General features: G+C 52.5%; 193 protein-coding genes across 193 annotated transcripts in view; 98 read left to right on the top strand and 95 right to left on the bottom strand.

The window, feature by feature from the left end:
* Positions 1–2,100: 2,100 nt before the first annotated feature.
* Positions 2,101–4,071, top strand: Z517_05399 (uncharacterized protein; the record flags this gene model as incomplete). The annotated part of the gene is made up of 6 exons (XM_013430726.1): positions 2,101–2,262; positions 2,309–2,891; positions 2,993–3,067; positions 3,126–3,337; positions 3,426–3,851; positions 3,949–4,071. 6 exons carry the CDS (start codon positions 2,101–2,103, stop codon positions 4,069–4,071), a joined length of 1,581 nt encoding a protein of 526 aa, XP_013286180.1.
* Positions 4,072–4,849: 778 nt separating this feature from the next.
* On the top strand, positions 4,850–5,256 carry Z517_05398 (mitochondrial import inner membrane translocase subunit tim14; the record flags this gene model as incomplete). Its single annotated transcript, XM_013430725.1, has 2 exons — positions 4,850–4,900; positions 4,984–5,256. The coding sequence occupies 2 exons, from the start codon at positions 4,850–4,852 to the stop codon at positions 5,254–5,256; spliced, it is 324 nt and encodes a 107-aa protein (XP_013286179.1).
* A 1,319-nt stretch (positions 5,257–6,575) lies between these two features.
* On the bottom strand, positions 6,576–8,124 carry Z517_05397 (uncharacterized protein; the record flags this gene model as incomplete). Its single annotated transcript, XM_013430724.1, has 2 exons — positions 6,576–7,574; positions 7,960–8,124. The coding sequence occupies 2 exons, from the start codon at positions 8,122–8,124 to the stop codon at positions 6,576–6,578; spliced, it is 1,164 nt and encodes a 387-aa protein (XP_013286178.1).
* Positions 8,125–10,006: 1,882 nt separating this feature from the next.
* On the bottom strand, positions 10,007–11,376 carry Z517_05396 (uncharacterized protein; the record flags this gene model as incomplete). The annotated part of the gene is made up of 3 exons (XM_013430723.1): positions 10,007–10,721; positions 10,774–11,297; positions 11,362–11,376. 3 exons carry the CDS (start codon positions 11,374–11,376, stop codon positions 10,007–10,009), a joined length of 1,254 nt encoding a protein of 417 aa, XP_013286177.1.
* A 4,698-nt stretch (positions 11,377–16,074) lies between these two features.
* Z517_05395 (uncharacterized protein) lies at positions 16,075–16,845 on the top strand (the record flags this gene model as incomplete). Its single annotated transcript, XM_013430722.1, has 1 exon — positions 16,075–16,845. The coding sequence occupies one exon, from the start codon at positions 16,075–16,077 to the stop codon at positions 16,843–16,845; it is 771 nt and encodes a 256-aa protein (XP_013286176.1).
* A 1,619-nt stretch (positions 16,846–18,464) lies between these two features.
* Positions 18,465–20,453, top strand: Z517_05394 (uncharacterized protein; the record flags this gene model as incomplete). Its single annotated transcript, XM_013430721.1, has 1 exon — positions 18,465–20,453. The coding sequence occupies one exon, from the start codon at positions 18,465–18,467 to the stop codon at positions 20,451–20,453; it is 1,989 nt and encodes a 662-aa protein (XP_013286175.1).
* Positions 20,454–20,481: 28 nt separating this feature from the next.
* Positions 20,482–21,579, bottom strand: Z517_05393 (uncharacterized protein; the record flags this gene model as incomplete). Its single annotated transcript, XM_013430720.1, has 1 exon — positions 20,482–21,579. The coding sequence occupies one exon, from the start codon at positions 21,577–21,579 to the stop codon at positions 20,482–20,484; it is 1,098 nt and encodes a 365-aa protein (XP_013286174.1).
* Positions 21,580–22,128: 549 nt separating this feature from the next.
* On the bottom strand, positions 22,129–23,886 carry Z517_05392 (uncharacterized protein; the record flags this gene model as incomplete). Its single annotated transcript, XM_013430719.1, has 4 exons — positions 22,129–22,347; positions 22,458–23,312; positions 23,375–23,625; positions 23,706–23,886. 4 exons carry the CDS (start codon positions 23,884–23,886, stop codon positions 22,129–22,131), a joined length of 1,506 nt encoding a protein of 501 aa, XP_013286173.1.
* Positions 23,887–24,509: 623 nt separating this feature from the next.
* On the bottom strand, positions 24,510–25,726 carry Z517_05391 (uncharacterized protein; the record flags this gene model as incomplete). The annotated part of the gene is made up of 2 exons (XM_013430718.1): positions 24,510–25,433; positions 25,490–25,726. 2 exons carry the CDS (start codon positions 25,724–25,726, stop codon positions 24,510–24,512), a joined length of 1,161 nt encoding a protein of 386 aa, XP_013286172.1.
* A 900-nt stretch (positions 25,727–26,626) lies between these two features.
* Positions 26,627–27,664, bottom strand: Z517_05390 (uncharacterized protein; the record flags this gene model as incomplete). Its single annotated transcript, XM_013430717.1, has 1 exon — positions 26,627–27,664. One exon carries the CDS (start codon positions 27,662–27,664, stop codon positions 26,627–26,629), a length of 1,038 nt encoding a protein of 345 aa, XP_013286171.1.
* Positions 27,665–28,100: 436 nt separating this feature from the next.
* On the top strand, positions 28,101–29,453 carry Z517_05389 (uncharacterized protein; the record flags this gene model as incomplete). Its single annotated transcript, XM_013430716.1, has 1 exon — positions 28,101–29,453. One exon carries the CDS (start codon positions 28,101–28,103, stop codon positions 29,451–29,453), a length of 1,353 nt encoding a protein of 450 aa, XP_013286170.1.
* Positions 29,454–31,907: 2,454 nt separating this feature from the next.
* Z517_05388 (uncharacterized protein) lies at positions 31,908–34,063 on the bottom strand (the record flags this gene model as incomplete). Its single annotated transcript, XM_013430715.1, has 3 exons — positions 31,908–32,288; positions 32,442–33,429; positions 33,693–34,063. 3 exons carry the CDS (start codon positions 34,061–34,063, stop codon positions 31,908–31,910), a joined length of 1,740 nt encoding a protein of 579 aa, XP_013286169.1.
* Positions 34,064–35,136: 1,073 nt separating this feature from the next.
* Z517_05387 (uncharacterized protein) lies at positions 35,137–36,551 on the top strand (the record flags this gene model as incomplete). Its single annotated transcript, XM_013430714.1, has 3 exons — positions 35,137–35,462; positions 35,552–35,868; positions 36,193–36,551. The coding sequence occupies 3 exons, from the start codon at positions 35,137–35,139 to the stop codon at positions 36,549–36,551; spliced, it is 1,002 nt and encodes a 333-aa protein (XP_013286168.1).
* Positions 36,552–37,358: 807 nt separating this feature from the next.
* On the top strand, positions 37,359–37,916 carry Z517_05386 (uncharacterized protein; the record flags this gene model as incomplete). Its single annotated transcript, XM_013430713.1, has 3 exons — positions 37,359–37,482; positions 37,564–37,659; positions 37,732–37,916. 3 exons carry the CDS (start codon positions 37,359–37,361, stop codon positions 37,914–37,916), a joined length of 405 nt encoding a protein of 134 aa, XP_013286167.1.
* Positions 37,917–38,268: 352 nt separating this feature from the next.
* On the bottom strand, positions 38,269–40,485 carry Z517_05385 (uncharacterized protein; the record flags this gene model as incomplete). The annotated part of the gene is made up of 1 exon (XM_013430712.1): positions 38,269–40,485. The coding sequence occupies one exon, from the start codon at positions 40,483–40,485 to the stop codon at positions 38,269–38,271; it is 2,217 nt and encodes a 738-aa protein (XP_013286166.1).
* Positions 40,486–40,855: 370 nt separating this feature from the next.
* Z517_05384 (uncharacterized protein) lies at positions 40,856–41,992 on the top strand (the record flags this gene model as incomplete). Its single annotated transcript, XM_013430711.1, has 1 exon — positions 40,856–41,992. The coding sequence occupies one exon, from the start codon at positions 40,856–40,858 to the stop codon at positions 41,990–41,992; it is 1,137 nt and encodes a 378-aa protein (XP_013286165.1).
* Positions 41,993–43,501: 1,509 nt separating this feature from the next.
* On the bottom strand, positions 43,502–45,442 carry Z517_05383 (uncharacterized protein; the record flags this gene model as incomplete). Its single annotated transcript, XM_013430710.1, has 3 exons — positions 43,502–44,100; positions 44,164–44,759; positions 44,865–45,442. The coding sequence occupies 3 exons, from the start codon at positions 45,440–45,442 to the stop codon at positions 43,502–43,504; spliced, it is 1,773 nt and encodes a 590-aa protein (XP_013286164.1).
* Positions 45,443–46,379: 937 nt separating this feature from the next.
* Z517_05382 (uncharacterized protein) lies at positions 46,380–48,658 on the top strand (the record flags this gene model as incomplete). The annotated part of the gene is made up of 2 exons (XM_013430709.1): positions 46,380–47,240; positions 47,330–48,658. The coding sequence occupies 2 exons, from the start codon at positions 46,380–46,382 to the stop codon at positions 48,656–48,658; spliced, it is 2,190 nt and encodes a 729-aa protein (XP_013286163.1).
* A 719-nt stretch (positions 48,659–49,377) lies between these two features.
* Positions 49,378–52,272, bottom strand: Z517_05381 (uncharacterized protein; the record flags this gene model as incomplete). The annotated part of the gene is made up of 1 exon (XM_013430708.1): positions 49,378–52,272. The coding sequence occupies one exon, from the start codon at positions 52,270–52,272 to the stop codon at positions 49,378–49,380; it is 2,895 nt and encodes a 964-aa protein (XP_013286162.1).
* Positions 52,273–56,706: 4,434 nt separating this feature from the next.
* Z517_05380 (uncharacterized protein) lies at positions 56,707–57,501 on the top strand (the record flags this gene model as incomplete). The annotated part of the gene is made up of 1 exon (XM_013430707.1): positions 56,707–57,501. One exon carries the CDS (start codon positions 56,707–56,709, stop codon positions 57,499–57,501), a length of 795 nt encoding a protein of 264 aa, XP_013286161.1.
* A 1,760-nt stretch (positions 57,502–59,261) lies between these two features.
* On the bottom strand, positions 59,262–60,709 carry Z517_05379 (uncharacterized protein; the record flags this gene model as incomplete). The annotated part of the gene is made up of 3 exons (XM_013430706.1): positions 59,262–59,340; positions 59,560–60,264; positions 60,333–60,709. The coding sequence occupies 3 exons, from the start codon at positions 60,707–60,709 to the stop codon at positions 59,262–59,264; spliced, it is 1,161 nt and encodes a 386-aa protein (XP_013286160.1).
* Positions 60,710–61,610: 901 nt separating this feature from the next.
* On the bottom strand, positions 61,611–62,524 carry Z517_05378 (uncharacterized protein; the record flags this gene model as incomplete). Its single annotated transcript, XM_013430705.1, has 3 exons — positions 61,611–61,790; positions 61,846–62,325; positions 62,411–62,524. 3 exons carry the CDS (start codon positions 62,522–62,524, stop codon positions 61,611–61,613), a joined length of 774 nt encoding a protein of 257 aa, XP_013286159.1.
* Positions 62,525–63,544: 1,020 nt separating this feature from the next.
* On the bottom strand, positions 63,545–64,073 carry Z517_05377 (uncharacterized protein; the record flags this gene model as incomplete). Its single annotated transcript, XM_013430704.1, has 2 exons — positions 63,545–63,850; positions 63,909–64,073. 2 exons carry the CDS (start codon positions 64,071–64,073, stop codon positions 63,545–63,547), a joined length of 471 nt encoding a protein of 156 aa, XP_013286158.1.
* A 680-nt stretch (positions 64,074–64,753) lies between these two features.
* Z517_05376 (uncharacterized protein) lies at positions 64,754–65,287 on the top strand (the record flags this gene model as incomplete). The annotated part of the gene is made up of 1 exon (XM_013430703.1): positions 64,754–65,287. The coding sequence occupies one exon, from the start codon at positions 64,754–64,756 to the stop codon at positions 65,285–65,287; it is 534 nt and encodes a 177-aa protein (XP_013286157.1).
* Positions 65,288–66,204: 917 nt separating this feature from the next.
* On the bottom strand, positions 66,205–68,159 carry Z517_05375 (uncharacterized protein; the record flags this gene model as incomplete). The annotated part of the gene is made up of 3 exons (XM_013430702.1): positions 66,205–66,756; positions 66,832–67,412; positions 67,727–68,159. 3 exons carry the CDS (start codon positions 68,157–68,159, stop codon positions 66,205–66,207), a joined length of 1,566 nt encoding a protein of 521 aa, XP_013286156.1.
* A 1,137-nt stretch (positions 68,160–69,296) lies between these two features.
* Positions 69,297–70,787, top strand: Z517_05374 (uncharacterized protein; the record flags this gene model as incomplete). Its single annotated transcript, XM_013430701.1, has 3 exons — positions 69,297–69,719; positions 69,790–70,619; positions 70,673–70,787. The coding sequence occupies 3 exons, from the start codon at positions 69,297–69,299 to the stop codon at positions 70,785–70,787; spliced, it is 1,368 nt and encodes a 455-aa protein (XP_013286155.1).
* A 1,036-nt stretch (positions 70,788–71,823) lies between these two features.
* Z517_05373 (uncharacterized protein) lies at positions 71,824–73,080 on the top strand (the record flags this gene model as incomplete). The annotated part of the gene is made up of 1 exon (XM_013430700.1): positions 71,824–73,080. The coding sequence occupies one exon, from the start codon at positions 71,824–71,826 to the stop codon at positions 73,078–73,080; it is 1,257 nt and encodes a 418-aa protein (XP_013286154.1).
* A 704-nt stretch (positions 73,081–73,784) lies between these two features.
* On the top strand, positions 73,785–74,399 carry Z517_05372 (uncharacterized protein; the record flags this gene model as incomplete). The annotated part of the gene is made up of 1 exon (XM_013430699.1): positions 73,785–74,399. The coding sequence occupies one exon, from the start codon at positions 73,785–73,787 to the stop codon at positions 74,397–74,399; it is 615 nt and encodes a 204-aa protein (XP_013286153.1).
* A 1,129-nt stretch (positions 74,400–75,528) lies between these two features.
* Z517_05371 (threonine synthase) lies at positions 75,529–77,184 on the top strand (the record flags this gene model as incomplete). The annotated part of the gene is made up of 1 exon (XM_013430698.1): positions 75,529–77,184. The coding sequence occupies one exon, from the start codon at positions 75,529–75,531 to the stop codon at positions 77,182–77,184; it is 1,656 nt and encodes a 551-aa protein (XP_013286152.1).
* Positions 77,185–78,599: 1,415 nt separating this feature from the next.
* Z517_05370 (uncharacterized protein) lies at positions 78,600–81,111 on the top strand (the record flags this gene model as incomplete). The annotated part of the gene is made up of 4 exons (XM_013430697.1): positions 78,600–78,619; positions 78,695–79,044; positions 79,104–79,383; positions 79,437–81,111. 4 exons carry the CDS (start codon positions 78,600–78,602, stop codon positions 81,109–81,111), a joined length of 2,325 nt encoding a protein of 774 aa, XP_013286151.1.
* Positions 81,112–82,292: 1,181 nt separating this feature from the next.
* Positions 82,293–83,742, bottom strand: Z517_05369 (uncharacterized protein; the record flags this gene model as incomplete). Its single annotated transcript, XM_013430696.1, has 3 exons — positions 82,293–82,420; positions 82,543–83,300; positions 83,375–83,742. The coding sequence occupies 3 exons, from the start codon at positions 83,740–83,742 to the stop codon at positions 82,293–82,295; spliced, it is 1,254 nt and encodes a 417-aa protein (XP_013286150.1).
* A 1,270-nt stretch (positions 83,743–85,012) lies between these two features.
* Positions 85,013–86,100, bottom strand: Z517_05368 (cytosolic Fe-S cluster assembly factor nbp35; the record flags this gene model as incomplete). The annotated part of the gene is made up of 2 exons (XM_013430695.1): positions 85,013–85,956; positions 86,016–86,100. 2 exons carry the CDS (start codon positions 86,098–86,100, stop codon positions 85,013–85,015), a joined length of 1,029 nt encoding a protein of 342 aa, XP_013286149.1.
* A 2,381-nt stretch (positions 86,101–88,481) lies between these two features.
* On the top strand, positions 88,482–91,579 carry Z517_05367 (uncharacterized protein; the record flags this gene model as incomplete). The annotated part of the gene is made up of 3 exons (XM_013430694.1): positions 88,482–88,674; positions 88,736–89,398; positions 89,463–91,579. The coding sequence occupies 3 exons, from the start codon at positions 88,482–88,484 to the stop codon at positions 91,577–91,579; spliced, it is 2,973 nt and encodes a 990-aa protein (XP_013286148.1).
* A 346-nt stretch (positions 91,580–91,925) lies between these two features.
* On the bottom strand, positions 91,926–93,047 carry Z517_05366 (uncharacterized protein; the record flags this gene model as incomplete). The annotated part of the gene is made up of 1 exon (XM_013430693.1): positions 91,926–93,047. The coding sequence occupies one exon, from the start codon at positions 93,045–93,047 to the stop codon at positions 91,926–91,928; it is 1,122 nt and encodes a 373-aa protein (XP_013286147.1).
* Positions 93,048–93,976: 929 nt separating this feature from the next.
* Z517_05365 (uncharacterized protein) lies at positions 93,977–95,935 on the top strand (the record flags this gene model as incomplete). Its single annotated transcript, XM_013430692.1, has 1 exon — positions 93,977–95,935. One exon carries the CDS (start codon positions 93,977–93,979, stop codon positions 95,933–95,935), a length of 1,959 nt encoding a protein of 652 aa, XP_013286146.1.
* A 683-nt stretch (positions 95,936–96,618) lies between these two features.
* Z517_05364 (uncharacterized protein) lies at positions 96,619–97,015 on the top strand (the record flags this gene model as incomplete). Its single annotated transcript, XM_013430691.1, has 2 exons — positions 96,619–96,742; positions 96,822–97,015. 2 exons carry the CDS (start codon positions 96,619–96,621, stop codon positions 97,013–97,015), a joined length of 318 nt encoding a protein of 105 aa, XP_013286145.1.
* Positions 97,016–98,549: 1,534 nt separating this feature from the next.
* On the bottom strand, positions 98,550–100,031 carry Z517_05363 (uncharacterized protein; the record flags this gene model as incomplete). Its single annotated transcript, XM_013430690.1, has 1 exon — positions 98,550–100,031. The coding sequence occupies one exon, from the start codon at positions 100,029–100,031 to the stop codon at positions 98,550–98,552; it is 1,482 nt and encodes a 493-aa protein (XP_013286144.1).
* Positions 100,032–100,617: 586 nt separating this feature from the next.
* Z517_05362 (uncharacterized protein) lies at positions 100,618–102,097 on the bottom strand (the record flags this gene model as incomplete). Its single annotated transcript, XM_013430689.1, has 2 exons — positions 100,618–101,843; positions 101,941–102,097. The coding sequence occupies 2 exons, from the start codon at positions 102,095–102,097 to the stop codon at positions 100,618–100,620; spliced, it is 1,383 nt and encodes a 460-aa protein (XP_013286143.1).
* A 1,978-nt stretch (positions 102,098–104,075) lies between these two features.
* Positions 104,076–105,857, bottom strand: Z517_05361 (uncharacterized protein; the record flags this gene model as incomplete). Its single annotated transcript, XM_013430688.1, has 2 exons — positions 104,076–104,691; positions 104,785–105,857. The coding sequence occupies 2 exons, from the start codon at positions 105,855–105,857 to the stop codon at positions 104,076–104,078; spliced, it is 1,689 nt and encodes a 562-aa protein (XP_013286142.1).
* A 1,006-nt stretch (positions 105,858–106,863) lies between these two features.
* Positions 106,864–107,493, bottom strand: Z517_05360 (uncharacterized protein; the record flags this gene model as incomplete). Its single annotated transcript, XM_013430687.1, has 1 exon — positions 106,864–107,493. The coding sequence occupies one exon, from the start codon at positions 107,491–107,493 to the stop codon at positions 106,864–106,866; it is 630 nt and encodes a 209-aa protein (XP_013286141.1).
* A 1,029-nt stretch (positions 107,494–108,522) lies between these two features.
* Positions 108,523–110,402, top strand: Z517_05359 (uncharacterized protein; the record flags this gene model as incomplete). Its single annotated transcript, XM_013430686.1, has 6 exons — positions 108,523–108,647; positions 108,722–108,771; positions 108,831–109,495; positions 109,550–109,746; positions 109,797–110,009; positions 110,063–110,402. The coding sequence occupies 6 exons, from the start codon at positions 108,523–108,525 to the stop codon at positions 110,400–110,402; spliced, it is 1,590 nt and encodes a 529-aa protein (XP_013286140.1).
* Positions 110,403–111,911: 1,509 nt separating this feature from the next.
* Positions 111,912–112,201, bottom strand: Z517_05358 (uncharacterized protein; the record flags this gene model as incomplete). The annotated part of the gene is made up of 2 exons (XM_013430685.1): positions 111,912–111,996; positions 112,077–112,201. The coding sequence occupies 2 exons, from the start codon at positions 112,199–112,201 to the stop codon at positions 111,912–111,914; spliced, it is 210 nt and encodes a 69-aa protein (XP_013286139.1).
* Positions 112,202–112,649: 448 nt separating this feature from the next.
* On the top strand, positions 112,650–115,188 carry Z517_05357 (uncharacterized protein; the record flags this gene model as incomplete). Its single annotated transcript, XM_013430684.1, has 2 exons — positions 112,650–114,602; positions 114,736–115,188. 2 exons carry the CDS (start codon positions 112,650–112,652, stop codon positions 115,186–115,188), a joined length of 2,406 nt encoding a protein of 801 aa, XP_013286138.1.
* Positions 115,189–115,992: 804 nt separating this feature from the next.
* On the bottom strand, positions 115,993–117,320 carry Z517_05356 (uncharacterized protein; the record flags this gene model as incomplete). Its single annotated transcript, XM_013430683.1, has 4 exons — positions 115,993–116,421; positions 116,452–116,570; positions 116,739–117,230; positions 117,284–117,320. The coding sequence occupies 4 exons, from the start codon at positions 117,318–117,320 to the stop codon at positions 115,993–115,995; spliced, it is 1,077 nt and encodes a 358-aa protein (XP_013286137.1).
* A 900-nt stretch (positions 117,321–118,220) lies between these two features.
* Z517_05355 (uncharacterized protein) lies at positions 118,221–119,888 on the bottom strand (the record flags this gene model as incomplete). Its single annotated transcript, XM_013430682.1, has 1 exon — positions 118,221–119,888. One exon carries the CDS (start codon positions 119,886–119,888, stop codon positions 118,221–118,223), a length of 1,668 nt encoding a protein of 555 aa, XP_013286136.1.
* A 718-nt stretch (positions 119,889–120,606) lies between these two features.
* On the bottom strand, positions 120,607–122,067 carry Z517_05354 (uncharacterized protein; the record flags this gene model as incomplete). The annotated part of the gene is made up of 1 exon (XM_013430681.1): positions 120,607–122,067. The coding sequence occupies one exon, from the start codon at positions 122,065–122,067 to the stop codon at positions 120,607–120,609; it is 1,461 nt and encodes a 486-aa protein (XP_013286135.1).
* A 663-nt stretch (positions 122,068–122,730) lies between these two features.
* Positions 122,731–123,723, top strand: Z517_05353 (uncharacterized protein; the record flags this gene model as incomplete). The annotated part of the gene is made up of 1 exon (XM_013430680.1): positions 122,731–123,723. One exon carries the CDS (start codon positions 122,731–122,733, stop codon positions 123,721–123,723), a length of 993 nt encoding a protein of 330 aa, XP_013286134.1.
* Positions 123,724–124,356: 633 nt separating this feature from the next.
* On the top strand, positions 124,357–125,001 carry Z517_05352 (uncharacterized protein; the record flags this gene model as incomplete). The annotated part of the gene is made up of 1 exon (XM_013430679.1): positions 124,357–125,001. One exon carries the CDS (start codon positions 124,357–124,359, stop codon positions 124,999–125,001), a length of 645 nt encoding a protein of 214 aa, XP_013286133.1.
* Positions 125,002–126,253: 1,252 nt separating this feature from the next.
* On the top strand, positions 126,254–127,456 carry Z517_05351 (uncharacterized protein; the record flags this gene model as incomplete). Its single annotated transcript, XM_013430678.1, has 1 exon — positions 126,254–127,456. One exon carries the CDS (start codon positions 126,254–126,256, stop codon positions 127,454–127,456), a length of 1,203 nt encoding a protein of 400 aa, XP_013286132.1.
* Positions 127,457–128,776: 1,320 nt separating this feature from the next.
* On the top strand, positions 128,777–130,186 carry Z517_05350 (uncharacterized protein; the record flags this gene model as incomplete). The annotated part of the gene is made up of 1 exon (XM_013430677.1): positions 128,777–130,186. One exon carries the CDS (start codon positions 128,777–128,779, stop codon positions 130,184–130,186), a length of 1,410 nt encoding a protein of 469 aa, XP_013286131.1.
* A 654-nt stretch (positions 130,187–130,840) lies between these two features.
* On the bottom strand, positions 130,841–132,497 carry Z517_05349 (uncharacterized protein; the record flags this gene model as incomplete). The annotated part of the gene is made up of 3 exons (XM_013430676.1): positions 130,841–132,031; positions 132,084–132,227; positions 132,288–132,497. The coding sequence occupies 3 exons, from the start codon at positions 132,495–132,497 to the stop codon at positions 130,841–130,843; spliced, it is 1,545 nt and encodes a 514-aa protein (XP_013286130.1).
* Positions 132,498–133,094: 597 nt separating this feature from the next.
* Z517_05348 (uncharacterized protein) lies at positions 133,095–134,005 on the top strand (the record flags this gene model as incomplete). The annotated part of the gene is made up of 3 exons (XM_013430675.1): positions 133,095–133,169; positions 133,226–133,656; positions 133,714–134,005. The coding sequence occupies 3 exons, from the start codon at positions 133,095–133,097 to the stop codon at positions 134,003–134,005; spliced, it is 798 nt and encodes a 265-aa protein (XP_013286129.1).
* A 1,075-nt stretch (positions 134,006–135,080) lies between these two features.
* Positions 135,081–138,746, bottom strand: Z517_05347 (uncharacterized protein; the record flags this gene model as incomplete). The annotated part of the gene is made up of 1 exon (XM_013430674.1): positions 135,081–138,746. One exon carries the CDS (start codon positions 138,744–138,746, stop codon positions 135,081–135,083), a length of 3,666 nt encoding a protein of 1,221 aa, XP_013286128.1.
* An 889-nt stretch (positions 138,747–139,635) lies between these two features.
* Z517_05346 (uncharacterized protein) lies at positions 139,636–140,613 on the top strand (the record flags this gene model as incomplete). Its single annotated transcript, XM_013430673.1, has 1 exon — positions 139,636–140,613. One exon carries the CDS (start codon positions 139,636–139,638, stop codon positions 140,611–140,613), a length of 978 nt encoding a protein of 325 aa, XP_013286127.1.
* A 147-nt stretch (positions 140,614–140,760) lies between these two features.
* Z517_05345 (uracil phosphoribosyltransferase) lies at positions 140,761–141,556 on the bottom strand (the record flags this gene model as incomplete). The annotated part of the gene is made up of 3 exons (XM_013430672.1): positions 140,761–141,149; positions 141,204–141,303; positions 141,377–141,556. The coding sequence occupies 3 exons, from the start codon at positions 141,554–141,556 to the stop codon at positions 140,761–140,763; spliced, it is 669 nt and encodes a 222-aa protein (XP_013286126.1).
* An 828-nt stretch (positions 141,557–142,384) lies between these two features.
* On the top strand, positions 142,385–143,746 carry Z517_05344 (uncharacterized protein; the record flags this gene model as incomplete). Its single annotated transcript, XM_013430671.1, has 1 exon — positions 142,385–143,746. The coding sequence occupies one exon, from the start codon at positions 142,385–142,387 to the stop codon at positions 143,744–143,746; it is 1,362 nt and encodes a 453-aa protein (XP_013286125.1).
* Positions 143,747–144,560: 814 nt separating this feature from the next.
* Positions 144,561–145,445, top strand: Z517_05343 (uncharacterized protein; the record flags this gene model as incomplete). Its single annotated transcript, XM_013430670.1, has 1 exon — positions 144,561–145,445. The coding sequence occupies one exon, from the start codon at positions 144,561–144,563 to the stop codon at positions 145,443–145,445; it is 885 nt and encodes a 294-aa protein (XP_013286124.1).
* Positions 145,446–146,563: 1,118 nt separating this feature from the next.
* Z517_05342 (uncharacterized protein) lies at positions 146,564–148,282 on the bottom strand (the record flags this gene model as incomplete). The annotated part of the gene is made up of 1 exon (XM_013430669.1): positions 146,564–148,282. The coding sequence occupies one exon, from the start codon at positions 148,280–148,282 to the stop codon at positions 146,564–146,566; it is 1,719 nt and encodes a 572-aa protein (XP_013286123.1).
* An 892-nt stretch (positions 148,283–149,174) lies between these two features.
* Positions 149,175–151,060, bottom strand: Z517_05341 (uncharacterized protein; the record flags this gene model as incomplete). Its single annotated transcript, XM_013430668.1, has 2 exons — positions 149,175–150,332; positions 150,386–151,060. 2 exons carry the CDS (start codon positions 151,058–151,060, stop codon positions 149,175–149,177), a joined length of 1,833 nt encoding a protein of 610 aa, XP_013286122.1.
* Positions 151,061–154,494: 3,434 nt separating this feature from the next.
* Positions 154,495–156,698, top strand: Z517_05340 (uncharacterized protein; the record flags this gene model as incomplete). Its single annotated transcript, XM_013430667.1, has 3 exons — positions 154,495–154,506; positions 154,626–156,383; positions 156,432–156,698. 3 exons carry the CDS (start codon positions 154,495–154,497, stop codon positions 156,696–156,698), a joined length of 2,037 nt encoding a protein of 678 aa, XP_013286121.1.
* Positions 156,699–157,753: 1,055 nt separating this feature from the next.
* Positions 157,754–161,773, top strand: Z517_05339 (uncharacterized protein; the record flags this gene model as incomplete). Its single annotated transcript, XM_013430666.1, has 1 exon — positions 157,754–161,773. The coding sequence occupies one exon, from the start codon at positions 157,754–157,756 to the stop codon at positions 161,771–161,773; it is 4,020 nt and encodes a 1,339-aa protein (XP_013286120.1).
* A 914-nt stretch (positions 161,774–162,687) lies between these two features.
* Positions 162,688–164,592, top strand: Z517_05338 (uncharacterized protein; the record flags this gene model as incomplete). Its single annotated transcript, XM_013430665.1, has 1 exon — positions 162,688–164,592. The coding sequence occupies one exon, from the start codon at positions 162,688–162,690 to the stop codon at positions 164,590–164,592; it is 1,905 nt and encodes a 634-aa protein (XP_013286119.1).
* A 407-nt stretch (positions 164,593–164,999) lies between these two features.
* Positions 165,000–167,294, bottom strand: Z517_05337 (uncharacterized protein; the record flags this gene model as incomplete). Its single annotated transcript, XM_013430664.1, has 4 exons — positions 165,000–165,898; positions 166,006–166,289; positions 166,337–167,074; positions 167,122–167,294. 4 exons carry the CDS (start codon positions 167,292–167,294, stop codon positions 165,000–165,002), a joined length of 2,094 nt encoding a protein of 697 aa, XP_013286118.1.
* A 582-nt stretch (positions 167,295–167,876) lies between these two features.
* Positions 167,877–169,771, top strand: Z517_05336 (uncharacterized protein; the record flags this gene model as incomplete). Its single annotated transcript, XM_013430663.1, has 4 exons — positions 167,877–168,086; positions 168,143–169,040; positions 169,098–169,552; positions 169,631–169,771. The coding sequence occupies 4 exons, from the start codon at positions 167,877–167,879 to the stop codon at positions 169,769–169,771; spliced, it is 1,704 nt and encodes a 567-aa protein (XP_013286117.1).
* Positions 169,772–171,088: 1,317 nt separating this feature from the next.
* Positions 171,089–172,606, top strand: Z517_05335 (uncharacterized protein; the record flags this gene model as incomplete). The annotated part of the gene is made up of 1 exon (XM_013430662.1): positions 171,089–172,606. One exon carries the CDS (start codon positions 171,089–171,091, stop codon positions 172,604–172,606), a length of 1,518 nt encoding a protein of 505 aa, XP_013286116.1.
* A 1,382-nt stretch (positions 172,607–173,988) lies between these two features.
* Z517_05334 (uncharacterized protein) lies at positions 173,989–175,234 on the bottom strand (the record flags this gene model as incomplete). Its single annotated transcript, XM_013430661.1, has 3 exons — positions 173,989–174,743; positions 174,807–174,893; positions 174,958–175,234. The coding sequence occupies 3 exons, from the start codon at positions 175,232–175,234 to the stop codon at positions 173,989–173,991; spliced, it is 1,119 nt and encodes a 372-aa protein (XP_013286115.1).
* A 689-nt stretch (positions 175,235–175,923) lies between these two features.
* Positions 175,924–179,025, bottom strand: Z517_05333 (uncharacterized protein; the record flags this gene model as incomplete). The annotated part of the gene is made up of 1 exon (XM_013430660.1): positions 175,924–179,025. The coding sequence occupies one exon, from the start codon at positions 179,023–179,025 to the stop codon at positions 175,924–175,926; it is 3,102 nt and encodes a 1,033-aa protein (XP_013286114.1).
* Positions 179,026–179,941: 916 nt separating this feature from the next.
* On the top strand, positions 179,942–182,248 carry Z517_05332 (uncharacterized protein; the record flags this gene model as incomplete). The annotated part of the gene is made up of 1 exon (XM_013430659.1): positions 179,942–182,248. One exon carries the CDS (start codon positions 179,942–179,944, stop codon positions 182,246–182,248), a length of 2,307 nt encoding a protein of 768 aa, XP_013286113.1.
* A 2,989-nt stretch (positions 182,249–185,237) lies between these two features.
* Z517_05331 (uncharacterized protein) lies at positions 185,238–186,038 on the top strand (the record flags this gene model as incomplete). The annotated part of the gene is made up of 1 exon (XM_013430658.1): positions 185,238–186,038. One exon carries the CDS (start codon positions 185,238–185,240, stop codon positions 186,036–186,038), a length of 801 nt encoding a protein of 266 aa, XP_013286112.1.
* Positions 186,039–187,060: 1,022 nt separating this feature from the next.
* Positions 187,061–188,057, bottom strand: Z517_05330 (uncharacterized protein; the record flags this gene model as incomplete). The annotated part of the gene is made up of 3 exons (XM_013430657.1): positions 187,061–187,511; positions 187,577–187,925; positions 187,991–188,057. The coding sequence occupies 3 exons, from the start codon at positions 188,055–188,057 to the stop codon at positions 187,061–187,063; spliced, it is 867 nt and encodes a 288-aa protein (XP_013286111.1).
* A 488-nt stretch (positions 188,058–188,545) lies between these two features.
* Z517_05329 (uncharacterized protein) lies at positions 188,546–190,999 on the top strand (the record flags this gene model as incomplete). Its single annotated transcript, XM_013430656.1, has 15 exons — positions 188,546–188,715; positions 188,768–188,791; positions 188,844–188,879; positions 188,933–189,111; positions 189,165–189,254; positions 189,309–189,374; positions 189,430–189,510; positions 189,561–189,600; positions 189,653–189,969; positions 190,025–190,075; positions 190,126–190,255; positions 190,308–190,458; positions 190,511–190,665; positions 190,715–190,766; positions 190,820–190,999. 15 exons carry the CDS (start codon positions 188,546–188,548, stop codon positions 190,997–190,999), a joined length of 1,722 nt encoding a protein of 573 aa, XP_013286110.1.
* An 820-nt stretch (positions 191,000–191,819) lies between these two features.
* On the top strand, positions 191,820–193,773 carry Z517_05328 (uncharacterized protein; the record flags this gene model as incomplete). Its single annotated transcript, XM_013430655.1, has 8 exons — positions 191,820–191,937; positions 192,001–192,161; positions 192,218–192,284; positions 192,341–192,393; positions 192,455–192,926; positions 192,979–193,272; positions 193,340–193,466; positions 193,527–193,773. 8 exons carry the CDS (start codon positions 191,820–191,822, stop codon positions 193,771–193,773), a joined length of 1,539 nt encoding a protein of 512 aa, XP_013286109.1.
* A 1,609-nt stretch (positions 193,774–195,382) lies between these two features.
* Positions 195,383–198,246, top strand: Z517_05327 (uncharacterized protein; the record flags this gene model as incomplete). The annotated part of the gene is made up of 6 exons (XM_013430654.1): positions 195,383–195,727; positions 195,786–195,809; positions 195,874–196,424; positions 196,485–197,434; positions 197,491–197,558; positions 197,608–198,246. 6 exons carry the CDS (start codon positions 195,383–195,385, stop codon positions 198,244–198,246), a joined length of 2,577 nt encoding a protein of 858 aa, XP_013286108.1.
* Positions 198,247–198,415: 169 nt separating this feature from the next.
* Positions 198,416–200,133, bottom strand: Z517_05326 (uncharacterized protein; the record flags this gene model as incomplete). Its single annotated transcript, XM_013430653.1, has 2 exons — positions 198,416–199,987; positions 200,041–200,133. 2 exons carry the CDS (start codon positions 200,131–200,133, stop codon positions 198,416–198,418), a joined length of 1,665 nt encoding a protein of 554 aa, XP_013286107.1.
* Positions 200,134–200,545: 412 nt separating this feature from the next.
* Z517_05325 (uncharacterized protein) lies at positions 200,546–202,195 on the top strand (the record flags this gene model as incomplete). The annotated part of the gene is made up of 1 exon (XM_013430652.1): positions 200,546–202,195. One exon carries the CDS (start codon positions 200,546–200,548, stop codon positions 202,193–202,195), a length of 1,650 nt encoding a protein of 549 aa, XP_013286106.1.
* Positions 202,196–202,988: 793 nt separating this feature from the next.
* Z517_05324 (uncharacterized protein) lies at positions 202,989–204,934 on the bottom strand (the record flags this gene model as incomplete). The annotated part of the gene is made up of 5 exons (XM_013430651.1): positions 202,989–203,334; positions 203,389–203,565; positions 203,617–204,494; positions 204,552–204,637; positions 204,688–204,934. The coding sequence occupies 5 exons, from the start codon at positions 204,932–204,934 to the stop codon at positions 202,989–202,991; spliced, it is 1,734 nt and encodes a 577-aa protein (XP_013286105.1).
* Positions 204,935–205,459: 525 nt separating this feature from the next.
* On the top strand, positions 205,460–209,328 carry Z517_05323 (uncharacterized protein; the record flags this gene model as incomplete). The annotated part of the gene is made up of 7 exons (XM_013430650.1): positions 205,460–205,558; positions 205,615–205,910; positions 205,962–206,698; positions 207,511–207,581; positions 207,816–208,061; positions 208,152–209,037; positions 209,171–209,328. The coding sequence occupies 7 exons, from the start codon at positions 205,460–205,462 to the stop codon at positions 209,326–209,328; spliced, it is 2,493 nt and encodes an 830-aa protein (XP_013286104.1).
* A 2,890-nt stretch (positions 209,329–212,218) lies between these two features.
* On the top strand, positions 212,219–212,782 carry Z517_05322 (uncharacterized protein; the record flags this gene model as incomplete). Its single annotated transcript, XM_013430649.1, has 1 exon — positions 212,219–212,782. One exon carries the CDS (start codon positions 212,219–212,221, stop codon positions 212,780–212,782), a length of 564 nt encoding a protein of 187 aa, XP_013286103.1.
* Positions 212,783–213,584: 802 nt separating this feature from the next.
* Positions 213,585–216,083, top strand: Z517_05321 (uncharacterized protein; the record flags this gene model as incomplete). Its single annotated transcript, XM_013430648.1, has 1 exon — positions 213,585–216,083. The coding sequence occupies one exon, from the start codon at positions 213,585–213,587 to the stop codon at positions 216,081–216,083; it is 2,499 nt and encodes an 832-aa protein (XP_013286102.1).
* Positions 216,084–216,276: 193 nt separating this feature from the next.
* Positions 216,277–218,605, bottom strand: Z517_05320 (uncharacterized protein; the record flags this gene model as incomplete). The annotated part of the gene is made up of 5 exons (XM_013430647.1): positions 216,277–216,612; positions 216,789–217,510; positions 217,622–218,191; positions 218,247–218,390; positions 218,500–218,605. The coding sequence occupies 5 exons, from the start codon at positions 218,603–218,605 to the stop codon at positions 216,277–216,279; spliced, it is 1,878 nt and encodes a 625-aa protein (XP_013286101.1).
* Positions 218,606–218,925: 320 nt separating this feature from the next.
* Positions 218,926–219,843, bottom strand: Z517_05319 (uncharacterized protein; the record flags this gene model as incomplete). Its single annotated transcript, XM_013430646.1, has 2 exons — positions 218,926–218,983; positions 219,056–219,843. The coding sequence occupies 2 exons, from the start codon at positions 219,841–219,843 to the stop codon at positions 218,926–218,928; spliced, it is 846 nt and encodes a 281-aa protein (XP_013286100.1).
* A 1,657-nt stretch (positions 219,844–221,500) lies between these two features.
* Z517_05318 (uncharacterized protein) lies at positions 221,501–223,036 on the bottom strand (the record flags this gene model as incomplete). Its single annotated transcript, XM_013430645.1, has 2 exons — positions 221,501–222,549; positions 222,616–223,036. The coding sequence occupies 2 exons, from the start codon at positions 223,034–223,036 to the stop codon at positions 221,501–221,503; spliced, it is 1,470 nt and encodes a 489-aa protein (XP_013286099.1).
* A 367-nt stretch (positions 223,037–223,403) lies between these two features.
* Z517_05317 (uncharacterized protein) lies at positions 223,404–224,650 on the bottom strand (the record flags this gene model as incomplete). The annotated part of the gene is made up of 2 exons (XM_013430644.1): positions 223,404–223,730; positions 223,811–224,650. 2 exons carry the CDS (start codon positions 224,648–224,650, stop codon positions 223,404–223,406), a joined length of 1,167 nt encoding a protein of 388 aa, XP_013286098.1.
* Positions 224,651–225,647: 997 nt separating this feature from the next.
* On the bottom strand, positions 225,648–227,267 carry Z517_05316 (uncharacterized protein; the record flags this gene model as incomplete). Its single annotated transcript, XM_013430643.1, has 5 exons — positions 225,648–225,799; positions 226,117–226,282; positions 226,344–226,654; positions 226,705–227,051; positions 227,104–227,267. The coding sequence occupies 5 exons, from the start codon at positions 227,265–227,267 to the stop codon at positions 225,648–225,650; spliced, it is 1,140 nt and encodes a 379-aa protein (XP_013286097.1).
* Positions 227,268–227,934: 667 nt separating this feature from the next.
* On the top strand, positions 227,935–228,927 carry Z517_05315 (uncharacterized protein; the record flags this gene model as incomplete). Its single annotated transcript, XM_013430642.1, has 2 exons — positions 227,935–228,067; positions 228,119–228,927. 2 exons carry the CDS (start codon positions 227,935–227,937, stop codon positions 228,925–228,927), a joined length of 942 nt encoding a protein of 313 aa, XP_013286096.1.
* A 390-nt stretch (positions 228,928–229,317) lies between these two features.
* Positions 229,318–230,473, top strand: Z517_05314 (uncharacterized protein; the record flags this gene model as incomplete). Its single annotated transcript, XM_013430641.1, has 2 exons — positions 229,318–229,389; positions 229,442–230,473. The coding sequence occupies 2 exons, from the start codon at positions 229,318–229,320 to the stop codon at positions 230,471–230,473; spliced, it is 1,104 nt and encodes a 367-aa protein (XP_013286095.1).
* A 2,004-nt stretch (positions 230,474–232,477) lies between these two features.
* Positions 232,478–234,543, bottom strand: Z517_05313 (uncharacterized protein; the record flags this gene model as incomplete). Its single annotated transcript, XM_013430640.1, has 5 exons — positions 232,478–233,232; positions 233,309–233,380; positions 233,439–233,945; positions 234,003–234,134; positions 234,183–234,543. The coding sequence occupies 5 exons, from the start codon at positions 234,541–234,543 to the stop codon at positions 232,478–232,480; spliced, it is 1,827 nt and encodes a 608-aa protein (XP_013286094.1).
* Positions 234,544–238,049: 3,506 nt separating this feature from the next.
* On the bottom strand, positions 238,050–238,878 carry Z517_05312 (uncharacterized protein; the record flags this gene model as incomplete). The annotated part of the gene is made up of 3 exons (XM_013430639.1): positions 238,050–238,201; positions 238,261–238,654; positions 238,714–238,878. The coding sequence occupies 3 exons, from the start codon at positions 238,876–238,878 to the stop codon at positions 238,050–238,052; spliced, it is 711 nt and encodes a 236-aa protein (XP_013286093.1).
* Positions 238,879–241,599: 2,721 nt separating this feature from the next.
* On the bottom strand, positions 241,600–251,050 carry Z517_05311 (uncharacterized protein; the record flags this gene model as incomplete). The annotated part of the gene is made up of 3 exons (XM_013430638.1): positions 241,600–242,879; positions 242,927–250,699; positions 250,753–251,050. The coding sequence occupies 3 exons, from the start codon at positions 251,048–251,050 to the stop codon at positions 241,600–241,602; spliced, it is 9,351 nt and encodes a 3,116-aa protein (XP_013286092.1).
* A 1,924-nt stretch (positions 251,051–252,974) lies between these two features.
* Positions 252,975–253,863, top strand: Z517_05310 (uncharacterized protein; the record flags this gene model as incomplete). The annotated part of the gene is made up of 4 exons (XM_013430637.1): positions 252,975–252,992; positions 253,088–253,274; positions 253,401–253,641; positions 253,692–253,863. 4 exons carry the CDS (start codon positions 252,975–252,977, stop codon positions 253,861–253,863), a joined length of 618 nt encoding a protein of 205 aa, XP_013286091.1.
* A 387-nt stretch (positions 253,864–254,250) lies between these two features.
* Z517_05309 (uncharacterized protein) lies at positions 254,251–255,756 on the bottom strand (the record flags this gene model as incomplete). Its single annotated transcript, XM_013430636.1, has 2 exons — positions 254,251–254,531; positions 254,580–255,756. 2 exons carry the CDS (start codon positions 255,754–255,756, stop codon positions 254,251–254,253), a joined length of 1,458 nt encoding a protein of 485 aa, XP_013286090.1.
* A 498-nt stretch (positions 255,757–256,254) lies between these two features.
* Z517_05308 (uncharacterized protein) lies at positions 256,255–257,080 on the bottom strand (the record flags this gene model as incomplete). The annotated part of the gene is made up of 2 exons (XM_013430635.1): positions 256,255–256,791; positions 256,853–257,080. 2 exons carry the CDS (start codon positions 257,078–257,080, stop codon positions 256,255–256,257), a joined length of 765 nt encoding a protein of 254 aa, XP_013286089.1.
* Positions 257,081–258,183: 1,103 nt separating this feature from the next.
* Z517_05307 (uncharacterized protein) lies at positions 258,184–258,768 on the bottom strand (the record flags this gene model as incomplete). The annotated part of the gene is made up of 1 exon (XM_013430634.1): positions 258,184–258,768. One exon carries the CDS (start codon positions 258,766–258,768, stop codon positions 258,184–258,186), a length of 585 nt encoding a protein of 194 aa, XP_013286088.1.
* Positions 258,769–259,692: 924 nt separating this feature from the next.
* Positions 259,693–261,575, top strand: Z517_05306 (uncharacterized protein; the record flags this gene model as incomplete). The annotated part of the gene is made up of 2 exons (XM_013430633.1): positions 259,693–259,826; positions 259,874–261,575. 2 exons carry the CDS (start codon positions 259,693–259,695, stop codon positions 261,573–261,575), a joined length of 1,836 nt encoding a protein of 611 aa, XP_013286087.1.
* A 1,272-nt stretch (positions 261,576–262,847) lies between these two features.
* On the top strand, positions 262,848–265,534 carry Z517_05305 (uncharacterized protein; the record flags this gene model as incomplete). Its single annotated transcript, XM_013430632.1, has 4 exons — positions 262,848–263,032; positions 263,084–263,642; positions 263,694–263,879; positions 263,930–265,534. 4 exons carry the CDS (start codon positions 262,848–262,850, stop codon positions 265,532–265,534), a joined length of 2,535 nt encoding a protein of 844 aa, XP_013286086.1.
* Positions 265,535–266,256: 722 nt separating this feature from the next.
* Z517_05304 (uncharacterized protein) lies at positions 266,257–267,536 on the top strand (the record flags this gene model as incomplete). The annotated part of the gene is made up of 2 exons (XM_013430631.1): positions 266,257–266,658; positions 266,856–267,536. The coding sequence occupies 2 exons, from the start codon at positions 266,257–266,259 to the stop codon at positions 267,534–267,536; spliced, it is 1,083 nt and encodes a 360-aa protein (XP_013286085.1).
* A 280-nt stretch (positions 267,537–267,816) lies between these two features.
* Positions 267,817–268,551, bottom strand: Z517_05303 (uncharacterized protein; the record flags this gene model as incomplete). Its single annotated transcript, XM_013430630.1, has 1 exon — positions 267,817–268,551. One exon carries the CDS (start codon positions 268,549–268,551, stop codon positions 267,817–267,819), a length of 735 nt encoding a protein of 244 aa, XP_013286084.1.
* A 2,526-nt stretch (positions 268,552–271,077) lies between these two features.
* On the top strand, positions 271,078–271,836 carry Z517_05302 (uncharacterized protein; the record flags this gene model as incomplete). Its single annotated transcript, XM_013430629.1, has 1 exon — positions 271,078–271,836. One exon carries the CDS (start codon positions 271,078–271,080, stop codon positions 271,834–271,836), a length of 759 nt encoding a protein of 252 aa, XP_013286083.1.
* A 1,802-nt stretch (positions 271,837–273,638) lies between these two features.
* On the top strand, positions 273,639–276,685 carry Z517_05301 (uncharacterized protein; the record flags this gene model as incomplete). Its single annotated transcript, XM_013430628.1, has 5 exons — positions 273,639–273,929; positions 273,983–274,980; positions 275,160–275,323; positions 275,417–275,810; positions 275,863–276,685. The coding sequence occupies 5 exons, from the start codon at positions 273,639–273,641 to the stop codon at positions 276,683–276,685; spliced, it is 2,670 nt and encodes an 889-aa protein (XP_013286082.1).
* A 449-nt stretch (positions 276,686–277,134) lies between these two features.
* Z517_05300 (uncharacterized protein) lies at positions 277,135–278,562 on the bottom strand (the record flags this gene model as incomplete). The annotated part of the gene is made up of 1 exon (XM_013430627.1): positions 277,135–278,562. The coding sequence occupies one exon, from the start codon at positions 278,560–278,562 to the stop codon at positions 277,135–277,137; it is 1,428 nt and encodes a 475-aa protein (XP_013286081.1).
* An 882-nt stretch (positions 278,563–279,444) lies between these two features.
* On the top strand, positions 279,445–280,075 carry Z517_05299 (uncharacterized protein; the record flags this gene model as incomplete). The annotated part of the gene is made up of 2 exons (XM_013430626.1): positions 279,445–279,597; positions 279,656–280,075. 2 exons carry the CDS (start codon positions 279,445–279,447, stop codon positions 280,073–280,075), a joined length of 573 nt encoding a protein of 190 aa, XP_013286080.1.
* A 374-nt stretch (positions 280,076–280,449) lies between these two features.
* Positions 280,450–281,689, bottom strand: Z517_05298 (uncharacterized protein; the record flags this gene model as incomplete). The annotated part of the gene is made up of 3 exons (XM_013430625.1): positions 280,450–280,943; positions 281,013–281,132; positions 281,224–281,689. 3 exons carry the CDS (start codon positions 281,687–281,689, stop codon positions 280,450–280,452), a joined length of 1,080 nt encoding a protein of 359 aa, XP_013286079.1.
* A 1,634-nt stretch (positions 281,690–283,323) lies between these two features.
* Z517_05297 (uncharacterized protein) lies at positions 283,324–284,376 on the bottom strand (the record flags this gene model as incomplete). Its single annotated transcript, XM_013430624.1, has 2 exons — positions 283,324–283,742; positions 283,818–284,376. The coding sequence occupies 2 exons, from the start codon at positions 284,374–284,376 to the stop codon at positions 283,324–283,326; spliced, it is 978 nt and encodes a 325-aa protein (XP_013286078.1).
* A 1,582-nt stretch (positions 284,377–285,958) lies between these two features.
* Z517_05296 (uncharacterized protein) lies at positions 285,959–287,993 on the bottom strand (the record flags this gene model as incomplete). The annotated part of the gene is made up of 7 exons (XM_013430623.1): positions 285,959–286,297; positions 286,346–286,507; positions 286,567–286,874; positions 286,940–287,074; positions 287,131–287,236; positions 287,296–287,864; positions 287,963–287,993. The coding sequence occupies 7 exons, from the start codon at positions 287,991–287,993 to the stop codon at positions 285,959–285,961; spliced, it is 1,650 nt and encodes a 549-aa protein (XP_013286077.1).
* Positions 287,994–289,087: 1,094 nt separating this feature from the next.
* On the bottom strand, positions 289,088–290,040 carry Z517_05295 (uncharacterized protein; the record flags this gene model as incomplete). The annotated part of the gene is made up of 3 exons (XM_013430622.1): positions 289,088–289,526; positions 289,599–289,920; positions 289,986–290,040. The coding sequence occupies 3 exons, from the start codon at positions 290,038–290,040 to the stop codon at positions 289,088–289,090; spliced, it is 816 nt and encodes a 271-aa protein (XP_013286076.1).
* Positions 290,041–291,485: 1,445 nt separating this feature from the next.
* Z517_05294 (uncharacterized protein) lies at positions 291,486–293,108 on the bottom strand (the record flags this gene model as incomplete). Its single annotated transcript, XM_013430621.1, has 1 exon — positions 291,486–293,108. One exon carries the CDS (start codon positions 293,106–293,108, stop codon positions 291,486–291,488), a length of 1,623 nt encoding a protein of 540 aa, XP_013286075.1.
* Positions 293,109–293,930: 822 nt separating this feature from the next.
* Z517_05293 (uncharacterized protein) lies at positions 293,931–295,864 on the top strand (the record flags this gene model as incomplete). Its single annotated transcript, XM_013430620.1, has 3 exons — positions 293,931–294,091; positions 294,150–295,192; positions 295,251–295,864. The coding sequence occupies 3 exons, from the start codon at positions 293,931–293,933 to the stop codon at positions 295,862–295,864; spliced, it is 1,818 nt and encodes a 605-aa protein (XP_013286074.1).
* Positions 295,865–296,344: 480 nt separating this feature from the next.
* Positions 296,345–298,490, top strand: Z517_05292 (uncharacterized protein; the record flags this gene model as incomplete). Its single annotated transcript, XM_013430619.1, has 10 exons — positions 296,345–296,552; positions 296,610–296,667; positions 296,731–296,869; positions 296,937–297,015; positions 297,108–297,294; positions 297,351–297,456; positions 297,541–297,665; positions 297,738–297,942; positions 298,050–298,165; positions 298,259–298,490. 10 exons carry the CDS (start codon positions 296,345–296,347, stop codon positions 298,488–298,490), a joined length of 1,455 nt encoding a protein of 484 aa, XP_013286073.1.
* Positions 298,491–299,144: 654 nt separating this feature from the next.
* Positions 299,145–300,872, bottom strand: Z517_05291 (uncharacterized protein; the record flags this gene model as incomplete). Its single annotated transcript, XM_013430618.1, has 1 exon — positions 299,145–300,872. One exon carries the CDS (start codon positions 300,870–300,872, stop codon positions 299,145–299,147), a length of 1,728 nt encoding a protein of 575 aa, XP_013286072.1.
* An 808-nt stretch (positions 300,873–301,680) lies between these two features.
* On the bottom strand, positions 301,681–303,728 carry Z517_05290 (uncharacterized protein; the record flags this gene model as incomplete). Its single annotated transcript, XM_013430617.1, has 3 exons — positions 301,681–302,117; positions 302,197–302,988; positions 303,113–303,728. 3 exons carry the CDS (start codon positions 303,726–303,728, stop codon positions 301,681–301,683), a joined length of 1,845 nt encoding a protein of 614 aa, XP_013286071.1.
* A 955-nt stretch (positions 303,729–304,683) lies between these two features.
* Z517_05289 (uncharacterized protein) lies at positions 304,684–306,486 on the bottom strand (the record flags this gene model as incomplete). Its single annotated transcript, XM_013430616.1, has 5 exons — positions 304,684–305,039; positions 305,119–305,309; positions 305,362–305,738; positions 305,805–305,939; positions 305,995–306,486. The coding sequence occupies 5 exons, from the start codon at positions 306,484–306,486 to the stop codon at positions 304,684–304,686; spliced, it is 1,551 nt and encodes a 516-aa protein (XP_013286070.1).
* A 736-nt stretch (positions 306,487–307,222) lies between these two features.
* Z517_05288 (uncharacterized protein) lies at positions 307,223–308,464 on the bottom strand (the record flags this gene model as incomplete). The annotated part of the gene is made up of 1 exon (XM_013430615.1): positions 307,223–308,464. One exon carries the CDS (start codon positions 308,462–308,464, stop codon positions 307,223–307,225), a length of 1,242 nt encoding a protein of 413 aa, XP_013286069.1.
* Positions 308,465–309,484: 1,020 nt separating this feature from the next.
* Positions 309,485–311,809, top strand: Z517_05287 (pre-mRNA-splicing factor cef1; the record flags this gene model as incomplete). The annotated part of the gene is made up of 1 exon (XM_013430614.1): positions 309,485–311,809. The coding sequence occupies one exon, from the start codon at positions 309,485–309,487 to the stop codon at positions 311,807–311,809; it is 2,325 nt and encodes a 774-aa protein (XP_013286068.1).
* A 479-nt stretch (positions 311,810–312,288) lies between these two features.
* On the bottom strand, positions 312,289–313,035 carry Z517_05286 (uncharacterized protein; the record flags this gene model as incomplete). Its single annotated transcript, XM_013430613.1, has 1 exon — positions 312,289–313,035. The coding sequence occupies one exon, from the start codon at positions 313,033–313,035 to the stop codon at positions 312,289–312,291; it is 747 nt and encodes a 248-aa protein (XP_013286067.1).
* A 725-nt stretch (positions 313,036–313,760) lies between these two features.
* On the top strand, positions 313,761–315,578 carry Z517_05285 (proline-tRNA ligase; the record flags this gene model as incomplete). Its single annotated transcript, XM_013430612.1, has 1 exon — positions 313,761–315,578. One exon carries the CDS (start codon positions 313,761–313,763, stop codon positions 315,576–315,578), a length of 1,818 nt encoding a protein of 605 aa, XP_013286066.1.
* Positions 315,579–316,143: 565 nt separating this feature from the next.
* Positions 316,144–316,870, top strand: Z517_05284 (uncharacterized protein; the record flags this gene model as incomplete). The annotated part of the gene is made up of 2 exons (XM_013430611.1): positions 316,144–316,333; positions 316,488–316,870. The coding sequence occupies 2 exons, from the start codon at positions 316,144–316,146 to the stop codon at positions 316,868–316,870; spliced, it is 573 nt and encodes a 190-aa protein (XP_013286065.1).
* Positions 316,871–317,230: 360 nt separating this feature from the next.
* Positions 317,231–319,225, bottom strand: Z517_05283 (uncharacterized protein; the record flags this gene model as incomplete). Its single annotated transcript, XM_013430610.1, has 1 exon — positions 317,231–319,225. The coding sequence occupies one exon, from the start codon at positions 319,223–319,225 to the stop codon at positions 317,231–317,233; it is 1,995 nt and encodes a 664-aa protein (XP_013286064.1).
* Positions 319,226–320,316: 1,091 nt separating this feature from the next.
* On the top strand, positions 320,317–322,644 carry Z517_05282 (uncharacterized protein; the record flags this gene model as incomplete). Its single annotated transcript, XM_013430609.1, has 1 exon — positions 320,317–322,644. The coding sequence occupies one exon, from the start codon at positions 320,317–320,319 to the stop codon at positions 322,642–322,644; it is 2,328 nt and encodes a 775-aa protein (XP_013286063.1).
* A 235-nt stretch (positions 322,645–322,879) lies between these two features.
* Z517_05281 (uncharacterized protein) lies at positions 322,880–324,032 on the bottom strand (the record flags this gene model as incomplete). Its single annotated transcript, XM_013430608.1, has 3 exons — positions 322,880–323,733; positions 323,784–323,873; positions 323,939–324,032. The coding sequence occupies 3 exons, from the start codon at positions 324,030–324,032 to the stop codon at positions 322,880–322,882; spliced, it is 1,038 nt and encodes a 345-aa protein (XP_013286062.1).
* An 844-nt stretch (positions 324,033–324,876) lies between these two features.
* On the bottom strand, positions 324,877–326,680 carry Z517_05280 (uncharacterized protein; the record flags this gene model as incomplete). Its single annotated transcript, XM_013430607.1, has 5 exons — positions 324,877–325,433; positions 325,488–325,901; positions 325,967–326,209; positions 326,282–326,375; positions 326,477–326,680. The coding sequence occupies 5 exons, from the start codon at positions 326,678–326,680 to the stop codon at positions 324,877–324,879; spliced, it is 1,512 nt and encodes a 503-aa protein (XP_013286061.1).
* Positions 326,681–327,527: 847 nt separating this feature from the next.
* Positions 327,528–329,114, top strand: Z517_05279 (uncharacterized protein; the record flags this gene model as incomplete). The annotated part of the gene is made up of 1 exon (XM_013430606.1): positions 327,528–329,114. The coding sequence occupies one exon, from the start codon at positions 327,528–327,530 to the stop codon at positions 329,112–329,114; it is 1,587 nt and encodes a 528-aa protein (XP_013286060.1).
* Positions 329,115–330,257: 1,143 nt separating this feature from the next.
* Positions 330,258–331,427, top strand: Z517_05278 (uncharacterized protein; the record flags this gene model as incomplete). The annotated part of the gene is made up of 1 exon (XM_013430605.1): positions 330,258–331,427. One exon carries the CDS (start codon positions 330,258–330,260, stop codon positions 331,425–331,427), a length of 1,170 nt encoding a protein of 389 aa, XP_013286059.1.
* Positions 331,428–331,608: 181 nt separating this feature from the next.
* Z517_05277 (uncharacterized protein) lies at positions 331,609–333,158 on the bottom strand (the record flags this gene model as incomplete). Its single annotated transcript, XM_013430604.1, has 2 exons — positions 331,609–332,325; positions 332,403–333,158. The coding sequence occupies 2 exons, from the start codon at positions 333,156–333,158 to the stop codon at positions 331,609–331,611; spliced, it is 1,473 nt and encodes a 490-aa protein (XP_013286058.1).
* A 1,340-nt stretch (positions 333,159–334,498) lies between these two features.
* On the bottom strand, positions 334,499–336,343 carry Z517_05276 (uncharacterized protein; the record flags this gene model as incomplete). The annotated part of the gene is made up of 2 exons (XM_013430603.1): positions 334,499–335,270; positions 335,334–336,343. 2 exons carry the CDS (start codon positions 336,341–336,343, stop codon positions 334,499–334,501), a joined length of 1,782 nt encoding a protein of 593 aa, XP_013286057.1.
* Positions 336,344–339,455: 3,112 nt separating this feature from the next.
* On the top strand, positions 339,456–340,574 carry Z517_05275 (uncharacterized protein; the record flags this gene model as incomplete). Its single annotated transcript, XM_013430602.1, has 3 exons — positions 339,456–339,853; positions 339,909–340,022; positions 340,073–340,574. 3 exons carry the CDS (start codon positions 339,456–339,458, stop codon positions 340,572–340,574), a joined length of 1,014 nt encoding a protein of 337 aa, XP_013286056.1.
* Positions 340,575–341,029: 455 nt separating this feature from the next.
* Z517_05274 (uncharacterized protein) lies at positions 341,030–344,236 on the top strand (the record flags this gene model as incomplete). The annotated part of the gene is made up of 1 exon (XM_013430601.1): positions 341,030–344,236. The coding sequence occupies one exon, from the start codon at positions 341,030–341,032 to the stop codon at positions 344,234–344,236; it is 3,207 nt and encodes a 1,068-aa protein (XP_013286055.1).
* An 887-nt stretch (positions 344,237–345,123) lies between these two features.
* Z517_05273 (uncharacterized protein) lies at positions 345,124–346,993 on the bottom strand (the record flags this gene model as incomplete). Its single annotated transcript, XM_013430600.1, has 5 exons — positions 345,124–345,204; positions 345,334–345,812; positions 345,879–346,316; positions 346,372–346,687; positions 346,745–346,993. The coding sequence occupies 5 exons, from the start codon at positions 346,991–346,993 to the stop codon at positions 345,124–345,126; spliced, it is 1,563 nt and encodes a 520-aa protein (XP_013286054.1).
* Positions 346,994–348,270: 1,277 nt separating this feature from the next.
* On the bottom strand, positions 348,271–348,708 carry Z517_05272 (uncharacterized protein; the record flags this gene model as incomplete). Its single annotated transcript, XM_013430599.1, has 1 exon — positions 348,271–348,708. The coding sequence occupies one exon, from the start codon at positions 348,706–348,708 to the stop codon at positions 348,271–348,273; it is 438 nt and encodes a 145-aa protein (XP_013286053.1).
* Positions 348,709–349,826: 1,118 nt separating this feature from the next.
* Z517_05271 (uncharacterized protein) lies at positions 349,827–351,330 on the top strand (the record flags this gene model as incomplete). Its single annotated transcript, XM_013430598.1, has 2 exons — positions 349,827–350,664; positions 350,720–351,330. 2 exons carry the CDS (start codon positions 349,827–349,829, stop codon positions 351,328–351,330), a joined length of 1,449 nt encoding a protein of 482 aa, XP_013286052.1.
* An 814-nt stretch (positions 351,331–352,144) lies between these two features.
* On the top strand, positions 352,145–353,686 carry Z517_05270 (uncharacterized protein; the record flags this gene model as incomplete). The annotated part of the gene is made up of 1 exon (XM_013430597.1): positions 352,145–353,686. The coding sequence occupies one exon, from the start codon at positions 352,145–352,147 to the stop codon at positions 353,684–353,686; it is 1,542 nt and encodes a 513-aa protein (XP_013286051.1).
* A 481-nt stretch (positions 353,687–354,167) lies between these two features.
* On the bottom strand, positions 354,168–357,395 carry Z517_05269 (uncharacterized protein; the record flags this gene model as incomplete). The annotated part of the gene is made up of 2 exons (XM_013430596.1): positions 354,168–356,534; positions 356,592–357,395. The coding sequence occupies 2 exons, from the start codon at positions 357,393–357,395 to the stop codon at positions 354,168–354,170; spliced, it is 3,171 nt and encodes a 1,056-aa protein (XP_013286050.1).
* Positions 357,396–358,099: 704 nt separating this feature from the next.
* Positions 358,100–360,382, bottom strand: Z517_05268 (uncharacterized protein; the record flags this gene model as incomplete). Its single annotated transcript, XM_013430595.1, has 4 exons — positions 358,100–358,903; positions 358,965–359,107; positions 359,156–359,863; positions 359,914–360,382. 4 exons carry the CDS (start codon positions 360,380–360,382, stop codon positions 358,100–358,102), a joined length of 2,124 nt encoding a protein of 707 aa, XP_013286049.1.
* A 5,809-nt stretch (positions 360,383–366,191) lies between these two features.
* Z517_05267 (uncharacterized protein) lies at positions 366,192–367,367 on the top strand (the record flags this gene model as incomplete). Its single annotated transcript, XM_013430594.1, has 1 exon — positions 366,192–367,367. One exon carries the CDS (start codon positions 366,192–366,194, stop codon positions 367,365–367,367), a length of 1,176 nt encoding a protein of 391 aa, XP_013286048.1.
* Positions 367,368–370,299: 2,932 nt separating this feature from the next.
* Positions 370,300–371,412, bottom strand: Z517_05266 (uncharacterized protein; the record flags this gene model as incomplete). The annotated part of the gene is made up of 1 exon (XM_013430593.1): positions 370,300–371,412. The coding sequence occupies one exon, from the start codon at positions 371,410–371,412 to the stop codon at positions 370,300–370,302; it is 1,113 nt and encodes a 370-aa protein (XP_013286047.1).
* Positions 371,413–371,849: 437 nt separating this feature from the next.
* On the top strand, positions 371,850–374,528 carry Z517_05265 (uncharacterized protein; the record flags this gene model as incomplete). Its single annotated transcript, XM_013430592.1, has 1 exon — positions 371,850–374,528. The coding sequence occupies one exon, from the start codon at positions 371,850–371,852 to the stop codon at positions 374,526–374,528; it is 2,679 nt and encodes an 892-aa protein (XP_013286046.1).
* Positions 374,529–375,608: 1,080 nt separating this feature from the next.
* On the bottom strand, positions 375,609–377,279 carry Z517_05264 (uncharacterized protein; the record flags this gene model as incomplete). Its single annotated transcript, XM_013430591.1, has 1 exon — positions 375,609–377,279. The coding sequence occupies one exon, from the start codon at positions 377,277–377,279 to the stop codon at positions 375,609–375,611; it is 1,671 nt and encodes a 556-aa protein (XP_013286045.1).
* A 1,641-nt stretch (positions 377,280–378,920) lies between these two features.
* On the top strand, positions 378,921–380,463 carry Z517_05263 (uncharacterized protein; the record flags this gene model as incomplete). The annotated part of the gene is made up of 2 exons (XM_013430590.1): positions 378,921–379,200; positions 379,256–380,463. The coding sequence occupies 2 exons, from the start codon at positions 378,921–378,923 to the stop codon at positions 380,461–380,463; spliced, it is 1,488 nt and encodes a 495-aa protein (XP_013286044.1).
* Positions 380,464–382,395: 1,932 nt separating this feature from the next.
* Z517_05262 (3-hydroxyisobutyrate dehydrogenase) lies at positions 382,396–383,803 on the bottom strand (the record flags this gene model as incomplete). The annotated part of the gene is made up of 3 exons (XM_013430589.1): positions 382,396–383,121; positions 383,430–383,587; positions 383,665–383,803. The coding sequence occupies 3 exons, from the start codon at positions 383,801–383,803 to the stop codon at positions 382,396–382,398; spliced, it is 1,023 nt and encodes a 340-aa protein (XP_013286043.1).
* A 411-nt stretch (positions 383,804–384,214) lies between these two features.
* Positions 384,215–387,668, bottom strand: Z517_05261 (uncharacterized protein; the record flags this gene model as incomplete). The annotated part of the gene is made up of 2 exons (XM_013430588.1): positions 384,215–387,222; positions 387,269–387,668. 2 exons carry the CDS (start codon positions 387,666–387,668, stop codon positions 384,215–384,217), a joined length of 3,408 nt encoding a protein of 1,135 aa, XP_013286042.1.
* Positions 387,669–388,525: 857 nt separating this feature from the next.
* Z517_05260 (uncharacterized protein) lies at positions 388,526–389,754 on the bottom strand (the record flags this gene model as incomplete). Its single annotated transcript, XM_013430587.1, has 3 exons — positions 388,526–389,178; positions 389,240–389,468; positions 389,542–389,754. The coding sequence occupies 3 exons, from the start codon at positions 389,752–389,754 to the stop codon at positions 388,526–388,528; spliced, it is 1,095 nt and encodes a 364-aa protein (XP_013286041.1).
* A 976-nt stretch (positions 389,755–390,730) lies between these two features.
* Z517_05259 (DNA repair protein (mre11)) lies at positions 390,731–393,043 on the top strand (the record flags this gene model as incomplete). Its single annotated transcript, XM_013430586.1, has 1 exon — positions 390,731–393,043. One exon carries the CDS (start codon positions 390,731–390,733, stop codon positions 393,041–393,043), a length of 2,313 nt encoding a protein of 770 aa, XP_013286040.1.
* Positions 393,044–393,456: 413 nt separating this feature from the next.
* Z517_05258 (uncharacterized protein) lies at positions 393,457–395,620 on the bottom strand (the record flags this gene model as incomplete). Its single annotated transcript, XM_013430585.1, has 2 exons — positions 393,457–395,314; positions 395,367–395,620. 2 exons carry the CDS (start codon positions 395,618–395,620, stop codon positions 393,457–393,459), a joined length of 2,112 nt encoding a protein of 703 aa, XP_013286039.1.
* Positions 395,621–395,888: 268 nt separating this feature from the next.
* On the top strand, positions 395,889–397,548 carry Z517_05257 (serine/threonine-protein phosphatase; the record flags this gene model as incomplete). Its single annotated transcript, XM_013430584.1, has 2 exons — positions 395,889–396,372; positions 396,488–397,548. The coding sequence occupies 2 exons, from the start codon at positions 395,889–395,891 to the stop codon at positions 397,546–397,548; spliced, it is 1,545 nt and encodes a 514-aa protein (XP_013286038.1).
* A 415-nt stretch (positions 397,549–397,963) lies between these two features.
* Z517_05256 (uncharacterized protein) lies at positions 397,964–400,243 on the top strand (the record flags this gene model as incomplete). Its single annotated transcript, XM_013430583.1, has 1 exon — positions 397,964–400,243. One exon carries the CDS (start codon positions 397,964–397,966, stop codon positions 400,241–400,243), a length of 2,280 nt encoding a protein of 759 aa, XP_013286037.1.
* Positions 400,244–401,261: 1,018 nt separating this feature from the next.
* Positions 401,262–404,213, bottom strand: Z517_05255 (uncharacterized protein; the record flags this gene model as incomplete). Its single annotated transcript, XM_013430582.1, has 1 exon — positions 401,262–404,213. One exon carries the CDS (start codon positions 404,211–404,213, stop codon positions 401,262–401,264), a length of 2,952 nt encoding a protein of 983 aa, XP_013286036.1.
* Positions 404,214–406,035: 1,822 nt separating this feature from the next.
* Z517_05254 (uncharacterized protein) lies at positions 406,036–407,188 on the bottom strand (the record flags this gene model as incomplete). The annotated part of the gene is made up of 2 exons (XM_013430581.1): positions 406,036–407,061; positions 407,114–407,188. 2 exons carry the CDS (start codon positions 407,186–407,188, stop codon positions 406,036–406,038), a joined length of 1,101 nt encoding a protein of 366 aa, XP_013286035.1.
* Positions 407,189–408,299: 1,111 nt separating this feature from the next.
* On the bottom strand, positions 408,300–410,534 carry Z517_05253 (UV damage endonuclease UvdE; the record flags this gene model as incomplete). The annotated part of the gene is made up of 1 exon (XM_013430580.1): positions 408,300–410,534. The coding sequence occupies one exon, from the start codon at positions 410,532–410,534 to the stop codon at positions 408,300–408,302; it is 2,235 nt and encodes a 744-aa protein (XP_013286034.1).
* A 911-nt stretch (positions 410,535–411,445) lies between these two features.
* Positions 411,446–412,792, top strand: Z517_05252 (uncharacterized protein; the record flags this gene model as incomplete). Its single annotated transcript, XM_013430579.1, has 1 exon — positions 411,446–412,792. One exon carries the CDS (start codon positions 411,446–411,448, stop codon positions 412,790–412,792), a length of 1,347 nt encoding a protein of 448 aa, XP_013286033.1.
* Positions 412,793–413,949: 1,157 nt separating this feature from the next.
* Positions 413,950–415,502, top strand: Z517_05251 (uncharacterized protein; the record flags this gene model as incomplete). Its single annotated transcript, XM_013430578.1, has 2 exons — positions 413,950–415,078; positions 415,129–415,502. 2 exons carry the CDS (start codon positions 413,950–413,952, stop codon positions 415,500–415,502), a joined length of 1,503 nt encoding a protein of 500 aa, XP_013286032.1.
* A 1,779-nt stretch (positions 415,503–417,281) lies between these two features.
* On the bottom strand, positions 417,282–418,953 carry Z517_05250 (uncharacterized protein; the record flags this gene model as incomplete). Its single annotated transcript, XM_013430577.1, has 2 exons — positions 417,282–418,749; positions 418,808–418,953. The coding sequence occupies 2 exons, from the start codon at positions 418,951–418,953 to the stop codon at positions 417,282–417,284; spliced, it is 1,614 nt and encodes a 537-aa protein (XP_013286031.1).
* Positions 418,954–422,342: 3,389 nt separating this feature from the next.
* Z517_05249 (uncharacterized protein) lies at positions 422,343–425,732 on the bottom strand (the record flags this gene model as incomplete). Its single annotated transcript, XM_013430576.1, has 1 exon — positions 422,343–425,732. The coding sequence occupies one exon, from the start codon at positions 425,730–425,732 to the stop codon at positions 422,343–422,345; it is 3,390 nt and encodes a 1,129-aa protein (XP_013286030.1).
* Positions 425,733–427,762: 2,030 nt separating this feature from the next.
* Positions 427,763–428,251, bottom strand: Z517_05248 (uncharacterized protein; the record flags this gene model as incomplete). Its single annotated transcript, XM_013430575.1, has 2 exons — positions 427,763–428,002; positions 428,105–428,251. The coding sequence occupies 2 exons, from the start codon at positions 428,249–428,251 to the stop codon at positions 427,763–427,765; spliced, it is 387 nt and encodes a 128-aa protein (XP_013286029.1).
* A 1,517-nt stretch (positions 428,252–429,768) lies between these two features.
* Z517_05247 (uncharacterized protein) lies at positions 429,769–431,082 on the top strand (the record flags this gene model as incomplete). The annotated part of the gene is made up of 3 exons (XM_013430574.1): positions 429,769–429,957; positions 430,007–430,111; positions 430,162–431,082. The coding sequence occupies 3 exons, from the start codon at positions 429,769–429,771 to the stop codon at positions 431,080–431,082; spliced, it is 1,215 nt and encodes a 404-aa protein (XP_013286028.1).
* Positions 431,083–431,510: 428 nt separating this feature from the next.
* Z517_05246 (uncharacterized protein) lies at positions 431,511–432,158 on the top strand (the record flags this gene model as incomplete). The annotated part of the gene is made up of 5 exons (XM_013430573.1): positions 431,511–431,558; positions 431,624–431,638; positions 431,796–431,946; positions 432,012–432,077; positions 432,133–432,158. 5 exons carry the CDS (start codon positions 431,511–431,513, stop codon positions 432,156–432,158), a joined length of 306 nt encoding a protein of 101 aa, XP_013286027.1.
* Positions 432,159–432,905: 747 nt separating this feature from the next.
* Z517_05245 (uncharacterized protein) lies at positions 432,906–436,885 on the top strand (the record flags this gene model as incomplete). The annotated part of the gene is made up of 3 exons (XM_013430572.1): positions 432,906–433,290; positions 433,339–433,485; positions 433,539–436,885. The coding sequence occupies 3 exons, from the start codon at positions 432,906–432,908 to the stop codon at positions 436,883–436,885; spliced, it is 3,879 nt and encodes a 1,292-aa protein (XP_013286026.1).
* A 1,395-nt stretch (positions 436,886–438,280) lies between these two features.
* Z517_05244 (uncharacterized protein) lies at positions 438,281–439,464 on the bottom strand (the record flags this gene model as incomplete). Its single annotated transcript, XM_013430571.1, has 7 exons — positions 438,281–438,318; positions 438,482–438,694; positions 438,766–438,811; positions 438,886–438,965; positions 439,142–439,157; positions 439,214–439,282; positions 439,396–439,464. 7 exons carry the CDS (start codon positions 439,462–439,464, stop codon positions 438,281–438,283), a joined length of 531 nt encoding a protein of 176 aa, XP_013286025.1.
* Positions 439,465–440,303: 839 nt separating this feature from the next.
* Positions 440,304–441,369, top strand: Z517_05243 (pyridoxamine 5'-phosphate oxidase; the record flags this gene model as incomplete). The annotated part of the gene is made up of 2 exons (XM_013430570.1): positions 440,304–440,361; positions 440,573–441,369. The coding sequence occupies 2 exons, from the start codon at positions 440,304–440,306 to the stop codon at positions 441,367–441,369; spliced, it is 855 nt and encodes a 284-aa protein (XP_013286024.1).
* A 565-nt stretch (positions 441,370–441,934) lies between these two features.
* On the bottom strand, positions 441,935–445,771 carry Z517_05242 (uncharacterized protein; the record flags this gene model as incomplete). The annotated part of the gene is made up of 1 exon (XM_013430569.1): positions 441,935–445,771. One exon carries the CDS (start codon positions 445,769–445,771, stop codon positions 441,935–441,937), a length of 3,837 nt encoding a protein of 1,278 aa, XP_013286023.1.
* A 3,256-nt stretch (positions 445,772–449,027) lies between these two features.
* On the bottom strand, positions 449,028–449,851 carry Z517_05241 (uncharacterized protein; the record flags this gene model as incomplete). Its single annotated transcript, XM_013430568.1, has 4 exons — positions 449,028–449,083; positions 449,150–449,647; positions 449,713–449,738; positions 449,802–449,851. 4 exons carry the CDS (start codon positions 449,849–449,851, stop codon positions 449,028–449,030), a joined length of 630 nt encoding a protein of 209 aa, XP_013286022.1.
* Positions 449,852–450,425: 574 nt separating this feature from the next.
* Positions 450,426–450,960, top strand: Z517_05240 (uncharacterized protein; the record flags this gene model as incomplete). Its single annotated transcript, XM_013430567.1, has 3 exons — positions 450,426–450,468; positions 450,600–450,795; positions 450,918–450,960. The coding sequence occupies 3 exons, from the start codon at positions 450,426–450,428 to the stop codon at positions 450,958–450,960; spliced, it is 282 nt and encodes a 93-aa protein (XP_013286021.1).
* A 534-nt stretch (positions 450,961–451,494) lies between these two features.
* On the bottom strand, positions 451,495–452,325 carry Z517_05239 (uncharacterized protein; the record flags this gene model as incomplete). Its single annotated transcript, XM_013430566.1, has 2 exons — positions 451,495–451,971; positions 452,056–452,325. 2 exons carry the CDS (start codon positions 452,323–452,325, stop codon positions 451,495–451,497), a joined length of 747 nt encoding a protein of 248 aa, XP_013286020.1.
* Positions 452,326–452,973: 648 nt separating this feature from the next.
* On the bottom strand, positions 452,974–455,218 carry Z517_05238 (uncharacterized protein; the record flags this gene model as incomplete). Its single annotated transcript, XM_013430565.1, has 2 exons — positions 452,974–455,093; positions 455,146–455,218. 2 exons carry the CDS (start codon positions 455,216–455,218, stop codon positions 452,974–452,976), a joined length of 2,193 nt encoding a protein of 730 aa, XP_013286019.1.
* Positions 455,219–456,414: 1,196 nt separating this feature from the next.
* On the top strand, positions 456,415–458,244 carry Z517_05237 (uncharacterized protein; the record flags this gene model as incomplete). Its single annotated transcript, XM_013430564.1, has 2 exons — positions 456,415–456,530; positions 456,588–458,244. 2 exons carry the CDS (start codon positions 456,415–456,417, stop codon positions 458,242–458,244), a joined length of 1,773 nt encoding a protein of 590 aa, XP_013286018.1.
* Positions 458,245–458,866: 622 nt separating this feature from the next.
* On the top strand, positions 458,867–461,588 carry Z517_05236 (uncharacterized protein; the record flags this gene model as incomplete). Its single annotated transcript, XM_013430563.1, has 4 exons — positions 458,867–458,999; positions 459,059–460,889; positions 460,947–461,057; positions 461,117–461,588. The coding sequence occupies 4 exons, from the start codon at positions 458,867–458,869 to the stop codon at positions 461,586–461,588; spliced, it is 2,547 nt and encodes an 848-aa protein (XP_013286017.1).
* A 1,739-nt stretch (positions 461,589–463,327) lies between these two features.
* On the top strand, positions 463,328–465,395 carry Z517_05235 (serine/threonine-protein kinase nrc-2; the record flags this gene model as incomplete). The annotated part of the gene is made up of 4 exons (XM_013430562.1): positions 463,328–464,168; positions 464,225–464,524; positions 464,574–464,958; positions 465,011–465,395. The coding sequence occupies 4 exons, from the start codon at positions 463,328–463,330 to the stop codon at positions 465,393–465,395; spliced, it is 1,911 nt and encodes a 636-aa protein (XP_013286016.1).
* Positions 465,396–466,514: 1,119 nt separating this feature from the next.
* On the top strand, positions 466,515–470,304 carry Z517_05234 (uncharacterized protein; the record flags this gene model as incomplete). The annotated part of the gene is made up of 2 exons (XM_013430561.1): positions 466,515–466,659; positions 466,715–470,304. 2 exons carry the CDS (start codon positions 466,515–466,517, stop codon positions 470,302–470,304), a joined length of 3,735 nt encoding a protein of 1,244 aa, XP_013286015.1.
* Positions 470,305–470,932: 628 nt separating this feature from the next.
* On the bottom strand, positions 470,933–474,115 carry Z517_05233 (uncharacterized protein; the record flags this gene model as incomplete). Its single annotated transcript, XM_013430560.1, has 5 exons — positions 470,933–471,343; positions 471,545–471,849; positions 471,994–473,286; positions 473,361–473,967; positions 474,020–474,115. The coding sequence occupies 5 exons, from the start codon at positions 474,113–474,115 to the stop codon at positions 470,933–470,935; spliced, it is 2,712 nt and encodes a 903-aa protein (XP_013286014.1).
* A 479-nt stretch (positions 474,116–474,594) lies between these two features.
* Positions 474,595–475,871, top strand: Z517_05232 (uncharacterized protein; the record flags this gene model as incomplete). Its single annotated transcript, XM_013430559.1, has 2 exons — positions 474,595–475,597; positions 475,654–475,871. 2 exons carry the CDS (start codon positions 474,595–474,597, stop codon positions 475,869–475,871), a joined length of 1,221 nt encoding a protein of 406 aa, XP_013286013.1.
* Positions 475,872–476,151: 280 nt separating this feature from the next.
* Z517_05231 (uncharacterized protein) lies at positions 476,152–476,869 on the bottom strand (the record flags this gene model as incomplete). The annotated part of the gene is made up of 2 exons (XM_013430558.1): positions 476,152–476,367; positions 476,735–476,869. 2 exons carry the CDS (start codon positions 476,867–476,869, stop codon positions 476,152–476,154), a joined length of 351 nt encoding a protein of 116 aa, XP_013286012.1.
* Positions 476,870–477,474: 605 nt separating this feature from the next.
* On the top strand, positions 477,475–479,721 carry Z517_05230 (uncharacterized protein; the record flags this gene model as incomplete). Its single annotated transcript, XM_013430557.1, has 4 exons — positions 477,475–478,989; positions 479,045–479,084; positions 479,154–479,537; positions 479,600–479,721. 4 exons carry the CDS (start codon positions 477,475–477,477, stop codon positions 479,719–479,721), a joined length of 2,061 nt encoding a protein of 686 aa, XP_013286011.1.
* A 1,805-nt stretch (positions 479,722–481,526) lies between these two features.
* Z517_05229 (uncharacterized protein) lies at positions 481,527–484,334 on the top strand (the record flags this gene model as incomplete). Its single annotated transcript, XM_013430556.1, has 3 exons — positions 481,527–481,563; positions 481,928–483,276; positions 483,333–484,334. 3 exons carry the CDS (start codon positions 481,527–481,529, stop codon positions 484,332–484,334), a joined length of 2,388 nt encoding a protein of 795 aa, XP_013286010.1.
* Positions 484,335–485,784: 1,450 nt separating this feature from the next.
* On the top strand, positions 485,785–486,195 carry Z517_05228 (uncharacterized protein; the record flags this gene model as incomplete). The annotated part of the gene is made up of 1 exon (XM_013430555.1): positions 485,785–486,195. The coding sequence occupies one exon, from the start codon at positions 485,785–485,787 to the stop codon at positions 486,193–486,195; it is 411 nt and encodes a 136-aa protein (XP_013286009.1).
* A 1,754-nt stretch (positions 486,196–487,949) lies between these two features.
* On the top strand, positions 487,950–489,612 carry Z517_05227 (uncharacterized protein; the record flags this gene model as incomplete). Its single annotated transcript, XM_013430554.1, has 2 exons — positions 487,950–488,415; positions 488,465–489,612. The coding sequence occupies 2 exons, from the start codon at positions 487,950–487,952 to the stop codon at positions 489,610–489,612; spliced, it is 1,614 nt and encodes a 537-aa protein (XP_013286008.1).
* Positions 489,613–490,090: 478 nt separating this feature from the next.
* Z517_05226 (uncharacterized protein) lies at positions 490,091–490,798 on the bottom strand (the record flags this gene model as incomplete). Its single annotated transcript, XM_013430553.1, has 1 exon — positions 490,091–490,798. The coding sequence occupies one exon, from the start codon at positions 490,796–490,798 to the stop codon at positions 490,091–490,093; it is 708 nt and encodes a 235-aa protein (XP_013286007.1).
* A 657-nt stretch (positions 490,799–491,455) lies between these two features.
* Positions 491,456–494,178, top strand: Z517_05225 (uncharacterized protein; the record flags this gene model as incomplete). The annotated part of the gene is made up of 9 exons (XM_013430552.1): positions 491,456–492,608; positions 492,664–492,751; positions 492,804–492,846; positions 492,904–492,924; positions 492,972–493,105; positions 493,154–493,187; positions 493,244–493,272; positions 493,448–493,523; positions 493,651–494,178. The coding sequence occupies 9 exons, from the start codon at positions 491,456–491,458 to the stop codon at positions 494,176–494,178; spliced, it is 2,106 nt and encodes a 701-aa protein (XP_013286006.1).
* Positions 494,179–494,803: 625 nt separating this feature from the next.
* Positions 494,804–495,796, top strand: Z517_05224 (uncharacterized protein; the record flags this gene model as incomplete). Its single annotated transcript, XM_013430551.1, has 2 exons — positions 494,804–495,269; positions 495,378–495,796. The coding sequence occupies 2 exons, from the start codon at positions 494,804–494,806 to the stop codon at positions 495,794–495,796; spliced, it is 885 nt and encodes a 294-aa protein (XP_013286005.1).
* An 831-nt stretch (positions 495,797–496,627) lies between these two features.
* On the bottom strand, positions 496,628–499,162 carry Z517_05223 (uncharacterized protein; the record flags this gene model as incomplete). The annotated part of the gene is made up of 1 exon (XM_013430550.1): positions 496,628–499,162. The coding sequence occupies one exon, from the start codon at positions 499,160–499,162 to the stop codon at positions 496,628–496,630; it is 2,535 nt and encodes an 844-aa protein (XP_013286004.1).
* An 833-nt stretch (positions 499,163–499,995) lies between these two features.
* Z517_05222 (uncharacterized protein) lies at positions 499,996–500,362 on the top strand (the record flags this gene model as incomplete). The annotated part of the gene is made up of 2 exons (XM_013430549.1): positions 499,996–500,043; positions 500,108–500,362. 2 exons carry the CDS (start codon positions 499,996–499,998, stop codon positions 500,360–500,362), a joined length of 303 nt encoding a protein of 100 aa, XP_013286003.1.
* Positions 500,363–500,479: 117 nt separating this feature from the next.
* Z517_05221 (uncharacterized protein) lies at positions 500,480–501,242 on the bottom strand (the record flags this gene model as incomplete). Its single annotated transcript, XM_013430548.1, has 3 exons — positions 500,480–500,951; positions 501,015–501,121; positions 501,210–501,242. The coding sequence occupies 3 exons, from the start codon at positions 501,240–501,242 to the stop codon at positions 500,480–500,482; spliced, it is 612 nt and encodes a 203-aa protein (XP_013286002.1).
* A 1,062-nt stretch (positions 501,243–502,304) lies between these two features.
* Z517_05220 (uncharacterized protein) lies at positions 502,305–504,161 on the top strand (the record flags this gene model as incomplete). Its single annotated transcript, XM_013430547.1, has 1 exon — positions 502,305–504,161. The coding sequence occupies one exon, from the start codon at positions 502,305–502,307 to the stop codon at positions 504,159–504,161; it is 1,857 nt and encodes a 618-aa protein (XP_013286001.1).
* Positions 504,162–504,807: 646 nt separating this feature from the next.
* Z517_05219 (uncharacterized protein) lies at positions 504,808–505,688 on the bottom strand (the record flags this gene model as incomplete). Its single annotated transcript, XM_013430546.1, has 5 exons — positions 504,808–504,909; positions 504,959–505,077; positions 505,130–505,240; positions 505,291–505,308; positions 505,364–505,688. 5 exons carry the CDS (start codon positions 505,686–505,688, stop codon positions 504,808–504,810), a joined length of 675 nt encoding a protein of 224 aa, XP_013286000.1.
* A 979-nt stretch (positions 505,689–506,667) lies between these two features.
* On the top strand, positions 506,668–507,368 carry Z517_05218 (uncharacterized protein; the record flags this gene model as incomplete). Its single annotated transcript, XM_013430545.1, has 3 exons — positions 506,668–506,703; positions 506,770–506,853; positions 506,916–507,368. The coding sequence occupies 3 exons, from the start codon at positions 506,668–506,670 to the stop codon at positions 507,366–507,368; spliced, it is 573 nt and encodes a 190-aa protein (XP_013285999.1).
* A 1,497-nt stretch (positions 507,369–508,865) lies between these two features.
* Z517_05217 (uncharacterized protein) lies at positions 508,866–510,209 on the bottom strand (the record flags this gene model as incomplete). The annotated part of the gene is made up of 1 exon (XM_013430544.1): positions 508,866–510,209. The coding sequence occupies one exon, from the start codon at positions 510,207–510,209 to the stop codon at positions 508,866–508,868; it is 1,344 nt and encodes a 447-aa protein (XP_013285998.1).
* Positions 510,210–511,301: 1,092 nt separating this feature from the next.
* On the top strand, positions 511,302–512,384 carry Z517_05216 (uncharacterized protein; the record flags this gene model as incomplete). Its single annotated transcript, XM_013430543.1, has 1 exon — positions 511,302–512,384. The coding sequence occupies one exon, from the start codon at positions 511,302–511,304 to the stop codon at positions 512,382–512,384; it is 1,083 nt and encodes a 360-aa protein (XP_013285997.1).
* A 914-nt stretch (positions 512,385–513,298) lies between these two features.
* Positions 513,299–514,138, top strand: Z517_05215 (uncharacterized protein; the record flags this gene model as incomplete). The annotated part of the gene is made up of 1 exon (XM_013430542.1): positions 513,299–514,138. One exon carries the CDS (start codon positions 513,299–513,301, stop codon positions 514,136–514,138), a length of 840 nt encoding a protein of 279 aa, XP_013285996.1.
* A 643-nt stretch (positions 514,139–514,781) lies between these two features.
* Positions 514,782–515,780, top strand: Z517_05214 (uncharacterized protein; the record flags this gene model as incomplete). The annotated part of the gene is made up of 3 exons (XM_013430541.1): positions 514,782–514,857; positions 514,919–514,963; positions 515,017–515,780. 3 exons carry the CDS (start codon positions 514,782–514,784, stop codon positions 515,778–515,780), a joined length of 885 nt encoding a protein of 294 aa, XP_013285995.1.
* Positions 515,781–516,429: 649 nt separating this feature from the next.
* Z517_05213 (uncharacterized protein) lies at positions 516,430–518,262 on the top strand (the record flags this gene model as incomplete). The annotated part of the gene is made up of 4 exons (XM_013430540.1): positions 516,430–516,726; positions 516,803–517,490; positions 517,614–518,068; positions 518,170–518,262. 4 exons carry the CDS (start codon positions 516,430–516,432, stop codon positions 518,260–518,262), a joined length of 1,533 nt encoding a protein of 510 aa, XP_013285994.1.
* Positions 518,263–518,395: 133 nt separating this feature from the next.
* Z517_05212 (uncharacterized protein) lies at positions 518,396–519,394 on the bottom strand (the record flags this gene model as incomplete). Its single annotated transcript, XM_013430539.1, has 1 exon — positions 518,396–519,394. The coding sequence occupies one exon, from the start codon at positions 519,392–519,394 to the stop codon at positions 518,396–518,398; it is 999 nt and encodes a 332-aa protein (XP_013285993.1).
* A 1,100-nt stretch (positions 519,395–520,494) lies between these two features.
* Z517_05211 (uncharacterized protein) lies at positions 520,495–522,334 on the bottom strand (the record flags this gene model as incomplete). The annotated part of the gene is made up of 2 exons (XM_013430538.1): positions 520,495–522,239; positions 522,307–522,334. 2 exons carry the CDS (start codon positions 522,332–522,334, stop codon positions 520,495–520,497), a joined length of 1,773 nt encoding a protein of 590 aa, XP_013285992.1.
* A 634-nt stretch (positions 522,335–522,968) lies between these two features.
* Z517_05210 (uncharacterized protein) lies at positions 522,969–524,837 on the top strand (the record flags this gene model as incomplete). Its single annotated transcript, XM_013430537.1, has 9 exons — positions 522,969–523,083; positions 523,141–523,220; positions 523,281–523,471; positions 523,526–523,746; positions 523,787–523,982; positions 524,030–524,116; positions 524,170–524,231; positions 524,306–524,569; positions 524,653–524,837. 9 exons carry the CDS (start codon positions 522,969–522,971, stop codon positions 524,835–524,837), a joined length of 1,401 nt encoding a protein of 466 aa, XP_013285991.1.
* A 1,075-nt stretch (positions 524,838–525,912) lies between these two features.
* Positions 525,913–528,057, top strand: Z517_05209 (uncharacterized protein; the record flags this gene model as incomplete). The annotated part of the gene is made up of 4 exons (XM_013430536.1): positions 525,913–526,466; positions 526,514–527,440; positions 527,510–527,856; positions 527,906–528,057. 4 exons carry the CDS (start codon positions 525,913–525,915, stop codon positions 528,055–528,057), a joined length of 1,980 nt encoding a protein of 659 aa, XP_013285990.1.
* A 718-nt stretch (positions 528,058–528,775) lies between these two features.
* On the top strand, positions 528,776–530,873 carry Z517_05208 (uncharacterized protein; the record flags this gene model as incomplete). The annotated part of the gene is made up of 8 exons (XM_013430535.1): positions 528,776–528,889; positions 528,958–529,104; positions 529,194–529,404; positions 529,499–529,583; positions 529,666–529,858; positions 529,924–530,063; positions 530,125–530,216; positions 530,299–530,873. The coding sequence occupies 8 exons, from the start codon at positions 528,776–528,778 to the stop codon at positions 530,871–530,873; spliced, it is 1,557 nt and encodes a 518-aa protein (XP_013285989.1).
* Positions 530,874–533,147: 2,274 nt separating this feature from the next.
* Positions 533,148–533,709, bottom strand: part of Z517_05207 (uncharacterized protein) — a gene marked incomplete at both ends in the record, with an annotated part of 1,893 nt that continues 1,331 nt past the window's right edge. Inside the window, one exon of the mRNA XM_013430534.1 lies at positions 533,148–533,709. This exon is cut by the window's right edge and continues 1,331 nt beyond it. Within this exon, the coding sequence (XP_013285988.1) occupies positions 533,148–533,709 (562 nt within the window).

The raw sequence follows: 533,709 nt of genomic DNA, 5'->3' as shown, positions 1-533,709 counted from the left end.
TGGAGAGATGGGAGAAGGAGATGCTCGTAGCTGGTTAGGAGCAGTCGGTGCTGAGTTTAGAGACAAGTCGTTGCGCAATGCGTGGTGTTTTATGTTGCGGAGATGGTAAGGGTCGCCTAAAGGCGGAGACAGACACCAGCACCACCACCTTCTCCTCCTCATCTCCCTCCTCTTCCAGAGTTATTATGTTTACAAAACACAAAATACACCCGTATGCTACACGCAGAGCTCACGACCTTCCCCAGATTTGTGGCTTGTGCCTCGGCTGGAGAATCTGGGGCTTGGCGCAGCCGAATGACATGAGCATGACTGTTGATCGCCTCGTTGTTTCTTCTGCTCTTTTGCTCTTTTAGGATTGTCCTCTTCATCTCAGAAAGCTCCTCGACATGTTGCCATTCTGAAGATGTGAGTTTTGTTTGTGATCTGGTCGTCCAACTGAGATCTGCTCAAAAGGATCTCCCGTTCCTGGCGACATCACAGCTTCGTTCGGTCCACAAATCGGAGCAAAAAAATACCTAAACGACCTTTAGTACCCAGTACCTACCAACGGGAGATCCGCTGAACTCCTCAAAACATCGAGATGGACAGAAGAGAACATTCGGCGCAGGATGAGTGGCGCAGGCACAAAGATTTCAGACGAGATCTCGGGGCGCAGCCTCGCGCAGCTAGCCACAGGTTGCGGGGAGCATCAGGTCGAAGACTGAGCAGACTAGAATTGATATGTAAGGATGCTCAGTCTCTTCACGGCCTGCAGAATTGGCTCAAATAAACATCCTTATGCGCCAAAAGATCCTTGGTCGCAAGCTCGAACACTCTCGCCTAGGCGGCGCGCCGAGTTTTGGAACTGCGGTAATCCCTTCGTGCAGAGATAAATTGCACATCTCCGGACAAGGGGGTTCAGTCTGGATCCAAGGGCCATGCACAAGTTTTTACAACCTGATCACGGACCCAGCTACACAGGTCGCCCGCTCCCCTTAGCATCCCATCAAGTCAGACCTTGTCGCTCAGACAAATCTGACTCGTGTTCTATCAGGAAATGGCTTTAGCTATGGTGTGTCAAGGGTATATCCCGCCAGCAACATGGGACCGTACTTCGACATTGGTGTCAGCAAGACTGATTCCCTATGGCAGTTGAGATCAGATTGCAATCTTTCGAAGGTCCTGCTCATGACGAGACGCTATCCTGTGCCGTACAAGATACCACTCCTGAGCAGACTGCCGGCTCGTTATCCAGGCAACCTTTCTGTGAGATTGCCATTCCCGCCAATCGACCGGCGTGGGAGCCCCCTTTGCGAGATCTTGCGGTGGAATATCACGTCTCGAGAATATCGAGCGAGATGGAGGCGCGGCCTGAGGCAATGGCGCTGGCGTGGATTTCCTAGCCTTGACACTGAACCACGGCACTTGGCTGTGAATGCCTTAGTGCTAGACCACCCTTCGAAACGAGGATGTGCCATGCAACTAGTTGACAGAATACGGGGTGCCGACTGTTTTCATACCACGTGGAGGCCCAAGTCTCCATTGTGCCGGACAGCGATCATGTCCGCCCGCTGCTTCGATGAAGTTGGCGGTCAAAGTGAGAGACAAGTCAAACACCATCGAATTCACACCGCAACAAAACTCACTCACGTCCTACTGGCAATGGCAGTGGAGAATTCCGTTGGCAGCCTCCACTCGAATGGGTTAAGATTCCCGGGCACGAGTAAGCTTCCTAGGACACTGTAAGTTTATTTTGGCCTTGCTTGATGCTATCTGCGCGCTTTTTCGCGAAACTGGAATGGTTTGTCGCATCCAACTTGGACGTTTATCTCAAGCCCAGCTAGCGAGGCTCAAGATCAATTGGTCCACAATCGCCCCTGCGGACATGTCCCGAATCCTTATCTTTCAAGGCTTACCACTATGAGCAGCCGTGAAAGCTTATGTTCTGGTATTGTTGAAGCATGCATATTACTCCGCGAATGCATGGGTGCTCAAGGCCTAGACTGTGTTGACCATCATTGCCTTTTGTCCACGATATTGGCCCAAGTCTTGACTCGTCCCAGCCCTCGTTGTTCTGACGTCCCCTTCCTTTGCTTGTACTTCTGAATCTGCGCCTCGACAATGGCGGCTCTGGAGGAGAGCCTACCTAAGAAAGAAGGCCTCTACTCGGCCGAGGTAGTTGGCAGTGACAACAGCAGCGATGCCATCGACCAAGATGAAAGGGATATGGCGAGGATGGGCAAGAAGCAGGAGTTTAAGCGGAATTTCAACTGGATCAGCAGCGTTGGTTTCACGTCTTGCACAATGGGCACTTGATATGTCTCCCCAGTATCCCTATTCTATGCGCTCTGACACTAACAAGTGCTGCACGGAGTTTGTCGCGTTGAACAATTTCCAAATGCTTGTCGACGGAGGGACCGCTGCCATGTTCTGGAGCTATACATGGGTCATCACGGGTCAATTCTTCATTGTCCTGAGCCTCGCTGAGATGGCATCAATGGCACCTACAGCAGGTGGACAGTATCACTGGGTCAGCGAATTTGCCTCGAGACGCTACCAAAAGGTTCTCAGCTACACCTCCGGCTGGCTCAGCTCTCTCTGCTGGCAATCCTTTGTCGCCTCCGACTCGATGTTTGGTGCCCAGCTTGTCATGGCCCTCGTTCAACTGAAAAACCCAGACTTTGACATTAAGAACTGGTATACTGCTCTGCTGAGTATTCTGATTGGCACTCTGGTCACCGCAATCAATGTTTGGGGTGCAAAGAAGCTCGCACTGTTGGAGAATGTGTTTGTGGGTCTCCATGTCGCAGGGTTCTTTATTGTTCTCATCACGGTCGCCGTCGCCTCCCCCAAGAACGATGCAAAGGAAGTCTTTCTCACGTTTACGGATAACGGCGGCAACTATCCTCTGAGTAGGTCTCGACCTCGCACGGACAAGTTCATGACCATTGTGTACCTTGCACGGGGAATTTGTATGAGTCAATGCATCGGACATAGCTGACAGAAGTCTCAGTGGGCCTAGCAGTCATGGTCGGTCAAGTACCTGCCATGTGGAACGTCCTAGCCTCTGATGCTGTTGCTCATCTGTGTAAGTGTACTACCCTCACCCAAGCCCTGATTAAAGCATTCACTGATGGGCAATGCAGCGGAAGAAGTCAAGAATGCCAGCGTGGTAACGCCAAAGACAATGTTCTGGGCGTACATGTTCAACATTCCTCTCGCTTTCGCCATGCTGATTGTGTTCCTGTTTGGCATGACCGACGTCGCCACCGCTACCACCGAAGCATTTCCCTTTGTATGGATACTGCAAAACTCTCTTAGCACGGCGGGTGCTCAGGCCATAACCTCCATCATGTTTGTAAGTTTCCTACAATTTGCCCAGGTGTCCGCTCTGCGTAGGTCTCGAGATTTGGCCCACCGTTTGCTAAGCTCTTGTCCTCCTAAAGATCTTGGTCTTCATGATAGCGACCAGCTGCTTTGCCTCGACATCTCGACAACTTTTCGCCTTCGCTCGAGATGACGGCATGCCGTTCCCGACCTGGATGAAGAAAGTCAACCCCAACCTCAACGTCGCGGCCAACGCATGCTTCGTGACCTGGGGCTACACGGTGGTGATGAGTCTGATCTACTTGGGCAGCCCCGTCGCGTTCAATGCCATCATCAGTCTGGCAATTGTGGCCCTAATGGCGACGTACGCTATCAGCATCGCATGCGTCCTCTGGCGCCGCATCTCGCTCCCCGAGACTCTGCCACCCGTATTTTGGAGTCTGGGCAAGTGGGGGATCCTGGTCAACGGGATCGGCCTCACTTACGCCATCTACGCTTTCTTCTGGGCGTTCTGGCCCATCTACTGGGAACCCAATGCGCAAGATGTAAGCAAGGACAAATCATTTTCCCCCGTTTTGTCTATTTCTATTCACGGCCGTACGAGAGCGAGCGCTAACATGTCCTCACTTTTTGCTGGTACAGATGAACTGGGCCGTCGTCCTGTTTGTGGGAGTCATGTTCATCTCGGCCGTCAACTGGATCCTGAGTGCCCGTCGCATGTACACCGGTCCCGTGGCGACATGTGAAGGTCGCCAGGAGGGTTGAAAGGAGACAAAACTCACCAAGACTCTCTCACGCTCTGTCTCTGTGAATTCTTTTCCCATGGGCCGAGCTCCGACTGTTGTAACAATCGACTCAGAAACAGGATGCACCTCTTGTCCTCCTAGTGTCTCTCCCAAAATGGCTGTGAACAAAACAGTCGGTCTCTGTGAAGGGTTCTAGGCAGAAGAGCGGACAATGCATGATAGATAGGCTAGACTCTAGACGTTTGTTCACTCAAAGGGGCAGAAATCTTTTATTTGTATCAGATACTAGTTGTCTCGACGATGAACTATCCTGACTTTTCACTACATCGAATAGTCAGGACATATTACCTGTACACAATACCATACCTAGATCAGGTCGTTAGGTAATGATAACGCTCGGCACCAACACACAGAAAGGCCAACAACGGCGGAGCATATATGTCCGTCATTATTCTCCGCTAGCGACTCAGATGCTCCGCACTAGTGCACCTCGCTATACTTGTCGAATGCAGAAAACTCACGGCCTTCGGAATTTCCAGATTTGGAAAGCCAGCCGGCTCTGTAGAAAGCGAATCTTTTTCGTTCTAGAGCAGACTTGTCGACGTCGCAGATCTCTCTTCTTTAGCTGTAGGCGAAGACGCTCAGTTCTGTTTCTCACCACGACACAACCCTCTCTCTTCAACTCACATCGCTTTCTCCGACTAGAATCCTCCATATTCTTTAGAGCTCCGTCCAATCGTCTCCAGAAGAAGAAAGCCCTCAACTATCGAGCCTACCTTCCTGATCGCAGCGAGAAAATGGCCTCGACACTCGCCATCGGCGTGGGCGTTGCCGCCGCCGCCTTTTTTGTACGTCCCACACTCCCTCCCTCCCCCCTTTGACTTGCCTCCCCCCATTCCTAGGCCGTCGACATGCTAACGATTAATCACAGGGCCGCGCCGGCCTCGTCGCCTTCCGCCGCTGGCGCAACCCCAACGGGCTGAACGCGCTCGGCCGACCGTTCTACAAGGGCGGGTTCGAACCCAAGATGACGAAGCGGGAGGCGTCGCTCATCCTCGACCTCAGCGAGCGGACCCTCACCAAGGACAAGATCCGGAAGAACCACCGCGCGCTGATGCTGTCGAATCACCCGGACAGGGGGGGCAGTCCGTACCTGGCCAGCAAGGTCAATGAGGCCAAGGAGTTTCTGGAGCGAAATGGGTGATGATAATAATAGACGATGGTAATTTGTCGCTATCATATCACTTGAGCAAAAAGCCAGATCAAGCCAGAAAATGTTTCAAGCAGAAGATGGTGACGATGGCGGGAAAGTTAATATGTCCTTGCGGTTGGACGTCCCTCGACAATCCCTTGGTAGAAAGAGGTCGGGTCGTGTGTGGCTATTTATTGCCGGAGCATAGCGCGGGCGTTTTGGTGGTCGGTTTATCTGGGGATTCTTCCCCGACGCAGCTGGATACGAAGAACAGAGCACGGCGTTAGTTTACGGGCGATATTGCAACACGACGAGGATCTCACATCTGCATCTGCAGTGACGAAATCTGTTTTTGCCTCGTCTTTGTCGCCCATCACTTTACATGTCCAGGAAGCGGGAAGACTTTGTACAACAGAGAGTGTATATGGATGTGTGGTTGTTGTGTACGTATATATATCTCCGCTCGAGACAGGACAGGATAGAATATGGCGAGGGGTCCTGGCGAGAAGAAGAGAAGAGGATCTGTATATTGACCGGAGAAGGAAGCGAGGCGGGTTGAAGAAGAGAAGAGAAAATCGTAAAGGTCTACTCGGTACATTGTACCTGATCCCTTCCTTTAGTTTATCCTTATCGTCTTGTTCTTGTGTCTCCCAAGAGTCTTGCTGTTAAATCACTATCTAGGCACTCTACAGTACATTGTGTAAGTTAGTCTCTTTCCCTCTACCGAGCCAGCACCTATGTTTATGCTAGGTATATTACATCGCCACTATCCTACCGCATTAAATTCGGTCCCTTCGCTACTGTACCTTTCCATTTATGTATCTTATCTCCTCATCCCCCATATCTGCATATCCACACGTCAATTTGAAAGTCTAACCCAACGAAAAAGCTTTGTGAAAGGCTCAGGCTGTACAAGTAACCCCCATTCTCTCTCTCTCTCTTTCTATAGCTCATGCTTCGTTGTATTCTATTCTGGCTTGGCTGGGATGGTGTGCTCTGGCGTGCTCTCTCGATTCCACCGTTTCCCATCTGACTGCTCGCGCGGCGGTATTTATTATCCATGGCGGACTTGAATCTCGACGTTGGTTCTGCGTCGGGTTGGGTTCGGTGGATTTGGGTAGTCGAACGATAACGACATTTGGCTACATCTGTGCACTTCCTCCTGTGCTGGAATGCCGGTCATGTTGGTGATGCGATACCATCCGAATATTCACACAATTGAGCGAGTAGTATCAAAGCAAGAAAGGCTGGAATGGACAATATCGAGAGGCAGGCAGTGCGGTGTTTTGTCTTGCTACTCGTAGAAGCCATTTTGGTTGGGTTGTTCAACCCTATCCCTCGATATTGGCGCACGTGTCGAAGTGGTCCTGCAGAAAGCGATTGAATTCGTCTTCGACCTCCCAGACCAGGACGTGGCCTTTGCCTTCCCAGACCTTGAACGTACAGGAGGATCCAGGTCCCGAAGAAGGCTCCGAGCCGTCAGTGTCGTCGCCGCCCGAAGTTTTCCCTTTTTCTTCTTCGAGGGACAACTCAGCGCGCAACAACTCAAAGTGATGGAAATCGATCATGCGGTCGCTGGTGCCGTGGACGACGGCGATCCTACTTCGACCAACCGCGTCGCCCAGGGCCCGGATCTGCTGGGCCGACTTGTGATGCCACCCGGCCGCGATGGCCTGGAGCATGAAGCCCTTCTTGGTGAAGCCGTGGCGGTCCATGCGCTTCTGCAGCTCGCCGGCGGCAAAGCGGTCGCGGTTCGTCGGGAAATTGCGCGCCGGGTCGTCTGGGTACTCTGTGTCCGGTAGGGCCAGGAACTCGTCCGAGAAGAGGCGGTGCGCGATCTCGTCCAGCTGCACGTCAATGTCGCGCGGGATGAACATGTTGATGCGCTGCCGCAGGTTCTGGATAAAGGGCACGGTGCGCACGAGGCGGGGTGCCGTCGATATCAGCGAGAGCGAAGCCACGTGGTGGGGGATCAGCAGCGACAGTTCTTGCGAAATCATCCCGCCCATACTGACGCCGATGAAGTGTAGGTCTCGTTTGGGAGGCGGGACGGTCTCGGTCGTTTTCGCTGGTTCGTGGGCGTGTGCATGTGCCGGTGCGGCGTCATGGGGAGATGTAGTCGAGGAGGGTGGTAACCAGCCCACGTGTTCGAGCATGTCAATCACATCGCGGGCCATCTCGGACGTGGAATAGCGACACGAAGGCTTGTCGCTGAGACCCATTCCGCGGTTGTCAAACACCAAGCACGAGTACTTGTCCGACCGCTCATGTCCAAAGTACTTGGTCTGTCGCTTCCAGGCTGTGCGGTAGGCGGCGAGGCCCATGATCCACTGTGAATAAAAGATGTTCAGAAGGGTTTGGAGTGAGATAGGAACTGTAGAGGTTGAGCGTTGAGAAGCAGGGATAGGCAAGGTCACGCGGCTCTTCGTATCCGAGATATTCCACTCCCCTCCATCTGATAATAGAACCTCACATTCTCTTTCTCTCCCCCCAAGAGAAGTCCAAATTGACGTTGACCAGACTCCCCACCACAAATCTCACGTCTCGCGCAAAGTCTCTTAACCGCCCTCTCGCTAGCATACCAGGAATCCTACACGAACCCCCAAACCCTCACTCATCCTCGTCCCCGTCCTTCTCACCACCCAAAGCAATGCCATCAACCACGAAGCACAAAAAAGTCCAGTAGAACAATCAATAGACGGGAGTCATACGTACCACCAGCTTAACGTCCCCCTTGCCATGAATCTCCCAGTACAGCTTAAACGGGCCACCGTGCCTGGCCCTGGCCACCTCGCAATACCCGGACCTCGAGGGTTCGAGGCGCCATTCGACGGTATCAAAGGCCGGGTGGGCGATGATTTCGGCCGCCGTCAGCGGCATTTCGAGTGCAAGCGAATCGATCGACTGACGGGAAGTCTTGGAAGAAAAAAAGGGGGGCCTCGGCACAATTGGGAGTGGTGGAATACACTGTGCTCCAGCTAAAAGAGGCGCGGCCGGACCGTGGATGGTGGATGGTGGATGGATCGTGAATCTATTGCGTTTTATCTATCTATCGCGCGGTGGTGACGGCAGGCAGTCAATGGTGAGAGGCAAAACCGGGCAAAGGTTCCGAGGCGATAGGCGACGAGGCTGCGGGGGAAAAGTACGCCCGTCAAATACCTGAGTCAAATACCTGAGTCAATGGTAGAGGTGACCGACTCTTGTCGAGAGATGCGGCGTGTGGAGAACGAGAGAGACGGGAATGATGTAAAGATATTGATACTCCCAAGACGACCAAGCAGGAATTAATGCGTGTAATATAATACTAGCTAGGTACTTTTCCAGCATTGGTATCGGACTCTATCTGGGTATCTGCCTAGTGTCTAGGTATCTATCTAACCCATTCAGGACCACCAGTATTTGTTGTAATATTATAGCACAACACATATTTAAATCTCAAATACAATTTACTCTCCAGCTCTCCAGCTCACCTTATCATGCCATTGCATTGCATTGCAATGAAAATGACCTCGGTCCAATTCCGTTCGCCTGTACTTGTTAGTTCAGATGCAGATCTTCCGATTACCGACCGAGAATTCCATCACCCACTCGAGGGACATCTGAGCTTGACTACCCCAGTAAGAAATCCTTGTCCTTCACCATCTCCTTAGTTAGCTGGTTCCTAACACATTGAGGCTACATTGGCTGATATCAACAAGTATTCGCCTTCAAAAGGGCCAGGTCCCACCGCCTAGTCCCTGTAGATATAAACTTGATCTGTAGCGTCCAGCGCAGCGATCGATCAACTTACTACTAGCCCTAAAGCATGACATGATCACATCACTGGGCTCCCACCTCAAAGGATCAGGAAGCAAAGAAACCAAGATAGACCGACCTGAAGATCTTCATTGCCTCCCTGTCTCGATCCAGGGGTTCTCCATCCTTCGAAGCGCCAAAATTAGTTGCCCCTGATCAGCGTTTGCCCACCGTAACATCCATCTGTACCTCGAGTTCATCGTCAATCACGACACTATTCCATTAGTCAGAGGTCAATCCTGCCGATCGAAATCGCGGGGATATTTGCGACGCGCTTTCAAAAGAACACGCGATATCTTCTCAACACCAATAGATCCTGGAAAACAATGCAGCTGAAACGAGAAAAAAGGCGTCCCACATCACAAGAGTTCCCTAGTTAAAGAGACATCTCCCTCTCCGAAAGTCCCTCTGCCAGACACAGGGAGGATAGGAATAGGCAAGCCATGCCCAGGTCGCGTGTTGCATACAATGAAATCCATTTCGTTATAGTAATATTGTATCCTGCTCAACGCATCGTGCAGGACAGTCCCACTCACTTTAACCTCGTCGACTTCGTAGCGTCTGCAAGAGTCGACTCATCGGTGTTTTCAGGATCTGTCCGCGGAGCACAGAAGTTATATAGTTTTCTTCTCCAACGATGGGAAAAAAGTATAATAGTTCCAGTAGCCTTGTGCCTCCAAAGTTTTCGTCATGTTGAAACATGTCCTCCAATGGTGCAACCCAAGAACCGTCGTCTTCCTGTCGTTAACTGTCCTAGCAGCTGATTTGTCATGGTGGACTGGACGGGCGTTTCCTCGACAAGTCCAGATGGAGAAGTCGTTGTCGGTTGTATGTCGGAATCAAATACGTACAATTGAGTAAGCAAATGCCCCAAGCATGTGGCCAAATAAAAAGTAGGAAAATACGGGTCATCAAAAGGAGCGGATGGATGTGATTAGCCCCGCGGCGTTGGTTTCGTTGCACCGCGTTATTGATCCATCCTGAACATCTCTTCATCGTCCATCTGGACATCCCTGTCATCACTCCCGTCCCGGTAGTTGCGCTCGTCCGAAAGGTTTTGCGTCAACGCAGGCGGGTGCATCTGCAACAACGGATTATATATAGCTGTCAATGTACTGTCGGATGATTTGCTGTTGAAGGATTGGTATTGTTGTGGCAATGGTGGTACAGGGGGCACATCGGCGCCTAGATAAGTAGGCTTGGTACGAGGAGTTCCGCTGCTGAACGTGAGACCTGCCGTCGCAGCCGCCAGCGTGCCATCGTCAGTCCCAGACGTGCTGGGGCGGAAGTCTACCCCAGAGAGCCGATGAGGTGGCAGTCCCGGTGAATGAAAGCTCTCGGCGTACGAGCTCGATGGAATAGATCTGTACGACCGCGAGAAGCCAGTGCTGCCCGTGCTGAACCTTTTCGAGTCCGGCACGGGGTACGCTGCCTCACTCATGGGGGGCGGGGTGGTCTCGACCGAGCTGAGTTCGTCTTGCATTTCGGACGAGGAGAACCCGGGAGATCCAGATGAATCTTCGCTTGGATCGATCGCAGCGATTTCAATCTCCGATTGTCCAGCTGGCAAATTCTCCGCAGTCATGTTACACAACACCGAAGCAGCCTCAAGCAGCTGAACCTGCTGATGCTTGGAAATGAGCAACTTGGACGTGATTGCCCATGCGGGATCATGTTCCCAGCTAAGATCAACGGCGTCAGCCACACATAAGAGGAACCACAGGAGTTACGTACAGGTGCTTGGTGAGACAGCTGCTGTGTTTGTAGCCCTTGCCACAAGTATCACACCTCAATTCAATAGCCGACTTTTTGCCCTCGCCTTTGATGAGGTGTGATCCTTCGCTTGCTCGCCGGTTCCGATTCTTGAGGTTCTTAGATGAGGCTTGGGTATCCTCATCGTTGGAATTGTCCTCGACTGCATCGTTGTCACCGGCGGCAGCTGTGCCAGGGGGGCCGTTAAAGTACGAATGCATGTTGGGCCGAGCACTCATTGAGTGTGGTTCCGTCATCTTTCTCGAACTTGTGCTTCGGCGGTGGCTCAGGACCGGGACACCAGGGAGATCGCCCTGGTCCCTCAACGCCGCGGCAATCGCTGCCTGTGCAGTTGTCGAGGCACCTGCGTTCACACTCTTCCTCCTGTTTACTCGATGGGAAGGATTTGTAGCCGACAGCGAAATGGAATGAGAGTGTTGTCTGGCAGAGGTAGGAGGGTGGCGTGAGGAAAAGCTGCCAGAGGCAGGTCGAGAACTCGGTTGTTCCTTTGTTTTTGAACCCAGGTCAGCACAAGCACGGCGTCGAGAATGGGCCGAGCCCTTTGCTCACCTTGGAGGAGGCCATGTTGAAATAATGTCAAGTTCTTGAAATCAGACGACTCTCGAGCTCAAAACTGGAGGCAGTCTTGAGACTTGAGAGTCGTCAAGAAAGAACAGCAGCCAAGTGAGGTGAGAGGGTGGTGTTGTGTGTGTTTGTGCGTCTTGTGGGGTTCGGAATGCCCGAGAAATCAGAGGATTGAGGAGCGCGAGGGGGTGGGCAACTGCAGCTGGAATCGAAATATCCACTGCAAGTCGGCGGCGATGCAGTTGTCACGGTGGACTGTTCTATCGAGAAAACAAAAATCTATTGAAACAATCCGTAGATGGAACAAGGTGGTTGAGGTCTGGTACAGGAAGTCAAGTTGTGGGAAAATGTGTGGCCTGGACCCGTGAACTGTGGGAGCAGCGTGGACCGACGGGCGGAATAGTTTTGGTCAAGTTTGGGGGGAGACTTTTATTAGGAATTCAGGTTCAGGTTCGGGATTTGCTGGCGGGTGGATTCGTGGTTCGTCGATCGAGGATCGCAGCCTGTGGCGTGTGGGCGCGCAATTCAGGTTGGGAGACGGCCAAGCGGTGCTGGCACAACCAAAGCCCGGCCAGACTTGAACTTGGGAATCAAGAAATATCCAAAGACACAACAGACCAGATTAGTTTGAGAAAGAGAAGAGGTACGTGTAAGAAAGGATGATGGTGAATAGGTCAGGCAGATGGCCGTCTCTCTTCTGTTCTTTTTTTTTTTCTGTTCCTTCTCTGACGGACCTGCTGATCGCGCCGATTTGAGTATTATCCTCGTGCTGATACTATTCTTTGGGTTTCTCCTCTCCTGGCCTTGTGTTTGACTGGCTGACCGCGTCCCTTGCTTCTGCCACACACCTGCTGCGGGGTCGCCCGTGCCTGGGCCTAAGCGTCTCAAGCTCGCAGCAGGAAATTAATCGCACCGAACTCTAGACCAGTTCACTGGTATCTGTTTCAGCAGCATGGGCGGTTGAAGAAATTGTTTCCTGCTCTGGCGCCCTCTCTACGGATCCACGTTACGCGTTACCGAGACAAAGAAAAACAAAGAAAAACAAAACAGATCAAAAGGCAAAGAGAAAGGGCGACAAAAGTAAGGGAAATGGGGAGGGGACAACACAGCCATGATTTTTGGGAATTGATCAGCTCTTTGCGATTGATGGCGACAGATCACACACTTGTGGGCATGGGGCATGGACATGGAGCCATGGGAAAAGATGGGGCAACAAGCTGAAAAGAGCATGGTCCTGATCAAGTCATGCACTACTCAAGGTCATGGGTCAGGCAAGCCAGGGCTGATGGGCTAAAATGCGCCATCAGCTCCTCGCTCCGTACCTGACTAAAAACCGACTGGCTTCTACCCCCCGTGCCGCCCCAAAGAGCTCGACAGCCGCAGCGCTCCTTGTCTCCCCCCCTTTGAACTCTCCAAAACTCTGGGCCGACCAGACACGGTACAAACGGTGACCCACCGCGACTACAAATCAAGAAGATCGGATGCCCTTCTTCTGAAGTCCCAGAGAAAGAGAGGGGTAAACCGGACCTCCCCTGGATCCGAGTCCGCAACGTATACCTGGAGGCCTCGCGCGGGCAAGGTTGTGTTCAAGGGGAGAGAAAAAAAATTAAAACACTATGGATACTCTGGGCATTGATGGGCGCTTCTCATTATTCTTGCGCTCGAGGCACCGACCTGTAACTGCGACTCCGCGAATCACCATGCCCGCTTCGCGGTATGGAGGGAGTTACTGATTGGCATGGCCTGGACAAGGATACATTGTGGTCATTGCCCCCAGGTTGGCGACAGACGTGTCATTGGGTACGATAACTAGTGCAACAGGGACGGCACTAGCAGGCAATAGGCAGTTCGCCGGCAAGGCACCAATGCTTCTTAGGGGAGCTTGTGGGGGACCAAATGACAAGGAAATGGTCGAACCAGCGATAAGATCAAAGTCACGGCAGCCATGCCCAAAACCACCAAACCGCCATGCGAACTGTGCACAACAAGCCGGTGCCAGGTACGGTTTGGGATCCTTACAGGCCAATCCTTGGGCCTTGGGGGCGACTTCCGAGCCGTCAGGCGAGGTCGCCTGATGCCAATGGTCCACGGCCACAAAACCACGCACCATCCGAATTCCAGATGCCGTCATCGGCTGCCAACTGGTGATTTACTTTTGTTACGAGTACATCGTACCCTTAATGCATGGCTTGCGCAAGATGCGGCTTCAACCCGTGGCCCCGTGGCCCATTTTGTCAGAGCATAATATTTTTCCTGCTCGTCCAAGTCAGCGGCGGCACTGGTCAGGCCGGTTTCGTCATCATTCAGACGACCTGGAAACGGCACGGACGCGGGAAACATGGGGTGGCCAAACGGATTAGTCCTAGCATGGGCCTGGGGCCTTCTTAGCTGCCCACAAGTCCACGCAGACACGCAGACCCTTGTTTGAATAATGCTGGAACAGAGGACCGAGTATTCTGGTACAATATCTCTTGCGATGCCTGTCTCTCAGGAATGCTTGGGCTCCGGCAAATGAGAATGGATGCTACATAGCGGTCGATGACCATCCGCGTGGCACCGAAACCAGTCGATCAGTCACGGCGCTGATCCCTCAACGGAACCCAATCGGACAATTCAGCAGGTCACCGACTATGATACAGAATGTTAAAGATCACCCTGATTGACACGTTGGTACCTAGGCGCTTGGATAAGCAGGCCATCATATCGAGTGCATTTTCCCGGAAGAAACACCCAGGAATTTGATTATCCAACCTTGTGCCTTTTACCCTTGACCACAGTAATGAGACAGCCCACGACTACTCGGTTACACGGGATAACGGGTACACGACACTACTCGTAGGTAGCGGGGTTCTACCTCTGTCTCTATCTACAAGTAAGGGCAAGCCTCGGCTGGGCCGGTTTACGAGGAGGAGCTTAGATTGCCCCAGCTTTTCGATCCAGCTGCCGTCGAAGGTCAACCGAGATCCGGGTTCGGGAGGGGAAGAGAAAGAGATGAGGGGGTATTTTTGTATACGACATACACTCCCTTCCCGAAAGATGCGAGGAGAAAGATGGGAGAGGGGCCCAGAATTCAGCAATCCAGGTCAATGATAATGAGGTACTCTGTACGCTCACTCTACCAAACATGTCATACCTGATATACCATTTATTGCCTTGTACCAGGGTCCGAAATCGGCGAACATCCAAGTATCTACCTAGTACTGGAGAACTGATAACGACCGGCAGCCGAGCATCATCTCGCCCCTTGTCCCTATCTATTCTTGTACCAGTACGAGTCCTCAGTACGAGCGAACGAGGTAGTGATTCCCCTTATCGTACCACGCACAAATCCACCCAAAAAATATTTTTCACTCAGTCATTGTTTCTCTGATTTGGTGCTGCATCGTGATAGGTTTTCGGTGATATTGGAGTTCGTTGTTGGTTTCCTCATCTGCCTAGCCTGCACGACTAGGTTCACCTTGCAGCGAGAGGGGAAGACTTACCAGGTAGGGGATCTCCTTGTCTGCATACTCGTATGTACCTACAGTTTGTAGCTTGTACTCGGTCTGGATTATTTGCCGGCCGAGCCCCGCGTTACAAGGTGGAAGACCAAGAAAAGGGGTGGACATGAAGTGGCTTTGGGAAAACATGGGTGCCTGGAAGGTGGTGGCCACGTGCAAGGTGCCTAGAGGGTGAGTCGAGTCTCTCGTTCTCACTTGTACTCGGTAGATACGAGCACAAGCACGAGGGAACCATAACTCCCACGGTGACGCACTGAGGCACTGGTAGTTGGTTGTGGGTGGTTGGTGGCTGACTGCAAGTGACTGCTTTGTCCTCAACCAAGTACCGAGTCCAGTAGTACGGGGTAGTGAAATCCCCCCCCAAAACATCACGGCCAATGTCCGCTTTTGTCCCCCTCCACCGTGAGGCGAACAAGGCTGAAGGGGCTTCTTATTTATTATTATTATCATCATCTTTCCTCTCTGCCTGCTATTGGAAGACAAGTCCGATACCTACGAGTAACCCCGGTCCCCCCTACATCCAACCCTAACCTCCCTAACCTCAATCTCGTCTCAGGAAACCACCCAGTGTGCCAGCCCTCACCAAGCCGTCGTTTCTGTCTAGTTTTATCTCTCACGCGGGCGCATTTTGTGGTCGGACTTTGACCTGAGGCTGTGAGAAGCGCAGCCGAGTTCAAGTCATTCTCCTCTCTCCGGCGTTTATGGCTCCCCAATTTCATCTCGCCTTGAGCCGTATTCGGGTCTTTTAAAATCAAACCATCAGCTAATTAGTGTTTGCGGTTGCCTGTAACTCCCCCCTTTATCGTCGTTCCGGCGCCACGGACCTTTGAGCTTGTCATGAACTTCTAAGCAGTAGAAAATACGAAAGTCGACTGTTAGCCATAATTTATTGGTTTCGTCCTCCTGCTCCTCCTCCGCCGTCCACATTCTTTTTGTGAATGCCATTTGGCTTGCTCGGAAAGTCTGTGTATTTAGACAAGAAAATTGATTGACTTTGCAGACTGCAATGTTTATCGGAGCTTACGAGTACAAGTCTTCCCAGGTCTGAAGCCAAAGAAAGCCAATCCCCCACCTTTTTCCTTGTCAGGGATCCTGATCCTTCTCGGTTGCTATTGTGGTAGCCATCAATGCGTCATTGCTGAAAATAACACAAACACACAAAAGGCATTATCATTGGCATCTTTCCGCAATAAACAACATGACCTCGACCACGCAGTCTTGGGCTGCTGCTACACAATCATGGGCGTCGTGGTTGCTCGACTCCTACGCTTCGTCGGTCTCGCCCATGGCCACTGACACTTCCTTTCGACACAATGAAGAGTCCCATTCTACCTCCGAGTACTCCTCCCACGACGACGGCCATTCGTCTATGTCCTCTGTCTCCATGTCTTCCGCCTATGGTCCCTATGTTAAGACTGGCCGCGGTGGCGCTGGCAACTTCACCTGGGAGACGGACGTCCAACTCGCCCCTCGATCTACTTCGCCTATTGATCTCGAAGCGAATCGGCCACCACAACATGCATCCCTAGCAGAGCGCCGCAAAGCAGCAGCTAGGCTGGAAAGCATCAATACGCATGATACGAGGCCCTTGCGCCAGCACTCAGCTCAGTATCTGTCTGCTGGGCGTGGCGGAGCTGGGAATTATGTTGTCGCCGACGTGAAATTTCCCCAGCGAAGCCCGAGTTTACCAGCCAGTTTCACATCTCCCGCTCAAGCGAAACCTCCTAGTCCACAGAGCCAAAATCTATATCCCGCCGGAAACGCCGGAAGAGGAGGAGCTGGTAATTACGCCGCAGCAGCAGAGGCCAAAGGCCGGGTTGAATCAGAAAAGGATCAGGAAGAGAGACGTGCCGCTGAGCAGAGAAGAGGCCAGATTGCTGAAAAGGTAGACGGCTTGCTACAACCTCCCCCAGGCGCCTGGCTCGGTCGGGGACGAGTGAAGAGTGAGTCGATGTATGAAGATGTTTGAGTTGCCTGCCAGATTCTTCTGCAGACGAAACTTTTGAAGAATCCACTGGCTGGTGGACCTTACAAACATGCTTCTTGGACGCCTGATCTCGCCTCTCACAGTTGATGAGACGGACAATCAGAGTCAGCAATGAGCCAATCCTCCAACACACTACCGGGCAGGCCAGGCACCCCCACGAGGGCCAAAGAATGGATATGACTTCCAAAACGAGACTCAAAACTGCCCTAGTGCAGCCTTAAGCCGCCCTCGGGATTTCAGTGTCCGGCAGTCGAATACGCAGCTCTCGAGTTGGCCCAGCAACGAGATTGACACACCATCAGCCTAATATGTCTATGTCTGACGTTATCTTCGATGGATAGTTGTCAGAGTGGTACATACGGCACTTTTTTTGCGAGATTTGCATCGGTGACGTTACCGCAGGCTGGGAAACTTCAACTACTCCCAGCCCAGGACGTATGGCTCTATCTATGGACATGATTTGCGCGAATAGTTGGTTGTTACCCCCAAAATCTGACAAAAACAGGCTTTTTGAGGTGTGTCAATGGACCAGATTCGGCCAGGCAGTGACGTGGGAGTGCTGCTCAGAAGGCATGCTGGGCAGAGGCGCGAGCATCTCTTAGGAACGATGAATGATATTGTTCAGACTTGGTATTAGCCTAGTCAGCTTCGGATGAGTCTGATGGAGACGACTTTTCATCTAGTGCCCTTTGAGATGAACCAGGCAGAATATGAGAATATACCCTGCTCAGCCTACCCCATGTACGATACGAAGATGAGGTGAACCAAAGTCTACGCTTGAGGAGCCGTTGGACGAGGGTAGCTTGGTACAAAGGACTACCAAAATGAAAAGTCCACGGCAATCTGCCTCCAGAAATGATGGGCTGGTACATAGCCCATAGAACAAAATATACACTTGAAGAATCACATTTTCAACTCCCTGAGGCATTCCAGTCTGAATAGGTGCGGAGGGTGAGGTATACTCCTGGAGCTCGAGCGTGGATGATCGATCCTTCAGACCGGAGTCGATCCATCGCACCAATCTCGGACACCCTTGTTGTGCCCGGAGATCCGGCCACTTATTATCGAGACACCAGCCTCACTCACAATTTCATCGGTGACCACGCATATGATGCAGGTTATGCTAATGGCAACACAGAAACCTCATCACACTCCCACATGCCGCCCTGTGATTCTTGTCGGAAGACTTAGGATTGCTCCGAAGGGACACGCTAAGAAACTTGGCGGTCTTGGCAAAACTCGATCGCTCTCGAAGCTGCGTCTTTTCATCCCTACCGTTTCAAGTCACGTGAGAGTCATACCATACATATTACGGAAATGAGCTTTGCCATTTCAGGCGATTAGGAAAAACCTCGCGAGCGATCCAGTTTCATGTTTGCGGAAGTGGAGCAACTGCTAGAGAGGGCACATCCTTCATGCTTCATCAGCGACATGTCGGCTACGTGGAAGTTGCCCTTGCAGATCGCAAATCGCAAAATGTCCTTTCTTTCCTTGGTTTATTCACTCCCAGCCATCCTTGTGCTGACAGGACGAAGTACTCTTGAGGGATAGGTTTGAATGCATACTTGTTGGCTGAATACAGGGTCCCGAAACGCTATACCATGGGCAGCACCAAACGTGGCGAACCCAAATCTTCCCATGATTCACACCCTACTCGGGTTCGTACAAATACGACAAGCACATCTAGACACAACGCCAAGACATCCTCGGGGTGCTGGACTTGTCGAATGCGCCATCTCAAATGTGATGAGAAGAAGCCATTTTGCCAGAGGTGCAGCAAATCTGGACTGGCCTGTGGCAGATACGGTCTGAGATTGAGATGGGCAACGAACACTAGTACCAATACCAATGCAACAAGCTCCTCCTTCTTCTCCTCCTCCTCTTCTAGGTTCATGGATCGTATCATACCTGCCGTGCCAGTACAGCTGGAAGATACCGAGGCGCTACGAAACGTTTCTCCAATCGACATCAGTGCTATGCTCGACACGCTCGAAACCACCACGGATGAAGCTACCTTTACCCAAACCTTTGGTCCGTTTTCAGTATTTCGTGTAGAATCTCGCAGCTCGAAACCTCTGGGACAAGCGCTTACAGGTGTTAATGACACCAATCACCCTCCACCTGGTCCTGGAAATGGCTCTGAAGGAGTGTCGAGAAGAGAGATCACAACGTCTCCAGAGCCTCACAGAGATTATCACTCACCAAGTATGCTGCGTGATCTAGACGCTCTCATTCTACCCGGCTGCAGCAGAGAACTAATCCACCATTGGATGACGTTCTTCGCTGAGAACATTATCGTGATAGACACGGCCTCGAACCCCTGCTGGACTGTCGCCTTTCCCATGGCAATGAAGGGAGTCTGTGGCATGGCTATGAAGCCGAATGGTAGCACCGCTCTCTTCCACGCACTATGTGCAGTGTCCGCCCACAGTCTTCTACAACTCAACGGGCCTAGTTCTCGATATCTCGAGCTCGCATTACAGCATGAGCAAGCCCTCTTTCAAACTCTTCGACACTTCATATCCCTACCTCAAGATGACCAGACAGCGGCCGAAGGGTTCGACGGCATATTGATGGCCATATTATCTTATATGGTGAAATTTTCCGTCTCAGGCCAGCCAGGAGAGTGGCGACATCATCTTCGCGCCGGGCTCGAATGGTTGACTAGTAGATGCACACGAGATCATCCTCGTGGCCAGTCAGACCCAGGAGTTCACCCCAGCATCACGTATTTATTCTTATGCGGTGCCGTCATGGGGAACGTGGACGTTTCTTCCGACACTTTGGCCGCTCTGAAAATATCATCGACATATGACGGTGACGACCAAGAACAAGATCAAGACGACGCAGTTCCGGTTTTCGCCATGAAGCATTCGACATTTCGAAACATCATTCGCATCAGCGAGTTGCGCCGTCGTGCCCGGCAAGGCTGGCAGCCGCTCGATCTCCACGAGGTCGAGGTACTCGAAAAGCGCGTGTTGGCGCAGGTTCCCAAAGATAGCCACAGCCAGCTGTTCGAACCTACACAGACACAGACACAGACACATGCACACACAGTCCCACCTACTCACGAGTATGAAAGTGATTTGTCATGGTCGCCATCAGAGACGCGAATGTTCGGACAGATTCCCTGCAAAAGTCAAGTTGTGTCCAAACTCAGATCGACACACACCCCCCATCATCCGAATCAGAGGGAGCAAATGGCTCGCCACCTGAGCAATGTCTACGAGTACGCGACCATGATATATTTCCAACGCGGACTTTTGAAGATGCCACTGTGCGCGGCACAGAGGTCCGTCGGAAAGGCTCTAGACAGTATCCAGGCCATGGAGGACATTAGCAACAACTCCTGCGGTTGTCTACCTGCATGGTTCGCCATCGTGATCGGTAGCGAGTGTGAAAGTGACGCGCATCGAGAGTTTATGATTTCTTGGTTTGATCGCAAAAGGCGCCATGGTCTCAAGATCATGAATGTCGCGTGTACGGTTGTGCGTCTTGTGTGGGAGAAGAGAGCGAATCCGGGAAATCAAGACTTGTATTGGGAAGATGTTGATTTGAAGGAACATGGGCTAGATGTGATTTTCTGGTAAATTAATCATTTATCATTGCATGAAAATCTCACGACATTTCGTCCTGCGCCGCGATGGCTCGCGCGACCTCCAGAATTCTATCGACTTCAGCGCCGAATCCATTCATGTGGCCTGTTTCGAGAATGTCATGGTTTGCATATGGCGAAACACACAAAGATATCTCATTCCCCTCGACCTCGGCCATTTGATCCACAAACTCGACAATCTCGGGGTACAACAATTCCAACGCACCCGCGTGGACCCATACCCTGGATTTCGTGGCGAACGGGTTCCCTAGGAAACTGATGTAAGGGGACTTGACGTCCACAATGTGACTATTTTTCGGGACCAACGCATGTGCCCCCCACGTGATGAATGAGACGGGGATATAGTCGGTCTTGAAATTCTGCATCCGACTTATTCGAGTTGGGTCGTCGTATCCTTTGGAAACATCTATCCACGGACTCCAGAGCAAGACGATCCTGGGCTCGGGGAGATTGAGGGTCGGATGACAAGATAGGTACCGCAGAAATCCTATGGCGAGATGGCCACCCGCGGAGTCGCCCGAGACGATGACGTTGTCGCTGGAATATCCAAGTCCCAGGAGATGCACGTACGCGGACACGGCATCTTGGAGTGCGGCGGGAAAGCGCCCCTGAGGCGTACACGAGAGCCTGTAGTCGAGGAAGAGAGCGTGTGGCGCCACGTTGTGTTGAAGGAGTTTCTTGGCCATGAAGCCGCAGTCTGTTGGGTGGCTGCTCCCCACGACGTACGCGCCACCGTGGAAGTGCAGAATGACTTTTGATCGATTGTTCGATGTCGATGTCGAGGCTGGTGGCGGTGGTGGACAGGGATACCACGTTGCACGCACAGAGGTTGGGCGAATCTCTCCATCGTCCAGTGGACTCAGGTACATCTTTTCGGCGGAGGGGTGGATGGTGACGTCGTTTGGAAATCCGGGTTCTGGTCCCAAAGGTTGAGGTGTGACCGGTCGAGAGCGTGCTTGGTATTCCAGAAACCACCGAACAACGACGATGAAGGTCGCTTGGTGCCATGAGTATCCGGGGTGGACTCGATACCGGGGCGGGATATGTTTCAGCATCACGACTGGAAGAATGAAGATGAGTCGAAGGAGGAGGGTAATCATGTTGTCGTCGTCGTTTCTCGTCGTTTTGTCACGTCCTATGGAGAAGCTGCTCGTATATGTGAAGATGCTACGAGGGTAGACCGACAGCAAGCTAGATGATATATCGGGTAGATTCAAGACGTCAAAGGGGGGAAAGAGAGCATAGCCTTTGCAAGAGAAAAAGTAAGACCAGTGGAATCCTGAGCAGACATACCCTGCTCTATTATATTCGACCTCGCAATCTCTCGAGACAGGTTTAGCGGTCTCTTCCTTTCCGGAATACATGCAACTAGCCTCGACATGCATGCCGTATTCCCACTAACTGTTTCGGTAAATTAGGAAGGAGAACACGATGCCAAGACGGCGCAGAGACTCCACCTTAGACATTTTCACCTTATCAAATCGACTCAATTGTTTGGGTGGATGAGTGCGAGATAGTATGATCGTCCGGACCACAACCTACGATATCGACGAGCGACAATAACAGGATAATGTCATCGAAGATAAACTAGGTCTATCATCTACCGAGTCCACCGTAGACTGACTGCTCTTTTCTTTTCCTAGGTAACATCAAGATTCAAGGTCCCTGTCAACCTCTCTGGCAATAAGCATTCCGGCCTCAATGGCCCCATCGATGAAGCCCCTCCACCCATCGCAATAGTCGGAGCTAGCAAACTTGAGATTCCCCAGTGGTTCTTGTAACGCGGTGAGGTACGTGGTCATGTACCCTGGCGAAAAAAGGGACCATGTTCCTCTGGAGTAGGGATCCGTCACCCAGTCCGTAGAGATCTATAGTATACGGCATTGGTCAAGAGGTGGTGACGACGACGATGATGGTAGTGATGACAGTGATATATTGGATCTCTTGGACCCGGGAGAGAAAAAAACAAACAACTCACCATTCGATCAACTTTCAAATCCGGATGGAGAGACTGGGCATCCTCGACGACCTCCTTGGGCGACGTTTGCGAGATCCTCCCACCCGAGAAATAAACGAGATTTGTTGTGTGACTGTCTGGTGACGCAGAATGAGCGTCCCCGGAAACCATGGTTGCGATATCGCCTTTTTGTCGTAGGGCAGCCCATGTCCGCCACTGCTTGCCCTCCGCTCGCATCCACGCTTTCTGCGTATTATTCACCCTCGCCTCTTTGAAAGCTCGAGTCTTTTCATCGGGGAGGGTCGGGACGAACGCAACGTCCTTGAGAACGGTAAGAGGAATTGTACAGATGATCTGTTTGGCCCTGAACACACGTCCATCTGTTGTCTGCACACGGCCCTCGGACGAGTTGGTATAGTCGATCGTCTCAACGGGTGCGGAGAACGCATATGACAAGGTCGTCGACAGCGTGGCGGTACTGTCGTTCACTCTGAGAGACTTATTAGCATTGACTGCGTCGTCAAATATGTGCTTGGCCAGTTCTGTCTGCCCGCACGACAATTTGTACCGGGCCATGTGTGCCGTGTAAGCGTCGTGCGTGGCCCCTCCCAATACCCACCGCTGGAGGAGGTCGTAGTAGCTCGCTGTCCGGGCTGGGGGGCCGCTCATGAGCGTCGAGATCAGTTCGACCGCGCGTCGTGCTTCTTGCGAGACGGTACCGCGAACTTGGTCCAGACGGTCCGCCACGCTGAGAGAGTCGTACTTCTTGGCTGTTTCGAAATCGTGCAAGGCGGTATGTGGATACGGGACGAGTTCAGAGGCGTGTGCTCCGTCTGCGTTGTAGAAGGTCTGCAGCGCACCATCGAGCCATGCGTCCTATGCACCAAATGGATGGTTAGCAAGTGGAAGAAGGTGTGCGAGGACAAAAACAAACAAACCATGTCAGGGAGGTCAAAGTCCTTTCGAACCCCATCAATGATGATAGAAGACTGTGTCGATCCTTCGTACTGCTCGTAGGCGTCTTTGATCTTGTCTTTCAATCCGTACCGGACGATCTCAGACCACACAAAGGGCTGGTGCCAATGGACATATGCCCCTCCGAGATCGACGACGTCGCCTTCTGCGGTCACGGTTGTCCATGTACGACCGCCGATACGGTCACGAGCTTCGAGGAGAAGAACACTTCGTCCTAGAACGTCACCAAGTCAGTCTCGGTGTGATCAATGCTAGCTCAAACTAAGACAGGGCATAGATGATGAACATATACACCTTTAGCTGTGAGATCTCGGGCGGCAGTCAACCCCGTATACCCAGCGCCGATGATGATCACATCGTACAGAATCGAGGGGTCGGCGTCCGAAATAGGAGGAGAGATGACAGCTTGTGTAGGTAGTCCAGCTTTCGAACCCTGGGTTGGCGTGTATTCGAATCCTTCTGAAGTCGAGAGCATCTTAAAAAATTGGTGGGCGATTCGAGAATTGAAGTTGGACTTGTACTCAGCAGTGAGAGGACGACGGGTAACGACCAGATTTATAGACGATTCATACCTCCCTTATTGCTAACCACCACGACAGGAAAAGCAAAAGTGTATCGTGTTCGGGGCGTTTGATTGTGGCATTTTCTTTTACTACAGTAGCTCGACCGTGAAGCAAAGGACGCTATACCAGATGTACGCATTTGGACAAGTGCACGAAGCCACACGTCACATCGGACTAGGATGAGACCGGCCGAAGAGCTTCCCATGTCCCAAAAAAAGGAGCAAATAGTGATTTCGCATCTATTTGAGGCACTATCAACTCTCTACTGACTTGTCGTCAATCCTGTCCAATCATCCCGAGACCATTGAGAATTTCCAGGCTGAGAATTCCCCTCGCCACCCTCGTTCCCTTCTTTTAGGCGCTCTATCTCTCTTGCGAGCATTACAACCTCTCAATTGGTCTTGACCTTAAGAGGCCCCCTTGTCATCTTCGCATTGGCTTATGAAATCTTGCCATAGGGAGGCACAATCAGGCTGATGTCCGACTTGTTTGTGCTATACTTTCACTGTGAACACCGGAGCAAACCAGCTTTGGGTTAGACGCTAGAGAGCTGGTATCGGTTCCCTGCAAACAGGGGCACGGTCCGGCCTTTCAAGCTTCTGGCTTCCAAGGACCCTGCCTGAGAGTTGTCGCTGGGCGGCCCTTGGTCTCGCTGTTCAAGAAGTGCTCTGAATCGCCACCCCGTACAGTGTCCTGGCATGAGCAGCTTTGGCCCGAGATCGGTCAAGTCGGTCAAGGTGCTTTGCAGGCGTGACTCTGAGGCATCCGCCAGATGGTAGCCGCCGACCAAGGCATAGAAATCGTGCTGCCTTCTGGAAGCGGTCGAGAAAGTGTCCAGTACGTGGTTGGCGATATTGATGATACCGGCGTGCGAACAACCTGTGAAGACGACCAGGCCTTTTCCCTTGAGCCGGCACACAACAACCCTTTCTTCCTGGATTTCCTCATCCTTGAGCCAGGTCCCTTGCTCGCAGCCATGAGCTTTTTCGAATCTCAGACCACCGGCGATCCCGGTTTCGTAGGTAGTCTTTCTTGGGATCATGCCAGTCACTCCGAAGAAGCCACCCAGAATGGTCTCGGTAGCTGCGCGCTCAACGACGCAGGCTCCTGCTCCAGCGATTTCCTCAGGGCTGGGATCGGCTTCAAGGCAGATTGGACCAGCCGGGTGCGCTATTCCGCGATAGAGAGGTCGCTCAGGAGGAATGTCGACAGCAAGTTCCGATCCCGCTGAATTGCGCTGCGCCTGGGTTGTTCTCTGTCGATTGATCATTTCGATGGCCTTGAGTAAACCGCCAGAATGATCCCGATGCCAATGTGAGAGAAGTATAGTTTCAACAGTGCCAATGTCACCACCGCTGCCGTCGATCAAGCCGAGCCGTCTTACATTGCGCTCGAATGCTTCTGCTTCCGGGCCGGCGTCAAACATCAACGTATGGGTCTCTTCACCTTTTGTTGCAGACTGCGTAGACATTTAGCCACAAAGACGAGTAAGCGAAGTAGGAGGCTAGAACTTACCACCAGTAGGCAAAGTCCATGTGCACCACAACAAATCCTGTCCATCCTCATCTCCACACTGGCACCGCCACGAGAGTGCGTCCATTCTTGTTCTCCCTGGTGAGATACCAACGGCACACCTGTGAAACACCCGGGATGATGAACATCAGGGTGTCGAGATGGGCTGATAAGGTCGATCTCATCGTTGACGATCGCTGTGATGGCGATGGAATCGAGTTCGACGAGGCTGTTTTCCATTCTGGACATTCAATGATCAAAAATGAGTTTGCGGGATTGTTGAACTGCGGAAAACGACATTGACAAAGTAACTCCATCATCTTTAAATGTCTAGTTGCTTGCCACTCCAAGAGCGTTCGACTCATCAAAATGTCCACCAACCCAAGGCTGTGCGGAAATAAGTGGTGGTGTAGAGCCCGAAAGGAACATTACACTTGGCTTTTGCAACATCCCTTTGTAGTCGCCGAGTCCTCGGGTTCTTACAAATGCCCTCCGAATAGAATGGTGGAACATTTTGTGGTTATATCCACATCAATGGCATGACCTAAAACGAGCGGCCCGCGCGATATGGCGGACCGCACACCAAAAGGCCCACAATTCACCAAGTTTTGCATTGCACGAGACGAGGGCAGCACATCTGAAATGCCCGCTTTCAGCTTTGCTCCTCGTAAGTCCTGATGGAAAACAAATCCCATCCTCGACGACCAGTATTATCAGAACCTGCTCAGTTGGCTCCTGTCAAAGACTTGGGTTTCCTCAGCGGGTTGTATTTCGCGGGCTTCAAGGTCGCAAACTGCCACCAAACTCCTCCAAGTCGATATGGGACTGTATCAACAGATCGATGGAATAGAGTTCCTGGGTCGGACTGATGAAGCTGATGGATCAACTGCTCATGAGTCAATACAAGAGTCGTGTTGAGAAACGACCGAGCCTGGGAAAGCAAACGACATCTTCTACGTCTGAGCTTCAAATATCAACTTGAAGTAATCAGTCTTGGCCTGAAATTAGGTGTTCCCGAATGCCTCACCTCTGATTTGAATATGTCGGCCCCGGCTACCGAAGTGACGGAGGACAAAATCGAAGAAGACCGGGGCCTCCAGCGCATTCTGACTCTGCGCAGACACGTTACAACATTCGAAGCTAGATGGGCAGATTTTCCTGGTTCTTATCAAACTCCACATTCAGGAGCCAGGCCATACCATCGAGAGTCATCTCTTTAATTTTGCGAGTATGGCTAGCTGGCCACGGTGGCGATACCCAAGCCGTGTGGCCCTCTCCCTCGAGCACGGTCGACTTGACTTGCACCCCTACCGACTCCGACAGCCACTTGGCGTAGATCACAGCATCGTCACGGAATTGATCAAACTGTCCGCCATACACGAAGACTTTTGGTGGATGATCCTGGATGATCTTGGGATCAGTCAAGTCCAGATTGACGGGCGAGAACCAGGGAGAGTCGAGAGTAAGACGAGACTCGAGATCCAGACGTAGCGCTTCGTTGGCGACCTTGTATTCGAATTCGTCGTCTCTAGATCTAAACAGGTCTCGATATTGTAAAGGCACAATGGTTTCGGTGATTAAGAAGGGTAAACCTGAGAAAATTCCGGTCATGGGGCTTCGAAGAGAAGTCAGTCCGACAAAGTCTTTGACGCCTGCTCGGGCTGCACCAGGTATGCTTCCAATGACCGCAGCCACAGCGCCATCCGAACTGAGACCGCCGACCACAAAGGCGCGACCCAGATCGACCTGAGCTCCAGCGTCTTTCAAGACACCAGTGTTCAGATTGTTGCCATCGGACAACCACACGCACACGTCCCAGGCCATCTGAACGGGTGCAGGAAACGCCTGCTCAGGGAGCTGATTTAGGGTTGGACATGCCACCACACAGTTGAACAGCTCTGCGAAGCCGCGAGCAGGGCCTAAAACTAGATCAGGGCTGCACGCTGACAGGCCGCCACCGTGAAAGAAGACGGTCAGCGGACACTGGATAGGCGACTTTGCCGGCGGGCTGGGCCACACCACTTTGGTTCTGTTCGCTTGGGTACCGGCCACGGGAATATCGATCCATGCCTCACGCAGGTGAGATGGACATGGACCAATGTACTCGAGGCCAGCAGCCTCAGCTTCGGCCATAGCCTGACGCTGCTCGTCCACTGACAGAGGCTTATTAGACGCCATTATCAGGGCAACGAGAGCAGAGTTTCCAAGGGTGAGAAAGGTTATGAGGATTCGTAGGGGTCGTAACTTCGATTGTGAATCTATCTATCTAGGAGAGAGTGTGTCCTTGTATAAATCCCTCGAATCGCTGTTAGTTAGCGATAACGTCACTAGTTATAGTCCTCGGTATAGAAGTCATGGAATAGCAGAATAGCTAATGAACAGCCGCAGGTGGATACCTCTGGTTGCCTCGCCAACTTCGCACACCGCTTGGGATAAAATAGTTTGTCTCATTCTGCTTTTTGGTAACGCCTACGGCAGGCACCGAAATTCATCCCTTACCCCGTACATCACGGTTGGCGTTCAATTCTTCGTCAGGCAACGACTACCCTTTGAACATTCTCTGGCTTGTATTTCGGGCAGTCGTCTGGCTTATGCAAAGTCATACCACCCCACCATGACCTCCGCAGCTCTGAATAGGAAGTCCATCGAGGTCTTCGTTCGATGGCGACGGCTGACACAGTCGGAATCTGCGCAGGACGAGGTCGTTCGGGAAATATGTCCTGGCCGTTCCCTGTTGTCAATCTCCGTAAGTCGGCAGGATCAGACAGGAAACCAGTCGTGGACGAGCCCTCCGGCCTTCAAAGCCATATTCAATCCAGAACACGACAACGGGGCGATATTTGACTCGATCGTCGCGCCTGCTATCCCGCGAGTTCTACAGGGTGGGAACTGCAACTTTTTTGCATACGGACATACCGGCAGCGGCAAGACACATACAATCCTGGGTTATAATTATGACGACGAGAACGAGCTCGGATTGACTCTCGCGGCTGCTCGCCAACTTTTTCAGGCAATCCACGTCTTGAACGAGAACAATCCTGCCGAAGAGAGGCTGGGAATTGGCTTCAGCTTGTTCGAAATGCGAAAGAAGTCGGCCTTTGATCTTCTCAATCGACGTGCAGAGTGCCACATCAGAGAAGGCGCCGACGGCAAGGTTTACATCCGCGGGGAGACTGAGATGCTCCCGGGCGACAAAGTCAGGGTCTGCCCAATTGTCAAGCAACCCTGCTGGACCTATGAATCTTTCCGCCACGAGCTGACTCAGGCCCTGGGCCGCCGAGCCGTCGGCTCATCGACTCTTCACGACCAGAGCTCCAGGACTCACGCGATCTTGGAATTGGAAGTTATCTGCCAATCGCTCGTAGATGCACGTCAGGCTGTCATAGAGCGGCAGTCAGAGTTGGTCCCGGTGGGAAAGCGTGCGACCGACGTCCACCTGGAGGAGCAGTACAAGGGCCTCATCGCCCTTCCAGAGGGTGGATGGGCATACAACCCCGATTATCAGATCAATCAAGAGCGCATTGACGCCGCCGAAGCCGAGAAGGCTGACTGCGAGGAAAAGGTTGCTGCTGCAGAAGAGCTTGTGAATCAGATTCTCGAGTCGTGTGCATCTCCCTGCCTGGGTTCCAAGATGGTATTTGTCGACCTCGCTGGTGCAGAGTACCAACACGAAAAGGAGAGCGCTCGACCACAAATGGCCAAGCAGACCCCTCAAGAGCGCCAGGAAGGTCGTCAGATCAACACGGACCTGCTAGCGCTGAAGGAGGTGATGAGGGCCTGGTCCAAAAATCAGCCGAGAATACCATTCCGGTCGTCGGCACTGACCATGGTGCTCCGCGAGCATTTCTTGAGTTCGGAAAAGGGAAATTCGGCCATGATCGTCACCGTCTCACCTGCGAGGGACCAGTACTCTGCCACACTGAATTCTTTGAAATACGGAAGTCTCGTTGGCGTTGCAGCCGCATAGGTGCAGTAAGGGAGTCAGTCCATCTACAAGCATGGGGTCTATGAGCAGGAAACCCCCTGGTCACCAGCTAATGGTTGTTTTACCTTGCAGGCACCAAACGACGACTAAATACGTGGCCATGTAAACACCCGGTCACAATTGGCGGCCACTGACCGCAATTTACAATCACCGTACCCTAGCACCAGCACTACCCGTGCATCAGTGGGAGAGACACCCATATACAGATTAAGGGTATCCTTCGGTCTCTTTTCGGCCTGCAGAAGAGACTCCTTGTGTCTGCGGACACGAGTCCCGCTCATGATCAGAGAGCCGATGTACACCGCGCATACAAAGCAGAAGATAAACGGTGAGGTAATCTATCTCTTGGACTTTGTGGAGACGTCGAAAGAGAGTTTTGACACAGGAAGAGCTTGAGAGGCCAATGGGCAAGAGGATATAAGAAGGAAGTCCGGGGCCTTACAGAGCTATATTCGGGGAGATGATGAGAAAGCTTTCCAGTCGACGGTCTGGCGGGTGCTTGGCCGGAAGGGTGCACGGAGGCCGATGATGTCCCTTCACCAACACATGAAAGCGGCGCATGGTCACAAAATACAGATGAGTTGTGTGTGAAGAGGATTGACTTTGGCGGCACATCGAGCGTGGGATCCTTGTCCGGAGAAATTGGCGAATTGCTTGTCAGCGAGCGTTGCCAGGAGGCCTTGAAGGGCGCTTCTGTGTTGGCCTACGGAATTGCGTCGAGGTGCCTTTCGTCCCTCGTCTCCTCCTACGATCATCACATCGACATTGGCGTGGAGGAGTGAGAATGGAATGGAGGCAAGTGGACGGGACGGTTGCGGCACGGCACGAGACAAAAGGACAAAAGCACCCCTTAAATACCACCACCGCCTCGTCAGTACGTCCTCCTCCGCCTCCATCAATTGTCCCCCAGGGCGGAAATCCCGCAAACAACCAAGTTGTACATGTATGATGGATAAGGACGAGGCGTTTGGTCAGCAGGGCAGACGAACCACGCCTGACGAAAAAATGTAGAACTGTAGTCGGCCAGCCAGGCACTGCCAGCCCAGCTTGTTGTACATACCTCTATATACGTCTCGTACTCGTGCTCGTACTCGTAAACCTAACCCATATCCTCGCAGCTACTCAGGCAGCGAATTGCCCTTTCTGCCACTTTTGCCCCTTTTGCTCAGATATTTACACATACATTTTATGCCTTGATGATCCACCGAAGTGAATCTGACGCACTTTTTGCCTGGTATCGCCCACTCGACAGTAGTGATTCTTCCCGAAATAACGCCTGGAAACATGTCGAAGAGATAGATACACCACACCATACACACCATCACTGTGGAACTCGACCACGGGCGTGTCTCTGATCAGGGAGTGAGTCCTTCTCCAGATATCATCACCGTTGCCGACTTGTAACGGGCCGTACTCACAAAAGATGAAAAGGAAAAGGTCCGGCGAAGAATAGGTACTGTGGCCGTTGTCACACGAACACAGCTCAACTCAACTCCAACAAGCAAAGGGGGCGAGACAGACAGAAATACAGACAGATGCAGGCAGCTAGACCCGTCTGTACAGACAGAACCAGCTGGGTCATGAAGAAGAGAAGCTGCGAAAGTTGAGTCCCATACCAAGCTATATAGCTGGAAGGGTAGGTATCGTGTGCGCCCGAGTGCCGGATCTAGTATACGTGACTCTGGCTGGCCCAGAAGAGCCAGCCATCAAGGCAGGTCATCCCACATGATCTTCTCCATTTCGATAGTTTTGAGTCGGAAGTGTGGAGGAGCGCAGAGTAGGAAGAAATCAGTTCAAGACTCAAGATTGAAAACCCAAGGATATCTTTGTTTCCTTTTCCCTTTCTACCTCTCTTCCACGCGTCTCTTTCTTTCTTTCTTTCTTTATTCTCTGTCCTCTCTCGTTCTGCGGAACTTTTCCTTCCCGCGTCATCCATCAGTCGTCGACTCGTCACTCGTCACTCGTTGCGTGTCACGTCTATCTCATAGACAAACACAACCCAACACCATCAACACAACGGAACAGGCACAGGCACGACGTGTATTCGTCTCAGGTTTGCTGAAAGAGAACATCCACCAATACACACATAAACAAAAGCAAAAAAAGGGGGGTCTTCTCTCTAGCCTCTAGCTGAAGATCTTGTCAAAGTATTTCATAAATGCGTTTCTGTAGATTCAAAAGCAAAGATTGCCACAAGTCAGCATTCGCATGCGCGCATGTACGCAGGCAGGCAGGCAGGCAGGCAGGCACGCACTGGAGGTGATTTGATTTTCACAAGACTCCTCGGGTGAAGTAGCGCGGAAGACGCAAGATAAGGAGGAAGATGAGAGAGAGGAAAGGGGTAAATAAAGCACGCATGGATGGTATATACATAGGCGGCCCAAGTAGGACGAATGAATGGGCACAGGGCACAGGGCATAGGGGACAGGAAAAAACTCACCTAGGCGGCCGAGGGACATAATTCCGCTCATACTCTGCAATCTCGTCCATGTCGCGGGTCAGATCAACCTCGTGCGGCTTGAGCCACTTTGTCTTTTTGAACCACTTCCAAAACAGAAACAGCGCGGGAAACACGCCGATCATGGTGTAGCTGAACAGGAAGCTGGGCACGTCCCAGAAGCCCGGGAGGAAGACGGTGTAGCCGCCGACAAAGGTCATGATGAAGGTCCCCACCAAGGCGTAGTAGGCCGAAAAGGGCTGCCACCACGACTTGTACGGCAGCGTGTTGCGGTCGATGCCCTGCACCTCGAGGGCGCGCTTGAACTTGAGGAACGTAAAGGCCATGACAGAGAAGTTGATCAGTTGTGACGCCGTGACCTGCGAAGAAGGTGATGAACGGGTCAGCACGAAATGGAGTCAAAATGCGTTGCGGGGGACTGGTTGTGAGAGGACCAAATGGAAATGTATCCATTTGTCCCACTCAAGGGGCGAACACGCTGAAATTAATGCTACAGAGGCAGAAGAACGTACCAGATTGACAAACCAGCTTAGCACCACGGCGGCATCGTTGCTGACTTGCAAAAAGCTCAGTAGGCTGATCAACAGCACCAGCGCCACGCAGTATACCGGCACCCCGTTCCTAGTGCAGCGGGTGAAAAGCTTGGGTGCTTTGCCCTCGAGCGCCAGCCCAAACAGACTCCGACTGGCGCAGTAGACGTAGCTGTTACCTGCTGAAAACGCGCTGCCTAGAACCATGGCGTTGACAATGTGGGGAAGCACCTTGATTCGCAGTCTGTTCATTGACACCACGTAAGGAGATGCAGCGGCGCCGGGTTTCCCTGTCGAAAAGGCCTCGGTGAGTTCTGGGTCGTTGTACGGCACAAGAATGCCGACGCAGAGGGAGCCGAGCATGAAAAACGCCGTGAGGCGGTAGAAGACGGCCTTGTACGCCCTCGGGAGGACTTTGCGTGGATTCTCAGCCTCGCCGGCTGCCATGGAGACGTAGTCCGGCCCGGCGATGGTGAAAGATGCTTGGATCAGACACTGCAAGAAGCCCAGAAACCTGCCCAGCGAGCCGTCGTAGTAGAGTTCCGTGAAGGAGCCTGGGTTGTTCCAATATCGAAAACCAAATCGATCACCAAGGGGATTTCCGCCCAGCATGACAATAAACGTGTAGATGATTAGCCCAACGATCAAAAGGACTTTGCCCAATGCGAGCCAAAATTCCGTCTCCCCGTACCACTGCACGGCGAACAGATTGACCAGGGCGTAGCAGACAATCACAATTGCGATGATGCCACCAGCGGGGACGACGTCGCTCCAGAAGTGGATGATGACATTGCACGCCACGATTTCAAAGGGGACCAGCATCGCTTCAAAGACGAAGAAGTTGTAGCCTGCAGCAACGCCAAACGCTTCATCGACATAGCGGCCTGCAAATCGGATAAAGGGTGAAGAAATGGGGAGATAGGTGACCATCTCTGCCATGCAGTTTGTGACGCAAAGTATGAATGTACACCTAGAGACATGTACTTGGTATTAGTTCACAGAAGTCTGGTCTCTGAATCTGGATATCTTCATCCCGCAACATGTCCCATGCTTGAAAACGAGAGTGCTTGAGCAAAGCAGGAGATATGCTGTGGCAGTCACTGTGGCAGTCACTGAGCAGGCACCGAATTCCGACCTCTAATACCAAGGCGTTTCTTCTCTTCAGTATGCCCTGCATGATCCACCGTCTCTGAAGCTGAGGAACAACATGAAGACAGAAAGAGCCTGACTTACCAGATGGTAAAGGCCAGAAACAAACTCCCAGGGCCTCCATTGAGCAATCCTCGCCCAATCTGCACGTACAGAGCCGTGCCAATCGTCCCCCCAATACCTATCAGTTGAATATGTCGGGGCTTCAACTTCCGATGGGTGCTATCATATCCCACTTGGACACTGCCGGGATAGCTAGGTGTTTCGGCCAGTCCATAATTAGCCTTGAGAGATGCCACGACGGATTGCTTGCGAGAGCCACGTCTCACAGCGTGCTCCTCGTCGTCGCTGTTGGATGGTGAATGCACGCCTCGCGCAATCGGAGTTTCGTCCAGCAGGTGAGGAGGTACGCCATCCTTTTCTCCACCCAGACTATGACGGTGCGAAGAAGGCATTGCGGGAATTCGGGGGTCAGAGGAACGAGAGCACAAGGAGAGAGCAAAAAGAATCAGAAGGACTTGTGGATAGATAAAACTGGACCCAAGGAGAGCTCAGGGAAAAAATCTCCAGATGTATATCGACGTAATGGCCGACTTTATCGCCAAAAAGCATAATCCATCCTCTTGAAGCTCTGGCCTGATTCCAGATGGGACTCCTCAAGGTGGCATAATCAACCTCGTCGTATTGGACATTCTGTACACCCAAGTTCTTGGTCCTGCGGTTGTCGAGGCTCGGCGAGGTCTTAGCTCGTGGATCATTTTACTGTAAGCTGAAAGGAATTCACTGTCGAGGGAAGCTCGAGTGAGATGCCGCGAGGTAGCAACGGCGACTGCAACGGGAAAAAAAATTGTCATGGGGAGGATGGAGTTGAGTGGAGGAAAGTTGGAATGAAGCGTCTGGGCTGACGATTCTAGGGTTTTCTTGGGGAGCTTCGGGTGTCTTGGCAGGGCATTAGGGGCGGAGTGGTGCTTGGGAACGCCTAGGGTTAGTTAAGGCAGCCGATAGTCAGGGAAGCCAAGGGGGAGGGGGTGGAGGAAGGGGCTCAGATAAACTTCCCATCTTCCTGCAGAGTGCCGTTGAGTGCCCAGTACCCAATACCCAGACGCCTAGCGTCTGTAGGTAAAAAAGCCCCTCAAGCTCCCACCAAGACGTCCTTCCCGCCCTTCAAGCCCCAGGAGGCAAGAACCATTTCTTGGCCTACCTAAGTACCTTTCTAGGTATTTGCTAGGTGTGGGCGTACCTAGTGGGTAAGGTCTTTGCCCGTCCACCGACTTCCGCCTGTGGGCACCTGCGTAGTGGCGCTGGTGGTGGCGGCGGCATCGACTCTGGCTTCCCTTATCTTGCTTTGAAGTGGATCATCACCAGCTCTTTGAACACCACCTGAAAACTCGGAATCCCGATCGACGACTTGCAAATGTCCCTTATCGAAAATGTACCCCTAGCATCAAATCAGCTTCTCCTTTCTCTGGTGTAGATCTTTTACAAGCTTCCCAAGGCGTTCTCACAAAGACCATATCATATCGCAGTCATGCTGAACTCTTGGACCTCAACACTATTCCTGCTTTCAGCGTCCTCAATAGCTCGGGACATTACTTTCCCACCAGTTTCACCACTGCAGGCAAACCTAGGAAGTCATGCAGGCCAATATCGAGCATCCGTCGCCTCGGGCCAGGATCCCTTGGCTGAGTCCAGCAAGTACTCTGGGCTAACCACCTTTGCCAATCTTCCATGGTTACATTGCTTATCGCCCGACGACAATGTCGACAAGTATGATATTGCCTTTTTGGGAGCACCGTTTGACACAGGCACTTCGGCTCGACCAGGGGCGCGATTTGGTCCAACGGGAATCAGATGGTAAGCTCGGCCACGAGGACAATTTCCTCCTGCGACTTCCCAGCCGAGGGCCATCTGGACCCGACGATGTTCTGACTAGACCTGAGCAGGGGTTCTAGACGAATTCAAGCTGCTGCGGGATGGGATGCGTATACCCACGAGAACACGTTCCTGAGCTGGGCGCGCATCGTGGATTGTGGCGACGCACCACTCACTTTTCTAGACAACACGGCAGCCTTGCAGCAACTTGAAAAGGCGCACAGGGTGGTTTCTGGCCGAACAGCCAATGCCACAGAAGTGGCCGAAGTCCCTCGCATCATCACGTTGGGAGGTGATCACACAACCACGTTGGCGGCATTGCGCTCAACCATCAGCCATTGGGGCCCTGTCAGTGTCATACATTTTGACAGCCATATAGATACCTGGGGTATGGTCGCATTTCCCCGCCCCGACTCTCGGAACCGAACCATGCGATTGACAAAGGTCCCAACTTGTCAAGCGCAATTGGCCCGAGGATAGGTTGACCCAATGCGGATAGCAGTGAATTTGGTGCTGACTATTGATTCCGCGCGCAGACCCCAAAGTCATTGGTGGCGGGATTTCCCACTATGCTGGGCTGAATCATGGCACATTCCTTCATATTGCCCACGAAGAAGGCCTCATTCTCAACTCTTCGGCACACGCAGGCATACGAGCTCCAGCCCTCAACAAAAACTATGACTGGAAAAACGACAAACGCTGCGGGTTCGAGATATAACTGCGAGGGACATTGATAAAATCGGTGTTGCGGGTATCATCGACAAGTTGAAAGCTCGAGTGGGCGACACGAATGTCTACATCTCGGTCGATATTGACGTCTTGGATCCTGCATATGCTCCGGCCACAGGTACTGCTGAAGTCGGCGGCTGGACCACTAGAGAGCTCCTCAGTATCTTGGATGGCCTTGAAGGTGTGAAGGTGATTGGAGCTGATGTGGTGGAGGTTGCTCCGATATACGACAATCCTGGAGAAACCACTGGCCTCGCAGCTGCAGAGGTAGCCCACCGACTCATGAACCTGATGGTCGAGACTCCGGTGAAGCCATTGAGGAAGGAAGATGGTAGGACTTAGAGAGCAGAGTGTACACCTATAGAAAAATGTTACATGTAGCCTTCTCTGTTACATTAGTAAAGCACACCTAGTCGACAAATGGATACGGACAAGGTGGAACTGACACGTTACCTGCCAATATGGACGACGTGGTGGTACTGTAGTGGTGATGACGATAGTGGCTGCTTGCGCAGTTTGCGATCGACAGCCACAAAGTCTCTCGATATGGCTGTGTTAGACCATTGGGGAGAATGATTTCACCATTCAACTGCCAAGTCGCTGAAGCTCGCAACCAGTTCCAGATTCAACTTGCGAGCCGGAACACCTGGGTACCACTGGTGTCATTGGCAGCGGGGACGGGGGAATGACAATCCCATCGAGGGGCAGAGGGCCGAGGGGTAAGCCACGAGGGGCACCTGCGAGGGGCATTTTTCTTCGCCTGATTGCGACAAAGGAAATTTGCCGCAGCCCAGCTTTCAGCTTCAGTCCCGGACAAGGGATCGAAACACTGTCACCCGATTTCCCTCATGTTTCCGTGGCCAATAGCCTAGCCTACCTTCCAGACCCCTTTTGATCCAAACTCCCCAAGTCCCAATCAAGTCAAACGTTCGGTCTGAGGAGTTCCGCTTGTCTAAGCTGTGGGAAGAGTATGTAATCAACCCTTGCATACACTCTCAGAGGTCACAGGGGCAGTGCACCGTCTGTGGTGTTGGCATGATCCAGCTTAATACCTTTCGACTCCAAGTCCAGAAACTGACTCTTGTTGTTCACCCTTTCATCTTCACAGTGTCCGACACGAGTCGAGGTTTGTCTTGCTAGACCTTCACCATGGCTGATCCAACCTCACCGAGCCCTTATTCAGAGAACAAGAAATTCGAGCCCAAAGTCCCGGTTGAGCTACAACCGCCGAAGCACGATGAGATTTCGCTGGAAGAGTTGAGCCAGTGCGACGGTACGCACCCGATCAGAGACCTGAGCAGATACTTTCAGTGCGGGGAGGGGCGGGAATGCTGAGATGTCGACTTTGCGATAGGAACAAATCCGGACAAGCCTACATGGGTCGCGATCAAGGGTACTGTCTTCGATGTCTCCAAGAACAAGGCGTATGGCGAGAAGGGTCAATATCATGGTACGACGGCACTTGCTGTCCCACCCGAGTTCCTCGTTTGCCAGTTCCAATACTAACCAGAGCTCTGTGCAGTCTTTGCCGGCAAGGATCCTTCTCGTGCCCTCGCGCTCTCCAGTTTGAAGCCCGAAGACTGCGTACCAGACTGGTATGATCTGGACGACAAGTACAAGACTGTGCTCGACGAATGGTACACCTTCTTTAGCAAGCGGTATAACATCGTGGGCAAGGTCAGTACATTCAAACTACAAAAATTATGAAAGAGGAAGAGACAGATTTTGCCGAGACGCCCGCACGGACCGGGTAGGAAATATAGAACAAATACAAAGCGCTCGAGAGATTGCGCACAAGAGCAGGTGCAGGTCATTGCCAATCTCAGGACAGGTGCTGACTATCATGGCGTCTGCCTCTAGGTCGCGGGTGCTCAGAATACGGGGTAAAAGTGACGGGCAGCAGGAAGACATCGATTTATTGCGACGTTCAGGAAGATACCCCGGACAGAACTAGGAGGGAGCGCGAAGCAGTCCTTTGCTTCGGTGGCACGGTTGGTGCCGCATATTGCCCAATGCTCAACTGCAGACTGATTGCGATCCACCCGTACAGTCAAATACATCAACCTTTCCGTGACTTCCTGGCCTGACGCTTCTTTGCGATGATGCGATTCCTTTTCGCAAGGCGATTCTTCTCCTCCGGCTCAACCGGTTGCGGGACTTTCGAGGCCATTGAAGATGACCCATCATCACTCTTGTCTCCGCGCTTCCGCTTCTTGTTGACCCTGCCGTTAGCCTCTGGTTTTCCTTTCTTGCTGTCCTTGGCACCTTTCCCTCCGCCTTCTCTGGCTCTCTGTTCCCTCTCATTCCTCCGCTGGATAACCTGGGCGTTTTCAATGGCAAACTCCACAATCAGGCGTTTCCCTCTGTCAGAACCAGCATTCTGGGGTTTGACCAAGTGCCCATTGAGCCAACGTAGGCCGGCCAGAGCATTCCGATGACTGACATATTCGATGAAGCCGTAGCCTCGACTTCGACCAGCGCCTTCTTTGACTTTACTTCCTTCCTTGTCTTCAAAGACAACCTTCGCCTGCTTGACAATCCCTTTGCCAGACAGCTTGCGTCGACGTTCGGCTTCTTGCATCTCGCTGCCACCTCGCTGTAGTTCTTCCTTGCCCAGAGGCTGTCGTAGGCCTTCTTTAACGTCCTTGGCAAAGCCGACCACGGCTTCCCGAGCCAGTGCCTTAAGTTCCTTGCTGCTGATACCTCGCGGAAGATTCCTAACACTCAGACGGGTCAGACTGAGACATAGGTTCGGATTGGTTTTGATCAGTCGCTGCCGTTGACGGGCGCTGCTCTCTCTGATGTCAATCTCCGCCTTGCCTAGCTGCTCATAGAGCTTCGACCCCTTGGGGATGGATCCTTCCGACAGCAGGTACAGGCGTCGCTTGTCCCGATCTCGGATGTCTCTTTTTGCACTGGCCTCGCTTGCTCGGCGTTCCGCGTCTTCCCTGCTAAGGGCTCGGGATACCTGGAGCACGCGTCCCTCGAGCGTATAGCGACCGGACGGATCGGCTGCTTCGTTTTCGAGGATCGAATGCTTCGGGACCTCCCTTTGTCTCTTCTTGTCATTCGTTGCATGGTCCGATGCTGTTTCGTGCTTTGGAGCATTCTTGACGCAGGCTTTTGCATCATCGAGATTGAAAAAGCAGACAAACCCGGTGCCTTTGGGCCGTTGAGTCTCCGGATCATAGACGACCCGCGCATATCGGATCGGTCCAAAGGTGGAAAAGTGTTCTCGGAGAAGATCGTCGTCGGTGGTGTAGGGTAGATTCCTGATAAAGACAGAGGTATCATTCCTGTTGTCGTGTGCTTGGGATTCAGAGGTTACACTCCCTGTTGCCGATTGTGCATCCTCTTGGTCGCTTGCGGTATCGAGCTCGTCAAGTGATTCTTCCTCGGAACCTTGGTTGACGTCTTCAGTATCTTCTAGTGCCTCTACGTCGGACTCGGCGTCGTCGTAGTCCGCCTTGTCCGTTTTGGGGTCATCTTCGTTATGATCGTCTGCACTCGGCTTATCATGGGATGATTGTTCGGTCTCTGGACGTTTATGTTGCAACTCTTCCCAAGTCTTCTTGTCGACAGCCCAATCAACGGCCAACGTGCGCCCGTCGACTTCTTTCCCATTGACCCCTGCGAGGGCCCTCTCTGCGTTCTTTTTTCCCCGAAGCACAACAATCCCAAAGCCGTATTGCTCCTTCGGGCCCTTCTTGGGCACTACCGCGTGCTTGACTTTCCCATAGCCTCGGAACAACAGGGACAGATCCTCCGCCGTCTTGATACTCCAGGGCAGATTCCTGACGATCAATTTCGGCGGCTGGGTCTCTGCGATATTCTTTTCTCGCTGTGCTCGAAGTTGCACAGCCGTGGTATTGACGCCACTCTTTCCACCCAGGTCCGCATCACGGTGTCTCGCCTCTGCTAGTTCAACTTTGATCTTCCTCCCGTCCAGCACCGAGTTGTTGAACTGGGCAACCGCAGCCTGGGCGTCCTCGGCATCGGCAAAGGTGACGAACCCGAATCCACGCGAGATCTTCGTCTGAGGGTCCAGGACGACCGTGGCGTGTTTGAGAGGGAACGACTGAGAGAAGTACTCGGTGAGTCGCTCTGTGGTCACGGAAGCGGGCAGAGAGCGCACGAAGAGCGACCGTCTCTGCTCCTTGGATTTGTCGCTTGTTTCTTGGGTTGGATGGTCGACATCCGGAGTGACAGCTTCATAGCTGCCACTCGAGAGTTTGCGTCTCTTGAGACTCTGATCCATGATCGAGTCGCGGGACATGTTCGCCGCCTTTTCGACTTGACCTGGCACACTGGGGAAAACTTGAACTTTTTTTCGCAGCCCAAATATTTCTCCAATTCGAAGTGGAGCGGAGGTGCAACTTTGCACTTAGCCGTAGCAGAAGTCGACCGTATTATTCTCTACGTTAAAGTATAGAGCTGGAAGCGGAAGTTGAATCATCGAGTATCCCGTACAAACTCCCTTCAACCCGCGTCCTCACACTCTTCTTTGTGGCGATTCGAGACCGGGACCTCAGTAATCGAGAGTTCTGCATGCCAAATAGCGGAAGGCTAGCGAAACCGCCCTGGACGTCCTGATGTATGCCACGGTCGATATCCCAACCAACTTCAAAATCTAGAAGGGCGACTCCATGGCTGAAGAATTCGACAACGTCGACTTCCTGTCACAAGAAGCAGCGGTTGAGCGGCCGTCCGGCCCCCAGCGAACAGCCAGTCCCGCCACTACAAATACGCCCGCAAAAGTCGTCCAGCCAAAGCCACAAGCACTGCCTGGAAGACAAGGGCCGTCGGCAATCCTGGTGTCAACTCGACAAAAGGGCAATCCTATCCTGAAACATGTCACGCAGCTGCCGTGGGAATACTCGGACATACCATGCGACTACGTGCTCGGCGCGACGACGTGCGCACTGTTCCTGTCTCTCAAATACCATCGCTTGCACCCGGAATACATCTATAGCCGCATTCGCCAGCTGGGAAAGCTCTACAATCTCCGCATCCTGTTGACCATGGTCGACATCACGAATCACGAAGAGGCCCTAAAAGAGCTATCGAAGACCTCGATGATCAACAACCTGACGTTGATTCTGTGCTGGTCCTCTCAAGAGGCGGGCCGCTACCTAGAGCTCTTCAAGTCATTTGAGCACGCCTCATCCGCGTCGATTCGAGCCCACCAGGCAGAGACGTACCAGGAGAGTCTGACCGAGTTTGTTACGACGCCACGAAACATCAACAAGACCGACGCTGCCAGTCTGATCATGAACTTTGGATCACTTCGAGCAGCTGTCAATGCGGAACCAGAAGAACTGGCTCTGGTACCAGGCTGGGGCGAGAAGAAAGTCAAAGCTTGGTACACGACTGTACGCGAGCCATTCCGCGTGAGAAGAGCGGCCAAGTCTAATGCAACACTGCTGAGACAAGAGACTTCCATGTTCTCTGAGGAAGCCAGCACCCCAGAGTCAAGGCCAGGAAGCGGACACACGCCCATCCCTATTGGCTCCGTACCTAGTCTCAGCAGACAAGGGTCGGCTGCTGTTCCGACGCAGAATTCAACCGAGGCGGGCCCCAGCCATAAGCGTCCTCGTCTGGAAGAAGTGACCATGGATGATCTGGATGAGGAGGAAGAAGCTGCACTCCTTGCCCTCGCTGATGTGGAAGCTGCAAAATCAGCCTCACAAACTTCGCGGCCAGCCCAGCCACAGGCCCGCAAAGAACCAGAGTTGAGCGCCGGTGTTGCGGCTGCACTCGCCAAGCTTCGACAAAATGGGTGAAAGAGGAAGCATGTGTTGCATGATGTCCCACACTTGTTGGATTCATGCACATTGTATTGTGCTATCGCGGGCACAGATCGATGCCCACCCTCGACGACGTGCTTGTGTATAAAATGCCACACCTTGGCGTCTAGCGTTGTAATCCAACTAGGAAGGAACGAATTTGATTTAAGGAAGCCATTCCAGCGATCAGTTCATCTGCACACGGGGTCCACTCTAGCGCGAAGGATTTCTATCCAGTCTGAAAACGCATTAGTCGACATATCGAGATCCATTATTTCAATCTTTCCGGGGCCACAAAGTAAACATTACCATCCGCCAGGTCACGCGGAGAGAGTACCTGAAGCATTACGCAAAGGACAACCAAGGGCGATACATCGGCAGGGAAGATCCCGCGGACTACTGTATTCTAGACAGCGAAGATTCGGATCGGTGGAGACGGCCACAGGAACGAGGATCGGTGGACAGAGAGGATGATGAGAGGACGTCCACGGCCGACGAACAACGCCAAAACCAGAACAAGCTTTCCATAGACGCGGCTGATGCGGCGACAGACGGAGATGGGGATCCAGGGGTAAGCAATCGGGTCGAGTGACCTGTCGATAGGGACGGGGAGAACGGGACGCCGAAGCTGTCGAGGTCAACGACGGCGCAGACTGCGTGAGTGTGTCGGCAGAAACTGTCGTCAGTGGTGGTAAGAAGAGCAGGTTCGATCTCTTCAGGCGCCTGCAAGGAAGGGGAGAAGAGGAGGAGGAGGAGGAGGAAAAGGCGATAGAGTCACCATCCGTTGACCGAACCACCTGATGGTTTGTGCTACGCTCTCATGAACGACTTGTGGAGATATGGCTTTACTGCTCAAACCATGTCCTTTATCTGCTCACATTAATGATCAAACACATTCTCTCTCCCTCTCTCCCTCTCTGAGAAGCCATCGAGCCTAGATATCCACCCCCGACCACTCAGAGAATCCGTCGGGAGCGCGAACCTTTACTGCGAACCATGAACCATGAACCATGAACTGCAATGTTGATAATGATGTTGTTGATGATGATGATGTTTCAAGTATAAATAAAGAAATCGATAGAGAGACAGAGATCTAGAAAGATAGAAAGAACCTCATTTTTTTTTTTTACATCTTGATTTAGTCCGCTGCCGCCGCCTCCGCCGCCTCCTCCCCTCCCCTTCTCCTCCCAATGACTTTCCCAACATCTCTCATTCTAGTGGCGTAGACTCGTTCCCTTGTCCCCTCCCCTTCCTCCCCCCAAACCCTCCATGACCCGAGAAAGAAAGAAACCAGGAAAGAAAAAAAAAAGTCAAATTTCCCCCAACATGTCTAGGCGCACACAAATCTCAAGGAAGAACTGAACTCATGACTTGAACTCCTCAGAACCCCCTCGGGGAGACAAACGACCCCACACACACACGCACAAAAAGAGAGGGAAAAGGAAAAGGAAAAAGAGAAAAGAGAGGGGGGGGGGGGTGTATAGACTGAGTTGTTGGTTCAATCAATCAAGCAGACTGCTCCCGACGACGACGATTGAGAACCTTGACCACGCCACGGCTCATCACTTTCCACGATGACCATTCGTCGCTACAGTGTTTTAGCAGATATCTCCGCTGGACCAGGGGAATAAACCCTAGGCACACTCGATATTGCTTGTTGGGGTCACCGGCATCGTCGTCTTCGTCGTCACTATCGCAAGCCTTTCGCTTCCGATGTTGCGCGCGCTCATAGGGTTCCTGGAATTCGGGCCACCAGATGATCCAATCCTCATGTAGTCGCCGCGTCAGGTGGATCTGAAATTCCAACGCATCTCGAAATAGGTCGTTCAGCGACCTCCGGATCGAAGCCATTTTCAGCGATTCTTGGAGGCGTGGTGATGGGCGAGACAGCTCCTTGCGTGGCTCGCGCAACGGCAAGCCGTAGACATCGGGATCCCAGAACGTCCCCTTGTCCAAAGGCTCCTTGCGGAGCACAATGTCGATATATGCCAGTAACATGGCTCCCATGTGATGCGCTTCGGACTCAACGGTGTGGATCACCTTGGAATTTAGATGCTCGTTCCATAACCGTCGCCGTACAGCTTCTCCGAGTTCTGGGACAAATGCTGCAGAAGAAAGTGATTAGTCTCACGCGACGAAGCTTCGAACATGGAGAGAGAGAGACGAACAATGCTTTATGACTGATTCAACGACACCTTCACCAAGCTCGGCCAGCCAGGCCCTCGGATACACTGCAGGTTGAAGGGCCCACTTTGTGACAGCCTTGCCAATGAATGATTTGAGAAAATCGCCCACGTCGGTTTGGGTTTGCAGAAAAGCGACGACTGTCTCGGCTTGGCGGTTGGCCTCATCATGAAGTCCTATTCCAAGCATGGCGGCTATGATGGCACGGCACTCGTCAGGATATTGAAGTTTCGTGTCAAGGATGATGGGTTGGCTTTGTGGTATATCCGAAGCCTCGAAATAGTAGCAGATGATAGATTTGATCCGGGCCTCAATACCTGACATGGCCCACACTATCAGATTTTCTTGCAGTATGTCGTCTGTGTTGGTGGAGATATCACGGTCAAAGGCATCCATGTCAAAAAAGGGACCGTCTCCACTGTCCGCTTCGCCCCTCATCAGTACCGGAAGTGTGGAGAGATCGGTAGAGGCGTTTGGTCTTAATCCAGGGCCTGGAAGCTTGTCCTGTTGAATGGGAGCCATGTTATGCGTGCGCCCAGCGGATGGCATATTGTTCCCAAATGTCGTTGATCCGACACCTCTACGACACAAAAAGCCAAAGAAGTATTAGCACATGTCAAGCACTAGACTTTGAGAGAGCTTGAGACCGAGGTCATGGGTCTGGGAGCAGTATAGGAATACTAACCTCGAGTTTGGGTTGGGTTGGCGCTGATCATTTTGGGGCTCTGGCTCCTTGGCCGAGCCATTCACAGGGCTCTTCCGTCTCCGATCCGCTCGTTGTTCTCGAGTGCTGTGTGCTTGATCTTCAGGGCCATTTTTCGTACGGCGGCGTTTATCTGCTCGCCTAGGTCGTTCATCGTTGCTCGATTCATAGTAGTCTGTGGTGGCGGTTGTGCTTCGATTGCCTTTCTTCTTGAACGAAGCGAGCTCGTCTTTGGTGTACGCTCGAGCGACAGGTTTGTCGTGGAGCTTGTCCCAGTCAAGCGCCTCGATGCCGTCTCTAAAGAAAGTCTCCACGGCGGACGACTGGCAACTCTCAAGTCTGTACTGCCACAGATATTTGATTCGTTGTTCGACGTTGGACACCAAAAGTCCTTTGGAGAAGGATGCGTTGTCTTGAAATTTGGTACGAAGACACTTGACCAGTTCCGTGAGTGCTTGTGTATAGTTCTGGATCAATGCGCCTTGAGGCCCTTTGTGGTCGTCAATCCATTCGACGAGGGCTCGTTGAGCGAGAGGTGGCCAGTTGATGGACTTCGTCATGCTGGATATCGTGAGAAGACTGGGGTGTTGTTGCAAATTTGCAAAAACAGAATGGAATGCGCCAGGGGTTTGGGATGAGTAGGATTTATATATCATCAAACAACCAAGATCTAGCAAACAAGGAGAGCTTGTGGAGCCTGCAACAACATGTTTGCGGTGGCATTCTGTGGGTTCTTATACCGGCTTTCAAGGGGGCCCGGTCCAATCCTTGGTGCATTCCATTTCTGACCAGGGTGGCGGCTGGTTGACAGCTGTTTTCAGTGTTTGTTTGCGGAACCTTGCCTGTCACATTCCAGACCCCGGCTCCATGCTTCTGTGCCCACCGGGAGCAAACTTCAGATCTGCTTTTGCTGGCGCTTGGGCGGGCCCCCATCCCCCGACAATCTTGCAGAAAGCATGGCAGCGATAGGATTGATGAGGATCCCACTCCGTGGCTGCTCAACAAGCCCAAAGATGTTGTCGTATCGTAGGAAATAGAGAGCCTGACGTGGTGATGCTAGCGGAGCAGCGCCCACAGAGTCGCGTCGTAGTGGGCAATGTACACGAAGAGTGATGTTACCACTCTGCCCAAATCGCCACTTCTGTCAGGAATCCCCTTTCTACCTCTAGAGTTGAAAGAAGCCATGCTTAACCAATGCCGTTTGCTGACGCGTGTCGATGCATGTCGACACCCTAAGCCATCCACATAGCAAATCCTGTGGCCATCGCTCCAAAGGAAGCAAATTTTCGGTAGCAAACCCACAGCAAAGAACAAGAGAGATATGATCAGTCTTGCTCCAAACCAGGGGTCAGGAGTCCTTCTATCTTCAAAGTTACATTTCACCTCATTGACACGGGCATGGCATCGTATGCCTTTTGACCTCCTCTTGTTTTCCATCCGTACTCAACCGTCCGTACTCAACCAGGAATGTCTACCACAGCGATCCCAGCGTCGACAATGACGCCAACAGACGTCCGAACGATGATCAAGAATTATCCGTGGAGTCCCGGTTCTGGAATCACCCTATTATTGAGTCTCGATTTCGGGACCGTGCACTCCACCGCTGCGGTTCAGATCGTGCTGGAGTCCTGCGGTTCGGTATCGGGAAACGTCAAGTTCGAGGAAGGACTCTTTGTCGGCACGCGACAGCGGCAGAGTTACCGCGTGCCCTCAAAGGTAGCCATTACATCCCGGTGTGCCAGAGCACTTGGCAAGCCGAAACGGTGTGTGTTGATATTCGGTCACGACGTCGATAAGGCCCTGGAGGACGGCTGCATCACCAATGAAAATGTGTTCGATCTGTTGAAATTGTTCCTGTTCCCCGAATATGCCAGCGACGACAGCGCAGCTGCCGGCGATCGACTGATGAAACTGACCAGAGCAAAGCACGATGCTCTGATCGAGAAAATTGCGAGGGTTCATGGTGGGAAGGTCTTGTATAGGGATCGCCTGGATGAACCTGAGTGGGAAGTCCGTGACATGGGAGATGTCGTTGTTGCTTACCTACATTTCATTTGGCACAACACTCTGTTAGAGGTTGCTCACAAGTACAACATCGACACCGACAACCCGAACCCCGAGTTCGAGAACCTCTGCCAGATCTTTGCAAACAAGATGCACGTCGCAGTATCTGTGCCCACCGTGTGGCAACGGGAGACGCAAGAGCATTTCTTGAACCTCTTGGGTCGCGCCGGATTCCCCGGCTCGACCGCGGTCGTCTCGGAAGCAGTCTCTGCGGCCATAGGCCACCTCAACATGATATCGGATTTCGAAAGCCACACAAGCGAGTCAGAGAACATGATTGTTGCAGATATTGGTGTAAGATGCCCAGACTCCGCAAAAAAGTCGTCAAAGGGTCCCGGACCTGGGTTTTCACGAGAATGTATTGACCGCTGACGAGAAAACAGGGAGCGACGCTAGGTGTGGCTGGAGTCAGGAAGTACTTTCGAGATGGTCTGGCCCGGTTTGGGGAAATCGTGCCTGAAAAGGGCGCGATCAACGGTTCTCTCCTGGTCAATCAAGCGATTAAGAAATACCTCGACGACAAAACGAATCGCCAAACCTTGAAGACTGTCCTCAAGCACCTCCACTGGAAGGAGGACGAATGGTCCCAGCACATCAAAGATGGCATCGAGGAAGCAAAAAGACTCTTCAAGAACACTGATTCAACGTGCTTGATACCGTTGCCGGGTTTGGGGCGGGTACGTGATTTAGAGCCTCAGATTTGCCGCAGTCTGCTTCCAGGTTCGCAACTCACAGTCAACGGGTTGATCATCGGCAACGACGTGCTGACAAAAATTCATGACGAGTGGCTGAAGGAAATCGTCGACGTTATCAGAGAATGCCAGAACGATTTCCAACAGCGCTGTCCAAAACAACCGCTCCCTGCTCTCAAGCTGTGTGGATGGGGTTCTTTGCCACGTCATGTCTTGCAGAAGTGCACAGACGTCTTCCAAGGGGTCCCGGTCACTCTTTTGGAAGATCAGGTTACTCCTATCGTCGCGAACGGAAATTTGGTGACATTGCTTCGCGCAGACCTGTTCTTCGAAGTACCGGCTTGCCGCAGCTATGGCATCAGACACGACATACCTTGGCAAGACGTCGATGAGGCCCATCAACGAAGGTCGGAGTTAGAAGAGGCACGGACGGATGATGGGGATTACCTCCTCGACCGTGCTCTGTGGGTCGTGGAAAAGGGTCAAAGCCTCATCCATCCGACAAAAACATTCACTGTGCAGAGTAAGAAACGCTTGTCGGCACCCAACATGAAACGGGCGTTTCCATTCGAATGGAAAATTGACATCGTTGCGAGCGATTCGCTTCAAGTCGGCTCTACCGACAAATATGTGAGCGTCTCACAAGCACTTGCAGCCAACACAATTCAGATTGTTGGAAGACACTCAATGAAAATCCAGCAACAAGACTGCAAGATCAAAGCCATTCGCTGGGACCCTGCTTTGCAAGAACCGGCGTATATCGAGTTCGAATTTCGAGTGAGGGTGGACTGCAGCACGATACGCCCACATATTCACATCTCGATACCTAAGAGCAACGGGATATTCAGAGAGAAGTTGGCAGCCACAGGCAAGGGAAAGAGCGAGCCCTGCCACAGAATTTCAGCTTCTCTGGGGTCTTTCCTTGCCCACACCACGTTTCACGACAATGAAAAAGCTCGGCTTGATGTTGATGGAGAACTAAGCGAGCAGGACAAAGAAGCAAGAATGGATACAGATTGATGATTTCCTTCGGCAGAGGGGAGAGCCAGGCGGAGGGGATGACAGTTGGGTGGCAGGACAGGAAGGATTGACGGGTGACGGTGGTTCGTTTCTTGTTGTTATTGTTGGAAGTTGGATGATGCCAAGATTGCCAAGACGGCCGTGCCCGGGATCAGCGAGGGAAGCCGCGGAGCGTGGAGAAGGAACATGCAAGGATATGCAATGCATAGTGATAGAAAAAAGGACACTGGGTCGGATGAATTTGCGTTTGATTTGTATTCTACCTCTATCAATACTATGGTACGGAGTTCCGAGTGGTGCTTATTGGATTTTGTACAAAGGCGCAGCCCTACATAGATACACCTCCAGAATTCCGCAAGCCATGGGAAGCAACGCGTCTCAGATGCATCGGTTGGCGATTCTCTGCACAAGGCGAGCCGCAGTGACGGGGTTTCCATCTTACCGGGCCAACTTCTGTTTCGTGCATCGAAGGGACGACAGCTCGGCAAGAACAAGACGAGACGACGAACTCACCCCACGGTATGTGGCAACTCCAAAAGGTCCAGCCAGCCTCCCGACGAAGGGGAAGAATTCCAGGTGCAATACGTGGCTCGAATAAGGGGCCATCAAAGCACAACAAGATGTGTACAGTGAGATAGACACAGGTAGACCAGAGCTCTAACATGTCCTTCGCGTGCCAATCATTCAGAAGCCCACAAGTCCCTCCCAATGATAAAGGATCAAATTTGGAAACGTTTGTACCCTTCCACCAGCCCATCTGCTCTTTTCGTGATTGCCGCCCATGCTGGAACATAATGCATCGCCTCGTCGAAAGCTGGTATGACCCCGTTCCTGTTTGCGTCACTCCATAGACATACCACTCGGCCGGACATTGTGCTATTGTCCCCCGAGATCTTGGAATGGTATAGATTGATAGAGTCTCTTGACTCGTCAGGAGTAGCAATCGGGTTGTCCCAGCTGACGTCCACAGTCCAAGCCCTCCCCCACGTGCGGCTCCACAGCCTGATCTCTTGACTACCACCTTCGGGCACAGAGGGGAACCGTGCGTCCCTCGGCGCCTGCCCAGTTACGTGGAAGTTTGTGATCGCTGTCGTCTCAAAGACGAGCTTACAAGCACGAGTGTTTCTCCCCAAGACCACGAAGCGAGCTTGGATCTTGCCATCACTGTTGTTCAGGCGCGTGACGTTGAAGCTGAGCCAGCTGGCGTACTGTTCCTTAGGGGAGACAGCATTAGAGTTTTTGACCACAATGGGTGGGATGCCCGGCCACGAACAGGTCTGCATGTTATCATAAATCAAAGCGCCCGTGGGTACACAGGTGATATGCTGCCCGGCAGAACTGGGTATGTAGTTGACAGCCTGGCGAGTGTACGGCGAAACTCCGGTCAGAAACACCGTGTTGTTCCCTGCTTCTAGGTCCACTTGCTGTTGAAAAAAAAGCTTCAATCTATTGTCCGTGGAGAAAGGAAATGCGGTAAGGTTGTAGATCATGGTGCCGACAAAGACGAGGAGAAGGAACACAGGTACGTGCCAGGTGAAGCGGTGTAGAATAGGCGTGATTGGGGAGAAGAGGATTATTGTGCAGGCAGCCACCATAATGTACAACAGAAACATGGAACTTCCGTCCTGTCCTGTCTGGTGAAGCCCTTCGGTTAGTAAGAGGCCAATCTGACCGACGACAACGAGGTTGATGGGAACAAGGACGAGGAGCTGCAACAGCCATAGCCAAGACCATTGGGATTTGCTCCAATCAGGCTCTTCGATCGCGTCAGTTTGATCCTCGACGGCCGCAATGCTTGGATTCGGTTCTTCTCTCCCTTGTCGGTATCCCCTTCTCAAAAGACTCGACCTCTCCGTGGGTTCACCGTCATCATTAGGGGTCGAATATTCTGCAACCTCTTCGTGCCCGCTACCTGAGCTGGTTTGGCGCTGGGACGGCTCGTCGTCGCAATCGAAACGCTGGCAATACACCGATTTCTTGGGCAGGGAGAACAGCTCCAGGTAGGACAACCATGTAGCCAGCCAAACGAGAGCGGCATATATGAGGACAAAGTATATACCGACGAGGTGGAGCTGTTCTTCAAACACCGTTGCGACGACAAGGAGCACCCACCACGCTCCCCACATCCAGGTGAACCCGTATACGCGAGTGAGAGAAGAGGGCCGTGTGTAGTCCGCAGCTCGGGAGAAGAACCACGCGACAAAGACGAAGGAGGAAATCATCATGGCCCACACTGCCCACTCACTGCTGTGGGCGATGTATTGATTTTCCTTGAAAATCAGGTATGCCAGGGCAATTGGGACCGCACAGGCTACAAGCGAGATGAGCGGAAACCGGAAAAGGCCACGCCATCCGTAGAGCTTGATCCTCTCGTCTCCACTCGATTGATGAAGAGGTCGTGATGCGGAGAAAAGGTAAAATTTGTCGACTCCATACAATAGAGCAATAGTGAGGAGGAGTATCACCGGTCCAACAACAAGCAGAGTCACCGATAGAGCAAAGAAAGTGTGGGCTTTCAAGATAGCAAACGTTCGCCCGAATACATCGAACCAGAGTGACGGACTTCCTGGGTTGTGCCCTGGGTCTAGGTTGGTCGTTAGCGACGTCGATGTCAGAGCTTCCGTCGTTGCCACGGCCGCAGATAGCATGTGCCAGAGAGATCCTTTCCCTGTGTGGCGCGAATCATCTTGGTCGGTATGATATCTCGCCCTCGGTCCAATGAAGGCAACGTCCAATCCACGGTAACCTAGCTTGCCATTGAACACGACGTAATCTGTTTGACTCCTGACCAGTCCTCGATTGAAACCATCGGCCGAGGTGGACGAGCCAAATGGGTACTTGGACTGAGCATAGGCTTTTGTGACGGCTTCGTCGGTGCTTCGAAAAAGTGCAGCCCGGCCCCCTGCACCCGCTCCCTCTAGATTGAGGAATGAGCTCACAACCATGGACATGGGATGCTGGCTGAAGACATTTGCTCCGTTTAAAAAGTCCTCCTCGCCGTTGTTCAGGATGAGCACCACTCCATTTTTCGGTGTGTTTGCGGGTGTCGTAAAGTATTTGAGTAGTTGCAACACGCAGACGACTCCGACGCCGTCATCTGTAGCGCCGAAGCCCGTAGAGACACTGTCATAGTGCGCATTCACCAAGACTGCATTGCGTTTGGATGGTTTGCCCTCCGGATCGAGCCACCATGTTGTTTTGTCATCTTCCTTTCCTGGTATATAGACGATGAGGTTGGTGCCCTCGAAGTAGACCGACACGCCCGGGCCAGACAGAATTCCAGCGGAAGAAAAGGTGAGATTGGAGGTATTGTCTTCGAAAATGTATGGAGCAGCATTGTTTTCTTTTGCAATGGACTTGATCCGTTTGAGGAGCCACTCGTGGACTTGGTCGTTGCGACGGCTGTTGTAAGGATGGTAAGACGCAGTGAGAAGCTGCAGGTCCAGCCACGCTTCTGTCAGATTAATGCCATGGATGGGAGTAGGCGAGGAGGGAGGGGATGGGACAGTCGTATGGGCGATGAGGAGAGCAACAATAACAACGAGGTAAATAATCGACGTGATGATGGTGACGGGCCAACGAGTGAAAGCGAAAGGATTGGAGAGCCTCGCCATGGCGGACGAAACACGAATCCAGCGGTCAAGGCATTGGGGAGAAACTAGTCAATACAACCATTTCATGTGGCGTGGAAGGGAGTAGTTAGTAGTAGGCGAATGCGCAGGCCGATGTAGAAGGAAGAGAAAACCTATTATTATGAGGTTCTCAAAAGAAGCGCATTGGAGGGTTTCTGCTCCCCGCGCGCCATTACGCACTGCACATGCAAATCATCCTTGCAGGCAAGCTGCTACTCGAACAGCCAATAGTGGACTGTTAAAATGCCAAGGCATCTTTCCATATTTGGCACTAGCGTAATTTCTTGGCAGGCCCCAATCCCTCCTTGTGATACGGCGGAGCATTTGTTGGCCTGATTCCGCTCTTCTTTCTCAGGTGCAACAGCCACTATATAACTCTGAAGGAGAACATGGTAGCACAGCCGATATGTAAAGCTAAGTTTGAGAAGCGTTCTGCTACCCGAGCCCTTGTCTATGTTCTCATTGCTACTCGTCGATGCCTCGGCATTGCAATGATCCTGTCGTATCAACACTGATTCAGGTTGGTTTCGACGTCGAGTCGAGAGAAGGTCGTTCTGCTAGTCTCGTCCTCCAGGCTGATCGACGCGACCCAGCAGCTCGATCTACCTCACTTGGCACACGGAATAGCATTGAGTGCCGTGCGTGCTCGCTGACTGCTCAGAGGTACTTTTCTACCGATACTGATTGGCGGTCTCGCCGAAACCCAACGGACAAGGACCAACATATCAGGCTTCGAGATATAGTGATTAACAGCAAGCCAAGGATGTTCCTCGCCCGGCGCCGCACCCTTGTCCCGACTCTGTGAGAGTGAAGCACGCCACCACTTCCGGCCGATCAATTTCTCCAAACAGATAAACAGGCCAGGACCCAGATAACAAGACGATGAGACCGATAAACCCCCGCCAGGAAGCCCCCAGTGTTTTCGGCCAGGGTGGTGTAAAGGATGAAATTAACCATCCGGATAACGCTTGCAATATTTCCCATTGTGCGGCGCCGTGGACAATGGATGTCGATTGCTCCGGAACAGCTACCTAGGGAGAGAGAGAGTCCTAGGGCTGAGACGGCACGCGAGAGGCTGTCATAACTCGAGACAAGAGAATTATGTGGGCGAAGACTTTCAGATAGACACGAAGCAGCCAAAGAGTACCACGGTCGAAAGCGGATAACGGCGAACAGGTTGAACGCCTCGATAAAGACCTGTTCTTCTATGGTTTCTGCTTACCCCGACACGACACGAACTCCCGCGGCCAGGCTGAACCTGCTCGTGCCTGGGACATGGGTCAGTGGACGTGACACCTAGCACCATCACTGAATCGTTACTAAAGCCGTGTCTAGTGGTGACCAGTACGGGGGCTGCTGGTATCTAGATGGTCGTCAAAGACAGGCTGTCAACCGTATTAGAGAACGTGCCAGATCTGAAATGCGTGCGTGTATACAAAACAGGGCGCAACTCAAACCTCAACCGAATAATTAAGCCTGTTCATATGTCTCCACACGAATCACGTTCGGCTCCAACCCACCGAAGTCCCATTCGACACGAAAGCTGGGGTGGCTTACTTACCGTATCATTTCCAAAGCTCTTCACGTACGAGCACGTCTTTTTCTCGGGACGATTGGTGTGTCTCCTCAAGAAATCACCCAACACCTGGTGGGCCTGTTAAACCGCAACGTGGGCCCCCAGGCCAGTTGCTATTCGCAGGGAGCATTTCCCATGTCTGTGAGGAGACCAATGACACGACCATCGATACTTGCTCTGTTGTTTGTTTCTAAGTCACAGGGTCTAGAAGCACCGTGGCGCATCTTATTGTCCAAAGGGACATCGACTGGTCGAACGCGGCATCGTAGGTCAGTGGTTTTATTGGTATCCATCTGGCAAAGAAGCGTATGGGCTCTGAATGCTTTTAACTTCGAAACGAGTGGTGCGGTATTGCTGGTGATATCGCGGACGAGGACCGTTGATTGCACCTACCGGGGGAGTTTCGTTCAAGCGAAAAGGTCAGCGTCTACATCCCTTATCCCTTTTACGCATCGCGAAAGGAAGCATCATCGAAGATGGACACCGGCACCCTCTGCAGATGATCAACTTCAGATCATGGAGCGTGACGGAAGTCGGTATATTCCGCCGCAAGTGACGACACCTTTGCACTGCCAAACAATGGGACAGCTTCGCAAGATGCGTGGCCAGCCACTGCGAAATCCCTCGCGCAATACCCGGGTCGAAGATAGAAACATGTCTCTGATCTGCAACTAAAGGGCAGGGTCAAATATAGAAGACTCTTCGTCCGCTTCCATGAAAGGGTATAGATGCGGGACAAGCGAGTCGTGGCAGCCATTGTGTCTTTCATCTTGGGCGCTGTGGACTGGCACCTTATTGACGGAGGTCCGAAGTTGGGATTCCGTCAATGCATGGTGTTTCTTGTATCGCGTGGAAGAGACCAATCCAGCTATCTCTGACAAGCGAAGTCTCTGTCTCACGGGAGCCTTGCCGCGCAACATGATACCTCGGTTGGTTGATCCGAATGGAGCGAAAAAGGGGTGTGGAAAAGCTTTCTTCAAAGCTTTGATGCGAGCTTGGCAACGATATTATGTTCTATCGGAGGCGCTTCCGCGTATGCCGCCCGCGACCCTGCGTATAGGTGGCATGGAATAATTCGACAGCGTAGATGAATCGAGCCATAGAGACTCCACCTCGAAGCGACGGAGTCCGGTCCATGAGTGGTCACATCTCAGTCTGCCTATCATTTCGGTGCTTAACAAGCAGGCGACGTCATGAAAAAACCCAGACTGCAGGTACGGTCGTGCTCTCAAAATAGCTCAGCCTGGATGAGGGAGAGAGACGTGGACGTACTTACAGTGGCAGCTGGAGTACATCCTTGCCATAGTTTTTCGGCATTCAGCCGCAGGAAGGGGGCGGCACAGACCCTGAGGAGCCTTGCTCGCGCAGTCGCATAAAAACAGAGAGGTGGACATGGAGATCGATCCCGATGTGTGGAAGTGTCTGGGGAAAATCGATGGAATTGGGAACATCACCCGCCACGTTCCAGTTCAGTTTGCCGTCAACCTTGTGCGATCCACAGTTATGTATGCTGGATCCGGCATTTGAGCACTGGAGCAAAGCCATGACTGCCACGTATGCCATTAACAGAGGGCTTCGGGTGTTGTTTGATATTTTGTCCCTCCATTGTCACCGAACCAGAAAACGATTCTCCCCTGACACTATGTCCTCGGATCAACATCGCTGCTGCCACAAAGACACGACGACATGGCAGTCCAAGTCGAAGATTGAGAGCCTTTGCCCAACCTCAAGCCACAAGGGGTTTTCGGCTCGTGCCTGCGAGTGGGGTGATCAATGGACCAATCTGACAATGTACTATATATACATACAGACAGGAAAGGGCGGCAGAATGACAGCCAGATAAGCTTGGCACTGGGAATGATTCTGCGGCTCGCTGCACTCTGTAAGCACGGAATGACAGTGGACAGGTAGGAGTGACCACTCGCAGAATGGCCGTGGCCAGGTTGCAGAGGGCGATAGAGCTCATCAAGAAGGAGAAGAAGCGCTGGCTGAGACGAAGGGAGCGGGAAGGAGTTTGAGGAGACGTCGGAGAATTTTTTCTATGGTCGGGCGGAAATTCACCGAGGCTCCGACATGCCGATGGTGCTGAACTGCCTTTGACTGCCTGCGCTGGCCTGCGCTGGACTGCGTTTCGATTTGTCTTGCGCTTGTTGATCACGAACCTCGTCTCTACCAATCCATCTCTCCATCGCTGCATCCGTATCCGTCCACCCTTCCATCTACCCCATCAGACGTCAAGCCTTGGCCTTAGTCAAACTCTTTGCCTCTTGGAGTGCGTGAATGCGCCCTTATCAGATCACAACCTGTATCATCACCCTTTGCCACTCGAATTCGTCCGTGCAGCCACCAGGCAGTAGCCCACACTCCGCTTCATAAGGCGTAAACCACTCATGTCCTTACATCCTAGTCGACGCGTTCCCTCGGACTCGCCCAATCATGCGGCTCCATCTCGCCTTATTCCCGTTGCGGTAGCTGAGGAAGCCCCTTCTGAAGCGACTACGAACTCCTCACCTTAACAGACTTGCTTCCAATCCTCGCAAATCGAAAGTTACTGCGACGCGTCATTCTCTGGCCGCTCTGCTTCGTCCTGGCCCTGTCATATTTCCTCCGACGTACCTTTGTCGGAGTCTTGGGAGGTAGGAAACACCGATAGAATTCAAAGGGGAAAGTATAAAGGGTACTTGGGAGAAGCATTTCACCTAACTGTGATTTCCAAGACCAGATCTCGTGGCACGCTCTGTTAACCACTTGCTTTTTTCATTGTGTTGTTTTCAAAAACAGATTCCCTCAAGAAATTTCCTTCCACTAAAGAGGATCTCACACGACGACAGACACTCGACATGGCTATGCACATGCCAACACTGTTGGCCCCCAACCTCTTCTATGTGGCCTCGTCCATCCTGATTGGCTCCACTATTGTTACATATCTCTTGAAATTCATCAGGCTCGACCTCAAACCCTTTCTTTCAACAAAGCCTGGCAAAGCCCTCGAAGTCAGCCTCCAAACCGCCTTTGAACGCTTCTTAAATGTACTATCCGTCTCAGACCCCCTCAGTCCTCCAACAAGCCCAACCACCATGTCTTCACGAGGCTACTTGGAGAGCATTCCCTACCGCCGTGGGTCTCGTCCCGAGGTCGAGGGCATTAGTAGCCCCATCCAAAAGACGCAACTTCCTCCGTGGGAAGAAAAGGACGTAGAAGACAGTCTGCGCAACCTCATCATCGATATTCCATCCCGCTACCCCCAGTCCACCTACCTAGGCCGCTCTACCTTTGAGCCCGAGTCCCCAATCTCTCTATATGCCCGCCACCGCGTCTTCGACGAGACCAAGTATTACGGAGAGATCCTCAGTGCCAACACTGAAGACGGGTTCATCCACTCGACACTCCACCCCAGTGATGTCAAGATTGTTATTGAGAAGGGCTGGGGTCAGAGACATCCTCTTTCCGGCCGCGTTGGATCTCGATTCATGCGCCTCTTCAGCGCAAATCAGCCAAGCCATGTAGAGGGTTCTCAAGTTCTGCTCTACGCACCCAGGGATCAAGATGACTTGGAGGTTATTCAGAATATCATCAACGCGGCAGTCTGGTGGGTTGGAGGTATCGACAACAGAGTCGACGCCGAGAACTTCTGAGCCATATACGACATTCCTGCTCGTGGGATTGCTATGACATATAATTTACGACGGAGTGGACAGGCGCTTGAATTCATGGTACACCAGGACAATCTTTATTCCATGGCGACGAAGGCGTCGGGCCGGGGAATGGAAGTGAACGAAACCGAACTGGTACTGAAGCCCTTTCCTCGTCCAAGAATTTCGAGGCCAAAGGAACTTTTGCAGCTCGACACGCCACGCACCCATCTGTCCAGCTGTATATGAGCGACGACAACAAACCACAGATCCAAAATAGAGACAAATCTTAGAGAAATCTTAACAATTGCCCCTTGTGATGCATTGAGTGGCTCACGATGAAAGAAGAGAAACTTTTCTAGCACTGTCTCCATACGTGTATGTACATGTGTACCATTGATGCCTTGCTGCATCGAGTCGAGTACCGTAAGCACTATATTGTACTGTACTATACCGAGCACCATGCTGTACATCTCCCTGTGCGTGCAAAACAGTCCAGAATAGTCTGTCTATAGACATGTAATGTGAAGCCGCGAGCCACGGGTCAAAGGACATAGGTAGGTACAATACCTACGAGGTACATTACATATTATAATTATTATACACACCCGTAAGTACCTAAGTACCTAGGTACCTGGGAACCCGGATGTAATAGGACCCACCGTACGAGGTGCATGTACATGTACATGTACGTGTACGTGTAATACGTGTAATACCTCGCGTCCCAGATTTAGAAGAGTGCCTGCCTGACTAACTCACCCTACCTGCCTGCTTGCCTACTTGCCCTACCTGGGTAGGTGCTTAGGTATTTGCAATAGGTGTCTACCGTGTACACATATATGCGTACACATACTTGTACTTGTACCTGCATGCCAGGCCGCGAGGCCGCAAGGACACGAACAAGCGAGGAAGCGAGGCTGCAAAAAGGAAGAAAAGAAGGAAGAACGCTCTGCCCCCTCCTTTTCCCCTGTTTTGTTTTCTAAAATATCCCTTTTGCCTCACTTTCATCTTTTGTCGTTTATCGTCTACCTTTTACCCTGTTGATCTCTCTTTCTCTCTTTCTCACACACACACAGAGAGAGTAACATTTTCTTTGCTTACTCACTTTTTTTTATTTATTTATTCAGTTGCTTATATGTAATTTCCCTCTTTTTCCCTTTGCCCCCCCTCTCTCCCTCCCTCCCTTCTTCGTCTCAGGCTCACCCCCAAACGCGACAGGGGACGCTCCTCACCTACATCCTGTCCGGGCCGTCTGACTCGACAGGGATAGGTTGCGCTCGGCGATGAAAAAGTAGCGAGGCCGTTGGGATCTTTTTTGGGAAGATGGGATGGGATGGGATGACTTCTTTGTTGTCCGTACGGCACGAGAACGAAGAGGGAGGGACATGTGGACAAGTAAACAAGTGCCTTGTAAGTACGGTATACCTGGTAAATATGTAAATAGTCCGTTCTGTCAGGGTCCAGACCAGCACGGCCTGTGTGCTATATGGAGCTGTCAGGTTCATCCTGGAGTCGAGTTGCTGTCATGTCGCAGCAATCTGCCATGTCATTCCGCATGCTTCCACTGGTACCGATCGGTGAGTTGTGCCAACCTCGCTGCAGTGTCTGTAGATCGCCATATCAAATACGCACAGCACATAAAGTCCGTGACCAACCCATTTCGCAAAAGAGCATCCGTCCCGTCCTGTCCCGTCACATGCCTGACCCTGTCACCGTTTCACGTTGTTCCCATGTGCTAGCAGAGACTGGATCTCGCCGCTCGCTCAGTAGTATGTGGCATATTTGGAGGTGCCGTTCAGGACCTGGACGAAATTCTGCGCGATAATCCGGTCGGTTTGCTCGCTTGAGTTAAAAAGTGCACGAGTTAGTCTTCCTCTACCAAAAGGGGACATCAAGCTTGGTAGTTAACTCCTCTCGAATTGCTCGCGCTCACATTCACATTCACATTCACAATGCCAGCCACTTACAACATGTTCCTCGAAAGAGCGGGGGAATGTGAGAGGAGGATCAGAGATATGAGATGGAAAATTGGAGATGGATAGATAGGGGAGAATGGCTCACCTGGGATGTAGCTCGTCAAACCACAGATATCCGTCCGGATTCGTGCCATTCTGCCTTTGCACACACGTCTTCTGGTCCACGGTACAGTGGTTCTCGTAGCCCCAGACGCTCTCGCCGCCCTTGGCCACACCGGTCCCGTTCAGATACTGGGTCGGGGAGTTGTAGATGTCCGTGATGAGCGCGTGGGTGTCGAAGAGGGCGAAATGGGCACCCGGGTAGCGCTTCGCCACCAGGAGCTCGTAGGGGGTCTGGTACTTGAAGACGTTGTTGACCGTCGTGGTGAACTGCCGCATCGTGTACGCGATCTCGGTGTGGTTGGCCGGCTTGTTCGCCCAGTACTGGTTGGCGCCCACGCCGTGGAGCGTGTCGTTGGCGTACAAGGGAGCCAGGTCGAGGGGCGCCGTGTTCATGAGCACAAAGTGCCGGGCGCCGCTGGCGTAGAGCTTGTCGAACACGCTGTAGATGCACGATGTGTAGTCCGAGAGCACCTTGCCGGGGACTTGCGAGTCGGTGATGAACGCCCACACGCCGAGGTCGTTGGTGCCGATCCACAGCGCGTAAACGGCGTCCTGAGCTGTCAAGTTTGGCGAAAAGAGCTGCACGGCGGGGGTGGAGTTGACTCGCGTCGCTGGGATGTCGGCGATGAAGGCCGGGATCTCGTACTCCAAGACCGAAGGGAAAGGCGCATTGATTGCAGGGAGCCACCTAAATAGGAGTATCTGGTCAACGTACCGCCTGACAACGCACACCACTCTTTCAGTCCCAACACGAACCTTGGCGTGATGTCGTTGGAGCACACAGCGCCCGAGACGGCGTAGTCATAGAGCGTCATATGAGGAGTCCACTGGCCCTGCACTGTCGCTCCGGTGTACTGGACGACGTATCTGGGCCAATTTCTGCCGCCGCTGGGGGCACTAAACGTCTCTGGGAGCAAAGTGCCGACAGGCGGGGCAGAACCATTGTGATTGATGAACCATCCCAGGCGAGATTCATCTGTATAACTGTCGCCAAAGGTGATGAGAGAGTTGAAGTTTTGAAGCGACCATGGTTTGTTGCTGCTCTGGCGGGGGACAGCTGTGCTGGTGGTCGACGTGACCAGCAGAGACACTCCAAGGGCGAGAAACCCTGCAGGAGAGTAGAAGAACTTCATTCTGGAAGTACACTCCACCTTGGGTCAGTAGTGAATTTCCCCTTGACACATTCGGCAGGGCAGAAATCGCTGCCGGAGAAGGGTTTTTATACCCATCTTCTCCCCCTCTTTTACAGAACTGCACCTAGCTCACTCTGACTTCGACCTGGGTCAACGTCACGGGAAAATTTCACAAAATGCTCCATTTCCAACGCGGAGTATTGTCGGTAGGACGGGTGATGCGGGAACAGAGAAAGCTGCATCGTCGTCCAATGACGATAGATGGTGGACACAAACACCAGGGAGGCGGCGGCGCGGTTAAAGGGTAGTGAGGAGGGTTGCAGGAGACGGGAAAGCTTGATTCCACGCGTCATTGACGTTGGAGCTTGACAGCATTGGATGCTGATGTTGACGCCTTGCTGGACGGGGTGAGTCGACGTGGTCGAGTTGTGCCGGAAATCAGCCTGAAAGGATGTTCGCCTCATCCCCCGCAGTTGTTGTGGGCAAGTGGAGGTGCGGAGGATCCCAAAACAGGGTCGGAGTCGTGATCCTCCTCTGGTCGTTCCCACCAGTCACAGATCAACGGTAAAAGGAGATTCAATCGCTTGAACTTTGGTAGAAGAGATGGATTCGAATCTAAACCAACAGGGCGCAGGCTTGGAAGGAAACGAGGCTGTCAACCTTGCGAGGTCTTGGCATTCCCACCCCTATCGAGCCCCCCAACCTTGAAATCATGAGCAACGAAACAGAAAAGCGTCCGAGGGTCGGGGAGCGGTATTTATTGTCTGTCAAAAAACTGATCCAGAGCAAGAAGGTGATGCTCACTGCAGGGAATCCGAGCGTGATCAATAACCGCAACTCCATATCGCCTTGACATATCGCCTTGACTTATCTGGTGAACGATAATCCGCCCCTTGATGCCTCACTTTTCCTCAGCCAGCTTCCGGGCTTGGGCAGCCGTGATACGCTCTCCCGTCCTGTCATAGTGCTTCGAGGCCAGAATCTGCCATTTTTTCTTGTCGTAGTTGTCGGCCCATGCTTTCAGACTGTGCGGTGACGAGCCAGGTTTCTTCGCTTTCTCGTCCGCCTTCGTCTCATCATCCTAGCTGCAATTAGTGCCGCGAGTTGGGAAACAGTATTTGTTTGCTTGAGCATACCTTCTTGTCAGACTCGGTGCAGTCTTGTTTCTGCTCCTCTGCCTTCTTTTCCTCTTCTTCCTTCTTGGCTTTGGCAGCCTCCCTTTCCGCTCTCCTCCTCAAGCCTTCCTCACGGTTCCGCTTGGCTTTCTCCTCTTTGTCTGGAGCCTTTTCCTTCTTGCCTTCGCTCGAGGTATTCTTGTCGTTCGCTTCGGGTCGGTGGCTGATATGTTTCCAGCGTGCCTTGAGCTCACCTACGTTCTTGAAGTTGGTGGTCACGGCGAGGATCTCCTTCCACTGCGCTTGCGGATTCTCGCCTTTCATGCGTAGCAAGATCCGGTCGTCCTCGGTAAGATCAGAGTCATCCTTCTTGTCTTTTGATGATGTGTCAACATTGCCGCTTTTGCCGTTGTGGTCCGTGTCTTTGGCATCTTTTTTTCCTTCACACTTGCTGTCCTCCTCTCCCCTGTCCTTGATGTGAGCCTTGCCGCAGCATGAACACTAAACCAATCATCAGTATCTCCTGCCCGATGTAGAGCCCATTCAAGACGTAGAATGTGAGGTCCTTTGTAGCTGGGACCTTTACCGTTTTTGGTTTTCTCGGCTTCGGATCGGGGACGCCCTTCATGGCGTCCCAGATGGACATTTTGATTGGCACTTGCCTGCCATCAGGCTTGGTGTACCACACTGTGAAAGACATTGTGACAACTAACGAGACACTTCCCGAGTCGAAGCGTGAGTGTGGAGTAGCCTAGACGTGCGATAGGTGACAGAACTGAAAAGATAACAGAGGCGTTGAATGAGGAACATACGGGGTCGTGGAATGGAAAAATTTACTTGCAGCCTCAGAATATTGTCACATATGTCTGGCAGATCCATCCGAGTGAAGATGGTGTCACTTTGCTCATTGTGTTATGCGGGAGGCATGTGGTGATCAGCCAGCACACATAACCAGTAGGAAGTGCCAGACGACCGCCAAGCTACGTTGGCCTTCATGTCATCGCTTGGATGACAGTTGGAAAAGTAAGAATCTCTTGTCCATTGGGGGAATCTCTAGTTGTTCAGAACTGCGGACACGTCGTTGTAGAGCTGGAGTATGAGTATCGACGTCGAGAACCGTTAGTCTTCCGGGGCCTTTTTCTCTGGCTTTACTTCCACAGCCTCTGTCAATACAGACTTTGTCTGCTGGGGAGATGAGGAAAGGGTGAGGAACAGCTCGGAACTTTTCGTCAAGATCCGACCAAGGAAGTCGGCCACGTCCTGACGCCTGTAGAGTTCGGCGCATTCAAGAGCTGTCTTCCCGGAAGAATCCAGGTTTATCTAAATCGGCGCCTTTTTCCAATAGATATCGGACGACGTCCAGACACCCTTGCCTAGCTGCGGTATGAAGGGGACTGCCGAAGCCGGGTGGATATTGTAAGTTAGTTGAAGGTACGTCGTTCTGATACATAACCTCGTTGATAGGCGCGCCTTTGTTGACGAGATAAGCCACGACCTCGACACTATCTGGTAGCTCACGCCCAGCGGCATGGTGAATTAATTGTCCTTTAGGGATCGAGCCACCATGGGCGAAGAGGGTCTCGATAATATCGAATGACGCAGACTGGACGGCATAAGAGAGTGTGGTTATGTCCGACACACATTCAGCATTGGGATCTGCGCCCTGAGAGAGAAACCAAGTAAACTAAGTCTACATTCTCAAAGGTCAAACTGGCCGTTTTTAGAAGTATGACTTGATCTCAAATGTCGGCGGAGTTGACCATTTCAACTGTTCGTTGATATCCCATCCATGCCTGAGGAATAATTCGAGCAGAGCCTGGTCATTATTATCGGCGGCAATTTTAGCAAGGAAATCACTTGGGTAAGAGCCTTGGTTCAGAAGATATTTGGTAGAAGCCCTTTGACGATTCCGAACTGCATTGAACACAATACTCGCTGAGTGTGAAATCCAGTAGTCACCGAAGGGGGTACCGCGTAACTGATCGAATATGCGCTGCACTGTAGATAGATCTCCTTCTCTCGCCGCCTGTTCCATATCATCGAGGAGATTACGATCGGGAGGTGATGGGATGGGTAGGCTTCACCACCTCCTTCTCTCCTAGACCAGCGGTGAAGTCAAAGACGTCCTCGAGTTTGTAGGGTAGAGACTTTTCCCAATCCTCGATCTCTTTCGGATCTGGAGTATACACCAGTACCGGATTCTGGACCCGGCCCCAGTTAGCCAGGAGTTCGTTGAAGCGCCGATCCATGATGAAGCCTCTAGCGATATGTAGTTGGATGAGGTTAGTATTGGGTTTTCCACTGGGCAACTAAGCCATTCACTCCGCCTCAATCTTTGTTTGACAGCACCTCCACGGCGCAGATGAGCACAGTTGCTTGTATGGGTATGAGTGGCTGAAAGGGGGCCAAGACAAAGCGCTGATATAAGCTAACACTGATCTAGCTATATTTGTTTAGCGTCGGACGGCCCGCCTGCTAGGAGGCTCAAAAAGATACTCGTTTTGTCTCTTGGCCGTTATAACTATAAGGCTCGTGCCGCCCTCTTTGTGAGCGCAGACCCCAGGACGACCACTGCATCACCTGTTACCCGTCGCAGGAGGCCACCCTGACCCTCTTGGAATTCTTAACATCGAATCACTCGGGAGGAAAGTGATCGAATATGAGATATGAAGGCCACATTATATCTTGTTGGGCGGTTAGATAAGGCGTCAGGTAGTACAGGCAACTGCTCCGAATAACGCCTGCCATGTGGCAGCCAAGACATAGTTGTATCCAGTACCTTCGACTCCTACTACTTCATCATCCTTGTACGTATTGAGCATTGTGCCATCTTCAGACTCTCCATCTAGAAGAGTTCTCTGCTCAATTGAAAACCCGCAGCTCGTGGCAACCACTGTCATTGGTGACCATTCGGCGGAAACCCCGAACCATGGCGCCGACCATCTACCAGCATGCCCAAACCAACGACCGCACCATCTATGTCCCTATGAACCGAGTGGATATTGCATTCTGGTCACGAACCGACTATCTTTACACTGATAGCCTCAACGGATGCACTGCCGTCATCATCATCTCCCCGCACGCTGGCATTCTCGCACACATTGCGCCAAGACCATCAGGCGCCGAGCTCAATCGCGTCAACGCTGAAGATGGCGATCGAAACCTCCGCGAGAAGATGCAACAGGTGATTGATCTTTACAACGCGAATAGGCAGTACTTTCAGGATGCGAGGACTCGTGTCGTCGTGGCCGTCTACCGGTATTCTATTGCATTACCAACCACAGTCAATACGATAGACGCCATCCTGAATCATCTCAGACTTCCGATCAGAACCAACCACTACGATGTCCTAGAACCTAACTCGCAGCGTCCCTTTGGTCACACATATATTGTTATCGCTTCTCGAGGCTCTGGATATTGGCCCACACTGTATGTCAATGAGCGGATGGTTGAATACCTCTGAGCCAGTCGAAGAGGCAAGGAAGAGCTTGGTTGAATCATAGCCCACAGAATGGAGTGCAACTCTTGGTTCCGGTCGACCGACACCGTGCAAAGACGTTTCGATCTGCAGGTGTACCACAATACACCACTCCGCGATCCGTCGGAGAAGCGGACGTTTGAGCTGCAGAGGCCTACTTCAACGCCAACCGACTGAATCCACATCACCCTGACATCGAGGATACTCGGCGATACAGAAAAAATCCACCTGTGTGCCTGCTTATACAGCGCGGTCTCTCATGCTTTGGAGGGCCCAGCACCAATCGAGCCGACTTGGCGCAACGGCAGCACTTCCTTTACTTACGAAGACTGGAGAAAGTTCACTGCCCGAGCGGGGTGGCATGCATCATACCTTACGCGCTCTGTCGGTGCGTCTCCTGAAATGTGGATTAGTTTTGAAAAGATTCTGTCCCTCTGAAGCTTACTACCTGTGCAGTCTCTGAGGCGCAAAGTACACAATATGCAGCGTGAAAGGGTTCGAGGGACGCCTCTGCCTGGAGAGAGCCATCGGAAAGCGAGTGCTTGAAAAAGAGTGCAGGGACAACCGGTCCACCGCTGAAGTTGGTGAGACTACCCAGAATTTCATCGACACGAAATTCTCCGGCGCAACAGACCTAAGAGACAAAGTCTATGCGCTGTTAAAGACGGAGAGAGGGGCACAGAGAGAGAGAGCCTAAACAGGTGGTAGTGGTGGCGCGCCAGAAACTGCACAAAAAGAATACAGGCCGAGTTCCTCTGGATCACCCGCATCCACAGGGCCACATCAACTAGCTACAACGTTTTATTTGCTGCGTAACATCGATGGCCAACTTTATTGCACACCCGACACCAGTTACCTGCCGGCTGCTACCTACCGGCTACCGGCCAGCATGCATGCATGCATTATTCCACAGTGATGCCATCAGACTCTGGCGGTCCCTTGTACGCCTTGCGGGCATAGATAAAGTACCAGACGGCAGAGATGAACATGAAGCCGACAAAGACGACGCTGGCATAGTTCATGGTCACGACCGTGACGGGCAGCGCCGAGGGCATGCTGAACAAGACGACCTCAAAGCTGATCCAGCACAAGGCCACGCCGTTCGCGATCGGGCCGATGATGCGCCCACAGTTCCACCGCGCCGTCGACACTTCGCGGCGCCGGTGCAGCACGCTGATGGTGATGGGGATTGCGTACGACACGGCCAGCCCAATGACGCCGACCGACACAAAGGCCAAAAAGGCCGATGATGACCCAAGATAGATCAGACCGAGCAGCATCTGCACCACGGTGGTGAGCATCAATGCGTACACGGGCACGCCGAGTCCACCGTGGACTTTGGACCAGACCCGAGACAGTGGGATGGCATCATCCCGGGCAAACGCCCACGTACATCGCGACGCCGCCGTGGTGATGCTGATGCTGCAGAACAATGTGATCATCAGGACGAGGAACTAGATACCGAGTTAGCGACAGCGAAGGTGAAAAATGACAAGAGTCTCATCCTGAAAGAGGATCAAGGAACTTACAATGAGGCCGAGTCCACCTCCCGGTGTCCCCATGACCGTGCTGAAGATGTATGGGAGCGCCTGGCCGTATGGCGCTGCAATGACATCTTCCAACGGAGGCAGGGTGAAGCAGATGGGCAGAATGAAGAATAAGCCGGCGAAGCCACCCACGGGCACACAGAGACTGATGGCTGTCGGAACCTTGACGGTAGGATTTGCGCACTCTTCTGCCATGGCTGAGATCATCCCGATAGCCGAGAATGTGTATGCTGCAGGCAACAGACCGATGAAAAAGGTGAAGCCTCCCCAGCCGGAGAAAGACTTGTCGTAATGGCCGAGCGCGTAGCTTGCGCTGTGTCTCCCGACATCTGCCTTGACCGAGAGTGCGATGAGGATAATCAGGATGCTCACAGCTGTCCATGCAGCGCAGATGGTGTCGACAATGGGCAGGAAGCGGTTCGCAAAGGTGCAGATGAACAGCGTCATCAAGCAGATGGCGTAGAAAATCAAGAGCAATTGCCAGTCCTTTGCCACCCAGTCGGGATGATACATGGCCACGCTCGCCACAATGAGCGACGCGAATCCAAAATTGACCGAGAGGGCTAGTTATCTCCAGTCAGCTCTTCGACTCAGGCAGATTGTTCAAGAAACCCAAAGTTCTAATATCGTGAACTTTCAACTTGGTCGAGATGCACATTCACTGTCTCCTGCACGGCGATGGGAATGTGCGATGCTCTCAACGAAGTACCAACTAGGCGCCTGAGAATCCCCAGCCCATAGGAGACATTCTTGGAACGCGCGCACTCGCAGCTCTCCAACTGCCGCACCTCCTCCTCCCCCCTCCCCGTCCGTTGATAGAGGAAAACCAAGGAATTGAAACAAGACAACGGCATCGAGAGAAAGGCCAAATACTTACTGATTGTCCAGTTGCCGATCAGCCACGTCCACCCCGTGATGAACGACAGAGTCGTCTTGCCCCTACTGGCCAGTTGAAAAGACCAATAGTACGGTCCAGCCGAAGTGGGATATCGCGACGCCAGCTCGCCCAAAGAGAGAGCAATGCATTCATCCAGCACCAGAACGACGATCCAGCCGACGAAGATTGCCAGCGGGCCACCGCCGTAGATTGCTGAAATGAACGGACCACCTTCTCCGTATGGGATGGCAGCAATGGCCAAAGACTGAAACAATAGCGTAGCCATTGATCGATTGCGGTTCAGTTCTGGCTTGTAGCCCAGTCGGTCCAGCACAGTGATGTCGTCGATGCTGCCGGCTCGAAGAGAGTTCTTTCTCCCATCGATGACAGGCACCTCCATCTCTGGAGCGGCCTTTTCCGTGTCGACAGTCATGGTGGCGGTGATGATCTGGAGGAGAGAAGGGTTCTGTCCGAGGACACACCGGAATATTTGGAGAGAGAAAGGACACGAGGAGGATGGAGTTTATGGATTGACAGTTTTTGTCGAGGAAAGGGCGAGCCGGGCCCCTCTTATTGCACGTCCACCCTTCATAGGGCAAAGATGCTGTTGTCTCGATCCAATAAAGGAGCTTGCTAGTCTCTGGAGGAGGCGGAGGCGAGACTCACGAACTGATTCCCGAAATCATGATCCTAGAATCATATGTGAGGGGGCGTATGGTGAGCATGCAACAACAACTGATAGTAGCGCGATAAAGCATTCGGTTTGATATGGGCGACTGGGAAACATACCCTCTTTGGGCTTAGACGGGGTGGATGCTTGATTACCAGCCTTCCTCCCCCTTGGTGTCCGTTGACTCGATGGTCCCCCCAGACTAAGCTCTTATCAGCACCCAATCATTGCTGGGGAAGAGTTGCTTAGCCCCCCCCCCCTCCCTCCCCTCCCTTGGGATAATAGCTATCTGGGAATCCGGTTTGGTGAGAAGCCTGACAACACGACAAGTGTCATTGCTCTCGAGAGGGAGTGGAGAGGGGGGGGGGGGGGGGTCCGCGGCCCCTTGTACTAAGTAGTCCTTCCTAAATTTCCTGGAGAAACCCCGTCGGCCATGGAACAATGACACCAAGGACATTTGTCCCGCTAGTGCAGAGGCGCCGTCGCTGTGACCCCAAAAAACCATGTGTCACGTCCCAAAAGATGCAGGTACCCCAGGCAAGGGGTATTGTATGTAGGTAGACTAGGCACGACCTAGCCGGTAAAGCACCGACGGGGCAATTCTTGGATCTCGGAAAACTGTGGAGAAGGGAAGGCGACAGCGAGGTAGAGCCCTAGCACCCGTCCTGATACAGACCAGACCCCAGTCCTCGATCCGGCAGATTGCAGGCGAGAGATAAGGCCAAAGGCAAACAAGGATAAGAGAGACTCCGCCACAGCCTTGTGAAGCTAGGTATTCTCATTGCGAGATTCAATTATTGTCATTTGCTTCCCTTTTTGTTTTCCCTTTTCCCTATCGTCCTCCCTCAGGTTTGCCCCAGTTTGAGGTCAAGGGGTTTTTTTCCCTTGCGTTTCCGTGCCATGGTCGTGGTCTCAGACGTCCAGAGGGCCTGGGAGGCCTGTGATCGGACAGACACGGTCTTCATTCTGGTCTGCACCGTCTTCTGCTGGCCCATCATTCCCGCTGTTGGACTCGGCTACAGCGGGTATTCTACGCGACGAAGTGGCCTTGCCTCGTTTATTCCAGCCGTCTTGACCGTCTGCGTCTGCACCATCCAGTGGTTCATCGTCGGCTATGCCCTCGCTTATGGGGATGGCCCCGGCGGCGTCATTGGCGACCTCAAGTATGCTTTTCATCGAGGCGTGCTGGCCGAACCTGTCGGGAGTATTCCGGCCGTGCTGTTCAGCGAGTTCCAGCTGGTGTTTCTAGCCACGGTCTGTGCCATTGCCATTGGAGGCGCTTGTGAACGTGGTCGCATTCTTCCCTTGATTCCCTTCATCTTTGTATGGTAAACCCCCGGGCTTCCCTTTTTTGACCAGGCTTGATTCCTGCCCACTAACCATATTCATCCAGCTTTGGTCCACCTTCATCTACTGTCCTCTTGCTCACATGGTCTGGGGCGGAGGGTTCCTCAGTGAGCTTGGGGTGCTTGACTTTGCTGGTGGGACGCCGGTGCACATCTGCAGTGGCGCAACGGCCAGTGCGATCAGCCTCTACCTCTCTTATCCGGTGTTTCGCTCCCGAAGATCCGATGTCCGAACGCCTTCTCATCTCAAGTTGCATCGGCCGCACAATTCCATGTGTCAGTTATTGGCCATGATCATCATCTGGGGTTCGTGGTTGGCGTTTGATGCTGGCACCACCCTCACCCTCAGCTTCCAGTCGGTCATGGCGCTCTGCGTGACGAATCTGTGTGCCTCGGCCGGTGCCTTGACGTGGGCGTCCATCACCTACTTCGAGACCGGTCGATGGTCACTCGACTCGACGTTCATGGGCGCCATCGCCGGTCTGGTCATGATTACTCCCGCAGCGGGTTTCATCGACATTCCAACCTCGCTCTGCTTCGGCATCTTTGGAGCCGTCGTCTGCCGCCAGGCTTTGCGCATCAAGTTCACCGACTTTGCGCGAAGAGTGCGCTGGGTCGACAATGGGGACACCTTTGCCACCCACTGCGTCGGCGGCTTTCTCGGTACCATCGGCACCGGACTCTTTGCCCAAAAGGCCGTGGCCGCCTATGGAGGAGTCGAAGTGGACGGTGGTGTATTTTTTGACGGCAACATTCGCCAACTAGGGATCCAAATCGTCGAGGCACTGATCGGCTTCACCTGGTCATTCGTGGGATCGTTTGTGATCATCGCCCTGATCGACTGCATTCCGGGCCTCGAGGTGCTCGCAGAGGATAAGTGCGTTAAATCACATACCAACGCTTGTTGTCCATTCGCTGACAGACCTACAGGGAAGTCAATATGGGGATGGATGCATCTCAAATGGACGAGAGCCTGTACGAGGCACAATGGGCCGGGGAAGAGGACTATAAGCCTCTACCCAATGGCAATATCGTGTTGGACTAGAAATGGCGTTACTCTTCCAAGACTATAGACGTGAGAGGTAGATAGAAGTGAGACTAGACAGATACTGTAGGACAGGATAGAGCGAGTCCAGATTGTAACTTTAGATCAAGTGCATAAAGGATTCTGGCATTCGCCCTTCTCGGACCGCAATGCAAAAATTTTATTCTCTTTTTACATCTACATTTTTACCTTTCCCCATAGCAAAGGGCTTCTACATCAAGAACAGGGCAAAAAGACAAAAAATGACCAGATTGAGGCTCGAACTCAAGACCTTCTCCGTTTGATCAGAAGATGTTAAGGAGATGTGATAACCACTGCGAAGAATGTTAGTAAATGAATGATCGAGGATTGTCATTGGGGTTGACTAACACTACACCATCCGGCCGATTTGTGGTAATTGTTGAGGTCTCATCGGCAAATATGATATATAATCAAAATAGTCTACAGTGTGGGGTTGAAAGTCCATGTTCGTTCTCTTAAGGCCTTGGCATTTCCGTAGCTTGCCCTGTACGACTCGACAGTATGTACCTCGTACCTCCGACTTAATGTGTTCCTGTTGACTAGACCAATCACCTCAATCAATCAACATGGATAACTAGTTGTAATTGGGCCTGTTTTTTGCCTGGTACACAGCGAGAACAATGAAACACTCTACTTGGTCTATCCTAAATTCTCGAACTGAGGCGTGCCTCGAGTCATTCTTTGTCCTTGCCACACTTCGGATTGAATGTGGCATGAGACAGTCATAAGACAGTTACCACTCGAGACATGGAGCCATGTCTGATCACCTTCAGTTGTGCCATGTTATCAATCTCAGGACGGAGAGTGCTGAATTAACTGCTACGCTGATGTCTGGTGAGTTCCTTTGATGGTCTTTGTTTCGCGTGCCTTTATTCCGCTCTCGGATACGTGGCAGCGGTCACCAGCGATGAGGTGAATCATACTACACTGCTTTTTAGCGCAATTTTTCATATGCTTGCAATCTCCTGCTTCATAACGTTCCTGCCTTTACTTCGACACTGTCAATATCTCGAAGATGGAGGAGGATGGACCGATCCCCCTTGGCCACATTCCGCCGCACGGACAACCGAGCCCTCCCGAGCCTCTCAGAAGCTGCAATACCGATGACCTCCCGCAAAGCACGTCGCCGCAAGAAAGCGACCCATGTGCTGAAGGCCATGCCCTTGAGAGTGTGGCTATTGAGTTATACGCGGAGACCCTCTTAAGCCGAGCACATTTGCTCCTTATCAACTCCACGAATGACAATGTCGATACCCAAGAAGATCCTTTCGATCGAAGCAGAGAAGCTTTGGCGGAGGCCGAATCATTGTGTTTTGCTGGTCAGCATCCAGTGAGCGACGCACTAGTCGCTAAATGCTGGTATATCAGGGGCTGCCTTGCCGATGTTTGTGGGGACGACGAGAACGCATCGAGATGTTTCATAGAGACAACAAACCTTGATGGGAGTTACAAAAGCCTCGAGAGGGTGAAATGGTACCTTCAACGCCAACATGATCTTGAAGACGTGTTCGGCAGATGGAGTGACTCAAAGGATCTGGTCTTGAGCCCGATTGACGGGTATCACCTGGGTGGCCTCGATGCAGGAAACGACTCATCGTCGACAACGTCGTCTCCCAGTCCGAGCATGTCAGACTTCCGACAAAGTGAGCTGTACCAGTTCCTCATGTACGATATAAAGCATAAAACCGTCCAGGAAAGCCGGCCCGCGGCAGACGACCTGTCTCCAGTTTCCCCATTACACCAGCTGCATCACTTGCCGCCCATTGCCACGCCGCAGAAAGCCCCCTCGGCGGATAAGGTCGACCAACTGGTCCAAAAGAAAATCCACAGTCCGGGCGGTCGAAAACGGGCGTCCCCGAAAACCCGCGAGACATTGAAAGGGTCCGAGAACTCCCCAGTGAGAGACCTTTTCCTTCTGCAGGTTGAGGGCAATCAGAAGAAAGCGAAGTTGGCAGAGGAGGCACGGATGCGCCAGATCCGAAAAGACAGGACACGACAATCTGCAGCACATTCTCGGCGTCTTTCAGGTAGAGAGGCGCTTCTATCCGATGGCCTCAGTATTGCTGGGCTCGACACCACGACTACGCCAGCAGAAAACGGTGCCGCGTTAACTCGCAAGCTGACGATCAACACTCGTGGGATAAGACGGCAGTCAACATCGTCAAAGTCAAGCGACCGCTCCCCAGCTCTACCTAGTCCGTTGAAGAAAGCCTCTTTGCCAGGCGATGCACAAGTCGGCGCTGACGGGCGTGAATCAGAGGTTGCCGAATAGCTATCAAAAACATTTTTTACACATCAGTCTAATCCAACAAGGACATGTGTCGACCCCAATGACAATCTGGTTTACTCCAAGCCTTCCATATTGAGTGACACCTACTCGTACCTCATCTCGATCCACTTTTGCGGCCCTAAAGACATCAACCGTCCCCAAACGTCGGTGCTGCACGCCACCTCCAGAACAAGCTTGTGGTGGTTATAATTACCGTAATGTAGAGGGGTTTCAAAGAAAGGTCAAGCGAATCTGAATCTGAGGACATACTGGATGATCCTTCTCCCCGCAACGGCCATCGGCAATGGGGATTACTGATCGATCCATATGCAGTCGACTTGTTCGGTTTCAAGCAACCCTCGATACTGTAGATGACATTTGTGGAACAGGTCTTCCAAAGGGAAGTAGATTATGTTTGGCCACACGGACATTCTGTCTTGGATTAGTTGTGTAGCTAGGAGACAAGAGAGGGTCTTGCAATTAGATTATTATTCATCGGAGACTGGGCTCTTGATCGGTGCGTGAGAGAGATGACGCCCAGAGTATGCCGCATACATAGTACATAGATCCCAGAGAGCAGGAATAATTGAGTAGGCGGTCTGGAAATCATCATCACAAGAAGTGTCCCCCTCTCACTCACTCACTCACTCGCATCTTCTTAGAGACCACTGTCCCCATCTTCTCTGCCGTACTTGTCTGCCGCAGTCATGACCCTTACGACTGAAACGCAGACCATCCCTGCCCAACGTCTGGTGTACCGCTCGTCCATCTCGTTCTCCACCGCGGAAGCGCGGCTTCGCTCATCAATCCAGCCCGCGCCGAGCTCGTCCGCAGGCGGTATACAACAGGACCAGGGTCAGGGTCAGAGCCAGCTACAGCAACGACCACTACCACCAACAGACCGAGCGACCTGGGAAGCGCGGATCAAGACGCTGGTCGGCCCGCACGGGTTCATGTACTTCCACGAATTCGACCACGGGGCCTGGCTGCCTCTGTACGCGCCGCCGAGCGCAACCGTCGTTACGGCCAGTGGGGAGACCAGAAACCTGGATTGTAAGAGATTCATTCTGGGGAATCCGATGATCGCCATCACGATGCTCGAGCATGATCTCAACGCTGGGCTTTGTGTCCCCGTCGAGTTGTGTCTTGTGGAAGAGCCCGAGGGCGGCGTGAGGATCGTGTGGTACAAGCCTGCGTCCTTGATCGCGGGCTATGAGCGTGTGAAGCAGGAGCTGGTGGGCGCAGCGGACGGGCTGAGTGGGAAGCTGGACGTGTTTGTCAGGTGGGTATTGAGGGACGAGGGAAGTGAGGGAAGGCTGTGAGATTAGTCTGCTACCAAGTGGCATTTAGCTTGTCTCAAATGTTGCCCGTCCTTGAACTACTCATGGTAAATCTCTATCGTGAAGAGCCAGTGGAGTGTCGAGCGAGGCTGTTGAACAGTCATCGGCCATGTGAGTTGTGTTCAGTAATTACGCGAGTACAGAGGCAGCATCTGTCCTCGAGTACGATGCTGTCGACCAGAAAGGAGCGCACGGATGTCGGGACATGAACAGGGTAGAGAGAAAACTCTGGCATAGCATGACGATGTTCTCACTACGATTTCACATCGAAGCAGGTATGTTGACCACGACTGGTACTCTTCCCAAACTCCAACCAACAAGGGTTCCAAGCTCATGAAAAGTATCGCCTGTCAGAGTAAATCCGTCGGTACCTCCTGTGCAGGCCGGCACGAAGCCAAGTCACCCAACACAGGTCAAAGATCATCACCACTCTCTTGTTCAAGCCGTGATCCGAAGACCGCAGACAAGAACGCAGCGAGAGTAAACATAAGGCTTCACTCTAGGGTACCGAGGACTTTGTGTCGTCAGCCAGGTTGAGGATTCTGTGGCTCGTGTGAAGAGCTCAGAAGAGGACGTTTACTATAGAAATGATTCTATGAAGTCTGTGGGTGATTGACGATTAGCAAGAAACACATGTGAAGGGGATTTGACCATCAATTCTATGAGGTCGAGGGTGAACGTACAAAGTCGACATGAAGAAAAGAAAAAATAAATTGAGAAAGACGCAGCCAGCTTATATACCCGGGGAATTTTTCGATCAACGCCAAGAGCGCTACCCGAATCAGTATTAGTACTAAGTTAGAGCCTCGTTCCAACCTTGGCGAGATGGGCTGTTGGTTCCTTGGCAACCTAAGCACGTGATTGAGCCAACCGAATCGGTCAGTGTCCACTCCTTGCGAATACTGGAAATTTTTCAGACAACGGAGTCACTACCGTGGCCGTTATGACAGCACCATTGTCCCCCAACGATTCCTTTTCTTGCCTAAACTCACCTGTTGGGCGGCGATCCAGCTCATTGTGTGGCAGGGGTTCAAATTGGCGCTGAAAAGGAGCCGAAAACCACTCTTTGACCTATTCGGCCAGTGCAGCTCGTCTGCTCTCATTCTCCACCATGACAACCACAACTTCCAAATACTCCAGCACCCGCTATCACGACCAATCGTTAAGGGAATTCTTCACCTTCGAGGAAGTTGTGCTCAAAGGGTTGGCGTCTGATGGAGGTTTATTCCATCCTCATGCCGTGCCCAATGTCAGTTCAGAGTACTTGAAGTGGAAAGACCTCTCCTTTTCGGACCTGGCCTTCCAGGTCATGAGACTGTACATCGACGAGCATGAAATCTCGGATCAAGAGCTCAAATCAATTGTCGACCGGAGTTACTCGACTTTCAAACACCCAAAGACGGTGCCGTTGGTCACGTTAGACGAGAGCAAGAATCTCCATCTACTGGAGCTCTTCCACGGACCTACCTTTGCTTTCAAAGATGTTGCCCTGCAGTTCTTGGGAAACCTCTTCGAATTCTTCCTCGTGCGCAAGAACCAGAAACTGGAGACGGGGCATGCGCGCCATCACCTCACAGTGATTGGAGCCACCTCGGGCGACACCGGATCGGCAGCTATCTACGGGTTACGGGGGAAGAAGGATGTTAGCATTTTCATCATGTTTCCTGACGGGAAAGTCTCGCCAGTCCAAGAAGCACAGATGACAACTGTTCTCGACCCCAACGTACATTGCTTGAGTGTTCAAGGTACGTTTGACGATTGTCAGGACTATGTCAAGGCCTTGTTTGCAGATCCCGAAATGAATAAAATCCACCACCTGGCGGCTGTCAACTCGATCAACTGGGCGAGGATATTGGCTCAGATCACTTATTATTTTTATGCCTACTTTCAGCTTCTCAAACAGCACCCCGATCTGAAGGAGGTCAAATATGTGGTGCCAACTGGCAACTTTGGTGACATCTTGGCCGGTTATTATGCAAAGCGCATGGGACTACCAGTGGCCAAACTTGTGATAGCGACCAACGAGAATGACATCTTGCATCGCTTCTGGCAGACGGGGTCATACACCAAAAAGCAGAAGCCAGCGGAAGAGCCGCACGAAGGCGTCAAGGAAGATGGTGCTCAGGCGCATGAGGATGGCGTCAAGGAGACATACAGCCCCGCCATGGATATTCTTGTGTCTTCAAATTTTGAACGGCTTCTCTGGCACTTGACCCTAGAACACGAGCTCGATCAAAACCCCCACGTCAAAGTCGAATCTTCTGTAAGAGTCGCTGGCTCAAAGATTGACGGTTGGTTCAAAGAGTTGAAACAGACCGGATCATTTACCGTGGATAGGCAAATTTTGGACAAGGCGCGTGATATCTTTGGTAGCTCTAGAGTCAGCAATTCAGAGACTCTGGAAGCCATTCGAGATTGCTACAGAGGGGACGCCATCTCCAAGAAGGGATATGTGCTTGATCCTCACTCTGCGATCGGCGTGGTTGCGAGCTTGCGAGAAATCTCGGCTGCCGGCTCAGCATCTAAGGTCCCGGTTGTGTCGCTAGCGACGGCCCACCCTGCTAAATTTGCCGGCGCAGTCGAACTGGCCTTGCAGGAAGAGAAGGGGTTCGACTTCAGCAAGATCCTGCCTCAAGAATTTATCGGGTTAAGCGATAAGGAGAGAAAGGTGTTGAAGGTGTCGGCAACGGAGGGACTGGCTGGGATTCGCCAGATCATTACCCGGGAGGTGGAAAAGGAAAAAGAGGTCGGGCAAAATGGCGCTTGAGCTGACATTGGTAGAGAAAAACAAATCCTTGCAGTACATTTGATTTTGGTGGCTAGGAGGGTGTGGAAGATAGACTCTTGTCGTTGAGCACAAGCAATAACGAAACGTCTACTCCTGTTCAAGATCGAGGACTTGGGTCCGTAGCTCTCTGAACTTGAACAGGCAGGGCAATGCTTCCAGTAATCGATTTCGACTCGTACATATTGTGCGTACGCCGTACACCAATCCCACCGCTCGGCTCCTGTGAGATGGCAACAGTCCAAATTCTGACTTGCGTGCCAGCTGGATCTAGGCCGATACGGGGAGTGTCTTGGTCTCTTTCCTTGTTTGACACTTTCTTGCTTGTATCTCGTATTTGTTGCTTGCAGAGTCTGCGAGCGAAGGAGACGAACAGAGGCCGACATGCGCGGCTCCTCGTATATTCAGCCGCGAGGCAGGCGTTCCCTCCTATTGGTCTGTTTTCAAAGTTTTTAAACGAGGTGTGAATCAAAATCGGCAATGTTCCGGTTCATTAGACCCAGGTCTCAATTCTACGGCATGGGAGGCCTGGCACCACCTGGCGATCGGGTGGATGTCTGCCTCCTGAACATCTCTGGAATGGTGGATGCATCTGTAATAACTGCCTGTGCATGGTGGCAGAATGATGAAGTACTCGGCACGGCGATAAAGGACGTCCGCAGGAGATATTCAACCGGTGACAGAATATACAGAAGTGACGAGAATCCGTGTCGAGGGTCCCAATATTCGTATTCAGACTTCGACCCGTTCTGCTGCGATGCCAGCCTGAGGCAACGAGGGAAGTTAGCCACGGCAAGACGGAGTTCGAGTCTGAAACGTACTGGATTAGCACCCTTCCTATGTAGGATTCGCCAGGCTGGTCGACAATATTATTCGGAGTACGAGGTACTTGGAAGTAGGTGTAAGCCAATTTAGGCTTGGGGGCCAGCCAGCCCTAGTGGCCCTGCTCCCTGCGCCACTTGGCCACAATGAGGTACGAGCACTCGGTAATAACTCGCTGGTTCTCGCACTACTACTGGCTCGGTGCCACCAGTTGGGGTGCCAGTGGGTGCTAGCCACCCGCCAGCTCGTTCTCCAGATGCTTACCAAAGAAAACCCCTGCCCGATGTTCTATCTTGGGGCTCACTAACCCACTCGCTGAAAGGTTGTGCTGTGTGCGGCTGCCAGCCCACGCCGTAAGCTATCTCCTTTTGGGCCGACATCATGGCCAGAACTGTGCAGCTGAAAAGCCAACATACAGCACTGTGTCGGGATGTCGGTGTCAGCCCTGAACCCATGCTATGCGATGGCGTGAACTTGATGGTAGGTTCGTTGCTTGCGTGATTGTTAACCACTGTTTGTTGCAACTTCTCTCTTGATGATCTGCTGTTCTTCGTGACCGACGATCAACGCCCGCCATGGAGTCCGGCGCAAAAAGGTGAGAGTGACAGCGTCCTCCCAGGAGGGCTGGGCCAGTCCAAGTCGGACGGGTGTAACTGACCTACTTCTATAGGAGACACATTCCACACTGGCCGCCCTTCAAACAACCCTACCAACAGCTGGGGTCTGCAGACAATGTCCAACTAACCCCCCTGCCTCCTACTGGCGGCTCGAGCCTGCCGAGCGCGAACTTCTTCAGTCCAGACTTCAACAGCAACACAGCCTACACCCCGGATCCTCTGGCCAGTACACCACAACCCCTCCTCCCATCCCCGAGCAAGGCGAGCACTGCGCGGTCGCAACGGAAAAGAAGAGGATGGAGGACTAGTTCGCGGATAGCGCTGGGTTGCGCAGTGTTGGTGCTGGTAACCAATGTTTGCTTGACCATTGGAGTAGTGACGGGGGGTATGGACATGATGGGTGGTATGTTGGACCTGAATTGCCGGTACTCTAGTCCAGAGAGAAATACTGACCCAAGTCAGGCATCTACATGGTCTATGCCGGGAGTTGTACAAAGACCGAAATGAAGGACACCTGGATTCATCTGGCGCTCAATATTGTGGCCACCGTTTTGCTGGCAAGCTCGAACTACTGCATGCAACTGGTCTCGTCTCCTACTCGCAGCGAACTCGACAAGGCCCACGCCAAGCAGAGATGGTTGGACGTCGGCATACCCAGCATCCGAAATCTCGGTTCTCTGCGAAAGAAGAAGGTCATTCTGTGGTGGCTTCTGGGGATTTCATCAATCCCACTCCATCTGGTGTAAGTCTCATCGCTTCGATGTGAGGGCAAGGGGCATAGGGCTAACGGTCTAGTTACAATTCCATCTTCTACTCTGCCCTTGCGACGAACAACTATAGTGTCCTGTACGCCTCCGAAAGCTTTGCACAGGGCGCTAGCTACGACAAGACCCAGTTTCCCGACAGCGAAGAATGCAATGTTACCGATATCCAGGCCCATGCCGCCAAGGACTTTGTCAGGCTCAACAATGAGGATTGCATCCACGCATATGCACGGGATTTTGTTGAGGATCGCCGTAATGTGATTGTGGTGGTCAAGAATCCTCCTCCAAACGAGGGTTCCCTTTTCAAGATTGCCGACAACGAATTCCCCAAGGTCATCACCAGCAAGTACAATGCTTTTGCGTGGATCTGTGACGATCCTGATGTTGTCAATCAAACACACGCATGCTGTGAGAACCAATGGGGGTTTGTGCCATGCTCGAAGATCACGCCGAAACTGGTCGACATCGCGGATCAGTGGTCTACCGGCGGGTTTGAAGTCGACCATTGCCTCTCGGAGCCCGTGGAATCCCAATGCCACTTGCATTTCTCCCTCATCCTTATGAGCGTGGTTCTGGCCTTTAATATTCTCAAAGTTGTCGGAATTGCCTACGTCACCTTCTGGTTAGGCGAGGCTCCCCTGGTGACCGTGGGTGACGCGCTACAGTCCTTTCTGCGCAATCCTGACTCCACGACGGAGGGAATGTGTTTGGCAAGCCACTCGAGTATTGTCGCCTCGTCCAAGCTTGGCTACAAATCAATGCCCATGAGATACGACCCTCAACAGCATCGATTTTTCGAAGCCGCAACCTGGAAACAGTGGGCTTTTCTATTAGGCTTGTTCACATTCGTGGGCGCGGGGACGGCAGTCTGCCTCGCACTTGGAATCGAGAATCTGAAGGGCGACAGAACTATCCAGAACGCATGGTCGATCGGCTTGAACACAGTCAAACCCCAAAATCTGATCATGGGGTGGAATCTACCGGGCTACGGCAACACTTCTATCGCCATTTCCACACTCATAGCCAACGCTCCGCAAGCGTTGTTCTCCTTCCTCTACGTTTGCTACAACAGTCTCTTCACAGTCATGTTCCTGTCACGCGAACTGATGCGGTTCAGTGTCACGGCTGGTCGAGGACGGAAGTATCTGCGCGTTAGTGAGGCCAAAGGCGAGCAAAAGTCGACATATTTCCTCAACTTGCCGTTCAAGTATGGCATACCTCTGCTTGTCGGCTCGGGGTTGATGCACTGGCTTGTGTCGCAGAGCGTCTTCCTGGCAAACATTGCTATTATTCCTCGCGACGGGACAGTGCCTATGCAAGACGAGATTACCACGGTGGCCTATTCGCCGATAGGTATGCTCTTCCTCCTCTTTCTGGGCTTTGTCCTCCTCGTTTTCCTCATCGCCACGTCATTTCGGAAGCTACCCTTTGGAATGCCCATTATCGGGAGCAACTCAATGGCCATCAGTGCTGCGTGCCATCTGCCGCCAGGCACTGACCAAAGCGAACGCGAGGAAATAGTGCTAAGACCGCTGAACTGGGGTGCCGTGCCCGGTTCAGGCAAAGTCATGGACTTGGGTATCCATAATCCTTACACTCAGAGCTTTCAAAGCGGTGACCTGGACGAGGACGGAACCGGCTTTGGACACTGTTGCTTCAGTGACCGGGTCCTGGATCCGCCAGTGAAGGGCAAATTCTACATCTGAAAAGTTTTGCTGAATGTCTAATGGTTACGATCATTCTTTGCCCCACTACGATGTTTTCAGCAAGTCGGGTTATCTCAACGGACCTTGTGCGACTGTTTTACGGGTTACCCTTGTGGCTGAAGTATTTTACGTGGGGTTTCTTTTTTTTTTCTCTTTCTTCTGCATAGCGATGGCGTTTCTCCAGCGGGTCGAGAGGTTCGGATACCTATTTCCTGTGCTTATTGATACACATAACAGCCACGAAGACGGAAGGGTGGCGGAGAGGAAGCCTTGTTCCAGGGAAACCAGAGGTGGCGACCCCAATACCCTCTTTTGTCTTGGACACGCCCCAATCATGAGAGCCGGAAGTCATGCTCGGGACGAACGAGGGACGAGATGAGATAGACGACGTTCCGCTCGCGGATGTGTACGTAGAATAAATATGCGATGGCAGGGATGTCCTCTATGGAAAAAGTATATCAATATATGTGTGTGTGTGACCTGTGAATAAATAACTAAAAGAAAGAATTGTAGGGGGTTGGGAGGAGTATCTGATCATCCAGGTTTAATAATTCTTCTTCATGCGTGTTGGGCTTCCAAGTCTAATGCAATACAATCCACCCCAATCGTACGCATATGCATACGGATGAATGTTGCCCGTGTCGACGTCGACGACGACGGTACGTCGCCATGTCTACCTAGGTACGAGGTAGGTTGGCTAACACATATGTATATATGTGTACCGGGAGGGCGGGTATGTTATGCCTATCTATCAGTGCTACCCATCTTGCCCATGTCTTTGTCCTGTCCTGTGATGCAAGGCAATAGAATCCATACCAATCCACTGCAAGGGCTCTCTCCTGTTCCCGTGCCGAACTGCGTCGCAGGAACTCATGGTACGTAAATAGGTTGCACAGGGCGAGAAAAGATGCACGGAATCGTCATGTTATCATATGTCATGTCATTTTATGTGATGTATTTTCAAAAGACCATGTAATCGACTTCAAAGGTCCGTCCAGTCATCCCTTCCCTCCCACCCACCCAATGCAGTACGTTGCAATGCAGTGCCGTGCCCCGCCCATTTATAAACCATGCATGGTATCTTTTTCCCTACGAAAGAAACGAGAAACTCCTGCGCTAGAATATGCAAAAGCCAGCAAATCTTGCATTTCGTTCGTTCCAGAGGAGGCGGCGGGCGCGCGCTATGAATGCGGTGCAAAACTGACCGAGGGGCCCGAGGCGTCGAAGACGACGAATTGAGACTTGAAAAAGACGTCGCCGTAGATGGCAAAGGGGAGGCCCTGGTTGGATTGGAGACCACCGAAGCAGACTGTCATCACACCCACCCGAATGGGGATCGTTAGCTGGTTTCTTCTACTCTTGTTTCTCGGGATAAAAAAAGTTATGGGTGATAGGGCGAGGGAGAAAGGCAGAGATAAAAAGGTCACTCACACTGCTCCCCTGTCCGTGTGTCCGTGCCCACATTCGCAAAGTTCATCCCGTCGCCTGATACCGTGGCCATGTTATTTCCAATAGCCACCTGCAAGTCCGGCAATTGCGTGTTGCACGGGAAAATAACACCACCCGCGGCTTGTGAGATCTGGGCGCCATCCACGGTGCCCCAGTACGCGGTGATCATTTCATCAGGCACGAGCATCAGCGACGTGCCTGTGTCGAGGATCGCTGTGCCGCCAGCAATATTGATAGTTTGGCCTTGCACCGCGGCGGTCGCGGAGTCGACTTCCCAGAAGCCGCGCGACGAGTCGACTGGCGCACTGGTCAACTGGCCGCTGAACGACGAGGTGTCGATGTTGCCAAACTCGTACGAACCTACTTCGCCAGATTTTAACTGAGCAGTAAACACCGGAAGCGTGAGATCCGGAAGGACGTTGTCGAAAAATGTCTTTTGCGGAGTGGGTTGAATGGTGTTGAGTTGCGAGAAAGCGAGACCAACCAGACCATTTGCTGCAGAGTCCGTCACAAAACTGTCGGCGACGGTGTCCGGCAGGCCGATTGCTTGGGCAGCTACGGTGGCGCCGCCGATGTCGAATTCGTCAACACCAACAGGACCGGAGGCAGAGGAGCCATCGCCATACGAGATGTTGAAGGTACTACCCTGCAGAGTATTCTGGAAGGTGGTTGATTTGGTGGGATCGTAGATCGTGTGGCCTTGTTGGGCATTGGCAGGGAGGTTGGTGTTGAAAACCCATCTGTTCGTTGATGTCTGTGTCAGTAACAATGTGTCGTAGACAACAAAACGCAAGCATGGGAAGTGACATCGTACGTGTCTGATGAGCCGCTGTCAAAGTTCAGGACCAGCGTTTGTCCACCGACGTTCACCGGAGACAAGAATTGGGCATCATTCTGCGTGGGCGAAGCACTTGTCTCGCCGTCCTCGTTTCCCGTGGTATCAAGCTGAGCCTCGGTGGTTGCCTTGATGGTCGTGGCCACCTCCCCACCAGGCAAGAATTCGATGTCGCCAAATCCAAATTTGAACATTGCCTTTCGATATGCAGCTTTGCCATTTGGCCTGTAGTTGTGTTGCTGTATCCGAGGGACTTTAAAGGACCGTTTCTGTTTTATTTGGATAGGGCTCGCGAAGATTGTTGCCACGAAAAGAGTGACCAAAAGGAAAGGATAGATTTGAAGCATACTGGGCCAAAGACTTGGGATAAGGATATGACCGAAACGAAAAAGATCGGCGGAGCTCAGCCCACTGGTACCGGACCTGTCAAATTGAACTCGAGGGCGATTGAAGAAATGAATACAGTGAAGGACCGGCCCTCGATATGTACCAAGAAGAAAAAAAATGATAGACTGTACGAAAAGGAAAGTGACAAGGCTGGAGAGACAACAAGGATGGAGGAGTGAAGAAACGGACTGGAGGCCAACATTTTAACAGAATAAAAGTGTAAACTGGATGTTGGTAGAATTACTCCGCAGTGCTGCGGCCTCGTCTCGAATTGTGCTAGACAGTCTTGGGCCACGCCATCTGCATGTCTCAGGATCGTGATCAACAGGTCAACGATGGACCTGGTGAGCTCTCGATTGAGGCCCAGAGCCAGGGAGGGGATCTCGGTGTCAAGAAGGGAGCTCTCCACCGACGGCATGATTCTCGACTGGCCAGATCCGAAGGAGCCAACCATAGGGGCGGACAGGAGTGCATGGCGGTGGCAGTGTGACGTTGAGGCCACTGGATGTGGATGCAACTCCGTTTGCTTGTCGAGGCTGAAGAGTCGGAGGTCTACCGAACGGGGGCCAGGGGGATGGGAATGTGTGGTTCTCAGTTGCACTGGTGAGAAATGATGGGGTTGGATGGAAGAGAAAAGGGGTGAAGGTGAAACTGAAGGCGCAGAAGTTTGAGTTTCATCTTCGGTCTGAGTTTCCGCAGCGGGACTGACGCTAGCCACTTGTGGATCTCGGCGTCTTGGCACGCGCCTCGCCTGTTTTTGTCCAGAGGGGTGGACACGACGGGAAAATACGAGGAGCCCCAGTCAGTCAGGGCCAGTTCGCCTTCATGGTGTCCAAGTTCCTGTGTTGGCGTTGGGCCTTGCTCATGCACGCTCGGTACGAGGAACAGAGGACGAGACACACATTCTGCCCTGTGCAACCTGAGACCAGAAACCTGTGGCATTACCCCACAGCCTCCGTTCCGTCACTGTCTCTCCGAGCTTCATCTGCCGCCCAAAACGTGACGCCAAAGCTCATGTGGGGTTCGGCGTGGGAGTGCCTGATCTGGTATGCTCACAGCAGATCACAACAGCGCCTGCACTCCGGAGGCTGTTATGGCTGGACTGCCGGAGAGGTGATAAGAATCCCGCCTTCCCCGGACAAAGATGAGCATTTGGGTTTGCACCAACCACCGCGGACAAGAGCAAAGGAAACCAACTCCAGTATTCATGAACAATGGATGGTTGCGCTCTTATATTGGTCCGTCAGGAAGAACTTGGTCGGGGTCCTCGCCTATCATCTGGCCCACTGTCCTCACAACTTGTCGTAAAGCCTTGCAGGCCGGACTGTCGGGAAAGCTATCCATAAAGCTTTCACCAAAGTCGCATGCCATTCCGATCCGCGGGTCAAGTGGTACAGAACCAAGGAAGGGTATACCCATCTCCTGACATAATTTCTGACCTCCTCCGGTCGTTGCTCGGAAGATCTGTGACTCGTGTGTGCATTTGGGACAGACGAAGCCGGACATGTTTTCGACCAGCCCTAGGACCCTGATCCCAGCCTTTTGACAGAAATCGATCTCTTTCCGCACGTCCAGCAGAGACACTTCTTGTGGCGTCGTCACCACTACCGCACCATCCACGCCGGATTCTTTGAGGAATGAGTTAACTGATAGGTGTTCGTCTGATGTGCCCGGTGGTGTATCGACAATCAAGTAGTCCAACTCGCCCCATTCGACATCTTTTAAAAATTGTTTGATTATCCCATTCTTTTTTGGCCCTCGCCATATAATAGCGTCGTCTCTGTTGGGTAACATAAACTGAATGCTCATAACTCCAAGGTTGTCGGTGACCCAGACCGGGCTCCATCCGGCATTGCTAACGTGTATGGTTTCGCTCTCCACGCCCATCATCTTCGGTATGGAAGGACCGCAGATATCTGTGTCCATAATGCCCACTGTCGAGTCTGGGTTGGCGGCAAAGGCGTGCGATAAGAGCGAGGAAAATGTAGACTTGCCCACTCCGCCTTTTCCTGAGAGGACCAAGATCTTGTGTCTTACTCCAGCAAGTCGTTCGGTAATGAGAGGAATATCGGGGTCGGGGCCTTTCGGGGCAGAGGCGCAAATTGCTTGGTTGGGACAGCCATTGCATGCGTCACCCTTGCCTGCTTGCTCGGATTCAGGACCAGGACAATGCTCTATGAAGCAAGTTAGCGAACGGCCAGGTTAGACATTTGCGACAACTGCAACCCCTCACCTGGCTCTGGAGCGACTAGATCTGGCTTTCGTTTCAAAGGGTTTTCGAACGCGTCGGGTACGGGCTCGTCGAAGGAGGGCGCCATATTTAGAGAGACAGGATCGGCTGGAGAGGAGGGAGATCGAATCTGGAGTGATATATGATGGGTGTTGAAGGTTTTCGTGCAGATGTGGTTTGGTAAAAGCAGCGGGGTAGATGGATTGGTAATTGGTTTTGGGGTCCCCGATGGGCACTGATAAAACAGGAAAAACTGCAGACGCTGAGATGTCAGGTGAGGCTAACCGCCAAATGCGCCGCTTTAAAAACCCCGCCCCTCCGAGTATATCTCTCCTCCTCTAAGAGTATGTACCCATTTCATACCTCTTTATTAACTACCTGTCGCAATCTCAAGTCGCCAGCGTCTCTGTATACATGCCTGTCCCACTATCGTGTGGTCAGTCGTCAGAGTCCACAAGGTCGATCGATGTCCCAACCGGTGCCGTATCAGTCGGATGGAGTATCCCCGAAAGACGTTGCAATGCGATACCCGTTACAGTATACAGAGGCATTTGCCGTTAGTTGAAAGCCTGTGCTGGAGCTAAAACGCCCCACGTGACGTTCCTAACTCGGAAGTAAAGTTGAGACAGAGCCTTCTTTCCACTCCAAGACTTTCGTCTCCTGTGGAATGCCATACTCCTCTCACTGTTGTCTCACAAACATCCTGCCACAGCATCGACCTTGTACACTAAAGAATGAGCCTACCTGTTGGACCCAGAAAACGACGCTTCCATCAGCAATCCAAGAATGGCTGCATCACGTGCCGAGGGCGAAAAAAGCGTCGTTCTCAAAAACCCATCTGCATATGCTGTCGCCGCAATTCGTTGACATGCATATAGCCTTCGACAACCGTGCCAACGACGACGACGATGACCATGGTTGTAAGGTACGGGCCAATTGAAAACAACTTGAAACCCCCTCGGTAGGGAAACATTCTCAAACTGAGCATTATATCACCTTCTCGTTTCACAACTCCAGCAGCCTCAACAATTCCGACCGAGAGCATCATTGCTTGACTATCTCACGTAAGAATGAGTCGTCAGCAGAGCTTGAGCAAATCATGCCAAAGGTACAGCGCCGTGTCGCATCGTCGCCCTGAAATCTGCCAGATATCTTGGGCACAGCCGGAGCGTAGAGACTTTTCCTGCATTAGCCATGCTGGCTGCGAGGCTGCAGCCGAGGAGTCCCTTCGTCCATTGTTCGATTCCAATGCCCATGAGCAACCAGGATATAATGCACGCCATCCTGGCGACCAGCGCGTCCCACGTGCCAGCGCTTGGCAAGATGGCTCGATCTATCCCACTACAAAAGGGCATTATGCAGTGGCGTTGTGTTCGGCCAAGCACTGTATTGCCTCTTTTTTCCACGGCCAACAAGGAGATCCTCTTCCACTACTGGCGCTCTTGTTAACGCTCTGCCAGTTCGAAGTAACATTGCCGCCCTCGATGACTACTTGCTCACCTTGTAACGTAAAGCACCATGCGGGGACCAAGTAGCGTCACGAGGTGAGAAAGCAGCTCTAGGACAGCCTTGAATGTGTCCTTCTAGGACTGTGATATTGGCTCGGGTCCGTCTGTCTCCAAGCTCCTGACTCCGGACCTTGAAAGATGTTTGGACCCGTCAAACCTAATGCGGAAGTCCGTAGTGGGGGGCAAGAACTAGACGTGGTGATATTGGCTAGACGCGCTGACGGCCGGCTGCGGACAGACCTTGACTCAGCGCCTGTAATCCTTTGACACATCTCTCTAGCAAAGTATCCAAGTTATACTGCTCTTCATGAGTCGAGCACCACGATTTCAAAATCAAGGTAATTCGAGAGCTTGTCCCTGAAATAAAACGAATCCGCACCCAGCTGATGGCGGCAAGGTCGACGGCGACACCGGGAGCGCAGGCTCTCTGATGCGTCATCTTCTCGGAGAAATTAGAGCGCGTTGCCGTTTCCTGTCTTGACCAAGCCATGTCAAGCCAGCCAGAAAAAGCATTGAAATAGCAGGCCGAGCGAGGAATTTTGGGTGCACGTGGGTGAGTGAAGGGTGCCCAGCGAGGCTGGTGAGGGAAAGGTGTGAGCTGGAATTCGACATTTTAAAAGCGGCGCTGGTTGGGTAAGGCGCCTCGGCTTACCTCCCCTACCTCCTTGTGGACCGCCAAGATTTGGGATATCTCCACTTTTCTTTTTCTAGACAGTCACGTGACCGTGCACCACATCCGATTGAATTTGGCCAACCTCTGCTTCCCTTCACTGCCACATGGTCCCTTGTCACTCACTCACTGCCTCTCCAATGCCTGTCTCAACCCCGCGTCCCTGTAAACATTGACATGGATCCGCGTGAAGATCCAAACCGTCTGCCTGCCTCTCCTTCTTCCGCTTTGTATCTCTCTTCTTTTCCGCGGAAGAGTTCTTTTCACCATCATCCGTGAACAACCAACGTCATGGCAGAAATTATGGCTAAACCATCGACTGGAGATTCCGCCACTGAGAATCTGCGCCGACGTAATGCTCCCATCAGGGCAAATACCCAAGAAGATGCCAGGAAAGCCGTGCTCGAGCTGAACGCCCTCGAGGAGAAGGAAGCCAAAGATGAAAAAGATCGCAAGACCTTTGGCCGCACTCCCGATGGCACCGGTATGTACCTTACAACCGCCCAGCTTTCCTCTTTGGGGTAGAATCTCATACTTCCTTCTAGTGTTTACTGTTCCGTACACCCAGGACATGGTTTCTCAGCTACTGTCTCCCAAAGAACCGAAGAATCTGTCCGACTTCTTCGTGCTGTTGATCCTGCTGCTACATGGTCTTCTAGCATGGTGCTTACCCTCCGACCTGAGAAAACCCGTGCTTGCCATTCTCTTCTTGGGCTGGAGAGCCGGCTACAATATCGGCATTGGTTACTTACTTCACATGCAATCTCATCACAAGCTACTGGTGAGGTGGGCCCGCAAATCGAAGCTGTTCCCAGTTGCGGCCAATGGCGAAAATCCTCACCCTAAACTCCGAGCGTTCATCAAGAGAGAACTAGAGACCAAAATTCCCAAGGACTTTGATTTCGAGACCGCCCCCCTCGAATACAATACTTGGTTGGTTTTTCGGCGCTTGGTCGACTTGATTCTCATGTGCGACTTCACCACCTACATGCTTTTCGCTCTGTCCTGCGCTCATATTCCTGCCACCGAACCTGTCTTTCTGACAGCACTTCGCTGGGTTGTTGGCATGTCCCTGTTCGTCTTCAACGTGTGGGTCAAATTGGATGCACACCGTGTGGTCAAAGACTTCGCTTGGTACTGGGGTGACTTTTTCTTCCTCATCGACCAGGAGTTGACCTTTGATGGAGTTTTCGAGATGGCACCCCACCGTGAGTTCGTACCCAGTCATCTCGCTCTCAATTTCATGGGTTGTAAGCTGACCTCAACTTGCAGCCATGTACAGCATCGGGTACGCTGGCTTCTACGGAATCTCCTTGATGGCGGCGAGTTACAAAGTCCTCTTCATCTCGATCATTGCCCATGCTGCTCAATTTGCTTTCTTGGTCATGGTTGAAAGCCCTCATATCGATCGCACTTACAACTCTCCCCCTCCCCGAAGGGCCATCAACGAGTTACCCGCAGCAGCGCAAATGGACAAGTCTTTGGCTGAACACAGCGCTACCGCAGAAGTGTGGCCTAGTCCTGCCCATGCACAACCGTCTCAAACGCATAATCTGCTGGGCATACACAATATCGATCTCTATCGGACTACAGACACTGCAGTCTTCCTCATACAGTTTTATCTGTTCGCCTTGACTATCCTCACCCCCAATACAAGACTTTACCAGGCACTGTTCGTTATTAATGCCACCATTTCGCGGATTTGGTATTCGGTTGGTATTGGCTACTTGTTAAACAGACAATCGTCAAAGAAAAAATGGACCCGCCACTTTCTGAAGTACGGTGAGAGCACGGGAGAAGCCTGGAGACAGTGGAAAGGCATTTACCATCTCAGCATGACTCTCTGCTATTCGAGTTTTGCGGCTGCTGCGTGGAAAATGTACCGGCTTCCCCAGAGCTGGGAAGGGGGGATGGCACTGCCCAAGCATGTCATCGGACTAGGGTTGATTGCCCTTCAATTTTGGGTTTCATTCAGTATCTACGATCAACTTGGAGAGTTCGGGTGGTTCTTTGGAGATTTCTTTTTCGATCACTCTTCCAAGTTGACATACGGCGGCATTTATCGGTTCCTCAATAACCCAGAGCGCGTCCTTGGAACAGCCGGGGTTTGGGGTATAGCCCTGATTACGAGCAGCAAAGCAATGTTCTGTCTCGCCTTGCTGAGCCACACTCTGAGTTTGGCATTTATTCAATTCGTCGAGAGGCCGCATATGCAAAAACTTTATGGACGAAGCCTGCGACAAGATGCTGGACTAGTCAGGAGTCTTCGAAGATCACTTCCACCCCCCCTGCGACAGTGGCAAGACGGATTGGACAAAATGCTGGGTGATGCATTTGACGTCTTGGAAGACTTCTTTGACGCGGCCAAACCTAAACTTGCAGCGGGCGTGACCAGCATTGTTGAGGATACCAAGAGCCTGCTGCCGAAGAACCCGCATCGCCTGACCATGACAAGAATAGAGCCGGAGCTTGCTGGGTTGGATCCGAAAGACTACAAGCTCGACATTGAGGGAACATTGGCATCTGCTCTAGCTCATGCTCAACGCTCGAGTGAAAGAGAATCCGAACAAGGCAGACTGCCAGCGGAACGCACGAACGATTTCAAGGCCCTCCTTTTCGAATATGGTGCTCCCATCAAAGTTAAATGGACTGCACCGCTGAATCATGGGAAAAAGGACTGGGTCGGATTGTATATGGTGTCAGACAACAATTCACGTGAAGTCACAAGACTATCGTCATCGGGAAGATGGATTGCCACGAACCGCGATGAGTACGAACTCCTCGATTCCGAAGTCGGCATCATATCCAGCGACGTCAAGATTACAATAACCACTGAAACAGGTGAGACCAAGGAATGCTTTACCGGTGAAATGCTCTTCTCAGGCGACAAGTTATGGTGGACACAAGGCGTCTTTGAATTCCGGTATCACCACAATGGCAAGCATAATGTCATGGCCATCTCACTCCCGTTCGAAGTACGCATCCCACGCTTCAGCGAGGACGATCTCGAGTCCTTCGACACTAGCATTTCCCTGTCGACCCCTCTGAGTCTTGAACGTGATGCAATAGTCCGCCATACCATTGAAAACACTCTATTGCCGATCGTCCAGAATTGCTTTGACCGCGACCCCGAGATTGCGCCACGCACGATCAAAGAGCCATTTGGGAGCCTTGTCGACCGAGATGGGAAATATGCCAGGCGTGTGGTGTACGTCATTCACCAGATGTTTGGGATCGAGTTTGCGCCAGAGGTCGTCAAAGCCGATGGGAAAGTCGAGAATCTAGCGTGGCGGATATGGGAGGCGAAGAAGGTATTGGCACCTTTCACCATGTCGAGATCGAAAGGGCCCGGAACGCCGGTGGAGGTGGAGGTTGAGGTTGAAGGGTGAGATATTCGCCAAATTAGGGTCGCTCTATTCGGGCCACTTGAGAGTTGCAGAGACGGCACTGCCTTGATCCTTTTTAAGGGGACAATTCCAACATTTCAAAATCCAAAATTCAAAGCCCAACTTTGGCGTACAGTACAAGGGCAGAATCGCAGGAGTTCACAAACTTTCCGATCACATAATAGCCCAAGCAGGACGGCGAGTCCAAGCCGCCTCTATCTAGAAGAACTCCCATGCTGATGCATGCATGTCCCCAATCCCCGAAAAAAAAAAAAGAAAAAGTCCGTTAGATGCTCTCTCTCTCTCTCTCTCTCTCTCTCTCTCTCTAAAGTAGTGCAGGAAAAACCGTCTAGTAGAAGATCGACCTTGTGCGGTGATGTGCCAACAACTCCTCTATCTCGCCGGCGCTCTCCATCTCTTTACACGTATCGTACAAAAAGAAGTCTATCAGAATGGCGTTGACTTTGCCTTTTGCCTCAGGATGCTTGCGCAAGATTTCGCGCTGGATCAGCTCGACGCACCAGATGCTGCAGCCTCGGATCTCGATTTCCATATCCTCTCCCGCGGTGATCATCTCTCGTCGGGAAATCCGGGATTCCAGCCGAGGCGAGTACAGCAGGCAGTGCAGCCCCTGTAGCATTTGTGGGATGCGGTAGTCGGCGAACATGGTCAAATTGTCAATGTCGGAGAAGGCGCCGTACGAGGTGCCCTGAAAACAGGCCCAGACATCTGCCACGAAAATCTGGGCGCGCTTGTACAGGCGGACCTCCTTCCCCTGGAAAGGGGCGACGTCCTGGAAGTTGGGAAAGTATTGAACGAGCAGGTTCACCAAGCCCGCCGCCGAGCCGTCCGCGCGGCGGATGATGTTCGCCGGCTTGCAACCAAAGTGCTCGTAGAGGACTGAGCCGGCTTCGCGCAGGATGGCGATCCGGTCGCTCAGCAACGGTATCGGTTCCTGCGTTGCAGACCGGAAGATATATTCCAAGACACTATCCGGACAAGCATCGCGGTCCTGCCAAAAGTCCGGGCTGGTAATGGCATAGCCTTCGTTCAAGCCTCTCTGTAGTGCGGCGATGAGAGACCAATATCCCGTCCACCTCCGGCCCTTGTACTCAACCGCGAACCTCTCGCCCTCAGGCAGCTCGGACCAGAATGAGAAGTTCAGGAGGTTCATGGTGAAGATGAAATTCAGCGTTTCCTCCTCGCTGGATTCGGAGAGTTTAGGGTGGAGCTCGTGCGTTGACCATGTTCCCGTGGAGTAACTTTTCAATTGCATGAGGTGGTAGATGTGCTCTGCTGCTTTCTTGGTGCCGGCGCTGGAGATGGCGACGTCGATGGCGTTGTCGCAGATGAATTCTGCCGACTCCAGGACGCCCGTAGACGGTGGTGCAGGGGCTTGTCCATGTCCACCCAAGCCTAGGGACTGCCGTAGGAGGGCCAGTAGTTCAGGGTCGGCTTCGTCGTCAGACATCTTATTTGGGTTCACCCAAGATCTGAAAGCCTCCGGATAGATGCTTGGATACCGAAATTGATGGACAGCGCTTCTGCAAACTTTGTGGTAGCTGACGGTATAGGAGGCTCCGGCCCACGCTCGCACGATCGACCGACAGCACCAGAAAAGGCCTGCCTGGTGTTATTATTGCTGCATTCCATTGATGCTGATCATTGCATTCGAGGTTCTCTTCATGTGCTGCTGGCTAAGGAAGCTCATTCGTGCCCTGGCCTGGCTCTTTGCCGATCAGTTGGATTTACCGGGGTTGAAAATTTTTTGGTCTGTATGTGTCATTTTTAGGCAAACGGAGGTTTCGACCGCACGCGACTTTTTTGGATGCAAGACGCATGACGGCATGACGAGATTGTGCAGTTGGGCGGAACACTCCAACCCGGCCCCCTGGTGCCGTAGGTGCCCCTATTCTCTCACTAACGCAAGCCTTGAGCCAGGCCTAAGCCGCTAGTCTGAGGGGCACCAGCCGCCCCCAATCGGGCTCTTCAAGCTCCCCAGAGGCGCCCCTGATTGGGGGAGCACTTTGCGCTCATGCTGCAGGGTTCAGCTATCACAAACCCCATCGCAACACCAGAGGTCATCGTTGCTGCGTCTGCGGCTTGCAGCGCAGCGGCTTCAAATATTGCCCGAGCCTTTGAGCGCTCAACTTATCAATTTACATCCATCACCTCTCCTGACGCATCTCGGCTACCGGGGTTGCCCTCCAGGCGTCAATGAGCCTTCAACTTCACCTCACTCCGACTTCTTTCTTCCCTTTCAGCCTTGTCTCCATTCTTGTGTCATAGTTCCCCTCTCATGGTCGGTCTTCATTATTATAACGGCTTCGTTCGCTCAAGTAAAGCTACACTCCTGTTCTTCCTCTTCTCAACCCCGGCCATCCTCTGAAACCCAGCGCAATGCCTCGCGACAGATATACCCGTCAATCTCTAGGCTCGACGCAGCGACTAGTCAAGGAGGTGAGTTACTCTCTCAAAATGGGCCGGGCAAAACTGGGTCTGACTTTGCGACCAAAAAAGTCCCGTGTCCTCCTTGTCGGCGCCGGCGGCATAGGCTGCGAGCTGCTCAAGAACCTCGTCCTCACAGGCTTCGGCGAAATCCACATCATAGACCTTGACACGATCGACCTCAGCAATCTGAACCGACAGTTTCTCTTCCGGCAAGAACATATCAAGAAACCAAAAGCACTGGTCGCAAAGGATGTGGCGCAGAAGTTCAACCCGACCGTCAAACTGTTCGCGTACCATGCGAATATAAAAGACAAGCAATTCAACCTGGAGTGGTTTTCGGGCTTCAACATCGTCTTCAATGCGCTCGACAATATGGACGCGAGACGGCATGTCAACAAAATGTGTTTGGCTGTCGATGTCCCCCTAGTCGAATCTGGCACTACAGGCTTCAAAGGTCAAGTCCAGGTCATCAAGAGGGGCAAGACTGCTTGCTACGACTGCACTCCCAAGACTACTCCGATTTCCTACCCTGTCTGCACGATCCGATCCACTCCGAGTCAACCAATCCATTGCATTGTATGGGCAAAGAGTTACCTTCTGCCAGAGCTGTTTGGCGTGAGTGAGGATGAGGCAGCTGAAATGGACTCTTCGGAAGATACGGATAATGCGGAGGAGATCAAAAAATTAAAAGAGGAGGCGCAGGCTCTGAAGACAATCAGAGCGTCAATGGGTTCGAACGACTTCGCAAAGCAGGTATTTGAAAAGGTGTTCAAAGAAGATATAGAAAGACTGGTGAAGATGGAGGACATGTGGAAAGACAAGAAACCACCAGAACCGCTTTCCTACGATACACTTGAGCAAGGAGTAAGCACGACCGGCCCAGAAGTATCTCAGAACGGCCAGCAAACATGGTCCGTTGTCGAGAACTTTGTTGTGTTCAAGGACAGTCTGAACCGCCTGGTGAAGCGATTCTCTCAGGAACAAGCGACCGCTTCAAAATCCGGGGATTTGCAGCCCACAATCTCCTTCGACAAAGACGACGACGATACGATGGACTTTGTTGCTGCAGCTGGCAACCTGCGTGCAATTATCTTCGGCATCGAACCCAAGTCAAAATTCGATATCAAGCAGATGGCAGGCAACATCATCCCCGCAATCGCCACCACAAATGCCATGGTCGCTGGTCTCTGCGTACTGCAGGCGTTCAAGGTATTAAAAGGCGACTACGCTCGGACGAAATGGCTCTGGTTGGGGATTGGTTCATTGCGGACAGACCAATTAGACCTACCAAGCCCAGAGTGTCCTGTCTGCAGCGTTGCTATGGCAAGGGTCCATGTCGATATTGAAAAAGCCACACTAGGTGACCTGGTGCAAGACGTCTTACGGACCAAACTGGGTTATGGAGAAGAACTGACAGTCATGACAGAGGCCGGCGTGGTATATGACCCTGACCTCGAGGACAACTTGGAAAAAAAGCTGTCAGATCTGAATATCGATGACGCAAGTTTTGTTCTTGTCAAGGACGACGACGACGACCAGCCCCGGGTCGACCTCCAAATAGCCATCGAGACGAAGAAACCAAAGGACGAAAACAAAGTCGTTTTGCTTGTTGAGAAGGAAGGCGAAGTATTTGAGATTCCTCGAATAACGAAGAAGCAGCCTGCTCACACAGATAATCACGCCGGAGAAGACGATACGAATGGTATGGTCATCACGAACGGTGTCACAAGCACTATTGCACTCCCTAACGGCAAGAGGAAGCGGCCCTTGGATGACGAAGGAGAAGAGGGTGCTACGCCGGCAAAGAAATTACAAGGCTCCGCCTCTGGAGTGGCAAAGAATGGCGACATGCATGCAATTGTAATCGACGAGGACGACGGAGCGCTCGTCATCGCAGATGATGACTGATCGGTCCAGAACAAGCAGTGGCTATACGGGCACCGTGGATGATTTATGTTCGACAGATCCGGAAGATGAAGTGCCATATTAACGGTCATTGAAACAATCTTGGAAAGGGTGACGACTGGCAATGAGGCGACATATATCTCAGACTCAGATCTGGCCCATCCGCTGTGAGGCAGATGAGCTGCTGCATTACTTACTCCTGTACTTTAGACTCGAGGACGCATCTGCTCCTCGCATTATGAGCAAGGTGGCGGATAGACTCCAGGGGTTCCTCACATAAGCTTGTTGGAAAGTTGAGCTCGGGTTTTGGAAAGAGCTGAATTAGCGCTTGGATAGTACAAGTGAGGGTGTGATATCCATGATGATCATTAAACAGGAGACATCAATGAGAAGAGAAGACACGAATGAGGACATAATAAAGGAGGATCCCACAGTATGAGTTGGATGCTAAGGCTGAGGCGTAGGCAAAGGACCCGCTGCTTTAATGATCAATGATCCAAGCCTTTGCGCGTCGGCCACCACACACCGCCTAACGCTGCCTAAAGGGTTGTTGATCCTCGTAAGATTTTCGGGTCGTGATTTTTGAATGTTGATCCTTCACGATTTTTTCAGACGAGGGTACGTGAATTTCCCCCAGAGTGCCTCGTACAAAGCCACTCCTGCCCCCAAAAGCGTCAGTCACAACAATGGCCACCAACGGCACTCCCTCGCCCTTTGTGACGCTCGTCTCGTCCGATGGCTTCGAATTCCATCTCCGTCGCTCCGCCGCCTGCGTGTCCCCTACGCTAAGGCGTATGCTTGACTTGCAGAGTACGTTACGCGTGGACCGCGTCCCCCTCGTACAGTTCCTGAGGTGATGAAGCTAACATCCCCTTTCTCTACGGTGTAGACAACTTTGCCGAAGCGCAGACGGGGATCTGCCACCTGGAGAACATTAGCGCGAGCGTCCTCGAAAAAGTCGTCGAGTACTTTTACTACAATGAGAAATACCGGGACAGCGAGGGCGTGCCGGATATGGATATTCCCCCAGAACTGTGCCTGGAGCTTCTGATGGCGGCTGATTTCCTGATGTTGACGACATGAATCATACCAATATGGGTGCCAAAAAACCAAACCAAAACTTGCAAGGGGCGGACAGAATCAAGCTGGTGCTTTTTGGGCAAATCCCTGAAAGTCTTGACGATGTGCACCGTTCCTGAAACCAGTCTTTGAGGATACATCACTGATTGGCAAATTGCGGCGCGACCTGTCCATCCCAGGAATCGCCTGCCCAACGAAGTTTTTCGCTTCGAGGGAGTCAAAAGTTTTGCTCCTCGGTGCCCAGGGCCTGCCATGGATCATACTGCCGGGATATGCTATCAGAAGATGCAGAAGCTCGATTTAGCCTGGCACAGAACGGGTTTGGGTCGGAACTGGCAACATGGCCCAGCTCCCTGCTTTGACCTCAGCTCTTGATCTGCTACGCAGACAGACGATACATGACGGCCTAGAGTCATCACCATCCAAAGAGTTACGGCTGAAGTGAGGATTGACGAATGAAAGATGGTTGGCACCTACAATGAAAGTCAACGGATTCTCAAGTTTTGGTCGCTGTTGTCCTCGACATCTGCGAAAAGGTGGATGGAAAGCAACGCATTTGCTGTCCGAGCCTTGTTACATGTCAAGGAAGTCGAGTAAAAAGAGCACCACTTAACGCATTCATATCCCAAGAGCTCCCTTCCGGCTCCTGCCCGAGACATATTCTTTGTTGACAAGCATGTTAAGTGGTTCTCTATTCTACCATTCCTTCACTTCCCTCTCAAGATCCCTCCCTACGATTTGGGCATCTCTTTCCCTTCCCATTCTCCTAAACCAAGTCTCAATTCCATGGGCACCCCTCTCCCCCCTCAACACAGACAAAAGACCCCCCTCCACCCATCTCAAGCATATACGTCGCGACACTTCAAACCTGTCTACTCTCCCACAGGCCGACGTCTATAGAAGATGGAAGATCAGAAAGTCCCTAGATCATCAGGCAGTCCGCTCGCCTTCTTAAAAACGCCATGGTGAAAACGCGGACGTTCTCTCACGGGGAGACAACCCTCTTTGAAAATATATCCCTTGCGGCTTTTATCGGCTGTTCTCTGTATTCTCTGTGTACACTCTCTGGGATACCCCTGGGTCTTGGTGGAGACTGTATATCTTAGTAGAAGTTGCTTCCCATTCTTGCTACATCCTCGTTCTTAAAACTAGCGGGCGTAGTTAGAAAGAACAATAGGTAGCCATTTGCTGGCTCAGACTATTCTATTCTATTCCATCTGCTCCGTTGCGTCTGTTTCGTCTCGTCTCTTTTCATTATTGAACAACGCCGTCTATGTGCCTTTGTGTACATTTGTGTACTACTCTCATTCGATCACAGGGGTATCAAGTCTAAAAATGTCTAAAGCAGTCTAACATAGCCTGTCCTTGAAATCTGAAATGCCAATGCCTCGTCCCCGTCCAATTATGGTTTCCTGTGTGTCCCGCCGCAATCAAACATCGCTCATCGATGTCCAAATAGTCGTGTCCGCAAGTATTTGAGAAAGCCGCCTCGACCTGAGCACCCAGCAAGGCCATAATCCGCTCACGGCCACGTCGTCTACTTTCGTCCTTGTCCCTGTCCTTGCCCTGGCCCTCGGCCTTGGTTCCTCTTGGGCCGACCCTTGGTGCCTGCTCTGGTCTTCTCCTCATACAGTTTGTCGGCACCGAAGCACGCGTCGCTTAGTCTCAGGTAACTCACGATACCCGCGTCCACCACCGCGAGTAACACGTTCCGTCTGCCGTGCTTGAGCCTCGTCTCTAACCTGCCTGCCTGCGCTCTGGAAAGGGAATCCTCGGGCTGACTGTCGAGGAGAGGTCCGATTTCTGACAAAGAGGGAATCGACGGCGTCGAGCGCGCATCGATGACGCAGATTCGATAGTCCTCTGGAGGTGGTGAGGTCTTCTTGTAGGTGCCGGAGACGTTGGGTTTCCAGACGTGGAAGTGGATGCGGTAGGGTGCTTGAGACGGCCGCGGTTGCGGTGAGGATATGGAGTTTGAGCTCTCAGCTGTATGGGTGCTGGAAGGCTCGTGGTACGGAATCAACGCCAACGCGTGGAATAGATCGGCGTAGTTCCTGTACAAACCCGGAGCAACCAACGGCCCGAGTGAGGGACAGGACTTGCCTTGACGAGGTTGCAAGAGCCATGATACCAACCTGTGGACCAGAGATGCGAATGGCCCTCGAGATTGAGATCCGCCCGATATCGCTGTTGACGGTGCAGATGGTGCAACGGGCGGACTTGGAGCATGGTCACTGTGTCCGTTCGCTTGAGCGACATCTGTATCATTCCAGGTCGGCGCCCGCTGAACAATATATCCCGCTCTCTTGAGCCCTGCATAGACTGTGTATCGCTCCAACGTCAAGCCATCCTTGCCAATGAAGCTGGCGTAGGCGCCTTGGAGACTCATGGGGAGTTCGCCTAGGGACGGTTCCGCGCTTGAACTTGTAGCTCCCTTTTGTGGTTCAACATTTTGTTGTTCTACTGCAGCAGCACCTTCCTCCGAGGCGGTGACGTTGGAGGACCTGTACTCACTCCCGCTTGGTATACCATCATCCTCGTCATTGACGCCCGGCCATCGGATATCGAGATTTCCTCTTTCTAGCAGAAACAAAGCCTCTTCAGGCAACAGCCAGACCCAGTTGTTCCTGTCTGCCTGGCCCATGACCTTCAAATGAGGGCTCTTGAATCTGTACACCACAACGCACCGGCCATGTCTTCCTTCAGCCCCGGTACCGTCCCATCGCCAGTCACCTTCGTTTGAAAAGTACTGTCCCACGATGTGGGTTTTGCCCGTTTGAACCCGCACCGCACTGAGGATTGTGTGCATCGCCAGGCGAGACGCATCAAGGGCAGATGCCTGCGAACGTGTAGGGTTTGGTTCGAAGTCCTTTGTGCCGCGTTTGGGGATTATGGCTTGCCCGTTCTTGGACGAGGAGGTCAATTGGCTGAGGAACCGGAAATCTTGGGTTTCGTCTTCGAGGTCGTCGGGACCAGACGCGGAGGTTGAAGGGATGACATCTTCATCCGCATCTGCCATGGTGGGCAAACGGTATAGGCAGGACCTGGATGCTCACAGGTTGGGGACTTCTCTACCTCTACCATGTATCCAGGGTTCATGGGTAACCAAGCGTGGGAGGGCTGAATGGCAGAATTGAAGAATGCATGGCACGTCATGAGCACACGAGTCATTTGTCCGCAGATTTACGACTCAGGCGACCATGGACTTGGCGCGACGGACAGGGCAGCTTCTTCTCGCGTGCGATCGATTCTTGACACATAAAAGGACTTTAATACCCACACCTGTTACAATGGGTACTTCTACGATCGAGAAGGATCCCTCACTTATTGCTATAGTCGCCTCTTAACTGCTGAATGTGGCGCCCCAGAACTGATGATACGCGTGAAACCTACACGCCTAGAGACTGCTAATTTCAGATCAACAACCAGGACTGGTCTCTGATAATAGCTCATCTGGGTGCCCAGTACCCTCCTTCTGCGTCTCCATTGTCTCTGACTCCTGGGAAGCAGCTCTCTGTACTCGATATGTTACACAGCACGCATCACCTTCTCGACTCTAGTCAAACCCACGAAATGCACAAGCACAAACTCGTCTCCATTGCTGCCTAAAACTCCTTTCTGCAAATTCTTTCGCTCAAGTCTTTCAAGACAAAGGCCGCATACTTGCAATCCTCGAGATCAACATAGACTGTGGCCGACAGGCGGATCCACCAGGCTCCTCGATAGAACAGCACGTAAAAGAAGGTTCTGTATCTTTCCCCAAGCTCCTTGTTCATGAACTGAGTCATGGCCGGGACGTCTTTCAAGGACATATCGTATTCAGCCCCTTCTCCAACCGAGATGGGCAGTCGCACGTGCGCAAAGAAAACTCTGTGTGTCTCTGGTATGTCAAATGCCTCCGTCCCCAGAGTTTCCACGAGGATCTCTTCCGCTTTCTTTGCAAGAGAGGTGCAATATTCTTGGATGGCTGATTCGCCGCCACACACCTCGTTGCGGAAACGGATTGCTTCCTCGACGCAACAGTAAGGGGCGCCATCAATCGTTCCATAGTACTCAAACTGTTTCACCATGGGATTCGTTTCTTCCGAGGTAGGCATCGGATCATGTGACTGGCTGCGTCTCTGGGATTGGTACCCATGGGATGTTGGGAGCGTCGTCCGAATCAAGTGCTGGTTCCTTTTAGGGACGAATAAAGCCGCAACCGACCTGGGTACGAAGAGCCACTTGTGGCAGTTGGTGACCAGAAAGTCCGGGTCCAGCTCGGTGAGGTTGAGGGTAATATGTCCCACTCCATGCGCAGCATCTACAATGCTCAGCACACCTTCTTGTCGGCAGAGCTGTACGAGCCTCTCAAATGGCATTCGCAAACCAGGCATGCTGACCACCGTGTCGAAGACGCCTACCCGAACTCGTCCTTTGCCAGCTCTCTCGCACTTGAGTTTTTCCTCGGTCAAAGTCTTGTGGAAGAGCTCCACAATCTTGTCGTCGCTCTGAGGTAGGTCCAACTCGACCCTTACGCTCTCGGCCGGAGTTGTGTCGACGACATAGTCAATTGTTTTCTCCAGTGCCCCATAAACGCCGGAAGTATACACGATTTTGTCGCCCTCCTCCCACCGCAGGTTCTGGAGTACCGTGTTCGTGGCGGTCGTGGCATTGGAGCACAGGACCAGCTCATCGACAGGACAATGAAGCATATCGGCGAGCAGAGTGCGACTCTTCCGCAGCAGCGGAGGGTACGTGTAGCGGATGAACTTGTCAGGTTCCGCCTCTGCTGTTTCTTGATAGTGGCGCAAGGCTCGCTGGACCGAGCGAGGATAGCCGCCAAAGGAGCCTACGACACAGACGACTTGTCAGGGCCTACGATGGCGGAGTAACAGAGACACACACACTGCTGCTTTCCAGGAGAGGATGGGATGGGCAGGAAATACCGTGATTGAGATTGGTATAGTCTTCCGCGAAGAGGAAGTGTTTGTCCCTCATCGCCCTCCCAAACGCTGCTCGGGCAAGCTCATCATGGCTGTCATTGCCATTACGGGTGGCTAAGGCCCTCATCTTCATGACGAGTCCGTTGAGGTCCTCTCCCATGTTGCAGCAGCTCTTTGTTCCTTGCCAGTAACTCAGTTCTTCCTAGAAAGAGGTGCGAAGGGACGATATCAGTTGGGTAACAAAAAAGGCTCGCGCTTCTCGTGGGCTTGACGACCATGAACCAAATCGAGGACGCTGTAAACTTGGAGGGAAATAGATTGATAGCGATACGGAAGAATTTAAATAAATTATTCATTAAAAATCGTGAGTCTGCGAAGAGGTCCCAAGTGTTGCGCTCTTTGGCTCTATACGCCGTGCGCGGGTTCCTGACGAATACGCCCCGATTGTATACGCCAAGACAGACAGACAAATTGACTGGACACTTTTTTGCCTGGGACCTTGTCGGAAGGGGAAGGAAAGGGAAGGCCATCACGAGGAGGATAGTTCATGTCGAATAAAGACGTCCATACTGAGTACAGCAAGCTCATCCCCAAGGCAGGTGGCTGGCTTTGGCTCGGTTGGGTCGGAAAAATCGAGTTGTAGTTGAGCAGGTCGAAGGGCCAGTGTCAATCGCCCATCAATCGCGTTGGACTGTGATTGATTAGTCAGCGTCCATTCCTGGCTGGGTTCTCTCCCCTTTACATCCACAGCCTTGCCGTTGATCCAACATTTTTAGGTATAATCCTCCCACGACAATCAGTCCGACATTCCCAAGACCTGCTGGCCGGCGATATTTGGCAGCGTCGGGATCCCAATCGGCCTGTTCTGGTTCGCCTGGACGGTTCGGAGTGACGTCCACTGGGCGAGTCCCGTCTGCGCGCTGATCCCCTTTGCCTGGGGGCAATCTCTGTGTCTTTGTAAGTAAATCTCCCCTTCCCTTTCGCCTTTCATCAGACGAGACGGGACAGTCCAATGCAGTAGCAAAAACCGACATTTGCACTCTTTGAATTTATCTTTCTCCAGGCCTCTGCTATCATTTACCTGGTCAGCATTTACGGGCCGACGTATGGAGCCTCGGCCACGGCCGCCAACGCGTTTGCTCGGTACGGCTTTGCGGCCGCGTTTTCCCCTTTCGCCGCGCAGAGTAAGTCAGCTCTTGTCCTGTCATTCGCTATTCCCCTCTCCCGACCTTCTCAGCCGGTGTGTTAGCTAGTCAGTCAGTCAGTCAGTCCCGTTCCACCAAACACAAGATTACAGAAAGAAACATCCCAATCAACAATATACTGATATTACCGCCATCTCTTTTCTCCGCGGTACAGTGTACGAATCTCTAGGCACCGGTCCCGCCACGAGTATCTTGGGCGCCTGCTCGGCCGCCATGGTCCCTATGGCCTGGGACTTGTATCGACGGGGGCCGAGTATTCGTGCGCGGAGCCGTCGTGCCGTTTCCTTGGGGTCGTGATGGTATGGATTCATAGATATTGATAGGGCCTCCGTTGCTGGTTCACACTGTGAATGAGAATCACAGAGAGAACTTGCATACTATGTACCTAGGCTATCTAGTAGGTATGTGGATAGTTTGACGAGTTCCTTGGTATCCCGCGCAGACGTGGGTAATGACAAGAAGAGTAGATTACATGGAGAATCCATTTGCGAATACCTCGTACAAGAGAGAGAGAGAGAGATAGGATCACGTAAGGGGGCCCGTTTCTTCTCATCCCAGGCAGGCATATTGGGCTAATGTCGCCATCATCTCACGGACGGGGCAGTCGTGAATCTTTGTAAGGCTGCGCCCCCTAATACCGGGATGACTCAGCGAGGTTTATCTAAGCATACCTCCTACCTATGGCACCCATATGTTGCCTACATACTTGTAGTATCAACCTGGCACCACCAGCCCGGGCCCGGGTGGCACCACGCGTACTTGTGGCTCGGCAGTCTGGCCGAGGTTATGTTGTCTCTCTGATAGCCCAGCCGAGATAATACTTGTATAAGGCAGATACGATGTACTTGCAGCTTGATCGCTGTACTCGCATTCGTCAGACATGCATTGGTATTTGTACCAGGCCACAAACCCCTTCAGTGCCTAAATGTAGGGTTATCCGGCCACTCGCGAGATCTTGAACCCCCCCGGTACCCTCTTCTGCCAGAACCCCTCGGGATCGTACTTTCGCGCCACTTGGTTCATGAAAGCTACGTTTTCCGGGCCGTAACTCCCCAAGGGATCCTGGGTCATGTCTGCGTAGTTTGCGTACAGGTAATCCACTGTCGCGGCCTTGCCGTCCGAGGTTTGAAATCGCTTCATCTCACGAGTCATGAGCATCAGCTCTGATCTGGCCACCGACAGGGCCGCGTCCTGGCCGTTCTTGATGGCGACGAATACGGTCCACACGACGGCGTTGACTCCGTTCCGTTCGATTCCGAGCACGTTGCTCATGATCTCGTGGTGGAGGCCGAGATGAGCTTGGTGTCCAGACGAGAATGTAAGGTCCAGTGGCATTGTACCGTTCGCGGATCCAGCCTTTTGGCCCACGCTGCCGTTGCGAAGACCGAGATCGCTCAGATAGGTAGGAAATGGCTGAAGAACCGAGGATGCCATAAAGTTTTCAGACCCGACCTTCTTTGCAATATTAGAGGCCAGTTGGTCATGTAAGGAGAAAGCCTTGCGCACGATCGACGGCTCGTTAACAAAAGTCAGAGTCATGTATGCATTCCTAAGAAGGTTCGGTAGAGATCGATCAGCGTTTTATCCTTTCAGCTGTGGGGAAAGAAAAGACAGGAGAGGGTTCGTAAATGGAGAATCATACTTCGTTCCATAAGCAGCCTGGACCCCGTTGGCAGCAGCAGCAAGCGATTTTTGCTCCCAGGTTTGCGCCACGGAAGGTATTTGAGTGACTTTGTCAAAGGCTGTGGTGCTCGGATCACCCTTCGTATTGACTCGCAGAGGGAGGATGAACGGACCATCCCATATAGAGGAGTCATGGGTATGGATGATGAGCATGGTGTCGTCCCGATGGTGCTCCATCTGGTCTGTGAAATCAACAAAAGCGTCCGCTGCTTCGTCGAAATGGTCAGCTGTAATCATGGAGGTGCCTGACACCAGATCAACTGCCGGCATGGCTTCCATGTCGAAACGGGTGACGATGCCGAAATTGAGTCCGCCCCCTCGCAGGGCTTTCCAGAGGTCCGCGTTCTCTGTGGCTGTCGCTTCCACGATGCTCCCATCTGCGAGCACGACTTGGAACCCAGCAACCGTGTTGACGGCCAAGCCATAACGCGGTGTATAATACGACATGCCGCCACCGAGGAGGAACCCGCCCACCCCGACGTTTCCATCACGCCCACCGACCACCGTCACATTGCCAGTGTTGAGGAGAGTCGTGTAGACGTCTTTCCATCTACCACCCGGCTGGACACTTGCAATGTTAGTTGTGGCATTGTACTTTGCCCCGTTCATCAAGCTGAGATCAATGGTAACCCCATCCTCAATGTTGTTGGTCGCTGGAAGATGGTGTCCTCCACTTCGTACGGCGATGTGCCAACTCCCTGATCCGGAGCCATTACTGGCCAGCGCTTTGACAGTGGTAGCAACCTCCTCTGCGGTATGTGGCAGTACAAAGCAGTAAGGGTGTAGACGTCCGTTGGCACAGAAATAACTTTCCAGGTGTTGTTCGTAAGCCTCGGTCCCTACACGAATCAACCGGTCGCCCAGGCCCGCAGCGATCAAGGCATCACACTGCCAGGGCCGAAATGCTTTAGCAGAGCGCTCAGAAGAGAAAGCGAATCTTAAACTCACTGGAGGAAAGCCGGTAAATGTTGGGTCGGCGACGAGCACAGACGCCAACGTGGACCACAGCAGGAGAGCCCATCCTTTACACATGTCGACGGTGATGCTCAGCATAGGGCCTTTACGACGTATCTTGACTGCTGCACGCCCGATGCTCTGTGGGAAGTCGAGACCCTTTTCATACTCGCGGAATATCCTCAGGTCGATGAGATCCAGTCTAGCCTAGGAAATCGGAATGACGGAGCCTCGGTAGGCCAGAAACCATAAGTTTTGGTACACAAAACTTGTGGCATGACGATACCGAGGTTTTGAAGGTATACACGACTCGTAGAACTAGAGGTCTTGGATATGTTGAGATCCCCGGCAAAACTAAAACGCCCACGGCGGGGAGTCGGTTCCCCGCATCCCCAGAACCATTTGTGTACTTGTAGAATACCTGCACGTCAGATCCATCTCTTTCACATCGACCATGGTGCTGCTCCAACAAGGCACGATCTCATTCCAAGCGAGGCGTGGTTGAATCTGGCGACATGGATCTGATGAGATCGTTCAGGAGCGATTGGAGAAACTGAAAATAGTCATATGGATTCTGGGGACATTCATCGGGGTATACAAGTACAAGTACTGAGTAGAGTGAGTGCTTGTCGAGATTGGGAGTCTGGAGAGCGGAAGAGAGATTCGTAGAGGTGGCGCTCGGCAAGGCTGCCTTTCAGGGCGGGCTATTCCATATCTGTATTAGTGCATCTCATCTAGTCCATTTGGCTCGCTAATTATCATGATTCTTCTCTCCGTCGTGCCTTCTCATCATGGTTGCTCCCCTTCACCTTGTATCCTAGGCTCAAGGATACTCTCCTTTCCCGCAGCAGGCAATGAGGGACCACTCGCATCTCGCCATCAGGCTATATCCCCTGGGACCTTGCCATCTCTGAAACGCAGATCAATACTTCAGCTCCGACTGGCCCAGTACTGACTCGGTGATTAAATTGTCAAGTCTGGCCCTTGACCTCGACGGTGTGCTGCCACAATCAATGAACTGCTCGTTATCCCCAAATCCAGATCCTTCCCCTTGCATGCATTGCTAGACGCCAACGTGAATTTCTCAGCCTTCACCTCGGACCTGACCATTACTCTGCCCTTGCTCGCTGCGGTCAAGGTCGATACGGCAGAGGGGACAGGTGCTGCTCACATTCAGCAGCCAGGGATCGATGCATGCAGGATGGTATTTGTGAGAACATGGCAAAAGTCGGACCTGTTCTCCAATGCTGAAGTCCTCTGTGCAGATTGAGCACCTCAGACCTCTTTCTCCATCGAGGACAGGAGCGCCATTCAATTCTGTCAGGGTAGCACTGCTTGAGTCGTCACCACTGCATTTGGGCATTTGACCTGCGACATCTTCGTGGATTTGATTGGCTATTTTCGCATTCCCCAGCTCAACTGACTCAAGTTCAGTATTCGTTTTCTCGGTAAATCGGACAATAGGAATGGTGTCTAGGATGGCGCGAGTGATTCCTCGCGCTCGATTTCTCATCGACTGGCCAGCTGAATTTTGTGGAATGTATCGTTCTGGATGGCGATATACTCGAAGTGCCCCGACGAGGGCGATTGCTCCAAAGAAGGCAATGATGGCGCCAGTCAGGGTAAAGAGAACGATCTTGACCACGTTGGAGCTAGGGCTTTGATCGTCCTCAGTACTCCGACCACTCAGCGAGGTCGTTTTCTCTCCTTGCATGACGAGATTGGGCCAGATTCGACTGGCGTTGGTTGCTGACCCGCGCTGCGTGCCTTTACATGAGGAATCAACTCCAGTGGTCAGCTAAAAACGAGACTATGAATTCGAACAAAAAGCACCGACGGCTGCTGGCGTTTCATATATATTACACAGGCCCCCATCGGCCACGACAATGCCTTGGACGGATGGCGTTGTCTCTTGAATATGAACCTCGCCTATTCATCAGGAGATCAACACCCATCGGTGGCAGTCGTCAGTCTCCAAGCACTCTTGCCAAGTAGGGCAGTTTTCTTGATTGTCTTGCCATTCCTTGGTGCTTTTCTTGTGGCTGCCTCTGCCACATTTCAAGAATGCTTGATTGCAGTTTCAACATCTAATTATGATTTCTCGTCATCGCCAATTTCTCTGACAGCAGCTTTTCTTCACCATCGAGCAACGACACATCAGATTGCCAGAAGAAAGCAAAAACCCTCAGCAGGATCCCTGATGCACTGACCGCTATGTCACCAGAAACCCGAGTCGAAATTCAAGAGGGATTGGTTGATGGGGAGAGTGGCTGAGATTGCGCTATCAAGCTCAAGGATGTCGCCATCACGACAAGGCTTGCCAAGCTATCTCGACCAGTCCCAGAGCCCTGTATGTAAATGTCTCCATGCCACCAGTATTAATATGTTCAGCTACGTCCTCGGCGCCGCGAGAAATCTCGACATGGTCCTTCTTGGACGGGCCTCCCTTCAACATTGGCGACGCAGTCATTTGCTTGGCTGTACAACTTTCGCTGGAATGGCGCTGAAAGTTTTGGTCAAATCTGCCATGCGCACCCCCATGCCGACGATGAATTTGCTCTTGGCTCTCGTCTATGATGAACAAACATCGGAAGAGTTTGGCGATCTAGATGGGGATCGCAATGGCGTGATGATGATCCGTTTGTGATTGAATTTCTACAAGAACAATGGTTTGCTCCTCTTCAAAGTCTCTGCTGGCAGGGCAAAGGCCTTTTGGACCAGTTTTCAATACTATCCTGCAAAGATGTCTGATTTTGATCCCAAGACGACAGAAGTCGTCAATGAATTTCCTCCCGTTGGTGCAAATGGCGAGGCTCTTTTGCTGGAGCGTGACTGGACACTAGAGGAAGAAGTCAAAGCGAAAAGGAAGTCAGTGTTAATACATCACAAGTTTGGTCGATACTGGACAACAAGGACTCTGCTGACAGGACTACCTCGGGCAGGATGGACTTCATCATCATGCCACTCCTCACGCTGGGCTTCTTTTGCCTTCGTACGTCTGCATCCTGACCCCTCGTCAAATTTTGTGGCTGACTCTGAGCTTCTTCACAGAACTTGACCGCGGGAACATGGCCAATGCCATCACAGACGACTTCATGGAGGACGTGGGCATCACCCAAAACCAATTCAACGTGGGCCAACAGATGCTGTCCCTGGGCATCGTGCTATTCGAGATTCCCTCCAACATGATTCTGTACCGGGTCGGTCCTGGCAAGTGGTTGACACTTCAACTGTTTCTATTCGGCACCGTTAGCACGTTTCAGGCCTTCCAGAAATCCTACGGCTCTTTCATCGCCACGCGTTTTCTCCTGGGAATAACAGAGTCGGGATTCATCCCCGGTGGTCTGTGGACCCTCTCAACTTGGTACACCCGGAAAGAAACTGCGAAGCGTGTTATGATATTCTACTTTGGCAACCAATTCGGTCAAGCATCCGCAAAGCTCCTGGCATATGGCATTCTTCACATGCGCGGCGTTGGCGGTAAATCAGGCTGGTTCTGGTTGTTCGTCCTGATGGGCAGCTTTACCGTTCTCAGCGGTCTCATTCTGGGATTTTTCCTGCCAGACTCTTTCAAGAACCCTCGCAGCACATTCCTGCCCAACGTCAAGATCTTCACAGACCGAGAGATCCATATTCTCAACACTCGAGTCATGATTGACGACCCGATGAAGGGGAAGAAGAAGAAGCGCATCGGTCGACTCGCGTTCAAGAAGGCTGTAAGTCCACTAGATGATGATGTTCCATTTGACTCGTTCTGACACGATGCGCAGTTCTCACATTGGAGAATGTGGGTGCATGTTATCATCACCCTGGCAAACAATGGGCCGCAACGCGCCTTTGACACCTACGCCCCGACGATTGTCAGAAGTTTCGGCTTCGCTGCGCTGTCGTCCAATGCTCTTGCCTCTGTTGGTCTGTTTTTGCAGATTCCGGTGTCGTTTTCATTCAGTTATGTGTCGGATCATTTGTAAGTCGTCTGGAGCTCTCATGGATTGTTCGTACCCTGACGTGTAACAGCTCGAGGCGCGGTGAGACAGTCATTGCTGGCCTTAGCATGCATCTCCTTGGGTACATATTCAACCGCATCTTCACTGAAATCGACAATCGAGGGGTCAGGTACTTTGGTGTCGTCTGGACACAGACCTTTGGCACTTTTTCACACCCTCTGAACATTACCTGGATGTCGCTCACTTGCGAAGACTCGGAGGAGAGAGCCCTTGCGATGGCCATGTATTCCTCTCCTTGAACCGTGAATGAAAAGAATGTTGGCTAACGTTTTGTAGGGTCATCATGGGCGCGAATATCGCCGGCATCTATGGAGCTCAAATCTTCCGGCAGGACGACCGTCCGCGATATCGCCGCGCTTTCAGTGTCAACTGTGCGGTACTGGCCGTTGGCCTGGGGCTTGCAATTGGTCGACACATCGACGATTTGATTCGTCGTCGTCGCGGCCTTCGTCGGTTCTCCGCTGTCCGCGATAGTAACAGACATCAGTCGGTCGAGATCTTCGACAACGAGAAGAATGCCGTTGCACCTCCACCCAGCGAGGATCAGCCAGGACCAATCCTCCTCGAGGGAGGTAAGAGGCCAGTCGTCTCCAACGGGCTGAGCGGCACCACCTGAGGCAACAGGCTGAGGCCAAGCCGATCGTCCCCACCGTATTAAGGTTCGAAGACAGGCATGGGTCTAGAGGGTATATCATGTGGAAACACTCAATGACCTGACATGAGACACGAGGTTTCGGATCGGGTAGAGATATTTGGACACCGATACTAGACACGGATGAGGTGTGTGGGCAGAGATGCCTCTATGGATCAGGTAGCTTCTACAGGAGCTTAGCACATAGAAAATGAGTATGTGACGAACTGAATCCCTCCGTTGTCTACTGTGTGAGATACTGACAGACCTATGTAAAGTGGGAGATAGGAACCTCACATGACCATCTCCCTGCCTGGAGCCGCTTGGAGCCGCTCAGATCTTTGAGGGGGAATGATAACCCCCGGAAAAGAGTTCTGGGGAGCATACAGTTCAATCTCACAGTCTACATGACACGGTCACGGTTGGACTGTCAAACTGTCAAGAGTCACAGGGCCGACCTGTCGTTGGGTTGCGTATATCCACCCTAGTGAGCACGCAACTATTGCGCGATGTCATGAATTTGAAGGTGGATCGGAACGCGACGATACTGTCACCGGGTGGGCTTTCGTCGCTCACGATATGGTACAGTATGACACTGCGCAACAAGTAAGTGTCATATCAAACCATGCCAGAAGGTTGTGGCCATGTGAGGAGTCGATGCAGTTACAGGCAGAGATAGACCTGCGACCCGTTTGACTTGACAATGCAAAGCTCTTCATGCACAGCGGGATGGACACACTGTAGATATTGACCTTCTGGCCCGCACAATACACTGGAGGTATGACGACCTCTCTCGTGGACCTCTTGGGTCTTCTTCATTTTCCCTTCTGTAGCGCGCGTAGGCGAGTGCGGAACAGAACTGAGTTCGATCTCACCCTTTCCCCTCCAGTCCTTCGCTGGGCTTAGGTCTAGCCTTTTGCCCTGCAATCAGGTTTGTTTGGTGGAGGTTTTGTGACCTATGGTCAGTCAGTCAAAGAGACAACGCAGCTCTGGCTATTACTCGAGACATCAATCAATCCAAACCTGAGTCAAGCATGGAGGAGACACATTAGACGCCTGATGTCGAGCGTTTTCGAACGTTGACAGGGTGACCTGGACTCGGTGACCAACTGAGCCGACGGCGCACTCTGAGAAAATGAGGCCGTTCTCTCGCATAAATAGATCCAGCGCGAGATGATTTCCACAGCACAGAGAGACCCCTTCTCCCTGCCATATCCCCTCAAATCTCCTCAGTCATTGAGAGACATCCTTTCCCAACATGTGCGAAACTGCGTGCATGACCTTTCGGTCGTGCAGAAGAAATCCTTCACACGTAATCCGTGGAAACCATATTCGATGCGCGAGAGCAATGGCCCGTCCAAGGCAAAGGGTTTGTCTCCCTGCTAGTGGAACGCTGAGGGACTTGCCATTGTCCCTTGATGCTCGAGACACCAATGTAAGAGGCGAGTGCCCGGTTTGTCGCCGAAGGACACCGTCCGACTCTTCAGATTCTGCTTAGCTGTGAGGGCCCCCAGCGAACGTAATGGCAGCGCCGGCGTGCGTAATTGGAGGCAGGTTCATTTTAGTTTGTTTGAACAGGCTAACAAGTTCAAAGTTTCAATCATCAGCTCTCGGGAAATTCGGTGGGAGGAAAGGAAAAAAACCACATGCATCACATACAACTTGTCCCCTTTTCTCTTCACCTTGAACACTTCATACTTGATCACCCCAAGGTCCACTGTGGGATGTTCTTTGCAGTACAAGTCGAAAATGATGTGCATCTTGACCGACTCATTGGGAGCCATGAGACGAGAGCAAAAGTCGCCTTCAGGGTCTATACCAGACTGTTGGAAGAATTGGTCAATGATGGCTTCTTCTTCCAGCTAGTAGTCCTCATGAACACGAAAAACGATTCGCTAGGGCTCCATGCGCTGCATTGGGAGGAGGTAGTTTGAGGCCATAGCGCTAAGCTCGGATGGGCCGAAACTTCCAGAGACGTCGACAAATCAGAGCGAACCTTAAAAACCCGTAACACAACTTATTATTGACCTACACTAGTTCGGTGCTGTATAAAAGCGGTCGCGTGAGAGGAGGGGAGCCACCAAGGAGCCCCGTACTTGATCCCGCCAAGGAGCCTCCAAGCTGGAACCCCCAGAACTCGGAACCCTGAAGCGCCGACTGCGCCATCCCACTTGTGCCTTGCGAGAATTTCCAATGTCCAAATAATTAATTGCCCCAGACATTTTTGTTGCCATGGATCTGGGTGAAGCTGGTGCCGCGCCAGTCATCCTGGCTGACTGGCTGGATCGCCTCTTGATCTACTGGCATGAGAACCGTGCTGTTGTGTCCACCCTCGTCGGGCTCTGTGTTCTCGCCGTTGTCGTGCAACGCAGACATGCTTCCAAGAGTGCACAGCACGGCTCTCCAACCCTGGAGAAGGCAGCGTGGCTCGCCCCAAAGGACCATGCCCCCGTCCAGACTGGAAAGGATCAAAGGCTCCAGAGTCCTTCGAGAATCACCCCTTCGCTCACGTCTGGCCAGGCTCGAAAACCTCGAACTCCGGCCGCTGCAGCCCGTGTGGTGACTGGCCGCAAGCCAGCGAGTTCGAGAGGACAGGCGGCGCTGCAAAGACGACGAGAGCCGTCTCGCATGCAGCCACTGATCTTCTTCTCGTCCTTGACTGGGACTACTGAACGCCTCGCGAAGCAGGTCGCGGCGGATCTTGAGGGAGTCTCAACCGCCTACCCCGCGATTCTCAGGCCTCAAGTATACGATCTCTCATATGTTGACCTCGACGACTACTTCATCTCAGGCCCCAAAACTCCCGTCCCGAGTGCAGATGTCTCGTACTTCTACCTCCTCCTGATACCCTCCTACGACATTGACACCATTCTGAACACCTTCCTTGCCCACTTAGACGAGACGCACAATGACTTCCGCATTGACACTGCACCCTTGTCCACATTGGCAGGCTATACAATATTTGGGATCGGGGACAAAGAAGGGTGGCCCACCGAAGAGAAAGGGTTTTGTTCACAGGCTGTAGAGGTGGACAAGTGGATGGCCAAATTAACAGGTCGGAAGAGGGCGTACCCCTTGGGACTCGGTGACGTGAAAAGCAATGTCGACAAGTCGCTGAAGGACTGGGTAGGTGGCGTCTGCAGCGTCCTCAAGGAGGTGAGCACGTCGGGGGCGCTGGGTGAAGGCGTTCCTGGCAGCGGGGAACCCGTGGAGAGCGGTGACGAGGAAGAGCCAGAGGATGGCGATGAAGAGACCGACGAATTCCCTGACTCTGGACGCAACAAGAGGCGAAAGCTTGCAAATACCACCGATCTCGAGGACGTGGGTGGGAAGGCCAATTCCTATACGTCTCCAATCGCCATTGACTTCACCACCTACAGCTCTCGCCCTTCGCCAGCAACGACTCTGAAGGCCATGGTCCCTAAGGAATCCCCTACTCATGCAGCTTTGACCAAACAGGGCTACACCATCGTGGGTACCCACTCGGGCGTGAAAATCTGTCGCTGGACCAAATCTGCTCTTCGCGGCCGTGGATCCTGCTACAAGAATTCTTTCTATGGCATTGCGTCCCACCTGTGCATGGAAACTACTCCCTCGCTATCATGCAGCAACAAGTGCGTCTTTTGCTGGAGGCACGGCACCAACCCGGTGTCGACGACTTGGCGCTGGCAGGTCGACGATCCCAAGTTGATATTCGACGGTGCAAAGGAAGGCCATTACAAGAAGATCAAGATGATGCGCGGCGTTCCTGGTGTGCGCGCCGAGAGGTTCGAAGAGGCCATGCGTATTCGACACTGCGCTTTGAGCTTAGTAGGCGAACCGATCTTCTACCCTCGCATCAATGAGTTTGTGGGCCTCCTGCATGGAGAGAAGATATCGAGTTTCCTGGTCTGCAACGCCCAGCATCCGCAACAACTGCGTGACCTGCGCCGTGTGACACAACTATACGTCAGCATCGACGCCAGCAACAGAGACAGTCTGCGCAAGATCGATAGGCCTCTGCACCGGGATTTTTGGGAACGGTTCAATTCGTGTCTGGACATTTTGCGGGAGAAGCGGTTTGTACAGCGCACCGTGTTTCGGCTTACGCTCGTCAAGGGGTTCAACATTGAGGACGAAGTCGAGGGTTATGCTCACTTGGTGGCCAAGGGACTACCCTGCTTTGTCGAGATCAAGGGTGTCACAGTAAGTCTCTGCCTGTCCGAAAAGGATATCCATCTCTTACGTATCACATTTCTTCCGAGGCGCAATTGAGCTTTGTGGCGTCTTCCGCTCTATCCCTTTTGGAGGTATGCTAACATATCTCTTCCCCCGACAGTACTGCGGTACGAGTTCCTCGGCCGGAGCGGGCTTGACGATGCAGAACGTCCCCTTTTACGAGGAAGTCGTCGCGTTCGTCGAGGCGCTGGACAAGGCCCTCGCGAAGAGGGGACTCGAGTACGGCATCGCCGCCGAACACGCACACAGCTGCTGCGTGCTGATTGCGAGCAAGCGCTTCCTCATCCGCGACAAGTGGCACACCCTCATCGACTACGACAGGTTCTTCGACCTGCTGCAGAGTTCCACCGATTTCACGCCCGAGGATTACTGCAAGGCGACGCCCGAATGGGCACTCTGGGGCAATGGCGGGTTCAATCCCAGAGACGAGAGGGTGGATCGAAAGGGGAGACCGAAGGAGAAGAAAACAAGTGGTGGCGACGATGACGGTACTGTCAGTGAGGCTCGAAATGGAATAAAAGTTGGAGAGCAGAAGGCCGACCTGGACTTTTAAGTCTCGTCCATGCCTGTACACCCTTGCAAGCAAGCTATGTATGGTCTGGTCTGGTCTTTGCTGAGGAAGCCTTTTTTCCATCATTGACTGTTGGCTGTTGGCTGTTGGCTACTTCTGTCAGCTATGCTATGCTATGCTATGCTCCGCCTGAGAGCCCCTGACATTGCGTCATGTTTGATTCACGCAGCAATCAGCATTCGGCATTCAGCGCGGTTGATACCTTTAGGAGACCGTGCGCCAGCAGACAGATCACTTATCCGAATCATACTGTACCGTACCGTACCCTCTTTCAATGTCCCAGCACAGCACAGACCAGCACATATCCTTCCTTGTTGGTTGAATGGACTGACATTATGAGCTCTCTTGTGATTTTTTTTTTCTCTCCTTTTCATAGTTTCATCTCAGCCAGCCCAACGTAAACCCCCCCCCCCCCTCTCCCTTCCCTGATAACAGCCACCTTGGGTAGCATACCTCGCCCGAAAACGATCAGGGTCGGCGCACGAGATTATCATGGTTGGATTCTGTTCAGCTGTTTCCATTTCCCTGCATGCTTTCTGCTTGCTTGATTGATTGATTGTCTGATCGATTCGTTTTGTCAGTTGGCCAATAAAATCTCCGAGTTGCTGTTGTCGAGTTTCAAGCCCTTCATGTACACATGCATGTGATACCGCGCGTATGCCCAGCATCATTAGACGTCTGCGTCAATGACAAGCTCATTTTGAAGTTTTTCTCAGGACATTCTTGACCGGATATCGTATCGTGCTCAATGTAGGTTTGGGTTTGGGTTTGGATCAGGTACATGATTTAATGTGCATAATAACCCTGGCTCGCCCGGCACTCTTGCAATAGTTTGGCGCGGGGACGAAAGTCGCTCAACGGACCTGCTGGATTGGAGATGTCGTCGTCGGCCTTGACCCCGTCAGCGTCGGCTTGCTGAGACTTGGACTTGGATTCGCCACGCGCACGCGCTGGGTTGTCGTTGAGCGGCTTGATCGGGACGGCGAAGCTGGGGTCCTCGACGCCGTCCATCTCCCCGATCGACTTGACCTTGTCGAGTGGCCCGTGGACAACAACATCCCCCAGATCCTCCTCGTACAGCTTGAAGAACGGGAGGCCCAGCTCGGCGTAGGTTTCCATGGTGATTGGCGTTTCTGGGCGTGGGAGACCCGTGACACTCTCAAAGGCGTTGGCGTTCAGGATCTGGACATTGAAGGCAACGGTGGCGGTCTTGTGCTACGTTTCTGCGGGCCAGTCATCACACACGATCCGTTGCTCGATGTTTCCACCCGCAGCGATGCCCATTTCTTTGGGTTTGGGTTTTGGCTTCGCTGCTGCTGGGGGCCCTCCTCCTCCTCCCGTCAATCTCTCAGAGAGGACAACTGCTCCCCCCGTCAGGTAGTCAGCGCGCAAAGCCATTAGTGATAATGCTGGAAAAGAAGTCACTGGAGCTTACGCATTCGAACAGCCCACAAGAAGCGATGAGGCGGTCTGGGTATTCGTTGTGGTTAGCATGGTTTACTCAAGCTGACGGAGAATTCTCACCATCTAACATCTGTTCATTTCGATAGAGAAGTCTCTGAGTCGCAGTCGGCATGCCCATGATTGTACATCATTTTCTTTAAGGTGGCCGAATGTTGAGTCCAAAGGAACGCAGACGTCGTACTTTTTGCCAGTGAGAAGAACAACCGACACTCGAGTGCTACCAGAGGATCCCACCACCGCTGGAGTGATCTCAATTTGCAGGCCCCCGTGTACTTCGTGACCAGTGACTTGTGCTTCGACCGTATATCCCTCACCTAGTCGCGTGGCCACGAATTGCTTGACTACTCCATTGCCAGACGCGATGCCGTCCAGCCAGCACTGACCCGGGACGATCACATAATCTTGAATGAGTTTTCCCTGAGATCTTAGGAGCTGGCGACGTGCTTTGGTAGACGCGTCTTCGGCAGCAGTTTCTCCAGAGATGGCGTTGACGCAGCCGACGTACACCTTGACGGCAAAGGGCGGGTTGGCAGTGAAGCTGATCCACATTGCTCCGCGTTCTGGGAGACAGGTCAGCTTTGATAGAGGCGCAAGTGGAATAGAATGTACATACGGTACACGGGCAAGAAAACTCCGCCTTTCGCGACCATTTCAGGGGAAAGGGAATCCGCGTAGTCTTGAACCTTGTAGAGAGGAAAGTTACCCAGGTCTGGAGGCAGTTGAGATGTGCCAGAGTTGTCCGGAACTCTGACCGTGCGCTTGAAGCAGACATTGATCTTTTCATGTCCGGTCCGACGACTGACGCGGACGGCATCGTCGCGGAGTTGACCAGTCGTACAAGTACCCCGTCATCGCGTCGGAGATATTTGGTACAGACAGGTGTGTCAGCGATGGCAGGAGAAGATCTGTTCGAGAGCAAGTTGTTTGACCGCGGCCTGATAATGGTAAGGTGAACGTGATGATAAGGACGAGGATAAAGTGAAGGGGGGATGACCGTTAGAGAGTAGAGTTGTGTTGTTCGGCATTCAAGGATCGCGCTTCGTTCGCGAGAGGTTGAAGGAGGAGAGAGGGAAAAAAAAAGCGAAGATGAAAGATGGAGACAGGATGAAGTGAGATTGAAGATGAAAATAAAAGATTTGACATGAGTTGATGAAGAAAGGTGCGGCAATTGCTTCCTGGTATGATTGCTCGATGCTTCTACCGCCATACTGAAGGCTCTCTAGATCCTCTCACCATCTCTTTAGACATTCCTTCCACCGCTGTATCCATCTATTGTCTCGTCTGTACAACGCCACATCCCCATCTGGGTCTTTCATTCGATACCGGGCAAAGGTAGTCCATTCGAGGTTCCATTTGAAGTTGCTCTGAAGGTTCTTCGCTGCTGATAGGGGTCGGTCTGGCTTCAATAAGGATTGCTTTTAGTAGGTCCAGGATGCGTCTTGCAGTGATTGAACCGAGATTCGCGGCGTTGACCTCTCCTCGATATCAGATCGATCATTGGTAGATGTATTGGACCGGAAACGCACTGGTTGCCCAGAGACAGTCCCTGTCTACAATCTTGCTTTCACAGTGCCTTCAACCTCCTGAGCATCCCTCTTCGCCCACTCCTTCATCAATTTGCGCACAATCTTGCCGCTGGCCAACTTGGGCACTTCATCGATGAATTTGACGCCACCTGCCAATCGTTTGTGCCTAGCCACTTTGCTTGCCACAAAAGCCTTGATATCCTCCTCGGTCGTCTTGCCCTTGGCGCGTTCTTGTAGAACCACATAGGCTCGTGGTAGCTCTTCGCCGTGGACAGTGATGCCCACGGCGGCGGCATCGGCGACATCTTCATGCTCGAGCAGGACAGCCTCTAGTTCAGCAGGTGCCACTTGCAAGCCGTTGACCTTGATGAGCTCCTTCTTCCTGTCGACGATCCACCACTTTTGGTCCTTGCAGACGGCCACATCGCCAGTCTTGAACCAGCCGTCCTCTGTCTTACTCTCTTTGGTGGCTTGTTCGTTTCTCCAATAGCCAAGTAGCATCTGTGGTCCCCTCAGCCAGAGCTCACCCGGTTCGCCTTCCGCCGTCACTTCGTTTCCTTCCTCATCCATGAGCTTCGCCTCGGTGTTGGGTAGCAGATATCCGATCGAGCCCGTCAGATCTTTTGTCATTCCTGGCATCATGATGCCGGCACATGTTGTCTCGGTCATACCCCAGCCCTGAACGACGACAACATTGAATCTCGTCATAATCTCATTTTGCAAATCACTCTTTAGCGGTGCTGCGCCGCAAAGAAACTGTTTGAGGCTGCTGAGGTCGTATTTGGCCGTTTCAGGTCGTTTGCTCAACATGACAAGTACGGGTGGTACCAGCTGGAGTGTTGTGATCCGATATTTTTGAATGTATCTTAGGAAATCTTCGTACACAAACTTAGGCATGACATAGACGGGGACTTGAAGTCGGCATGCGATGTTGATGGTCCACAGCTGCGAGTAGGCGTGATACAAGGGAAGAAATGCAAGCCAGCGCTCAGGGCCGGGATTTTGTTCAGAGTACTGAGTGCCCTCGTACTTGTTGAAGATGGTTTGCGCCGCGTTCGAAATGAGGTTGCGATGCGTGATGCACACACCCTTGGGTAGGCCAGTGGTCCCGCTCGAAAAATTGATGGCGGCAACAGTTTCCAGGGCAGCCTCCCCCTCAAGAGGATCCCATCTCCAAGACTCAGCTTCCGATTCTGAAGCGACCATAGACCGCCAATCCTTGATACCTTTCGTGACTGGGGACTCAATGTCAGAGAAGAGAAAAAGCCTCTCTGATGGAATATTGGCTTGTTTGGCCGCAGCCACACCGGTATCGAGCAAGGACGGATGGATGAGCACAATCGCCGCTTCAATTGCCTTCATCTGATGGGCGACCTCGTTGACTGTATAGATGGGATTGGCGCCAGTAAAGAACCGCTTGGACCCAGCCGCGGCGAGATACGCCATTGGGACATAGAGATGGTTCGGCGTGAAGACCATGACTGCTTGTTGCTGTTTGACGCCCAGTCGGTCCAGCCCAACCGCAAATCTCTTGACCCATGATAGCATCTGGGCCGGCGAGAGACTGTTGGAGGGATTCTCAGCATCCATCCATAGTGGCTTGTTGGATGGCGTCTTCTCTGGGGGAAAGACGTAGGAGAGAATGTTGCATTTTGGAATATCCAGGGGAGGGTAAGGACTCGCGTAGGGCATTTTTGCGGCGCCGATTCTGGAATTCGAGTAGATCAGCTAGAGAGGCCGATTGTACAGGTATAGATTCGAGGAAAGGAAATCTTGGAGGAATATCAATTGTCAAGGGGGCGGCATGAACATAAAGCCGACTCCGCGCCGTGCAAAGTGGGCGGGCTGGAGATAGACATTTAGGACCGCCCTCGAAAGCTGGGGACGTGATAGGCATTCTGGAGGCCGCACAACGATTTCCAGGCCGCATGTCGATTTCCGTGGCATATAACCTCGGTCGAAGTTGGATGGGGTCGTAATGTGGAGGTTGGAAGCTTAATGGGAGGCTTGGCCGGGAAAGGACGGCAGCGCAGAGAGCGCAGTTTGATTAATGAATCGTCTCGGAGAAGTCAGTGGTTCATTGTCCGAGGTTTGCTGAAGTTCATAGTCGTCGAAGGTGTAGTGAAGGCCAGAGGGGTCGATGCCATGGCAGGTAAGCTTGCACGAGTCGTGGATATGCGACTCTGAGGATTTCCAATGAGTCTTGGTGCCGAGTATCTGTTGTACTTGTAGGCGGAGTGGAGGTGGAGATGGACACGGACACGGAAACGAGGAGATGCGGGCAGCTGCAGCATCGCGTCACACTCTCTTGTTGCTTGGCCATCACGTGTTCCCAGCCTTGGGTCACCTCCGAGGCCCTCATTTATCAGGTCAACAGTCGCAAATCACTCCTTGTATTCTGTTCTAGTCCTCACAGTGGTGCTAAAGCATTCAAATCGCTGGTGAGAGTTTGCAACAAGGTCTGCAGATACGTGTCGAGGTAGGAAAAGCGGCTGCACAACTGTGCAAGCTCGTCTTCCCGGTACGTGTTGCCCGAGTCCCAGTGGACCGGATGCTCTGCCTTCTGGATCTCGGTGAGAAACCATCCTCGAGTATTTCCATCACAACACATGGTGCCAACAAGAAGCACCCACAGGTGGACCTCTCCATATCCGACCCAATCCTCGCTTCTCATTGCTTCAAGTCGACGCTTCAGTTTCGAGGCGAGGACTCTGCATGTTCGACGGCGACCCGTCACGGTCATCACCATGAATAGCCATGCGATCAAGACAATCCTAATCGCGTCCACTTTACCATCATCAGTCTCGAGTTCCAGAAGTCGGTGCCTGAGTGCACTTGTTCGGAGAAGGAGCCAATGAAGGGTTGACTTAGATCCAGCAGGATTATTTGGGTTTGAAGCTTGTGTTCCAGATTGACGCTGCATGGCATTCACCACCGCACCCAAATCCAGGAGCACTTGATACATCTGGGCTGGCAGAATCTCAAAGTGGCGTGGTTCCTGAAACCATTTTGCTGTGGAATCAGTCTGGTCACTGATAATGTCCCCGTGTACCAGTTCTAGGTCGCCCGGGTCGAAGCAAGAAGCAGGAAACACTGGCTTATGGAGGAGTTCCGCTGCTAGGTAGCCATCCCCAATCACAATCCATTCGCGTAGTGAAGGGTCAATTCGTTCAATGCCCCCGATATGCGAAAGAAGACTTTTGACTGCCGTGAGATGGATGAGAGCCGACTGAAGTTCATATCGGTAGAAATCTGTCACGGCCATTTGGTGAATGTCGAATATAAGCCTCTGGTCGATTGGAGGCGAAGACCTGAGATGCCGACGAATAGCGACGATGGCTTTAGTTGCCATTTGACTCGTGGTCTCATCTCGGTGCATCAGCTCAAAGTACTGCATTTGGCTGGCCATGGAAGCCAACAAGGTATAGAAATGTACCTCGTTTTCAAGACATCCCTTGACCAATGGAAAGACGTCCTTCTGAAAGGTGTAAGTCCGATCATTTTGCACTTCCGAATGCCATGTCCTAGGATGAGAAACATGGACGAAATACTGCAGCAGAGTATGAGCCTTGCGATCCACATTGACCACGGTCGATACAAAGGGGTCGATGATGCGCGATTCGTCTGCAGGCACACGAGGAATGGTTTGTATGTCAGGTCTCTTGCTGGTCCCAGCTTTGAGACCCGGGTTGACTTGGATGAATGGCAATTGCTCACTCTTGTGGATTTTGGGATGGAGCGACAATCGTCGGCGATGCATGCTGTCGATCTGGACATGACGGTGGATCAATCGTCTCTCCTGATCACTGCTTTTGGAGAGTGACTGGGATTTGGGATCCTTGACCACGAATAGATATCGGGACTCACCCATGTTGATCTCCGCCTGTGTCAGGGTCCACGAGACTCATTACCCGCTCGTGGAGAAAGTGACAGGACGAGGGAGTAGCCGAAGAAATGGTGGTTGATCATGACGATAGTGGTGGCAGAGGCCTGTTCTTCATTTTTTCTATCAGCTTGTAAAGCGGCGGCTTCCTCGTACCCGAGTAAAGCAGCAGCCACTGTGACCAGACCAGAGGGTGAATCGTGAAGACACGATGAACAGGCCAAGCACCTACGAGTACGCTGGGCTGTTCTTAAGCTTAACTATCGTCTCAAGCTTAACCAGGGGCCACCAGGCCAAGCCGCCTACAAGTTGTGCGCCTAGGCCCTGGCCACTCAGGTGACCAACCTCTATGCTTGCAGGTCTAGATTCTCGGGGAAGCACCCACTGGCCACCTCTCTGTCCCCTCACTCGATTTAGATGTGCGAGTCCTCAACTTAAACCTGGACCAACCGACCTCCCCTGTCGTCCCTCACCCACCTCAATGATGAATGGACGGTATGAGGCTCGCCGCTTCTATGCCGTGAGGCCTGTGACGCACTTCACAGCGTGCACGGAGCGATAAGATGGCGATGCACTCCCTACAGTGTCGGACAGCCCGTGCTCCTCCAAAATCACAACTCAACACAAGTTGAACCTTCGGCGTATCTCTCAATGGCGGCAGTGACTTCACCAACAGATACGAAACCTCTTCCTCCTACTGTGGGTGCCATCCAGGGCTCGATCCCCCAGTCCATGCTGGGCTGGCTGCGCGAGACTCCAAGTGAAACTCCGATCGAGGAGATCCGTCGTCGCTTGTTTGAGGATGAGTATGTCTTTGTGAAAGGACTCGTACCGCGCGACGACGTTTTGAAGATGCGAGAACACTATTTTGGCCAATTCAAGTCTTTGGGTTTGCTGAAGCCTGACACAGACCCGGTCGACGGTATCTACAACATGGCCGAAGATATCTCGCTGCACAATGGAATCGGTGGTGGAGGTCCAGCAGGGCACGACGAATTGGAGCAGCTTGTGAAAGCTCATGTCCAACAACCGTACCTAGACTTTGTGGCGCACCCGAAGTTGCGCGCGATGGTCCGCAATATCATGGACTGGGAGGAGGAGGTCCTCGTCAAAAGAACTATGCTTCGACACAATATCCCCGGAGGTCAAAGCACTGGCGTTCATTACGATAAGCTCTTCCTTCGCGGAGGCCACGCGTTCTTCCTAACGGCGTGGGTGCCCATTGGGGATATCACTGCCACAGGAGGTGGGCTTGTCTATCTCGAAGACAGCACCAATCTCGGCAAGGCCATTGAGGATGATTTCGAGGTACGCGCCAAAGACTTCACCGTCGAGGAGAAGATTTCAGCGTTCAATCGCAATATGTCTGCCACTGGCGTTCTGTCGCTGGATCCAATGGTTTTCCAACAAGACAATGAGCACCTCGCCAGGAAGACGAAGTACCATTGGCTTGTTGCGGATTACGAGGCCGGTGATGTGGTCTTTCATCTGCCATACACCATCCACACCGCAACTGCTAACGCCGACCCTACTGGCCGCATACGCCTGAGCACTGATCTCCGTTTCTATGACAAGAAAGATGTTGAGGCGAGCAGTACAGACCAACGTTGGAATAAATATTGGACTCCAGATGATGGGCTTTGAGTGGTTGTGAGCATGGACAGCATGGCAGTATGAGATTAGGCCTTTGCCAATACCATGGCGTCAGGAATGGGTACTCACTGAGCTTCTTAACCAATATTTCACATATTCTAGCTCACTGTCTTCCTACTATCTCGTAGTCTCTACTCATGTTGTCCCGGATGCTTCACAGTACTGTACCCAAAGCATGCACAGCAGCAAATTTGCGCACTTGAAGCTCCTTAGGTTTCTGTAAAATCCAACAATGTCCTTGTGGCACTGCTCCAGATACGAATACGAAATTTGGGAGATCGTGTGGCGGAGCATTTTCGAGGTAAAGTGAGTCTACAAGGCTTGGTCGATCCATGAACTTGGCCAAATCGCCACTCGAGTAGTTACATGTTCACCAGGCATAAGGCCCCTTGGGGCCCCTCTCCAAGATCTTCATCGATGCTGCCAACATACAGGGTCGATCACTCTCTCACAGCCATGATACTTCACCTTGCTGGCCCTACCTTAACTTCCCGTGCGGTTGGACACCCTCTAGCATAAAAGCCCGGATCCCACTACCCGAGTACCCCATCTCCCATCTCCCAAGATGCAAAGACATTGACTCTGGCGAATCAATTCGAAAATAGTTATACAAGCACACTCAAAATGAAGAATCCCTTCAAGAGACATCAGGAACAGGATAGCCTGGGGTCAGATCTTGCGCCAGACGAGGATGTCAACGACCACAGTTTCCAATCGCAGCCTGGCTCGGAATCTCGCACCATGTACGTCGAGTACGCGGATTATTGGAATCAACATACGACAATCAGTGTTCTGGACACAGACAAGACAACCACCATATACACGGCGGACGCGAGATACCGGAAACCGCAGATGAGGATACACTCCAACACCACCAACGCCGAAGTGGCCACCGTCGACTTCCACTCATTGACCACGCGGATGGACCTGAAATTCCGTGGGCAGCCACTCACACTGGAATCGTCCGGGTTCATGGCGACCCAGCACTGGTGGGCGTCCCCCGAACTTGGTGGGGAAAAGATGACCTGGAAACCCCGGTCGAAGATTGACGATTTGAACATCGTGCTCTTGGATGGTCAAGGCATAGCCATTGCCAGATACAAGCCGAACTACAAGAGTATGAAGCGTGGTGGCAGCCTGGAAATGCTCGCTCCATGCTGGAGAAGCGAAGCATTGATGGAAGAGGTCATTGTCATGCTTCTGGCGGTGGTACATTACAAAGAGAGCCAAAGGATGTCTGCAACCTTGACAGCAACAGCCTCAGCTTAGGAAAGAGGCCTGCGTCGGGGTATTAACAGACATATGAGATTGAGGCGGTCTGTAATAGAGCTCTGAGACAACTCAAGAGATCCTTGTGGAAGTGGAATGTTTATCGCCCCATATTGTGTACGGTGCAGTTAGTCATGCAGAGACATTCACACCTAGAGTCTGAATGAGAGCAATTTCACAAAAGATCGGGACACGTATCTTGCGCTGCCTCGTATTCAGACGAAGAATAAACCGAGACGGCGCCGACGACGATGACGTAGTGGTGCGGAAAGTGATGGTAAGCGGTCGATTGTCCGACATGCTCCAAGCTCCAAGCACCACAGGGACCAGTTTCTTTACCTAATCACCTGCTTCAATTTGACCCCGACATTTGCTCCGCCTAGAAGGGTCCAGGGGCTGATGAAGGCTTACTGCACGAATCGGCGCTGGCACAGCGGCCGCTCATCCTGTCGATTTTCAACATGGAAGGCAGAGGCAGAAGATACAATTTCGGGCACATCATCACCTACACTTTATTTGCGTTCTACAGTACTCGTACAGATGTCCAGGAATCGGTGCAAAGTGGTAATTTTCAGGGACACTCGTGTCCATTCCTAACTGTCCCTGCGTCTCTCCAGAGCTGCTGGGTACCACAAGACTGAAACGGGGCTCAAACTAATATACAATGGCGAGTCCACAAACGCCCTAGTCGACACAGCGCCTCGTCCTGGCTCAATTGGCTCCTCTTGTCCCACAACCAGCGTCCTCTCCCACCGCTGAGTCAACCACAACGCCTAATCCTTTGATGTATGGCTGAAATCAAAGCCGTTTTGGGAGTGGGTGTCTCGAATGGGTAAACAATGACGTTGACGCGGACTGGCTACCGGCAAGAGAAGGGCAAGATGGGAATCCCAAGCGGAAGCCCCGGCGGACAGATCTGCAGGGGTCTCGAACACCAGAGGCCAACAGCACGAATAGAAAGCGTGTGATGTGGATCATGGGCCCGATGTTCCGCGCCAAAGGCTCAAATTTTCTGCCGCAAATGCCATGACTTATATAATGCCGTTGGCTGAGTCAACGTACAATGTCCGCTCCTCATTTAGGGATACGTGCTTTCTTAAATGGAGGGTGTCCCTCTTTATCCGTCCGAGGCGTGCTCTGTCTCTCTGATCATCAGGAGGGTGTTTTAGGGTACCGGTGAAGGAGAATATACGAAGCGTCGAAGCGAGCAAAAAGGAAACGAAAGCGAAATCACCCTACTCCTTAGGCCACGATGGAGAAAGGGGAGCCAGACGCTCGTCCCACAACGGGGGGCGTGAGTTGGCGCGACAACAATGACGGGCTACCAGTAGTTGACCCCGAGAAAGAAATTCTGGCAGAACAGGAGCGCGCAGAACAACCAGATACCAGCGATACTCCAGACAGCGGTACAACCCTGGAACATCCCAGCGTTGGATTGGAAGAAAAACCCGACTTAGAGCTGCCACCCGCTGCCGACAGCGATACGCCGGCCAGGGCGACGCGACCTGAACTTCACGACAGAGCTACCACATATGCTTCATCCTCTCGCACTCTCCCGCGCCTGAAGCGCAAAGAGACGAGGATGATGCAAAAGGAGGCGCACCCGATGCAGCACTTGGGCATCACGCTTGGGCTGCCGGCAATTTTGATCTTCGATATCGTCGTCCCTTGCATCATCTACTATACATGGTACAACTCACACAAACACCGGTGGGAGAGAGAATGCCGCGAACAGTTCAACAGCGCGCCTGGGGAGTGTCCGCTGCCAAAACCCGAATATGACGAAAACATTTTGGGATACGCCATCATTTCCTTCGGTGTCGGTGAACTTTGGATCTTGATTGCACGGGTTTACAGGTTGTTTGTCCACACTGCGGAATGCGCACCTCTACTGTCGAGGAGTAAATGGGAGCTGGATGCCACGTCCTGGGTGTATGGGGTCGCCATGATCCTGGCCCTGATCCCCTTCGTGGTCGGCAGCTCTTTGGTTCTACCCCATCTCTATCTCTACTCTCCGACCTTCATCATGGGATTTCTGGGCATCTTGATGCTCCTCACCGAGATCCTCCCCATCAACATCCCCATTGGGATCAACTCGCAGCCTCGAGGTACCAAGCTGCGTCCGTTCATTTACTATGCCGCCGAAGATTTTATCGCCGTCGACGGCCTCCAGGACCGGGAGTTCCGCGTCCGCTATAACGACCGATACGAGAACAACAAAGCCTTTCGCAACCTGTTTCGCTACTTGACGTGGTGGTGGTTACTGGGTGTGTGCACGTACATTGGGTGCGTGTCCGCCGTCATCTGGACCCTGGAGTTCCACTACGCCTTTGGACTTTCGTTGGGTGTTCTTTTTGCATACATCGCCATCTGGGCAGCTGTATCTTATGTGTGGGTTAGGCTTGAGATTGAAAGGGAGCACAAAGCCTTTGAGGAGGGCAAGTGTGAGGCCTAGAAGCCGATCCACGGAAGGGGAAGACAAGGAATAAAACTTCGATAGAAACTGTGTACCCGAGTACAAGAATACCTACCTGTAATCAATGATAATGATAATAGCGACGGAGGATGCGCGATTTGCACACCTCAAAAGAAGAAGCACAAAATGCCTCGTCCGGAAGAATCCATATCTGCTTGTCCTCGAGGTCGAATCGTGGTGGAGCTCCCCTTTATTTCCGGGGCGGATTCACCAAGGGTCTGCTAAGCATGTGCTAGGGGCACTGGCACCCAACTGGGACCTAGTAAATCCGCCTCGCCTGCCCCTCTACCTAAACTCCCACTAGGCCTGATGGGACTCCCCACCGGGCCCCCATAATGTCAGGGCCCGAAGCGATCCGGCGCCGTCTGGTATTACTGCTAGTCTTAGTGCTGGTGACGTTGGACACCTACACTACATATTGTAAATAATTTTGCCGACTTCATTAATAGATACGACTCCTATTGCCTCGTAGAGCTCTCCAATTCACCACCACTTCCAAGGTGATTCCACAGGCTTTCTCTCTGAATGCTCAAGATCAGGCTGGGGTATGATCTAGAATAAAAGGGATGCTTGCATTGAGAGGGCTGCTCGTACCAAGATAGGGTCAATTGATGCAGACGCACCTTCCCCCCCCTTTAGAGCAGGGAGATGGTGAGATCTTGCTTACCTTTTGAAGTCTAGGTTCTACAATTATTTCGAAGGTCCGGATGGGAAGTGGAGGAGACTTGAAAAATAAGGAATTTCTTTGACAATGTGTGCTAGACGAGTTGTAGGTGGATGGCCTTGGGACGCAACGGTGCATTGTACAGACTTGTCACCCACCGACACACCTGACAACATCCCACCGAACACGATCTCATTCAAAAAGGGCCGAGAGAATATACTTCAATCAGAAAGGACTCGGTCGAGATGTTATGACTGCTTGAAAGAGGCGTACAAAAGTCACGCAGCCTGGTCGACGTCGCGAGGTATACAACAGGGTTGACCAGCGCTCTCAACAACTGACGCCAGAATGGTTCCAGAAGCTGAAAAGACAACAACGATGGTAGGTAAGTATGTTGCAGCATGGAAACGGAGGCGATTTTGACGAGACTTGAGACTCGCACCTCCCCTGCTAATCAGCCAGGCGAAGAATCAGGGGAAAGTGCTCGTCCCGTCATCTGCGACTCTTCTACATGTCCTTTTCAGCATACTCTTTCGCCTTTCCACTCAGTTTCACTCACCGCGATTGACGTTGTATTCTCAGACACAATATTCTCATCAAATATCTCTCGTTGCTCCGTTACCGCGACTTGCGCCATGGCCCACAGCCTCCCTGCGGAATTGATGCGCCAGGTGTTTCTTTGCCTCAAGGTTGACCATTGCTCGAACCCCTCCTCAACTTTGCCCCAGACGCTCGGTGTCTGCAAGCTCTGGCGTCAAATAGGTTGGGAGGTGCTCTATACCGACATTTCAGTTACAGAATTCAAGCTCGCGAAATTGGCAGAGTCCTCGCCTTCCGGCCGGATGCTGACTCGGACGCTCTCTATCAATATTTCCTGCAACGATCTCAAATATGCGAACCCATGCCACGAGGCCCTCAATGTAGCATCCATCGACTCGCAGCTCAACGAAGATGCGTGGACAGCGATTCACACCATACCTCGGATCGTGCAAGACATGGTACAACTGGAGAGTTTCAGTCTGGTAATCCCGACGTATCCACCACAGAATAAGACCAGGTGCAGAGCTGTGCAGAGTGCAATTCCGTACATCCTCAAGGCCTTGCCAAACTCGGTAAAACATTTGGAAATCGATACTATCGATGCCTGCTTTCAATATTGCCCGCCGCTCCAGCCGCATTTCTGTCCTTTGTTGAGGGAACGCATGCCGTCGTTATCCAACCTGCGTCTTAGGCTTCCCAGACTCTGTGGACAGCTTTTTCAAAGGTGCTACTTCGAACACTTTCACGACCCGGAAGACGCGTCTAGGCGGGGTATAATGGAATGCACTGTACTTATTAATACTGTGAATCCTGATGTCGAAGGCACTGATTTTCGCGAATATCTAACACTTGGGCGCTCTGAAGGCCTGGCAAATGACTGTCTGGTGGTGCTGGTCCAGACGGCCCAATCTGCCATTTACAATGGCAGATGTCAGGAACCGCCGCGACTCTCATTCTTTACACGACGTCGTGGAGCCTCAGAAGGCCCCGTGTTTTCCGCCTTCAATGAACTGGCCGTGATGCCAACCGTCAAGACGCTAAGATATCCATACCGGGAAATACCAGACCAGGATGGCGCTTTCTTACGTTACCGCGAACTGGATGGCTCTCAGGGAGAGGCTTGGGGGCCATGGAACGCTCTAACGGATATGTTCGAGGGCCAAGTCTGGGTCGAGACCATGGAAGGATACAGGGTCCCCAGTGTCTACTTGAAACAGAATCTGAGGTTCAAGCAGTCTGTGGCCAAGAGCACACTTTTGCTCAAGAGAAGGCGAACGGGGGCTGCTGCCAAAGGAACGTTATTTAGTAAGGAGAAAGCTGAAGGTCGTCTGCTTTTACGAGTGCAGGAGACTTCCCGCTTTCAGCCGCACATTGTGATACGGGAGTCTACGAGGAAAGAACTGGACCAGGCAACGAACGCAGATATGCCCAATCCCGGCCACGACGAGGGAGACAATGAGAATCTCAAAGACCTTGTGACCCTAGCTCCTGAAGACGAAGCATAAGGTTGAGACGAATGGTGGGCGAAACAGGATCGAGCACTGGGAGTCGACGGTGAGGACCAGAATGACAAGATGGAAGAGGAAGTTGGAAGATAAAAGACAGCAGGACCAACGAAGAATGACATGTAAAACGACGGACAGCCCGACAGCCCATTAGAGAGCATACCAGCAATAGACAAATACAAGTATCATGTCTCTCCTTGATCCTCTGAAGAAGCGATGGTCGAGAAGGGAGCTTACATCAATCCACTGGCTCAGTCCACCCAGTTGGTGAACAGCAGAGATAAAGTAGACAAGTGGCCGAGGCTGAACGAAACACAGAGAGTGAAAAGATGTAAGGAACGACATTGATTCAAGACCGGGGGGTATATATCTCTCTCTCTGTGTGTGTGTGTGTATCTCAAAACGACGATCCTAATAAGGCTGCCAGCCTTTTGCTAAGCGAGACACGTAAGATTTGATTTGATTATATTGAAACAAAAAAGTGCAGGTCGTCCCGTTTTCGACGCAAGCACGTACACAGATGCGCGCGCGGCAGAGTTCAAAGTTTCAGAGTCGTGAATATCTCCTACACCCACCCATCCAACAGCGTCACCATCACCACCACCACCACCACCACCATCAATGTATCTCTCCTCCATCCGGCCTGCTCAATGCTCAGACCTTGGTTGTCTTAACCACCCTGGTGTCGATCCCGTGGCCCCAGCCAAAGAACCGACAGTCCTCGCCGTACCAGCAGCCCGATTCGTCTGGCTTGTTCTGAGGACATCGGTGTCCGTAGATGCACTCAGGATCGGCGCAGTCCAACTTGTAATAACAAGGAGTCATACGGGCGACTTCTCGCAACACGTTACGCTCGCCCTTTGACAGGGGATAAGTGTGGGAGTGGGAACAGTTGTTAGTGGTGCAATACGAGGCACCCTGGAGGTAGAATATGTTGCAAAGCTTAAGCTTTTTAATCCGCTGGATTTCGTGATTGGGGATCGAGGAATCGACTTTGTCGATACGCTGGCCATGCCGGTTCCTCTCAATCGTCTTGGCCACAGGCTTTGCGACAACAGTATCAGGACTTTTCATCGAAGTTGGAGTCGAGGTCCGGGTCGTGCTGGGCGCTTTGGAAACTGGCGCCGAAGGTTGGGCGGTCAGCGAGGCCCACGTCAAGGCGGGTGTGCTTGAACTTGAGGTAGATCCGTTCGTACCATTCGACTCGACACGCGAAAGGGCCGGTAGTGTTGCTGTGACTGCTTGTAGTGGTCCTTTGGCTATCCCGCCTGTGACAGCTAGCTTTGTGATGCGGAAGACATTGTCAAATTTCGTAGTCTTGAAGTTGTCCCTCAAAGTAGCAATTTCCTTTTCAAACGGGATGCCCTCCAGCAAAGTGATATGACTAAGTACAGTGGCGTCTTTTATCGTGTCTTCAAGTGCCTTCGTATAACGGCTGTCGCCAGAGCATCCAAGAATGACTTGGTGACAATGGCAATCATAGAGGTTGGTCCTGAACTGGTCGAGAACCTTTTCTTTGGTGCTGTCGATTCGAGTTCCAGCGTCGATAAAGTCAAAGGACAATTGAGTGCTGTTCATGCCGCGCACAAAGTCGTCCAGTAAGGATGGGCGGTCGATGATTTTCAACTTGGTCAAGGTCTCGGACAATGTTTTAACATTGGCATAAATTCGTACCAGGATCTTTGGAGAGTCGAGATGGTGTAGATGCTCTGCAGCGAATGCCGTCGTGGCTTCAAAAATCATGTTTGCCGCCTCTTTGCCGCCCTTTTCTCCTTGAGACAATAACTCTTTTCTGAAAACCATACTGTCGCCATCGAGGAGGACCGTGATGAAAGGGTTACGATCCTGGAAGAAGAGTCAGTCACCAAAGCCCACGGCTTGATATTGGGCACCGCACCATAATTGCCTTGACCTGCATCAGTTGCTCGCGAAGGGTGGTTTCTCGCTGGTGGCCCTCTCTGTTATATTGGGCTTCCCTGCTGGTCTCAAGCTGCAATCGATCGAGCTGAATCTGAGTACTGTCAAGCTGATACAAAAGTTCCTAATATTTCTCATTAGCCACGACTGCATATGTGGTTCCTAGGTGTGTGGGTGTGTATACCTCAATCATCTGATTTCTCTCCTCTTCAAAGCTTCGTAGTCGTTTATTTCGTTCGCGAAAGGACAATGGGTTTGTGACAGCACTGCCCATATCGCCAATGGGACGACTAGATCTTAACGAACCATTCCGGGAGCTGTAATCTGGGCTGGAATTGAGCAGGGGATGGTCGAAGGTCGGTGAAAATGGATCGTAACGCGCCATGTCGGGCATTTGAGTGGGAGGCGGAAACGTTTTGGACCAAAATGGTTGGGGGGTCAGTGTGGTGTAAATTTGAGGTGGGACGAGAGGATTGAAGGAGAGAAGGAGGTGAGAAGGAGAAGGAGTTTTAAGTCGTGCGACTTGTGCTGTTGTGTTTGTTGGCGGTGAATGCGAAGCAAAGAACCTGCATGGCCAAATGCGAAGAGGCGCACGTCAAACCGTCAAACCAGACACTACAGGCGCATGGGCGACCTTTTTTTTTTCCTGGGGCGACGCGTTGGTGGACATGGCGGGCATGTGCAGTGGGCAAGAGTGGGCACTCTAGGCTGCCCCAAGCCGGCGGCATGAGCCCTGAATGGCCACTGGGCTGCTGCAGCTGCTTTTGGCGTGACCGGGCGCTTAGGAAGCTTTAGTCAGTTAGCGCGGCGGCTGCATGACTTGTCGACTGGCGTGTAGCCGCCACTAGAGGAACAAGGTGAACAAGCTCACTTTGCCCCGATTGAGCCCAATGGCGAAAATACAACTGTGTCTCTTTTCTTAGCCACCGGCCGTCTCTGCAACCACATTTCCCCCCTTGTTGGAACAAACTCCCCTCTGCATATCGCTACAATGGGTCGCTTCTTGGATCTCGCTCTCCTAGTCTTTGGCTTCCAGGCTGCAGGCATCTTCGCCCAAGCAGACGTGGTACGCTTTCTTGCTACGCCCTGATCACGAACCCATTGCTAACACGTTGTTCTTAGGAAGTGGAAGAGGAGATCGAAAATCCCTCTCAGTCTCCCGCTCTTGCCGTCTCGGTCGAAGCAACGTTCCCTGATGCGGAAATCTTCGGCATCAAGATCACCAATGGCAAACCCTACGAATCGCGCCTCGCTTTTCTGAACGAAGAGCCCGAGCCTGTCACGGTTCAATTCGTTGGTGGGAGTCTGTGGACCTTTGACGGCACGAATCCTCGCATTGTTCGAAACCTCACCACGGCTCAATATGCCGTTGATATTCCGCCGGGAGAAAAGCAGGTTCTGCCATACCGTTTCCAGACGAACCTCCACCCACAAGATCTAAGGCTCAACTTGGCTGCCGTGATCAGTTCGCAGAACGCGTTCTACACTCTGCAGGCATTCAATGGTACTGTGACTGTGGTTGAGCCAGACGCGAGCATCTTCGATCCACAACTGTGAGCAGTTCCCCTTTTTACGCTCTGGTTCGATCTTTACTGATATTTGTTGACCAGTCTCTTTCTGTACTTCTTCCTGCTCGCCTGTGCCGTTGGCGTCGGTTACTTCTTCTACACCATCTGGATCGTCCCTTACTTTCCCAAGAAGCGCAAGGCCGTTAAGGGCGGCAAGAGGAGCGAAGTGGCCAAGAAGGTTGACAGCGGAGTCACATCGGATTCTGATGGCCCGGCTGTTGCGACTGGCAAGTCCTACAATGAGGAATGGATCCCAAGCCATCATATCCAGCGGCCGGAGGCACGGAGGGTCAAGAGTGGTGGGAGACCAAAAAGCCGCGGGAAGGCGGAGTAAAAGTCGCGCTCGCTCACAGAAACCTGGGTCTCACCTCTGTTACTCGAGGGTGCAGATCTTCAGCAGCTAGACTTCGATGAGGTACAACACTCGAAGCATTGAACAGACAATCGAGAGCGAAAAATTCACTGTCACAAGAGATTAGGGAAAACGTCAGCATCAGCACGAAAAGCAGGCATTGACGGAAAGACTTTTTTGCATATGGGAATTTCACATGCTGTACTAGTATTACTGGAAAAGTGCATATTTACGATGATGGGTGCTTGGGGGGTTTGACCTGTGCAGAGAGACAAACTGGGGAATTATCGAGACGCATGGACTGAGTGCAAAAGGCTTCGTTCCAATGGACCTCGACTGAGAGATGAGAGCAGTATGTATGGGAGATGTGGCCGGTGGTTGACGCACGGCTTGACGATCGTGAGCCATCTCGCGAATACCGCCGACAGAAAGGCCCACACCAGATTCATATATACAGAGAAAGCGGGGAGAGAGAGTAGAACATCAGAAATGCAGAGAAGCGAAAAGAAGCCTATATGACCAGTTTGTGCCTGTCCTGTTCCAGATTATAATGATTGTGATAATGGTGACAGCCTTGCGAATCTTCCTAATATCGATACGATACCGAGGACCTATATGCCTAAAGTACCTTCAAAATATCCCACTAGATAAGTACTTAGTATATACTTAGTATGTAGTGTTCCCTTTACCATACGCTTATCGCACGTATTATTTATTGATTTGTGCAGAATCCGAGTTCATTACCTATGTAGGTACCTATTGACATGTTCGCCCCCTTTCCCAGCTCGCCAGTACGAGGTACGGCGAGCGCCTTTCTGGATACCGAGATTGGAATATCAGACCCTACCTACAGTAGGTAGTATGCGCGCAGCACCATCATTACACATGAAAAACGTGACATGCTCTGATCACTCACTCTCTCACTTGATTTCACTGCTGTAAACACAACGCCCAGTCAACGAGATCCCCGGCTCGTCCTGGCTTTTCACATCTTCAACCATTACCCATATTCCTATCGCCCTAGACAGGTACGGTAGGTAGAGAAGAGATATCCCCATCAGTCGCCCATGATATCGTCGTCGTCATCGTCATCCTCATTCCCCTCGGCCGGTTGACCTACTTGCTTCTTTCCAGCACCGTCGTCATCATCATCTCCACTGCCGTGATCGTCCACCTCGTCTTCCAGCAATTCGCGCTGTCGTTGTGCCTCGTCTTCATCCTGATCCTCCTCCGGGGGAACATCAGGATCCTCAACATCATCGTCCTCCAGCACCATCTCCTCCGAGATTGCTTTCTTGCCGGCCTTGTCTTTCTCCCCCATCCCTTTCTTGTCCTTCCCCTTTTCCGAAATGGCCTTTCCTCCTTTCCTCTTTGCCAGCTTCTTCTTCTCATCCAGATACCCCAATATCGTGGAATAGTTCTTGCCCAGCTTCGTACGATTTAGCAGGAGGCGTTCTCTGACAACTTTCTCATCCTGAACCACGCCACCCACAAGAGCAAAAATGATTTTACTCGTCAGTTGGCAGAAGCTGTTTTCTAGCAGGAGGGCAGCTTGTTTCTTTGCGCTCCTGCTTCTCTGCCCTCCTTCGTCTTCCCCCACCTCGTCCTCGTCGGCTTCGTCATCTGAATTGTCTTGCTCGTCGTCCGAATCCTCGGGCGGCTTTTCAACATCGTCTTCGTCTTCATCTTCCTCGTTTCTGCCACCTAAACCTCCCGACTTTCGATTTCCACTGGACTCAATCTTACGATGCGTCTTCTTTGCAAACGACTGCTCCATCTTTTCGAACGTGATCATAACTTCCTGGACGATATCGTCTGGAATGTACGTGATCAACCCACGCAGATTCTGTTTTATGTCATCATCCAAGTCGCCTTTGTCGGGCCTCAAACTTCTTGTTATGGCGCAAAGGGTGAAAAGTTCCAGCACACTCAGAATGGCTTGGTACCGCACTGGATCAAGATGCTTGCGCATCTGGATCACTGGGGCGATGGTGGCCACGAACTCGGTCTTTGTCGTGGCGAACTCTGACAATGACGTGGTCGACAGCTGTGCTTCGTCGTTGGCTTCGACTGCGGTTTTCCACACGACTACTTTCCAGCGGAAATAGCGCGAAAACAGTTCGATGACAGCGCGGCATAGTTCATCTTCAAGCCCCGCAAATGCAGCAGTGTCCTGATCAGGTACGCCTCGCTGTAAGAGTTGTAATAACAGGTCGAGCAGAGTCCGCGGGGTGTTTGTATTTCCTTTTCGTTTCCTGGACGTACCAGTACCTAGTTTGCTTTCAATCACATAGCTGCAGTCATTCACACCTGCGAGCTCAGCGAGACGAATAATAGTGTTCACAACCTCAGTGAGTGACGGTTTATCGAGCGAACCCCGTGTCCACGCCGCTTCACCTTGAAGAAGATCTACCAGCATCACGATGGATTCGGTCCAAATCTCCTGAATTTTCGCAAGTGCGGCCTCTCTACTAGGTTCGTAGCTGAGAGCATTCCGGAGAGCCGCGCAGGCCGCTCCGAGAACTCGTCTGTTCGAATGCGACATGATTTGCTTGGCGATATCGTCTAGGACGGCAGAATAGTTTGCCTCGCCGCTCTGCAGCTCGTTGATCAGCCCAATGTCTAGCAGCTGTTCGATGAGAAGAATGGATGACGCGGCTTGCGGCGTGCTGCCGAACTTGTTCGACAACTGAGGCAGCACGGTGGTAAGATTCTGCGCTGCTAATTCTTGTTTTTGTCGTATCTGATCTTTTGTGGCATTGGTTTTGCGTCCGGTCGGCGGGTCTAGTATGGATTGTAGGTATGATTTGACCGCCGCATGTAAGACATGCAGCAGAATAATATCTTCGCCCGCACCCAGCTTGTATGCATTTTGAACCCGGAAATCAATATCATCTACCTCGCCTTGTGAGGGGATTGAAGTGTGGTCAAACAGGAGGTAGCCAGCCAAGTGTTCCCACTGCTGCAATTCGACCATGTGAGGGAAGATCGACTGGGTAGCAAGAGTGTACCGCGACTCTGAAATTGAGGTCACCGGTAAAGATTGAGTCGTCGTGCCATCTAAGGATTCTTCATCACTGTGGTATCCAGCAAGGGTCAAGCCCAAAGACTGGTACTTGATCCAAGATTTAGTGGGAACCATGAAGTCTTCCACATTACTCGCGTCCGGAAGGGCGGCCTCGTATTCAGCCTCTTCGAAGTCCTCAATTGTGTATCGATAGAGGTCTTCAATGCTGGACACAAAGAACTTGGCCACTGCTTTTCTGATTCGAGGTTCGCTGTCGAAGATCAATCGTCCGATGGTGTCGACATCATCAGGGTCCAGGAGCTCTGCATCCCGAAGTCGGTCAAGAAGCTCAATAGCCTCCACCCTTACGCTGATGTCGGCATCCCTTGCGCCCATTTCCACCAATCTCGACCGAAATCGATCGGTGAAAGCTCTCAGTGCGGCAATGTTGTTCTTGTTACTGAACAATCTCTTCAGTTGCTTGATGTCCTCTAGTCTGGTATGAGCGCTCGTATCATTCAAGACCCAGCCGAGATATCGAAGGTACTGGCCTTCGAGAAACATTTTTCGGTAGAGTACAATCCAATTGCCCAGCGCGGTAACACAGGGAGCGCGGATTCTTTCTTCAACATCTCGATATCGATGGACGTAGACCGTATCAAAGGCGTCTCGCAACTGAGTATCGATAGCTTCAAGCTTACTCTCGGCAGATCTCTGACTCTCTTCGATGCTCTTAATTCGGGCCTTGTTGGGGCGTTTCTTGTTTTTCTCGGCATCTAATTGGGCCTTCAATGTTGCCATGGTATCCTGCAACTCCTTTGCAATTTCACAAAGAGCGGTGCTCATAGCTAAGGAGATTATCGTCGCAGTGTGCCGAAATGACTTGTAGTTTGCACCTGACATTGTCGCAATCCAGACGTGGATGTTGTCGTATATTTCAGGTTGATCATAAAAGGCCGAGGACATATGGAGGACCTTGATGATGGCTCTGAAGAATTCCTCCAGCACATGCTGAAATCCAACATAACTTTTCTGCTTTGAGATAAGTGGGTAGTCTCCGGGCTTTTGCTGCTCGTATTCTTGAAGCACATCGCCAAGTTTGCTTGGGACTGAGTCCAGGTCTTCAATATCCTGTTGCTCGACTTTGGAGTTACAACCGATACATTGGAGGACAAAGTTAACCAGGTCTCGTAACGCCCCAACGCTGTCCTTCCGCACTTCTTCAAACCACGAAGAAGCAGCATCTTCGGACGAGCGTCCCCGGCCGAATATGTCCGCATAGAGACCCTCTTGATGCGCCTGGCTGGGTCGCGCGTGGGCTTTGCTTGATTTTGAGCTTCTCGCTGCGGGCTTGCTCTGAATATTGGCTGACCGAATGGCCAGAGTTGTGCTGGTAGTCTTTACGCGCTTCGTTGCAGGTTTTGTCGCTGCTGCTTTTGCTCTCTGCGCTCGTCGTTGGTCTTTCAGCTCCTCCTCGTCCGGCTCACTTTCGTCCGATTCGTCCTCGTCATCCTCCTCCTCATCTTCTTCGTCCTCCTCGCTCTCTTCATCATTTCCATCGATCGCGTTCGCTCCTCGTTTTCTTTTACCGATTCCGTTTGGGGGCAGGCTGTTGTCGCGTTGTTCCTGGGAGTAGATTGCTGGTTTGCGCACCACTCTGCCTGACCTGCGACGAGATTCTGGCGAGCCACTCGGTGAACTGTCGGCGAGCTCCATGAGTTTGCGCTGTTGGGGGGTTTACTGCTAGAGCTCGTGGCTGGGGCTCGAGAAGGCAACCGGACAAATTGGCGCGTTTTGGGAAATGCAAAAATATGAATGAAGAGAAGGCTAGACAACCGAACGAGCAGATGCGCAATTGCGCAGAGTGTGAAACAAGCGTGACAAGGTCAATGGTATGAAGCCTCCCTCAACAAAACTAACACGCAAGGGCAACGCGTGACGCGCAGAGTGGATTGAAGTGGAGTTTTGAGTGGTGGAGGTAGTAGTGCGCAGGGTGGGAGGTGGCAGAGACCTATTAGATAGCCCAATACAAGTAACCTAGCGTGCCTAGACAATAGGGAAGGTTTGGGCGACACGGGCGACACGGGCGACACGGGCGACACGGGCAACTGCCTACAAGGACGAGGGACTCGGCGGGCGCCAGCGGTACTGAGAACGCCTACGGATAGGTGCTGCGTGCGGGCAACCAAATTACTGGCACCGGTGGACTTCAGCTTAATTGCAGGCACTTTGGCTTAGAGATGCCCGTCGAGCCGTCCATTCAGGCGCCGTTAGGGCCCATCAAACCACGAAATTAGTTAAGCCTGATACCGGTGAAAGCCTCTGAATGCACAGACCCCGCCAAACTATTATTATTCTCCGGGGCTTTCTCTACATGTACCAGGACCTCAGACAACTGGCAAAGGTGTTTGCGATGCGGTCAACACCTTTCAATTCTGACCTGGAAGACGCAGCTGATCAACCACCGACTGCGCCCTGAACATTCAGACAGGCTTTTCCTGACGCTAATCGGCATTTAGAGTCTCCAGGAGCTGTCTCACAGTATGATACGAAGACTGGCCTAGTCAGTCAATTTTTCTCATTTTGGTTGTTGGGTGTGCGAGATATGGCTCTGTCGAGTTCACCATTCGCTACCTCTTCGTCCGTAGCAGGAAGCGGCGAAATCCTTCTAGCCCTCCTCCCGCCAGAGAGGCAAGTTCTCTCGAGATGTGCATACCAATACCCTCTCAAACTTGTTGCTCCTGATCCTCACCATTCGAGCGAAGGAAAGCACGTGACGGTCGTCTTCTTGCTCACCTATGGAGGCGGTTTGGTTGGTGGTGACCAGATAGCCGTCAAAGTCGACCTGCAAGATGCCACGAGGCTTGTCCTCGTCACGCAAGGAAGTACCAAGATCTTCAAGTCTCCTCAGAGGTCCGTCGTCAGCCGACAAACCCTCGACGTCAGGATCGGATCTCATGCTTCCTTGTGCTATTTGCCAGATCCGACTCAGCCGTTCGCGGAGAGCGTCTACGAGCAGAAGCAGACATTCTATGTGCAGCCTGATGCCACCAGCAGTTTGTTGATGCTGGACTGGGTCAGTGAAGGCCGTCGCGCAAGGGGCGAGAGCTGGACACTATGGAGCTGGAAAGGCAGGAATGAGGTTAGGGAATTCGATGAGCAGTCAAAAGGAAGACTCCTGCTTCGCGATGCGGTTATGCTCTATGAGGATGGGCTTGGTGGCACGGGATTGTTGGATAAGTCGAACAACATCGGCATATTTGGAACCTTGATCATTTACGGCCATGTCTTCAACAAACTCGGGGAGTTCTTCATACAGAAATTCACAAGCCAGCCTCGTATCGGGGCCAAAAACTGGACGTCAAACGAAAGCACAGAACAGGCGACAGGGGGTGACCAGGCTGGACAACAGGAAAAACAAGACGGTATCCTATGGACCGCAGCAAAGACGAGGGGCTTCGTCCTAGTCAAATTCGGTGCCAAGGAGGTTGATGGCGCAAAAAGATGGCTTCGAACACTTCTGAAAGATGAAGGGACAGTCGAACGAAAGTTTGGACATCAAGCGCTCATGTGCCTCAAGTGACAGGGTGGTTCTATATTCCCTAGCAGCCATCTGAAGAGGCTGACGGTAGGATGGCCACCAGCGGAACCCAATAACTCCAAAGAAAGCGAGAGGTTTCCCGCTGTCAACAAATCCATCAGCTCGCCAGTCGACACTACTGTCTTGCCGCTATTTCCCTAGGGTCAGGAACAGACGATCGCCAACGTCCCCAAGACCCGGTTTTATCATGCCCCTATCAGTCAAGGCATCGTCTATGCCGCCCGCCCATACTTGTGTGCCTTCTGGCCATTCCGCAGCGGCTCTTTCTATACCCGGGAGGGCCCCCAAAACACACAAGAAGATGATCTTCTCAACGCCCCAATCCCTCAGGATCTGGATCGCGGCACATGCTGTCGCACCTGTGGCGCAGACGGGGTCGACGACAATGGCAAGTTTCGCTACTGACTCCGGGGATTGAGGCAGGTTGTTGTAGTATTCAACGGGTTGCAGAGTCATCTTTTCGCGGAAAAGGCCGAGATGGTGGACCGAAACAGAGTCAGGCAGGAGAGTTTGTATTGCTGCGCCGTGTATCAGTTTCCGGGAAGACATTTCATGGAGATTGGCCAACGCACCTTCAACCATACCGAGTCCGCTTCTCAGAATGGGGACAGCGGTGAGTTTGGAGCAGTTTATGGCCTCATAGGGATACTCATATCCTATGGGGGTCTCAGCCTACATCAAACCACGAGTCAGTCTGGATCTCGATCAGCGCGAATGCCCCCACCGACACTGAAGATGGACTCACTGTTCCAGTCGATTCAATGTCGAGTTGCCCAAGCGCCTCGGTCCCCAACAACAAGGTAATCTCATGGATTAGGCTCTTTGTCTCGCGAGCATTGGTAGTCTTGGATCTCAGCTGGCTGAGCTTTGCGCGAAGACAAGGGTGTTTAGAAACGTGGACATTGGTAGGAAGAGACGACGCCATATCTACAGGAAAGACAGAACTGTGATAAGAGGGTATGAGAAGGATAGAAGCGCCAGTATAGAAAGGTTCTACTCATGCGACGATAACTTGTAGCTAGACAAAAGAATTTGGAGTAGAATGTAACAATGGCCGCGTTTCTTTTGTGCTATCATCTCTGGTTTGGTGATTGCAGGCAGAGCTGTACCAGTGCATGCTGTTAGTTGGTGGGGAAGTGCATGAAAGGGAGGGGCATGTGCTCTGCGTCAATGGTGAGCGTCCCACGGCGGGTTCCGATCTCCATTCTTGTCAGCCTCGATAACACTCGGCGGAGACCCGTTTGGAGAGAGCTCATCTTGGTGAGCAGTTAAGAATTCTAGGGCCGTGGAAGACGCTTGGTTAGCCCAGTCAGCTGCATTCGAATACACAGTGAAGCCAAGGTACCCAATTGGTAGGGGACGGCTGAGTGCGCAAACACAGCAGACTCTGGTGCTGATGCTGATGCTGGTAAAGCGCGTCATGGTATTGAGTGCGAGGCTTTCCGGTTCACACGGCAATTTGCTCTCGATTCCGCATTTACTCCGCTGCGCCCAAACATTTCCCTTCTCTCATCACTTCTTCATGCCTGGGAGGAGCATGGACGCGATGATTCCCCCAACCTTTCCCAATCCGCCTGTGTCATGATTCTCCCGTTGATGCAGGCATACTCGAGGTACCGGCGCCCACCCTCAGCTTCCGACTCTTCCATGACCGATTCCTGTTGAGAGTGATATGATCGACTTACAGCACCCCTGCCAACAAACCCTTTGAAAGACACGACAGGGCCTTTGTCTACAACCCAAGGCGACGAAAATGCACGATCACGATGGGGCAAGGGCAGAAGAGAGACAGAGAAGGGGAAGTGACGAGGAGGAGTTGACTGAAATGGCCGTTCCACCCCCAGCGCAGCCAGAAGACCTTAGTCGTCCTTCCCTAGAAGACGTTGAACGCCGATTAAGTCGACACTATTCGAGAGATCGGACAGACGCGCTCGGAGAATTGGCGGCACCTGAACCTCTTGCCTCAGGCGAAAAACCTGTCGACGGAGAGTCTCGAGCTCGTCGCAAAAGTCTCGCGGCGCAACAAGAGGGGGAAGAGCTCGAGGACGAAACCAAAGACCTAGAGTCCACGCCTTCGCACCTCGCGACAGAGATATACATAATCTCATGGTTGGTGTTGTTCTCACTCTTTGGAACATTGGCACGACTCGGGGTTGAAGCGATTACACTATATCCAAATTCGCCGGTCTCGAGTCGGGTGCTCTGGGCCAACCTTGGAGGCTCGTTCTTCCTTGGCTTCCTGGCGGAAGATCGTCAACTATTTCGCGAAGAATGGGGATCAAGCAGAGCGCCAGCGTCGGACCATGCCAAGGTCAAAAAGACGATCCCACTCTACATCGGCCTCGCTACGGGTTTCTGTGGTTCATTCACGTCCTTCTCTTCTTTTATCCGCGACTGCTTTTTGGCCTTGACGAATGACCTGGAGCCGCCTTCACCGACCTTGCCCTACCACGTGGATCCGGTGGTCGCGCATAGGAATGGTGGCTTTTCATTCTTGGCTCTCCTTGCTATCATGATCGTCCACCCAGCCATCTCTTTGGCAGGGTTGATGGTAGGTGCACAGCTGGCGTTGGCACTACAACCGGTCACACCGACACTACCATTCAGGTTCTGTCGCAAAGTCTTGGATCCCATGGCTGTCATTCTCGGCTTTGGCTGTTGGCTTGGAGCAGTCTTTTTGGCCATTTGGCCACCTGGGAACGACATACACTGGAGGTTCCGTGCGGTGTTTCCCCTTGTGTTCGCACCACTGGGTTGCCTTCTTCGCTTCTACGCGTCTAAACACATGAACGCTATTGCACCGTCTTTTCCGCTGGGCACATTCGCCGTCAATATGTTCGGGACGGCGGTGCTCGGTATGGCTTTTGATTTGCAACATTCACAAACCATCGCTGCGTCCGGATCAAACGCCTGTGCTGTGCTTCAAGGGATTATGGAAGGGTTTTGCGGGTGCTTGACGACAGTCAGTACGTGGGTTGCTGAACTCCAAGGGCTTCGTCGAAGACATAGTTGGATCTATGGCGCTAGCAGCGTGGCTGTTGCATTGGCATTGCTGGTTGTCATTATGGGCTCAATGGGCTGGACCGTTGGATTTGTATCCCCAGCTTGCAGCTAATATGTGTGTGTCGCTCACTGAGAACAAAATCTTTCATGGTCTGAGACGTCCTGGCGAATGCTGGTCAAGCTATGGAGTACGAGATACAGTACCTCGTACATACACAAACTTGCTCGTGACAGGCTGAGGCTACTGTGTGATTTCAAGGTGCTAAAGGTGCTAGTCTATATATGGCTTAGTGCATTTCTTAGTGGATAATCGAATCTTCCGGCAGCAGCTGCAGCTTCGATTGGCTTATGACCGGCCGGTATCCCAGGAGACCCAATCGGGCTAGTGTGGCTGAGTCCGAATCTGTTACTTTTCTTGATTGCTCGGCCATCCCTGCCACGCGTCAGCACCGCTTTGTTTCTGTATCGGCCCTCCCTTACTTGAGTTCTGCACGCCTCTCTCGTTCATAATCCCATTGCCTCGTACTGCTCACAGGGTCCCTCACCCACAGCTGCAGCCTCTCGTTTAGTTATTCGGCCCTCAGCAGCTGTTCGCCCCCAACCCGATTGTCCGCACCCGCAGGACGGCTCCCAGTGACCAGCCGCGACCACTACTGAGGCTTTGCTTCGATGTCAGCCAACCCCTAGTCGGGACCGCGACATTGAGATTCCGTTGCCCGACATTAGGCCTCGAGGGACTTGAACTCTGCGTTCCTCCTACTTTGACCATTTGACGAGAATACCTCTCGCAATCTGTCAAGCCCCGCGATTGTCCAGAAAACGGGGCATGCCTTGAATCGACATACTCGCATGCGCAGTGGATGTAACTTCCAACTCGGCCTTCACTCATCTCTACACCAGACCACACTGTAGCCGCAACCAGCACAATGTCGCCCAAGACCGTCACGACACTCCTCCTCTCTTCCCTCATCTACAGCACTTCCTACGCCTTCGTTCCCCTGGATATCCACTCACCCATAGACAATAACGCCTTGCAACCAGTGCCTGCCAACCTCGACACGGCACGCTGGATTCCTGTCGCAACGCTCGACCCTGTTGCCAACGCGCCTTATCCCGCCTCCGCGGCGGTCACACCTACTCCAACCCCTCTCGAGAACGAATACCGAATTCTTCCCCTCGGTCTAGATGCCAACGCAGTGCCTGAACTGAAAGTCCGGCAGGTCACAGGCCAAGGTGCCGCCGCCGCTCCAACTTTCAGTCAAATAAGTCCGATCACAACCTACTACATCGAGAAAGAAGTGGCACCGGGTGATTTCACCCAAGTGCCCGTAGTGTATACACAGACCTTTGTGCCGATTCCAGATCAATGGCCCAGTGCAGTTGCAGGAACAATTGGATTGGGAACCATTTCGGGCACCGTCGGACAGGTGAGGACTAAGAGAAGCCTACCAACCCAGGCACCCTTGGCAGAGGACAATTCCGTAAAAGACGGCAGTGAAAACGCGAATGGTCCTGTGGAAGAGACGGAATCATGGACGGAGAAACTCAAGAGCGTGGGCAAAGAGTTGATTGAGCTATTGCCTAAGGGGAAGGTCGAGAAACCGACTGTGAGCGAGGAGGGACTTGCTGATACCCTGGACGAAGAAATTGACCACCCCATTACTATCCACGTGGAAGCTGTGCCTCTCGAAAATGCGCAGAAGAAGGCACCATCACCGACGTTTGCCAACGACGCGCGTCGCGTTGTCCAGGCAGGGACGCTTGCGCTGCTCGCCGTGGGCATTGCTACGATGTGCGTGAGCTATCTATGAAGGCCACGAATAGGGGAACGATATGGCCAAAAATGCGACTACAATTTTTGAGAACTCGGCATCGTTTAAAAGGGGACAATGACAGCAAGCTCACGCATATACACAACGAAACGTCCAAACATTGGTTTCATCTTTGGAGCGCCTTCCACGTCGAAACATGGAATGAACAATTGGATAAGTCACCAATTGAACTGTTTGGGAGGCGAAATGGAAATTCAGGAGTTTGGAAACGGTGTTACTCGAGCGAGTGCGCAATCTGCGCCTGAGATTGGAAATACATCTCTCCAGAGCTCTGGATATATGTATCCTGGCGAGACCAATACCTGCAGGCTCGACTGGATAGAGCAGAGCCATGGTTTCGCACATTATAGGGAACATGTATATAGATTGAAGTGTCACAATACCTCTTCTAATGGGATCCTATACAATGGGTGTTTATCTCGTATTTGTGCAGCCATCAGATTACGCCAACTATCTTATATCGACTCTACTTGGTATACACAGGCAGAAAGGCAGAAAGAACAGTCCTGCCACACCAGTAATAGTGCCGAGGACGTGCATATATCTAGTTCTTCTATAGAGTACAGAAGTTCTTCTCTGTATTGACGTGTTTCTACCTCCCACTCAGGCAGGTAGATAAATTATCTGGCTCAAAAAAGAAAATCAGGTATGAGAGTGTGCATGCATGCTGCATATTCATGTATGGGGCGTGGTCTTTGCAGTCTTTCAGATACAGACAGGACAGAAGAGAGGGGATGTCATGGCACATCACATCACATCGCATCCCATCGCATACCTACCTTGGGTACACTCGCTACCTAGATATCTAGGGATTTAGGTATGGGTGCCTATCTAGCGTAGGGACCCATGTAAACGTAGGTAGTGTATGGAGTTGTTTAAAACCACCCATCTCTTGTTCCAGGAGTGAGGGGGTTTTATCCCATGATGGACACGGGACCGGACTACGCATACATATTGTGCCTGACTAGTCTGCCCGTCTGTCTGTCTATCTGGGCTAAACTCGATGATTTTCGGGGAGTAACCCGGACAAAAAACCCAGACCTGGCTGAGGTGATCGGGCAACAAGTCGTGGTTATGGTTGTGGTTTGGTCGGTTGGTCAGTCGTATAACTTGACCCAGTCGGGGATGAGGACCATCTTCCTCCTCACGGGCCCCAAAGCGTACACGGTGCCCTTGATGTCCTTTTTCTCTTCGTCCTCCGCCTTGTTGTGGTCTTCGTCGCCACTGCCACTACCAATACCACCACCGTTCTCGTGCCCGTCCCCTCCGTCACCCGCGTCTTCTTGCTTTGGGCCGGGCTCGACGAGGACAACGTCCTGCAGAAAAGACACCTCGGAGCCGTAGCGGACCTCCATGTCCGTCCCGCCCCAGTCCAGGGTGACCTTGCCGGATTTGTGGACGCGCAGTTTTCCCACGATGCCCGCGGGCAGACGCGTCGGCTCGGCAGCCGTGAGCAGGCCGTCCATCTGCAGGTCTGGTCTCGTCGCTTTGGCCAGGCCGTCCGGGTCACCAGCGGCGGCGGCGGCGTTGGTATTCGTGACATTGAGATCGACGGCCGTGGCGCTGCCGTCGATTCCGGGCTCAACTTTGACTCCTCCGTCGTGCGGTTGCGTCGTGGCCGAATCGACGAGGAAGGGCGTGAGTGGTGGAAGTTGGAAGAGGAACATCTTGCCGTCTTTTATTTTGGATATGACCTCTTCTGACGACTCCTCCTCCGACGATTTCCCCTCGTCTTCGTCAACTTCCATTTTCACACCAGTTGCTGGTGGTTCGGTCACGAAGAGATCCCTCAGCTTCTGTACGTCCTGCATAGCTCTTATTCGTTCCGCGCGCTCTTCGGCCGTCTCGGTCGCATGGCCCTTGACATCCCGCCCGATCCTGCCAGCAGCACCAAGCTGCTTTTTCAGCGTCCGCTTCCTCATTTCGGGACTAGAGGGCTGTTCTTTGACGAATTGGAGAGAGTCATTGTCCGCGTCCTCGGTATCGTCGTCTCGGTCACTTTTGCTGTCGACATCTTGAGTCTCTCCATCGGATTTCTGACCCATGGCGGAGCGGCTCGTCTTGCTGCGGACGCGTGCCGTGTCTCCTTCCTGCCCTTCGGCTTCTTTGTCTGCTCGCGGCGCACGCACTGGTCGTAGACCCAGCGCTCTGCGAGGCTTTCCTTTGCTGCTACCCGCAGTCTTTTGTTTCCCTTTTCTCGAGCTTGATGTGATCATGTCTTCGTCGTCATCGCTCGAGATCATGATGAGCTCAATGTCTCGTTTTCGGTCGTCGTCGAGCTCTTCGTCCGTCGCCGCATCGAACACTTCACCTGTGGTACCTGAAATTCCACCTCTCCCGCCCGCAGAAGTTCCTGCATGGCCGTTCCCGTTGCGGCCTGCGGTTGTGGCCCTGCCTGACTCTGAAGCACCCTGAAGCGCATCTTCTGGGAGTCCACCTCGCACACCACTTTCCAAAAGCTCGCCGTACCCTTCATAGCTTGTACGCGGCCTCGTAGAGATCCTTGCACTGGACCCCGCCCCGAAGATACCCCCTGCACCTACTGGGTCCTCTCTCTGGGACGTGGCTGCGCTGGTTCCTCTGCCTCCCCGACTCGCACCTCTTCCTCCTCGTGCACCGCGATTGGCCGCCTCTTGCTCAGCCGCTCGAGCCTTTTGTCGTTCGGCTTCTTCTTTCGCAAATTGTTCTCGTTCGGCTTTGGTCTTGCGTTGGATTCCCGCTCGAGGTCGCGGTCTCGCGGCAGCGGCAGTACCGCCGCCTCGTGGGGTGGACCTGGCATTTGTCGTAGGGGGAGTGGAAGACGTTCCGTCCGACATGGCTAATAGCCCGCGGCTGCCCGCCGCGGAGGTGTTTCTTTTACCACTGCAGAACTCGGAGGATCATGAGGTGGAAGACATTCGGAGAGTGCGGAAAAAACCTTCAAGTTGAAAAAGCTCAATCTTGCCAGATGGTGGAATGAGCGAGTAAGAAAAGTTCCGATTGAGTCGCTGCCTATAATGAACGCAGCTGACTATTGTCAAGGCAGATTTCCTGAGAATGCTGAGCCCACTGGCTAGGTGCTTGATGACCTTGTGGCAGAGACAACTTTCACTTTTTTTCCCCAAACAGTCCGTTTTGAGAGGGACGCATTTTCTGGAACTTCCCCGCATTGATTATATAATATATCCAGCCTTGTCACGTGTGGTGGGGTTTCAAAGCACCCCCACCCTCCACGACGAGGCTACGTATGCGATGAAAACTTGGTCACTCCAGAGTTGAAGGTGGTCAAATTTCTTGGTAGCATTCGAAAGATAGGACCCTTCTCATTTCGTACACTCATAAGTCCTTCCGAGCCCGGTGGTTAATCGGTAATTTCCTTGCATCGAAGAATAGATCACAAAGATGCGCCCATTTCGTCCACCAGTCAACACAACACAAAAGGAATACCCATGCAGTTTGTTCAAACTCGACCGTCGCGCAACTCTTTCTCGGGTCAAGAAGCATTCGACAACCGCGAACACAAAAAGATCAAAACAACTTGCCGCGTCATTGCCAGTCCATCAATCTCGTCACACCACGGCCTCGCGGCCTATTTGGATCCAAATTTTTGCAACCTTTAATCCCCCAGTCTATTCCTTGTTGCCTCTGGTTTCGCTTGTTCTTGTCCGGCCTTGCGAACATCCTCCTAAACTTTCGTTGGTAAATTGAGGCCGTTTTTGTGGTTACCGATCACCTTTTCCTCTTCTTGTTCTTGTCAGGACTCCCATAGGTCCCAATTGAGTCCATCAACCCATCGGCTGCGCCGGCGACAGAATCAGATTGTTCTGTCAGAAGGTCCTCGGCGAGCTTCTTCACCGGGACCCCCATATGCCTGCCATATCGACCTTTCCGACCATTTCCTTCGTCTTCGCTGATGCATCCGTCGATGCCAATACCAGCATCCTTGCAACGCCCGCAAGGCCGCTGGCGGTCGCAGCCTTTCTTACTCTTTCGACATCTCTGACAACGGGGTTTGGAAGACAGATCTTCCTCATCCGCGGCGAGTTGGTGTTGAAAGTTGAGGCTTGAACCAGACGACTTCCTGACCTGTCCGGCAGACGCCGGTGCGGACGGTGCCTTCATAAGCCCAGGTTGTGTCGAATGTTTGACGATCTTTGGAGGAGCGTTTGGCCTAGCCTTGGATAATTTCCCCTGCTTCATTAACCCAGCCGGCTTGGACCGATACCCATTGGATGGGCCGTCATGCATCTTGGTCTTGATTTTCTTGGTTTTGGGCTGACCCTCGTAATCCTCATGATCGCCCCTTGTGCTGTCGTGAGCATATTCCTCGTCCTCGTCATCAAGATACTTTCTGTGTTTGGGGAGCCCGCCTTCTGCATCACTGTATTCGTCACTGTCACTTGTTGCACCAGTCGATGAAGCCGCATCCGCAACACCACTAAAAGTCTCATCCATGGTCGAATTAGAGGTCCGCCCATGAGAGTAGTTGGAGGCATCACCCAGAGCAATCAGGGTACGAGCCACGTCTTCATCTGAAATACAACTTGCTACTGTGGGATCTGGTGTCGGCAGGATCCCGTTCCCGTTATATCCTTGTCGCCCACTATATGACTGCTGCATGCTGGATCTGTCACGTAGTCGGTGACCATGTTGGGGTACAGGTGTTGCTATATCAACGCCTGCTCCTCGATCGCCACTACCAAACACATGGGAACTGGGACCGTAGCTTTGTGGAGAGAGTATAGGGACATTTTGCAGCCCGTATATTTTTTGACTTGCAGGATGCAAGGGTGAAGGGCCTTCCTGGGGGAGTGAACGTCGTTGAGGTGATATGGAAGACTGGGATGCAGTCACCGGGACCTGAGGAGGGACGAAAAGAGGCAGAGTCTGGGAGTGCAAGTCAGCAAGGAGGCTACTGTAAATCATATCTGGGGACTTACCGAACTGTCGAAGATGGGCTGTCCACGTCGCCCATCTTGGAGGACATTGGCGGTACTGATGTCGGAGCTAGCAAATTGCTCGCTTCGAGCTTTCTTGGATCCAGAGATTGAGCTGCGCCCAGCTTCGCTGTCGCTATATCCGTTCTCGTCATGAAAGCTTCCCGTGGCACTTGAGGCCCGGCTGACAACCGCATAAGACGATGCTTTCTGCTGCGACACACTTCGACGGCCGCGCCCTTGCGTTGGAGAAACGCTCCGCTTACGAGCAACCCTGGACGCAGGCCTCGAAGGCGAGTGGGATTGCTCGCGCATGTGAGGTGGTAACATCTGAAAGGGCTCGCCCAAACTGGGTCGGCGTCGAGGTTCATAGCCGTTCTCGCCATTGTGGACGGCGTGTGGGTAGGGATTAGACGCAGTCTGGGGAGCTGGCACAATGCGCATATAGACAGTAGAATTATGGACGAGATTGTCGTAGGAGGCAATGAGAGTGTTACCCCAGGCATCTTCGAAACTCACTCCGTTTCCATCGTATATGCCGTAGAAGTTCTTGACCGTTGTTATGATGGACTCTGTGCTATCATGCATATTGAGCACAATGCGGAGTGGAATCCTCGCCCTGGTTTTAGAGCCTTCGTCCAGCAGGAGCTCGAAGGAGACAGACTTTGCAGGAGGCATTTTTGTCGGCGACATTTCATGCTCTTCAGCTGAAAGTAGGCTAGAGACTTGCATCTTGTCTCACGGCTTAGATATATGTGACGGTCTTCTTATAACTCTGACGACGTGCGAGGAATCATCTAAGGTTCGCTTCAGGTAGAGGACGCTTGACGGAGGATGCTCGGCTTATTGTTCGATTGAAAGAGGCCCTGAGTGTAAGTATTAGTTTGGAGTTCATGCAACAATAGATGGTAATGTTTGGGAGCACTGAAGCTGTTGGGAAAATGGACCAGGGATGGTGTGAGTCTTGGGTGGGAGCAGGACAACGGGCTTGGGTTCCTAGTCCCATTCTGTGACACTTACAATGAGTCGAGGCTTTCAGATGAAAAGTGTGGATGCTTGCGATGACCCTGAGATCAAGAAGAGATAGAATAGAAGGTGCGCAATGGCAATTGCAACAGCATCCGGCTCAACCGTCAAGATATGATCGAAGGTTACAGCATGGTGGCTGCGGTGGTGTGTCGTAGCGGTGACAGTGGAATGTGGTAGACGACAGAGTGCCCGAGAGAAAAGATAAACGATGGAATCTCTCTAGTAGACAGACGAAAGGCACTCGGCGGCGTAGATGAATGGAAATCAGAGGTACTGGGGGGAGGTGAGAGGTCTAGGGAAGAAAGGAAGTTCAAGGTGCGGACTGAGGCTTGGGATACCGCAATAGTCAACGGGCGTGTGAAACGAGGCCCACCCCCGGTCCAACAAATGCCAGTACGTACTCGTACCACAAGAACGTGGCTATCGCACTGTGTATTATCTAGGAATTGATTTATTCCGAACGAGTCACAAATACTCTCGCGATCCCAATTATTGCGACTGTAATGTCAATGCGGGCGACAAAGAGCGACCCAGCAGCAAAGAAGAAAGTCTCAGTATCTGGCGACTACTCTCCACTGACTACAAAAGATATCTAGACGGGACAAAACCCACGGCGGCTGTCTTTTTTCGACCGCCAGCAACCCTAGGGGTTCGTAGCGCTATCTTGTGACGGCATATCTTCCCGTGTACGAGCTAAAAGGATGCCAGGTGACGACCCGAAGCGGTGTCTTTGCTGGCCATTCGGGACTGGCAGGCTGAGAGCCATGCCTTGGATTTTGTATGGCTGGGGCCGAGGCCAGGCAATCAGAGGTGGGCAGACAAGAAGGGGAAAACCATGAGGCAGTCAGCGGGCGGAGCTGAGGGTCGGAAAAGTGAGGACAGTACTTGCGAATCTGGCCCGGCGATGCGCTGGAACTAGGAAACCAAAGAATAAGGAAGAAAAGCCAAACCCCTCACTTGGTTGAAATGATGTTCGAGAAAGTGGCCGAAGTGGTAGCGGATTCGGCGGGCTTTGTATGGGCCACTATGGCAAAGATTAGCAAGCGTCAGCGCTCCGATGGACCATGGGTGAGCTGGAGAGGTTTTCTGAGCCGTAATAATAATGGAGGTGGAGTCCCAAGGAGTCTGGTGCCGTTCAAGAGGCCGTCGTCAAGAACACGCAAGCATCCGTCGCCATCGTTGGACCAATCCCCTCAACCACTCGAGCGTGGGCTGCCGCAGTGGCTGCCACAGGATACATTACCTCCCTCAGGGTTCACAGTGCTGCCCACTGTCCACTTCGCTCCATTCGGACTGTCTGGCTGGCTGGCCTTCTGCTGATAAAGACCACCCTAATTCTAGGTGCGACTTGTTGCGAGCCCGCCACGGCGGCAATGATATGTCTATCGTCTGGGCGATCTGCAACGCACCAGCTGCAAGTTCCCACACCGACCAGCTTCTTGGCGGGATAGATGGCGGAACTGGCGGCGACCTCAAACCAGGCGCTATCTGCTCGATAACGTGATGGCCGTCGCCTGTACCTGTTGCATGCTTGTAGATATATAACTGTATGTACACACAAAGTTGACGACTCGCTGGAACCGAGCCGGATGCCCATGACTACACGTATTTCGAGACAGCTTCTTCTTGGTCGTCGTGAGTTTTCAGCTCGCTAACCTTGTGCCGAGATTGACGAAATTATTGCAGTCGCATTTCCCGCAGCACACCAGTTATGGGTTGCAGCGTCCGAAAAGAAACCAGGTCATGGGCTCTGTTGACGAAACATTATTCGAGATTAGGAGTCTGCCAGTCGTAAGCGCAATTCGGCGCATTTAGGATCGTGCCAATTGGGGCCATCACATGCCGTACAAATGACAAGCCTGAATCGCCAAAATCAGAGTTTGCGCAAGAAACTGAAACCCCGAAACCTCGGGTTGGTTGCATCTCAAGTCGCACATATTTCCGCGCGATGTTCAGCTCAACCTTCTTCTGGGAAACTGATCTTTGCGCACGTACGAATATTGCTCTTGTGGGACATTTCAATAAGCAACCCAAAAACAGGAAATGCGCAACCTAAATATGTTAGTCCCGTCGTCTCCCATCATGACAGAGCATCGTCTTGAGAATATTCGAGGTCGCAGATTCCTTCCAGACACAGCCTCAGATATCTGACTGCAATTAGAGCGCTGAACAGCTATTATTTTGAGTTGTATCAAGCAACCCTCCATGTCATCCGATTCTGGATCATCTGCGGTCCGATGACATCGTTTGAGGTTGAGTAAGCGCCTAAAACAAAAAAGTCCGAGGGAATCCCCCCATCATGTCCAGAGTCCGAATTGGAGGGGAATTTGCTGTTGTTGGGAAAGTGGCGATGTATCAAACATTCTGCTTTTCTTTCATAGGGATAAATACAATCGAGAGAATGTAGTAGCAACTGAACATGGTATTGGATCTGGAGGCAACACACCCAGCTTCATCAATGTGTGCGAAAAAGCACGTGATTTGGCGATTTGCGCGACGCGTTGACGTCATTCTCTACTTTTTTGGCCCTAACCGCATTGAGCAGCACGAATACGCCGTGAAAAATACAAGAATTCCTACCAAAATACTATCCTGTGGCAAAGATTTACTTTGTCCTATGTTTTGTTCCTCGTGGCGCTGCTAAACGTGGACAAAAGCAAAAGTGAGGTCTGTTGAAGTACGCGAAGTGTTTATATATCCAAGAATGGACTAGCGTAAGACGGGTCAAGCTAAGGGCGGCAAGAGCCGCGGCGCCAATCCAATGACCGACCAACGTTCGTGTTTACATGCGAGTTGCTCGACCTTGCATAATCCCATAATAATAAATAATGCCGTTTTGTTTGTTGCCAGGACCAACCCATATGCTGTGCTCCTTTCCACAGCCATAGCTTCTGCATCGATACTCTTTCCCTTGACCATCCTCTTCCTCTCACGACCTTGTTCCTTCCTCCCTTCGGACTGAATGTACCCGTCCGTGTCGCGCTTTGCAAAATCTAAGGGGGTTCCAAGAGCTCATCGTCCATTCGAGTCCGAGCAGCTTGCGTCCCTTCGCAGTCCCATCACAGGTATAACGCCTCATCAATATGGATGTAAAGGTAAGGAAGACTCTCCAAGAGCCTGTCACACTCTGTCGATACGCGGCTTGCTCTATCAGTGCTTTAATCCAAATTTCCCCGTCGAGGAACATCTGGGCTAATGTATACTTCTCTGATAGCCACAGCGCCCTCTTCGACCAATACGCGTCAGAAACGACGAAAATATCCCCCCCGAAGGCCAAGTCGTTAAAACAATCCATCATCGAAACAAATCGAGTCCAGCACTTACAACTACTTTCGCCGAAGCTCAAGGGCTCAAGGCTGCGGCCAAGCGAACTGCGTTTGGAGACGTGAGCAATATCGCTGCAGGCAGACCTAGCAAAGATGATTTATTATTGCACACCAAGCCGAGTCTACAGGCTGTCGTGAAGCCTCCTCAATCTCTTGACCAAAGAAGATCCATTGCGCTCCTTCGTCCCGCCCAAAAGGGGTTGAAAACAATCCTCGCCGGAGCAGCTTCCTATGGGACATCCAAGATCTCTTCCAATGCTACATCCAGAGAGAATGTGGCTCCTCTACAGCCTGCCGCAACGAAAAAGACATTGACCAAGCGCCATACCACAATCTTTAACGATCAGCACCTGGCTGTGCTTCAAGAGACAGAAATAGCTTTGGGCGAGTCAGTGAATGAAAAAACAACGGGGAGAGAGAAGCACTCTAGCTCAGCGCATCCTGGAATACAGTCTCAGCTTTGCGTCCTTCCTCTACCAGCACCTGTTGTTGTTCCTGCCGAGCCGGTCAAAGACTCCCAAGATCTTCATTCAGACACCAGCCTGCCTGGCATTGAAGGCGTGAATCTGGGTCCTGCACTCTCGAGCGAGCGAAATGGCGAGACACAGGTGAACGATGCGATCATCACTACCTCAAACCACGTTGCCCAGCAACTTTCAGAACAGCCCTCTGATCGACCTCTGCCCAAAAATATTCTACCCTCCATAGAAACCCACGTTGCCGCGATGCGAAAAGAGCCACAACACATTCCCGTGGCCAGTCTGGTGAATGTTGTCGATAGCGTCCCGCCCCTGAGCCCTCACCATTCCTATATCCAGCAACGACTCGAGCAAGAAGAATATTGGGACGAAGAGGATGACGAGAACTACGAAGAGGAAGATTATGTGACTGCGAGGTCTTTTCGTTCACGAGGTGACAATACCACCGGCGGCTCTACGACCGTTCTCTTTCCGCAAATGAACCAACGGGCCCGCAAGGAGATTGCTGCAGCAAAGCAGTTGGTCGAAGCCACACGTTCTCTTGAGGAGGTTGAGGATGAAAGCTACGACACGAGCATGGTCGCAGAGTATGGAGAGGAGATATTCGATTACATGCGACAACTCGAGGTGAAGATGCTGCCGAACGCGCACTATATGGACAACCAACATGAGATTCAATGGTCGATGCGGTCAGTGTTGATGGATTGGCTTGTTCAAGTCCACCTCCGATTCAATCTCTTACCAGAGACCCTATTCCTCACCGTCAATTACATCGACCGGTTCCTGTCGTGCAAGGTCGTGTCTCTCGGCAAACTGCAGCTTGTGGGCGCAACGGCCATTTTCATCGCCGCCAAGTATGAAGAGATCAATTGTCCGTCGGTCCAAGAAATTGTGTACATGGTCGATGGTGGTTACAGCGTCGATGAGATTCTCAAAGCCGAGCGCTTTATGCTTACCATGCTCCAATTCGAACTTGGCTTCCCTGGCCCCATGAGCTTTTTGCGCCGGATCAGCAAAGCTGACGATTACGACCTGGAGACGAGGACCTTGGCTAAATATTTCCTTGAAGTGACCATGATGGACGAGCGGTTCATTGGCAGCCCCCCGAGTTTTACAGCGGCGGCATCGCATTGTCTCGCACGCGTTATGCTCCGGAAAGGCACATGGGTAAGTCACCAGCTCAAATGGAGAAGGCTCACTTGCTAACGCACGTAGACCGCTCATCATGTCTACTATTCCGGGTACACTTACACCCAACTCAAACCATTGATCAACTTACTTCTGGAATGCTGTGAAGATCCACGAAAACATCACAACGCAGTGTTCAATAAGTATTGCGACAAACGCTACAAGAGAGCATCGGCATTTGTTGAGACTGAAATCCAGAGAGGGTTCGAATTGCCAGAGCCCGTCGCACCAACATCTATCCTTCAGTCAACGATGCTTTCATTTTACGACAGCGTTCCTTACCTTCGCATGTGAGAAACTCACCATTCAAACAACTCTTAATTTAAACCACCTTGTTTCGGAGGCAAGCACTCGACTATTAGAACGGGCAACTTTTCGACATCTCCGAGATGAGAATCATGCACATCGTCAACTCTCAGCTGCGGGAGCTTCGCGCCATCCAGTCGAAACAGACTCAGGATTGGTTGACGATATTCACTTCTGCTGGGTTTAGAGCTTCTCAATATTCGATGGGAATCATTGACGAGAAAACACGAATTTATGACAAAGTAATTGGCATTCACGGCAGAGTGACCGAGAGAGTGAGGGTGCTGGAGAGTAGTTTCTCTCGGTCTTCTGTAGGATTATTGGAATGATTCATGGGCATCATCTTCGTTGTCCTTCGAAACTTGTGACCGGCTTTGGAGAGCGACGTGGCGGAGCCACACTGTTTAGAGATAGCACGGTGTTGCTCGGCGTGATAGAGTGGGATCAATAATAAGCAGGCAATGAACTCATGCTCCCAGTCAGATAATACACACACTACGAGGTACCTTGATTGATTGCGATCAACAACTGCGCTCATCCAACGATTGTGCGCCCTGATTGTGAACCAATCCTTTCGAGATATTGGTTGGTACCTATTATTATGGTGCCAGTTTCCGGATTCGGCGCGAGGCTGCTGAAAAGGGGGGAGGAGTCCCCGCTCGACAAGGCTGAATGCCAGCCTGACAAAGAACTTGCCTTGGCAACCATAACAGGCAAGTCTTCCGACACCGGACATAATTTTCGCCTTGTTTGCCACCAGGAACATTTTGCCCTGAGGCTGCGCCGTTGATTACAGATCTTCATTAGAGGTACGGCCAAAGATGAACTTCCATGTTGCAAAGTGCGTTGTATCACTACTTGCTCTAAGTCTCCCAATTCCTGGCACTGCTTTGCAGCAAGGCATTTAATCTTGCTGAAGTCTCCCTGAAGTTGTGCTGATGGTAGGCGCTGTCGGAGTTAGCTTCTGGCACATGCCGCAAGGTGTTGAGTCTTCTGGTTGAAGCGCTGTGTGAAGCTCTCGCATTTCTCATCTTGGAACACATATGGCACCTAAAAAAGGCTCTGCCTCTGGCAAAAGTAACGCCTCCAGAAGGACCACACTTGCAGTTCCAGACAGCGATCATATAGTTTTCACCAAGGACAAAAATGACAAAAGGAAGCAGGAACAGAAAGAGCCCGACGGAGCTCCACCGCGGGTTGACGTGAAAAAGATTATTGGAGGTGCTTCATGGACTGGCAAGTTGCCAGTCAACCTGCTATCAGAGCACTGCCAGCGAGAAAAATGGAATAAGCCGGAGTATCAGGGCCGTCAAGTTCCAGCAGCAAACGGCGGAGATAAACTTCACCGGTCATGGGTTGTTCTGTCGAGGACGGACCCGAAGACGGGATCTGTCACGAAACTTCCCCCCTTTCATCTTCCCCCATCACATGCCCAACTCGCAGATCAGCCGACAGCGCTGGAAGCTCGTCATTTCGCAGCTGCTTATGCCTTGTTCCGTGTGTCTAGCATGAAAAATTTGGCGATGGCATTACCTCCTACCTACCGAGATCTATGGAAAGGTGACTTTCAACGTCTTAAAGAGGAAGATGTCAAGGATGGTAGGGCGTGGAAATATGATGCGGACCCCTTCGCCGCCGAACTCAAGGGACAGGAGATCAAAGCTGCCCTGGAGAAGCGGAAGGGGCAAGAGGCACGGCAACCCCCCCAGACTGCATCGTCAGGTTTGACTGGCTCAGCATCGGATAATATTGCATCGAAAGCATGGGATCGAGCGCCGCGACTTGAGCTGGGCCAAGAGGCCCGCACACGGACCGAGGCAATCATCAGGTCTGGAAGCATCTGGAATCCAAACAGGCTTGAGATTTCCAAAATGGACAAGGACTTAATTGTGTTTGATCTGTCTCGGTCTGGCTTCCAACCCTCCCACATCCAAGAAGCGCTCGAAAACTGCGGCACGCGGGAGGAAGTGTTGGAGTGGCTGCTAATCCACGTACCTGAAGATTGCCTGCCTGCGTGGAGCTTCCCACCTGGTTATAATGCAGGCATTACTCTCGTTAGCAGCGACCTAGCGACGGAGGCCAAGATAAAGCGGCTGAGTCAAGGAGGCTATCCTAGCCAGTTATGTCTTCAAGTCCTACGCGATAATGATGGCGATGAGGCTCTAGCGGCAGAAGCCCTACAATCACGACTCCTGCCGTCCCAGGTCGACCTGGTTGTGGACGCAGAAGGCAGTGCGGACGTCTGGGATGAGGAAATGACTGCTCTCGACGCCATACTTGCGGAAAGGTTCAAGCTCTCTGGTCATGACAGATGCTCTATCCAGGCGGATCCCAATTCAAAGATCTCTGCCACATTTCACTTTCGTCGTCCGACGTTCGGTTATCCAAGCAGATTACCCATTGTCTCGATTGAAGCACCTGAAATACCGAGTTACATTCGCCTGAGCGCAACCAAGAGAGCGTGCCAATATGCTCAGGAACATCTCCTTGGGGATCCGATGATATTCAGTTTATTGGAATGGCTAGAGAGCTCAATGCCAAACATCATCGACAATCCTGGAAAATTGAGTTACTTGGAGATGACCCCCGTTCCCATGGGAGGAATGTTTGCAGCCATGCAGAATGTAATGGACGAATATTCTATCCCATCAAGACCGAAGGGAAAGGCGTACACGAAGGATAATCGAACCAGCGAAGCAATATTCGATGCTTGGAAAACGCGACAGAGCTTGGAAGCTCAACGGACAATGAACTCAGTCCGGCAACGTCTACCCGCGTGGTCCAAAAAGGAGGAAGTTATTAATGTGGTTGGACAGTCGCAAGTGACTCTGATTACGGGAGAAACCGGCTCTGGGAAAAGCACCCAGGCGGTCCAGTTTGTGCTGGACGGCGCAATCGAAGCAATGCGAGGCTCTTCGGTCAACATCATCTGCACGCAACCCAGGCGGGTCGCTGCTCTGTCATTGTCCGAGCGTGTTAGTGCAGAGCGATGTGACAAAGAAGGCCAGGAAGTCGGATATATCATCAGGGGAGAGTCGAAGATCTCGTCCAAAACGAAAATTACATTCCAAACCACGGGCGTGCTCCTTCGACGCCTGCAGACGTCGTCCGACATCAAATCAGCTCTGGCAAATGTCAGCCACATTTTCATTGATGAAGTCCATGAGCGGTCGCTGGATACAGATTTTCTGTTGGCCTTGCTGCGTGAGGCCCTGCCATCCTTGCCCCGTTTGAAGGTTGTCCTGATGAGTGCGACACTGAATGCCGATACGTTTGTCGACTACTTTGGCGGCGACAGAGTTGGCAAAATCCACGTCGAAGGTCGTACATACCCGGTCCAGGACTATTACTTGGACGACGTTGTCCGGCTCGTGGGAAATGAGAAAAGAGAATTTCAGCCAGAGTCGGACGATGAACCCTCAGTCGGCAAGGCGATACAGAACCTCGGTATTGGAATCAATTACCAGCTAATCGCTTCCCTTGTGCGACATATTGACATGCAGCTGGGTAGTTCCAGTGGAGGGATTCTCATTTTTATGCCCGGCACGCTAGAAATCGACCGATGTCTTAGGACCCTAGCTAGCATACCCGGTATTTATGGCCTACCGCTCCATGCTTCTCTCACACCTACCGAACAGCGTCTAGTATTCAGACAACCGCCAGCAGGTAAACGAAAAGTGGTTGTTGCCACGAATGTTGCCGAGACATCAATCACCATTGAAGACATTGTGGCCGTGGTCGACTCAGGGAAAGTCAAGGAGACGAACTACGACCCTGTGACCAATATCGTGCGTTTGGAAGAGGTCTGGGCTTCCCGGGCAGCCTGCAAGCAACGTCGTGGCCGAGCTGGTCGAGTTCGAGCGGGGAATTGCTACAAACTCTTTACGAGGAATGTAGAAGCCAACATGGCGGAGTCTCCCGCCCCAGAAATGCTCCGGACACCCTTGGAGCAGCTATGTCTTTCGGTCAAAGCGACTGGTTCGGCTCGTAATGTGGAGGAATTCCTGGCAAGCACCATCACGCCGCCAGACAGTCGCGCTGTTGTCACCGCTCTGAAGACCTTGCGGCGGATGGGTGCTTTGGAGAATGATCGCTTGACAGGTCTCGGGACCTACTTGGCGATGATACCCGCTGACCTTCGCTGTGCGAAACTGCTCGTTTACGGCGTCCTATTCGACTGCGTGGAATCCTGTCTGACAATTGCTGCCATCTTGGCGACCAAGAGTCCGTTTGTCTCACCGCGCGAGAAAAGAGATGAGGCGAAGGAAGCAAGACTGTCCATGAATGCGTCGGATGGCGACATCGTTGTCGACTGTCGAGCATATGAGCTGTGGAAAGAGGTGTCTGCGACATCGCGATACAAGGATGTGCAGCAGTGGTGTTCTTCAAGATTCTTGTCTCCTCAGACCCTCCGCGACATTGACTCGACTCGACGGCAGCTTCTTGATTCCTTGATCGAAGCCAGCCTGTTGCCTGCCAATTACAACAGTGACCTATCTCTTTACAACCGACAGAAGAGCAACAATATGCTCCTGCGGGCCATAATCGCTGGTGCTCTAAACCCTCAGATCGCACGCATCCAAATGCCGGACAAGAAATACATTGCGTCCATGAGCGGGGCCAAAGAACTCGACCCGGACGCCAAAACAATCAAGTACTTCAACGAGGAAAACGGAAGGGTATTTGTGCACCCCAGCAGTGTCCTCTTCGACGCCCAGGGGTTCTCTGGCAACGCAAGCTTTGTGAGTTATTTCACCAAGATGGCGACGAGCAAGACCTTCATCCGGGATTTGACGCCTCTAAACCCCTACGGACTGTTGTTGTTTGGCGGGCCCATCGAGGTCGATACACTGGGGCGAGGAGTCGTGGTGGATGGGTGGGTGAAGCTGAGAGGATGGGCCAGGATCGGTGTTCTGGCTTCGCGGCTACGAGCATTGTTGGATGATGAGTTGAGAAAGAGGATCGATACTCCTCGCCACCTCGCCGGCGACGGCGCCGTGGACCATGATGGGATTTTTGAGATTGTTAGACATTTGGTGGAGTTCAATGGGCAGGACAGATAGACATGGCACAAGACCTCACCTGCAAGTGTTTCTTTTGGGACAGAATTCTTTTGGATGAGCTACACATAGTAATAGTACGCGGAAGAAGCGGCACGATACCACGACAGTCGTGTGAGTTGGGTGAGTGAGAGAGTAAAGGGAGTGATAAGACGCCACTGCGGTGAGGCCGAGACCATCCGCGGGCGTGGCGTCGACGGAAATTGAACCAGTTGTTTGTGGAAGCCACGAGTCTCGCTTCCAAACATGTGTGAGCGAGGTACAGGGTACTGGGTACTCGGTACCTACAAGTACCTACTCGGTATTATGGATTGAATGTGGAGTGTTGGTGTTTGTGTGGCTGAGATTCAGCTGAAGGACAAAGTGCCACGGCGCCAACAATAATGCATCGACATTGTCTCTCTCTCACTTTCTCCTTTTCAGCCCACAGCACAAACACATTGTACCCGTACAAGGTTCTCGGTACTTCTGTCTCGAAAACCTGGGCCTCATAGCAGCCACCGGTCGAAACCCGTTCGTCTTCTCGTCTGCTCGCACGCCATTCCCCGAAACTATTTGACTCTCTCCACCCACACATGGGTTGTTCACAGCTGCCCAAAATGAGCGCCTCTCTCTCCCTACCACGCATGATTGGCAGTCCGGTCAAATCAGTCTGGCCAGAACACATATGTGGTGGTCTACAGCTACGCTTGCTGCTGCGCTCCTGTTTGAGGAAGCCAGCGTGAGTGAAGGCTGGCTGTCCAGCAAGAGGTGGAAAGTAGTCAAGTGGACAGGATCAGGAGGGTATCGACTCGCCTCGCCTTCGCCTCGCCCTTCACATATCAGACAATGGATACCTCCCCAGGAAGCTTGTCGAAGCTTCTTTTCTGCTCGCGTCGCAAAGTCAATCGGACCAAGACCTGGTTTATTCAGACACCATGTCGTCTTCGACATCACCAGTCGACAACAAGAACGAGGTTCAACCCCCCATTGGAGTCTCCATCGTCGAAGTCGATCCTTCGCTGAACAGCCGTGATGGACGGCGACCAACTACGGATTTCACGCTGGATGAACAATGGCAGCCGGGGTTCTGGAAACGTTTTCCCTGGGTTGGTTTCGGATGCCTCCTCATGGTTGTGGCATTCTCGACGGTTGCAATTGTGGTTTTGAAGGAATCAAACAACAAGCCTCTCTCATCGTGGCCGCAGAAGATGGCCCCTAACGTCATACTATCGGTGTGCAACAGCGGTGCCAGTGTCTGTATAGCCATCGCGGTGGCACAAGGTATTGCCGTGTCGTGGTGGAGGCGAGCAATGAAAGGCGCGACGATCGCCGACCTTCACAATACGTGGGCCTTTGGGAGCAGTATTGCATCGGTCGTTTTGAACGTCAAATATTTCAATATCGCTGCCCTGGCAGCCATCGTCACCAAGCTCACCATCATCGACGGCATCCTCTTCCAACGCTCCACAAGCACATACATCACACTAGGATCTCCCCACCCAGTGAACATCACCACCTTTCCCACGCCACAGCTTCCGCTCACCGGCCAGCTGAACAAAGCCGCCAATGATACAGACCTGTTGCTGTACGAATTTACTATCGATGTCATGAGTTGGGCCAGCTCTGCCTATGCCCAACCCTACCAGCCAAGTGGATTCACCGAATGCGAGGGTATTTGCAACCTCACAGTCCTTGCCCCCGGGTATATCGCCAAGTGTGAAAACGACCATGCTCATAAACGAGCCGTTGATCTGATTCGCGATGCCGAGGCACATGCGGGTCCGAACAAGACGTATATCAACACCGAGACCACAGTCTTCAGCGTCAGTTTCAACACCACATTCCCAACGGCTGCGAAGAACTATACTTGGATCGGTCTGAACTTGACATATTACGACGCCGAGTACCCGAACGCATCGGACACGAAACAGCAATGTCCTGCCACGATAAAGACAAAACAATGCGAGCTGCGGGAGGCGATGCTGAGCTATCCAATCTACCTGGAGTTTGCCAACAGCACCACGACGCAAACGAACGACACCAACGCACAAACGACGGTTTATTTTGGTCGCATCGACCCCATTTACGGAACCTTGGTTGCTGCCACGGATGATTTTGACTATGACAAAGGCCAAATCCCCGGATTTGACTTCCAGTGGTGGATTTCGAATGCTACGGCATGGGGCCCTACGAGCCTAGCGAAGACTCGCACTGGTGGGATCGCTCGCGCCTTGTCAGATCGCTACAAGAGCACCGCAACACTGATTACCAGCAACGACACGAAAAAACACCCCTGGTCCCTGTCCAGCACTGGGCAGTTTTCCGGCACCAAAGAAGTCGACGACGCTTCGGATGGGTGTCCTTTTTCCTACCCCGACCCGATGACCGACCTCATGATCGGCCTGAACACGCTGACCTTCCTGACCGCGCAAGACCTGTGGAACCGCCCCGGCTACACCGACACGGACGTGTCATGGGACGCGTGGTCGAACTCAAGCAGAGTCCTAGTCGAGGCCACCCAGCGCAAAGCCGAGGTGTACTACCGCACGCGGTACCCGTGGATGTTTGGCGCCCTGGCCTCAACGCTCGTCTGCGTGCTCCTCGTGCTGCCCTCGTACTGGGGCTTCTGGGAACTCGGCCGCAAGGTCACCCTCAACCCGATCGAGGTCGCCAACGCCTTCCAGGCCCCCGCCTTCGCCCCGGCGCATCCGCGCAGCGGCCTCGCCGACGATATTGTCAAGGTCGCGGGCCAGCGCGTCGTCAGGTATACGGTCGCCTGCGACGCCTCCGCCTCGTCGGAGCAGCGTCGGGGGAACAATTATAGGATTGTGCCTCTGTGACGTGGTCTGATGTGATGCAGGCAGGTGGGTAGGCAGGGAGGGCGGGAGTGAGGAAGAGCATGACGGGTCTTAGAAAACAGAGACAACCTAGAGACTCTTTGGCTAGTGGTACAATTGTATTTTGGTATCCTTTTTCTGGACAGATTGATACATATTACGCCGCTGCGTAGGGTCGTTGAGGGAACTGGCACAAGAACAAGTACAAGTACGGCTCTAATACCCAACTATTACCCTTTGAAGCTGAGACGCCTGCGAGAGGAATGATAGACAAGAAGGGGGGGGGGCACCATATTCTTCGGTACGGTGTCCAGCGTCCAGCGTCCAGAGCCTACAGCCTACCGCCTCCTGTCTGCCGCGTCTTCCTCTCAACCCAACACCAGCTGAACGGAGGAGAGGCCCAGGGCAGCTCACCACCGCAGTCTCTCGACCTGATGAGACACACTGGACCCGGCGGGAAAGCCCGTGGTGGTCGGGAACATGGAAAACTCGTCCATGATGGACTGCCACACCTCGTCGTCCCAGAGGCCGTCCACCGTGTCGTTGCTGGGACCGAGATCAGCAGCAGTGTGCGCATTTACGTCGTGGTCCGTGCCGGTGCCCGGGTGAATGCCTGGGTCAGTCATGATGTGATGTCCCTGCGGCGTCGGCTGCGTCCCGTTCTTCTCACTTTCTGGGGTTATTCTATTCGGTCCGGCGTCGGGCTTGAGGAACCGTAGCGTGTTGAACGGGGTCATCACGTCGGCCATGGCGCACCTCGCGGTCAAGGTATGGTCGGGTCTGCTGATTCGGAGCTCGTAGTCGGGTTCTTCGCCTTCTCCCCCTCCTGCTGCTGCTGCCACCGCCGCTGATCCTTGACTCTCCTTCTCGCACCGCTCGTGCCACGCAATCAGCCCGCCCATGCCGCGTGCGAAAAAAGCCCACACATCCCGGTGGTCCGTGCCCACACTGTTACCCGTGCGGGTGAGCTCGTCGCCGAATTTGACCTTGACGCGCCGCGCCAGGTTCAGGACGTCGGCCTCGCGCTTGGCGATCGCGCTGTCCCACCCACTGGTCGAAGGAAGGCGTGACACCGTCGACAGCACGATCAGCGCGTACGCCGCAAAGGAGAAGAAGGCCGCAGGCAGGTGTCTCAGCGCGTCTTCAGGCACGCCGAGGAAGTAGTCCACAAAGGCTCGGGTCGAGGCCAAGAGGTTCCAGAGTTGGGAGACCTTGTTCATCGAGGGCGATGTCGTGCTGCTCAGGTCGCGATAGAGTGCCACCTCGTACATTGTGATGGACAATACTTTCAGTTCTGCCATCAATATATCTACTTTCCGAGAGGTTACAGGCATCTTGTTAGTAGATTTCTTCCGTCAATATCAAGGGGTCGGATGGGGGCAGATATTATCGAGTGCAAGACTTCAAACCACTCACAGTTTTCCCGTGCAGATGAGAATGCAGGGTTCGCTTCCAGATCTGCAATTTCCTTCTTGAAGCCGTTCAGTGACATCTCGATCACAACATCGCTCTGAGATCGAATGGAAGCATGGTCGCCATACGAGAATCTCTCGCTAATCCGTTGTGCTAGGCATTTGGTTCTGACAAACGCCGTTGCATCTATGTCGGTGGCTGCCTCTTGCTCGACTTGAAGAACGTCGCAGCAGTGATCGATCCAGCGAGTATGACTCATGAGCAGTTCTTTCCGCGTCATTGCCAGCCTTGGACTGGGTCAGATCGCTCAACTGGGTGGGAAAGACGTACTCACGAAGAACAAAGATAGAAGCAGCCCAGCAGGGCTCGGGTTTCAGCTGTCGTCCTCTGGCATTGTGTTGGCAAGTTGTCCTCCGCATGCATTCTACAGAAATTACTCCCCACTCTCTGATCACGGTGCGCAGGACACCGGTCAAGGTCAAGGTCCATGACAAGGCCGATCGCCATCTGGAGAAGCATATAGGTCTGCTTGTTCTGGGGATGGAAGTGGTATTGGATCCAGCTGAGGTGCACGAGCAGTGCTTGCAGGAGTTCGATACTCCTCTCGTTCCTGATCAGCAATCGTGAAGAGAGGGTTTTCTTCAGTTCAACCCCAAGTCGTCTTTGATCAACGTGGTCTGCTTCGAGACACACCGTCACTATGGCCAGGAAGAGCACTGGCTTGTCTCTCCGTAAAGTAGCAGCATCGATTTCCGGAGCGACGAGGACAAAAGGGAAGAACTTGGAGTGAACTTGCTTGTAAGTCTGGAGGAGGATATCGGCTGTGGCCATTGTCAAGACACCACTGTCAATTACATCGAATTGCCCAGTCTCTTCCGCAGTCGATGTGGCGGGGGCCTCGATGTTCTGCACATTTCCGATCGAGGCAGACGACACATTATCACTGGTCCCTTCCTCGGTATGGGGTGGTGTGGCTATTGTGACTGGAGCATTCGTGTTTCCCAGAGCCTGCTTGTCTTGGGTGAGCAGTGTGAGAAGGCTGCTGACTTTTTCTTCGAGGGCTTTGATTCTCCTACCGCTCCGTTAGATCAGCCTCGCGCAATACAGGTCGTGACGTACGTGGACTGCTTCTCCTTCTGGCGTCGGGGCGCTTCTTCGTGGAGGCAATCCCGCCTCAGCCTTCGACATCGATCGCAAGCGTGCAGTCCATTGGTGAAGGAACACTTCGCTTTAGCCTTTGCGCATTGCACGCAGGCCTTACGCTTTGATAGAGAGATGCCGACTCCATTCATTGCCGTCGTCTTCTGTAAGAGCCCCGTCTGAGGTGAACGGGGACGGAAAGCTTGAGGGAGAAATACATTTCGTAGGTTACGAGCGGGAACGGACTTTGAACTTCCGCTCCTCAGGGAAATCTGAGCAAACTGTAGTATCACGTGATGGGTGGTTCCAGAGATAGCCAATCAGAGGTCACTTCAGAACGGACCGATTGTTCTCCGTTGCCGTTCCATGTCCGCTCTCTATCAACACAGCGGTGACTCTTCATCCCCTGTCCGCCTTGTTCCTCACATATTCTCTACTAGAACGTCAAATTTGTGTCCGTCATGTTGATCTCTGGAAAGGAGATGGCGCTAACTTCCTTTTTCGTCCCTGTTGACACCACTCTGATCCGAGATTGGTGCCTGTGTGATGCTCACGATGTCCGCAACCAGGGGCACCGCAACCGTCCTATATCTAGACTGCGAAGCCTCACTTCTATTTCTTTCGAAGTGGCGCCGAATCTTCTCACTTCCAAGACAGGTCTCTGACCCTATCCTTGCGGCAGGGGCTTCTCTCAAGACCTCTTCACTATCACAACGAGCTACACAGGTTACGATATGCTCCCACCAGAGAAACCAGAGCAAGCCACTGCGGTGTCAATACCAGTCACAGAGAATGTCGACACCATCACAACACCCCAGAACGCTGATCAGATCGCAGAGTCGGAAGACGCTCACCACCTGACTGGCTCAAAGCTTTACCTCGTCCTCGGTGGCCTTGGTCTTGCCATCTACCTGTTTGCGCTGGACATCGCAGTCATATCTACAGTATGTCGTACACCGCCAAATCTGCCAGTTCTCTCATCACTAACATCGCGATGCAGGCTATTCCCGCCATCACGGTGCAGTTCAACGCTACCACAGATATCGGTTGGTACGCGGCAGCTTACCCTCTATGCCTCTGCTCGTTGCAACCTCTCTCTGGAAAGCTGTACGCCAACTTTTCTCTCAAGTGGACCTTCTTCACCTTTGTCGGCATCTTCCTTCTGGGCTCTCTCCTCTGCGGTGCGGCAGTCAGCTCCAACATGTTCATCCTCGGCCGAGCTGTTGCTGGGATCGGAGGAGCAGGGATATTCTCTGGCGGGTTGTCCATTCTCGCGATTGTAACTCCTCTCTCCAAACGTGCACTCTACACAGCCGCCCTCTCTTCCCTGTTTGGAGTTTCCACAATCACAGGTCCCATCATTGGAGGGGCCTTGACGACATCAGTATCATGGAGATGGTGCTTCTACATAAATCTTCCTGCTGGGGCGGTCACACTGCTTGCGTTGGCTCTGTTCTTCGAACCTCCCACACGAACTTCAGATGCGGCACCTTTGCGGGAGAGGCTACGACAAATTGACGTCGTCGGGTGTGCGATATTCGTCCCAACTATTGTCATGGCTCTTCTGGCGCTGCAGTGGGGCGGCCATCAATATTCTTGGAAGTCGGCCACTGTGATAGGACTCCTATGTGGCTCTGCTGGATCTGCTACGCTCTTCCTTGTCTGGGAACATCGGCAAGGCGACAGGGCCATGATCCCGTTCTCGATCGTGTTCCGGCGTTCAATCCTGCTGAGTTGCCTTTTCAGCGTCTTCATGTTTGGGGCCTACATCATCAACGTCTACTACCTGCCAGAGTGGTTCCAAGTGATCAAGGGAGCTAGTGCACTCCATAGCGGTGTCATGACGCTCCCGTTGGTTTGTTCTCAAATTGTTACTGCTACAGTCGCAGGATTAATCAGTGAGTTCATCTCATCTCCTTTATCTTGACCAGGCCAGTAGAGCTGATTTTGTCCAGTCAATCGTACTGGCTTCTACAACCCCTGGTTTTTTGTCGGTGTCGGCTTTATGGCTATCGCATCAGGCCTCTACACTACTCTCACCACGTCAACGCCTCACGCAAAATGGATCACATACCTGGTCTTACAGGGTGTGGGCGGAGGAGGCATGCAGTCGCCACTCCTCGCCGTGCAAGCCGCCCTGGCATCACAACCTCAACAAATACCCATCGGCATATCAACAGTAGCATTCTTCCAATACTTCGGAGCTTCTGTTTTTCAAAGCATTGCTCTGGCGATTTTCCAAAACCAACTTGTCAAGTCACTCAAGAGTCGTGCAGGTCTCAACGGCGAACAAGTACAGCTATTATTGGATGCAGGGTCTGGCCACGCTCGCAAGGCTACATTAGACTCGTTCCCGGAGAAGTTGGAGCCTGTGCTTTGGGCATACAACAAAGCAATCACGAATGTCTTTGTAAGTTTCACAACCACATCAGAAAGCAACATCATCTTCTCCGCGAGCAGGTCGTCAGGCTAACATAGAATTGGATAGTATGCCTCACTAGTATCGGCCATCCTGGCGTTTGTCTTTGCTTTTGGGATTGAATGGAAAAATATCAAAGCGAGACCTCCAGCCAGAAAGGGCAACGAGACCGGGACTGACCAGGCAAGCCACAACAGCGGACAGCCTTGACGTGATTGCATCTGTTGTTGAGGAAGAGATTCGCTTGTGGAACCAGCGTCAAGGGCCATCCTCCTGTGATTAAAGGTCAGGCACAGGCTTACACCGTGGAACCAAGCTTGGATTGTCCAAGGGACACCACAAACCTTGTATCCCGGTCCTTGGTTTGCTGCTGGAATCCACAGGGCGACGTTGATTATATATTTTGGGCAACCTCTTTGCGCCCTCTTTCTTCTTTTCTTACACCATTCTACGTTCTTCGGACCGCACAATGTATGCGACGGTATGCAACTGCGTTCAGGCTCTCCATGAGATGCTCCGATACCTTGATCACCCTACCAAACTCGGCCTGCTTTTCCGATGCAGAGAAAACGCAGGTCATTTCTTCTTGCTTCAATAAAGACACCTTTGGATGCAAATCTTCTACATATGGTTCTTACCTTGCTTTACTTCTCGTCGGCTCGTCGGCGGTTTCGCTATGAGGCCACAGTCTCACTATGTTGGCCGAAGAAAAATCAACATGGGACATTCACCACCGCGCGTTAAGATGAGTGAACCCCTGTGCACAGAGTCCAAACTGGCAGCCGATGCTACGCACAGATCTGAATCCCTCCAGCCATGGGCATATTGTGACAGAACTCCGACGTGTTGGGGAAAAGATACTTCGAAGATGAAATACGCCCGGCACCAGGCCTTGCAGACCAGCTGCGCTGCCTCTGAAAGTTCACACCAGCCCCGGACTGTATGATGGATTCACGCGCCCTGCCGGAGCCACCTCCATGATCTACCGCATAAACTTCGGTTGCGTGAACATTGAGAAGGTTATTATCTTTGGGTATCCAATCACGACATGGTGATGTATATGGAACAGAAGCATGCAAATCCTCCACCGGACGCCCCTCGAAACAATGAACAATGCCGTGAGATTTTCCTGCTGGTGCGTGCGCTGCCACATATATATAGGTATATTTCATTCACCATGTTCGAAATTTGCCTCGTCACAAGGAGTCTATCCGTCAGCTCTCACCTACCTGCTGTCACTTCGCACAGTCACGCACTCAGTCTAACAGCGACCACTGCCTTGACTCAATCACCTATCCTTGTGGCGTTGGAGTGACAACTGTCCCCCTGACTCTCAACGATTCTCGTGGCGCTCAAAATCCTTCCTCTCACAGCAACAGCCACATCGTGCATCTCACGTTGTCTACCATTGCATAGAAACGTCCACACTGACCAACAAGAGCAGCACAGCTATCAATAGAACTTCAGGTGTCCCCGAAGAGCAGTCTAGCGGGCGATATGTGTGTGACCCAGGAACCCCTCACCAAAATGGCCTCAACACAGTCAAATCGACAGTTCTTCCTACATCCAAGTCGAAAAGCCTGGAAACAGGTCTTTTCTCCAAGACATGAAGATATGTGCAAGACGCCTCAACCTCCACAGTCCGAAGGCCGCATTTGCGCCATCTTCAAAAAATCTAACTTCAGCCGCCTCGACATCATCAGGGGGCTTGACAGCCCCATTGATACCTGGCTTGACCCCAAATACACCATCGACGACGAATTCTACAACCGAATACGACCTGCGCTTGTGCTAGCGACACGGTTCTGCATCTGGACGTCTGAATTCTTCAACATTCTTATGTTTGGGGAATTTATATATGACGACACGAAGATCAAATATGATCGTTTCACGGAACCAGAGCACCGACCACGAATGTTCCCGGACATGATGGACAACCTCCACAACATGCAGTTCTTCACCGGCTATCACCGTGACACCCGGGAAGACACATACGCCTCGACATATTTCGGCACTTACCCCAAGGACTACGCACCACAAATGCCAACCACCGCAGTGCAGCTCAATACGAAATTCACAACCTTCTTCACCCACTACCACTACAACACATTCACAGCAGACGTCAAGAACATGGTGTTAGTCAGCCTGGCCATCACCCTGGTGCACGAGCTGGTCCATGTCTGGTACAATCTCCGGAGACTGGAAATCGCCCGCCTCGGCGATCTCACTCTATGTCGCGCCATGCACAGGGAGCCGTATTTCTTCGGCGACGAGAAGAAACCCGAGTTAGGCATGTCCTGGGAACATTTTACCTTCAGAGGCATGCCCCAATTACACTGTCCGGGCAACAAGCCTTATGCTCAGGCCAAGGGTCTCCTTCTCGTGCCCTTGCTAGAGAGTGGTGGCGAAGAGGACGAAGTTATGGTGGACCCAGAGGTCGTGCGCGCTCTTCTCGACCGAGAATGCTGGGAAATGTACGAACGCTTGCTCATTGGAGATCTTGCTCCAACTTTCAGATCTGTCAGTGGCATGGGAATCTTGGAGAGGATGAAGACGGCCGTCGTCCTCATGACGTTCAAGAACAAAGCGGGTCGCCTGCCTTTTGTGCAAGAGCTACTCGAAGCGAAGGGTGCCATGTCCTGTCCAGTCGACGAACAACAGCCTGAACCGGTACAGCTCCCAAGTCCAGAATCACCGAAATCTACACTGTCGACGGGCACCGAGATGCCCAACATAACGGTCTTGGTGCAAGCAGGACATCGCCGTCCATCCCCACCAGCTTTAACGCCTTCTGACGACGACAAGGAGGCGCGTGTGGGCCATGCCAACGAACGAGTGGGCAGTCAGCTTTCAACGAGCCATAGCCGAGCCGACCTACCTGGCGAACAGAGAGCTCAACGAGAAGAGGATTCAGAGAGCACAATCTGGACGGGGTCATGGCCGAAAAGGTCAAAAAAGGCCCTGAGACATGGACGAAATCAGAGCGGGCACCGCGTCTCTATTGAGGTGCACCTCCAAGAACCGAGAAACACCTATAGAGACTGAGGAACAGATCTATACCACGACAGTATACCCAGCAGAGACTTGGTCTCTAACATGTCAACAGTTGAGAGGCGCGAGGGTGTCGGGGCACACAAACCCGATCTGACCAACGGCCTTGCAAATAAATCAACAGACCAAACCTGACAACCACAATGAAGGACAAAATCGACCGACACACTATCCAACCGAACCACCGATAAGCGGTTTCGGAGTACCCCGGACCATATAGTCACACCTCAAACCTGCGACACAACAGCAGACCTCGCGATGCGGCTGACCGACCCATCGAACCCAGGCGAAGACAACCACTTGAGCCGAACAACGATATGGGGGCCACAGAGACGGCAAACAATCAGTCATCCGAAACGACAGTGTGACAGTAACACACCGAGCGTCGCCGTGTAAATCACACCACCTCCAGAAGAACGGGAAGGAGTGAAGTGGGAGCACCAGTGACAACTGTGAACCACTTGAGGTTTTTGTCATTGAAGAAACCCGACAAAACTCCGGGGGACAGTGGAGAGGAGAGGAGCAAAGGGAAGGGAAGGTAAGGCAACGAGGAGCCTTTTTTTGATTTTGAACTCGACAAGTTGACGACATTATGGGAACATGTTTGGATATGATGATATGCGGGATGATGGGGATCAGGGTTTTTTGGGGGAGCGGGGGGGGTATTGGTTCAGTTACTGTATTATCAGGGGGCGGTTTTTTTTTTTTTTTTTTTTTTTTTGGCCATGGAATATGAATGGCAGGACCGCGACACGATGCGACATGGTCTGATACCACACGCCATATTACGATATCCTGATTGTCCATCTATCTATCTACAGTGGACAGGCCACAGGCTACAGGCTACAGGCTACACGGCAGAGGGTACAGTATTCAGACTACAGACTCCAGCATACGGTGTCCGTCGACGTGGCGACCTTTCAAGGCTGAACGTAACATGGCTACAAAGATACCTACCTACTTTGTCACCTTATATAGATCAGTGCCGGGTTGTGGTGCTCGATTTCGAATCGAATCCGTGGTTGAAGACGGCCAGAGGAAGGGAAGGGAACAAAAGAATGAATCCCCGACGCGCAAAGAACGCAGAGATCTACCGAGTACAACCTCCATCATCGCTGTAAGAAGGCGTAGGCTGCATTGTAGGTAGCTTCTTGATTCATGAAGAGATTACCAACCTACCAACAACCCCATTATTGGCCCAAATAACTTGATTTTTACAGATAGGATAAGCCTCAAGTGTTGAGATATTTTTTTCACTCTTCCCAAACAATCTCGTCGTCCATGGAATCACTCAGGGTATTCAACAAAACATTAGCTTCGCGCCAGGCCCAGCACATTATCCGCTTGCTGCCTGATCCCCACTGACACAGTTTCAGCTACTTCTTCACCACCGCACTAACCTCTTCATCTTCCTTCAAAATATCAGGCACGGGCCCCACGGGCGTGATGCCAAACGGATTGATCTGCTTGTGGCTCTTGGTGTAGTGCTTCTTGATGTGTTCGAATTGCGTCGTCTCCCCAAAAGCCGGGATGGTCCAGTACAAATGCCTCAGCCACCGGTGGATGTGTGGGTAACCGCTTCGGATATCCTTGATGTTGCATTTGAAATGCTGCACGTAGACCGGGTCGAAGCGGGCGATCGTGGTATACAGCCGGACATCGGCCTCGGTGAGTTGAGCGCCGAAATAGAACGGTCCTTGGGACGAGGATTCGGCCAGGATGGCCTCGGTGCGGTCGAGCGATTTGAAGAGCTGGAGGACGTTGCGTTCGTAGGCTTCTTGGGTGGTTGCGAACCCGGACTTGTAGACGCCGTTGTTGATGTCGTCGTACGTCCACTTGTTAACCTCCTCGATCTTGTCCTTGAGATTGTCCGGGTAAAGCACCACATTCTTGTACTCGTCAGGGAGGATGTCGTCGAATGCGGTATAGAACATGCGAATGATCTCTGAGGATTCGTTGTTCACGATGGTCTGTTTCTTTTTGTCCCAGAGTGTGGGAACCGTGAAGCGACCTTCGTAGTTGGGATTCGCCGCAAAGTACAGGTCACGAAGGTGAGTGTTGTTAGGGTGTAGAGGGTCTGGTGTAGTATTTTCTCCCGGGAGTTGTTCGTCGGGTGTTGCGAAGCGCCAGCCTTTTGAGGAAGCAGTCAACTCACTACTCGCGCATGGCATATCTCGAGGGATCCAAGACGTACCTTTCTCGGCCATATGCCAATGAACGCTGGTAAAGGGAATGATCTCTTCCAATCCCTTCAATTTCCTCACGATGAGTGTCCGGTGTGCTGTTCCGTTCTTTGTCAACGACGCCATTCTCTTTCAACAATTCACACTAGGGAGCTCCCATACCCCAAGGACATGCATAGCTGACATATAGATGGTATCTCCCTTTCTCCGCAGGAAACTCTGCATTTGGGTCGCTCGAGATCCAGTTGCGAAACGATGAAACCTGTCTCTTGAACTCGCCCGACGTGTCGCCTGGCTTGACCCAGTCTGTGATGCCTCCTTTGTTCTGTAACAGGAAATCTATGTTCAGCCCCAACTCCAGGTAGTACAACGCGACGATAGAGATCAGAAGAACGAGGATAGAGGTTGCAAAGAGAGAGCTGCTCCGTACCGATGACATGGTGGATTCTGATTTCGAAGGTGCTGCTGACGAGGTAGGCTTCGTGGTCAGGTGTACAAGCTGCAATCGAGCCCGTCTGAGGACACTGGACATGGACTGATTGAGTTGGAGCAACTGAATTGGCAGAGGAAGCAACCAGCAGCTTTTGTACTTGTTCAGCCAACGCGCAGGTTATTCATGGCGTGGACCACATGCGGAACGCCCGCCGTCATTTCGATGACACAATTTGTGGTGGTGGGGGGTTTTTGCGAAGCGCGAGAGGGGTATTGCGACCACGTTTCGGTAGACAAGCATCCAAGCATCATGATGAGAGTCCCGACACCACCGGGGGAGACGCGTGGGTGGGAGACCATGGCCTGTGGTGTGGATGACTAAATCATGTATCCTGACTAAAGATGCAGTAAGACTCGGTGACGGCAAGCGCACCTTGCGGCAATAGGCACTTAGGGACTTCCTCTTTACGGCCACGGCGCACTCTTATCCCACCATGCGCAAAGTCTCTTTTATCAAATACTTCGTGTTGGGCTATTTCTGATCTTCTGATCTCCTGATCTGATCCATGCAATGTCCACCTAATACCTGTCTTCCCCTAGTCATCATACAGAGGTGAGAGAAACAAGGTCTATCCGATGCTGCACCCACGAGCAAGGCCATGATTTCTAGTTGCGCCAAGGCTACCAAACGCCTCCTCAGTCTTTCTTGTACTTGACCATCACATACGGAATCTCAACATCCTCTTCAGTGGTATCCTCGGCAGTAATCTCAAAGATGATATTCTTCTGGTGTTCTGGGATCGGTTTCCGGCTGATGGTCTCGAGCAGCTTGCTCATCTTGAGAGGCAGCCGATCCTTGGTCTTGCTGGGAGGGTAGAAACTGGCGTACAGCAAGCTAACTCCAGAGCTCACCATCGTCACACTCAATCCCAAATTCTCAAAGTGTTTCAAGAAGTCGGTCAGAGTAATGTCGTCCACCTCGAAGCGATCCCAGAGCTTGTCAATGGTCACTTCGCCCTCCTTGCCCTGGTACGTGCCCTTGGGACTGGCAATGGGTTCACTAAATCCAAAGAACGGTAGTGCAAGATTGACGAAACCGTTCTTGTATTGTTCGAGGTCGGTCTTGCCGTCCACCACCTTGAATAGCTCCAAAATCACCAGTCCAGTAACGAGGGCTGTGGTGGTGGCGATAGCAGGAATAATCTTGCCAGCGATGAACTTCGTCTTGTGACGGTCGGCAATTGGAATGTTGTAATTCAATGCTCTGAGATTGCTCGCGGCAGTGATGAAGTCGATGTGATGATTGGTGTCGTCGTCCTTCTCAAATTCCACAACGTTGAGCCGGAACCCGGGCAGACTCTTGGGAGTGGGCAGTTCGGCTATAATCTTGTCCAGCTCTTCCGCATCATCTGCAAAAGTCGGTGCTGGTCCGTTGGGGTCTGGCTCCTTCTCGTCAGTCTGGATCTTCACATTTGCGTCGGGTTTGAATTCGGGTATGATCATGCTGTCCAGAACTTTGACATAGTCCTCATATTTGAGCTGGGGGACGGGAATGCCATAGTTGTAGGCGTGTAGTGCTGCCCCGTGCACAACAAATCCCATATGTGTCTCGTCCGAGGGATCGAAGTTGAGAGGCGTGGGAGCACGTTTTGGTCCTGACCAGAAATCAGCCCCAGTCGATGTCTTCGAGTCCTTGGGAAAGTTGTAGAGAAGCTGCGCGATGGCATTGTGGTATTGCTTTTCGAATTGCATCCGCGCCCAAGCAATGCAGTCATTGAAATCGCTGGGTTTGTCGGTAACCAGGAATTCTTTCAGACTATCCAGGATCAGCTTCTCGTTGCCTTGCTGTCGGAGCGTGGTATTGATGTAGTCTGGCTGTGACATGTAAAGATTGACCGTCTCCGGTGGTCCCACAAAATATGACTGGAACAGGTCTCGAGCCCAGGCGATGGTGTGTTCGATCTTGTTGGGAAAGCTTCGAAGTGTGCACATCGGGAAGGACTGCTCGGGCGGATCTTGCGAGCTAGAGTACGACTCGGTCAGACGCGGGAGGATGACTTGGGTATTGCCCTTTGTTCCCAGAGTGCCACTTTCCAGCAGAGGCTTCATGAAGAAAACACAGCGTCGATCGACATATGTACGAGCCTCGACGTTGTCCAGAGCATTTGTGACAATATCCAGGTCGTGCCAAAACGCCTCATTGAAGATGTCCTCGCTGTCGGGCCCGATGCGATCTGTCATTGTCGTTATCTTCCCTTTGAGGTCCGGGTTCATTGCTTGGGCTGCTGCCGCTGCAACCTCGCTCTTCTGTTTCCCAACGTCCTTTGCTCGGAACAGGAACTGACGGTTGAGGTTGCTCTTTTCGATGGAGTCGTTATCTGTGACTGTGATGTGACCCTTGGGGCCAGTACCCAAACCGATCATAGCATAGTTCTTGAGCATCTCACATCCAATGGCGCCCGCGCCAACCAAGAAGTTCTTGACGTTGGAGATCTTCTCTTGGAACTCCTTACCAAACACCGCAATCTGGCCATCATATCGCGAACCTGTGGGCTTGCAAAGCTCTTCGTTTCGGCTCACAGAAGTAGGGAGGGATTCCAAAGAATCAAAGTACATCCACTGTACAACCGGTGTAAACTTCCCTGACACAGCCTTCAGCACTTCCTGCGCAGCGAGACCACCGAAGAACGCAGCCATGGGGCTCAAGTCACCCTGTGCCTGGTAGCTTAGCTCTGTGATCAACTTTTCGTCAATTTCGACCTCCTCAGCACTCTCCTTGGCCAACTTCTTCGTGATTTCTAGGACTTCCTTTGCATCTTCCTCGTTGTGTGGACGAGGGAAGGTGCCCTTGTTTTCCTTGAAAGCATGGAGAGCTTGAATGCCAATATGGAGCTTGGCTGGTCGGTCAAATTTGGCAAAATCGGATACGAGGAATTCTGGCTTCTTGATCTGTTCTGACAGCGACTGGAACTGAAGCACCTTCGGCATCTTGACCTGGGAGAAAAGACCGCCTCCTTCATATTTACCCAGTCCCGAGACATCGCCGATAGAGAACGAGTACGGGCCTTTAACAGTGATCTTCCGAGGAGGTGCTCCGTTGAGACCTTCCATTCCTCTGATTTCTGCAAACTCCACATAGTCGCCGTCTTCAAGTCCATGTCTTGTCTCGTCCAGAGCAGATACCAGACCAGTCTCATCAATATCCGCAACAATGCCGCTGATGGGATTCTCTCCGGTAATGTCGCCCACTGTGAAGTCCTTCCCAAAGTCGGTGAAGATGTAGCCGAATAGACCAAACGTATCGGCAATCACCAGGTAAATGCCGTTCTGGTGGCAATAATCGGAAATCGTGAGTTGATCTTTCAGAGATGTGGTTGTGAGCACGACGACTTGGTATTTTTTGAGTTGGCTCAAGTCATCGGTTAATGCCTTGGCCTTGTGGACGGCAACGGGAGTGTAGGAATTGAGCTCGGCCACACGCGGGGCGGTCACTTCTGCTCGGGGCTTGCCCACGTCTGCAGACCGGAGGAAGAATTGGGAGGAAAGGTCGGCAATAGCAACAGGGTCAGGGTCGAAGAGGGTCAGGGATTTGACGCCGGCCAGGGCAATGTTCTTTGCAATTTCCACGCCCAGGCCCTTCAGCCCGACGACGAGCACATTGGACGCACCCATCCGCTTCATAGCCTCGTGGCCCAGGACATAGAGTTGCCGGCTGTAGAGAGATTCGTCGATTTCGCCATTCTGGAGCTCCGTAATGGCAGCCCCAGGGTTGTCAACTTCCATCACAGAGTCTGTCATGATTTTCTTTTCTGGCCGGGCGAGGTCTTCTGACGAAGCCTTTCTTTTGCTACCGGCCTTTATAGAGTCTGGGAACTCGGCGTGAGGTGAAATGGTGACAGTGGCCTTGCCTCAAGCAAGACCCAGATGGCGGTAGAATTGATCCGAAGAGCGCAAACAGCTGCTTCAGATAAACGCTTCAGAGGGAGGAGGGGAACCCCGTGGCAGGAGGAGAGGGAGGCGAAAATGAGTGACGTGAGGACAAGTTGACAAGAGGTTGATTATGAAGAAAAGGACAGAATCTGATGGCGCAACCAGAAGGCAGAAGGCAAGGTTGTTTTGTTATATTAGTCAAAGAAGCGTCGCGGACCGCAGTTGGTTCCTTGATGTCGGAGAGCAATTCGTATTGGGTGAGAAGGCAGACGCCCAAGACAGTGATGCAATAATCGCAGGCAATAGTAATAAGCCTCACAGGCCTCAGCAGGCTGCCTAGGTGACTTGTGGTTAGGCTGAAAGGCCACCAGTCGGCGCACTTGCCACTTGATGTAGGGATACCTCGCAGTCAAAGTGATGCGCCCCACGCTCAACGCGCTGAGCAAAGGTCACCGCCGCTTCAACCGGCTTGTAAGGTTTCTAGGTGTTGTGTAGAGCTCTCTTATCGCCGTGTAAACTCTCCCTCCAAATCTTCCCACCGAGTCGTAGGTAGTCGACCAAAGCAACGCTTCTCGACGCGTCTTGCTTCCTACCGACGCGTGTTGATTCACGGTCCATCTGCATCGGTTCGATTTTGCATTCGCAATGGGCCCCAGTTCCTCTCAATGTGTCGCTTCGAGCTGTTCGGGCGGCTAATCCTCAAATTTCAGCGGCAGCACGACTCTCCCGCTTTGTTCGATTTGTGCCACGATCCTGCACCCCGTCCTCGTGCCAAACCATCAAAATGCTTCATGAGATCCTCTTGTCCTTATCCGGCCTCCAATCACCCATCTGGTCGCACGCGGGGTCCACCGCAGGAGCGGGCGACGAAAAGACGTTCAGTCAATATGTCTCACCCCCAGAACGGGCAATGCTGGCGACCCTAGGTCATCTGCACGATTTACACACTCAGATCAAGGCCGCGACATCAAGGTTGTCTACAACTCATCAGTCGATGGTTTGCCGAGCAGTCAGCTCGTCAATCGCAGACGTCCACTTGGGCAAATTTGTGGATAAGATCATAGAGGTGGAATCATGCATATTACAAAAGGATGCTGCATATGTCGGAGCTTATGAAGTTGTGCCGCTGAGTACTCTTGTGGCCGAGTTTGCACCATGGACGAGACGATTGGAATGGCTATGGTCGGTAGTCCTGCATTTGGACCCTCATTCCACGCAGAATGTGAAGAACCGCTCGCCTTCTGGGGCTAGCATCCTGGATTGGTTGGAAAACGAGACACTCACCGGATACTCTGATATTGAGGACATGGCAATTGCACTTCTGACTGTTGCCCAGAAAGCTTGGATGCGAGCTGCATCGCTATGGGTGCTTTATGGGCGATTGCCAAGTTCTGGAGCTGAAGATTTCTGCATCAAACCAAATTCCAAACCATTATCTGTGATGGATTCATACATGCTCGACTATTCACTCGCACCAAAGTTCCTAAATCCGGGGACAAGCAGTGCTCTACTTTCAGCCGGCAGTGCTCTGAGCCGGTTATATTCACAGACAGTCTCTTTTGGGCCATTACTGAGCGTATCAAGTGATGCATCCTTGTCTTTGCTACCAACACATTTGGCATTGCTGGAGTCCTTGCAATACCCATTGAATCCAGCATTGGTGGAAAACACAATCTGTTCCATTAATCAATCGATATCCGAGAACGCCTTATCCCAAGTCCTCCCTCGACCACTAGTCATGCAGCTGCTGCAAGTCGTCTTGCGCTACATGCTCCTCAATCAAGGTGAATTTGCAGTATCGTTGATCAACCATGCAGACGATCGGGTAGTCAACCATCGACAAACACCCAATACTACTCGTCCGGTGAGGAAGATTGGAAGACTCGATGAACTTACAATCAAGGAGGCTGAGCTGAAGGGTATATTGAATAAGACCATGGCAGAGTTATCAGCGCTACAAGTTGACGACGACATGGAAGACGACACTCTCAACCTAGCGAGGAAGCTATTATCTCTTCGGACTGTTGATGAGAAGAATGAGCTTGGTCGGGATCTGGTGTCAACGCTGTTGCCGACCCCGACCATTCTGCACTTGACAATCCCCAATGCCTCACCATTGCATATTTTCCTATCTTCAAGCGATGTGCGGATGTATTCATGCATCAATGCTTATCTGGTCTCAATCCACAGAGCAGGGCTGCATTTGTCCGCACTATGGAAGCTGTCATCACATCGCAGATGCTACCCTTCACCCATGGGGCCCCCTCAAAGCGCCTCACAATATGGGCGGGAAATATTGGCAGCTCGAAGAGCACGGGACGCTCGACGGTCGACAAGGACCAGGGCATACTGGACCACTTCCAGCAGAGCTCTGTTCATGATCAATGAGCTCGAGGCATTCCTGCAGGGTGAGGTGATCCAGGGCAGTTGGACGCACTTTTCAAACTGGCTAGACGGCAATGATGGGCTGTATCCATCATCAGCAAAGTCGTCGAGACCAGGCACTGCTTCCTCAGCTGGGCAAACCGGGACCGCGGAATCATCCAACCATGAGGCGAGTACAATGCCAACTGATCCTCGGACCATGGCAGAGGCCCATCGGCGATATTTGCACGCCTTATATACGGCGTTATTCCTTACGAATGTCGCATTTGTTGCAAAACTCAAAGACTTACTGAATCAAGCCGACCACTTCATCGCCCTTTTCTCCCGCCTGCAAACAGTGTGGGAGGGGCTGGACCTCCAAGAGGACCAAGGCGTATTTGATGCATTCTCTAACTACGCACAAGATGAGACAGACGTTCTCACCGAAATGGATCGTACAAGGAAGTCGATAGAGATTGCACTTTCGGATCTGGTGACGGAGATTCGAGACATGGAGAAGGAAAAATGGACCGGAGTGGGATTGAATACTACCAATCTCCAGGAGAGTATGGATAGAATCCAGTTGAATGGACATGGCACCAAATTCGTACCGTGGCAGGCCCGGACGGTGGATCGGTTGGTTATGAAACTCGATGGCCTTGTAATGAGACAGGACGAGGACAGAGATCAGACTGCAGTCGGCCTTGTGGATGCGTATGATGACTGAATGAATCAATGAATGGACGATGCACGGAATATTGGTAGGATCGGCTGCAGATTTCACGACAATATGACCATGCCTTAGTCCAGCAGGGACAGCTTATAATATATCACTATTGAACAAACCCTAAACGAATTGCCGGTTAGCCATAGGTGTTCCTTGTACAAGTCACCGAGCCACGGCGCCTAGACTACTATAAGAGTAAAGGATGTGCAAAGGAATCAGAAAAGCCGTCGACCTCATACCCTTCCCCGGAACGACGTACCCACACCAACACGCAACTTCATAACGATAGCCACGGTCGGGGGGTTGCCATCGCGTTTGGGGGAAAGGTGTCTCACAAAGTGGAGAACTCAGAGAATGGATAGACTTGGTGTCATCATAAACAGATTTCAAGGAATCGCTAGGTTGCAGTGGGCATGGACGGAGCGGCTGCGTAGAGGTGGGTGACATACTTTCGACGGCTCTGTAATACGTGGAAGAGGAGTCTGTCGTTTCCTGAAGATAAGCCAGTTGTTAGCTCAATATCGTGGCACCAAAACGGACAAGAATGAAGAAATATAGGTTAAGGTGCAAAAGTCAGACAATATGGTAAGCTTGGTAATGCTTTCTTCAAGGGATATCAGAAGCAGAACTGTTTGATAAAAACCTTTGATCATCATAAGATGTTGGGCAAAGAGAAGAGGTAGAAATCACTGAGATGCTCACCTCCTGTTGTCCATGGACACGTCCCATCCAAACTTGATTGATGCTGTTGCAGACAGATGTCAGTAATCTCCAGACCACTATCGAGTGTAAAATCAAGGGAGCCGCGGCATGTCTGGAGGGTCAGATGGTAGTGCATGTTTGAGTTCAAGGCTCATGAAAAGGTTCGCCGGAACTTGGTGTATGATTGAGTTCATCAGGTAACACGGGGGGGATGGGAGTGACACGGATACAGGGTACAACTCACAGCTGGTTTCCAGGAAAATAAGGGGCCATGAATGGAGGTCATGTATGACCAGAGGAATAGAAGTTACCAGGTAACCATGGGCGTCGAATGAAGCCCTTGGGAGATAAGAGTCTGGACGACATAAGATGCGAAGTTGAAAGATGCAGCAAAAAGTTGAAGCGAGACAAAATTGTTTCGCCGTCGGATAAACACCGGAGGCTTGGCGGTCAACGATCCCGTGACTGTCTCCAAACGAGGCAGCGAGGCTGGATGACAAGGCTGCAAGGCTGAGCACTTGCTAGTTTGCTTGGTTTCCAACTCCTTACGCTTGCCACTCAGCCAAGCATGGGCGTTGTAACGACTGTGCTATCGAATCGAATCATATTTGATATCAAAGCCCAACCTTTCTCGAACTGACGCTCAGACTGGGGACGGCAAGGTGGTTCTTGATATTGTCGGCATTTCTGTGGACGGAAAGTGCCACAGGATATGAGCTCTCCCGTCTCTAAATGTTCCCTGCCAATGTACCAGAGGCCAGAGTGGGCTCTCTCTCAAAATCCATGGGAGTCTCGAAGAAGGGAATGGACTCATCGAAGTATAAAAATGTCCAGACGTCCGTGAGAAGTGAACGAGATGCATGCTCAAAATCGCACCTAGGATCACCTGGGCAACATCTTTGTACCGCTCTCCACATTGCCCAGTTATTTACCACAATGCTCTTCAGTCGTTTCCTTTTACACTTCTCTTTCCTTGTCACATGGGCCAATGCCTCCTCCGCTCTCATTCTTTCTGAGATCAACGGGCCTTGTAGCGGCTCAGGCGGCGCGCCGGGAGTCTGCATTTCGACCTCATCCTGCTCATCTGATGGGGGAACATACATTTCTAACGCCTACCCAGGCACCCCAGAAAATATACAATGCTGCACGAAGACATTATGTGGGACAGGCAACAAAGGCAACCGCCGCTTTGCCTCTGATTTCAAGTCTGGTGTTACCGAAACAAACAAATGTCCCGGCTCGGAAATCTTCAAATGTTGTATGCCGGCTGGCAGTGGCTATCCGATACCCAATTTTCCCAGCCTAAGCTCAGGGTGCAGGCGGGTCGCGATCGATGGAGCAAAAAATATCGTAGCCGCTTTTCCAGGAAAGATCAAGAGCATTGGGTGTATTCGTGAATGCAAAGATCTGTCTTCTAGTGATCACTGCAGAGGCATGACCATGGATATGATTGTTACCGATGCTGGTGTGAGTACCACCTCTTTTGATCTTCTCCTCCTACTCTCTTTCGTCCTTGGGATTCCTCCAATCTTCCAAGCAAAGTTTGACGGTGCTCGAACAGGTCAAAACCACTTCGGGCGAAGAAATTGCTGTTTGGATTATGAACCACGCCAGCAGCCTTTCCCTCGAATACGTTATGTGGGGACAGAGAATGTGGCATCGCGGCCAGGACAATGTCAAACATTGGAACAAATGGCGATATCAGTCTTGCACAACAATCCCGAATTGTATCAACGGGGATAGAGGAGACAACACGGCAAATCATTGGTAGTCATATTTCAGCCACACGCGACTAATATACTAACCCGTGCCTCAAAAAGGGATCATGTCCACGTTAGCTATCGATGAGAAGTCGGGACGAAGCTGTTGAGATCTCATTACATAGATCACAGGGAAACAACTCGAGGGCGGAATCTTGTGGTTGGGTCGAATACATTGGACAACAGAAATGGTTAAACACCCACGACGGAATTGAGAGCCATTGAGATTGTCTTACTGACCAATTGGACCAGGAAAGCACACTTTTCCCTTTTGTAGAACATATACACGACATAGGCTCAAACGTAAACTAGTGGGTCGAGGTGCGGAAGATCTCCCTGTTTCCTCTCATGCCACCTCATGCCACTTTGTCTCTGCTTACCGTGAACATAATCTCATCAGCTGCTCGTGTTCACTCTTGATGCAAAACAGGGAATACCCTAGATAGTTGATCAAACAAGAATATGCATGCGAGCACAACATCATTGCTGACGTTGACAAAGAACACACTTGAAAAACTATCAGCGGCATGGCTGATGTCAACGCCGACCGCAAGCCGGTTCTAAGTGTCATTGTCGGCGGATTGCCTCGGACTGGCACGACGTCCATGACCAAGGCTCTTGAAATCCTTCTCAGAGGTCCTGTCTTCGATGGGGGCTCCGTTTCCTACATTGGTAACGCCGTTATGCAACGACGCATGCTTGAGCTTGCGCAGCACTGTCCCATGAGAACTCTAGTGGACCGCACCTTTGTCCAATATCGCCTCGCTGAATTGACTGAAGGCTGCGTGGCAACCTCTGACCAACCTGGCTGTTACTTCTTGGAGGAGCTGCTACAGTTGTATCCGGAGGCAAAGGTCATATGCACTGTCCGAGACCGAGGCTCCTGGTGGGACAGCTACTCGGCACTGTGGCAAGGCATTGAAGACCTGTATTCATGGTCCTGGCTTTCTCCCAGTCTGAGACGCTTCTGCGTCTTCTCCCATAAGTTCTGGGGGCGTGTGCCGCAAGCCGTGGACATCCCCGAGTGTGAGCCTTTGCCGATGGTCAACCAGGAGAAACTCTATGAAGCGCATGCCGAATATGTTCAGCGTGTGGTACCGCCGAGCCAGCTCTACTTCTTCAACGTCCGGGACGGATGGGAACCATTATGCAAGATTCTAAACGTCCCTGTTCCGGAGACACCTTTTCCGCACGCTTTTCCGAGGTCATGGCTCAAGGAGGGAAAGAATGCTTTGATCGCTCGGTTGAAAAGGCGCTTGGCAACTATGGTAGGGCTCGTAGGGCTGTTCGTCGGAGTCACAGGCTTTGCTGCCAACAAATACCTCTGACTTGGGGACGTACAAGGACAATCCGTGTCCATCTTGCTGAGAAGGAAGTCAAATAAAGTCTGGGTAATTGACATCCAGGTGAGCTTAGAGCAAGGAGACAAGCGGACATGTTTGATGTCGGACAGGATACTCTATTTTCCAAAGAGACTGCAGCTCATGCATGAGTGTATATCGTGTCATACCTATATCTTGAATCCCTCTCTCTATTTACTTTTGCCAGTGCTCTGTCCAACGTGGACAGGTATATATACCCATCCCTTGGGCATGAGCATAACGTGAATGGCCAGCTATCACTGTGCCGATACAAGGAACTAGGGAAATATAGTAACTCTTCCCAGATAGTACCCGAACATATCGATAGTCTTAATCGACTTTCGGGAACAGAGTAGACTGTGGGTGGCACGAGGCTGCGCAAGGCTGCACAAGGCTGTACTATGCCGGATTACACTTCCCGGCTGTGTTTGTCTTTGAGTATACTTCCATCGGTATATATGCATCGCGTTGATGGTTCAATCGGAAAATGCCTGGGAAGCGTATCCTCGGTACATTTCAGAGTATCTGGTGGTCTAATCGACGAGCGCCGGTCCATCCCTGCGGAAGTGAGAATCGACTATGACAACGGCACATTCTTAGGAGTATCGTGCTTCTAGTAGTGGCAGGCTGATGTGCTCATGGATATCTGCGAGGATGGCAGAGCGATGCATTGGCCTGTATTACTGCTCTCAATGATAGGCTTTCGTTCTGCACGGAATTTGACAATGCCCAAAACACTAGTTACTGTCAATGGCGCACCCGAGGCTTTCAGGAAATGGGCGCTGCCCGAAGCAGCAGCCCATTGTCACAGTCGCTGTCTTCATGTTTGTATCGAAGTGCTCGATCCGGATTGAACCCCGTAGATAAAACAGGGAGTGAAAAGTGCTTATATCCCAAGAATAACAAAATTTGGTTGTAGAGTCCCACTCTAACCGTCTACAGGAGCCGGTCACAGACCATTGAGACGAGGATAGTGCTCTACTGACAGATCAGAGTTTGCTTTTTGGCTCCGACAAAGGTGAGGCATAGCTGCCCATCATAAGTCTCTTTCCCCCATCGACACTAATGTCCTCTCCATTGACATACGTGCCAGCCCTTGAAGCGAGATACACTGCGACGCCGGCCATGTCCTCTGGCTTGCCCAGTCTTTTCATCGGATTGTCATTGGCTGCCACTTCCTCGCCGCCGAATTTCTCGATGGCAGGGCTGGCAAGACGCGTGGGGTACCAGCCCGGAGCGATGACATTCGTCGTGATATTCTTGTTGACAAGTTCTATCGCCAGATTCCTCCCCAAATGATGTGCCGCTGCCTTTGAGATGCTATAAGCGATTGCTCCGTCTGAGCCCGTGTGCAAAACGGCGATGCCGCCGACAGAGCTCACGATAAGGACTCTTGCCGGGTCATCGTGGGTTCCAGCAGCAGCAAGCAGAGGGATCATCCTATGCCGCCCGTTAGCGTCAAAAACACACTCAGTCTAGTAGAGGTCTTGATTGTCATTACTCACTTCCGCGTCAAATTGAAGACGCCGCGGACATTCACGTCCAAAGTCTTTGCAATTTTCCAGTCGTCAAAGTCTTCGTAGGGTCCACCCCAGCTGGCGGCAGCGTTGTTGACCAGGATGTGGAGCTTTCCATCGCTCAGCCTGCTCTTGGTTTCTTCCACGAGCTTTTCTATGCCCTCGATGCGGCTCACATTGGCGACAATATAAGAAGCGCGGCCTTGGATACTTGGCAGAGCATTTAGTTGAGCGACAGCTTCTTTGAGACCATCTTCCTTCCGCGCAGTCAGGATGACTTCTTTCGCACCAGCTTGCAGAAACCCGCTAGCAATGTAAAGGCCAATGCCTCTTGAACCTATTTCAAAACATCACTTGAGCTTATCTTTCGGCGTGGAAATGGTGCGAAGCGATCAGACTCACCACCAGTAATCAAGGCAACCTTGCCGTCCAGCCGGAAAAGGGATTCAAAGTTCGGGATTCCAGCCATCATGTAAATGATTCACAATTATGCGTCGCTATCAATGCACACCAGAGAACCTCAGAGTGGTTTTGGATTGCAGGTGTTTTTAGTTTGAACAGACTACAGATACATGAGCTCCGGAACAACAAAGCCCGGAAAACCTGAACCTCGCAAAGCCTCGGTCGTCCTGGCTGACCTCGCTCCGCCGTCAACTCGCAGCTACCCGCCAGCCGGCAGTGTTCCACACGAAACCATGTGTGATATGGAGGTGGTCTGCTTTTGCCGCAGACGAGTTTTGTTCTTGCACAACCCTCGGCAACCTAAATCTGCGGCTATGTATCGAGGCTATGGTTCAAAGTCACGGCACTGTTCCTGCGACGCATTCTAAACTTTATTTCACGACAGATTATACATTTTTATCACGAGTACGTGGGAATGTAATCTGGTCCAAGTGTGAAAATCCCTAGCAAACACCAAAATTGTCTACAGAACACCTTGTTTGAGAGTTTCCCAAAATGTCCCAGACCCATGCTCCCCCAGACGAAGAGTGGCAGCTCCTGGACCAATGGCACGGGAAAAAGTCAAAGCTACGAATCGTCCACATCGGAGCTGGTGTGGCAGGTATCCTCATGGCATACAAGATGAGGAAGATGATGACCGACTACGAGCTCGTTTGCTATGACAAGTATGACTGCCTTGATCCGGAAAAAGCGCCAGATTGCTAAAACCCATCATAGAAACCCCGAGATTGGCGGAACCTGGTCTGTCGTTGACTGAGGACTTCAAGTACAGTACAGACGCTTATGTTATCAGGTACGAGAACCGCTATCCCGGCTGTGCCTGCGATGTGTAAGCTTTCCGTTCTATCCATCAGTGTCCCCCCGTCTCTGATGTCAACCTAGTCCGGCTCATGGCTATACGTACCCATTCGATGGTTACGCAGACTGGTCTAGTTTTTATGCATCAGGCCCGGAGATTCTGCAATACTTGAAACAATTTGCCGCGAAGCACGATCTGGGCGGCTTTTTCAAGCTCAACTCAAAGGTCATCGAAGCAACATGGGACGATGAGCAGGGCATTTGTGAGTTCCCTTGTGTCTTTGCCCATGAGCGACAGACTGACCGATGCCAATAGACAACGTCAAGATTGAGCAAGATGGAGCCATCATTGAGGATTACTGTCATATCCTCGTCAATGGAGGTGGATTTCTGAACAATTGGAAATGTATTCTTTCCGGGCCACAATACCTTCAAAGTAATCCACATTGACCACAAGCAGGGCCCAACATTGCCGGACTTTTTGATTTCAAAGGCCAATTGGTGCATAGTGCTAGTTGGGATTCAGGTAGGATGAAATTCACTCGCCCGACAACAGACTCGGGTTGCTGACCAATTCCAAGCGATTGACTATGCCGGTAAAAAGGTCGCAATCTTGGGGACCGGCTCTTCTGCCATTCAGATTGTTCCGCAGGTCCAGAAGAGTAAGTTTTACTGGAAGTCTGGGACGATCGTACTTGCTTATCCGTGCTAGCTGCCCAGCACCTTGTCGCGTTTATGCGCTCCAATACATGGTTGGTAGACACCAGAGGATATCCTTGGTGCACGAAAACTAAGATTTTGCAGGATTTCGCCACCATTTGGAGCCACTGTTCTTGGACAAAGGGAGAACGATTCAAAGGCAGCCCCGGAAAAGTTTCCTGCCGGCCCGCAACACAAGTTTACTGAGGAAGAAAAGGAGCGGTTTCGCAAAGATCCCGAGTATCATCTGAGATATCGGCGGCTGCTTGAATCGAGTTTCAACGCCGGGTTCGACATGTTTCTTCCCGACACGGAATATGCCAAGGTTGTTAAAGAAAACATGAAAGCCGAGATGTTGCGACGACTTGGGCCTGGCCATGAGGAGTTGAAGGAAAAGCTGATTCCAAGCTGGCCCCCCGGGTGTAGGTTCAAATTCGGCGGACTCTTACCATTGAAGGACTAACATGGACATTACAGGCCGCCGCATAACACCTGGAGAGGGCTATCTCGAAGCATTGGTTCAACCAAGTTGGTATACGCTGATCTGATCTCGTACTCTGTTAACACGTGCAATGTAGATGTCGAAACAGTGCACCAGGAAATTGCGAAAGTGGTGCCCGAGGGTGTTCTGGGCGCAGATGGTACACTGTATCCCGTTGATATAATCATCTGCGCCACTGGATTCAATATCGCCTTCAGCCCTTCGTTGTGAGTTTAGTCACTTTTCATATTTTCCAGGTTTGCTAACCTTTTTCCACAGCCAGGTCAGAGGCGTCGGTGGTGTGGTCATGGAAGAAGAATTCACTCCGGATCCCAAAGTGTACATGGGATTTACCGCGCCTAAATTCCCAAACTTCTTCACTATCAATGGGCCAAGGGCTAACTGGGCCAACGGATGTTACTATCCCTCGGTCAGTTCACCCTTGTTCGTCTTGACGAGTCCCAAAACTCACTATTTTACAGGTCGAACTTCAGGTCGAATACGTCATTAAATGTGCGAACAAGATGCAAGAGGAAGGTATCAAAGCAATGGAGGTCAAGCCTGAAGTCATCGACCATCTTTATCGTTATCATGATGCGTGGCATCGTAGATCAACATACTCAGCACCCTGCAAGAGGTATGCTGCTTCTGAATCGCGCATGTCAGTCAATACTAATTCTTCGAAGCTGGTACAAGCGCGGTAGCACCACAGGTACCGTTTGGGTATGGGGCGGATCGGTAGGTTCTACGAAGCCTCTCCGGTCGCACGTAAACCACTGACAATCTCCCAGGGTCTTCATTATCTCAAGGCAATCAAGGAGCCAAAGTTTGAACACTACAACTACACATATAAGAACAGCAACATGTTTGCATACTTTGGCAATGGCCGGCTGGAACTTGAATGGAAGGGTGAACAGGACAAGATGGCTCCATACATCCGAAACGGAGACGTCCCATGGGATTTCGAATAAAGACATTCTTTGTGATACAACAGGCATATGCACCTAGACACTAGTTAGAGATAAGAAAATCACCAATCATAAGGACGGCTCTTTCCAAGTCGGTCCTTTAAAGAAAATGAACCATTATTGCTCACGAACACAGGAGATGGTAAAAGAAAATGCCTGTGAGAACCACGTGCATCACGTACGTCTACTCCGTACATGCTGTAGCTATTTCTAATTCGACCATGGTGCCTGTTCAGCACATTCACGTCGGATCAGTGCGTGGAGAGAATAGACTGGCCGCCCTGGAGAGGTAGAGAGAACTCGGGTTCTTCTCACCTAGCAACTAATTTAGCAGGGGCTCTGTTCATCTTCGGCAAGACACTTCGTATGTCAATTCCAAGAGTGAAAAGATTGGTTCGGAGGGATTCCGCTTTGTCCTTGATTTGAGATGCGGGACACTTCAGAAGAGCTCGGGAACCCGCAGTGCATAATTGACCAGGCGAGGTCTGAACCGGGCCCGAAGTTCTGATGGAGACTACTGTCCACGCGAAATCTGTTTTCTGGGGCCATGATGGGGTCGGTTGCCCAATGCCCATGGGGCCCCAGGCCGGATACTGAGCGTCAAACCCGAGGAGGACAATTCTGCGGGCAACCTTTAGTGACCTCGGATAAGCTGATGGAACCGTATTCAGGGTAATCATAGTAGTTTGGACATCACCAACGGCCCGAACTGAGTTAAATAGCAACCACATGCCCATGGCCAGGAATTTTGCAGGAAAGCATACGCTACGGTTCTGATAGCTTTCGCTTGTAATTGCAACTGTCCAGTCTCGCAGTGGAGAAAATGGTGTCCAACAAGGATCGAGCTGCCATCACTTGGTACAACATTCTCATCGTCGGCTTTGTTACAATAGCTGCCGCTGGCTATGCTTGGACCAATGCCATCATAGGAACAACTCTGGGTATGTAATAATCTGGAGAGCTACGGGCAGCGAGATTAATTTTGGGTCCCCCCCCTTTTCCAGGCCAGCCTTCATTTCTGAAGTACTTTCATCTCGACACTGCTTCCAATGCCACCGATCTCATTTCGACAATGAATGGCCTTTTCCAGGCCGGTGGATTCTTCGGCGCTCTTGCTGCGGGACCTGTCGCAGATCGATGGGGCCGAAAATTCTGCCTGGGGGCGGTCCGTCAACCAGTTCCAAGTGAATGGCTTTACCAAAATCTAACGTTGGTGTTCAGGCCGCTGTTATCACGATCGTCTCAAATGCCTTGTTGGCTGGTAGCGTTCATGTTGCCATGTTCATTAGTATGGGACCTGGCTCCGCCGCAGCTTTTGGAACATGTATACTGAGCTTTACACAGCTTTTCGGTTTTTTTCCGGCTTTGCAGCTTTCTTCACGCTCACAGTTGTCACGGTACGCTTTTGCATTTTCGCGGCTCCAAGTCTATTTCTTCGGTGGCTAATACGGTGGCTAGATCTGGATGAGTGAAGTTGTTCCTCCAGCCGTGCGAGGGACGGTTATGGAGATGCTTACTGTTGGTTTCGTTGTCGGCTATGTAGGCGCCTCCTGGTGTGGCTTCGGGTTTTATTTCTGGAAGTCCGACAATGGAAGTGAATGGAGGCCACCCCTCGCAATCGGTTGTGCCTTTCCACTCATATTCCTGGCTGGTCTCCGCTGGGTTCCAGAGAGCCCACGATATTTGGTCGCGAAAGACCGCCACGAAGAAGCTCGAGCCGTTCTTGAGAGGCTTCATCGCGGCAAGGACCCGGCAGACGTCTCCTTTGCGCACGCAGAACTCTATCAGATCCAAAAACAAACAGCCATTGACCGGACGCTCCAAACCTCCTGGGCCGCCATGTTCAAGCGGCCTTCGTACCGGAAACGCTGCTTCTATGCTATGGGTTATATCGTCATCACACAGTGTATTGGAGAGTTGGTCATCAACAGTGAGTGTTCCCGGTCCCTGTCATTTGGCCACCAGGATTCACACCTCGTTAGATTACAGCCCTTCACTCTACGCTGGTTTGGGCTATGGCCCCGTCAAACAGCTGCTCTACTCTAGCGCATGGATCACACAAAGTGTAGGCTTCGTCGTCATTGCCATGATCCTTATCGACAGGTTTCCTCGACCCCAATACATGGCATTCGGCGTATTATTCTCCGAGGTATGCCTTAGCATCTATACTGCCATCATAGCAACCTATGGGCAGACGCTGGAGAATAAGGCAGCTCTCCGTGCTGCTGTGGCGATCCTTTTCATCTACCTCTTTCCGGTCATCGTTTTCCTTGACGGTGAGTTGTTGATTCCTCCAACCTTTAGCACATGAACAAAGCGGCCTCTAACAAAATGTTGACATAGGCTTGCTTTTCATCTACGTGGCTGAACTATTTCCGAACCATTTACGTGCAAAGGGGACCAGTCTCGGCATTGCTACCTTCTGCCTTACCAACATTATTTGGCTTCAATCTGCGCCAACGGGATTCAAGTGAGTTTTTGACATGGTCTGGAATGATGAAGCTCGTGCTAACGACGATTTACTTGGAAGGAATATCGGATGGAAGTATTATCTTTGTCTGATCATTCCTGGAACGATAGGCGGCTTGATTCTCTGGAATTACTTCCCCGACACGAAAGGTGTTCCGCTCGAGGAACTAGCAGCCCTTTTCGGTGACGAAGACGAGGTTGCCATCTACCAGAGTGAGATCGAAGTTAACGAAAACACTGGGGAGGTCGCGGAACACCTCCGCGAACCCAAGGCGGCACAAACCGTTTATGTTGAGAGCACTGCTTGAATTACGTTGATGGGAAGCTGAAGCAATCAGACCAAGTTCCCTTGCATGTCTTCTTGAATTCTAGGGGGCAACCGATTCGATATCGAGCCCTAAACGTGAGTTGGACACAATAACTTCAGTCTGGGCAAATCCAATCAATGATAAGAGAGTTTCTGTACCATTATTACGTGCACCACTCGTGCGTTGTCTCTCCCTGTCCATCGTTCTATGGTGTGTGTGTGTGTGTCACGGTGCACTTCGGATACCCCAGCCTGCTCCCGGGCGGAATTGAAAGGGATCGTGTGTAATTCCGAGTCCGGAAAATAGACCTCGGCATTCATCTTTTGCCCATTTCTTTCTGCAATAATACTGAATTCAAGTGCGAGGTGAGCCGCACGCTAAATTCTATTTTCTTGGGGTCCGACTGATGGTCTCTGAAAGGTGTTTCGGGGTGTATTGATGGTTATGAAAAGTTATCCCGGGTACCCGAGGTAAAGGGGTCTTTCCGAATTCCACACCCAGCAAGCTCCATGGTGATAGCGGAACCATGGTGCTTTGACCGGCGTGGATCGCACTAAGCATTGTTTGGCGCGCATCACCATGTAAGCCACAGACAATTATCGGCCCCGGAGGAGTTGAGTGGTTTTGTTATGCGAGCTTTGAATGGTATATACCCTGCTTTATTCACAATGAATGACCAACGATAATATATCATGTCAAATGGACATGGGTAAAATCATCCGACCTTCGAAAGAAGAACCCCCAAGGCTTTGTCTGTCTTAAGAGTCGAGATCCACCCACGCCTTAGCAGAGGTTTAGCTGCACCCCGAAATTTCGTGTTTGAGAGGTGGCTGCTTCTTCCCCGGGGGGGACCTTGGGTGAACTCGGCTTTTCTGTTTACAAATCCGGGGAGGCATTCGGCGAGCCGGCTTCCGGGTAACCCTATTTTAACGGTTCAAAATATCAGCGATTGTACCGAGTAGTGGTAAAATTACCCCGGGCTGTGGGGACATAAAATCGCTAGTGTGGTCGCTAAAGCCAGGTCCCGAAGTAGAGGGCGTTGCTAAAGGCCCACCGAGCATCAGCAAGAGCAGGACAATCTCTATCCGGCATAGCGAAGCCTCGGCCTAAGATAGCGGCTTTACGTCCTACATTACGTTTTTGGCGCCTCAATGTCATGTATTATCTGGTGGATGTAGGCGACGTTGACTTGGCCGTGGCTTGTACTCGGTACAGTAGCATCTGGACGTTCGGTAGATGTCATGTAATCTATTCCTCCGATCCAGGACCTGACGATGCATTGCTGCGCGGGATCCGACAGCTGAACCTCCATGAAGAAACTAACACAACAACTGCCTCGCTAAAAGGGGGGGGGGGGGGGGGTTAAAATTGTGTTCTTGCCGGCTTCCTCGTATTCTCGTTAGTGTGAGAATTGCGAGTATCTAAATGATAGTCAAAGTTCTCATGCCCTGCCTGCCCAGTCCAGCCAACGCTTTCCGAGGTTATGTGCACAATATATAGCGGACACGTGAGCTGTAGCCGCGCTGTACCCCGTCAATACAATAATTTCAAGAAGAACGACATCTGATTATTCGGCGGAAACGGTATTCAAAATCTATCTGTAACTGCAATGCATTCCAAGACTATCCGCTTCGACAACATAGTTGTCGCCATCACAAATGGTGGCAGCCAAGTAGGGAAACAATTGGCTCTCGATCTCGCTTCTCGAGGGGCGTCTGTTGTCGTACAAGATGACAAAAAACATACCGCCGATGCAATCGTGGACGAGATCCGTCGTGGATCTGGGTCGGCGACGGCATGTTTGTCCCCTGCGAGGGACGGGCATAAGGTTGTGGAGGAAGCGATCCGTGCATTCGGAGCTATCCATGTCCTCATCAATAATATGAGTATTGATCCATGTGCGAGCAAGAAGTTTGGAGAAATCTCGGACAAGGAATGGGATATCTTCACAGAGGTAAGCAAAACTTTGGTCGTCAGACACTCTTCAAGATTCCGCTGACGGGTATACCCAGGAACACATCTACGGGACATACAAGGTCAGTCTGCGGCCCGCGAGACGATGCTACAAATCTTTTTCCAAGTTATATTGATCGCATACAGTCCTCAAGAGCAGCATGGCCCTACTTCAAGAAGCAAAAGTTGGGACGGATCATCCACCTAGTACCAACCACGGCGCTGTCTGGCCATCCAACCCATGCCGTCTCTCCCGTGGTTGAGTTTGGCATGATTGGGTTCACCGAAACCCTGGCGAAAGAAGGGCTCAAAAACAACATCCTGTGTAATTTGATCATGGCACCATCAACGTTTGCCCCGGAAGTCTTGATGGGGACGGTGGCGCTCGCAGGCCTGCTGTCACACCCGAGCTCGCGGACGAGCAATGCACTTTTTGAGGCCGACAGAAATTCAATTTCTCGGTTGAGTTGGGAACGTTCAAAACCACACGGTCTGAAAACGGACAGCAACCTGTCTGTCAGTGCTGTCCTTCAAACCTGGCCAAACGTAGGGGACTTTGCAAATTCGGACACCCATCCAGATGGTCCATGGGATGCGATGGAATTGCTTGAAAAGTCAAAGCATTTGCCTGCCAATTCACCGGGCGAGAATATGGACTTCAAGGCCAAGGTGGCGGTCGTGACTGGAGCAGGAAACGGGTCAGTGAAATCCATGATCCCCCCCGATAGACCTTCAAGGCCTCTAACGCTGTCTGACAGTCTAGGCCAACAGTACGCCTTGCTATTAGCCAGGATGGGAGCGAAGGTGGTGGTCAACGACCTTGCTGACCCTCAAAAGACCGTGGACATGATCAAGGCTGCAGGAGGGCAGGCCATTGCTGACCGACACTCTGTGGAGGAAGGTGACAAGATTATCCAGACAGCGCTGGACGCTTATGGAGGCATCCATATCCTCATCAACAACGCGGGGATCCTTCGAGACAAGTCCTTCCAAGCCATGACTGATGACATGTGGCGAATCATCCAGGCCGTTCACCTTCGCGGCACTTACAAGACTGCTCGCGCCGCATGGCCACATTTTGTCCGGCAAAAATACGGGCGGATCGTCAACACCACCAGCGTGAGCGGCATCTACGGCAACTTTGGCCAAAGCAACTACGCCACCGCGAAATGTGGAACCATTGGCTTGTCCTGCGTGTTGGCCAGAGAAGGACTCGAGCATAACATTCGCGTCAACACTATCGGCCCGAGCGCTGGGACGCAACTAACACGAACGGTCATGCCAGAAGAGATGGTCCAGGCACTGAAGCCCGACTATGTGGCGCCATTCACGCTCGCGCTTCTCTCGGATCGGCTTCCTGGGTCAAGCACCAATGGCCTGTACGAAATTGGTTCTGGCTTCATTGCCGTAGATAGGCTACGAAGAGCCGCTCTCGAGACCATCCCTAGTCGACAGGCCATCAGTGCCGAGTCATTGAAGGCATCGGCTCAATGGAGCAGGCTTAACTCGGCAGACATAACAGCAAGTCAGACCTCGAGTAACGGTGCTTTGTTGCCAGCACCTTTGAGCGCTCGAAAAGACGAGACAATCAAGTACCAGTACAGCACGAAAGATGTCATCCTCTACAATCTCGGCATTGGAGCCCAGGCGACAGACGGCCAGTGGGTCTTTGAAGGATCTAGATCATTTGAAGCCTTGCCGACCTTTGGTATGAAAACTCGATTTCTCTTGGGAACCCACAGTTGGCTAATGTCTATGATGCAGGTGTCATTCCATACTATGACCCTTCAGTCGCGACCATGATGGCAGATATGCTTCCGAACTTTTCGATGGTGAGTCAACTTGAGCACTTCCGTGGGCATCGCTGACCTCGAGGAAAAGAAACGTGTCCTGCACGGCGAACAGTACCTCGAGATACGCAAATTTCCCATCCCCGTGAGTGGAAACTTGATCACGTACCCTGCTGTCAGCGAGATAGTCGACAAGGGCAAAGCGGCAGTCGTCGTGACCACCTTCCGTACAGTAGACTCTTCGACCCAAGAGGATGTCTTCTACAACGAACAGACAATTTTCGTGAATGGTAGTGGTGGTTTTGGGGGCTCGAGGACAAGTCGAGACCGTGGGCCGGCGACGGCACCCAACAAGGTTCCGTCACGAGCTCCTGATGCCGTCAAGACGGAAAAGGTGTCGGAGAGAGCGGCAGCACTCTACAGACTTTCGGGGGATCTCAATCCATTGCACATCGACCCGGACACAGCGAAAGGGGGAGGATTTGACAAACCCATTCTGCACGGCTTGTGCTCTTTCGGTATCTCAGCAAAGCACATCTACACAACTTACGGCCCTTTCCGGAACATCAAGGCACGCTTCTCCAGCGTGACGCTACCCGGGCAGACCTTGAAGACGTCCATGTGGAAAGAAGGTCGTACTGTCATCTTCACAACTTCGATAGTCGAAACTGGACAAGTCGTACTGTCTGCGGCAGCGGTGGAGCTTCTGGGTGGAACAGCTCGTATGTGAGGTGTGATGTGTTTCAGAGGGAGATTTCGAAATATGGTTAGCTGTATGCGTCCAAGGTATATTGTCGCGTCAAATTCAGAATCATTCATCACGATCAGAGAGTGCTAGTGGTTATGCAAAAGCCGCTCGTGTTAGGGCTCATCAAACACCCGCGACTTTGTATGTACACCTAGAGCTTACTGGGTCTCCTGCCTGCAGACTCCTTCCTCGCTTCGTCCCGCAAGACATTCTTCAATATCTTGCCGTTCGCTGATCTCGGAATCAGATTCACGAATCGAACTCCTCCGTCTAGCCACTTATACCGGGCCAATTTCGGTTTAATGTAGTTCTTGACTGCCTCTTCGTCCAAATCTCTCTCCGTGCAGCCCTCCCTTCGCACCACATAGGCTCTAGGGGCTTCCAAGGGCTCTCCGCTGTCGACCAGGTGCTGGACACCGATTACGGCGCAGTCAACAATGTCGGGATGATCTAGCAAAATTCCTTCAATCTCAGGTGGCGCCACCTGAAAGCCTCGTACCTTGATCAATTCCTTCTTCCGGTCAACGATGTACCACAGCTTTGTCGTTGCATCGCAATAGCCGATATCGCCCGTGTGGTAGAAGCCGTCGGCGTCGAAACTTTGTGCATTCGCCGAGGGATTGTTATAGTAACCAGGTACTATGGTCGGTCCTCGGAGGCACATCTCGCCCCGGACATTGTAGACTTCGCCTAGATCGTTGCCATCGTCGTCGACGAGCTTCATCTCGAGATTGGGTATCAATCGACCAATGCTCCCAGTAGTATCCTTTTCTGGATATTCGAAACGGGTTGCTGAGCACGACGATTCCGTCATCCCCCACACCTGGGTGACCGGGCAGTCCTCGCGGAGGAGCTTTTGCAGCTGGGCCTGTGTCTCGGGACGCAACGGCGCCGCCCCGCACATACACCAACGCACGCTCTTCATGGAGTATTTCCTGCTGTGTGGCGATTTGATAATGTTCAGAGCCATGGTAGGGACTACCCCGAGGCATGTCACTTGATACCTCTCCACGTTGGCGAGAAACTGCTCAAGGTCGAAGCGCCGCATGATGTAGGTCTTCTCACCCTCTTTCAAAGTGCTAGTGTGCGCTCGAAATGCGATGGCGGCGTGGAACATGGGTAGGGGAAAGAGATGGATGTCTTCAAAGCTCGTGTTTGCGACATGACGTCCCCAGATCAAGTCATGCTGCGCCGTGACATTGTAGTGCGACACATCGACCGCCTTGGGCAGGCCAGTGGTTCCCGAGCTGAACAGTCGCATGGCTATGGTGGCCCTGGCCGTGTCCAAATCATCGAATCGGATCCAGTCTTTCTCTCCCTGCTCAAGTAAAGCCTTCCACGATTTCCAGCCGCGAGGAACCTGCTGGTTTGGTAGGGGATTGAAAATCCATATGCGGGAGTCGGCGATGTTGAGGCTCCGTGCTGCCTTGTGCAGAGGATCTAATATTTCGGGCTCGGAAATGAGCCATTTGGCCGCTGCCGTTGTCAGGGCGTGTTTCAGTTCGTGTTCTGTGTAAGCTGGGTTTGTTCCGGTGAAGACGCCCCCTACTGCGATGATACCCAGGACTATGAGAGGATAGTAGATGTCGTTGAACGCATGGACGCACACACAGTCGCCTGCTTTGACACCGGCGGCATCAAAGCCTGCTGCCAATTGCCGTACGATTGCGCGGGCCTCTCGACTGGAGATGGATCTTTCCGCGTTTGCCGCATCAATGTAAACCTTTGTTCGACTTGTTCAGTCTCAGAAAAAGTCTAAGCTGAGGGAGTACCTACTGGCTTGTCCGGATCATATTTTACATCGTCAAAAATCCAAGAAAGAACATCCTTGGTGGAGAGTGCGTATCGCTCTCTTGGAGCAAAAACCATCCTTTTGGCAGCTTTACGGCAGAGGTTCGAGCAGAGGCGTCGACTCCGGCGGACTGGGGGACAAATTGGCTTTGCCTACACATCCTATAGATCCGGTCACTTGACGTCCAAAATGCCGTGTTGTTATCAAGTGACACTTGACAGTCGGGTATTCTGGTCACCTGCATCCCCAGCGATCCTCGGCTACACGTGGGATGTATTTGTGAGGTTGAACAAGAACATAATAGAAGATATCTCTGCTCCCATGGCTGGTCCAGAACCCGAGTTGCCGAGGTCGAGTGGGGCGACCATCATGAGACGGGGGCATCTCTGATCATTGAACCATGTTGCCAACACTGATATTAAACCTCTGCCGGTTCGCTAATGTTTCCATAACAACGCCGGAGGGGACTGATGCCGGAGCAACTACGAGATGGCAACCACGAACGGCGTGACGTCTGAGCCCCCTACAAGCAATGTACCCAACCTCACGACCGACGTGCTCATTGTTGGGGCTGGTTTTGGAGGCATCTATGGGCTTTATCAGTTCCGCAAACTGGGTCTGTCGGTCAAGATCGTCGACGCTGGTTCCTACTTCGGTGGTACTTGGTATCACAATCGATATCCTGGCGCCCGTGTCGACTCGGAGGTTCCATACTATGCGCTGTCAATTCCTGAACTATGGAACACTTGGACATGGTCGGAACGGTTTCCAGGCCATGAGGAGCTACGTCGATATTTTGCGCACGCCGACAAAGTCCTCGAACTGAGCAAGGACACATTCTTCAACACCAGTGTCGTGGAAGCCCGCTTCAATGTCGATACTCAGCAATGGACGGTCAAGACGCACAACGGTGGCGTCGTGAAGGCCACTTATCTCGTCCTCGCTGCTGGCAGCTCTTACAAAACACACGTGCCGGACTTTAAAAACTTCTCTGTGTACAAAGGCCGTGTCTTCCATTCATCGGCATGGCCCAAAGAAGAGATCGACCTGAGTGGCAAGGCAGTCGGCGTGATTGGGAATGGCGCTACTGGAGTGCAAATTGTCCAAACGCTTGCTCGCCAGCCTTGCAAGCTCACAACTTTTATTCGGACACCAAATATTGCCTTGCCTATGCGGCAACGTAAATTGACCTTTGACGAACAAGACATTGCGAAGTCATTCTACGAAAGCTGGTACCAGACAGCCCGAAACACGGATTCTGGATTTCCGTTCAATACCATCAAGAATTCCATATGGGACGTCTCACCTGAGGAAAGGGAGCGCGTTTTCGAAGAGCTCTGGGGCCGCGGAGGCTTCAACTTCAGCGTGGGTAATTTTCGAGACTTCCTCACTGACAAGAAAGCCAACGCTCTCCTCTATGACTTCTGGGCTCGAAAGGTCCGTGCTCGTATCAAGGATCCTTTCAAGAGAGATGTGGTCGCTCCGCTGGAGCAAACCCAGTACTTCTGTACCAAGCGACCCTCACTGGAGCAGAACTACTATGAAGCACTGGATCAACCCAATGTCACAGTTGTCAATCTGAACAAGACGCCAATTGTTGAATTCGTGGAAAATGGTATCAGAACTACCGACAAAGTCCATGAATTTGACATTATTGTCATGGCTACCGGATTCAATGCGGTTACAGGAAGTCTAACAGAGATCGATCTCTACGATACAGACGGCAAAACTGTGAAGCAAAAGTGGCAGGACGGGGTCTACACGTACTTGGGACTCACTATCCCTAAGATGCCTAACCTCTTTATGGTATACAGTCCTCAAGCTCCCACAGCTTTTGTCAATGGACCGCCTGTCATTGAGATCCAGATCGAATGGATCGTGGATGCCGTCAAGAAGATGCGAGAAGAAAACATCAAGTCGATCACGCCCAATTTTGACGCAGCAGAAAAATGGCGGGACGAGATTCAGAAAATGAATGAAAAGACACTCCATATCTATTCCGACAGTTGGTACATGGGTTCCAATATTCCCGGAAAGAAACGAGAACAGCTCTTGTACATGGGAGGTCTCAAGACATACAACAACGTAATTCGGGATAGCCTCGATGGCTGGAAGGGCTTTACGGTCACCAAAGCTTGAGCGTTGGCCTTCCCTGTTCTATGAGAAGAGGATTGCTGCACAGATTGGCCACGAGAAAATGCTACAACTCAGCAGACGGTCGGCGCTAGAATTCACACCAAAGCGAGAGTCCGGGAACTAGACGAAAGTGAGAACGGTAGAAGCTAGACAGCTGGAATAGACCACGGAGACATGGAAAATGCAATGCGTTGTGTATATTCAATCCTCTGGCTCGAACCGTAAACTCCGAGTTTTTGTCCTCTAAACGTGATGAGATCAGGTCAGGCTTTTTGTCTTTGACTAAACATGATCAAAGTTGAAAGAAACTCGCAATGAACCTCGGCATCGTGTATGCAATCATGACACGATGGGAGCACGCCACTCCTTCCTCAGAGCCAAATGGTCCTGAATATGCGGGTTTGAACGAAAGCGTTTCATCCTTATCTTCGACGACTCCTCCAGAGGAGCAAGTCTTCGTGCCGTCCGTCACCTCTATAGCAACTCCTCGGACCTAGCAAAATTGTTGGAGTAGTGGCAGTCATGCCTCAATTAAGAGACTGGGTCTGCTTCTGCAGTGATGCTATTCTTAATGCTTTGATATCTATCCCATTTATAGATGCTATCTCTCGAGTAGACTGTCAAGCGAAATCTCAAAAGGTTTATGCTGCTGTTAGATTCTAAATGTCTTACCCGAAACAGATAGAGGCCAGCCTTGGTCGTGAGAGTCCCTCTGTAGTAAAAGACGTGCAACGGACAAAATATTCATGAATTAATTTGAAATCGTATGATGATAAAATTCCATCCCAAGCCCTAATCATACAATTTCGACCGCGATGGTTTCATCTGCAAAACTCGAACGTACCATCTGCGCTGCACGGGCTAGCAGCTGATATTCGAGCGTCTCAGGGGAGCGCTCGAGCCATTTGGGTAACCATGATATTACGTGCTCCTCTGTCCAGGAATGCACCCGGACGTCTACCGTTCTCGTGATGCTCTCGATGATTTTTGCGACGTAGTCGCCACCTTCAAAGCGTGACTGCATTTTTCTCAGCACCTCCATCATTGGGGCTAAGACTGGCATTGCTTCAAGTTGAAGCTCCCTATGTCTGCAACCGAGGCAGACGAGAAGGACGGCGACCGGCAGAGTGATCCAACAAGGACTACAGTGTGTCTGTCAGTAGGCATTTTCGGTAGACTGGAAAAAACAGACTTACAACCAGGCAGGCAGGTCCTCGACTCTGGCAACCGCCCACAAGCGCTGGACCGCATCACCGATGGCGAAGGAAGTTTCTTTCACTCTTTCTACTGATGCTTTGTGCAAGAGGAAGGCTGGAGACCGCTGCTGGATAGGACATCGCATATACGGCTCATAGAGTGACATCAACGTCGATCTGAAAAAGTCAGCATTTGTGCTTCTGGTTCTGCCGGCCTTTGTCACTCACAAATGAACAATTCGCAGCATCTGGAGCGTCAAAAGTTGGCACCTCGTCTGAGCCATAATGTTGTTTTTGGCAAGTAAACCTCGATGCGAGCTCTCCCAATCCCGGAGATCCTTGTCAACGCTGACGACGTAATTCAATTCATCTTTACAAATGGATAGCCAGGGGTTTTCTGCCCGCCAGTCTGAAAGTTTTCCGGAATTCTTTCGAAGAAGCAGAATGCGATACATCAGGTCTGACAATTTGCAGAGAGCGATGAAAGCTTCGATCTCGAAAATCTTCCCATCCATGCGCGCCGCTCGGGCCAGGAAAGCTATAGACCCGAAGTCTTCGGATTGTATCATGCGCCCCGGCTCAAAAGATGTGACCTTGTCTGGGCGACGAAGACCGAGAGCGAGAGCCCGAGTCCGTGCGACACAGCACCACCAGATGACGCGGCTGTATTCCTCGGGGCTCTCGGAGAGATTTGCAATTGTGGCATGATGGAAAGCCTGGTCAACCCAGTAGGTGCTTACTTCTTTGGATTCATCAAAGGGACTCCAATGACTCAGGAGCAGTGCAATCTGAACCAGACTTACATCTCCAGGCCGACTTTGAGAACTTTTGTCAAACATGTATTTGGTGGAGCGGAAGCAGGCTCTCTGCGCTTCAGGTATCGATGTGAAAGAACTCCGTCCGAGCTCCTCGTCACTTACATGAGCAAAAGCCACAAAATTTATGGCACCAAGGAGTTCTCTCCCTCGATTGCTGTCAAGTCGGTCGGAGCCATACCAACTCGAAAATTCGATCTCATCTATAACTGGACATAGCGGGTGGAAGTTGTGGAAGTAGATTTCCACCAGTCGATCTTGCAAGGCTGGGCTGAGGTCTGGAAAATCTGGCTGATTTTGTCAGTGGGGGTTTTGACCTGCGGAATCATGCCAAACAACACAACTCACTCCATTTGTAAGTTCCTGTTGGCCGTCATGGGCCTTTTCAGGAGTTACAAGCGACTCCAAAGACTGTGGCAAGACCCCCAACCCGGCTTGTCATGGTCAGTTGACTGGCCACGACGAGTTTCCATGGTGAACTCACTTGATTTGAGAAGTGTGTTCTCTAACTCTAGTATGTGGTTCACGGTTGCGTCCTGGCTCAAGTCGCCATGCCGTTGGACAACGGGAAACTGCCCATCAAGGTCAACCTTGAGGTCGCTGGTGCCATCGATAAATGACAGAACACTGTGCTCAGTAGTCACAGAAGTTGGATCGAGTTCAAACATGTCCTCGGTGTCGAGAAAGTCCCAGATATCTTCCTCGACCATAGGTTTGGCTGATTCAGCCATTCTCTACTTGTCCCCTCGTCTGGTTTGGGAGTTCTCCACTATGTATTCCGAAAATGTATTGGATAATAACCCAAACTTGGGCAATTTCCAATTGACCGAAGCTCTTGGGAGCCGCGACACTCAAACAGGACTGTCTTCCAAAGTGGAGGATTCTATTACAAGGCCAACAGTGGCAGAATGCTAGGGAGTTGATTGAATGCTGGAAGTTGGATGGGCTGCTAAGCTTGCAGGTTCCTCCATGGAACAAGCCCGGAACCGGCTCCGCTGGATCTTTGCTACCGAGGCTATCAACTTCAGTGGCATGTCCTTCAGTTGGTTTGCCGAAGGAGCACTAAACCATACACGCCAAATGCGGCTTGAGGCTATCCGAAACGTTGTCCCTTGAAATTGTCATGGATTAGCCTTTTGATCCAAAAATTCTGAGGTCGATTGTTGTAGAAATCAAAATCGCTTCCCAGCAGACTCGTCGGCGCAGTTCATCACTGGAGAAGTGAAGGCATTCCTACGCACGCGGCAACCGATCAGATGGCGGGACCGGTCCGGCTGCCCATCAACCTCGATGCACTGCAAGACTATCTGCAGACATGCGTGCCAGATATCAAGACTCCCTTGAGTATCAAACAAGTGAGTTGCTTTTTGCACCTCTAGCCATCACTCACATTAACGATATGCTCTGAAAGTTTGGGGACGGACAATCGAATCCAACATACCAACTAACCGGCGCCGATGGAAATCGATACGTTCTGAGAAAAAAGCCTCCGGGAGCACTGTTATCGCAAACAGCACACAATATCGAGCGTGAATACCGAGTCCTTCGAGCTCTAGAGAAAACCGACGTCCCCGTCCCCAAGGTGTATTGCCTCTGCACTGATCCCGCCATCATCGGAACGATTTTCTACGTCATGGAGTTTTTGGACGGCAGGATCTTTACCCAGCAGTCCCTGCCAGGAGTCAGTCCATCGGAGAGGACAAGCATGTAGGATCTCCAGAAGTGGTACATTCGGGACTCCCCGACTAACTTCATCAGGTGGCGGTCAGCCATGGAAACGCTTGCCAGGATCCATGGCGTCGATTATAAAGGGTTGGGCCTGGGAAGCCTTGAAAAGCCCGACAAGTTTTATGTCCGCCAGATCCGAACGTTCACATCACTCTCGATACAACAAGCACAGGCAACGGACAAAGAAACTGGTGTCCCCGTCGCCAAGGTCCCTCACTTGAACGAAATGACCGAGGCATTTCAGGATGTGCGATATCAACCAGAAGATCGCAAAACCCTCATTCACGGTGACTATATGATGCATAATCTGATATTCCACAAAACGGAGCCACGCGTCATTGGTGTCTTGGACTGGGAAATGACTACAGTTGGCCATCCACTGGCGGACTTGGTGAATGTGACGGCTCCGTTTGTGTCCGCCACTGCATCGACTCACGTCGGCGCGAACAAGGACTCGGCGGCCTTCAAACCGGGAGCGACACCAGGACTCCCAGCCAGACAGCAATGTGTGGCATGGTATGCTCGGGTGACAGGATGGGATCCTTCAGAAGATCTGGCATGGGGAGATGCCTTCTCAGCCTTCCGGACTGCGGTCGTGATGCAAGGCATAGCGGCCAGATACGCATTAAGACAGAACAGCAGTGCGAGGGCATCCGAGTTTGGCCCCCAGGTAGTACCCAATTCACGCTGGGCATGGGAGTTGGTGTTGCGCTTCAAAACTCAGCAAGGGAAGCGCACACCATCATCCGGAAAACGTGGCACACCGAGTTCAGGGAAATTATAGCGCTCGAGGAGTCATGAGTACACACAGCCAACTAACTCGGCCACTTATCATGGGATGCTCGGTCACGGGGAGGTCAATCTAGGGGACGCTAGCTGAGGAAGAACACCTGCCTGGTATTCTTTCTCATTCACAATTGCAGGAGTAGCAAGCATCAGGTCCCCTGATTTGTACCTTTTTGTTTGTCCCTGAAAGAGAATGAGAAAATAATAATTTGTCTCATTACAGGGTGCCTGAACTCACGCGAAAACTTGAATTGGGTTGGCTGACCCCAAAGTTGATCGATCACTTCAAGTTCAAATTTGGTAGCCCTGTCAAGAAGTGCCTTTGTGACATAGAGCCTCAGCCCGAGGGTATTACCATCTCCTCGGGTAGATTTTCCTCCGCCCCATGCATTGGGTTCATGTGGGACGATGGCTCAGTTCCGCCGCCGAGGGCTGCCACTCATGCATGTTATTTGCCTTCCTAACCGCCCCTTTTCAAAACGCTAAGGTCTATGATTCACGGATTAGGAACAGCTCTCCTATGTGTCTCAATGATCCAGGATCGTTCAGCCTTCCGGAGTCGAGTACTGAAGGACATTGGACCGAGGCCCATGCAGCTCCATTCTCCTTGGATTGGGAAAATCGCTGAACCCACAACTATTCGGCGTCTAATAACCTGATCTTCACTTCTTTCCCCTTGAGCACATCGCCCAGTAGAAAGTTGTTCATTGACAAGATCTGTTCTTGATCGCAGAAATATTATAGCTTGTTCGTCGTTGCCCTGCCTCATAACCTGCAATTTGTCAACCGAGAGAAGTGACGGGAGAGATCCTCGATGTCTACCTCTGCATCTCAGAACATCCCACCCATTGCCCTCCCATTTGTGTCGGAACGGGCGAAAAAGCTTTTGGATGTGGTATAGACCCCCGTTTGATTTTGGAATCCGAGGTCCTGTTAACTATTAGCGACTATATTTGTTATCTTTGAGGGGCAGTCATCGAAACGACAATTGCGCATCCCACAGCTTGATCCTTTTTTTCCCTGCCCCCATCTATTCATCCGCCGCTCAATCTAGAAACGGAATTTGGCTGGGACACGTTGCCTAACCCGTCTTGACAGGTCGAAAAATTCGTACACGAAGAATGCATACCGGCGGATCCGGTCTTTCTCGCCCAGATTGGGACCGGCAACGGCCGCTGGCATGGTCACCCGTCCATCATAGATGAATTGAAGAAAAAAGCTCGTGCCCTGGGCATGTGGAACATGTTTCTTCCCAAAAATCATTACAAGGACGGCCCGCAATTCACGAATCTCGAATACGCCTTGATGGCCGAGTATCTGGGCAAAAGTAGCATAGCAAGTGAGGTACGTAATTTTTTTCTTTCTTCCTGGATTGAAATCCGTGCCTCCTAAATGGCAAGAGAGTGTGAAAAACTTACAAAGGCCCCCTCCCAGGCATGTAACTGCTCCCCACCCGATACTGGCAACATGGAAGTCCTCGCGCGTTACGGCTCGCCCGCTCAAAAGAATCAATGGCTCAAGCCTCTGATGGAGGGCCAAATTCGGTCTGCCTTCCTAATGACCGAGCCTGACATTGCCTCTTCCGACGGCAGTAATATTCAACTACGTATAGAACGCCATGGCGACCACTACCTTTTGAATGGATCCAAGACGTGGGCGTCCGGCACCGGCGATGAGCGCTGTAAGATTTATCTCGTCATGGGCAAATCGAATCCGGACCACCCGGATCCGTATCGGCGACAATCTATCATACTAGTTCCGTCAGACACGCCTGGGATGAAGATACACCGGATGCTCAGCGTATATGGGTATGACGACGCGCCTCACGGCCACGGCCAGATCACCTTCACTAACGTCAAGGTGCCGCTCGACGCACTTGTCTTGGGCGAAGGCCGCGGCTTCGAAATTATGCAAGGTCGCCTAGGTCCAGGTCGAATTCACCACGCCATGCGCGCCATAGGCGCCGCTGAGTATGCACTGGAGTGGCTGATCAACCGTCTAAATGACGAGCGCAAGAAGCCATTTGGCAAACAACTCTCGGAGCATGGCGTCCTGTTAGAATGGGTCGCCAAATCGCGCATCGAGATCGATGCTTCACGGCTCGTCGTCCTCAACGCCGCGATCAAGATTGACCAGATGGACGCCAAATTTGCGCTCAAGGAGATTGCAGAAGCAAAAATCAAGGTGCCTCAGGTCGCGCTTGAGGTGGTGGACCGAGCAATTCAAGTACACGGTGCGGTGGGTGTGGGCCAGGACACCCCACTGGCGAGTATGTGGGCGCACCTGAGGACCTTGCGGATTGCAGATGGGCCAGACGAAGGTTCGTATTTTACTCTCTCTCTCTCTCTCTCTCTCTTTCTCTCTCTCTCTCTCTCTCTATCTCTCTCAAAATAAACTTGAACATTCTTCTCGACGTTCCTGAGAATGAGGCTAATTTTGGTCTGTGTGCCTAGCTCATCTACACCAACTCGGCCGTCGGGAGAACAAACAGCGCAAGGACGAGGTCAAGAGACGCCTAGCCCAGCAGCTGGCAAAGACCGAGTTCCTCTTCCAATCCATGGGCGTGGACCGCAACGAGTTGGGTAACGCCAAGTTCAACGCGAAGTTGTAGGGTTCGCCGTAGCTAGTTACTTGTCTATGAGCTCGGTATGAGCCTTGCGAGGGGGAGATGTGTCTGGGGGATCAAAACAATTTGCTTGAAGGAAGAAGTGGGGATGAAGACGTGGGAAGCGCGAATGCGGCAATAATCAGAATGGGATGCACGCTCACAGGCAGCATCATATCCGATATATCCATAACAATTTAGCAGAGAATGAGATTTCAAGGGGGCCCCCGAGAGGTTTGCCCTGAATAGGGACCCTGGATTTCAACGGTTGGCAGCCGTCGTCAGAAGATATCGGTACTTGACCTCGTCCGCATCAGTCAGTACCTTCAGCCAACAAACTGTGGCTCCATAGGTTAGCTATTTTGTGGGGGGGCCTCGATAGAAGTAGACGTGTAGTCTCTTAGGACCATAGTCCCTGGAGACTATAGTCTAAGGTGTCGCAGGGACTATAGTCCTGACCAAGTCCCGACCTATGTACACTTCGAAACTACGCGAGCTAATTGGTCGGAATTGCGTTATTCTGTAGCTCTTCGTCCTCGAGAAGTTACTAACCTATTACTTACTAGCCTGCTATTTCGCGAGCATAGACGCTAAAGTATAAAGAACACTAGTGCTTACTATAATAGGTATATTAGTTAATTAGTAAGGACTATAGTCGAGACTAAAGACTATAGTCCCAATGCCTGAGACTGGGGACTGGGACGAGTTATAGACTGGTTGGCAACAATGTTGTCGAGGGTACCTGGCCAACTTGTTTGCGGCCAGCCAGCCGCTGATACGATTGGGTGTTTTCTTTCAACTCAAAGTTCCAGATCATCATGACCAATATGGTGCGCAGATGCAGATATGCGAATCGCCGGCCGTAAGCACCAGCCCCGCATACCCAGGCCGAGACTCCAGATGCGGGGCCGGCCTGGGCGTCGTAAGTATCCTCGCCTTTCGTTGTCTGACACGAGCCAGCGTTCAGGCCGGAAAGTGTTCACGTCCGGCGCGTCCGGCGTCCATTGGCCCACCTGGTTCTTCCCCTCCAGGCTCGACCTGCTGCGCATCGCGTCGTCGACGGGCAACAGAGGAGGGGAAAGTAGCCAGGACCGAGGTGCATGAAGAAGAAGTCAATGCCCTTGGGGGGGGTGCTGTGGCCTAGCAGCGTCGTGTCGACAGTCGTCGGGTGGATTGAGTCGTTGAAGATCTGAGCCGTGCGATTCGCCTCCTCGGTCGTGGCGTCAAGGCAAGAGATCTGGATTTTGATGATTTCCTCCATAAAATGGTTACGCTGTTCTGCGGCCGCTACGCTGTAGGCTTCTCGGAGGCGAGCTCGGAGTTTGCTTTGTAGGCCCCTGGCAAAGCGACAAGTACTTGATGGTCCATGCGAGTGTCATCGAAGTTGTGTCTAGACCTCTGACTATGAAGCCCATGAGCTGGAGTCATGTCAATACTCGGGGCAGCAAAATTCCACGATGGACACGTACCCCGTCCTTGATGGTGCGAGATTGGTAATCCGGGCCGGGACCCTCTTTCTTTGCCGCCGCAGTCTCTCGCTGCAAAAATCTCGTCAAACGCGCTCGTCCGTTTGGATCTGTTTGAGGACAGCTTCCGGATTGCTGCCTCGATGAAATCGGGAGGGTGAAAAGGGACAGCCTTGTCGGTTTTCGCCTCGACAACCGGGGGTACGGTAAAACTGTGCTATGATTCTTGACCGGACTTTTGCTGGCCGAGCATCTCGGCAACGGGGCTGAGATATTGAACCTGCCGACTGTGGTTGTCTCCATGACGCCGTGCAAGGAGTCATTTGCGGTACACCGTGAGAGGACTTGACAGGCCTTTGTTATGGCATGGCTGGAAAGTGCTGAAAATATCGCCCATCGCCTCTCAGTCGGCGCCATCGGATCACCGCTAGATCTGCTTTGCCGACATTTATCAGAACACGTGTGATCCTTGCAAGCTATACGCAGCTACACCCGCCATCGGGCACCGGCCCCAGTGATTCACCTAGGTAGAGATAGGCACGACCGTCTATAGTGATCGGTATATCAGCTGTACTACCGTATCTATTAGGTAGCCTGGGCTAGTTTAATCATACTCTAACCTCGACCAAAAGTGGCAGCGTTAGTGTTACGGTGTGAAAGTGAGTGGTAACTACACTCGGACTAACTACATATACTTGTACGGTCAGAAGAAATATATATATTGAAGATAGACCCTCCTCGCCGCTTTTGCACGCTTCGATTCTTTCAAGGAATCCTCGATGCTGCGACCACCCTTTCGCTCGCGTTCGTGTATTTCACGCGCTGCACTTAGATTCCGATCTATGGGGTTCCGCCTTCTTCTCCTACTACTAGTCCCCTCCACGGGTAAAATCAATATTCACAGCGAAGTCTCTCTACGTCGCATGTTTAGCAGATACTACAAGCTCCCGTTGAGATTTACCACTGGCGACATACCTTGAGCTGGTCATGTAATTTAATGTTGCGCGGTTGAAATCGGAAATCTCCCTGGCATGGCCGTTCTAGATATCACCGCCGACCGCCGCGAAGGCGGGAGCCCGTGATTTTGCCAGATCAGGCCATTCTCAGGTTTGAAGACGCCAGCAAGCACTTGAAGGGGCATCCTTGAAATTCGGTCTCAAGCCTGTACAGGAGGTACTGAAGAAGTTTGCCATGCAGCTAACAATAACCCACCTCTCCGTGGCAGCGTCGCCCGCGAAGGACCCGGAAAGGCGTAGTAGCATTCCCGAATTCCTGCCACCCCGCTACCTCGGGATTGGTATTCTTGAAATGCACGTTTACGCCGACCAGAGAAAATGACGGTCCGTCACCGTGCCTCGCATAATACATTCTGGGCAGCATGTTAAATATTCTTCCCATCGACTTTTCCATGTTCAACTCGGGACGCAACCATGGACGGAAACCTTGAAGACGTGGAGTTCTTTCGCCAGATAGGTTGGTGCGAAGCCTACCTCGACCCTGCCCGCTACTCGAAAATTCCTGGCATCACACGCAAACCCAACGAGCATGCTCGGGCCAATACACTGTTTACGCGCACCCTACGGTCGTCGGATTCGATCAGAGCCACCGTGTCCCTCTCCGCCATACCTGCCAAGCCCAATGATCCCGTGACCGAGGCCGTCACACTGATCTCGCTGGGCTCGGACTTGAACGGCTGGAGCGACACAATACACGGTGGATTCTTGGCCGTCCTGTTGGATGAGTGCGCGGGCGTGCTCCTGGGCTTGAATGAAGGGTCTGGAAACGCGGAGCCTCCACGCGTCTACACGGCTTACATCAATATCTCGTACAAAAGACCCGTTCGAACCCCCCAAATCATCGTTGCAAAGGCCACGCTCCGCAGCAAGACGGGACGGAAGATGGTGGTCACGGTGGACATTCTCGACCCGGAAGGTACCGTCTTGTGCAGCGCAGAAACAATGTTCATAACGTCCAATGCAGCGGCAAATCTCTGAAGACTGGCCTGGCGTGCGTCACCTGGTCGGTGTTTGTCTGAGCACGTCGTTGGGCCTCGGTTCGGCTGGAGAGAAACCGCGGACCGCGGTGGTTGGTCTGCACTGCATGGGCTGATGCAGTTCGCCACATGTCGCAGATGGCCTGTGGAGTCTTCGAGCCACGACCTAGACATCCAGCTAGATTTATCTGAACGGCCATTCGCTGACATCGACTACTATTCAATATAGAAAGACATGCAGCCAATATCACACCACGGTGGATAGTATGAGAAACACCACCGATAGGGATTATCATTGTCCTGGGGATGATGGCCATTGTGAATTCGTCGAGCAACCACGCAACTTTACCAGCATACTGTACATAGGCAAGAAGACGGGTGCTTAGATCCACCCCAACCCACATCCTCGTGTCCATTAGTGACAGAGCGGGGGATGGGCGGCATACCACAGTGCAAGTATCTCGTTCCGCCGTGTCCGATCTTGCCTGGATAAATGGGTCCGAACTTACTTGGTCTAGTTAGCCCCGCAGGAGCACACCCCCTCCTTCCCCCACGCTTCCTCGCCTTTTGCCCTGGAGCCCCAGTTGCAGGGGCTTGGGGGCTTGTGGCTTGGACCAGGAATCGACAAGAGACTTGGTCGTCGTCCGCTTAGCTCCAGCAAGGCTCGAGCTTCGCGAGTCAGGGTCGCGTCAAGGTAGGGTTCACTCTCCCAAAATTTTCTTGTCCAAACCTTTGCTTCATCGAATCCGTTGTATCTTCTACAGCCGTGGCCTGGCGACGCGACAGGTGCCCAAAGCTTGGTGATGGCCAGTCATTCTCCTTCACTGCCACGGCAGTCACATTCGCCCGGACATGGACCATCCGCTCCTAGCCCGGGTCACAGAGGGGCAGCAGCGGCAAGACGAAGAGCGTCGAAAGCGTGCCACTCATGCCGTACACGCAAAGTCCGCTGCGACGTCGTTGACCATGGAGTGCCGTGCACAAATTGTCGCCTCGACCGTGTGGATTGCGTCGTCACCGGCTCCCGAAGGGGCAAAGCGACAAGGGCGACGAGGGAAGAACCCAGTCGCTACCGTTCGCCGCAGTCGTTTTCTGACCACGCCGACGACCTTCCGGTTGGTCTGACCTTTGAGAAGAGGTTCAACAGATGCAGCCAAGCAGAACCGTCGAACCTGTTGAGTAACTCCGGGACCGACCGTGTCATTTCTGGCGTGGAAGACCCCGATGCCATTGTGCCGCGTAAGTCCCTAGAGGAGCGTCCCAGCTTCGTCCCCTGCGGCCGCGAGTGCCTCGTAGCTGATGGCGTTGCAGATCAGCCCCAAGATGCTGAACACCACCGTCCAAACGACTTTGGCCAGATGAGCGAGGCCTCCCAACCAGCACTGTCAGCGCCACTCCTCAATCCCTTGCAAAACGATGACTGCTTTGTCCCGCCCGGACTCGAGCAAGCCTACGGTCTTCCTCGCTTCGTCCGTCCTCTGCCATCATGCATCGACGCCCATGGAGCTCAATTCCTCGCGCACAAGGGGGCTCTGACGGTCCCCGACGCCAGTCTGCGGAACGAACTCCTGCGCAGTTACGTCCAATACGTGCATCCATTTATGCCCATACTGGACCTGAGGCAGTTTCTTACACCCATCGCGCGAAACGACGGCTTCGCCCAGATCAGTTTATTGACCCTTCAGGCGGTCATGTTCGCTGGCAGCACGTTTGTCGATCTCCGATTCCTTCAGAACCACGGATACAATGATCGACGGGAGGCACGCAAGGCCTTCTACACCTCGGCGCGCATGCTCTACGACTTTGACTACGAGTCGGACGATGCTGCGGTTCTGCAAGCCGTGCTCCTTCTGACCTACTGGTATGAGTCGCCCGAGGATCGAAAGCACACGTGGTATTGGATGGGCATCAGCGTATCCGTTGCCTATACCATGGGCCTCAACCGCCGCCACGCGCACGCGAATCGGGATCGCGAGACACAAAGACTCTTCAAGCGGCTGTGGTGGGCTTGCCACATTCGGGACCGACTGATCGCATTGGGCATGCGCCGCCCCGCGTGGATCAAACTCGAAGACCATGATACACCGATGTTGGAAAGAGATGACTTCGACACGGAGCCATTGCCGAACGAGCTGTTTACCTTGCTCGGTGGCGCGCCGAGCGTGCTGGATTGTGTCTCCCGGCCTGATCTCGTCTACTCGTGCATCGATCTGGCAAAGTTGACCGTCTGTATCGGCCACATTCTGGTCACGCAGTACTCTCTCGTGACCGAAAGTGCAGGCGGAACTGCGGGCGGAAGCATGATGTTGAGCCCACAGCGGTCGACCCTACAAATGTCCGAGGCCACCCGGTGTGAGGAGCGGCTGAGGCAGTGGGAGCAAGAGTTGCACCCTGAAGCTCGGTACAACGTCGTCGGGGCTTACCAGTACGGCGGATTGCCGGTTGACCCGGTCATCAACGTCCACCGGGCGCTCCTGCGAATGGTGTATCTGACGACGCTGTCCGCACTGTACAGACCCCAAGTCTTCCGTCCCAAGAAGCTGCAAAGGGCGAGGCCTTCCAAATCCGGAATCTCGGCCCGGCAGATCCTGAGGCAGGCGGCAAACGAGATCACGGATATCATCGCGGATTTGCAAGCCCAGGATCAGATCCGCTTCCTGTCTACCAGTGGTGTCATGGTCCTGTCTCCCACCGTGATCACACTGTTGCTGGACATCAACTCTCCGGACCACGACAAGCGAAACGCCAGCATCGCCCGCTTTTACCGGTGCATGCAGGTTCTGCACAGATTGCGCGAAATCTACGCCTCAGCAGACTCGGCAATCTCGTTTCTCGAGGCCGCCATCCAAAAGGCTCACGTGCAGATCCCATCCGGGAAAGCAGATCGCCCGTTTTCCTCGCGCGAGCATTCTGCCGCCGGCGTCGTTCACGCATCATCGGAGAATCGGACATTCTTGGCCACTGACGGCTCTTTGAATGACATGGCGGCGGCCCAGAATCAGCCGACTACGCTGTTGGACACGGTCGACAAGGACTATCCCCAAGTCTATCGGCAGACCGACCAGATGGAAGGACCTTTGAACGACGCAATGACCATGAGTCTGCATGACCCCATGGGTGGCGGGGCGTCGATTAGTGATGACATGCAAGAAAGTAACCAGTTCTCTTCACTCGGAGAAGGCGAAAACAACTCGGACAAGGATGAGAATTGGTATTTAGTGGATGCCTTGTTCAATTTCGAGGGAAATACTAGCCTGCACGGGTTTGACGGCGGCTTCGGCACCGGTCTTGAAATCTCATAGGCATTGATTTTGCGCGGAGGCGCTTGCGTCACAGTTAGACGGTGTATCCAGCCAATCTGTCGGCTGTCAAACGAAGTGTGTGCTGCGCTCCCCCGTCTGCCTGGGGCAGGAATTTAGATCCAAGGCGACCCTTTGCCCCTCTTTGCCTTCCGAGTCGGTCGTCGACACGGCAACTCTCAGCTGGCTTCTTGAGCTAGAGCTTCGTCCTTCCCGTGCCGTCACTCTTTGCCTGCGCTCTCAGCTCCCGCCTCAGGATCTTGCCGCTGGCACTCTTGGGGATGCTAGACACAAAGACGACACCACCTCTGAGCTGCTTGTGCTTGGCCAACTTGTTCTTGACCAGATCGGCGATCTGGGCGGCCGAGATTCTCGTCTCATCGGCAACCACGAAGGCTCGAGGCAACTCATTGCCGCTCCCATCCAATGCTGGTACGCCGATGACGGCGGCATCGGCAATCAGTGGGTGAGAAAGTAGCAAGGCTTCGAGCTCGGCGGGGGCCACTTGAAGACCCTTGTACTTGATGAGTTCCTAACATTGCCCACGCAAAATAGATGCCCCAAGTCAGTCAACCCGAAGCACTTCAGACTGTTATACCTTTCAAGACAAGGAGAGTGGAAGGAAGGAATTGGACGGGCGTTAGTTTTTTAGTTTTTTTTTTTTAAAAAAAAAAAAAAAAAAGAAAAGAAAAAGAAAAGACGGCTCACCTTCTTGCGGTCCACGACGTAGAACTTCTTGTCGCTCCTCACTCCAATATCGCCGGTCTTGAACCACCGGCTATCGCGCGTGAAAGCAGCGTTGGTTTCTTGATCACTGTGCCAGTAACCTCGAGTGACCATGGGACCTTGAAAGATGATTTCGCCCGGTTGCCCTTCCTCCACGTCCTGTTCGTCGTCATCGACTATGCGGACCCTGACGTTCGACATCAACGGCGAAATACTCCCAGTGTCGTCGACTTCGTCCCACGGCATGGATGTGACGGAACCCATCGACTCCGAGAGACCCCAGGTTTGCGAGAGATGGCATCCGAGCTTTTGCTGCGCCTGTCGCGAGAGTTCGGCCCCCATTGGCGCAGCACCAGATACGGCGTGCAACAGCGTCTTGAAGTGGTCGGTGACTTCGGGACTTTTGGCGATCATCAGATAGATCGGTGGCACCGTGAACAAAGCCGTGGTGCGGAACTGTCTGTTGTACTCTAAAAAGCCGGCAAAGTCGAATCTCTGCATCCAGTACACCGTGCCACCGGATACGATGGGGTTGACAAAATACCCCAAACACCCGGCCACATGTGCAGTCGGTAGGTGCGCAAGCGTGCGGTAGGCGAAATTGAACGAGGGATCTTTCAGCTTCCGCCTCTTCGCGTACTCCCGGATCGGGAGGCCCAAGAGAAGACCCTCGGAGACGAGGTTGGTGTGCGACACTTTGACGCCTAAAGATACACGCCGTCAGCGATCATCCAAAAAGGTATGAACCAGTGAAAACAGCCTGGCGCGAAAAGAAGATAGTTCCCCCTCCCCCTCCCCCCATTCACACTACACACCTTTTGGCACGCCGGTGGTCCCGCTGCTGTAGAGCAAGCAGATGATGCTTTCCTCCAGTTCTTTCTCATCGGTAATACGTTCCCACTCCAGCATCTGGTTGGGGTTCTCGTTTCCTCCGAGCAAGTTGGGCCCCTGGCCCGTGGCGTCGTGGAGTGTCCTTGCGCCCGCCTTGCTTTCCAAGACCAGGATTCTGTCCCGTCCTATGCCAACCTCTAAACAAGCCTTGACGGTGACTTCGAGACAGTCACTACTCGTGACGACCAGTTGGGCGTTGCCGTGCTTGAGCTGCCGTGCGAGCTCGATAGAACTATAACTCGGGCTTGCTGAGCTGTAGATGCCCCCGGCGGCGATCGTCCCGTAGAATAGCGCCGGCAGGAGGACCTGACCGGTGGAGACACAGAGGACAACGTCTTTGCCTCGTCCCCGAGCACCTATGCCATACTGAGATCGCAGGATGTGCGCGATTCGCTTCGTCCACGTCCGTGTCTGCGCCTTGGTGACCGAGTTGCTGGGATGGGCGGCCTCGACATGTAGCACCGCGGCATCGTCCCCCAAGCACCACGGTGATTCTGCACGCTCAGTGTCAGATGGCCCAGTTCGGGACGCGAACCAAGGGGTACCCACCAAAGAGTAATGTCAAAAGGTCGAGCGTTGGCAACACATAATCTTTTGCAGGCAGATAAGTGACCGGAGGCGTCGCCATCGCAGAGATGAATGGACGATGGTCGGTGGTGTCGATTATCGAACTCTCGACTTCGAGGTCACTGTCTAGAGGTGTCGATGTCGAAACCCCGATTTACATGGACCTCCGCAGCATAAGACGAAACCTCGTGTTTAACCCGTTTCAAGGGTAGAGAGACGCTATCGTCAAACTTACCGGCTTTCCCTCGTTTGGCAACGATGCCTGCGGACGAAGTGGATTCCGAGGCATACAGGGTCAAAGCCAGCGCAGTCCCATTCATCCCCGTTGCCGAGGGTGTCATTTCTCACCACCGTAACCGAAGTTAGATATGTACCTCGTATTGCGTTCGATTTGGCTTGAAATTCTCTGGTACGATATTCAAGCTTACTGTAGCCAATTTGCACCTCCCGCATTATTTTTTTTTCCCCTTTCCCTTTCGCATCTTACAGTTGGTGGTACACCAGCTTAAGAGTGATTGGACTAGCCACCGCCGTTGTACACATTTCTACTAGTGTTTGAAGTGAGACGCAGACTCTCAGGTGTTACGTACATTCACGTGGGCAGTTTGAATTGGCTTGTAGACAGCTATCATGTGTCTTACATGGGCTTAATTTTTTTTTTTTATTGAACCTGCTTAAGGAAGGCGTTGATGTTGTCGGCAACGACAAGTGCTATGATGCTGTTGGACTTGGTTTAGTGACCCTTCTTGGACTGTATACCGCCGACCGGGAAAAGGGGGGGGGGCACTTACGAATGGGGCGCAATCCTGAAAAGGTATGCACCGAACCCACGGTAAAATCGAAGGAACCCTTCGTTCCTCGCGACACTCAAGGCACAATGCCACATGCCTCTGTAGACGGGCGTCCCAGTCGCAGCATTTGCCCTTTGCAATCGGGTCTTCAGAAAGTCGAACGGCAGACTGAAAAAGGCGGCTGATATTCCGGCAATTGCCGAAGCACAAATTGTCTGTACCTGTGGGCTAAGCGTCGTGTGGGTTGACAGTTGGTATTTGGATTCCGAGAAAAATGCCAGCTGGCCGAAGTTGGTCGCCATGGCCCTTATCATGGTTGGGTAGGCGCCCGACCATAGAGCCAGCATCCCCTCGTTGCGAGAGATGCGAGCCAAGGTGTCGAAAGCTGAGCGGTAGTTCGCCCTGAGCTCTTTCGGCTGTAAGCCGTCGGACTGCATTCGTACGAGCGCAACCTCTGTAGGGTTCGCGACAAGAGCGGCCAACCCACCAGCAGCCAGTCCGGCCAATGCTCGGTGTTCGAAACCCATCTGCAATCCCTGCCGCTGGAGTCGTTGCTGCATCATGTCCTCGAAAGTGAAAAAGAGACCAAGTCGAGCGGTGCCGTACACGATTTGACGCAGTAAACCCGCCGAGAGCCCTTGATAGAGGTCAGTGACCTTGCCTTGGCTGACAATCGTCCTTGCTATAGACAACGCTGTAGGTCTCGGTCCTTTTCTGGCGCCCTCTCCTGCTAGTTGCAGGCGCACTTTGAGTAAATCAATCGGCTGAATGCAGACAGTGGCAACCATTCCGGAGGAGCCGCCAACGATAAACGGGAGAACTGCTGAAACCCATGGTGCCTGCTGAGCCTCTGTCGTTGCGGAGACTTGATCAGTTACGTGAGACATCAACTCTGGCGAAAGACAATGAACCGAGAATGCGGCACGAGAATAGGGAGCGGCGAATTGATTGTCGTCAACAGATTAGGCTTGACGCAAGACTCGACCATCACAAGCAAAATAGGTCCCAGCAGATGAGATGTCGCAAGAAGAGCGAATGACACCCCCAGCAAACGATGGGAGAGCAGCAAGAAAGCACGGGTCGGCCAAGGCGATACACGCAAGGCAAACAACTTAGCTGAATAGCGGGCCACCAGAATGTCTTGTCCCACAGACGCTGGCTATGGCACTGCCAAAATCTGAATTCGACAGCAATGTCTGTGGTTGGCGATCGGAGGAGAGCATGTCAACCTCCTTACGAGGTGACCTCGGTAAACTGCTTCGACTGGCCCGAACCAAGTCCTGATAGCCGGCACACCCATATCCAAGCCAGGCGCAGAGTTGCATGTTGAAAGCGGCCGGGGAACAAAAGAAATGCCCGATTGAGACGATCCGTGGATCGTTGACAACAAATCCTCATTGCGAAGGACGGTCACGTGCCACTTGGGCTGGTAGTCTGTGACCCAATGGAGGAACATGGTGAATTCTCCGAGACCATATACTATCGAATAATTATGTACAGGAGGGTTAGTGGTGCAGAACGAGCCTATTTTGGGCCACGGATACGGGCCTCGATACCCGGTGAGGGTAACTATGCCCTAAACGGCTCCAAGATATTATGTCCCTCGACCGCGCAAATTGCGGCAAAAGATCCCTTGGTCAGCCAGCGACCTTCAGGCACGCGGCATAACCCCCTCACCCGAGCTAGCTCAAGTACCGAGTATATCGGCACTGGGGAGAAGGCGGAGCCGGGTGTTATCCTGACCGGTAATGTCATGGTGACCCCTTGGAAGATGTCGAGGCCCCGGGAAATGCCATAATTCCACTGGAAGCCAACTTCCATGGCGGCGGACGATTTGAAGGCTTCAGAAGGATGGCCGAGGGAAGCCCAAAATAACACAGCAGTTTGATATTAGCGCAGGTCAACGGTTGACCCCAGCGGCACCGCAAAGACTAGGTTGGACGTTGGGAAGGACGGCGCCTCTGTATTTTGGCTGCAGCGGTTCAAATCCGCCAGGTCCCCAAAAGGACAAGCCACCTTTGATTCAAGCAGCGAGGACCAGATCAACATGTTTTCTGAACAACATTGAAAATCGATTGGAAAGCAAAGGCTGGCTGCTGATGAGAAGCTGTCGAAATTACTACGGACTTCCCCGAGTGCCCGACGTTCGACACAATACCGTGTTGACACTGCATGGCTCATCTGCCCAGTCGAGTATCTCGGAAATTCTGGTCAACATCGACATGTCTGCGCTGCAGCTTCGACGCTCTATTGCTTCCGCAAAGTGCATTTTGGTGACATCTCTCGTAAATGTCCGTGATGCTGACACTGGCCACCGAACCAAAGCTTCGCGACGATGGCGTCAAACCATTCCTCTGTGTTACGTGAACAATCTCTGGGACTGCAGCAGTGACTGGGGGTTTGGGGCTGTGACGATACCATGACATTCATTGTCAACAACAAATGTTAAGCATTCATGTTTATCAAGACCGTCTTGGGCTCGGTATATGCCCTGAGCGCATATTCACCCATCTCTCTGCCGATACCCGACTGTTTTCGTCCTCCGAAAGGGACCTGCATGTTCATGTAACTCACACAGTTGATGCCTACCACCCCCGAATCCACTTGTGCTGAAACCCGCATGGCTCTAGTGATATCGCGGGTAAAGACCCCAGACATCAGGCCATAGTCAGACTCGTTAGCCCAGCCAAGTACTTCCTCCTCCGTCTCAAACGTCCTGATCACGGCCACGGGACCGAAGACCTCATTCTTATAGATCTCCGCATCGGGTTGAGGGTTCAGAAACACTGTAGGTTCCATGAAGCAGCCGGTCTCTCCGTGCCGGACCCCGCCCACGACCAGCTCAGCTTGTGACTTTGCACGCTCAACCATATTCAGTACACGGTCGAATTGTCCTGCATCTACCAGTGGTCCTAGCTTGACCGAGAGATCTTGGGGGTCGCCTAGATCAGATGCTGCCGCTTTCATCCTCTCAATGTACTTTTCAACAAAGCGATCCGCAATGGATTTTTGGACGTAGATTCTCGTTGCGGCGACGCAGACTTGGCCGGACCGAGCCAGGATAGCATTCGTGGTCCAGGTAACGGCGTTCTCGAGGTTGCAGTCGTCGAAAACAAGCGCAGGGCTCTTGCCTCCAAGCTCAAGGGTGACGCGCTTGAGGTTACTCTGTGCTGCCGCCGTCTGAATTCTCTTGCCGGTGGACACACTGCCTGTAAAACTGATCTTGTTGATGCGGTTATGGCTCGCCAGTAAAGCACCGGTCTGTCCGTCTCCAGGGAGGACCTGGACGACGCCTTTAGGAAACCCAGCTTGTTCGAAGAGCGGGGCAATGGCAAGGGATCCCAGAGGTGTCTTTTCCGACGGCTTCACGATCATGACGTTTCCTGTAGCTAAACATGGTGCTAGCTTGAGCATCATGGTCGCCACGGGAGCGTTGAACGGATTGACAGCCGCACACACGCCCAACGGTTCATGACGAACGAGCTTAACAAATCCTGGGGTAGTGATCATGAATCAGCAAGATCGATATGGGAGGCAGGAAAACGTTCGTTGGGACGCACCATCGTCGGCAGGAAAATATTCTCCCCTGAGCTTATCTGTCCAACCGGCGTAGTAGAGGATACAGTTCTTGATGTAGTTTTTCTCTCTTGTAGGAATTAGAGACACTGGGTTCCCAGAAGTGAGGGAGTCGAGAGTGAGGATAGGCGTTAGTTTGTCTTCCACAAGTTCTGCCAGCTTGAGAAGACACTCCGTCCTCTGCATGGCAGAAAATTTGCTCCATTGCCCTCGAAATGCCGCCTCCGCGTAGGACACGGCCAAATCAACATCGGCAGCTCTTGCCACGGGGATGCCGTCCACGACCTTGGTGTTATCCTTGGGATTGAACAGAGTGTACGTTTCCGTGCTTTGTGCACTTACGTATTCTCCATTGAGGTAGAGTTTGGTAAAGTCGTTGGGGTTCAGTGATTCGGCGCTACCCATTTCGTACGAGGTTCGATAAGCACTTGGATATGCGTGACACTAAAGGTAGGCACGGTGTTGCATTGAAAAGGTCCTGCTGAGTCTCACTGACGCATGGACCTGGGCCGTAGACCATATTGGACGCGGGCCAGGTGCCGGGATCAAAATGTCCCAAAAAGCCCGAGGCTGACAACGCCAGCCTTGTGCATATAACCTCGGTTTCGGCAACCAATCTCTACCCAAATAAATGGACAGTACGAGGTACTATTGCTGGACAGACCAAACTTCATTAGAGTGTCTGTTATGCAAGACGGAAATTGAGACGCAGGCCATTGGTGTTTAATGAATGAAATCCACTCGCTTCCAGACTTTTCCGAACCAACAGGGGCTATGCCTCAGGCAGCTCCAAGCCTCGAATTTTCCGACCCTGTTTGTAGAGTCCATCTACCAGGAGGGGTCTGACGGTCTTGCCGTTGTAAGGTAGCTCGCTCAGAAAACCCCACCGAGCAGCCTCCTTCCATCCTTTCTCCTGCCAGTCATTCAGGCTGCCACGAGGGAAAAATTCGTAGACATCCAGCGCTGCTGGATCATGTGCGATCGTTACTAGAACTCGAGGATCGGCATCAAATTCCATCAAGCCAAGCACAGACTTCTCTGCCACGATTGGGTCCTTGTAGAAAGTAGCTGCATCCGTCGAGATGTGTGTGAACGGTTCCTGATACACAGCAGGCGCTCTGTCAACCTACAGTAACGCGGGGGTGGAGTTGGGAATACGGGGGGAGTGCATCCACATACCGACCGACCGTCCTCGCCATGAGGGTGAGATGACAGAAACCCTCCACACAAGCAAGGACGTGGCAGACGCCTGTCGAGCGCCGATCCTTCCGGGATAATGTCAGGAATTGGGATATATTTGGACGGTCTGATAGAGCCGGCAAAATGGCAGGTATCGGCTCCTAACAGCACGAACGTGTCCTGAGTTGTCCGAACCAGGCCAGCCATGTGTCCGACCGCATGTCCGGGTACGTCGAGAATGTAAAAGCTCCCATCGCCAAAGAAATCGTGGGCCTTAAACTGACCAATTTGCAGAGAGTCCGAGAAGCTGAGCTCCACAACCTCCCGGTCCTCAAAATCGGCCTCGTGAAACGGTGAGTCTTGTCTGGTAGGATAGCCGGGCATAAAAGCCTCCCGAAAACCAGGACCGACAACCATCTTGACGGACTTTGGCAATTTTGAGGGCGCTCCACAATGATCAAAATGCCAGTGGCTAAGCACAAATGTGTCGATGTTACAGATATCGACGTTGCCATTGGCAAGAATATCTTGCACGTCCTGCTCGATTTTCACCCCCTGCACATGACCTTGTATCAGGCCAGATATATGCGGCACATGATTTTGCCAATCAGCTCGAGCGCCCAAGTCAAACAAAAGCTCCGTTCCAAGCCTCTCGTGCTTGATATAGTAAGAGAACGTAGGAAGATTGATCCACTCGTAACCGGGAATTTTGGGCTCAACAAGGTAGTGGGGTGGTACCGTGATATCACAGGTCGTGTTGATGATTGAGACATGACAAATATCTGAGCCTCCAGGGAGATTCAAAGAGAGTATTCTCGAGGTATTCTGAGACTCTTCCATGTCGGTAGGTGTCGACATGAATCCTGGGTGGTTATGTGACTATCCACGACGGAGCCGTCACATATACAGTAGAAGGCGCAGGCGGGCTAGGCTAGGGCATTGGTCCGACCAGATTGTGTTCCAAGCGGTCTTAAAAGACTCCAAAGTTACCTCGGCCCCGATCGTGGTCTCGAAGTCATGAAGCGATGCATGGGGCCCTGGAGGGTACGCCAGGCGATGAGAGCGATAGGCGCTGTATGTTCCCACAAGGTGTTCTACCGTGCGAGCCATGCTGATCCAGAGATTCAGGCCGAAAAAGCCCTGGAATGAATGCTGAGGCGTTGTACCAATCCCAGAAAGGCATCTTTCGGACAGGCGCTCAGCGAGCGCGGCTCTGTCAACGAGCTGATACCGAGGTTACCAACCAAGATCGAAGCGGCTCGCGTCGTCGCCCAGACGGCCGCTGTCAAGGTCCTCCTCTGGCTCAAATGTGGGCCTGTGATAGGACTTTGCAGACATTGGATGGTCTAGATGAGGCTCACCAGCAACAACTGGGCAAATGAGAAGATGAGTACGCTAACGAAGTCCCCCAACGCAAGATTGAAGGGTCAGCCTGAGAAAAGCGCCAGCCTTGCTTCATGGCTGTTCGGCTCCGTACACGAGGCCCAACGTTACGCATACTGGCGCAATATGATCAGACACCATGGAATGCGACTGTTACTCCTTTCAAATTGTCATTGTCATGTTTCCAGTTTGAGGTTGAGCGAGCTTAAGCTGTACGATGTCGGAGTTAACAACATGGTCGATGCTGCCACGCCGCTTTCGCACAGTTCTATGTCATGATTGGACAGCTCGGGAGGCCGAGTTCCAGGTGCAGTCTCAGCGCGTTGTCCAATACCGGTGAGGCGAGAGTGGTCGCTCACTCGGCTCGCACGAGCTGGGGTGCGCAAGGGCGGCATGACCCTGATTCCTGATGCGGGGTGAGGCGCGAGCAGTTAAAAAACCGCGCCATGGCCGTTTAGAGCAAGATTATTCGCTCCCAGTAATACTCTGCACTGTAGTCGTCGTTGCCCTTGCCGCCGCCAATTAAAAAGCGTACAATCTCCGTGTAGCCATTCCTAGGTCGCATGAGAAAGGCAATAAAGAAACAAGTCGAGCTGGTCACAGTCTCTGATGTTATTTTGTCAACCCTCTGCTTTGTCTGGTGACCAACAATTCCTCAATTTGCGTGATGCTCATGAACATAACCAAGGATCCTTGAGCAGTTCTTGGGCCGTTGCACGATCCTCTGGCAACCACCGAAGCATTCTTCCAACGAACCGGAGAAACAATCTCTTGTCCTCGCCAGAAAGTGTAGTAATAGTACATTCCAGACCTATACCACAAGGCTTGCCGACTTTCCTGTCAATCAAGATCCCTTTTGAAGGAATTAGCAACACAATTTCACGGGTTTTATGGAGATCACGGGTTAGAATTATGGCGCTTACCTTCTGGTGTGAAAAACTGAGCGGTTGACTCTCCCCGGACGAGGAGCTGCTTAGGTGGTGGACCAAGGAACGATATCATCTCATTGAGATGTATATCGGGTGCGTAGCTATCAGTATCTGGGTCGAAAGCTTGAAAGAGCGATCGACCTTCCAATAAATCCCAGATCTGTCATTTAATTGATTAGCGAAACGAGCGTTGAAGGGGGGTTTCGTAAAAAAAACCATACCATTACACCAAGATTCCATATATCAGCGCTGTACGACCAGCCAGCACGTAGGATTACTTCAGGCGCCTGTAAGAGGTCAGGCTGGATCGGGTGGTTGAATGTGCCATCGAACGACGACCGAACGGCAAGTCCAAAATCTGCGATTTTAGGACGGCCAGGAGGACCCCTTAGATCTCCAAAGTTCCGATGAGCATATATACGTCGGTCGTCGTAAACTTTCGCTGGAGAAGGATGCCTTTGCTCCTCTTTAATGAGCTCGTTTATTATCTCTTCATCTTCAATCCCAAGTAAAATGTTGTCGGGCTTCAAATCTGAATAAATCAGCTTAATCCCCAGTCTTTAGAGTCTCAGATGAAGATACCTGTATGGATGATATGACACTGAGTGTGTAGGTAATCAAGGGCAGTCAATAGAAACTTGAGTAAGGGCTTGAGGAGATTGCCAGGGAGGCATCCGTTTTGAAGACGGCGTGCGAACGTAGACAGGGTCTCCCTCATCGGCACGTACACAAGACATAAGTGTACTCCAAACTGACTTTGGGCCTCGAACGAATCCAGAACGGTCCTTATATAACGTAAACCTTCGTGCGTCGGATTGGCCTTTGCAATCTGTGTAGACAGTGCCAGTTCAGAGGATGTGGAGTGATTATCTGTTACATCCCTCGTGAGAATTTTCAGAGTGACGAACCGATTCTTCTGGAACCTCCACCTAACGAAGATATTAGAATAGTCCGACCCGGCATTATTTTGGTCGATGTTACCTTGTGACATCCTGAGCAAGCCAAGTAGTGGATGACCCTCCGAATCCCAATTTCGCCAATACTTTGTATCTTTCGTGGAAAACCTGGCCGATTGACACAGGATAGTAGTTTTCTGGATGGTATCTTGGAAGGGTCTCCTCTTCTACAGGCTCAGTGAACGTCATCGTTAGCCTTCGTCTTGGAGCCAACATTGCAGCCAGCCCGAAAACAGAGCGAGGAGAACACCGCGAATAGAACTTGGAAGTCGCGAGCATGTCTAGCCATCGAGGGGGGTTTTGATTGGGCGAAAGAGGGTTGCGAGACAATAAAGCTTTCACTTCGGTCCATGTTTATGTACAAAGATGGGACGGGAAAGATTTCGAAGGGCAAGTACAATTGAGAGAGAGACCTCCGTGCTGCCTGAGCGGGGGAGCGGTGACGGGGTTGATAGAGTGGGCTCTTGTGATTATAGTGCGAGGGTGCTTTTGTGAATGTACTGAAAGGTCAACCGACATCTTGGAATCAATTTGCCGAGCTCGATGTAGGAGTAAATCCACCGACGCTTGACGATGCTTTTGAGAAGGCCGCGGTGCTATTGGATGCATCCTAGGCCATCACGGGGGGCATAACGATGGATCAAGATAGCCAATCACGGTCGTCTCGAAGGAGATCCCCCAAGGTGGGCACAGGGCGGCGTCACCCTCGATCCCAGACGGGGTGAACCGCGAGCAGTTTTCATTCATCTTGGCGACTGCAAACCACTGCGACTGCTGCTCTCCAAGTATTGTTCGATTCAGTCCATTTCCTAGTCCTCCTGGGACGTCCACTCCTTCGACCCAGAATTGCGATGTCATGAGCGACAGACGGAGAATAAATGGGCCTGCAGGCACAACCAGCCCTCCCGTGTTTGCGCCCTACTCGCAGACTGCGACTGCGACAGCTTTGCGACAACGAGTGAGGAAACCAAACGAATTGCGCAAGATATGTACGGTGTTACTCTTCCTTCACTACTGGTCTAAGCTGACACCGAGCGTAGTTCTACAGACCGGGATAGTCCCTTCAGCCAGTGGATCAGCATATCTCGAACTCGAAAGCCCTCCGGAGCCTAGACTCTCTCTTGTTCCTACATCCTCCACCATAAAGTTGTCATGCTCTGTACATGGGCCGAAACCGTTACCGAGAACCGCATCATTCTCGCCGAACGCACAACTGAGCGCAGCTGTCAAATTTGCTCCGTTTGCGACTCGTGTCCGGCAAGGTTACGTACCCAGCCAGACCGAAAAAGATTTGGGGTTGCACCTGGAAAATGCTTTAAAAGGGGTCCTCCTGCCAGACCGATGGCCAAAGAGTGCTGTTGACGTCGCAGTAACAGTCCTCGAAGGAGAAGATGACCAAGGGGAGGGAGATCGATTTGCGGGGCTAGGACTTTTCAACCTGCTGGCAGCGGCAATCAATGTGGCTATGGCGGCTTTGGCCGATGCGAAGATCGACTGTTTAGATCTGTTGGCTGCGGGCGTCGGAGCTGTCGTACCTGGACCCGACTCAAAGCCCCTGCGCGTGCTAGATCCTGCCGCTGTCGAGCACGATGATATACGGTCAAGCTGCGTGGTCGGCTATTTACCGTCGAGGGATGAGATTGTGGAATTATGGTCTAACGGATCTGTATCAACACAAAATGCTAATACATCAATTGGGTTCGACGAAATGGTGGATGCTGCCATTGCGGCTGCCAGGGGAGCCCAGACTGTCATCAAGGAAGCCTTGGTCGAGTCTATGACACGAAATCAGATGGCAGGCAAGAAACCCAGTCAGGGAGAAACGAATGACGTTGAAATGAAAACATGAATTGTCTGAAACCCTATTGAGGCGAATGAGTCGAATGAGTTCCATTGATCACGGCCAGACTATTGATTGTCCTTCCAGCAGAAACCCGCGGCTTCTGCGACTTTACACCAACTGAAGTGGAATTGAGAGAGGGAGAGCCGCAACCTCATCCGTACCTGAAATTACCTCTGGCTCACTTTCGCCTCATTCTCATCGACAAACGTTCCTCTGAGACTGATCGCAGACTTATTTAGACCTTGCTACCTCTATCTCTCTCCGCGACCAGGCGTTGGCTCTTTATTGTCTGCTCAACTCGTTTCCCTCGGTTTCACTCTCCCAAATCCCTATCCTATCCCTCCCCGACTCAACACACCCTCCTCTGCAAGTCTAAGCAACGAAAAACTCGCCGTCATGGCTCCTGCATACCAAGCTGACGACAACGTCGTCTTTCTGTACCATTGTCTCGCAAATGCCGCTGGAAAGGTACATACAACGACGATAGCTCTCTTAATACACCTCAACTAACATCTGATAGATCGACTGGAATGCTGTGGCCATGGCGACAGGATCGACTAGGGGAGCAGTGGAGATTCGCTGGAGGCGACTCAAGAAGAAGATTGAAGGCGACACAGTCGCAGCACAACCAGTTACTGCAACACCTGCCCAATCAGCTACCACACCACCTCCGCAACCTGCTCAAAGACCGAAGGCTGGTCAGGGAAAGAAGAAGACTGCCGCAAGCCGCAAGCGCAAGATCGAAGCTGTCGAGGATGAAGACGACGAAGACGACGCAGATGCCGCAGGACCTCCTCAAGTCGACGGCCAGGTTGACTTTAGGGCGTCTTCGTCTCGCCGTCGCACCAGGGGAAAGAAGTTGAATTTTAACATCAAGGCTTGCTTGGACAGTGATGTTGATTCTAGCGCCATTCTGTCTTCGGGAGGCGACGAGGACTACGTTGCTGATGTCAAAGTGGTCAAGTCAGAAGACGACGATTCGCTTATTTCCAACTCGGGGGATGATCGGAAGGCGAAGGCGAAAGCGAAGCGGATCAAGAAATCGCAGCCATTGTCCACCAAAGCGGCAGCACCCGTGAGACCGAATGATGTTCGACCAAATCTCCCTGCTGTATCCAAAGGAAACACTCAGTCCAGCATGCATCCTTGTGACAGACCACTTCCAAGCATCGAGTACTCTCCGCCAGCTACTCCATTGAGTGGTGTCTTCATGGATGGGCAGCAAGGACTTGTCAATGCCGACAGCGAAATCGCTCTGGAGAGCCTGAAACCCGGGATGATAATCACGCTGCCTCCAAAAGGCCGGGCTCATATTTCCAAGAGCATCCCCGACGACGCGGTAACCAAGCGAGAGTCGTCATTCTCTCTCATCTCGGCCTCGTCCGTATCTGCCACGAGATTTTCCACGGCTACAGACTCTGTCAACCAGATGCTTCAACAGGAGCTGGCTAATCATGTCGAAATCCGACCCGAGGACAGTGCCTCCAACGTTGCTGGTCATGCAGAAGAAGACTCGATCCCTGCGAGGGATATGCCCACAGGTAAGGTTTGAGTGGTCGTCTTGTAGACGACAGCATCCCTTGTTTTCGTGGCTAATCCTTTCTTCCTCCACAGGTATTATGACAAACACTGTCAGATTCCTGAAAGGTCTATTGTCTCCTTGAACGTGGCAGTTGGGAGCAAATCGAAGAGGCGAAGCCTTGATTCGTCGACACGCAACATCTGAAGACGGCATTGCTTATGAGAAAGAGATAACAATTTAGGGGGCGAATGGTGACAACATAAGCGGATGGGTGGGCTTTTCGAGCTCTCGACGATTGATCACTGAGTGTTAGTGAATGTGAGGGCTTTGGGGTACCATAGTCGAGCGGCATTGACCATGAGGGCGAAGATTCATACCAAGACACGGATACTTTCTATCAACACAACAAATAAAATCAACACAAAGTCGGCGCTGGAACTTTGAATTTGGAACTGCAACAAAAGCAGAGGCTGAGGCTGAAAGCCGCGAGAGATTATGAGAACATTTCAAGCCCACCTCGTTGGGCGACATGGTTAACATCTTGTGCTCGTTGCTCGAAGAAACTACAAAGAGCTAGCTGGACATTCGATCTCGATTTGATTTGATAGCTCTTCTTTTCAATCCCATTTACATCTTATTGACTGTTTGCTATTGACTATTGGTCACCGACCACGACCACGACTGACTGATAGCACTTGTCGTTTTCTCTGCAAATATTCTTTTCCACGCCGCTGAATGCAGGAAGCGCTCTGCACTCAGCAAGCATTCCTTGGTATTGATGTCTTCCTATACACTGCTCACTCTGCTTTTTACAGAACTGCGTAGGTAGGTAGGTACATAATGAGAGTAAGTGAGTGGTTTTTGAGACTATACAAGGAAGAGTCGAAGCGCAGTTTTATCATTAATGTATTGAGAAGTATTGCCACTATCCATACCGTGTCAGTGGGTTGTATGGTACGACATGACACGAGCTGGTGGCCAATTCATGACTTGACATGCAAGGTCTCAGTCTCAGTTCTCGCGCTCTTGATACCTATGAAGGTATGAGAGACCCTTTTCTCCCTTTGTGATCGATCAGCCCATTAAGAAGGATCTATCCTTCCAGCATCCCAGCATTCAGCATCTATCAGTCATCGTCCAGCATTCATGACCTGTCTGTCTCTCTGTCTGTGTGTCTCTTTCTGTCGTTCATTCGATATTGCACTGTCTATTATCAGCACCCAATCAGTCATTACCCTGTTGAACGATTCCGGTTCGATCCAGCCCAGTCGAGTCCAGCCCGACAAGCACGCGACTGCGCCCGAGCAAAGTAAACAAACGCCGTCATGATATCCTGGCATGCCATGCTACACCAAGAACAATCCATCCTAATCAATCCCCAATTGAGTTCAATCCCTTTTTCCTCTTCCTGCACACTCATGCACATGCGCAGGATAGGATCGCACAAAAAAAAAAAAATTGGCGAGATGATCCGCATCCCTCTTCTCTCCTCTCTCTGGAGTTTTGGGATCGTGCCAACGGAAAACACACGCACAAAGCATTGTCTGTGGGAGTTTCCCTTCTTTTTTCTCTCTCTCTGTGTTTCTCCGCATTTTCCGCTTTATTTTTTCTGTCCCTCTTTCAAGGGTTGGACTCGTTCTTCGCCGGAGGTGGAGGGAGTGTCATCTTTGACAGTTTTTCTTGAGACGACCTGCGGTATTTCATCTTTGGAGATTACCCTCTTCGCGGGTGTTTGCTGTGATCTTTGTGTGTGAGTGGAAGGCGAAATGAAATTGCGAGGGAAGAAAGCTATGCCTCATCTGCCACTCTTCTTTCGCGCGTGTAGTGCAGAGCACTCTGGTCCTGTGAGAAACTTCGTCTCAATCGGCCAGTGGAGCGCTCTGTGTAGCTGGCTGATCTGAATCGACGATTCAAGCCATCAAATAGTCCTTTCGGATTTTATGAAAGGAAGTTCTGCTGCTTTTCCCTTCTCATTCTCATCTTGGTTCGGATTCGTGTGAACTCTTCGGAAAGGGACACCGCGATCAGGGCTGTTCAATCACCGTGCACGCCGATCCACTCGCTGCATGGGCAGAGGACGTCGCCGTAGATGGTGCACAGTTTGCTGCACCAGCAGAAGTCCCAGCAGACGCAGATACGCGCGGCAATGTAGTCTTCCAAGCTCATGAATCCCTGGTAGTAGCGGTACTGGCCCACGGAGACGCCCTCGAGTCGCGCGGCGGCACACTCACGGTGGATTTCCCGACGAAGGGTCTCTTCGACGTCGGAGCGGATGTCGCCCAGGGATGCGGCGTGCGCGGCACAGCGTTCGGCGTGGGTGAGGGCGGCAGAGCGCACGGGGAGAGCGTCCAGGTCGGCCTTGGTGTAGTTCTTGGACGGGTAGGTCGGGTCCTCGACAAAGTTTGTGTGCGTGAACTCGTTGTTCGGGTGGAGCGGGTCACCCATGGTGAAGGGGGTTGGCGCACCCAGGGTCGCGCTGTTGGCGGCGCGCACGTGGAGGTAGTCGGCTTCGTACGATTCAAACTGGCCTGGGTAGCCGCTCAAGCCGCCGGAGGTGAGGCGTTTGCGCTTGAGAGCCAGGGCAGCGTCGGAGTCGTCATCTTCGCAGGTGATGTCGGTGAACTCGGTGCTGGAGCTGTTGTGGCTGCGGCTGTCGCAGGAGGAGGCAGATGAGCTGTCGTCGGAGATGGAGCCAGACATTGAGACGACGCGGCTGCTGTTGACATCTTGATCAACAAGTTTCTCAGCCACGCGAATCTTCTTGGTGAAGAGGAGATGGATATTGTCGTCTGTATTCACCAGTTAGAAATTTTGGAGGAGACTCAGGGGTTGAGCACCAAAAGGTGTTCGCAATAGAATACTAACCATCAGATGTCCGCTCATGCTCATTGCCCGTGGATCTGGTCACGAATGAGTCGCGAGCATTCCTCTTCTTGACTGGAGAGACTTTGTTAGTACTTTGGAAAGGAGAAACGTAGTATTTCATAAAACTCACCTTTCTTCCGGATCGTCAACGGACGCGGAGCTTGGACGGGTTGGACAGGTTGGTTAGTCGGCAAGGTGATGATACCGTCGGCAGTGTAGTATGAATCAGGAAAGGAGGGATCTCGAAGGAAGCCTTTGACCTTGTTCTTCCGAGATTTGGGCTGGAGAATGGGCTTGTCGTCGCTGGACTGGTTGTCTTCGTTTGAGGAAGTTTGCTTGCCGAGTAATTGGACCGACAAGTCTTCAGGCTCGGGAACTTTGGAGTTGGCGGCCAGAGTAGTCCTCTGAGCTTTGTCTGGTGCCCACAGCTGAGGCCAGTCTTCCAGACCTTCTTTTCGATCGGCAAAGCCATCCTCATCGACCACCGGAATGTGATCTGGAGAGGGCCCCTCTCTCGCCTCGACACCGCCAAAGAACGACTCAGTAGCCTTTTCCTTCTCCAACTCTTCCTCCACGTCAATGTAAAGACGCCCTTCGAGGCCTGTGCCAAGAGCTGCAAAGTGGTTGTCAATGACATCTAGTCAAGTTCGGTTAGTGAAGGCACAGAGCAGAGAAGTTCAATATGATGCCATACCTTTGGTGGTCACGTCCACACCAGCTCGGGCGAAGGCAAACTGGGCTAGTTCGGGTGTGTCGAGGATGAAACCTGAATTGGGGGAATTGGACGTCCTAGTTTGAACCTCATTGGCCTCCAGTTCATGGACAACTGAATAATTGTTAGAAATTCCAATGTGAGTGGACAGTATGAGCTTACCTTGTGCATTGTTGTCGTGTGCTTCGAATGTTCGTGTCATTGACTCGTCAGACATCTTCACTTTCAGACCAGCGTCCGCGAACATGTACTCGAAATATGGAGGTTGAGGGAGAGGAGGGAGGGGTTTGTTGAGAAAATATTCATCCTCGCTTCTTGCTTGGGATTCCGACGTGCCAGTGGAGGCGAGAGAAGAACGACCACTTCTGCCAAAACTGCGGGAATTGAAGCTGAGTTTCTTGTACCAGGATTTGTTGCGGCGTTCAGGAGAAGTGACTTCGGAGTCCAATGGAGGCTCCATGTCTTCGACTCTTCTCTTCTCAGGATCAGGGAGTCCAACGTAAGGTGCGCTGAAGACAGGCATCTTGCGTTGCCAAATCACTGGCTGGGCCGATCTCACTTGAGAGAAATTGAGTTGATGGGAGAGAGTCTTGATTGCACGACTGGGCTGTTGCGATCACAATGGAACATGAATAGAGAGACAGATACAACGACACATTGGACTTTGCAAGGTAGATGGAGGATTGTAGAAAGGTGAGAGAAAGAGAACGCAATGACATTGAAGAGATTTCAACTTCATCAGTGTGAATATTCACCTCATTGACCCAAGGGGGAACCATCTCTTCCCAGCCGCTTGATATTTCTTCACTGTCAACTTCTTCTGAGCCAATGGGTGGACGGCTATTGAAGAAATTTTTCAATTGTGCCGGTGAATGAATCGAGGTGCGGCGCAAAATGAACAATAGGAGTGTAAGTCGAGCCTTGGGGTGTGGCAGAAGGCTTCAGGGAGGCATTCCATCTTGGCTGTCATTTTCACAGCAGCGTGTCGATTACAGCCATCTCAACTGGATGCCACTATAGTGACGGTGTCGTTCAGTCGTCCTCACCGACTCTGGACTTACCGTCTCTGCGCTTGACGGACATAACAATGTAAGCCACAGGCATCCGCTTCTCGCCCAAGTCTTCTGCTTTCTCGATCGCATTTGAAGTTGTCCATAATGCTGCCAGAGTCCAGTATTCAAACTGTAGGGCCATTACTACTTCCTTTCGAAATTGGGTGCAAAATCTTCTGTCCTCTTCTCTTTTCAGTCTTCTTCCTGAAGCAACAGCAGGCCCGTGGAAGAGGGAGAGGTCTAGACAAAGTTGTGGAGCTAAGGAGGTTCGGATGGCATACGTTCCGATCAGAGTTTGCATGGGAGCTTCAGCTTTCAGCATACTGTAGGATGGGATTTCTGGCATACTGTGTTTCATGATACTCAAGGGAAGGAAGTCAGGGGGAATGATGGATCTGAGGCGCGCACAAGCTGTCGATCCGGGACAGCGGAGAGGCGAGATGGTGCCGCGCGTGGGAAATGCCAAGTGATGGTCAAGCTGCTCGCGCCTCACCCCCGATCGGGTCGAGGGTGATGCCGCCCTGTGCTCACTCCGGTCGCTCGCGAGTCAGGGTGAGCTAGAATTCGCCCTTGCTGGGAAGGGGACGGGAGGTATATTGACACAGAACACCTCTCGCCGCGTTCGCGAGTTTCCTTTTCTTCCGCCCAGGTTTCTCGACGTTGCTCGTGAGTCCTTGTACGTCCCACTCGACCACTCAACTCCTTGACCTCTTGAAGCAAATGACTTCCCTCCTTTCTGCGAGTCCTCCCCGTCGAGCGACCACCTTCCACCAATTCTACCCACCCTCTACCTTCCGAAGAGAATGCAGGCCTCTCTGAGCGCTCGAGCGGGCTCACAACCACTCTCCCGCCCCGTACCGGACTTCTCGCCCTAGTCTCCGAATAGGGCGCCACCGCTATCTACACAACGAGAGCGGTGACACTCTCGGCGTGCCCGCCTGTCTACTTTCAGACTGTGTCGTGGGGACGGGGTTCTCAGTCAGAAGATGGTGGTGATTCTGTCCCTCTCGGAGGCGATCCAGGTGATCGCTTGAATAGGACTACATATGGCACACTACGACACAATTGAGACTGTACATATTCTGCGAGTAAATCGAACGGCCTAGCGATCGGCCAATGGCGGAAATACTTCACGGATGGGCATAGGCAACTGAGTCACTGGGCTGACGAAGATCTGCCAACTTTGCAGAACGGAACTATGCAAGAGCCGGTCTCATGGGCGGCTGAATCGTTCAGATTCTGCCTGACAGCGACTATACTTGGGGCTGAGTCAAGGAGGAACGCACAGTTCTTCCATCCTGCAGATCCATTGAACAGACGGGATCCGTGCATGGAAAAAGAGCAAGAGAGCAGACACCGTCGGGCATGCGCCTCAGCCGCAGTAATGAGTGCTCTACGCTGATGTGGTCGAAAGCTGGAAACATACCCAGACTAGACACCGTGGGCAGGATCGACTCGACCTTCGAAGGGCAGGGAATCAGGCCTGGGGAATGAGGACTCAAATTCAGCCGGGCCAGAACGAGAGAAAGGAGCAGCAGAGGGAGACGACCAGAACCGAGCGCCGGGTTTCGAATCGCTCAGCAAGGAAATCGGTGGCGATGTGCAACAATCGCGGGATTAGTGCTCGAATGGATCCCACTCGAGGATTCTGGTCTCTATCCTCTGTCCTCGATCACAATCTGCTCTTGAAGCCTCTCCTCAGAACCGCAAGAAGGGTGGAATCAAGACTCATTTGACTTCCCGCGCGATTTTCCCTGATCAGCATACCTACGAGGCCCACGATGTTTTGACCACGACCATCAGACCATCTTGAGCTGCGAAGAACGCCGAGATCAGGAAGTGATTGATCGACATCTCTCAGGACTCTGGCGTAGTCTACGACGCCGATACGCCCCTCGACCGCGTTGGTAACTCTTCTATGTCGATGTCCTTCCCCTCCCAGGTCCGGGAAGGACCCTCTGGAGGAGGAGGCCATCAGGCCACAAAAGACTAAAGGACACGTGGTATCGCTTCTCCATTTCGCGACTCATTCACACTTCACCCGTCCTGTGCAGCGAGACCTCTTTCTTGACAGCCACCCTACGCGGCGAACTTCAGACAGATTAAAAACATTCATTATGGCGGTCAAGAGAAACAGCCCGAACCTCGACCTCGGAGGCGCACTGTGTGCTTTCCACGTGCCCTCTATCTCGGTCCATTTCACCCTCTTCGTTCTCTCCTTCTACGCCTTCTGACGCCGCCAGTCGCTCGGCTTGCAATCTGATTGGCGAAAGCCACCTGTGATCAATTTTTCTCGGCTATTTCTCCGGTATTGGGGGAGGCGAACTGCTGTCCATCGATTGCGCCGCGCGGCTGGGGAGCTGTGCATCCGCCTTGAATACTTGCAGAAGCATGTTGCCATGCTCCATCTAGTCGTGAGGGAAACCGGTGTGACGATCCCTGGGGTTGTCTCACGCCGTACACAGTTGGTAAGGCTAGCACGAAGCTAGTGCAGTGTCTGGACTCAACACCGTGTGAGTTCTCATTCAGCCAGCACTCGCTGCGTCATGCAGGTTGGGTGTCCAGCCTAACGTCCCTTCCTCGAAAGTCCAGGGCCTCAAAGGACGTGCATCCGGGTGGCGTCATACCCCTGCAACCCGCGGTATCGAATACAAAGCCATGTACGCATACGGGGCCGATTCGAGAAGTCAAATGTACGTATCGTGCGTTAGGCATCACAACAACGGACCTTAGAGCAAAGGCTCTCGCCCGGATGCAGATAGACTGCAGCAACGTTTGGATTCCATGGTGAAAACTTCCTTCCGGACACACTGATATCCCCTACCAGAAAGTCCAGGGCCACGTCCGGCCTGATCGTGTTGTGGATGGTTGATGGATCGATCTGCCTGGTCTTCTATGGAATTTGAGATCACTCAGCCGGGTTTTCAGAGTCGGACGCTTCAGCGCCAGCATCTTCCAGTTTTGAAACTTTTTGCGTCTAAGGGCTTGTAGGTCCCCCAAACTTCAGGAAGGCGTTCTCCTTCCCGTCAACATGAGTGATTCCAGCTGCATTGTAATCTCTCCTGATAGCTTCCTCAACCTCTGCTCCAGGCTTCCAGACCAGTCTCGTTGAGGGGCGTGCTCTCCCATCTGCCTTCAGGTCAGCGCTCTGTTCTGGTCAATTCCTGTTTCCCACCATCACTCCTTACCCTGACGTGCTGATGAACGCCCAGGAGTCCCTTCATCCGCCTTGCCTCTCCACAAAGCCTTCAACCGCCGTGCTGCCTTCTTCTCTCTCCTGTAGGCCTGCTGGTCGACACGATAGCGGCGAAACTTGGCATTTCGACCCGGGCCTTCCTCGCTTGTGACAGTCCTTGAGTAATATATTTGCACCAGTCTGCGTGGCTTTGTATCTTCGTCAGATGACCAAGGATTGCGACTGGCACATACACCATCAACTTGGACGGTTTGATGCAATCTCCGTTGGCCTTCACCCTCCACCACTCTCGCCTTTTTCAATGACTCTAGGAGGACTGAGAATGAGGGTAATGTTGGTGCTTCTGTGCTCGCCGTCGAGGACGGCGCCGACGAAAATGTCCGATGCTGTGTGACATTAGCACCGAAGCAAGGAAAATAAGCGACAATTGTTCAGTAATGCTCACAGATTTATCAGCCATGAAGCTGATATCCATTATGCCCACTTGCTCGGGTGTCGACAAACATTTCGTCAAGGGTGAGACCGCAGATGCGGCCGTACTGTGCACGCTTTCGGTTTCAGCAACGCTGGAAAGTGCTGGGCCTCGATAGCGCCTCGTACGATTTGACATTTTTTTCAACGCCCTCGACCGCCTGACCGCGGTCACACGTCCACCACAGGGAGAGTAGAATGAGTCAGTCAGATTTTTTGGAGGTTTCGCACCAGACGTCTCTCTCCATTTTGTGAAGAGTTGATACGAGGCACTGGATTTCCTTACTTGCCATCGAATATGTCGAGTTTAGAGTCTACATGTCCGATATTAACCCAGCAGTTAGTCGTACTATTATATGCGAGTCTTCAACGAAACATCAACGCAGGTGAGAGGACCGCAAGCAGCAGGTAGGTGTCCATATGGACACCTTCAAATTTTGCCTTGATTGCGAGGGGCGGCACTTCCACTGAAACAGTTCGCCAACTAGGTAAGCCACGGAGAGAGGCCTGTGCGAGTTTGACATGGGTCGAGGCATGCAAAGGGATGCTCTCGGCTTTCATCTGTCAAACAGCTCGCCCTTAGGCTAGAGGAACAGGAAGTGGCTTGAGCCGAGGGTGCTCTCCACTCTCGGCTCGATCGATCTAGGGTGATATCTCTCAGGAGTTCCTAGCTATATCGCTCCCATGGGTGGGAATGAAAAGAAGATTAGAGCGGGAGGGGGAGACGATGGTCGAGGGCTTCTTCCACATGGGGTCTACAGCGATTGGCAAACAGGCGTGTTATCCGAAATCTGTGAACGTGACGAAACTACATTGGTCGACCGAGGGGGAACGAGGTGCATAGGACTATCGGGCCCACGAAGCGGTGGGCCTCCCTTGTGCTATGGTCTTCAAGGCAGCAGACAGTGAACAGGGATCCTGCTCTAGTGGGGGAGTAGGGCCAAGGAGAGCGGCCGCTCGATTGAATGGTTATATGAGGCATTGACTCGTAGGGGGACGAAAGTATTGCCGGTCAGACACAGAAATTATTTCACCGACGACAAAAGCGGTATCGTCGGTAACCCTCTAGCCTCGCGCACAATTCAAACAATTCGGTCTGCTTGACTCGACGTCACCCTGCTTAGACACATATCTCAAACTATGTGACTGGAAGCCCTCCTGAAAAGGAACCTGAAAAGGAAGAGTGAGGAGCAACTGAGGCAGTCAGGGGGCGAGAAGGAAACACACGACGACTTGGCTCAGATTCGGAAGGAAATGAGTCAGCTCGGTCCCGCCAAACCAAGAGCGCATTTTTGCTGAGAAGAGTGCTCGTCGAAGAAAACGTCCATTCTGCTGTCATCAATCACTTAATCTTCCAAGGTGTTCTGTCCCAGTCCTGAAGATGAATCCAGGTACCATCGGTATCAAGTGCCGGCTCCACCAGCTTGATGCAAATATGTCCAGTGGGCGCTACCAGCAAAGCGCAGGTGCCATTTCTGTCTCCATCGACATTCCAGTATCCCAGTGTTCCTTCAATGGGCTCTCCTTCCTGGTCGATGAGCTTCTCTCCCCCTGACATCGACGAGATTGATCTTTGCAAGCGATCCGGGGGAACCAAAAGATCGAAAGGTGGAACGAGGCTGTGTTCTGTGTCCTCCCTATTGGAGCGAGCTTGGGTCGTCTACCGTGACGCTGTCAAGTCTCTTTCTCCGGTGTGGAAAGGACACGGCGTGCATGGCTTGAGCACGCGCTTCGTGTTCTTGCGGTTTGTCCCGAAGGTTGGCTTGGTCATGAGGAACACACACTGAGCTTCGTCCTGCTTGCCTCCATATGAAGTGGACTAAGAGAAATGGCGGTGTGCTGCCACGCCACGAAAGAACAAAGACGAACGGGTGCAAGATGGCGAAGTGAATGTAAGGCAACCAGATTGGGAATACCAACGCCTTTATGCGTCTGAGGCCTTGATCAACTCTCTTGGTATCGACAAAGTACAGAGCATGCTCAAGCAAGTCACATTTGGCCGCCAAGGGGGCGGGTAAGCACCCTGCCCACCTGAGTTGCCATGATCTATTGGATCTAATCCTTTCGTTTTGAGGGACGCGTCGCTGTCCCTCTTCCCCTCGCGGCGGTGACGATGTGTTGATGCAAGGATGACATGGCAATCAAAGTGGCGGTTAGAGCGGACGCTAGCACTGATTTCAGCTTGCACAATTCTACAAGCCTAAATCAGCCTAGTTTCTTCTTCGGACTCATACACTTCTGGCAATTGTCGTTCAGAAACTGATTCTGTCCTGGAACCTCTCGTTGAAATGGACGAGCAAGCTACTCGTGGAGATCAAACAACTTCAGAATATGTGTCGTTCCTGCAAAATACCATAGCTCAATTGCTCAAGCACCATCGTAATGTGCATAGAGATTGCACCCACCTTCCATCAACAGGCAACTAACTCAACGATTCCGAGCTCTGGAACCAAACCACGCCGCCAGCGGTGTCAACAGGTCGACTGGATGAGTCTAGGTCATTGGATCGACACCCTGTTCCAAATGAGACGCCTACAGTACACGGGCAGAGCAGGCGCGAAACACTCGAGATTGTTCTATGTAACCCTTCGGAGCAGCCATACCATCCGCGGAAGACTGGAGCAGGTCAATGGAAGAACTTCGCCAATAGGTTGATCGAGCTTACCCCGAATGCGAAAGATTGGTGGATATAAATGAAAGAGATGGGCCTTCAGCAAGTTATGGAAACGGGCGCGGCTGCGTAGTTCGTTCTCGGCGGTCGCTCTTTGGCTGTGAGCGAACCTCCATCCTTTGTTACTACCGCCATCCTAGTCCTGGAACAATATTATCGCAAAATTACTTTTTGGACGGCTGATCGTATTCATGTGCCGAAATCAGAAGGAGAGAGGAGTCGACCACCCAATATCGCGCCCATGTGAGTTTTACCTATTTCCTCGCAATTCTTGCGAATCTTCGTCATGAGCACTCGAAGGCACGAAACCGGACTGTCCCGAAAGGTCGATGCAGAATGAACCTGGCCATTGCAGTCTCGTATAATGAAACCGTCGGCGGCGATGGTGCTTCCTTCTTTGGCAGCTTCCGACGCGACGCCGAGCAAGGTACAAACCTCAACGTACTCCTGGAAAGAGTCTAGGTAGAGCTGTCCCGCAAACAAATTCAGTTGGTAGACATATTGGCGTGACAAGGTCGACGGCGTCAGCATCGCCGTAACACGATACAAGTCCAACCCATCGATTGGCCGGATCCCTAAGTTCGGCCTTGGAGCGTAGAGGTGCAGCGTCACTCTTGTGGAACTTCGAATATCTGTCAGGAGCATTTGCGCTTCGTAGGGGCTGATGATGACCACGTGTTTGATGTTGTTGTCCCTGCCGTCCCCGATACTAGTTAGGATCCACTGTACAGGCCGTTGGTAAGAGTCGAGGAGGGAGGATTGGCCCAAGCTTTGAACCGTGCTGGCGAAGTCGACCGTGGTGAGAATACCGCAGGGAAACTGCGACAGATCAAGATGTGAAGCTGCGCTGGTCTGGCGTAGTGTCTCGAAGGCAGGCTTGAAGGCGTTTGAACGGTTCTTGATAGCTCCATTCATCACGAACGCCTTCACATCAGCATGTATGCGATGCAGCGCGGGTTCTGCTGGCGCTGGTCTCTGCACCTCACGCTCTTGCACAATCTCTGGTGACAATTCACGTTCTTGTTCCTCCCGTAGTGTTGCGGTACTGTGTTCAAGCGTGTGGAACTCCCGGCAACGGTCTTCAATGCGTCGTAGATTTATATTATGATTGGCCTGCATAAAGGCTGGAGTGTCATTGGCGATACTGGGGCGGTATCTGTCTTCCAGAGTCTGGGCTTCTTCCTCCAGAAATCTTTCGGCGTGGCGTCTGGACATTACCTCCTCTTCAGTCCCGGCAGTAGCCCAAAGTTGCCGTTGGTGCTCAAAACGCCGTCCTTGTAGAGCCCATAGAGGTATACTCCGTCGCGTATCGGCCCAGGTTTCGGTGATGGCCCAACAGAGTACATCAGGCACGCCGATGTCCGTAGACTCAGGAGCCTTTTTTTGCGAAAGGAATTGTCTTTCAATCTCTTTCGGAACACAAAAGACGACCGACTGTCCCTGGCCCAGTTTTCTCATTCTCATACATGCTTGGCACGAGTTAGCGAATATCGCCACGGCCATCCTGTAAACTCACCTTGAACCAATCGATCCTTCGTCAAATTAGCACCTAGGGTCACGGCAGCCTTGTAGTACGCGGGCAATTTTAAGTCTGTTCCTCTTGTATGGGCCTCGTCCAAGAAGACGAGACACACATCCAGCTGATCGGCAAAAGGTGAGGTTTGAAGGCGCTCAATTTGCCCATTACGGTCGATGACAGAAAGCTCATCGTCCTCGTTGAAGAAAACCACGGCTTGGGCTTGTTGATCGTCCCGCGTTCTCTTGAGCCATTCTCTCGCCACCTCCCCATTAGTCAATTCCAGGATCTGGGCGCCGACATCCAGAATCACTTGCGCCGGTGGGTCCATCCCGGCCACCAAGTTCAAAAGGCTTTCAGCGGTTGAGTTGCACGTCTCCACTGGAGCTGGCATAAGCACGACGGAGTTTTCGGGTCGGAGGAGATGCTCCAGAACCAGGGCATTGGTATGTTTTTGCTCTGGAAGATCGAGGTGCGCGACGCTGAGGGGCAGAGTCATTCGAGAATCACTCGTCCCGCTGAAGCCACTGGTGGGAAGCGCCTTGGTCTGGCCAATGTCCCACCCTGACACGGATAATTTATGCGGGAATTCTCTCATCTCCTTCGGAAAGACGAGGTGCGTCAAGAAATAATCGATGGCCTTCTTGGCATGGCGGAAGGGAGGGAACAACTGCTCGACGCACAGGTGGCGATCCTTAAGATTGATGCCGGTCAACTGACGAAATGCTGGAGGCAGATGGGGGACGTCCTTCACCCACTCTTGGTATTCAATCCCACCCTGGTCGGACTTAAGGAGGTTCTCAAAGGCCAAAAATAAGTCGTCGTCATCTATTCCACCGTAGTAGTGACTGAGACATGTCAGGACGATGACAACGTCAGGGTGGCTGAACTCCGATCGTAACGTAGGACTGTCCTTCGCCCGGTAGGGTACTGCAAGCTTCGTTGGGGGTCGCCTGCTTGCGTCAAGCCCATACTGCACCCGCCAGCGTTTCTGGCGGAAGGCGAAAGGCATGATCCCTCTGGCCAGGAGTCCACGGAGGAGAAGGAGAGTTTGTTTCGTTGCCTCGGTCCAAAATCCGCCCAGGCCCTGGCTTTCGACTTGGTCGATTTCGTGTCGCTTGAGAGAGGGCTCGGTGAGGTATCGAAACACCGCCTCCCTGATGGGCATTAGCTGTCGGGCAATGGGGAACCCCTCCAGACCGACCTCGCAGAGACGCCTCGCAACGCGAGTGAAGAGCCGCTGTTGGCCATCGTCATCCAGAATTCGTGTTCGGGGGAAGCTTCCAGGCGGACCTGCGTCCATCTCCATCGAGGCAGGATTTTCCCGCACCACTTCCGGCGCGAACATTTTTACTAATTCGAGCACTTGCTGGATGCACGTCCACCGCTGTGGGCTGAGCTCGATGGGCCGTTGCTCGCCCATGGTATAGACCAGGTCAAGTTTGTCGCTGAAGTTGTCGTCACTCTCGTCCACAATGTCCCGACTCGAGGCGACGAAGAACTCCTGTATGTGTAACAGAGAACGTCCGATGGTGTCTTTGTCGGTGATGAAACACTCGAGGCCCATCAGCTTGAAAGACAGAAGATGCTCGGGTTGTACCAGGAGAACGCCTCCATTTTCCATGCATTCCCGGCACATATCTCCGATCATAACCGCGTCCGCGTGTTCAAGTCGAAGGGAACGCGAGAAAGGCATATAATAGACGCGTCGATCTACTAAGCCTCCTAGCTTGGAGATCAGCATCTGGGACATCTGCTTCGCTTGAGGTTTCGCCGTGATAGTTCGGACCAATCGAGTCCCGTCCGCGAGTGCGGCGGCCACGATGGGGATGATCACCGAAGACTTTCCCTCGCCCATGTTCAACTGCATCGTGGCATTCTCAACGACGTCCTTCATCTGGCTTGCAATTTCTTTCTGTAGGTACCGGATCAAGATGCCACTCTCAACCTCCAGGAGGAGGCATTCCGGATGCTCCATGGGATCCCAATTCGTGTGCCCAGGGTCACGTAGCTCCTTGATGAGATCCACTCTGCTGTCAACCAGGTTCACAAGTCGCTCTGCTCGTTGCAGTTCAGTGAGGCCCAATGCATATCGGATAATGCAACACCTCCAGTCTTCCGTGACCTTTGACCATCGATGGCGACTGAGCTGGTGTAGGAAGAACATTGGACATATTCTTGGCCACTGACCGATTTCCACCACCGCGGGAAGTTCTCTACTCACGGCAGACGACATGTTGGCATAGATTTCTTGGACGCCGGCGTTGCAGCGAGCGAGATGACCGTGGAACGTGCTCTTCATGCCTTCCGTGTCCGACGGCAACTGATACTGCTTGTGCCAATTTTGGAATGAAAGCAGGCTCCCTCGCAGATCATTGACGTAGCCCACTTCGGAGCTCGAGCACGCAAGAGACTGGAGGTCATCGAGCAGGGAAGGCAGTCGAGGCTGTGCTTCACCGACATTCACCAGTGACAACAAATTCTTAGGCAACACGGGGTACTTCCAGGAATGCATTGAGGGTGGTGGAGCAGTGAAAATATCGTCAATGGAGATGAAGGTTCGTCCTTTCACGAGGGTCATGGCGGGACTGGCCAAAGATGGTCGGTGTATATCCACCGGTGTCACACTGACGTCCTGAAGAACATCTTCAACTTGACTGAGATACTCCTGTAGTTGGTAATTGTCATACCAAGTGCTGAACAGGGGCTGCGCAATTTGCTTAACTTTGTTCATGTTCATGTAGGTGCGGACCTCGGCGTCATTCTGCCAGACCGGTCTGTCGACTGGCCACTGGATTTCTAGTGCTCGCATCAGCCGGTTGAGCGAACGATCTTGATTGCTCTGAAACTGGCTTTCCTGACGCTGCTTCAAGGCACGTTTAGATTCGTTAGGACCACGAGCGATACATGACTCCGGGCATTCAGAAAATGGCCGAAGCGCAGGCCTGAGAGCAGAACGCAACTTTTTGTTGAGCAATCTCGACCCCTCTGAAAGCCGGAAGGAAGTGGCCGCAGGAGGGGAAAGCTGTGTCATCCTGGAAAGCACGAAGAATGCTCCCAGACTTTGGATAATCTCGATATCACAGTTTTTAGCGAATACTAGGGTGCTAAGCCAGATCATCAGGCGAAATCTGTCGAAGCGGGGTTCTGCGCTACTCAATAACTGGTGAAGGGTACACCAGTGTTTGGCGACGACCTTGGCCCAATCTTGAAGCCACCCAGCGTCGTATCTCAATTCGGAGGGTAGTGGATAGTCCAGACCAAGAATTGGCTCGGCTTGCGACAGAAAGTGCCATACTCGGGTGCTCCAACCAGTTGAAAAGCGATAGTGAACGGTGGAACGTGCTTGGAACGCGAAAGTCGACATAAGAAAGGCGTTGGACCCTTGCGACGAATTTTGACCCCGATCCCTAGCTGAGTATATCGAATCACATGTGACAGTGTGATCTTCCGCCCCGAACCCTGACACGTCGAACGTGGATGACCGGATGCGGTCGCGGTCGAGAAGGTCCGGCTGGACGTGGTCGAGAGCTGGTGGCTCCACGTAGGACCCTGGGTAGAAAACTTTTGTCCTCTCAGCTTGGTCGAAGATGCGCTGAACGCCCTTGTATAGACCTCCGTGTTGAGCGAGAAAACTAAGTTCTGGTGTCCACTTCACTATCTGCATCACTCGTTCATGGGCAGGGTAGTAGCTTCTCCCTGGGGTCAATAGAGCGATCCGACGGAGGACATCAATATTCTCTCGGTGTAGGCGGTCGAACGATCTGACCGCAGCGGAGGAGAGAATAAAGAGAGCCTGCTCGGTTCCTGTCCTCTTGATCAAGGGGTCGACCAGGCAAAAGGACGTGAGGGCGTGGAGATAACATAGCCACAGCTTGCTCTGTAAGGTTCCATTGTCCAGTAATCTTCCGAGCTGATCGTCCACCGGGTAGGCGTGGGCTTTCGCCGCTGCTTCGTGGTGGATAATGATACGAACGTGGTCACCGGCCCTTTGGCACGACAAATGGCCCGTCGGTACGACTAACAAGCGTCGTCCAGTCACCATGTTCTTCAATATCAGCTTGCTTTGCAAACCGACCAGCGTCTCAAGGGACTGGTCTGTGTCGACAGCCAGTCCACGGAACTGTTTTGACTCAAGGAGTGATGTTCCTGATTCAAGGGAAAACGCCAGCGAGAGCCGGGGAAGCTCGATCTCCAGTGTCGACAAAGAGCACTGTCGGACAATGTGCACGTGTTCAGGAGTCTCCAATCGAGAAAGAATACCACCAATCACTTTGGAAGTCTGACTGCTGAGGCTGATTAAGGAGAGACCACCCTTCACCATATGCCACCGATCCTGACCTGGGTCGCGGATCAACCTCCAGTTGTCTGGCGAGGAGTTCCAAGGGTCACCGACGGGGCGGCATTCGACATAGTCATCCTGGGTATCGTACCAATGAACAAAATCTGCGGTGAAGTGCACGGGGAATTCTCCCTGTAAAATCCAAGATGGAACCAGATCGTAGGTTCGGCCATCTTTCACCGCTCGAACCCGAAGATCTTTGCGGTTGGGATGGAGTGCATCCAAGGTGGGTCGAATGTCGAGGTGAACTGCGTACCCAGCATGATCATGTTTCACAGAGAATTGCATACCAGGCAGAGTACTCGGCATAACTTCTAGATCTGATTGGCCAAACAGCGTGCGATACACCGGGAGCTCCATAAACTCCGAAGGTAGGCGGGCCAAGGGGAGTCCATCGACCAGGAATTCGCCAGTCAAGAGGTTGTAATGGACCACGACTGGCCTTTCACCGCCCTGGGAGGACAGCGTATTGAACAGCCAATGGTCGAATGTGTCCGAGACAGGACGCCACCCATCACCGGCCTTATATGACACCCAGGTCTGCCCTATGGCCTCGTCCAGGCATCGACTTTGAGCGCCGAGAATTTGTGCCGCCAGAACAGTGTAACTCCGGTAGCACAGCGACCTCCATCGCTGATACAGGATAGGGGTCAGAGGATCCGTAGCTCCGGAAATGGCGGAAGCGCTATTCCGGATGAGCATGCAGCATTGCAAAAAGACGGATCCGTCTTCAGGCAAACTCAGTATTCCTGCTAGGGACCTCTCGTCGACGTCGAAGGTTTCGGTACAGACTAAAGCGATCTGAGCGGCATGAAAAAGTAGCTCTGCTCGGTGGGAGTCATCAGTCGCTTTGTACGCCTTGTCAATCAGAAGGTTGACCCAGCCAAAAGTCATTGTCCGAACAGCACGCAGATAGGACCGGCACCGAGTCTTGATATCCTCCGTGCCGGTCAGGGACAACAGTCGAACCAACACGGAGATGAACGTGGCGACTGCTTGGGAAGATTCCCAATTCTCCCGGACACGCTCTAGGCTCTCCTCGATGCCTCGTAAGAGAGCGGTCGCAAAATTCGGATCCCTTAGGACCTCGTGACCGGCTCTTAAGACATCGCCGTCTTGCGGAGGTCCAGCTTGGTAGATCGATTGAAGGACCACGAGACTAGTTTCGTCTTTTCCGAAATCTACCGAGGGGACAGCGAGCTGCAACAGAATATTGTGCCACTGAATGCGATACCCTAGTGGAATGATACACAGTGCCTTGTACTCATCCAGAGACATGTGCGCGGGACAGTCAGACTGGCTTGCGATGACGGTGTTCGGCGACGGGCCACTGGGGGCGGTGCTTGGACGAAAGAGAAATTGCCGGAGCGGCGATGAGGAGGCCGGAAAGGAGTAGGTCAACAAGTCGGCGACAACGTCCGTTGTCTCGAAGCTGTCGATGAAAGTGCCCGTTGCGCCGTCGAAATACCGATACTGTAGTCCATTGCTGAGGCATACATCGCTTTGGGTGGTAATGTTGATGGACTTGCGGCGCCGATGGGTGACGGCATGTGGTTTGCTTTCAGACAGAAGATTGAGACGCCGTTCCGGGCTGTGGGGTACAAAGAAGGAAGAAAGGCCGCTATAGCTCTCTAAAGGATGATTTGCCTGGGGCCTAATGGCGGATGGAGATTTGACTTGGAAAACTTGCACATGTAGAAACAGAGCTGTGTCGCGCCATTGACCAAAAAATGGAGGCACCCTCAGCTCGAAGACGGCCGATTTCGCTTCCAGGTCCTTTTGTGGCAATGGCCACTCGTGAATGTCAATGGTAAGTCTGTCCGCTTGAGATTTGTAGCCGCACCTTACGCAATGGTCGCTATGGCGTGACTCTCGGATGTCATAATAATGATCGACCACGACTTCCTGATACTCGCAAACACTGCAATCGTGACGTTGCATGAGTGAGCAGTATTCCTCCTTTTTTCGGTTCAGTTCTTGCACTTTGGCGTCTCTGGTCCAAGTGGCACTGAGAACAATATCGTCTCGAAGGCGCTGATGTTCGGAGGATTGATTGAAATATCTCACGGCAAAACAATCCGACTGACCATAGTCCCGGAAGATAGATGGAGACGCGTGGTGTGCGACTCGTTGACGGTTCTTGAGATAGTCTTCCGCACGGAGCAGTCGTTGCATCTGGCACTTGAAGGGTAGGAGTAAGCCCTGGGCCACTTCAGGCGGAACGCCTGGATCGTAGTCCTTGAGAAACTTGCACAAATGCACGGCAGACTGATCGCAGGCAATCCAGAGCTCGATGATGGTTAGTAGCAGTGTGGAGAAGCTCTCGGGGTTGCCAGTATATAGGGGTGACGCTGTTCGGTAGTACGATACGATCAAGGCACCTAACTTTCCGCACGTGTCGGCATCGCCCCGGTGGTGTTCCAGCCATTGTGGCAGGCACGACGCCACCCATTCTTCGAAGGCTTTGAGGTTATACACCGTATACTCTTCGAAGGCGGACGGAATAGTCGGAAGGGCGTCGGCCTGGTATTTGACCAGCATCGAGGTAGGGCGGTAGGGGTTGGTGGCGGTCCGATGTGCTCCCTCGGACAGGGAGTTGACAAATCCAGCCAAGCCGCGAAGAGGAGCAGAGACGTCCTGCTTGAAATCCAGGTTTTCGAGGACTGACAGATCCCGGCGGAGCGAGGCCTGCCGAATGGCTCTCTTCCACCTGCCACAAAGATATGCGGCGGTCCTGCTCATGACGCTTTCAACGACCGTGATTCCGGCTCTCGAAGCGGATGGATGGAGCTTGATGAGACGGCGGTTGAGCTTGGCATTCATGATGTACAGCAGATCACAGGGCATTTCGGACTGGAGCGACAATTCTAGCACCTTTGCCATCAGGAACGACATGAAAGTCTTGTAATAGCCCGCCGGCAGATCTCCGTCGCTGGCCGATCTCGAGAAGCCCATGTGCATGGCGACGCGAAGAAGTATCCAGACGGGTGACCTTCGCCATGGCAACAACGCATCAAGCCATAAGACTTCTTCACGGGTATTCTTTGATAGGCGGGAAACGTCCATAGGTGTCCCGACTGGGCCTAGGAACCCCATGAACAACTCGGTCACCATTTTGGGATGGGTGGTATCACGATTTTCGTCGTGCATGCGGCCTGCCTTCCTCGCTTTCGGTTTGGTGTCCACCACCAGCTGATGGCTCATCTTCGCAAGCGTGTGCGCCACGGTCGCCTGGAAACTTGGTTGCGCGAACGCGTCGATCGTCAGTGCCACGGCGGAACCGGGAAAGGCGCGTTGGAGACGGCCCTTAGTGGTGATGACCGGTCCATTCAGGGGTGACAGCTCAAACACTTCCACGTGGATGGAACGGCCCACCTGACCGACCATGACGCCAGCATTCTGGGCCCGTATATGGAGGAGCAAAGTGCCACCTGGAGTTGAGTCAACATCGCCACTCGTGTGGGAAAGGAGTGCAAATATCCACCTTTCTCGGGTAAGTCTCTCAAGGCATCAGACAATTTCCCTTCGTTGACGTGGCCATCCGAATCGAGGACTGCACTCAAGCTGGTGACCATGCGAATGACCGAGTCAACTGCACCATTGCTGTCCTCTATCGCCAAATCTTTGAACTCCCGAAGTGCGGCGATCGTGGTGTCCAGCAATGCTTTCTCATGATCTGGACTGGAGTCATCTTCACTGGGCAGTTTGGGTGGGAGGAACATGTGGTGGATCATGAACCAAAGAGGGCTCGATTGTGATCCGTCCATCGACTGAGCCCTCATGTTGTAAGAAACGGCTAACGGACGATTTCTCACGTCGGGGAGCGAATTCGGGCAAAGATAGGAACTTTTGTGAACAATTTCCGGATGGGTGATAAATTTGAGGTCGCAGTCTCGCGGGCGAGGTTCGTAGAGAAGACTCCCAAATACCAGCAACAAATGTCGCCTCTGCCCCGGGTTTTAAGAGGAGAATGCACGTTGCAATGTCAGGCCATTCGGTCGATAGCTGCCTCGTCCATGGTCCATGGCTGAGAGACGCATTCGACCATTCATGGATAGTGCCCAGCAGATAACAAGGATACGTGCATCGACATGAATGGTTGACGGCGCCCGATCACGCAGACACTCATGCACAGTTGGCAAACCTAGTCGTAGGCTACATATTGTCCTTCGTGTTGGGAGATAGTGCAGAGGCAGCCCTGTCACTTCCCCTTCCGACGGCATCGTTGGCCAGTGCAAGAACAGCCTCGACCATGTCAGATGAGATATGAATGAACTCGCACGTTGTGCGTGAACGGAGTCCTCGAACGCCCACATCGAGGCGCGCGTGTTCACCAGGAGTGAGGCTTCTGGATCTCCCCGCTTCGGAAGACGAGGGCGGGAATGTCGAGATTTTAGTCCTCGAAAGGTCGGTGTAGGTGTCAAAGATTGGAAGGGATCCCTCAATGGCCTAGTGAACGCGACGATCGTCAACAAGATTAGTATCCGACCGTCGTCAGCGGACGACACAACACACATACTTTCGCAGATAGACAAATGTTGTCGGCTATGGCAGGTTAATTTCATGGTGACATAGATGCTGGCGACGTGGTGTGAGAAATGGGGATCCACATCCCCCCACCCTGAACATGTAGCACTGTCCGGTTGATTGGATTTGAGCACTTCAAACACGGGGCTGAGTTCTAGAGGATCTGTGCAGGAACCATCATCGTACCCTTCCCTTTGATGGAGGTCTCTCCCACTTGCCTTTCCCTTCGTCCGCAGGCACGCACGCCCGCCGCCTCAGGAACCCAACTTCTCTTCCGACATTTCGGACAAATACAATAGAAGTAAAGTTTCGTCGGTTGAGAGACGGTGAATCTCTCGTTTAATCTTCCTCGTTATCGCGAACGGCGGCAGGAGCACCGGGATTAGTTGCACAAACCGCATGTTAAAATGTGGCCTCCAGGATAGGTTTCACGATCGGACGAAGCAACGTTTTGCAGCTGCCGTCATTCAGCCGCATTGAGTGCATCCTGGGACCGTGGTTGGGCTGGAGCTGACTAGGCGCCAGCGGAGGGTCAATCATATCCATGTTGAATGAACTCTCTCAGGATCGTCCCTTGTGCTGCAGGTCCAGAGATGACTCGTAAGCACCGGATGCGACGTGTCGAAATTAGATTCATTGCATTGACAGATCAGAGCTCTGTTTGCCGCCTCGAGAAACCTGAACACCCACGATGTCAGATTGGTCAGACTAAATGTATCGTTCGCAGTTCATCGAGAGGGGGTTGGCGGATGCATCCGAAAGCACAGACAGGAGGAACCTGACTGGTACAGGTATCGTCCCCCACCTCAGCGGACCAGCCATCACCCGACGCTCGCTGCAAGCCGCTTGGGCGACTTCTTTGCTAAAGCGCCGTAGGGTGATTTAGCGGCACAGGGATGGAGGCAAGATCCTTGTACATATGCAGGGCCACACCGACGCACTGGACGAATTGCAAGCAACTATTGGGACGCCTGTCTTAACTGTAAATCGTTGGCGGGGCGTCCAAGAAGTCATGGGCGGATACCGACGTACCCAAAAGGGCGAGTAGAAAAGCCTTGATGGCGATATGAGTCCGTCTTTCTCTCTTGATCTCGCTCACAAGCAAAGCATCCCATAAGTTTCAATATCGATTGAATGAGCTTGAGCCAACAGTCATCTCATTACTTGTAATTCTCCACAATGACCGGTCCATTCAATGTAAGGGAACTATTAGTAGGCGACATCGATCAGGTACCTTCAGGATACATTCAAAAAGAGTCCGTTCGATTCCACTGACAATGACGATCTGAAAGGATGCCGCATCACTCATCTCCATTCTACATCATATTCGGGACGTCTTGAGCGAGGATGCCGAGTTGTCGCATCGAGTCGGGCTTCAGATCAAAGAAACGGGTCAAAATGAAAAGCGGCGTTATGATCAGTTGCTGAACTATCAAGGTCCGGACGACACCACGCTTACCCTTCTCCAGGAGAATCATAGTCTGTGGTTGGCTCAGCCTACTCGTTTTTGGACGAGACCGGCGGCACCGAACCTGGGACACCTTACACCACAGGCCCAGATTGTTGGCTGCTACCTCCAGACAGAGCCTGACGATACTTAGTCAGCCATGATCCGGAGGTGCACCTGTATCCTGCTGTATGAATTTCAAGCTCGACACCGCCATCTTCCTCTCGACCACCCGGATGTGATACGACCTCTCACAGAGATCATCAGCAACTGCACGCTGCCCAAGATTCGTAATACTATCAAACATATGATTACGGTTGGTAGTAGACTCAAGAATCTTGAAAAAGTCTTCGGGCCTGGAGTAGCTGTGGTGGTTGGATGTGACATTGCGGAATCGACGTATGTCCCCATCCTGCGGGGGATAAGACATACAAGTACTGACTTCACAGATGGTCTAAAGTTCTTCCCAAGAAAGATGATAAGTTCAACAAAGTTATCGACCACTGGAGAAGCACATCGCTTCCAGAACTGGCACGGAAATACGCCAGCATGCAGTCAACGGTCATAGAAAGTCAACTCTGTATTTTCGAACGCCTGATGCTCACGTGGCCTGGGGTCTAGGTCTCGCGATGGCAGCCGCTTTTGCAGTCTCCGATTTGGAACAGCCGTGTTACGAACCAAGCTTGCGTGCGGATTGTGTTTGTGACTAGACAAAACACAGGGAGGGTCGGACGAATCATGGGAAACGAAAATCGCGGGACCAAATCAGACAAGGACAAGGGGAAAAGGAAATTCAGAAAACACGTTCGGATATGCTGTTGGACGAGGGGGAACATTAGGTCCACCGGCTCACGCGTGTGGACGGTCTATAGCCAAGTTCCATATTGGCCTTGGGGGAGTTCTGTGGTAGTCCCTTTGGTAATCCAGAGCCACACCATACCTTCCGAGTCTGTACGATACGATCTGTCTTCTTCCATTCGCATACCAGACTAGCTTTGGCCTCAGAGATCAGAGCACCCCTTCGACGGGTCTAGACAGGGCGTTCCCTCCATCAGGCTCGTTCGAGTGTGTGATCGAGGTGGAAAGCCCTGTGACTGAATCAGGAAGGCGCCTTCCAGTCTCGCCCCCAGCCATGATTCTCTTTCTGATATCGTCCCCGATATCACTCATCATATGCGTCAGTGTCTGTGCGGAAATAAGCGACGAATTCCGAGCTCCAATGTCCCCGAAATATGGAGGCTGCCACTTAATCCAAGTATTACCATGGCAAGGCCGCTCCACGAATTGTCCTGGATGGTGTTTCAAATACAAGTTACAACAGTAACACGACGGCTTACTGCAGCCTATATATCGATCTTGATTGACAAAACGGAGATCGTGACGGTAAAAGTGATCTGCGATCAAGGCTTCGGCATGTACCTTTGGTCGAAACTCGACTTGGTCACCTTTGTATCGAAGCGTTCGAGTAACGAACTCTTGGTAAGATTCTGCAAGTGGCTTGAAACTTTGGCCGGGAGGACTGGATTTGAAGGCAGGAAACAAATACTGGAGGACGCCCTCAACAGTCGAAAGCTGTCTTGTCCACCTTATGACAGATGGGAGAGGGTTTGGGACGGCTTCGATTTGCAGTTCGCGGAAGACGTCCGGTGCCTGTCTGGCAAAAGAGACCACCGTTCGTGCTGCTTTCATCCAAGAGCCCAGTCGACCGACGTAATGGCGAATCAAAGACCAATCAGAGAAGTCCCCATCTCTCAGACACTTGTCGCTGAGCTGGACCATCGACTGTGTCCGCCGCAGCTGATAGGCGTTCGCGCACAGACGAAGGGGATCAGCATGAACGGCAACTAATTGTTCCAATGTACTGAAGAGTTCTCGGTCTCGACAACTGGTCAGTGCATGCACAACTTTATAGCATACAATATAGTTGAACTCACCTGAATTTGAGAGATCATCCGTTCCCGCTGCTTGAACACGCGTGACCAACTTCAATAGCCGACGGGCATAATTGCAGACTTTCTTCCGACTTTGGTCGATCGAACAAGCGAATATTTGCTGCACGAGGTACTGTTGATTCCAATGGGGAGTCTGCTCTACTTTCTGTAGCTGTTCCAGCAACCAAGTAAGATGATCGAAAGTCTTTGTTTTCACGTGTCCGTTCGAAGCCACCCAGAAATGTAGCCCTGTGACTTTCTCCTCAACCGCGATCGCTATCACGCTGCTGCCACCTAGTTCGGAATCCCCGAGCCAGGAAAATTCGTCCAAAAATTTGTGCCAAGGAGACGAGGATCTTTTGCCTGCGGTGTGGTTTGCACTGTGGTGAGGAGCCTTCGAACCAAGCATTCTCAAAAGAAGTGTAGCTTCATAAAAGTAGTATAGTGAATCTTCAGAAGCTTGAAAGATCCGTGCGTCTGCAGCCCCTTGTGGTTTATGAGATGCTGCCAAGATGCGTTTTGACACGTTTGATGGTGAAAGATCTGTGAGCGGACTCGACGAAGCTTCCATCAACAACTCCATGGCAGATGACAAAGGATCCCTTGAAAATGGCCACCAAACTTCACGGTCACAGATGCAAGGGAATGCCTGGGTTAGGACATTGAAGATGTTCTGTCAAAGGAAAAGGAAGCATGAGGAAGAGGGAGCGGTCGCCGTCTCTATATCGACCTCGCCAAGACACATGGAGTTTCAGCCGTGATCTCATGCATGCACAATCTAGGCGAATATGCGCTAGGTATTCCAACTAATGACGAATCAGATACTTCCACATGGTTGTCTCGGAGGGGTTGGCGTCACCGCTGTATTTGCTCAAGATGGACAGAACTGGCAAACTGCTGGGACGAATCGGAAATGGCGAAGCGGCAGGTAACGCCCACCTCAATTTCATCAATATCAGGTAACTGACTTTCATATTTCGTGTTTATGACGAGTCCTTTCACGAATTTGCAAATTCCCAAATTGGCTTAAGCGATAGTTTTACAAAGCTCTGTGGGAATTATTTATACTAATTGCCTCCACCTATATGTTAAGGAATTGGCAAGCCGCCCGGGAAGCCAGGTGCTTGGCTTGCATTTTGGACCTTCCAGTCTCTTCGAACTTGTGCTCTCGGAAAAACACTGTTGCTGCAAACAGAGGTGCCTGTGTATCTGTTGTTATTCGCTGGATCTCATACCTCGGTATGACGCCAATCGCATCACCCTTTTCCTTTAGCAGCGTCGTATACCGCGATATGCCTGAATCAAGCTCGACAGCTGGCGGTACATCGGACAGTGGAGGAGATGGCGCATCTTGTTGTCCCTTGTCCTGCTGTGGTGCTGGAAGACTAATCTTGCGATGATGGTGGCCATCGGCGAATCGGCGAATACTGGTCAAGATTTGCTGCTTTTGTTCGTTCGTGCCAGTTGAAATGCAGCTCCCAGTGAGTCCCATAAGGGTTTCATAGCCGTCATTTAGATTGGTATTCGCCTTTGTTGCCAAAGTCAGGTTTCCTTGAAGCAGGAGTTCGTGGAGGAGTGCCTCGTATGGATAGCTCCGTAAAACCCTCTCAAAAAGTGACTATCAAGGAGTTAACAGCAAATCTTGCGGGCGCATAAAGCAAAACATTGAGATGACCTACATCAATGTTGGATAACGAATGCACACTCTCCATCTGTGGCAACAAGTGTTGGGCAATTATGCAATTGAAATATCTTTTGCCGAACCAATAGTCTCGCGGACAGAATACCTCATGGCTTCCCGTCGTCGAAGTAATTTGTTGACTTGGGAGATCGAATTCGGATTCTTGCAAAGAGTCTTTGTCCGTCTCTTCAAAGTTGAAGAATTGGGATCCATTTGACATAGTCATTTTGGAGATCGTGCCCAGGCATCGAGCAAAGAAGATTCAGCCCGTTCTGAAGGTCCGGATGTTGGGCCATATTTATGCGCTCCCTCAGAGCTCCAGGCAACAATGGATGCCGCAAAACGTGACACAAATCGTGCCTGTTTGAGATCGTGGTCTGATATGTAGTTTCCTAACGTAGATATGCGATTCATGGTGAGAAGTGGCCGAGGATCGCTTAGTGTGACGCTAAACTTCCCCACGGCATTTTAGCGCACTATGATGAGAAGCCACTGAGCACCCACCCCTGCCTGGCACATGCTTCAATGACCAGTCCGCGGCTTATCTGCCTGTAACTGCGATCTCTTTTTCCTCCTTTGCTAGTCCATCGGTCTGGATTAGGATATTGAGCCGTTTCTGAAGAGAGCCGGTAGTCTCTGCCAAAATACCTTTGACTGTGGAGTAGAGCTTGATGCGTTAAGGTCGACACACGCAAAAACTCGTCAAATTGGAGGAAGTCCACTGATGCTTAGCGTGCGTTCAATAGTGGCGTACGCCAAACCTTAGTGTATGCTTAGCCACTTCTGTCCTCTTTCGAATAATCGCACCTATACGAGGTAAAAGGGGTACTCAAGGTGCAGGGTATACGTTGGTCCATGGTTGGGCCCCGTCTTCCGTTGCAAACGTGTAGTGTAACATTCATGACTCTTCATGATGAGCTTAAATCTTTGTGAACTAAAGTTACCCTATCTAGATGCCCCCATATAGCCAACTCCAACGTATTGTATCTGTGTTATATGCGATGCCCTCGTTGGCCATTCGGAACAAGTTGTCAGGAGAGACCACAGAATCTCGCCATTGATCCGACTACCGCCACACTGACACTCCCTAACACATCAAACCGGCTATGTACCCTAGGCGAACGAGCAACGGGTAGAAGACGAGCCCAGGGTAATCTTATGTGGAGGAGACGGAATGAAATCATGTACATTGGTGATAGACCCTATCTCCTATGGGTGCTGCCCTTCCTCCAGAAAAGGAATCCTTGAACAGCTGACATCTGTCCTACAGAGAATCGCCCTCGAAATCCGATAACGCCTGACACGAACCTTTTCCCCGAGATATCTCGACTAAACTGCACTGTCTGCTCCCTTCAAAGCATTCTGTGTCCACAAATCGAGCTGAACAATTTGTGCTATCTGCTCATTCCTCATCTTTCTCTCATCGACAGTTTTCATGAGCCGCGTGCTACGGCGAAGGGACGTGTCCATGTTGAGTTCAAGCGATGGCACAACCCTCTTGTCGTTAATTTGGCTGTCAGGAGTCCAGCGAGGCCACAATTCAATCTCATACAAAGTTTCATCATCGTGGCCGGCTTTGTCGAAGACCTTCCGTACATGGGAATAGAGAGTGCCCCTACATTTTATGGGGATTAACTTGACCGGCCTCGCTTCGCATCTCTGCCACCTGGCCTCCACTACGGCTTCCGAGACGCCAAGGCTGCCGGCAGACATCCACCCATTGGGATTCTCCAGGAGATACTCGGTTTCGCCACGGTCATAACAGAACCTCTCTACGTAGGCCTCGTCGTGGTCCCCGGCATCATCAGAAGATAGCCCTATATCCGGAAGGGGTGTCTGCTCCATGGCGTCGCCAATATCATGCTGATCTTCTGGTCTTGGAATTGGACTCGGACTTTCTTCTTCGGCATCCATGGTGGATCGAAGACACGAGGAGGTGCAGGAGGAGGAAACCATCGACGGTTGCAGGATGTGAAAAGGCAGGAATGGGAAAGAGCGAGTTCCTAGGTACAGAGGATGATTCGAGAGGGAGGATTTGACAGATGGTCGGACGGCCGGCCAGGCTGGATTTGGGCTCCGTTTTGAGCTCCATGAGAACGAAACTAGACGGGGAGATCAAACGGAAGGGAGGGGCCTTCAGCGGCAGGGAAAGAAGGACAGAACCATGTACCTAGGGACCCAGACATGGGCCGAATCCACTGCCCGGCGCGCAGACATGACGGCAGGACGAATTGGGACCGTCGCAGAGGAGGGCGACTAGGCGGGTGAGTAGGCGGGTGAGTTTGCGGGTGAGTATGCGGGTGAGTCCGAAATTGTTAAAAGCGGCACGGTCGGGGGTGATCCCCCAAGTGCGGTACGAGCAGATTGTACCGCTTGAGCTGCCAAGCCACCTCCATCCGATGCGGATTCGTCAACAGCAGGGCTCAGCCAGGGGGCAGATGCTGTACCTCATTCTCTGTAAAACTCTTTCTCCTTCATCATACCGGGCCGTTTGTTGCGGAATAGTGTCTAACCCTGTTTCTTGCACCAATTCAGCCCGAGTTCCACCCAAGCCTGGACTGCTGGATCGAGTCAGACGTGTTTCGAGACAGCGCCCTTCAACCGCAATCGACGATACGGTGTCTTTCGGCGTCCACTTCGAGTTCTCCATGAGACAGATCGTTCTCCCTCGGACGCTTCTCCTTACTTGACAAATTCGAAGAAGTTACAGGCACAGAGCCCATATAATTTGACGAACCTCCACCGTTCCGCGGCGTATCCTTTCCCCTACCCTCTCGCTCGCCTTGCCTGGAGATGTCAGCTGAGCATTAGCGCTTTTCTCGGAGTTTCTACTACAATATGGCTGGGCTTTGGGCAGCATGCACTTTGCTGGCTGTGATCTCTTCAGCATGGGCGGATAGAACCGCAGCTGATTACTTTGTCCATTCGCTACCAGGACAGCCAGATGGCCCTCTCCTGAAGATGCACGCCGGGTATGCAATCACTTCCCCTTCCAAAGAGCGGTTATTGACGTATGCAGGCATATTGAGGTTACTCCTGAACATAACGGACACATGTTTTTCTGGCACTATCAGAACCGACACATAGCCGACCGATCACGAACCGTCATTTGGCTCAATGGTGGACCGGGATGCAGCTCAATGGATGGGGCATTGATGGAGTTGGGCCCTTACCGAGTAAGAGAGGGAGGAAAACTGGCTTACAACGAAGGCTCCTGGGACGAGTTCGCCAATCTATTATTTGTGGACAACCCGGTCGGTACTGGCTTCAGCTACGTAAATACGGACAGCTATGTTCACGAACTGCCGGAGATGGCCAACCAATTTGTTACTTTCATGGAAAAGTGGCTCGAGCTATTTCCACAGTATGAAAACGACGATCTCTACATCGCAGGCGAATCCTATGCTGGACAATACATTCCTTACATCACAAGGGCTATTTTGGATCGCAATGCCAAATTGAAGAATCAGGGTAAGCGGGTATGGAACCTCAAAGGCCTCTTGATCGGGAATGGTTGGATTGCTCCAGCAGAACAATACCAGGCCTACCTCCGTTTTGCCTACCAGTCTAATCTAATCCAAGGCGGTACTCCCGAGGCGGATAAAGTTGAGGCTGCGCAAGTAACCTGCATCAACGAACTCGCTAAACCCGGTGGGACGGAAACGGTGGATGTCAGTGCATGCGAGGCTGTTCTTTCTACGATTCTCGACGTGTCCAAGGTGGACGGTATGTGTTACAACATGTACGACATCACTCTCAAGGACAAGTGGCCTTCATGCGGAATGGCCTGGCCTCCAGATTTGGAGACCGTGACGCCTTATCTGCGCCAGGACGATGTTCTTGCGGCTCTGCACGTGAATCCCGACAAACGGACTGGGTGGGTTGAATGTTCGGGGGCTGTTTCATCTTCGTTCCGGGCTAGGAACTCGAAACCGAGTGTTCAACTACTCCCAGGCATTCTTGAGGAGGGCATCCCAGTGCTATTGTTCAGTGGCGCGAACGACCTGATCTGCAATCATCTCGGAACAGAGGATTTCGTCAACAACATGCAGTGGCTAGGAGGCAAAGGATTTGAGCTCGCTCCTGGGGTAATAGCTCCAAAACGCGATTGGGAATTCGAAGGTGAACCAGCTGGGGTGTATCAAGAAGCAAGAAACCTCACCTATGTCAAATTCTACAATTCGAGTCATATGGTGCCCTTCGACTACCCTCGACGGACCCGTGATATGCTTGATCGGTTTATTGGGGTGAATGTCACAGGGATTGGTGGTCAGCCGACCGACAGCTTTATTGATGGTGATAAAGTGGGCACTGAAACAGAGCTTGAAAAGCCAGCGAACAGCACCGTACCCGTCACCGCCGAAGAACAGAGCCAGAAACTCAAAGACGCCGAACTCAAAGCCTACTATCGCAGCGGCGAGGCAGCTCTGGTGTTTGTGCTCATTGCCGCAGGCTTGTTTGGCTGGTGGGTGTGGCGAGGAAGGAGAAAGGCCCGAAGTCAAGGGTATATCAGCGTTCCGCTTGCCAACAGCTCGATGCGAAAAGGCCGCGGAGACGTGGAAGCGGGGGATTTTGATGAGAGTGAGTTGGACGACCTGGAGTCGAGCCGGCGACATGGTAATATGCAATCCCAACGCTATGATCTGGCAAGCGATAGTGAGGATGAAGATACCGTGGTTCAGCATGGTGATGGAAAGGGAGAGCGATCCAGCCCTCGGTGAGACCAAAAAAGGAAATAAAATAGTGGTATTCTTTTTAATGATAGATTTATGTGACTCCTGCAGAGATCTTCGTCCTTTGAGTAGTAGCGATGTGAATCTCGTCAAAAGACCCTCTGGCATCTTGATGCTGATGGTGCCTGGCGATCGCGAGATGGAGGGAGATCGAGGTATGTGTCGATCCCGATATGGTATAGCGTCTGTATCAGCACCAGCTGACTAGTCCGAATTGGGAACCCCGAGTTACACAGCTTCTGGTCACTTCCCTTCCAACTCTTCACTTTCAGTCTTTTCACTTTTCTCACAATTTCCTCCCTTTCACTCTACTCAGTCCTGCGCTACTCAGTTTTGTTTTGCGCCATGTCTGCTACTGTCTTGTATCAAGAAGGCGTCACAAACTTCATGGACCAGGGAGAAAGAAACTCATTCACTTGGACCTCTCCTCCTTGCATCAGTGACAGGGTGTCTATCCGGCTTGTCGGCCTGTCAACTCTGTCAGTTGCCAACCACAAACCAGCTCGCTGTTCTAAACACCAGATGTACACACGCACACCCATCTTCCCTCTACGTCCTCCAATTGGGCACCGTACCTCTTCGCCCCGATGCTGATGTTGGTCCTGGCTCTGATGCCAATGCATATCCCTCGCCTGCACCGATCCCTTGCATTGGGCATCTCTGGCCAAGCCTGTCATCGATATGCAATATGTCGCATTCATTCGTCCCCGGGTCTCTCTGATACGTTCAGCCTGGGAACCTAGACACTTTGGCCGCGATTCTCCTGACCTGTTCGTGCTGTATTTGAATCTTGATCGCGACCATGTTCCTCCGGGCGTCAACTACACTAGACATGTTGAAGGCTGTTACCAACGGACTTAGCGGATGCGCCTTCTTGAGGTTAGAGTCATGGCTGCTTGCGCTGTAGGGAAAAGACGGAAAGAAAGCTTTGTGACTATCGTCGCTTCCATCTGCTGGATATATGCGGTCTCATTCCCTCAAGACACCGTCTTCACTTTTCATTACTCCTCCTTCAGTGCTTCTAACGCCTGCTCAGGCTTCAGATCCGTATCATTTGCACCTTGAACCTACCTCTCCCACTCTCCGCGTCCCTCATTTCTAGCACATCTGCTTCCCTGCCCGCCACTCTTCACTTTCTGCTCACTCCTACTCAGATTGTCCAACGTGGCTCGCAGCTTCTGTCTTTCCTCCACTCCTTAGATCAGTTCCTCAAGCCTCAAAGTCTCTAGATTGCCTGCACACCATCGCCTTCCTGGACGAATGGACCGCAATGGCCGGTTCACGTTACATCAGCTTGCTGCCAGAACCAGCTCTGATTCCTCCCAAACCACCGTCTCATACGATGCCGGTCACATTGTTCTGTCTTTCTTCACGTCTCTCATAGGATGCATCACCACGTTGGAACTGCTGCAAAGGCGCACATCGACGAGAGGAGCGTACAATTGGTAAGTTCACCTTACTCTCACCAAGATGGCTGTTTACTGACCGAGCCCGAGGTTTCTGCTCGTGGCATCCGCAATCACCATGGGTGGCATCGGTATCTGGGGCATGCACTTTGTCGGCAATAGAGCTATCGTGTTACAAAACGGAGACCGCCGCCGCCAGATTCTCTACAACCCCGGCTTCACGGCCATCTCGTTCTTTATGCCAATCATCGTCCTTCTCTTCGCTTTCTACACTCTTGGAATGCCGGCTCGAGCCCGCCCACTTCATGTTGCCATCGCCGCCTGTCTCACAGGAGCCGCGGCTTGCGCCATGCACTATCTCGGTCAATACGGCGTGGAGAACTATGTTTGCTCATATAGGGTGCAGAATGTTGCCGGAGCCGCCATCATCGCCGTACTGGCCAGTTACACCGCCCTTGGGATATTTTTTCGGCTGCGAGACGCATGGAAAGACGGTTGGTGGAAGCGTGCCCTGTGTGGTGTCATTCTTGCCACTGCTGTCTCCGGAATGCATTGGACAGCAGCGGTTGGTACAGATTACCACTGGAAAGGCGATGTGAACATCCATGGAAACTCCAGGTCACAAACTGCAGTCATTGCAGCTTCCCTCGTTAGTTTCCTATCTCGGTTTGTAGAACCCGCAACTAATACTCTTTGCTAGTCAATGGGCTCTTGTGTCATCCTTCTTGTGGTGGCCTTCATTCGAGGTCGCAACAAACTCTCTGCCAGGATCAAAGCACAGCGGCTGGTGTTGGCTTGCGCTTACTTTGACACCGAAGGCAAAATGATGGTCACCCAGGAAGGAACCTTGCCCAGTGAAAAAATAACAAACCACTATATCGAGAAGGTAAGCAACCTCCTATCTCAAGCCTTACTCGCATTGACCCGGCGTTGTAGACTTTTGGTGAAGATGAACTTAGCAGATCTCATCCAACCTACCTCTGGATATTCAAAGCCTCGCATCATTGGATAACCCTACATGGCCTCATTCCCAGCATGAGAGATCATATCGAAAATGACCCAATAGCAAGGAAATACCGGCCCAGCAACACCTCCAAAAACTTGCCAGATGACGCGATGGCAGGTTCCATCAACTTCGCCCCGATATTCAAGCAATTGTTCTGCGTCACTGCCCAGCAGCTGGCCAATCTCGTCCATCAACCGCTGGAGAGGCTCGGGGTCTTATTCGAAGAACCCTTGGACACGGGAACAACCTCTCTGCACACGCAATTGAGTATCAATATCAGGCCGCTATCGGCCAGATCTTATAAAAAGACGGCAGACACTGAGCAAGGGTTTCCGCCGCCACTCAAGGTTGCCCGAGGAAAGTACTTTTTCCTTCAACGACAAGTAAACAAAAGCGAGGCAGCCAGGTTTGCCGCACTGGGATACCGATTTGCCACCATTGCGCAAATCGCAGAACCACTGGCTAAGAGCATGCAAGTCGATTGTGGTGAGATGGTGGCTAAGATTGAGCGGATGAGGCGGAGTACATCAGCCGAGCATCTTCCACCCCCCAGAGTGCATCTCGCTTGTTTTATGCTCCGTCCAAGCATGTACAAAAGCTTCGACGTTCTTGTTCCCACCACCTCGCAAGACCAGTTGCCGTACGTGCCGATACAATGCGGTGATCTATCTGGAGACCAGCTGGCTCAACTACAGCGTTTCGACGATTCCACCATCAGCGAGATTTTGAGGATCCTTCTCAACCAGACTGGTGTGTCACAAATGGAGGAGGGGACGCGCTGGCAGCTTTACAACACCTTCGTTAAGCTCGTCGATGTTATGGGTGATTATGACACTATGATGCAAGCAAAATTCTCTGCCAAAGCATTCCGGGTGCCATGTCGAGCGTCCGACGGCACAAGTCCTTCAGCGACGTGTACCTTCCTCACAGTTCGGGTGATGAGAACTATACACGCATCTTCGAACAAGAAGGAATTGACATATGTCCCTTTATCTTTCTTCAGTGCTCAGCAACAATGTCTTGCGACAGACTGCAGGGATGAATTATTTGAGAGAAAGGTCAAAGCAGAGTTCCAGCATGCTGCCCGCTCAACCTTCATCAAATGTCCCTCGTCCATCAGCCTCCAGCGCGGAAGAACGAGCCCAGGTGGCTCCACCCTTCAAGGAGAAGAGTCACCAGGGCTGGGGTTTCTCAAAAACGCATTGGCTCGGTTGTCAATTGTTCCTAGCCGCCGGAGCGATGAATCTAAGACTAGCGACGCCAACAAGAGCATGGAGGAAGGAACTGATGTTGAGATGGTGGGAATTGCAGTGCTGAGCAGCACTCGCCTCGGCCATGACACGGTAACAACACACGCGGATGTTATCGAACTTAACCAAGTGGGATCCGGGCAGACTAGCTGGGTCGGCGAAGTGTTTGGTCTGTTCCGTCTGGGAGTGGAAGGGTGGCCCAATACGAAAGTGGGAGTATGCAAACGAGGCGGAAATGACGCGCACCCACAAGATTCTGAAGAAAGGATTGCCAATGGAGCATGACCGATACCGAGACACTGGTTCCATCCAGGTGAGAACTCGAAAGCACATGTGCTGAAATGGGCGCGCGGGAAGCACGACAAACGGAAATGCGAGGATAATGTGCTCTGATGTATGTACATTGATACCAAAGTCAATGGAAATATCGCTCTATTTTGCGAGATGCCTTTCTACGAGCTAAGAGGCTACAGCAATGTGATACGCGAAACGATTTCTATGCACTCAACACTTTGGTATCGTTGGTGCTCTAGCCTGTGTGGATAGGATGCTCACAAGGCTGAGAGGAACTCGGATCAGCTGGGGTGCACAAGGAGCAATTTTATTGGCGGAGCGTCGGAAGAAATTCTGCCGTCTGTCGCCGCCTTGAGCAGCAGCCTGCCCTCTTCCTCGTCACTGCATGTGACGGACATTCTGTCTCCCTCTCGTGAGCGATCTAAATACCTGAAACACTATTGTACGTACGCAAGGCTCTTTCGATATCCGGATACTGGCACGGTCCTGAGGCGCACGGAGCAGGAGGGGTAATACTTTTCGAATCGGTAGACAGAACAACCTCATCCTCAGTCACGGCCTGCAGCGCCACTACGGGAAACACCCCTCGATCCGCCCGCTATCTTAGCCACCTACACGTCTACCAATCTGCATTCACGAGTTCTGAAGATCAAGCTCTTGTTGCCTCCATTGACCCGTCTCTTTTTTTTTTTTCCCGCACCCCTACATCCAATATGCCCTTTGCGCAACTCGTGATCGGGCCCCCCGGCGCCGGCAAGTCGACCTACTGCAACGGCATGCAACAGTTCATGGGCGCCATCGGGCGCAAGTGCTCGGTGGTGAACCTCGACCCGGCCAACGACCCGGTGTCGTCGTACGAACCGGCCCTCGACATCCGCGACCTTATCTCGCTCGAGACCATCATGCGCGACGACGACATCGCCCTCGGCCCCAACGGCGGCGTGCTCTACGCGCTCGAGGAGCTCGAGGAGAACTTTGACGGCTGGCTCGTCGACGGCCTCAAGGCCCTGGGCGACGACTACGTCCTCTTCGACTGTCCCGGGCAGGTCGAGCTGTTTACCCACCACGGCAGTCTGAGGAGGATCTTTGCCAGGTTGGAGAAGATTGGGTATCGTGTATGTTTTATTCTTTTCTTTGAGGGGATTTTGGGTTTGGCCTTTTTTTGAATCTATTTGTCTGTCTGTCTTTTCTCCCTAATCCCCTTCTACGTGTTCGAAACCACTTATTTGATGATGATTCCGCTTCTGCTAACGATCCACAAGAGTGATGAAACGTGGGCTGACAAATGTTATTCAATGTTGGTTTTGAACAGTTGGTTGTGGTCAACCTGATTGACTCGTATGCCCTCACGTTACCCTCGCTGTACATTTCCACCCTCCTTCTGTCGCTACGGAGTATGCTCCAGCTCGATTTTACGCACATCAACGTCCTCACCAAGATCGACAATCTCAGCAAATACCCCCCACTACCGTTCAACCTGGATTTTTACACCGAAGTCCAAGACCTGTCGTACCTGCTCCCATACCTCGAGGAAGAGTCACCCATGTTCAAACAAGGCGGCAAGTTCCAAGCGCTGAATGAGGCCATTGTTCAGCTCGTCGAGGAGTACGGGTTGGTCGGCTTCGAGACGCTGGCCGTCGAGGACAAAAAGAGTATGATGAGCTTATTGCACACCATCGACAGAGCGGGTGGCTATGCGTTTGGAGGTGCTGAGGGCGCAAATGACTCTGTTTGGCAGGTCGCTGTCAGGGAGGGACTTGGCAAGCTGGATGTGAGGGATGTCCAAGAACGGTGGATCGATCAAAGGGAGGAATATGACGAGTTGGAGAGGAAGGAGTGGGAGGAGGAGCAGAAGCGGAGGGAAGAGGAGTGGGCCAAGAGCGGAGAGGCGATGATGGGAATGGCTAATGATGGAGATGACGAAGATATGGACTTACCGCCGCTCAAGGATGGTGGTGTGAAAGTCGTCAGGAGCGAGAAGAAGTCTTCATGACATCGATGGCGTGTGGATTGCTAAGAGGGAGCATCGTTCCGATACCACTCTCCGCTTCGGTGGGAACTCTCCGCTCCAATGCAGCCGATCGGCTACGGATATCGCGGTCAGAGCCATGATGAAATCAGGACACACCGCATGTGTCGTGGAAACGTGCCGCCGGGTTGGGTTTCTGGCTCGCTGAAGTATTCCACGCTCTCTGCGGATGTCGTCTGCTTGCGGTGGTGAGCGTTGTGCTGTTAGATACCCAAGCTCTCTTTCATCGAGGAATTTCTGTTGTTCAGCCAGAATCATCCTCAAAGTCCTCATCCTCTTCAAAGTCTACAATGCTTTCGTCTCCGCCAACCGATCCGGCGGCATCAGCCTTGTCCTTTCCCTTCAGCAGGCTCTTCCCGTCCACTCCAGCAAAGATTCCCTCCAGAATCGTATCATCGCCTTCTTCACCTAGACTTCGACCCTGCAGCTTCGCCCGGACAACATCCGTCCTCGCTCTCCGGAGGAGCTCGTCCTCACTCTTTCTGATTGTCCCGCTCACCCTGACCACGCGAATCACACAAGCCAACTCTGGATGTGTCATCGTGTCGGATAACGCACCACCACCACCTCTCCTCCCTCCTGTGGCGCCAGATCGAGCGTGGGGGGCAGGCATGCTCGTCACGAAGGTCATGCTCGCCCAAACCAGGCGGAAATGGGCGCGGGGCACGCGCAGGATCCCCGTCGAGGTCGCAGGCGAGAAGTACACGAGTCGTAGCGCCGACTGCGTCACCGACACGCCGTGGTCGCCGAACAGTGTCTGGATCTGCCCGCGCAGGTGCGTCACCAGGAGAGCGGGGGTGAGGTAGCCCGGCGAAGGGCGGTGGAAGAGGATGTACGCCGGTGTTGGTGATTCTTTTGGCGTCGAGCCTGGTGCTCGCGGTGCTGCGGGTGCATCTGTGGAAGAAGAGGAGGATGAGGACGTGGGAGGAGAAGGATAGAGGATGTGGAAGAGCAGGTAGCGGTGTTTGATCCGGACCATTTTTGGCGTTGGCCTTCTCTTGCACGCGCGGGGGTCTGGGACTTTAACGATTCGCTTGTGTCATTGTCATGGAGGCTTGTGGTGGGAAAGGCGAGCCTGCTTTGGAGAGGGGCATGAAGTTCTTCCAAGAAATTTTGGAGGGCTAATTCACATCATTCTTGTGAGCCTGCGAATTATTCCTTCGAGATGATTGCTATTACGGCATCATCATCTGCTGAGACAAAAAAAGGACTTTTGCCAATTTTTTGGATTGTGGAGAAGGGAGCTCCCAAGCATTGGGCGAGGCTGAAATCGAGCTTCGAATCGGAGATTTAATCTCGCTTGGTGGCTCACTTTGGGCTCAAACCCCGCCGCGCCGCTTTTATGATTCGGGGATTTTATTCTGTAGGCATAATGGCATCCCCTATCCTTATCCCATGATATTTAGCTATAGCTCTATTTGATCTGGCGGCCACTTCATCGCTATTGAGTGACTACATAGATTGAGAGAAGGTGTCAGGTGTCTACTCCATGTCAGACTATGCCTTTTTTTTGCTCCCAGAGACTCGCTTGGAGCTGGGGATGAGTATAGGGCGGCATCACCCTTGGCCTAATCGGGGGTGAGCGATCCCCCTGAACAGACGAGCTTGCAGGACTTGATACATCGTCCATATTACATGCATATCACATACATTCAGCGGGAGGACAAGGTGCTTACGGTTGGTTCACAAGCATCGCCCGACTCTGAGGTCCCCCGGGGAAAAAATAAAGATTATTACGGTAAACCATCCCTTTTCGCCGGCGAAGCTGAGTTTGCCTCGCCTCTCGAAACCTTCAGGCACATGAAACTGGCCCGACTTTCGATTTTGGGGGGGAAGATGCTCAGGAGTTCCGAGTCCCTTTTCTGGTCTTTCTCTGAAACCACTCCGAACAGGCATATTCCGTGGAGAAGAAGGTTCCCTCATGGGGACTTCGTATGCAAGCCACTATGGTCAGCTTCCCACTTCGGTACTTCCATATCACGTCTTCTCAAACGTCGGGGTTGAAGATCTGTGCATGTGGAATCGACCGGCAGATGTGTACCTCGTACAATGAAAGGCATGTGGAGTCCCTCCCCGTCCCCCTTGTCATCCAAGGCTTGGGTCATACCACGGTTAAATTGGCCATGAGCACCAGAGAACCGGCGGACAAGAGCGAGGCGCACGCCATCATGTTCTCCGTAATCATCAGAAGAGAGCAGAGATAGTCGTAGCCAGAAGAACAGAATCCGGCATGTTGGTTCGTCAAGACTCATAAGGCCAGGACCAGGTCTTGTCTCTCTCTGAATCTGACTTTATCTTTTCCCCCTCTTCCCAAGCCATCCAGGAGGAGCCCAGGTACAAGTAGAAAGTATCTCGTACTGCTGAGTTTGCCAGAAGAGCTGTCCGAGTGGTTCATGCAGGAGCAGGTCGTCGTTTCAAGTCACCCCCTCGGCGGCTCTGGAAACCATTTGGCGGCTCTGAGTGGACGTGGACTGCCCAGTTTCATGCTCGTGCAGCCCCTGAGAATGAGAACGGGCACAACGGGGCCAGATAACGCTCGACACGGAAGCAAAGGATTTTTAACTTGTGATTGGGGGGGCAAACTAGACTGTGTGAGGTCTAGGGGTGATGGTGGCGTTGAAGTGGCCACTGAGAGAATGAAGCGGTTGAGCGCCATTGCTTCATCTGGGCGGTACCAGGCGGGGACAAATCAAGATTTTGAGTGGATAACTAGGCACACTGGGGTAGCGTTGAGTACCTAGGGGTGCCAAGAACCTTCCACAAGGACCCTAGAGAGCCCTAGCAAGGCACACAGGGGAGCCATTGGGAGCCTAGGCGATGGCTCTACCATGTTGTGGATGGACCCCGGTCGTCCTGGTCACGTTCTGTTTGGGTTGAACGCCCACGACGCCGCAGCTGCACGCGCTGTGTGCTACTCCATCTTGCTGCATCCTGCACCCTGCATCTCTTCTCTCCCTGCAGCTTCTGCCTTTTTTACTTCGCCCTTGCAGTTCTGTCCCCAACATCCAATCCCGACAGAAAAAGTCTTTCGTTTCCCAAATACCCTTCCCACTCAGTCATTCTTTTGGCCCTCCATCTCGCTCTCTTTCGATCACAAGTCACACTCTTTACTCGACGGTCGATTCGTCGTGGTACCGCACAGTCGAGGCTTATCCATTCCTTCACCAACCCAAGGGTTTGATACGCTGCCTTTTGGTCGCCCTTCGTCTTCACCCACAAGGAGACTTTCACAGAGCGGACTGCGTCCTGCCTTGCGAGTTATCCTTGACTGTCATTCTTTACAAAGCCAACGTTACTATTGAATTTGAGGGCATTCGGGCGGAGAGACTTCCACCGCGGAACCACAAAAACAAATACCAGCAAGCCAAAAAGATAAAACAAATACCACCCCCAGTTTGCTTTTACGTTGGCGAGCGCAAATACCTCGAAGATTTCGTCCCTGCGACCATATCTGAGAGATTTCTATCCCTACAACCGTCTCTCCCCTCAACAACTCAATTCCACAATGTCTATCTCTCGAGCATTCACCAAGCGCGTCAGGCGCAACTTTGTGGACCAAACACCAATGCAACGTGGCACAACAGTTAGATATGCTCCTGGAACCATCGATCGCAACCTCATCTCTCTGCCGACCGAGTTGATCTCTACCACCAATGTGCAGGCGTTGACCGCTCCAGATATCCGGAGCATATCTGGTTCCTCCTCGGGTTCACTTTCGTCAGTCAACGACTCTGATTTCTCGACGATTGACCGCAGTTTCCTCAACAGCACGGGCACTGACAATTCTTCCATCGACAGTAGCGGTCCCGCCACTCCTGTAACACCTGGAAATGAAGACAGCAAGTCATTCTTCGACTTGAAACAGACTACTCCGCTTCTCCCTGCCATCGCTTCACCGACCTTTGACGTCCCTACTGTCCCGCAACGATCACCAACTCATTCCAAGGAAGCGCATGTAGAGTTATCACGGAAGCGATCGATTCAACGAATGTCGCCACCTCCCGTCAACATTTCCCAACCGGCTACGCGGGGTGTCTCCGACCCTGCAGAAACCCGTCACCCCTTTGGTAGAGAACTGGCGCAAGTGAATGAGGTCGCAGAAGAGTTTGGTGCCACCGCAAGATTGCTTGATGAGGAAGAACAAGAAATTCTGGGTAAAGGACTCTGCAAGTTTGGCGTGGAAGAGTATCTCGACGAAATCGCCGGTCTATATGGCGGCATCTTCGAGGACAAGCTCGGGTCAGTGGCAAAGCCATGGCTATGAAGGTTCTCAAAAAATTGGGATCCTTGTACCATTCATGACCTTATGACATTGGCTTTAGTGCCGCACTGGGCACTCTCACTTACACACATGGCGACACGGCGAGATATGGAGTTCACCTTGGGGATGCGATACACTTTGCGGGGCTTTCTGGAACTGGATACCATCGCCAGTTCATTTTTTTCCGAACCACACTCTTTTTTCGAAGAAATCGTTTCTTCTGTCTTCAATGACACTGGGGGAAAGGGAAGGATTGGCAAGACCAGATCACACCGAAGCATAAGGGTGATTTGGCATGTGCCTGATATTTGTTCAAAACCTTGAATGGTAATCTTGATCATACCACAAGATGTTGAAGATGGGCCTGGAGTGTCTCGAGATGATCAGGCAGGCCATACAATCATGTTGACTTGTTTCAGCTGCTGTTGAGAAGGGACGTGGGACACATCTCGAATATGGAGAGAAATTCTGTACAATTTTATCAGTACTGAGATAGGGCTGGTGAATAAGGAGCTATCCGTGAACAGAAAAAAAACAAATCACAAAGTCATCTCTTTCAATTCCCTTGCTGATTTCTCTCGCGCAATCGTACCCATTGCTTGGTGAATGATGGCTCGGTATTACTCCGTCGCTGCACGTTTCATGAGAAATGGCCGTAGAATTCAAAATTTTTGATTTGCTACTGATAATGAATCTCCTGACTAGCAATATCACTACTTTTGCCATATACCGGATGGTGACCTTCTTAGCACAGCCACAAGCCCTCAACAGGAGAATTTTTGGTGTGTGGCTTAAGAAAAAGCAAAGCCAAATCTGCTTTTTCAGCTGGAAAGGTGCGTCAAGCGTCTTTGAGGATCGGTTGGCGGCGCTACCTGGTGGATTCTCTAGGCGGAATCGAGACGTCGGAAGCGAAGATCAGCACCAAGACCCTTGTACCGAGTAGTCAGCTCGGTTGTCTTTATTTCTCCTGAGGCGGCGAGACCATGCACGTCATTTTGCGTGAGCAGAAAGAAAAAGAGGTCAAACTCCGGACCGACGTTTTAACTTGTAACGGGCGGGAGGTCAAAGGGTCTGGGGGATTCGGGGAGCGAGGTATAGGAGGGGTTCGAGTTTGGAGGCTTCTATCCAGTATAAAAGTAGTAAATCTCTGGGAAATCAGGAGGGCGTTTGAGTTCAAGTGAAAAAGAGACGGCCAGACGGATCTCGCCAGATAGCGCATGTGCCAAAGGGATGATGAGTACTAGTTAGGTAACTGGGGAGAAGTCCTTGGGTGTTGGTGCTGCCTGCGCCCTCCTTATACGAGTGCTCGGTATTCGCAGGCACAGGCGAACAGGGGTACGGCCCTGGGCGGGGTCCGGGCATTGGCGAGCCACTCGGCAACGCCCAAGGTCAACCTAGCAACCGGGGCAGCCCACTAGCCTTGTGAAATCCCCCCCAAAGCACCCATTAGGCTCGGTGGCCACGCCCTCCAGCTCAACTGCACGTCAGCGTCATGGCGCTGCTGGTATGCACGACCTTTGCACCTGCCACGCCAACACGCCTGAAGATTTTCCGCCGAATCCAAGGCGCATGCGCATTTGACCACAAGTAAAGATTCTGCAGCCCAACAATCTTCAGATGTACAGTATGAGCATTGCTATACAAACCTCTTGCTCTTCCACCGCGAGGATCCCCCTGGGCACCGCAGTCGTTGCTTGAATCCTTCTCCTTGTTTGCTTCTTTTCAAGGTTTTCTGCGCGTCTTTCGCAACCGTTGTCGACTTCCACACGCGTTGACGCACCTTCGTGGCCAATCCACAAATTATCATGGACGTATTCCATGCCGTCCTCAGTGTCCGTCAGGCTCCCGATACCAATCCCAACCACGACCAGAATGTTGGCTCCAGCAGAAATAGCTCTCCTTCCCTTTCCGGCCTGATCTCAACATTGGTGCCAACTCTTGTCATTGCCGTCGTCTATTTTGCCATCTTCCTGCTCCTGAGAACTCGATTTCCGCGACAGTATGCGCCGAGGACATACCTGGGCGCTCTCCGTCCGCAAGAGCGCACCCCCGCCCCCCCAAACAGCTTGTTTGGCTGGATCTCGTTCATGAGAAAAGTGAGTGGGCGACAGTAACAAGGGGAAACGTCATCTCTAACCACGTTGATCAGCTGCCCGATGAGTATGTTCTCCAACACAACTCCCTCGATGGCTACTTTCTGCTGCGCTACCTCAAAATGTCGATTGTCATCTGTCTGGTCGGCTGCCTCGTCACATGGCCAGTCTTGTTCCCCATCAATGCCACCGGAGGAGGTCATCAAGACCAACTCAATATCCTCAGTTTCAGCAACGTCGTTGATAAGAACCGTTATCTAGCGCACACCTTCATCGCATGGATCTTCATTGGCTTTATCTTCTTCTTGGTCACCAGGGAGATGATTTACTACATCAACTTGAGGCAGGCCTACCTCCTGTCTCCCCTGTACGCTTCCAGGATGTCTTCGCGCACTGTGCTGTTCCAGGCTGTTCCCAATGAATACGCCAACGAAACCAAGATTCGTCGCATGTTCGGCGAGGAACTGAAGAATGTCTGGGTCGTTTCAGACGCGAAGAGCCTGAAGGAAATGGTGGAAGAACGTCACAAGATTTGCATCAAACTCGAGACCGCCGAGACCAAACTGATCAAATTGGCCAACGATGCACGTTTGCAATCCATCAAAGGGAAAAATCCCCCTCCTGAGCTACCCACGGCCAGCTACGACGAAGATGAATACGCAGCTGAGTCTGGCGCCGCTGCTGCCCGATGGGTCCGACCAAAGGACAGACCAACACACCGCTTGAAGTTTTTAGTCGGCAAGAAAGTTGACACCATCAATTGGTGCCGTGAGGAGATTGCAAGACTGAATCCGCTGATCGAGGCGGAACAGGACAAATACCGTGCGGGCGAGGCGGTACCCAAGAACGCTGTCTTCGTGGAATTCTGGAACCAGACTCAGGCGCAGAGTGCCTTCCAAATGGTTACCCACCATCAGCCTTTGCACATGTCTCCCCGTGTGGTCGGCCTCAGCCCAGAAGAAGTTGTCTGGTCGAATCTCGGCATAACATGGAAAACGCTTACCATCCGCAAGCTCGTTTCGCTAGGGTTTATCGTCGCCTTGATTATTTTCTGGTAAGTTTTGTCTTGTTGTATACGTGCTTACAAGATTTCGTGTTTCATTCATTTTTTACGCCTCTAGTCGTGGCAACCATCTGCCTTTCGATCAGGAAAGGATCACGAGTTTCTTCGGACTCTTGTCCACTTGCTGCATGGCTGTTCAATCTAACGGGCAATACTAACGTCTTCGCTAGGTCCATCCCCGTCGCCGTTGTTGGTTCCATTTCGCAGATTTCCTATTTGACTCAGGTAGTCCACTTCCTCCGATTCATCAACAAATGCCCCAAGATTATTCTGGGTGTCATTACAAATCTTCTGCCGGTCGTGATGCTTTCTGTCCTCATGTCGCTTGTTCCAGGTACGTTTTTGGTGGTTGGCGGCTATGATAACCAACACAACGTTCCTCACAACAATCAGCTCCCATTCAGTTTGGACTAACATTCCCATGCAGTGATTATGAGGTTCATGGGCAAAGTTGCTGGCATGCCCACGCTGTCACTCATTGAACTTCGTTGCCACGAATCATACTTTTGGTTCCAGCTAATCCAGGTGTTCCTGGTGACCACAATGACCAGCGCAGCAAGTGCAGCAGTACCGCAAATCATCAAACAGCCAGGATCGATTACTACCTTATTGGCTCAGAACCTCCCGTTGGCCTCCAACTTCTACATCTCATACTTCATCCTTCAAGGTCTCGTGTTCTCTTCGGGTCAACTCCTCAATATCGTAGGACTGGTGCTATACAACACCCTGTCAAAGATCCTCGACAAAACCCCCCGAAAGATGTACAATCGCTGGTCAAGCCTTTCATCTGTCGGCTGGGGCAGTGTTTTCCCCGTTGTTGAGTAAGGCATCTCTTGAACATATAATGCGACCCCCCTGACTAACTGGGAATAGATTGATGACCGTGATATCGATAGCATACGCCCCAATTGCACCTCTCATGCTTGGATTCGCGGCCATTGGCCAGGGTCTTTTCTATTTTGCGTACCGGTACAGTCTCCTTTTTGTGGACAGCTCAGTCATCGACACCAAAGGCCTCGTCTACGCTAAAGCTCTGCAGCATACCTTGGTCGGATGTTACTTGGCGGTCATCTGTCTGATCGGCCTCTTTGGTATTCGGGCGGCCCCTGCACCTCTGGTACTGATGGTTGTATTCTTGATCCTCATGGTGCTTTACCACATGTCCATGAATGCAGCCGTCCGTCCGCTTCTGTATTATCTCCCACGTTCACTTGAAGCCGAGGAGGCCGCCCTCCTGCACAGTGAATCAGCTTTAATGACTGGACCGGATGGCGGCCCGTCGCGTCCAAGTATGCATGAAAAACATCAGTTGGACGAGCTGCGAGTAGCGAAAGAAACAATGCCCCCAGGAGGCAATAAACACACGTCCATGATCAAACGATTCTTCCGCCCCGACATCTACGCCAGTTACGCGATTCTGCGCAAGCTTGTTCCTCAGGAGTTCGCCGAGATCAGATATTCCCCGGAAATTGAGCGAGATGCATACCAGGATCCTGCCTGCAATGCAGTTGCACCTCTGCTGTGGGTGCCTCGTGATCCCATGGGAGTGTCGAGGCAGGAGTGCCTTCACACAAATAAGGTCACACCAATGACAGATGAAGGGGCCAGTTTCGACGAAAAGACCGGGAGAATCATTTGGAATGAGGAAGAGACTGGCGGACAGCCACCGATATTCGAAGAGAAGATTTATTATTGAGCGAATACCGACACGGTGATTTTGCGGTCGGTGTTCGTTCGGATTGGAGCCAGGAATGACTTGTGCTTCAGCTTGGATCTTTTGAGTCTAGCCCAGAAACGAATGGGCTATATCTTCTGACTTGACACATATAATCACATGCCCGGTACGACATGGGAAATTTGGCTGCTAAACTGGGAAGCGGGCGTCTTTCAAGGAACCGGGATGTGGAAGATACCCCTGATGGCGAACATAGCGGAACAGCAGTTACTCATAATAAGAAAATTGCAGTAATGACGGTATTTCCAGCCTCGTGTTCGAATCACAACATGTTTCATTGAGCCACAAAACAAGATTTGTTCGATCAACGTTGTCTATTTCATATAGATGGATAGATGGAGAGTTGTGTAGAAGACTAAGCTAGCGCCCAGGTAAGCCGCGCAGCTTTGACCTGAACCAACGGTCACTTTCTAGATACGCAGGGCGAAATCCTTGGACCACCACTTCTCGGTGACCTTGACTCTCCTCTTCCGGCTCGCGGCGTAGGACACGGGTTTCCGCGCCTCGAGCTTGCCGTTGACCAGGATGTTGCGGAACCGCTCCGACAGCAGGTTTCCCTCGGGTCTCAGTCGGCGAAGGGAATCCTGCAGCTCGTCCGGCAGGACTAGTTCGAGGGGCGCGGGTGGAATCGATGCTCTCGACGGTCCCAGCGTGGCTTTGCGCCGCAGAAGGACCTCGGCCGCTGCACCTGCTGGAGCTGCGGTGGATGATTTCTCGTCGTGGCCACCGTCATCGCCACGCTCTTGTTCCTGTTTTTGCTGCTCGAGCAGGGCCTGCACGATCTCTTCGCCGCGTCTCTGCCGCTCTGCCATTCGCGCCTGGTGTTTGGCGAGCCGCTCGGCCTCCTTGCGCCGCTTGATCTTGTTCCGTTGAGCGGGCGTCTTGCGCTCCGGCCGTTTTCGCTTCAGCAGCTCCAGCGCGTTGTTGCTCTCATCCTCCGTCTCGAACCCTTCCCATTCGCTCTCCGGGTTGTCCTCGGGCCGCGGATCCGGCTGCCGGGCCAGTTCGTCGATTCGTGCCTGCTTTTCCGCCGCCAGCTGAGCCTCTCGGAGACGGCGCTGCTCGGCTTGGACTTCTTTCTCGCCCTCGCGCGTCAGCAGCGAGTCCCAGTCCTCGAAGGATGGGTTGTAGCTCTGTCCCGCGTCGGGTGGCGCCACAGCCTGGACAGGCTGGCCCGTGGATGTCAGGGCGATGGGCGGATGGTGGATGGTCGGCGGAGCGACTTTGGCGCGGGGTTTGGGGATGTATTCGTTTTCTGCTGTCGCGGCGAGGGACGCCGTAGTTTTGGAATCATTGCCTAATTTGACGGCGTCGGAGGACATGTCGTGGTCGGCCCAGAGATCAAATGACGAGGTGGCGTTGTCGATGTTCTCGACGTCCAGATGCGACGTCTTGTCCAGAGTGGTCCGCAGCCGGGCCACTTCCTTCTTGCTCACCCAGTCCTTCTTTTGCCTTTTGCTCGACGGCTCGACCACGCCGTCTGTCACCGCAGCGGCGCTGAGCCCCCTTTTGTTCCTCTTGGAATTTTCCAGTGCGGGCACCGCACTCCTCCGCCCCAGGATCTCGTCCATTTTCAAAACCCGGCTCTTGTGACCACTCTTGACCGCCTTGGCCTGGCGCAGCACTTCCTCCCTCGACCCCGTCGTGTCCAGCGTGAAGAGTTCGGCCGCATCCTTCTCCGCCAGGGGCTTTCCATGCTGGATGATTTCGTCGCGGAGACTCTCTAGGCCCTTGGTGACAGTGGTTATGTCGACGTTTTTGCGCCATGCTTTTTTGCCCTTGCGCGAGGGCTGCGTCGGTTGGGAGGGCGCCTCGAGGGAGGTCGAAGTCGGAGGCATGGTGTACTATGGCAGAATCTGGATCAATCTAAGTTGGATAGTGCAGGGCCGTTTACAACGTTGACTGTGTCTCGTCGTCAATGTGAGTATTGCACTTTGATTTCTCCGCAGCTGCCAAGGCGACAAAAAATAATTATTTCGTCTAGTCTATTTCAGGCTTAGGCTGGTGCCGCCCTGTGGCTTGTCAGTCCCTGTACCGAGTGTATGACTCGCCTTGCTCGCCCAATAAGAGCACGGGAAACCCCGACCGTTGCCATGCCGAAAATATACTCTGTACCTCGTACTCGGTATTCGTCGTATGCTTTAAGCCTCTGTAGTTGTGCTTCATCTGGATGAGCCATCCGTGACCATTGTACCAGGTCCAACTGTGGATTGAGACACTGCAAGACCCCTACCAAGTGGCCATTTTTTCTCTGCAGAAATGCCCCTATCCTACCTAACGCGACATTGCTCTCGTGTATTCAATCTAACTAGATCTATCGAACTCCAGGGCAATAAGCATCTATATGATCGTCATGCTGACGGCAGAAGGACCAAGCTTACTTGTTGCCAGACTTTAGAATCATCATGTTTATGATCGGTCTCAATTGAGCAGCTTGGGAGGCGGTCTCGGTCTCGGCGCCGATTGTTTAGCCGAACTATTTACGTCTTTTTGCCGAGCTCTCAGATGTTGTCTCGATACTTGAAAATGGTCGAGGGGTCAGTAACCACTCGCTCCTGTAGCTGGTACTGCTAGAAGTTATGAAAATTTTGTTTGCTCCAGCTCCTTTCAGAACGTCCTAGACCACTTCCAAACCTGGTGCTGTGAATTTTCCACCTCCAAAAACTCGGGCTCCTACAAAAAAAGACAAAAAAAAAGACAAAAAAAAAACCGTCAGAAAGATGACAGACTCCGAGGCTCCAAAGGCCGAGCGCTACTCGACAGATTTACTGAAAATACCCGGAATGGCATTTGAAATAACAGAACCGGATCCTAAGAAAAGGATAGAGGCCTATATTCAAGCATATCGAAATCCAGAGATGGCCCATGTGCAGGTACCGTTGTTCGAGACCTGGTCATGTGTTTGACTTCTGACTTTGTTGTCGACTCTAGACGTTTGATCTGGCTTTCATGCGCGACCACATCACCGTGGTGAGCGCGTCTACTACACCGGAGAAGACAACAGCCGTGTTCGAGATGAAGGCGGCGCCGCTCTTCACGAACCGCATGGGCAACATGCATGGCGGAGCCGTGGCCATGATCCACGACATGTGCACGACCATGGCGGCCGCGCCGCTGGCCAGGAGGGACTTTTGGTGGTTTGGAGGGGTGTCTCGGACGCTGTTGATCACGTATCTTCGACCCGTGAGGCAGAATATGGATCTGGTCATCGAGTGTCAGGTCTTGCAGCAGGGGACACGGTTGTCGACGATCCGTGGCGAGATGAGAGACAAGCGGACGGGCCAGTTGCTCTCGGTGGCGGAGCACAACAAGGCCAGCATCAACTTTGTAGAGGCGAAATCAAAGATATAACAAGAGAACGAGCTCGTTTTTGCGAGGGCGAGGGGCCTGGGTCGTGCGTGTATCAGTGCCGACTTCTGCGCATTCAGACACTCCAGATTCTGCTGAAAGCCCACTGGACCCCATGCGTTACAACATGGATAGACGGATCTCAGAATTCATCTCTTGCGGATTGTGTGCGTGAACCTGCGTAGCTGACCTATCCCGGTAGCATGTTCATGGTCCTTCAGAGATGGACACTATGTCTTTGTAACTATCTATACCGTCCGGCGAGTTGAGACAACCAGGTCTCCTCTATAATGTGTCCATAACCGCTAGATTTCCCCCCCCCCACAAAAGCCGAATTCCTGCCCAGAGTTCCCAATGACACCTGCTTAGAGGTAGTTCTAATCGGCCACTTCTCTTCGCTCCCGAACGTGCTCTTTGATCCACTGGATAATGATACCGTCCGTCTTCTTCCGCACGGCCGGATCCGTGAACTTTGACCCGACCGCATAGATGTGCAGTTGCGCCCATTCGATGACCAGTTTAGACTCTACGCCCGCGGCGCGACACAGCTCCGCCCACTTCTCCGAGTCGTAGCGCGCAAATTCCGCCCCGCCAGTGAAGATCAGCTGCGGGCTCAGGCCGTCGAGCGCCTCGGGCGCGTGGTGGAGAGGGTTGACCTCGGGCGAGTCGGCGGGGAAGGCACCGACGAAGAGCTTCGCGAGGGCCGGCACGGCGTGGTTGGCGACCATGAAGTAGTCGGTCTCGACGGCGCCGTTTCCTCCCTGGTACACTTTGCAGTTCATGTCGAGCCACGGGGATATCAGGATCGTCGCGGCGGGTTGTGGGAGGCCGACGCCTCGGAGGTCCAGTTGTGCGAGGAGGCAGAGTGAACCTGCACCATTTGATCAGTATAATAAAGCTTCGTGTCACAGGTTCGTATCCCTGAGGAGTGAGATCTCACCTCCAGCCGAGTCACCCATGAAGATGATTCGCTCTGGCTGGATGCCCTGGTCGAGGACGTATCTGTACACCTCAAGGAACGCCTTCTTCTGAGCCGGATGGCTCTCCTTGACGGATAATGCTGTGTCAGGGGGTTAGCTTTTTCGTGCATCATTTTTGAGCTCGTCTGCGATAGAATAAGATCGGGAATGAGGGGAAGGGGTCCCACGTACGGTATTCAACGCTCACGAAGACGAGATCCAGCTCCGCCCTGGACGCCTCCCGGATCCACCGCTCCATGTAGTTGATGTACATCCTCGCCTCGCCGCGTGCGTAGCCGCCGCCGTGCGCGTAAATCACCACACATCGCTGTCCTCGTCCCGACTTCATTGGCGCCGCGAATTCCGCCAGGTCCCTTGACCCGGGGATCAGATACGCCGGCACGGATCCTCCTTCGATCTTGCGAGCCCGGCGAACGGGCATCTTGCCCACGGGCAGTCTGTGCGTCAGGTCCGGAAAGGTCAGCGACGCCGAGCCCATGTACGCCCGCTGGACCTGGATCCGGAGCGATTGATAGACGGGGAAGTGGGGGAGTAGGGCGCGTCGAAGCAGCAACAGCAGGATCTGCACGAGAAACGAGTATGAGAAGATCAGGCCGCGGAGGGGGTGTTTCAATATCATCAGGAGGAGTTTCTTCATGACGGGCGACGGTCAGTCGACTGATTGGATTGTTCCAAATGATTTGTTCGTTGTTCGATCCAACGGCGGTCTGGCGACCTGTTTACCTGGGTTTAGAATGTCTCGTCTCGTATATGATCATAGTGCTGGCAGCGACCGAAACAAAAGGCGGTCACCCATGATTTCTACTGCACAGAGGGGCCGTGAGGGATGCAACTCCAACAGCCCATCTCACCGTCCTCGGTAGTTGCTGATTTGGGGTCCTGTAGTACTTGTGGGGGATATGGGGGTGATTGCCTTTATTCATACGGACCCCGCGATTTATCCCCTGGTAGAGACACAGCCGCATTTTAATTGGACTAGCTTATTACAGATAGAAGTAAGCATGTTACCCATGCATACCCCAATTCCATATATATATATATGAAGGTATGTCTACTGAGCAGGAAAATTAAGGCTTCTGGTATAAATATGCTTTAATCCGGTCTTAACAGTTTATTCCGCCTAGAAGCCTTTGCAAAGTCGACATCACATCACATGCTCGATATCTCGACCTAAGCCCATTGACAGCAGATATATATATATATACCCCAAGCTGCACTTCATCCATTATCACTTTCATTCAGGAAACGGAGCGGGGCCGCTTTAATCGCGCACGTGACGGAGTGTCGAGGGAGCCACGGCAGAGCACGGGGGAGCCCAGGGGAGCACACTGCAGGGAGCGCTGCCCTGATGCTGACCCCAGAAGCCAGTTCGGGCTCAGGCGTCCCTTTTGGGCCCTCGGCTACAATTGCCCCAGCTGTCCCCTTTCATTCGTTTTTAACCAAGCCTGCTGCCTGAAAACTTCGATCCCTCCGCCTGTGTGTTGGCTCTCAGGGTCGATTTCGGGCCCTTGAGGTCCTTTTGGCATCCAGGAGTCAATTTTGGGTTGCCAAAGCGCTGACCGTAGACTTTTTAAAAGCCGCTTAGGGATTTTGGAGGTAATTACAATGTTTCCCGAAACTGCCTTCGCCCTTGTGTCACGGCCTGCCAGGCCTTCCCTGGGATTGGCTACGCCATCCTGGGCAGGCTGGGGGCTCAGTTATACCGTAGTCTATATTATTATATCTATCGATGGTCTCTTGGGAATCTTCATACCTATAACACATTCGATAGACCTCGGTACGGAGAATGGTTAATCAGTCTCGCTATGAATATATTAGATAAGCCCGACTTCGTGAAGCACGGCTATTGTGTCCTGCTGGATAAAGTCGGGAAGACCAGAACGGCACTACCTATAAATGGACCATTTGCGGCCTGGGCTCGGCAGATCAACCGCCTTCGTGAAGGACAGAGAAACGGGTGAGAAACGGGTTTGAAAGTCTGACTCCATTGGTATCGGGTTCGACGTGACGTGAAAGGAGTATCTTGAGACTGAGCAGGAAGGACATTGGTATAAAGAGCCTGAACAGCTAGACGATATTACCCAATTTCTTGCAACCGTCGACATTGGGCAGTCTTCTTCAACGTGACAAAGACATATATCGGATCGAGGGCCTTGACGAACTCCCAGTATTGAGCATACCGGCTACTAAATCTCCCAATCAATCACAGACGTCACTCGGATATCCACGTGTTAGCCTCCGGTACTAGAATAACGTTTCACCAAGTTCTTTTCACATATTTGAGCCTACTACCCGAACTCGATATCCAGCTCTTGGGTAATGCACCCTAACATGGTTGTCCAACTCAATCACAATCTCATTATAGGTCAACCCTACAAGTCTCCCTTTGTCCTTGTTGAACATCCCATTATCGGTGGGAAAGACTTCGACTTGGTCTCCCACGCTCAACCACTTCAATGGTTCCGACTCTTGTATCCCAGGAGCTGGCTCGGCATAGTCAGAGGCCAAGATTTCCTTGGTAGAAGTCGCGCCATCCAGCTTGATCGGTTTGGGTCCCTGGGCTTTGGACACCGTTACGGCATTATCGAAGCGGGAAATCCATGCTCGTGTCTTAGGGTATCTGGCTGGAGAGAACAAATTCTCCGGAAGAGCTTTCTTGGAATTGAGGAGCCAAGACACCATGAAAGCGGCTGTTCACAACAATCAATTAGTTAGTGTTGCTCGCCCAGGAAAAGCAAGGGCACCTGGTCCCCGTAGGTACTTACCCTCAAGATCTGTCAAAGATGGCCGTTGCGTGCCGACAAGCCACTGTCGACCGTCGGCGAGCAGATCTTCGAACAATTCGAAAGCGCCCTGGATATATGCGTGCGACTCGGGCCGCCTTGACTCGCGTCCTTGTAAATCAAATGGTTTCCCCAGCAGTTGTTCACGGTCTTTTACAAATTTTGGATGGCTGAAATGTGATGATGGCATCGACCCCACGCCATGAGAGAATAGTGGTCCCTCTACATGCCAGATCTCCAATAGCTTCTGAATAGCGATTGTTTCGGGTGTTGATGTGCCTAGCTTGCCCTCGGGGAAAAGTTCTTCGAGCTTACGCAGTATGATTCGCGTGTCACAATAGACATCTCTTCCGATTGCCATAACAGGGATTCGTCGATACGCGACCCCAATTGCAGCCAAGTCCGGTCGGGGCATGATCATGGGCTGTTTGACTTCTGCATAGGGCAGCTGACGCAGAGCTAGGTACAACACAATCTTTTGAGCGTACGGGGAAGCCTCATAGTGAAAGAGCCTGATGCCACGGTCAGCGTGGCCCGTCATTGTGAGTGTGGTCGCAGTTGCGGTCGTGGTCGTGGTCGTGGTCGTGGTTGTGATTGTGTGTTCAATCAGTCTATCTTGTCACTCGCGTGAGTCTGGCTCAAAAATCAAGCGAGTGTCAAGATGCGTATGAAGATACATTCATTCGCTCCTGAGTAGATGTCCTAATACTTCCAATTCGGCCACCTCAGCTCAGACCTCGGCAATAGAATAGCCGGTAAGAGCCACAAACGGATGAGGGCGACATTGCGATGAAGCGCTCACAAACGGCTAGATACTTAGGGCGTCATTAACAACTGCTGCACATGGTTTAAGGAGCATCTAGCTAGTATCAAAGTCATGAACAACGCTGCTGCATCGTAAAATATATACAAGTACGGGCTGTTGACACTCACGCGTCAAGATCAAACACCTCTATAATCTCTGCTTCTTCTTGATAATAGCACAGCTCTTCAGCACAACATGAATTGGCCAAGAAAGTGACCAATTCGCTAAGGGAAGTAACAGACTCTCCCACACCGTGCTTTGGCTGATGTTCATGTTCGGGATGTTCAGAATTTCATCAAAAGGCCTTCAAAAGCCTCACTACACCTGACGTATTTCGCCAAGCACACAGGGCTGTGGACTATCGAATAGCCGGAGATCTCTTGTCCGTTACCCACACGTTTATGGCTGCCGAGGTTATTCACACATATGTATAGACGTCACTGCGAGTCAGAAGGCTAGAGAAGAATGTGCTCCCTCGAATCTTCCATCTAGATGGTCATGGCCGAAGTCTTTTATCTTTTTATACAAGGGCTTTCACAGCAGTCTCATATGTTGCTGCGAGCAGCAAGATTCATGGACTCTCTCAGGTGTCGTCAATCTCACTAGGTAGGCGGTGTCTAGTAAATTATTGTTGCTGGTCGGAATGTGCCTTGTCCCTGTAAGGGGTAACTAAGTGTATTTCAGCTATAGATAGCCTGTGTAACGAGGGAGGAGAAATCTAACGAGCTACCATCTATTGTGATGGGAATCCCAATTCTTATACCTTGCGCTATCGGGATGAGGACACCTGCCATCCTCATCTCATAGTTCCACTTTATCAAGCCAACCGCTGGTATCTCATACGAAGGCTTACTACCGGGTAGGGAAAGGCAGAGAGGATCGTAAAATGAGAAGAGGAAAAGAAGCATTGTCCCATAGAGTTGGGGGATTCAGCCGACCCCGTCCAGCAACATAGTAGGCCATCCTCTCCTCTCAGAGACCCCACCTTTCATCAGGGTCGAAACGGGCCACTATAGATGTGATCGAGTAAAGTTTTAATCAGGCTAGACGTACGCAACGTTCACGCCTATAAGACTGGAGCCCGAACGGGAGCCTCACTGGCACGTGAGGAAGTACGGTAGAAGCGGGCCAGAGCTGTTAGGGAGCAGGGGGGAGTAGAAGGGGAGCGCGAAAGAGTGGAAGGGAGCAGAAGAGAGCGTACGAGGGAGCGAGTGGACTAAATAGTCGTTAGCGGGAGAGCAAAGCGGCGGGAGATTAGCCAGCCAACGAGGCGCGCAGGACGACTATTCCGGGATTACACATATATATGTATATATGGCTACAGCCGGCTTTTCGTCTTGGATGCCTCCAAACGAGCCCTTTCACGATCGCGCAGCATTCGCCGCAGGATCTTGCCCGAAGCACTCTTGGGGATCTGGTCGACAAACTCCACACCACCACCGAGCCACTTGCTCCTGCTCTTCCGTTGGCGCACAAAGTCCTGCAATTCTCGCGCCGTCTGGGCGTCAGGTTTGGCCTTGGGACTCAGCACGACAAAGGCCTTTGGCAGCTCTTGCGAGTACGGATCGGGGATACCGATGACGGCGGCGTCGACGACCAGCGGGTGGCCAAGCAGGAGATCTTCCAGTTCGGCGGGAGCGACGCCCACGCCTTTGACCTGCGTGTTGTCAGCTATCTCATCGAGCCTCCAATGGGTGGAACATACCTTGATCATCTCTTTGAGCCTGTCTTGGACCAGAATCAGTCCGTTCGGGAGCATGCAGCCAATGTCACCCGTGTGGAGAAATCCTTCCTGGTCATACGTCTCTGCCGTGGCGGTCGGATTGTCAAGATAACCCATCGTCACTTGAGGCCCTTTTCCCCAGATCTACTCAACCGTCAGCACAAAATGTCCTGTTAAAAAGGGCCGCCGTATCCTCTGCTTACCTCTCCGCTCTCGCCCTCTTTGACTTCCTTTCCAGTCTCGGGATCCACAATCTTGAGCACTGTCTCTGGGACGACGGCACCGACGGTATGAGCATTCTCATAGGTTTGTAGCGGTGGTGGTGTCAAAGTCAGAGCACTTGTGCTCTCGGTCATGCCCCATGCCTGCCGTATTGCGATGTGCGGGAAACGTTTCGCTAGTTTGTCGACAATCTCTTGGGCCAGGGGCGCAGCGCCAGTGTTGAACTGTTTGACCAGACGCAAGTCATATCCAGCTGCGACGGGGTCGTTGACCAGCCTGATGAGGAGAGCTATAGATGAAGAGATTGACGTCAGTTGGAGGTACCATTGTTGCGGAAGGGAGACAACGCCATACGCGGTACAAGCCACAGTTCATCGCATTTGTACTTGACTATCGTGTCCATCATGGCCTTCATTTCAAACTTTGGCATCAAAACGACTTCTTGGTCGATGACGATTGGCAGTTGCAGGATCTGAACGAGCCCGGTAACTGTCACGGCTGTTAGTCGCATTACCATAACGAGCACTCCAAGACAACAATCGTACTGTGAAACAGCGGCAGAACTCCTAGCAAAACCCTGGGCAGATCCTTGCGGCCGAGAGATCTCATTTGCATGATCTGAGCGATCACATTCTTGTGAGATATCATGACCTATTACCCAAGTCAGCGGCTGGCCATGGCTTTTTGGCCCAGAATTTCGGCCGGCTTACTCCCTTGGGCCGGCTCGTCGTGCCCGAGGTGAAACTCAAGTACGCGCAGACCTGGCCGTTTGTCTTTCCTGCGGGAAGCGTGAAAGGCGTTGGAGTTCTGGCAGAGTCTACTTCATCGAGGAGCCTCTTGACCGTGGGCAAAGGACCGGATGCGTGGGCAGGTTCCAAAAGGACGATCCGTTCCTTGTCAAACACCTGCGAGACCGCCTTGAGCGAACCCTGGTCGGCAAACACCAGCTTTGCCCTCGAGGCCTTCATGATGTAGCCGGCCTCTTCCGCACCATATTCCGGCGACGAACCCGTGAACACGACGCCCAGCCGCACCGCGGCGAACATTGCGATGGGGTACCATATCGTGTTGGAGGCAAACACACAGACGCCGTCTCCCGCGCGCAGACCGTATTTGTGGTACAGGATGGTCGAAAAGCGAGTTGCGAGGCGTCGGATGTCGTCAAAGGACAGGAACTGGTCGGTCGATGCGTCACGAAAACCTCCCGTTGGCTTGACCCCCGGCGGTGTATGTGAGGTTTCAAACAACCACGACCAGATGGTCACATTTTCGGGGATTGCTGCGAGAGTTCCAACACATCAGTATAAGACGGCCGCGCAATCATAGACTGACAAAACTCTGGGAAATTTGTCGACTGACATGAGGCGGGGTCCTTACCTGTGTCCAGCTTCGCCCCGTAGTAGGGCATTTCGATGAGATTGCTTGACGATTCAGTTCAGTTCAATTCAATTCACTTTACAAGACACTCGCGCGGGATCCGAGACCACCAGGATGGATTCGATTGAGATTTTCCCCCAAACCAGCCAGATGCACCTAAATGGAAAGAAAAAAGAAAGAAGACATGTGAAAAAAAGACGACTAAAGCTATCGCGGACAAACAAAACAACTGATCGATTTTCCGTATCTGTGGCCCTCCTCCTACGTCAAAACGTTAGGACCAGAGCTCCAGGAGCGGTCGAGACCTCGGCTTTCAAGCTATTACGAGTTTGACCCAGAGTATGTAATAATAGCTATTGTCCCTGCTTGGGATGCAGACTCGGAGAACGGGAACACCCAACAGGGGGAGGGGGGGAGATGACATGAAAATGCTGACATGCTCACAAGGTCGCTTGTCCACGCGCGACGCACGCGGAGCGCGGAGGCTCATCTCCGCATGGACGAAACGAGATGCCCTGACTCGGAAAACATGACACGGGGAAATAATCCCTTGGGGCGGTGATCAATCCCCGACCCCGACTAAATCAGATCCCTTCCGAACGAAGTCCGAGAAGAGGAACGTACGTCTATACCTAGGTACCTTCTTGTCTACCTGCCCACTTCGTTGACTTAGTGGACTAATTACTGTAGGCACTGACTGGCTAGCTTGGTGGAGCGTTGATGCATCGCACACACCGGTAAGTTGAGGCCGAGACTCGATTCCAGCGAGGAAGGAATGTCGACATTATCATTGATGAATCCAGCAAGGCACAAATATCCAGGTGCTCGACAGGTACAAGAACCCAGACTGACGCCAGTTTGCTCTTCTTGGTGCCGAGTAGCTCGACCAGCTATGGCACTCTCTATGCAAAAACTGGGATGGTGTTGCAACACGTACAATTTGACGAAGCATTCTCAACCCTATATTATGATAGATGCCCTGCCATGGATCTTAGGGCAACGTATGGACCAAGAACCTGTCCACCTGGATGCCTCACAAATATGCTGTGATTGATGCTATCTTCAAGGGCCAGACTGCGCCACCTCTGCTCGATGACATATTATGAGCTTGAACCTCCCCAAACCTCAAGGCGACGAATACTGATAGTGATACTGCGCCTGAGCCTCCTGGACCAGCTTCCCCGTCGCGGCGTGCTTGGCCTTGAACTCTTCATCCTCGAGCATCCTCTTCTTCAGCGTCTGGTTTCCAACAAGAGGACTGGTGCCGCTCGGCACGGCGAGACCCTGCTGCAGTGCGGGTCGCGCGTACAGGCGCTCAAGCCAGGCTTCGACATTCGGGAATCTGCTCAGATCGATGTGCGTGTACAGGATCAGGTTGGCCCATCCGGCCAGGGAGATGTCTGCGATCGAGTACTTGCCACGGCCGGGGCCGGCAACCCAGTCGCGATCCCGGAGACGAGCGTCCAAGATGCCGTAGAGACGCTCCGACTCGCCAACATAGCGCTGGACGGCGAAGAGATCTTTTTCTTTGGCGATGTGGACAAAGTAGACGGCCTGGCCCTGCCTGGGGAGACGTGCGTGTCAGTGTTTGTCTCTACGCAGACAATCCCTTTGAAACGGTGTAGGGGCTGAATACATGGGCCCGATCCCCCCGTGCTGCCACGCCACCCACTGCTCACAGATCGAATAGTCGTCCGAGTCAAGGGGGAAGCTGAACTTGTGTTCCGGATCGTAATGGCGCGTCAAGTACGACAGGATCGCGAGGCCTTCAAAGACCACCAAGCCGCCGCGGTCGTGGTCGACAATGGTCGGGATGCGGCCATTGGGGTTCAGCGACGTGTACCACGGCTGTTTTTGCGTGTCCTTGAGGATGTTGATGGCTTGGTAGGTGTAGTCTTTGCCGTAGGCCGCTTTGAGCTCTTCCAGGAGGATCGAGATCTTGATGCCGTTGGGCGTTCCTGGTGGGGTGAGTGTGGTCAGCCTTACTGTTGCTTTTCGGAGAGGAGGTGGCACTTGTACTGACCGAATGTTAGGAGCTCGATGCCCGACTGTGCAGCCAACCCTGTCGGTTCCGCCATGGTAGCGAGGCTGGTCCCAGAAGTAATGTCCGCGCACAGAACAGATCGAGAGAGGGATTTGCGACAAAGTCGGATCGGATTTGCACAGAAGATGGTATGTAGTCCAAGGACAGAGACAGACCGCAGGGGAAGAACAGGTCGGAAGAATCGCGAACAAACTCCCATTGCTGCCCTTGATCTGGCTGGCTCCTGCTATAAGAATATTAATAGCCGATGTTTCCATTCCCTGGTAGACCGGGCGTCGCTGCATGTCTCGTCATAAAAGTGCAGCCGCAGTTTCCGAACGACCAATTCGAGGTTCTACAATAATTCTTGTATCGATCCATTCAGCCTGGTACGAACACAAACTATCTAAATGTCCGTTTCGAGAAGGTTGGGCCTACTACTTCGAGGCAGGACTCACGAAGTGAAGGTCATTCTCAAGCCACCACAATCACCATTCGCTCCAAGTACTCGGTACATAACTTGTCCATGCACCTTGTAGGCGGTTGTGGTTCAACACGTCTCTCTCCCTCTCCAATGATAAGACGTGCCTGACCAGAGTGACTGGCCTGCACTTTTCCATTCACGGGAGATGGCGTGACTAGAACACCCGGACTAGGCTCATGCACGTCCTGTTGGAGAAGTACAGACATTCCCGAATCCGTTTCGCCTGGGCGCTAACAAAATTCAATGCTCGGTCTTCGTACATAATCCGGATTGGACTTTGTCCAACGACGTGGCGGAACCCACCACCTCGATGCGTCGCAGCATGGTAATTGTCGTCATCAGAGCGTGCATCGCTAGAGTGACATATGTGATTGGCCGCGGTCGGCATTTCTCGAGATGTGATTCTGGACTTGTATTTTTCCGTCGATGCCGGATCTCACAATAAGAGAGAAATGGCTCGAGGCAAGAATCGTGACGAGGGCGCTTTGAGATTCCTGGCTCAACAGGGCTTTCAGCGATGTCGATGCTCGGGTTTGCAGGACTTCTTCCATCTTGACGATTACCTCGTGTACCGTGCAAGTGATCCTTGTTGGTCGCCCACAGGGCATTTTCATGAAGCTTGAGGGTAGTTCATGACTTATCTAGCTAGAGGCTGATGGTGACAGAGCTCGGGATAACACTTGGTACATGTAGTTAGTTGTAGTCACTCAGCACACGCTGGCATGGCTGGATAGATCTCAAGTGTCCGTGGTCTTATTTGATGGAATAATGTTATTCCGCAAGGCTCCTCTTTCTTCTTGTCGCGGGGCTGTAAACAGTTAGTTCACTGTGGCTGTTGCCAGAAATAGCTTCGGGCCGACTCCACTCGCAGGAACCAGTTGCTGGATGTATGAGACGATATCTTGCGGAATCGACATGAGGAGCCGCGTGAACAGTCGCCAGGTATGGTAGAGCTTCTGCCTTTCTTTTTCTGTCCTCTGAATAGTGTAATGACATATATATCTGTGACTAAATCTCTACGAAACTCCATCCAGCACGATCAAAGACACGCCTTGCCGAGGAAGAGAAAACGACAAGGTTGTGGTGGAATCTCTCGTGCCAATCTCCGTCTCGTGGTCCTCCAGCGTGGTCAGTCTAGCCGCTTCAGACAGCTGCCTATATTCCTCGCTCGACGGAGCTTGTGGAGAACCCATGGCTTTCCACTTTGTATATGCGTTACTGTGATGCTCGTCAATGCGGTAGTGCTTCAGTCGACTACTGCTCGGCGAGTTCCATTTGAGTCTTTGCAGAGAGATGTCCACGTTGGCCACCTCCCCCGGCTGATCGTCATCATGGTAATGCCACACAAAGATGCTCAGTCTGTCCCCATCCAACGTGGCAGCAGCCCCGATATCCGGTCCGTTTCGCACGCTGTTCTGGAGAATGCTTTCCAGCGGGACCTGCCCTTCACTCTTTGTCTCGAGTCGCGACCCTCCCATCTTCGCAAACATTCTGAACACATTGAGAACGGGCAGGTCGATGTCGTTGGTCGCAAGGACCCGAAATCCCGCAAAGTATGGTTGATCCTCGAACTCGAATGCCCAGGTCAGAGCTCCTTCAAGATTGACCCCGTGTCGAGCTGCAAGGTCTTGCTTGCGGACAAAGCTGGCGGCCGTGTAGGACGAATACATGGTCCCATTGCGATAGCCCAGCTGCGGACCCTGAGCAGCTGCGGCGCCCTCTGGGTCTGACTCCCCAATGACGATGGGCTTGTCCTTGAGTTCGGGGAACGAGGCAATGACCCCGAAAGACTCGTCGATGATGTGGAGCTGTCGACCGACATTCATGCGAACGTGCTGCGACGCCTCGATAAACTCGGGTTTTCCCTTGGCGTGGAACGAGGTAAAGTCGAGAGGAGAGCCTGTCTTTCCCGTCACATAGTTCTTGCCTCGTAGGCAGTGCTCGAAGAACCTCCGCAGGTACTCTGGTCCACCGTCGGCCGTTTCAGGACCACCCACCAAGGCAGTGGGTAGAGCCCTCCGCACGTTCTCGACGGTGTAGTCGTAGAGCTTACAGTATTCCTCGTGGGTTCCTTGCCAGTAACCGATGTTGGGTTCGTTCCAGGTCTCCCAGTACCAGGTCTCGGCTTCCGCCTTGCCGTATTTATCGACCACATGCTTGGTCCACTGATAGACGAGCTCCCCCCACTTCTCGTAGTCCTTGGGGGGATACGTCCAGCCGGTGAAGACTTCTTTGTAAGAAGCCGTCGGCGTCCACGAGTGTTGGTACGGCTGGGGATTGGTCGACAGGGCCTCGGGCATGAATCCGAACTGGACGTAGGGCTTGACGTTGCGCGACAGCCACGTGTCGTAGATCTGGTCGATGATGGTCCAGTCGTAGATGGGATTTCCCGCTTCGTCCTCGGTGTAGACATTCGTGCTCCCCCATTTCAGGGCATGGACCCCCTTGCCCGTGGTGAATTGATTGTGGACGCGGAAATAGACCTGGTCACTTCCCAGTTGGCCCAGTTTCTTGATCAACTTCTCGCCGTCTTTCATGTAGACGTAGTTGGGTTCGTCGCATCCAAAGAATCTGTAGATGGGCTTAAATGGCCCCTGTCTCTTGTCTCCATGGACGGTTATTGGTACGTCGAGTGGCATCTTGCTTCCCTATTTTGACAGTGGATAAGTAGTAGTCCTATACTAAGATGCTTTCTTTCGGTGCAAAGGTGCCATTACCTACTTGTATGTATTATACGCAGGTCGTCTGATTGCCCACCACCGGAGAATTGCCTCGAGTGGGGAAGCCCGGGTCTTCTTGAAGCCTCTACCAGCAGAAACCATGGAGTGATTTCCTGTGGTGGCCATGGGGCCTCTCCTATGCCATCAACGACGGCCGTCCCCGAGTGGTATGTGATGTACTTCGCACTTTCTCCGATGCTGCATTCTCCAATCGACCTCGGCACGCATTAAGCAGATCATGCGGAGTGGCCAATAGGCAGAGTAGATGCATGCTCTAGTTGTTGTCTAACTCGAAATAGCCTGTGATTGACGTTCATAGCCTAAAATCCTTGCTCTCATCCTGGTTTGACGGGGCGTCCACGACGATACTTTCACACTTTCCTCATACCACGGGTGGAGGCCGACATGTTGGACCACACAGACTCAGAGAGGAGCCGATATCCGTTGTGCCGTTCTCGCCTGAATGTGAGACTACCCCAAGAAATGGAATGCTCTGGGTAGGCACTCACATGGCTTTACCTCGCCGATCACGGCGACCTTCCGGGTTTAGATGACCTGACTCCAGCATATCTCGCTGGCACTCCGAACTTTACGAATTCAGGAGTAAGGATCCCTCCCCCACAGAAACAAGTCCTTTGGGTCTCAGTCACCAGGTAAAACATTCCATGTGACACGCGAGGGGATGCTGCCTTACAAGAGCCGCGCCTGTGAGTCTTCTTCGCCCTCCTCAAAAGCTAAAGCATGGGCAACGATGCTCATCGTCGTCAAGGTACAGAATGTAAAAAGCACAAGGTGCGCTGCGATCAGTCTCCCGGACAGCCAAACTGCGCACGATGCCGAAAGTATGGCTATCGTTGCGTCAGCAGCAACAAGCTGGAGAGAATCTTTGAGGATGACCAAGAGTATGTGCTCTGTCAATGTGCGAGGATTGAATAAAGCCTGACACGACAAATCTTGAAGCTGGAAGAAAGAGGCCGAGACCAACATCGTCCAGCTCCAGGCTGCGGTGACTGAGATACTCCAGAGAAACTCTATGCCGCCTCTATCCTCATTCCCTACAAGCCTTACAGAGCCAGTCAACTCCGACCGTCTCAAGTTGGGGGCTTTTGTTGCTGCAGTGAGCAAGGATAGTCGCGAAGTCAGAACTCGGGAGACGTCTCAGGAACCACCAGCAGAACAGGAACTTGTCTCTGCACCCATGCGCAGTCTATTCGAAGTCACAAAGCTGAGGAATATCCGCAGTGATGTCTCCCAGCACAGGATTGCAAAGACGCCCGAGGACGATTTGATCTCTCGCGGAGCCCTGCCTCACCATGTCGCCAGGGAACTGTTTTCCTTCTTTGACACGACAATGAACCACATCCTTTGGGGAGGAATTGCCCTCGTCCACCGTGACCTCGAGTCTGCTCGGAGATCTTCTTCTCTACTCTGTGCCGCCATCTTGGCCGTGGCCGCATTGCACATCCCGCAGGGGGAAGAGATGTTTGAATTCTGCTATTCAGAATTTGTCTCCCTGATCTCCGGGTCCCTCATCTACCGCGACCACAACCTGGACGACATTCGAGCTCTCTGCATTGGTGCCTTTTGGCTCTCGGACCTTAGCTGGAAACTCTCTGGAGTCGCCGTTCGGATTGCGACCGAGCTGAACCTCCATCAAGCGTTCCACAAGATGCAACGGGGCGAGCCCGATCAATACGAGCGAGCGCAGCTGTGGTATCTCCTCTACGTTTGTGACCATCACTACAGCATTGCATATGGTCGTCCTCCCGTCATCCACGACAATGCTGCAATCAAAGGCTACGAATCTTTCTTGAGCTCACCCATGGCTGGGCCAGCAGACATGAGACTGATGGCTCAGGTGGCCCTGTTCATTGTGCTGACCAATGCGTATCACACCTTTGGGTCGGACAGCCAGCAACCACTGAACGAGGAGGACTTTAACACTTTGAGAGCCTTCTGCTTGGAGGTAGAAGGGTGGCGGATGAAATGGCAGCCCAGAATCGGTGAGATACCCTGCTCAATACCGGCCTGAATAGAGAGGGGATGATACTAACAACTCAGCCCCCAATCCGTACGTCGGCACGTACCCATCCAAGGGCGTTGTACTGCATTACCATTTCGCCAAACTACAGCTCAACTCTCTCGCTCTGCGGGCAATATCGCCCAACCATCAATTCTCCCTAGATCGTAGAGAAGCGGCCAACTCGGCCATTGCCTCTGCCATGTCCACCATGAACTTGGTCCTGCACGAGCCAGACATTCGCAATGCCGTCGCGCGTGTGACCCTGTTCAAGCATACCATGATCGCGTTCGCCGCCGTGTTTCTGCTCAAGGTCGTGTGGAGCTGGAACTCGGCGGCGCTGAACATTGAGAGGCGACAGGTCCTGGATCTTGTCCAGGCCGTGGTGGACTTGATGTCGAACGCTCAAGCCAGCCGGAGACACTTGTGTCGCCATATCGCGACGGGCTTGAGCAAGATGATCTCCAGACTGAAAGCGAGACCCCTCTACCAGGCACGACGCGACGGGGACCACCATCCTCTCAACATTCCAGCCGACATGGAGGACGATTCCTACGGGCCGATGAGTGAGAATGTCTCCTCGGACGCTTTTGGGTTCGACGAGGATTGGATGCTCACATCGTCCATTGACCCGTTTTGCTTTTCCATTACATAGGCTCCATACCAGGGCATCGGGCGAGAGAAAACCATTAGACATCCAACCAACCATACCGTACCCCTTCCCTGCCACATAAATAAAGCGGGCCCTCTAACTTCTACCGTCTACCGTCCTTTTCCTTCATCACACTCAAAGGGAAAATTGCCGATTTGCCGCCAGCCTCGCACTTCCTCCGAACTTGCACATCAGGTGGCCCGGAGGTTCTGCGAGACCCACGCCCACTTTCACCAACAGGCTCGACGGCTCAAAACCGCTTGTGACTGACTTTTTCCCCGGACAAATTCCCCCAAAGTCCCCGCAGAATGCAGCCTCGCCGAAAGGGGTAAGAGAAGTGCATGATTCCCCTTCGACCCACCCGACCTTCCCCCAAGGTCGGGCCCATATATCTATCAAGAGAGAGAGAGAGAGAGAGAGGCTCTTCAACTTCCACTGTTTTGTGTGCATAACGCTTGTTTATCATTCTGGTCGAACGAAACCATGGATTCAAAGCCGATCCAGCATGTCGAAGAGCTCGAAAGCTCCCCCTCTCATGACGCTCAAGCACGGGCGGAAGACCTCGTCCCGGAGACGCCCACGGCGAAGAAGAACTGGAGGAGCTACATCTGGGACTCGTTGGACAAGTCTCCCGAAGAACGCAAGTTTGTCTTCAAACTCGACTGCGCGCTGTTGACGTTTGGGTGTCTGGGTAAGGGACGTTCCGAGACAGGAAAAAGCAAACTGTTTTGCTAATGTCGACACGAAGGTTACTTTATCAAGTACCTCGACCAGGCCAACTTGAACAATGCCTTTGTCTCGGGAATGTAAGAGCGAGGGGAAAAAAAAGAAGATGCTTCGGCAAAGTTCAAAGCTGACAGCAACGACAGGAAGGAGGATCTCAACCTCTACGGCAACCAGTTGAACTATATGCAGACGTGCTATTCGGCTGGATATGTCATTGGCGGCTTGCCGACCAACATGATCCTCACGCGTGTGAGGCCGTCTATCTTTATCCCGTGCATGGAGGTTGGTCAATACTCACATGCCCCATCTTGTTGTCGAGTCGGTGGTTGTTGACCAACAGCGTGTGTAGCTTCTATGGACCATCTGCACCATGGCGTCTTCACGAGCATCGTCTGCTCATCAATTCTACGCCATCCGTTTCTTTGTCGGTAAGTCTCCCTCGTCGACGTGTCGTATACCCAAAAGTCGAGAACACATTCCTTTCTAGGTAACTAGTTGACCCGAACCCCCCTTTTCTCAGGACTCTTCGAAAGCGCCCTCTATCCCGGCATGATATACATTATTGGATCCTGGTATCGATCAGACGAGCTGGCCAAGAGATCCTGCATCTTCCAGGCCGCGTATCCCATCGGCACCATGTTCTCTGGCTATCTGATGGCGGCGGTCTACCACCTGGAAGGTGTTGGAGGTCTTCGGGGGTGGCAGTGGTATGTCCTCCACGGCCACCACGACTTACAAAGCTCTGACTGTTATCGACGTACAGGCTGTATATCATGGACGGCGTCATTTCACTCCCCATCGCCCTCGCAGGCTTCTTCATGATCCCGGACTTTCCTGATATCACTCGTGCGTGGTACTTTACGCCGCAGGTCAGTCGGAACTCCACACAGCCAGGCACAATTCTGTAGAGATATGTCGGATCTAACACTCTACTCCATTGTCTGGCGCTATAGGACATCGCCCTCGCTCGAAAGCGCATCCAGCTCGAAGGCCGCGCGACCCGTCAGCCGTACACGCGCGCCAAGTTCTGGAAGATTCTGACCTCGTGGCACATTTGGTGTCTGATTCCCCTCTACGTGTAAGTCAAGTCGAGAGTCCTTTGTTGGTGGTGGTCTTCCTGTCACTCTGTAGAGGCTGATACCCCGGCCAGGTGCTGGAACAACGGCGGCGCCTCTGGACAGCCCGTCTTTGCGCAGTTTCTCAAGGACTCGACAAGCCCAAAGTACACGGTGCCGCAGATTAACAACTACCCCACGTCGACGTACGGGGTGCAGATCTTTTGCACCCTCGTCTTTGCGTGGACGTCGGACTCGGTCCTGAAGGGTCGGAGGTGGCCCTCGATCATTATCGGCGGGGTGAGTTCTTCCCAGACAGGAGAGAGAGAGAGAGAGAGAGAGATGACATTCCCTTCCCTCCTTGACCGTTTACGCGGCTGCTGCTGACTGTGCTTGTGTGTTGGAAGATGTTCAATATCGTCTGCTACACGTCCCTCTGGATCTGGAATATCCCCAATGGCTGGCGCTGGGCGTGCTACATCCTGATGGGCGTCGGGGCGGCACTGGCGGGGATTATCATGAGGTATGTCCCCTATCCCCTATCCACTACCCACCACACAAGGAAACACACATTCCTCCTCCTCGTCGCTGTTCTTCTGACTCTGTATGTATATAGCTGGGCCCACGAAATCTGCTCGGCCGACAACGAAGAGCGCGCCATGGTCACGGGCGGCATGAACCAGATGGCCTATGTCATCCAGATCTGGCTGCCCCTGATCGTCTGGCAACAGGTCGACGCGCCGCGCTACGCCGCCGGGTTCGCCACCGTGCTGTTCATCGGCGGGCCGGGAATGGTTGGGTTGGCCCTGTTGACGCTGTGGTTCCACACGAGGGAGAAGAAGAGGTGAGTAAATCGACCCAGCCAGGGGGTACAGAAAAAGACAGACAGACAGAGTAATACGTCTGCTTTGCGCGCCATCTATGCCCCTTGATTCTTGCTTCTGAAGGGGCGACAGCGATGAGACTGACCGGTGACAAACATGTCGTGTGGCGTGTGACCAGACTGGCTGCCGAACGAGAAATAAGACATCCGCAAGCGTCCTTGGCTGGGAAAGAGGCTGTTGTCTGACTCCTCGACGCCATTTCGACATCTTCAGGGGGTAATCATGGCCAGTCTACAGTCAAAGCTATGTCCCTTCTGACTGAGTGCAACAGCTTTGTTAGTCTGGCATTGACATGATATGACATGACATGAGATGAGAATGATATGCTTTATGAATAGGGCTGGTGGAGGGATGGAGGGATTGCGTGCGTGCATCTGAGGTGGACAAAGCAATGAAAGGTAAAGGATGGAACGAGACATGATACATGATATCATATATGCTTTGAAAAGGACAATAACAGATCCGGCTTTTGATTGTGCACCCTTCACTGCCGAGTCGAAAACATTACCTCTTCGCCTGGTCCTGTTGCTAAGAATCCTCTTTCGTTCTTGCTAGTTTATCTCTGCATAACGCTGTCCACAGCCGCGGGCATTGAGATAAAAGACGCGGTGAAAACCATCACCCCAACATGGTCGTCGAAGTCGGCGTCTCGAACAAAAACCCATCGAGGTCCAACAACTCTGGAAAAAACAGCGCCTCGGCCTGCGTGGTCAGGTTTGCGTACGCGTGGGCCGAGTCAAACGTCAAGGCGGCGCCCATTTTCCAGCGGTGCGAGGCGGTCTTGTCGCGGCGGGCGATGAACTCGGCCCGGTTCTCGGGCGAGGTCAGCGTCTGGAGGAAGCGGGCGAGGTCGGGCCCCGTGCGCGACTGGAGGGCTTGCTGGGCGCGGGCGATGTGGTCGTCGAGGAGGGCGTCGCTGAGGACGCCGTACGGGCTGAGCTTGATGTGGTACAGCAGCAGGGCGGCGAAGCAGACGGAGCGGTGCGTGTAAAAGGGCACGAGGCCCAGGTTCTTCTCGCACGCCACTTGGATCAGGCGGATGGCGTCGTGGCGCGCGCGCTGCACGATCGAAAACGTCTCGGCAGAGATGGGCACGTCGTTGTGCAGCGCGAACGACCACAGTTGCAGCGTCGAGCTGAGGAAGAAGATCTCCTCGATCTCGCTCGGCGAGGGGAACCGCGTTCGCCGCAGTTCGTCAAACTGTTGCGCGAAGATGGTGATCAGGCTGATCCGTGGGATCGGGTCAGCGAGGCCGGAGACGTTCACAGCCCGCGCGCCGATCGCGTGCGCCGATTCCACGGTCAGATGGGAGATGGCGCAGAGGTGGGACAGCTGCGGCGACACCAGAGGGTCGTCGAGGGACGACAGGAGTGCGTAGTCGGCGAAGATGGTGGCGGGAACTCCCAGTCGGCTGGCGAGGATCTGGTTGACCACGAAGCACGCGATCCACGTCGTGGTCCGCACGCCGTGGTCGTCGTTGTTTACGGTGTCAGACTTCGCGCAGCCGGGGTATGTCACTGCCGGTCGAGGCAAGCCGATCTGCAACGCCAGTTGACAGGCTAGTGCGCCGTACATGAACGACGGGTCAAATCGCTGCGATTTGAAAGGAAAGGGCCACATCGCCAGGATCAACAGGGCCTGTACCACCTCGACGGAGCCGTTGCTGGGATCCAACACGCTGCCGACATGACTGCGGACAATCTCTGCAAGTTGGGGTCGTGCTTTGTCCGTGGATGCGACGGCGCAGACAACCCAGAAGAGGAGCGGACAGCGATCGTAGACGATCTGGACCGACCGGCACATCTCAAAGGGGAGATACGGGTGACATCTTGTGAAGTAGATGCGGAACAGCTCGTTGGCCTGTGTGGCCGTGAGCTGGACATGGCTGCTGCCTTTGTAGTACAGATTTGGAACCGGTATTGGGGGAGGAGGAGGAGGAGGAGGAGGAGATTCTGTTGCTGGAGGCGGTGGTGCTTGGTGGACGGCGGTCGGTATAGACTCGACAACAATAGCTGATGAAGAAGAAGAAGTGTTTTCCACCCCCCACGACGAAACGTTCGTTTCCAACGACGTCGTAGGACTCTCGCCGACGGGGACCTGTCCTTGTCCTTGCCCTTGTGCCCGTTCTCGTTCTCCAACAGTCAACACCGAAGTCAAGGCCCTCAGCCGAGTCACCTCGTCCTGCAAATCCGCCAACATGCGCCTCTTGGGCGTCCGGCGAAAGTTGGGCCCAAAGACGCACTTGGCATTGACGCTGCGGCAGCGCGTACAGCCCTCGGGCCCGGCGACGTCGGCATCGCAGCCCACCTTCCACTGACGGCAGCGGGTGCAGGCTTTGGCTTTCATTGTTGGGGCATGTGTGCAGGGATGCCGAAGTGAGGGAAGGGGGATTCCGATTCAAGCACAGTGAAATCGCAATGGTTTGGCGATGTTGGTCATGCATGTCGAGGTCTTATATCCCCCATGATTCTCTGCTGGATGGCCAACCCCGCTCTATTCTCTGAGAATGGCCAATTGCCGTCCGGGGAGTTGGGGTGAGCATTGCGAAAGTCGCAATGGTGGAATGGGGAGCCTATAATAATAATAAAAGGCACGGATTGGACTGCCACTTTGGGAAATGCCCCCCCCCCCCCCCCCCCGAATTGCCAATATTGCGATATGCGGAGGTGAGGGAGATCTACCACAAACTACGGAGGTATCTTCGAGACATTTGATACTCCCTCCCGTCGGCTGTGTCTGCCAACGTGGGACCGTACGGGCAAATCATTCCTCGGACAATCTTTTGCACGATATGAGCTTGGAACGGCCTCTCTAACATTGAATTCAACTTGGGGTGATGCTGACTCGAATGGGATGTTCTTGCTCCAGAGTCTTACAATACTCTACATAGAGTGCCATGGGTTGTCGAGCTACATGTTCCGTAGAGACCTCACTATCTCTACCACTCTAAGCATCGTGTACGTAGCATATTGTCACGCAAATAACGTGGATTTGTGTCGTCGTTAGAAGACATAAGACTTGGAGGCTTGTAAGAATATGGTGGATCTTATGGCTGGGCAAATACATCGATTGATTTAAGATATTCTCTCAAGCTCATCACTATCATCATCGCCATCCAGCTCCCTTGGTCCCCTTTCACACGCCCAGTTAAACCCTACTCTCTCCCCCAAGGCAGCGTCAAGAACAGCAGAGGCGCATGCTGCTGCGACCCGTGCGTGTCCGTCTCCTCAAACCCGGCCGAGGCGCGGTAACGTGGAATGGTCGCCTTGAACGCCCTGGCCGGATCCCACCAGAGCGCGGCAACGACGTCGCTTTCAGGGATATTGTACAGCTTGGCCACCGCGGCGCCGGAGAGCACGTTCGCGTTCTTGACGCGCTGGTACACCTCTTCGTCGCGAAACATGATGTCAAAGGTCACTTCGTAGGGCCCGGCAATCTTGCTCCGCACCACCGAGGCGATGTCGCCCAGGTAGCAGGTCCCCGCGGGAGGGGCGGGCTGGAGGTAATATTTCCTCGGTTGGCCCGGGGCGGTGGGCCCGGAAGGCTTGATGAGGGAGATGGCGGCGTCGGCTTTGACGGGGAGTTTTTCACCTGAGTATCGGACGGGTCAGTTGACTTCGCATGCATAGAGATAGGCAAAAAAAAAAGGGAGGGGGGAGGGGTTACATACGAGTATCGACAAACGTGTTGGATCCTTCAAACACGTCCACACGGAAAGGGAACAGACCGACCGGATCCGCCTTGTGGATGAGATGGTACATGCAGAACTCCGGGATCGGGCCAATGGGCGTCTCGCACGGCGTGATGGGCCACGCAAAGTTCCCTGCCGTCGCGAGCTGTCCGGGATACGGCGCATGAGTCAAGCCCATCTTGGTCCTGTTGGCCACCTCGTTGGCCTGCTCCTGCGTGGGTGCCCTGCACTGAACGACCACGCACACCTCCTTGGGGAGACTCTTGTCCGGCTCGAGCGCGCCCATGACGCCGTTGATCCCGTATGTGATGATTTTAGTTTCGTACTCGTAACCGCCCGACATCCTAGCCCTGACCGTCTCCTTGACGGCCGGGATCCACGTGTCGAGCTGAGAAATCAGGATCGGGTCCCGAAAAGCGCCCACAAAACTGTTTTGATAGCCGTTGATCCGCGCCGCTTCGGTCTTGACTGTATACTCCCCGTCGGGCTGGGGGATGAATTTGGGCCCGCGCACCCTCACGGTACGCTCGTCGACTTGCTCGTACGTCATGTCCTTGGTGTGCAGCTCGCCGCCTGGGCCTTGGAGGATGTCAGGTCTGCTCTTCTCATACAAGAGATGGGCCGCTACGGACAGAGGAGTGCATCGTGCTCCTGGCTGAAGCGGGATCAGGTCGAAGTTGTCGCGGCGCACGATCGCGAGGGATTCCCGGGATTTGGGGATCGCGCATTGTGCACCGCATTCCATGATCTTGCCCATGGCATAGTTGATCCCTGTCGTAGCATAGTGGATTAGCCAGCCATTTCTTGTTAATGTGCGTAAAGAGGGATGAGATGGGCTCCGCAAAGAAGTCTGGGGAATAGAGCCTGGTAACAGGGGCGAGATGGGGACACTCACCTAGATCTTCAAATCCATGGTGGAGACAGAACGCCGCGTACGGGGCCGGATCGTAAGAGCGGCCGCCAATGATGATATCAAAGTCCGGGTTCTCGTTCATCGCCTTGACATAGGGCTCCAAGCCCATCTGCGCGACGATCCTCACCGCAGAGTCGATGTCTTCCTCCTTGAGCTGGGGCACAGCCTGGCCACACGGACTCATGAGATTGTCCTTGAACTTTTGGCGCACGGTCTCCTTGGGGATCTCGGCGTAGATGCTGATGACCTTCATCGGACGGTACCCGTTCTCCTCGACGATCTCTTTGATGAGCCGAGTGCTCATGTCGACGAGCTCGTTCGAGCCAGAACCGCCGGCAGAGCCGATGAGGCAGCGGACGCCGTGGGTGTGGCACGCTTTGACCAGCTCGCCAAAGTCCCTCTTGTAACCTGCCGGGGAGGCTGCCGTCTTGCCGAGCGCGAGACGTCCAGGGCCACTGTCGGTCGAGCCGGCGTCGGCGATGATGGCGTCCACACCAGAGTCCACTACATCCCAGAAGACGCTCGAGTTCCACCCTTGGCCGAACTGGCCGACGGGGGTGAAGATGCGGAGCTCGTCCTTTGTTCTTCCTGGAGACATACTGACAGTAGATGATTCGATACTGATCTTGACGGTTCTTGGCTGATGTTGGTGTTTGTCTATGTACTCGACTTGGCTTATTCCCCAAATAGTCTCCCATGGACTTGTGCTGCTCGACGTGAGTGACCAGCGAGCGCTCTTTATGTCTTAGTCTTCTCACTGTACATTCTTGCAAATCCCTCATCGGACCTCTCTTCGGGCCCGAACTGGTTGTGCGCCATCGCAAAGATCCCTCCACCACTCCTCATCGGAGAATATTCAAAGCGACCGTGGCAGCTCAACGAGCCACTGGGGAGAGGGAAGCGGTGGTCGAGGGGCTTTCGGGGTGTCTCATTTCGAATTCCGGAGAGACGCAAAGCAGGCAAGCGATGATTTGTGGAGGAACAGAGGAACTAGTTGGCGGGGAAACCTGGGGGATGATCATCGGATCATGTGTGGCGACACTGCGAAGTCGCAATGTTTCGGCATCAGAACCTGGCGTCAGCGTCAGTCGGAATGGAAAGATGGTCAAGTGAGAAACAACGCCACCAGACGCCAGAAATAGTGTGACTGCTGATCCATCACCCCAAATCGTCCTCTGGTTGCGAACTTGCTGGTGAATATCTTGCCGCAGGAGAATGCAACAGTCTGGTGTCTCAGCAGGGTAAAGAAGACACACAGCTTAACGCATATGACTTGAGGTCCACAGGAGAGAGGATATGGGCTAGTTGCTCTGCTATGCTCGAGGGATTACATGTGAAGGAGGATGAAGCAGAAGAATTGGTTGATGGAGAAGATGGACTGGGCATGATCCAGGCTATGTTTCAGGGTAAACATCATGACTGATATCCTCATTGCGATCCCTATACCGTAGATGACTATCACTATCACGTATACTGGTACGATTCACCTTTCCAAAGCAGGCGTTGCTCCTCACGATACTCTCCCAGGACATCCGTCCCATCCAGCCTAGAGTCTACATCTCAGCGACCTCTTTAAGCTCCACAGAAGGCCCTTCTCCCGCCTTCTCCGTCTCTTTCTCGGCACCTCCTTCCGGCAGAATCTGGCCGTGCTTGTATCTGCGGAACTGACGGATAGGCACCTTCGCCCTGAACAGGTGGTCGATCTCTTCGAGCGAAAAGCCGCGGCACTCGGGCACGCAGAAGATGGCAAAGAGGAGCGTGACGAAGGCGATGGGCCCGAAGATGAAGCCGATCTTGGATCCGAGGTCTGCGTACGGCGCATAGAGCAGGTACGGGATGGTAAAGGAGACGACGAACTGCGTGACGACGGTGAAGATGCTGGATACCGTGTATGTGATGTCTCGCATGCCTGTGTCCCGATGGTGGGATATTAGCCTTTTCGTTTCACAGAATGGACAGACTGTGATGGGTGAACCGAGCAAACATACGTGAGGTGGGTATTTCAGACGAAAGAATGTGGTAGATGGGACCCCAGCCAAAGACGAAGCCCAGGTAGTAGACGGTGAACAGGGCCGTGAGTCCGACTTTGACATTTTTGCTGGGATCCGATATCGTCCCGAGTCCACCGATGGCGAGGAATGTGGTGGTCTGAATGATGGACCCGATAATCAACGGAGGTCTGACCATATACCATTAGTCTGGGGAAATCCCTCTTGTAGAGTGAAACTTACTTGCGACCGATTCTATCAAAGAGATACATAGCAGCCAGGATGACCACAATCTGCAAGGACGTGTTGATGAGGAACATCTGGAAAGGATTCGGTCCATGAAGGTCGGTCAAGAAGATGGTGCCGTATTTGCTGAATAGTCCTTGTCCGCTGATCTGGATGCTGATGTTGGAGCCGATGACGATGAGGGATCGCTTGCGGTTGATCCCCTGCCACATCTCCTTGAATGTGCCTTTGTCATTCGTGACGGCGACGATCATAGCCACCTGGTCACGGTATTCTTCCATAATCTCCTCTTCGGTGAATTTGCCCTGTCGATATAGCCGGAGCGACTCCAGGGCTTCCTCTGACCGTTCTCGGACAAGAAGCCAACGTGGGGACTGACAGCAAGAAGTAAGCAAGAAGAGTGGATTGAGATTATAAAGTGACTTGAACGACACACTTACCTCGCGCATGAACAAAGATCCGACAAAGACAACCACTGGGATAACGAAGAAAATGCCAAAGGGAATGCGAAACGCGGCCTCGGTGTCTAGCTTGCTCGTCCCGTAGGTAATGCATGCCATGATGAAAGCACCAACCTAGACACAGGGTTAGCAAGTCACTTCCACGCCTGTAGAAAGCACCTGTACTCACCATTGTGCCGAGCTGGAACGTGCCGATGATCATCCCTCGGATCTTTGGGGGAGCGATTTCTGCCTGGTATACGGGAACCGTGACAAGCTCCTGACCAAGGTACACATAATTAAAAATGCGACCGACGAGGACCTGTTCTTTCTTCTGTGCCGTGACAAGGAGCAGAGCAGACACCACTGCCCACACAGACATGACCCAGAACGAAGCCCTTCGTCCCCAACGTCGAGCAATCCAACCACCTGTGATGACGCCAAAGGCTTGACCGACGTAGGTAAGGCTGTTCAAGAGCGAGAGGAAGTACGGGTCCAATGCATATCGTTCCAGTTTAGCATTGTAGTGACCGAACTTCTTGTTAAATGTAGACATGGCTTGGGTGTTGGAGAAGGCGACGAGGTCCATTCCGAAATTGATTTGAGACAACATCATGACCGTGGAAGCAAACGCCAGTTTCCCGTTGACATTCTCCGTGATCCTATTGTTGAAGGACACCATGATGTTTGTGGCCTGGCGCTGGACAGAGCCTGCGCTGCGAGGTATTGGAGGATAGCGGCCCAAGTTCTGAAATGCGAAGTGTCTTGAGCTTAGGAGGTGGAAATCGAAGGCTTCCAGACCACAGGGAATTCGACCCTTCATATACAGGAGCCAACAAAGGGAGAAGGGTTCAAGAAGGCATCGTGAAAGCGTGAGATTCCCCACCACTTCAATTCTACCTCGTATACCCCGTGGGGTTTTGGCTAGAAGCTGACCCCGTAAGTGCCTATGGTCGAGATCTTTTGTCAGTAGTGCATCCGTTTGCCGCACTCTCATTGATCAATCATTCCGAAATCGCTAAGAAAAATGGATCCCAAAAGCTCGGCCGAAGCAGAAGAGCGAACAGGCCATGGCTTCTCTGAAAGCGGTGAATTTTCAGACCGATGAGATTGAGTAGTGGCGGATACAATTTTGGACAACAGGGTGAAAGATTTGACGATCAGATTCAAGGGGAAAGGTAGAAAGATGTTACGAATGATTGCGTGAAGGTTTCGTTTCAAGAGGGAAAATACCGGAGGACAACATCAGTCAGTCTTTGCTGGACGACTGACCTCCCGACTAAGTCTTTTCCTCAATCAAATACCTCAGAGGATGCTGGAATCGGCAAGTCTGTCTGTGCGTATGGGTGTCTTGCAGGTAATGCAGAGCCTTGCGAGGCTGAGAATAGACCTTCGCCAATATCGCGACAGTTGCAACCCTATTTCCACAAGACACACATCGGCCCTTCTGTCCGACCTCTCTTAAAATCCTCTCGCCCTTGTTGGCCTTCTACACTCACAAAGCTGACCTTGTCTGGGGTAGATTGGTATGGCTCGACTACCTTGACACTAATTCGACCTCTCACCTCGCCCAGCAGACCTGTTGTTGTGTCCCTTTCGAAAACGGTAATGTCCTGACTGAATTGATGGGCAATGGCAACCCACTTGTTTTCCGCATCGTTGGAGAGTGCAAACATTCGGGGGTGCTTACCCCGAGTCGATTGAGATTGAAGAAATGTCAGATGGCGGTCATCATGTGCAGGGTCGGCATCGACGGAGTAAACTGTCAGAATATCGTCGTCGACTCGTGTCAAGTTACGGTTCGACGCATAGACGAATCTCCCGTCGCTGCTAACAGCAATCTCAGCCGCCAGGTCTTTGTGCTCGGCTGGTGTGGGAGCGAGGTCTTCTCCCATCGCGGAAAGGGTCTGCTTGAACTCGACTGTGAGACCTTCCGCCACTTCAGTGTTATACTCCAGAGAAAAGACACGAATCGAGTTGTCCTTCTCACTGATGAGGTACATGTATGCCTTGGAGGGACTGATGGGATTGAATGCCACATGCCGAGCCCCTGCTGGTGCTGGTAATGGGATGCTGTGAACCTTGTTGACTTGCTGGGGGCTTTTAACAGAGTAGATGTCTAGACGATCCATTGTCCGGAGCGGAACAAAGAGAAACTGGCCTGTAGGATCAAATGTTGCTTGATGCGGGTGTGCTTCCTTAGGTCCAGGATCCAACTGGTTGTAGTCAACCACAAACGTGGTTGCGCCAATGGAGCCATCTTCGAGTAATGGATATATTGACAACGTCGACGCCGTAATGTTTGCCGCTGCCAGGATCTTTCCGCCGGGGCTCACCTCACAGTGAACACCTCCCTTTCCGTGGCTGCTTGCGTGGTTGAGGAGCACAAGCCTATTCCCAGTCTCAGTCGAAGTCGCAGGGGAAGCTCTCTGAAATGCGAATACGCCACCCGATCCGACATCGCTGTCCGGGTAGTTTGTACGGCTGATGCTATAGACCTTATCGCCGAAGGAGGTGAGCCACCCCGGCATGAAACCAGCATTCGTGTTGATTCCTACAACATACAGAGATTCATTTGCTCTTTTGCTGGGATCGAAAGCAATCTCAACGATCCCAGTGCTTTGGAGAGCAACGTAAAACCCGAGCGAGGCATTGGCCATCTCAGCAGCTGTGCTTAACTAAGAGGCGATAACTGCGTTTGTTCGTCTTGTACTTTGGCGTATTGAGGTCTTCAGTAGATGCAGCTCATCGGTTAAATAGTCGGCGCTTTCTGGCTCGCGCCTCAACTTTGCATGTCGGAGATCAAATGCTGAATCTGCCTGGAGAACTGCATGAGGACTCTTCCCGACAGAGACACGAACTTCGGATCGCCTTCAATAATAGCCTTCAATATATGTCCCGATGAAGCTCAAGGGTAGACATTTTGCCACCACCGGAGTCGAGAAATGCGAGCGACTCTGAATGAAGTATTCCGAAAATCGCAATCAGCCGCACGCACTCCCCGTTACGGCAAAAAGACTGTCCATATTAGCGACATGGCATCGAAGTTACCTTTTCCCCCTTCATCTGCCAGGCCTGTTACCCCACATACCGTTGTTGATTCTCACATTCTTAGCTCGTCGAGATAGCACGATGAGCACGTTAAGACAACCAAGTGACCCGGTGGGAGTCAGTGTCTGTCGTCGGCGAGAATCCAAAGCCTCAATAAGCACCAACTTTGGGCATTTACCGTCAACAGACTCAAAATCATGTACCCACGTACCAAGCATGCCAAAGGCAGATCGAGTCTTGCAAAGAGTCCAGCAATCAAAGGCGACTGGGTTTCCCAGCCTAACTTCCTCGTGTAATGTCGCGGGTAGCAAATGGCAAGCCAGAGTACACGTTTTGGTCAAGCGCACCTTGCGCCATGACATGCGATTGGTAGCCCAGGTACAGTAGCAAAGTACATTGTAGTTGTAAGGGACTGAGGAGATGAAGCTGCCATCTCCAGAACTGTAGCGATGAAACTCGGCGCCAAGATTTTCCGCTCCGAGCTTCGACTCCACTAAATCACTTAGAAAGTTAGAACTTCCAAAGTCCCTTCAAAGTCGCCTCACCAAAAGGTCGACAATCTACAAAATCCGATCTGAGCCTGTTCTTGCACCGTCGTCCAACGCTGCGACGGCTCACCCAACGGCAAGATGCCGGTCGTCAAAGGAGGTGTCTGGACAAACATTGAAGATGAAATCCTCAAAGCCTCAGTCTCCAAATATGGCCTGAACCAGTGGGCTCGAGTTTCGTCGTTGCTCGCACGAAAGACCCCGAAACAGTGCAAGGCGAGATGGACAGAATGGCTCGACCCGGGCATTCGCAAGATCGAGTGGTCCAAAGAGGAGGATGAGAAGTTGCTACACCTGGCAAAGTTGATGCCCACACAATGGCGGACGATTGCGCCCATCGTCGGAAGAACGGCCACGCAGTGCCTGGAGCGCTACCAGAAGCTCCTCGACGAAGCAGAAGCCCGCGAAAACGATGAATTAGGCCTCGGAGGACCAGAGGGTGGAGAAACAGCAGCGCCAACGGGTGACCAGGTTCGAAGACTGCGCCCTGGTGAACTTGACCCTGACCCGGAATCAAAACCTGCGCGCCCGGACACCATTGATCTGGACGAGGACGAGAAGGAAATGCTCAGCGAGGCGCGGGCACGTCTAGCGAACACACAAGGCAAGAAAGCCAAGCGCAAAGCACGCGAACGCCAACTGGAGGAGTCACGGAGGCTTGCTGTACTGCAGAAACGACGGGAGCTCAAAAATGCGGGCATCAATATCAAAATAACCACCCGCAAGAAGGGCCAGATGGACTACAATGCCGATATCCCATTCGAAAAACAGGCTGCGCCTGGCTTTCACGATACGCAAGATGAGATGGCTAAGAATGAGCGCGAGCGGGAACTGTTCGACCCCCGCAAGCAGCAACTGGCACGAAAGAGACAGGGAGATCCCGAAGATAACCTCGATCCCAAACGACAAAAACAAGACAAGGACAAATCAACATCCGCCGCCGCTGCTGCCGCTGCAAGAGCAGGACAAATGCAACGACTACGAGAGGCCGAGCAACAAAGTAAGCGACGAGCCTTGAACCTGCCCGCCCCTCAGGTTAGTGAAAGCGAACTGGAAGAGATCGTCAAGATGGGGATGGCAGGGGATAAGGCAGTGAAAGCAGCTGGGCAGGAGGACGTAGACGCACGCGGGCTTGTCTCCAACTATACGAATATGGTCGGGGCTACACCAATTCGAACTCCTCGAGCCCCCGTAGAAGAAGACCATATCGCAAATGAGATCAGAAATATCAGAGCACTCACAGAAACACAGTCATCTCTGTTGGGTGGAGAGAATACACCTCTGCATGAGGGTAGTAGCTCGACAGGCTTTGATGGAGTTGCGCCTCGAAGACAGCAGATGGTCACTCCCAATCCGATGGCGACGCCCTTGCGCCAAGCTGAAGGTGCAGGACAGTTTCCTGGTGCCACTCCTCTGCGCACACCCCGCGACAATCTGACAATCAATGAAAGAGGCGAAAGACAGCTTGTTGCTCAAACGCCACGGGACATGCGGTTAGCTGAAAACGCCGCAAGACAGTCGCTTAGGGCGAAGCTCTCGTCCCTACCAAAACCCAAGGAGACAGAATGGGAACTGGAAGTCTTGCCATCGGAACAAGAAGAGACTTTAGGCAGTGTCGCCTTGGACAGAGAAGATCAAGATGAAATCGACAGGCGGGAGCGACAAGCCCGGGAAGCAGCAGCAGCAGCAGAGTTTAAACGACAAACTCAAGTCTACCAACGAGCTCTACCTCGACCGACCACCATCAACTACAACGCATTAGCCTCAGAAGCGACGTCCATAACTGATCCGATTCGAGCAATGATCGCACAAGAGGCGGCTCTTCTCATGGCGAATGACGCAAGCAAGTTCCCTCTTCCTGGCTCCAAGGTGATTGGCAAACATCCCCAGTTGAGATCGCTGCCCGATGACCTGCTGGAGAAGGCTCGTCAGCAGTTGAAGGCCACATGCAACGAAACAGATCGTCAAGCCTACGTCGCCGCAGTTGAGGGCCTTGTCAGCTCGGAGAGAGAAAGAAACGCGTTACCGCTCAAGTTCACCGCGAACACAACCACAGAAGAGTATTTGGCTGCTTTTAAATCCGCACAACAGAATCTTCTCTCTGCCGCAGAAGCAGGCAATAAACTCGAGAAGAAGTTGTCGTTGCACCTGGGAGGGTATCAAGCACGGCAAAAGACCCTGAAGCAGAAGATTTCTACGGTCTATGAACAAATTGAGGAGCAGAGGGCACAGCTGGACGCATTTAGGACTTTGCAGATCGGGGAAGAAGGTGCTTTGGCACGGAGGTTGGAGAGGCTGAGGGATGAAGTAAACTTTGTGATGAGGAGGGAGAGAGAAGCACAAGAGGAGTATCGCGAGTTGAGGGAACGAAGTGCCGAGGTGAACGGCGTGAATGGCCATTCATGAAGAGACATACAACCTCGTCAATATCGAGGATGAGATTGAGATCGATGATATGTGACTGGTGGGCAACCCATGGAGTTTTATGCTCAGCCTCGTGGCCTCTTTAGACATGCTTCGATCCAGCACCCAATACCAAACCCCTTTACACCCCGTTCACCAAACCATTTCATCCTTTTTTGTTTTTTGCAATTCCCTAACGATAAGTTCCTGCAGCGAATATTCATGTGTTCTGCGCTCCAGATGGTCCTCAAGAGTTGGACATGTTGAGTACTATTGTCTTGCGCTGCCTCCACTCCTCCCACTGTAATCTGCGTCGCCCGCAGTCCACCTCCTGCCTCCAACATCCTGCCACAACGGTAGAGGATGAATGTTATATCCTCATATCCCGCGCACACACCACCGCGCAACACATAACCCAACCCCCCTAACTTGGTGAGGTCTATTCCTCGATCTGATCCTCGCCCGCCACGTCGAAACCACAATCACAACCAATCACTCTGCTCCAGATCCTCGTCGGTGATACCGTCCTTGGGGACCGAAAAGTAAGAGTACCAGACCTTGACGTCGCGGACGTACGTGGCCTTCTTCAGGCCCGGGTACCCGCTGCGGTCCGTTTCCGGGTTGATGTGGTCCGGGTTGAAGTCGTCGGGGAGGTAGCACTTGTCGAACTGGCACTTGCACACGTTCTCCGGGTTGTTGATCTCCGGGTACTCGCCGAAGACGCAGGGGCCTTCGTACAGGCGGCAGGTGCCGCACCAGGCGGCTTCCTGGTCCGTCTGCGGCCACAGCGGGGACGTGAGGCAGGTCTGTCCGCGTTGGGCGTTGCCGTCGGCGTCGCAGCACAGTTCGGCCGAGGGCGGCGGGTTAAAGCAGAACTGGATCCGGGTGCGCGGGTTCGTCGTCTTGAGGGACTCGTCGTTGGCCCGGTCGCAGAGGTACCGCCACTTCCACAGCGCGACCCGGGCGTCGGTGAAGCAGCTGCGGTTGAATTCTGGGATCGGGAATGCCGCGTCCTCCTGAGACGGCCAGGGTGGTGGGTGGCCGACGTATGGCGGGTCCCAGGACTTGGACTTGAAATATCGCTTCTGGAGCGTGTGTTGAGGCGGTTCGACAGAGTGGACGGTAACGTTCACGGGGACATTCTCTGCTCTGGCGGTGGCGGGGTGTGCTAGTGCAGAGCAAGCGAAGAATGACACGGCCACGGCGGCAACGAGGTGGGAAGAAATCATCTCGCGGGTGGAGAGAGGTTGCTAGAAGAAACTGAGGTCGGGAGTCACCAGAGATTGTCGAGATACAGGGAGCTGTTGGATGTTGTGCACTGCGAGACTAAAGGTCCTCAAGCACCACAAATTTTCGTGCGGGTCTGGCTTGGGAAGGCCGTGTCAGCCATACCGGGAGCACTTTGCAGTACTTGGTGAGCCTATCAGACTAGGTTATCTCCTCGATGGGATGGTATGAGTGCGAGATATCAAAGGATGAGCAGATGATTGGCTGTATCACAGACTGATCCCTTCTGTGAGTTCCTCTGTAATGTTCAAGAAACCTACCTCATCTTGGCGGTCACTTTGCTTCTACCACATAATGGTGGATAAGCATTCCAACTGGAAGACTAGTCATCTTCTAGTTGCACAGTACCAGAGACCAAGATCATTTGTGAGTCTTGGAGGTTTGGGAAGATGAAAGGCCTGCGATTCCTCATGTCAGCCTCGTCGTCGATGACCCGTTCTAGGAGGTGAGACGGGTGTTAAGCTTCTTAGCTCACTTGGCATCTCACTAAACTCGTCGACTAACACAGCTTGATAGGCCGCCTTATGACCTTCAACTCGACTCCTACTGCTCAAAAAGCTTCATCTAGAAACTCGAGACGGCAGCTCCTCACAATATGTTCGATTACCAACAGTGACACACCAATGATGCTCTTGAGTGTGTGAATGGAGTTGGACAGAAATCAGAGATGAAGTTCCCGATAGCATCTTGGACGCCCTGGAGAGCAACACGGCCTTCTACCCAATCGAGGTACTTTGGCGTTCGAGGAAGTCATGACTCCTCGACACAAAGAATATCTGATTTCTGGATCCCCACCGTCAACGTACAAAAGCACGATGCTGCCCCTGACGCTACCCAGCTGCTCATCCGGGCTGGCTATCTCCGCCAGGCGTATGCCGGGATTTTCCAGATGCTTCCCCTGGGGCTGCGGGTGCAGGAAAAGCTCGAACGGCTCATCGACAAGCACATGAGATCCGTCAAAGCCTCCAAAGTCTCTCTGTCGTCCATGTCCTCGCAAGCTCTGTGGGAGAAATCCGGACGGCTGAAACACGGCGGCGAAATGTTCTTGTTCAAAGACCGGAGGGATACGGAGTGGCTGTTGGCACCGACTCATGAAGAAGAGATCACCACCCTCCTCTCCGAGATCATTCAGACAAAACAACAACTCCCGGTCCGACTGTACCAGATTGGTCGAAAATACCGTGACGAGAAGCGCCCTCGTGGGGGCCTGCTCCGGGGCCGCGAATTTCTCATGAAAGACCTATATACTTTCGACTCCACCCCTGCTCATGCTCACGTAACGTACGACCAGATAAGAGGCGCATACCGCAACTTCCTTGACGAGCTGAAGATCAAATACGTCGAGGCGAGAGCTGTTTCTGGCGACATGGGGGGAAACCTCAGCCATGAGTACCACTTCCCGAACTTCGCTGGGGAAGACATTGTCATTACATGTTCGGAATGCGACTATGCACATAACGAAGAATTTATTTCGCAACTGGTGTATCCACCAAGACCGCTTGAAGTATCCAATATCGCTGCGGATGGCAAATCGGGAAAGAAATATATCGAAGAGCACTTTCTCAGCACCGACCGTCTCAGTCTTGTACGTGCCATTGGTCCGTCACTGCCCAACGACATCGCTCAAGATAAAGCCGTATTGCGAACCATCAATGCACATGCGGTCAAGGCAGCTCTCAACGGTGTCTTAACCATAGATACAGGGTTGGAACAACCAACTGAAACATTCAGGGAGTCTGTAGCCAGTGCCACGGCGGATGGCTCAAAAGAAAAGTTGGCAATATACTATGTCCTCGACTCGCGTGTCCGGCTGGAAGACATCAGCAACCTGATTGCTTCTCCTCCCATTAACCAGCAACTCGACGCATATATTATTGAGGCTCCACAAGATGACAAAACCGGTGGCATGAACTTGCTGAACCAGCAATCGGGGGATCCCTGTCCAGAATGCGGAAATGGCAAGTTGAGCGTGGACAAGGCGATTGAGATCGGCCACACCTTCCACCTTGGCACCCGTTACAGTTCTAAGCTTGGTCTTGTGGCCAGGCTGAGCGATGGGAAAGAAGCGGTGCCTGTGGAAATGGGCTGTCACGGCATCGGCGTATCTCGCTTGATTGCAGCAGTCGCATCGTGTCTTTCCGACGATGTTGGTCTCAATTGGCCAAGAGCGATTGCGCCTTTCGAAGCCGTCGTTGTTGTTCAGCCATCCCACGCCGAGAGGCTGCGTGCTGCCGAGCAGCTTTGTAGTCAACTGTCCTCTTCGGACTTGGGCAACGTCGATGTCGTCCTGGATGACCGACAAGAGCAAGGCATGGGCTGGAAGCTAAAGGACGCGGATGTCATTGGATACCCTGTCATAGTGGTTGTGGGCAAAGGCTTTGATCAGGGGAAGGTCGAGGTGCAGTGCCGCAGGCTGAAGGTCAAAGAGGAGGTCGACATCAGCGACGCGGTCGGGTTCGTGCATGATCTGTTGAAGCAGCTTTGATGTTCCCTCCACCCAAAAGCGATGTGTAGTTAATACTGTACTCTAGGATACCCTACTCGCACAATGTAAGACAAACTCATACATACATCCAGATATATCCCGGATGAGCGGTTTTGTGAGATTGTACAAACTTCTGCATCGAGAAGAAAGTACCGGATGGGTATGCGCATGGGGCAGGTTGCACACAGCCTTGTCCCGCGAGGCTGCAATGAATGGCGCCCACTTTTTCCCCGCCCTGCTCTGATTCTCAGAAAATAACCCACGACAAGCTCAAGACAAAACTGAACGCCAACACCTCGTCCTCCTCCTTGAGTCTGAGTGCTTACTTGCTGTTATCCCCTTATCTTCCCTGAATCTCCAACAGACAAGTCGGCAGGGTATACTCCGTACAAAGACGACAGGGAGCGCCAGCAACGACCCCTCACAGGAGAGATTCCCACTTCCGAATTCCCGTCCCCCCTACCCTGAACGTCGAGACTACAGCAAGAGAGAGAGAGAGAGAGAGACAGATGCAGCATACCGAACACGCTCAGGCCAGGAAGAGTACACATACACATAAAAGAAGATGTCCCAGTCCGGACAGACGCCCGTCGACATCACCACGCTGTCGGTGCAGCAGATCTCGGCGCTGCAGGCTCGCCTGTCCCAGGAACTCGAGCACCTGAGCACGTCGTACCAGAGGCTGCGTGCCGCGCAGTCGCGCTTCCGGGACTGCATCCGCAGCATACAGGACGGGGTGCAAGGGAGGAGTGGAGGTACATGTGTTTCCCTTTTTTTTCTTTTCATTCTTGGATGCGGTGGTCGTGGTGGTGGTAGTATCACACGGCTGTGCAAGCCAGAATGATTTATCACATTCACATACATTGAACGCTTTATAACTAACAAATTACTAACGGCTCTGCGAAACAGACACGCCCCTGCTCATCCCGCTCACAACCTCGCTCTACGTCCCCGGCACGCTGGCCGCGCCCAAATCCTCCACCTCTGCCTCGTCAACTACGAAATCGTCAAAACCCCCCACGGTCATGGTCGACGTGGGCACGGGGTTCTTCGTCGAAAAGACCCCCGCGGACGCGACAAAATTCTACCAGGGCAAGGTTGAGGAGTTGACCAAAAATCTGCAGGACATTGAGAAGGTGGTGGGCGGCAAGACGGAGAGTCTGAGGGTCGTGGAGGACGCGCTGCGCCGGAAGATGGTCGAGGAGCAGCCCATGCAGTTCGGTGCTGGTGGTGCTGGGCGACAGGCCGCGGCGGCGATGGGAGGACCAAGTGCGAGCGGATCCGCAGGGTAGATGAAGAATATCTCCCGAGTATGCAGAGTGCCAAAAAAAAAACAGGAGCGTGGGCGACATGAGGAAAAGGGAGCGCGGATAGAATAGGGACAACTTTTAACGGGAAAAAACTCATCTGAGGTATCTATGCGGTGAACCTTTGGCCCTTGGGGGTCCTTTCACTTCTGCAGCAAAGACACTGCTCAGATCCTTTGAAGCGTAGAGCTTGGAGAATCAATCTTACAAATCATGGCATCGGGCATGACTGAAGGCAGCTTTTCCTGTCGCTCGCTCTCAAGGTCCTCTCCCCAAATCAACACCACCCCCAACAACCCGTTTGACGACCGTCCATCGCTTGTCTGATTGTTGCCTCAATTCAGTTCAATTCAGTTCTGTAGCCTTTTCCTTTCCCTTGCCGTTCTCCAGACGACGAATGGCCGCTGCCAGATGATCCTGGATCTCCTCAACTTCGCCCATGAAATTCTTGAACCCTTTTGGCAGTGCAGGCCCGTACTGATCTCCGCCTTCAGGGATGAATGTTGCCACGGACTTGACCCAGCGGACGTCTTCGCCGGGCTTGACACTCGCAAATTCTCCCATGAGGTTGTCCCAGTGCGGATAGTAGTACAGGGCGTGCCACCTGGTCTCGACCGGGACCTGGTTCTCTCGACCTGGTAGTTCATCGTAAACGTCCTTGCGGCGAAGTTCGAAGACGCCGTCCGTATTTTTGAATCGCCATCTCAACGTGACCAGCTCTGCAACACGTTGCAGTTTGCGCTGGCCGGGTGGATACTTGGCTCGTCGCCGTGCGAGTGACTTGATACCGTCCATCGGACGCTCCATAGTGACATTGGCCTGGAATGAGGACATGTGTACTTTGGTGGTCTTGTCGTTGCGAAGGGGAAAGGCATCAAGGGTGATTTGATAATCAGGTCTCTCAAAATCGATGAGGCTGACTTGAAGTCTTGAGACCGTGTCACCCAACTCTATCCATCGCTTCTCCCGGCTCTCCGTCTCGTCTGTGCCACTTGGGTAGAAAATAGTCTCAAGCCGAAGGATGGTGTTTGGTGATGTCCCTTGGAAGTCAAAGAAGGCTCCGTAGTATTCCGTACGCTCCGAGAACACGCCCATTGATTCGAGTACATCTGGAAGATCCGCAGCTTGAGCTTGCCGGACCGGGATACCGTTCAAAGTCAATTTGATCCGCCCTTTTGTGACCATGTCGTAGAATTCGCCAAACCCGTAGCGCTCGGCCCCGTCGGTTGGTTTCTGAAAGCGCACGAATCCTAACTCGCCAAAGGCCACCCTCATGCGTACGTGCTGCTGTGAGAGCCTAAGCCCCTTGATGGAAGAATCAATCGCCTTTTTGATTTCTTTGCGATTGTGAGTATGAGCTTGGCGTCTCTTTTGATCCCATTTCTCCTCTTCGGCTGGTGGAGTGCCGTGCAGAGTGGGTAAATAGGTACCCGATTTTGGGTCGATGTCTTGAAGTGCCACCTCATCTCTGCAAACCTCGTGATCGGGGAGATGCACAAGGTTGAGCGTCCGGAGATAATCTCTCGCAGAGATATTCTCCTTGATCAGATTCGCCATCCTCGTCATTATGGCATGAGCGTCCTTTTTGGACTGGGCTCCGATCAATATATGTGGCGGCTCGGTCAAAGGAAACGCGATGCGACAGCCGAACTTGCTTCTAAGTTGATCAAGGACTTCAGCGTTGCCTGTTTCAAATTGTTCAAGGTCCATGTCTTTCGGCCACAGGAGAGCAGCCTCGACCGGGAAGTCAATTTGCGCCTCACGGAGTATCTGGTCGAGTGCTTTCTGGCGATCCTGTCGGTCAGCTCGATTTTCGGCTCTGCCATCAAGTGCATTGTATTTGGCCCAGGCAATCGGTCTCGGCTCTGCGGGCGATTCCAGGACATCGCGTTCCCACCGCGCCACCGCGGCCTTGGTATCGGCGACCTGATGGGGTTCACCCCAGATGAAGAGCCTATCCTCTTCGTCCTTTGGGTGTTTTATGAAGGATCCGGTTTTCGCCATGATTTCTCGGAGTACTTGAAGTGGATGAGTCGCCCTGTTGCCACTCCACGCCATAACCCGATGCTGTTTCCAGGTCGACGCGAGCTGATAGTCACCATTCGGTGCTTGACCACTCTCGAACTGGAGCTGAGCAGAGCTCTTGCTTGCGGGAACGGTGGGAACTTGCCATGGTGGGATAACATCTCGTCTGTGTTGGGTAACAAGAGGCGCCTGTCGTGGTGGGTAGAAGGAATCTACAAAGGGTTCGTTCTGAGATCGATTTGGAGGCTCCCGTCTCAGCGCAGATGGGTATGCTGGTCCTGTGGGTGGATGGAAATTGCCATTCTTAGTGGCCATTCCATGGTTGAACACATCGGATGGTGCGTATGAAAAGACGGAATCGCCCGGTAAGCTCGCCTCCTCCCATCCTAGAAGATGTTAGATGCTAAGCTAGCATAACAGAGAGGGAAGCAAGAGTATGACATCTGGGTGAAAACCTACGATCAAGGTCGAGACCGTCGCCCTCATGACTGGATCGGCAAGTCAGCTCCCGAACAAACCGCACGGTGATCTGTTGGACTTACTCGCTCATGATGACTGTTTCTGCTGTTGTTCAAAGATGAAAGCAGTCGAACGTTCCATAGAAGACTCTAGGGGTGACGGAGGAGTGAGCGGTGGGCAAAAACTTTTGCGTTCAGCAAATAGTGATACAGGTTCAGCAACAAAGGGAAGTCCTCCTCAGGCAGTCAAAAGCGGCGTGAAGCCGACCTCATTGACCAAACAGCCAAGTCGCTCAGGAGCAAATGTGACGGGTTCCAGGACTTCTCCTCCTTCAAGACATGAAAAACGCGGGTCTAAATGTGACAAGCCGGGGGACATGTAGCAAACAAGAGGGTTTACCCGCCCGTCTCAAGACGCAGGCACACGCTTGTTGCTGGAATTAGATCCTGTGCAACAAGGACCTCCAGGTGGCAACCACAGGGAGTAGACTCATAGAAGGAGGTGGTCAGTTGCAAACCTCGGCTCTGCAGGTATGAGCACGTTAACGGGGTCAGGACTGTCAATGAGCACTTGTGCCAGTTTAGACAAGGTTAGTACGTGAAGTTAGGGATATCATTGTCCATTGGCGTTATAGCAGGAGAGAACCACAAAAGCAGCGGAATTCTCTCCTTATCAACGACGTCCATCGACAAGCAAAGTGCATGAAGATGAGCAAACGACGAACTGCACAAGACGAACTCTCGCGAATCAACGCAGTGCAGGAGCCAAGACGCACTAACCACATCAAGGTTAACACATCCTTCCTTGATTGATTCTTACCTAATACGCGTCGACGCGTTTTGGCATCAAATCGCCAACCAAGCAAGCCAAGTTATCAGTTGGAAGCAGTACGAGGTAGACCAGGCAAAGACTACCATAGTCTTCAGTAGTCGCTCATCAGTCTCGTGATGCCCAAGCAGAAGAGATATTCGACAACGGGAGGCCTTCACCGCGAGGACTCAGACGATGAACTCGGATATGAAGATCACCCCTGGGAATGGATTTATGAAGACAGCAGCGACACAAACCCCCAAGAGGATGACTCCACGCCCTCGAAGAAGCGAAAAGCAAATGTTCTCACCCCCAGAAAGGCTGCCATTGTGGGTGCCCGCATGGGCTCCTTCTCAGTGCGAATAGGCGACTCGGTGCTGCTAAAATCTCCCGAGCAGGGAAAAGATTGGGTGGGATTGGCGTGCTCGTTCTCCGACACCAACGAAGATGACGAGGACGAAATGTGCGTCTGCATCCAGTGGTTCTGTACCCCGGAGGAGTTGATGTTCGGGAAACGCTCAAAAATCCCGAGCGATGTGTTGCCCAACGAATCATACATCACGGCAGACTTCAACATGAACCCATTGACAGCCATAAATGGAAAAGCTACGGTGTTGTCGAAAGAGGCCTTTTTCAAGAGATATCCTGGCGGAGAACCACCAAAGTCCAAGTCAGCTGCCAACCGCTACGCCAAGACGATTCTGTGTCGGCGAGGGGTCAAGCAGAGAACGGTGCGATTCACCGAGGACTTTGTGTGGGAAGAGATCTACAAGGGACCGGAAGACCTCTTGGACTTGATTGATTGGATCAAAGAGCAAACCAAGGGCCGGAAGAAACAGCCTGTAAAAAGTGAGGATGTGGACTATGAGCAGCAAAAGGAGACGGTCGACGACGAGCCCCGGACGCCTCACAAGAGGAGGAAAACGACGGCGACAATTTCCACCCCAAAGTCTTCGGCCAAGGCGTCCAAGTACAGCACGCCGACACATAAACGGATCATGATCAAGAAGCCTATAGAGATCACCCCACTGGGGACTCGAGTCCTGTCCCCTTCTCAGTACAAGTCGACACCCTACTCTCACGCCCGAGCAACACTGCACGTTTCTGCTGTCCCGACGGCTCTCCCTTGCCGCTCCAATGAGTTCCACACGGTCTATTCTCATCTCTACTCGGCCATTGTGGACGGGTCTGGAGCATGTATCTACATCTCCGGGACCCCGGGCACGGGCAAGACGGCCACGGTACGGGAAGTGGTCGCATCACTCCACGAGGCGGTTCTTAATGAAGAATTAGACGACTTCAACTTTGTCGAAATCAACGGCATGAAGGTCACGGAGCCGCAACAATCCTACTCACTCCTGTGGGAGGCGCTCAAGGGAGACCGCGTCAGCCCGCACCACGCGTTGAGCCTGCTGGAGCAAGAATTCTCGCACCCTTCGCCGCGGCGGATCCCCTGCGTCGTGCTGATGGACGAGCTGGACCAGCTCGTGACCAAGAGCCAGAGCGTCATGTACAACTTCTTCAACTGGCCGGCCATGCGGCATTCGCGCCTGATCGTTCTGGCGGTCGCCAACACCATGGATCTCCCCGAGCGGACGCTGTCGAACAAGATCAGTTCGCGACTCGGGCTGACCAGGATCACGTTCCCAGGATACACGCACACGCAGCTGATGGAGATCATCTCCTCGAGGCTGGAAGGTGTCCCAGGCAACATCGTTGACAAGGACGCCGTGCAGTTCGCCAGCCGCAAAGTCGCAGCCGTGTCTGGTGATGCTAGACGGGCTCTCGACATTTGCCGGCGTGCGGTGGAAATCGCAGAACAGTCTCAGGAGAAGCAGAATCCCGCCTCTGCGGATGCCAACGACGATGACGTCGTCCAGATAGTAACGACCCCGAGCCGCAGAGGCAGGAACATCCCCAAGGACAAAGATAATGCGAACGGGCGGGAACACGAGCCGCCTCCACAAGCGCGACTTGCGAGGGTGACGATCGCGACCATCAAACAGGCCATCAACGAAGCCACCTCGTCCCCCGTCGCGCAGCACCTGCGTTCTCTGCCCTTGGCCGCGAAGCTGCTCCTCGCCGCGATATCGGCACTCACTCGACGCACGGGTGTGGCCGAGTCCACGATGGGCGACATCTCCGCGGAAGCGCTGCGCATCGTCGTGGTCGCGGATAACAATGCCGTGCAGGATTTCCTACGCGCCGAAGCAGAGGGGGAAAAAGAAGACGATGATGATGCAGCAACAGCAGCAGCAGCGGGAAAAAGCGCCTCTGGTTCCATGGTGCCCCGTATCCTGGCGCTTGGAGGGGCCTCCATGGCGCTGGTCCAGGCTGGCGTCATCGCCATGGAGACCAGGGGAAAGGGGGAGAGGGCAGTAAAAGTCAGATTGCGCGTGGGCGAGGAAGAAGTCAAAAGCGCCTTGATGGGGGACCCTGAGGTCAAGGGACTGGGGTTTCAATAAGGTATCCTCTTGTTGTGGTTCTCGAGGGCTGTCAAAAAAAAAAAACCTATGGAACCTAATAAAAGGGGGGACCATTCAATGGGTCTTGTTTGTCTGTCCTGCCTGGCCTGTCTGGACCAAGTCACCTAGGGGACACGATAACAGTGTCACATGTAGCGTTCAAACGTATGTGCATACAAAATTACGTACAACTTTGCCAACTCCCTTTCTTTCTTTTCCCCCTCTGCACTCGTTTTTACACCGTGATCAGCATCTTCAAGGCGTCGTGCTCAGCGGCCGCTTTGAACGTGGTGTAGGCCTTGTCCATGTCCGAAAAGGCGAATTCGTGCGTGATCAGTTGTCCCGGGTCGATGCTGCCCGCGGCGAAGAGCTTGAGCAACATGGGCGTGGTGACGGTGTCGACCAGCCTCGTGGTCAGCGAGATGTTGTGGACCCACAGCTTCTCGATCTTGAGCTCGCAGCTCTTGCCGTGCACGCCGACGTTGGCAATGACCCCGCCCGGCGCGACAAGGTCCTGGGCCATCTCCAGGGTCTCGGGCACGCCGACCGCCTCCATGACGGTGTCGCAGCCGATGTTGTCGGTGAGCTTCATGACGGCTTCCAGGGGCGAGGCCTCGGCGCTGTTCACGGTGTGATGGGCCCCGAAGTACTTTGCGACCTTGAGACGGTTGGGGTCCCGGTCGATCATGATGATCAGACTTGGTGAGTAGAGTCGGGAGGTCATCAGCGCCGCAAGGCCCACGGGACCCGCGCCAACGATGGCGACCGTCGACCCGGGCTGGACTTTGCCATTCTGCACCCCGCATTCGAGTCCCGTGGGAAAGATGTCGGAGAGCATGACAAGTGCCTTTTCGTCGACACCCTTGGGCACGTGGTGCAGGCCGCTGTCGGCGAAGGGGATGCGAACATATTCGGCCTGAGTTCCATCGATCGTGTTGCCGAGAATCCATCCTGCACTTACGCAGTGGCTGGGCATGCCTCTCCGGCAGTAGTTGCAGGTTGCACAGCTGGAAATGCAGTTGATGAGGACTCGATCTCCCTTCTTGAATCGAGACACCCCGGGACCTGGCTCCTCGACGACACCAACACCTGCCCTCGGTTAGCAGCTAGGAATTCTCGACGGTATCAAGGAAGCCAACCTTCATGTCCTAGGACGCGACCAGGTGTGCACGTGGGCACGTCCCCCTTCAGGATGTGCGTGTCTGTCCCACAGATTGTTGTATAGACGACTGTCACGACGGTCAGCCGCCGTAACGTAATACGTCTAAGCATGCATTGTAGGCTTGGAGCTCACCTTTCACGATGGCATCGGAAGCTTCCTGAATCTTAGGGACAGGACGATCCTCCAGACCACACTGACCAGGACCTTTATACACAAGTGCCTTCATCGTGGATAAGTATTGGAACCTTGGTATAGTTCTGAGTGTTTTGAATGTTCCAATGGTGCTTCTTCGGACGACGGTGGTGAGCATCCTCGATGACTTTATGTGTGTCTAGACACCTGATGAGAGGGGAAATAGCCAGGTATGTGATTTGCTTTCGGTGAAGAGGAAGCCTGATTCCTTCAGATTTTATGCCGTGGGCACCAGTTGCTTACCAGGACCTATTGGGGGTCGTATGTGCCTCACACCACTCGTGTTCTTGACTTAGTGCAGCATCGGATGATTGGCGTTTTTGGACTTGTGCGGAACCGCTGGGCGCTCATCCCTCCCCCCTCATTTTGGGTTCCCTCGGTGCGGCCATGGGAACCAGTTTTCGGCTCAACTCCAGCCTGGAGTACTGATTTTGAAGGTATTGATAGGCATGAATTGGAGATGGATGAAGTTCAATCTGCCATATTTCATCCACCAGGCTGAATGGGAGCCTCGAAGAAACATTTTCGCTTCCCCGCAATTTCGCAATTGGATACGGCGGAGCATTCGGCAGTCACGTGCTGTAATGGTTGGTAATGCTCATCACATGACGTCACTGTCGTGCCTGCAATTTCCCCTTGTCACAGCCTTGCAGCCTCGCGTGACTTTGTCTTACAAGTACCTCGTCAGCTCGTACAAGTACAAAAACATTTCTTCTCTTCCAGGTGACCGAGCCATTTTCGCCTGATGGTCAGAGGCTTACAAGTACCTGCACAAGGATGAGCCAAAATCAGAAGACTTCAGAATGGACACTGCTTGTAGGTATGAGCGTGGATTACAACCGCACAAACTGCCCCAATGGCTGTGTCCACACTAGGCACTACAGAATGTATCGGAACGAAGGATGATAGTCTTGGACGTCCTCAAGAGTCTTGTGGAGGTTTGGATCTGTCGTCCCAGCAGCGGCATGTTCCAGCGCCTCCCTGTCCTTCTTGTTGTTGAGCCACCGCATCCAGAACCAGCAGAACACAGCCGACATTAATGCAAGGACCTCAAAAGCCAGTGCGATCGAGTGGCCCTTGACGTATTGTGGGGGATCCGTGTAGATGTGCGACCCGAGGATAGCGAAGCACTGCCCGACAATCTCAGCCGTGCCCCAGGTGGTGGCGCGCTTGGTGAAGCCCCCAGTGTTGATGTTCATCCAAGCTCCCATCAACGTCACACCCGGGAATGTGCCCATGGTGATTAGGCATGTGGCAAATATCTTGACCTTCACATTGTGAACCGCGATCAGGATGATATACCCAACGATGCTGCTACACAAGAGGCCCATGAGGAATACTCCCTTGGCGTTGAGTCGGTCGGAGGCCATGTTCACCACAATCAACGTAACGAAGGCGCATGCATATGGGATGATTGAAAAGAGCTGCGTTTGCACTGAAGACAGGTCAATATGGTGTCAAAGTGAGCAGACTGGATCAAAGACTTTACCAGCAGAGTACCCAAACTGAGCGATGAAGCTGGGCAAGAAGGCGCTGATGGAAGCCAATGCCAGAGACACCCCCGCGCTGATGAACCAGAAAGGAATCGTTTTGGGATCTTTGAGGGCAATCCACATCTGCTTCCACTTGAACCCCGCGTGCTCGACATTGTACGTCTTCATGCGGTCGATTGCCAGGTCGATTTCACTGTCCCTGAAGATCCAGTGTTTTTTCTTCAGCTGATCTGGAGCGGGCGGCAACAGAATCCAACAGGCCAGCCCGACAAAGATACCGGCAACGCCTTCAATGATGAAGAGCCAGTACCAGGACGGTTTGCCGAGGGCGCCATCCAGGTTTTTTTGTATTGCGTAGGCGATGAGACCGCTAAAGCCGCCAGCGATGGTGGCGGCTGAGTAGAAGACACCTGTCCACCCCGAGATTAGATCTCCTTGTCGGCGCTTCTTGAGGGAAGTACAACAAAAGACATACCACCCCGTGTTGCCAGTTCATTCCGCTTATACCACATGCTGGTATAAAGCGTCAAGGCTTGAAGAAACGCCGACGCGAACCCGAAGATGATTCGCAGGGCCAAGACGGTGCCAGCGTTTTTCGCCGCGGCCATACAGCATGACAGGGTGGCAAAGAGGATCACGCAGCCGCCGACCTGCCTGTGCGGCTTGAAGATGCGGATAGACAGACTGGCGGGAAGAATGGAAAGGGTGTACCCGACATCTGTTCGGTGTTGGTCAGTCTGTTCACCAGGTATGACTACCATTCACGGGGAAAGGTGGAGATCGGACTGACAATAGAGGGAGATGGCGTTGTAGAACTGTCCATTGCTCATGTTCAAGTCGCGTTGAAAGCCCATGACCCGGGCATTGCCGATGTTTCCTCGATCCTGTTCTGCGTCAACAAGACAGGACAATGCTCAAGAGCGTACGAGCGGTCGTGAAATTGCATAGCATGGCAGACAAGATGACGAGGCACTAGGGAACTCACCCACTGGTTGACCAAGAAGACCAACGAGGTCATGCCCACGATCAATAGATCGGCCTTGAGCACGAGCCTGCGCTCCTCGCGAGACTTGGGTGGCGTCGTCTTCGGGTCCTCGTACAGGAACCCGTGTGTCTCTTTGGTGTCTTTTGCCAGACGCTCCAGCTGGATCTCTTCCTTGCCGTCGAACTTTTCCACTGCTGAAGCCATTGTTGTTCGAGATCAGCTGTGCACGAGATGATGCTGGAAACTGCGAACGTAGTATATTGCTGTGGTCACAATCCCACGAACACTGGGAACGGGGGACGATGGAGGCATCCTTTTATGTTCCCCCGTTGTATACCAAGCCCCCAGATTTGCCCCAGTCTGGAGTCTGGAATAGCGCTTCGTATTTTCCAAGAGACCAGAATGCTTCAAGGCGATTGTCACCCGACTTGAAGGACAAGTCGGCTAGCAGCCTAGCAACCTAGAACAGTCTGTCTTCCCCAGCCAATGGACCCATAGACTTAAGACTGCCAGACAAACCCGCCTCCCGTTTTTCCCCTCAAGTGAATTCGACACATGCCTGCGTCTCTTGTATTTCCCGTCCTGTCACTGCGCTCCACTCGAACTAATCCCAAAATGGGAATTTCCACGACACCTGCATAAATGTCGTTTTCAGTGGGGAACCACTGACCACATCTACACCTGAGACCATATCACTAGTTGAAAATGGAGTTGAACCCCTTGAACCCCTCTGAGCAAGAGCCCGAGAAACCAAGATGATCTCGGAGTCGGGATTTCCGACACTGTTAACTCCAGACTGCATATGCACAGGTCTTGGAGACTCTTATAGAACGAACGGAGCAAAACGGAGCGGGAGTGGGAGTGAGATGGGATATCGACGACCAGGTTTGTGTGTATATATATTCGTGTGCGTCCAGGTAAGCCGTGATACAGCGTGCTACTTTGACCTTCAATTTGTGATATCTAGTTGAAAAGGGATCCCAGACGCGCAGAATCACCACGCACCTCCTTTCTTCTCGTGCGTCTCACAATCTGAGACCAAACCGTCAAGATGCCCAACGCACTGTCAATGACGGCGCCGACGCGCTTTAGGGACAAAGAAGCCGAACTGGCCATGCGGATCAAGAAGCCTTTTACGGTCGCGGTCGTCGGCGACCTCATCCAGGTCCAACCCTTTGCGAACCGCGACGACCCGGACATCCAGGCGCTGATCACCATCATGCGAGCCGCCGACATCACACTGGCCAACAACGAGAACACGATCGTGGACCGGCTCACGTTCCGCGGGCCCATCTCGCACATGGAAAGCCCCGCCGAGGTCGCCGACGACTGGGCCGCCATGGGCATCGCCATGGTGTCCAAGGCAAACAACCACACGTTCGACAACGGTGAGGCCGGCGTCGCCCACAACTTTGCCCAGCTCCGCCGCGTGGGCATCGACTACGTGGGCACAGACTACAACCTCTGCGAGGCGCGGTTGGCGCGGTTTCGTACGCTTCCCAAGGGAACGGTCGCGTTTGTCGGTGCCTACGCCGAGGTCGAGGATTATTCGCAGATATACGGTTTACCGCGCGGGGATCCCATTGTCGTGACGGAAGAGCAGTTTCAGCAGTTGCAAGCGATGGAGGAAAGTCTCTACGAGCGTGCGAGGGAGGTCCCGAACCCTATCGACAGAAACACCAAGCCCCGGCAAGGCAGTCTGCTGCTCTTCGGACGGGTGTTCCAGCTCGCAGGCGCCGACACGGCGGCGGCAGATGACGAAGCTACCTCGATCAAAAAGCGGCTGGAGCACCATTTGAACTCCAAGGGACCCATCACGTCGAAGAACAACTCGCTGCGGCTCAAAGTGTACCACGGCGTGACCGAGGCACAAATGGCCCAGCTCCGCCAAATCGCAGGCGACAGCGGCAGTAGTGGCCCAACGCTCGACGCGTTCGACGTCCACTTCAAAGTCGCCCCCAGCCCGGGCGAGCTGACGTACGACATGGACGCGGCGGACGAGCGGGAAATCCTGCGCGAAGTGCGGTCCGGGAAACAATTCGGCGACTTCGCGGCCTTTACGATCCACTGGCACCAGAACCGGTTCTCGTTCCAAAAGTACTCGTTCGACCACTACCCGGCCGAGTTCCAGGTCGTGCTGGCGCACGCGGCCATCGACCAGGGCGCGGACCTCTTCTTCGCGCACGGCGTGCACACGCTCAAGGGCGTCGAGATCTACCGGGGCAAACCCATCTTTTACGGGGTCAACAACTTTGTCTTCCAGAACCAGAGGTTCCGGTCTTGGAGGGACGACGCCCCCGACTCTGAGCGTGAGGCGCGGCGACGGTGCCCGACGGAGCCGATCGTCGGCGACGGCGAGATCAACGAGGCGCGCTGGGCGTGGCTGCAGCGGCCCGAGAACTTCGAGGCCATCCTCCCGACGAGCCACTACGAGGACGGCAAACTGGTCCGGGTGCACATCTACCCCGTCGACCTGGGCCTGGAGCGGCCGAGCTCCGAGATGGGCACGCCGCGCCGACCGTCGTTGGACAAGGCCCGGCACATCCTCGAGCGGGTCGTCGAGTATTCGAGGCCGTTTGGGACCGAGATCTCGATCGAGGACGGGGTCGGTGTCATCCGTATACCGTCGCAGTCTTAGTGGGACCATTGGTGGCTATGAACTACGGAAAGGAAACCACGGACATGGATATGACGGACTGGATGGTTCGTCTCAGATTTCTCACCAGCATAGCATAGCATAGCATAGCATAGCATGGCTAGTAGGGCATGGGGGATCGTAAGCCTCTCTAGATGTCACTCTCAAGGGAATGGTACTGTGCCACTGATCTAGCTTTTAATGCCATATACTATCTCTATGCTTCGCACATTGTCCTGTTTCTGGCAGCAGCTCTTATTCCCCTACCTTTTTTATCTCCTGTCAACACCATGGCTAGAACGAAGATTTATTTACTCCCTCGTACTCGTACCCGTACCCGTACCGCGTACTTGCTTGCACAAGGTAAAATACATGCACACGTATGCTATGGTACGTGGGTACCTAACACAGGCACCTGAGGTCCCCCTCTTCCAGGGTAGTATGCCGTGCCATGCCGTGCAATGCAATGCAATGCAATGGCGATGCACCCGTCGTGGAAATTCCCCCTTTTGGCAAAGTCTACCTATGTATGTACCTATCCCACCTACCCACCTACCCACCTGGCTGGTGCTTGGTACCAACTTGGCCGGCTGTTTGGTCGAGATACTATCACCTGTTCCTGTCCTTGTCCTTGTCTTGTACCTTGTACCTTGTACACTGGCTGTCCTCCCCATCGCCCTGGCGCCATCACTTGATCAGTAAGGTCATGTTCTCGGCAGTTCGGCTGCGAGTTAGGATATGAATGAAACTATACTGGATAGGTAGGGCGGTGTCGTATGTAGTGCGTCAACACCAGCGCCAGAGTGGGCTCTGCCTGCCTGGTGGTAAACTGGTAAACTATCGACAGATTCATGACCGGGGGGGGGGGGGGGGGGGTTAAACACGAGGGAATTTCTGCGGCGGCCGAGTCTCTTGTTGCCCTTCATGGGTGAAGGGCGAGAGGGATACCTGGGTCGGGATTACGGTGGTGCATACAAGTAGATGCATAGGTAGGTAGATATCGGAATGGTGAAGACTTGAGACTTGATATGCATATGATATGATATAGAGTACAGGATATAAAACACCTGCCACTGGAGCCACTAGTCAGTTTCTTACTTGTCCGGCACAAGAACCAACTCCTCAAATTTTCATCCATCGTCCATCATGCCACCATCGACGAAGACGACGACGACGACGACGACGACGCATCAACGCACAAATTGGAAAATCCCACCCGTCTTCTACGTCGGCGGAGAGTACATCCGGGACAAAGACGGGACGCACATGAGCGGCCAGATGTGTGTGCGACACTACGGCCCCGCCGACGACGGCGATGACACGCAGAAAAGCCGGCCGGCGGTGATATTCCTCCACGGCGCCGCGCAGACGGGGACGCACTTTGAAGTCACTCCCGACGGGCGGCCGGGGCTAGCACTGTTGCAGGCACAGGCTCAAGCGCAGGGAAAAGGAGGATGGGACTGTTACGTGGTCGATCTCGTGGGCGTGGGCCGGTCGCGGTACCACTGCGGCGACATGGGCGCGCTGAAGCACTACACAGCCGAAGAGCTGCAGGTGGCCTTCACGGCACCGGACCCTCAATCGTGGCCGACGGCGAAGCTGCACACGCAGTGGCCCGGCAGGGGGGTCATGGGCGACCGGATCTTCGATGCCTTCTACGCCAGCCAGGTCGGACATGTGCCGGAGTACAAGGTAATGGAGAAGCTGGTGCGTAGAGCTGCGTGGCCTCTCCTCACCAGAACTGGTCCGGCGTACCTGGTCACGCATTCCCAGTCGGGCCCCTTGGGGTGGCATATCGCCGACGCGTGTCCGGACCTGGTCAGGGGCATCGTGGCGCTGGAGCCTCACGGCCCACCGTTCGAGTGTCCGGACGTGGCGCCGTTCAATAGACGTCCTGCCATGGTCGGCACGCTGCTGCATCCGTTTGGCATCACCTCGACGCCCTTGCGCTTCTCGCCCGAACTGGACGCCGACGCAACGCAGCTCAGCTACCTCCGACAGACCGACCTGGAAACGCCGACTCACGAGACCCTGGCGCGGGGATGTCGACAGACACGACCCCCAAGACAGCTCGTCAACCTCGCCTCGATCCCCGTGCTGCTGCTCACTGCAGAGGCTTCGTACCACGCAAGCTATGACCACTTGACGGCCGACTTCCTCCGCGACGCGGGCGTCCCGGTCGATCACGTCTATCTCGCCGAGCAGGGCATTCGCGGGAATGGCCACTTGATGGCCATTGAAGAAAACAACCAAGACATTCGGGAGTTCATCAATCGCTGGCTGATGAAAACAGAAGAAGCTCGTTCAAGATCTTGAGAGTGCCACATATCCTTTGGCGAGTGGTGGCGGTAGTTCGTTTCCATGTTCACAGTAGGGCACATTAATGATGTGCTGGTAAACTATTGCCGTTTTGTGTAAGATCTAAACGAAGCATTGGTATCCATCGGATGGCTGTCCGGTAATAAATCGGGTCTCTCCAGGACTAGAAAGCCAACCCTCATGTTGCTGTAATTGTGCTCTCCATCCCCCACAGGACCATCATCCTGCGTGCCTCGTCCTTTTGCACTGCGTTCGCACCGAGCCATGACACGATCTTCACAGAGAAGCCCGTCCGCAACGCATCGCCGCAGTAAGGATGGCGCCAGTTCTGGTACCAGGCGGCCATCAAGACCGAAGACGAGTGGCGCTCGATCTCGGAACGGTAGCGCGGAAGCGGTGACGGCAGCACTCCCTCAGGAGAGGGTGGCCTGCATTCCTCGAGAGACGCAAGCACAGAGTAGACGATGACCATCAAAGAGTCGTACAGCGAGACGGTCTTGGCGGTCAGGGTGTCGGGGAATACACATTGTCCAGCGGGCGACGAAGGCGTTAGAGGGCTGAGGGCAGCTTGCATAAGGTCGGTGGTAGTAGATTGACCGACGACAACGTTGGTATCTTGAGCGAAATGCCACCACCAGTTCTGCAGGCGCTGGAGGATAACGAGGGTCTCCCTCTCCAGCGTCTTCCGGTCCGAGTTGTCGAGAGTGGCTATCTTGTCTATAGAGTCCCGGAAGTCGCCTCCAGGCACGAGAGTGAGCAGCAGGTGATGAGGAATGGCGAGGAGGATGTCAATCAGAAACTCGTACTCGATCTTGGTGCTGTCTCTAAAGGGGGCTTCACACCATTCTTGCGATGCGAAGCTGGAAGGGTCGTTCCTGAGAAGAGCCTTAAAAGCCTGCGAGGTCCGTTAGGGATGACACTCTCGTAGGTGACAAGCACCCTCTACTGGCTCTGTGTAAGAGGCATACGTACCGCGTACGTGCGAAGAGATCTGAACATGGCGTGATCCTGGCCCACACGGTAATGATCTGGGCCTAGGGCCTCCACGGTGGTGACTGCGGCGGCAATATGATGAGCCCAAGCGTCAGGAGAGGTTCGCTTCATCGTCTCAAAGTAGAGAAACATCATGGGTACTGATATCTCGGGGCTGCTAGGCGTTGACCCGTGCGTGAGTGAATTGGCGTCGGTGTTGCTTCCCTGTATAAACCCACGGTGGCTCGCGAGGCCAGCAAGATACCACCGCACGGCCTCGACCTCGGCGCTCTTGTTGTGCTGAACAACTGCAAAGTAGATTAAGCTGGCGGCACGGATGGAGAACCTTACAGAGGGTGTCTGATTGTCGGATAAGAGACTGGGAAGGGCAAATACCCATGATCGTGGTCGAACCGGATTCATTCCCACCCTCGAACTGGTGCTTGATTCGACGAACTTCTCCACAAAACACTGTTCAAAGAAGTTGCTGTGGTCCAGGACATCCATGATGATCAGGGAAAGGTTAGTCTGGTCAGGCAACGAACTCTCCTGCCCGGCTGCATCTGGCTCCCAAGGTGATGGGGATGTATCCAAACTCATGGTGAGATCATCTTCTGTTGGGCTCGTATTACTGGCATCCGGCGATATGGTCGTGGTATCGTCATCCGTAGAGGCACGAAGTATAGCCGGACATTCATCTGTGCTTCGAGCTGTTGCTCGTCGTTTCTTGCGTGGACGACTGACTTGGGCGGACATGTCGAGGATGATGGGCCCTTGACGGGGACCCGAGCAAGGAAGTCCAAAGCGAGCACATTGTCTGCAGTACTCTGGTCTGCCGTCACACTGACAAACGCATAACCTATCAATGGAGTCTTCGCAGATGTAGACCGGAGCACTGACTGACCTTTACATGGCGCTGTATGCACTGTGCACAACCCCTACTCCGGGAAGTCCGTGGGAGCGTAGGCATGCTAACTCTTCAGCTGCCGTCTAGGTTGAAAGACTGATATGCGAAAGACCGAGTATAGAAAGAGGAAAGGCAGGCCGGGAAGACGAGTCTGATCTCGTAGGATGATGGCGTGGAGAGGCGTGGAGGAGATTTGGAGCCTGGCACTCCAGCTAAACCCAGGACCACGGAGAGCAGCAAAATAGCCAGTCCGAGGTACTGAGTGCCTGGTGCATTGCTAGTTAATGCTAACCAAGTAGCGGGCGCGGGAGGTCGCTGTGGGTGGCCACCTGTCGGGGGCACTGCAGGTATAGCCACAATCAGCGCGGAACCGCGGAGCCTGACTAGGCCTAGCGAGGGCTGGAAGACCTCGAATGCATAGGGTTTATGCATCGCTAATTGCCAGGTGTATCTCGTACAAGTATTCATCCACTGGTTCGTCCAAAATCCCTCATTATGCTTGCTCTGTAGCCGCTCAAATACGAACTCCGGGGTATAAATCTTTAGCTGTAAAGCAACACTTTTGAATCTTTTGACCACGGGGAAAATTCACGCCTGGGTGATTCAACACGGTCGAGCCATGATGAAACCATTCATCTGGAGAATGGTTCGATGCTCGTTCTCGTCAGGAAGAGTGTTGAGACGCACTCCGACAGCATCCCGAGTCGGTCACACCACGCAGTCCATCACCTAAAGACACCAATTATCTCTCCAGTGTGCCAATACTTCTGGGAGCCACTGCAAGGCCCTGTTGCTCATTCTCAACACCCAGTTGTCCTAGCCATGACACGCCGGAAGCTATGCACATATGTGTCGGGTCCACCATGTTGCCGACGTGCATTTGGTCGTTTCAACCTCTGTTATTACGCATGGGAATTAATTGCCCATGCCGCAGTGAGGAGATGGCACTTTATAACGGGCAGGGCTCCTGTTGAACTTCGCGATCAGGGCTGATTATGCGTGCTGTGAACCAATGATTACAAGCCCCCCTTTTGTTTGTGATCTGGCTTTTCAAAGCTTACCGTGATTGAGGTATGATCATGCCGCGGTGCTGGCAATGATGGCGACGACAACGATTACTTTGAAAAGCAAGCCCGGACCGGTCATAACAGCCCCGACCCGACGAGGTAAGCCGGAAGCTAAGACCAGGCTATCTGTCTGGAGGTCGATGAGAGGTCAACGTCTGTTGTATACCTGGTGGTGGTGTCGGAAAAGAAGCTATGCCCATTGCTTCTCGGTGCACAGTCTGCCCCAACTCGTCACACATGTGGTCCCACCAAACAAAATTGTGCAGCTGCATCTTGACAATTTCCCACGTCCAGCAATGTATAGAGAGGAGCCTTTTCAACATGTCAAGGACGGAATCCTTGAGCGGCAGATTCATTACGGCGATCGCACCCATGGTGGTGGCCCAAAGTTGAAATGAATCGAACCCTTGAGAAACCGCTTCAAAGGTCTCGCAAGCACGCAGGGACTCATAGAGCTCCGTGACCAGTCGTATCCGAACGCCGGTGTTCGTGGGAATAGGAAAAATGACCATGTCGCTGAAACAGAGCAGAGCAGCCCTCGTGGTCTCGAAAATGGCTTCTTCCAGACTGGCAGGATGAACGTGACGTTGGATACGGCAAAGCGCATGCTGAATGGCGTTTCGGGCATTGATTAAATCATGCATCGCAGGCTCGGGGACTGCCTTGCGTATCAGCCGGTCCAGAGCAATAACAAGTTCACAGACCATGTTCAACGTCGGACGGATGTCTAGAAGAATGTTTTTGTCGAAGCCAGAGCCGAGATCTTTGAGAAGCATAGCAGAAATCGGGTCGATGATGAGACCTCCAATTTCGTATGTCAGCAATGGTTGTCGCGGATGTCTCCAGTCATATTTCGGCCGTTGCCCTGTCAAGGTCGATACGGTGAGGTCGAAGCTTGCACACAATTCATCAGCACGGCAATTCTCCTGCATGATCAACTCCGGAAGTCATGCTTACAATTCTGCCAACGTCGCGAGCGCAGGTGTTTGGACACCAGTCAACCCACCCTTCAGATCGATGATGTCAAAGAAAGCCTTGATATATCCAGGGTCGAGTGACTGAGTACTGTAGAAATGAAGATTCTGCGCCCTGGCCAATGGGGACTTTGATATCGAGCTTGCGGGCGGAACTCTCGAATGTGCAACCGAACCTCTGGCCACAGCGACCATTGCCATGAGAAGGTCATCCGACGGTACAGCCCCCTGCAATTGATCAAGTTCCTCGTTGATCAACTGAATAGCCTTCGTTCGATTTGTGTTGACCAAGGCAGCACATGCTCGGGCAACTTGACGGTCTTGGGTGCTTCTCTGGAGAAACATGGCAGCCGAAGCCACAAGGCCATGGAAGGCATGAGGATGCATCGCAGCTCCTCGGCGCAGGATGAGGGAATATGACTGATCGGTCGGGGCACTATTGACATTTGCAGGCCAGTACACGTCAAAGGCGTAGTCGAGAGTGTGTCTTAATGCGCGCGGCAAGTCTTTTGCACCCATCAGGTTGAATGGGTCTGTCCTCGTCTGGTCAAGCCGGCGATCCAGAATCGCGGCGCTGCTCGCTGGAGAGGGATTTCTGTGGATGATAGTGAGGTCACGGTCGATGACATTGGGGGACCGTATGGGAGGATGCTGGGTCTGTCGCTCTTGTTGCTGTGTTGAGCTCTCAGTCCGACGTCTCCCAGCGTCCTCGTCCCCCTTCTCCTGAACGAAACTGAACTCCGCCGGCGGAGACAGGTACACATTCTCGCTCTCAGACACAGAACCACGCTTTCCAGTCGGAGTAGACTCTTGACCCTGTTGCTGCCGTTCACGTCGGCGCTGGTGAGCCACTCGTGCCGCATGTGCACGTCTTGCCGCAGTCTCACTACGCTTGGTTTTGACTGACCGCAGCGCATCATTGTCAACAAACCTGAAGTCCGGGGCTGGTGCAGGTTCAGCTGGATGCGGTGAAGTGGCTGCTAGTCTTTCCATCCCCACTAGGAGTCGGGCAGACCCGGATGGCACATGCGAGCAGACGAAAGCAGAGCGCTTCGACGCAGAAGATGAGTATCTGAGAAACAGCAGCCTAGCACGGCGGTAGAGTCTGATCTCTCATCAAAGTATCAAAGATAATAGCCTCACAGTCGACAGGTCGCAAAAAGATCAAGCCGGTTTACCGGTCGCCCGTACTCGGCAGGCATCTGCTGGTTGAATCCTGAACCTCCACCGACCAGAAATGTAATGACTAAGCCTCTCCCCGCTGGTAACGGTCTCGAGTGAGCCACCACGATTGAATTTTGGGAGGGGTTTCCTGCAGGGTTCATGTCCAATTCGCCAGTTGGGCGGGTGGAACGTTGGCGACCAAGGTAGTACTGCATGTGGTTGTCACCAATTGCAGCCACCGTACATCTTTGTCAACAAAGCCCGCACCGCTTCTGGCTTGTACTTCTGTATTGACCTTATCAGGCGGTTCGCGTGGAAATTGCTGTTGTGACCCTTTTCATGGCGGGTATAGGGTATCCGTTGACGAGCGCCATCTCCCCACCAAGAAGTCAGGGGGGAAAACTCCCTCCCCTGCTGGGGCTGATGCCTCGAAATAAAAACAGGCGACGTTTCACACCTGCCTGATTCAGAAAGGGTCCTCGCAGAGGGTATAGGTAGTAAACAAGCGGTATTTAAATGGAACGGCCTATTAGTGACCATGGATTTGCGGGAGTCTCTTACCGTGAGTCAAAGCGTGAGTGAGAGATTTCTGAGCTTCAAGGGAAAACTTTTTCCGAAGCTGGATCTGAACCATGCAGTAGTAGTGACAGGATGTCAAGCTGTCATACTCCGTCGAGTCTCCTAAAGGGGCCGATCGTAGATCTGGCTCGGAACTCCACCGCCTCAAAACCCTTTTGAGGCACTGACGCGGCTCCCTGGTGTTAACCTGGGCAATTTTCACATTTGCGGAGATGCAGTGATTACTTAGGAGGACTCGCCTGATCGGTTCGAGGACGAGTCACGGTATCCCGAGGCGAACCGTCCAAGGGGGGGGAAAGGGCAAGGCAGGTGAGATGAAGACAAGGAGACCAAATTAGGCAAGTCAACCAGCCAATCACATGCTGGGCCTTTCTAAGCACCAAGTGTCTCTATTCTCGTCAGTATATATCAACCTGACACTTCCCTCTTTGGCCATTACCATTTCTCCTTCACTTCGAGAACTGCCCCTTCAATGTTGAGAAGTGCCAGCTGTTCAATGCGACGGCGGACTTCTCCCAGCTACATCCACCTACCACCGCCAGCATTCTGGATACCAATTCTCCCTTAGCATGTCTAATGCTCCATTGCAGATGTTATCTATGTTAACAAAGCCGACACAGCTTGATGTTTCTGCTGGGGTAATTGTCAACAATGGCTTGGTGGGTATAGAGCCTGATATCATTTCTGGGCAAGGGGATCGTTAGACGACCGTCGACGACAAGTTCCGCCTTACATATCCATGAAAAACACCCGCTTCAATACCTCGGTGCGAAAGCAGCATTGTCATCCGACATTTTCCAGGCTTTCTTTTTTGGCCATCTTCGTGCAAGGGGGCATTGTTGATCTCCTGTTTGCTCAGGTTCCTCATGGTTAGACACAAAAGAGGCACTTATATCCTCTCAACAATTTCAAAGTTAGTAAGTAGAGTGGCTATTTTACATCACCATGTTCTCTTATGCACCGGTTGTGAGCGGAGCCATCGACACTTTGCCGACTGCTTGATCCACTTCAAGATCATATTGCCTACTCAGAGAATGAATTAGCCAGCGATGAAAGCCACGTGTGATCTCTGGGAGATTTGCGGACGTATGGGGCAATAACCACCGACTCAGTGTTGCAGGTCTTCGTGTCTGAGGGTAGGTCAAGGTTTCTGATTGAAGAGACGGAACTCAAGGTGACTAGGCCAGTGTGCTAGTCCCAGAGTACCACTCTGGCTGTATTTTGATGGATCCGACATAATTGGTCAATGTAGGGGTTGGACCTGACTCTGTCGTGAATCTATGTGCGGATCGAGGCTGTCTACCCGGTACATGTACGAGGATGCCAATGGTGCATGTGCAAGGATCACTGGAGCAGCTTCACAGACTATACAGACTCTTCGAGATGGCACTTCAATGCCTCTGAGATCTCTGAGTGGTCCTGCAACTTCGCTATTGCCGAGACTCTGTGGCTCCTTGGAACCTCACCTCAGTATCTCCCCATGCCGCTCCGTCAATTAGCAGAGGCATGAGCGGAGCGGAACGAGCAGAAGAGCAAAAGATCTACATACAGAGGTAGAAGCGGAGGCTTTTGTGTCTTGGCAAAATGCTTGGCAATTAATAAACCGCACTCCATGCTGCCCCAATGACTGACCATCTTCTAGCCTACCTCTTATAAAACAAGATCTTCTCTGTCTTGCCCAAATCTTGCTCCTTGCAACGTGGCCGGCACTCTGACTGAGATCCTGCATCCTTTGTGGTGGACCTGCCAGTGAAACGAATCAGCCACCAGCATGAAATGTCAGCAAAACATCTAGCCCTGTGATAGGCCGTCGCGAGGCTGCAGGCGTGCGGAGAGATTCTGTTCTTGTTTACATTCCGCGAGCTCAAGATTATGAAGCTGGCAATGACGCTGCCTTGTACAGCCCATCGCCATTGATCGCTACCCAAAGCAACACGGCACTCCTTTGGATACAGATTTATCGATCTTGAGTTGGTAATCAACCAGATGTGATTCGTCTCGCCGCCCTGGCCGGACATGGATGAAATCTACTAATGTCCCTTTTTGAAAGCGTTGCACGAGCTGAAATTGGACAACGCATGTTGTGAGTATGCACTGCTTGCCGTCGTCGAAGAACTCTCGAAGTATCCTAATGGCCCCTTCGTGAACACCCAATCCTTCGGACCTTGCATGCTCTAGTTTGTCCTGTTCAGAGTTTCCCAATATGGGAGCAGAGCTACCTCCCAATGTCCTCGGCTTCTCGACATTTAAATTGCGAGATCCCTTGGGAATCTCGTCTTGTCTCTTCTTCAGCCTCCAGGACAGTCTCTGAACACTCCCGCGAAATCTCTCCCAGATGAACGTCTTTCAAGTCCCCGTCAAAATGCCGTCGACTATCTCTGCCAAAGCCCTCTCTTTGCTGACTGTGTTTGGTGTCGTGAACGCGCTGCGTCCCAATACTACGTCGATCTGCGACCACTATACTCCTCTCCTGCTTGGGAAGGAGAACACGCCCGCCAGCCAACAGCAACTCATGGCCCTGATCACCCATACCTTCATTCTGGGGAACTACACTACTCCTAACGTCGGCGTCAAAGTGGACGGGATCGCAGGCCCCAAAACCTACCAGGGTCACGACGTCAATCTTTTGCCATACTTCACGGGTGGCTACTATTCTACCAATGAGAACGGGAAGCCTGTTGCAAAGAACTGGCTTGACGATGGAGGAGCTGGAGCATTGCTTGCCAACAAGCCGGCCAACACAACGACCTCTAATCAATAGTATGCCCCGTGTGTCCACTTGTTCCCCATATGTCGCTTACCTTGGACTTTGCAGCCAACTCCTTACCCACGTATACCAGTACTTTGGTGATTTCTACGGGTGTTCTCAACAGGGAGGTTCTGAGTTCCCCCACTACCAGGGCGTCGCTAGCATGTGGGAGGTCCACAAGTAAGTTTTTTTGCGCACATACTCAGTAAAAGAGCCCTGACGACCCCAAGATTCATGGACCCCAACCTTTGGGAATCGGGCTACTTCAATGAACAGATTGTGCTTGCCGGAAAGTCAATCGGATTTGAAGAGCCAGACGTCAACTTTACTCGGGACGCTCTCGACCAGACGTTCACTTATCGCTGCATCCCTCCTGCTGCCGTCATTCCTCCCTCCGCGGGACCTCAGCTGCAGACCATCTGCAGTGATGTCTACAGCTGCCCCCTTGCCGCAAATGCCAACTGCTCTGCCTACCCTGACGAAGGCGTCGTCCCTTATCCCGGGATTGCAAACGTTACACTTCTGCAGGGAGTTCCCAAGGAAAATGACACACTTGGTTTGAGCAGCACGTCGGCCTCTTCATCTGCAGGCTCGTCGGCTACCGCTAGTGGGTCAGCAGCAACTCCCAGTACCTCTAGCAACAACGCAGCTGCTTACACTTTGGCCGCAGGGAACCCGCTGATGGTGGTTGGAAGCACGGTCGCCCTTTTTGGCATGGCTCTCCTCCTGTGAGCAACGATGGCTGGAAAGACTGGTGATTCCCTTCATTGCGGAGACCATACTGGAGTTGCAGAGAGAATTGACCGGGAAAGGAGGAGGCTGGTGCAAATAGAGAGAAGGAAGGAGAAAGTCTCGGTACGAACGCAATTGGATTATGATGAAATCGGTCGGCCAGCCGGGAGAACGGTTGCAGACTACACGTACCTGTTCCTTGTATTGTTTAATTGAAGATATCCATATCCTGCCAGTCCTTAAACTGAATCGGCTCTGCGTTCTGCATTTGTCCTTCTCCCAGATCACCTACTTGGAGTACCTGAAGTGGCGGCGATAACCAGTCTTGGCAAATTTAAAATCCGCCCGAAGAACCTCCAGAATCCCTCCAGATTTTTGGAGATTTTCTCAGAAATTTAGTTCTACTGCATGCTGCGATTGTTTGGTCGGTGACCAGCAGTGAAGCCATTATTCCAATGTCTCCCAAAAAGGCTCGCCTCGGTGGGCTATCTTCCACAGAACCCGGGAAACCATCGAACAAACAATCCTCGCTCGAAGATTTACGGGACACCATCCAACGTCGGTACCAAATCACCGAGCCGGGCGACGCCAAAGAAAAGGATAAGAAGAAGAGTCGCAATAAAAGTCATGGGACGGAGACGGAACGCGGCAAAAAGCGTGATCGTAATGGGAGAGTCCTGGGCCAAGCACGCCAGCATGATGCCCCGCAGGACGTCTCACAGGACGAGCCCATTGAAGGAGGAGCAGGACAGTCAGAGGACGGCGTCTTGGAGCAGGAAATGAAAGCTCTTGGTGGCACGGCTGAAGATCTGGCACTCCTCGCAGATGCAGACTCCGAGTCAGAGGTCGAAGGAACCATCCCGGAGGCGGACCTGGAGAAATTAGACAAGGGAATGAGAAATATCCTCAAAGAGATCGCCCTCGCCCAAGGAGAAGGCCGCGATGAAGAGGACGTCTCCGCTGACTCCGAAGGAGACGACGGTGATATCCCGGCTCCGGCGGTCGCAGAATCAAAAACTGCTAGAGAACAACAGGCAGAGAAGAATGGACGGGGCAACAAAACGAGGCTGATCTGCGAACCACAACCAGACTGGTACAACATCCCTGGCCCAGAAGTGGACGAAACAAGAGAGCCCATATACATCCTGGCTAAGGAGTCTCTTGACGAACTCTACGAATATGCAAAGGTTCTTCTTGACGACGACAACCAAAAGTTCAAGGAGTCGCAGCAGTCATCATCCGCCAATGCATTTTACAACACTGTCATTTCATCAGGAACCTTATCGGACAAGATATCAGCCCTGACCTTGGCCGTGCAGGACTCTCCTATCCACAACATGAAAGCTCTCGAGACTTTGATCGGCCTGGCTCGAAAACGCAGTCGGTCTCAAGCCGTCGATGTGCTCCGCGCGCTCAAAGACCTCTTCGCTCAAGGCTCACTTCTCCCCGCATCGAGAAAGCTTTACACGTTCCACGACCAGCCTGCCTTTATGTATCTAGAAGCGAGATCTTGGAAAAGAGGGAAAAATCTGCCCCGTCGCCTCGAGCAAAAACATTTGATATCATGGGCTTTCGAAAGCTGGCTGAAAGGGCAGTATTTTGAAGTGCTCAAGATCCTCGAAGGATGGTGCAACGACGAGATTGAATTCTCCAAGGCTCGCGCCGTCAGCTACGTCTTCGAGTTGCTCAGGGAAAGGCCAGAACAGGAGTCAAACCTGCTACGCCTCCTGGTCAATAAGCTGGGCGACCCCGTCAAGAAAATCGCCTCCCAAGCTTCTTATTCGCTTTTGCAGTTGCTGCTAGCCCACCCAGCCATGAAAATTGTGGTTGTCCGCGCCATCGAGACAGACTTCATCTTCAGGCCCGGTCAAACTCTGCATGGGAAATACTACGCCGTGGTTACTCTCAACCAGACCGTGTTGAGTGCGAGGGAGGAAGATGTAGCGACAAAGCTACTCGACATCTATTTTGGACTGTTTACTGACCTGCTGAAAACCGACAAGGGAGTCGTAAAGGACGAACCGGATACAAACCCTGTGGAGGGTAGAGGGCGCAGGAAGAAGAACAGAAAGACCCAGGAGCAACGTGGCCAACCCCAGGCTGAGGAACTTCGCGAGAAACTCATCTCGGCGATCCTCACTGGCGTCAATCGGGCATACCCTTACACCAGCAACAGCGGCAATAGCACCACAGCGTTTTCCGATCACCTCGACACACTCTTCAGAATCGCCCACTCGGCGAACTTCAATACGAGCATCCAATCCCTCTTGCTTATCCAACAGATCTCCCATTCATCTCAACACAAAGCGTCAAGTGACCGCTTCTATAGAGTGTTGTATGAATCTCTTCTCGACCAGCGCCTGATCACCGCATCGAAGCAACAACTCTACCTCAATTTGCTACACCGTGCTCTCAAGGCAGACTTGAGCGTGAAGAGGGTAAAGGCGTTTGTCAAACGGCTTGTGCAGGTCCTGAGTCTGCATGAACCGCCATTCATCTGTGGTGCTTTTTTCCTGATCCAAGATCTCGAGAAGACATTTCCTTCGCTGAAGGCCTTGACCGACGAGCCAGAGGATCACGAGGGAGACGATGTCGAAGTATTTCGGGATGTCGTGGATGAAGACGATGGGAAACCAACCAGCACGGGTGCCACGGATGGTGCTTCGGAATCAGCGCAGTCGCAGCGAGGACACGTCTACGATGCCCACAAACGGGCTCCAGAACATGCCAACGCCGACAACGCGTGTCTCTGGGAAGTCCTCCCATTTCTCGCCCATTTCCATCCTTCTGTCTCGGTCAGCGCTGACCACGTACTGCGCCACCAACCTCTTCCCGGGAAACCCGATCTCACCTTACACACGCTTTCGCACTTCCTCGACCGCTTTGTGTACCGCAACCCAAAGCTATCGAGCTCGGGTCTCAGAGGCAGCAGCATCATGCAACCCATGGCAACGGACAATTCGCATGCTGTCCTCATTGCAGGAACGGTGAACGGGAAGAAGGACATGCCGGTGAACAGCGAGCAATTCAGGCTGAAGAAGAGCGATGAGGTTGCCGCCGAGGATGTTTTCTTCCACCAATACTTTACGAGTCTGAAGAGCAAGGGCGACAAGAAGGACAAGCAGAAGGGGGAGAAGAAGAAGAGACGTGATGCCGACGACGACGTGGACGAGTCGGAGGCGGACGAGGATGAAATCTGGAAGGCTATGATGCAGAGTGCGCCAGATCTAGAGGGTGACGAGTTCGAGGACGATGATGACGTGGACCTCGACCTGGCGGATTTGGAATCGGATGACGAGGATGGAGCAGTTGAAGACGGGGACCTGAGCGGGCTGGAAAACGAGGGCGGTGATGACGATGAGGATGAGGGTGTCGACATCGATCCCGCATTCTTTGACGAGGAGGAGGATGATCTCATGGTGGACGCTGAGGGCGTTGACTCTGACGACGCCGGAACCGACTTTGCAGGCTTCGACGAGGACAACGCTGCCGCACGACCTGCAGCGAAGAAGGGCAAGCACCAACAACAAGAGGACGAGGATAATAGCCGCAGCAAGAACCCCAAGAAGACGGCACGGTCGAAGCTGAAGAACCTCCCCACCTTTGCTTCGGTGGAAGACTATGCGAAGATGCTCGAGGACGATGAGGACGAGGATGTCTAGGTTCGATATCTTGAGAGACTGGCTTTTCTACCAGTACATACATACCGAGGTGCATACCCTGGTTACCTAGTAGACAGATAGCGACCAATATGTCTACATGTCTGCATGTATGCATGTTTTCCTGTTTCAATGCAACCATCACTTTGCCATTAGTACTCGCCGGGTACTATCGCATCACTGTGTTTGTGTATCGTTCGTCTCAGATCGCATCGCATCTTATCGCATCCTATCTATGGACCATTTGAATTGTGCTATAATATACTTCTCAACCTCCTCATCCAGCAGTTAGATACAAATTCCGACCTACTTAGTACACCCTATTGAAACTACAATACGTGCATGATAAAATTCAATAATTTACTTTTCTTACTCTTTTTCTGAAGAATCCGTTTTTCCCCCCCAAGATCTAAGGTTTCTTCCGAATTCTTTGATTTCCTATCGTTGTTGTTGTTGTTGTTGTTGTTGTTGTTTGCGGCGTAAAAAAAACTTGGGTTGCGGGTTTTGCGGGATTTCCGCGTAATTCATTTCACGCGACTTTAGTACATGCATAGAGAGTATAGATAGTGTAGTGATTTTACCACATGTCTTTGTCTTGACGCGTCAAATTCAGATTTCTTCCGTCGCGAGGTCTGTCTGTCTGTCGTGGTTTTTCCTTGTTGCCTTGTTGCTGTGCTGGAGAGCGAGCGAGCGAGCGAGCGAGTGAGTGAGTGATCTTCTTCCAAGGTTTACATGTCATGTCTTCGATACATTATTATCCATGCCCTCTTCTGGTCTGCCATCTTTTCCCCGGTGTCGATTGTTGTTGGTTGTTGGACCTTTTACAATTTGTTCCCATACGCCTTATTCCGATGATCGATATTGTATCTAAGAGGGTAGGAGAACTGTGTCTAGACTGAATTGTCGGCACAGGTGAAGACGCCGCGGACGTTGCCGTTCTCATAATCCAAGACGATACTGTCGACAGAGGCCTATACCGCATTGATCAACGTTAGTAATCTCCTTGACTCTTCACACGTGAATACTCATTCCACCAAGGAAAGTCCTCCCAATCGTTTTACTAGAACAAGGACCATGTTAAAGAGGGAGTAGATACTCACATAAGTGCCCACGCCCAAGAAGTAGAACCCCACGATGATGATGAAGATGTTCATCAGGAACCCGATCCACCCGCGAATGCCCCTCTTCCTCCAGAAGCCCGGGCCCAGATCCGCGTGCCGCATCCGCAAGTACGCGACACCCCAGAAGATCCAGCCGAAGAAGGAGTCGAACAGACTGCTCATCAGGGACAGCAGGTCGGCGAAGAAGGGGATGACTTCGGCAATGATAAAGGCCAGGATCCACGTCACGGCCAGGATGGCGGCCCAGGACACCCAGCCCACGACCGTGTGCGAGGACTTGTGTCGCGTGCCGTCGAAGAGGCGGAAGAACACGAAGCGCGCCGACACGGAGGCGTAGAGTACGCCGAGGAAAATGAGCGTCGGGACCATGAACGAGAACGAGACCTTCTTGTAGATGTCGTTGCCCAGACTGCCGAAAGCGGGCGCCGTGTTGTACTGAGTTCCGGTATAGCCATAGACTACGGGAAGAGGCGAGTCAGTATTCCTTCTTCTTTGCGGATGGATTAGAGCTGAAAAGTTCTTACCAATGCCTCCAACGAGACTAAACAAAATGATTTCGCAGATGGTGACGAGCCACAGCGCCTTGCGGAAATCATAAGGGTTCTTCATCTCGGCAATGAAACTCGGCAGCGTGATTTGTCCGATGAATGTATAGCTGATGTTGAGAAAGGCATTCATCCCTGCAACAAACGTGGTTCCGGCCATAGGCACCGCAAGGACCAGCGGCTCACCACCGAGTTTCACACCCGCCGCGTTGACGTGGTTCGGATCGGGATTATAGCCAGCTGTACCATGCTTGCCCTCTGCGCCGGCGAAAGCAGCAGCAAGGATGACGCTTACAAAAGTGAAGAAGGCAGAAAAGGCGGCAAGTTTCGACAGCGCACTGAAGGTACGGGGCATGGAACAAACCCACGAGACGACGGCGCCGATGGCTGCAAAGCCCACGGTGCAAACGCTGTGGCCTAGAACGGGTCAGTCTCCATCAAAACTGTAGATACTCCAAAAAAAATAACATACCACTCATGGTATTGAGATAGCGCGAAATGACGAGAACATGGAGTCCTTGAATGAAAGTGTTGTTCAAGATGAACATGACCGCTGTAAAGTACCACGCCCATTTCGAATTCCAGAACAGCATCTGTCCAATGTCGCAGACGTCTCGAGTCTCAGGGTGTCGAAGACAGAATTCCCAAACCACCAAAGACGTGTAGAGGACGAAAGCGGCTTGAACAACCGTGAGAATGATACCGGGCACCAGCCCGAGGATCGAGTATGAATAAGGGAATGACATGATGGCCAGGCAAATATACTCGGAGAAGAGTAAAGCGGCAGTCTGCCTTGTCGTCAGCCACTATGTAAACAATCCGTTGGGCATAGAACTATGAGTAACCTTTTGCCAGGAGCAAGTCCGATACTTGATGGCATCGTTGGCTTCCATTGCGACCAGCTTGCCATATTCATCGTCAGATCCCGAAGTATCAGGCAAGGAACCAATCCTCGGAGGCGGGCCGATTCTACTCATTTTGCGACCATGGACCATGGTAGAATCACGCCTCGCCTCTATATCAATGGCTTCATCGGGCTTGAGGACGTTGCCCTCGCCAAAGGCGGGCTCCCTCTTTTCATACGTCTCGGACATTTTTGCGTCGGTGGCCCTTCAAGTCCCAGTTTTAATGTAGTTGCGAATGGTTCAATGAAATGGATCAACGCCACTTGATCGCGCGAATGACCCGTATAAAACAGGTGAAATATAGAGAATCAGGACTGAGACGAGCTATCGCCTGCATGTGATTGTTTTGGGAATACCAGCTACCAAAGGAGAAGAGAAGACCCGACAGTAAGAAGCGAAAGGTCGGGGCGTTCTGCCGTGAGGAAAATGCACCTTTATGCGACAATGCTGTGATGGGGTGCGAGGACGGAAAAACTAAGCATGCCAACGTAACAGGGCAAGCAAAGCTTAGACGAAAAGTCAAGGATGGGGAGGGGACAGCCATGCAGTCAAGCAACATGAGGCCAAACTATGGAGAACGAACCCTTGTGCATGTCGTCTGGGTGGCCCCGATGCGCGCGACAAGGCAAGGTAGGGTAGGAATCACAAACGCCGGCAGGCATGGTGACGACACAGGCGTGGGTAGTTGTGGAAAAGGCTGGCGATCCATTGTCCAAGCAGAGCAAACAGCAAAAGCCACAGAGCCACGGTCGACCCACTGGTGATGGGGCCAAGATGGGATAAGGTTAAGCGGGAGGAGATTCAAGGCCTTGGGAGAGGCTTGGAGAGGCCAAGCAGCGCGGGATGCGGGACGGCTGAGGGCACAGGGGGCCCAATGAGATACGGAGGCGGACGAGGGAAAAGCTCTTTCAGTTTGGTTGAAAGGTCGGCCGTTTCGCCGTCAGCAGGATTGGATGCCCTCTGTTCTTGTGTTTGCCTAGGGATCTATCACTCTCCGCCACTGTGGTTCTGACTGGGTGACGCGGGAGGGGGTTCCCCGTTGCGTCTGCCGAGGAGAATTCCTAGGGAGTTCGGGAGGTGGTGGCGGTGGTGGCGGTCCGGTGGGAATGAACACAAGACAAAATGGGTCCGGAGAGGAGCAGTGAGCTCACACCAAAGCTTTACTATTTGAAATGGATATCGATTGAGCAAGCTGATACCAAAATGGTGTGCTCGAAGCTTGTAGGCGACGGCCAAATGAGAGAATGTCGAGGCGGAAGAAAAACTTCTGACGGATACGAAAACCCGATGTCTAATTCTCTTTTTGGTTTTCCTGGTGCCCGGTACGTCATCTAGAGCCGCAGGCAGACTGAGGAAACCGCGCAGTCGTGGTAAAGAATGAGGTGATGTAGGTAGGTATGCATGCAATGCATGTACGAGGTATGTTTTTGTTTAGAACTATCTGCCCAGTCCTTATCGAAGCTTTTTCACTTTTTCTCCCAGGTCTCTTGTCCAAAATTGCCCAGCTTGGCTATCCACTGCATCATGGTGTGGCTGTCGATAAAATCATACTGATCGTCCACCAACTTCCCATCCTCGCTCATGGTTAGCGTGATGATATACTCGTTGTCATACTCGCCAGCGTCCGCAGTGGCTTTGGCGTGCAAGAACAGGGCAACTTTGCGCGTGGTCTCGTCGACAATGGCTTCTGTCATCTCGGCATGGTAGGTGTGCATCATCTTGAAGACCTCGACATTGAAGGCAACATACTCGTCGTTGTTGCGAGTCGGGCCCTTGACCGAAGAAGGTCCACCTCGATGGGTACAGGATGGGGTGCAACAAGCAGCGATGGTAGGAAAGTCGCGCTGGTTGTGTGCGTCGAGGTATCGTTTGGCTGTGGCGAGGAGCTGCTCACGCAAAGACATGTCGATGCGGACTGGTCGGTCGTGGGCGGTCTCTGCTTGATTCCTGTACAAGTGGTAGTGTATTCAGTCCTTCACCGGATGTCTGCGGGAGTAAAGCAACATGCGCAACGTAAATTCGCAGAAAGACATCGTAATATTAGAAGATCAAAGCCCAGAGTAGACTGGTGGCCTGAAGCACCCAAGCACTGCCATCGTTGGCCAAGTGGCCATCAGATCAGACATACCCAATCCTGTTGATTGAAAATAAGAAAAGGGATACCTCTATATCTGAGAGCCAAGTATACGGAGTATAGTCGTAAGAGTGACTGGGTGACATTGTCTAGGTACCGGAGTTCATGGCTGTAGCATCTTTTTTCGTCAGACACGATATTCTTGCCTGCGGGAGCCTCATGCATCGTGGCATCTTGACTGGCGTAATTTCTAGCATGCTGTGTTACCATAGATAGACATGTTCAGACGGACGACAGATGCTGAGCCGGACTCGAATCTTCTCTTCATTCATGTAGATGTGCAGACAATAAATACAGACTGCCCTGTGTGAAAATAGCTGCACCACAGTCCGCACTTCTGTGTCGCTGGCCGCGTCATGTCATACAGAATTTCCCTTTCTGGGGACAAACTGCGGCCCTGCAGACTCGCATCGATGCCTTGTGGATTCAAGTGCAGCTGAAAATGTGACAGGTTTCCCCTGCGGCGGACTGCGGTACAACTAATTCACCATCCATCCATTGGGAATTCCCTTGATCTGTCCCGAGCATCTCGAAATTCCCATTTCTTTTGTCGTACCCTGAAAACGACGCCCCGACTTCGTAGTTCCTTAGACTTTCACACCTGGCTTCATCCTTCCCCGACCTCCCCCTTCCAGAAACCCACCACGCCTTCGATTCAACTTCTCTCGTTGTTACCCTCAGACCCGCCTCCCTTTCATCGTGTCCTCCTCTTCTTCAGCTGGCCAAATTTCAAATCTGAGTCCCTGCTAAACAGTTGTCACCATCCCCGACTTTCTCAATCCGCAGCCACCTCCTGGTACCGAAACACGTCCTCCTACACGGCCGCTACTTCAAGAGCTAAACCACACCAGAGATACAAGGTTGAGGGGGTTGTGATGAGTTGGAGTGATGAACAGGCATCACGCCTTTACCAATGGCTACGCCGCCAACAAGAAACGAGATGACGACATCTATCGTCCATACAGTGACCGCTCCGATCTCGAAAGCAAGTATATTTGGGGTCTGCCAGATTTGGTCGAGGACGAGAAGGTGGATTCTTCCTTTACACGAAAATTCGAGCCTCGAAAACGAGCCCTCCACACCCGGTCTCGCCTGATCCGGCTGGGCTTGATTGTCCTGGTGACATGCTCCCTAGCCTTCTACTTGTTCTTTCCCTCCGACTCCACTTTGTCGTTATTGTCGAATAATTCGAGCCCTTCGTTTCAATACGATGATATCGAGACGCTGCGGTACTACGATCTCGAAGATGTCCAGGGAACGTCGGTGGGTTGGGAGAGGGAAGAACGTGTCCTCCTTTGCACCCCCCTACGAGACGCCGCACCCCATCTACCAATGTTCTTCGCCCATCTAAGGAACTTCACCTATCCACATCACCTCATTGACCTAGCTTTCCTCGTTTCCGATTCCAAGGATAACACCGAAGAATTGCTGTCCCAAATGCTGGAAGCACTGCAAGCCGACTCGGATCCTTCACAGCCGTACGGCGAGATTTCGGTGATACACAAGGACTTTGGACAGGCTGTCGGTCAAGATGTGGAAAGCAGACATGGCTTTGCGGCTCAAGCCAGCCGAAGAAAGTTGATGGCGCGGGCACGGAACTGGCTGCTCAGTGCGGCTCTGAGACCATACCATAGTTGGGTCTATTGGCGTGATGCAGACGTCGAGACGTGTCCATTCACCATTATCGAGGATCTCATGCGGCATGACAAGGATGTAATTGTGCCGAGTGAGTCTAGCTGAGTGGCATTTATGTCATGTCTCCAACTAACAGGAATGAATAGATATCTGGCGGCCTCTACCTGATTGGCTGGGTGGTGAACAACCATACGATCTCAACTCGTGGCAAGAATCCGAGACCGCCATTGCCCTCGCCGAATCACTGGACGAAGATGCTGTCATTGTTGAAGGCTATGCGGAGTATGCTACGTGGCGCCCTCATCTGGCCTACCTCCGCGACCCCTATGGGGACCCTGACGTCGAGATGGAACTGGACGGTGTTGGCGGAGTTTCTATCCTCGCCAAAGCCCGGGTATTCCGTGCTGGTGTACATTTTCCGGCCTTCTCCTTCGAAAGGCACGCCGAGACAGAAGGGTTCGGAAAGATGGCCCGACGCATGGGATTTTCTGTGGTAGGGCTTCCACATTATACCGTGTGGCATCTGTACGAACCCTCGGTGGATGACATTCGGCACATGGAGGAAATGGAGCGTGAGAAACGGGAACGTGAAAAGCAGGAAAAAGAAAACGCCGAACAGGTCAAGAAACTCGAAGACGAGTTCCAACAGGTGGGCTCTCAGTGGGAGGAGGACAAAGAAGCCATGGCAGCCGTCGCCCCGAAGAAGGAAGGTGTGAAATTGGTCAACAAAGGCGAGAAAAAGGCTCCTGCTGGGTAAAGCAGAAGACGACGACAGCTGAAGTGGACGAAGAATGGGATTTTAATGCAACAACCATTGCTCATGGGTGGCTACCTGTCGAGCTACACGATACAGCGGTCTCGGGTAGAGGATCATGGAATTCAGGAAAAAAGCAACAGATAACGGATCATGGGATATGGGATAGAAAGCGAGCGATCCAAACATCTTGAGCCAAAGCATGATGCATACATGGACGAGAGTTGGCGGCGTTGTGTGTGTCGGCCATTTCCGGGGGTCAGGTATTTTGGGCAACCTCTCTGTTGGTGGGAGGCTCTTTTTGTCACCTGTACACAATATCTTTTGAGAGATGACCAGCGACCGTCACTGCTTGCCCAGTGATCAGTCATTTTATTAGGGAGGAATACGGGTGCTTGCGGTGGTTAACGGCCACCGTGAGGACATGCAAGAAAAGTAACGCAGCAGTCCATCTCCATCCATCGTCTCGGTAAGGATTTGAAACATGCCATCTTGGTAGGCTATGGCTTGGGCAAATGCGTGTAGGTGACTATTGTCAACTGCCTTCAGGGCGGTAGTGGTGTTGGTCGTTGTCGCCGATGATGATGGGCGAGAGGAGGAAATGACGTCGTTTGTCTGCGGTGCCGCGACGCGTCCCAATTTGGACGCGTTAAACCCCAAGTCTGACGCACAATGCAATGCATAGTGCAACGATACACCGTCATGGTCAACCAATCTGGGAGTTAACACCATCAGACCACTCGGCGAGTAACTCAGTCATTCCAACGTACTATTCAAAGCCTGCATAGTCGATGGGAGAGGGGAGATAGACAGCGCAATGTCTACGGCCTCGTCGTCCTCACAACCTCTGACCTTCCCTCCCGTGCCCGTCTCCTCCACCCTCGCGCACCAGAGCCTCCGCCTGCTGGAGCTACCGCCTGAACTGCTCGACGAAGTGGAGACGCAGATCAAGAATCCGAGTAAGAGGCGGAAACTGTGGTTAAAGTCGTCGGTGGACATTGCCCCTTCAACTCTGGCACAGGGACAACGACTACTGCAGAAAGGGTTCAGCGGAGGAGGAACAACATCTGTGCGGGATGCAGAGGGAAAAGAAGGGTTTCTTCATCTCTGCACCGACGACAAGATCTGGGCTGTCAAGCAGGTCAGCACGAGTAATAGCGTCTACATCACGCAGACGAGTGACTCGTCTCACGGCCCGCGGGCCAACGACAAAGGCCGAGATGAAGGCGGAGACGGAGACACCTCTATGGCTGGTGTGGATGAGGATGGTGATGAGGCTACCTTGGCCAAGGCTGCTGGTTCTAGTACCAGAGGTGGTGGTATCACGACACGAGCACAAGTCAGAAATGTTCTCGAGTTGATCAAGGTGGAACCGGACGAGCGAGAGATTGAGAGAAGAGTTCATGAATTGACACCCCTATATCACGACGTGGATGATGATGTCGATCCTCTTGACCGCAGCCGTATGGGGAGTGGGACCAGGTCGAACGGGGCTGAGGGAGTATCACCGAGGAACGTGCTGGACAACATTCCCGCTCCGACGAGGCTGATCCGGGATGTGATGAGGAAGTCGTGTGTCTTCCAGCTGCCCCAGCCGACAGCGCCAAAGGGCGAGGAAGACAAGAAGATGGTCTACCTACCCACGCCAACCTTGCTACTTCGGCGCTGGAAGGACTTCCTACAGCAATGTACCATCTCAGGCGTCAAACTCGAAAAGAACGACCACGTCCTCCGCGGAAACAGCCTCCGTGCTGTGCTTGACGGGCTGGTCGAGACAGAAGAGTCGGACGTGGGACGTGCTCTGGCTCTGAATGTCACGCTGGCTATCTTACGCCGACTTACAGACGAGGTGGCAGACGACGGACGGGACCCCCATACCTGTGATGACCCCTCGCTACTCGACATGGACCTGAGCAGCCCTGACTCGATCAGCGAGGACCAACTAGTCAATACGAAGCTAAAATTCAACCCCAGCCTCAGCCGCGACGTGGTTGGACAGTGGCTCCTCTCGTCCTACGCCCGGAAACGGTCACTTGTCCCAAACTCCTCCGCCGACCCGTCTCCTGCCCAAGGGGGACTGGTACTGCGCGTCGACGAATTCATCTCCGAGTGGAGACACCTGCTTCCGGACTCCTGGGCCATGAACTGCGACATGGCAGGACCGGTTTCAGCATCCGTCGATGGTGTCAGTGTGGCGCGGGACGACCAAGGTGTGCAAGTCCTGAGATTCGCATCTCCTTCCTCCGGCGTGGCGGGTAGCCTCGCAAAGGACGCGCAGGCCCAGAGCCAGAGCCAGAAGAAGCGGAAATGGCACGAAAAGTTCGGGGCGCAGAGGACTGCCCCGGCGGTAAAGCGGTGAAGAGGTGAAGCGGTGATGGGTACGAGGTACATATCGTGCAAGTAGATACGGTTGCGCGGAAATCAGATCCTCATCATCTACTCAGTAAACTCACTCGCTCAGTCAGTCAGGTCGAATACATGAATTACATTGAGAAATTCCCGTCGCATTCCCCATGAAATCCAACGTCCCTGGGTCACCGTTCTACGTATACACAAGCACCACCTCCCCTCTGAGGTAAAATAGGTAAAAGAAGGAGGTAGATAGATACCCGAGGTATGTATATGTGGGTATGTATGTAGACGCCCGAGGCCAGCAGTACTAATCGGAGTAGTAGTAGTAGTAGTGGTAGTGTAGACAAACCCTTCCCCATTCCCTCCTCGGCCATTGCACCATCTAAAACCGAGAAATGCTCCCTGAGGAACCTGGGAAACCTGGGAAAGGATGGAGATGATTTCTTTCTTCTCCAAGAGTGGGATATCTAGATGTTGGAAAAATATGTTCAAGCGACCAATTCCCTCAGCTTGCTCTTCTCATCTTCATTCAGCAGTTCAAACAAGGCGGCGAACCCGTCGTGGCCGGCCTCGTTCTTGAACCACTGCAACAAGTAGTCGACCGTCTCTTCGTCTCGGGCTCGGGACCCCGTGGGACTCAGGTCTCGGTCGTCGGTGCCGTCGCCAGAAATCCCCACGAGGGCCATCAGCTCGTTGCGCACGCTCGCACTGGCCAGGTCAATGGCGCCCGCCGAGCCGACGTCCTCCCAGTCATCGGCGTCTTCTGCGTCTTCGTCCTCTTCATCCAGCCCCTGAGCGGCGGCTTGAGCGGCCGCCAGATTGGGAAACCTCGAGGTCGCGGCATTGGCGAGCTCGTCGACCATGATCTTCAAAATCTTCAGGTCGGCCGGCACTTGCGTCCATTGATCCGGGTTCAGTTTTGCCTGTGATCTCGTCTTGATGCGTCCGCTTGACCGAGGATCCACGATCAGATCCCCCTTGACGCTCACGGCGTGGACTCTGGGATCGTGCAGTGCAAAGATCTTCGACAGCGCCACCACGTTCTGTCTCACCTCGTCGAACCCGGCAAAGTGCACAGAGTTCTCCAGCCACTTTGTCAAGACCACATTCAGCCCGTTAGAGCCGTTGATGTTGACCTCGTTCAGAAAATCCATAACTTCCTTTGGAGCCGCCAGGGAGAGCCCCACGAAAACCATACATAGGCTCTGGATAAATTGTATTCTCTCCGCTGTGGCTAGGCGAATAGCTACCGCTCGCAGCAGATCCATCAGGTATGGTCCGAGCTTGTCTGCTCCGAACTTTGTGACCAATACTGACGCAAGCCCACCGACCTCTTGACCCGCATTCTCGTCTACATCGGGGGAGTTGAGCAGGCGATTTATGATGGTCAGTGTCACTTCGACCGAGGACTTCCCCTGAGAGTCCGTCCAGGACAAGAACTGCTGTGTACCTTTGGACAGCATGTGGTTAAGTGCCAAGGTGGCTGGGCGCACAAGCTCAGGCTCAACAGCTTCCATAAGTACTCGTTGTAGTTTTGGCATCACAGCTTGCACGAAGCCAGTAGGCAGAGGGTCGGATCCGAACTCGGCCAGTGCAGAGACGAGTTCCGCCGCGAGATTCGTCAACGCAGATTCCTGAGTCATGTTGGCGATGTCGAATGCACCCGTTAGGGATGGGATGGTCTTTGCGCACAACCGCACGTACGGTTCTTGCCCAGAAGAAGACACCGATGAGACGATCGACTCAAAAGCTTCAGTGAGGAGGGTGAAGAGTTGGAAATTTGACGCCCCGTCTGATGCCAGCGTGAAGAACAAGTCAATGGCATTATTCCCTTCACTAGTTATCGTGGATGTATCCAGCATGATGGCGTCACGCAGGAGTTGGATTAGCGCAGCTTTGACGTCGTCCGCGTCTTCGAGCTCATCGCGAAGGTCGTGCGAAGAGATATATTCGCCCACCACATTGATAACTGCATTTTGCATCGGCCGTGTCACGGTCGGTGAAAGGGCTTCGATGTAGTCGTGGAGAATGCTGAGGCAGGCGACTTTAACGAGGTCGGATTCGTCCATCGACGAGGCCGTCACAGCATTCGTGAACGCGACCGCGCCGGCGGCGAGGAACTCTTCGCCGCTGGCAACCTTGAAGAAGCACGCTGCGGCCATTTGCCCTGCCGCCCGCATAAAGGGATTTGGGTGTTGGAGTGTATCTGAAAGTCCCTCGACCACCGCAGAAGAATTTTGAGGAGTAAGCTTCCCGTCGGTTTCGTCGATGTCTTTAAGGCATTGGTTCAGGAGATAGACAAGTGCTTCGCGTTCTTTCCAAGCTGATGTCTGGCCCGACAGGTTCTGTTGCTTGAAAAACAATAACGCTGCGATAGGAATCTGCTTCAACCATTCGCCCAAGCTCCGCACTGCCAGCTCCGCACATGCCGCCCGCGGCGTGTAATTTGCTGTGAGTGATGTTGCTTCGCAGAGATATAAGTTGGAGTCGTATTCCCATAAGCCTTCTTCCTCCTTCGGCACCCGGGCATACAGGACCAGAACGCGGATCAATTCTTGTAGCCAGGGTGCCGTGTGTTGCGCTTCGCCGAGTTGCTGCATTTGCGCGGTAAGCTCTTTGCGTACGGACGGGGCTCGAATAGTAACTTGTAAAAAGTCGAGTTCTTCAAGAACAAGGGCGTCCAGACTACAAGGTAGATTATCGCTGTCGACGAGTTTGCCTTCGGCAGTGCCGTCGATATAGAGTTGAGCATAGATCGCCGCAACCCTGTCCAATTCCTCCCAGACAATCTGGAACAGGGCTAACACATCTGCAGAGAGAGCCTGCGCATAGACCTGTCGGAGTTTGTCCAGTGTCTTGTAACTCGTTAGCCACGAAGTCTCCTATTTCTCGAGCTATACGGAGTAGTGTACCTTTACAACCTGAACCTTTAGGGCGACAATGCCTCGAAATGAAGCATCATCAGGTTTCATCGTAGGGTCCAGCGGCTGCTTCAGCGTTTCCATAAAGAACGGCATCCACGCCTTCAGCGACTCGTTCAGAAAGGCCTTCACTGCCGCTCCGTGATCAGCCATGACCATCTCCAGCATCTCAAAACAAGCTCTGAAGACATTGAGAGTCATAGCTCTCACTATCAGGCTGCGAGAGTTATCAACCGCAACGTGCTGCAAGGCATTGACGAGATCTCGGGCAACCAAGAAGAACTGTTCGTCTGTCAAGCCCTCGTCAACCAGTTCGGAGAGGACGCGTAACGTGCCGTGGATTGGCGCATCGTCTGTCGAGGTATTCAGGATTGTAAGGAGAGAGGGTAGCAGCGAGGGCCACGCATCGGGAAAGTCAACACTGGCAATTTTGCTGGCGACACCCGCTGCTAGCGCCTGGATACTTGCGTCCTTGGGTGCTTCCTCGCCTGCAAGCGTGCAGATGGCGAAGACCCGGTCACGGACGCTGGACTTTGCCTCGTCATTGAGATACACGTTTCCTGCAAAGGTCTCGTCAAACTGCGGCGACCACGTGGCCGAGACGTAGTTCTTCAAAGCTGTCAATGCAGCCTTGCGAGAGCTGGGCTCGACATCATTGTGCGAAGCAATCGTCAGGAGCGCAAAAGGAAACTCTGCTTGAGGGTAAAGTCGAAGAAGTCCTTGCTCGGCATCTCTAATGACGGATGTATCTGGTCGGGTCGTCGCTTGCAGGAGATGGAGGACCTGCTGCTCCATTGTCGCTAGCACGAGGCTGGCTCGATGCGGGAGGCGGAGGCGGGATGCGGGATGATCGTCAGGGAGAGGGGAGGCGGAGTGGTTTTTTTTTTCCCTTCCTTCCGCTTATGGCTTGCAGGCGGAATCGACAGCTGAGAGACCAGAGGATTCAATGAATCATACACAAGCCAGTATCAGGGAAGTTCTAGAGAGAAAGTGATGGGGGAGAAGATGCACAAATGCTGCGGGCGCGACAAGTGGGTAAACACTTTGAAACCGCCAAGGCCAACGTGTGCCGGCCTCTGATTGGCTGCCTTGCGCTTCCAGGTCTCAGCCTGATCGATCGTCTGCCAACGCGTCTTTGAACGACACCAGAGGGCGGAATGGATGGGGGCTAGAGGCTGACGGGAGCAACAGACAGGGGGAAATATACCCTGACCACGTCCGACTGCTAGAGATGGCAACGTCTGTGTGACAAGACTGGCAGAATCTCCTCCATCGCACAAGGCTGTCACTAAAATGTCAGCCTTTCTGAACCTATGGAGTGAAGAACTAGTTTGTGTATCTGACGGCGTAGGAATATTATGTATTGCTGGCGCTCACTGCTTATAGATGCGCCGAATGATATACTAATACGCAGTACTCGGGGAGGAACGAAACGGAAAAAGTACAGGGCTCCCAACTCCTTGAACCCCCTGGGTTCTCAGCCTCGCTCAAATACCAACTCATTCTCCAACCGGCATGCTTTCTACCTGGTCGACCAAGCTGCGCCAATTGCTGGCCTGTAGTTCTGCATACTTGACCCGCTCTTGACTCCAGTCTTGATGCATACGGCTGATGGCGTAGATGGTCGTCTGGAAAGTCACAATCTCGTCCCGCACACATTCCTTGATGAAGACACCGCGGGCATGTTGCTGTACTATACTTTCCTTATCGGACATGATGCTGCTTTCCACCTTCTCGATCTCTCCTGGCTTCACTTGTCCCGGTGGCTTTTGCCGTAACTGCTGCAATTTGTTTTCGGATGCTTCGATACGCCGCTCAAGTTGGGGTATGTTGTCTCTCGCATATCGATCTCGTCGGTCAAACAGATCCCGCATAGACACGAAATTGTCGCGAATCGATTTGAGATCCTCAAGAACTCCTGTGTCCCAAGCTTTGGCTTCGTCTTCGAGCAATGTCTGAGTTGTGGCAAGGTGTTTGGCCGTGGACTGAATGCCCTCATTGAGAAGCGGCACATCATTCTGATCAATCGCATAGGTGTCGTTGCTGCATTCGGTGAGATGAGAGAGTGCATTGGAGAACTTCAAACTGTCCAACGCAAGTCCTTCGTTGCGCTTGACCAACCGTTCCATCCAGACGCAAAGGCTGATATAGACCTCCGCCGAACGCCGCACCCCTGCCCGCACTTGATCGAAAAGTTCGGGAAGGTTAGACGGGAGACTGTCTTCCAAACTTGGTGGCAAAACCTTGCCAGTGAATTCTTCTTGAACTGATATAGTGGCTTGTTTTCGCCAGACCGCAAGCTCCTGGAAAACCATGTCAGCTGTTTTTCTCCCGTAACGGTGGAGCGGGTATATGAACACATACTGTTGGTACTGTCAGGAACATCACCACAAGTGTCTCCTGGCTCAAAACCGGATGTTGCACTAGTGAGTTGGTGAATCGGACCAGACCTCGTCTACGTTTCTCCAAAAAGACAGTCGCATCTGCAGTGAGATGAGCCCCATTCACTGGTTACTCGAATCAGCTGGAATCTCTCCAGAGCACGGAATTCTTACCTTGAACCCGTTTGGGAGGTAACAGGGGTAAGCGCCTGAAAGGGTAGCGTTTCTGCAAGCAATCAAGCAACCAAACGAAGTCACTGTATCGCCTAACAACGCTGCTGCCTCTCCGTGCGGTCTTGACTTCATAATTGCGATGCTGAAACAGGAACACTCCCTCCTTTTCTGGCAGTGTTGTTATCGTGACGCTTTCCCCCGTCCCAGCTGGTAGACTGATACTTTGCGAGATAGCACTGCGTGGCTCTGGGTCTTGTCGGTTCGATTGCCGGTTATCTCCAGGGTCTCCGAATCCTCCGCCGAGGGTGGGTTGTTCCGAGAAGCCTCCCGAATTGCCATTGTAGCTGTTCCACCCAGGGCCCGCACTTTCGGATGAACGCTCATTTGTGGGACTTCCATTACTGCTGCCCGGGCTACCTTCCGTCGTGAAAGCGCTCGTTGTTCTTGTAACGCCATTCGAGACGCTCTTAGCGCTCTCGACAGAGGCCCCGTTGACAGACATGGTGTGAGCGGCAGTGGAGGGTGGCGGTAGTCTGTTGTTTGACGGACTAGCCCATGGGTCTGACGTTGGGTCGGTCCCAAACGAGTCTTCTCGAGGCTTTTGTGGTCTGACTGGAGTGGCTCTGGCTGCTGGGGGAGAGGGCGGCTGCGGTCGGGCGCTGTGCGACCGTAGTTCATCTAAGTAGCCAATTCGGGGCTCAGGCAGTTCTGGACCGAGTCAGTATTGCGCATGAAGTTATGGGGACCTGTAGACTCACTTCTCCTCCGTTCATCTACGCCATCGAGAGTGATTTCTTCTCCCTCTTGGCCTAATCCGATGAGAGCGAGCAAAACATTGAACTCGCTCCTACCGACTCCATTGGCACTTTCCTGGCCTCCCGGTATCACAAAATTCAAGATCTTTGTTTGCTCCTGCTCGCTGAGGTTGCTGCTCTCCAGAAGGCGCTTGATGCCCGCTAAGCCAATACCAACTCCAGTCCTCTCATTGGCATGTAACACGGCGTCGTATGCATCCACGTAGCTCTCCGGCACGTCGGTCGCGGGGAGAAGATTCTTGACCAGGTTTTGTCGCGCCGATTTCTTGGGAGTAGGCATTGACCATGGAGAGTCACCTCCATCGTCGGCGAAGAGAGACGATGTCGAAGGTTTCTGTACAGGCTCGTCGCCAAAGAGAGACTTGGAATTCAGCGGCGCAGTTTCGGTGGGCGAGGAACCGAACAGGGACATGATGGCAGGTCTAAACCGGTTGAGCAGTGACAGACGTCAGCTACATCAACTGCGACATGGATTCAGACGAGCAAAATGATGGCGAGGACTGCACAAAAGCAGATAGCCTCCTCGAACCGTGCCGCAAGTGCTATCGCAATCAATGACTTCAAGTTGGAGACGCAGATGGAGCTGCGGCGAGGGCCTTGGCAGTCAGTCATACTAGTGGCGCTGGACTTAACCTACAGTTGTTCCTCGACAACCAGTTTCTCTACTCGGTCCCACATCCTTTATATCCCTCGACGAACACAATCTTTGGCCGATGTACCTCGATCAAGCTCGATATCAAAGAGCAGGACCTGCATCTACCTGTGAGCGCCTCTCCGGCACATATTCTTCCGCGCATCCTGCGCTAGTCCCATTGCCCGTTGCGATTGAGGAACTCTGCCATCAACATGGGGGAATTGTCCTGCTTAAACTGGCAAACCAGCAGCCTCAATTATACGACCGTGCATTGAGTGATCAAGAGAGAGTGAATTGGCCTAACAGGGAATGGGTATCGATATCGAGACACTGTCGCTAATCTCAGCACGGTTACTGAGCACGGGGTAACAAACCAGAGCATTTGTCAAGACTGCGATGGAATAGCCAAATCCTTAGATTGTCCTCGAGTCTCGGGCTCATGGAGGGTATGGGATGGTCTGGAGCAAGGTCATTATTCCACACAACTATACCAGCTACCCGTCCGACGTGTCTTCGGTCTGATGGTCTGAGACGGAGCTCTATGGAGAAACACAGCTCACTTTGCATTTCTCGCTAGCATCAAGGCATGCACCAGCACCTAGCATGGCTGTGACGGGCCTGCTCGAACACCACCACCACGTCCGTTGGCCCCTTGGCATGAAGCGATGCCTGTGTCATTCCTCTTTGAATTGGTCGTTGGTTATTGCACGAGAAGATGGTGCCGGTCGATGGGACAGGATCAAATCGCGGGTCTACCATTAAGTCCCTTCTCTCATGTCCTCAGCAGAACACGAGGGCATGGCATGTCTTTCACTATGAGCAGGGCATATGCCAATGATCCATCATCCATTCTCCCAGCAGGCCAAGGTATGTCCCTTACGAAAGACGGGAAGGCAAGTCCCCATTCTAAAACTGTGATTTAGAGCCGTAGCGCTGGATTTTTGGTTCCTGGTTGAGTCAACAGAGGTCAGCAGCTTGGAAGAAATCTTCTTCGTAATGACCATTGAAAACATTGCAGTATTTCCCTGTGCGGATGAAAGGACTCATCAATGCATGGCAGGGGCTCCCTCTTTCAACGTCTCTTGTATAGCTTCCGGGGGAGAAATTCGAAGGTCCTACTGGGAAACGGCCGTGTCCAAGTATAATGCGATGGGTCCATGCTCAACCTTCCAACAATGCAAAAAGATCCAAACTCAGGGTGTCGGGTCGCTCTGAGGGCTCTTCGGGCACTTTGGGCAGATCACGGTGTTTTGACTGTCGTTGGCAAAGTCCAGAGCGATGTGCAGTCCACGTCTGCACAACCGTTGTATGATGATCAACTAGACATGCAAGGGGCGGCACGAGATTTGTTCGTCATCTGGTCGTCCTAGGCACTTGGGCCTTACAGGCGATGATGTGCACATCATGTATCGAGCTTGCAGCTTGTTTACACCCTCTTAATTTTCCACCACCAAATATTTTCGGATCGAGCCCATATTGAAGATGAACTACTCATGATAGAAGGGAGCTGGCGACCCTTTCTCCCCGTCCAACTCTTGTCTCCCAAAGTTCGGTTGGCGGTTTTCCGGTCTTTGTGACTAGTGGCTTGCAAGCCACCCGTCTGCGGTCCTTCACAAACGGCACGCAGCGGAAACGGGACGAGGCGAAGCGCCCAGAAACGGTAATAATTCTCATGAACAGGTCGGCCAAGTTGGCTTAGCACTGTTTGATGCTTTAGGCACGAACAAGCCATCCACCTTGCAAAACTATTCTCCGCGTCAGCATCATTGCTTCACCTCAATGCTGGCTTACCAGGGTTGTCGCAATAATGTACGTACTTGTACAGAGAGACTCAGGGGTGTCTTCCCGTGCGGCAGCACGATGTTGTCAGGTTTGTACGAGTAAGCGCCAGGACATGAGTAGCCTAGTTGGATTTGTGTGGGTCGGCAGAGTGCAAGGTGAAACCCTTCATCTGCAACTAGATTGGGGATGGAGTGAAATGCAAGTGGTGGCGCAAAAAATCAAGACGACCCGAACTGATTTAGGGTAGCGAGTTGAGAAGGACAAGGCCCGTTCACTAGGAGCCTAGGAGGTGCAATGCTAGTGAAGCTGTGGAGCCTGCCCTATACTGAGTACTCGTACAAGTACGAGGTACTCGCCAGTGCTTGGGGTGACGAGTCTCGCTGGCCAGCAAACCCTTGGCGGTGATATCGATCATTGGGAGGATCCAATAGTCAAGCAACATCTGGAGCCGTGGTATTTCTACCCCGAACTTGCGCAGACTGGCTACAGAGGGTTGGTCATGTGCAGACAAACACCGTCCGCCCTTTGAATAGCCGCAAAAACTGATAGGTACTCTGTGTGAGTGATCTGTACCATGGGGGGGAATCAAAATATCTTTTAGGTCGACCATGACTGTTAGGCACAAGAACTTGTAGAAGCTGCCAGAGCCGTGTCCGGCCCCGACTAGTAGTGGGAGCACCAAGAGCTGAATGGAAACGCATCTGATTGACAGGCAAATGAGTGATAGGCACTGTGACGAACCGTAACAAAGTGCCGAATACTTCGTAGGAAGTACTTGTTCTCGTAGGGCTTGTGGCTTGAGATCTCCTTCAAATGTGGCTTGCACCGGCGTGTTTGATGATCATCTAGAAGCATGCTCTTCGGCAGGGGCTCACTAGGCTATTGGTGATAGCCCACTCACGCCCACTGAAGTGGGTGTAGCCGTTTGAATGCGTGCGCCTTCTTTGCCTCGAGTTGTCCAAGTGAGGGCTTTTCAGGTCCAGAAAAATTGTCCTCGGCACCTAGGTACTCTGCAAAATAGCCGTGGTCGTCGGCAAGAGATGCGTGCCCTTGAATGTCGGGATATTGAATTCCTCAATTTACCTCGCTTCCTATTTTCGAAACGTCTAAGTTAATCCTCCTCTGGGGAACACATTTCTCACAATGTCAAGGGCTTCAGAACCGCAAGTCGCGCAAGACAATCCTCACTTGTTGACAGCAGGAAACAGAAACAGAGCCACGTTATCGAGCCAGGTCCTGGTTTCACAATTGCGTGTCCACGACAACTGGAACAGACCTGCAGGTGTTGAAACTCTACTCGTACTAGCCCTGACAATGAACCAGTATTTGCGGGGCTGTCAATTGCTGCATTGCATACCATGTAAAGCCATCACCGCCAGAACGACTAGGTTGCCGCCACAGGCGGTATGATCTTCGCACCGAAGAACCATAGTTGACGGGATGCTTGGTCTGTCATTGGATGCCCTGAGATGCTGGTGATCAGAGGGTCTCATCATGTAGACGCAATTCCAGAACCAAGTGTCGGTGACACAAACAAGTCAGGTGGACTTCGATTTTCCCCAAAGTAGATATTTCCTCCAAGGCAGTGACCATTCAGTAGCTGCTCTGTGACACCTATTCGTAGGGGCCTACCGTGTAAGGATGTGTTTCTGGTGAGCGGGAGCCAATTGTCCAACCTCGGTCGGGGTCACCAATGTATTTCACAGTTAATTGGCGTGTCTGAATGGCAGAATGACACTTTCCTGCAATGTCTGTAGGTATCATTGGACCACTCGGTCAATCAAGCGGGATTATGTGTTGGCGACTGGCCATGGTTCCCTTTGCGATTATTGCAAGTGTTCGTCCGCCACGAATTTTGGTGGCTCGTTTCCTGTTCTTTGTTTCGACTCGACCTGCAGACTGAGTTGCAGTAATGACAGATTGTGACGGCCCAGCTGCATTGATCCTCTTTCGGCCGCAAGCCACTATTTCAGCGCCAAGTAAACGGCGGTGCGCCGCGAATGGTGGATCGTTAGCACAAAAGTCTTCCCTGCTCCTTGTGATCGCTTCTCGTTTTGACTTCCTATACGAATTTGCTGGGCTTCTGCTGTCCTTAGGTTGCATGGGCGTGATGCAACAAGCACGGAGTTGTGGTCCATGCTCAACGAGTCGACACCCTTGCCGAAGTGTGTCCTCGTATCCATCTTGAATCTCAGCATGCCTTGAGTCAAGGACTTTTCCGGTTCATCTCTTGTCATTGGTAGACCACCGGCACTGTGTGAGAGGATCCTTGAACTCCTTACTCGTACAGAAGATTGTTTTTCCCCATGGCGTCAGCTGTGGACAAGCGAAACACCCTTGGCTTTGATGCCAGTCTTCCGGCTGGGTGCAAAGACCTATTCTGGGTAGGCTGCGAGACGGGCCGAACGGGAGGTGGAAAGAGGTTGGTGGTGGGGACAGGTTCAAGGTCAAGCACAAGTGACTTCGAATCGTTCCCTGCTCGGCTTTCGCAAATAGGCTGGGGGCATGCCTCTACTGTACTTGGTAAGGTCAAGCTGAAGGTGCGGAGGCGACAGCCGTAACTCAGAAAAGCCAAAGTGGAGGGAGGGAGGAGAAATGAGCCCTTGCCCCAGTTGCCCAGATAGGGATTCAAACTGTAGTCTGATGACTCTGATCAGCATGAGTCGACGAAGCGTGGATGAAGCGAACTAGTCTGGGCAGCCAGGATACAAACGAGGGCGAGGGAGGGAAGAGGAGGCACGGAGAAAGACGGCCATCTGTCTACTTGGTCAAAGTACCTAGCGACCCTGATGCCAAATTGCTAGTCACCTAGTTTAGCCAGGTGAGCCAGGGACTTGATAGGTAGGGATCTGTGCACCTGGACCACCTGAATACCTGGTTTAGGCTCTTCGGGCACCAAGGATCCTTCCCTGGTGCCCAGATGGTGCCCATCGTGCCCATGGGTGTCCAGTTCTCCCACCCGGCAGCCTCCTCTACCAAAGGAGGATAGGCTCCACGGAAGGTGCCACTGTGCCGCTAGGCATTTACCGTAGGTGACTTTCCACTCGGAGTCGAGAAGGACGACTGCGGCCTCAGGTTGTCCTGCTCCTGTCTTCTTCCATATCTTTTGCCTCTATCCTTCGTGCTTCCCGTCTGAGTTGTTCTTGTTGATCTCACCATATTCCGACTGCTGGATCTGGTCTAGTCAACATCATTGCTGCAAGTGTCTGGTCATCGACGGTTGTGGAAGGAATCAACCCTGTTGCGCAGACGCTTGACGCTTGACGCTTGACTGGGGAAAAGCTTCTGCTCCATCGCCACCTCCATCCACCACGTTGCGTTACAATAATTGCTCGCATCTGACACCGCATCTTCTCCTCCAGTCCGTGTTACTTCCTCTCGCCGATTCCCACTCTCCCGAATACTACCACCCATCACCCTCGAGTCCACGCCTACCACTCCACGAATTTTTGTCGCATTGACCTGCTCGTTCTCTACCCTCGCATTTCGCAATATCTAGTCCGTCAGGTTCAACTTTCTTGAGCTGGAACGCTGTGGATAGTATTGTGTGTATATTTCGACCTCACCTTTCAAATCGGCCGCACTTTTTCCAACCTGTGTCTCGCAAACCGGCAACTTCGACACCCATACTTAACTTCGAATACCCGCACACCGCTTTTCACGTCTCATTCCTCCTCCATTCCTAACATCGCCCTCCTGTCGGTGCACTCCAACCTCGCACGACTTGGAGCCACCGAAACGATGTCTTAAGCTGTTCAACCACTTTGTGCACTGAATTTACCTCCCTTCACCTGTTGTGGCCGCCATGGCCCAAGCTATGGATGCCCATTCTAGCTTCGTCTATCTCGTTGATAACCTTCCCACCTGGCGGGCTAGCGTTGAAGCATTGTCTACCCATGTTACTGAGAAGCATGCCGAGTTCGCGGCAGAATATTCTCGGCTGGTAAACCAAGTCAAACCGAAGCGCAGGAAGTCACCCTCAGTGTCCTCGATCCATCCCCAAGACCAGGAACAAGGCGATGACAAGACTCAAACAATCCAGAGTGCTGATGGCTTGTCTTCGCCTGATCCTAGACAATTCAATCCGCTAGAGGCCGGGAACAAATATCTATACGCCCAAGTACGGAGAAAGAGGAAGCCAGGCCCTTCCATCCGCTCGGGTGCGTCGGGCCCTCAGAAATTCAGGAACAGGCATCACGTCGTCGTCTATTACGATGGGTATCTGCAAGAACAGCTCGATACTATGGTGAAGCAGATCGGCATTGGCCGAAACAACCTGCGGAAAGGGAAAGCTGCACTTGCGGCTGCTAGAGGTTTCCGACTTCCCACGTTGACCGCTCGAACCAGCCATGGTCTTGCCATGCTTGACGATATCAGAAGTTCCATGGTATCCCGAAGTACCCCGACCTTACTGCCAGCAAAAGGCCGTGTTGCGGCCAACAAGCCGGCCTCCTCTGATGAGGAGGCGAACTTTCTACAAGTGGACAAAGAGCTCGAGCAGATCCAGACATTGTGTGAGACGGCGGCGCACCAGTTCCTGCGAGATGGGGACTGCAAAACCGAACTGGAATCGATGTTGCAGAAGTTCGATGCTCTTCTCGGGCAGGCTTCTGCAGCCGCCGAGGCTTTGAAGAAAGTTCAAGCAGAGAACGAAGAATCCTCGCAAGCTGATGATTTTGGTTCGGATTTCATCAAAGGCTATGCTGCTTCAGACGGTTCTCTATCGACTAAACCGTCCGTCGATCACCTGCCTACGCCCAAAATCGGCGTCGGCAAAGATCCGAGTCCTCTTACCTTCGGCCCACCTTTGGACAGCGTGAAGCCACATGGGCTTTACAGTGCACCCGATATTGTGTCCAACGACAGCCCAGCCGGTCTGGTGAGCGACACTATCGAGGTTGACGACGCCAGTGACCAAGGCTCCATCGTGTTTGACATTTCTCAGTATCGTCTTACGAACCCCCGACGGGTTCGGCTGTGATCGACCCTTGATATCTGTGGGACCTTTTGTGTACCTGAAAAGGATTTTCTTGTGTGAACTATCTATTTATTGAATCTGTCTTGCGTTTCAGCGTGTTTTTGTCTTGTCTGGAGAATGTGGAAGCAATGGAGTGGGAATTGTGTTGGGTTGGTTTCTTATGGCATCTAGCGCGAGGCGATTGACCTTGGTGGAAAGGGTAGGCTGTGACGGAGGGAATTTGGCTTCTGTGGTACTACACTTGAGAGATTGATTCCCTCGCGGCCGTCGCCATGACGAGTAGGGAATCCAGTGGCTGGATCCCCATACACCTACGGAGGTGATTCGGATATCGGGCAGATCTTGAGAGCGCAACAGGTCCAAAAACCAGGGACATTGGCACTCAAGGCTCACCGACATGGGAACGCTTTGGTTTGGGTGGACTTTATCGATTTGGACGCTTCGCCCGACCAAGGAGAAGTTTATGGTTCAGGGAGAGAAAAGAAGTGATGGATGGCATGGAAGAAATTGTAACGGCCGCTTTGAGATGAAAGGTGGCATGGGTTAATGGATCTTGAATCTTTTGAGATTGAGGATTGCCTGGAGGTTGTGCACTGGTCACCGGCGAGCCGCTGAGCCGCTACGGTTGGGAATGGGAATGGGATGAGGGATTGTGCATTGATATTGTTTTGGAGCTAGATGTGCGTCCACCCTATATCTATAACTATATCCATATTGAAGTCCTTCAATCCAATTCTTTGTGGCCCTCGAATGTTTCTTGTAAGCCGGGTATACCTTATATGCTTCGACATGAAGTGCTAAATGATACCAATGGGAGTTTGGAGACACGGGGGCCAGAGCACGTTTGATTCACCTACGAAAGGTTGCTCTGCTACATTCTTTGCCGCCGGCTTCTTCTGCTTTTGCTTCCACCCTGCGCGGAGATGAGAGGAGGTCAACCGCGGAGGAATAATAATGATGGCCGGAAGGTTCCGCAAACATGGGGTCTACGAGTAGGAAGGAGTAGGTACTCGGTACTGTGTAGAAAACTCACAGCACACGTTCCGAGGTCACCTTGTTGTGCACCTGTGGTTCCTTCGGGAGTTGAGGCCAGGGGGAGCCGCGGAGCCAGTGGAGGAGGGGACCCGGGGAGTTAAGGCCGGAGGTGTGTGAGTGAGTGAGTTAGCCAGCCGGAATTTGAGTGACTGCGTAAGTGAGTGCGTGTGTCAGTGAGTGTTCTTGTAGGTGGGTGACCCCGAACTCCGACGACCCTTGCTTGTCTGGCTGCTTCGCTTCGGGTGGGGGAAAGAAGCAGGGGAAGAAACGAGGGAAGGCCTGGGCGACGCAAGGGGGCGCGGTTATTGAAGTACCGCGTATCGCGTACGGTGTGCTCGGTACGGTGCACTTGTATGAGGTATGTTTGTAGATTGGTATTGTAGGGAGGCACGAGGAGATCTGTACCTACTCGATACAAAATCCTGAAGGTAATTGCGATTGAGGGCCGGGTCTGGGTAGGTTCCTAGTAGGGCATGAGGGACCTGGGGAGTCCCCAGCAAAGGGGACGAGAGAGAAGAGGAGATGGCGGGCTAACTGGTTTAAGGAGCAATAAAGAGAGCCCAACCCCGACTACTCGGCCTGGCTGGGCCAGCTGGCTCGTCGGCCGGCCCCAGGCGCCTACGTGTAGCACTCCGCAGTTGCAAAGGCAGGAGGAATTCGAAATACGGGTGCTCGGTAGTGGTACCTCCGTCGAAGTCGAGAAGGCAGGAAGGGTAGAAAGGACACCCCCAGAACCCCGTGCCCCGGGCCGCGGCTTGCCGCGGGAAATTTTCCACACACCCGCCCACCCGTGACAATCTACCGCCTTACATACTCGGAAATAGCAGTCGTAGGAGTGGTTGTACCTCGTACTCGTACTTTTACAGAGCGAGAGAGTCAGAATTTCAGAACAAGGAGTAAGACCTCCGCACGGATCTTGTCTCGGAAGACACGTTACGGGATCCTGAGGTGCTCGGTAGCTACTTGTACCAAGTGTGAAGATCGGAAACGGGAGGGGGTGGGGGAGGGGAATGGAAGAAGACCAGGGAAGCCGAAGGCAAGGAAGATACAGAGATTAAACAGGGGACATGTAATCACACGGTGTACCGAGTAGTTAATTGGTCTATAAAAAGGAATGTGAATACGATAATACCAAGCATCAAAGGGGAGCAGAGATACGGCGAGAATGAATAATTACATATCTACCGAGATACCGAGTACTTACCTACTCGCTAGTTAATACCTAGTATCCACTGCCTGAGTGCCTGGAAACCCGTCATGGGGAAGAGATACAATACATATAAAAAATTGCCTGAGTAGTACCCGGCACAAAACCAGATGTATTCGTTCAGGACTTCCGATGGCTTTATTCATGCAACACGGATGTCCCCCTTTGAAAGTATTCGATATTTAACGAGTACTTACTTGCTTAGGAAACACTTTGATACCTAGCTAGAGATGCACTTCTCAAGCTGGTAAAACAATCCTCTCGGCTTCCCCATGGGGCGGGCAAGCGCATGTTTCTAGAGTCTGGAGCTTGATCTGAATGATTACATGGTCGAAGCCAATGGATGGCGCAGACGGAAGCCTGGCTTATTCTATTAAGACACTCCGCCAGGCCAGTCTCATCTCCACATTTATCCTCATATCCCATGTATCGCCCTGCCTCTGGTCGTCGTCTCATAAGCCTGTCATCACCTTGATTCCTCCGCCCTCAGACCTAGCCCGCAACACCAAGTACTGAACGCGACTCAAATCAGCTCATCCACTCTCATTTGTGGGGTGGGTCAACTGGCTCTGAAAGAGTTTCGACAGCCCGAGTCGCCTCATTGAATGACCATCTGGGCTTTTGTCAATTGGTGTTGGTACCCTCGTCCAACTTTTGCTGCATAAGGAAGGGTTCTCCCATCATTGTCGCTGCTCAACCGCCGTTGCTTGCCACAGTTTCGTCCGTCATCGATTGGGCGGTCTGCTGAGCTGCCTTCTGCCTGGCCTCCTGCACCACTCCCCAGAATAACTTTTGCTTGACTTCATGTGCCAACAGACCAGCAAGCTCTTCTGTGGCTATCTTGTTGCCGCCTCGAACAATCTGCTCCATGGTACCATCTCTTACAATCTTGAAATTCTTGTCTCCCGTTCCTACCAACTCCTGCTCTCGTCGGAACATGCTAGCAGCAGCCCTCTGTCTGTTGGCTGCTGCTCGAATCTTGACGGCGTGGTCGGCGATCTGCTTATTGGTGTAGTCGCGATTGGTGAAGAGAGGTGACTGCGACAGCGTCGATGTCCAGTACTTGTTCCACAACAGGCCGAGCAAATGCGTATCAAGAGTTGATTTGTAGTGAGTGACCTCCAGGGGATAGTAGGAATTGGCATGCACACCAAAATCTTGGATCTTATCTTGAGGAATAGCTTGGTACTCATCGCTGTCGTCTGTAAATTGTTTGTGCTTGCGGATGTGCCCTTCCGGGTAGGTCCTGAAAGCACCAATTTCCACCTTACCAGCCGAGACAGTCCTGTCTGGATCGATCACCACCGCAACAAAGGGATCGTTGACCATCTGATGTGTCTTTTGCGTATGAACATCAATGCCTGAAAGCCAACAACCATACCCCGGATGTGAGTGGTACCACCCCACGGCGTTTTCCAGCTGGCCGCCTCCTTCTCTAGAAAAAATGCCAAAGTTGACCATGTACTCATCAGCATCAGCGTGCGCATTGACTCGAGTTTCCGTCCCCTCGACTGGAAGCCGGAAAGCATCTGTGATGACGAGCGATCGACCCGAGACGTAACCAATCATAAGACCCATGATCTCGAGACTGCCCCCGGACCGGGCGTGGGTTGTCATTTTGAGGAGAGCAAGGGCAGATATGCGGACGTGAGTGAAGTAGTCAGGATCTTTTTTCCATGGGGCTGAGTTTTGTAAGGTCTTGTAGGCGGCAGGATCGGGCAGGTTGTAGAGGGCATTTTGGAAGGGGTCGATGGTGATGACATTGTTTTCAGCCTCCCAGTTACGCAAAGCTGAGAGGGTCGACATGGTAGAGGAGTATTAGACGTTTCGACAACGTGTGTGTCAGTAGTGATGGATGAGATGCAGCTGTGCCTGGTGTGCCTGATGTGGGCGTTGATGCGTTAATCCGCAGTGTTGGAGTTGAAACAATTCTGCCGCTGCCCCTCGGACAATTACATCCAAGGCGGTGAGGCACGCGGCACTTCAACTTGTGCAGTGTGTGTGGTTGCTCCGTCAACAATCGCGCATCAACACAACCAGATCTTTCGGCATGATGGCATCGTCCACACCTTCATCCTGATTCGACAGCACGCCACGACCACCTGTTGACCATCTTTCGTTCTCCATAGTGCGTGCTCCTTCGTATTTCTTCCCGTCAGTCCATGCAACCGTTTGGCCGTTTATATCGGAATCGAGAACGAAACTTGCAAAGCTGCTCTCGGCCGCGAGCCTGAGTCGCAAGCATGCCTCCATCTATGGATACGAGCTACCTCACCACCCAAGTCAATACAATTATCGGCCAACTACACGCTATATTTGACGAGATAGGAGTTCCTCGAAATGAGCGCGAATCGAGGGAAACAGAGCTCTTTGCCGCTCTATCTGAAGCTCTACACAACCAGCTTCGACTGGTCAACTCGTATGGACAAAATCCCCCAAGTTCTCAAGTGTACAAGTGTACTGACTACCTCATCAGAGAGAAAAATGCCATGACGGAAGAGGCTCAGAACATCATCAAAACTATCAAACAGATGGAACAATCTCTTGAAGACGAAAAGGACAGAGGCTACGATTTGGACACGAAAGGTCTACGGGTCACCTATCCCCTGATCGACTGTCTACGCGACCTCAAAGAGAAATACAATGTTGTCAACAGATTACATCGCGAACGTTTTGAACAAGTCAAGAAGCTTGTACAAGCCCTCGAGTCATACTCTTCTCACCTCGAGTCATCATTTGTCAAGATTAGACTACCTCCTACCTCCTCCAATAGCTGTCCTCCCAACTTCGACCTCTCCCCCTCCTACGTCGCCACACTTGATGAAGAGTTTACCAGGGTATACGATGAATATAATAAGAGAGTTGTGATCGTGCAACAAACTGCAGAGGAGATTGTTAGGTTGTGGTCAGAGCTAGGCATCCCCCAAGCACAGACAGACTCCCTGATTGTTCAACACTACCGCGACTCGCCTGAGCAGCTGGGTCTACATCAGGCCGATCTTGATCGGCTGAAGAGTCGTCGCGATAAGCTCCTGGACGAGAAAAAGAACCGCGAGAAGCGCTTGAGTGAAGTGAAGAAGAGTATCGAGACGCTGTGGGATCGGCTTGGAATTGAAGAGCCCGACAGGAAAGCATTCCTGGCTGCCAACCGAGGCTGTGGACTTAGGACCATCAATGAGTTCGAGGACGAGCTGGCGAGACTCAATGAGCTCAAGAGACAGAATTTACATCTGTTTGTCGAGGATGCTCGTGTCAGACTGCAAGAACTCTGGGATACACTGTACTTCTCCGAAGAAGAGATGCTCGATTTCACGCCGGCTTTCTCAGACGTCTACAGTGACGCTCTGCTCTCTGCCCATGAAGCAGAAATCGAAAGACTCATGACGCTAAAAGAACAACGAGCACCCATTCTCGCTATGGTCGAGAAGTACAAGTCTCTGATAGCCGACCGAGAGGCTCTGGCGGCATCTGCCAATGATGCTTCACGCCTCTTGTTGAAACCTCAAAAGGGAGAGAAACGTGATCCGGGAAAGTTGCTAAGAGAGGAGAAGATGAGAAAGCGGATCGCAAAGGAGCTCCCAAAGGTTATAGCAGAGTTGACAAAGGTTTTGGAGAAGTACGAGGATGAATATGGGCGACCCTTCCTGGTCCAGGGTGAACGAATGCTAGACGAGATCGAAGACACTGAAGTCAAAGCACCTCCGCCACGATCCAAGACACCAAATGGTCTCCCGCCGAGATCAAAGACCCCTGCTCCTGCGACCGCTTCGAAAGCAGCTGCTAGCGCCGCAAAGTCTGCACCTCCAGCAAGACCAGGCAGCGTGATGAAAGGCCCGCCACCGCGGTCAACAACAGCGAAAACTCCCACAACCAGCAGGCCTGGCACCATGCGACAACAAGCGGCACCAACTTCAGTAGCCACGACCACTGTTTCCTCATCCCAACCCAAGTCTCCCTCCAAAATCCCGGCTCGCGTCCCTCTGGGAAATTTGAAGAACTCACCTGAACGCCGGGCAGTTCCTCGACCAGGTCCGTACCACATGCCAGCAGAACCACAGCAAAACTACGCCCAAACTGCCAGGACGATGGGACCACCACGCGCACCTCCACCGAAGATGAGAGATCTGTTTGTGCCACCGCCAGAAGCCGCACCCGCTCTCGCAGTGAATTCCCAGCCTCCTCCGCCGACGTCTAATAGACCTGCAAGCACCATCTCTTCCGGATCGAGTGAAAGCAGTCGATACGTGCGACCAATGAGCCCAGAAGATGTATATGACGACCGCGAGAGAATGTCATATATGTCTGCCTCACTCATCAATCGGGGCGGTCAGCAACACCCCCAGTACGCCCCCCTTCCATCTCATCAATCCGATCCATTCTACCAATCTCATGTTCCACATCAACATCAACATCAGCCTTCCCATTCTTCGTCCAATTCCATACATAGCCATAGTCAGAGCATACGACATAACCCCTCTGCGCCACCTTCAACGATTGTTTCTCGCCAAACTTCCAATACTTCGTCCAACATGACGACTGGCACCACAGCTAGTGGGAGTGAGAACTGGGAAACATATTCGGATGTCTCAGATATGGAACCTGAACGAGACCTCCGGGATACTTACTACTCGTCGAAAACACTTGGTCACAACCCCATGGCCAACGCACTAGGTCCGAACTATAACACGAACGGGCAGAAACGACCAGTTACAGCGGCTGGCCCGCCTGCTGGAGGGACCGCTTTTGCAGGGCAGATGGGGCCACCGCCGGCGAAGAATCATCACACCGGATACCAAAGCTCTCAGTATCGCCATGCGCAGGAGAGATTTAGGGAGATGTCAGATGAGAACGCCCATTGCGGCGTTGTGAGGGTCGAGGGCAGCGATGCGGCATGGAGCACGGAACTCGAGGAGTCGTATTAGTGAGGGATCTTGTTTGGGCAACCAATCTCTATGGGCGGATATGTGCTTTTTTGGGTCTGGCTTTGTTCTGTGTTAATAGTGGCGTCAAGTCCAGGCTGGCTGGCTGGCTGGCTGGCATTTACCGGTTGTCGTCGACAGTCACAGTCGATATGGAACAGATGGGACATGGGTTCAGGTGCAGGTTTCGGGCTCCAGACTTCTCAGAGACAAGTGTTGTTATCTTCTTTGGGCACCAGAGAGAGAGAGACTACCAAATCAATCAATCAATCAATCGTTCAGTCACTCAATCAAATCTTCTATTTTGGTTCGACTGGTGTGATACCATCCATAGCATAGCATACCATCCCAGATCTGCTTCATGATGCTGGCTGTGCTGGCTGAATCGCCTGCCCATGTCTTTCTGGTCTTTCTTCTTGTAGTGTACGTGTGATGATCTATCGTTGAGATACAAACAGACATTCAAAGCGAGGGGATGGCATCGTCAAAAATCTCGATTGCGGCAATGAGAAGAGTCTGGCGGCGCACAGTTACTCGACCACTCACTCGCTCGTCCAGGTCATTCATTCAGGAACAGCCCTTTGCAGCATCACTATCTTGTAAGCCGTGCTGGAATGTCTTGTTCAAAGTCAGATCAAGCTATGTCCTATGTACTTGTCGTTGGTTTGGTCGGTGCTTGTTCGAACAAATATCACACATTCCTGACCAACACTCTCAGACTATTACCATCTGGCTCATTCGAGTACCTCACATAGAGACCCAGCTCGTGACAACAGAGTCCATTATCCCATATCATCCATATCTATACATGGTATCGTGTATTTCCATGTGAACCTTTTGTATCTTGATCGTGACATCGTTTCAAAATTTCCCATGGCGCCGGGATCAAATCGCTAATACCTTCAGTCTAATCGTTGTTTGTGCGTCCCAAAAATGTACAAAAACTCAGCCGCCCTTATTTGTGAAGGAGCGCTTTTGGATGAGCCCATTATTATCAATATTGAGGAATCGTGTGTGCTCGGCCATGGGGAAGGTGTGCGGACGAGTCGACAGAGGCCGCGCCTGAGTATGCGGCGACTTTTGTCAAGGGGGCGCAGGCATTTCCACCGAGTTTCCCATGTTTTGCCGGTCTTCAAGTGCAGCATCCGAACCAAAGACGTCGTTCCAATACTTCTGAGTTCTCGCGCAGATCCCTCGCTTGCCTTTCCATGTGCCGAACTGGTGCTCATTCTCGCAAGCAGTTTCTTTGATTTCTTGCCAGAACCTGTACTCCACGTCGAAGCCGAATAATTCGATAGCACGACCTTTGTCCATCCAACAACGTACGTTCGTGCCGTTTGTGTCTCGAGTGGGGCCTCCAGCGCCAGATACCTCTCCGGAAAAATCCACCATTTGATGGTCAAAGATGGTGGCCGGATCAAACTTGGGGAAGTTGGCGTGAATAAAAAAGGGCTTTACGTCCGAAGCTTGAATGTCGAAATGGTTGTCCTTTCCAGTCCCAATGTCTTGGGTTCGCTCGTGGGGAGGACCATAGGCATTCGTGAATGCATAATCAGCCACGGGATCATGCTGAGCCATAGCGCTACCAAGGTAATTGCCAGAGGAGTCAAACCGGCCGAGTGCCATGACCCGTTGATGGACAGCATAGAAAGGCTGCTTGAGGGCCGTGGCTGCCCAAGCAAACGTCTCCTTGTCACCCTGGCCTGGGGCACCTTGAGAGAGGAGGGGATAGTAGTAGGTCGGCCCGTAATAGTTGTAATATGCCGCAAGGAGAAGAGACAACTGATGTTTGGCTTTGGAGTACATGACTTCACCCGATTCGACAGCAGCTCGCTCATTCAAGGAGGGGATCCTGTCGATTTTCGCAATTTCGAAGTAGTAGGGAGATTCAGAGGCATACCAGAAGTCCGGCCAGACGATCAATCCGGTGCTCTTGAAGGGCTCTTCCTGGAACAATGGAAGAGGATTGTGTACCGGAAAGGCGTCAGAATCAAGCAACAGGACTTCTTCGAATGAGGAGAATAGGATAGCCATGACTTTGTACTGAAATCGGTCGATCGACACGCCCGCGCTGGCGGCATGGAAAATGTCGGAAAGGAGAAGACACTTGGCGTTGAGGGCCGGTAGGACAACATTACAGATCTGCTCATCCCATTCAGACTGATCGGCAACAAAAACCTCAACCGGTAACTCAGACTTGGCCCTTCGTAACATGCGAACAGATATAACCAGGACGGGAAGCTGGCTAAAGCCCCCCGTCATGACAATGCCACGTGTGCCCGGCTCATAAGGTATGTTGGGAGGATTGCTTTTCAAGTCATTGACAAAGTTTGAATGAGCCTCACGCATGCGTTTGACGTCGGCGGTATCCATGTACAGGATATCAGGTCGAGGATGGTCGTGAGTGGGATCGAAGCCAATATCGAGCTTCTGCGGTACCACGAGGTCGGGAGCGTTCCGGCAATTGGGATCATTATTCAGGATGATCAAATAGAGACTCCGCCAGAACGCAGCCTGGCTGTCGAGGAGGGGGTTCTTGATCTTGACCGGCGGTTTCGGCTCGGATTTGTGTTGAGACACGGCTTCGGGGACAGGCTCAGGGTGGGTGAGTGGAGGAGGCTCAACAGCGTCATCATATTGAATTCGGGTTTGTAGGAAAAGGAGGAAGAGAAACAGGGTGAGCAGAGCCGCAATGAGGCCGGACTTTCGACGATACATTGGCCCAGCGAGCTTTCTCGAGGGCCGTAGAATCATGACGGAGGGCGGTCATCGAGGATCCATGGCTGGACGAACAGGGTATTGGGAAGCAGTCAGGATATGAGAAACAAAAGCACAGACAATGACGGATGAGAGAGCAGACAAATTTCAGACACCTTGACCAAATGCAACAAACACAGAGAGTGGAGAGGGGAAAGACAGAGAGGATTAAAGTGGGCAATTGATGAATTGATGATTGTTGAGGTTGGAATTTGCAAGTTGGTTTTTGACCTTCAAAACATGGCAGGTACGAATCAGGCATGTGAATACGGAGTAATGATGGCTGGGGAGATGACGGGCAGGAAGTGGGCAACGAAGGAATGAAGCGACAAACGTAACAGATGCACTTGAAGGGGAGACCTAGCCATGTGGGCGACCTTTTTTTAACTGGAGGCATTAACTGGAGGCCGATTGGGGGAGCGGACATTTTGTGTTGTGCCGTGTAGACGGAATACGTGCAGTATCGTGCCCACAGGACGGAGTAATCATGGGGGGCCCCTGAAGACTATAGGTGCATGTGTTGGATAAGGATACAAATGCAGGATTTTCCCCTCGTCGTCCCAGGGCTGATATATGTATGTAGTCATACATAGTACAGGTAGACTCGGTGACTCGATACAGGCCACCAATGCACAGTGATGTAGTGTCCAAGGGCAAACCAAATCTTAGTTAGTGGGAGGCAACGGAGAAGGTGAATCTTTTTTAGGCATCATTGGTGAACGTGAGAGGTGCCTGGAAGAGGCTTAACCCGAGACCTGGGCGCCCATACTTTCCCGTTTCTTACCCGTAACACCCACAGCCAAGCCCAGTACGCCCAGTTAGCTGGATGGTTAGTGTTATATAATGAACAATCCACTCTTGACTAAGGCGCCCGGATAACTCATGCGTCGCCCCTCCTGACCATCAACCCCCTCTGACTGGTTCGTTTAGAGGCACCGAGTGGCTTCCGAGAAGAGGCTCTTGGCCACGCTGCCGCCGCTGTCACCCATACCCACCGCGGAAATGTGTCACCAATTTTAAGCCTAGGAGGGCACGAGGGGAAGCACCAGAAGCACTCCAGGCCTATCGAACCAACCCGTATAATTACTTGATACGGGGGTCAAGGCCCCATACTCTACCTATTGTGTACCTCCCGAGTACTTGTAGGCACGAGTGCGAGGTACTTGGTACTGCCTCCCCTCGTTTGTTTCAGACTGCGCTTGTTGTAAGACAAAACAATCAGATCTCACCATCGTCCTGTTCCCGCTACTACTCGCCCTCGCCCTCGCCTTCGCTTCCGGTTGCTCGACATTCATTAACCGTCTGACCTACCCACACCCTACAATCACCGCTAAGGCACAATTTCGTCGGGACTGCTCAACCCCTTTCTCCCCCTTTGACTCGTCCGTATCAAATAAGCAGCAAATGTCCAAGGTGGCGCAGGAAAGGTTGTGTGCTCATTTGGAGGGCTTTTAGAAGGGCCGTCAGGCGCACAAAGTCACAGTCGTCCTCTTCTTCCTCATCACGTATGGTCAAACGCACGCCGTCTGTTCAACTCGCTCCTCATGTCCATCGCGCCCATTTCATATGATGCAATATGAGATGATCTAGGCTCGCAGTTTTGGAGGGATACATAGCGACTTTATGCATTCCGACACTATGCAAGAACCGGTTTTGACTGTCTCGATCACCACCCCGCAATCCTGGGCGCAACAAAATGCCATCAAACGGCGACGGGTTCCTCGATCACCGCGGCGCAATGCTATCTCCCTCAAGCACTTGGATCCCAAGGTGAAGAAGGCCAAGGAAGAGTTTCTGTCCAAGGCCATTGCCAGTCAATTACAAATCAGAAGGTCTCCCTCCAACGGACTCCAGCTTGATCCTTTCCAGACCCTGCCCATCCCAAGCACTGGCTGCGTGGGAACCATGGCCCAATATTGTGAGTCGATCGAACGACAATCTCTCCTTGTCCCATTTGGTCTAATTGGATCTAGATGTCCAGGTCTGGGCGCCTCAGCATGGCACCGCATTTGCCTTTGACAGTCATTCTAACCCTTATGTGAGCCTGCTTTGGCCTTTTGCCATGTCATCCGATATCTACTTTGAGGGCCTCATCGCTCTATGTCGAGCTACATACCTCGCCACTTCGGGCCAGTCCGCTCGTGGCGACCGACACTTTGTATGGCACCGGGGAAATGTCATGACTAAACTGCGCTCTCGACTTCAGGATCCTCAACAGTGTTCAGACGATACTACCATCCTCGTCGTGGCGACCTTGGGAACGATTGATTATATTCTGGGCGACCACACCGGTGCCTACGCTCATGTCTCGGGTATGAGGCAGATGATCAGGCTAAGGGGTGGGATCAACGGTGCTACACCTTGGGAACGATTGCTCAAGGCAAATATCGACGCCTATGAGGCGCTATGGTCGTTTCTGTTTGCGGCAGATTCGACACCTGACAAGTCAACTCGGTACTCTGGAGAACTGGTCCAAAATGCCGAATTCCCCGTCTACATGGCCCATCCCTTCAAACCTGAAGTCTGTGAGATGTTGTCCAAGTTGCCCCAAGGCTTCTGTGACATTGGTCTGACGGGGGTGCTTTCGCTACAAATGATTCGACTGCTGTCCCATTTTGCCACGGTGAAGGCGAAATTGTCGGATACCATCCGCGTCGAAGAATTCGGTGTCACCTCGAGAAGGAAGATCCAGACGACCCTCGAAGATCTTCATCGACTTGCTACTCTGCAAACCACCACTACAGAGAGATTTCTATCTCACGGTCTGGTGGCATACTGCTACCTGTTGCGAGTGATTCACTTTCAAGATCATCTTACTGGCTTTTACGAGACAGCTCTGAAAGCTCTAGCGGACATTGCTCTGCACCAAACGCCCAGTCACAAAGCGCCGGAACGCAAGTGTTATCTCTGGACGAATATGATGATTGCGACTGTGATACAGCATGGACAGATTCGTCCCCGTGGCTGGACAACTGTCATGGGACAATTCTTGGACAACTACGGCGAAGCTCGACAATGGAAAAGGTTGGAGAAGGAATTAAAAATGTTCTTTTTCGAGGATCCTATCAGCCTCCTGGCAAAGGAGGCTTATGACGAGGCGGTAAGGAGGAAGGAAAGAGGAGAATCCGAAGAGAAGGATTCTCGTATCGCAACCATGGCTATTCGGAATGTCATTCTATAGACGAGAACGACCTCTGCGTCGAACAGAGACACGCCGACACACCCAGCCTCACAGGTTTATGAACTGGCCACCAAATGGGAAGCAGTCCTCCTCCCGATTCGAGCTCCGCGTTATCTCGTTTGGACGATCTGTCTGCAACGAGATTCAACGATCCTCGAAAGCCAATCAGTTTTTCCTCGGATCCTCGAGGTACGAACAAGACCGAAAGTGGTTTTGACAGAACGCGCGATTGACCATGTCCAAAGAATGCCGTTTTGCTATCTGGCGGCCGCCTTGGAGGCCTCAGCTCATTGATAATTCCTTCCATTATCAGTACCTTGACCCTACCGTTGACACAATCCTGTCATTGATGCACAACATGCTCCATCCTCGGGGACCGACACGCACACGCTCGGTAGTGTTTGCCTACTCCGGCTCTGGTCGAAGGCACACCTCGAGTCGGTACCGTTTCTGCAGGATTCCTCCTGCACCATTGCAGCAAATCACGAATTCTCGGTTTGGTCTCTAAACCTCTAGCTTATGAGGTCAGGCAGGCAACGTGAAGATGTCGCAGTGGCACCCGAAGTCCGGACTTTTGGCACCTCTCGGGAATCGCCGCCCCATCTCAAGTTTCACCCGGCTCTAGTCTAACGAGTCATACTCGTAGTTCGGGATGTTCCCACGGCTGTGGGCAGAGGGAATCCTATTCTAGCAAGATGACTACTGTTAGAGAGCGAGGGGGGCACGGGGGGACACGGCCAGGCTGTCAGCAGCTGGCAGGCACTCTGTGCACCCCGATTCGCCTTTATCTCGAAGCCAATTGTTGTCCATAATTGCTAACGAGGAAATGTGGCGCCAACCGGTCTGGAATATGAGACGCGGGCCAGACGAAGACACATCCACACCACTGTTGCCCGTCAGCGTTCTGCAGCGCCGGTACTGCATCTACGTTCCTGTTTGCTCGTATTGGCAAGACGTGCCGACATTGATTTCCCCGGATGTGCCCCCTATTTTTTCGATGATGCTGATGCATGTCAATGCTCTGGCTTTTGTGAGAGAAGCTCAGCGGCAAATCTCCGCCAACCCACCCGAGAAACGGATGGGGCTGTTATTGGATGGCTGTAAGAGTAAGCAGCGGCGGGGAGAAGAACAAGAACCAGAAGATTACTATTATATTGCTGTTAGGGGAAACCAACGAGCCAATTGTCAGGCTCTTTTTGAGCCAGACATTGGGATCTGTCTATTCAATGTATGAGTACGAAGGACGAGGTGCTCGGTATACTCATACGGTATATACCTCGTATATGTACAACGGATATATGATTTCCTATCCCGTATCCCTGCATTTCAGGCCTCCTCAGTTGAAAGGGGCAGGAGCCCAAGTGGAGTATGACGAACTGTACTACTTTGTAACGAGTCCCTACGGTGTATGAAGTACTCTCGGTGCTCGTGTCACTTGACACGGATGAACGAATAAGACAAATATTATTCACGGCGCCTGTCGAGCTTTTTCTACGGGGACCGAGTACTCTACTGTACGCGTATGTACCATGGACCTCTGTACTCTACATGGTTTGGACGTGGATATTGGACTGGACATGGGACTGGACTCGTCCTCACGTGACTATTTTAACAAGCTCGCGTTACGAGGGACTCACGAACTCTACGAGGAGGGACTCGGTAGATATACATATGTATACTCTGTACCGTGCCTCGAGAACCATGGCTCGAACAATGAATGTTTTTGTCTACCAAAGCCCTATGTGTCTCGGTGTGGTATTTCTGTACTGTACGAGGTATATAAAGGTACTAAAAGTACTAAGGAGTGCATATACATACACATTCATACATATGGGAGATGCCGAGTCGAGTCAAGTAGAGTCAAGTAGAAGGTGACCCCGATTGACACTTTTTTTCTGTTTAGGCTTATAAGCTCTCTCTTTCTAGGTAATTCTATTCCTTCCCACCCAGCCAGCGATACACCACGGAGAAATCCTTGCCCTTGTACTCCTTCTCGGTCTGGTCGTAGACCTCCTTGGCCTTGTCGGCCAGGGCGAGTTTGGCGCCGGCCTCGTTCGCGGCGGCCATGGCGAGCCTCAGGTCCTTGTTCATCAGGCTGACGCCGAAGCCGCCCTCGTAGTCCCTGCTGGAGGGGCTGGTCTCGATGACGCCGGGGACGGGGTTGTTGATCTCGCTGGGCCAGCTCTTGCCCGTGGCCGAGTTGAGCAGGTTGGCGAGGGCCTTGGGCTCGATGCCCCACCGCACCCCGAGGTTCATGGCCTCGGCGCACGCGATGTTGTTGATCGCCAGCGCGTAGTTGTTGGCCAGCTTGCCGCTCAACCCCGTACCCTGCGGTCCCATGTGCCACACCTTCCGGCCCATGAGCAGCAGGATCTTCTCGATCTTGGGGATGTCCTTCTCTTCACACCCGACCATGAACGTCAGCGTGCCGGCGCGGGCACCGACCACGCCGCCCGACATGGGTGCGTCGACAAAGTCGGCCCCCGCCTTGTCCTTGACCAGCTTGGCGACTTCACGCGACGTGATGGGGTCGATCGTGGAGCAGTCGATGAAGAGCCTGGATTGCTCTGTGGAGGGCTTGGGGAGCGAAGAGGCAAGGATGTCTCCAAACACACCCTTGACGTGTCGTGGTTCAGGGAGTGCCGAGATGATGTTGTCCTAGATACCCAGGGAATGGGCATAAACAGTCAGTGCATCACGCTTCTTCTGAGGCCAGTTGACCTGGCTATATGTGTTTTTTTTTCCTTCGCTTGTCAATGTTTTCGTGACTGCTTTTTCTTTTTCTTTTTCAGAGGATTGGCTATAAATTAAAAGGGAAATCATGGCAAAGGACGGGGGGAAGTTTCCCCTTTGCGGGATCCCCCCATCCCCAACTTAGATCATAGATAGAACAATAGGTGCTCATCATGTAAAGGAAAACTGGAGAAGCCCTCGCAATCAGGATGGACGAAGTGGTGCAGACTCACAGAATTCTCGACCAGCTCGCGAGGGTTCTTTGCCACGAATACTCCAGTCGGTGTTGCTTCCTGGGAGAACCTCTCCAACGCCGCAGTGTTGACGTCGAAGACGGTCATCGTGTCGCCTTCGGGGATCTTGGCTCGTAGGTTCTTCGCCATGGGGTATCCTGTATAAACACATTGAATCAGAATCGGTAATGCTCTCTCTCTCTCTCTCTCTCGAGGCGAGCAAGGGGTAACAAACCCATAGCACCCAGGCCAATGAAGCCCCATGAAGCTTCGCGGGCGACCGTGTTGGAAAAGTGTCTCTTGAGGCCATGGTAGAGGGATGGCGATGGCGACGCCCGCCGCAGCAGGGCGAGGGACATAACAGACGGGGTCATCGCTGCTGAGCTCGTCTGGTACTCACAGAGAGCATTGGGAGCACTAACTGCGACAGATGAACGCAGGGTTAAGTCAAAGCTTGAGTGCGGAGTGTTGGCCGAGGCTGCGACGAAAACGGCTTCACGGCTCGACGGATTTCGGGGAAAAGCTGGAGCTGCGCATCGGGGAGCTTGAGCTTCACCGCAGCTCGAAGAAGACCGAGTCTTGGACTGTGGCTCAGCCGAGATCCGGCTTCGGCTTCACTTAGCTCTCACTTCTCCTTGTTTACCTTGACTTTATTAGCTATCAAGCTACCCCTAAGAAAGTGACCGCAAAGGCCAGTGAAGAAGATACGCATATTACAACCCAATCCCCCACACACCACACGAGAGAGAAATGTATAGCACAAGCAAAGCACAAACCCAACACCCTCAACGCCGTCTGGACTTGCCCTTCCCCTTCCCACTCCCGTCCGATCCACCACTCGTGGATTTCGAAAGCATAGGAAAGTCTTCGTCCATGGCCATGCGGCTTTGTTCCTCGGCGAGACTCAACTGCAAAGCAAATGCCAAATCGTCCTCCTCCTGCGTAGCTGCCTTTGCTTTGCTGCTCCCAGCCTTCCCACTTCTCGAAGGTGTTCCATGTCTCGAGCCTCTCGCATACCGAATGGGAATGTCAAAGTCACTAGCGCTCATTGCTGGTGAAGACGACATCTGTTCGCTTTCCAGCAGACTCAGACGGATGGCTTCCTCCAGCTCGGCATCGGTTGCATTCTCTGCGCCACTGTGAGATGGAATGGGCGAGGCAATCGAACTGTCGCCATAAGTCTCCTGCCTCTTCTTCTGATCGCTGGAAAACGCTTCCTCGCTCAACATCGTAGCATAGGCCAGTAGCTCCTCCTCACTTGCCCCTTCACCCAAGATATTGGTACCAAATCGTCCGCTCAGACGTTCAAGCTCTTTCTGCCTTACGACTTTATCCCGCTCCATTTCATGCCTCTCATTACTGATATAGTCCTTGATCAGTCCACGTCCGGTTGCGCTGACCTTCTGGCTAGCTGGCGTAGAGTTGCTGCCGCGCTCTGAGCGGCGACGGAGCTGGCCCCTTTTGCGCGTCTTGTACGCATCCGCGGCAGTCGAGCTATAAGACCAGTATCGGACGTAAGAACCCAACGAAACCATGCCCCGCAACACTGTCGGGTCTGGGTCCAGGACAATCGCTCCAGCGGCAAAGTAGTTGTTTCCAACGCCTTGCACAGAAGCTTCAGCTTGAGCGATGCGTCGTCTTGCTCGATCCGAGAATCGAGAATTGAGTGTCCTGACTGGTTCATTTGTGGACGCCAGCGGATCCCATGCCTGAACCAGACCTTCATTACCTCCGTGAACAACATACAGAGAGGTGAGAGCAAGTGAGGCAATCTGCGGAGACTTTGTGTATATGACCCTGACTGGCGAGATGGTGTTGACAACCTCGGGACTGGGAGAGAGGCTAGCACGCATGTCCCAAAGCATGACAATGCCAGACATTGTACCGATCCCGAACAGTCGCGCACGGTGACCCGGAATCTCCAAGCTCGAGCTCAACGTGCCGCTGTGGCCTAGAGGCGACGCAAGAGGGGAAGATGTATTGGAGCCACCAGACATTCCGAGCAGAGGATCCTCACTAACGTGCAGGGTGGCGAACTCTGACTCGTCAGAAGCCAATGCCGAGATGTGGATATTTCGGTGTTCAGCAAACGAGAAATTCGAAATGTGCCAAACTTCTCTAGATCTCGAGCTCACAATGTCATCTTGGCTGGAAGTACGCGACCTGGGAACACTTCTCGGCGCTGGAGAGGAATATGGAGATTGTTGGGGTGGGCTTGTCGTCCCAAAGATGGAAGCCTGCTTGATGGTCGACTGGATCGTTGGCCAGCTGTCCAGCTCCGGATCGACGGTAATCTTGGTCATGCATCTGGTAAAACGGCGTACCAAAGCCCCGTTGTTCCCATACAACCCGCATTCCACGACGAAAACGGATTCCCCAGCATTGGCACCGTCGTCTCCAGCAAAATCAGTGATCAGTCGTCGCTGCATGTCCCACCCGTTGCAGATGTTCTGAAAATGCTTTGGCTTGTGGCGTAGAAATTCCTCGACTTCTTTGGTTTCAGCGACGATCTGATCTTTGCTCAAGTTACATGCGTCGCTCGAGATGCGTGGACTGTAACTGCCATCAACCTTTGCCGTGCCAAACGGGTCTGGTTTTGCTGTTCGTCGCGTAGCCTCGACCAATGACCATTGCACACTTCTTCCCGTTCTCCAAGCCAGGCGATCAAGCTCTTCGGGCGAAGCTTTGCCGACAAACTCTGGCCTTGTAGGGACGTCTGTAAGGTAGAATACCTCTCCAAGAGCATTCAGCACAGTAGCCCAGATCCGACGTGAAGATAATCTCCGAGCGGAGACCCTCTCGTCGACACAGATTGCAATGATGGGAACACCTGGACAGAGAACCCATTTGGCAGTAAGTTCTCCCTTGTCAAACCGGCGATCATGGACCGGGTTGACTCCGAGGGCATACGCTGCCAGCACTCCATTCGAGAACCCTGCAAGAAAACCGAATATACCACTGGTGGCCTTGAGAACAGACTCGGACTTGGCAATCCAGACCGAGCAAACAGCACAGCCGATCATCGTCGTTTCAGGGATACCGAGCGCATGGTTGGCCGCTGAAGAAATGGACACAAATCGGCCCCGCTGCTCGCTCGTCGAGGTGTAGAAGACTCGCCCTCCTGGACAAGCCTCTCCATATACCTTCCCATAAGGTTGACTGAGGTCCATGACATTGGTCATCCCAACCACGTTCCCGGGTCCCAACCCATAAGGCAATTCGCCAGGGAACTGGTCAGCAAAGTGTTTGAAGGCATCAAAATCCGTCAGTCCCCAAGAACCAGGCTTACCACTGGCCGGGTCGCTTACGGTGACGGCGCCTTGCTCCACTGCTCCATGCATGAACAACGGCTGCTTCTTGTTTAAGCCCACCCCGAATGTAGCGTGCAGATGACTGACTGGATAGTACAAGCCGGATGCATAGGTAGTAACGGCAGCCGCAGCTGCGCTACTGGCATGACGGGAAGCACCAGCACGAGATATTGCTTCAATCGCAGGCCGGCCGCGGCCGAGAGAGCGTAGCAGTCGTGTCCGAAGGATATACTCGCTCCTCCACGAGGAAAGGGCGGACAACCGCGTGAACGACCTGCGCTGTGCTCTCTCGACATCCGAAACTGACTCCTGTGTCGCCTTGTTTGTGCCCGTGGCCAACAATTCAGCACCGGGAAAGTATCTGGCAAACGCAATGCGCCATGCGTGCGGTGTCGTGACCAATTTGTGAAACCGTTGAGACACGAGGCTCATGGAAGACAGAGTCTCTGGAGGCAGGTGCGAGAGAATGTGAGTGAGAACCTCTGCTGCTTGTTAGAATCCTTCTGCAAGTCTGTATTCGCGTCCTACCATTGGGGAAGCTCTCAACTGAGACCCTCGAGGTCTTATCTTTCGAGGACGGGACAACCTGAAAGATTATGCCGTCGGATGGTTTTCGATATTGGGTGTGTGCCCTTTCATATTCGTCGATACGACTACCGGGAGAGCCTTGAGACGAACTGTCTCGACTGCTTATCCATCTGGTGTTGGATGGCCGTCCACGCTGGGTGCCCACGGAGCGAACGGAGACATTGTCAGCCGATTCCTCCAAGTCTGGAGTCGGCTCTCTGGGGTTACTCGTGGAGAGTAAGCCGACAGAGGCCTCATGTTCAATGTCTGGAAGTCCATGCTGCGAAGAAGACGAGGGGAGATGCTGGGCGGGTTCTACTGAAGTCGCGTTTTGGGAGGCTTCAGAAGGCGCAGGGTGCATAAAAAGTTTTAGGAGAAAGCTGGAGTGATGATCGAGACTGAGCCAAGGGTTGGATCAGTCTGACAGTCTTGCGCAGGTCGGTCTTGAAAGAGTCTTCTTGTCTATCGTAGAGAGATCAAACAGAAAGGAGGTGTTGTTGTCACGGATTTCCGGTTCTTTCAAGAGATGATTCAATCTCGGGGGAGGAAATGGGACTAGCCGAAGCAGGCTAGACACGCTAGGTAAAGCCACCACCGTAATTCGCGGCATTCCGTAACCTTGCAGACTGCGCTACAGTCCTCCCCATCAATGTAGCTTCACTATCACTTTCTGTTGTTGGGCCATCCATTGGTCCGACTCTATTCCATGTCCACTCTTGTGCACCTGCAACACGAGAACGAAGCGAGACTGTGACTGCGAAAGGCCTGCCGCTCGCATGCTAGAGGAGGAAGGGGACCAGGAGTGCGAGGGCTGATCTACGGGGAGAATTGTCAGATCGCCACCCAGAAGCATCACCTATCTACTCGTGGACTATAGCACCTGGGGTTCATTTGAACGGTCAGGGGATGCCAGAATCTAGCACTGCTGCTTAGCTGTGGCAGCGTCAATTCACGGGCCTCAAAGACCCGATTCCATTATTTTATTGCTCCAGCAAACTCTTCAAACCAGACTGTAGATACACATAGTAAAACAGGACAATGCTTTTCTCAAACCCAGTCCTCGCCAACGTGGCTACCAGGTCCTCTTCCTGACCGAGCGAGCCTCAATACCTGCACTGATCCTTGAACGATTTGCCAACACGCGCCAGCACCACCAGTAGGGTCAAATACCACCGATTAACATCCAGGGCAAACTCGATGTTTTGTTCTTGCCAATAGCTACGCGGAAGGCCTCACTCCATTCTCGAGCAACAACTTCTCATTCCGTGGAAATCGGTTGTTCATGAAATGTGAGTAACAGCGGAAGTAATCTTTCAAGACACTTTCGTCATCGTCTGAACTTCCGTCAATTCCAAGGCCTGCTTTTTTGGCTCCTTTGGAGAATGCCAGGGTGGGGTAGGATTCGACATCCTTCTCTTCTTGCAAGAGGATCTGCTCGAGGACTTTGGCTTTATGCGCGACACTGTTGAAGTGCCACTGCTTACCGCGATAGCGCATCGAGAGGTTGAAGTCTCGGAGGGTGAGCGTTTGAGAAGAAGCAAGCGTAGGGGATGGAGCTTCGTGTCTGGATGGGGGCCGGAGTTCCATGACAGGGGTAGGGTTGACTGGTGTAAAACCAGCGTGCGCGTTTGAGCTGGTTGGAAGCCGTGCCTTCGGAAAGGCATTGTTGTCGTAGATAGACGTGTTCTGTGAGATTTCGTCTCTCGAAATGCTCACTCTGCCGGTCTCCTCCTGCGACCCTGTCGATTTTTGCCGCTTCTTTTCCGATTCAGAAAAGCGGTCACGGCTGGCACGGTGTCGCTTCCTGCTTTCGCTGCGCCCGACGGCGTCGTCTCTACCTGAATCGTGATGAAGACTTCCAGCATCGGATCCTGTCAGGTGTAGAGGTACAGCCGTCAGCCCGGCGTCATTCTCTTCGAGAAACAAGCTTACCATCAGAGGACCTGGTGTCATCGATTTGAGTGTGATTAACAGTCCCGGCATTATCGACGGTTTCCGGGCTCCCCTGTTTTGGAGAGTGCAGCAAGCAGCCAGGGCAGTTCACGGCACCATTGATGCGCTTGTGAAGACGGTCAATCGTATACCACCGCTGCATCTTCATGATATCGGTCACGTAGCGGAGGATAGTATGGCGATGATCGCTGGCTTCCCATTGATAGTTCTGTATGTCGCCGTCAGCGCAGACACGTACCAAGGCCATCTGAAGAAAGCAGCCATATCAGAAGTGAGCTTACAAGAGCAGCGTCCCACGAGAAGTGTTTATTACCGCCTCCGGTCTCGAGGAAGCTCACGGCGACAGGTTCAATCAATTCATCCGGTGCATTGGGAAGATCTTCGATCTGAGATTTGAGGTAGGCCTGGGCATCTTTGCGGAATTTGGCTTCGGCAACGCCATCCATGCCCAGTTCACCGCACAGCACGCCGATAGACTTTGGACCTTTGGGCATTTTGATGTAATGATGGTGAGCAATGCTATCCTCTCATAGAGGCTAGGACTGGAGGAGAAAGTGAGAAGACTGAGCGTTGAGAATGATGTTGGATAAAAGTCGGAGGTACGACGTCGGTGGGCGCGTTGGGATGGGATGACGCTTTTGAAGCGGAAGGAGGTGTTGCGTGTTGCCTAGCTCGACCGCCGCATCCGCCGACGCTGACGCCGACGCCTCCCTCCCTCGGCCGACAGCAACCCCAGTAAGAGGGGCCGGCACAAAGACGGGAGTGAAAGAGCAGTTGTCACACCATCCAGCATCACCACTATATTTTTGTTTACCGTGATTGTGCTGTATGAAGCTGGTCCAACCGTAGGTGAAATGTCAATTGTGTCGCGCTCGGTTAAGTATTGATCGCCGTCGGTCGCCTAACTAAGCAGCGAAGATGTAGAAACTCCATAGGGCCAAAGCTGTCTCTGGGATCGACCGCGGCAGGACAGGAGGACAATTTTCAAGCATTCAAGCAGTTGTCTGCCATAATTGACATGATGTATGGGACAGGATGTTGTGGTTCTGAAAGTGAGAGGCGCAGGCAATGGAGAAAAACATGTCTGTCTTCTGTCTTGATTTTTGGCTGCATTTGGCGACGCAACCTCCTCCTCATCATCATCGTGTCTCGCAGCCTTTGTCCATCGCACACTTGCCCCCTCTCATGTCATAGTCAATGCTATTTCAGTGTTCCTGCGTGTTGCAAATTACCTGCCATAGGGGATACCTGCCTCGAGCTCAAGTCAAAATTTGTGTCGTCCTCTCTTCTCGGAACGTTTGTTTGTGATTTGCTCGACTCTTTGACTCCGCCGAACAGGCAGCAAACACGCCATTTTCCACGAAGCCAATCGCCCCTTTGTGAGACACACGAAACCGCTACTCTTTCACAGCATTCTTGTCAGCAACAATATTCCAATGTACTTTCCTCCTTGTTGAACTAGCAGAAGCCATGGCAGACACAATTACCATCCTTGTCGCCACTGACAACCATGTTGGAGCCCACGAACGAGACCCGATCCGAGGTGACGACTCCTGGAAGACGTTCCATGAAATTATGTGTCTGGCCAAAGATCGAGATGTTGATATGGTCCTGCTCGCCGGTGACCTCTTCCATGAGAACAAACCCTCACGAAAGTCTATGTACAATGTCATGCGGTCCCTGAGACTCAACTGCTTGGGTGACAAACCTTGCGAGCTCGAAATGCTGTCCGATGAGTCGGAACATTTCGACACCACGTTCGACCATGTCAACTACGAAGACGCCAATATTAATGTTGGAATCCCCGTTTTCTCCATACACGGGAATCATGACGACCCAACCGGGGAAGGCCACTACTCTGCTCTTGACCTGCTAGCTGTTTCTGGACTGATCAACTACTACGGGAAAACACCTCAGAGTGATAACATCGTGGTCAAGCCGGTTTTGATACAGAAAGGCCGCACGAAGCTAGCCCTGTACGGCCTCTCCAATGTCCGAGATGAGCGCCTGCATCGAACCTTCAGGGATGGCAAGGTCAAATTCCACCGACCGAGCAAGCAGATGGGCGATTGGTACAATTTGATATGCGTTCATCAAAATCACCATGCACATACAGAGACATCATATCTGCCCGAGAACTTTCTGCCAGATTTTCTGGATCTGGTGATCTGGGGCCACGAGCACGAGTGTGATATCGAACCCAGACTGAATCCAGAAATGAACTTCAAGGTTATGCAACCAGGTTCCTCTGTTGCTACCTCTTTGATCCCAGGCGAAGCCGTCCCTAAAAAGGTTGCAATCCTGACGATCACTGGGCGAGACATGACATGTGAACCAATTCGGCTGAAAACAGTCCGTCCGTTTGTCTACAAGGACATCACGCTCGCCGCAGACAAAGATGCTGTTCGGATTGCTAGATCCAAAGACGATCATCGTGCAGAGCTGACCCGCCACATGATCAAGATTGTGGACGGGCTAATTGAGCAAGCCAGGGAGGAATGGTCAGAGGCGCAAGAAGAAAGACAATACCCAGACGAGGAACAGGAAGAATGCCCGTTGCCCTTGATTAGACTGCGCGTTGAGACGACCTCGGCCGACGGCATCGGCAAGTTTGATATTGAAAATCCCCAACGCTTTTCCAACAGGTTCATTGACAAGGTCGCCAACACCAACGATGTGGTCCAGTTCCATGTCAAGAAAAAGAACGCAGCGGCACGCGCAGCTCGAGATGCACAGGCAGATAAGGAGATCATGGCCAAACTTCAAGGTCTGGAGACCATCCGGGTCGACAAACTCGTCCGAGAATTCCTCCAAGCCCAATCCCTCACTATCCTCCCCCAAAACTATTTTGGTGACGCTGTGAATCAATACGTGGAAAAGGATGACAAACACGCCATGGAAATGTTTGTGAACGAATCACTCGCGGATCAAATCAAGCACCTCGTCAGACTGCAAACCGACGCGAATGACGCCGACGACGACGACGAAGACCTGGCGACCCAGATCCAAGAGCAGCGTGCAAAGATGGAAGAGATGTTTGCGAAGGGCATGCTCAAGGTGTCCAAGAACAAAGCTAGGTTCAAACCTCAGCCGGCCGACTGGGATAGTGATAACGATGGGCCATGGGAGGATAACCCTGCTGCTTTGCTGCGCGATTCAGAGGATTTGGAAAGTAGAAACGGGGATGAAGACGAAGATGGTGAAGGGGCAACACCTGCACCAAGAACAACGGCAGCCAGGGGACGAGGAAGAGGAAGAGGTGGTGGAGCTGGTTCAACGGCAACGACTACCACTCGCAAGGCGACAACCACAGCGAAGAAAGCCGCCGCAACGACAACCGCTTCACGAGCGCGGAAGCGGGCAATCTCAGACGATGAAGACGATGTAGAAGAGGACGACGACATCATCATGGAGGACAATGACGAGGAAGACGACTCTCAAGCCATGTTTGTGCCTGAAAAGCGTAAGACCGCCGCAGCTACGCGAGGGCGCAGCGCAACATCAGCAGCAGCAGCGGCCAGCACCACGACAACCCGAGCCGGGGCCAGAACGAAACCGACCTCCTTCGCATCATCGACGCCGGCGACGAAAAAGCCACCTGCCCGTGCAGCGGCTTCGAAGCAGAAACAGTCGACCCTCAGCTTCACCATGTCGCAGAACAGTATATTGGGGAACGGACGGAGCACGGGTGGGAGCCGGAGTCAGAGCCACGAGCAGATCGATGATGATGACGATGACGACGATGCATTTGAGCCCGCTCCGCCAACGAGAAGAAGACGATGAATGCTCGTCGTATGCGCCGCGTAACCGCCATCTTCTCACGGAAGCGTCCGATCACGCATGTACTCGGTAATCTCAGGACGTAGGCACATCTTGACTGCTATGCCTATGGGGAGAGTTGAGGAGAAAAGTTCAGAGCAGCATATCCCAGAGTATTGTTTGCAAACTACGTGTCGCCTCAAGCCCCCAACAAAAAGTTACAACGGTGTGTCAAAGCGAGGTATCACAACGGAGCCTTTTGGTAGAATCGTCAACTTCGGAGAGCAGATGGCTATAATAACCATTGTTCATCGTTTTGGCTTGTGTCTGGTATTCCCCTCGCTCTGTATCTCGTATACTACGAATACTAAAGAAGGGTCGACGTGCGTCTCTAGCGTTTACAAGCTCAGCTAAGCTCAGCGCCCGTCGTGTCATGCTCATTCTTTCTTCCTATCTTCCTTGCCCGCAGGTGTCGAGGAAGCGCTGGGAGCGCCCTCAACTGCCGCTGAGCTCCCAGCAGCAGCACCAGTAACACCAGCGGTTGTGTTTGCATTTGTTTGTCCACCCCCCGCGCCACGTCTGCCACCTCCAAAGGTTCCTCTGCCACCGCGCTGCCCTTGTTTCCCGCCCTGACCCTGACCTGACCCGCCCCCACCACCACCACCACGGGCGCCCTCTTTCTTTCCCCCACTGTTCCCACGTCCACCCGTACGAGCACCGCTTCCGCCACCTCTAGAGTTGCCTCGTGGTGCAGTTGGTGGCGTCGCTGAGGTTGGCGTTGTTGGGGCAGGCTCAGTCGTAGCTGTGCTGGTGGATGTCTCTACAGCAAGCGTCTGTGCAGCGTTTGGTTTGGGTGAATTCACAGTCGCTGGGGCCGCAGCAGGGGATGCAGTCCTTGTTTTCCCGTGCCCAGAGGTTGCTTGATTTTGACCGCCACCACTTCCACCTCCACCCCCTCCTCCGCGTTTGCTTTGTTGGCTATGATGCGACTTGTTCTCCAACACAACAACTTGACCCTGCGCGACTTTGACTGGGCTGGCTGCCATCGCCTTTTTCAACGCCTCAGGGTCTTGAAAGTCGACATAACCTAATCCCTTTTTTTTGTCGATCTCACAGCGTGTGATTGCCCCGAATTCCTTGAAGACCTGTTGCAGGAGGTCCTCCGTGATGCCCTGAGATGGGTTTGCGTGCTTGAGGAACGCGGATTTCGCGCCTGTGGTGGGCTGCTGAGAAGACGAGGTTTTAGATTGACGTTGATTGGCTGGTGGTCGGCCCGACGACGCTGACGCTGCGCTAGATGGTTCTGATTTGGTAGACGTAGTGTTTGGAGTTCGTGAAGCGCGTGGGCCAGTTGGAGGAGCCGCAGGTGAAGCGGTTGTAGGTGTGACTGGCTTGGACTGCTCTGTCGAAGGTCCTGAAGACTTGGAAGTGGTAGAAGTAGACGGTTTTGCCGCTGAGGATGAAGTCATTTTGTCGTTTGCGGTAGCTGTATTTGATGGAGACTTTGGGGTGCGTTGCGAGGTGTTTTCTTTTGCTAGCAGTCCCAAATCCCGTTGCAGCATTCGAGCAGCAGCCCTTCCGCTGTCTCGCTCTCGATTTCGCTCTCGTTTCGCAGGTGTGGTAGCAGGTGCTGATGCCGCGCCTACGCCAGGAGTTGCTGGAGACTGTGGTCGAGGATCCTTTACTGATGTCTGTTTACTCTCGGATTTTGAGGATGCCGTCTGCTTTCCTTGTGAAGCAGGTGCCGATTTATTGGTTGACTTCACTCCATCCTGGGTGGCTTTGGCGACACGGTCCTTTTCCTTCTCTGTAGAGTTGGGGGTATTCTTGCCCTTGATAATAACAGTCGGAGTGCGCTCACTCTTAGTGGGCTTCGCCTCCTTACTTTCCCGCTTCGCTGCTTTGGCCTGGGCAGCTTCCTTGGCCTTGTTGGCCTTCTTCTCTTTGATATATTGGACCAGCGGAGTGACAGTGATCGTGTCCGCCTTGATGTCAGTAGCTTCGGCTCCATTTGACGCTGGTTTGTTGATGGGTTCAGTCAGACTTTGCAGGAAATCAATGAATTCTTGGTCCTGATCAATGGTGCCTTGTCTGCCGTCATGTCGGACGCGAGGAACGGGCATCTTGTTGTAGGGTGCAAATTCGAGTGATGGTGGTCCCAGCAGACAAGGATCTCTGGTGGTGTTTTTGGCATCCTGAAATGATGATTCTCTGACCACTTTAGATAAGACCTCCAGCAGTGTTTGTTCCTTGACTTTGAGGTAAGCTCTGGCTGGTCGAGAGGGTTTTGCTGGACTATGTTCGGTCAGTGAGATATCAATCTGTTTCTAGAGGCAAAGCACAATACTCTTTTGAGACCTTCCCGTCTTTGTACGCCGCCCACTCTACTTTGCCGTTGCCGACTTTCCAGTCATCGCCCAGAGTGGCCCAGAATTCAGTTTCGGTTAGTCCAGGAGGCAAGCGGCGGACGATCAGTCTAAGTCTTGGTGCTGGCGTTCTAGGTGATGATTTCGATGCGGACTGAGCAGTTGCATTCTTCCTGGTCGCAGCGTTCACAGGCAGGACACCTGCTGCTGCGCGACTCTTAGAATGACCAGACATTTGTTGTAGGATTTTGAGTCGAAAGTGAAAAAACAATGAGAGAACCTTGTCTGTTTGTATGAGACCGCGAATGAGTCACCGTAGGCCCGCTATTCATCGAGAGACAATAGCAGCATATCATTCATGTGACCGCCAGTGAATGAACAACATGGTCAATAGTGAATACAGAATGATGGGAGGGGCGTTCGCTTTCCCATAAATATCGGCCCTCCCACCCTTCTCGGAACGGATTTACTTTTTTGCCGATAATAGACGCTCACGTGCCGCGATGTCTACCGCGGCGACCCCGTCGCCAACAACTCCCTCCTCCCACTCCACCACCACAGGCCGCAATTTGGACGCCGCCATAGAGACGGCGGACGTTCCAGAAGCATTCCCCGTCTTCGAAGAAGACTCTCTTGAGGGTTCGCCCTCTTCACCGCCTTGTCCCTCCCCCTCCCCCTCCATCCGCCGCCGTTCTCGCCAAGTCAACGAGAACGACCGCCGCGCCTTCTTCGGCTTACCCAAGCCGAAGGTATTCAACTACGTCGACCTCGTCAAGGCCCTGCGAACCCCCCCTGCCCCGGGCTATCTGCCAAAAGCCCCAACCAGCCAGTTGGGCACTGATTCTACGTACGAACGGGCAGATCCAAGCCAGCTCACCTCTCTCTCACCGGCGCCATGGGCGCAATTAAAGTCCCAGTCCCAGGGCCAGCGCGCCTCAAGCGATCAGCAGGACCCGACGAGTGGCTCGAAGCAGCAAAAAATTGCAAGTACCTCTCAGAATACCACATGAAGCAGCTCTGCGAGATTGTCAAAGAGTTCATGATGGAAGGTTTGTCATCCAGTGCCACAGTCTTCTGAGCTGCAATTGACCGTATTTACCAGAATCAAACATCCAACCCGTTTCTACCCCTGTCACGATCTGCGGCGATATCCATGGTCAATTCTATGACTTACTCGAACTTTTCCGAGTTGCAGGGGGCATGCCTAATGAATCGGCACCCGAAACACCCGTTACGCCCGCAAATATCATCACTTCCGCAGACATTGAACCGCCTTCTACCATCACAGACCCGAAACTCAAGAAGAAACTGAAACTGGGAGGATCCGAACACCCTGATACGCCAAGCGAGAAGAGCAGTGAGATCAGCGACGCTGAAGAGATACCCTCATCACAACAATCCGAGATTGAGGACGAGAGATCAGAATCAGGAAACATCATCTCACGCAAACAAAACGCAAATTTCATCTTTCTTGGAGACTACGTTGATCGTGGATACTTCTCCCTTGAAACACTCACACTTCTACTTTGCCTCAAAGCGAAATACCCCGATAAAATCACCCTGGTCAGAGGAAATCACGAATCGCGCCAGATCACCCAAGTGTACGGCTTCTATGAGGAGTGTGTGCAGAAATATGGAAACACTTCAGTATGGAAAGCCTGTTGCCAAGTCTTCGATTTCATGACACTAGGAGCCATAGTAGATGGCAAAGTTCTGTGTGTACACGGTGGCCTCTCCCCAGAAATCAGAACTCTCGATCAAGTCCGAGTTGTCGCACGAGCACAGGAAATTCCGCACGAAGGCGCGTTCTGTGACCTTGTATGGTCAGACCCCGAAGATGTTGAAACATGGGCAGTATCACCGCGAGGAGCCGGATGGCTGTTTGGAGATCGAGTTAGCCAGGAATTCTGCCACGTCAACGGACTCAACCTCATTGCAAGAGCACATCAACTCGTCAACGAAGGCTACAAATATCACTTCAAGAGTCAGGACGTGGTGACAGTATGGAGCGCCCCAAATTACTGCTACAGATGTGGAAACCTGGCATCGGTATGCGACATTGGCGAAGACATGAAGCCAACCTTTAAGCTTTTCAGCGCCGTCAAGGATGAGCTACGACACGTTCCACCATCAAGAGGTGGACGGAATGAATATTTCCTTTGAGGTTGATGACGATTGAACAGTTGGCCAGGTAGCGCCAGGAAGGATGGGATGAGCTTGGAACGGGTGAATGGTGATTGCTTGGGGCTCTGGTGCCAGATTTCATAAATTCCAGCATAGCGAGGGCGTGAAGGAGGGCTCATGCGTGCATGTAACAAATATCCAGAGAGCTGGTTATAGAGCTGGCTTAGAAATGATGATGCTGTATCTCAGTGCTTCTTGTTCTCAGACCAACCGGACTCCTGCCGATTGACTCGGACGAAGCGCGGCAGCCTTGTCCGAGGGCTGCTCTAGTTGGCAAGGTTGTCAACTCCAAAATTGGAGATGCGCATCTCGCAAACTCCGATCTCGCAAGTCAATAGTACATAATCTCGCGCACCCGGCCTTTCTAACATATACAGAAAACCATGCAACGGACATGCGAAGGTCAGCTATCTGCCTCTTCCGGCAATCCCTGAAATGTGGCCGGATCAATCTCATTCAGATCCAGAATGGGACTTTCTACAAAGAACATCCATCGGTCGATCGCCATGACTCATCCTCAAACCCACCTCTGTTCCCAGACCTGACATTCGAGCTGCCTGCGACGGTCCAAGACAAAGCTCGCCCCGTTGAGAGGACAAACGAGCATTGGGCCGTCATCAGTGCATCGGACGGCGCAACGTTTCTCGAGATACTACGGGGTTCACACATCTGTTTGCCGCCTCATGCGAGGTCGTACCCTTATTTAGCCTCTGCCTACATTGATGACCAGAAGGACCACCGTCTTCGTGTCCCTTCACGCGCGATTCAGTATGTGGGCTTCAACAGTGCAAAAGGACAAGTGGCTGGGGGATCAGGAGGGGTAAGAGGCGCATACCTCAGTGCTCGCTATGAGAGTCGACGGGAGGAAACAGATTGGACCGTACTGCAATATCTCAAGGGCGACACAGAGCTCAATCCTGGACAAAAAGCCCCAGACGGAGGCGTTGACAGCCATCTCCTTGACAAAGTCATCTCGGATCTTCGTTTGGGGAAGTTGACAAACATGCCAGTGAGCAACCTCAGCAATGGACAAACAAGACGCGCGAGGATTGCCAAGGCATTACTGGGGAGACCACTCCTTCTCCTGCTCGATGAACCGTTCATGGGCCTTGATCCTCCTACATTGGTGACCCTGTCACCTATGTTGAAGAGGCTGGCATATCAGTCGACACCGCTCTTGATGCTCGGGCTACGTCCTCAGGACCCAATCCCGGATTGGATAACCCATCTGGTTGTGCTTGGCCATAACCATACCGTGGCATTGATGGGCGAAAAGTCCAAAGTGTTGTGGGATATACGTAGGTGGGTGAATCTGGTCTCTGCAACGGATGTTTCAGCTGCGGACCAAAAGGTTGTCGATCAAATCACGAGGGACTATGGCCTTCCGTTGACTGGCGTCACCGGCGATGTGTTGAGCGAGACAGGTATATCAAGACATCCAGAAATGCTTGAGAATCCCAGCCCTGCTCTGGACGCCCAAGAGGAAACTGGACGTTCTCTCGAGCGCGATATGGAAACAAAGAAAAATGACCGACAAAGTCTCAGCAAGCTACTCCAACGTGCCATTGCCGCAGCTCCCACCCCGTCCTCTACACCTGCCCTGGAACCCACTGGATCGTCTCACCAGTCAGGAGAGTCCTCGTCATCTTTAGGGGGCGACAGGGACAGACAACTGGGTGAGCCTCTGATCGAACTCACTTCTATCGTTGTCCAGTACGGCTCTAAAACCGTTCTCGGCCATCCTCCCCCACAACCAGGTCACAGCACTCCGGGTTTGAACATGACAATCTACGCCGGCACACGTCTCGCGCTCCTCGGCCCCAACGGCTCCGGGAAAACCACGCTCCTCTCACTCCTGACTTCGGATCACCCGCAGTCCTACTCCCTTCCGATAAAGTTCTTTGGGCGCACAAGATTACCTGATCCGGCGCGGGGGGTTCCCGGGCTGAGTCTGTGGGAGATCCAGAGTCGTATAGGACATTCATCTCCGGAGATCCATCAGTTCTTTCCCAAGCACCTCACCGTGAGGAGAGTGCTGGAGAGTGCATGGGCAGAGACGTACGCAGGAAAGCCGGATCTCACCGCGGAACGAAACGCCTTGGTGGAACGTTTCCTCAGGTGGTGGGAGCCTGAACTCCGACAAGACGCGGTTGATGACGCTTCCGGGTTTAGGAGTGGTTCAGATCTCAGCTGGGCGACCGACAAACAAGTCCACGGGTTCGGCCAGCTGCCATTCTCTGCCCAAAGGCTTCTCCTCCTTCTTCGTGCACTCATCAAGCAGCCGGATATAGTCATCTTGGACGAAGCCTTCTCAGGTCTATCTGCGGACACGAGGGACAAGGCCATGTCGTGGCTCGAGTTTGGCGAGGATAAGGCACCACCGACACCGAAGAGCGCAACCTCTCCTCGACAACCCCAGGCTGGTGGTGGTAACGTTGCAGATTCTCCAGCTCAGGCGTCGCAGAATGTCCGGTTCCCAGGTCTCACGCCCGACCAGGCCCTCGTCGTGGTCAGCCACGTCAAGGAAGAGATCCCCGACTGTGTCGACGAGTGGCTCCGGCTCCCAGGCGAGGAGGAGGTCTTGGAGAGCGGCCGGGGCGTCGAAGGCGGTCGCACGCCCGAGAGAGCCTGGGTCAAGTCTCAGGAGGGGTGGATGAAGGTCTGGGGGTTGTAAGGAGGTATCTACGAATAGTGCCTGGTACCTGGTGTCTAGTATCTAGTACGCGTACCTTGTCCCCTACGTACAGCTGTAAAGAGAACTCGTGATCTATGTACGACATACATATGTACATATACATTTTCATATACATGTACATACATAGACAAAGAAACAGGTGAAAAATATCCCCTACCTTTTCATCTGTCTCATGAGACTGAGTAGGTTGGACCTTATGAACCTCGCGTTTCTGTAGCTCGGGGATGTGGCCTTAGTTTCCTCGCCATCGTCTTCTCTCAAAGTCAACAAAACCATGCCCTCTCGTCCATGTGAGAATGTTTTCAGTAGGCGCACACGCTTTTACGGTATGACACGTATTCTTGTTGGTCCTTGCTGCCCCCACACACACACACACACACATTCTATCGAATCGGTCAACTAATCACCAGTGTCGACGTCGGTCAAATCCCAGTCTTGCTGCAGCCTCGGGCACGCTCGCTTATGGGTGGGTGGATGGGAGGGTGTCACGAGGAAACCGAAAGATCATGCATGATGTGTCAAAAAAGGGGGTTCCATTGCTGTTTCTGTTTCCAGAGGCACAGGCAACTTGATCTGAGTTCCATCGCCTGTCGCCTGTCGCCAAACGGCCGACACACCTTGTATTATATATATATATAAGTAGCTACAAGATTTTCAAGAACTGTGGATACACAATTTGCAATGGGCGTCGATCGATATACCTCAAGAGTCGTCACGGGTCGTTGATACATGGCCAAACAAGAACAACTTTTTCTTGAAATCCATCATCCTAGGTCGCTTGCGAACACAAAACAAAAGGTATCGCTGGGAAGAAGTCAGTCAAGGAGATAAAAAACATCCTCCTGAGCTATACCCAAAGCCCATCCATCCATCCATCCATCCATCCGTCCATCCATCCATCCATCCATCCATCCTCCGTCCGTCCGTCCATGATCTGGCGAAGTTTTCTTGACATACGGAAAATCTGCCGCTTTTATTCATCCGTGTCCATCACCGGTCAATCTCGTATGCTACTCGAACGATCCGGAATCATGTGAAAGGGAATACTGTATGCCGAGCTGTTGCTTGCCTGGCTTCGTTGGCTGGCCTGCCGGCGCAAGATGCGTTCTTTCATTCCAGTCACACTGCCGGGGAGCTGTTGCTGAGGCGTGTGCTGCTGGGTCGGCGTCGGTGTCTGTTGCCTGTCCGTATCTTCAGTCATGGGCGGCCGAATAATCGATTGACGCGGAGAGGAGACAGGTATTGGAAAGTTCGATAAAGAAACCTCGCCTGGACTTGGTGGCTGATATTGTAGATTGTGGTGGATAGGATGCCCATTGAGGCGAAGAGGTGGTGGCAAGTGTAGAGGATGCTTTGGACTCTCTAGGTCATTGATGATGGACGGACCAGGTCCATTCAGATCAGCCTCCGCTCTCTGCTTCTCCTTTGCTTTCCCCCGACCCACGTCGGTTTGGACGGTGTTACGGGTTGATTTCTTTCTCCGAGCTTTTCCACCTTCCCTTTCGTGCGACACCGTCGTCCATTGATGATGAGAAGTCGGGCTTCTACCGTCCTCAAGCCGTCTGTCAGCCTCGCCCATCGCATCTGTCGGGGTGGGTGAGTGTCTGACCTGTGAAAAGATAGATGACGGCGCGGCTGGTTTCCCGTCGCTGAAGGAATAGGCATGTTTCGAAGAGCCATGTCTGGTTGAGGGCGAATCTGGCACAGGAGTTGACTGGGTAAGGAAGTTCTCGTTCAAACTATGCTGGAGCCGAATGAGAGCTGCACGAGCTTCAGCTTGCTTTTGGGCATATTCTCTCTCGTCAAATGTTGACTGGTACCCCAGAGCAGAGCGAAGTCGCTCCTTGGCAGGGTCACTGTCAATATACAGGTTACTGCTCCCCGGCCACGTCTCAGTCATAAGCTCTGTTGGCGGCATGGCGTGGCCGTTGCTCTTGACTTCTACTTCTTCAGGGACACTTGTCAGCATTGATCTGCCAGGAGTGTTTGCAAATTCCCTAGTGCTCACACTGGGAGGACGAACCGGATCACCCATTCCAGTCGAGTTTAGACTTTCTGGGGTCTTGTGAATATATGCACGAGGTGATGGTAAGGGGTCGAGATCGTGGTGAGGCTCGAATGATGCAGTCGCCGACGGCTCTTGTACCAAATGTTCGACGGCCTTCCCGATCTCGCCTACATCAAGATTTCTGTTCCCGTCCCCTTTGTTCGATCTCGAGGTCTGTCTCTCAGCCTCTTTAACGTAGTGTCTTGAATGGTGATCGGGCTTCCGCTTGTTTTGCTGTGCTGGCTGCTTTGAGTGCAGAGCAACTCTGTTCTCGTTCTGTTTATTTTGCACTTCAATCGGCTCAGGGCTCACTTGAGTTTGACCTGTCTGGTCAGAAGTGATTGGCGGTTCTAAAACAACACTTGCGCGAGGTGATGCAGATACAATAGTGGTGATGGGCGAAAAACCGATGGCAAAATGAGAACGAGGAGGATATTCTGACCTGGGCAATTCTGAACGCGGCTCTGACTGCGGTGGTCGAGATTGTGGACTATCAATCACCACTGCTTGTTCTATCTCAATGAGCGAATGGTTTGTTGTTTCGGTCGGAGTGGTGTCCGTTCTCCCATCTTCGGTAGACGGACCAGATACAGTGGCTCCCTGTACTTTCCGTGTCGTATCGACTTTCGCATGTTCTAGAACAGGAGAAGAGCTGTAATTTGATGGAGGAGTGTCCTCGGAGAAAACCTCTGAATCATTTACGGTCAAATCCATGATTTTTCGATTGGGGAGATTAATCGTTCGCTTCACAGAAGACGCGTTGCTTAAGTTTGAGGGTGAGCGTACTGAATGACTGTAGCTTGGGGATTCCGTTGAGCGGTCTGGGAATGTGACAACCCCCTGCTGGTGCGGTTGGAATGGTTCATTGGACTTCACTTGTGTCACTTCCGAGGCTGAAAGCTGGTAGTTGCTGAGAGCACCACTTGGGAAGATAGGCGAAGGAAATTCCCCGGAGCCCCTGCTTTGATGGCTGGTCGGAACCGTGTGTGGGCTGTGGGCCAGCATAGGGTCGCGAGAACTGCTTGCTAGTGTTGTCGTTGGGCTTGTCATAGTTTGCATCTGACGGGGATCTTCGATACTGTGTCTCGAGGCTGGTAATTCGTGCAGCAGTCCTTGAGAGTCCCAAGAACGGTCACTTTGATGTCGAGAATGTGATCCAATCGAACTATGGACATGGTGGTTGTGCCTCGAGAAAGGTCGCTCCACAGACTTTTGAGGCGAATGCGAATAACTGTTCAGTGGGCTGTTTATTCCTTTCAACGGAATAGTCGATTGGCTGCCGTTAAACCCATTTTGGGGGACAGAAGGAGAGCTGTGGATACTACCGCTCCCAGGGAGACTCGGATAGGCATTCCTGGCGGCGACTTCTTCTTGAAATTTCGACGAAGATACGTACTGATGGGTGCCTTCGAGAGCGACTCGAGCCAAATCTAGATTCCGTTCGGCCACATCTTCATTGTAGCCAGGCTTCGACTTTGGGCTACTCGGGTTGGAGAGGGAGAAGATGTCGACGTAGCGAGGGGTTTTAGGTCGTACCTGGTCTTTGGGATATCTATCTGCATGTTGTGGGTATTCCTGGTCTGATTTGACAACGGCGTCAGCTGCCAGGTTGACGGCATTCATGAGGCTGCCGCTCCCATCCGTGCCTGGGCGTGACCAAGAAGTCGAGGGCCTTGCGACGACTCCAGCCAACGCTGGCTGGACCCTGTTGCTTCCATTCGGCTTGTATTGTGCGTCGGTCGAGGCATTCCGGGCGTGGTTTGCGCGGGAGGTTGTAGTGAGTGACCGGAGGGCATGGTCAGTGCTCTGGCTCTTCCTCAAGCTGCCCACTCCCGTGTCTTGTCTCCCGTCATTTCCTTTGCTCTTCCGCCGGGTCCATAACTTTTTCAAACCGCTTTCCATATTGGTATCATAGAATCATTCCGGCAGCCGCAGCAGCAGATTTGTCTCCCACTCATGTATGTCTCACGGGTAGATGCCGTGCGTTCTCCACCACGCATATCAGATACGAACGTAATGAGGACGACCACCGAGCCTGGAACCAAATAATGGAAGCAGACTTTCGGTAAGGTGCAGGATTGGGAGGTAGAGATCGACGTGTGCGTAGCCCAACGTCCGAATTGTCGGGCAGAGGCAAGGATAGCAGCTGGTGTCTGCAGGCACTTAGGGACCAGATTCTCGCGAGCAGGTTGATCTCATCTTTTCATGACTCCTCACATTGCCGGGTGCAAATCAAGTCAAGAGCAGTGGGTGGCTCGAACTGGACGGGATGATGCTCCCGAAGTGCTTTTGATCGCACCTTGACCGAGGCTGTAGGAGAACACGAATGTGTACCGGGGTACAAAGTTTATAATGCCATCGAAGGCAGAATGGCACTTAAATCGCAATGGATTTCATCGAAGGGTTCCGATGAGCAGACAAGTTACAGGATAGCAATGGGGGGGTTGGCAGCATGCACAAACCGGGACGATGGAGCTGCCAGGCGAGTAGCATTTCGTTGCTCCTATTAGGTGCCTATCCCCACCCGCAGTCGACGCCGTTGAAGCTCTGATCTGGCGGATGGCTTTTACCCATCCATGCTCTAAAGGTCGTTAGGTGGAACCGGGCGCCTGTTTTTGGCCTCTCGCCTTGGGTGATCAGCCGCCACGCAATGTCCCGTTTCTTCGCTGGGCTGCGAGGGGAGCTGCAGTGGCTGGAATTTCCCTTGACTAGAAACGAAGCGAACCACCAGATCGACGCCTACGAACGCTGCCATTCTTTTCACTTTCTTGAGGCCCCCAATTGTGTCCAAACGTCTGCCTTTTCCGTCATCATTCCTCTCGAATCGGCCTATCCAGGCGCATCAGTACCACCTCGGGCGCTACCAGATCAAGGTTGACAGGTGGGACACTTCGCGATACCGTAGGCTCTGGCCAAGAGGAGGGGGAAATAGCTGATAGGGTCGTTTTCCTGGGGAATCGAGTGAAGTCGGCGAAACCTTCTTATCGAGAAAGTGTCCGGAGGAGCGGTTCCAGTCAATGCACTTTCACCCACTCAAGAGCGCTGCCAGCCAACAAGAGGTACGTTAGACGTCGGGGGACACCTTTGAAGTGTCCGAGCGCAGCCGGGGGCCCCCTGTCGTGCCTGCAAAAGCTCGTCCCTGGGGCATGGGATTTCGTTGACTTGGCCCAACCACTCAGTTACCTGACCGCCTCGTTGGATTTTGTGGATATCGCCAGTCACAGACCAGCCCAGCAACATTCCTACGAGTACTCGGGACCTACCGTCATACCTTGTACTTACAGAGAGCCTTGCTGGTCAGAGGGTAGGTAAGTTGGGGGCTCATCTTCTGCGACACCACTAACTGTTCATAGGTTGCCATGGACGGAGGATCCAATCTACCAACGGAGCCCATTGGCAGGGGTTCTTGCGAAAATAGTAGTGCGCGAGAAATTGAGTGATTGTCTTTCAGGTCTCAGATACCCATGCACGCTATTTAAAAAACACGGGGAAGTCATTGCTCGATCAAGCTTGTTCTCGAGCCCTCAAGGCGAAACTGCACCAGGCACACCCTGTGGCCGTCTTGCTTTTGATCAAGTACCGGGTACGAGTGACAGCCAAGCAGCAAGACGACGGCGCCTCGGCACGTCTCGATGAATTTACTCCTGTTAGTCTTCGGACATGGAGTTCCCAACTGGCCTCTCGACGACCGTCGCGCTTCCTTTTCCTTCAAGTACTGGAGTACTCAGTCGCGAGCACCAAATGCCTTGTCATAATCCGTCAAGGTGAATCGATATCGCATCTTGTTTGCCGCAACGCGAGACACCGCCTCTGCACATCCTTTCTCCGAAATGGGCAGGGTCTCAACCATGGGGAAGAGCTGCTTCTCGGCGGCTAATTTCAACATAGCCAGGGCCTCAGGTCTGTTACCGATATGGCTTGCGCCAATGGAGCTGCCGTTGCTCATAAACATCTGGGCTTTCAGTGGCGGAAGGGCTTCGTCCGGCAGGCCGACTTGATGGAATGTGGCATTGACCTTGCACAGCGACAAATACTCTTGCAAATCAAAAGTGTGGGTCATGTCGGCGGTATTGATCACAAAATCAAAGGTAAAGGCGTATTTGTCTGCCCACCCCTTTTCGGTATTTGTCACAAACTCCTTTGCGCCCAGCTTGAGCGCATCTTCCTTTTTATTTGGGGAATGCGAGATGACTGTGACCTCTGCGCCCAGAGCATTCGCCCACATGACTGCGAAATGGCCCAAGCCGCCCAAGCCCACAACTGCCACCTTCTTACCCGGACCGACCCCCGCCCGTACGAGTGGACTCCACGTGGTCAATCCCGCACACAGCATGGGAGCGGCCAGATGTGATGGTATAGCATCGGGAATGGGGAAGACGAAGTATTCGTGGGCGCGAATGTGCGAGGAGTAACCTCCCTGGGATATAGTCTCGTCCGGGTCGACCTCTTTTGGGTAAGGAGCACCATATGTGTCGACCAGGTGTGGGCAATAGTTCTCGTTGTCACTCTTGCACTGAGGGCATTTGAGGCAAGCCCAGATCTGAGCACCGACACCCACACGGTCGCCGACCTTGACTGTCTTTACGGCGTCTCCGACTTTGACTGCGTGCCCAACGACCTCATGGCCCACACAAATAGGCAGCGGAGCTTCACCCCATCCACCATTGATGGTGTGTACGTCCGAACCGCAGACACCACAGCACTCGATCTTGATATCAATGTCGTGGTCGCCAAACTTCTTGGGTTTGAACTGCGGTGCGGGTTAAAGAGGTTCCTGTCGGGGGTTCAAGGGGAAAATCTACCTCTTGTTTCTTGAATTCAGTCCATTTCTTCTGGTCCTCGATCATGAACCCTTCAAAGGTATCGGGGTAGCCCATGGTCGTGGCGTGGCTTGGTACGTTTTGGGGTTGGTAGGTCAATTTGAGGAAGGAAGGCGATCACAAGTATTCAAAAAGGGCGGGCTGGAAGAAGAAAAAAAATATTTTTTTTTCTCTCGCCTCCGGGTTTTATTTTATCTTTATTTTTGAGTGGAAAAGAGAGAGAAAAACGGATTGAATTTATCCAGAGACGCAAAACACGCAACGCGCGCGGGGCAGAGTCCCAGTTGTCATTGGGAGTTTGACCGATGACATGACATGGGGTTGGGGGGAGTCGGTAAATAGGCTATGAATGATGCAAATCAATCATTCCACACACAAATCGTGACGTTATCGACAACGGACGGGGACAATCCAGCCCTCGACACCTATTAGATACCTACCTACTCTGTACCTACCTTGGGTATTGGGTACCTACCCACCCCACAGCCGGAGTATACTGCCGCCATCGCCATCGCCGCCACCCTCGCCGTAGCCTTGGCCATCTGAGGATTCCAGAAAAGGATAGAGAGTTTTCTAACAAGCCCAAAAGCCATACGGGAGATGCGGCAGTGCTCCGGCGAATCATGCCCTCATTGGGCTGGTCCTGCTGCTGCGTCCAACTCGTCCAACCGGCCATCTTACCGAAGTTGACCGATTGATACCCCTCCTCTACGAGGTACACGTCGAGCATGTGCCAGTGTACGCCTGGTGCTGCTACTACAGCAGGGCAGGCACCCATACTACTGCTGAGAGGCTCTCCTTCCTTGAGCGGACAGTGGCCTTTCAAAGCGCCTTACTGCTGTCCGCTGGGCAAGCATTTTCGGTATGTTGATACCCCGAACGTCTCGTCTTGGCCTTGTACTATATCGAGGGAGAGGAAATCATGGCCCCCCTCACTATCCCCCACGCCCCCAATGGACCCCCAACAAAGAGACAGGAAAACACCGATAGTGTACCACTCAACTAACAGCTGCGAGGTACAAGTCAAGAATACTCGGTCAAAATCCTGGGATTATCACCATATGTTCCCATGTCTAAGAAGTAGTCGGACGATATCGCTATCGCAAGTATCTTTACAGTATTGTTACAGGTTCTAATCCTCTTTATCCCACAGATCCGACAGCAATCACTACTCATCGTCGTCCTCGTCGCCGTCCACATAATTCACAGCCTTCTTCTTAGCCCTCCTACCGCTCAGAGTCCGCGTTGGTGCTCGCCGATTGACTTTGACAACCGCACTGACCTCCTCCGCATCAGTGAGATCCGGCATCTCGAGGTCTGATTCCGCTTTCTGCTCTTCCTCGTCCAGAGCCGAGTCTTGGTCGCTCGTACTCGGCGTCAACACCGTCTTATTTGTGCCCTTCGTATTCTTCATTCCAGTACCCGAGCGAGGTGCCCGGACCGGCTTCTGCTTCTTCGTCTTCGCCACATCATACACACTCTGTGTCTTGGCAGCATTGGGCGTCGCCCTCGGATTCACATCCAGGCCGGCCAGCTCAGAAACAGTCGACTTGGCTGTGGACGCTGGCGTATCTCCCTCTCCTTCTGCGGATGCTTCCCTCGCTGCCTGCCACGCAGCCTTTTCGGCCCGTCTCAGTGCCGCCCTCTCGGCTGTTGTCTTTGCTTTTGCTGGATCTCGAGGCTTGACTTCTCGTTTCTTCGGTCGCAACCATTCCTCCATGCCTTGTGGCCAGTAGACGCGTCCTTCGGGACCACCCATACTGATCTCGGAATCTGGCACCAGAGGTGGCGGCTGTGCTTTCTCATCTGCATCGTCATCGTCGTCGTCATTGGCGATCGATGCTCCCTCGTCTGCTTTGGACTGGCGCTTCTTTCTGGGAGTTTTCTTCTTCTTCAGAGGCTTCCATGGCCTATTTTCGTCGTTCCGCACGTAAGGGGTGATATCATTGAAAGAATCAAACCCGGGCAACTTGAATACGCGCATCAATTCAAAGACAGCCTGTTCTTTGTCCTTGGCCTCGATCATCAAATCCATGTCCGGCGCACAGGGTGGCAGTGTTGCAGGGCGCGGATTATGTTTCCGTCGCTGTCGTGCAGTAATAGCCGATGGCACAGGTTCTGAATAGTGCATTTTCTGCGTGATACCCTTTCTTGTCCACGTAGCTTTGATCCTGTTATAAAGGCTCGTGATGTCAAGGGTCCCTTCGCGAACTTTGTCTGCATCAAATACAATATTGTGATGGTGGTAATCCAGAACAAGCGGAATATTGAGCTCCTCGCACACAGGCAGCAAATCATGCACACTGTAGCTAACATCATCATTCTCAAGAACTAGGCGGTCTTTGATCCCTTGCGACAACTTGACATAGTTCTCCTTGAATCGAGCAATAGTGGCAGCCTTGTCACCAAAGACTCCACCCATGTGCAGGATCATCACAGCGTCACGATTCAGCTGCCGCGGGAGCCTCAGAAGGTCCAGCATCTCGCAGTGGTAGTCTAGATCGCGTAGGGACGCTCGGATAACCTCTTTTCGCGGTGAGCCCAGCTGTGTGAACTGCCCCGGATGGGTCGTCAGCCGGTGACCGAGTTCAGCAGCCACGCGACCCGCTTCTGCAAGCACCTCTGAGGCGAATGGGCTAAGCTTGTACCCGTATATATCATGGCTGGCAAAGGGGAACATTTCAGACGACAACCGAAGGAACTTGATACCGTACCGATCGTTCCACCGCAACATCTTGACAATGTCCCGCGCATTGGCGAGACCCAATGCTTCCACATATTCTTGCCCCCGAGCTATGTCCGCTGGTTGATCCTTGTCAGGACGATTTTTGGTGGGATGTTCTGGCAGCTTGGGGTCTTTCAGTGGATGGCGGTGCTCGAGTATCGAAGCGATGCGACACGTGCGTGACGAGAATACTGGTGGATTTGCATTACGGAGATAGGTGTTCAGACAAGCATAACCCAGCCGGCCCTTCCAGGGTAATGGGAGGTATGAGCTGTTGACTGGGGGTGGCCGGGACAAGGCTTCCTTCAGCTCTTCGGGGTTAGCTTCCTCATCCCCTTCAGCTTCGGGATCATCTCTGTCAAGCCCATCCCCTCTCTTCACGGGAGTTGTAGGAGGGGCGACTGGTCTAGCATATGCCACAACAGGTTCGTCCACGGCTCCGACCTTAATCTTTCCCTTCCTACTTTTCGCAGTGTCAACTTCGGGCTGTTCTGCGTCTGGCGAAGCACGTAGGGCATTCGGGCCATCCTCGATCATATCATTCGTGTCTGGATTAGTGTCGACCGCGACAGGGGTGGTGGCAGAGGCTCTCCGGGAACTAGTCCGTCGATTTGATGCAGAAGCGGGTGTGGTAGAAGTCACCAAGGTGGTGTTAGCTGCCCTCTTTCGTTTAGGCATCGCATCCAGTGGTGAGGGCGAAGATCCTAGATGTAAACCATAGAGGGCGTGAGATCTAACTGTTGGGGCAATATAGTCTCTGCGAATCCCTCTTCGACGTAAACACAGACGATTGAAAAAATTGAACATGCGATGAATGTCTAGAGACTCTAAGCTTGACTCTAGGAGGGAAAAAACCTACAATACATAATGTCCCTTGCATGGTGCAGTGGTGAATCGAGTACGAGGACTGGCCAGCCAATTCTCTAATCACGACGTCATGACTTTTTGTGTCGCGTCTCAATGGGCAGCTGCGCTTCTCACACGCGACTTTTCGAGATCGATGCACGCCTGCGATGCTTTTCGATCCGGCAAGGTAGAACTCCGCCCTTACACCATCACCCGCCAATAACCAATCGTGAGCGCCTCATCTGCTAAGTGGCACACAGCTAGGCTTCCTCCCTGCACCCATCGATCCATCGAGCCATCTGAGGGGTCTCGCCCACTGCAGGGATCAATAAACGGACAAGCTTAGGTGGAACAGCTGGTGACCACCCTCGCTACTCAGCGAACTTCTCCATCCCAGTGGCAAATGGCTGCTCTGATTTGCCCTACAAGAAAACAGTCTCAATGCTCCTCCGCCACCAAACCACGAACCTGCATCCGCCCAAAGGCCACAACCGAGACCTCCTCCTCTTCCTCTAGAAATGAGCAGGACATCTTCAACTGTGGCGCAGAGTCAGTTATGATTAATGTCTTCCTCCCGTCATTTGGACTTATCGACCGGTGCCGACTCTTTCACCTGTGAAGGTCGTCCAAGAGGTGCTTGACTGATCGACTAATCGCTTATCGTTCTTGTTCGCCTTGGAAGATACGACTCCGCATTTCTTACAGCTGGGATCCCGGCTGACCTCACCATACACATCTACACAATGCCAGGGTTTGCCAGTTTTCGGAGAAAGCTTTCACGAACCAAGTCTGTGCCTGGGCCTGTCGAAGTCGCGGAAGAGAGTCGAGATCAATTGCAGCCATGGCCAAGGAAAGCGTTGTCCTTGACACCTTCCGACGAGCAGCTCGTCGCCAAACTGGCATTTACTCCCGAAACCGCCATCATCGAACGAGCGCCTCGTCGACAGACTCCGTCGGTGGGGACTAGGTGGTCCGAGCGGACAGTGTTTAACAATGTCGAGTCCGGCTTCCTCTCACTACCAACGGAGCTTTTGATGTTTCTCCAACCATACTTGAGCCCAAGTAGTGAGGTCTCCCTCCGTCATACTTGCTCGAGGTTCTTCCATCTCTATAGCACGCCATCCTTTGTCTTGACGGGGAAAGAGCTTTTCGATTTCCTCTGTATGACTGAACGGGATCAGGATCCCACTGAACTAGATAAGCTGGTGTGTAGCAGGTGTCAGATGCTTCATCTCCGGTCCACCTTCCCTACGGCAGAGATCAAACAGGAATCAACCTTGCGAGACTGTAGACAGGTCTGGCTGTGCCCACATCGTCACCTTGGTTACCAGAGGACGATCCGCAACATCAAGGCCGGGGTGGAATCACCATTTCGAGTTGAAACACTGGAGCCCTGTTCGAGGTGCAGAAACTCTATTCGCAACAGGTCTGTTGCCGACCGCCCCGAGAAAGGCACCTCTGCCATGGATCTGGAGAATCCGAAAGCCGAGTCTCTGTTGATCTCCAAGATTGCCCTTCTTCAAGCGCCATCACCATTGTATAACGCAAGAACAAGCGGAGGTAGTGGCATGTACAAAGAAGTGTTCCAGGTCAAGGATGTTTCCAGCGCTCTGTCAGGGATTGATTTCCGCCTCTGCGCCCATATGAAGCTCGGAGATCCTTACATCCTCAGCAAGTTCTGCAGAGCATGCATCAATACGCAACGGCTCCCACCTGGGGTGAAAGGCCCACCTTGTATCAATGAGTCGAAGCGAGAGTTTGGAGCCGGCCGGACTCGCGCGAAGTGCAAAGGCACCTGCTTTACTCGAGGCTGTAAAACACAATTCATGTTTCAAGCTCGCGAAAGTCTGTCACCTGACGCTTCTGGGAGGCGACAAGTCTGGCTCATTATTGTCGTTTATCGCTGGCTAGGTCCGCTCTTGAGTGCAGGACGGGATGGCACCTGGACTGACCACGCCATCGACCATCAAGAACGGAAGGAGATGCGCGTGAAATGGGCCGAGTGGGAAAAGGTAAACCGATCTGGAAGACAATGCATGCCGAATTGGAGCATCTGCCTTCTACATCCGGAAGATTCGAATTTGCGCTGAGATGAGATGTTTGGAATACACAACAATGATTTGTCCGACGCATCAGGTCGAGACAGCAACCGCGTGGAACCCGTTGCAACGGAGCACTCTGTATGTTGCTCCTGTATTTATCCTTGGTGGCTGACAACAACAATGGGGATCACCTCTTCAGAAGTTGCGATCGAATCCGACATGGACGACTTCGCAAAGCCCCCCTCGTTCATTCTGGAGCCGCCGCATCGAACGACCTCGAGAACATGAACAGTCATCTTCAACAGATGAACGCCACTGAGAAGATGCGATTTGATTTGAAAGATGAAAATAATGAGTTGGATGCATTGATCGGCAGTGCAATAACCGCGCCACGAATCACACAGGCTTGTTTCGCCGGACAGGCGATTATTGACAAACAAACTCAGATCGACATCCCTTCAAGGAAATGGTCCAGATTGGCGCTTAAACCCGCAGAAAATCCTAAATTAGCAGTTCGCATGTCCCAGGTTCCTTGAGTTTTGGACGAGGCTCGAGCCGATCATCGATTGGCTTTTTGTGGCTGCGATTGGCGACCACGTCGCCTTGCCAACAATTGCGGGGGATATTCGAGATTCTCCTCGACAATATCTACTAGCTTGGAACCTGGAGCTCGGAGTCCCATGGCAAAACCTCCTTTGCCCTTTCATGGACTGGAGGAATGTCATGCTGGGGCAGTGGATCGACAACATTCCTTGTGGTGACTTGCCCGGTGGCGCTTGAGCCTCGTCAATCCCACTTTAGCCCTGCCACGATCCCCAGCTGTATCCAGAGCAGCATGTCATCGAGCGTTGTCCAGCAGACAAGTCGTCGTACGCCATCTCCAAAAATCGAAGCTGGAACAGCGTTCCGTCAAGTGGCGATATGCAGATATATGTGGACGGGCTGGAAATATACATATACGAAGCATTGTGTCGCTCCCAAACACAAATCCATCCATCCGTGAATCAAGCCTGATCGCTTCCTTCACATCTATCACATCCATCACACTCCAACTCCTTTGCCTGACAGCAACACTGCTATACGTGTGCTCAACCTGTCTTCCATTCCTACCGCTTCGAAACGGGCTTCTCTGCCCTAAATCTTACAACCTCCTCCCCTCCCTTGTCAATTTTTTGCTTTGCCAGTTGTCCCACCGAGCACACACCATGTCCCCCTTGCTACACACTTCCCTTGCCCTCTCCCTATTATGGCTGCCTCTCTGCACTCAAGCCCATATGCAGATGAGCTGGCCATACCCCCTACGAAGTCCCCTTGATCCTGACATCAGCCCTGATGCAAAAGACTATGACATGACGTCCCCGTTGTTCGCGGACGGCTCTAACTTTCCTTGCAAGAACTACCAGAATACTCCCGATAGCTATGTCACCAAAGCAACTTACCTGGCCGGCGGTACCTACGACATGTGGTTGAACGGGACAGTCCCACACGACGGAGGCTCTTGTCAACTATCTCTGTCTTATGACAACGGAGCTACATTCAAAGTCATCAAATCCATCATCGGCGGATGCCCCTTGACACACAACTACGCCTTCACGATTCCGAGCTTTGCGCCCTCTTCCGATTCGGTGCTCTTCTCCTGGTCTTGGTTTAATCTCATCGGAGATCGCGAGATGTACCAAAATTGTGCCCGGGTTGAGATCGTTGGTGGCTCGAGCACACGGCATCGACGAGGCTTGCCGTATCGACGACAGGTTGCTTCAATGGATCGGCTACCCAATATGTTCGTGTGCAACGTGAACAACGGCTGTCAAACCATCGAGCAGCGAGAAGTGGTTTTTCCAGATCCCGGGAGCGATGTTGTCTACGGCCAGGATGCCATCGTTCCAGATCCAGGTCCGGGGTTTACCATCAACGGCGTCGCTGCTTCAACTACTTCTGATTCCCTGACCACCTCCGTCTCTACGCAACTCGATCTCGTCACGACGACTGGGACATCCAGCAGTTTGGAGGTTCCCACGTTAACAACAACGTTCACGACTCAGACTACTCGGCCCTCCTCGACTGGAACGACAACCACTGTTGGAACTACAACGGTGGACACCACTACCACATCTATGCTCGTCTCCCCAGGGGCTTTCTTCACGACCGATTCGACCACACTGAGCACCTTCTCAACCACCACCACGCCTTTTACTTCGGGAACAGGAAGCGTCGTGGATAATTTGGCTGAATCCACGACGTCTTTCAGCACATTGACGACAACCTCAACCTCTCTTGCCCCTTTCCCCCTGACTAACAGTTCAACTATTACGTCCGCCATTGCCTTGGGCACTGGTGCTGTTTTTGCTAACTCTACAGATCCTGGCGACTCTAATCTGGCCGAGTCCACGACCATTTCGATGACGACTACGACACCGACGACACTTACGACACCGACGACACTTACGACACCTACGACACTTACGACACTTACAACTATGACATCGACGACGACGACGACGACCACAACGACGACGACTCCCACGACGCTATTCGATCTTGCGACATCTTTGACAACTACAGTGACGACTCCCACGACTTCAACGACTACCGGAACGACAAGCACTATTTCTACGATGACAACAACAGCAAGCATCACACTGTCAACCACTTTTACGACATTGGTACAGGTTGCGTCTACGACCACGACCACGACCGCTACCACTTCTCCGACCACTCTCCCACTGCCTTGTGTCCCCGGAACATTTACATGCAATAGCCCTTCTAGTTTCTCTCAATGCATCTCCACCGGTGTTGGGACGACGTATACCTATATGGGTGCCGTCGCCGCCGGCATGACGTGTGTTGATGGCCAAATTATCCGCGAGAATGACGGGGCCTGCACGCCTAATGGTGCGTTGTACTGCAACGGCGAAACGTCGTTTTACCTCTGCGACCAAGGCGGGCTCGTGAAAATGGGCCCCGTCGCGCCAGGGACGATCTGTCAGGACGGTGTGATCGTCGCTGCGTGATCGGTTGTTCGAGATTCTGGAAGCTTGAATTTCATAGTTCTTGGAATGCCAGTTTTTCAAGGCACATGGGGATTGGGCGAAAAGGAAAGAGGGCGTTTATTACCTCTGGCTTAACCGGGGTATATCTTGTCCTTGTCCCTGTTCTTCCCCTTTCCCAAGGCGTTTTTGGTTTCGGCCTTTTTAATCCGGAGGGTTTCTTTGGGAACGGGGAATGGGAAATAAGATCAAGACCCAACATAGCGTGGCGCTGGGATGGATATGAAACTGGGATTGGGATTGAGACTGAGATCAACGTTGGGTAATGATTGTGGGACGGACAGACAGGATCGGACGACCTCTCACAGCTGAACTGGATATTTACCAACCACCACGACGGATCGGATCAACGAAACTGAGATTCTGGTTTCTTTGATTTTTTTTCTGGGACGATTTCTTACTTGGAAAAGTTGCGAGAGGCAGGCAGACAGCTAGGCAGGACCAGGCGCATGAGGCATGAATGAATCCACCACGTATCAAAGTGAATAATATAAGATGATATTTGAGTATTCATGTACCTCGTACACGCTCGATATACCATACAGCATACCCCATACCTCATAAGATAAATCAAAGAATGTAATGCAATACAATACAATACAATGCACGTCACATCGCATCACATCACATCACATCATGTTTGATATCCCCTTTGGTGTATACTAGTGTACGAGGTACTTAATTGCATACTATATACATACTTATATGGATGGATGTCTGGTAGACATATGTATACTAGATACCTAGGTATTATATATGTACCTACCGAGTACATAGCTAGGTATGTAAATATGTATGTATACGAGGTATACTCCCTCAGTCGCTTCGCTATATATATATATACTCTTGTCTATCTGTTCTGCGTAGGACTTTACTGCGTTGCCTCTTCTCTGTTCTCTCGCTGGCTGGCTGGTGGTTTGAATGGGCGGACATTTCTTTCCTTGGACGAATCCTCCCTCACACTCATTCGCCCACATACACACACACAGTCTCTCTCTTATACAGCGCCCTCCTGTCGCGACCATCTTTCGTTCTCTTCACAAAAGCACACACCGAATATGAAGAAAAGGCAAATCACAACGAATGCGCTTGCTCGTAAAACCATGCGCCATCAACATTGAGCACTGAACACTGAACACGGAACGGTGAGCGTACAGCATAATGTACCTCGTACTCCAAAGCAGGCAGAGGAAGAGGGCTATACACAATGGGTATCAACTCAAGGCATACAATGCAACAACAACGAACAACGCATAACCAACAAAGATCCAACTCGGCAACGGGGCAAAGAGCGCTGCTGATAACACCCGGTCTTCTGCGATCCAAGTCGACGACGACTCCCGCGACGGTGCTTTTTTGTGCGACATATTACTGGATTATTGAGTACTGTAGTCTTCGTCGGACCGTGAAGTCCACCATCCCGAAAACGCCATTTGCTAAACTGCATGTCGTCGTAAAATCAGCTTTGATTGGACACCGTGCCGATTTCCTCATGGAGGTGGAGGACCGCCTGAGCCGCTTTCGGCCGATGTATCGCCTTCTACCGTCTTCTTCCACGCTTCCGGGAGGCAGACGCAGACCAGTGGGAAGGCCTTGATCTCGCCCGGCGGAGTAGGGGATTCTTCTCGAGTTGCCGAACCGTTCGACACACCACTGTCTCGCTGCACCTTATGCTTGCCATCATAGTCCTCTGCCCGCTCGTTGATCCGCACTCCCGTCGCCCAACCGTCATCCCAGATGCCGACCACTTTCAACATGTCACCACGTTCCAGTTCAAACTCGTCTCCCGCTCGAGGCTGATATGCCCATAACACCGAGACTTTATCTCCAGGATGAATATCGTCGTTAGAGTAGTAATCCTTGAAGAACGGCAACTGCTCCGATTGTCCACTGGCGACTCCTTCTGGAGATGAGAAGTCGCCAGGGGAAGATCCATGTTGTGAGTCGCTCCCTGGTGAGCCGTTAGCTTTCATCCCACCCATCCCCTTTTCGCGCGAATCTGGACTGTCACCGTATGGGTCGGTGTGGGATGTGTAATTGCGTGGTCCGATGGTGGGCCCGACACCTGGCTGGTCATCTTGCAGCGCCGACATACGAGCAACACGTCCGCCAGGTAAGACCTCATATCCTTGCTGCGTCATGGGTTGGTTGTAGGATGCAGATACGACACCCTTCCTCTGCGGCGAAGGTTGGTTGAGAACACTGCCTGCTTTGCTATGGTTATGCCTGCGACGGAAGCAAATGAAGCACAGGATGATCACGGCAAGTAGGATCAGAAATCCCAGGACAGATCCAACAACGATCCCGGCAATCGCCCCACCGCTCAAGCCACCACCTCCGTGACTAGCGACCGCTGTTGGACTCGAAGTAGGTGAGGATGTAGGGCTGGTAGAAGAGAAGAGGTTGGAAATGGTGGAGAAGACAGGGAGCGTAACATCCTGGCATCTGCCAGTCGCGTTGGAAGTCAGGCAGCACGAGTCTGTCCCATTGAGGGTACTTGAGCGACAGAAGCTGCACAGACCCATCAAATTGCTGCCAAACCCACAATTCTCAGGTTCGTTGGACTCGCCAGTGATACAGCTGCCACTAATAGAATTGGCGGGTAATGCACAGTTGGTGAAATCGGCTCGGAGTTCGTCCGCGTAGTCATTATTGCGACTAGGGCATAGATCGCTCGAGACAATTTGCTCCTCGCTCAATGCCAATTCGGCGCAAGAGTCGGCGCACAGAGGTTCGGAATCAGCCACAGATAGACCGCAGGGTGTCCGAGAATTCTGCACAATGCCATTGCAGAGAAAGCTGGTCGTATAACGGGCGTAATAGCTGGTGGTGTTGCCCAAATTCACATTGTCACAGCCAAAGATATTCACATATTTTGTCTGTACATATTGTTCATCGACATATTGAGATAACTGAGTATCGAAGCTCTCGGTCGACGTGACAAAGGCAAGAAAAGGACTGAAATAACGTTAGGGGTTTGGTCATCCTTGCAGCGAAGAAGGTCGGCGTCACTTACTATAGGGCAACTAAAGTAGCATCTGTTGATACCGAGGAAGAGTTGAAAGCAGGACACGTCTTCGAACCAGCCAGTGATATGCAGCTCTGCGCAAATACACTGGGAGCAAAAAGCGCCAATGCGCCCAGGGAACGAAGTTTCTTCATGCTCCTAGGAAAGATCGACCGTAAACAGTTGGTGAGAGGATTGGTCAACTCAGTCTTCCCAATGCGAATATCCAAAATGTGACCACCTCTTTCAGGTTCCAGCTCATGCTGAACTCGTCATTCTTCCCACAACGATCTGGCCGTCGTCGCGATTGGGCTTCCTCTACCAGGTGGCTTCCAGACACAGGGCTCGATGAGGATGGTGGGAGCTGGAAGCGAGGTCGTAGAGCTTTGACTGGCGGTTGAGAGGATCGAATCACGAGTGGAGCGTGTTAAAAGGAGTTGATCAAAAGGCTGAAACTGAAAGAAGCTGGTATAGTTCAAACGTGTCGATTGACGCAGAATGGAAGGACAGCAAAACGAGCGACTGTTGGTTAGAAGACTGTCGAAAAAGCTCCGGATAAAGAGAGACCCTGAGAGCGGATTGGAGGCAAAACAAAAAGCAAGGTGAGAAAATGCAGATGGAGGGAGGGTGGAAGAGGTAAGAGATCGGAGGAGCTGGCTGGCTGGCTACACACGCAGCCGTGATTGGGGGTTCAAGGGCTACCGGGGGGCCAGTAGTGGCTACTACAAAGTCCCTGCTGCAGCGAAAACACACAAACCTGGGCGCTTGCAGCCAGTGCAACTGCGACCTGCACCGACTTGCTAACGGACTTTGCTTGACACGCAGCAACGGGTGGTTAGTGCTGCGTGGCCGGGGCGATCGCTGACACCAAAGAGCCCTCGTTGATCGGCACATAGCGGACGACACCCGGGGCAGCTAGCCGGGCCAGGAAAGGCCCGAGGCCCTAAGCCTAGACGAGGCCCAGCCTCTTCGCGCCAGCTCACACCTTAAGCTTCTGCTTAGGCCTGCATGGGCCTGGCACCCAATGGTGGCTCCCGGCTAATGGCAGCGCTTGCCCTGTTCCTCTCAGTTGCAATTTCGCAGGACTCGCTTCATCTCAACATCTGCTCCTGCGACTCTCATGGCTCGTGCGTCTCCCTGATTGTACTTCTACCTCTGAAACAAGAACAATCTTCGCCTCTTCTCTGAGTCTTGGGGAGGTACAACTGCTCTGGAGAGAAAGTGTAACTTTTACGAACCGAAAAGTAGGTTCCGCAGGGTGTGAATGACTTCGGCATGCCACATGCAGACACATTGACCCTCCTCCAACACACCTCGTCTGCGCCTCCAGCCAATCCAGTGGGCAACATAACATCCGACCTGTACCTCCAACCGAGATTCCGAAACCTTGCAAGACTTGCGGCAGAATGGACAGTTTGTTTGAGGACGGTCTGAAGTCAAGATTCGATGGTGTTTGTGATGCAGTGGATTCCGCGGTGGAGGGGAAATTGCATGGCGCTGCGGCCACTCACGCCACGTCTGAAGTTATCCAGTCCACACCACGTTGAAGTATTAGCTGCGTGCTGGCCCATGCTGGCTCCATTCAGCTCGAACTGACCAGTGATGTTTCTAGGTGGCATTGTTGTGTACCTACAGTAGGTTGTCCTTCACCACCACGACCTTACGAGTACCTCCGTCCCCGCGAACTTTCTTCCACCACGCCATACAGACTTTTTGTTTTCCTTCAGGCCGAGCGCATGGCTTCAACGTGCCAACCTGCCTGCCAACCCACACGAACCTTCTCTGAAAAGCTACTCATGGTTGAACTTCTCGTCGGGCAGACCTTTGAGAATTTCATTGGATACGCGCATCCAACCCTAATGCAACCCCATGCTGCATGCTGATGTCAAGGTGCAGCTGCTCAGAGTCTGAGATGCAGGTACTCCATACTTTGCAGCAAACCCAGAGACAACTGTGGTCCTCTTCAATCCTGGGGTTGCACATCAAACCCGAAAAGGGAGTAACTACGCCTCAAGCAGTCAGAATATCCCATCCCGATACAGACTGAACCCCGCGGTTTCGGATGCATTGAAAAGCTACGAGGTCCAGACCTCAGAGACTGCCTTTACAGACTGCGGCTGGCGAACGTGCCCATCCCTGATGATGATGTGCATACTGGAAAGCACGGAATCCTTCGTCATTGTTGAGGACCCTACTAGTGCTCTTGAGGGTAGTCGCTGCAATGTTGACGATTGGGCTGCTCCAATACGTCGACAATACCTGTTCGATGGAATCATCGTTACCATCAGAAAGGAGTTAGCAATATCAACAAAGGGCTGCCTTGGCTGATCTTCGTATGTTAGCTCCGATGTGGCAGTTCGAATGTTTGCATACTGGTGCTATCTATCCCCGTATCATATCAACGTCATTGCCCAAGACATGGCGTATCTCTCTCCGTTCTAGACATTTCAGTGACAATGAGACCACACTGAACCTATCTTCCATTCTGGGAAGGAGTTTCTATCTATCCCTACAATCTCAGCAAAAGACCTTTGAGCCTTTGCTGACTGGTAATTTAATCCAAGAAGCTCGTATAATTGTCCCAGTTCCAGCGCAATTTACGAGTAGTAGGACCTGTAGGAAACCTCATTGCTACTTCCTCTGTCGTCAGCACCGTGACCGCTCTCGGTCGATACAATGAGTGATATACCAAGTAATAATATAATAGTGATACATGGCAGAACCCAGCACTTGGAGAATCTGCCTCTCTTTTTTCCCTTTCCTTTTCCCTTTTCCACCCCTCCATTCCGTCCAGTCAGTCAGTTTGTCCAGTACCCAGACTGCAACTCGGCCGTCAGAGCATAGTTCCACATTATTTGTTCGTCGTACATTCATTCATTCATTCAATCAATCGTTTAGTCGTTCAGTCGTGATTCGCTTTTGTGAAGAAAGATAAAAAAACCCCCCCTCCAAAATTGTTGTAGCAACGCTGTGGTTAAAGGCGCCCTTCGGCGCGGTGGGTATCGTGTCATACCGTGTCATACAGTGTCATATCGTGTCGTGTCGTGTCGTCGCAAATCATGGTATCGTGTCGTATGGTGTTTCATGGTGTCGTGATCGTGGTGGAAGTTCGTTCCGAGAGTATAATATGTGCGTGCGTGTGTGTGTGTGGCTGTGGTTGATGTTGTTGTGTACCTCGTGCTCGAGGTGATACTCGTGCTTTCTGCTTGATTAATATCGTTCTGTTGGGATCCATAAGTCCACCAAATGCCACCCCCAATGGTATCTTTTCTTCACTGTCCTTTCCCCTCCTTTGTTTTCCTTTGTTTCCTCGTCCTCCTTGTTCACCACGATAGATGATTAGAGAATCAAGACCAGCTTTGATTAAGGTGTCGATGAAGAGAGGTTCGCCTAGTCGAGGAAGATTCATTTGAATCTGATCTGATTTGAGTGGGGGTTGGAAGGTTGTGCTGCTGTTCGTGGCGGGCATAGTGATTAGATAGGAAGATTTCCTTTGTTTGGAGAAGACGGCAAAGTTCCTCCCGCGAAGCACCCTCTCTCCAGCTCAGTCCCTCTTTGTGCACATGGCCTTGAGCTTCTTCCAGCTCTTCTTCACAATGTCCTTGGTCTTGGCCTTTGCGCTCCTCAAACCGGCGCTCATCGTGGCCGTCGAGTTCGTGCCCACGTTGACACCAACAGAGGACGTCGCCCGCGCCGCCCGACTGGGTGGTCGGGGCTTGGTCAATCGTCTCCGCTGCGTCGAGGTCCAGCTGGCGTGTCGCCAATCCTTGCGGGTGCGCTGGAAAACCGGTAAAGGTGGAACAGGGCGGAGTATTCCCTCTTCCTCTCCGTCTTGTTCTTCTTCTCCATCACTGTCTCCTTCTTCCTCGTTGTGCGGTTCGCGGCCCTCAACCCCCGACGACTCATCGGATGACGTCGATGAAAAGTACGACACTTCGTGTGGAGCAGCCCATGTGATTGATGAGGGCGATACAGGTGGCGGAGATCGGACACAATGGACACCGTTGAAGGTGGGGCTATGGTCGTGTGTAGAGGGAAGCGTGATCGTCTCGGTGTCGTCTGGGAATCTGCGAATGGTCCCTTCTAGCGGTGAGGAATTGGAGTTGGCCGTGGCTATCGATGATGGACGGCCCGGTGGAAGACTGAATCGGACATGGCGACCTTCGTGTCGCTGGCACGGAGCTGTTGATGACCTGATAGAGGCCCGCAACAACTGTAGAGGGGGTGCTTGTGCCGAGCTTGGATCTTGCTCCTCCCCAGCGGCTTCTGGCGAGATAGAATTGAGCACTCCGGCGCTGGAAATGGTGACCAGAGTTGATCCCAGGTTGGGTTGAACTATGTTGCCCGCGATGTCCTCTTCCGCACCATCTCCATAGTTGAGTCCAGTAGGTATGGCACTTGCCGAGGTGGTATCGTCGTCTTCAACCTCGTAGGCGGAAGCCGCTCTTTGTAACGCAAGTGTCCGGCGGTAGTTTTGTATGCAAAAGCCTCGGATAACACCTTGCCAGAAGTGTTCGCCATTTGATTTGGTGGTTGTGGTGAGGCGGCTCCAAGCTTGGAGGTATGAAATCCTTGGGACGTTGAGTGTCACGGGTCTCCGATGCAGAACGAGTGCTGTTGAGGGCGACGCCTGATCCTGTGGCAAGGTGACGGTAACTTGAGGGGCGGCTTCTGTGGCATGATTCCCAGCCTCTCTATCACTTCTGGAGACATTACTTGTCCTAATAGCCGATCGGTCAACTCCCGACAGGATTCTCGTCGAAGGCACCGAAGCGCGTTGCACTTCAGCGGAGCCAAAATTTGCAGACAACTGATCGAAGCGCATGGCGTGACTTCGAACAAGACCAAGTTGCTGGCCAGGGAGCGTCATGGTGATAGTGCCGTTCGGAAATTGATGGACAACTGGTTGAGGTCCACTCGGTAAGGGACCTGTTGGTGTGAGCACGACAACTGGAGGATTGGACCTGGTGCTGAGGCCGTGATAACGAGGAGTTGGCGTAGGGATGCTGGGCGAGTCGACGAATGTTGGTGCCAAAGACTCTGGAGTTCCGACCAACGTCGAAGTAGGTGATAGAGCAATCGAATCGGCATGACCAAGGATGTGTCCAGCAGCCCGAGGAGTTACAGGGCTTAGAGGTTCTTGTGACATGGAGGATGTGGCGGCTGTTTGCATCGCTTCTTCGAGAGCGTCAAGACGAGCGTGTAAGCTGCTGGCCTGCGTGCGTATGGCAAACGCAAGAAGCTCTTCTTCGGACTCGTCGTCTGTGTCCAGTTCGGCACCCTGTTGACGAGCATATATCGCCTCGTAGTCTTGTCCTTGAGGCATGTCATCAAATCCATCGATCTCGGATTGTAGTTGATCGCCGACGGCACTTTCAGAGCCATCATTGCCGCTTTCACACTCGTCGTCAGTGACGGCCTTTGACTCGGCGTCTTCGTTGTCAGACATATGGAGAGATGTGTCGGGTGTTCCTCCGGGGCTGGCGCTCGAACCGCGCGATTGCTCGACAGTGGTAGATGTCGACGCGGAGCACACGCGACGATCATCATTGCCACGAAGGCTCTCCGCGTCTTCAACGCTGTGATCTGCAGATGGCTTGTTGTTGCCACTCTGCGGCTTTCCACCCTCTGTTACCAGTTCGGCAGAAGAGGCTCCAGATCCCGCCACTGGCAATGGAAGAGCCAGAGTATCGACGGGCTCTTGCTCCTCTTCTTCGTCCTCTTCCTCGTCATCCGCCCAACGAGCCGCAACAGGTCTGTCTTTTGTGGCGGTGAGGAGTTCCTTCCACTCCGCACGTGAAAGCGAGCGACTATTTGAATATCGCTCAGGGTTGAAGGTATCGTTTGAGGCCCCAGGGTTTGCGGGGACTGGCGTAGCGGTCGTGGCTGGTTGACTGACTGGGCGGTGTACTGAGTGGCGTAGAGGTGACGAAGCACCCTGTCGATTAGGGCTGAAGACTGGTGCTTGCTCGACGTCCTCATGTGTGAAACAAGAGCGACCAAGCCTTGAAGGCTGGCGCCCTTGGGCGAGCCTGGCACTGAATGCAGCCTTACGAGCTGCATCCTCTTTCTCCTTTTCCTGCGTGGCAGCAGTGATCATGTCGACCCGGTGTGCAAAGCCCTTCGTGATCCCATTGATCACAACGGACTCCCTAGGGTCAGGATAAAAACATGGGTCGAGAGGATCGGCCATGACCTTGTACTCCTCGGGTCCATAGTGGTCATGGACCCACCAGCCATGTTGGCTGTAAATCTTCTCGCTCTGGCCAATACAGGCATTCTCGAGACGAGATCCACGAAGGGTTTCCAAGGCCTCCTTGTTGCCATAGTAGCAGACAGGATCCAACAGCTGCTGAGCACATCCCATGATAGTGCTCTTCCAAAGCCCATTGGGGGTGGTGACGTTGAGGTGCTTTGGTGTTGACTTGAGAATGGCGATCGTAGTCGCCGGAGCTGTGCCCGACTTCGTGAGAACGGGTCGACCAAAGACGTTAAAGTGGTGAATACACTTCAAGCTCTGCAATTCCTCGAGCTCAAACCACTGGTAGTCGGACTGAGGATCTCTGATCATTTTCGGATAGTCCTCGTCCTCCTCACCGTCGATGATGCTGTCCCCGCGCTCAATGCCTCTATCCCCATCGTGCATGTACTGCACGAAGTCTCGTCTTGACGACTCACGTTCCTCCGGAGTCCGCTCTTCATATTCGACCTTCACCAAGGGGAACCTCTCCACATCCCGGAATGCCGCAAACACTGCAGGCGTGCGGTCATCACGGTTTGAAGAGGTAGGGTAGTAAAACCCCTGGACATACAGCGGAGATGCTTCTGCTCCATCTGATGTCATCTCTTCTTCCCTGCGTTGATGATATAACGCTTCAGCATCGAAATCAGCGTCGGCTTCGAAGACGTTGAAGAGTTCCGGAGTTGACGGCATGGTGACTGGTTGAGAAATTTGTGGTGTCAAGTTGCCGTGGGAGTGTTGTCGTTCGGTCGGGAGATATGTTGCTGATGGACGTGTGCAGGAGTTGCTGTCCTGCACACTCGGGACAAACTCCGCAGCATGAACGTTCAAGTGCGGCTCGATTCTATGCGCTGGTGCACCAGGCACAAATAGTCTCGCTTGGATGTTGAACGTTGGCGGAGAAAGTGTTTGTCGCGATGGGCATAGTAGGTCTTGGTCGCTACTATGAGTCCAGAGAGAGGGAGTATGAGCAGTGGGGGAGCTTGTATATATATATTCAGGGGGCATCAGCGAGCCTTGGGCAAGGAAAGGACCTTGTGTTGGTTCCTATATCACATTAGCTAACCCTTTTCGAGTGGTTGAGGGTCTCATTGGTTACCATTGCAGCCGAAGACGAAGAAGTGGAGTAAGTATAGAAGGTGTCCATTCAGATTGCTTCAAGACTTATGGTTTCAGTTTGACAGTGTGAGGACTTGGTTGTACCGTGTCAAGAGATAGTTAGATGGGTATCTGGGTCAGGTCAAAAGAAACCTTGGGATTGCTGAGAGATAGAAAGGTTGATGGTGAGGAAAGTTGGGATAGTTCAAGGGGCGCGTCGCGTCACACTGTCCAGCTGCCTAACAAGGCAAGACACAAGAGTATGCACTTGTTCAGATTGTTATGTGCCATCATATTCACCAGCGGAAGGTTGAAAAGGCCGCAGTGCTTGGGTCCGCGTGAAGCCGATCGCGACACTCTCGGATAGTGAATAAAGGGTCTTGGGGGATGGTCCAACTGCCTCCAGATACAAAGCATCCTCCATTCCAGTATTCAATTTTCTTTCTTCACGACAGACCGTTTGATTTTTGTTGTGCATGGGCTCGCACATGACGGGGATTGATGGGAAGTTTTGAGCATCCACCAACAGTCGCGTCGTACCATACATATACCCGATTTCTGTTCATCTCTCAACCTTCACCGGTTTCCATGTTAAGTGACATTTTGCACAAACTGCTGGCTTGGGGTCACGGCGACATTTGACAGTGTGAATCCCGCGTTTGCTGGGTGTGCATCCTCCACCCCGTAGTTTGGTTGATCTGGCACCTTGATGTAGGAGCACGCATGTTGACAAACCACCCTGTTTGTTTGACAATGGCTGCAGGGAGGCAGACTCAACAAAGATACCGGTGCAGCTATTGTCTTCATCATGTCGCTAGTACACTGGCTGGTAATCAAAGCGGACGGAGCTTGCTATTGCTGACATGGGACAATGGAAGGACTCTCAAGCTGTTCGACAGTCGGAGATCTCACAGACCAAACCATGGGAGGTTGGTTTTCCATCAATTCTGAAATGTCTGTATAAGTTAGGATCTTGAGGTTGTGATATCTACAGTACTTAGCACATTGGTTTTCTACATCCATGTCTCAGTTCTGGCCCCTTATGAGTTGTCCTGGAGCACTGGGAGACACGCTGCTTTTCAGGGAGTTCGGATGGGCCACAAGAGCTGCTTCAAGCCTGAGGAACATTCACAGGGAAAGGCCTGAGTAAGAGGTATTTGTTAAGCATTCAACTGGCACGAGGGAGAGGAAAAACTTTGTTGATGATTGATGAAAGAATGTACGAATGGTTGGTTAAAGTTGGATGTTGTGGTGTTCTGACTTTGGGTGGAAGTGGCCCGTGCGCAGCCAACATTCCACGAGGCTCGCCAATCAAGACTCGACAAAGAAACCCTTTGTTGAATAAACTTTCCAAGCAGCCAAGAAATCAAATGTAGAGACAGAAATGGATTATATGCTCTCTTCAGCACAACAATGGCACTTCTCTTCCGTGTCTTGTCTTGTCTGACAATGTCCTTCCTAGATTCTAGACATCAAAGAATATGCAACTCGCCCACCAGCAATCCCTTTAGATGATTCCCGACCAACCCACAGCTCTGCGATTCCCTCAACTTGGCTCACAGGAGACTGCCATGATGTAGTAATATTCAGAGAAGCATGTTCCCAAGTGAGTATTGGCCGGGTCATCAATTCTCAACGACCATTCTCCGGTACAATCGGGCTGCATCCACATTGTACAAGCTCCTGCGCACATCCCCTGGATTAGCCCCTGATAGTGACAGGGGGACGACAGTAATCTGGTAGTGCTCACCAAACCAGCTGGAACATTCATTTGTCCACACATTCTTCATCCCAGTTGCAAGAGGCATGCACCCAGTGGTGGGTGGATAGACAAGCTGTTGATAGCTGACATCCTCGCCGCAAATCTGCCATCAGCCGTTAGCCTGTTAGCAAGCGAGTGGGCTGAGAAGACAGAGCATCCTTCCAGTGTCATGCCAACCGTCTTGCAGAGCTCAATGAGAACTTACAGTTGGGCTGAAATCCCAGATACAGCTGTTAGAACCGATATCGGTGATGTTGGTGACGGGGAATGGCATCGCCGTGCTGGTCAGAACTTGCAAGGAGAGGATGCTAGCAAAGATGCTGATGAAGCGGTTGAAAATGAGTTTGAGCATCGTGATCTAGGAATCTGCACAGCAGTGCTTTTTTCGTCGATGTCGAAATAAGATATGAGGTCGGACAGGCACTCCAGAGATTTGAAATGTCATACGTTACAAAGAAGAGCCATGGCGTACCATATTCATTTCTCCAGTACTCGGAATGGCTTCTACGACCTCACTCGTAGTGATTTGTCCAAGGAGTGTGGCCAGGAGTTCACTTATAAAAGGCGAACAATACCTCTTCAAACCACAAAGTGACCCCGTCGACTGGCCTCGTAGCGCATGAGACACGGGACTCCTCGAGCACAAAGGCGAACGGGGGGGAGCCTGGCCAACGTCTGCACAATTAATTGTGAGTTGATATGATCGATTCGATCGAATGTGTGTTGAGTGGGCGGATCCATGATACGAGACGATTGCGGTTACAGCTCGACCTCTTCGCAGCGTTTGGCGATTGGGATTGTTTCAAAAGTGACGTCGAGATTCCCGCCTCGACTCCCCCGCCGACTGCATTATTTTCATCAAATCTTGGAAAAGAACCTGGTCAAACACTGAACAGGCTTGGCCCTTCTGACCTTCTGTCTGCTTTGTCCTTGTCTGTCATGTCTGCCTGGTATTCTTCTGCAAGCTCGGCCCTTTTCAACCCTGCCTGGTCGCGATTGAAAACGACAACCTCGGGCTGTGCGTATGTACGACGAAGCCTTCGGCAACCCGCATGGCACACATTTCATTCTCGAGTCCTCACGATCTAATCTACAGTCGCCGTCTTATACCCATTATATGTCTCTGTCAAATCCCAGTCAACTTCAAGTCCCTGGCCTCCACAACGCCATGAAAGCGTAGACACCAATGCCGCTCGCCACTCAAGAGTCAAGCAAACCTCGAGCAGAAAAGAGTGTAGCGAACCCAGGGCAGGGATAGGCAGATACCATTTCCAATACGTCTTCACGCAAACATCTTACACATGGATCTGTCTACGACAGATTCGATGGATTCAAAGAGTTTTAAATGCTTTCGATGCAGGTTACCGTCAATCCCAGACCTCGACATTCGCGTGGAGGCACATGGCAAGGACATTGCATGTCCACATAGAGCACCCGCCTCGCATGCATTTTACATGGTCCACATCACCTGGAAGCGAACTCGACATTCCCGACTGGCTGGAGATGTTGGCTCAACGATTGAAGAGCAGCTATAAATCAGCCGAGTCGAATGTCCAGGTTTGTGGGTTGACGGTGCTGCCAGTCGATCAGCACTTCGTGTGTGTCCTGGACTGATTTCCCTTTGAATTCACATTTCATCATCCCGAATTTTGATTGCTTCTTGGGCATATCCCTTTGCTACCCGCCTTCTTCTCGGTTTCCGTGACGGCTTTGCCGTGTCTTGCCGCATGTGCCTAGAGGACGTCCAGTTTACCACAACAACGGTATTTATATCGCTAGCACAAGAACTGACACCTGAACCTGTTCTGTCTCAACTGCCATTGTCCCAAAACTAAGCCGCCTCAACATCAGGATTCCCGCTACAGCGACATGTCTGCAGTTCCGTGCTCGCATTGTCACCTCACAACACTCGGGCTTGGTGGACGGGGGGCTCATCTGGTTATCCCATCAATAGTTGCACCTATTTTGGCCTTTGTGCTCGTGGCAAATCGGATCTATTGGCGTATGAGGATGCTGGGCAGACTCGGCTCGGATGATGTGACGACCATCCTCGCCTTGGTAAGTTAGCGTGTTAAGACATGTTGGATGCCGTCTCACCACTTCGCAGGTGTTCCTTGTCGTCCAATGCGGTGCTTCTGTTGCAGCGGTGGACTATGGATATGGCCGGCCATTTGACCTCATCAGTAAACAACAAGCTGAACAGGCATTGAAGGTAGGACTGGACTCTATATACTTCGGCTGATGACTCTGACATTGGCAAAGTGTTTCTTTCTGCTCCAGATATTCTATAAGCTTACCATCAACTGCACCAAGCTGTCGATGCTCTTCCTGTATCTCCGCATATTCACCGACCGCATCTGGTTTGTTCGAACCTGCTGGATTTTGGTCGCCCTTGTAATTGGTGCTTGCATCTCTTTCACCCTCTCAACCGTTCTCCAGTGCTCTCCGATCTCGCGGGCATGGGAGCGCTGGCGGATTGATGCGAGTTGTGTCGACATCTATGCTCTGTGGTATAGCAACGCCATCTACAACATTCTGACAGATTTTGTCATTGTCTTAATGGTGCCGCCAGTTATATTCAAACTCAAGTTGCCGTTGCGGCAGAAATTGGCTCTGACTTGTGTCTTCGGGCTGGGTCTGATTGTGTGTGCTGCATCAATTTCACGATTGACAACGCTGTACTCTTCCGCCTATGGCGGCGACATTACCGCTGGGTCACTTGTGTCAACAATCTGGACCACGATCGAGGCCGGGTTGGGTGTCATCTGTGCCAATCTGCCCATGATACGAACGCCGCTTCAACATTTTTTCCCAAAATTGTTCCCTCCAAGGACTGGAACAGATCACATCCCTAGTACAATTCCTTCTCAACGAAGTGGCCAGGTCAGCGGCGAAGCACTAGCTTCTCCCGCAAGACTGATTCCGCCACCCATTCCTGTACGCAAGACAAGCCTTACAAACCAACCACGGGTCGGTTGGATTTCAGAAGCCAGAGGGATGCAGAACCGAAGTAGGCTGCACGGGGACATGGTCAAACTGCAGAGCAGCAGCAGACTAGCACATTGCCAGGACCTTGAGATTCAGGCAGGATACTCTGACTTCTCGAGCCATCCAGAGGTTGGTTTGGCACGGACGAGAGAAGTGGACTGGTACGCAGAACAGCAGCAAATTTGGTCACCGTAAATTGGTCATGGCTAGGTACAATTGATCTGGGTGGAAACATTATGACAAGTCGAAGAGCTGGATAGTGGGAACTAGTCAACAACTTCCTAGAATTAATAGCAATGTCTCGCGCATCTGATCTGGAAGGGATTGTCAAGGTCGGACAGAAGGGCAGCATCAAAATAAACTCCTGCTCGAGAAGTGACCACCAGCAGCCAATCAGTAGACATGCCAAGTCGACTCGGCGAAGTTGCCACAATAAGCGTCTTGGCTGCGCATCGATTGGCAACGATCCTGATCCTGATGGAGGAGCTCCTAGACTCAGGATTAATTCATTCAACAGCTTCAGTACCCTTCTACAACACTGTCGGAGGCATTTGAGTCCCATGTAAGCTGTCGAGAAAAACCTGGCGTCCACGAAATTGACCAAAGAACTCGAACAGCTCGAAATGTCGTTCGTCATCCGCCGAGCCGTGTCAACCCTGGTTCCTCCGAAGGTAAAACCTCGACTTTGTATCTCTGTTCTGCTACCAATCTGGATTTGCTGACTCGGATGGTATAGGTTGCCAACCCAGAGGTAAGAATCTCATCGACTGTTTGAACCCTCTCTACCGAGCATTTTCTGCGCGCATCGAGCGAAGTGGCAGCACGACACGTCCTCGACACCTGACACGCTTCACACTGCTCACGAACAGCATCGCTTTTGATGAACAAGATCTGACGGATGATTGCAGGGTATCGGAGCTGCCAAAAATGCCGTCCGAATGGCGAAAATAGCCAAATTCTACGAAAAACTACCAAAAGGACCTGCGCCAGCACGAGCACCGAGTGGACCGCTAGGGTGGTATCAGGCAAAATACTTTGGCAAGAATCCATCAGCAGCTCGTACGTCTCGTCCGCGACACTCGGCTGGATAGAACATCGTTGAATGGCTAATCTTGTGGCAACAGCTATCTGGCACGTTATTTTCGGGATCATGGCCATGGGTTACAGCATGGAATACTATTTCCATCTGAGTATGTGCTGCCAGACTAAAGTATCAAAGCCGGTCTTGACTAATTGCGCATGTAGGACACCACAAGAACAATGCCCACTGATCGATACTGCATTGAAAGGAGGGTGGTCACTGTACATAACACCAAAATAAACCTGTTGAACTCGTGGAAAGGCACATTATCAAGACCTATTTGCTATCAGACCACTTTCCTTCCAGGTCGCTTCTTTGATTTCTCTTTTGCACCTGTAGCTCCGTGCCAGAATCTCAGACCCTCCATAGAGTTCTGAGGGTATGAAAGACTCCGTTTGCGATACCCTCGTAAATGGTGAGTCAGAGAATTGCGGTCGCGGTCTGCGTCTTTATGGCCCTCCTTTCCCAGACAATAGCCAAAAGGGCACGGCGTATTCGGCGAATGTAGAGATGGGATAGTACAAGTAATGAAATGGCTTCTGAGGACGAAGTAAAACCTTTGCTGAATGGCTGAAATGCGGCTGCTGTACAAAGACGAGCGCCAAGGCGAGGTTGCCGCAACCCGACACGACGGGCCGTCGACTTCAAAGGCGCAGCCTCTCCTATCTCAACTGACTCAACAACCACCATTTCTTCTTCTTCCACACCCTTGTACCCCCTTTTTGAGGTGTTGTATTACTTCTTTCGCCTCTCCTCCTCAAATCCCGCATCGAGTCCCCTCCGCGACCTCAAAGCGCAGTCGTGCGTTGACGGGCAAAAACCGACAGGCTAGCAACCGTGGCAGACTACGCGCAGTAACAGGTACCCTCACGCCACCGAATCAATACGAATCTGGCACTTTAACAATTCTTCCCCTTTGTCTAGATCCGAGTTTGTTATGGCAGAGCAGAGAGCACAAGATGTGGTAAACCAATCTCAGTCGGTGGGCGATCTCTCGCCTTCCGACGTACCTGCGACCACATCTACACCTGATATCAAAGTTCCCGGGGACGATATTGGTAGGAATAGTGCTGTGGTGGAAACAGAGGTTGCGCCAAAAGAGAATGGAATCCATACAGTGTCAAGTCTCAAAATGGAAGAACTTGAGGATGGTTCTGCTCGCTCAGACACAGATACGAGCCGGGCCGAGGGGAGTGTCGCTGGTGACAAAGTCACGGAGCCAAAACCTTTGAAGAAATTCGCTGCCAAACCTGTCAGCTTTGCAAAGTATTCGGTCCCCAAGGTCATCGCTGCGAGCGCAGCGACAAAACCTAATGAGAAAAGTACGTGCGCTCTGGCTCTAACCCGACGAAACTAACATCCGAGTCCAGCTACTACTCCCCATTCCTCATCCTCGTCCCTCGCCCAAGCAGGGCGTCCACGATTAGTTGCCAAAACCACAAGCTCCTTGCAGTCAAAGGCGAAACCTTATCAAAGCGCCAGTCCGGATCCCATGCAGGTATGGAACAAGAACAGAGGTATGGTCCCATCCGCTTGCGTTCCGATCTGCCGGAGACTGATCGTGTCACAGTTACGCCACAACCTTCGACGAAGCACTTGACCGACGAAGAGCTTAAGCAGCAGTACGGAATCCATCTGACCTCGCGAATCCAAGCAGACAGTGAAGGGAAAGAGGCGAAGTGGGCAGACATTGACGATGACGAAGATGACTGGGCTCCGGAAACAATCGAATGGAACGATGGCACCAAGAGCACACTGACTCACGCCGATGTCACTCCTCAAACATCACAGAAACCCGCGACCCCTTCTGAAGCCGGCGATCAGTCAAAGTCTGCCAACGCCTCGAAAGCAGTCGCACCTCAATTTGCGAGTTCGGTCGGTCCTAATGCGACGGTGCTCAAACTGGGCGCAAGCGCCGAACGGCAACAGGCGCAGAAGGCAGCGACTCTTCAATCTAGGGCCCCTACCGAAAAGCCATCGATCATTACAAAGGCGACTCCGGCGCCGGCCCCAGCTAAATCCCCATGGGCACCATTACCTCCGGTTGACAAGATCTCGCCCGTTGCCATCAATCCGCAGCCAATACCTCCCTCGGGCAGATTTATGCCTAGCCACCCATACACGCAAAGCCCTTCATTACTGAAAGCGCCGTCGCCGGCCAAGGAGATCTCGGCGGATGACTTCAACCGCTCATGGCGGGATTCAATACCTGGTCAACAACGAGAATTGTACGTACCGGGCTCTGGCCGGTATGAAACGGTGCCGGAGCCCCGACGACGGATGTCAAGGAACGATCAAGGCTTTCGGACACCTGCTGTATTGCAGAGACCAAGCCAAGCTGACGCGCACGCTCCCGCCGAACCTTCCCCAGCCTTTCAAACCACTCGAACAAGCACAGATCAAGCTCGACGTAGAGCGTCGTCTACTATTTCAGGCGGTAGCGGGCAGTTCGGTCGACGAATGTCCATCAAGTCAGGGGATTTACCGATGCCGACCATTGACACTCAAAGACATGATGCTGAATCAGCAATTCGGCCAATCTCGAGGGATGGTCCACCTTCGGCAACTCAGACACCAACATATCAGGCTCGTGGGACGGGCGATTACGTGTCTGTCGGTCCCACCTCGGCATTGGATGCAGATATCGAGGCTCAACGAGCTCAACAAAGAGCTTTGATGAAAGAGAATATTGAACGAGCCAGAAAGCGGAAGATAGAAGAAGAGCAACGATTGGAGGCCGAGAAGCAAGAACGCATTCGATTGAAGCTGGCGTCACTTGGACCAGATCCCAAGCATGCTAAAAAGCCAGAGGAACCAGCAAAAGAAACAGGAGACGCGGAAAATGAAGCGAAGAAGGACATTGAGCAGTCTCCTACATCTGCCCACGTCCCTGTGGCAACTGGAAGCACGACCACGATCACTACACACTCCCCGCCCAAACCTCCTCAGCCACTCGCTTCTGGCGAGCCGCAGCAGTACGGCATGATGAAAGTGCATTCTTTGGACTCGGTCAAAAAGATGGCCTCGGCGCTGTCCCGAGCACCAGAGCCGCAGAGGATACCTGTTCGAGAGAAAGTTGAATCCAGCACATCTGATCAAGCCAAGCAGGAAACATTACAGGTACCTTCTCCTATCGTCAACGGTGTCAGGCCTGTGCCGGAAGTTCGACGAACGAGTGGGCAAGAACCAGCTCCCGCCTCTGAACCGAGTCCCAAGTTGCCCAAACCAAGTTCAGTTGGAAACGATGCGAGAAGTGGGTGGGGAGACGTCCGCCATGACCATCGTGCACCCCAAACAGCGAACCTTTGGGGTCTGCCCAACAACAAGGCTCTCGGAAACGGCACCTTCGACCAGAGTCTGGCAGGATATTCGCCTCAGGATCTGTCGAGGACATCTTCCACAGCAGCAGGTTGGATGAATGGTCGAACGCCGCACTCGGGCCGCTCGCCACAGATTCAGCATGTCAATCACATCCTTGCAGATAACAGACCGCACCCGTATCAAACAGTAACTTCTCCAGACCAGGGCCCGCTAGCAGTTGATAGTGAGGCCGACTCGCTGTTTCCCACAACAAAACCTGCTCCGATCGCTCCACCTCAGCCTCAACATATCCAACCCGGCGTGAATGGCGTCCCCCATGGGCCGAGGATAAACGGCGTGGACGCTTGGAACGGCTTTCATGCAGTGGCAACTCAACAAGAACGTGCAGAGAGTGAGCGGGTGCAGCGGGAAATGGCGGCAAGGCGCGAGGAAGAATTACGGACTGGGATTCGGCAGGGCCCTGCTTACTCCTTTAATGAGACCTGGAAACAGGTGCAGGTCGGTGATCAGGCACAGCGATCAATCTCGGGCGTTTCGCAGTCATCCGTGCCCGCATCCAACGTCTTTGGTGCTGTAGGATCGTTGCCTGGCGCGGATATCGGCTCGCGAGGCATGAATGGTCCGCCAGGTCGTGGATCGAGGTTCTTCCCTCAACCCGTTGGTCTACAACATCCTCTCCACGATCGACGTGCAGTCACTTACAGTCATCCTGAGCCGCCGCGAACACCATCGCCGCCTCCTGCCGAAGAATATTCGAGCCTCCACCCTGCCTTCGACGGAGACTTCACCAGGCCAGTCGTGCATTTCCCACAGAAACCCGTCGTCAAACTACCGCCTGCGATGCCACCGACGCCACCCAGCCCTGCACATATTCAACCCGACCTTTCTCCGGCCACACCATTGACCTGGGCAGCAAGGGTTTCCATGCCACCACCACCGCCTCCTGCAGCAACACTTCGAGCAGTCTCCACTCCGATCGTGCAGAATCCTTCATGGCAGGAACGATTCAATGGCTTACTAGGCAAGAAGAGCTCTCCCGCACGGGAATCCGCTCAACCAGTAGGAACAGTGCTTGCAGTTGCGTCGTCGACTAGAGAGCCTCTTGACGTTCAACACGTGCTTGTTCCTGCGGCCTCAGTGTCGCTTCCTGTTGAAGCAGGGCCAATCTTGTTGTCTAGTGACACGTCGGTCACGACCAAGGATGTCGAAAGTGAAGATGATCTTTTTGAGGACCGAGAACTAGGCTCGCTACCGACCATCAAGTTTCCATTGGAGGTGCTCACGTTGCCAACGCCGCCATTCATTCCCTCAGGGACAGTGGCTTCACCACCCGAGATTACCTCGGTGATTCCTTTTATGGTCAACAATTGGTTCGAGCGGCACCGGTCTACAGGCCCCCAATTTGCGCTGATCAAGTTCCCTGGTCCGGCGAAGGCCATCAAGAAGGAGTTGCCCGTGCGAGGGTCGTCGGCGCCACATCATGGCAGTCGGTCACGCTTTAGCAGCGGTCCACCCAGCTCATCAAGTTCTTTTGGCGGCAAAGGCTATCGAAATAGAGGCGGACCGAGATCGAGACAGGCGTCCAAAGCAAACTGATGGAGTATTTCCTCTTACGGCGTCTTTGAAAAAGGCGGAGGGCGGCATGCCACTTGCCCACGGGACGGAAGGCGACTTTCTTTTTCATAGGGATTAATGGTCGCCTCTGTTCCTTTTTTTGACATTCGCCAGCGCTGGCAGCGCTCTGGATGCTGGCGGCATCGAGGCAAAACGGGCTTGAAATCTGATTACTACTGTATTTTCTTCGGAGGACTCATAACACAAATGGGGCTTGCAGCTTGCAAGTCTACCGGGCAGAACGCGGCCTGGAGCAGGATTGAACACGTTAGCAAACCACTCCATTCTGAATGTTTTTAATGTGAGTTTTTTTGGGAAGACCAGACCACCTGCAGGATACGTACTTGTAAATCCTTTTTTTTGGGGAGGGGGTGGGAGGGTTGAATCAGGATCCTCTGGTTCCCCTGATCCGGACGAATGTGTGTGTGTGGGTGTTTATGCACAGGACCCTCTACTGTGTCGGGGAACCTGTCATATCTGTACTTTGGGTTGTTGTACTTTTGGCTGTATTCGGACCGTGGATGGGTGGAGAGGAAAGGACAGGAATGGGATGGGATGAGAGGGATAGGATACGATGGAATGGATGGGATTACATATCCTTTAAAAAAAATACAAAACATGCACACACACACACACACACACACAGACAGTGCGAAATACCCAGCTAGGTGTCTAGACAGATAGATACCTGCCTAGTAAGATAGCGTAGGTTCTATCGAGGCCTGGAATCCCGAAACCGAAACCGAAACCGATATCAGCTTAAAATGAACAAATGAATGCAATGCTTTGTTTGTTTGTTTGAAAGCTCGGTCACATAGAAAGAAAGAGGGAGGGAGGGAGGGAGGGAGGGAGGGAGGGAAGAGAACAGGGTAGACATATGCAGCGTAATCAGTCTCGCAATGCTGTGTTCCATGTCCGTCATAGACTAGCTAAGCTAAACTACCTATGTAGGTAGGCAAATAGGGAGAGGTCTGCAGAGATTTATCTTTGACAATAAAAAAAAAAGGCCCTTGGGTTTCCATCATCATCGTCATAGCAAGCAATCAGGCTAGCAAGCAGAGGAGCTTCGTCTAAAGCGGCTGTAAGAGAGATCATGTCCATCACTTGCCAAACTAAACCCGACCTGTTGCTTTCCATTTGGGACAACAGGATAAAAATCAAAAATGACCGACCAAGCGCTACGTGACAACCGTATTTGGGCACGTTGGGGTTGGGTTTGCATGGGAGGTGTTGGTGGGAGAGTGTAATATCGTTATGCTGTTGCGGGGAAGGGGTCGTGCTTGACAGTCATGCATCGGATATCGTCGTTGCCATATGAAAAGTACCCGCCAGATACGTGTAGAGCAGGGAGGCAAAGATGTGGTGGATCGTTAGCGTTTACGGTCTGGGCGAGAGGAGCTGCACGAATTCCTCATCTGTGCCGCCACGGGTTAGCGATTAGCATCCGATCGTTGATGAAACGACATGTAAGCCAGGCTTAGAAGCAGATAGACCAGGGGGGATTCCATGCCAGCAACGGCTCTTTCGCTCCATAAAAGCAAGAACCAAATCAGAACTGTGGGGAGTGGTGAAACGTACAATCTATTGTTCCGTTCTTGTCCTTGTCCGCCTCGCGAATCATCTCGTCGATCTCTTCATCCGTTAAGTTCTCCCCAAGGGATTTCATCACTTGACGTAATTCGTCGGCGGAAATGGTGCCAGAACCGTCTTTATCAAAGACGTTGAATGCGGCGCGGGTCTCATGAGCAAAGTCTTGAGCCTTGACGGTTGTAGACATCATCTTGAGGAATTCTATAGCATTGTCAGACTAATTCTGAAGGAACGCTTCCTAGAGATGATCAAGTCGTAGAGCAAAAACTTACCTTCGAAGTCTATGCTGCCGGATCGATCGACGTCGACCTCATTGATCTGAAGTGGGTGGCATTAGTAGACCGAGCAGACCCCATACCTTGCTATGAAGCTAGGTCTATGTCGGATCTTACCATATCCTGCAACTCTGAATCGGAGGGATTCTGGCCAAGAGACTTCATGATTTCACCGAGTTCTTGCGCCGTGATGGTACCTATGCCATAGCGATGTCAGCGACAAGGGCAATTGTGAATCCCATTCTTGGAGCACAATAGTCGCTAATTATTGCAAAGTATTGAACTTTTGGAGGTCGTAACATGGGATTGCCCCGACAAGGCTGAGTTTCCTCTGCGAAAAAGACCGGAAATATCAAGGCTGGAGTAACCTTACCGCTTCCATCTTTGTCCTACCGTAAAGTGAGTCTGGGTACAAACAATTGTTCCGTGTCGAGGAGATACTTACGAACAAAGCAAAGACATCCTTGTATGCCTTGACCTCTTCATCGGACAAGTGTTTGTGGGTGACGGGAGTCTGTAAGGCGTGCCAAGTTAGCTCAGAGTTTGTTTGCTCGAAATCTAGGCAGCCCGAAGCGGGAGGCTGAATCAAGTCGGAGATGTGCCAAAACCGGCGGTGAATTCACATACCATGGCGGTCTTGGATTTGTTCGTAGATGGGGGAGGGTTGGTATCGATCTTCTCGAGTGTAGGTGGCATATGGAAGAAGAGGTGAAGGACGAGACGGGGCTGAGATATACGAGGAGGGTGATAAGACGCTAGTCTGCGTTGGACTTTTGACAAAAGGTCAGGCTCAGCGATGGGGGAAGCCAAAGGACCCGAGGGGCGCGAGACAGCCTTGGAGCGCCTACGCAAGCGGAATGCAGGTGCCTGATTGTGTGAGAACAGGGCCCAGCTAGGCTGAGAAGTGGATGGATTGGAAGGATTGGAACAAGGGCCGGCGCCACGACTTGAACAGCTGGTCAAGGCCCAAACACGGGGATTTCCAGACGGGTGCAGGTAGGGCAGGATGAGACGTGTAGGAGGAGGGCAGACTGTAAGGTGTTCTGCGTCGACTTGTTTGGGATCGGGCTGAAATAGCAAGCTGAAACAAGAGGGATGATTTGATGCCCTGTCGACTGGTTGAGTGGTAGTGGTGGTGTGGTGGTGGTAGTGCTTGGTGAGGTTTGGCTTGTCTTCGGTGTGAGATCTTGGGCAAAAGGTGGGGAAAGGAGGAAGAAGGAAGGATTTCATGTGCAACGTGTGGCGGGGGGCCAAATTGGTTCCCCCTCGTTTTGGTCTCGTGGTGCCTAGCACGTGAGCGCAGCCTTGGCACCTCACGTGATTGGTGACATCAGAATCAAATGACGAATCAGGGGGCTGTCATTTGATTCCATTGATGCCCAAGGCTTGACCACCTGAGCATCCACACCACCTCCCAGGCCCAAGTCTACTGTATATACCGCTCATATTGTTCGTTATCTCTCTGAAATCCCATCTACATGATACCGCGAACTTTCAGACCTTGTACTTCTGTTGCACAACTTGGAACTTTCACAATGCTCCACCAAGCAAAGCTCTCCAACTCGTCCAAGGTGCCAAATGGCAAACTGATATGTAAGTCACCCTGACTCCTTATCCAGAGCGCACAGAAAAGTCGGGAAGGCCAAGGGTGTTGGCCCCCAGATAAGGACGAGCTTGGCTCAGGTACCTAAGAGGTATATAAAACAGATATGGAGGGCATCTGCTTTCAAGTTGAAGAATAAAACCTGCTTTGAAACGCTGCGCGAATCAAGTCGGCAACCATCTAACAACTCACTTCTTCCAGTCGCTCCTGGCCAGGCCCCGCTAGAGCCTTCGCAAGAGGTGCAGCATGACCAACAACCGCATCGCGCCGCACAATTCACCCACTCCAAGCTCCGTCGCTCAGACCTGTCGCCAGACCCCTTCACACAATTCCACTCCTGGTTCACCGATCCCGCACTAAAGACGGCCGTGCCCGAGACCGTCACTCTGTCCACAGCTTCACTCCCCAGCGGCCGCGTGTCCAACCGCGTCGTGTACCTCAAGGAACTCGACTCGCGCGGCTTCGTCATCTACTCGAATTTCGGCACGTCTCGCAAGGCAAAAGACATCGCCTCGAACAAGTACGCGAGTCTCTGCTTTTGGTGGAAGCCCGTCGAGAGGCAGGTGAGGGTCGAGGGCGTGGTGGAAAGGGTCAGTGCCGAGGAGAGCCAGCTTTACTTCGACACGAGGGCTAGAGGGTCGCGGATCGGAGCGTGGGCCAGCCAGCAGACAAGTGTCTTGGAGCCTCGCGCGCCAACGTCAACGACTGCAGGATCCGAAACGGAGCAGAAGAGTGACGCGCCAGCGGAGGAGGGGGCCGAAGACGACGGACGAGCTGCCCTCGAAGCCCGTGTCAAGGAAATGGAGGCCCGGTTCGAAGGCCAGGACCAAATCCCCCTGCCGCCCTTCTGGGGTGGCCTGAGGATCATACCTGAGACGATCGAGTTCTGGCAAGGACGGGAAAGCAGACTGCACGACCGATTCCTGTACACCAGGATAGGAGATGATCTCGACCAAGACAGCGAGCCAAAGTGGAAGATTGAGAGACTGAGTCCATAAAATGACCGAGACAAGGGGACGAACGACGCATCATATCACAATCACAAACTTACAAATGGAACACAAACTCGGATCTTTGTAGAGGTTTCAATATAGAGAGTTGGATTCTTCGCCAGCCCTCCTCTTACCAGCTCTTGCTGGTATTCAGCATGTCAACTCCGGTCTGGAGGACTACACAACGGATCTAGACAAAACCTCGGCTGTCTAGATCATCTATCAGAGTAGCGAGTAGAGATTATTCTTGGTGTTCTGTTGTACATGGGCAGCCCCATTTTCCCTTTCCCTCCGAAATCTGCCCCCATGAAGCTCCTGCCAGCGCCTCCCGCCAGAAGGGAAGGAGAGCCTGCTGATCATGTTCCATATGCGCCGCCCACAAAACACCATGCACGAGGCTGTCGCTAGAAGGACAGCCGAAACGAGAACGCCGATATGCACAGAACCACCATGTAGTCGTGGCTCGTTTCCTGGGTATCATAATCAATCAACAAAGGGAATGAAGCAGTCGAGGCAAGCGTTCATCGCCACACTCGACCGGAAAAATTTTTGATGCATCGACACGAGAATTTTAAACTGTGACACCACCCACCAATGCAAGCACTTTATCAGCGACAGCTGCGGGATAGCCTTTCTTCAGCATTTCTTGCACCACCGTGTTGGCACTAGCCCGATCTTCCGCGGACAGGAACGCTCGTGTCATGGCCTCGTAAGTGCTGGGCTCGCGCTTATCCATGCCCAGTTGCTCGTAAATCGCTTTAGCTTTGGCAACCTGGCCCACTCCTGCCCATCCATGGATCAGCGTGTTCGCAATGTAGGGAGTCATAGAGATGCCACGTCTTTCCATATCGACTAGGATTTCGGACGTCTTCTCCACTTCGTGATTGGCGACCATTGCTTCGAGTAAGTTCTGATACAGTGTGTCGGTCGGACGAATGTTCCTATCTTGCAAGACGGAATCGAAAACGGCTCTAGCAGCAGGCATATCGTGCATAACGCACCCTTTGGCATGGATCAATGAACCATAGTGAACTGCCTCGGGTTGAATACCGGATTGTTTCATTTCGGAAAGGATGGATTCAGCGGCAGCCAGATTGACGGGTTCCAGAGACGCGTATGATTCGATGAGCAGTTTGTACGTGTGAGATGTAGGTTTGATGTTCTTGGACTTCATCCGCTCGTAGTACTGCAGGACCTTGCTTCGATCACGCTTGGTGTTGAGGAAATATTGGATGATGGAATTGTATGGAGCAGGTCGAGGGCGATAATTAGGTGCTGCCTCCATCTCGTCAAACATGTCAACCGCAAAGCGCTCCTCACTTGTTCGGCAAAGGGCGTTCACCAGTGTACCATATGTGACAGACGAAGGACGAATGCCACGACCCTCCATATCGCCAAAGTACCGGAGGCAGTCGTCAATCCGTCGAGCTTTGCCAAGCTTACCAATAACGGCGTTGTAGAGGAAAACACTTGGAACGACTCCCTCCGACAAGGCACGTTGGAAAATTTTGACGGCTTCGGTAGCTTCATCAAAAGTTCCCTCAAGAGTGGTGATATAAATGCCAAAGGTATTCGCAGAAGGGGCAGCTCCCATATCAAGAAGGTCCTGATGGAATTTACTTGCTTGCTGACGATCTCCAACAGTCAAGCAGGCCGCAATCATAGAGTCCAAGATCAAAATCCAACCTGCACGAACCGATGGGATCTGCAATGACATTGGGACGTCGGCATGTGCCATGCTCAGAATCTCTTGAATCAAATTCGCCTGTTTGGCTTTTCCGGCCGCGGTAATCAGCTTCGCGTAGGCAGAATAATGCAAATTTCTGCCTGCTCGACGAACGTTTCTCAATCGGGACAGACCGTCATTCAAATGGTGTTCAATACGGCCCGTCGTGCTCTCAACTAATTCTGATATCGCCTTGGACGCACGATAGTCAGTAGTGTGAGCATAGGGATCGAAAGTATCGTTGGTAGCTGCGTCGAGAAGCGCCGGGTGAGGTGACAGGGGCGATTGTGGCAACGCCACGGGGGTTGGGGTAGCAGGGTGCAGAAGCTCATTCCAACGTTGCAGGAGATCAGGTCGAGCAGCTCCAACCTTGGGCAAGCTCTCGCTCACCACGTGAACGGTCGAGGGATCCATAAGGATGCCGCGGTTAAGCACGGTCTCAAGAAGATGGGAAAACCTGGCAGGGTGGGCAGCGTCCACAACCTCTTGATACATGAGCATTTGAGCCTGAACGTGAAGAGCCAAAGCGATATCCTGTGCATTGAGCTGGTGGACACATTCTGGACCCAAGCTTGCAATAGCGTGTTGGGCAACTGGAGAAACGAGACCTCCATTTTCGATCATGGCTCGCAATAAGGTGATGCTTGTTGTTGCAGAGACCACAGCCTGTTGCTTTGAAAGAGCTTCGCCAAAGAGGATGATTGCCTCGTCGATTTCGGCTACAGCAAGTTGATGGCTTGGTTCAGTGTTTGCCGAGGAACGGATACGTTGAAACATCAACCGTGCTTCAGCGACACCCTCTTCGACGGAACCAGAATTGATCAAAGCCAAAGTGTACATTGCGGCAAAGTCAGTGCTTGGAACAATTTGCATGGAGTGAGCGGCATTCCAGACCGACTTGGCCTTGTTGATATCACCACCTCGAATATACAAGGCAGCAAGAGCCATGACGGGCTCGGCCTTCTTATTCACCGAGCTGATGGCATCAAAGGATCGAACAGCTTCATCAGTATTTCCTGCGTCAGCCGCAGCGGTGGAGATCCTCGATAGTGCCTCGTCTCGCACGGCGGATGGGAGGGTGAAATCATCAAGGCTTGAAATCGCTGTCGAATAGGCCTGGTTGTCAATGTGATAACGAACGAGTCCATCCAGGACGAAAACGCTCGTCAAGCTCTCCGACAAAGCTTGCTCATTTGCCGAGCCATTGAATGATTGGATGATCTTCTCATAGAAACGTAGCCCAGTCTCAGCAAGTCCGCAAGCGTAGTAAGCCTTTATCAAGGAAGCATACACCTTCAGATCAAGCGGATCATTGGCAGCTCTGCTGATGGCGAGGTCGCGATACTCTTCGTATAAACCTTGAGCGGCGTGGATGTCTTGCACGGAGGCCTGCGCATCGATGACCGTGGTGTACAGCTGTGGCGCCAAAGGAATATTTTGAGCATTCATGTCGGCCAGTAGCGAATTCATATGCCCGACCATCCCGGATTGGGCACAGGCCTTGACTAGCGCATTGTATACCGCGGCGGAAAGTGGAAAATCTTCAAGGGTTGCCCTCGCAATGTTGTACAACTTGGTAGCAAATGCAAGCGATGTGTCGGCTGCATAGAGTTGATGTTGTCTGGTTGCAGAGGGGAAGACCAAGGAACCGTCACTACCATATCGAGCGGCTCTTTCACCGAGATTCTTTTGCACTTGGTATGCCTCGAGGCTTCTAACGGCCAAAAAGCGGAGGAGGATCACATATGATGTTGCATTGAGTTCGACGTTCCGCTTTGTCATGTCTCCGTACACCTCGAGAGCTCTGGGCCATGGCTGGTAGCCTTGACTGAGATGAATGGCAGAGACCAAGATATGATTGTATGCCTCCACAGTTGGGACATGGCCATCTTTGATGATCGCTTCGAACAGAGCTGGGATCTCGCTATACCGGTGCTGGGTACCAAGTTGGACGATCTGATCAGAGAGGACAGATTCCTCCGATGCAAGTGAGGTGATGTCCGTCGGTGACGACGTGTGTTCGAGGCTAGTTGAAGACTCAAATGATGTGGCGCCAGTTTCCAGAACGGAGGGACTCGGTGCTCTAGTGCTAGCAACAGGACTTCCAACCGCTTCATCGTAAGTAGCGGCATTTTCGATCTGCCGGGACGCGATTTCCTTTGCGATTTCTTCATCTACCTTTGCAAGGGCTTCTGCTTCCGCCAGAGCTTCCTCGGCATCTTGAATCTTAGGAGTGGCTCGTTCACTGTTAACGCGGGAGACAGTCAGGCGGGTAGTGGGTCGGAGGAGGTCGACAGGTCGGTAGGACTCGACTCGGTGGTGTTTCGATGTAGGTACAACCCTCTCTTGATTTTTCCAGCCTATTCTTCTCGCAACCTCATGCTTCTTCCAGTCCGAGTCATCACCAGTCTGTTGCGCATGTTGCCAGGCTGCGTAGTACTGTGCTAACGAGGCATCACCACCGCCTGATTGAGTAGTATAACCAGCCTTCGCACCTGCGCCGGAACCCGATGGGCTTGAGAAGGCATTTTGGAGGTGTGTGGTCTTTGTGAATTTGGCGACGGGATAATTTTGGAACTGTCCGAGTGACTGGCCAGCAGCGACAACGGACGGAGCATAAGTATGGGCGATTCCCTTTGCAACACTGACACGGGCGAGATGTGCGAAGGGCTTGAAAGGCATTTAGGAGAAAGAGATTCTCTTCCTATCGAAGAGCAACGTCTGGAATAGGAATGAAGGCGAACTAGGCAGGTTCATTAGACGACTCGAAAGTCGTCAATGAACGCGCTGTACCGAAGAGGTGGAATGATGGAAGAGAATGACAAGACACTCGGAGTGGAGTGTCTAATGATGGTCGCGTGTCAATCGTAGAGTGGTAGGGGAGGAAGCAGGATGTTGTATGAAATGGTAGAAATATCCAGGTCGTTCAGGCAGACCTCAATTCGTACTCGTAAAACTCGTGCCTGGCGGAGCGGGATGGAAGCAATCGCCAGGCTGGCCCCAAATTGAGTCAGGTGGATGAGAGACGAATCCAGTTAGTTGCTGTCGCTAACAGGGAGAGTTAGGAGCTTCAGGAGCTCCCCTTCGCCAACCAAAGATGCAGAGAAATGGGAGATGGAGCCGTGAAGCAGGCGAAGCTGATGGCGATTTTCGGGTGCGTGAGGGAATTTCATGTCGAGATTCCTGTCGATTTTCGAGGCACGTGTCATGTACTTACCCGACAAGGCTAGGGGCCGAACCTTGAGCATGGGAGTTGCTTCTTGAGGGCAATCGCCCAGGTCTTTAGGGCTTCCGGGGGTGACACCCTCGATAATTAGCCCCTGGAGCAGTATCGTCCTCCCCGAACGAATCGTCATAGAGAAAACTTGGGGGCCCGAAATTTGATCGCCTAAGACCGGGCTCGGGCACCTGGAACTTGTTCTTCCCGGACCCAATTTTGACGGACCTTTCTTGCGAAACTAACGCACCAAAAGTTCAGTGCGAGTCATCAATTTCAATTTGAGACATGACTGAATGACAGATTACGGAGTATGCACATGCATTACGATTTACTACTATCTCTACAAGTATGCGGACGCCGTGATACAGAAGAGTACAGATCGACCTCGTGCATGAATGCTTACCCTCAGTCATAGCAATGCGACCCTCTTCTCTCTCGTTATGTCTGTGGTGATGTCAACCACCTGCGCCTTTGCACCCTGTATTTTGAGGGGAAACAACAATTATTGACCTACCGTACGAGGAGCAAAACCCGATGCATTGCCCAATCTCCGATCTGATAATCGGAGGAACATGGTTGACTCCTCGATACAGCTATCTAGCCTTTCGGACTCGGTTTGCTAGCTCTTGGGAATTGTGATGAACGAGCAGAGAACGGCCAGGGAAAGTTCTGAATACATGCACAAGATCAGGGAAGGCCATGAATAGGTATACACATGCGTGTAGAGTATCGGACCGTCTTCCTATTCGCACTCTTCACACAAGTCTTCACGAGTCAATACGCGGTTAAGGCGAGTTGGGGAAACATCAAGGTATGTCTGACCAAACAAGTTCTCCTATTGCTCGTCACCGTAGCCTGCGTTCGTTATTTTGTCCTATCATTTAAATCCTTTGGCGTCGATATGACGACGAGATCATGGTTACCTTAGACTTGAACAGATCCTCTCAAGGAGTACGTTTGCTTGGCAATAGCGTTGTTTTAATAGGAACCGCATTGGTATATTGTCCCTAGACAGAAAGAGTGGTCGCGGTGGCCCAGGCTAGGCTCGTCACGCACGCAATGACCATAGCCCAAAAATTGGACTTGATGTATGCTTGAGGGGCCAGTTGTGCCTGTCTGGGCAAGGGGCAAACTACAGCATCATGACCTAGAGAAGACATATTCTCTTGGCTTTTCTGGTGTGATCTCTCACTGTCGAACGGGACGTTCAGGGCTTCGCCGGTACAGGGGTAGAAGCCCAGCGGAGTCTGATAAGGGGGGGGAGCAATTCCTCAGAGGTCTCTCAAGGGTTTCTGGACTAATTAGCAACCAACACGTGGGCTGCAGATTACTATTTACATACTTCCCAATATCTGCGTACTAGCAGTGTGCCACCAGCTAATCCTCCAACCGCCGTTGACTTATGCCTTACTAACTTGAAGATGTGCAGGTTACGAGGTATACCTGCCGTATGCGGTTAGTCTTCTGCAGTCGATGTCGCGAGAGTTCCCTCGCGTGCTCGTGCCCGGTACTCGGCGAGTCGGTACGTCAGCCCCGTGGCGCCCACAGCCTCGTAACCTGCGATCACCACAGCTGAAAGAGTATTCTGCAGTCATGACTGCGCGTTGGCATAATATCACACCTCTTTTCGCAGCGTCGGGTTGCATTGTTCACGAATGGTCCGAGACAGAACTAGGAGATCAGAGAATTGAGAAGTAAAGACGACAATTCCGCGCGTGGTGGGAAATGGTGTATGTATGTAGTGGCTACAATCTATCCATATATACTCTGTGTAGTACCTTGAAGGTCACTCGGGTGCAGCTAGACTTTCCTCAGTGTGCACCTACAAGTGATGTCGTTCTCCCCATGCTTGCAGACTCATGTATGGGTGTAAATGGGGGACCCATACCTCCTCGACAGACCAAACCAAACGGACAGAAAGACGAAGATTCAACCTTTTCGGTCTGAGACAAATTCCGTCTCTGCGCCCAGATATTGTTTTCTAGATATACTATACATACGTGTGGAATCTCGTTTGCTGCGACGTGTGGTAACACAATCTCATCCCCTCCCGGCAAGTGACTGGACGGACCATAGCCCGCTTGTGAAGAGGAAGAGATACGGGAAACATGATTGGTAGGTGAGTTGGGAGTTGGGTGGGCGGGCGGTAAGAGATGGCAGCGTGGTCAGTGCGAGGGTGCCCCGGTACTGGGACTGTACGAAAACAGTGGGGTGTTTTGATGGTGGCTTCATTGACAATTAATGACCGAACGGACGGTTTGTCCTCTTGTCCTTTTTACACAGTAACATCTCTCCCGTACCAATGGACAAGCAAGTAGGCAAGCACAACCTCTGCGCTTTGCCAATCCTGCTCATGCGAGGGAGTAAAAACAGCCAAAACGCCATGCTATGCTAAAAAGCCCTCATTTCCATATCTGTCACACACTCGCAGTTCGATACGAACACCGTCCATGGACCTTTCGACTCCCCCATCCATGGCCCGGGATCGAACTATAGACAACGGCCACATATACAGGACAGCATGCGTTCCATGCAATGTCCACCCGTCACTCTTATCGATTGCTCTCTCAGCTTCCAAGAAACGTTACGGCACGTCTTGCTCCCGAACCGTGGTCTCTGCATGGGCTCACTCGCATCATAATCCAACATTGGAGCAGCCCACGAAGCCAGCCAGTCTGAGTTGTAGCTTGCACTGGAACTCGAAACTCCACTCGGTGATCAACAAGCGCAGCCTTCCTCGGCTGGTTTCTGGTTGTTTATTGACACGTCAATCACTGTGACAAGCGCGCCGTTGTCAGTACCTGTCGGCCAAGTAAGACAAAACTTGAACCTGTACTTACTTTGGGGATTTGGCTGCTGCTCCCCTTCGCCTTCCATGCCTGGCAAGGCCTGCGCTATTCTCCTAAAAAGCGCCTTGACATTGTGGCCCAGTTTTGCGCTGGTCTCCATGAAAATGGCGCCAGCTCTCTTGGCCTCCTCTTCTCCTTGTTGCGTGGTGACCTCTCTCTTCGAGTCGCCCAGATCTGTCTTGTTGCCGACAAGGACCACAATCACATCGTTTCCTCGTTCCCCTCTTACATCATCGATCCACTTGCGTGTTTGCTCAAAGGTTTTGCGAGAAGAGATATCGTAGACCACGACAGCGACGGACGAGTCACGAATGTACGAGGGGATAAGGGACCGGAAGCGTTCTTGCCCGGCTGTGTCCCACAGTTGGAGGCGGACCGTGCGATCTTCGAGGTACATGGTTTTGGAGAGAAAGTCGATGCCGATGGTTGCCTGGTAGGTGGTGTCGAAGGAGTCGTACATGAACCGGGTTATTAGGGAGGTCTTGCCAACTGATTCATACCATTCTGTGTGAGCAGAGCAGGACAGTCCATGGCCGGGAGTTATCAGCACATACCACTCTGTTCCCCCAAGAATACAAGCCTGTAGACATCTTGTCAGCCCCCAGTGCCACCCACAGTATCTGCAGAGATATGCGCGTCATACTTGAATTTTTTGAGTGGGTTTGAATACGATCCCACTGCGCTTTGCGCCATGATGAAATATGTGTTGTATTAAAAGGCCCCGGGTCGCGGGTCGACTCCGAGTATATGTTCGTGGGCTCTGGCGGAGGTGAGGAGGGTGTGTTTAAAGGAGACTATGCTGCGGAACCTTGGTTCCGTGGGTAGAAAGAGGAGGAGGAAACGTATCGCTATGGCACGGTCATGACAATGTCCTACTTTGAAGAGAAAGGCGAGGCCGAAAAGGGAGGAAATCAGGACTACCCCCAGAGGTCGCAAAATTAACTCCTGACCGAGAAGGGCCCCGACTGAATTCGAATCGCGAGTCCGAGATCCAGATTAGGATGCAGCAGATGTGGAGAGAGATTTTTTATGGGGATTAAATTGTTGCGAGCAAGCTCTGTCGGGAAAGGGAGCCAACGGCCACAAGCCTCGACCGGACCAAGTAATTAGTAGTCGACTGACTTTGTCCATTGGTCTGTGCTCGCAATATACTTGTAAATTGCCTTGCACATAACTTTCCTCTCCACGACCACTCACTATTGTTTTCTCGGGGTTTGTCGGCCACAATTCCAGACTGTACTGTATGGCCGTGCTCCTGCGGTAAACGATGCGCGCCACATTTCAGCTCTTGAAGCGGTCCGTTTGGAAAGGTAGGCGGAAAAAAAGCCACCCATCAACGACGCATGTAGGCACTGTTGGGGTTGCTACTACCCTGCCAACACAGCGTGTGATCCCTATAACCTACGCTCAGGCGCTTACATCTTGTCAATCATATGCACAGGACCGAACCTCGTCTTCCCCGAGCTTCCTACAGTCGTCCATGGCAAAACGCCCCCGACGATAAAAACCCAGGCACGGTCCGCCACCATCCTACCCAATTTTGTCGGCCTGAAGTTTGCGGTGCACAATGGAAAGATATATCAGGACGTGTACATCACTGAAGAGATGGTTGGCCGGAAACTGGGCGAATTCGTGCCGTAAGTCGCACCCTGGCACCCTATCCAAGAATGGTCCTCTCTCGACCTCAAACGAAGGCAGAGCCGAGAGATCCTGCGAGGAAGAGAGAATGGTCGAGGATGATGGGCTAACTGGAACGTAGTACAAGAAAACGATTCACGTATAAGATGAGCAAGAACAAGTGAACAACTCGAACGGACAGCAGGGAATGATAGCAAGGAGGGAAATTCTGCGAGAGCGCGCAAAGTTTGAGGAATTTTCCCCTGCGTCAAGCCTACAAAGGCAACGACTACAGCATAATCACAGCCCCGAGACATCTTCTTAGGCGTTCTCCTCAAGCTAGTGGAGGCCAAACGGAGAAGATGCTAGGCTCACACAGAACCTACCTCGGAGAGGGTCGATTGAATCATTTGCGATGGAGAAACTCGGTGGGAAGCGTATACTTTGATTCATTGAAAGCTGTGATCTTGCTCAGTCGCTCATTGCGCGCTCAATATCTGTGCGCCATGGCGAGATGTTCAAGTGATATCCAATGGTTGTGCAAATCGATTCAACCATTTGTGTGCCGGTATTCATGGACTTCGCCCGTCCCATCCAGTCCCTAGAGTTTTCACTCCCCATGTTCGCTATGCGCGCCACAAACCACCTATGAAACAAAAATAAAAATAAAAATAAGAAGCCCCCATTCCCAAATGCGAGCCTTTTGTAACGCTGTTGACTCATCTGTAGAACTCCCCCCTTTTGACGTTGATGCCATATTCCTGTACTGCCATGCCCAAATCTTCCATGGTCAAGACGGTCTTGCCCTGGGCGCTCCCACCTTGTCCTCCACCGCCGTACCCGCTCCTCTGCACCCCCAGCGATGTATTCTGCTGGTTCTTTGCCCCTGCGCCACCTGCACCGGCGCCTCCCCCTCCAGATCCGCCGGCCGCACCACCCGCGAACGAAGACGCTCCGCCTCCGCCTCCGCCCATACCAGCCATACCAGGTCCGCTTACGGCATTATTCGAACTGCGGATCCGCGAGTATTGGTAGGCGTCGGCGGCGATATCGGCGACAAATTTCTGTGTTGCGAGAGCGAGGAGACGAGCGAGCGGGAGAGGCGTCGTGTTCGTGCTGGCTCCTGTTGGGTCGGATGGTGAGGGGGGTGGCAGTCCCGAGAGTGTGAGATAATGAGCTGTTACCGCGTCGGGGATCTAGATGAGAGACGGAAAGCAGAGGTTAGCATGGCGAAGATAGGCTAGGGAAGGGTGTGGGAGAGGGATAGATATGGAACGTACAATCGGCGCATAATCATCCATTTTGCTCAAAAACTCTCGCAACGTCACATCCTTGCGATTGTGATGCGGTAGACTCGACGCTGTCGTTGCCGTCGCATTCGGTTGCTGTGTGTCCGTCTGTGTCGTCATGTCACGGTCGCCATCCTCCTCCTGCCGTGCTGGCGCATCTTGGGCGGTGGTGGTGGTGGCATCTTCCATTTCGGCATCGGCATCGACATCGACATCTCGCGGGGCGGTGTTGCTTGCAGTTGCTTCGCCTGGAGATGACATGGCTGTATTATCATCTGAGATCCAAAATAATGAAAGAACTGGAGTGACGTAGGTGTGGACGGTATGATGTTTTTGGTAAAAAGAGTCGGAATACGAAACACGAGTTCGTGATGTTGAGGTTGTTGGTGTTTGCTTCTATGCACGATGAAGGCCCAGACTCGCAGTCTGCAGTTCTGCCCTCGTACGTAGAAGTGGAGATTCCCGATGCGAGAACCGAAAAGAGTTATCGGCCACAATTTATCCGAGGTTTGGCCTTGTGCCTTGCTAGCGCTTCAGCCTTGCGACAAATCCCAACTTGGGGACGGACAGCGGGTTATCAATGTCCTCCTGCCAGCGTGTTCACGGTCAGAGATACCAGGTACACAATACATTGAGTTAAATAGATACTCATATATTGTCCATGTCACCGGATTTAACCCATATACCCCATCCGTCCCCAAGATATCTCCTTGGGTCCGTTGAAGCAAATCCTTTGGCCAGAGTGAAGGGCGTTTTCGCCTCCATGAGAAGGTATTGTGTCAGCCAATCACACTACGCTATCTTGCTACTCAAGGTTGGGAATCGTTCGATGAAGACTTGGCAACTTCCAAAGGATCGTGTTACTTTTCTAGAAGAGGGAACTTTACCCTTCCTCTTTTAGTGTTATGACTAGGTCGACTCGACAGACTGCGACGTCTGTGCGCTTGCGCTTGCTTTCGCGATGAGGGCCTCAACATCTGCCATGCTCGGTTCAAAGGGCTTCTTAGATTCGTCGGCGGGAGCGCCTTGTCCGGCCCCATTGGTGAGAGGCGACTCCTGATTGGACATGGAGTCAAATATGTCTTCCCCGAGTTGTTCTTCGCCCTCAACATCGCCTACCAATTCATCTAATGCAGCGTCATCCCCCTCGGCCAGTAGCCTGTCGCGTTCCCTGGCCTCTTGCCGGAGTGCTTGGGCAGGAGCACGCGTTTTCAGATCGCCGGTCACGTATTTGAGATAATAGGGCACCTCAATGCCACTTTTCAGGAAGAACAGCTTGAGATTCCGCGCCTTATCCTTGAGCTGGACTTGGTTTCGGTCTTTCAATGCCTCACTAATGGTGCCTCCAGGTCCATACATGGCTAGAATTTGACTCCAGTGGGGGCCTTTCACCTGGTCTAGCCCGGTCATGAGCGCATTCTCTTCTTCCGTGGTCCATGGACGCCTCTGACTAGGCGCCAATGGCTTCTTTTCAAGAGCAAGTGATGCCTTTGTGGCGGCCAACCGGGCTCTCTCGTAAAGAACTGACGTGGGAGCAGTCTGAGAGGCATGTGGGATCTCCTCCGTCGTGGACTTTAGATCGACTGCAGGCGATGGAGACGAGGCTGCATTCAAGTTAAGGTCACGGGTTTCGGAAAGTGGTGCCGATGGTGGACGGGGCGTAGAAGTGTCTTGCTGTATCGTGGGGGTTGTCGGCGCTGGTCCTTCTGGTATCTTGTCCGAGTATGCTAGGCCCAGCGTACTTCGAAGGGCAATCTCTGCCGCCCTCGCCGCCTGCGCAACAAAGTCGCCGTCATCCGAGGGCTCGAAAGCATGCTTCACCAAAGACTTTGAGGAGAGGATGGAGTCGGTCGATGAGACCGGGAGTGGCGGGCCGTGAATAGAGAACTGTCCTTCCATCTGGCCTCGATGAAGACTCCTAGTGGGGTCATTGCCTTCGTTCGAGACACCGTCACCAGGATTGAAGGAGTTTTCAATATGTTTAATCAGATAGGAGGAGACTTCTCGACTAAAGTCCTCCCACCTGTACTTCAAGGGGAGCTGATCAAGCGTGTTGTTCTTCACGTGGCTTTGCAAAATATCCCGACGGGACGCGAGCCGGATGAGGAACTCCTGCTCCGTTGGGGCCAGACCCGTGGTGCCAGGCCTTCTTGCCAAGAGAGCCTTGTCCAGGTCAGGTCCGAAGAGGTCTGTCATAACAACATTGGGTGGAGCGGCACCTGTTCTCCAGGCAGTGATGAAGCCCTGGGTTTTCAGTTCGAGGTACATGGAAGCCTGCGCTTTTAGTAATTTGCCATTCTCGGGGACGAAGACGGCAAGAAAACTCCTGTCCATGTCCCGAAGACCTATCTCTCCGGTGAAAATGCTGGACATGAAGATTGCCTGGTTGGCCTTGCGGATGATTTCAAGCTGATTGCCGTTGCGTAGTCCCAAGTCATGTGGCGACAGAAAGGGCCATCCTGGGCTGAGCAGCCTCCTGGTTCGATCAAACGCAGCGCGCAATGCGGCATACTCTTTGGTGCTTGGGGCATTGGGAGCACTTGACAGGCCCATGGCTTCGGTCGGTGTCAACCGGGATAGGAAGGTCAAAAGCTGTGACGACTGCTTGTCGAGGAAGGGTAAGTTATCCAGCCGGGCGTTAGGCGCAGGGGACTGCTGCTGTGAAGGTCTTGTCGCAACGCTTCCATCTTGGACTCCGGTTGCCGTCGCGGGTGTTCCAGCCCCGACCTGTATATCGGGGCCTTCTGTTTTGACGATAGACCCAACAGCCTGCTGAACCGTTTCTGTGGAAGCGCGCCGTGGCTGAGAAAGGTTTGCTTCTGGTTCTCCATCTTGACCTTGGCGTGTTGGTGTAGATGTTGCGACTGCTGACTCCGGCTGTCCTCCAGCGACTTCCCCCTCAGCCTCACTCTTGATTATCCGCTGCTGCTCATCTGTGGAAAGTCGTCGCCGTTTGGGACTCCGCGGGTTATCGTCAACATCTGCAGATGCTGGCGGAGAGCGAGAGGTTACAGGGGTGCTGGGTTGATCTGCGGGACGGTCAGGTTGAGTCGGCGTACATCAGAAGGGACAAGTACTCACCTGCATCATGGTGGGGTATTGAGTCGACCTTGGAAGTCTGCATAGGTTGCTCAGTCAAAGAGGGTTGTGCCATTGTTTATCTGAGGCCTCTTTGGGGCGGCTCGCCTCTGGGGAATTTGGGTCGCATAGGGTGGGAGAAATTGCCATCACGTGCTGATAACGGGAAAGGGCAGAGGGATGAAGGTTGAAATCAAATTATCGCGACTTCAAGTTGTGCGGTGGGTGGTGGGTGGTGGATGGTGGGTGCCATGCCTAGCAAGGTCAGGGGACATGGCATGGGCGGCAGATCGGATGGTGACGGAGAGGGTGGATCCGATGAGGGGTTGTAGTTAGGTACTCGGTACAGGTTAGGCGTTCAGAGAGGGGAACGATAACGCCTAGAAGGCCTATACTGGTAGCTAACCACCTACAAGTTTATGTAGGCAGAGGGACAGTAGGTGTCCCCAGCCTCCTTGTTATTACTAGGCGCGCATCTACCTACTTGGTACATTCCTACTAGTACCTGTAGGTAGCATCGAGTATCATCGCTATCGCCGATCTGATCCGTCTCTTCCTCCTCCTTTTCCACCAACTTGGACAGCAAACTCGTTTGTCACCATAAAACATCCTGCCTTGCTCTTCAAACATCTCCTCCTCTTATTGTCACTACTATGCAAATCCATGTAGGAGGAGTGTTTTGACCCCGTTAGCCTTTCAGATGGCTCTCCTCTGCCCCTCCACCTTATCCGGGGCCTTGCATTGATCGCTGATGACCCGCCACTATCGCTAGGTAAGCGGCATGGCTCCATGGGCAAGCAAAGGGAGCTATTCAATTCTTGGGGCGCCTCCCGCAGCTCTCCAGCTTACATCCAGCGAATCGAAACCGAATCTGACGTCTGACTAGAACCCCCACATGGTGAAAGTTGCTGTTATCGAAAGCTCTAAAGCTCTCTTCCCGGCTATCCATCCCTGTTCCATACCTACTCGTACTAGGTATGCCTCCAATGTGAAGCTACCAGAACTCAGCTGTGATCATGAGACTCAGTCCTGTAATGAGTAAGCTCGCCTCGTTAGAGCTTGCTTTCATGAGCTCCTCCAGGCAAATGCTGTCATAACCTGATCGAGCTACTGGAGCTCTTGTCCTGCAGCCTCATGCTCAATCACCTCATAATGCTGGCTCAACCCCGCTGCTCCTTCTAACTGTCTTCTGCTTCTCAGCTTCTCTGGTGAGTGCTACTGACCGATTCTTCTTCTGAATCGCCATATGTTGGCCTAGATCGTTGAGTAAAGATGGGTGCAAGGTCCACCCTCAATGCCTTGTGTCTCTATCTCCTCGCTTTGAGCTTCACCGCTACTGCCCAGGTAGGCCTCAGGGAACAGGTCCTGAGCACTTTCATCTATACTAGGTTAGTCAATAATACTCTGGGCAGTGGGATCTCAGGAAATGAGCTGACATGGGATAGATATGGCGATAGAACCCCCTTTGTCCTGCCCATTTCGCCCACTTTGACGCCTCTCGGTGCTCAACAACTTTTCGAGGCTGGCGACAGGGTTCGTCAGAGGTATCTGGTGCCGGTCAACGGCGAGGCTGAGTCGACGGCGATCCACGGCATCGCATCGTATCAGTTGGAGTACGATCAACTAAGCATTGTGTCGACAGACGATCAGTATGTGTTTGCTTCCGCTCAAGCATTCCTTCAAGGACTGTATCCGCCATTGCAGACCTCTTCCAACTATACCTATATTGCTGGTCAAAGTACTATCCAGAATGGTACAAATCTGGTGGCTCCTCTCAACGGCTATCAGTATCCGAATATCAATTCTGTGTCCGGTAATGATCTCAACTCGATTTGGGTCAGTGGAATGAGCAATTGCCCTGCTTATGTCGCATCAACAAATGACTACTATGGCACTGGGTCCTTTGAGAGCATTCAGAACAGTACGAGGGAATTCTATCAAAGTCTGCAGCCGGACTTTTTGAATGGAATTTTCTCAGACGCATCCGTTGGCTATTATGATGCATATTACATCTATGACTATCTCAACTATGCGTCAATCCACAACACAAGTGCGGCACAGCTTCTGTCCCCAGAAGTTCTTACCAAAGCGAAGATCCTGTCTGACGACTGGGTCTTTGCTCTAAATGCCGACGTCGCGGCTTCAGGATCTACTCCTGGTGACCACATACGAGCGATAGCTGGTCGCACGCTCGCCACGAGGATCCTTCAAGCCTTCTACACGACCATCAACACCCAGGGGAATTCAGACAAGATGACTTTATTCTTTGGAAGCTTCGAGCCCATGGTCGCATTCGCAGCTCTTGCTCAGCTAGTCTCCCCTCAGAATGCAGCATTCTACAATGTTCCAGAGCCAGGCTCCAGTTTCATTTTCGAGCTGTACACACTACAATCTGAAGAAATCGACACCTATCCAGACACATCAGATCTCTTTGTCAGATTCCTCTACCAAAACGGAACAGGACCTTACTCGTCCCTGGTGGAGTACCCTCTGTTTGGGCTCAGCCCCAGTCAGACCAGCATCACCTTCGTAGATTTCATTGCCGGCTTGCAGAATTTCATGATGTTCAGCGTGGAGGACTGGTGCACGACCTGCAACAGTTTCATCGTCTTCTGCCCAGCCTTCACCGGCACGGATGGTAATCTCAACCCAACCACTGGGTTTTCTCCCAGCCGTCATGGCCTATCGCCAATCGTGGCTGGTGTCATTGGAGCTGTTGTCACTCTCGCAGTGGCTCTTCTCCTTTTCGCTATGGTGATGTTGCTTGGAGGTGTGAGAATCCACCGGGTCCATACCAAACGCAGGTCCGAGTTGGGAGGGTTCAAGGGCGGGGCGAAACTCGCCAGTGACCAGGATCTCACCCTGTCCAAGGGCGGTGTAGGCGCCGTCGTGGTTGCTAGTGAGGATCCAGCCCATCCATCCCCTGTGAGAGGCCACGAACGTGTTGGAAGCTGGGAACTCAGAGACCAAGCAAAGGCTGAGGAGGCTCAGGGGCGAGTCCTCAATCCAGTTGCAGGTCAACCGCGACGACCAAGTTATGAAGAGGACGACATGCCGATCAATCCTTTCACGCCTGCTGTCACTCCGCACAACCATGTATGATGATTATGAATCGAGACAAGGCGGCGCTTTGGAGTTATTTGTCGGGATTTGACTGGGTTTGACTGGGTTTCTGCCGCACCCTCACGTCCGCTGGGCTGGAACGAAGAAAACACATGGCTAATTAGGAAGCAAACAAGTGAAAACATATCTGAACATTCACTATTCTCCTAGCTGTGAAAACTCTTTCCTTTTTTCAATCTCGCCTCTGACACGTTTCTTTCTTCTTGCACATCCCCAACCACTGCGTACGACAGCCCGACCCTGTCAAGCGAGCCGTCTCTTCATCTGGACAACACCACCGGCAACATCACCGGCGCGCGACCAGTTGGAAGGTCAGACTTGTTCGGTGAGTAGAGACATCTGTCGCGCCTTCCTTCTCCCTTCTCCCGGCGGCTCGGTCTTTCATTCAGACAAACAAAAAATGAAGGAAGCGGCAGCCCCTGCCCTCCTGTTCACCCGCGACCCCAAAATAGCCACCACACTCACACTCACTTTCGTCTACACATGATCCCCCTTGACGGCTGTGCTGTTGTCCCAATCTCTTGCGGTGATCGCTTTTGGTCTCTCTTTGGCTATTCAGTTGCACGTTCACTTGCGCCTTGAAACACGACATAGAGCCAATATGACTAACCAACGCCTAAATAGCCCATCTCGTCGGCAGCGCAGATACACACTTTCACGTTTGCTTGAACTAGCACCTCAAGCCAGGCCTGCTCATTTTGATCTGTCCAAATTCACGTACGACGCAGCTCGGGGTGAGTTTCAGTCTGTCATTTCCAATGCCAAAGCACAGACAATGTTGACTCTTGTACAGCCGGGGTCGTCCCTCCATTGGGTGCCTGCGTCATGTCCAGTCGACGTGGTTCGAGTGACCGGCCTCGCGGCTGGTCGCAGGAGTCTAGCAGCTCCCAAGAAGAAGTCATCCTCTATCGAGGCAACCGCATTGTCGAGGCACCTGAGCGACAGCCAACAGTTCCGCCCTCTGAACGCCGTGCCCAGCAAGATGAAGGCTTCGCTCGATTTCTCAAGAAACACTCTTCTCCTACCCACCAACGCGTCACTGCTGGTGGTCGAATCGTACCAATGGAACAGCGTACACGGCCCCCTGTCTTTACCTTGCCGCAATCCAGCCAAAGCACAGAAGCAGACCGCAGAAACACACGCGACGAAGTCAACGGGGTCACGAAGCCGAGTGCGTCTGGCCAGAGCGAGGCAAAAGAAGCGGACACGGACAACAACATCCCTTCACCCCAGCCACAGTCCATCCCCTATGTGCCTGGCACCGGTGGGGTTACGGATGCATGTGGAACAGCCACCACCGCCAACTTCAATCTGCTGACGCCAAACAATGTTTTTGCTTACGACGGTGCTCACCAGGCAAATTATCTGCAAGCGGTGACATCAGCATCGTACTTTACACCGGTTCCAGGAGATGCGTACTTCTTGCAGAGCCCTCAAATGTACTCGGCGGGTGGCGCAATGCCCTTGGCTAGCTTCAACAACACATTCGGTCTCACCTTCCCAGCGCCTTATGTGCCCAATCCACAGGTACTGAGCATCCCACCATCGTGTGGCATCATCACCACTCCTATCGATTCTCAAGCCCGAGAGGATGCATATAGTCGACATATGCTTTCTGAATGTACTGCACAATTTGAGGAGTTTGATCGGCAACTCAAAGCCATCGACCGTCATCGCGCCATGACAGATCCTGATCCATACGTCGCGGATCAGCGCATTACAATTGTCCAGTTGCGATCGGAAGCCAAGTCACAAATGACTTATTGGTCAGAGCAGCTAGGCGTCGATCCCAAGAGCCTTGCAAAAAATGTCACATATCAGCCGAACAGCACTCTCAATGTGGAAGCCGCTACATACATTCCATTGACTACCCATCCCTCGCCTGAGAGATATCCTAACGGCACTGGGAGTGGACCAATTCCCCAAATGATGCAATTTGAGGCTGAGAGACCCAAGTTTGACGTGAGGAGCACGCGTCGTCCGATTCCAATTGTGCCACCTCCAGAGGATTCGCCAAATTCGAAGGAGGATGCCAATGGTAGAATCGGGTCAAAGATTGAGTCAAACGAGGTCGAGGTTGAGGTCGATGAATGGGGCCTCCGTATCGGTCCACCGCCGCCAGAAATCCAACGACAGCAGAGTCAAATGTTGGAAAGATTGGTCCGTGAAGCCAGCATCTCTCCATTGGGCTCCAGCGAGAATGCGCTTGTTGTCACTCCTGGACCAAGCTCCCAATCAATCAGTCCTCATGAGAATTCTGTTAAAATGCAAGAGGCCCAACAGATGACTGACATTTGCTCGGATAGTGAGGAGTGGTTGCCGACTAAACCAGGTCGTGCTCCGCCGACTGTGGAAGCCTGCTATGAGGTCCAGCTCGACGCCATGCGACTCCCTCTCGGAGTAATCAGCAAGGTACGAATGCCCGATGGCACTATTACCGAGATTCGGGGTCGTGGCTTGCAGCGTCCACCATCATTTGAGATGGATGAGTTTGAAAAGCGCTATTGGACAAAGAAGCCCACCGTGACCAGAGAGATGTGGGATAATTTTGTGGAGGTGCGAGCTTCGGGAGAAGCCTCCAGCCTCGTCGACATACTTGAATTCAAAGCTCTTGGTCTGGAAAGGTTTGTGATGTTGGTAGTTGAATTGGCCAGAAGATTGGGCTAACTATCTTCCCATAGCCATGAAAACAAGCTGAAAGAAAATCCCAGAGAAGGGTTGCTGGGCCACAGCCCGGCAGCGTCAAATGGAAACCGCAGCGATTATAAGACCATGGCAAGGGATACAGCCTAGTATGTGCTCCTCCAATGCCTGCCTGGTGGCTTGAAAATCAAAAACTGACAGCGTCCAGTACCCAGAACTTACTTCCTGGATTTGTTCGCAGAGGCTACAGATCGACAGTGGAGCCATCAACTAGTTCTGACCCAAGTTTGTCCGTTCTGAAGCAGTCGTCGGCGTCATCCCCATCGATTTGGTTGCGAGGGGAAGACAGAAGCGGATGGATCTCGAACGAGCACTTGAGGAACGGCCGAGTCACTGGATCTGAGGCTCTGAACAACAAAGGCTTCTCGTCGATTTCTATCCAGAACGTTCATGCCATGGGGCGTCTCCCGCACTTGTTGGATGGCACCAGTGACGGTCAGAGACTCTCGGCCAAGTCGATGCTCTCCGCGGCCAGCAAAGCTGCCCCTCCCTACCTGATGCCAACTGCAGTTCCACCTCCCGAGGCTTTCTATGAGTCGTACCTTCGAGAGGCTCGTGCCATCAATGTGGGGCACGAAGATACTTTTCTGGCCCGGGTTCCCAGAAAAGAGGCGATGTAAGAACGGAAGACGGACCAAAGAGGGTCTTTACACATCGGGTGGCGGAACTCCAATTGAATACCAGGCTATTTCTTTTCAGAAGTGTATGATACGGCAGGAATTGGACATGTCTATTGGGTGACATTGCTTGGGACCTAATCATGGTTGGTTGTATCGTGTCACCGAATATTGCAAGACAAACGGAAAGACAAAAAAAGTTGTCATTGGGGGCTTGACCTGGTTATGATCATGAGGGCATTGTGGAATGGGTGCCAGAAGCTGGTATTGAGCGGGTGACAGGCGACCTGTGAACAAGTGAACGACATGCACGTGTATTCAAGTACTGGGCGACATTGGAAGGCACAACAGTGAGGAGCAAGATACAAACAGCGGCTAGGTTGTGCCAGCAGGATATCTGTGAGTACGAATAAGGCTGAATGAACATGTCACTTTTCGACCTGTCACGTCCCTGATTCTCGATTGAGTGACGTTGTTGTATGTGACGCCCAGAGTGCCTTTTGGGTTGGTGTCTCAGGTTAGAGACAACGAAGACACGAGATAGGAGTATGGGGAGTCCAGATTTAGCCAATTGGTGGATGTGGTGGATGTTCTGCTGGTGGCAAGATGGAAAATTCTTGTGCTGAGAAATCAATCGAGGCGCACCAAATGGGTGCCAAAGGCAGGAGAGGGAGTTGATATGCATATGAGGATGCACGGTGACGAAGGGGGGTGGGCATGAAGACATCCGATTCGAGACCTGACAATCAAGGGCCAGGCCCGTCCAGGCAGGTCAAGCAAGCCATGGCAGGGCAGATGGAATGGAGATGGAAATGGAGATCATTGTACTCGGTACCTCGCTGGTGTCGTTAATACGAGGTGCCCAGGGTGCCTCACTCTCTACTATTCTTGTAGGTACAGGCGCAAGCAAGGCGCAGGCAGGGGCGGGGTAAGGACACTTTCATATTATAAGGTATTCACCAGGTTGTCACTACTGTTTGGATCCTTTGACTGACCTTGTTTGCCCCCTCCATAATGCCCAGAAGAGCAAACGAACCCCTCCATGACCCCCTTCACCTCTACAAGTAGAAGTTGGAGATATAAGGTTTAGCCAAAGGAAAAGCCAAGGGAGAGACCGTTCTGTACCGAGAGAGGGCGAGAGAAACAACCGCGACTGCGACCGCGACCATAATCGCAGACGCCAATAATCCTACCCACTCCCTCCAGCTAAATAGTACCGATACTGACACCTGCAACTCCCGCCTGCGGTCCCTGCCAATTCCTCCAGCCGCAACTTACTAAGTGACTTGAACCCATATTATCAATTCCACCACCCCCAATCCCCATTCATTTCTCAGTTCTTTACTTCACTTCAACCAAAAGGCCATACCATAACCACCCAACCCCCCTTTCCCACGGGTTGATTCACCATCTTCGTTCACTTGGACAAGTCCAAGTGTCGTCCATATTCATCCGAGGACAGAATCCTGACATGGCGCACCACCGTTAGCCCTAGCCGCATCCGATCCTCCTTCCCTCCCTCGTTCGTCCCTTGTCCGTTCTCCGTACCACCAAAAATCGCCCTATCCGAACCTCACCTCTTCAGAACAGCCCCCAAGTCCGCTCTTTGCTCGCCCCATTCCCTCTGTCTGAACCCAAGGGCTCTCTTCCCACTTACATTTACCTTTCTACCGATCAGAGAGCTTTCGACCCCTTTGATATACTGATTCTGTGGATCCATTGAATTGGCACCCTGCAGCATCATGGCCGCCACCACCGAGAAACGCAATTTTTCCTCCTTGTCCTTCTCCTCGAAGAAGCATCTGAACGGCGAACCGGCCTCCGGTACTCACACTCCGACTACAACCAAGCTGAAAAACTTCTTCCGTATCAATAGTGGTGGAAGTCAGACCTCGATAGGCTCGGATGGGTTGCCCACTCCCAAGACTGAATCCAAACCCGTCAAACAGTCTAGGTTTCTGCCCGGTTTAAATAGAAATAGATCGACTACTGTTGCTAGTGAGGGACATCCTCTCGACGACGCCATCGCCTCTCCAACGGCCCAGGCCAACCCCTACTTCGTCCATCAAGGCCTTCCTGCCTTGCGCCACCACAATGAGGGCAGCGTTCCGCCTTCGCCTCCAGATACACCAAAAGTTCATGTGAATGGTACAGCGGTTGAAGAGAAGGCGGTCACAGCTGGTAAGGAGGAATTGGCACGGAAGTTGAGAAGAGTGGCTTCGGCCCCAAATGCCCAAGGTCTTTTCAGTGGGAACAAGCCAACTACGGAGCGTCCGTCTACAGCGGAATTAGGAAAGGAGCCTCTGGCTGTGGTCAATGGCTCATTGCCCAGGTTGGGTATGATTCCTCAGGAGGACTCGAGCACCCATAGCCTCCCACCTAAGCCTGGCAAGATTCCGTTACCGGGACAGATTCGACAGTCCGCCGCCTTTCGAAGGACCTACAGCTCCAATTCGATCAAAGTCCGAAATGTAGAAGTGGGCCCGCACAGTTTCGATAAGATCAAATTGATCGGCAAGGGCGATGTTGGTAAAGTATACCTCGTGCGCGAGAAGAAATCGAACCGGCTATATGCCATGAAAGGTTACTTCTGCCTATTCCATAGCTCCCCAAATGACGCAACGCTGACTTCTTTCCAGTGCTGAGCAAGAAGGAAATGATCAAGCGTAACAAGATCAAGAGAGCACTGGCTGAGCAGGAGATTCTGGCCACGAGCAACCACCCTTTCATTGTTACCCTGTATCATTCTTTTCAGTCCGAAGATCACCTGTACCTGTGCATGGAGTATTGTAGCGGAGGCGAGTTTTTCAGAGCTTTACAAACTCGACCAAACAAATGTGTCGGTGAGGAAGATGCTCGGTTCTATGCTGCCGAAGTCACAGCCGCGCTGGAGTATCTGCACCTGATGGGTTTCATCTACCGTGATTTGAAACCCGAAAGTAAGTGCTTTCGACCCCAATATTGCTCCCTGTGTACTGACCATCATAGACATCCTCCTTCACCAGTCAGGACACATCATGCTATCCGACTTTGATTTATCTAAGCAATCGGATTCTGGAGGTGCGCCGACCATGATTTTGGGGACTCGAAACGCCTCGAACCCCACCGGATATCCTCTGGTCGACACCAAGTCGTGCATCGCCGACTTCCGCACGAATTCCTTTGTCGGTACGGAAGAGTATATTGCTCCCGAAGTGATCAAAGGAAATGGGCATACTAGTGCGGTTGACTGGTGGACATTGGGTATTCTGATCTATGAGATGCTGTTTGGGACAACCCCTTTCAAGGGTAAAAACCGAAACGCGACCTTTGCAAACATTCTGAGGGACGAAGTGCCCTTCCCTGACCATTCTCACGTGACCCAGGTCAGCAAGTAAGTACTTATTGCTTATCCGAGGTTCGGGATCTTTGCTGACCTCTCTAAGCCTCTGCAAGTCGCTTATCAGAAAGCTTTTGATCAAAGACGAGGTCAAACGGTTGGGCTCTCGGGCAGGTGCTTCGGACGTCAAAAATCATCCGTTCTTCCGACCTATAACTTGGGCTCTTCTCCGCCATATGAAGCCACCTATGATTCCTCACCAAGGCAAGGCTCTCGACACAGTGAACTTCAGAACGGTCAAGGATAGCGGCAGTGTCGACATCGGAGGCCCGGCAAGCCGACTAAAGGGGGTCCCATTGGATTCGGCTTTGGCGACACCTGGAGGAGAGATTGCGGATCCATTCCTGGAATTCAACAGTGTGACACTGCACCACGACGACGAAGACGCGATCGTGATGCAAGACAGCGCAACCACGCAAATTGGGCGGTGACGGTGATGGAATTTTTCTTGTTTCTCTCACTCATTGAAGAAAGCTTGTTTGCCCGTTTCATGGTGGTCAGTTACTGGTGGTGCATGGGCGTTAGGGGGGCGTACGGAAAGGATAAAACATGTCATGAGACACGAAGGTCAAGCGGCTTACTCGTCCCTTTTGATGATGATGAAAGCACGCTGTGAATTCCGGGGTCTCCAAGCATATGCGGCGTTTGAGATATTTCCAAAACTGCGCATGTACAGATATACAGCGGACTACTGGAGACTAGGGAGGGGAGATTGGCCGGCCGCTCGCTCGTTGTCTTTGTTGTCTCTCTATACTATGGATTGAGCTTGTGGAAACATTTTCCATGTGTCTCTCTGTACGGTTAATTTTTGACCGAGATGTTCGTGACCAGATCCGTGAGGGCGCATGATCTACCTATACGAGGTACTTTTGGGGGCAAAGGGGGAGCCTCCTGACTATACAACGGGATGCCAGAATCGCCACTGCTGGGGCTTCAACGTCATAGTGTAGATACCTAACCGCGCTTAAAGCATCGGGCTGCGTGGGCGGTCAAACGGCCAGGGGAGAGCGGTCTGGGTCAACCAATCAGGCCAGGTGTCGCCAAAGCAACTGCGGAGGCCAATGAATTTTTGGAGCTGTAACACGCCTCCATCACCATTCTTTTCACTCACTCATCAATCAGCACCGTCGCACAATACTTTTCCTCCCCCGTCCTCCCCCGTCAGTCACAAACAGGCCCAAATCCTTCTCTCCGCGGTCGAAGCGGCAAGCGGCAAGCGGTAAGCGGCGACACAAAGAACCCGGGGACACATTTTCACTCAAATTTTACGAGTACCCTCACCTGCCCCTCCACATGTTACACAGTGCATCTTCGTCCTCCCTTGCTCTCATCCAGGGAGCATGGCCAAGTGCTCACGGTTCCATCCCTTCATTCCTGTCCTCCGCGTACGAATCAGAATGAACGTCAGACTGTAGCCGCTCTTTCCAGGGCTTTCAGTAGCTCCTATGCTTCCTCCCTTCTAACTTTTCCTACCCCTGTCCCTCACGCCGAGGCGAGTCTGCAATTCTAGACCTCATTGAAAGATTGAGTCGGGAAAGGTCCTGAACGCCATGAAGTTTGGTCGGAATCTTCCTCGAAACCAAGTCCCGGAATGGGCATCGTCCTACATAAACTACAAGGCCCTGAAGAAGCTCATCAAGGCTGCTGCGGCGGCGGGAGGAGAGAAGCAAGATGGAGATATTCCCGATCTGGCTGGTAGGATTGGGTTGACATGAAAACCAACCGTCGTGACACTCATATTGTATTCTAGGATTCTTCTACACCTTGGACCGGAATCTCGAGGACGTGGACTACTTCTACAATAAAAAGTTCCAGGACTTTGCACGACGTCTGAAACTTCTTGAAGATAGATATGGAATCTCGCCTCAGGCTGCAACCCAGCTCGACGCAGATGAACGTGAAGACCTCCTTGCGGCGCTTCTGGAACTCCGGGGCGACCTGAGAAAGTTACAATGGTATGGAGAAGTCAACAGGAGGGGCTTTATCAAAATCACAAAGAAGTTGGACAAAAGAATACCCGCAGCCCATGCGCAAAAGAAATACCTCGAGCTGAAGGTGGATCCGTCGGCCTTTGCGACAAATACCCAGCTCTTTACATCATTGAACAAAATCAATGACTGGATCTCCGTCTTGAGTGAGGTGGCAGCCGCCGCTCCAAATCCCGCCGACGACGTTGCTTCTATTTCCTCGGGGTCATTGAAACGGACAACATCTCGGCCTTCTTTGAACATATCTGTGGAGCAGTTGGCCAAAATCGAGATCAAGATCCGTCAAGACGATGCGCGAAGCCTAAAAGAATGGATCATGGGTATAACGAAACCGGGAACCGAAAACACAGACGCAGCGGTGCAATCACTACTGAATAATCTCCTTCAGAGGGCAATCTCTTCTCGGAGTCGGGCTTGTGCGGCGTGCCTGCTGCGCGAAGTTGTCTTTCTGGATGCTCAAGACGATATTAATCGCCGCAATTGCATCCATCGTCTTATAGTCTCGGTAGGCCGCAAGCAGTCGCACACAAGCCAGGAACCCGCGACCGATCCCCAAGCCGATGCTGAAGCCGACCTCCACAACTTTATCACTCCCGCGACGCATCCGTCCCTTGCCTTGAAGCGCTCGATTTTACAGGAAGATCAGCGGGTGCAAAATGTGACGCGTGAAGACGAGGCTGTTGTGTTCCTCCAATTCCTGCTTGATCACCTCAAAGCGTCACAACGACCAGCTCTATTAGCGAGAGATAGCGCCGGGAGAACGCCTATACATTTTGCGGCAGAGTATGGCATTAGGGTCATGTGTGAGATCATCATTGAGCATCTCAAGGCGTGGAAATTGTTCGACGTTACGGAAGGCATTGACGGTCCCAACTGGCAGGACGATGACGGATGGGCACCCTTGCATCTCAGCGCTATTGGCGGTCATCCACTGACAACCAAAGCTTTACTCGATGCCGAGAAGAGCATGACCCCCTCTATCAAGCGAAGATCAGCCAAGTCATCAGTTGTTCTGGCTTTGGCTACCAAAGCAAATTTCATCGAAATCGTCCGACTTCTTATACAAGCAGGCGTCGACATCAATTACCAGGATGAGCAAGGCGATACGGCGCTCCACGTGGCTGCTAGATTCGGTCATGTAGAATGCGCCAGGCTGCTACTCGAGGGCACCGATGAGCAAAAAGCCAATATCGAACTGGCCGAGAAGACTTACGGATGGACGCCATTGTTCATTGCTTGTGTCGACGGCCATCCTCCAGTTGTGGAGCTGCTCATTGATCATGGAGCTGATCTAGAGCGCTTGGATTCGTCAGGCTGGAATGCAAAGGAGCATGCAGCTTTGAGAGGGCATGTCGACATAGCACAGAGGCTCGACCGCGTCATGCATGAAGCGGACACCGAAGCGGACGTCTTCCTCGCTTCGACGTCTCCTCCACTGTTGTCATCGCTGAATGAACGGAACTCCAATGGTCTGGGATCAAATGGGCAAACAATCAAGACAACTGAGGCTGTCAAGACCTTTGGTCATCGATATTTGACCGACAAGAGCATGATCTTGGTCAGCCTTGGGACTATGGACACTCGCAAAAGTATCCGTGCGGTTAACCTTGACCGAATCCCCCTGTCAAGTGCTCACTCTACACAGCTCGACACAGCTCTTTCCATTGTCGTCTCGGCCAAAGCCGCTGAGGGTGAACCCGAAGTCATTGACCTCCCAGTCCAAGACAACATTTCGACAGAACCAATTGTCTTCCACGCAGCCGACCCATCCAAGGTCAAATTGTACTTTGATCTGATCCCGACTTATGCTGGTTCTCAAGACCGCGTGGTCGGACGTGGTGTTGCCTTGCTTTCAAGCATCAAGTCGAGTGTTGGAACCAAAAAGATGTCACTACAAGGCGATGTAACGATTCCGATTGTTGCGGCAAGCGATCTGGAGGTTATTGGCTCTGTTACATTCAACTTTCTCGTCATCACACCCTTCAATCACCCTAATATGTCAGTAACAGAAAATCAAACGTACTGGAGGAGTATGGCATCGACCATGGTCATAGGCCATCGTGGACTGGGCAAGAATTTTGCCGCCGGCAGAAGATCTCTTCAGCTGGGCGAGAACACCATTCAATCCTTCATCGCGGCGGCCAGTCTAGGTGCTTCGTACGTCGAGTTTGATGTGCAGCTCACAAAAGACCACGTGCCTGTCATTTATCACGATTTCCTCGTCAGTGAAACGGGTATCGATGCTCCCGTGCATACCCTTACACTCGAGCAATTCCTCCACGTCAACGACATGCGAACACCCCGCCATTCGAGACCAGCTTCACCTGTACCCTTTGAAAAGCCGAAAACGGCCAGTCTGAAGAGCGTCGAGCGAGACATAAGAGCAAGCAGACTAAGATCCATGTCTGTGAGCGGGGCTACCAGCAACGAGTCTCTTGAGATGGATGAGCGGATGAAACATACGCGCGACTTCAAGAAGAAAGGATTCAAGGGCAACACTCGAGGCAACCATATCCAAGCGCCCTTTGCCACTCTCGAGGAGATGTTCAAGAAGATTCCACAAGAAGTGGGCTTCAACATTGAGATGAAGTACCCCATGCTATACGAAAGCGAGGACGAGGAAATGGACACGTATGCCGTGGAATTGAACTCATTTGTGGACACGGTGCTTGCCAAAGTGTATGAATTGGGCAAGGGAAGAAACATCATTTTCTCGAGCTTCAACCCCGACATCTGTCTTCTGCTGTCCTTCAAGCAGCCCAGCATTCCAGTGCTGTTCCTGACCGACTCTGGCACGAGTCCTGCGGGCGACATCCGCGCCACTTCACTGCAAGAAGCGATTCGCTTCGCCAGCCGTTGGAATCTGCTTGGTGTGGTCAGTGCGGCAGAACCTTTCGTCGCCGCGCCTAGGCTGGTCAAGGTTGTCAAGGAAAGCGGACTTGTATGCGTGAGTTATGGGACGCTGAACAACGACAGTGCGATGGTGAGGAAGCAAGTGAAGCAGGGGATCGATGCGGTCATTGTGGACAACGTGCTCGCCATCAGGAGAGGTCTAACCGAGGATGTCGCCAAGGTTAGCGGTTCAAGCACTCCTAGTTCTGGCGTCAAGGCTACAGGAGGGCCATCATCTTCATTCTTCAACCCTGAGGACAATCTCGACTCGATCCAAACGAGAAGTTCAAAATTCAGACAAAATGAGAACGGTGCTGGTGACCTGAAGAAGCTGCTAGGCGGAGTGGAGAGTCTCCAGACTCATGACGCTGTAGAGGCGGTAAAGGATGATTCAAGGCCAACAGTTGTTTCCGGGACCGACGGTGACGTGAACGGTGTCAATGGACAGAAGACAACATGAGACGATGAGACGAGGGTACGTAACCCCCGAAGACACGGCTGCGTTGTTTGAAACGGCAAAGCCTAGGTATAGACTGGGAAACGGACGAGGGCATTACAAATTGCAACTTCCAGATCTTGCGGAGGGATCGAGAGACATGGGCGTCAAGGGAACATGGGAACCACAGATTTGCTTCAAATCGAATACTCAAGAAGCTGCAAGAATTTCAGGGTTGGCTAGGCTGGGCTGGGCTGGGCAGGGCAGGGAATATCGGAGCACGGGAGCCATACAGGCAACGCGCGAGTTGCGAGAGAAAAAACTTTGCAATTGCCAGGTGGGCGACGGGTCTTCTGGTCTTTGGTTCTTGCTACATACAGACATACATCTACATATGAAGGATGGCAGGAAACAATGCAAACCGACCCGATTTTCATGTCTGACCTGACTTGACTGGACCTGACGGTGTTAGTTGTTGCTCGTCATGCTGAGTGAGTGAGTGTTTACATGCCCATCAAGGTAAACCTGCTCACTACTTTGCTTTGCCAAAATACTTTATCATAACCTAGGTAACCTATCATAGGCATGTAGGTATCATTTTTCTCAGATCCATACGTGCTTACATGCCTACCATGCCGACAGCCTGACAGCCTTACATCAAACACGCCTCCTTCTCCGACGAATGCAGCTCGCTCCCACCGATTCGCATTCTGCGTCCACGTCCGCGCCCTTGCCCTCGTACAGCAGCGCCGCCAATGCGATGTGCTGAGTTTGCTGCTGCCGTCGCCACCGGCGGTGGTGGGACACTTTTCCTCTTGGCCTTGTCCTTATCTCCACTGCTGCTGTCTTCTGAGTTCTTCTTCTTCTCTGCTGATTGCGTTGCCGCCGGCGTGGTTCCAGAGTGAGATGGCGTCTGAGACACAGGTACAGTGGTAGACGCAGGACCGGGAGAGGGAATGTAGACGTAGACGTCGACAAGCCACTCGTACCAGACTTTGCGGTCGTCGGTTTTGCGCCACATTGTCAGGGTGAGTTCGGATTTGTCGGGGAGGAAGAGGGGTGTCTGTCGAGTTCATTCCGCGGTGGGGAACGAGTGGTTAGAATCTCTTCTTTTACAAAGGGAAAGAGACAGGAAAAGGAGAATGACAAGAAGAGGGACAAAGAGGGAAAGAGAAAAGAGCAGGGAAAAAAAAAGGAAAAAGAAGGAGGGGAAACAGGGTGACAGTGGTGAATAGAAGAGGAAGAGTAAGGGCCATCAACTCACCTTCAAGGGAAAAAAGATCGGGAACCAACTAATCATGCCCTCGCTCTTTTGGTCCATGGTCTCCGGATTCGTCGACAGCTCGACGCCCTTGTAGAGCACCGTCTCAAAGTACCCCGCCAGCCCGTGGCATGCGCCCCGATGCGGGATGGGGAACGTCAACTGACACGAGCGGGCGTTGTGGCTGTTTGTGAGCGAGGGTTCGGTCGTTGTCGTCCCGATGGTCGAAGGCGTCAGGCTGGGCAGGGCCGGGTTCGGGTGCTGGAACGCCCATGTCTGCTGGATGATGGGGACTGGCGTCGGTGGTACTTGTGGCGGGGGCGAGGAGAAGGATTGCTGCACCGGCTGGCGAGTGTGCGCTTTGGAATATGGCGTCGCCGTCGTGTCTGCCGTTTCCGAGGGGGAAATAGGACTCGATAAATCGCCGGGAATCGGACGACGGTGGATAGTACTCACAGTTGCCGGCATTTTATGCTGTGCCTCGGATTCCGCCGCCGCAGCACCCGGCTTCGTGCTCAGGTAGTCGATCGCGTTGAACATGACCACATACGGCGTCTCGCTCGCGTTGGCGTTGCTGGTCATTCCGTGCAAGATGTCCGCGTGGAGCTTGGGCGCCGCGATCGGCGTGACATGTGCCGTGTACGAGGCCGGGATGGAGATTCCGTGCACGGGGTTCAGGAGGTGCTGGACCCCATCGAGACATTCCGGGGACAGCTCGTTGTCGCCAAAGGATCCTAGGAGTTCGCTGATCAGAATGTCAATCTTGTACGGTGTTGGGGTCGTAGTAGTCTGGGCGGTTGTGGCAAGTAGGTTCGTGCTATCGAGACTGGGTGATCCTGTGAAGGCTGACTCGGGACCACCAGGGGTGGCTTCTTCTTTCCGCGAAGTCTTTTCCTTCTTATTGTCGTCGTCATCGTCACTGTCTGCGGAGGTGTTGTATCTTCGAGTCGGTCGTGGTGTGTCCGCAGCGCGAATAGGTCCCCTCCACGTCCTCATGTCCGATTTCACCAGATTTACGCGGCCATTCCACGTCGTCTTGTTGTGACGCTCGAGAAGGACAAATGCGTTTGGGTTCTTTTCCAATGCCCACATGTCAATCTCAACGCCGACATCTTGACTTGCTTGGAGTGCTCGAGTGACCAGCGGGCCACGGCCTGCCCCAACCACAGCAACAACAACTCGTCCGTCTGGGTTGGACGTTGGTTTTCCTTGTTCAATCCAGTCGTGCAGGGCCCGAGCGATGGCACGCTCATACCATGCATACTTGATCGGGTCCTTCTCGAAGACTTCGTAAGTGATACTCTCGAGGTTGACGGAGAGTGGCTGCAAGGGCGCTTGGAGGTAATCTTGATAGCCGGCCCCAAAGCGATCAATGGCTGTTTGTGGTGGTTGTTTGGTTTGCAAATTGCGCATGTACGAGAGGTGAGGGGTCGCGTCCTTGAGATTTGGACTCTGTGCTGCTTCGGCGAGGGTAGGGAATGCATTGTTCTCCGTCGCCGATGGGTTCAGTGTGTTGCCGTCCGTTTTGTTGCTAGGGATCGTCCCCACGTCGCACAGAAGGAACCATGGTGCCGTACGAAGCCGAGCGAATCTCAGAACAAAGGCTTGATGCGCACGAGTCAGGACGGGATACCCTTTTGCGTTCCTAGCAAATATCTCCTTGTCGAGGGTGATAAGCCGGACGGGCTCCGAGTACCATCTTGACTGGATGGGAACTGGAGGGAGCAGTTTTGGTGTCGACAGTGCTGGAGACGGTCAGCGTCAAATGACTGTATAGAACACGCAAGGGTGGATGGTAGAAGAGATGTATTATGCTCACCTACACATAACCTCGCAGGATATTTACATATCGATCTAATCATGTTCCACGCCTCCCAGGATCCAAAAACATCCAATCTTTCGACTTCGGCCTCGTCCTGCTCGAGAAACTGTTGACGGGCAAATGGTGCCAAGCTGCCCATCTGGTCAATGTGTTCCTCGGAGTGGTCGATCATCGGAAACCAAATGTATAGCTGCAAATAGGGACCTTGGCTCAGAGCGTCCGAGAATGCCCTCGCATATTGGGCAATTCCGCTGTCGGAGACACCGTGACCACGCAGAAGAGGGCCTGCGATCAAGACGTATGTGAGTCCACAGAAGGCAGCATATGCCACTTCCAGTTGAAGCACTTGTCGAGATATATCTGCGATGATCGGATCTGGAGAACCTAGGTCGATCCAGGAACTGGTGACGCCGATGGTTTGACTGATGGACTCGTCAGGAGTCAAAGGAGTATCCGCTGGAGTTAATGGTGGGATAACAATAGGCGAAGCGCTTTTAGTCTTTGTGATGTCTTCTTCTGAATGCAGAGCAAGCGATGAAGACAGCAGAGTCAAGACCCGGGAATGGAAATGGGGAGTCGTGATGGGGCTTGTGACCATGTCGTACTTGTCTAAAGTCAGTCGACATGTGCCACTTCAGAAGCGATAGTGCTCTCACATTTGCAGCATGTGCATCTTGTATGGTGTCTATCGAGACAGGCAAGGGCCTCTTAGGGTCATGGTGCCCGATGATGAACCTTGGAAAGTCTTCCATCTCGAGGAAGAGAAGTCGACGATACTGATCAGCAGGGAATCCAAGATCCCCTATCTAATAACAGATTGAGTCCTTGTTAAATCTTAGGAATTGGGTATCAGATCGCTCCATTTTCGGGATGGCTCCAAAATTAAAATATCAAATATTCAGCCTTGTCACCAGACCATAGTCGTGGGCGGCGTGAATGTGGATCGGCAAATGAAGGTGGGACAATTAGATGGGTAATACGCTGCAGAAAGCAGTAGCAGCCGATACCTTCGTTTGAGATCAAGGGACCAGGATGAGAGTATTGACATGAAAAGTGCTTTCTGAACAGGAAGAATGTGAGGGCGCACGCTCGAGATTCCCAAAAGAGATTAGCGTGGGTCCAGCTCAGTTGACACGCCCAGCAATTTTGTTTCCTTGCGATCCGACTTCGACACTCCGACTTGCATATAACATCTCGACCCTGTTGCGCAGCCCCAAGCTGCATTGACACTATGAGTGTCGCTCGGTCCTCAGAGTGTCTTTTCTGCCTCTTTTCACGATCCTCTCGCCCAAAGTCCTTTCCTCGCCGTCAGTTTCATTCCTCCCCCATCCACCAGAAACGAAAACCGCGGTTCCCCAGCGTGAAGGCAGAGATCAACCGAGTGGATCTCAACGCCAAAGCTAGGGAGTTTCCTTCGGTCCAAAATGGCACCTTTCCTGAGCGATACTCTCCGGAGCAGCGAGCAGCAATCGAGGCAGCTCAGAAACTCATCGATCTTGACCAACTGCAAACGCAGACTGGCATGCGGACAGATCCCTGGAAGCTGAAATACTACGATGAATTGACCAAGATCGATCCGGTGGTAGATAAGCCAGTGCGGGCACCGATGACCAATATCGATGACAAGTCGAGGCTAAAGACGGATGAAGAGCTGGAGGACGACTTTGTCAAGTTCATCAACAAGATCCCCGAGCCGAAAAGCGAAAACGACTATGACCAAGAGCTATGGGACAAGTTTGACAAGAATCTCCGCATGACCGTCGGACGCGAAGAGGCCGAGAGAAACCCTCCCACTGCACTTGCTCCGGACTTGCCCAGAATTTCGGAGCCAGCCAAACCTCAGAAAAAGAAATCTCAAAGAGATGAGGAAGGGACTGAGAGAAAGGAACGGGCCGTTTCGCCTGCTCTCCTGCAGTTGATGCAGATGACCGGATACAGCGAGAAACAAATAGCGCAGTTACGGGTCAAGACCCTCATCTTCCACAGTGTTACGAACCAGACAAGGCTAGGCAAGATAAGAAAGATGTACTGTCTAAGCATAGCCGGAAACGGTCAGGGTCTCATCGGTATCGGAGAAGGGAAGTCTCAGGAAAGCTCTGCTGCTCTGGTCCAGAGTCAGTACCGTGCCATCCGGAATATGGTTCCCATTCTGCGGTACGAGAATCGAACCATTTATGGAGATCTGAAGGCCAAGGTCAGCGCCACCGAGCTGGAACTATATGCAAGACCACCAGGTACTGTTCTTCCGCAATCCGTGGCGAGATTGCACTGCTAACTGTACCGTTGACAGGCTTCGGGCTAAGATGTCAACAGTATATTTGGGAGATTTGCAGGTGTGCGGGAATCCACGATCTATCTGCCCGCGTGACACGATCGAGGAATCCTATGAACACAGTCAAGGCCGCGGTGCAGGCTCTGTTGAGTCAGAAGCACCCCGAGGATATCGCAAGGGCTCGAGGCAAGAAGTTGGTGGATGTTCGCAAAGTGTACTATGCAGGCCAAACATAGATCAGGGATTTTGTATATTAGCATTCCCAGACCAGACATTAGACAGCAGACCATGTTTGCGTCTCTGTCGTATTTTTGTACAAATTCAGGGTGGACCAAATTTTGACCGGCAAAGGGCGACACTTCCAACATGCCGCTCAGTTTTGACAAGTCCTTGTCGTGGCTCATGAGTTCGCGTCGCTCGTCAAGGGATGTATGTATCCGTCCTGTTTACCTCATGTCGTTACCCTAAGGGGTATCCATAATACAAGCACAAGACCCCAATTGGCCCTGTAAACATTTATTCGGCCGCCTCTCCCCCATCATCATCCGGTCTGCCTGCGGCGCCGGCAGCATCGTCTCCTCCCTCGACCTGCCCCTGTTGCAGCACAATGCTGTACACACTCGCCTTCATCAGCGTGTAGACGCTGGCGACCTTGCGCTCCAACAATCGAAGGCCCTCGGCGATTTCGAGCGTGATGGGTCCGCCGGAGAGGTCGGCCAGCGTAGACGAGAGCTGTTCGAGGGAAAATAACAGTGTTGTGTCAGAATAGAACAAAACTTAGAACTGGAACTAGAACTGGCTTTTTTGGGAGACGTAAAAGAGAAGTAAGTTGGTTTCCGTAACCGCCTTCCAAGCAACACAACAAAGGAAATCCTCCCCAGGATGGCATCTACATCCATCCGACGAAGGGAGACTTGATGGCACCCTTCTTCGTCTCTTGCTTGCTTGCTTCCCGTGCAGGATGGGATATCACTCCCTCCACCGATCTTTCGAGTGAAGAGTGTAGGGTAGGGTAGGGTAGGGTAGAGTATGGCATGGTAGAGTCGACGACCCGACATAACGCGACGCGACGCGACGAGATGAGATGAGAGTGACTCACCTCCTTCATGTTCCTCGATAACCTCTCGTATTCGTCCAAGACATCTTGTTCCAAAGGCGACACCCCTTCCGATGAGTGGTCAGTAAAGCTCAAGATATTGTGCCGGGAGTCGTTGTAGATGGTGCTGTCGTCCATCCCGACGTTGAGGGGTCGGACACTGGGATTTTTGTGTGATCGTTCTGGTGGCTGTTCACGGTACCAATATTATATCCCAAAGGACCACAAGCCACTCCCCCATTGATAACGCGTCTGGAGAAGTTGCGTCAGAGAATAAAATGCGCCACCGGACAGCCACCTGGAAAACATACGGACGACCATAAATGAGGCTAGACGCAGGTTTCCTTTTTCTACCCCATCATTCGCGCCCCGCATATACTTCCCCCATATCGTCAAACGGAATGAGACATGGAGAATGAAGAGTCTCTCAATGTACCTAGGCAATGTACTTGGAGGAGGCCGCAACGATGAGTGGACCGGTCTGCACTACCTCGTCCCAGCCGCGGTGCCAGATCCGCACTAAAACGGCTTGTACGGCTATTATTGAGTCATTCCCATCACATCTCCACCATATCCGAGGCTCTTCCCAAAATGGATCGTAAGGGACAGAGGGAGAGAGAGACAGATACCCACAGAGAGAGAGGGGGTGTGTGTGGTCTCTTTGCTTCCCTTTGAAACTACGATACCCCCTCGTGCCACACAGCCTTTGACAAGACTTCACCTCAGGCCTTACACAAGCAGCAATGGCACTGCTCGCTGCTGGCGCCGCCGCGGCGTTCACGGGTATCAGCATGTATCTCGATGCCAAATACTCGATTCGCAGCGACCTCGCCCAGATTCGATCAACAAAGAATATCCAAAAGTACGCGCTGGACTTGTGCGCAAAATACGGAGATGACGACTGGTCCTTCTACCACATCATACATTCGACTTATGACCAGAACCACCACACCGACAAGGAGGCGTTCGTCTTTGAAGGCCGGAGCTGGACGTACCGCCAACTACGTGAAGAGATCGGTCGAGTGGCTGAAACATTTGAAGCGCTCGGGATCAAGAACCGAACCGTGGTTGCAATGTTCGTCAACAACTCGCCAGAGTTCATCTTTTCTTGGTGGGCTCTGTACAAGCTCGGTGCCATTGCTGCACCGGTCAATACATCCATTACCGGAACCCACATCAAGCACTGTCTCAAAGTCAGCGAAGCCACAGTCTGCATCACAACTTACGAGCTGTATGATGTCCTCGCAAAGGCTTTGGGGCAGGACGAGGCTGTCCAAGGCTCTTCAAGACTGGTCTCGTCATCTCTTCCGAGGATCATTCTGTACGACTATAACTCGTACCCTCCTATTCAACCTCGCCTCGAAGGGACCTTGTTGCTAAAGCACGACGAGTTGCCTCCTGTGAGACCAGAGATGGCCGACTTCCCCAAACACAAGAGACCGAAGGTCGGTCCCACCGATGCCGGGCAATATCTCTTTACGTCCGGAACAACAGGGATGCCCAAAGCTCTGATATGGCCGCTTGGACATGAACATCTGATTGGATTCCCAAGAATGTGGCCATTCATGCAGGGAAGCCACAGAAGGTGGTATGTCTGCTTGCCCCTGTTCCACGGCACGGCATCCTTCGCTTGCCTGCCGGCCGCATTTACGTCGTCGGCGACCGTGATTCTTGCACGGCGATTCTCCCGGCGGGAGTTCTGGGCCGACATTCGACGCTCCCGGGCGAATGCCATCGTCTATATCGGCGAAATGTTCCGTTATTTAGTCCAGTCCCCCCCAGATCCCCGATTTCCCAACGAAAAAGATCACCAGGTTGATCTCGCCTTCGGTCTGGGGCTGGCTCCCAATGTGTGGCAAGCATTCAGGGAAAGGTTTGGAATCCCTTGGATAGTAGAGTATTACGGATCAAGCGAGGGAACAACCTCGCTACTGAACTCGAACAAGAACGATCTCGGGGTGGGAAAGGTCGCCCGGTGGGGACCCATACTACGGGGTAACTGGTTTGGCCAGAGGTCGTTCTGGATCATCAGAGCCGATTTCGAGACAGGGGAAGTGCTAAGAGATCCCAAGACAGGGTTTTGCATCAAGGCACAGCTGGGAGAGATTGGTGAGGCCATTTCCAAGATCGCCCCTCCATTCCAAAGGCGCCACGACTACGTCGGAGAGGGTGGTGCAGAGGCTACTCTGAAAAAGTCCCTGAGGGATGTTTTCGAGAAAGGGGACGAATACATTCGATTCGGGGACGCGATGGTGATGGTAAGTTCAAGCCATAAATTGGAGAGAGAGCATGCTGAGCCGATATCTCTTGTAGGACGAAGATGGATTCATCCAATTTCGTGACCGACTTGGAGGTACGTGATTGTCGATGACACCTTCGCCTTGGGCGCAATAATGGTGAAAATGCTGACGGTGCTTGGTAGATACCTATCGCGCCAAAGGTCACAATATTTCCACTACCGAAGTAGAAGCATGGATCAGTAGACATCCCCAGATTGCTTCTGTCAACGTCTATGCCATCCCAATGAACCATTACGGGTATGATGGACAATTGGGTTGTGCAGCAATTACTTTGAAGGGAGTGCCTCTGGAGCGGTCGGATCAAGCTCATCAGGACATCATGTCTCAACTAGAAGAATGGCTGCGTACTTCAGAAAGCGCCCTGCCGGCATATGCGGTGCCGCGCTTCGTCCGAATTCTGGTTCATGATGGTGCGCCACAAGACTCGGGTGGTCTGAGCGGTGAAAGTGGTAGCGAACGGGTTTCGACCATTATGAAGAAGTTGAAGACAGGTCTGCGAAAAGATGGTGAGAGTCACTCCCCAGATGACACCCTCTCTATGAACGCACTGCTTATTGTTTCTCGACAGGTTTCCTGCTGCCAGAAGGCACCAAGGACCGGATGTTCTGGATTGAGAGAGAGGGAACAGGGTACGCACCTCTGACCAATGAAGCCATTCAGCGCCTGCTCTCAGGCAAGGCTCAGTTATGAGAAAACGACAAAATGTGTCTAGATGGATCTGGGGTTGTCTTTATGTCAGTGCCCCATAATAATAGGGATTGAACGTGCACGAGGAATCCATCGCGCCGTGTTGCTGCAGCTGCCCCTGTTTTCTCTTCTCGCTTCTCAAGATCCCCACTTGTACCGCTTCGCGACAACAAGGTATTTGACTCAAAAGGATCGTTCGCGGTCGGGAAGCTTGCGGGATATTTGTGCTAGAGGACTGCTTGCTGTTCGGGGCTGCCGGACTTTTTTCGATCGGTGTCACAGAACCTTGAAAGGTAGTGGTGCTTCATTCGGGCCGTGTACCGTGGTCTAGGATCTATCGATAGGGGCAGCATGTGGCACAATGCTTGACTAGGAGGTGGATGTTCCGCACGTGGAATGATACGAGTAGATCGCATGGAGCAATCATCACGTACGAGGATGATTGCAGTTTTTGACAAAGCGGTAATTTCCCGGACCAATGCAGGGGATCGCGGGCAGCCTGCAGGGGAATATGGTCTGATGAGGACATGATGAAAGTTGTTGACACTGGCAAGTTGTAGTAGTGGGAAGATGCAGATGGGAGGCAGATGGAGGCGCGAGTCTAGACACTCACCACCAACCCACCTCGACGCCTCGACTCCTCTCCTCCCAACCCACGTTCTCGCGCTAGAATATCCCCCCGACCGAACTAAGCAGCCGTCGAGCCTCTGGAAGAATAAAATTGGCACAGTCTGACAGAATGTAGATGCCCTCTCTGAATTGTGGGTAGTCACTTGAAGGCGATGAGGATAGGGGTGTCATTATCGAGCATAGCTAATGATGGTTACCTTTGAGCCAATAGTGAATCGCTCCTCATCGCTATTTCTCGTCAGACTCTGCCACTTTATTTTGACATGGGCTCGCCGTGTTGTTCTCTTTTCAGCTCGAACTCTCTTCCTCCGCCATTGGGATTGCAGAACGCCATTCCATGCCCGAGTCCCAAGTCCTCAAGGCTTTGCGGCTGCATGCCAAGGTCAGCCCAAGGATCCCTGCGCCAATTGAACGGGTCGCTGACTTCGTGCTCAGATGGCTTTTGTTGACGCCCTGTCCCCCTTGCCTGGTCCTGGCGTGCCAAAACCGCACTCTTGTTTCCTAGTTCAACCCATCCCCAGAGCCATTGCGCATGGGTTCCTCGTGCGGCAAGCCTTGTCTGCAGTCCACCGTCCGCGGCGGCGAACGCCTCCCCGGGATGAACCACGAAGCTATCTCTGGGCGGTCAAACAGCGCGTCACAGTGCTAATCGATTCGTCTCGATGCCTTTATCCTTATCTCGTTCTGGCCCGCCGTTGCGCAGTCCGCTTCCATCTCTGGTTGCCCATCCCTGGACGGACGGAGACTTTCGTACGTGGTACAGCCCACCATCCACAACGGCCACGGCTGTGAGACCCAACTAGCACAGGCCTCGCTTGTATCAGCTTGGGCGGAGTGCGCACACGTCAATACGAACCATTATCGCTGCAGGCAGCCGGTGTGCAGGCTGGACCACAAAGTGAAATGCCATTTCGGGACTTGCGTAGAGCACTTCTATTGCCAATAGCCTGGACTCAGCCTCAGCCTTCAAGTAGCGAGACTTTCCCCGGCCTTTCAACTTTTCCTCCTGCTGATGTTTTCGCCCGTGCCTTCGCTTTCATCCTTCCTCCGTTCTTGATGTCTTTTGCCATGATTGAGGCTTTGAATGCTGCGTCGATGAGTTGATACAGGATCAACATACGCCCCTCAATCATCAGTACCGACATCCAAATTGCGGCTGCGCATCACGCCCGATAGCCATGGATGTCATGTCGATCGAAGCATGTGTTGAGGCTGGTGAGCTTACTCCGTTTCCTATCCTATCTGTCTATGTCGTTTCTGCTTCGCAACGAATGGTCCACAACCTCGTCAGCATCCCTTCATGTTCCTGAAAGCACGAGAGACGTCGGAGGTCTTGCCTGAATAGGTCAATATTCCGGACAGCTGGGACAAGGCGCGCACGGAGCCTCAATATTGTTGACAAGGCTACACCGACGATGCTATTCTGAGATCGGCTTGTGCAACAGTGGCGATCAACTGGACCTACTCTACGAGTTGAGTGGGATTGCAGCCTCGACATGTCCGAAGTCCGAATGACGGAGTGCCACGTTCAGTCAAGCTAGTTGTCCTCAAACCACTCACTAATTCGCCTTGCGTACAGTTGTTGGTGCCTACCGCGATGCTTCAAAGTTGGTACAGCGGCTCAAGAATAAACAATCTTCGGAGGAGTTCATTCTGCCAGAGCAGTTGACAAAGGATTTGGAAGACTCTCTATCGCTAGGGGGTACCGCGGTGCAGAGCTTGTACGACCACGACGTTCGTCGCTTTGGCGAGACATATGCCCGAGGGGACGCTATCGCTCGAGAGCAGATGAAAGACATCCTCATCAACTTGCAGCAGGCGGTAATTTCGCATCTGAGGGAGGTTTTTATGGATGAAGCAACTCTAAACCTCCACATGTTAAAGGAAACATCAGACGATTGTCGGGTCAATGCAACAGTATGCCTAGGTCAGCTTTACCAGCGCATGTCGACAGCTACCGCAGCAATGAAGCAAATTGCCCGTCCATATATCGATGACTCCGACAAGGTCCAGTTGCCTGGATCGCTAGCTTATTCGAGTAGCCGCAGTACACATTCGTCGTTCGGCGGAAAACCATACGACACTCAATCGGGCACATCCTATACTACATACAGCTCAAGGACAGCCGTGGGGCGTGACCGTAAACCATCTGGTGGTTTGGCACCGCAACGGAGGACCTCCATGAATTCAACATTATCTTACATGAGCGACGCGCCCAAGAGCCGCATGCCAGGCGAAGACAATGTGCCGGCTCTCCCCTTTCCTATGCAGAGACAGGCAAGCCAAGGCGCTGTGTCCCAGCAACTCGAGGACAGCTCTCCGTCAACAAATGCGGACCCGCCACCATACAGACCGAACTTGACGGGACCGATCTATACGAGTGACGAAAAAGGGCAAAGGTTTCCGAAGGAGTCGGCTTTTTATCAGCCGCCGCCAGCTGTACAGTATAGCCCGGTGCCACAGAGCACTTTCCAGGAGCGCAGTCCTCGAATAGGACAAGACAACCCGGCTTCCGTGCCAGTTCTTCCAGCCCAGATCCACGAGCTTGACCATAATCTGGCCCCTGAAGCAGAACAAACACAGGAAAGGGAAGCCATGAAGCAAAATATGTCGACGACGATGTCATCAAACCAACGACAGGCCGTTCCGTTAAATCCTGACTACAGCACCCTGGAATTCGTCGCCCCGTCGGAACCTCGGAGTCGTCCCCCAGCAGCTGCAGGTCTAGAACAACAGTACCAAAGCCTTTTGCAACAGCTGCCTCCCCATTTACAACAGCAGGTGCAGCAGTCGATGTGGCATGGGTACCAGAATCCAAATGTATTACAGAACCAACCGACAACGAGTTCGCCTGTCTCCAGGCCCCAGACCAGCAACGCTGGGGGTGAAATACGGCCCGTTCTACCTGATCCTCTTTTCCAGCAAAGGGTAAGTCAAACAACAATGCCGGGCTTAACGAGAACTAACTGTGTTGCTCTACACAGGTGCCGCCGATTCCTTCAGTTCCACGACCGCTGTCGATTCGATCTACTGGTTCGAATGGGTCCAAAATAGGATCATTCGCGATTCGCAGGGGACTGCCCCCTGGAATCGCCGAGGCAATACACAAGCCTGCACCCTCAGCATTGGAGGCGCAATTCAACAGACTGCCTCGCTACGTGAAGCCAAAAGTGCTCGACGTGAGTGGCAGTGAGCACATAGCCACATTGAACAGCCCGACTTCGCCGACGGTGCAGTCCGTGGATAGCATGTCGGACAGCATCACGGTGAAATCCACATCTGAAAGTGCGTCACTAGAATCTACTATGCGGCTGGCATCGACCCCTGCAGGTCCACCTCAATTGCAAATAGCGCGATCGCAGCTCAACTTGCCGAGTGAATCGAATCTTGCTGGATTCTGCAAGGGTGCAGTGAGGCAACAACTCGGCGCACGCAAAAAGGGTTTCTCGCTCGAGCACCGCAAGGGGCCAAAAGGTCAAGAACATTTCTGGCGCTGCACCAAGTGCAATTTCGAAGGACCAGCATTAGTCTCAAGGGCGCTGCCGAGCGGTGGACGTGGCGCGGTCAAGGCTGAGAAGACGTACGATACCAAAGTACGATATTCTGAAGGAGGCATTAAATATCGATGGAACCTACTGGCCAAATGTCATGTGTCCAAGAAATTGACGATCGGCGATGCAATGAATAGTGGCGACGTGTTCGCCTGTTACTTCTGTTGTGTGGAGGGAGTGGCCAAAGGCTGGATCGAGGACGGAGTGTCGACGCAGCTGGCCAGGCTAGGTGTGTTTGGAGAGAAGAAAGCGACAACAGTCAACGTGACACCCACATTCACAGGACTGCAAGCCTTCCTAGCACATCTGGAGACGCACCGGCTTCCAGATCGCACCCCGGGGCTGATTCCGTCGAATGAGATCAATTGCATCGTGGGAAGAGTTGCCCATGATCAAGAAGAATTCGACTTGAACCTACCACCACCGGGAGCATGAAGGCAAGAACAACGGGGTGTTTATGGATGTTGAAGAAAAGTTTTGACCGGGAGTGGATTTTTAGCGGGGTTCAGGGTAATGGTTTAGAGTCCATGACGACAACAACTTGTACTTGTAGAGACTATACGAGGTAATATCCACAAAATACTACCGTCTTGACTGAGCAAATGGCGCCCGAGAGGACGGTCCCGAGCCACAACTCTTTAGTAACATGCTCCATCGGAGTGTTTCTTTGTTGTGTCCACCTGTCCTATCTTTTCAGGAACCACGGCCTAACTGGGGATTGCTTAGAGAACGAGAGGGCATGGAGGATGGAGAATACGAGGAATGATCGTTCAGAGGGAGAATAAAGAGGGGCGCGGTGGACGGCGAGCCCGGATGGGACGGAAGGACGATTATGCTGTCAGAGAGTCAAGAAGTCATGATGAATGGAACTTCTGATCGAATGACTCGTAAGTTGGGAGCGTAGTCAGCAGGTCTGAACTGAGAGGGTCGACATCATCTGAGCAGAAAGGACAAGAAGACGACGAGAGAAATATCACATCATCGTACATGTTGGCGGGTGGGTGGCGGGTGCACCAAAGGGGTAGTGTGGTAGCGTGGGCAGAAGAGCGAAACGGCGCCGAGGCGGTCGACTTGCCCACAATAATAATAATAATAATGAAATTCCCAACCTTGAGCCGCATATTCCGGATGAATATATTGGTTGCAGGCCAGCAGGGTCGCTTAGTCGCTTGGTTGACAGGCTGAACCAATTGTTGGTCATCCAGCGTGTCCCGCAAATCCGAGTAATGCCGGCCCTTTACCTATTTGCCCTCTTTGCCCCATATGCCCAATTTTTTCCCTCGTGTTCATTTTGGCGCATGAGGCATTGGAAATCCCAGGGCAGCGGGTGGTATCGTGATCAACCTCCATAAATGGGAGAGGGGGAGTACATCTTAGAGTTCTTTTGGTTCTTTACATCTCTCGACACGCTGAAGATCCTAGACGTGAGGAAACCGTGTATCGAGACTCGAGAGTTGCTCTGTTTCCAAGTACCTCGCAATTCGTGCCCAGTACCTGACGTCGGTACGAGTCAGCAAACTGCGCTGCATCCACCACCCCAATTCATCACTTCTCCCTTTCCAGCCTCGTTAAAATCACCACAATCCACATTCCTCACTTATCCATCCTGGGGTCTGCCCTTTGATCTAATCATTAAACTTCTTGTCCCATAATTTCACCTGCTCCTGCGGCAAATCAAACGCTTGGTCTTTGCTTGGATCATTTCCTCATTGGGGATTCTGTGCCTACGAGTGCAGTCCTTTACCGAACCAGGTCCCGCCAGGCCCGAATCTACGATCAAAAAGCCCTGCGACACGCGAGCTGAGTACAAAGCCTCCATCGCATCCGTTGCCCCCTACACCAACCTACCTCCCACTTGCCCTCTGGTTTCCTCTTCTATATCAACATGACCGCCGACTTCCACCACTCCCTCGAGCCCTTCCCTCTCTTCATCGACTCTGCTCCTCCCAATTCGGCCAATTACTTCTCCTCCCCCATGGCCATGGCTGCCGTCCAGCTACTGGCTACGTCCAGCTCCTCTTCCTCCCACCGCTCCCTCGGCAAGCCGCTTGTTTCAATGCCAGCAAAGCTATCAAATTACCTGCGACTGCGATATTACCAGTATGAAGTCACCTTTGGACTCTATGTTATGACCCCGGGCGAGAAACTCATCTTCAACTCGGTCATCCTTATCGCTTTCACCGCTCTTCTGTACGCGCTGTTCTGGGGCTTCGAGCCGTTCATCGTCAACACTCTTTGCCGGCTGATATACTACCTGACTGGTTCCTTTTCCAGCGCTCCACAACTTTGCTCATGACCCCGGCAGATCCGGCAACATCAGCTGTTGGGCGTAAGAGGACAAACCACGTTACACGAGGACTGCGATATTGGAAGGGAGATGTAAATGACACCTCGAGTCACTTGCGCTGCCTGATATACATTTTCGAACGCGTGGGGATCCTCGAACAAACTGTCACAAATTCCAACCCAAGGATCAACACGGAAGACCCTTTCCGAATTGACCGAGCCTTGCATCGTTTTAGCTCAAGCTTCAGTCAGGGCATCCTCGCCTCGAGGTCCCTCATCATCATGACGTGCTCAACTGAAGGTTATCCTTCGCATTTGGCCACAGCAGCCCTCGACTTGTTCGCAACATCCCACTTTGGAATTACTTCGAACCACACTCATCAAGACTGGCATTTCTGGTTTGGACAAATTGATTGCAGAACCAGTGAACTGAGCGGATGTGTTTTACCGAGTGCACACGGGGCAAACAGCAGGGTACATGGCCGATGTGCAAAAGTAAAAGAGGAGGTGCCGAGCATTGGTGCTGGCAATGAGCTGTATATTTATTTGGTGGACTGAGAGTCACCATGTCGGCTTGACATGAGTGTGATTCTTGTATTTCATGGCAGCTTTCTTTTTTTGGAAGATTGCCTCGGATCCGGCCTTTTAATAGGCATCATGAGCCCCACGAACAGGAAAAGAGATATTGTTACAAACAGATTATAATAGACTAATATGATGTCCAAAGACTTGACATACGAGTGCAGAACCGCCTCCCAGTCCTTTTTCTCCCTGTAGTTGATCTATCCACGTACTGGATAGGGATGTATTCATCATGTGCATGGTTTTGACACATTATGGATGAAACCGAGCTGAACGAGGTCGTGCAGATGCGAAACTTGAAGGAACCATCAGCTTGCGCACTTACAGCTGCAGCTAACGCGTAAGACGAAGCAGGGGGAACGGGGTCTATTTTTGCGCATCAGAATACGAGTGGCACCGGGGTAGACTTGACTGTGCCACAGCCACTCACAGGTGCTGGATGCCCGCGTGACGGGCTGCATTGGGGCTGGTGCGGGCTGCCGCTCCAGCGACTAAGCTTGTTCCTGAATCTTGAGACACGCCAAATTCCCACGCCTCCGTCTAAGCCCATCCTACGCCTAAACAACATTGCTCATCGTCCTCGTGTGGCAATAACCCTTTTCCTGAGCCACGTTGATGTGCGTAAAGGCCATGGTGCGTTGTCGAGGCACTCCAACATCCCAAGCATCCTCAACTGCGGCCTTCACTCAATACCTTATCGTTTGTTCTCCCACTTTCTTTGAATACAACACACTCCTTTGAATGCCCCAAACTTCAGGCTGTTTGCCGATTAATGCCATCCCTCTAATCTCTCTCAAGTCCAAATCTCCGCCTCGACTCTGGGTCCTCGCTTTCTAACGAGACGACACCTCATCCCCTCAGCCGATCCACGATCTCATCGATCCGTTGCTTGGGCATCTGTCAAGCCTCGCAGACTGTCAACATCCCGACGGAATCACGGGTCTAATTGTCATTGACACACTCGTCACATCGTCGACCTTCGCGCTCTCTTCGGTCAATTCAGTATCCGTCAGGAATGATGGTGGTTCGGATCTAGCGACAATCGTCCCCCTTGGACGTCACCTACGATTCTTGCACCGTCAGTTTCTGACACAGTGAATATCCTACGCTCGTTTGCCGCACTCCTTACGTTTCTGCAGCGGAGCAATTCAGTCCTACTGCTCTCTTCTTACTACAACCGCCATGGCTGCCAACGACTACTATCAGGGAGAGTCTATGGCTCAATCATCGCAGTCTACCCGGCCGCAAAAAGAAAGACCTGTCTCGCATATCGCGTTCGCCTATAATCCCCAAAACAGCTCTTCTAACCTCGATCAGTCACGGCTCTCTCAAGCATACAGTGCCAGACCTTTGTCTAATTTCTACGAACCTTACGACCCTACCAGACAATCTGTACACTCAGACACGATACCGCTGAAGCAACAGTCCAGACTCAATACGAATCAAGATGTGCCTGACTGGCGGAATCAGTCCTCACAGTATCCTCCCTCTCCCGACTCGAATTCACCACATTTGCTGCCAGATTCAAAAGGAAGGAAGAAAACGGAAGGTTCTTTTGCAAACTTTTTCAAGGGAAAGATACCATGGGTTGTGTACACTCTGAGCTTGATACAAATTACAGTTTTTGTGGTTGAGATAATTAGGAATTGTGAGTACACCTGTCCCGGACCTCTGCACTCGATGCTGACCAAAACCAGCGATCATTACAGGGTCTCCCATCATGATCAAGCCGCAATTCAATCCCATGATCGGGCCTTCGACATATGTGCAGATTAACATGGGTGCTCGATTTGTGCCATGTATGCGGACTACACCCGGCGTCCAAGACAGCCCCGACCCTCCTACTTGGCCATGTCCTAATACCACTACATCCGATCCAAACTCACCAAGCAACCACTGCGATCTCAAAACCCTGTGTGGATTTTCTGGTTTCAGTAACGAGCATCCGAACCAATGGTTTCGGTTCATCATCCCCATGTTTCTACATGCGGGCCTTATTCACATTGCATTCAACTTGCTTTTGCAACTTACCATGGGTCGTGAACTGGAGAAAGCAATTGGCAGCATTCGATTTGCCATTGTGTATTTCAGCTCGGGCATCTTTGGATTTGTCTTGGGCGGGAATTTTGCAGCCACGGCTATTGCATCGACAGGAGCATCGGGATGTCTTTTCGGCATCCTTGCTTTGGTTCTCCTGGACTTGATCTATGGCTGGAATGAACGACGCCATCCTGTCAAAGACTTGATGTGGATCATGGTAGATATCGTCATCTCGTTTGTTCTGGGGTTGTTGCCTGGCCTGGACAATTTCTCTCACATCGGGGGTTTCCTGATGGGCCTTGCGGCGGGAATATGCCTTCTACATTCTCCCAATGTCCTTCGCCAGCGCATCGGCGAAACGACAAATCTTAACACTGGGTCCTATCGAAATGTCGGCTCAGATGCAGACGTGAGCATTAACCCCAAGGATCCGATGCTGGCGTCATCGTCCCCAACCGCATCCAAACCAGTTACAACGGCGGTACCCGCTGATGTGGTTGCCTTTGCCAAACAACCCGTCGGTTTCTTCAAAGGAAGGAAGCCCTTGTGGTGGGCTTGGTGGCTGTTTCGTTTGGGGGCGTTGATTGGCGTGTTGGTAGCATTCATTGTGCTCCTGAACAACTTTTACAAGTACCGCGACACGTGTTCGTGGTGCAAGTATCTGAGTTGTTTGCCAATCAACAATTGGTGCGAGATTGGGAACCTGCAGTTGAGCAATTCGACGAGCAACTCGTCGAATTTGAGTCGGAGAGCAGGGCTGTTGTTGATGGAAGGATGGGAAGCAACCAGGGCACATATGATATGAGACACGAGGATGCTTTCGAGCGAGAATTGAAAAAGTCGATCCGGTCCATTTTGACACAGCTGAGAAAATAAGAGCCGTTCATGCATCATGACCTAATAGCGTAATAATACAGGTCGATTCATGGAGATCTGAACTCTTGTCTGTTTCATATTTATTTTGACGGGCGGTGGCCTTGGGTTTTACTATATCCCTGCAAGAACCCGACCCCTCGCATATATACCCGGTATCAAGCTAAGGTATGATATCGGCGAAGCAGAGCCAGAGGCAGAGGCTAAAAAGTCGGAGAATTTAATGATATTCCCGCCACAGCGTCTCACATGCATCTGCTCGTACGAGGTACGGCTTTGTCGTACGGGGTTGTCAGTCAGTGTCCACTCTGGCTTTTGTTTCCCTTTCGAGCGTCACTCCATGCTTCTGCCTCTGCTAAAGAACGGCTCGGGATATTTATGTACTGATACGTACATGGTGATGAGGGTTACTAGCCCCCGACAATGAAATGACAGTCGTGGATCACGCCACCGTTGACCTCGGGCACCAGGTCCTGTGGACAACAGCTCATGACGACAATGCAACTGACCAACGCCTCGAAGGAGACTTGGCCTCCCTTGTCGCATACCGTCGGCTTGAAGCTCAGCTCCCCGCCGGCAGTCCGGTTGCTCTCGTGCAGCGGCTTCGGGGGTGGCGACACGGGGATGTTCATGAACAGGTTCAGCGGATCTGGAACGGTGGATGTCGGCGTGTTGAACGGTGGGGGAAGCGCGTAGCCGGGCGCGTCGCGGGAGAGGGCCGTGCGAAGGTTGTCTGAGCAGTTGGCGTGGTATTGATCGGATGGGACGCCCAGCTGGTGGTATCGGTGGATGTCACAGGCCGGGATCAGCGTGTCGTGGATACAGCCCGAGCTGTCGCTAGTGAACTTGAGGATGGGCGTGCGCTGGTTCGTTGTCAGCGTGCACGGCGCCACGGGGCTCAGGCTGAGCAGCGAGGCCCGCGTGTGCGACATGGACAGGTACGTGGTCAGCTCCTTTGTGTCCGAAGAAGGCACTTGAAATGCCCAGAAGTCAATCACTTGACTGCCATGGGTGTTTGTCACGGTCAGTTTCTGCGACGGCGACAGAGGGACGGCCACGGATGAGCGGGCGGGCACGGTGTGCGTGGTATTGGGAGCATAGGGAGTAGGAAGAGCCATGTTTTTGGGAGGGAGGCTCGAAGCAGAACAGAATGACAGACAGAAAGTGAGGAGGATCAAAAGTCAAGGCGAAGATGAAAAAGACATGTTTGGCCCACTGTTGGGTAAGAGAAAGTCCTCTTTCATGAACGAGGTCGTTGATCTCCGTCCAGATGGAGAGCAATGGCTTTGGACCAAGGCGACGGGGACTTGCGCGTGTCCTTTTCGAGACAAATCAGATGTCAGCTTCGTGTTTGTGGAGCTAATTGACTGAAGGATATCTGAGTGTAGTAAGGGCCTGTCTGAATATTGAGTTGCCATCTTTTGAACCATACTAGTGAGTGACAGTTACTCAGTAGGCGGTTCTTGTAGAGTTGAAGTGGATGAAAAAGGAAAAAAGACATGATGTCATTCGCTCTCCGCTGCGTATAGGGTACATTTGATCCGCTCGAGAACATCTACTAGTCTACGGCGGAGTATATCACTAGTGCTTGCTCGTTATCAACTCCTCAAATGCTACCTCATACTTTGATACCTTTCCATAAACTGAAATCCCCCTATGACGATCTTTGATCTCTGAACACAGTATCTCGACCAACACACTTTTCTCGCTTTTGGCACTTCCCCTCCCATCATGACACCCATTGTTTCAATCGATTAGGACCAGCACTGTCCCCCATGCGCCCTCGTGGTCTCCGTTTCAATCTCAAAAGCTACGTCGACGCCTCAATGGCCAGTCTCGACCCTCACACTCCCCGGTCCAGCAAATTCCAACCCTGGGAAGAAAACGATGTCCCTATCATCGATTCACGAGAACTCTTTTCCGATGTTGTCTTCAAGTTGTCTTCATACATCGCCAAAGCCATTGATGCCGCCTACACTTACGAGCAGCTGCGTACCACTAGTGCTGGACAGTCGTTGAAGCCTCTCATTACATATCTGAGTGCTGACTGCCACCATCCCGCCATCGTTGCGGCACTCCTGGCAGCCAGATATCTCTTCACCAATGCTGACGCAGACGCGGACAGCGGTTTGAACGAGTCGAGGGCCCTCGCCTGTGAACTTGTAGCGTGGCAATTTCTTACCTTTTTGTCGGAGAAGGAACTCATTGACTACCTTCTCTACGAACTGCCCCAAAGCCCGGACGAGAGCACGCGACAATCCCCATCAGACTCTACTACTGATAGGAGTTTTGGTCGTCGTGTCGAGGAAGATCACGCAGATGAAACATCGCCCCTTATACGCGCCCGATCGGCCGAACGTGGTGCGGTTCTCCGCCCCCCAAAACGAGCCTCGTTCGACCACCTCCCTGGCCCTGGCACCTCAAGTACATTTCCGGGCGATGAGGACGATGCGACGCGAAGAGCCTACCTGGATGAATCCATGGCTGGTATGAACGCCCTGGAAATCGCCGCCATCGGGGACGCAAAGAAGTTCCTCTCACAGAACCCTGTTCAGAAGATCGTCGAAGACATCTGGAATGGCGACGTGATTTTCTGGGAGAGTCTCTCCGTCTACGCCGTCAAGAAACCCCGAGTGTACAACAAACGGGTAGCAGACCCCTTTACCCGTCTAAGGGTCCCCAAGTATCAAAAGGCCTTTCAGATTAGCTTCTTTCTCGCGTTTCTGGCACTGTATTATGCTGTATTGGTGGAGCGGGATCCAAGCCACATTACCGCCACAGAAACCGTGTTATATCTTTGGATTGCTGCTTTTGCCTATGACGAGTTCGGCGAGATCAAGGATGCGGGCCTCATGTTCTATCAGACCGACTTTTGGAGTTTGTGGGACATCGCCATCATCGGTTTCAGTGCGGCTTTTGTGATTATCCGTTTGTTCTCCCGAAGTTCTGGGCGTGGTGCCAGTGGAGCTGACCTTGCACTTAGGGATTATTGGCCTCCTCAGAAATAGCGATTATATCATCGATGTTGCCTTTGACATCTTATCCATGGTGGCACTGTTCCTTGTACCGAGGTGGGCATCAATGCAGAATGTATCATTAATCCAGACATGCTTACATGACCAGGATATTCTCGGTTATGAGCCTGAACCCATACTTTGGAAGCTTGGTACGTCTCACCCGTCTCTCGATAGTGTCGGAGGTGACCTGACAGTGTGCTGCAAAGATTCCGGTGTTGAAGGAGATGGTATGTTCTGCGCTCCCTCCGTTAGAGCTCATGCCAATAATGCACAGACAAAAGCATTTTGCAAGTTTCTGCCTGTGATTGTCGTGTTATATCTCGGGTTCTTGACCACCTTCACCATGCTGGCGAGAGATCGGATGAGTCTCAACGACATGTCATGGCTCTTAATCAAGGTGTTCTTTGGGTATGAAGCAGCAGTCGACTTCCGAAACGTCACTGATTAGGGGAACAGATCAAGTTATCTTGGATTTGACATGGCTGTCAAGGTATGTCAACGCCGGGCGGAAATCTGACGGTTGAAGCTGTTGATTGACTGTCCCAGATCTCGCCATTGTTTGGCTATACTCTAATGTATGCAAGACATCTCCACACCGGCTGCCACATGATCTGCAGGCCATCTCGATGGTCTCGTGCATTGGACCGGGGCTCTAGCATAGTTGATAGGGGCGGCTGTATTCCGAATGAATGAAGAGCGGCACCCTTATTACTGGATGGAACCCAAGGCTGACTCCCATGATCTCTGCAGGTTGATTTTTGTCTGTTTGACCAACATCCTCCTCATCACATCACTGGTGTCCCTGGTATCCAATTCACTGACAGAGGTACGTTATGGTGATGGTGGCTTGAAAAACCTCGGCCGCGGCCATCCTTCCAGCCCGTTTAAGCGCCCCGGGGATCCGGAACTAAAGAAGCGCCCATGCTCAATGCTCATGGGTTTCTTGTGAACAGGTCATGGCCCATGCGAGAGAGGAATATCTCTTTCAGTATTCGATCTATGTCCTCGAGAGCAGCACTTCCCGCCGACTCACCTACTTCATGCCTCCACTCAATCTATTCCCCCTGGTTGTGCTGCGGCCACTTCGGCTGATCCTACCCTCAGAGGAAGTTCGTCGAATTCGAATCTTTGTCCTAAAAGCCACTCACATCCCCTTCGTGGCGCTGATCTGGGCATACGAGAACTCTAGGAACATGATTTCTCGCTCCCATCCCACACTTTCCCGAGCCCCCCACTTCTCGACCAGGCCACTCAGCGCGGGCCGGCTGAGTCTTGAAGGGGCTCGAGATTTTCTCAAGTCACCAACGACGCGGCGAGCGCTTAATGAGACATCTCCAACAGTCACACCTGATATGGCTGCGTCCACCACCAAATCTGCCTTGCACACCGCCGATAATGCAGAATTGATTGCTTTGGTCATGAAATTGAGTGAACAAGTCGACGGGCTGACCGCCATGGTCGCTGGGCAGAAGAAGGACTGACCTCCTGACACATCTCACCAAAAGGGTACACTAGTTGCGCGGAGTCCCCGTTGTGCCGATCATCAACACCCTCAGGGAGACAAGCCACCTCACATACTCCCTGACTGGAGACCTTAGTTTCAGCAATGGAGAAAATGGTCGCTGCTGAATGGCGAACCATTCTTTCCTCCAAAGTCTAAGCAGCATAGTTCTCCACTGTCGACGTTGGAAGGGGCCTGCGTGATTGAGAGTTTAGGCCACTGTCGGGCTTTGAACGGGGTAGCCCTCACAGGATTGTGTCGGTTTCATTGGAGCTCGAAGGCTATGGCTCTGCAGCTGCTACCCTGGGCTAAATCTTGTCCTGCACAGACCATCCCATTGTCCAGGACGCTAGATAGAAAGCTGTGTCCAACTCCCGGAATCTCAGAAAAAGCCTGAGCGGCTGTTCAGGCCGCATATGCTGTGGTACAATGCTGATGGGAAACGGACGTGGTCGGCTTTTGAAATGCAAGGCAGGGTAATGGACACTGCCATGGACTTAGCCGGCAGAACGCAATCTAAAATCGTCTGCCATTCCGGCAGCGGCTGTGCCAAAGCGAGGATCTCTCTCCAGACGCTTCTTGTGGACGTGTGTGTTGTCTTCACCATGGATATGCTCGATGCAGCTTTTGTCAATCACGACTACTCTTCATTTCATCCAGCTCTCGTGCCGTCTGAGGTGCCGGGCGACATTCCCTCGTACCTCGATTCGTCCTCCGCAGGCGTCCACAGTGACAGCTCAGAACCTTCGCTTGCTCGTTCTCATGTCTCCATTCCAGGTCAAGAACATTACGTCGAAGACTCCTTCGGCACAGACAGCGATGGGCTTGGGGACTTCTACTCCCCCAACTCCGACTTTTGCTGCTCTTTTCCCACGCCGTGGCAAGTGTGCTCTCAATCTGTCGAGGATACCATATTGCAGGATGCAACAACGAGGCTTGAAATCTCTCACACCCCTTCGACCTTAGAACCTTGGTCTCCAGTGTGCACGTCGACCAGCCACCCTTCGCAGGCGAGCCCTCTAGCATTATGGGAGGAGATAGGGGGACACAATTACTCCGCGGGTGTTTCAGGTGAGTCTCGTTTGTGAGGATGCTTACACTGTTGCACGGGCGTTGTTGTATCTTGTCTTGTCTATCAAGTTCATGGAGGACAACATCCTAACTCAATGCAACAACCAGGATTTCCTGTACAATTAGACTGTCAGCTTGACCGGAAGATCGACCCGACGTCGCCGGATCCGCAGAAGATCAAGAGCAAAGGTCTCCACCAGGAACACAAGCGCGAGCACGATGGTCAATATAGTTGCGCGACGTGTCAAAAGACCTTTACAAGAGCGGGAAGTCTCGCCACGCACATGAAAATGCACGGGGCTGGACCATACGTGTGCCAAATCTGCACCAAAGAGTTCCCCAAGGCCTCGAACTACCGCCGACACCTCAATGTTCACAACGAGAATCGCCAGAAGAGAAAGTGTCCCAAGGAGGGCTGTGGCAAGACATATGCGTTTGCGGGTTGCCTGTCCCGGCACATCAAGTCGGTATGTGCACAACACCTTCGACAAGCTGAGATCTCGCAGGTGGTAGAAGTTGCACTATAGAACTAATTTGTGGACGTCTCACAGCACTACACGGACTACATGTGTGGCGATTGTCACAAGCTGTTCAATCGGTCGGATCTCAGAAACAGGTGAGTTCTGTGTCTCGATCTCGGTGCCGCGCTGCAGCATTTCATACAATGGCGATCACCTCCTCCTTAAGTCCTCCGATCTGGACAGCACCCTTGGTCGTGGGCTGTGGAGCATATGCTAATCTCTCCCAAGGCACCAGACCAAGCACTGCCGCAAAGCCCGAGAGCGACGAGCAGCCGGGGATCTTTTGCTAGTGCAACCTCAAGATGTACAGTCATCAATGCCAGCACAAACCTTTACCATGTACCAGCAAGGCAACGACACCGTTCAGATATCAGCGCCGCAGCCCGCTGTCCATCGCTCCGACGAGAGCTCCGGAGATACAGCTCCAAACGATAGGTGGGACTTCAACTAGCAGGTCATGGAAATTGAACGGCACATATTGAGGTTGGACTAGAATTTGATGCCTGATTGCCGACTCGCAGACAGTACGACGATCTCCCGGGTTTTCCTCCTTATTTGTTTTCTTCCGCGTTCATATCTTCCACACCATGTTGGGGATATTGCGCACACGCACGCGGGGGTATTTACTGGAGTATAACGCGAGGACTTGATAGAAGGGAGGTAAATATCGGATTCTTTGATCTGGTAGCTACCTAGCTAGCTAGCTACTCATCTACCCACCAAAACATGGTCGATAGTAAAAATCTGTACTTCGTGGAATCTGCATAGACGATGAAGGAAGAACATAGTCATCGAGGGAGGGAACCTCCTGTGGTCCAAATCACACCAAATTACGACCTAGGCTAGACCGAGTTCTGTAGCTGTGGCTTCGAGAACGGCGCGGACGCGGACGTGGGTGTCTGGTTCGGGTTCGGGTTTGGGTTCTCTCGCGGATACTTCCATGGCTTCTGGTGATGATGGTGGCTTTGGCCCTGGAGGGTTCGTGCCCGCGCTCAATGGTTGGAATTGTGATTGAACGATCCTCGCCACGAGGACCTTGATGTTCTCATACCTCGGATCCCATCCGTGCCTGCTCTTAGGTCCGCGTCCTCGGCTGCTAGCTGATTCTTGCTCTTCGGCGACAGCGGCGGCGATGACGGCCCTTTCGTCGTTTCTCCCTTCTTTTAGTAGTGGCGATGACTCGGCGCCAGAGGACCGTGCAGTGGCAGAGGCAGAGGCAGAAGCGATCTCGCGCAGTCTCGTCAACAGGCGAAAGTCGTCCCGCGCCAGGGCCGCTCTGATGGACCCGTGTGTCGAGGGGAAAGCCGCGAGGAGCGCGAGCCCGAACCAGGCTTCCCCTTCGGTCTGCTGGAGGGATGATGCGTTTTGGGTTGGTGATGATGAATGTTGTGGATCGTCGGGCGGCGGGCTTAACGCTGACTGTGTCAGTATCCAAGATATCGTGTCAGCGATTGTTGTTCTCGGCGGCGAGTTTGAGTTTGAGTCTGGCGTTGCCGTGGTTGTTGTGGGTGATGGCGAGGGTGGCAAGTGCTGCGCCGGAAAGATGGACTGGAAGAGTGATTCGGCCTTGTTGTCATCTTCACGTACCCGGCTTGTTCTGTCTGTGTCGGCGGTGACGGCTGAAGTCGATGACGAAAGTAGTGTGCGGAGGATTTCAATCGACAGTCTCCCTATCTCGGTCTTGGTCCGCGCGTGGCTGGTCTCTTCGAACAGAGAAAATATCAGGGCCATGATGGATGTGCGTGATCCGTCGGCTCTCGTAGATACCAAGTCAGAGAGATATTCCATGCGTCCCTTGATCATCAACCTCACTACGACCACCGCGTCGCTCTGTATTTCGAGTCCGAGAGAATCCACTTGGCTTGGAGGCGAGGCAAGGAGCACGGCCATGGCTGACACCATGTTGACTTGGTGAAATGCAACTTGTCCCTCGCGGCACAGGGCGAGCCGCACGGCAAGGTTGAGAGCGGGAAGAAGGCTTGCTGAGGCGGTGGTCTTGACCAGCCACTCGGACAAGAAACTGGGAAGTTTGGGTGCGGCCTTGACAAGTTTCTCGGCCCGTTCTTTGGTGATGACGCTGTTGGTTAGGAGCACGCAAATGCTGGCTAGGAGGTCGCGCGGTCCTCCCGTTTCAAGGGTGGTAATGCAGGTTTGGATGAGTGGTGACTCGCATCCAGACATTTGATGATACGGTCCCACCGCGGTGACAGCGTAAGTGGTTTTGAGAATCGCTTCTCGGTATGGAGCCAGTCCTTGTTCGTCCTCATTAGCATCGTCAGTCTCAGACTCTAAGCCGTCCGTCGCCAGAGGTAAGTGGATCAGGTTCCAGACCAGGCGGGGGTCCCCTGCAATGATATTGCGAGAGTCCGGTTGTGGGAGAAGGTTGAGAACGGCTTGACACATCGAAGCTCGGCAGTCTATGTCCTCTTGCGCGAGCTCGAAGCCATGCGTCAATAACGCGTGAACAATGACTGCGGTTGTATCGACCTCAAATGTCCCACCCGGCCCATCTCCATCAATATTGTGAACGAAATCGCGCGTTTCATAGAGTGCGATCCGGCTAGCCATTTCGATGAGATCGGCCAGAGTGTCTGTGGAAACCTGTTCAGAATCTTTGGCCTTGAGCAAAATTTCAAAGGACGTCAGTCTCGCATGCGGCGACCAGTATGTGCCGAGTCTCTGCTCCGCGCGGTTGGCGGCCGCGTTCAAGTCTGCTTCGTTGCCTTTTGCTGTCTTCCCCTGAAGGGAGATTAATGGCCGTCCTGCTGCATCTCTCGCGGGCTCATCGTAGTCAACACAGATGTTGTAGAGAGTGGGAACGACAAGATCGCATTCTCGCCCCTGCCTGATCATTTCTAGCAGTGCTTCGATGCCACCACGTTCGATGATGATGGATCGATTGGTATTATTGTCTGCGCAACAATTGGCGATGATTCGGAGTGCTGATCTTGTTTGCTCGCTTGTTGATGTTTGTGCTGTTTCAGAGACCACCCGCCTTGCAACTTCAACGATGCAGTCAGGTGGAGACGCTCCTCCCGCTTGGGTCTCGTTGATATCACGATTGGGTTTGGCCTCGAGACCAAATAGAGGTCGCCAAAATGGTACTTCGCGCGTCGCATCTGCAAGAGTGCTAAGAATTGCAGTCTTGAAGCCATCGGGTCGTTCTTTCTGAATCACTTCATACACATGACTGATAAGAGGAGGCATGAGAGCCGAGACGTTATGTTTCTCTTCGCCTGCCCCTGGGTTCACGGATCTCAAACCCGAGACCACGGCTGAGTGTGTGCGACTTAGAGTCTGGTCGTCGATCCGATGTTGCTCTAGCGCATCTGCAAGCCAGGTGCAGGCCGCGTAGAGCTTTGCTAGCGCCATGCTTACATCGACCGCACCAGCAGACTACCGCTCTCGTTTCCCTGTATTCTCAGACGAGTACCATGCAAACGTTCATCGGGGATCAGAGCGTCATCTTTGACTTCAAAAGAGTATGGATAGCGTTGGACGGAGCCACATTGAGAACGACTTCTCCGGAAAGGCACACTTTTCCGATACACTAGTGGTATGTAAGTGCCGAATGAATGTTCGTAGAAAAGAGTGAGGTCTCGTAGAGCCAATGTTGGAGGCTGAAGCAGAAGGCTGAGCGCCAAGAGAACCTCAACCTCTTTTGGATGAGAATGATGCCGCTCTATGAGCAGCGGACAGTGTAGGTATTTCACAAGTTGCGACAGCCGCTGCTCCTCAAGGCTAGTGTTTGGCTTCACTAAGTCTACCGCTTAAAGACGTGGCATCACTCTGCCGACATATTTCAGAAGAGAGCCTTGTTGGTGGCGAGGATGGGTTGAATCGTGACCTACTTCTGGGGTCCACATGAGCGCCAAATTTACCAAATTCGGCATTACATGGTTCGGACTGGAGATCTCAGGCAAGGGTGGAGCAGGGAGGTTTAAGAGCGGCGTGGTAGGGGGTCAGTGTCAAGGTGGGTATGGCTGCCAAGGTATTACGGGACGGGCACGGCAGGCTATTGCGACAAGGACGCGGTCTCGTACACTTGTCCTGACTGTCCTTTTCAAGCGCCGCTATCGACGACATACAACGATTCATCCGCTCTAGAAAGTTATACGCGTGGAAATACAAGTCAGAGCTACTCAGCATCCCCCACAGAATAACACCAGACAAACCTCCTTCGCACAAGCGCTCTTCTTCCAACCATGGGACGCGCTGCGCAAACAATTTCATTTGCCTTGTTGATCTCCTCAGTATGTGCCTCTGCGTTGACCTTCCACAGCTTGACCCCTGAGCACTTTTTAATTCTCAAAACAGACCTACCTTTTACTTGCCCTTCCTCTCCTGACTGAGGATTCGCCCGTGCCTTCTATCCTGCCAACCAAAATTCAAGTGGAAATCATTCCAGTGCTCCCCTGCTGGGCCCTCATTACTCTGGGCGCATATCTGCTGGGACGGCTGGGTCTGGGCGTTCTCCGATTCAACGACACAAAGGAAGCCTACACCGAGCTTATGGGACAACTGGACGAGGCGAGGAAAAACTTGGACGCAAGGAAGATTCGTTGGGATTGAAGATGTGACACCATCACCATGTGCGCGATAGGATCTCCTCTATTGCAGCTCTTGCGAATATCACCCTAGCCTCTACTTGTAACGGAAACCCAAAAAAAAACATGCCAATAGATCGACTCAGTTGACGCCGTGGTTTTGGGCGAGTTGGTCGTGCTCGTCAATGTCAGTCGCCTCCCAGGGATAACAGATCCACACATCGGGCACAGTCACCGCCGCCAGATACCGATTTTCTTTGAGCATGTCTTCTGGAAGGTGTCCCTTCTTCTCCTTGTCCTTGTTATGCAGGACAAATATGGAGAATTTTGTCCTCTCGGTTCTTCCTTGTTGTTGTCTGGCCAATTCCACGTCCTTTTCCAGCTCCTTCACCGCATATTCGAGTGTGGTGCGCGTATCATCTACCTCGTCAACGATCAGGACGTTTTTGCCAATCAGGTTCTTCATCTCGAGCGAGGATAGATCAAGCCATTGTGTCCGCGTAACTTTTGTACCGGGCGCTTCGACGGGGTCTGTCCCAGAAAGTTGTTCATAGAGCGAGAGGCCGATGGCTTGAATGGGGATATTAGGAGCACCGGGCCGCTTGAGGAATGATCTGATTGTCCATATTGTTAGTCGTTGTTCAGATCCCTATTGGAACACTCAAGTGTTGACCGACCTTAGGATTCTCGCTGGTACATAGCCGCCGCCTCCAATGGCAACCATGAGATTAGGCTGGAAGTCATTGAGAATCTTCTCGGCCGACGTCTGGCATAGTTTGTGGATCTGATCGCTTGCGTGAGTCTATATGCGACAAGATACTGGCTGCAGGCATCGGCCGCATGCCGTTGACTGGTGGAAGGTTGGAACAAACCTCATTGTACGTCACGTAGACCTTTTCCACCATTTTGGCGGTTGCGCTACAAATAGAGTGAGGAGTTGTTGGACTGGAAAAAGTCTGCCTGGTTTGGAGGATGTGAGACAAGTCTGTTGCAGGTTGAGGTGGAAGTCACATCGTTTCTTCAAAACCCGTCCAACCCAACAAGGCAGTGGGAGGCTCCCAGGCAAAAAAAAGTTCGCGGCACCAAACTCTGGGTGCGGCGTAGGCACGGGGAGGCCCCCGCAATTGCAGAAATAATGCTCTGTGCGTCGACGTATGCCAAGACGCTGAGTAGTACGGCGGAGGAAACCCCGTCTTATAGCACAACGCCATGAATCCAGCTGCTAACTCTTCCACTCTCTCACCACGGCTCACCCACAACCACCGAAAGACACCTTCTGCACTCCAACGTCTTGGTCAAGTCCACGACCGATCAAGCCTCGACTGGCTTCGTGTCCCGGCACACAGGTTGCCGAAACCGCAGGTATAAGGTGTTGGAGACCAGTTGTGACTCCTGCAACCATAACACCGCCAATCTCCGTCCCTGTTATGTATCGGCAACCGGCATTAAGCACTCCAGTCTCTGATCTGCCCATTCCGCTAGGCAGCTATCACGATGTGACTGCTAGATTTGTACTCTGTACAGTAGCATCTGATACGTCCATGGTGTGGATCCGACTCCCTGCCGTTTGCGAATCCCACAAGCCTTGGGCTCAACTGATGCAGGTCTTGACAATAGTTCTACGAGCGAGATAAATTGCCTGCAAGTTGACTAACTACTCCGTATTTTTCATTGCTAACAAGTTATGCCACTTCAGACACTTACCTCGCCAATAGCAGCATGAACAGGGACAGCAGCGCAAACCAGACTTATAGACTAGGTCAACACTCATTCCAGGGAGTTTTTGTTCACAATACTCCTTGACCTCGCTTCTGCGTCTCAACCCGAATTCAGGTTTGCCAGCCTGGAGTTCGCAGCTCCTCAGTCCTGAGTCAAGGCCGGTCGTCTCGTCGCGCTCCTGAAGCCCCTGGATGGTGTTGATGCCCCAACAATCGAGATGTAAGCAAATCAACGAGGCCTGATGCAGAATGCAGTCGAAAAAAAGTTCGAGTTTTGCTCCGGAAATTCTTTGGTTCGATACGAAAACTCCCACGAATTTCAGGACAACGCCCGACTACGAACAGAAGACAATCATTGCGGTTCGAGCACAGCAATATTCTATCGAGAAACGAGTAGAGCAGGCCTCATCATTGCTTGAATCTCCCGAGAGTGCCTCGCAAAGCCCACGTGGACGGAATGCGTCGTCGTCAAGTTACGAGCGGGCAAATAAGATCAATCCAGGCTTGCGTATTGGTAAAGAACTCGGGGTGATCAGGCAGGAACCCCCTTCACCGCGGAGGAAGATACCATCAGAAACCAACCAGGCAGAAGACATATATGATCAAGATGATGATCAAGGACGTCTCCACCCAAAGGTCACCAAGAGGCGTCTCCGGACGCAGCATCGTGCGCGGTTGACCAGAGCCAGTGGGGTTTCGTCCGCCAGCAAGGTTGGGTCATTATCAATACTTCTCCAGGGAGGCAACAGCGACCCATTTTCTGCGACGCCTATCCCTCTATCCGCCTTGAGGCATAGTGTGATAACAACAATTCAACCAGTATCTCTGAGGACGATATGGGCAGATGAAGTGGCGTCTCCTAATGCCGCCAGATTTCTAGTGCCTGCGCAAAACGGAGTCTACAAATCGTACATGAGCCACGAAGCGGTAATGCATGCCCTCCTTGCTTACTGCTGGTCGGCATTTGCGCGTCTGCATCCTCACAAAAAAGAATTATATCACGATTATGCGCTTGAGCATGAAACTCGGTCAATTCATGCACTGCAGCCAATTGTAGTATCGGGTTCACATGCAGACGACAATCTCGAGGTCGCAGTGCAGACCGTCCTGTTGTTGTGCTCCGCGGCGATGTACCGGTCCCGCCTCGACACACTCTTTTTACACCTAAATGGACTGAAGCAGATGATTATGTCTGTGGGAGGGGTCGGAGGGCTTTCTTGGATCATGAAAGAGATCATGGTCTATCTTGCTGTTAGGGTAGCTGCGGCTACGGGTACGCGCAGCTTTCTCGATTCTTCGACCTGGGACCCTGCATGGCCGTGGGAGGATACCGTTCCTCAACGTATGGCCGATTTGGTGACTGGTCCCAAAAGATCAAGCCAGTTGGATACGGATCCCACTACATGGTGCTCAGCTTGTCCGAGTGCGAATGACTTTCCCGGCATCTTCAAGGCTCTGCGTGAACTGGTGGAGGTCGAAAATCTCAAAAAGACAATGGCTGTTGACGACCCGAGGCAACTCAACGGGCTGTTCCGCTGGTCTTATCTTCGGCGACAAGCCGTCAGAGCTCGGATCATGGACTACTGGTGTAGCCTAACAGAACAGACGAATGCTGTCGACCCCTGCCAGGCTATTTCAACACCGACGGCTGTTCATCATGCGTCTGTTGGCATGTGTCTTTGTCTAGCACTGCATCTGGTCATGGCCTTCGGTCTAGAAGCCTTGCTCCTGGCGCAATCTTGGGTCTCCACGATACAGGTTTGGCACATTATGCTCCTCAGATGCGTGCTCAAGCTTGATTTTGAGAGCGACAAGATCGACGAGTCCCATCCGAGTGCGTTGGACCTGTTGTGGGTCTACGGGATAGGGGCCTATGTGGAGCAGCTATCTGTGACCCATGTCCTTCGAAAGAAGTCCAATGCTTGGATCCTCTACACTTCGGAGCAGGTGGATATTCAATGGTTTTCTGTTAGATTCGGAAATCTGGCTCGAAGGCTTGGCTACAGACAATATGAAGACGTCGCTATGCTCTTCAGCAAACGCTACGTCCATATATCTTCGCTTCAGGACCCCGTGCTGGACAAGATATTCAAGTTAGGCTGTTGAGACCATCATCGATGCTGGCAGTCTTCGCTGTACGGAATCACCATGCGATTGTGGCATTCACGCATCAGACGTGGCAAAATAATCCCTTCGAGCGGGACAATGGCACCCAATCATCTTGGTCGAAATGACAGACTACCGGAGACTTGCGTCTATAATGCACAAGATTCAGAAGTCCAAATTTTGTGCGTTACGTGGGAGGTAAATTGTGTTCTGGGTTGGACCTCGCAAAAAGTTGGCGTGTTGATCCGTGTTCCTCCGCTCCTCCACGGAGAACGCCTCGGTTCCACCCTCTTCAGCCGCTTGATCCTCTGGCGCAGGTGGGCGCTTGTTAATTTTTCAAGAGTTCAAAAGAAGACCATACTGCAGAGGAGGTTGCTCGTTATCGAATTTGTGGACGACCGTCAGAATCACACCCTTGCATGGGAGCCCCTCGTGTGTGTGTATAGTGTTGACGGGAGCAGCAAGACGATCCTGACCATCTGGAAGCACGGACAGCTGCTCTCTAAAAGCTCTTCGACCGTCGTCAAGGCCGTAAAACGTGGGGTTCCTCGCTCCTTGAAGAGTTACTGAGGTGTTGAGTCTCTGTCGAGAACCCGAACAAGAACACTTTAAGGCCTTAGTCGATGTGAAATGCCGGCACACGATCTCAAGGTCTGACTTCTAGCTGGTCGAGGCCAGTCACTTCGTCCGCAAACTCGAGATTGTCGAAGGCTTTGTCCGCATCGGCCTTGATGAGCTCTATCATCCCCTGCAAACCATTAGCCACAACCCCGATAACTATAGTTCTCAATGCTAACTTCGGGCATGATCGGTTTGCCAGTATCGTCGGCGACATATCGGAAAGGCATCTCTGTGGACTCGTGTTCATCCACCTTTAGCTCCGGAAAGTCGACATAGGGGATCTTATCCAGAGGCGCTGTCGTAAAGTGTCAACACGAAATCCCTATGCGAGTGTATTCTCTCCCTACTTTGGCCAAGGATAACCGTACGAGTGACCCTGACGGCTGTATCTGTAGTCATCTGTACAGGACCTAAGCGACGGCCCGAAAAGCCCTTTTTTCGCAACTCGCTGGTGCGGTCTATGATGATTAGATACCTGTCCACAGAAGGGTAACAGGCGGCTAGTTACCTCGCGGGGGATCATCTCCTAGAATTATTGATTAGTGACAAGGGCCGCCAGCGTCTTGGACAAGTCTACGCACCTAATATACCACCAAACAAAAAGATCTCGAAAACGGCAGCATCGGTAGGATGCAGTTCCTGTTTAGCCGCCGGATCAAGCAGGCAAATCTTGTCCTTTTTGTGGGCTAAGGAGGTCTCGATGCTTTCGGACTCAGCCCCTGCACCCAATGCTACCAGATCCTTCAAATCCTCTGATTTGAGTAAGGACTCGGGTAGGGAAGACAGGATGAAACGGCATCCGGCTTGTCCTGATTCTTTCGCAATGGCCTTGTATTCCAGGGCGGACCAGGGTCCGAGTTCTGGGTCGAGATGCTCAACGACAAAGGTGTATTGGCTGTTTGACATGGCTTAGGCTGCTTCAGTCATATAAGTTCCAGGGTTGGTCAGTGGGTATTATATCTTGAAAACTAGTTGTGCACATGAAAAATCCATGTGACGGGGGTTTTCAGTCACGTGCTGATATCGCGGCTCGGGGAGAAGTGGGGCTACTTCGGGGAAATCTTAGTACGCGAGCTCTTGGCACACTGGACAGCCCGCTAGTCCAGATTGAGCCCAAAACCGCCAAGCCAACCTGATTGGCGGTGGTATTTCATCATCCCTACCGACAACCATATGCGCACCCTGCCAGTGCTCACTATCCTCCCTCTTACACTTCCATCCCCGTCAGCACAACTACTGCCAAATCAAAACCCAACCCACCGACCCGTATCGAGTTGGCCAAACTGTTTCCGCCTTTCCCCAGACGAATCCCCCTCCTCTATCTACGTCCACGGCGACTTTCCCACCGAACCCCACCTTCACACCCTCAAAGAACCTACTAGTTACCTTCTCTTCTTCTCACCAACCGAAGCCCAATCGCAGTCTCCTCCATTGGCACACCTGCGACACTTTATCTGCACCCCTTCCCCTACCTACTTGTTTTCTCATACAAGTCCACGGAAGCATCAGCCATCAGCTCGACCATAACATTGCCTGGCATTCTTCTCCGCTGAAACGACAACGAGGGTACTTGGAGCGTGATCTTGTACCCCTCCGGAATCATACCTCTTAGTCAATCACAAAACCTCACGAGACTGCTACCACCGACGTTATCTCTCCCCGAGACCTTGTTTCGTCCTCCCTCCCTCAAATATTTGCTCTCAAATTCAGTCACCCACCAATTCTTTTCGACAGTCAAATCAACAATCTGAGCGATCGGACCTTCCTGTTGGCACTTGCCTCGGCAGGGCTTGCTCCCTTTCCACCAGATACAAGTACCAATCCCCAATATCCTTCTCAGTCGGGAATAATATAAGGACCAACACCCGCCGGAGGACTTGCAATCATGAATCCACACCAGAAAAACAAGATTGACATTAGCGTAGGGCACACCGGACTCAATCCAGATCTTTTGAGACTGCTGAAACTGACTATGTATCTCCACTAGAAACTGTCAGCAGATGAGCAACGTCTGTTCCGACTGTATGGCAAACTTCCAAACAAGAAGGACCTACTGCAGAACAAGTTGAAGGTAACCCATCCTCTGTCCGATGTCTAAGCGATAGAACAATGTTCTGATTGAGCCTGTTGCAGGAACGTAAATACTTCGACTCTGGTGACTACGCGCTTTCCAAGGCGGGCAAGGCCTCAGACACAGGTGTCACTACAATTGGTACGGAGCACCCGAAGGCCGAGGAGATCCCACACATGTCTCCCCTCAATCATACCATTTCACGCTCCGACTCCATTGCCCCCGGAAATCCTGGCGCCCTTGCGACTTCCCCGGATAGTCTTGGCCATTCTGCACAACTTCCCCCTGTTGGCGGTGGAGGACCAGGTGGAATCCACCGGGGCAGTATTAATGGGATCCCCGGCGGTGGTTTGCCGGGTGCGACGAGCAGGAGCCCAGTGAAGGAGAGTAGTTTCCTTGCTCGAAGTGCCAGCATGGATGAACGTGACGGCAATCAACAACAGGGGAAGGACAACATTCTGGAGGGCAGTGTCAGTCCACCCGCGCAGAAGGCTGGAATTCCGATTCGGAGATGATGTGCATCGCCGCGTTGTATCTCGCGAATGGAAATGTTATGATGCATGTGATCAAGCACAGAGGGTGTCCTGTGCCGACTCGAAGGTGAACGGCCGGCGCGATACAACGAGAAAGATTTGTGGAAAGCGAGAAGTGGTAACGGCACCAACAACACTACGATACATGGGTGGACCGGAAGCCTTTGTGTCACTCACTCCGCTGATCGGCCTTCCAATCAGCCAGGATCAGATTACACCTCCATCGTCCCTTTGATGCACCGAGTACGAAACTTTGGCTGCCACCGAAGCGAAGCGCAACGGCGACATGAAGTCCTCAACAGTCTCTACAGAACCTGACTTGACGGGGATCCTTTTCCCTCTTTGTGTTTGTGTAAGGCTTACTTGTAACTGCGGACCTCTCCGGGAGCTAATCAACACTGTTCAAGTTCTATGTACGCTATCGCCGTCGTCTTTTTGTCATCAGCTACGGAACCTGGGTAGGCTGGAAAGAAAATGCGCTGAACCCAAAAAGAAAAAGCAATTGCCCCAAAAAAAGCCAGACAATCAAGAGGGTTACACCAAAAAAAAGAAAAACCATCATCTACATAGGTAACAACCTCAATGTACGGATGGGGGGATGCGAGTCTCTAGCCACAACAACTTGTGTATTGCTTTTTATGGAGCTGCAGTCAAAATGTCACGCAACTTGAACCTCTCTCACTCTGTGTCTCCTTCTCCGTCTATTCATCTCGATCCTCGATCCTCGACCGATGTGACTGACCGCTGGTTGGAGCGAGACAGGTTTCATTTCATGACCTTATTCGATATGGTTCATATGGTAGATTATGCAGGGGGATGAATCGCTGTAACTATTCTCAACCCGTCAACCCGTCCGTCATCCAATCGGCCCATTCCCATTCCACCTCTGTCCCCGGTTCCGATATCAGAGCATCAGAGCATCGTGGCATCTTGCTCGGCCTAGGAGGATGGCTATTCTCCCTTTTCCTTAAGGCTGACTTTCCCATGTTCCCATTTCCTTGATACGGTGTTGGTTCCCCCAGGTTCTGTTTCGTCCTTGAGTGCTCCTGCTATCGTTGTGGTCTTACACTTCTTCCGCTTGCATGAAAACCATGCCGCCTCAAGAATACCCGTGCTCATAGTGTGATCCGCAACCTCAACGGCTCCTCGATGGGAAATCCTCGCAATCTTGATTTCTCGTCCAGGGGTGTAGTTGTCGTCGTGTTGCAGGAAGAAATTCATCCGTTTTTAGCTTGTACTTTCCCAGAGAGCCCGATAACGTGGCCAGCAAATTTGCTATTCGTAGCATGCCATCGATATATCAATGCGAAATTTGTGGGTGATCTGGCTCACCACTCGTTACAGCTGAAACCCTGCGTCCTGAATATCTTGTAGAAGCTTCACCTGACAAGATTCGCCTTTGGATATTACTGTCACAGCTGTGCTCAAAGCCTCGTATCGGATCTTGCGTCATCGATCGAAGTCTGCCCTCTCTCTCGCTCAGTCAACCTTCCAGTGATCACCGTTCATGTCGTCTTCTTTGCCCAACCACAACTCGATAGCATAAAGGGACATAGTCCCTACCAAGTTGACCCACTTCCATAAGTTGCCATTCATCACTGGTTGGCCGTTGCCACTCCACCAAGCACCGATTGTTTCCGTAAGACCTGGTGCGTAGCCGCCCATGCTTGTGGCAAAGTGCTGCATGAGAAGGCTGGTGTAGACTGCGATGAGAATGCTGGGTGAGAACCAAGAGAGGAAGGCGAGGAATTGGTTCGCCGCATTGGAGTCTTCTAGAGAAGGCTCTACACTTAGACCGCCGGCACCGCTTTCATTGATTGCTGGAATGATGCGTGTGGAAGAATAAAAGACGAAGAGTCGATACCCAAGAGAGATTAGCACCGATGGCGTAACCGCTTTGAAAGCTGCGGCAACAAAGTCCAGCGCATTGACCAGAGCCCCTGGAAGCGATGACAGTGCGACCATGAGAGCCGTGTAAGAAGACATGATGATCGGTGGGAATGGTGGGAAGTCTGGTGCCGAACTTGCCATGCCAGCTTCTGGATGAGGGACATTGGGCTTGTAGTCTGTGAAGATCTGATATATGCACAGGACAATGTATGCGAAAAGCAGAGATGATTCAGTGGCTGTGCCGCGACCCGAAACCACTCCATAAGCGCAAAGGAAGATAGCCGACGCGATGGCAATGCCAATCAGGGTGGAATCGAGGTTTGAAATGTCCGGAAATTGCAGAACTCGCCAGAGGAAATAGACTGAACTCGACACAACGCCTGCCGAGGCAGCAAGCAGGGCAAGCAGCCAGGCATCGCTCCATTCACTTCTGTTGACCAGCCAGCGAGATAGTTGTCCGATGGCTTGTATGACCAGGAGACTGCAAAAGCCTTCGAGGAGTTGGAAAATAGGTGACGACCATCGCAACATGATATCCCAAGCACCGAGTGTGACATTCTCCAACAGACCTTCTCTTCCAACAATGGACAGCCAAAGTGATGGGCCAGGTTTAAGAAAATCCTTGCTTGTACGGAATGTTCTCTCTACCCAGCCCGAGCTATTGTCTGCATCGACCGAGAACCTCCCGAGGGCCCATATGCACAAGATGGGCAGGACAAGCAACTGTACCCCTCGCAGGATGTTTACAACGGTCCTCCTGAAACCAGGCTCATCCGGCGTCGATATTCGCAGTAAAGATAGAGAGAAGTAGAAGGATGCGATAGAAAGGGAGAAAGCGAGACCAGCATCGCGTCCACCAACGTCGAAGGTGAGCGGAATCAGTACGATAATGAGCGTGAGGAAGAGGAGGGCGGCAAGGGCGCGGAAGAACATTCGGTCGGTCGGTGGGTATGAGAGGTGAGGAGGGGTTGGGCGGTTCGCAGTGAGAAGTCGAGGCGCAGTCAACAGGATATCGCTTTCCGCGGCATGTGCTTTGCGTCCGTTGAGGGTAAATCGATCGGCCTGCTCTGGCGTTTCGGAAGGCTTGCTCGTTCTGCTAGACAGGACTTGAAGGATTCGTGGTTGAGTCGAGGTCCAGGCTTTCACATGTCATTCCGATCGCAACAGAGACCAGATTTTGTTTTGTTCTTGGTGGTGGCCAGGGAGCGCGGGTTGGTTTGAGAGATTTGATATGAAGAGAAGAGAGGGAGAGGAAAAGAAGTCGAGGTGGAAAGAGGATGTCGCGTGCACCAACGCGGCTTTGATTTCAAGGAAGCAAGCCAGGCAAGGACGCACCACAAACAAGCAAGATTCGATGAGAAGAGTTGAGCGAGCCCACTTCGAGAAACAGGACAAGGGAGGACGGCTGGCAACAGGATCTGGTTGGTCTTTGATCTAGTCGTTCTCTTCCCTGCTTTTTGCCTTGAAGAGACGAGGAAGCTCTGCAGTTTTGGGATTTTATTGCTTGGGCCTAGGGTTTCTTTCGAGCAGGTCCTCACCGCAAGATTCAGATTGGTGCCCGTCCTCGCAGTTGGTATATTCTATTAACTAATTGAACCCCACTGCGATCTGGATTCCGGGCTGCTGGCCTGGGCGGTAAAGCCCAACGCAGTTAGAGTCAGGCTCGGCTGATCCCCGCCTCGGACTTGCATGTGATGGTCGAAGAGGCTTTCTATAAGGGCTCTCCGTAACAAACCTACAAGAGCACGAGTATATTCTCTGATGCAATAACTGTGGTAGCAGAATAGTAGGGAATTGAAGAGGACAGATTGTCGCGTTACAGGGAAACAGGCGCCATCGCAGCCCGTTCGGATTAATGTCGCACGTGCATCGGTGGAACAATAATCCGTGTCAACAGTTCCCCCAGATTTTTGACTGCGACGAACCCAAAAATATTGCTCGTGCCTTTGAGAGCCTCGAGAAAATTGATCTTAACCCCTCCCACTACTTAACCCTGAATTTTGCATGCTTCGGAGGGTGATCAAAATGGCTGCTGAAACAGCGACGAAGCGGATCAAGCCCGATCCCCTCATTATTGGCACTCACAATGGCCACTTTCATGCGGACGAAGCCCTAGCAGTCTACATGCTTCGTCTCCTTCCCGAGTATGCGTCTGCTGCTCTCGTCCGCACTCGCGATCCTACGCTTCTAGAGACCTGCCACACAGTCGTCGATGTTGGCGGTGAATATGACGCTTCCAAGAATCGCTATGACCATCATCAACGATCCTTCAGCACGGCTTTTCCCGATCACAAGACAAAACTCTCCTCTGCCGGTCTAGTCTATATGCATTTTGGCAAAGCCATCATTGCTCAACACACCAAACTTCCTATCGACCACCCTGACGTGGACCTGCTTTACAGAAAACTGTACGATGACTTCATCGAGGCGGTCGATGCGAATGACAATGGTATATCTAAATATGATGGTTCGCAACTCGAACAAGCTGGCATTGAGCAAAAGTTCAAGGACAGTGGGGTGACCCTGGCAAGCTTGGTCAATGACCTGAACCATGAAGATCCCCTGACCCTTGGTGCGCCCTCACGTTCCACCGAAGATCAACCCCAAGCCGAAGAGGACTACAGATTTACTCAGGCTTCGACGCTCATGGGTACCGCTTTCTTGCGCAAACTCCACGGGGCAGCTACTGCGTGGCTGCCTGCACGTGCAATTGTCAAAGAAGCCTTTCAATCTCGAAGCAAAGAACACCCTTCTGGTCAACTCATGGTCCTGCCACGCGCCGGTGTACCGTGGAAAGAACACCTGTACAATATCGAGGATGAAAACAAGATTCCTGAAGACCAAAAGATTCTCTACGTGATATACCCTGAGAAAGAGGAGCCTGGCTCCAAGTGGAGGATCCAGGCTGTGAGTAAAGATTTCTCAAGCTTTGAAAACCGAAAGAGCCTACCAGAGCCATGGCGTGGCGTGAGAGACGAAGAGCTCGATGCTCTCCTCGGCGACGACGTTGAAAATGGCGCAGTCTTTGTTCATGCAAGTGGCTTTATTGGAGGTCACAAGACAGAGGCTGGAGTCCGGGCGATGGCTGCCCTGGCTTTGGCCGCGTGATCGGCCATTTTGGTATTGCGCACAATCAGATTTCCGCAAGGGGTACGCTGGTCCATGACCAATCCATTATTTGACGTGGCAAAGCTGCGAAGACGGAATCGCCGTCCGGGCGGCCCCCGAACCACCAAGTTAGTGTTACTCGAGTGCTGCTCAATCTCACTTTGGTTGGCACCATCGCAGAAGGCAACATACATCTACTGGCTCAGGTCATTAACCCCTGGAGTTGGATATGCGCCAGTCAGAGCCTCTAGAGTCTCGCCATACTCACCAAGCCCTCCTTCAGGGTTGGTAGACGACTTAACAAATCCTGGATGATCGCCAGATTTCCACAGATCCCAACCCACGAAGGATGCAGATTAACTGCCACGAAAACCGCCCAGCCCCAGCAAGATGCTTGAGGATTAACGTGAAACAAAGGGGCAACAGGGACTGAGATCCAAGAGTACAGTTCGGATAAGTATTGCATGTGCATCGCTAGTCTGGCCGCCAAATACTCGATATCAGAGTGTTTTGGCGGTTGGCAGGACTTTTTGGTGAAACAGCGCCGTTTTCGAGGCAGACAGCACGTAGGCAGAATATGAAGTCAACACAATACAGTGTGTCTTGCCATCTGGACGTATGAAACATGCGTCCGTCAATAATACTAGGACAAGATTTTCCCTATGACAAACTAGTAACGGCAGACCTCCAATTTTCTCTGATTCTCCGACTTGTACTCGGTATTTCTTTCAGTGCCGAGGACGTAACATGAGCTCCGCCGGGCACGTGCCACATCTTCTCCGGTATATGTCCGCAACCTTCATCTACTTTACAAGCAGATATCCAGGTGTGGATTTTGGAGGATTCTGGATCGACCTGAGTCTGTCTCGCCGCCGATTCTCCCAAGCCGAGTCAATCGGCAGCTCCAGCATAAAATGCCAGGTCCAACTGACGGTGATGCTCCCCCGGTTGCAATCTCGTTCTCTGAACGTCCGAACGGCACGGTCGCAACAGTGACCGTCTCCAACCCGAGACGGCTCAATAGCTTGAACACGACCGTCCTCGATGCATTTCTATCTTCCGTTCCTCCGCTTGCGCAACGGTCCGACCTGCGCTGCGTGATTGTGACCGGAGGACCATGTTCTGTCGGCCAGCAAGCATTTATCGGTGGCGCCGACATCGCGGAGATGAAGGACTTTCCCAACGCCGCGGCCGGACGGACATTTATCAACAAGCTCCACCTGGCCTGCAAGGCGCTACGGGATTTACCTGTCCCGGTCATCGCTCGTGTCAACGGGCATGCCCTCGGGGGCGGCCTCGTAGTGCTGGCGTCCGCAGACTTGCGCATCGCCACGTCGGACGCCCGCTTCGGGATGCCTGAAGTGCAACGGGGCGTGCCCAGCACCATCGAATCGGCGATGCTGCCGCTCCAAATCGGCGCCGCGCGGGCCCGGAGGCTTCTGTTCCTGGGTGATACCATCTCGGCCCCGGAGGCGGAATCTTGGGGTCTAATCAACAAGGTCGTACAGGCCGACGAGTTGGACAAGGCCGTGGAGGAGTGGGTGGATCGACTGCTGATGAATGGGCCACAGGCCTTGCGCATTCAGAAGAGGCTGTTTACAATGTGGGAAAAGGTTCCCCTGAAAGAAGCCATCGAGGCCGGAGTCTGGGAGTTTGGCGTACCCTTCGAGGCCGAGGGGTTTGAGGCAGAGGGACGGAGGATGATGAATGAGTTCCAGGCAGAGAACAGGAAGAGGAAAAGTAGTAGACTTTGAGCGCATGAGTGCAAGGTGCCATTCTTCCACCAACACTATGAAAAAAAATCCATCCTCGAAGGCAGCTTGAGAGCATGCCTCAAATGTGAGAATCTAGGAATGCACTGACCGTCAGGTTTTCCATAAGATCCTATGCGCAATTTGTCCTGGGGGCTGGCCAGGTGTATTGGTTATCAAGTGGGTCAAGAATCGCTTGGAACATGTTAAAGTGCGGGTCAAGAGAGATGAAGCAAGGTGGGCCTTGATACATGCCTGCTTGCTGTGTTAGCTGTCAACAACCATCTCAAAGCCACCGGCAGAACTTCTGATTACACAAACACAAGGCAACGGTGCACCTTTGGCTCAGCTCGTTTCGCAAGGCTGAACAAGTGAACGAGCGACAGGGGCGAGTCTCCGATGGCACCAGTGGGCTATAACTTGGCAGGGGTCAAGTGACGTCACAATCCGTCATGGAAATGCATCAGTCCAGAAGACGCAGAGGTGATTGTGATCTTCTTCCTTTCTTGCTGCAAGTAATTGCAAGAGCTTCGTCTAAACTGTCAAGGTATTGGAAATCACTTTGTTACCCTTTCCAGTCATTGCTCTGCACGTTTCCTACTTCTCTCGACCCAGACCTCTCCTCAAAGCCCTCGTGAATCTCGTGATGGCATCGACTGAACAATTACACATCTCCAACCTCTTCTCGCTCGAAGGCCATGTCTGTCTCATCACAGGTGGAGGTAAGCAAAGCCGAAGTCAAAACTGAGAGATTTCAACCAGAGAATAACATATCATATCCAGGAACTGGCATCGGCCTCATGGCCGCTCAAGCGTTATCAGCAAACGGTAGGTTGTCACATTCGACGATCAGACACCATGCCTGACATCCTCTGGCACAGGAGCCAAAGTGTACATCACCGGACGAAGAAAGGAAGTACTCGACAATGCTGCCCGCACGCACAATCCACAGTCATCCAACACATCCCTGAACGGACAGATAATACCTATTGGACCATGCGATGTCACGTCCAAGGAGTCCCTAGAGAAGTTGACTTCTGAGTTGGAATCCAAAGAGAAATATCTGTCCCTGGTCATTGCCGCTGCAGGTGTTTCTGGCCCCAAGGGATACCCCGACACGAGTGATGCCAAGCAGATGAAAGAAAACCTGTGGCAAGAACAGATTGAGGAGTGGAAAGCAACCTATAACACCAACGTTATCAGTGTGTTCTTCTCAGTGGTGTCGTTTTTGCCTCTGCTCCAACGTGCACCGCGCCATCTCGATGCAAGCGTCATCGTCATCTCTAGCATGTCCGGTCTGATGCGTCATTCCCAAGCACATTTTTCATACAACGCGGCAAAGGCAGCCACGGCGCACCTATCAAGAATGATGTCAAAAGAATTCGCAAAGACCGGTGTTCGAGTGAACAGCATCGCGCCGGGTTACTTCCCGTCGGAAATGACAATGAAAGAGTCCGACGAGCGAAACAAGGCCCACATGCCGGCCGAAAAGGTCAAGGACAAAGGCCATGAGGTACCTGCGGGACGGGCGGGCAGCGACGAGGAGATGGCCATGGGGGTCATCTTTCTGACGAAATGCGGATATGTGAATGGAGAGGTGTTGAAGCTGGACGGGGGTGTTATGAATGAAGTCGGAGGTGGTTGAGGGAACAGTTGCGAGGGAGAATATTGCCGTGGTGGCCATTCAGATACGCCATGAGCTGCTTACTGTTGCCGACTGACGCATACGGCAACTTTCTTTCAAGTTAGAGGCACCGTTTCGTCCACCATGGAATCACCTGCCGAGTGGAAAGTCAATTTGGTGCTCACTGCCAGGATGGACCGGTTGTTCTATATCGAGCTAGTCGGCCAACGAAGCAGGGACTAATGTTCCCTCCGAAGGCAACCTGTGTATCAGCAACATGGTTAGGTTGGAGTGCAGAGTAGCTTCCCGTTCTCAGTAGCATCAGCAGCATCCTCATTGTCCGACCTTCGGTGAAGATCCCGGCAATTGTGCGGGATGGCAAGTGCCGTTGACTGCTCATTGGCGCTCGTATACCACCTGCTGTACCTATACCTGTACGTCGAATGCTCCCCCACACATTCCTTGGACCATCCGAGGACGTGTGGAGATGGGATGTTGCCGACTTTGTAGGCAATACTTCATCTCCACAGAGTGATGCAGGGGTTACGCACAGGTCGCCTGGTCTATTACAGGCCATGCTGCGAGATGATCCACCTTACCCCGATATAACAGCGCAGGACTGTTGACAAAGCTGGTCCTGAAGTCTGTGATTCTTTTTTCTTGTGTAGACATGGCTATCTCTTGGGTCGGCCCATCAGTGGCCGGGGTGGCAGTGCTCTGCTCTGCTGTCGTGTTCGTCCTATATCAGAGATACGGGCCAGGGTTGAGATTCATCCCGGGACCCTTTGCGGCGTCTTTCACCGATTTGTGGCGTTTCGTGGCCGTGTACAATGGCCGATTCGAACTGACTTCGCAGGCCCTGCACGACAAGTATGGCGACTTGGTTCGCATAGGGCCGAAATGCGTCAGTGTGGCCGATCCCAGGGAGATCAGACAGATCTACGGTATATCGAGGCTCTTTCAGAAGGTGAGGCTGTCCGTCCCATAGAATCGAGACATGCGTTTCCTTGGAGTCAAAGGAATGACAGAAAGAGCGCGAGCAGTCCGACTATTACAGAGTGGCGCAGCCTCTTGTCAACGGCAAACCGGTCACCTCGCTCTTCATGATCCTCGACGAGGACCAGCATAAGATCGCAAAGAGACCGATCGCGCATGCGTACGCCATGACGAGCTTGCTTGATTACGAACCGTTTGTGGACAGCACGTCGCGGACGCTGGTCGAGCAGCTCACACGGCTGTACGCGGACAAGGGCAAGGTGTGCGATTTTGGCGAGTGGCTCCAGTGGTACGCGTTCGATGTCATTGGCGAGATGACGTTCAGCAACCGGTTCGGCTTCCTCGAGCAGGGCCGTGACGTGGACGGCATCATCAAAGCATTGAACAAGGCTGGAACGTATGTGGCATTGGTCGGGCAGATGCCCTGGCTCGACTACCTGCTGGCCAAGAATCGGGTATGGGGAGGAGTTTTCTCAAAGAACAAGACGGGAATCTCGAAGTTTGTCTTGCAGTTTTTGAAGCCGCGGATCGAGGAGGCGGACAAGGCACGACTGCGTCCAGATGGCAAAAAGACGCCACTGGAGTTCAAGGACCGCACCGACTTCACGGCCAAGTTCATCTCGGCCTTTGACAAGTATCATGGCTCGATTCCGCAGTCGCAGCTGCTGGGCTGGTCACTGAGCAACATCAACGCAGGATCAGACACGAGTGCCATCGCCTTGCGCGCCATCTTTCGTGAGTGTTTTCCCGTCCCAAAAACTATGCGACGCTGTGAAAGCTGATACCAGTCCCCCCCCCCCCCCCCCCCCCCCCCCCCCCCCCCCCCCCCCCCCCCCCCCCCCCCCCCCCCCCGGACAGATTTTCTACTCCTCAACCCCTCCACCATGGCCAAGCTGATGGCTGAACTGGACTCGGCCAACTTGTCACCCCTCCCGCAGTGGCGCGAGACAAGCCACCTCCCTTATCTGGGCGCGGTCATCAAAGAGGCCCTGCGTCTCCACACGCCCGTCGGGTTCATCCTGGAACGCATCGTTCCCAAAGGAGGAGCCACTCTCTGCGGCCACTTCTTCCCCGAAGGCACCATCGTCGGCTGCAATCCCGCCGTCATACACAGGGACAAGCGCGTCTACGGCCGACGGTACTCTGTCGACTCATACCGACCGGAGCGGTGGCTCGAGGCCGACGACGAGGAAAGGGGCGAGATGGAGAGGTGTTTTATGGCCTTTGGGAGTGGCAAGAGGACGTGTATCGGGAAGAACATCAGTCTGCTCGAAATGTACAAGTTGGTACCGCTCCTTTTGAAGCGCTTCAAGGTTGGTTCAACTATAGTATTCGTCCCTTCTCCAGTCTTGTCCTTCTGAATCATTTGTACTGGAGAGAAGTGCTGACCAAGAGAATGCTATTTTTTTCTTAGTTCCGGCTCACGGATCCCGACAAGAAGCTGACAATCTGGAATACATTCTTTGTGCATCAGAAGGGGTTGGATGTCTATATAGAGACTGCTTAGCTATGGCCCATGCAGAAGAGAAAAGAGCTACGTTCGCGAAACATGATCGCGCGTCCAGAAAGCAAGATCGATAGAAACACATGACAATAATCATATATAGAGACTCGCTCCGAATGGAGAGAGTATCCTCGCCTCAAACTCGTGCAGCAGGCCTCGGCGGCCCCCAGATATACATAGTATGCGGCCCGTTCTCCTGCACCGTCACCTCGGAGTCGCAGTTGACCAGGTCCCCGTCGGCGTAGTGCTCGAGCTCAAAGCCCGACTCGTCGTACCAGTAGTCAAAGATCTGGCTGCCCAGGACGTGTCTGCCGACGCCCCACGACAGCCGGTAGCCCCGCGACTCGAGGTAGTTGTGCGCGAGCTGCTGGACGTCGTAGTCGTGCACCTCGAAGGCGCTGTGGGCGACGCCGGGGGGTTCGTCATCGCGTGTCGGCTTGATGTAGAACGAGTGGTGGTCCGTGTACTCGAGGCCGCGGTCGATGTGGAAGAACGAGACGGCCTCGGCCCCCTCGATCGTCACCTTGTCGCTGAACGCCAGCGAGAGGTGGCCCGTGTACCACGCTACCATGTCCCCGTACCGCCCGGGCGGGTAGCTCACCCCGTAATGGCCGCATTTGTGCACCGGCGCGGGCCCTGCCTGGAACCGCTGAAACTTTCCCACTCGTCGCTTCTCGTCCGTGTAGTTGACTATCCGTTTCTGCAGGTTCTTCGCTGGCGACGCCTCGCCGCTGGCTGCCTTCTCGCGGATCCCATGCACCAGGTGCACGAGGTGTCCGACCGGGTCTGTTAGTGTGACGATGCGCCCTCCCCCCGGTGCATCTAGGTCGCGGACCCCCGACGCGCCGGAAATCTCTCTGCTCGCCCGCTCGAGCTCTCCCGCCGACTCGACCACGTACGCGGCGCCGCCGAACCGGGGCACGCCGTCCTCAGCGCGCCGCGCCACGTAGCAGTACGGATCGGGCCCGTAGCCTGTGAAGAAGATGGCCTCGTCGTCGTCGCCGCCCCGCTGCTCGGCGATCTCGAACCCAAAGTCGACGAGGAACTTGGATGCCTCGTGCACGTCGCGGTGGTAGTATGTCACGAAGGCGAGCTTGACGAGGCGGATGCGCGGGTCATCTGGGGGAATGGGCATTGTTGATTGTGTATCGTTGCTGTTTGTGAGTGGTGATTGGCGGGAGTGGGAAGAGGTGGCCAGGTAAGGTAAACTAACTTCCCTGAGGTTGGTTGACTTGAACCAGTTCTTTCTTGGTCTCTTTCTCTGACCTTCTTGCCCTCTAAACTCGTGTGCGTGTACTCTTCGTGAAGTCACCTCTGACAGGAACCTCTCTCAGGGATATACTTTCATAAAGCAGCCTCTTTATCCGCAGCATATAGGACTCTGAGCCCGCCCTCGTCAATGAAAATTTGTCAGCCTCGTGCGAGCCCCGCCCGTTTTGCTGGGATCTCAATAGCGCCCGAGGGGACAGGAACAGGCACAGCCATACGATGAAGAGGGATAACTGAAGGTGTGTGTATGGGACAGCCAAGGTTCAAGGTCAAGAACGGAAGTAATCCCGCACAGATCGACTCTTTCGTACATCTCGACGGGGCCACAAACCCCGGACAACGCAACAATTGACTGACAGCCAGCGGGGAGGGCACGGCGAAGGCAATCCGGCAGCTTTAGTCGTACTTGTCCGCGCAACGTTGTGCCCCCAGCTGGGTACTTGGTACCCCACGGGGCTGGGGTAAATCGCGGCGTTTAGCCGTTTTTGGACGAATGCCGTGCGTTCTTGGGTGGCCGTCCCCGTTTTTCACCTTTACCTTTGTCCGTGCCGCCCGGAGGTTGATTCTCAGAGTATCCCGTCACGAACGTAGTGTGGGATCCCCGAGGTTTTATCCTAGGGCTTAGTAGGTTGGAGTCTAGCAGAGGAGGAGATGAGGAAAGTAGTTACGGTTAAATGTGATGGTTCGTACATGACGGTGTGAGCAAGACTGAGGAATTTACGCTCTGGATATACCTAGTACTAGGTAAAGAAAATGGTGGTGGGTGGTGGGTGGCCTATGCTGGAGTTGGAGAGAGTCGGAATGTGGGAATGAGTTGGCTGTGGTGTACTCGATAGATTGATTTCTAGAGCACTTGGTACATGTACATGCTACGATAGTTCTGTAGTAAGGACTGATTAATCCCAATTGGCATTCTGCAGGGTGCTCCCTTTCTGAAACCAAATCCCATGTGCCAGATTCAGGAAGCTATCGCGCAGGGCGGAGAAGCGTCTGGATCACCTCTCTCAGTTTCGCGTCGGGGTTTGAGTCCAAGCGTTGACATCGCCAGCAGACAAAATGGTCGGGCCTCACCAGGACGGCCCCGTCCTCTTCGACGCCCCTCACCTTCTCCCAGTCCCAATACGCGTCCGAGTACTCGAGGCCTCTCCCGATCCCATAACCTTGCAGTGGCACACCGTCTGCACGCGAGATGTCCTTTGCGGCCTGGAGCCAACTTTCGCCGCCGATGCCTGTGAAAAGAACGAACCGGCCTCGTCCGGCCAGGTCTAGCGTCGACGTGCGCTCCGTCTGCCCGTCCTTCACCACCCACACGTGCGGCACATGGAAGCCGGGAAACGTCGAGATCACTTGCTCTTTCAGCAGGTTTACCCCAGCAAGGTCGGGTGGCCGGTCGCCCTCCTCGACCAGGACAAGAGGAGACGACGGCGAGTAGATCTGGTTCATCTGTATGCCCAAGGCGTTGAACTCGTCGTCCGTCTCCTCGATAATCCCGCGCAGTTCACCTCTCAGGCGTTGCCCGTCAATGCTTGCGGCCTGGAGCAATTCCGACACGACTGCACGTTCCGCCGTAGTCGAGCCCATCAGTGCCCACAGCTTCTTGTGGACGAGCAGTCCGTCGTTGGCCCTTCGCACGATCCCGTCACCAACCGGTTTCCGTTCAAGGGTCAGCGTTTCAAGGATCGACGGGTGCGCAATGCCGCGCACCACGTACGCCAGTTTCCAAGCAAGATTGAACGCATCGCTGATGCACGTGTTTGAGCCGAGGCCGTTGAACGGTGGATGCCGATGAACAGCGTCGCCGATGCAGAAGACGTTGCCTTTCTGCCACGTCCGTGCCACTTGGTCGTTGATGGTCCAGGGAGAAAAGTTCAACAGTTCAACTTGGACCGAGTCGTCGCCGATCATTTGGTGCAGTCGCCGCATGACATCTTCTGTACAGGGGTCGTAGTCGACGTCTTTAGCCGTGTGCATTGACACAAGGAATTCATCCCACGGCCTCACCATCCTGATGGACCCATGGGATGACCAGTCTGGTGCGTCTGGGTTCAAGATCCATACCATAGAACCCGGACGGTGGAGGAAGTATTTGCCCAGATCTGCTTTGATGTGGACGCCAAAGGCATTGCTGAGCTGTTCTCCGTCGACGGGAATTCCAAGGCTGGAGATGACTGAACTCCTCGCACCATCGGCGCCCACCAGATATTGCGCGGTGATGTTGTAGATTGCACCTGTCGCCCGATTGCGCACAGTTGTCACAACCCGCCCATCGAGAAGTTGTCGCTGTGAGAGAAACTCGGTGGAGAACCGGAACTCTGCTCCCAGCTTTGCGGCTTCCTCGACCAAGATGGGCTCCAGCACGCTTTGTGGCAGGTCAGACATCTCACAGGGACTTGCAACGAGATAGTCTCCTATGCGATCGGATCTTGTCCCCCACGCGTACACTCGCCCATACTCCTCCCCACTCAGGGTATGCAGCCAAGTGACATGGGCGATCTGCTCCCTGGTTGACGCGACATCCTTGACGACGCCTTCAGTTCCAGCATCGCGGAGCACTTCCATTGCCCGCTGGTTGAAGATGTGCGCCCTCGGCGTGTTGGCGGTGCCTCGATGGCGAGAAATAACAATCGACGGAATGCCATAGCGACCGAGCAGTAAAGCGGTGGTGGCACCGGCTGGACCGGCACCTACGATGAGCACTGGAACCGAAACATCTTTGTAGAGTCAGCGGGGGAAGGGGGGACGAGGCCCAGATCTTATTGCGGAAAAAACACGACTCACCCTGGCAGATTCCGTCAGTTGCCTTCATGACCATCGGTGTCTCGCACGCAGGGCCAAGAAATCAACCCAGAGCTGTTCTCAGGCACAAACAGTATTTTACCGTGTCAGACGTCCAGGCTCGGTAGATGTCGCGTATCAGACAAAGGGATGCTCAGCCACCCAGTGTAGCACAAAAGGATGGGCAGGCGCGGAAATAGATATTGTGAGTCGGATGCGTCGTGCCCGTGCCGATGGGTGCTGCATTTCTTTCACGCCGTGGAAGACCGTACCTCCCAAGTGGTATAGAGATGCCGTTGACAACATTCACTCTATGCGAATATTGAATGTGGAAAGGGCCCCGAAGCGGACACACGAAGTCGGAAGTAAATGACGGCGTTCCGAAGACGAGATGATGGGCCGTATAACCGTCCCCCACAGAACCACCGTCCACCTCGCCACCTCACAGCCTAGCTAAAGGTGGAGAGAGCCGTGTTTCCGTTAATGGGCTCGTGGAAAAGTAGACGAGGGTCTCCTTGAAGTCCATTTGCCCAAGTGGGTTCCTAGGAAAATCGTATATCAGAGCCGTGCCTCGTTCCTTCAGTCAGCAACAACTTGACTTTGCAGGTCAACTCTTTGCAAATACCACCACTTTTCTTCAAGATCAAGTGAATATCCTCTGAATAATGAGTGGAGAGTCCAATGCTGTGCGTGATGACGCTGAACTATGGTCCGGGAACAAGCTGACCTCCAAGCAGACGAAGAAGCCGTTCAAGGTTATCGTGGTAGGCGCTGGCATCGGTAAAGAACAACAGAGAACACCCTGTCTGTCTCGATGACTTGCTCATACTGCAATAGGTGGCCTAGCCGCAGCAATATCGTGTCTGCGCGGCGGATGTGAAGTGACTGTTCTCGAAAAGGCACCGGCAATATCACCTGTACGTGGCATTGCCAGTACTGTACTCCAAGTGCTTCTTCTAAGACAACTGTGATTTCAGATAGGCGCTGGAATTCAGATTCCGCCAAACGCTGCTCGTGTCCTCCAATATTTTGGCCTCGAGCAAAAGATCCGCGACGCTGGGGCCATTCAAGTCAAAGCTAACCACCTCAAGCGCTACAAAGATGGAAAGATCCTCTGTAGCCGGTGGGGTACCGACAAGATGGTCAAGGAGTTCAACGGTCCTTGGTTGTAAGTTGCCCTCAAACTCACAGGCGAGGGAAAGGATGACTGAGTGCAGTGCAGTGTCATCCATCGGGCAGACTATCATAGCGTCCTCCTCGATGAAGTGTCCCGACTCGGGGGCAAACTCCAACTGAACGCGGAAGTGGTCGATGTCAAAGCATCGGCCGAGAGACCCAAAGTGGTACTTCGGACAGGTGAAGTTATCGATGCAGATGTTGTCGTTGGGGCGGATGGTACGTGGTCAATCCCGAATTCGTGGCTGAGAGTGCTGACAATGTCTCGTTACATGCCTCTGGTCCGCTATCCGTGACATTGTTGTAGGGCAACCATCGCCTCCTGAGCCGACTGGGGATCTCGCATACCGGGGGACATTCTCTCGCGCGCAACTTGAGGCGTTTCAGGATCCTCGCGTCGACGAACTGATCAACTCACGCTGCACCTACAACTGGGTGGGACCAGACCGACACAGCGTCTTTTATCCAGTCAAGAATGGCGATGCATTCAACCTGGTTCTCATGTGAGTATGAAGATCTGATATGCAGAGTCATTGGTTGACAGCAACAGTCGCCCTGATAATCTGCCTTCTGGGTCCAGAACGGAAGCGGGTGATGTTGACGAGATGCGGATGACATATGAAGGCTGGGATCCTGTGTCAGTGATTTCTTTGGGCCTGTTTGGTCTGACTCTTCCTGACTTTCATCTAGGCTTGCAAAGATCATATCCTGCCATGACACCGTCTTGAAATGGAAGCTGTGTCACCATGAAGGTATGAATTCAGGACATCTCTACGAGCAGTCTTGTTCCCGATCAAGGCTCCCGAAACTGACGATATGTGTACAGAACTCCCGACTTGGGTCAAAGACAACGTTGTGGTCCTTGGAGATGCGTCTCATCCCAGCCTGCCCTACCAAGCACAAGGAGCCGCCATGGCCGTAGAAGACGGTCTAGTGCTTGGGCTTCTGCTCGGCCGACTCCAAGCCAGCGACAGAGTCCCCGACGAGGAGAAACGAGCCTCGATAAACTCTGTTCTTCGACTGTTTGAGTCGCTGCGCAAGAAGAGAACTACAACCAATGTGAAAGGAGCTATTGCCAACCGGTACATGTGTAAGTCCTTCTACCTCTGTCGGGTTTTGATGCAGATGTTGTACCCAAGACTCTTTTAGGGCGACCTACTAAAGTCAATATAGTTCACATGCACGATGGTCCCGAGCAAGAAGCTCGAGACAGAGAGCTGGCAGAGGCAGACTGGGAGAAGCCGTGCCGGTGGGGTTGGGCCGATATCAATTACCAGAGGAAGATGTTGGGATTCGACTCTGTGGCAGATACCAACAGGGCGTTTGAAGTGTGGCTCTCGGAGGGAGGGAAACTGTAGATTATGATGTTACCGATGACTTGAATATGTCATCTGCCCAGGGTGTTTGTGGTTGTCGCCTTCCCTCTGTTCGGTGCATCGATGAAAAGGGAGTCACAGCCTCGTCACGTGATGCTCTCTCAACGCGTGTTTGTTTCTTCAACTCGATTGCGTCTTTCGAAATTCCCTCTCAGTCCTTGGACAGATTCCGCTTACACTACGCTCCTTCAGTAGCTGCCACACTAGCTTTTCTCTCCGTTTCCAGTGCCCCCTAGGCCGCGGCAAGATCGGCTCATCAGGCGGATCCCGGTCGAGCGATGAAGGTTCTAACTAACTGGGCTGCATAAGCCGTAAGCCATGCCCATCACGATGCCAGACCGCCCCAAGTCTGTCCTCCGCTAGGCGTCAATGCTTGGGCAGCTCAACAAGATCCACAAGACCCCTCAAGTGCTCCACGATTCATGCAATGAAGCGCCTTTCTAGTAAATCGAACACCTCTTCTCCGCACTTGCATCCCCAGAACAAGAGCCTCCTGGTGCAAGCCGAATTCGTCTCCTATCCTCTTCACTACGTTCCCACCTTCTTCCTTGCCTTACGGGTTTCGAGGTCGTTCTCAACATGCAAGGAGTTTACGTTGGCCCTGCTAGGGATAACATGATGGTCGCAGAGCACACATTTGACGGATCGAGTGCTCACATTCAGTACCAACAACCACCGTGGCCGATTCGAGCCTGTGGAGAGTGCAAGAGGTGAGAATATACGTCGTTGCTTCAGAGGCATAGACAGCTAATGTCTCTTTGCCTGGAAAGGAAGAAAACCAAATGTCAGTCCACCCCGCGGTGTCTCATAGTCGCACTCTCGCCAGCTGCGGCAGTTGTTGAATACTTTATCTCTGCCTCTCTTCCTCCATTTGGCCTGACTTTGACTTTCAGGTGACATGAGACGGCCGACTTGTACATTGTGCCTGCGTGTTGGGAGCCAATGTATCTTCCCAACAAAGAGAAAACGACCAGAGCGCTGCGCCCAAGGGGCTCATTCTAAGGGGAAAAGACGGAGAGGACCTTGTCCAGACAGTGCTTCCACCACCTCTCTCAGTATGTCTGTCGACACCGGTCTTCGAGTTGCTGAGCCGAGTGTAGCCTACTTCACAGATGGCCTTTCAAATACCACGCAAGTCAACTCGGACACAGCTGAATCGCCAAGAAGAGTGACCGCGAATGAAGAAGATACTACAAATGGTGCTCACACCGGCGAAAGCAGTTTTAGAGACTTGACCCTTGAAGAGAGCTCTGGAGACGCCTTCGTCTCATCTCCGCAAAACAACCATGGAGAAAGTATGTGTTTTAGTTTTGCAGAGCAACCCAGCTTCAACATCCAGGTTGGAGACCAATACAACCTCCAAGCCAGCTTCAGCCCGTCACTGTCCAACATTTTTCTCGAGGACGGGTTTCAGTCTGCGCACTTTAGCGACGCATATCCATGCCTTGAGAAACAAGCAAATCTGCTGGATCTACCAGATGTCAACGCCACTTCTGCAACAACACAATCAGCGACAGAGATAAATCTAGCCACGACAGAACTATCACAAACTCAGAAACCCAAGCCCAAACTGTACAACTTGACAGTTGCGGACGACCTAGTGAGGCAATTGTTAGAACTTCGGGACTTGAAGGCGGATCTGGACTAATTTCTCACAGAGTCGATCTCTTCTTCGATCGCGTAAGCGGCTTCGTCCCGATACTGCATCGCCCTCAGTTCTATGCTCGCTACTTACAAAAGAGGCGGGAAGATGCCATCGGGCAAAATTTGTCTCTGGAGGGTGGGCTCATGCTGAACAGCATTATGGCTCTGTCAGCTCGCTTCTCAAATGCAGCACACTTTGCCAATGTTGCGCCCACTTGCCGTGGGGAGTCCTTCGCGAAAGAAGCTCAGTCGATTTATGCAGATGGGACCAGGCTTCAAGGAGACGGCTTTGTTCCCTCACTCCAGTACTTGCAGGGCTGCATATTGCTATCTTTCTATCACAACACGAATTCCTCCAACTCGTTCGGATGGACACTCACTGGCGTCTGTGCTCGACTAGCATACGACTTGGAGATCGACATTGTTGACGAGGACATCTGCCAACAACCCAATTTGTTCTCAAATCAGTGGTCTTCCACCGAAGAATGGGTTCTCCGAGAAGAAAACCGACGTGCATGGTGGTCAGTCTGGGAGCTGGACACGTTTGCGTCGACGGTCGTCCGCCGCCCATTTACGATTGATCGCAACAAAATGCAGGTGCTGCTTCCGTGCTCAGATGAACGGTGGTTTGAGGAGCAGCCGATTGCATCTGCACCAATGGGCCTTACCCCAGCAACTGCCTGGAGGAGCCTGCAGGGTTCGCCGAACCAAGACGAAAGAGCCTGGTTCCTTGTTGCCAACTTCCTGATGGCATTGGCGTATGATCTGAAAGTACAGACTGGCGTCTCTCCGCAAGCCAGAGCCGAGATAGAAAGTGCTTTGACGTGCTTCAGTCTGAACTTGCCCAACCACTTCCGGCTGAACTCGAGCATGTTTGTTTTCAATGACTCGACGTTCGCGAGGAGCAACTGGATCATCACTACAAATATCATTCTGCAGAGGTGAGTTATACCAAGTGTGGTCACCACTACTGAATGCGCAGAGTATTATCGATGTCTGATTAATGATAGTGCGCGCACCTACGAAGCTCTCATAGTCTGTTCTTCAGAAGACGTCGCTCGATCACCATCGGGATCACCAACTAACATCCCCTTCGATCCTGACGAGCAACGAGCCGTCGCCCAAAAGTGTGTTCAACATGCACATGAAGTTGTTAGGGCCATTAAAGCTTGGTCGGCCGACTATATTGCTTATTCGTCGCCGTTCATCGTCTGTTCGCTGGTCGGGCCCGCGGCGATGCATATTCTGCAGACCAGCTCTGAAGGTTCCAGTGCACTCAGCAGCCTTAATCGCGATGTTGTCTGCCTTGGAATTGCGCAGTATGCCAGACATTGGGGTCTTGGTTCGATAATGCTAGGTTTGTTTTCTCCACTCATTGACCTTTCGTCCAAGTCTGATCTGTCCAGATCTCACTCGTGCTTTGAACAAACTCATCGGGGTCGACCCAACAGCATTGACCGCTCGGGAGCAAGAGCTAGCGATCCGATATGCTCAGATTGCTCCAAGCATCAGGGGCAAGCCTCGGTCAACCAGCCTACCGCTTTCTTCGACTCCGTAGGTGGATCCGCTGGTGTTCGGAATGGGCGTCTGAGGTTCCGAGCCCAGAACAGCCAATAAGAATGCGAGTAATGGAGCCTGATCGAAGTATTCTGGATCGGTGCATTCGCCGTGAAATGGGTCATCTTTGATTGGGTCTTTTCTCGTCTCCCACCACGGTGCAACGTAAGTGTGCTGCCATGGTCCCGTGGTCACTCCGTTAGTCCCATAGGCCTTATACTCAGGCCGGCCTCCGGTCTAGTCCCCTGCGACCGATGGATTTCCATGCTTAGCCTACCAAGCTCGAATCCCGCTAGCTGAGCTATGCGGAGAGGATCCAGGTCATTTCGACATGGATACTCGGCGACTGTTTCCTGTTGACTCCCCCACGGGCAGTTTCCCCGTGGGTGAAGAAGCTTTGGATGGACGGTGGATCCGCCGCCCCGGACAATGGTACAAGAACCCCGTGAAACACCGTGACTAGTTCTGTTCCTGGGGTCTCTGGGGAAGTAACAGCGCCTCGACACGCTAACGGCGAAGGTTCTTTTGAGACATGGACTCTGAAATGGGGGGTCAAAAGGACAGCAAGGGCACTTGTTGCCTCGCGAGTAGAAGACCTGCTTGTTTCATTGCTTTTAGTTCTGCGTCGACTTTCAGAATAGTTCTCCATCCCCTTTTCGATCACGATACAGGCCGCCAAAAAAAAGTAATAACACAGGACCCAGGATAACACGACCGGAATGTCCAAGGAAGAGGCTGTCGAGCACCATGAGAGCTCCAAGGTCACGACCGCGCACAGCAAGGCCGGCATCACACTGATCCCAGCACCATCCGATGACCCTCGCGATCCACTGGTACGTGGTTCTGCATCTTTTCCCAACTTCTCGTGCTGCAAGACGCTGACGATCGATCTTCGGATCAGAACTGGTCACAAGGCCGGAAACTTCTCACGCTGTTTATCGTGTCCTTTGCCGGGTTCACAGGAACGCTGCAGGCCGTGGGTAACGTGTCCAGTGTCTTCCAGCAAGGTGCACTGTACCACAAGACGCCGGTCGAGATTACATACTCGGTGAGAGACACAGTTACCATTACTTGTTACTTGTGTCAGGCACCCCGGATGAGACGGAAAGGTTGCTGACAAGCCATTGATCGTGAAAGGTCTCGGCCGCCACTGCTGGATTGTGCGCCGGGCCTCTGTTCTGGTCGCCCGTCTCGAGGAGGATCGGTCGCGGCGGCAGCATCTTGTGGGCGACGGTCCTCACCCTCGCCTGCACCGTGTGGGCGGCGACGTGCACGGGTTCGGGCGATTACTACAGTTTCGTGCTGTCGAGGTTGTTTGGCTGTTTGGCGGGATCCTGCGCGACGACTGGTGAGTGTTTGTCCGGTCAATCACCGTCTTGCCCGTCTTTAGCCCTGGCAGTGTGGCAGTCTACTAATAACATCTCAATGGATTAATTTCGCAGTGGGCGCGAGTTACATCACCGACACGTTCTTCCTGCATCAGCGAGGGAAATGCTTCGCTTTCTACAACGTCATGATCCTCCTAGGGTGAGCTCTTCTCTACCTCATAATAGAAGATCCACAAGGGATTCAATCATCTCAACTGCTAATTACTGGAAAATGTGAATAGAACCCTTGCAGGCCCGACATTCTCCGGCTTCGTGGTGGGCAACGGCGCCCCCTGGAGCATCGAATACTGGTATAACGTCGGGCTGGAAGGCTTCGTCATCCTGATGATCTTGTTCCTCCTCGAAGAAACCGGCTGGACGAGACCTGGACGGCCAGCGTATCCCGTTCCTGCGACGTCTTTCTTCCAGCGTTCCGTCGACGTCTATCTCTTCCGGAACCCCAATGTCGCTGAAGGGATGACGAACAGGGAAGCGGTGAGTCGTCTCTTTCAATCGTGGACGATTGCGGTATACTGATGTGTGTATACGTATACCTCCATCTGGCGACCATGCCGATCCGGATCGGTGTCCATCCTGTTGGCATCCTGGGCGGGTTGTTCTTGATGATTGTTTTTGGCTGGTCAGTTCCTCTCCCAGCCAAGTATGAGAGGAACGATATACTGATGGCATTCCTCACTTAGGAGCGTCGGTGTCAATAACCTGCTCGCCGTCTTCTTACAGTCGCCCGTGAGCGAAAAGGGCTATGGCTTCACGCCGAACCAGAACGCTGAATGTAAGACCTTTTCTCCACTCCGGCTCAAGCGTGCCCATGTCCTGTCCTGGCCTGTCTCATCCCAGCTGATCCTTCTGAGAAGTCACCTTTGCAGCCTGGTTCGGCTGTATCACGGGCCAACTCTACGGGCTCGCCTTCAACGACCGACTCCCTCTCTGGATCTGCCGCCGGACCGGGGGCGTGTGGAAACCCGAGTTCCGGCTGCACGCTTTGTGGTTCCCGACGTTCCTCTGCCTGAACGTCGGGCTGGGCCTCTTCGGCGCCGCCCTGCAGTACCACCTGCACTACATGGTCGCCGCGGTGGGGAATTTCCTGCTGAACTTCTCCTCCAACGTGGCCGTGCCCGTGATTGTCAACTACGAAGTCGAGTGCTTCACAAAGTATCCCGTCGAGGCCGCCACCATCATGAACTTCTACCGCACGATCTTTGGGATTGCCATCCCCTTCTTCATCGACGGCTGGGAGGCCCGCGTCGGCGTCGGCTGGGTCTTTGGCATGATGGCCTTTGTCTCCGTTGCGGCGTTTGGGCTGATCATCGTCCTCATGGTCGCGGGACATCGCGTCCGGCACTGGTTCCACACGGATATCCTGTCGAGTGAGGAGGGGACGAAGATTATTGGCGAAGAGGTCAATCGTCTGGACGTGGAGGCTCATTGATGTCCACACTGCGTCCATGCCCCGCGTTCATGGTTGCTGGAGGATGGTCCTTCTGGAAGGACTGTTTCACGATGATTGTCGAGGACACAGGTCGATATCCAAAGTTCTTGAGAGGCAGAGCGGGTGAGAGATATCTCTTGTTCCGCAAAGTTTTCAAAGACTATCCTTGCGCAAAGCACCGTGGAGTGTCCATGTACGTGTTGATTTTTTGTCTCGTACCCAGCCGACTGAGTCTCCCGCGCCCCCTCATCTGCAGTCATCGCGCAACAGCGTCCCGGGATCCGTAACGTTATTGAGTGAGAGTGGAGCCATTCTGGCTCGAAGAAGCTAGCGGCTGACGTGCCGCCTCCAGATCAAGATCGATATAATTAATACATGACTCGCTGGCTGGGCAGTGGATAGTGGATAGTGGATCCGCACTGAATACGAGTACTCAGTAATCGGTCCTCAGTAAGACGAAACAGCGACGATCTGGCTACCTACCTTCCTTGGTGGATTGATCGCGGACCAAAAAAGCTGAGAAGGAAAAAAAAATAAAAATGCAGGGCTATGGGCATGAAATCATTGGAACCATATGTACAAAACCGGAGTCCATGTTTCCTAACAAGGGCGACTTTAGGGGCAAAAAACCCCCACCGCTCGGGGTCTCTGACTTCCAAGACCTGAACCATGTTGATACATACCCATTAATGCGTGGTATCACCTCTCTCTCTCTCTCTCTTCTATGCTATTTCGAAGACTGGAAGTTTCTGTACGAGCTGGAGATACTGGACCCGCACGGGGATATTACCGCATTGGACAAGCTGGTATCATTCTACACGAGTTCCAGGACCTGGCCTCGATATGGGGCTGGACGCCGATGGCCGACGCTCCAAGACCAGCTTCCATTCACCACGTATCAGGGGAGTGAGGAGTTCGCCGAAGTGTCTGGTTCTTGCCTCGTCGAGAAATAAGGTCATGAATTCTAATAGTCTGTCCATCTCTCGCAAGCCAGTTCAGGCCGCGTCTGTGCCTGTGTCTTGGTCGTTCATATCAGAATGAATCATGTCGAAGTGGCAACATGACAGAAGACCTCTCCCGACTCACCTGGGCGGGTTTGCTTATATCCTGTATCTTCCCCCCGCCTTTGCTGTCGCATTTACGTGGTGTTGGCGTCAGTTGTTATGTGTGTAGAGTTTCTGTGTAGTGAGCTTGTGTACTCAGCCTTGTCTGTGACAGCCTTGTGTCCATCTCCCACACCGCACCGTACTACAGTCCGTTCCGCCCCTATAAAGCCCTTATGGATCAGGAGCGCCCTTTTGAGGTAGGTGTCTTGGGTAGATGTTTGTGACAGACCCCCTTGAAACGCCTCCCTAATACCATTCATTTAGACTGGGGCTGTCACGCCTTGGATTGTCTTAGCCCAACATCCTTCTTCTGAGCAGGATCCAAAGCGGCAAAAAACTTATCACAGAACAGCTCAACCTGCTGGTCTGTGATAAGCGAAACTCGGCCCCCCCCCCTTCAGGGGGGGTTGGTTTTTCTCGCCCGGTTATACTACGGATTTTATACTACAGTTGGTTGATGTCGTCGGTTCGGATCGGATGGGAGAGGGCGGTGTGGGTCTCGGAGGGAGGAACGACGGGGGGAAGGAATCGAGGTGCCTGATGCCCACTAACCCCCGGAGGGTTAGTTTTGACCTGACAGGACCTCGATTATTTGTCGTCGTAACCGTGACTCGAACTCGTGGTATTCGGATTCGCCCTTGTTGTGGATAAGGGGGTCTTTGCGTGACGGAATTTAGAGAGTGAAAACATATATACCAAGTGATTTCTTGTGGGGTTTGTTTTTTTGGTACCGCTGCCGGTACCTCTGTGATCCATCGACTTCGAGTCCTACTTTGGTACTTGGCAATGGACCTCGAGGCTCGAGAGTAGTGGTCTCATTATCTAGTAAACACCTGGTAACCGCCTCGCTGCCCTGCATCAGCCCATATCGATAATGTACATGGTGAAAGAGCCTGTTGCTCTTCTGTTCGGGAGACATCCCTATTTCCACTCGCCGTTGGAGTGCTGAAACCCCCCAATTCGGAGCGCTTCCATTGTCGTGACACTGATTGAAACCGGCCCATCACAGGGATCAGTGGTCCAAACTCCTCCAGTATCCGCTTTTAGACCTCAAAGGTTCCTCCATATAAGGGGTGAAAAGAATGACTGACCAAATTCCGCCGAGATTGCACCAAAACACCGCCGCTGAAAGTACAAAGGAAAAAAAGAGATAGGCACTTCAAATAAATCAACGAGATCTCCAGAGTGACCAGAGATATTCCGCTGAGCTGGGCAGGTGCGGGCTGGCAAAAGCCAGGATGCACACATCGGTGATGCAACCCAAGACAAAAACTCGCAGGAGGACATTGGGGATGAACATGCTGGCCATATGTCCGGATACCATCAGAGTGGCGACCTTGAACAAAGATGCCGCCCTGGGTGGCGCAGGCGGAACTGTGACAATGTTGGTGGTCTCACTGTAGATGGAAAAGGTAGGTGAAGGCATACCGGGAGACGGAAGGCCAGGTGAAGGAGGCCCATGAGATTGGAGTCCTGGAGAAAGGAGTTTTGGAGATGGCGGTGGGTGAAATGGTCTATGCCGTGGAGGCATCGGGGGCTTGTCGACCACGAATTGTGGAAGAACCTCGTTCACGAGTGGGCTCCGCTGCATGTTTTGCATCGACCAAGTCTCCTGCACGCCTAGAGAGAGCGATCTGTTCCGCAGCGTGAGAGTTTCCTTGCGAAGGACAGAACTCATGGTTGACTTCACATCCGACAACTCGCTCTGACAGTTTACGGCGGATGCACTG

This window comes from Fonsecaea pedrosoi (genome assembly GCF_000835455.1).
Source record: "Fonsecaea pedrosoi CBS 271.37 unplaced genomic scaffold supercont1.3, whole genome shotgun sequence".
Classification (NCBI taxonomy): domain Eukaryota; kingdom Fungi; phylum Ascomycota; class Eurotiomycetes; order Chaetothyriales; family Herpotrichiellaceae; genus Fonsecaea; species Fonsecaea pedrosoi.
This window is presented reverse-complemented; position numbering and strand designations above follow the sequence as displayed.